At 42.1% G+C, this 455,347-nt stretch overlaps 5 protein-coding genes and 2 non-coding genes across 15 annotated transcripts; 3 read left to right on the forward strand and 4 right to left on the reverse strand.

Annotated features, from left to right (window-relative positions):
* The first annotated feature begins 30,531 nt into the window (after positions 1-30,531).
* Positions 30,532-55,465, forward strand: PYGB (glycogen phosphorylase B). The gene is given in 19 exon segments (XM_071221848.1): positions 30,532-30,613; positions 31,975-32,212; positions 32,296-32,475; positions 39,812-39,879; positions 39,882-39,976; positions 40,608-40,700; positions 42,595-42,745; positions 43,520-43,679; positions 44,593-44,700; positions 44,953-44,959; positions 45,315-45,398; positions 46,812-46,829; positions 46,913-46,922; positions 47,275-47,418; positions 49,668-49,726; positions 51,693-51,834; positions 53,798-54,002; positions 55,255-55,265; positions 55,268-55,465. Coding segments are annotated over 19 exon segments (2,019 nt in total). The 3' UTR covers positions 55,432-55,465.
* Positions 55,466-57,896: 2,431 nt separating this feature from the next.
* On the reverse strand, positions 57,897-134,323 carry ABHD12 (abhydrolase domain containing 12, lysophospholipase). Its single transcript, XM_024576791.4, has 13 exons — positions 133,978-134,323; positions 89,880-90,004; positions 79,597-79,702; positions 77,029-77,148; positions 73,702-73,732; positions 70,190-70,235; positions 67,080-67,209; positions 65,694-65,731; positions 65,089-65,168; positions 62,666-62,748; positions 60,621-60,699; positions 59,421-59,548; positions 57,897-58,546 (listed from the first exon to the last, which is right to left on the reverse strand). The coding sequence occupies exons 1-13, from the start codon at positions 134,166-134,168 to the stop codon at positions 58,507-58,509; spliced, it is 1,197 nt and encodes a 398-aa protein (XP_024432559.1). The 5' UTR covers positions 134,169-134,323; the 3' UTR covers positions 57,897-58,506.
* Positions 134,324-138,282: 3,959 nt separating this feature from the next.
* Positions 138,283-173,424, forward strand: GINS1 (GINS complex subunit 1). 3 transcript variants are annotated; one of them, XM_024577024.4, is made up of 8 exons: positions 138,283-138,459; positions 143,740-143,804; positions 146,439-146,537; positions 147,242-147,332; positions 160,637-160,753; positions 168,130-168,204; positions 171,478-171,579; positions 172,706-173,424. In XM_024577024.4, the coding sequence occupies exons 1-7, from the start codon at positions 138,385-138,387 to the stop codon at positions 171,544-171,546; spliced, it is 591 nt and encodes a 196-aa protein (XP_024432792.1). In that variant the 5' UTR covers positions 138,283-138,384; the 3' UTR covers positions 171,547-171,579; positions 172,706-173,424. The 3 variants fall into 3 exon arrangements, with proteins under 3 accessions (XP_024432792.1, XP_045041052.1, XP_053782511.1); XM_045185117.3 differs by having other exon boundaries at positions 171,478-171,542; XM_053926536.2 differs by lacking the exons at positions 143,740-143,804; positions 146,439-146,537; positions 147,242-147,332.
* On the forward strand, positions 170,060-170,191 carry LOC112319768 (small nucleolar RNA SNORA51). Its single transcript, XR_002976370.2, has one exon. It is a non-coding gene; the product is annotated as a small nucleolar RNA SNORA51 (small nucleolar RNA).
* A 5,199-nt stretch (positions 173,425-178,623) lies between the features above and the next one.
* On the reverse strand, positions 178,624-357,364 carry NINL (ninein like). 7 transcript variants are annotated; one of them, XM_045184916.2, is made up of 22 exons: positions 357,169-357,364; positions 309,240-309,433; positions 286,943-287,039; positions 279,435-279,607; positions 277,680-277,746; positions 275,031-275,221; positions 272,648-272,701; positions 259,802-259,972; positions 256,161-256,297; positions 254,765-254,905; positions 251,495-251,669; positions 250,267-250,377; positions 249,571-249,651; positions 233,897-234,026; positions 223,137-223,246; positions 221,800-222,143; positions 211,514-211,618; positions 210,196-210,265; positions 195,316-195,474; positions 194,403-194,516; positions 182,912-183,025; positions 178,624-179,752 (listed from the first exon to the last, which is right to left on the reverse strand). In XM_045184916.2, the coding sequence occupies exons 2-22, from the start codon at positions 309,420-309,422 to the stop codon at positions 179,561-179,563; spliced, it is 2,919 nt and encodes a 972-aa protein (XP_045040851.2). In that variant the 5' UTR covers positions 309,423-309,433; positions 357,169-357,364; the 3' UTR covers positions 178,624-179,560. The 7 variants fall into 7 exon arrangements, with proteins under 7 accessions (XP_045040851.2, XP_045040849.2, XP_045040850.2 ...); XM_045184914.2 differs by having other exon boundaries at positions 182,912-183,028; XM_045184915.3 differs by lacking the exon at positions 357,169-357,364 and adding an exon at positions 356,888-356,966 and having other exon boundaries at positions 182,912-183,028.
* Positions 357,365-376,586: 19,222 nt separating this feature from the next.
* Positions 376,587-395,538, reverse strand: NANP (N-acetylneuraminic acid phosphatase). Its single transcript, XM_024577113.3, has 2 exons — positions 395,389-395,538; positions 376,587-379,250 (listed from the first exon to the last, which is right to left on the reverse strand). Exons 1-2 carry the CDS (start codon positions 395,473-395,475, stop codon positions 378,594-378,596), a joined length of 744 nt encoding a protein of 247 aa, XP_024432881.1. The 5' UTR covers positions 395,476-395,538; the 3' UTR covers positions 376,587-378,593.
* On the reverse strand, positions 379,728-379,869 carry LOC112319767 (small nucleolar RNA SNORA29). The gene has a single exon (XR_002976369.2). It is a non-coding gene; the product is annotated as a small nucleolar RNA SNORA29 (small nucleolar RNA).
* Positions 395,539-455,347: the final 59,809 nt, after the last annotated feature.

Raw genomic sequence — 455,347 nt, forward strand, 5'->3', positions numbered from 1 at the left:
ACAGATTCAACAAATTCTGTGAGCGTCCTTATTACCAGTGTTTTGAACTGAGCATCCAATAGGTTGGCTATCTCTTCCTCGCTTAGTTGTATTTTTTCTGGAGCTTTGAAGTGTTCTGTCATTTGGGCCATTTTTTTTTTTCTCTTGGCACGTCTGTTACTTAAAGGGGTGGAGCTTTATGTGTTCCCCGGGGGCAGGGTAACGCTGGTCACTGGGTTGTGATGCTGTACGTGGGGGAGGGGCCAAGAGGGAGCAATGGCGCCCGCTCCCCTCTCCACCGGATTTCAGTCATTCCCTCTGCTACCCACAATCAAACTGGGCCCCTCTGGTGCTGGTTCCCGAGTGGGTGGGCTTGTGCACGCCCTAGGCCCTTGTGGGTCTCTCCAGTGACCTCTCCTGTGAGGCTGGGAGTCTTTCCTGCTGCCGCCCCAACCCCCACGGGTGTTTTCAATCAGAGGTTTGAGGCTTTATTTCCCCGTTCTAGAGCCCTGGGTTGTGTGGTCTGCTTTGCTCCCTGCCGTTCATTTGTCCGGTTTATCTGTGCGCGAATGTGGGGCCACGTGGTGCTACCCACCGCTCTGCCTGCCCCGTTCTCCGCCACTCTGAGTCCAGCCCTCTCGGTCCATCTGTGCGAATGTGGGGCCGCAAGGTCTGCCAGTGGTCAGACTGCCTGCCCTGTTGGTCCCACACTCCGCCCGTCTCGGTCCCGCCTTGGCCACTTGAGTCGTCTCCGCCCCGGGTGCCCATCTCCGCCCCTCCTACCGGTCTGGATAAATGTTTATGTTTTATTTCCTTGGTCTCGGACTTCCTTGCCGTTTGATTTTCTGTCAGTTCTGGTTGTGTGAGGAGGCGCAGGTGTCTACCTACGCCGCCATCTTGGTTCTCCCGAAAAGGAAGTCTTGAAGTGAAAAACAAAAGTGCACTCCCAGAGCCAGAGGAGAGCTGACTTACATACACAGAAGTCCCCTCATCAGATTCCTGATTGGTCCATCCTTATACAAATGAGGACTCCAAATCCTCCCAATTTGGTTTGCCCAAAAGGCACTGTCCTAATTGGTCATATGGAGCCTCTGTGATTGGTCAGTGAGGATGCTGCCAGGGATATAGCCTGCAGCTCCAATTGGATAGGGAGCTCCAAATGGAAAGGGAAAGTCTCAGTGCTTTTGGTTGAAATAGGATTCCAGGAACTCTTGTATAAGGGCTGGCTCTGATGGCCAGAAGACAGTGCAGGCAAGCAGTTCAGTGCAGGCTTCTCTCTGAAATGCCATTTGCATGAGAGGCTCCTGTGCAGAAATAACTGCTAGGCTCTGTGTTTGAACCCAGTTAGCCACCAGGAGCCTTTCTTAGTAAGCATCTTTCTCAGGGTCCCCACCTGGAATCAGTACATAGGGAGCTTAATAGTGGAGGCACTGTTTATATTGTCAAGCCAGAAAGGATAGAAGGGAACTCACAGAAACTTGCCTCAACCAGGTTCTTAAATATTTCAACACCCAAGAATAAATACATAATAAACAAGGTAAGCACATGGGAAAGTGGGTTTTTGAAAACTGGTTTGTTGATTCTTTGGGTTTGGGAAATATTCCGCCCTCTTAGTGAAATCTGCAGAGAGAAAGTCCCTGCCAGTCCAAGGAGCTTCCGCTGTCAGTTAGCCCCAGGCCACGTTGAATACCTGCTTCCTGCCAGAGAAGAGAGGACTTTAAGGCTGGAGAGCCAGTGATAAAACCTAGGTCTAGACCTGTTCCCAGCACCTGACCTGTACTTTTAACTGAGTTTAAAATTATTTAGTGCTATCAACTATTGCCCACTATCAACCGTTAGTGGAACAAATGAGACCGAGACCAAATGAATCAGTAGACTTACTAAAGAGCACCTGCTTGAGGAGGTAGCAGCACCAAAACCCAGCACCTTCTACTCCTCCCATTCAATATCAAATCACCACTTGGCAGAGTCCTCATTTTAGATGAAATATACAAAATTGTAAATAGAGAAAGGCCATAACTGTGACAGGGTGTCCCAAAGATGGCCACCAATATTGCATCCCGTTGTCTAAATGTGTGAGAGGTGCACTCCAAGAGGAGGAGCCTGATCCCCCTTTGAATCTGGCCTGTTGGATTCTTCTAACAGAATGTGGTGATAGTGCTCCCCTGACAGCCCCAGGTTTGGGCCTTGTGAAACCATAGCTGCAGCCCCTGCTGTCTTGGAACTCAGCTGCCATGCTGTAAGGGAGTGGGGATAGCTTTCCAGAGGAAGAGACCCTACGGAGAGAACAATGAAAAATATGCATAAAACTGACTCTTCTTTAAAATAAAGAACTACATAGTTCCCATTTCATTCTGGTAGGATGAAGAAATGATTGCGTATACACAAAACATTTCAAAATCCATCAGTTGGTACAGAATTGCACTTCCTGCAGCCCAAGTTACAAGAATTTCCTCCTGAATGTCACAGCCTTCTGAGGACAAGGCAGTCCTTGCTATGTCCTGGAAGCACATCTCCCTGAACTAGAACAAGCTGGAGCCAACCAGCCCCTCTCCTAGCCAGCTGTGTCCTGTGGGGCCTGGGTAATTCTGAGAGAGCAGCAGGTTATCCAAACCACACATATCACATTTTCTCCCCCAGAAACCCCCCTCGATCTTAACATGAGAAGAGTCCTCCAGTACTGAAAGCTCTAGTTGGTAGGCACAGAAGTTAGGAAGGACTGGAGAGGTTTCCTGTAGGACCCTTATATCTCAGGCCTGCTATTTAAGTTCAAGATGGTACAGCCATGATTGCTGACACTCATAATCCTTAGAGATAGATGCTTTGATCATCACTTTATATAGAAGAACACAAGCACAGACAGGAGAGATGTTCACTCAAGGCCACACAGCTAGCCAGTGGTAGAGCTTTAGCTTTCTGCCTTCAGAGCTTATAGTTTTAACAGCTTTAGGGATACAGCCTACCAATGCCCCTTTTGCTATTTGTCTTCATAGCTTCTACAACTGACATTACTGAGACAGTCACAGTAGTTCATTGCCCCTAAGAAACAGTCTGTGTTGATAATGGATCCCCTGGGAGAATCACCTGCTGCCAGTCACCAAGACCTAGTGTGGAAGGCATAGGTGCTCAACAAAGTACTGGCAAAAAACATCCAGCAATACATTAAAAAGATCCTACACCATGACCAAATGGGATTCATCCCAGTGATGGAAGGATGGTACAATATTCGCAAATCAATAAACATAATACATCACATCAACAACAGCAAAGACAAAAATCACATGATCATATCAATACTTGTGGAAAAAACATTCGATAAAATATAGCACCCATTTCTGAAAAAAACACTCAGCAAAGTGGGAATAAAGGGAGCATTCCTCAACATAATAAAGGCCATATATGAGAGACCTACAGCCAACATCATACTCAATGGACAAAAACTTAGAGCTTTCCCACTAAGATCAGGAAGAAGACAAGGATGCCCTCTCTCACCACTCCTATTCAACATAGTATTGGAAGTCCTAGCCACAGCAATCAGAAAAGAAAAAGCAATAAAAGGCATCCAAATTGGAAAGGAGGAAATGAAACTGTCACTGTTTGCAGATGACATGATAGTGTACATGGAAAATCCTATAGACTCCACCAAAAAACTACTCGACCTAATCAATGAATTTGGCAAAATAGCTGGATACAAAGTCAATACTCAGAAATCAAAGGCATTCCTGTATACCAACAATGAAACATCAGAAACAGAAATCAGGAAAAAAATCCCATTTGATATAGCAACAAGAAAAATAAAGTACCTAGGAATAAACCTAACCAAGGAGGTAAAAGACCTGTTCTCAGAAAACTACACAACACAGAAGAAATAAATTAATGAAGACACAAACCAATGGAAGCATGTACCATGCTCATGGATTGGAAGAATTAACATCATCAAAATGGCCATACTACCCAAAGCAATTTATACATTCAATGCAATCCTTATTAGAGTACCCATGACATATTTCACAGATATAGAACAAACATTCCAGAAATTTATATGGAGCCATAAACAATCCCAAATAGCTGCAGCAATTTTGAGAAAGAAGAACAAAGCAGGAGGGGTCACAATATCTGATATCAAACTGTATTCCAAGGCCACTGTAATCAAAACAGACTGGTACTGGCATAAAATCAGGCACATCGACCAATGGAACAGAACAGAGAGCCCAGAAATAAACTCAACCCTTTACGGTCAATTAATATTTGACAAAGGAGGCAGGAGCATAAAAATGGAGCAAAAAAAGCCTCTTCAACAGATGGTGTTGGGAGATCTGGACAGCTATGTAAAAAAAAATGAAACTCGATCACCAACTTACGCCATACACAAAAATAAACTCAAGATGGATAAAAGACTTAAATATAAGTTGTAACACCATAAAATTCCTAGAGGAAAACATTGGCAGGAAAATCTCAGACATTCCACACAGCAACATCCTCACAGACATGTCCCCTAAAGCAAGGGACATAAAGGAAAGAATAAACAAATGGGACCTCATCAAAATAAAAAGCTTCTGCATGGCCAAATAAAACAGCACCAAATTACAAAGAGAACCAACAGTATGGGAAAACATATTTGCTAATGATACCTCAGACAAGGGCCTGATCTCCAAAATATATAAAGAACTCACATGACTCCACTCCAGGAAGACAAACAACCCAATTAAAAAATGGGCAAAGGACTTGCACAGACACTTCTCCAAGGAAGACATAAAGAGGGCCCAGAGACACATGGAAAGATCCTCAGCATCACTAGCCATCAGAGAGATGCAAATTAAAACCACAATGAGGTACCATCTCACACCAGTCAGAGTGGCCAACATAAAGAAATCCACAAACAAATGTTGGAGAGGATGCGGAGAAAAGGGAACCCCAGTGCACTGTTGGTGGGAATGTAGACTGGTGAGGCCACTGTGGAAAACAGTATGGAATTTCCTCAGAAAACTAAAAATGGAACTGCCCTTTGACCCAGCAATTCCGCTGCTTGGATTATACCCTAAGAACCCTGAAACACCAATCCAAAAGAACCTGTGCACCCCAATATTCATAGCAGCACAATTTACAATAGCCAAGACTGGAACCAACCTAAGTGCCCATCAACAAATAAGTGGATCCAAAAACTATGTTATTTTTACGCAATGGAATTCTATGCAGCAGAGAGAAAGAAGGAGCTTCTACCCTTTGCAACAGCATGGATGCAACTGGAGAGCATTATGTTAAGTGAAATAAGTCAGGCGGTGAGGGACACATACCATATGATCTCACCTTTAACTGTAACATAATCAATAGAAGAAAAAAGCAAACAAAATATAACCAGAGACATTGAAGTTAAGAACAATCTAACAATGGGCAGGGGGGAGTGGGGAGGGGACAGTGAGGAGAGGGGATTACAGGAACTACTATAAAGGACACATGGACAAAATCAAGGGGGAGGGTGGAGGTGGGGGAGGGAGGTGGGTTCAGTTGGGGTGGGGTGGAGGGATGGGGAGAAAAAGCACACAACTGTAATTGAATAACAATACAAAATTTAAATTAAAAATTTAAAAAAAAGAATAAAATTTGTTGCTGTCAATGTCTTTTTTGAAGTCCCCCAGTATTTTCTTTATGTATTTGGGTGCTACCATGTTGGATGCATATATATTTACTATATTCATGTCTTCTTGATGGATTCTTCCCTTGCGTATTATGAAGTGACCTTCAGGGTCTCTTTTTATGGCTCTTTTTTTGAAGTCTGTTTTGTCCAATTGAGTATTCCTACCCCAGCTTTTTTTTTCCTATCCGTTTGCTTGGAATATTTGTTTCCAGCCCTTCACTTTCAGTCTTTGTAGGTCTTTTGTTCTGAAGTGGGTCTCCTATAGGCAGCATATGTGTGGGTCATGTTTTCTGATCCATTCCAGTATTCTGTGTCTTTTGATTGGAGCATTTAATCCATTTACATTTTAGGTTATTTAAACCTTAAGGTGATAGGTATTTATTCATTGCCATTTTTTCATACCTGTGTTCCTCTCTCTTTCACTGTTTTTCTTCCTGTTCTTAAAGCAAACCCTTTAGCACTCCTGCAGAGCTGGTTTAGAGGACATATATTCTTTGAGGCTTCTTTTGTCTGGGAAGCTCCTTATATGGCCTTCTATTTTATTTGAGATCCTTTCTGGACAGAGTAGTCTTGGTTGCAGACCTTTGGTTTTCATTACTTGGAATATTTCTTGCCATTTTATTCTGGCTTGGAGTGTTCCCATGGAGAAGTTAGCTTCTAGTCTCATTGGAGCTCCCTTGTATGTTACTTCTTGTTTCTCCCTTGCTATCTTTAAGATTCTCTCTTTGTCTTGGAATTTTGTCATTTTAATTATGATGTGTCTCGAAGTGGGCATTTTGGGGTGCCTCTTGATTCAGATTCTCTGTGTTTTCTGGATTTGTGTGACTTTTTCTCTCATCAAATTAGGGAAGTTTTCCATCATTACTTTTTCAAACAGGCTTTCTATCCCTTGCTCCTCTTCTTCTCCTTCTGGTATCCCTATGATCCCTATAATAAAGATATTATTATTTTTCATGTTTCCCTGCAGTTCCCGCACCATCTTTTTATTCTTTCTGAGGCTTTTTTCCTTTTTTTTGCTCTTGGTGTTTTTTTCCTACCTTGTCCTCCAGCTTGCTTATTTGATCCTCTGCTTCATATAGTAGCCTTCTTTTGATTCCTTCTACTTTGTTCTTGGATTTAGAAATTGTATTCTTAATTTCCTGTTGGTCCTTGTTGCTAATTTCTATATCCTTTTTTATGCTGATATAGTTTGCAGTGAGTTCACTGTAGTTTCCCTGTAGTTTTTGGTAATTCTGTTTGAGCTCATTGAGCTTCCTTATAACCATTGCTTTGAACTCAATATCTGATAGTTGACTTGCCTCTATTTCATTTAACATTCTTTCTGAGACTTCCTCCTTTCCTTTCATTTGGGGATTGTTTCTTTGTCTTCCCACTGTTTGTGAGACTCTTCTTGTTAGCCTCTGCTTCTTAAATTGATCTGTTCTGACTCCCTGGGTTTCTGGTGTAAACTTCTATGGTAGAAGTGAGATTCTACCATAGAATCAGAGATTCTATGTGAGATTCAGTGGTACAGTCTCCTTGATCTCCCAAGCTCACTGATCTTGGGCTGTTGCTTATGTTGATTCTATATATGTCTTTGGGTTTTGATTGTTGTTGAGTCTTTCTTTGGTGGGTCCTTCCAACCAGCTGGTTAACTGAGGGTCACTCTGTCCACCACGTCTTGTATTCTGTTGTGCAGATGTGGGCAGGTTGTGTTCAAGCTGGTGCTTCCGGGTGTACAAGGTTTTGAGGATTTTCTATTGCCCTTGTTCAGTTGTTTGTTCTGAGTAATTTCTCCACCATTTAGTTGTATTTCCAGATCAGTCCAGGGTTGAGTTAGTGTGACTTCCACTCCCTCCTTCACTTTGTTCTGTTGTTATCTGTTGGTGGTTCCTTTGTTGGCGGGTTTCCTCTTCCAGCACGTATAGTAGTGTTCACAGCTTCCACTTACTCTTTTGTGATCAGTTGGAGGGGGAAGGCAATATGGCTTAAGACAGCAGGAGTGTATTCTATCATATTTGAAGTACCAGTCCGTAGAGAAGAGATAGGAGATACTTTAGATATATATAGTGTTAACAGTGATATTTCACCCAACTAGCCACTTTTTAGAAAGGGTGGAAAGAAGGTAAGACTCTTGTTGAGGGGGGAAGGATTGTGAGTTGGATCTAGAAAGCTGTGAGCTTGTGGGAGGTCAGATTATGAGGTAAAGTGAGAGAAAAGGATAGAAAATAGGTGTAATGTGTGAGAGAATAGAGTTAGCCACCACAGTAATGAAGTTCGGGAAACAGTGAAGTGGTCTAAGATCTGGGAGGGGTGCTGTGTAGTATTTACAAATGTATGGAACAGCTATTATTTACAATAATAATGGAGCAATAATCATATGACAGAATCTATGTGATCTGTATAACAATAATAGGAAGTATAGAACCTAGAGTAGTATGCAAATGGAACACAAGTGAAGTGAAAGACAGTTCATTAACAATACACTATGAAAGAGAGAACAAGGGAAACCAGTCAAACAATGCAATTTAACCAGCCAAACGAAGAAGACTAAAGGGTAAGAAGAGAAATATAAAAATAGTAAGAAAATGAGAGATGTAAGAATAATGAAAAAGATAATAATACAAATATACAATAACCTGCAAGTTCTCTGTAGTAGCAAAGTGAAATTTGTCTCACTGTCTCAGCTATTGGGATGCCCCCTCTTTGGATCCAACTCTGGTCTTTTCACATTTCCAGGTTTTATTGTCTCACTTGTGGGAATTAAGAAAAAGAAAAAGAAAAAAAGGAAGGAAGAAGAGATAAAAAGGGAAAGAAAGGAAAAAGGAATAAAACAAGAAAGAAGGAAAGAGGAAGAAGGAGTTAAAAGACAAAAAATAATTTAAAAAAAACAAAGAATTACTTTTTTTTTACAAAAAGCCTCTTGCTGGCTTCAAACTGGCCAAGTCAGTTTTGCTGGTCTTCCTGTCTGCAGCAGGCTGAGGGAGGATTGGTTTTGCTCTTCTCCCTTCCCACTGGCACTTGGCCAGCCTCCTGCCCAGGTCCCCAGCAGCCTCTAGTCGTGCAAGTTCCAGGTGAGCAATCTCCCTGGAGCCTCGTGTGTGGGTAGGGAGGAGGTCGGAATGGCTGCTGCAGGAGAATTCCCCACAAAGCCCCTGAATGTCTTTTTCACTTTTTCTTTTTGAGAAATTCCTCCTGTTCGGGCCTGCAGCTCCATGCAAGGAAGGGCCTGTCCTCTTGCACAGCCCACCTCACCAACTAGACTGGGGACTATCTGGGTCAGGGCCCCTCACAGCCCAGTTCTCAACTCTCCCCAGCCAGCGCACACAGTTTCTGTGGGTGCTCACCGACCCTGTGTGTTTGCCACTTCGTTCTTATTCCCCTCCCTGTGACTTCAAGCAACCAGGTCTCTCCCAGTGCTGCTCAAACCCTGTTTGGCAGGGGAGTGAGCCCTTGACCTGGCTTTCTCCCAAGAGTCCTGTAGCAGACCTGGCAGGCACGGGGCCTGGGGCTGCAGCTGCTCTGGTCCCCTCACTGGTCCCAGGGACCTTATTGTCCTGAAACACTCTCCTTACCATTTGAGTTTTCAATGTCCTCTATGTTTTTGGTCTCCTATCTTCATTTATGCTGGGGTACTGTTGGCTGTTCGCTCTGTTCCTCAGAAGATTGGCTCGGTGTTTCACCTGTGTACAGGGGGAAGTGGAATCCACTCCCACCTATCTTGCCACCGTCTTAGAATCCACCCTATGGCTTTCACAAGAAGTACCCTGCTATTTTCTGTAGCTTTCTTCATCTGAGCTCCCAGTCAGACAAAACAGAGACCTGTCCTTCAGCAGACCCAAGACAGGTTAGGATGTTGCGAAAAGGTCTGCTGTGGGGGCTGTCCCAGATGAGAATAATTACCAAGACATGATCTGCTTGAGGAGGAAAGGTGACCAGTCTCTCAGAGGAGAAAGGTCCTGAACATTTCCTTTCCTGTGTTTTTATTGAGTTCAGATCACACAGAGATACATAGTATGCTTATAAAGCTCTCAACCAGTGCTCAAAAAGCTGTAGTCATGAGAAACTGACATCATTTACAGATAATAGTTGAAGAAACACAGGAATTGTCTCTGGTCAGGGTTGGCTTTACCTCAAGTGCCTGTTTCACAGCAACAGGGCAGAGCAAGCCTCAAAGGAAACAATGTATATTCTTTCTCTGGCCAGATTTGCTCCTGGGAGCCGACTGTTCCAGTACAAGGTTGCAGCTGCCTCTGGTATAGTTCCTAGGCCTAGTCAGGTTGGGAGAGCAAAGCAGCCAAGAGACTGGGAGACTTTTACAGAAAGACTAAGGACTCAGGCTATGACAAAGCCAAGGGGTGAGGGTCTTTCTACCCCTTCTCTGTAGACCCCCAAGTCCTTCCCTGATGGCCCATCATGACTGTGCCTGTCTTAGGCTGTCCCTCCCCTCTTGAGGGGTTCTTACCCATCATTGGCTAACCAGTCAACTGCCCAGGCCAAGTGGGGAGAAGTGAGGGAGGCAGGGGCTGTGCTTCTGCCAGGAGGAAATGTTCTGTCTCCTTAGTAGCTCACGTCCCCAAGGCCTTTTCACTCTGCTCTAGCTGTGGCATTCTTTTGTCTGTTAATGAGGCTACAGTCCCTGAAACCAGACAGGATGGCTCCCAACAGTTTGCTCTGTTCCCTGCAGTTTGAGGGGAGGAACTAGGCATTGGTGCTGCTGTTTTCAGGTGGTTTCATATGGGGAGAAGTGGGGCAGGGATGAGTAAATACCACAAAATTTCTTACCATACTGAATGTGACTTTTTCTCGACTGGGCACATTTGCTTGGTTGCTGTAGATCTTTGACTGTTTTCCAGAACTCCTATAAAATATTTTAGCCAGTACCAATTTTTTAATTATTCCATGGGGGAACAAGGGCCTAGAACTCCCAATTACACCATCTTGCAGATGTTCTCTCCCCATTAAAGGACTTTAAATAGGGACTTTTTTGTGTGCCTGATGAAATATGGGAGATAGATTGGGTGGAGGAGCTTCATCTGATGTTCTAGTCAGAGCTTTTGTTCTAGACCAGGGAGCAGTGGCACAAGATAGGCTAAGTCCGTCCCCTGAGGGTTCATAGCCTACAGGGGACTTAGATCTTCAGGAACTAATCCTATAGAAAGTGGCATCATGACAGGTAATTATGGTGCTAAGGCAGAAGGGGATAGGCAGCTCAGAGACAGCATAATAGGGATGGAGGCTATTTAAGTTGGGGTCAGTCAGAGAAGATGGGACAATAACTTTCTGCAGAGGTTTATGGATGAGGACAAGGTTGGCCAGCTTGGCAGACAAGCATTCTAGGAATGCTTAACGATGTGTGCGAAGGGCCTGAGGCAAGCAGGACCTGAGTTCTAGGGACAAAGCAAGGCACTACATTTTTAGAGCACCATGAGCAAGAGAAGTTGCAGAGGCTGGTAGGGGGCCAGGCCTGGGGCCAGGTTGGTGACATGATTCTGAGGGCTGTGGGAAGCTTCCACATGCAGTGAGACCCAAGAGAAGCCCAAAATAAGGCAGAGAGAGGGTCTCCATGGGGTAGAGTTTTGGAGAGGGAGGTTTGCTCGTTGGCACCAGTCAAAAGAGCCTTTCTTGCAGCACTGCTCAGGGAGGGGTTATTTTTCCTGCTCCTAGCCCAAATTTGGGTCATGGGCCACTGGAAATGCCTTTTCCCTAGGCAGGGCCACAGAGGCAACCATAGGTTTAAGTGGTGCTACTCTGACCTGAGCTCCAGGGACCTGAGGGCATCCACGTGTGGCTCCGAGGTTAGATCCCCAAAAGAAGGGACCGTCGAAGGCCTGGTCTCTGTACTGTCTGCCAAGGACCACTTTTGTTCTATTTCTTCTCCACCCAGACAGCCTCAAGGTTGGCATAAAGGCCACTGCAGTCTCGCCTCCTGCACAGATTGTCCTGGCTCCCACTTTTCCCATCCCCAGATAGTGCAATGACACTGTCCTCCAGTACTCCTGCCTATCACTGTCCCTGGTTCCAAGGGACATGAACCTTTTGCAGAACTTCTGTAAAGCCAGCATTCAGTATCTGTGTCCCGTTCTGAGCACATCTCACATGTCTTTGTACCCTGAAACAGTAGCATGAGGCAGCTTTCCTGTGATCAGCTACATGTTACAGATGCGACCAGCCCAATGCAAGGAGATAACTTGTATGGTCACATGGCTGCTGCAGTCAGAGCCTAAATGCATGCCCTGCTTTCAACCTGGCACTTCTCTGTCCCTTTCCCCTAGGAATTTCCACTAAATTACCATAACTGAGAATTATGAAGAGATGGTGGACATTCCCCGAGGGTAGGGGGACCTTGAGAATGAGGCACCTCATTTCTTCTCCTTTGAAGATTGATGTTCCTATGTGCCCTAGATGTTGCCCTAGAAGCTGCTAATAAAACGTGAACACATGCTTCCGTTTGGGGGTGCATTGAACCAAAATTAATGGTGCTGAATTAATTTATTTTGCTACTTAGGTAGAGCTTTTATAGTCTTTGAAAGCACATGGGCATTATTTCCTCCTTGACATGAATATGCTACATGAATGAAAAGAGGTAACTGTTGTTAAATTTCCAGGGAAACGAGTAGTGTTTTTCAGATTTGTCTGGGCCTTGTAGTTCCCAAAGGACAGGATTTTAACTCTTGAAAAGTAAATTACTATATGGGAGAAAAAGTGAGAATTGAAAGAATAGATCGGATGGAAAGAATGGAATGTTTCGTTACCTTGTAAGGTTTTAGAACATCACTTACACATAACTTTTTAAAACAGAACAAGTCCAACAGCTGTTTGTCTGGAACAGCACTTAGGGGAACATGCTCAGGCTGTGGGTCTGTGTCCCACCTCACCACCTGCAGGACCTACAATCTTGGACAACTTATCTAGTTCTAAAAACCTTAGCTCCTCTTCTATAATATAGGGATCACACCTTCAAGAATCATTCTGAGGATCACGTGAAGCTTGTGATGCACAGGAGAAAATGCAGATCAGTTTTTGATTCAGTGTTTTTGTCCTTGAGCTCAGGGATTTCTGAGTCACCCAGGAACTTCATAGCCTAATATGTTTTTCCTGCCACTCCCTTTCTGTCAGCAGCTGCAGCTCAGTACTCAGCAAAGAAATGAGAAAAATACCAAATAATGGGAACCTGAAGATGATGAAGGTGGCATACCCCTTGGGACTGTTTGTGTGTCTGTTCATCTGTATTTCCTACATCAAGTAGCACTGGGTCTCCATCACTCAGGCCTTCTTCAGCATCAGTAAGGCAGTGTCATGGGACCACAGGAGCCATCAGACCCGAAATCCCCTGGGGATGACTGTACATAGTCACAAGGTCTTCTATGACACCATGTTTGACGTGGGAAGCACTGGCACCCGAGTGCATATCTTTCAATTTACCTGGCAGCCTGGAGGTATCCTGCCTAAAGAATCACCTTCCCTTTCTCAGGGTGTGGGCTGGACTCCCTGCCTTAGACTTACCTGGGAACTTGTCAAAAATGCAATGTCCCAGTGATTCTGACTCAGAGTATGGGCTGGGGTCCAGGAATCTAAATCTCCCTTGAATCCCAGAATGTTCTTACTTATATTGGTGTCTGGTTACCAGCTAAGGGCACCTGAGATCCCAGAAGACTTGGGGGCCTGTCCCTTCTCAGCATGCACAGGCAGGTCAGGTAGCTGGTATCATGATTTAGGCCAGAGGTGTGTTGGTGAATTTAAGGCAGGAAGTTACCCCAGATCTGGGAGAGTAGAGCCGGGAGTTGAGGAAAATCAGATAAATGCAATGACCCAGGACCCAGACCAAAACAGAGCTGCTAGTGGAGCCATGCAGCAAGAGGATGATAAATAAGAGTGGCCTCAGCAGTGAGAGTGGAGCTGGGGCCATAGTCCTGTCAGCTTTGCTTGCTGGGGTGGGGACTTCGGGCAGAGGGGAAGGTGTAAATTTGGGCATCTTCACTTGCTGGCTTCTATAAGGAGATCCACATCACTGTCCAACTGTCCACCCTGTTCCTCCTCCCTTTGATCTTCTTTCCCAGCATCTCTGTGCCCATCTGCTCTGAGGGTCCAGCTTCTAGCCATTGTTTTTGCTGACCACTCAGCAGGCCCAGTGGTCAAAGTGGGGTGTGCTCCTCTCTGCTCTGGTTCTTTGCTGACCTTCAGTGCCTTTTGAGTCCATGCCATTCTGTGCATTTAACTGAGCTGGTGATGCCAGACACCTTCAATAGCTCTCTCCAAAGCCCTTGTGGCATATTTTACTTTTCATCTGCTTTGTTTTTAAACTTACTGCAAGTTAAATATATATGTACTGGACCTATCTACCTCCAAAAATGGTTTCAAAGCTAAGTTTAAGACAACACATGTCTGCATGTAATCCTTTAATAGCCGTATTCCATTTATTTTATCTTTGGCATAAAAGTTTTCTGATATTTTGTCCTAGGTCTTTGTGTCTGAATCCATACCGGCATTCCTTGGCCACTGTAGGTTCTGAACACCTGCTATAGACACATGAGTCCACACTCACCCTGCTGTAGGCACATGAGTCCAACCTCCTAATAATTTAAAACACTCAATTTTAAAAACAGAATAAAACAAATATTGTTTAGAACTCTATACTGCATCTATCCCAGAATCAATTTCATATTTGCAGTTTGGAATCATCTGCGTTGTGCCTCTATTTAATAAATTAGCGAGAATTAACTATTAAATTTAACTTCAAGCCCCAGCTGATGTGGCTCAGTGGATTGAGTGCCAGCCTGAGAACCAAAGGATCGACAGTTTGATTCCTAGTCAGGGCACATGCCTGGGTTGTGGGCCAGGTCCCCAGTAGGGGGCGCACGAGAGACAACCACACATTGGTGTTAGTTACCCTCTCTCTTTCCCTTCTCCTCTCTAAAAATAAATAAAATCTTTTTTAAAAAGTCTTAAAAATGTTTAACTTTAAATGGAGGGTTTTATAGGCAAATTATACTTGAATAAAGTTAATTCTTTTTAAAAAAAGGTAACGTTCTGCCCTGGCTGGGTGGCTCACTTGGTTGGAACATCATCCCATACACCAAAAGGTTGCAGGTTTGATTCCAGGTCAGGGCAGGAACGTAGGTTGTGGGTTTGATCCTCAGTCATGGCATGTATGAGAGGCAAGCAATTGATGTTTCTCTCATATCAATGTTTTTCTCTCTCTTCCTTTCTCTCTTTCTAAAATCAATGAACATATCCTTAGGTGAGGATAAAAAAAAGTGTGGCTAATCCTAGTTGCATAGAGTTATATATTTGTGTATAGATTAATAGTTGTACCTTTTTTTATATGTCTTCCCTTAGGAACTCCCACCTTGACCCATGAAACCTTCAAAGCACTGCAGCCAGGTCTTTCTGCTTATGCTGATGATGTTGAAAAAGTAGCAGTTTTCTCTTATGTCTATTTTTTCATCACATTTGTCTTCTGTGTGATTTATTAAAACCAGCTTTTTTTCTCTTGAGCACAGTTGACCGTCTTCATCTGGGACATTTCATAGTTTAGTATGGTCAAAAAATGGAGGAAACCGGTATAGCACCTAAGTCCCCTCACCTCCCACTCTCCCACACACACACGCTGGCCATCCCAGGTACTTCCCACAACCAGCACACATGTCACCAGAAGTCCTGATGCATTTCAAAAGCACTAATGCTACAAACTTACAAAAAAGCACTATTTGAGAGCTTAATTTTTTTTATTGTTTCAGTTCTTCTGATTGAACATGACAAACGTAGACTAAGGCAAAAAATTAAAGTTAAAAAAGTATTATGCAAAATCCACAAAACCAAATAAGTATAAAAGACTTAATTAAACTGTCAAATACTGATTTTTGTTAGTTTGTAGCATTTATGCTTTTTGTGTGTATATGTGGCACCTCTACATTAGGGTCTCCATCAAATACACCATACTGCAGGGCCTCCTGGTTGTCACAGAAGTTATTCACCAACAGGGCTGCAACACACAACTTGTTTTTCATCCCTGAAACTTCAGTGTAGCCATGACTTCATACAGCTGTAGCTCCAGATGCATCTCCTGTCAAGCATTTATACTTCTAAAGTGCTTAAAGCTTACAACTACAGTAATGTAATACACCTATTATTTCCACTAAGGCTCTCATAAAACCAGTCACTAATATAACTGTAAGTTCCTTTTTTGGTTCCACCATGTCTTAAATCAAAAATTAATGTCATTATTGCCCACAGATGCATCCTGATCCAGATAGTGAAGTCATAGCCTTGCTCTCCTATAGTTTGTTTAAAAAGCATAACCAAAATTAGTGATACTAGAGTGACCATAGGCTAAATTCAGTTAAATGAGATCTTTAGAATAAGCTCTGGGTTTTTAAAGTCTTACTGGTTTCATTAGGCAACACACATTCAAGTGGGATAAATTTCACAGTGTCCTTGGTTTCTTACATATTTTTCAAGAGCATATTTACATGGATAGGAGCAAATATATCTGTATTCTTCTTCCCTCCTTTTCCTTTTACATGCACAGTGGATTGGCATTCACATTGTTGTGTACCTTGCTTTTGTCACTAAACAATATCACTTGAGTTTCATTTACTAGCAGTATGTGAAGAGCTTCTTTGATTTTTCTGGTTGGATGGTTTGTACTTTTGCATGCCCATTAAATTTATAGAACCAGCCCCCTCCTGAAAGACATTTAAATAATGGCTAATCTTTTGCTCTTAACAGTACAAGAAACGTTGCAGTTTATTACATTATATGCACTTCATTACCCACATGTGCAAAGACATCTCTTCAGTGAATTCTTAGTGTGGAATTTCTTAGTAAAAGGATTGTATGTTTTCCCTTTGCACAGATATTGTCAAATTGCCCTGGTTATTGACATGCCCAGCAATATTTTACCAAAGTCCCCCACAAGTCCCTGCAAACACAGGGCCTCTTCCAATAGGTAGATCAAGCATTCTCGCAGGTGAAAATGATTCCTTAATGTAGTTATTCATGAGGTTTGGGCATTAGGAGGGACCCCAGAATTAGCTCATGATGTTCAGGGGAGTCACAACTCATCTGAGGTTGCCAGGTGAGGGTTTTGGTGGTCAAGCGTGCAGAAAAGGAGCCCCCCTTGTGTGCCTCACCCTGGGATGTTCCACCAAGGACATATTTCTGTGCTTACCTGGACCTTGTGCCCCACACAACTGCCAGCACCGCTTGAGTTGCAAGTTTGTGCCAATTTGGAAAATTAGGGAAAAAATGTAATTGTAAGTTAATAAAACCAAAAGGATGAGGGGAGCATCTGTGTCTCTGTATGCTGAGCTTTGACAGACCCTATTTTACCACATTCGCAGAGCACTCCAGGTATTCAAGAATTACTGGATGTTGCTAAACAAGAAATTCCTTTTGACTTCTGGAAGACCACCTCCTTGGTCCTCAAGGCCACAGCTGGTTTACATCTGTTACCAGGAGAAAAGGCTCAGAATTTACTACAAAAGTTAATCTTATCCATTTACTGCTTGGGGGTGGCTTACAATAATTGAAAACATTCCATATTCAGCTGGTGTCCAAGTAGTCAGGCAGTCAGATGCTTCCTGAGGTGGGAAACATTGAATTGTTAATAGTGAGTGAATGGTATTTTCTTTCTTAAGACATTTAAACTCTTTGTGCCTTCTAAAGTAAATCTGTCTTTATAATAAGAACAATTTTATTTTAAAAATTCATTGTGCTTTTGAAGGGCTTTGTGTTATTGAAAAATATTCTGTGTGTCAAATGCTATGGGAACTGAATTCCTGACATTTCAGCTCAAGCCTGCTTGTTCTCATGGAAACTCAGTCTGATACTCAGATCCAACTACTAAGGAGGCCCTTTAGCCTCTTCCTGGCTCTCACATAGCCAGGGTATGACCCCAGGCCCTGCACCACCCCTGCAGAAGGGCTTTGGAACCCATCTTTAACAAGTGCTTGAAGGGTTGCTTTTCATCAGGCAAGTCAGGGAAACTTCTAAGCAAAATTGGCTTCCTAAATCCTCTGTTTCTAAATTAGCTGCTAAATGATGGATTGTTGCACCTCTGTCAAAGTATCCTATGTGCACTCAGGTAGGATTTTGGGACACAAATGCAGTTGTACTAAAGTTCCTGTGTATCGGTACTTTCTAAAAAATGGAGAAAGAAATAGATGCAAATGGAGCTGCTCACTGCCTTTGTCTCCCCACTGCCAGGTTGTCTCCTGGGAGCAATACCCACTAGGCCATGCAGGGGTCTCAGGTCTGAGCTCTGCTTTATAGGGCTTCCTGCTTCATCTCCCATCCTAAAGCAGGGCAGCATTTGGGGGCAGCAAATCAGCATTACAGATTTTCTTAGCACAGGACTCACCAGGACAGCATCTGCCTCAGCTAGCCCAGGGAGCAGATTAACAAGGAAAGCACTTGCCGAGTATTAAAGAAGCTCAAAGCAAAACCTGAGTTTTTTTACTTGGCAGCATCAGCTGATGCCAGTGGTGTTTTGTGGCCACCTGCTGAAAGCATAGTGTGATTGGAAACTATGAGTTTAGATTCTAAAGGATAAAGACATATCTCTCTTTACATTTAGATGAAAGAAGTGTTTAAGGCGTCACCTCTCCTTGCAGGGAATGACTGTGTTTCCATCATGAATGGAACACATGAAGGTAGAGTTGCCAGAAGCGCTCTGTGAAAGGAGTCTATCCCACTGAGATGGACTATGCCCAGGGCTGCTGGGAGCACTCTGATTTCTGGTCAGATGCATGGATGAAAAAGGACTGAGTGGCTGTTCCATTCCAATTCACAGTTTAATTGTCTTAGAGGGTCTTCTTGGAGCTAGTGTTAATTAGATTCTCATGATTACTGGCTCAAAACCAGCGCAGATAAAGTTTCTGAAAATGACCGTCCTTTCAGTTTTAAGAACATTTAAAGAGAATGCCCAATTTGCTACAGTGTTGAGAATGTTGTATTTTTAAACCTAAGAGACCCTTAATAAAGTTCCTCACCAGTCCTGGTTTTAAATATGGTCTTAAGAGTTTGTTTGTGAGAACCAGGTTGGCGGCATAGGTAGACACACTGAGCCTCCTCGCACAACCAGAAATGACAGAGAATCGAACGGCAAGGGGGTCTGACACCAAGGAAATAAAAAATAAACATTCATTCAGACCGGTAGGAGGGGCGGAGATGGGCAGCTGGGGTGGAGAGGACTCCAGTGGCCATGGCGGGACTGAGACTGGCGGAGTGTGGGACAAATGGCGCAGGCAGTCTGAGCACTAGCAGACCCTGCGACCCCACATTCACGCACAGATAAACCAAGAGGGCCGGACTCAGAGTGGCGGAGAGCAGGGAAGGCAGAGCAGTGGGTGGCACCCCGCAGCCCCACATTAGCGCATAGATAAACCGGACAAATGGCCCCCCGAAGCAGACTGCGCAACCCAGGGCTCCAGCGCAGGGAAATAAAGCCTCAAACCTCTGAATGAAAACGCCCCTGCAGGGGTTGGAGCAGCAGCAGGAGAGACTTGCAGCCTCACAGGAGAGGTCGTTGGAGAGACCCACAGGGGCCTAGAGTGTGCACAAGCCCACCCACTCGGGAACCAGCACCAGAGGGGCCCAATTTGATTGTGGGTATGGGAGTGAAAGATTGAAATCTGGAGGAGACTGAAGCAGGAGCCATTGCTCCCTCTTGGCCCCTCCCCCTCGTATAGCGTCACAGCCCAGCAACCAGCATTACCCCGCCCCAGGGAACACCTAAGGCTCCGCCCCTTAAAGTAACAGACGTGCCAAGACAAAAAAATAAAAATAAAAAAAAATGGCCCAAATGACAGAACACTTCAAAGCTCCAGAAAAAATGCAAGTAAGTGAGGAAGAGATAGCTAACCTATCGGATGCACAGTTCAAAACACTGGTTATCAAGACGCTCACAGACTTGGTTGAATCTGTTTGAAAACCAGATGAAAAAATGAAGCCTATGCTAAGAGAAAGAAAGGAAAATGTACAGGGAACCAATAGTGATGCAAAGGAAACTGGGACTCAAATCAACGGTGTGGACCAGAAGGAAGAAAGAAACATCCAACCAGAAAAGAATGAAGAAACAAGAATTCAGAAAAATGAGGAGAGGCTTAGGAACCTCCAGGACAGCTTTAAATGTTCCAACATCCAAATCATAGGGGTGCCAGAAGGAGAAGAGGAAGAACAAAAAATTGAAAACTTATTTGAACAAATAATGAAGGAGAACTTCCCCAGTCTGGCAAAGGAAATAGACTTCCAGGAAGTCCAGGAAGCTCAGAGAGTCCCAAAGAAGCTGGACCCAAGGAGGAACACACCAAGGCACATCATAATTACATTACCCAAGATTAAAGATAAGGAGAGAATCTTAGAAGCAGCAAGAGAAAAGGAGACAGGTACCTACAAAGGACTTCCCATAAGACTGTCAGCTGATTTCTCAAAAGAGACCTTACAGGCAAGAAGGGGCTGGAAAGAAGTATTCCACGTCATGAAAGGCAAGGACCTACATTCAAGATTGCTCTATCCAGCAAAGCTTTCATTTAGAATGGAAGGGCAGATAAAGTGCTTCTCAGATAAGGTCAAGTTAAAGGAGTTCATCATCACCAAGCCCTTATTATATGAAATGTTAAAGGGACTTATCTAAGAAAAAGAAGATAAAAAATATGAACAGTAAAAATGACAGCAAACTCACAGTTATTAACAACCACACCTAAAACAAAAACCAAAAGCAAACTAAGCAAACAACTAGAACAGGAACAGAACCACAGAAATGGAGATCACATGGAGGGTTATCAACAGGGGAGTGGGAGGGGGGACAGGGGGGAAAGGTACAGAGAATGAGTAGCATGAATGGTAGGTAGAAAATAGACAGAGGGAGGTATAGGAAATGTTAGAAGCCAAAGAATTTATATGTATGACCCATGGACATGAAATAAAGGGGGGGAATGTGGGAGGGAGGGTGTGTGCAGGATGGAGTGGAGTGAAGGGGGGGGAATGGGACAACTGCAGTAGCGTAATCAGTAAAATATATTTTAAAAAAATTCTTCTGTCTAGGCCAGCCACTTGCCCATCCTCCAACATCCCCATAGGCAGCCCTGAGCTCCACAATTCTGGGGCTTCCCTGCCCACCACTTCCCTCTGCCCAAGCCCTCTCATTGATCTCAGCTCTGACCTCTCCCTCTCCCACATGGTCCCTTTTGAGTTAACATGTCAGAATGCCCATCAACCTTCACCTGCCACCTCCTGAAGTCCCCTTTGCCCAGGCCCAGCCGAAGGACTTGTCAGGGAGGGGCTGAGACTGGCTCAGGAAGTGTGTCTGGTTGGGTGGTGGTTTAAAGGGACAGTTATGGGCTCAACCCTTAGTCTGTGGTCTGTGGTCTGTGGTCTGTGCAAGATGGTTCTGGGGAGCGTACAGGGGACAGGGAACCCATAAGGAAACCCCATAGCACTACCAGCCAGAGGACCCAAAGGAGCAGCTGAGGACAAACAAAGGGGAGACTAGACTTACAGGAAACAAAACACTGGAGGACCCACTCTTGAGAAAGCTCTTCGGAGCTTGGGGGAGAAGGCAGGCCCACTGGGCCTGTGGGTTGTTGGCAACTGATCTGGGAGCAGTGAGGAAGCCACTTATCTAGGGAAGACATGGAGCCCTGTGGGATGTTCAGGATGGCAAGGACACAGGATAATCTGGGGTGGAAGATAGCGGAAGGCTACACAGTACAACCCCAGCCCACCCCAAGTCTATGACTCCTCCATGTCCATATAGGTGCTCCCCACTCAGGGTGACTCTTAAATGTTCACATGATGAACTTTAACTTGTACATATTACACAGCAGTGAAGAGCTTTTCCAGACCCAGCAAACTCACAGCTTCTCCCCTGCCCCCAAATTGTATCTGCCATTCAGGTTCCACCTACATCCTTAGATCCGCCTATCCTTGAACCTCATGTAATCTGAATCCTACAGGGTTTGCTCTCCAGTGCTTCACCAGCCTCCCCATATCTGCTTTGTTGGGTGTGGCTGATCATTCTCATGTCTGCAGACTTTTCAACTATGGGAATATGCTACACTGTATTTATCCACTCCAGTGCTGATGGGCATTTGCAGGTTTCCAGTTTGGGACTTTTGAATAGGGCTGTTCTGAACATTTTTGTACATGACTTTTGGTCAGCATAAGCATTCAGTTCTGTGGAATATTTTCTTTGGCATAGAATTGCTGGGTCAGAGGTAGGTGTTTGTTTAGCTTTAGTGAATACTGCCAGTTTTTCACAGTGGCTGTACCAACCTCTAAGATTCTTGTAAAAACTACAGAGGCTGAGATGAGACCAGGGTCACTGGGAACAGGACTAAAGCCACAGACCAAAAGATGACCCTGAGCAACAACAGGTGTGATGTCAGTGAGCGTAGACCTGGGCTTGCTGGTGAGAGTGAGCGAGGGAGGCCCCCAGCCCAGGGCCTGCAGGTAGAAACCAGGTGACCCTGTCTTTGGGAAGAAGGGGGAGCAAGAGGAGAAGAGGTGCTGAGCTCAGTCCCGTGGTGCAGAGAGAAAGATGCTGGCAGGAGTGTGGACCACAAGTCCCAGACCTCATTCTCATTTCTGCATGATGAGAAACTTTATACATTCATCCAGGAGTACACAGACAGCAGGAAATTGTCATATAGCAAGTCTCAGGAGATACGGTTAATAAACAGAAGGTATTTGATGTAATTGTAGTGTGGCATACCAGGTTCCCCAAAAAGGTGTTGGTTGGCCCTAAAGGCCCTGGGGAAAGCTCACTGGGAGTTACAGCACAGTCTAGAAACTCCAAGTCAGAAGAGAGTTGGAGGGACACTTTGGTCTAGCCTGGCTGCCTTGAGGAACTGTTCTGCTCAGGATTCTGAAGCAGGAAGTAGGAAAAATTATGTGTTCTTTTTTTATTATTCTAAAGATTTTATTTATTTATTTTTAGAGGGGGAGGAAAGGAGAGAGGGAGAGAAACATCAATGTGTGGTTGCCACTCATGTGCCCCTGCTGAGTACCTGGCCTGCAACCCAGACATGTGCCCTGACTGGGAATCGAACCGTGACTCTTTGGTTTGCAGGCCTGTGCTCAATCCATTGAGCTACACCAGCCAGGGCAAAAAATTATGTGTTCTTCAAAACCTCTTTCAGTAATCTCCTTGTCATTAAAACTTCTCTCCAGTGCCTGTGCCTCAAGGCCTTGCCTTTTACTGTGTAGTCCTAGGACCTGGGGACTTGTTTGAAATGCAGACTTGGGGCCCACCTACTGAAACCAGTCTGCTTCCAACAAGAGCCTCCAGAGGATTCTTGTGAACCTTATAGAAAGGGACACCTAAAGGACCTGCTATAACTAACTCCAGGTGAAGCTTGAAGCTTCACTCAGGTGAACCTTGGCCTCATGGAGGCTTGCCCCTGACCAAAGATGCTTCCAAGAAGGTAGAAGAAATCTGACTCAGGGAGTCTTAAAGAATAATGGAACCTTTTACATATGGGATTTTTACACAGCTCTCCCCACAGAAAGCTTCCTGAAATTCCTCTTTATCCCCCAGAGCCCATTTACCTTTCTGACTCCACCGTCTCTATTTCCTATGGATGTGGAGCACAGTTACGGGCCCAGAGTCATGCACAGCAAGTGTCTGGTGAATCCTGGAGACTTCTGGATACTCCTGTCCCTGGGAGCAAGTACCAGAACCAAATGCCTCCTCTTGAAGCCTGAGAGGTGCCTTAGCCTTCCCAGTCCCATCCCACAGGGCTACTGGTTCCCACTGCTTCCAGTCCTCCCAGGAGAGGTGTGGGCACTTTGGTAGTACAGCAAGCGGATTTACTGAGACACTTGTTTTCAAGGGTGACTTCCACAGGTGGCCATTATCCTTCATTTTACACTAATTTGAGCTGTGCAGACTCTGAAACTTTCTCACTGTGAGCATAACATATCCCCTAGAGAGACAGAAAAGCACAAGTACGCCTGCCTAGAACCTTCTGCTCTATGTGATGTGAGGAAGTGTCTGCTGAGTGAAAGGAGTGATCCTGAGGACTCCCAAACCTCTTAAGTGCTAATTTCCTCATGGTGCCTGACCTTGACTGAGCAGGAGATGGCAGGTGCAGGCATACACGTTAGACTTGCTCCCCTCAATCCTGGCCCTCCAAGCTCTCCAGGCTGATGGTTTACCCTCCCCCTTGGGTGAAACCATGGTCCCACAGGTCACTTTGGTGCAGCATGAAGTCCAGTGTAATAACTAACTTTAGGACAATCAAGACAATCAATCTCTGCCAAAATGGGGAGATGTTTTTGGCTTGGAGGACAGCAGGGCAAGTGGCCTTAGGGTAGAACCAGCCTCCTCTCTCTTTAGCATGTCCACTACTCTGTCTCTCACCAACTCCCATATATGCCACCCCCCTTCTCATAGGGCAGAGAGCCTGAGTAAGGTGGTCGTGAGTTCGACAGCTCAAGCTATCTCTTGCCACTTGGCTTTAGAACCCATCTCACAGTCACTTAACAGGAAGCTGACATTAGGTCCAGCTAAGCATGAGACAGTGTCCTGCTTGAACACACCCTAAACCCTTAGCCACACTGGGGGACTCTATGGTGCATCTGATAGTGTTCCTCCTAGAACAAAACCTGGTACCCGGTTAAAAAGGCTGCCTGGGGCAGGGTCCCACATTTACATAATACAAAGAATTCCCTGAAAGTTAGGCAGTTTGAATTCTGGATTTGGGGCTTTGGCATTTGGGAAACTGCCTTAGCTTCATCTGCACCTTTATATGCTGGGTCCTAAGTGTCTCTCTTCTGTTACTATGGTATATATAATATACTATATTATGTTACTGTAAGTGATATTGTGTCCTCAGTGCATTGAATCATTAGGCATAAAGTATTGGTTTGTCCTGTTATTGGGGAAACTAGGTAGGATCACTTCATGAGGCTGGATTCTCTCTCCATTGTAAAGTGCCTTTTCCCTTTTATAACTAATAAGGTAATCTGTGGGGTGGTATTTTGAGACCATGAATATCCTGTTCCCCTAAAACCTTTGTCCAATAATTCTCGTATCCACGCCTATATTTACTTGGCGTCCTTCAGTAGAGAAGATCTTTCTGCCTTCCTCTCCATCCTACTTTTATTTCCTTTTAGTATCACTCTGGTCTCATGGATTTTTTTTAAATATCAACATGTTAAAACATTAATGTCACTAAGAATATCTGTTTACCTTCCCCAGTGAAGAGAGAGCACCAATTCCAAAGTGTCATTTTAGCTGGTGGTCTTCATTCTATTGAGTTTTATAATTACCAACCTCTCAAAAGTAATGCTTTTGTTATTTGCCTTTCTCCCTGATAGGCCAAGTCTGTATTCATTTGCAAACACTTAATTGACCAGCACAGATCAGCCAGCAGTGTTGCAGTTATCCTAGACAGTCTTTACCCTTGACTTGTGCAATCTTACCAAGAGCTGGTGATACTTCTGAGTCACACAGTTATCCAATATTTATTGAACCATTAAGATCAATGAGGGACTCATATAAGTCCTCAAGAAGCTTAAGCCTAGCCCACCAAAAATATCTGTTTTCCACACTCAATTTCTTCAAACTCCCATAGCATTTCATTCCACATACAAGACATCTTTCATCTCTGTTTCTGAGGCAGGTGAGTAGTTACAGACAGTCTTAATATGTGGGTTTTTTTAAAGATTTTTTAAATTTATTTTTAGAGATGGAAATGGAGGGAGAAAGAGAGGGAGAGAAACATCAATGTGTGGTTGCCTCTCAAGCACCCCCGACCTGAGACCTGGCCTGCATCTCAGGCATGTGCCCTGACCGGGAATTGAACTGGTAGCCCTTTGGTTTGCAGTCCAGTGCTCAATCCACTGAGCCACACCAGCCAGGGCTTAAATATGTGTTTTAAAAAAATTGAAGGTAATATCTCACTACAACAGTAACAGAAACTGGACCAACATATGTTACATCTTAGTAAATAAATTTTTCAAAATGGCCCTGGCTGGTGTCGCTCAGTGCATGAGCGCAGGTTTCCAAAGGGTTGCCGGTTCGATTCCCAGTCGAGACACATGTCTGGGTTGCAGGCCAGGTCCCCAGCAGGGGGTACATGAGAGGCAACCACACATTGATGTTTCTCTCCCTTCCTCCTTCCTTTCCCCTCTCTCTAAAAATAAATAAAATCTTAAAAAGAATAACTGAATTAATTTTTTTTTTCAAAATGGTCTCCCAAAAAGAAAAGAAAGATTATAGAAAACTAGTCAATTTGTAACAAGGTGTCTTGAGTTGCCTCACAACCTTCTTCCTGACAGGCAAGCAGTTGCACCTGACCTGGTCACAGCTGAGTCAGGCTGTCAAAAGAATAGTTCTTTTTCTTGGAGAGGCAAATCTGAGCCCACTATCTTACAATTTTGCCTGTTATGGAGCCCTAGCAGGGATGTCCAACTTGTGGCCCATGGGCCACATGTGTCTCAGGAAGGCTATGAATGCGGCTTAACACAAAGTCGTAAATTTTTTTGTAATTATGTGTTACAATGTATTTAATGTGTGGCCCAAGACAACTATAGGGTAAATGGAGGCAGTCTGGCTTCCTCACACAGATGCCTGGGCAACTAAGGAAAGCAGTTTCCCATAAACTTGAGAATGGGCCGTTAGATAAGTAGTGTTCTCATAGCCTTGAGACTGGGTTTGATAAACGGTTCCCATAACACTGAGTGGGCTCGCATGTGCAGAATCACACTGTGTTATACAATGTCCTGGCTTTCTGCCGGCTTTGTTTTGATGTATTTAAGGGGGTGGGGGCTCCCCATTGGGGGCCATGCGGCTTGCAGCATGCATGGATTGCCCACCCTTGAATAAAGGCATGTCAAGCATTCTCACGGCTCCTTGCATTTTCTTCCCTCTGTCCAAATCCAGGAAACTGCCAGGCCTTGACAGGCTGCAAGACAACAACTCTTTTTCCAGTGTGGCTCAGAGATGCCAAAATGTTAGATACCCCTGCACAGTTTTATTGTTAAAATGGAACATAAAATTCAGATTCCTCACCAGAGTTGACCTAGCCTCGACCTGCCTCCCTCCCACCAGTCTGAATTCATTGCTCCTGGTATAGGGGAGGAAAGTATCTTTTTCTCTGCTCATCTCAAGTTCCCCATGTGGGGCCCTATAAATTTGACTGGCCAAAGACAGATTAACAAGAGGAAAACAAACCTAAGTGTATTAGCATGTTCATTACACATGCTCCTGGGAATACCCAGAGATGAGTAACTCAAAGGAGTGTTTAGAACTTGGGTGTTATATCATCTTAGGCTAAAACAAAGAAAAGTGGTTTGGCTCTTCTGGGAAGAGGGGAGAACTTATGGGAAGGTGATCAGGAAAAGTATGGTAAACAAATGTTTAGTAAGTTTAATTTTTTTAATGTATTTTTCTTTTTTTCAAAATATATTCATTGATTATGCTATTACAGTTGTCCCATTTCCCCCCCTCACTCCACTCCATCCTGCCCACCCCCTCCCTACCACATTCCCCCCTATAGTTCATGTCCATGGGTCATACTTGTAAGTTCTCTGGCTTCTACATTTCCTACACTATTCTTACCCTCCCCCTGTCTATTTTCCACCTATCATTTATGCTATTTATTCTTTGTACCTTTCCCCCCACTCTCCCCCTCCCACTCCCCTATTGACAACCCTCCATGTGATCTCCATCTCTATGGTTCTGTTCCTGTTTTAGTTGTGTGCCTAGTTTGCTCTTGTTTTTGTTTTATATGTGGTCGTTAATAACTGTGAGTTTGCTGTCATTTTTACTGTTCCTATTTTTTATCTTCTTTTTCTTAGGTAAGTCCCTTTAACATTTCATATAATAAGGGCTTGGTGATGATGAACTTCTTGAACTTCACCTTATCTGGGAAGCACTTTATCTTCCCTTTCATTCTAAATGATAGCTTTGCTGAATACAGTAATCTTGGATGTAGGTCCTTGCCTTTCATGACTTGGAATACTTCTTGCCAGCCCCTTCTTGCCTGTAAGGTCTCTCTGGAGAAATCAGCTGACAGTCTTATGGGAACTCCTTTGTAGGTAACTGTCTCCTTTTCTCTTGCTGCTTCTAAGCTTCTCTCCTTCTGCTTAATCTTAGGTAATGTAATTATGATGTGCCTTGGTGTGTTCCTCCTTGGGTCCAGCTTCTTTGGGACTCTCTGAGCTTCCTGGACTTCCTGGAAGTCTATTTCTTTTGCCAGATGAGGGAAGTTCTCCTTCAGTATTTGTTCAAATAAGTTTTCAATTTTTTGTTCTTCCTCTTCTCCTTCTGGCACCCCTATAATTCGGATGTTGGAACGTTTCAAGATGTCCTGGAGGTTCCTAAGCCTCTCCTCATTTTTCCAAATTCTTGTTTCTTCATTCTTTTCTGGTTGGATGTTTCTTTCTTCCTTCTGGTCCACACCGTTGATTTGAGTTCCAGTTTCCTTCGCATCACTATTGGTTCCCTGTACATTTTCTTTTGTTTCTCCACATAGCCTTCATTTTTTCATCTAGTTTTCGACCAAATTCAACCAATTCTGTGAGTGTCCTCATTACCAGAGTTTTGAACTGTGCATCTGATAGGTTGGCTATCTGTTCACTGCTTAGTTGTATTTTTTCTGGAGCTTTGAAGTGTTCTGTCATTTGGGCCATTTTTTTTTCTCTTGGCACGTCTGTTACTTAAAGGGGTGGAGCTTTAGGTGTTCCCCAGGGCAGGGTAACGCTGGTCGCTGGGCTGTGACACTGTATGTGGGGGAGCGGCCAAGAGGAGGCAATGGCGCCTGCTCCACTGTCCACTGATTACAGTCACTCCCTCTGCTACCCACAACCAAATTGGGCCCCTCTGGTGCTGGTTCCCGAGTGGGTGGGCTTGTGCATGCTCTAGGCCCCTGTGGGTCTCTCCAACAACCTCTCCTGTGAGGCTGGGAGTTTCTCCTGCTGCCGCCCCAACCCCCATGGGTGTTTTCATTCATAGGTTTGAGTCTTTATTTCCCTGCACTGGAGCCCTGGGCTATGCGGCCTGCTTCGCTCCCCGCTGTTCCTCCCGGTTTATCTGTAGGGGAATGTGGGGTGACAGGGTCTGCTAGTGGTCGGACTGCCTGCCCCGTTCGTCCCACACTCCACCAGTCCTGGTCCCGCCACGGCAATGTGAGTCCTCTCCGCCCCTGTTGCCCGTCTCCGCCCCTCCTACCCGTCTGGATGAATGTTTATGTTTTATTTCCTTGGTGTCGGACTTCCTTGCCATTCGATTTTCTGTCAGTTCTGGTTGTGTGAGGAGGCGCAGTGTGTCTACCTACGCCTCCATCTTCATTCTCTTAAATGTATTTTTCAATTACTATTGACATAAAATAGGTTCTGGTGTACAACATAGTGATTAGACATTTATATACCTTATGAAGTGATCACTGTCTACCCATCTGACACCATAATTGTTATTATAATTAGTTATTGCTATTAGTAATGTTTTATAGGTAAACTTAAGTTGGGAGAGGAAAACATGTCTACAAATGGAAATTTCCATTTATATATACATTTATATGTGTGAAATGTAAATTTCCATTACAAAAGTAAAACTTGTATTCTGATTTTAGAGCTTTTCCTGCTTCTGCTGTTTCTCAGTGGCCTTTGCCTTAAAATAATATATGTCAAATTGGCATTTTGTGGTATATTCTGGTAACCCCAGGTGTTCTCTTAGCTCCACCTACACTGGACTTTCTGTTCTGTTAACTGTCCAAATGGGCACCCACCTCAGGGCTTTGCACTTGCCATTGCCGCAGACTTATTCACTCGTTTTTTTTTTTACTTCAATTCAAATATCACCTCCTATCAGTAGCTACTCAACTTGTTTTCTTCACAGAACTGAAATCATCTAAAAATTATTTACCTGAAAACAGTTGAGATGCTCATGAGGTTCATTTATTCATTCCAGTGATATTAGTGGCCAGGGGAAAGTGAGAAGACACAATGGCGAAAAGGCTCCTCCCTGCCACAACCACATGCATTATGAAGAATCGAGACGGTACTAAATGATATGATAGAGGTGAAAGGACCATGGAGTTCTCAGGAGGGAGAAATTACATCTGGGTGGGAGAATCATGAAACGTTTCATAAAGGAAGTATAGCTATGAAGGATAGATAGAAAGATTTAAATTTTATTCAACTCAGAGTAAGAAAGAAAGAACTGAAAGTTAATTCCAGTAAGAGAGAACACATAGTTCTTAAGTCAGCAACCTGTAATATAGTCTTGACCACCAATTTTTATTATATTTATTCTAATTATAAAAGAAATATAGAAAAACAGGAAATAAAAAAGTATAAGGAAAATAATTCCCCCTGATAATTCTGCCACTCAGTAATAACCAGTGCTTATGTTTTCAAATAAACCTGTTTCCAACACAGTTGCCATGTGTATTTAAATGAAATAAAAATATTACTGTCATTTCTGCCCCACATCCTCCTTATTTCTATCTTGTTATTTATCATTACTGTGTTGTCCTTTACACCTCCCTAGTTATGAAAAATGTCATTCCCTTTAGCAACATAATAGTTTATGATATTAACTTTGAGTAAAGAGAATTATGTGGGGCTCATGCAGTGGAGCAGGATGTGGCCTGGGGGTGAATTTTGGTGGTTTCATTTACTAGATGTGTGGAACTCAGGGAAGGAAGCATTTTAACTACTCCGCAATTGTACTTCTGCATCATCAAGTGAGGGTTATAGGAGGCTATTTGTAGGGATTAGGAGTTAATACACACAGAGCACAGTAAGGATCAATACCATTAACTTCCATTCCTTGACCTTTAGCTGGTTATAAGTATAATTGATAGCACAGCAGAAAACATCTCTGTACATTTTTTTAAACTCTTTCCTTGAAATCTATGCCCCAAAGTAGTACAACCAGCCATAGGGCACAATCATTTTTTATAACTTTTCTCATGAATTGCCAGATGACCTTCAAAGAGATGCATCAGTCTGAAGATTCTCCGGCCAAGCTTGGCAGCATCCCAGAGACCTCCAGTCCTGTCATCAGTAACCAAAATTCCATCTTGTTGGCATAAATACTGAGGGAATGGTTAGTGCAGGAGAGAATTCAAGAGGTGGAGCAGATAGATATGTGCAAATGTGGGCCACAGAGGGCATTCCAAGTTATTGTCCCCTGAGAAGTCTGAAGCTGGAAGAGCGTCTAGGTAAGAACATAACTTGGAAACATCACATCAGTAAAACTCCTGCAACTGGACATTTATGACATCTGCTGATGATTTTGACCTCCCTGTAAGTTGGGAACCTTCGCAGCCTATCAGGCCACTGGCGGCAAACCTGCAGTTCCCCTAAATCGGGTTTACTGACCCACTGCAGTGAGGAACCAGGCAAAGACAGGGTTGTTTCCCCAAAGGGAAAAAAACTTCCTATGTGGTTTGCTGAAAGAGGGGGTCTGGGTGAAACTTAAATGAAGCAGTGTTCCCACAGACTCAACAAGGCAAGGCTGTGTGCAAAGTGGGCCCAGACCCTGTTTCCTTGGGAACCACTATGTTAAGCAGATGTGTTAAGCCATGGGACTCTGGTCTAGGGGCACCTGGTGACCTTGGGCAGGTGAGGGATGCAGGCCCCAGCTCTTTCCAGAAACCCCTTATCTGAAGCTCACACTGGGGTGGAATGGAGAAGGCTGCTTTCTATGAGTGATCAAGATTCTCCTCTAGAGAGGGGTGTGTCCTCCTTCCTGGCTTAAAGGGCAAAGTGAGGCCTGTGATTTAGGGGACAAGTTTTCTCTGTGGATAAAGAAGCGGTGGTCACTCAGAGGAGTCACTGTGACACTTCAGGACAACAGCATGCCCTGAAGAAAGTTGTCTCCTGTTCACTGGTAGTATCTGTCAGGCCAGCCTCAGGATTGCAGACAGGCTGGCACTTTCTCAGTGTAAACTTTTACTTTCTTAGCTGGTATTTTCAGAGCTACCCTGGACCTCAGTTGGAGTTGAACCACGAGGCAGGGGTTGGTGACTGCCTTTCAAGTGTGTACTAGGTTTCTCTTAATAGCCGCACACCAGAACCCACCGGACTCTGGCCAAAAGGGCACCTGGTGACCTTTGGTAGGTGAGGGGTGTAGGCCCCAGAAATCTCAAAAGTGGGGGGTGGGGGGGACTTGGGACATGGCCTCTTTCCCATGTCTGCCTTGGAGGGATGGGGCAAACAGGACCACAGCTTCGATTCCCGAGTCGTCCAGCTCCTCCAGCCATCTCCCACTTCTGCTGGGCTTGGCCAGCTTGGGTCAGACCCCAGGTTTGGGTGGTGGTGAGTAGGTCATTTCAGGTTCTCACCTGTAAAACCCGAAGCCACCGCCCAGTGGTCCTGCCTCTCTGGAATGCCCCCCAAACCCTGATGCCCATCTCTTCCAGGGTCCCTCTCCTCCCTAGTGCCCCGCACCGCCCTCGGCCCCATCCATGGCCCCATCCTTGGTCCCGTCCTTGGCCCCGTCCGCAGGGCGCAGCCCACGCTAGCCAACGTTGCTGCAGTCCCTGGCGCCAGAGGCACCTCAGTGTCTTTGGTGTTCGTTGTTTTCCTCTTTTTCTCTCCCTCCTTTCCGGCTGGCGAGACGGTGAAGCCGCTGGCTGACAGAGAAACGAAAGCAGATCAGTGTGCGCGAGATTGCGGGCCTGGGCGATGTGGCGGAGGTACGAAAGAGCTTCAGTCTGCACTTGCACTTCACGCTGGTCAAGGACCACAACGTGGCCACGACCCCGCGACTACTTCTTTGTGCTGGCGTACCCTGGGCGCGACCACCTGGCGGGCCGCTGGATCCGCATGTGGCAGCACTATTACGCCCGGGACCCCAAAGTGAAGGCGGCTTGCGGAGGACGATTCTCCTGCCTGGAATACCCGTCCCCACTGCCCCGCTAGTAAGAATGAGCCCCTGGCACCGGATTTCTTGAGCCACAGGCTCCTGAGAAGTAATAGCAAAGAGCTGCACCTCTCCCACAAAAGAGGCAAGTAGAGCCGGTGCCTACATAATGTATTGAAGTTAAGCAAGATTACCTCTGTTCACCCCCGCAGCCCATTGGTGATCCAGTCACTGGCTTCTCGCCCAGAAGAGCCTTGAGAAACCCCTTGCCCCCACTCCCCAACCCCTCATTTCCCTAGTGGTCAGTCTGCTCGGGGGCCGAACCCCCAGACCCTCTGCTCGAGGAACCTGGCTTTGCAGAAGTCCGCTGTTCCCCACATTTCCCGAGCCCTGGAATCCTGGTGGAATTTTCCGGAGTCCGGGCTTCCTACTCTTCCCTCCCTCAACCTTTGTTTTTCTGCAGTAGTGCGTGAGAGAAAAGGGTACTGAAACCAGGCCTGGGTATTTTATGTGTTGGAAGCTGGTGAACTCGGTCATCTGCAGGGGATTGGAATTGTTTTTAATTTAATTTAATTTATTTTAATTTTATTTTATTTGGCTAGGCGGTGATTAGGAGAAAATCGATGAAGATGCTTCTTGAAGCAGGAGGGGTCAGAACCGTACAAAGAAGTCTCTGTCTTTGGGGTTTCCACACCTTTTTTGAACTTTACTTAGTTAAAAATTCACAGAGATTAAGTAATTGATACTTTTCATATTTTGCAAAAATTCATGTTTATGGTAGAGAAGTACACAATACATAAAAGAAAAGTCATTGGTATCTCCATTACTTTTATCCATATTAAAAGCAGGTGAAAAGATCTTTTCAGATCTTTTTCTACTCCTAAATATATATACACACATTTTTATTTTATTTATTTATTTATTTTTATTGATTCTAGAGAGAGGGGAAGGGAAGGAGAAAGAATGGGAGAATCATGGATGTGAGAAACATCCATCAGTTGCCTCTTGTATGAGCCCTGACCTGGGATGAACCGACAGCCCAGGCATGTGCCCTGACAGGGAATTGAACCTGCGACCTTATGGTTTTTTTGTTGGAGAATGCCCAACCAACTGAGCACACTGGCCAGGGCTATATACACATTTTTAGAAAGTATATTGCATGCACAGTTTGATGGCTTTTCTGTTTGATTCATCAATATTTATAAGTTTTTCATCAGCTCCAACACAGTAAATATGCTTCTTCAATATCAGTGGTAGTTTTCAGTTAGATGGGTATAGCACAGGCTTGGCTAGCCCCCTTCGGCAAGTTTTATTTATTCTTTTTCTCTTGACCATGGAACATTTTGTCTTTTTTACTATACTAAGGTACATTGAAAACTGGCAAGGAAAGGACATACTTGCAGGCCTGAAGTCAGTTTGCAAAGATTTTTTTTTCCAAAGGTTTGACTTGGACAATTGCTTTTTGTTGATATTACTTTAGAGTATTTTCACAGGGCATTAAGAAATGTTTAATAATTGCTAAGAGTAATATGTATTGCTTTTCCAAACTTATTCTGGGGCACTTTTTTTTTTTCCTGAGAGGTAGTGAAAAGGACACATTTGTTGGAACACCAACTAAGCCTCTTCATACTTAGTATGCAAAACAGCATAGAAAGGAGTGGCCCCAAATGACTAAAACCGGTTATTACAACAAAGGCTTGGGATGACTTTGTCAGGGAAGCTGGCCAGGAGGCACTGGCTCTCCCAGAATTCCCTGCTGATGGCAGAGCTCTGTTTTGCAACATCATTTTTACTGTCTGTGTAGCAGATGACAAAGGTACAGCTTTGCACATTCAAGGGCATTTCCCTAGAGTTGGCCATACCCCAACATTTGAGGGCTCTTGTTAGAATTTATGTGTGTTTACATCCTGAATAGGCCAGTGATGGGCTCAGAGATTAAAGGTCAGAAATGACCTTTCATGAAAAACTGGTTTGCTGATCCTTCGGGAGTAATCTGAGTTTTGACTGTCTGCTGTGGTGGCTATAGGTGGAAACCTTTCTCTTAAAGAAGCCACAGCCTGTAAATGGAAGGATGCTTGCCTATTTTGGACAGGAAGGCCATTTAAAAAAGGAAAATTGGAATTTAAGTTCTTTGTTTTCACTAGTTCATGTTGAAAATAAGCTCCTAGTCTCTTTTTCTGCAAAAGTTACATGTTTTCTTGTAACTGACCAGAAACAAGCCCCAGGAGGGTCAGAGCCTAGGGGAAGTCGGCTCCCAATAAAAATCCTGCAATGCCACACCCCCAGCATCAGGAATAACCTCATGAATTTGTACCACGACTCATCAGATTGGGGTAACCTGCCGATATATACTTAATAAATTATAGTGCTTTTATTTATTATTTTTGTCTTTTAAACAGTTATGCAGGTCCTTATAATTATTGGAAGAAAAATTTAAAAATACAGATAAACCAAAAGGAAAAAATTAGCTGTAATCTCACCATTTAGTAATAACACTATAAATGCTACAAATATTTTGTGTTCTACATCTTTTTTTCTATACTAGTAGAAACATTTGTTTTTATTACACTGAATAGTATCATGCTGTACCTATTGTTTCATAACTCTTTTAACACTCTATATTTGGTAATAGCAGAAATAATTGAAACTTAGGACTCAGAGGCAGATTCTTTAAGCAGACTGTTTGAAAAATCAGCCAGTCAAAAAATCTGGCTAAAATTAAGGTTAATACTTGGCCGGAGACAGCACTTAGTTACAAAGATAATTCATGGATAGGCTGAAGTGATGACAAGGTTGGAACTCCACTCTAAACTCAGGAATGGAATAGAACTGGAGTGCTAGAGATGGTTCATGAGTCAGGTTCCTTTAGTTCTGGCTTTGCAATTCAACCTATGTGACTTTGGGCTTCATTTGATTTCTTAGACTTTCTTGTCTTGTTTTCATCTTTAAAATGTGGGGGGTTGAGTTATATAATCTATATCTGAGGTTCCTTGCCATTCTAAAACTTTATACTTTTGTGTTTGCTTATAAAATGTTTCCATTTTATATTGACATTCCATCTCTATCCAAAGAGAATTTCAGAATCCTTAAGAAAGATATGACACAAAAGCCTCAAATTAATAGAATATTCCAAATAGGAAATTGGGCCAAGACAGTAAGGAGAGGAAAACAGTTTTAATTCTGGATACGAGATCAGGAGACAAAATGGAGACATGAGATCTGGCAACCAAAGCAAATGGCAGATCATACCCATTTACGGGAGTCATTGAGTCTCTATGACAACTTGTACAATGGGTAGTTGGGAGATTTCTTCCATGTGTCTTTAAAGGAGATGTTATACAATGTGGATAGCTGGCTTGACAGCACCCCTGCAGTGAGTGAATGGAACAGCAGTTCATTGTGTAACCAGCCTATAGCATCCCTAGTCAGTTTACTCTGTAACAGGCCCTCTGCATCCCTATAATTAGTGGCAGGAATAGTCAGTTTACTATATAGTCTACTTACTGCATCCCTGCAGTGAGTAGATGGCAGAGCCACTTTATGTTAACAGTCTATTGCATCCCTGCAGTTAGTGGATGGAATACCAATTTGCAATGTTACCTGCCTGTTGCATCTGAGCAGTTAGTATATGAAATAGCTAATTTACTGTGTAACTGGCCTAACTGCATCTCTGCAGTGAGTGGATGGAACAGTTAGTTTACTACATAACCTGCCTACTGCTTCCCTGCAGTTAGTGGGTGGAATAGCCATTTGCTGTATAACCAGCCTACTGCATCCCTGTAGTGAATTAGTAGAATAGCCAGTTTACTATGTAACTGTTCTAGTACATCCATGCAGTGGAATAGCCAGTTTACTATATGACTGGGCTACTGCATCCTTGTAGTCAGTAGTGGAATTAATAATTTTTTATGTAATTGGCCTACTGTGTCCTTGCAGTGAGTGGGTAGAATAGCCAGCTTACTATATAACCTGCCTACCCTATCCTGGCAGTTAGAAGATGGAATACTCAGTCTATTTTGTTACCAGCTAACAGAAACCTCTAGTGAGTAGATGGAATAGTCAGTTTATTATGTAACATGACTACTGTATCCATGCAGTAAGTGTGTGGAATAGCTTGTTTATAAGGGCCTACTGCATTTCTGCAGCGATTGGATGAAATAGCCAGCTTACTATGTAACATGCCCATTGCATCCCTGTAGTCAGTGGGTGGAATTATCAGTTTCCTATGTAACTGGCTTGCTGCATCCCTGCAGTGAGTGGACCATTCAGTTGGCCTACTGTATATCTGTAGTGAATGTGTGGAATAGCCAGGTTCCTTGTCATCCTCGCAGCGAGTGGATGGAATAGTTAATTTACCATGTAACTGCCCACTGCCTCCCCACAGTCAATGGTTGTATTAGCCACTTTAGTATGTAGCTGGCCTAATGCATCCCTGCATGAATGGATAGAGCGGTCAATTTACTATATAATCAGACTGCTGTATTCCTGCCTTAGTAGGTGGAATAGCCAGTTTACTATGTAAGAGGCCATGGATCTCTGCAATGAGTTTATAGAATAGCCAGTTTGTTATATTACTGGCCTATATCACCCCTGCAGTGATCAAGTAGCCAGGTTAGTATATAACTGGCCTTCTCTATTCCTGCAGTGAGTAGATGGAATAGTTTCCTATGGCTCTTCCTTATAAGTTCATAGCATTATCTCAATGGTAGACTAAATAACAGGAGCTCTCCATTGGGTCCAAATGTTGTCTTATATATTTCTAATAATGTAATTATAAGGAATACAAATAATTTTTGGTTTGCTGGATGTGGGAGTTAAAGGAAGATGATCTACAGTAGTGTTTTGTAGCCTTCTCTGCCCATAAGCCTGACTTCTGAGAATTTGTTTTAATTAGTCAGTGGTTGGACCAGCCAAAGAAATTGTTTTAACATACCCAGTTGTTGTGATGTGTTTCTAATTGTGAGTGTGAAGTTGACCTTGTATCCCATGGGCTGCTTCCCTGACAGCAGATAGCTGAAAGTTATTTTGTCTGGCCAGAAGCTGATGTTGGGTGATGTTTTGTGTTGCTGATTACCCTTAGAGCTTGCCAAGTGGAAGGTGGGTGAGACCATCATTTTATGAAATTAAGAAACCTCTTTGGATGTGTGCTATGGTTTTTCATAGAAGACAGTTTGGCCTCCTCTCCTTCAGGTTGTGATTGTTAATATTCTGTTTCAACTTGGCTGGACCACAGTGCCCAGATATTTGATCAAAAATTATTCTGGATGTTTATGTGAAGGTGTTTTGGAGATGGGATTAACATTTATGTCAGTGTACCTTGAGTAAAACAATTACCCTCCCTAATGTAGGTGGGCCTCCATCAGTTGAAACCCTCAGTAGAACAAAGACTAAACCCCCACCCCTTCCCAGTGGTCAGTGCCCCTGTGTCATGTCTGGGCCAGTTCTACCCTGTACAGGAGAGAGGCAGCAGTTCGTTGGGTTTTGCTGGGCTCAGTGGGTTCTCACACTGGTTACTAAGGCCTTTCTGGGGGAGAGAAGGTTCAGTGCCGGAAACTCCATATAATACTAAACCAAGTGTAAGGTAAAGAAAGCCAAAGCTGATGAAAAGTCAGGAAGATACAGTGGACTGTGAGCAGTAGTGACAGCCATGGTACTTCAGGTGACTGTATGGATTAATTCATTACACTGCTGTGTGTGATTTTAAGGGAATTGGAATTTGTGTATTAGTTTAGAGCACATATATTCAAATAATCAAAAAATTTAAAAAAGCAAAGACTGGACTCTGATTTTTAAAATATGTGTGTGTGCTTTTTCTATTTGTAGATTTAAATATGTATGGAAAATTTTCTAAAGTTATGTATTGAAAAGTTTGAACATTTTATTCAGTTTCTTTTTCAGGGGTGCTGATGTATATATTGAGTGTCTTTTTTATTCCATATCCGTATTTTTCTCTTCAGTCCTTTTCATGCTTTCCCCCCATTTTGTTCACTTTCCTCAGCCAGTTTCTGTTTTCAGCTTTGCCCTTGGTTTGTATTCATTGGTGCCTCCATTTCTGTGGCTTTATTTCTTACTTTACTTCCCTTTTGTGGTTGGTCAGGTCCTTTCATTACCTTATAAGTGTTTCTTGGCTTCTTGGATAAATCTGTATTTATAAATTTCATTTGCTTATTGACAAATGCTGGGTGTTCTTTGCCCGTCGTATTTCCTCTCTGTCTTTCTGTTTTTATTTTTGGTATGTAGATCCTGAGCTTCAACTCTTGGAGAGAATTCTTCATGAGCCAGGAACTTGGTGTGTGTAGTCTGGAAGAAGCTGCTCCTCCCTGGTTCCCAGGTTTGGTTGTAAGTCATGTATTGGTGTGTGTGCATGCACATGTATGAGTGAGTGTTGTCAGCTGATGCTTGTTGGCATCAATTCAACATCAAGAGAAATCCCTACTTTGGGGCATGGTGAAGAAGGAAACTATTCAGTGCAAATTGCTCAACTGTGATATAGTACTGTTGTGAGAACATCATGTTTTTGGAACAGCTCAATAGTGCTACAGCTTAATTATGAAGCAGCATAGCTGTGGAACAGCATGGCAGCCAGGCGGTCCTGGGGCCAAGCCCCTCTCCAGCTAGACAGTTCTGTTCTGCTTTGCTCTGCTGTAGTCTGCTCATCCGCTCTGGGTTAGTCTGTTTCATTCTGTTCCAGCAAGACATCTCTAGTGTTTCTTCTTCAGTGCTTCAGTTCCAGCTGGGTAAATGCAGTCTTCAGCCTTCATTGGAAAGAAAAAGTGTGCTCTCAGAGCTAACTTATATAGACAGAAGTCATGCCCCTGTTCCAATGAAGACTTTAAATTCCTTGCAGTTTAATTGGTCCAAAAGGCACTGTCCTGATCAGTCAGAATGGTGCTGCTCTGATTGGTCAGTGAAGATACAATGGGGAGTGGATATAGTTGCACAGCTCTATTTGGACAGGGAATGTCTTAGTCCTGTCAGCTGAAATAGGGTTCCTTATAGGGTTTATAAGGGCTTGCTTGGATGGCAGAAACACAGTGCAGGAGACAGGCAGCTTAGTGCCAGCAGGCTTCTCCCTGAAGTGCTGTTTGCATGCAAGGCCCCTGTGTAGAAATGGCTGCTAGACCTGTTTCTTTTTTCATCTCCTCCCCTCCCCCTTATAATACTATGAGACAGTTTAAATATTCATGGTGATTACAGATTTGAATGCAGTTTCCCTCTCAAAGATTAGTGCATCTAGACTTTCACCCAGTAAATTATCATCAGAATATTGAGAAACCCAAAATAAGAGATGACACTTCAAAAAAGAAATAGTTCCAAAGGAAAAGTGATTCTTTTCCTCATTTAAAGAATTCTATGTTTAACTTTTTGAGGAACCACCATACTATTTTCCCCAGTGGCTGCACCATTTTACATTCCCACCAACAGTACACAGGGGTTTCTGTGAAGCAGGAGTACTTTGTGGTGGCTCCACCCTGCCAGACATCACCCACTGCTTTAAGTCTTCCAAGTTTGGTTGCCAGGACCCAGTGAGAACTTGTTTTGAGATATTCCCAGACAAGGTTTGTTTCTTCACTTGGGATTTGAGGTCAGTGTGGAAAGACAGGATGTTCTCAGGCTTCGTTTCTTCCTTAAGGCTGGGGTGTGTGTGGACAACAGCATCCCCTCATCTTGGTCTCTTCATCACTGGGGGTGGGCCAGTCCCCCTCCTTTCCCAACCAGGGCCACACTGGGCCTCACTAGGAATCAAGGCAGGAAGGACACTGTAAAAGGCTCCCATGGGCAAAGCCAGACATGTTTGGCAGGCTCTGTTCAGTGATTTTATTTTATTTTATTTTATTTTATTTCTGTTCAGTGATTTTAAATAAATCCAACATATTCTAGGTGAGAGAACCTTGGGAGTTGGAGGTTGGGGGTCCTGCACCTCCTGGACACCTACAGTAGAGCAAACATGATGCAGAGTCGACCTGTCGGGTCCTCCTGGTCCCTCTCAATGGCCCTTGGGCCCTGCTTCTTGGCTGGTTTTCAAGCTGGGCCTAGCACCTAGCTTGTTTTCTCCCTTCTGTCAGCCCTGTAGATTCCTTGGGGTGAGTGGCTGAGGACCTCAGGCCTATACATGCTGACCATGTATACCCATGTAAACCCATTCCATGGGTACAAGGTAATTGAAGGTACCACTTTGTGTGACTTCAGGTTGCCATTCAGCTGAATGACACTCACCTAGCCTTTGCCATTCCTGAGCTTGTGCGGATCGTGGTGGATGTGGAGAAAGTGGTCTGGGAAAAGGTTAGCATGAGGACAAGGGTATGGGGCTACAGTGTCCTTCAGACCTGAGTGTTGGGTGATGGCATCCCCCACAGAGCTGGGAATATGTAGTGATGATGTCCCTTGTAGACCTGGGCCATAGGCTGACAGTATTCCCTGCAGAGCTGGGCACATGGGGGTGATGGTATTCCCTACAGAGGTGGGCTTGGGGTGACGGTATTCTCCTGACTTTGGAGTTTATCTCAGCAATGGTTATCAGTACTGAGCTAGTGCTACAAAACTGAAGGAGGCCTCTCCCCTGTGGCCTTGGCAAAATGGAGGGACATTTTCCCTGAGATGACAGGGACTGTGGGGAGGAGAACAAAGATCCAGGAGTGGGTCTGGTGTTTCTCCCAAGGCACCAAAACATAGTGAGTGGGAACATGGGTAAAGGGGCACAGAAGAACAGATTTTCAGAAGCCAAGAAGAGGATTCTGACACTACTTAGGGCTTCTAATATATATCCTCATCTTAGAAATCACGGCAAAAACTCCTGAAGTATTAAATAAATACATTTTTTACATCTTTATAGGTTTGTTTTCATGACTTATTTTGGTCTCAGATTCTTTACTATGATGGTGTATTCTTGATCCATACTAATTAGAGCATCATGTGAAATCATAAAACAAAATTCATCCTGTTTTATAGAACCCAGAGCCCCTCTGTTGTCTCGGGGTGTAACTGATGGGATTAGGTGGCCCATCTTTGGTCCTTTCCATTCCTGGCCAGTAGAGAGCAGGGCCATACAGTTTATAAGTGTTCTCTGGACTGTGGGTGTTAAGTCATTTTAGTGGAAATAAAATAGAAAACTGCCCAGTGCTCTGTTTTGTTTACCAATAAAATATAGTTTACAGAGAACCCTCATGTGCTGTTGGTGATAGTGAAGCCACTATGAAAAACCCTATGGAGGGTCCTCAAAAAATTAAAAATGGAGCTGCTTTCCTTTTTTGGGTATACAAGTACATCCAAAGAAACCATTTCGAGAGCATATATGTACCCCCATGTTCATTGCAGCATTGTTATGAATAACCAAGGTGTGGACACAACCCACGTGCCCGTCTTTAGACAAGTGGATAAAGAAGAAGTGGTGTATATATATACAATGTAATATTGGTCATAAAAAAAAATGAAATCTTACCATTGCAGCAGCATGGATGGACCTAGAGGGTATTATGCTAAGTGAAATCAGTCAATTGGAGAAAGACAAATACCATATGATTTAACTTATATGTGGAATCTAAAGAACAAAATGAATGAGCAAACAAAACCGAAACAGTGTCATAGATACAGAGATCAGACTGATGGCTGCCAAAAGGGATGGTGGTTGGGGGAGTGGGTGAAAAATGTGAAGGGATTAAGAAATACACAAGCTGGTAGTTACAAACTACTCACAAGGATGTAAAGTACAGCATAAAGAATATAGTCAATAATATTGTAATAACTATATATGGTGCCAGGTGGGTCCTGGAAATTTAATGGGGAATACTTTGTCAAATCTGTGATCTAACAACTATGCTATATACCTGAAACTAATACAAAATAATACTGAATGTAAACTGTAATTGAAAGCTAAATGAAATAGTTTATAAAGAGGGAAACTGAGGGGACTCTAGGTAGTAGGGTAAGCTTTATTCATTTGTGTGGGTTTGCTGGGTCAGGATGCAAAATGTTTGTGGATTGTATCAGGAAAATGAAGGGAATTGAGCTCAACTGCAGTTTTGAGGAAGTTCTAGACAGGCCCCAGAGAGTGGAGGCCCCTTTCTGGTAACATGCTAATATCTGTCTTTGATCTTAGACTTCCCTCTTGCTTAGGCATCTGGCAAAAGATCTGTGTGTTTCTAAACAAAGAACCCTGGAATGTTCTGAAATGTTCTAGGCTTGGGAAATCACAAAGAAAACCTGTGCATATACCAACCACACTGTGCTGCCCGAGGCTTTGGAGCACTGGCCTGTGTCCATGTTTTAGAAACTGCTGCCATGGCACGTGGAGATCATCTATGCCATCAACCAGAGGCACCTGGATATGGGCATTGGCCGTACTGGGGTTGGGGTGGGGCTGGTGGGCTGCACCTGTGCCAAGGGGCCCTTCTGTTTTCTCCACATTACTTCTTGAACCAAATAGCCTCTGTCCGGTGGAGGACTTTGAGGTGTGGGGGCTGTCACTTGGCAGAGCTGTTGGCTAATCCCCTACATAGACCTCTGGTGTGTGTGTGGGAGATACGGATTCAGGTCTTTTTAAAATATTCCTGTTCCCTCGTGGGTTTTAAATTTAAGTATCTATTCTTGGAATGTCAGAGACCTTTATCCTGAGATGACATAGCAGCAATTAAGTGATTTGGAAACAAACCCCCATTTGTCTTTGTTACCTGAAGAAAAGTGATACAAGAACAGTGAGGACTTGAAATTTAGGTATGACTATAGTTCATTTTTTAAACTTTTGGTGAAAAGGCAGCTATTCCCACTGTCAAAATGTGATTAAAACCTACTTAGGCTGACAGGGACAACATTCCCATCTTTTCCTTATAAGTCACATGGCATGGCCCTAGCACTGATGGTCCTCTAGTCTGCCGCTGACACAGCAGCTCTGCGGAGCCCTCAGGCTGGGCCTGGCTCTTCCCTGGACTCAGGCAGCATGGGAGAAGGGGCTCTCAGAGGTGCGTCCAAGGTATTTGAATGCAAGTCTGGGGAGTAGCAGCCCCAAGGTTTTCTTGAAGGAGACCAAACTTCCCCCAGGGAGCCCTTAACCCATTGTGGGACTTCCAGCACTTCTGCTCATGGCTCTTTGTCTTGGCAACAGCAAGTGGCTGCCCTGTTCCCTGGGGATGTGGACCGCCTTTGGAGGAGGTCTCTAATTGAGGAAGGGGACTGCAAGCAGATTAATATGGCCCACATGTGTGTGATTGGATCCCGTGCTATCAATGGCGTGGCTAGAATCCACTTGGAGACCATAAAACAGTCAGTGTGAATGATCCAGTGTTTGCCCTGAGCTAAGGCATACCTCCTTTCTGACCCCACTCCTGTCTCTAGGAACTGTCGGCTACCCATATGCACAGTGGCTGAGGCATATGGCCCATGCTCCACACCATTGTTGTGCTGCCCTTGTGGGCAATGGCTGACCTACTCAAAGCACCCTGGCCAATAGGTGATGTTGAGGAGGCAAACCTTCTCATCACCAGTGGCTCGTTTTTTCTGCATTGTGGATCTGTCTAGGCAGCGGCTCTGCTCCTGTATCCATCTGCTGCTGGCTGAGTACCACGAGGGCCCCACCTGGGGATGAGTGACCTGGCTTGGATAAGGTGTGATGGGCAGGGGCTTGTCACAGTGAGAATGGAGGAATTCTTAGGTCAGATCTTGTGCTTCCTGTCACATCTTGGTGGGATGTGATCTTACAGCTTCTTCCACTCTCATACTTGTGAGAGTGCTAGGTCGGCCTAAACCAGGTCTGTACATGTGGAGACTTCTGTGTTCCTGGTGCCTGCCCAGAGGCTTTAATCCCCACAGTTGGGTGGGGGGGGAGGGGAGGTCTGCATTGTACAGATACAGAAACTGAGCCCCAGTTTCTCCACTATGGTTTTCACTCTAGAAAAGGGCCAGGTCCTGCTACCTGTGAGGTTATAGCCAGCCCCAGGCTGCATTATTGACCGTGGGGTACATTGAAAAGTATGTGCTGCATGTGTGCTGTTCTCAGAGTATGCAGTCACTCTTCTCCAAGGGTGTAGTAACGCTGGCTGCTCCGCATCTTTTAGAAAACAAAACAGGAAAACTGACTTTCAGGACATTCCAGGGGATTTCCTTACAAGGTCCTCATGTTCTTCTTGCTCACCATATTAAGAACACAGCATTTGTCACCATTTCCTATTTTCTTTGGTTTTAGCTTTAAGGATTTTTACAATCTGGAGCTGGAAAAGTTCCAGAGTAAGATGAATGGCATCCTGCCCCAACGGTGGTTGCTCCTGTGTGACCCAAGGCTGGCTGAATGGAGGTGAGACTGGCCACCTCTGAGTTCACAGGGGAACTGTGGGCACAGTTAAAGCCAAGGCCACCATCCGCCTGGTGTCGGCAGGCTCATGGTCAGTGGGTGCTGAGCGGGCAGCAAACTGCTCCTTAGTGTGTGAACAGCAGTGGCTCCTGGATGGGAATAGGTGGGGTCCATCTGCCACCCCCAGGCAGATGGGAGCACTGGGCCAGGCAAGGCAGTAAGTCAATGGTCTCTGGGGCCTGTGGGGGAATTCAGAATCGAGGTCCTGGGGTTTCAGGAAGGGCTAGGGTGGGGCCACCCAGCCAAGTGTTAAACCATAGGCCAGTAGCAGAAGAGGTTTGGTGAGCCAAAGATATGGTAGTTTATTGACTTGTGTGCTTAATCAGGAGGGAAAGAAATGAACTGTCATACATACCAGGTGGTGTGCTAGACCTGAGGATGAGCAGGCAGATGTGCGAGCAGTGTCTGGCTAGGGCTGTGTGTGTGTCAGGGAAGGGACAGCAGAGCTGAGATCTGAAGAGTGAATGGCAGTAGCCAGAAAACAGAGGCTTGGGCAACAAAATAGGAGGACAATCCCAAAGTGAGGTGAAACCACATGTCCCTTTTTAGTCTTCCAGAAAATCAGGGAGGGTTTTCTGACCAACCTGAGCCAATTGAAAAAGCTGATGCCCTTGGTTAGTGATGAGGCTCTCATCAGGGACATGGCTGTTGGGAACCGCCCTGCCTGGTTTCAGAAGCTGTACCCCCCACCCCCCCACCCCATGGCTAAGGCTGAGTGAGAGCTGAGTGAGAGACCAAGGGACCCTAAGCCACTGAGGAGATGAAGCTTATCTCCCTGGCAGGAGTACCACCTCTGCCCACTTTACTCCACCTTACCTGGCCCCCAGTACATGACCGGTTAGCCAATGACGGGTAAGATTCCTCAAGGGAGGGATGACCTAAGACAGGCATGATCATGAGGAGGCCCTCAGGGAAGGACTTGGGGGGCTATGGAGAAAGGGGGTGATGGACCCTCGCCCCTCGGCTTTGACAGAACCTGAGTCTTCATTCTGTCTGCAAGAAGTCTCCTAATCTCTTGGCTGCCTTACTTCCCCAGTTTGGACCTAAGCCTGAAACAATGCTGGAGGTGGGTGTGGCCCTGTGCTGGAAAGGGTGGGCTCCCCAGGGCTATCAGGCCTAAGAAAGAGTGCATAAAATCCTGTGAAACTGTGCTTGCTAATACCCTCGATTTAAATGATAAGGGTCTAAGCCTGAAATGAACTTCCTTCCCCAAAGTTTTATGTCCCTTTAGCCATCTGACCCTGACTATAAATAAACTCTCATAGTTCTTTGAATGTTACCTATTTTTTGATCACATTGTACTGCCTGACAATGACTGATGGGCTTAATCTGAGAATGTGGGTCTTTGGAGCAGCTGGTTGCTTACTGATTATAATAATGCTCTGTGTACTTTGATGTATTTGCAAATTATTTTCCCAGGGTTGTGTGAGAGACCAGTAGGTAGCAAGCTTTGTGGGATCGATAGCAGTCCTAACTAAAAACAAGGGGGGAATATAGGAGACCATTCTGCGTGGCATGGGCCCTGCTCCCACTCGGAAAGGCCAGTGGAAAGCGAGGTCCAGCACACAGGACCCACACCCATGGATAGGTTCTCCCATGGGGAATCAGGCATTGTACCTAGGCCGCTTTGAGGCTTGCTTTTTGCTAAAACTCCCTCACCCTGAATTGAGGCAGCAATTGTTTACTGCATATCTTTAAAGTAACTTCCTAAAATCTATGCTAAACCTTCCAAAGAGGAGTGTAACCAGTTCAACCACTTTTCCCTTTACACTGGCAAATATCCTTCTTTCTTGATGTAATTAGCAACATCCTCACCTTTGTTTTCTGTAAAAGGTAACCCCCTAAAGTGAACCTGTGCATAGTAAATGAGGACCATCCTCAATATAATGTGCCAGAGAAGCAATAAAAGCCTGTCAAGGCAAGGGTCGGGGGCGCTCTCCTTTTGAGAGAGTAGCCGTGCTGTCCCTTTTCCTCCACAGGACTTGGTAGTCTGTGTGAATTTGTCTTGTCTCAGCCACCACACCATGGACACTGCAGGCCAGTGTCCGCATCACGTGGCCAAGGTCAAGCAGGTAGGTCTGCATATAGCTTGTCCTTGCTGCCTCATACTTCTTGTGGGGCAGTGTCCCTGCCTGTTCTGTGTGTTGGGGCCCAGGAGCTTCAAAGTCCATCCTTTCTACTGAGCTTTTCAGTTGAGGTCTGGACTGACCTTAGGTCATGAGGCAGGCAGGTAGGCAGGTGGGTGAATGCAGACCTTCAGAACATCCTTGAGCACACTGTTCCCACTTGTCCTCACTTGGCTGCCACCCCTCAGCTCCCCGGCTGTGGTATTCTGGTATTCATTCCCCTCCCCTGGGGCAGCAGCAGATCTCCTGGGAGTTCCCTCTGTGCCATGTTTCTGACAGAGGGAGAAATATTCTCAGCCCAGGTGGAAAGCCAAGCATCAGTTTGATGTTGGGGACCGTGTGGGATTTGTTCTGTGAACCATCTAACCAACCACCCCTTTATTCTCCCCAGGAAAGTTCTCTGCCTTCCTGGAGAAGGAGTACAATGTGAGAATCAACCCCTACTCCATGTTCGACGTGCATGTGAAGAGGATCCATGAGCATAAGTGGCAGCTGCTGAACTGCTTGCACATCATCACCCTGTACAACCACGAGTGTAACCTCATACTCCTGCTCACTAGCTCATCCTGGGGCTTGGGCCTTTATTTCATGCAGGCAAGCAGTGAGGGGACTGTGTGTGACATTGCACATTTACTTTAAGCAATAGCTTTATGTTTTTCTGTGTGCTCAGTGTCAGAGTAGTTGCAAAGAGTAAAGGGTGAGCTCTGTCTCAAGTCTGATTTGTCGTACAGGCCTGAGCTACCTGAGGCAGGCAAACAGTTAAATGCCTCAGAAGGGCCATGGATTGCCTCAGGCTGTCAGTGTGGCACTGGTGTGGAGGAGGTGTGGGGGACCTTTCTGGGACTCAAAGACTAGGTGTTGTGTTTAGTTCAGCTTTTATTTTAAATTTAGTTATTATCTTTATTAGACCTGAGTTATTTGGAAAGCTTTTATATATTAGAGGCATTTAAATTATACTTATAAAAAGCAAAGTATATATTAAATTTATACATTTACCTTTGATTGTTTGAGCAACATTTAAATATGAAGAAATATAAATCAAAGATCCCTAAAAGTAAATAGGAATATTTGCTAGGTTTATAAATATGATAATAACACCTTAAGGAATAACTTAGTTTTCAAAGTTTCATAATGTAATACAGTGAGTATTAATTTTATAAACCAAAGAAACAACAAATACTCTTTAATATAAAAAGCTCCTCTCAAGATCATTAGAGCTCCTATTACCAATTGGTAAGACTCAGGTGTAGAACCGAGTTCCTTGTGAGACAGTTAGTAACAGGGTAGATGATGTTTAGGCTTGAGTGCCTCTGATGTTTCTGACTCCAAACCTTCAGAGGAGGCTGCAGATTGAGGACCCTCCTGTGTGTGGCTGAATAGGTGCTTTACCTCCCGGATTCCCTGGCCAGAAATAGTCATTCATGTAGATTGTTCTGTTTGCCATGTTCTTCTTTTGAAGTCATGGTATTCTGCATTTTATTTGTCATTTCCTTCCTGAATCCCTTCCTTGAGTGACTCAGTGCCCCTTTCTTCTCACTGTGACCCTGCCTGCAGTCAGTAGACTCTTTGTCACCTCTTCTGGTGTAAGCCTTTGTACTTCCATCATGAGTTCCTCCTGCTGGGCTTGTCAGCTGTTAATGACACCCTGTAATCCCCAGCTGTTCCAATGAGTCGTCAGGGGCTTGTGCTCATTTCCTCCTCATTCACTTGCCTGTGCACGTATATGTGTGTGCATATGTGTTCAGATGCTTTCTCCATGGTTAGGGCACACAACATTGACACTCTGTTGTCCTCATACCTGGCTTTTTTGTCTTAGTCTGTGGATGAACACATTTAATGCTCACCATTTCTTTTGAAAAGCTGTCCTGCCTGGATTTCCCTATAGGACAGGTGCTGATGAGGTCAGCCTGCTTGGCCCCACAGGGCTTCTTCCCTGTCTCCCTTACTCACAGCTCCTCTGAGGAGGCCGGGTCTCCAGACACTTGCTCTCTCAGCCCTGTTCTCTACCCACCTCTGTGACCTGCCAGAACTTGCTCAGTGGTCTAGAGTTTGAATGTTTTTCCTTTCTAGTTTTGGTGAAAGTGTTTGTATTTTTTTTCTGCACTTTATGTTATTCTGTCTGATTTCCAGAAGTGGGAAGATTCAGAAGTAAGGGGCAGTCATGTTCCTTCTAGAACATGAAGTCAGATGTTAAAGATCATCCACAACTCTATACTGCTTATGGCTGCTTTTCAGTTCTCTGGTGAATGCTGTCTAGGTCTCTCCCTGTGTAGACTGGCACCCCCACTGCCACACACACTGAAATTGAAAACAGGTGGTCTGGTGAGGACACTCAGTTTGCTGCAGCTAAAGGTGAGCTGATCATAGTACCTGATCATCTGTCTGCCCTCATGCAGGGGAGCTTCAGGAGGAGAGTTGGGAAACTTGGGGTCTTGCCTGATACCTCTCTAAGGCTGATGATACCACTACCACAATCCTGAGGTCACCTCTTTTTCAAGGCCAGTCATGTACAAGGTCTTGAGTACTGGTGACCAGACCCAAACCAGGCTCCTGTTCTGGAAACAGAAGTGCAGCTTTTCCTATGGGCCTTTGGAAGAGTTGGCTCTTGGCTGGCCTTCTTCACACCCTGGGATACAAGTGCAGTATCTAGGAGACTCACTCCTCTTTTGTAAGTGGGATTTCCTGGTGGGTATGTAGGGCCCAGTGTGGCTACCACCTGTGTTAGGTTGATCTCTAAGGACACTGGTCACTATGGCTTACCTGAATCTCTTGGTTGTCTGCCAGGAATAAAGAAGGACCCTGCCAGGGATTTTGTGTCCAGGACCATCATAACTGGGGGTAAGGTGAGGTGATGTCCTCTTTCCTTGATATTTGGCCAGATTGTACAAACCAACACACTTTTCAGTTGTGCCACTGGGTCCCGACTTTGGTGCCAGCTGTCCACTGGGCTGGATGCTGTGGATCACTTAGAGCCAGAGCTCACACAGTGCAAGAGGATCTGTAGCCCCCAGGTAGGCCAAGTCAGTCCAGTCTTCATCAGCTTAGCAATAGGAGGGACCTGGACTGGATTCCTGCCTACCCAGCACGTGGGATTGGGGAATCCCCACCCTCCAGGGCAGTCCCCAATGGGCTTTCTGGGCCCTCCTTTTGATGGGGCAGTACACTTTGTCTGCATAACCACCATCCTTCCATTCTGTGCCTGGCTCTTGGGCTCTAGCTTACACCTTCCCGCCTCCATATACATAGTTGTGCTGAGGATGCAGGTCACTGGCTGCTTCACTGACCAGATGTGAGCCTGCTGTGAGCTCCACCTGGCTTTATTTCATTTACTGTGGCACATAATTTGGACACACTATTGTGGAGTTTAGCACATCACTATTAGGCACTGGCGGGTCTCATCGTTGTGCTGTGTGCTCTGAGACCCATCCTCTGCCACTTTTCCCCAACAGCTTTGTGTCATCAGGGAATGTGAGGAGCTCTGGGACACAGCTTCTTCATGGGGTACCATGGGGTAGGACCAGGCTCTATCCTTTCCACTGACGCAAGCCCATATGAAGGTATATGGGAGGCTCAAGCCCTTCTGTGAGCCCACTAGCTTCAGACAGTAGCACACACTCAACTTGTTTGGTCTCTGCCTACCCTTCCCCCCAACTCCTGCTATTTCTGAAACACAGTCTAGACATCATGATATTCATCGGTATTTAAATATGCATGTTTTAGCCCTGGCTAGTGTGGATTTGTGGCTTGACTGCCAACCTGCAAACAAAAGGGTCACCAGTTTGATTCCCAGTCAGGGCACATGCCTGGGTTGCAGGCCAGCCCCCCAGTAGGGGGTACGCAAGAGGCAACCACACAGTGATGTTTCTCTCCCTCCCTTCCTCCTTTCCCCTCTCTAAAAATAAATAAATTCTTTTAAAAAATAAATATGCATATTTTAGAGATAGGGTTTTCAAATAGTTATAAAAATTCTAATTATTAAAAATTTCAAGGCTAGAAAAAAGTAGAATTGTAGGACATTCATAAAGCTGGACTTCTGTTGGACTGTTTCACAGCAAACCATAGACACTAGAACACTTTACCCCTCAGCACTTAACACATCCTCACAGTGATGTTTTCCCCCTAAACCACAATACTCACAGTCTTGAACACAAGACCATTGCCACACTTAGATATTAAAGGTAAAAATATCAAACAAATATCTCTGATTTATTTGAATCAGGACGCTGGCAAGGGCCTAGCATGGCTGCCTCTTAAATCTCTTATCTGTAGATTTTCTCTATACATTTCTCTTTTTTCCCCCCCTGCAGTTATTTTTGTTATAGAAATTGGGTGGTGTGTCTTCCCCAGCTTGCTTGTTCTGACTGCCTCCCTCAGGTATGTTGCAGTATGTCTTTTACTTCCCTGTATTTCCTGTAAGTTGGTAGTCAGTTCTAACAGTCTCGTTCCTTTCATTTCTTAATTTCTGAAAACTGACTAGAATCACAAAACAAGCTTGAGGTTGACAGATTTCTGCACATGGGTGAAGTGGCTGTCATGAGATGTGCTCCGTCAGAGCCCAGGGAAAACAGGTGGCATTCTATCTGGTATGGTTTCAGGTTCTTCTGTCTTGACTCTGTCTGCCAGATCGAGTGGAGGACGTGTAGGGATGCCATGGTTTCAGGTGCTCTGGAGAGCCACCCTTCCCGGACACCAAGGGGCTACTTAGCCAGTCATGACCTCAGCGTGTCCAGCACCAGACTCTAGTGACCAGTAGTGATGCTGGCCCCAAGCACAGGTGTGTTTATGCTTAACTTTCCCTCCCCTTTACAGGCAGCTCCTGGTTACCACATGGCCAAGATGATTATCAAGCTGGTCACATCCATCCGTGATGTTGTAAACCACGAACCAATTATGGGTGACAGGCTCAAAGTGATCTTCCTAGAGAACTACTGAGTGTCCTTGGCTGAAAAAGGTACTCCTGTGGAGGCCAGAGTAGACCAGAAAGCCTGCCCCTGACTGGGTGTGATGTGGGAGGTCATTGCTGGTCAGGAGTTAACTCTTCCCTGGACAGCAGGGCCCCCAGCCAAAGGGGCCGTCATTCTAGCATTGAAAGGCTTTGGGGAGCTCTCTGTCCATCCTCGAGTGTGAAGAATTACTCTCAGCATTGGACGTTCTTTGTCTCTACTTTCTTCCTCCCACCCTGATCTCACTGTCCCTCCCTCTTCCCCCCTTCTAGGCCCCTCAGCTTTGCCTTTCTGCTGCTGGGCTCACTTTTGCTGGCAGGATGTTTCTATCCCCTACCTCCAGAGGCTGCTTCTGTTCCTCACTACCTGCTTACTCTCAAAACAGCATTGTCTGCTTCTCATTTGGGCCAGCACTTACCTCTTCTGTCCTTTCCAAGGGCGGCTCGGGGCCTGACAACCTGCCTTGCTCTATTGAGATTTCAGTCTGAGGCTGCTCCACCTTAGGGGGTCCTGGGAAAAACTGCTCAGGATGTGGGTGGCAGCCCGCACATCTCCACATCTAGAGAAGGCCGCCAAATGTGTCCTGATCTGTATGTGCATTTCTAAACTGTCTGCTTCTGGAGACTGGCAGGAAAGCCTCTACCCAACCAAATAGTGCAAAGCTAGCCTTGAATTCTGGTGTAGCAGGCACCCCTGTGTTTCAGACAACTATGTCCTGCTTCCTAGGCTTTGTCTGAGTAAAGATGTACAAGTTGATGTGCTCTCTCCTCCTGCCAGATTGGCCGGTTCATCAGAACTGTTGGTCCCCACTGCCATGGACCATGTGTGGTCGTCCTTCAGTGAGCCTCTATGCATCTTACAGATGTTTGCTGCCTGGAACTCCTCCTCCCTCCCACCGTTGTTTGGGGCCAGCTCCTATGCTATTTTATTTTGATTTGATTATTTATTGATTTGAGAGAGAGAGAGAACACATCCATTATATATTCATTGATTGATTCTTGTATGTGCCCTGACCAGGGACCGATTGATTGAACCTGCAACTTTGGCATATTGGGACGACACTCTAACCAACTGAGCTACCTGGCCAGGGCCTCCTGTGCTTCTTTAGAACAGACTTTGGAGGCACTCACCTGGGCCTCAGACCTGGGGCCAGGGCCCCCACATTCTCTTCCAGCTCTTAGACTTGCTGTGACAATGCATTCACTGTCACATTTGCTGTGTCATCTGCTTGTGGGGTGGGCCTGCATGGGGGCCAAGATGCCTGTGTCTCTATTCTGACACCTGTCCTTGATCTTGAAGAAGGGCTAGGTTCTGGTCTTGCTGTCCTTGAGTGCCAACCATTGGGATATGGAAGTATCAGCTCCACAGATGAGCTGAGGACATGGGAACAGGGATGCCAGGGTAGGTGGGACAGAGTTAAGTACAAGGGACCCACACCTGGGAGAAGTTGCAGGGCCCAGTCTGCAGACACCACAGAGTAACCAAATAGGAGGAAATTGCCCCTCCTCCCTTCATTTTCTAGTCTTCCGGTTCCATAAGAGTCCAGATTCCTCTTGAAGTGATGTAATGAGACTTACGGACTTTTGAATAAGACAAAAGTAGTACTGGGAAGACAGGGAGTGATCACACCAACAGGTCAAAACCAGGGGCCCTACTAGGCTTTTGGTTGGATTCTCATCCCTGGAAGGTTTTAGAACAAAGGCCCTTTGCCACCTGCAAGGCTTCTCAGGAGTCTCATCTTGAACCCTCTGTCTCAGGCTGCCCTGGATCAGGAAGGGGAGCCCTTCATGTGGGGTGGATGTTGCTCAGGGTCAGCCACCTGCAGGCATGCCCTAGGGCTCCAGTTTGTCCTGGAGTGAGTACCAACCTTGGGTCAGGATTAGAGAGCAGGGTGTTTTTGTGGTTCCATGACTCACAGTGTGAGTAGTTAGTTGGTGGCTGACATGCCTTCTTGTGCTACCCTCCTTGCAGTGATGCCTGCTGCTGACCCATCACAGATCTCCACCATGGGCACTGAGACCTCAGGTACAGGGAACATGAAGTTTATGCTCAACAGGGCCCTCACCATTGGCACCATGGATGGTGCAAATGTGGAGATGGCGGAGGAAGCTGGGACTGAGAACCTCTTCACTTTTGGCTTGAGAGTGGAAGATATCGAGGCCCTGGACCGGAAAGGGTGTGTCCCTCCGCAGGTCATCAAGGGTGTGGCATTGTCCTGGGCACTGCCCAGAGTCCCAGGGAGGGCTGTGAAGGGCTCTTGGTGAGGCCTCTGCTTGTTAGGATAAATGCCTGCTCACCCAGGTGGTGGGATGTGATTGTGGGCACCCTGTCCTTGTCTCCTCACTTCCAGCTTGGGCAGGAGCTGGCTGCCCTGTGCTTCTACATGGTTCAGTCTGAGGGATCCAGACCAAGTTCTTCCAAAAGGGTAGAGGCTACAGTCTCTATGGGGAAAGCCCTTGGGGCTCTTGATTGATTTGGAGATTTGAGGCTGGCCCACTGCAGAGATTCCCTGGTCTAACTTGGTAAAATAACTCTTAGGTCTAGCAATAGTTTTAGAGTTATAGAAAAGTTGCAAAGACTGTACAGGGTTCCACATACCCTTCCAATTTTTCTTATTACTTATATATTAGTTATTAGTATGGAACATTGTCAAAATTAATTAACAAAGAATGGTATGGTGTTATTTATTAAAGTCAATACTTTATTTCACCATTTTCTCATGAACGTCTCGTCAACCTTTTCTGTCCCAAGACCCCAACCAAATCATCCTTTTGGTCTGTGACAGTTTCTCAGCCTTTTCTTATTTTTCATAACCTTGGACACTCTTGAGGAGTCCTGGCCCCAGCCTAATTCTGAGTAATAATTAAAAAGAAAAGATAGTGTTGCCTAAACGCTCTTTGGGGAGTTGGTAAGGCCTCAGGCACCACTTGGGTAAAAATCCAAATGTCACCTAAAAAATAAATAAAAATAAAAAGCCTCATGTCACCTATGAAGTCAGAACTTTGTCCTTGTCAGCCTAAGAGCATACACCCCATGTGCTCCATTATTCAGACTTTGCACCATACCTACGTCCTAGGATGTACATATCTGCCGAATGCTTCCTTTTCTGACTTCCTGATGTCAGGAAGGCCTGTTGTAACCTGCAGGGTGTGGGCAAGAGGCAGAGTGGGAATGCACAGAGTTGCAAATTCTTGAGCAGCCCTCTCCTGTGGCAATATGATGGAGCCGTATGTGCCATTGTACATCTTCAGGGACCTTGGTTCTACAAACAGTAAAAGGAACAGGTGGGACTGATTTTGCAATTGCAGCTCATCACCATCTCTCTAGGGCCCAGCAGCCCACATGGCCAGGGGTGTGCCCACCAACTGCCCCGCAGCTGCTGCCTGGACGCACTGGGCTAGCAGCTGACTTGACCAACCTCCCCACAGGTACAATGCCCAAGATACTACAACTTTCTGCCCCAGCTAAAGCAGGCCGTGGACCAGATCAGCAGTAGCTGCTTCTCTCCCAAGGAGCCAGACTGCTTCAAGGGTATCGTCAACAGGCTGCTAAGGCCAGGACAGGTGGGACTGGCCTCCCCTTGGTCCTATGTCCTTCCCCACTGACAGGTCAAACAGACAAGTCCCGTGATGGGCTGAAAATTACATGTTGTTGGGGGTGAAACCTGGCCTTGAAGCTTGTTCCCCCACAAATCCCCCTGACTGTGGCCCATGGGCAGATCCTCAGGCTACCCACCTTGCAAAGTCCCACTACACCTAGGGCAAGAGCTTACAGTGCCTCTTGTGGTGCTTGGTATGCTGTGGGGGGCTGTAGTGGCAGGAATTGCCCACTTTGCAGTCCAGCCCCAGGCCCCCAGCACCATCTGGATGTGACAAGCAGGAGGTAATGTCACATGGGGCTGATATGAAATGATTCCAGAGCCCTTTCTTCCCCAGTGGGAGTGTGGGCAGGACTCCTCTGGGAGGTGGGTGGGGGGGGTATAATCCTATAACAAATGTGGGCCCTTAGTGACACAAAATGATTAAAATGGAATTAACTATACCTGCAGTGTCGTTACAATGCAGTTGACACATGATTATAACTCACCTTCGGTTACAGACTTACTAACTTGGAACAGGCTGGCAGTGCCATTTGCCACATGACAATACTTTGCTCCAACCTACTGGTAAAAGCTGAGTCTGGTGAATGCTGAGAATTGACTCCAATTCCACTTTTAGTTGCTTTTGGGTTAGTTTTATTTCTTTCTTTTTGATGAATGCTGTCAGCTGGCTTCAACCAGACAAGAATGTAACCACACAGGTCCTGGGACCGGGAACTAGGTAGGCCCTGGCCAAGGTCTGATCAATAAAGGACACATGGACAATAACAAGGGGGTGGGGCGGGGTGGTGGAAATAGGAGGGAGGTGGGGAGGGCTGAGGGTTAGGTTGGGGTGGGGGGAAAAGGCAGAGAACTGTACTTAAATAACAATAAAATTAGAGAAGAAAAGAAGAATTTTATCAGTTTTATGAAATGTGTTTCTGACTCAATTATAAGTGGAAATGCATTTCTATATTCATAAATCCTGTGAGATCTTGGAGCATGATGGACCACTGCTGCGGGCAGTGGCATTGTTAGTTTCTTCTGGGAGAGGGCACCAAGATGTACCCTGGGAATGTGCATTGCCTGTCCCTGTCCTATGGCTCCCAGGACATATGCATGTAACTGCAGTTCACAGCTATGCACATTGCCATCTCTTCCTTTCTTTTTTTTTAAAGGACTGGTCCTGACCATACATTGATTTTATAATCCAAGGCTCCAGTCCTTACCCACAGTTTAAGCTTAGGTGCTTGCACCAAGGTACTATACGAAGAAGCCATCAGGGCTCTTTGGACCTGATTGAGATGATGGCCCAGCAGCTGCCTGCTTACCTGCTCCCTTTTTTGTGCTTCCTCATCTGCAGTTGGCCTGTTAGCCAGCTATAAAAACACTTAACAGCCTGTATTTTAATTTTATATCCTATATCATTCCCCTGAGAAAAGGATCTGAGGCAGCTCGTATAAACAAAAAATTTAAAACAAAAAAACAAGATGAAGAGGCCAGGCAGAACAGGCAGGTCTCACAATATGAGCAGATCATATCCACTTCCTTGGCTGAGAAGAGCTGAGGACTTGACTGGGTAACAAAGCCAGAAAAGCAAACCAATCATGAAGGGCTGTCCTGCTGAGGGGGGTACATGGTGTTTTAGTGGTTCTCAGAGCCTCTAACACAGAGCAGTTACACAGCCTATGTATGCCAACTCTGACATACAGTGGTGTTTTACAGGCAGTGCTCACCTGAAACATACAGCCTTCAGGTCAACCTCAGTTAAGAAAGGTATGAATTTCCCAGACCTGAGAATCACCACAGGCAGCTCTAAGGTGCCTCAGAAAGGTAACCTGCTTTAGCCTCTGGGCACCCAGCAAGCTCCAAATGCTAACACTGGGCACAATGCCTTGGAGAACAGGCAGGCAGGCAAGACTTAGGACCTTGGGGAGAAGGCCAGCCATTTGGAGAGGCTTCATCTCAGGTGGGCTTATACCCTCTGACCTGGGACACACTCTTATACCTGAACAGCAGGGTCAGGAACGTCCCATGTGGGGGCAGCTCAAGGCCCCATTCTTAAGTCATGGTTCTCTGAGAGGTCATCAGTGCAAGGGGAGAGGAGAAGCTGGTTTGACAAAAAGCCAAATAACACAAGAGCCACCACCATTTGGGTGAATAAGGTGATGCTCATGGGCCAGAACCCATGCACTCCAGCAGCCTGTCCTTTCAGTAGTCAGGGACTTATCTAGGATCTGTGGTAAAACCCCAACGCCTGTCCACTGACACAGCCACATCCAATAAACTTGCTAAAGCATGAGATTGAAAGGGTCAGCTATATAGGCCTGTATTTTAGGCAAATACTATCTGCCACATCTGGAGAAGGCCCCTCCCTGGAAGGAGAGAAGGAAGGGCCCTCATGCTCCACCTTACAGTCACCCCTCAGACCATGTGGCCAGGAGCTGAGAGTGGCCTGGGGCTGGGGACAGCACTGAGAAAGCAACACACAGACCACCACCAGAATTTTATTAAATAAATGCTTAGTCTAGGGCCAGGTTAGGCAGGCAGGTGGGCAGAAAGCAGAGGAAGTACAGATCACAGGCACCTCCCCCCCGCTGTGTGGTAGGGTCTGCCTAGGGAGGCAGGGAGAAGGCAAATGGGGTGCACAGGGCAGGAGGGGATGATGGAATCATTACAGTCCATTCTGCATGTGCTGGGAAGAAACTGAAGAACCTGAGTCTCCCCACATTATTGTGGGTGGTCCTGGAAAGCTCAGTTTGGTCCCAAGAGCTTATGCCTTCTGCTCTGTTCTCCATGCCCAGCTCAGGAAGTGTGGGACTGACCAGCCAGTGGCTAGCCTGCTGTATCACTGTCTTTTCAACAAGAGCTCAGGTTGTACGGCTGCAAGAAGAGAGGACCACATGCCTGCCACTCACATTTTCCACAAAAATCCATGCTCCTGGTGACCAGTCTGTTGGGGCCTCTTCTACCTGCCCTAGCTGGCATCGAAGTCCTCTCTTCAAGGGCATTGTAGACCCTGGCACCCAGGCTCCAGGGTGCTGGGTTAGTCAGAGGAACAGGGAGGAGGACAGAGGTCTTCATGCTCCTTCAGGCAGTGAGCTCAGTGCTGGAGCTCAGGTTCAGACTTCCCCAGGAATTCCCTAGACCAGAAGATACCATCAGCCAAATCTGAGCCCAAACCAGAGATCCCGCCTCCCCTAGTCCTTACACAACTGGTATGAGGAGGAGGAGAAAAAGCCTGGAGGACAATAAGCAGGGCACCAACGGCACTGCACAGTCAAATCCTGACACACAGAAAGAAAGACCAGGTTAGGAGCTACTCTTCTTTATTCTAAACTTTAGAGCTATATTCTAATCTAAGTTTTCTGCAATATATTCCTTCTCTGATGGGAAAAATTACAACCTCAGAGCAAACCGATACTTTTTAAGCTCAATGCCCCCTCTCAACCACCCAAGCCCATGTGTCAGGTAATAGTAAAGTCCTAAAGAAACATAGCTTTCCCTCTGGAACTTACAGGGCAGCCAGGGGAGAGCTGAAGTATGAAGTAGAATTACACATGGGATGAAAGCTGCTGGGGGCAATATGAGCACCCCCAGCCTCAGAAGCCCCAGGGAGGTGAACTTGTAGCCTGGGGACAAACAGGCTTTTGCCTTATGCCAGAATGCCTGTGAGTTGCTTATGAGTGGGGCAGGACCTGACAGGTGTGTAGAAAAGGAGCGAGGCCTGATGCACAACAGCTGGGAGCATGTGGGTAAGGGGGGCTCCTATACATGGACATCTGTGTGCTGGATGCGCTGCTGTGTGGGGTATCTGTGTGGGCCTGCACAACCTATACCATGGGAGATCGTGGAAATAGTCCAGGAGGGAGAGGCAATAAACATTCTCAGTCCCTCTTAGTAGAAATAAGACTCTTGAACCCCATTGAGGCAGCTTTAGCAGATGAGCCTGCTATATGTCCGGCATGAGCTGTCACCACACAGGACAACATTCCTGGTGAGAAGTGAACACCTCACCTCAGTATCCGAGGAAGCTCAGGACTCTTGTAGATGTACTTGTGCCTATAGCCAAGGCCTGAGTGAAAGGGGATAAACTGAACTTTGAAGTCTCGGAAGCTTCGAGATGGTGCAGCAATGTTGTAGAGCTGGGGAAAGAGAGATCAATTAGTGCCCAGAGATGGTGGTCCTGTGGGTGACCTGCTTGGTGGCCTCCCCTTCAATAGAGGCCCATCAACGGCTGCTACCTTTGCAGAGCAGCCCATGCCCTGCACTGATGCCCTGCAGCCTGCTATGCTGGGGTCATGGTGCTGGCAGGATCCCAGCCTAGGCTCAGCCCATTGGCTTGCCATTTAAGACCTTATCTGTTCCCACAACTGTTTCTCAGACCGTTCCCCCTTCCTTTGGGGGCAATGACGTGAATGAGCTACCACCACAGAAAGAGCCACATGCTATGGGATGGTATGGTGGCCTAAGAGCCTGGAGCAGTCCTGGGGAGCTGAGATGGGTCAGGTACCTGAGACTGTGCTGTGTGCCCGGGGTTAAGGTCAGTCATCAAGCTGGTCTAGCCCTTCTAGCCCTGGGACTGCCAGGCTGTGTACCCAGACTCGCTGAAGGAAAGAAACCTAGTGCTGGTAGACTCACCTGTACCTCAGGCCTGTTCTGAGGTGAAGTAGCCTAGGTATCACTTCCTCTAGGCTGTCCCTGCTCCTCATCATCACTATGGCCAGGTGGTGCTGTATCCCACCCCACGCTCACCTACAAATCTAATCCAGCTTCCTGGCACCAAAGGCAAAGCAAATTCAGCAAAAGCAAATGCGAAGGCCCCACAATGAGATGGTACTTCTCTGACGTTGCCCAATCCAAAAGGCAAAAGAACAAATTAGAGATTCTATGTCAACACCACTGACTGGGACTCCTGAATTGGGGCTGGAGGATCCTGTCATCCAGGGATCCTCTCCTCCCACCAATAACTGGAGAGCTCTCCCAGCTGAGTTTCCTATAGTCAAGTCTCTGTCAGGCCAGGACCCTGTAATTGGGACCTAGGAGACATTTGCTTATTTTTCATGTTTCCTCTTATAGAGAGCATTGGCTGTCCGGCTGGCCCCCACCATAGCCCTGCTAGCAGCAGGTGCCTCCTGTACATCTGCCTATGCCCAGTCCAGCCTAAACATGGGTCTGCTAGATGTCCCCTGCACCAGGGGCTGCACTGACACCCACCTTTCTGCCAAGCTGGAAGGGCACAACTGGATCATCCTCAGCGTGCAAGATGAGCAGGGAACAGGAAATGTGCTTCACACTGTGGAGAGGAGAAAGGACTAGACCAAGACCCCAGGGACATGGCTGGGGTCTCTTGACACCCTGGCCTTGCCTTTGGCAGGGACCTGGGTTTAGGGAGTTTCCATGGCTTATCAGCTCTAATTCTGCTGGGCTTCTTTTTATTACAGAATTAAAAGTTGATTTCTCAGTAGTTTCTATCAACATCTATTTTAGGTGACAGGTGTCAATCAAATCTAGACATCAATTCATTCACCAAATCTGGCCCCCACATATTTTCTGAAAATTGAAAATGAAAACTTTTGCTAGGAGATATATTTTTTAAAAGTCACAAAACAATATTTACAAACTCAATATTTTAGGTGGGCCAAGAAACTTACTTCAAATCAATGTTACTAGTCATGTGTTGGTGTAAATAACATTTAAAGTCACTCTTGAACGTTTACCAGTAAATTAACATTTTCAATAGGTTCACTCAATCCAAACCCTTCAGCAAACCACACAATAGGCAGTGTCTTCTGGCTGCCTCACTGAGGTCTCTAAGTGAGCTGGTGGATGAGGCTCCCACCCAATTCCGTACTGATCTGATGGCTCCATGAGGGCAGTGCTGGGGTAAGTCTGGCACCTGGCAGAATCTGAGACAAGGGACTCATCACCCCAGAGATCCCCAGGTAATCTCGCAGTCTGCATTTCTGCTAGTGGTGCACAAGCACAAACACTCTCACCTTATTCTGCTTCTAGGTTGGAGTGTTTCTGGTGTGTGAGTCAAACTTTGAACTGTCCACTTCTCAGATTTCCACTGTAGTCAGTTTCTTACCTTTAGCTGCTCTGGGAGAAGCCTAGCTCATATTCTTCACTTTAGCCAAGTATTTGGTAACAGGCCTTCCCACCAAGAGGGGGCTCCTGAATCCCAGTGGGTGAAGGCTTAGCCATTTAAAGTGGCTAAAGAGTAAAGTGCTGCTGGACCCCACAGCTGCCACCACTTAGCCTGGGGACAAGGTCAAAGGCGGCTTTGGGGGTATAGCAGCACTCATTGCTGTTGTTTAGGAGGAATCCAGTTTACTCAGGTTATTCTCATTTAAGTTCCCAAACAGTAGTAATTACAAACAAGCAGGTATTTTGCTTATAATGTTTGCTCAAATATCAGTTTGTTCTATTTTTAGAACCAAAAAATATAATTGATGGAAAAAATACTTTTTCTACATTGTTTCAAAATGTAGATTTTTTAAATATTAACTGAATATTTAGATAAGGATTTTTTTCCTTTCCTCTTTTTTGAAAAAATTAAAACACATGAAATAAAAGGAATCCCAAGGACAGTGTCAACAGAATATGAACGCTGTTCAAAGAATGAGTTGTTAACCAGAATATTTACTTTTTTTGGTTTATCTAATATAAATGTTTTTAATAACTTGCAACATCATTTCATAACCAACATCGGTCAAATGACTGAGGATGTCATTTTTTGAATAAGTTACTATTACTGCTTTAATACCTATTCAGGAAGTCTGGTTTTGCCAAAGTATTTTCAAATAAAAACCATATGGACAGCCCTGGTCGTGTTGCTCAGTCATTTGAAGCGTTGTCCCATGCACCAAAAGGTTTCGGGTTCGATTCCTGGTCAGGACACATACGTAGGTTGTGGGTTCCCTCATAGCTTAGGGTGTGTATGAGAGGCAACTGATCAATGTTTCTCTCTCACATCAATGTGTGTGTGTGTCTCTCTCTAAAACCAATGAAAATATCCTCAGCAAGGATTAAAAAGAATAAAAACATGTGGATAAAATACTTTAATTTTAGGCTTTACATATCCTCTTTCAGCTGCAGCTCTCTTACCTACTTTCCCTCTATAAGACACATTGGTTAAAGAAGAACTATAGTCTTTAAGTATTCCATCCTATTTGGTTAATGTGACTGAACAGGCTTATCCTGGGAGTTATCAGTGCTTTTCTAAATTAAAATATTAAATGCTCTACCATAATACTCACTTTTCATCATTTGCAAATTTAATTCCACTGCTTGTAATGGGATCAAGGAAGAACCAGTCAAACCCAGGGAAGTATCGGTATATCTGAAGGAAACATGGAAACAATGTGCAAAGGGTCAATTAAAATATGCACACAGAAGGCCAAGGTCAAGGGTTCAGAGGGTGCTGAGTGCCCAGGGTATACACCTGCTTCTCAGGAAACTGACCTGCAGCCACTGTCCCTCTGTGCCCTGACCACAGACTCCCTGCTCAAGAGGATCCTAGACTGGCTGCAGCAAGGGCTGCCTGCAAGCAAGGTTCCCACACCTCGGAGCAGCAGCCTGGAGACCATACATCCCACAGACATCAGGGCTGCCATGCCAAGAAAAATGGGGGCCCATAGAACTTGGGAGAAAAAGCAACACCGAAGTAGTAAGACTGAAAGGTTTTCTTAGGCTCCGCTGAGGAATAAATGCCAATCAGCCACAAAATTAGGCAGTACAGAACTTTATTTGGGGTTTGCGCTCTTGGGCGAAATTCTCCGGTTGCAAGGAGCCGGGCTGAAGAAGTTGCCCCAAGCACGGAATATGGCAGGGTTCTAAGCACCAAATTCTGATTGGCTCCCCTCAGGGGCTAGGGATTGGTCTCCTGGAACAAAGCCGCAGTCCATCATTGGTGGTTTGATAGGATAAGGGGTGGGCTTAGGCGGATATCCCCGCCCATCCTGACAAAGACTAAAGATGAAACAGGGTGCAGCCAAGAGGAGGACCCCAAATAGGGACTCGTAATGCGGTCCAGAACTCAAGGTGTCCAGGAAATATTAGAAAAATATATAGAGGATACCCTCACCCCCACAAGCCTGAGCTGGGGGAAGGGACACATGGAGCAGGGCCTTTCAGAGCTATTTTGTAGAGCAACAGCTTTGCAGCTAACCCCTGGCATGGTCATTTAACGTATCTATAACCTTTTAACTGATTTCATAGATATGTTAAATAGCTGTGGCCAGGCTTTGAGCCAGGGGGATGGGAGTGACTTCCACCCAAGATGTAACTGGGAGGCAACTCCTCCTGGTTACAGCACCTGGGTGAGAGCTTGGAGAAGACTGGCTCCATGCCATGGGGCCACACCTGCCCAGACTTACTTGTCAGCCCAGTAAAGCTGGAAGAATAGGGAATGCTGACAGGTGTAACTGATTGTAGGAGGAGTTGGAAATGGGGATGCAGAGGAATACTGGTGGTGGGATTTAAACCCAGGCACGGCAGCCATTGGGAAGGAGGACCAAGTGGTTTGGGGGGAGAAGGGAGGGGATCACGCAGCTTTGGCGGAGTGAATAGAAGAGGACCACACGGTTTCAAAGGAGGAGAGAGGACCACGTGGTTTTGGAGAAGAGAGGAGACCATGTGGCTTTGGGGTGTTCCTTGTTGCCACGAGGCTTAGGCAGCAGGAGAGACTTTGCCGGGAAGAAAAGGGGAGAAAGGACTCTTGCTAGTGGGCCGTGAGAAGGTGCCACATGGCTTTGGATTACCTGGAGATTGTGGCAGCCACACAGCTGATGGTGCCGGGAGCCTGAATCACAGACTGCTACTTCTTTTCCTGAGATACAGTACCCCCGACTGGGCAGAGGGAGAGGGAAGGACTGTGCACCTGTGGGTATTCTAGAGGACTTTAATATTTTAATGAAGACATTAAGTCATTACTTTAAGTCTGTGTAACTTTTAAATAAATAATTTCTTTCCTTTTCACCAGTCTCTGGCATTGAGAGACGTCTTTCCTCTGGCGGCGGGCGTTTTGAACCTAGTAGGTGTGTGTGTGTGGGGGGGTCCCTAGAGAGAGAAAGGGGGGATCCTTTCCATAATAGTATATTGTGAACCACCCACCAACACATCTGTTCTGTAACAAAGAGAACTCTTGATCTACAACAGAGCAGCAGGAAGTCATGTGGTGGGCTGACACAGATCCTCCAAAAAACAGAGCCAGGTAGGACACAGTGGAATGGAGGACCGCAGAAGAGCCCTTCTGGCCCAGGTTTCACCCCAAAATACAACTGTGAGAGCCTGGCTGCTGAGCATTGTCTGTGGGGATTGATAATGAGGGATCCACCAGCTCACCCCTGGATAAACAGATCCCAGCCTGGGCTGAGCCCCAATGGGGCAGCAATGCCTAGTGGGCAAACCATACCATAGAAGCAAGACTTCCTGTGGGTCCTACCACCCTAGGCAACCCAGCTGTGAACCCATTCTACCTGGCTGCAAAGTTATAAACTTCCTAGGCAGCTCTGGAGTCAGGCCAATGCCCAGAACTAAATAAGGATTAATTTTTAATAAATATGCATTCATTAAGTATTTAAATAATTTTTGATTATTTTATTTTAGGCTTATTTACTGTATTTTATAGTAATTATTTTAATAATGAAATAAGTCAATTTTTAACAAGATCTATACTTGCCACTGAGAACGGATGGCTCTTGGCTTCTTCACGGATATTAGTGAATGGAGATTCCAATATAAGAGCCTCTGGAGGTGTTTCTAGATAAGTAAAACAAAGAGAGAACTATGAAGTAGGCAAGAAGCCCAGACAAAACACAAGCTCCATAGCCCAACAGAGGATCTGTGGGAGGGATGCCTCCCCACCCAAAACAGTAGAACCTGGAGCGCCAGCAGCCCCCAGGCCTTCCCACATGATTGGCATGACAGAAACACCCATGCAGGGGACCTTCAGGTGGTCTTGGGTTACCTTCAAGAACCAAATCTGCTAAAGCTGCTTACTTGGGGCCCAACCACTGGGAGGCTGCACCAGCTGCTCAAGAATCGATGGGGGAAGACAGGCTTAGGTCAGCTGAGGGTCTGCCCAGGTACTGGCCTCAACACCTTCAAGGGGGTCTGTGAGGACACTGGGCATGATCGCTGGGTTGCTCGCCCACAAGCACTACTTCACTAAAGCTCACAACAGAGCCTGGAATGCAGCCAGCTCCCAAAACTCTGCCTGCCCTGAGGGCACTATGAGGAGCCTGTGCCCACACACCAGGACCCACATGCCACATGAACCCCTACCTCGCTCACAGAGGCGCCGCACCAGGTTTGTTGCCACTCTAAAAAAAGGAAAAAAAACCAGTTGAGTTGAATTTTGACAAAAACTGTTTTACATGAGACTGTTCAAGTACTAGAAAGTGACAGAGAACCCATGGGATCTGCGACGCAATTGGTAGAGCTGTAGGAAAGGGGGTGGGGGGACTAACATGCTCCAGGACTGTGGGTAAGCCCAGTGCCCCAGTCATCAGGCAACGCATCTGACAAGGATGACCCCCTCTGACAAAGAAGGTGATAACAGCCACCATTCAGGCCCCCAAGGCGTGTTCTGCAGGAACCGCCTCCTTCAGGCTGCACAACACTGCCCATCAGCTCATACTTGGTTGGAGTGTGGGCTGCTGAGACAGAGGGACAGTGGGGACCACAGTTGCCCCATCAGCTGAGAGGAGGATACAGTCTACCTACATATTTCTGGGGGCTGGGGGCGGGGAGGTCTGGCTGTCCCAGAGCTATACCAGGCAGGTCCTGTGCTGACAGCCATGGCAGGATGGTCTTCTCTCCTCACAGAGCACATCTCTGAGGGCATATGGGCTATTTTCCCCACAACGACAAGCTAGGAGACACTGTCCCAGACAATGCTCAGCCTGCAGGCCCCAGCCCAACTGCACCATGCTGTGTGCTCACTTCGGCAGCACACATACCAATGGCAGCATGCTCCCCAAGGTGCACAGCAACTTGGGAAAGGGGTTGCAGCCACTGCACTTGAACGAAAGGCAGCAGGAAAAGGCAAGGCTGATGAAGGTCTTGGACCTCTGGGCTCTCACCTCAGTGGCTCTTTTTAGAAACACTCTGGACCTCACATTAGCAATTTAGGTGACCCCCAAATAGAATATTAAAGTGCTTCCTGTCTTGGCAGTGCTGCCTTCTACAAGTTCTGTGGTAAGCCAAGTATGTGCTATGTATCCCAGCTGTTATAAATGTCTCTGGTTTGCAGTGATCAGAGCCACAGCACTGGGGCTTGCTGGCAGCACACGCAGTCCAAAAAAGATGTGAAGCCCAGATACATTTGGAACTTGAACTCCATCTGATCTGCTCTGCTCTGTCTTCCCAAGGGCACAACCTCAGACTGAGGAGTCTGCCTGCCCTCACTGCAGAGAGGGATACCACCTCACAACTGCCTATGTGTGTCTCGAGTCATTTCTTAGGTTGAGGAGTTAAAGTAGTGCAAACCCTGTGGTCTCTTATGGCACTTCATCTCCTGCCCCACATTGGACAAGAGACAAGGCCTACTGGAACTAATGTTGCCAAAGGATCCAGAGGCCACTAGGGCACCCTCGGGGAATCCAGGCTGGAAAGTAACTTCATGAAGACCTAATCCCCCAAAGGCTATACCATGCTGGGAACTCTTACCCAGTGCCTAGGGAGTGGCCCCAAATATACACGGGGTTGTCTCCACTTCTTGCTTTGATCCAGTCAAAAACATGGAGTGCATCATAGGTCATGCCCCGCTCTGATGGTGTGCCTATTGAGTCACCCCAACCTGGGTGAAAGAAACAGAAGAGAATGAAGTCAAGCCCAGTTCACTGAACCTCTTGAGGGGCAGGCCCACCCTCTCTTTCTCAACAGGCTTAGGCTTTAGGGGCAATACAAGTCACTACAGTCACCATCCACAGCTCCACACACAGGGTGTCCTGACAAGCCTGCTCCTACTTCTCCCACCTCCTTACCCAAAGGCTGTCACACACCCTTGTCTGAGCCCTGATGAGCAGCTGTGCAAGAGGTGGTCCTGCTAGGACATCAACCTCCCCAACAAGGGGCTTGCTGATGTCTGGCCCAGGATAAGAGGCCAATGAGAGCTCAGCCTGCCCAGGGACCCCTGAGTCCAATCCAGACTCTATGGCCCAACTTTGACCCCAGTATCAACAGGCAAGGGAGTTAGGAGGCAAGGCCCTGGGAAACAGTGTGAGTGACAGTATGGGTGGGGGGAATTCCAAGCTCCAGGCAACTCTGACCCAGAGAGGCAAGGGCTCTAAGCATTTGTTTGCAAAACAGAAAAGCCAAAGACATCTGCCCCCACTCTGGGTTCTCCCCAAGGGCCCTTCCAACCAGTCTCCAGGAAAGGTCAGGTGCCCTTGTCATTTCCACCAGCTCAGCAGTGAGTCATCATCAACTGATCTGAAAGTACCGTAACTTCAGAAAGAATAGGTTTGCAGCATAAGCAAAAACCCACACAGTAAGTGGGCACAACAAGGCGCCTCCCTGGACATCTGAGACACCAGATTAGGGAAGAAGTCATGTAAGAGACAAGACCAGACTGAGAAGCTCAGGCACAAGTGAGAGGCAGGGACACAGGGACAGGTAGGAACAAAGACACAGAGAGACAGAGTGACAGGGACAGGGAGAGACACTTTGAAGCAGAATTTTCTCTCTCGAAGGGCTTAAAAATGAAGAAACTCATAAGAACTGCTAAGAGGAAATGCTATACTAGAAACCATTTCTTGGTAGAAGCACAGGGGAGTAAAGAAGGAAAAAGGCTGCCCCTTCTCATTATCCTGAGGGATACAGAGTAGAGCACAGTAGAGCATGCTAGAAAATCCTCTTTAGCATGGAGAAAAGGATGAATGGGAGAACCACTTTTTAGATACTCATTTCAGAGTTTTTCCCAGCCCAGTACTTTCAACCTGATGGAACAGTCCTCCATGAAAGCACCATTCCTGTGGTAGGTAGAATAATGGACCCCAATGAAGTCCACATCCTTATCCTTAACCCTGGAACCTGTGAATATGTTATGTGGAAGTGAGGCAGGTTAATAAGAAACTAGGAAAATTTCCTGCCAAGTGGAATGAGGAAACTGAGACAAAATAGCTTAACAAATGGTAGAACAGCTGAGCAATTAACATCCAGCTGATAAATCACAAGAATATCCTTCCTAACCAAAGAAATCCAAGAGAAGGTGGTTTTAAATCACCTTTGGGAACTGGATAAAAAAAAAAGTTAGAGCCAGACTAATCCAAGATAAAGGTATATATAACTAATCAGAAAACCACCCAGGCCCCATTGTACACTCACTTTAATACATCAGCATACTAAATGACAAACCCTGAAATCTAATGAATATTCTGTTGAGTTCATCCCCTGGGACCTCCTCTAAAATTCTGGCCTATAGAAGATAAAGAATACCAGTACACTCTCTTCTTTGAGCATGCTGTGCCCCCCTTTTCCTCAGGCATGTACTTTGCTTCTATCTTAAGCTCTAAGAGTCCAAATGAGACCTGCACCCAGGCAGCTCATTCCTAGTTCACCCCCGAACCTGTCTCCACGGGCCCTTCCTTTGCCTCACCACCCCAAGCTTTAATAAACTTACTCTCACTTTTATCTGCCTCATGTTTTGACATTTTTCCTGCACAAGTCAAGAACCTGGAGGTCACCTGACACTTGAAAGATCCCAGACCATGCAGGGGCAGGGCCAATCCACTGTGCTGAAGTGGTCAGGAAAGAGAAGAGGAAATTAGGTTGCATGAGGACTGAGACTGCTAAGCAGCGCACCTTGAGATGAGAGAGTATTCTGGCTTAACAGTGTGGGCCAAAAGTAATCTCAAGGGTTTTTATAAATGAAGGGGGAAAGACAAAAAGTCAGGGTCAGAATAATGCAGGTGCAAGAGGTCAACAGTCAAGGAATGAGGGCAGCATCGAGAAGCTGGAGAAGGCAAGAAACCAGATTTTCCCACAGAACTTTCTGATGGAGCCAGCCTTGCCAACACTTTAATTTTAGCCTAGAGGCTGAAGATTTTGGACTTCTGACCTCCAGAACTGCAAAATAATAAATCTGTGCCATTTTACAACATTAAGTTTGTGGTAATTTGTTACAGCAACAAAAAGAAACTAACATAACACCCATATCCTTGGTCTGAGAATATGGACAATGCCCTCTAAGGTCAAGGTGAGCCAGCAAGCAGCCTTCAGCCATTTGCTCTCTCCAACTGAAGGCTGGGGAGGCATACACTTCTCACACAGCTGCTATTAACACAGAGTATTTTCCTGGTTCACTGAGGTAGAATGTTCTTAGCTTATATCAAACCGTGGGTTCTTGATCTCTTCAGTGGTAAGCCCTCTGATTTATTCAAGAAAGAAGAAATACCCAGGGGGCAAAAATAAGAATCCTCTCTCTTAACAGTTCTTTTTCTAACGTCAACAAGACAAGCTCTCCTGAGCATAAAACTTGTATGATGTCCGGCTGCAGAGAAAAGTCTGAGTCCAATAAAGAAAAATGACAGAATCTTCCAGTTGCTCACAGAGGACACATGCTGGCTGGGGTTCCAAGCACCAGTGCCTCCCTACAAGAGGGATCTGCATGCAGGACACTCATTGAAGAACCTGTTCCCATCTACTACCTTAACACAGTTACCACAGGTCAGAAACCTGCTAGATGTGTCTAAGCCTCTCAAAGTGATGCCTGCACATCAAACATTAACTGGAGGAAGTGGGAGGGTCAGGAGATATAATTTCAAAAGAACCCTCACCTCTGTAGTCAAAGGTGACCACATGGTAACCAAGTGAACTCAGCACCTGTAAAGTGAAAAATAAACATCTGGGCAAAAAATCCACACATCTTGGACAGAGGGCAACTTGCCCCTAACTAAACCCATTTTGATTTCTGTCTTTATGCTCTGCACACAGGGGAAACTTAATAAAGACTTGTCATCATGTTGCCCCATTCCCAGTGTGATCTTATAAAACCAACTATTGCTACTGGATACACTGATGCCCTCTACCCTCAGCAACATGAGAAAAAAAGCCTGCCCTTGGCTCAGAACCACACTGGCACCTCTGCATTCAGGGGCTCACAGCTGGTCCCCTCTTGGGCAGACAGTGGGGGCTCTGACTACCCACCAACCCAGGAGGAGGTACTCTTAGCAACATAGCATATCTCAGATTTTAAGCTTTCATTGAATCTTTTCTGTTATTAAAAAAACCATCTAGTCTAGGTGATTTCTCCCATTAGATCCCTACTTACAGCCTCCTTCCTTCCTAACCCCCACCCACCAAGGTAGCTGGGGTGTGCCTAAAGTTATATGGAAACTGCCAGCCACGCAGTCACTACTCTGCCTTTGCTCCTATCTCCTTAGGCTGCCCCACTGCATCCTCCTAGCTCCCAACCTCCTGCAGATCCTACACTCTCCAGAGTCACACCTGTTCCTGGTCTGAACCATTTCTATGAACAGGAACCTCAAAATGGGGCCCACAGTTTTCCAAGCATTCCCCTTTCCTGACTTGATCTAATCCATACAAGGAAACAAATGCTCCACAGCACAGAGCAGTACACCCAGTATGATGGACAGAGCAGTGTCCACATAGTACATATGTTCCCACACATGTGATTATGTCCCTTTCTGCCCTGTAGCAAATGCAGATGCACATCTCAGAGGGTGAGGGAGACAGGCATAGTGGCCCTGAACACTGGTAGCAACTGCACATTTCAGGCTCCTAGATGCAAACAACTGACGAAGATGAAGACCAAGTAGAAGGCAAGGTCTACATGCCTGCCTGCAACAGCCCCTTTTACCTAGGAAGACCAGCTAGGCTTCCACTCAATGGACCTGACTGACATCTCATTTTTTAACCCGTGTTTTATGGTTTTATTTGTATTCATTTTTATTTTTCAAAAATATATTTTATTGATTATGCTATTACAGTTCTCCCATTCCCCTCCCCAACCCTTTATTCCCCTCTGCCCTGTACCACCCCTCCCACCTGCATTCCCCATCTAGTTCATGTCCATGGGTCATACATATAAGTTCTTTGCCTTCTCTATTTCCTATACTATTCTTACCCTCCCCTGTCTTATCTTCTACCTATTGTTTATGCTTCTTATTCCCTGTACCTTTTCCCCATTCTCTCCCCTCCCCTACCTGCTGATAACACTCCATGTGATCTCCATTTCTGTGATCCTGTTCCTGTTCTACTTGTTTGCTATTTGCTTTTTTTAGGTTCAGTTGTTGACAGTTGTGAGTTTGTTGTCATTTTACTATTCATAGTTTAGGTCATCTTCTTTTTCTTAGATAAGTCCCTTTAACATTGCATATAATAAGAGCTTAGTAACGAACTCCTTTAACTTGACCTTATCTGGGAAGCATTTTATCTGCCCTTCTATTCTAAATGATAGCTTTGCTGGATAGACTAATCTTGGATGCAGGTCCTTGCCTTTCATGACTTTGAATACTTCTTTCCAGTCCCTTTTTGCCCTTAAGGTTTCTTTTGAGAAATCAGCTGATTGTCTTATGGGAACTCCTTTGTAGGTAACTGTCTCCTTTCCTCTTGCTGCTTCTAAGATGCTCTCCTTATCTTTAATCTGGGGTAATGTGATTATGATGTGCCTTAGTGTGTGCTTCCTGGGTCCAACTTCTTTGGGACTGTCTGAGCTTCCTGGACTTCCTGGAAGTCTATTTCCTTTACCAGATTGGGGAAGTTCTCCTTCGTTATTTTTTTCAAGTAAGTTTTCAATTTCTTGCTCTTCCTCTTCTCCTTCTGGCACCCCTATGATGTAGATGTTGGAATGTTTAAAGTTGTCCTGGAGTTTCCTAAGCCTCTCCTCATTTTTTTTTGAGTTCTTGTTTCTTCATTCTGTTCCAGTTGAATGTTTCTTTCTTCCTTCTGCTCCAAATCATTAATTTGAGTCCCAGTTTCCTTCCCTTTACTGTTGGTTCCCTGTATATTTTTCTTTATTTCACTTTGCATAGCCTTCACTTTTTCCTCCATTTTGTGACCATACCCTACCATTTCTGTGAGCATCCTGATTACCAGTGTTTTGAACTCTGTTTCTGATAGGTTGGCCATCTCTTCATTGCTTAGTTCTATTTTGGGAACTTGGATCTGTTCTTTCACTAGGACCATATTTCTTTGTCTCGGCCCACCTGTTACATTGTAAGGGGGGGAGCCTTAGTTATTCACTAGGGTGGAGCAACCCACATTGCTGGGTTGCGGCGCTGTATGTGGGGGAGGGGTCCGAGAGGGAACAATGCTGCTTGCTGGGCTCTGGTCAGCTTTCAGTCACTTCCCCACTACCCAGAAGCAAATTGGGCCCTTCTGGTGCTGATTTCTGGGTGGATTTCTCCAACAAACACTCCTGTGAGGCTGGGAGTTTCTCCTGCCACCACAACCTCCACAGGTGTTTTCAGTCAGAGGTTTTGAGGCTTTACTTCCCCACGCTGGAACCCTGGGTTGCATGGTCTGTCTCACTCCCTAGTTGTTGTTCCTGGTTATCTGCAGGCAAATGTGGGACTGCCCAGTCCTTCACCTGCTGCCTTGCTGCGCGTCCTCTCAGCCCTGGCTTTCTGTGTCTGCCCCTCCTACCAGTGTGGATGAATGTTTCTTCTTTAATTCCTTGGTTGTTGGACTTCTATACAGTTTGATTTTCTGACCTGGTTATTTTTTTTGTGTTTAAATTTGTTGTTGTCCTTCTTTTGGTTGTGTGAGGACACCTCCATCTTGGCAGGAAGTCCTTGAAATCTGATTTAAATGCAACTAACACCCTATGGAGGTGAGACACTTTTGTGCTGGCCTAATTCCTGAGCCTGCAACTTGGGAGTAAAGTACAGCTCCCTAACTCCTCTGTCCTCACCATTCCGTTTATATATGAGTAACACACAATTTCAACAGCTTTTATGTAATCAGCCAATATCTGGCATAAGATCCACAAGGTTCATTTGTCGTGATTTTGGAAACTATCCTTGGAAGCAGCATTGTAAGAAAAACTCAATGGTGGAGTCATCCACAGAGGCAGTATCTGACCACCATGATTAACAATCAAAATAATTAGGGGATTCCCTTCTGTCCATGTTACCTGGAAAGAACAGACAGACAATGACACTTGGGCAATACTTCCTCTGTTACAGACCATGTGGACACTGTTCTTCCTGTTATACGCCACCTGGACACTGCTTACTCAGTCATACACTGTGTTGACACTGCTCATCCCATCACAGACCATGTGGATAGTTCTCTTTCCATCACAGACTGTGCCATCCTCACCTACCTTGTAAAGCTCCACTCGGTGGTCACCTCCTCTAAAATGTCAGGGAGAAGGAAACAAGAATAGGTGTTAATGCATGTCCTCAAAAAGGCAGGCCCAGGGTCAGTATTGGAGCTTCTGGGTCCTTACTGACTCGGTACCCAAAAACATATGGGGGTGTCAATGGTGGAAGGTGAATTCCTCCTTGGGATACCCTAAGTGGCTCCAAGTTTTCCTCTAGCACTGCTGTGCCAAGCAAGGAATACTCTTAGTACTTAGGGGATATTTGTTAATTATTATCTTACTTTTATTTTTGACTAGGTAATGCATATGTATGGTACAAAACCCAGAAGATGCAAGAGGAGACACAGCAAGCCTCACATACTCCTGCCCCAGAATCCAGCCTCTTTCTCAGCCTCCTAGTGTCCAGGGACCAAGTATAGACAGAAGCAAAGCACTTCTTCACTTGCAGACACACACCCACGGGGATCTGCCATACACACCTCTGCCTCTCGCTTTCACTCAATAAATCACAGCTCACTCTCAGTGCACTCTTTTTAGTGGTGGTCACTTTGCTCATCGCATGGTCATTTGGCTCTTTGCCACCTGCTGCTGACTTAAGTTTTGTTGCCATAGCCAGCCTGTGATGTCCTTCCACATATATGTGCCCCATATGTGGGACTTGTCCCTACGCAAGGAAATGCTAGTTAAAGGTGTGCAATCATACCCTTGAAAATCACTGCTGAGTCCTTCAGAGGGCCCTTGCCTTTTACCCAGAGTATGTGAGAATGGCTGTCTCCCAGCTCCTCACCAAAGACTAATGTTTTTGTGGGCACTTTATTACTAAAGTATTACTATCACTTTATTACTTCAGTACTTCAGTAATAAAGTGCCCACAAAGAGGCTAAAATAGGCTTTCACACATCTGGACTACTTCACATCTGTATTCTTTGTCCAAGGACAATCTATCCCTTTTTATCCCTTTCTTTCCAATTGCTGGTCAGTTGTTACTGTGGACAGACTGACTCCAAAGTGGGAAGGGGGCTGCTCTGGGACAGGAAAGTGTGTTGGCAGGCGTGCTCACCCTTCTCCAGACTTTGCACCTGTTTTCCTTTTCTTAAAAAAGATTTATTATTTATTTAGACAGGGGGAAGGGAGGGAGAAAGAGAGGGAGAGAAACAGCAAAGTGTGAGAGATACATCAATTGGTTGCTCTTCAGTCTGACATATCAATCTTGTACTCTTCCAACTGGGGGGGACTAACCTGCAACTCAGGCATGTGCCCCAACTGGGAATAGAACTGGCGCCCCTTCAGTTCACAGGCTGGCACTCGATCCACTGAGCCACACCAACCAGGGCTGCTTTCCCTTTTTATCATGAGCATTTTGGCCATTTTGGATGTGTATGTGGGTGTAGGGGAAGGCATGTTCTTGGGAGAGACAAGGATGAGATGAGGGAGGAAACCAATATAATGCAGAAATAAAAATACAAAGAAATGAGTTTCAAACCAGAAGGAAATACTGCACAATGTTTTTCATTATCTTTGGAAGAGTTCATGGTGGCTCTTATCTAAATTTTCCAAATTCCCTAACTTGAACAAAAAGGATTCAGGGCATAACACAAGGGTGGCAAGAGCCAGGGGAGTCTAAAGCTCAGGGAGTGGCATTGGTTGTGGTCAAAGAGCAAGGGCCAGAGCAATCTGCAGCACAGCAGTCTTTGGGACAGTGGGAGGGAGCAGCAAACTTTTCAAACTCACACTATTCCTTTAAGTCTGAAATAATAGGCAGATTTTGTCTTATTTACCACGTGATTGGCATTGCTTAACTGAAACTCACTAACACAATAAACGACAAAATTCTCTCATTTACAGAAGGGCTGTTTGTAGCAACTTGCTCTTTAAAAAGCAGAAGAGAAACCCTCTGCCGCTTGTCCCAGATATAGAAGAAAGCAAAAAGCCAAGTGCATGCGTGATTCAGTAGTGAGGTACTTCTGTTCCCTTGGCTCACAAACCATCTTGTGGGCCACACTTCCTGGACTTCCTGCATGTCCTCTGCATAGCCCCTCTGTCCAGACACCCACTGGAAGGGCCTGCTTTGCTTCCAGAAAGGCCTGTGCATTGTTCCCTCTGCAGGTTCTCCCTATAAAATGACTGCCCCCCACCCCAGCCTGCCACCATGGCCAAGCCACCAAGCGATGGTCCTGCTTCTTGACAGCTCCATGCTGGCTCTCTCACATGACCTAAGGCAGCTGCAGCAACAGTGACCCTCCTGGGGGTTTCAGGAAATGCTTTGTTCAGAAAATGCACCTTTTCTTCACCCCCGCCAGCTCTCCCACAGACTCTTCTGAGCAAGGCTGACCACATGGGGTGGAAGGAGCACCCTTTAAACCAAGGATGGTGGTAGCTCCAATCTAGATAGTCTGAAGAACATGTCATCAAACTCACTCTTGAAAAGACACCTGGGATAAACCTGGACAGGGGCTTACCAGCCACAGACAGTTGTATTTCATCACTAGCCCAGCAGGATACACTGGCACTGCTGGCTTACAGCTGGAGGCAGAGAACTCACGAAAGTAACCATGACCTAAGAGCATGGTGGGGCCACCTCGGAGGATGAGCCAATCTGTTCATGCTCAGCTGGGGTCTCTGTGTTGGACTCCCCTTGTCTTTAGCTATCTCTCCTTCAATGCCAACCCTGCCTCTTCTCAGCACTTGCTGCCCTTTCTAGGAACTATTCCTCCTCCTCCAGCAGGGCATGCCTGTCAGCAAGAAAGTGCCAACCTACCTGCTATCTTCATACAGGTGGACAGATGCTGCTGCTGCTATAGGACATGAGGCAACTTTCCTCAGGGCATGCTGGGGCCCTGAAGAGTCACCCCACCCCTCCTTACCCCTCTGGGGGACCAATGCTTCCTTACCTGCTGAGAAATCTTGTTCCTTAAATCAAAGGCCCTCAGATAGTTTGCTCTTTAAATTACATTAGGAAGAAGGATACATCTCGAGCATCTGTGTCACTCTGACAGAGATGCAGCCTTCTCCATCCCATCCCAGTCAGTGTGAGCTACAGACAAAAGGTTTCTGATCAGAGTTTCCCACATCTTCTTAACATGGTAGTTCCCAAGGAAACAGGGTCTGGGCCCACTTGGCACACAGCCCTGCCTTGTTTTGAGCCTGTGGGAATACTACTTCATGTAAGCTTCACCTAGACCCCCACTCCCCGGTTCTGGCAAATCCCATAGGAACTCTGTCTTTTCTTCTGTTCCCCTATGTTCTCGCTCCCTCTTTGCAGTGGGTCAGTAAACTCGACTGCACCGGCACCGTAGGGAGGACATATGCGTGGGCTCTTCTCCTCACCGGGTGCCTGCATTCCCGTGCAGATACAGGATTATAGGGTAACTAGAAGCCAAGGCATCTTCATACCACATCTGGTCCTTCCCTTGGGCGGTCTTCCACCAGAGAGCGGGAACAGTGTGCCTGGAAACAGAAGCAGAGGGGAATAGCACCATCACATGACGATGAGTGTTGAAGGAACAACTGTATAGCTCATGTCATAGCTGAGCAGACAGCAGGGGACCTGTAGGCTGAAGAAGCAAAATGTCCCTGTCACCCGAATAAATAACTACTGAACTCAGAACTCCAAGGTGCAGGGGTAGCTTTTGATGGCTGAATTGGAGATGTCCTGACTTGCAAATGGACCTCTTTTGGGCCACAGACATTCATACTGGTAGCAGTTACCAAGGATGTGGGGCCAACTGTTTTCTCTGGTAGGAACTGGAAGCTCGGTGAGGAAAGTTGCCACCTGGATAGGTTACCTGGGACTAGCACAGAATGGGCATTTAATAAATATTAGCTGAACAACAGCATTTCCCCTCATACATATCCATATTTTTAAGCTGTACACAATTTAACTCACAGTGTACTTAAGATAGTATCATGCTGTCACATATGCTAATTCAGCAACACTAATCTTTGTTTGTGAGCTGCACCAGAATCCCGGCCATCCTTAAAGCACCATTTGTAATGTACAGCACATTCCAGAGCCTGCTCTCAAGCTGACTGAGAGCAGACCCGTGTCTGTAGGACAAGGGTTACAGGCTGCCCCACTGCGTGGGTGAGCTGACAGTCAGCCATCTCATTCCACACCTGACCAGGGTCTCAGAAGCTCAGTCTATCTGGCCAAACCCTCCTTCAAAGAAATGCTCCAGTTAATCTTAACTCAGACCATGTCAAATACTGTTTATCACTGGGGAAAGTCTGAATTAGTAAGGTTTTTCTGTAAAACTTATTTAAATTAATTAGTAAGAATCTCTAAAAATACTGTAGTAAATGGTCAATTTCTTATTTTCTAGCTCTTAGGTTTCAGCATCTCATTTCTAATATATCTTTTGACCTGTTCCAGAGATCACATTTTAGGTGGTTCTGACCACTGTAATTATCACTCTCCTGCAATTATAAACTCACGGGATAGAAAGGTATATTTTAAAGTTGCTGGGGGCTGATGCACTTTCAGTAGCCAGCCTACTCCAAACTTGGGGCTCCTGACAAAAGCCCAGGAAGCTTGTAGCCAGAGAAAAGGGGACCTACTCCTGGTATTCTCCTCCTTCCTGCCAGGTGGATAACTATGCCCACAGACAGGCAGCTGAGAATGAACTGATATCCTAGATCATCCTCAGATTTCCTCCAAGCCTTTGCTGGTGGGAGGATCTGATGAGGAGCCTGGTAGGGCAGTTGGTGAACAGGACTTACTGCTGCCAAAGGGCCCAGAGTGTCCTCCCAACAGCACAAGACACAGACACGGGCAGGCAGCAAGTGCCCACCAGTACATAGCCTGGCTGTCACTACCTAGAGATTTGCCCTTGTCACTAATACAACTTTCTTGGGTAGTTGCTGTGAGAGCTTTCAGCCTAAGTATCAGTACCACAAACACCCCTCTGCAATAGGGAGAAGTTCATGAAGACTAAACCCCATATCTTCAAAGCACAAACCCCCATTACGCAGCAGGAAAGACAACCAATTCCCACCAGACAGTTCTAAGCAAAAGAGGTCAAGCTTATGACTGAAGATGGAAAAGCAAAGTGCCCCACATGCACAGAGTGGTCAGCTAGAAATGACGAAAGACTCGAGAGTCCCAGCACCAACTGATAAGAACAAAAATTCCCCTCCTCATTTTATGTTCTTTACCCAGGACCATTATTATAGATGCATGAACTTCCTCACAATCCACACTGGGAAGCTATTTACAGCATTTCATTTAAAAGCTTCTCACGTACACAGTGGTTTTCCGAGACAGCAGGGAGATATTTTATGGCTACTGAAGAAGAAACCCAGTTAGAATAAGGGACATCACAAAGATGCGTCAATTTTAATTTAGTTGTCCAAAAATACCCACTTATCCACAGGAAACAAAACATTAAAACAAATGCTAAGGACAAAGAATTCACAGAGCTGAAGTCCAATTCAAATTTATGGCTACAAAAAGTAAATACTAAGAAGATAGCAAAAACCACCATTACCAACTGCCAAAGTGCTGATGTGAAAAGAAATCAAGCCATTTGCAATATCTAGACATTCCTTTCTGTGGAAAGAAATGGCATATCTCAAACCTGCACTCACAATTCTGTGTTTATATTTTCTTTGTTTCTAGTATTTTCCTTTCCCCTGGAAAGAAGGCTCTCTACAAAATGCAATCTGGTTCGCAAAGCTGTTTGAAAACCTCAGAAGAGTTTGGTGCTGTATTAGGATCAAATTTAGCAAAGCTCTTTGCTTTGGGAATAAAACAGGTGAAGATAAAAATGGGCATGCAACAGTTTCAGAGACTGCTGTCAAGGACAACACTGGCCACATGGTACAAGACCCCTCCTGCCCCCTAGAGAGTTCACAGAGGGGTGCCTCAACCCTGCAGCCACTTGCCCAGACACTCACCAAACTCCAATGGTCACGTCTTCCTCTGGTTGGAGGTAGTAATTACAGGTGTGATTCAAACCTTGATCCTGTGGTTTCTTCAAGTCAATGAAATAGGGAACCCTCACTGTACAGGACAAAGAGATGAAAATCAAGATTAGTGGGGGTGGCCACACATGCATATAGCAGAGGTGAAGCTCTCAAAAAAGTGCTGAGGCTTTTCCAACACTCCACAGTATCTCCAATACTGCCAGGTGCACTGGGCCCTCTGGCCTCAGGTGGGGTTGTGCATGAGCCTTCACTAGGACACTGTGAATGTATCTACAGAACCTCCAGCACAAACAAGATCTAATTAGAGACAGACACACTGAAGATTGTTCAAGGTGTGGGAAGATACATATGAGGAAGGCAAGATGCCTGAGAGACCTGAGGGTCAATGTGGGCATGAAAGAGGCTGGAGACAAGGAGGCCGGTGAAGCCTCCAGAAGCAGCTCAGGTAAGTTGCAACTGAAGGCTGGAGCCAGGCTGTTGGTGGGAAGGATGGTGGAAAAGGTGATAGACGGATGTTGTTCTGGAGCTGGGGCCAGAGGACTTAGCCAACTGAATGCACATGTGAGCCAGTTAAATGGGATTCTGAAGTTTCTAGTGCTGTCACTTACCACAGAAAAAATGGAAGAAGATGAGGTGTGTGTGCAGGGAAGTGGACGAATCCACAGAACCCATCCAGAGTTGACTGCTGCCAAGTGGGAAATAAAGCAGGAGTCCTAAATGTAAAAAGTGATCTGCCAATCAGACCAGATTCTGTGGTGCGCCCACACTATGGAAATCCTGGGGCCATTAGACTGAGATTAATCAGGGCCACTGACTGGAGGACTACAGGTAAGTGAGAAGAGCAGGGAAGAAGCAATAAGATCACAGTGTGTACTGCATAATCCCACACTTATTGAAAAAGAAGCAAACAACATCAACACCAACACCCACGTGTGGCTGGAAAGAAATACAGAAAAACACATGCCAGGCTGTTAACAAAGTTGTGTGTGTATGATGCTTAACTTTCCCTTTATATTTGTACTTTTATTGCTTGTGGCAAACATATTTGAAGATACGGGAATACACACATGCTCTTTCCTCAGAAATTCCCTGAGCAAACATTTCAGATCATGAAGTGAGACAAATCCTCCCACCAGGGCTGCTTTTTGTACCTCTAGCTTCTTAATCCATAGCTTCTCCAAGAAGGAGGCTAAATTTCTAAAAACTTTACTTCCTCTCAAAAGAAAAATGGTGTCATATTTATTTCCTAGTGCTTCCACTGTGCCAGCACCATGTTGTTTGTGCTCTCACCACAGCGCCTCTTGTCATCTGCACACCATTCCGACACAGGCTAATACTACTGCAGTTTTATATTTCTTGTGAAGTTACCAGCTCACACAGGATAGAACTAGGGTTGGCAGCAAGGCAGCCTGACATCATGGCCCACAGTCTTGACTAATTGGACAGGAAATAAGAAAGGTAAACTGGTTCTAATCCTCATTGGCTCCAAGTGCCCTGTTATGGGTTGGCTTGTGCCTCCTCCCCCCAAAGGATACCCTGAAGTGCTCAGAATGCGACCTTATTTGGAAATAGGGTATTTACAGAGATAATCAAGCTTGTTAGATAGATCTTGATCCAATACAACTGCTGTCCTTATCAAAAGGGAAAACTTGGACACAGAGAAAGACAAGGAAAAAAACAAAGACTTGGGTTTATTCCTAGGCTCTCTGTTCTGTTCCATTGGTCTATGTGCCTGTTTTTATGCCAGTACCAGGCTGTTTTGATTACAGTGGCCTTGGAATACAGTTTGGTATCAGGTATTGTGATCCCTCCTGCTTTGTTCTTCTTTCTCAAAATTGCTGCAGCTGTTCGGGGTCGTTTATGGTCCCATATGAATTTCTGAAATGGTTGTTCTGTATCTGTGAAATATGTCATGGGTACTTTAATAAGGATTGCACTGAATCTATAAATTGCTTTGGGTAGAAACTTCTGTTGTTTTAAGCCCACCCACAAATACGTGGTATTAGTTACAACAACCTGGGAATAAATGCAGCCATGTTGTGGAGTTTAGATTCGACTCTGGCAATGGGACTCGGAGAAGGCTCCTGACCAGAAAGAAAGCTGGTGAAGGACTTCTGTTTCTTGCACTGTTTCAGATGTAGACACCTACTCCTGCAGTCTCCACTTTGCGACTTTGTCCCAAGCTGTGGAAACTGAAGGCTGCAGCTGGATATGACAGTTCCTCATGACAACTGTGAGGTGAAATGACTTCTTCAATAAAACTGAGTATCCAAACCCCATGCCTACTGTCAACCCCACACCCAGACTCATTTAATTCTGCTCCTAAGGTGGAATTACTTACTCCCAGCCCCAGTGCCAAACATAAAGTGGGTGTTGCCAAGGGCTGAGGGCACTTGGCTTCTGTTGGCCCAGCTTCCAGGCTTTGATTGGCTCTGTGTCCGGAGAGAAGGCCACCAAGCTGCGTACAACCACCCCAGGGCTCAGGACTGTCCCCTTGAAAAGTATTTACAAAGATTAGAAGCTAATCCTGAAAGCATTCAAACCACAGAAATCTAGGAACTGAGGAACCAGATTCTAATCTAGAACAGACTCATTCCACAAAGCTTGTCTTCCAGTTTACTTTTTTTTTTAATTTTATTTATTTTTAAAGAGAGGGGAAGGGAGGTAGAAAGAGAAGGAGAGAAATATCAGTGTGTGGTTGCCTCTCACACACCCCCTACTGGGGACCTGGCCCACAACCCAGGCATGTGCCCTGACTGGGAATCGAACTGGCAACCTTTTGGTTCACAGCCCATGTTCAATCCTCTGAGCTACACCAGCCAGGGCTCCAGTTCACTTTTTTTTTTTTAAACACACAACATTTTATTTATTTGTCGAGAGAGGGGAAGGGAGGGAGAGAGAGAGGGAGAGAGAGAGGGAGAGAAACATCCACACACAAGAGATTCATCGACTGGTTGCCTCTCACGTGCCCCCAGCTGGAGACCCGGCTCACAATCCAGGCATGTGCCCTGACCGGGGATCGAACCGGTGACCATTCAGTTCAGTCTGGCACTCTATCCACTGTGCCACACCAGCCAGGGCTCCAGTTCACTTTTATTTGTGTTTTAGAAACAACTGTAAAAAAGGAAGCAGTGAATGCATGAAGTGCAGCAAATGCTGTCCATGCATCTCCCCTCCACGTAATGGACATCCCTTGTCACTCCTGAGAGTCAGACAGCCCTAGAGAGAAGTGGCTAGAGGAACCACATGGCTACTACTGGTCTAAGTGAGCAAAAATGCACAAAGTAAAGGAATGGTGTTAAGAGGAAAAGGATGCTTGGGATGGCCTGAGAAGGGCCACAGGGTCTGCCTGGACAAGAATGCAGCTCACTCCTGCTGGCTGGTAACAGGTGGGCTCAGGGCCAGTGTAATCATCTATGTACCTTGGCCACAGGGACTCCAAGATGCTCGCTGGAGCCCACCCTTTGGCCCCTGCATTACACAAAGGGTTGGAGCAGGGACAGAGCACAGGAACTACAGGTGAGGCAGCCCACTAGGAGTTACAAGTTCCACCTCACACAAAACTTCACTTAATGGCCAAGGAACCAATACACAGGCTCCTGTGCCAGTGAGCCAGCAAAGCCCATCAGCTGCTGGGACCCAGACTTTTCTTCCTTCCTGTTTTTGCATTATCTACTCTCTGGCCACATCCACTGTTTACTAGCAACCACAACCATCAACAGGCACGATTTAGAAAGGATCCTGCACAAATGGTTCTCAATGAATAACTAGTGAATCAATATGTGAATAAAGGGAAAAAATCCTACTATGTCTTCCTTTTCTTTTAAACTAACCTGGAAAATATCTGATAAGGTGAGAGACTGAAACTACTTAGTTACAAAGGCAATTTCTGACTGCCTGAAGATTTTAAATATCGAGCCTATAGCTCACCCCAGTTACTGAGCAAGGAGCAACCCTGAAACACTGAATAATGTGTAGAGTCAACAAGGGGAGAGTTAGGAAGGCTCTCTGGGTTTTATCAAATTCTGAGTCCTTGATGCAGGCTGTATGTGCTTCAATAACAAGAAAAGGAATAGAAAAAAAATGGCTGTCAGAGGTTAACAGGGACTGCTAAGGGGAAGCAAAAAGAGGAGGCTTAAGGACTGTTGTCCTGGCAATTGTTGAAGTGAATTGGCTGGCCTTTCGCTTTAAAAACAAATATATAATTCATTTGTCTACCCTATTTTCAAAAAAGGCCCAAGGCAATGTGCAGAGAGAGGTAGTCCTGTTCAGGCCTCTGAACCAAAGAAAGTCCTCATCACCATAAGACAGCTCTAGATCCAAGGCAAAAGAATGGCTGTGAGTATTGAGAAGCACATACCATGTTTATGTGTAAAACAGACAAGAGACCAGCAGGAAATAAGTGACAATGTTAATAAGTTTTCAGAGTGACTTTCATTTTCTCCTTCATTGCTACTCAGTTAATCTTTTCTTTGCTATTTCAGTTAATCTTTTGTTTCATTTTAGAATGATCATATATTTTTGCTCATGAAAATATATTTAAAGAATAATAATGCCTTAAATCATAGGTGCTAAGCTTCTTCTAAAGCTTATTAATCTGACTTATAAATTTGGTTTCATATATATTTCCTGTAAACTTAAGAATATATAGTGGAACCTCAGTTCTCAAACTTAATTCATTCCAGAAGGCTGTTTGAGAAGGGATTTGTTTGAAAACCAAATCATACTCACAGTTAAACGTTCTCTCCTTTGTTTGTTGCCTGAGAGATGTGTGACTAATCATACAGATCAGCATGAAAGAGTTGTTGGGTCAAAAACCAATGTTTTGTTCAACAACTCAGATATTTTTTAATGTGAACAACTTGGTCCAAGATGGAGGCACAGGTAATACACTTTGCCTCTTCATATAACCAAAAGAAGGACAACAAATTTAAAAACAAAAAATAACCAGGACTGCCAGAAAATCAAACTGTATAGAAGTCCAACAACCAAGGAGTTAAAGAATAAATATTCGTCCAGACTGGGAAGAGGGGCAGAGATGGGCAGCTGGGGCAGAGAGGATGCATGGCCAGGCAGTGGCTGGTAGACCCAGTGGACAAGGTGGCAGATGGCGGTCTCACATTTGCGTGTGGATAAACTGAGAAGAACAACTGGGGAGTGAAACAGACAGCAAAACTCAGGGTTCCAGCACAGGAAAAGAAAGCCTCAAAACCTCTGGCTGTAAAAATCTGTGGGATTGCGGTGGTGGGAAAAACCAGCCTCCCAGCCTCCCAGAAGAGTTTGTTGGAGAGACTCCTGGAGTCCTAGAATGTACACAAACAGATCCACCCGGGAATCAGCACCAGAACGGCCCAATTTGCTTCTGGGTAGTAGGGAAGTGACTAAAGACTGACACCGAGCAAGCAGCATTGTTCCCTCTCGGACCTCTCCCCCCTATACAGTGCCACAACACAGCAATGTGGGTTGCTCCACCCTAGTGAATAACTAAGGCTCCGCCCCTTACAATGTAACAGGTGGGCTGAGACAAAGAAATATGGCCCAAATGAAAGAACAGATCAAAACTCCAGAAAAAGAACTAAGCAACAAAGAGATAGCCAACCTATCAGAAACAGAGTTCAAAACACTGGTAATCAGGATGCTCACAGAAATGGTTGGGTATGGTCACAAAATGGAGGAAAAAGTGAAGGCTATGCAAAGTGAAATAAAGAAAAATATACAGGGAACCAACAGTAAAGGGAAGGAAACTGGGACTCATTTAATGATTTGGAGCAGAAGGAAGAAAGAAACATTCAACTGGAACAGAATGAAGAAACAAGAACTCAAAAAAAAATGAGGAGAGGCTTAGGAAACTCCAGGACAACTTTAAACATTCCAACATCTACATCATAGGGGTGCCAGAAGGAGAAGAGGAAGAGCAAGAAATTGAAAACTTACTTGAAAAAAATAACGAAGGAGAACTTCCCCAATCTGGCAAAGGAAATAGACTTCCAGGAAGTCCAGGAAGCTCAGACAGTCCCAAAGAAGTTGGACCCAGGAAGCACACACCAACACACATCATAATCACATTACCCCAGATTAAAGATAAGGAGAGCATCTTAGAAGCAGCAAGAGGAAAGGAGACAGTTACCTACAAAGGAGTTCCCATAAGACAATCAGCTGATTTCTCAAAAGAAACCTTATAGGCAAGAGGGGCTGGAAAGAAGTATTCCAAGTCATGAAAGGCAAGGACCTGCTTCCAAGATTATTCTATCCAGGAAAACCATCACTTAGAATAGAAGGGCAGATAAAATGCTTCCCAGATAAGGTCAAGGTAAAGGAGTTCATCATCACTCAGCCCTTATTATATGCAATGTTAAAGGGACTTATCTAAGAAAAAGAAGATGACCTAAACTATGAACAGTAATGACATCTACTCAACAACTATCAACAACTGAATCTAAAAAAAGCAAACTAAGCAAACAACTAAAACAGGAACAGAATCACAGAAATTGAGACCACAAGGAGTATTATCAGCCGGGAGGGGGACGGGAGTGAATGGGGGAAAAGGTACAGGGAGTAAGAAGCATAAATGGTAGGTAGAAAATAGACAGGGAAAAGTTAAGAATAGTATGGGAAATGGAGAAGCCAAAGAACTTATATGTATGACCCATGGGCATGAACTAAGTTAGTGGGGAGTTCTCGTGGGGAGAGAGTGGTGCAGGGCAGAGGGGAATAGAGGGGAGAAAAAAAATGGGACAACTGTAATAGCATAACCAATAAAATATACTTAAAAATAAACAACTTTGTCAAGAACCACATTGTTTGTGATGGGAGATGTTTGAGAACTGAGGTTTAACTATATTCTTTAATCACATTTTGAGGCCCAAAAGATTGTTGCACTTCCTTTGATATCCAAATGGAAATCCACAGGCTCGTGATTCACATTTTGAGAAGACAAGAATGGCAGTGGCTCCCCAGCAGCACGAGGTGAAACTGTCAAGTCAGTACAGGACAGTATTAGTGACCCCCCACCTCCTCTGCAGGAGGAAGAGGCACTGACAACTAACTAAAAATCTCCTTTAAGAACACCATTGTAAATGATCCCACTCCCATGCAGCAGACATATGAAAGATAGAGTTAGGGACAGGCATCTCTCTGGGGGGCACAGGGTAGTACCACTGTCTGAACCATAGCCCTCCTCTTCTAGAGGGCTATGCTGTGGGGGCTGGAATAGGAGAACCCAAAGTTTTACTCCTGTAGAACATCAATTTCATTAGGAAACCAACACAGCAAAATCTGTGGTCTGTGTATAAAGTAGCCCAAATAATTGATCTGAATAAAATCAATTCAAGTATTTGCTGGGGCTCCACTGTGTGGTAGGATCCACAGAGCAGCATGCCACACATACCTGCTGCCACCAAGGCACCTGCCCAAGGTACCTGGAAGCCAGCAAAGCTGGAAAAGTAATATGCATGCAGTATCAATTCTGAATTCTGCCATCAGGAAATCTACAGCCCTGTAGCTTTGTGTTTATATGTAAACTCAAACTCTTGTGTGCTGGAGGGACTATGGACATTTAAGGGACATTATAGTCAGAAAAACAAAAGTCCCTTGATTTTTAGTATGTTGTTAGTTCCTTTTAAATTTGAGCTTCTCACAAGTGACAAAACTTAGAGATGATAAATCCCTAGAAGTTCTGCTGTTTCTGCTAGAAAAATCAAATGCCTCTTAGTATACTACATGTATTTTACAGTTTAAAATTTTTTTTTAAAAAACAAATTCCCACTAGTTTTATTTTTTAAAAAATTTGCATGATTTACTTTCTATCAGTCTTTTCTGGAATGCTGCTGCTGCTTTTAAAAAATATTTTATGTATTTATTTTTAGAGAGAGGGGAAGGGAGGGAGAAAGAAGGAGAGAAACATCAATGTGTAAGAGGACCATCAGTTGCCTTTTATGTGCCCCCAGCTGGGGACCTGTCAGGCTTGTGCCCTGGCCTGGAATCGAACCAGCGATTTTTCGGTTTGCAAGGCTGGCGCTCAATTCACTAAGCCATACCAGCCAGGGCTGGCCTGCTTCTAATGATATCAGAATCACCTGGATGAATAATAGCCAGTGTACATAGTCGAGTATTTTACATACCCTGTGCCCAATTCAGTATCATTACCATAGCAGTGATGGACAACAGTTTTAGCCAACATGGTGTAGTACCCTATTTCAGATTTTCTCAAGCTTGGCCAGTTGTTGGTGAGGATGACCAGTTTTTCTTTGCCTTGTCTGATCGTTTTCAGAGTATGCTAGTACCCCAGCATGTACTTTCCACTTTTCATAACAAGTTGGAGCCTAGATAGGAGAGACTGCAGAGACTACTTCATCTTTTTTTGTGGTCACCATCTTCCTGTCTTAGGTATGCGGTGGCCCCCAGCCAAGAGCAGCTGCCAAATGACTGGGGGGGGGGGGGGGGGGCAAGAAAGTTATAGTTATTTTAAGACCAAATAAAAAACTTATTTTAGATTTATGAAGCATTAAATATTGATCTTACTATTTCTGTTCCTTCTCCTACTGTTCTCCTCTTTAGAGCAGAAATTCCCTTTTAGCCAGTGACTTCCAAGTTTCTATCAGTATGTCTATTACAGAATGAACACCCCAAACTAGTACATTCAGACCCCAGCAGAACTGGGAGCATTTGTGTTACTATAGGCAAGGGGTTCTGGAGACCTATGACATGCTCATCCCTAGTGCCAGTCACCTCTTTCCTAGGATGGGCCAGGCCAATCACACATGGACCATCTCAACATTTCCTGTCAGTGTTCCCCCTGATCCTCAGGCTTTTCCTCCTTCCTCCTCTCTATCAGCTCCCCTGATGCCTCCACAGTCATCATCCTCAACCTCCCTAGCCTCTACCTCCCAAACACATAAGGTTCAAATACACTCTTTGCTAACCAAGGGAACCAAAGAGCACGCATAGAGGCCACCTCCCCTGGTTCAAATGCTACACATACGTTATTTGAAGGCCACCATTTATAGAGCACCACGTTCTAATCTAAAACCTCTAACACTAACACAAAGAGTCCCTGCCCTCCTGGCCTCATTTGGTAGGTATAAAATGGTGCTCCTTAAAAGGATTATTCCCAGCAACTTTTTAAAAAATTATTATTTAAGAGATTTTATTTATTTTTAGACAGAGGGGAAGGGAGGAAGAGAGGGAGAGAAATATCAGTGTGAGGTTGCCTCTCGTGCACCCCCTACTGGGGACCTGTCCCGCAACCCAGGCATGTGTCCTGGCTGGGAATCGAACAGGTGACCCTTTGGTTTGCAGGCTGGTACTCAATCCACTGAGCCACACCAGCCAGGGCATTCCCAGCAACGATTTACGTTCTATTTCATATGCTTGATACTTCTGTACCTTTCCCTCCCACTTGCAAAAAAGTAAATACATAGCATGGAAAAAAGAAAAAAGAAAAACAAACACCTTTGGAACACACAAGGTTCAAGATAGCTCAAGGAGACTGCAACACTATAAAGCCAGCATATAATGCCACAGAAACCTAAGTATATGTCAGTTTTTAAGTGAAAAAAAATTTGATTTTTTAAAAGAAAAAAGGCCTTACTTATTATTTTTTAAAGTGGTCATCTTTTGCCCTGGCTGGTGTGGCTAAGTGGATTGAGTGCTGTCCTGCAAACCAAAGGGTCTCCGGTTCGATTCCCAGTCAGGGCTCATTCCTGGGTTGTGGGTCAGGTGCCCAGTAGGGGGAGGCAACCGCACACTGACGTTTCCCTCCTTTTTTCCTTCCTTTCCCTCTCTCTAAAAAAAATAAATAAATAAAATCTTTTTAAAAAAATAAAGTGGTTATCTTTTCCAAGGAGAGTTAACCTTCTAGACTAGACAAGTGACAAAGCAACTTCAACATTTTTACCCACCTCAGCTAAAGAAAGACCCTCGCCAACCATGCAATAGTCATCTGTGTATACAAATGCCAGCCCTAGAGAGCAATGCACTCCTTATAGACTTTAACTGGGAAGGGGCACAAGGGAACTTTCTGGGTAATAGATATGTTCTATCTTTTGATCTGGGTGGTGGATATACAAATACAGGGTGGGGAAAAAGTAGGTTTACAGTTGTGAGTACATAAAACACATAGTTTATTCTTGTATTATTATTGTATTATTTTCCATAAGAACATCCATAAATCTACTTTTGCCCCATCCTGTGTAAACCATCATGAAAATAAACTCTTACTAAAGTTAAAGAAAAAACAGACACATGGCACTTACCAAAATTTAAGAAAATCAGTTTGGCCTGTATCCCAGGACATAGTTTGATGAGAAATGGAATGGCAACATACAACCCCAAAACACAAAATAGTATCTTCCTCAGTCGAAACCACATACCCTTTCGCCTGCAAGAGAAAAGAAATTAACAAGTCAAAGGCAGTAGGTGCAATTTTGCTAGAGTTTATTAATAGCATTATCAAAACCACTGAGATCTACAAGTATCTTTTCCCACAAGAATACAGTCAATAAATAGCAAGAACAGCTTCCCACCTATTATTAAAATAATTATTTTAGGTAGTCTTTTAATTTGATCTTAGAATACTACTGTAAAATTTTTTTTCCCTGAAAGCCAAAGAAAACAGTCCTGACAATCACTATGCTAGCCCTGGGATCAGAACACAGCACAGACATCAGATTTTCAGAAAGTGCCCAACCTAATATCAGACCATGGCTGCAACTTCGTATCAGAAGACAGTGGCTGCCTCTGGGCCTTGTGATCACCCTCCTGCAAACCAGCCACAGGCATGGGTTACTCATTAGCTCCTTATAGGAAGCGCATACATCAACAGAACCTGCTCAGCAAAGTCCTGGGGGGGCGCTGGGGACTGTTGCTGTCACTGCATGTCCTCCCATTTCTGCCCTCATCCCTTCTGATACCACCCAATGGAGGTCCTTTCTCTAGGCACCTCAGGCCCTGTCATCATCCCAAGGTCTCAAGATCCTTTTCTAACCTCTATAACTAGCTCCCAGAGGTCTTCATGCTGTTCCTGATCCCTTTCAAAAATGTTCCTAGCCCAGACAGTCTCAAACTTCTTAATCTGGGGGCCTCTCTACAAATAAAAAATTGAGTACCTTAAAGAGCTTTTGTTCATATGGTTTATATATACTACTACTTGTCATATGAAAAGTTAAAACAAAGAAATTTTTTAAGTATCTACTAATGCATACAACACATCAACAGCCCATTACATGTTTATGTAATTAACATGTTTTAAAAAGTAATTATATTTTCCAATACAAAAACTTCCAGTTAGAAGAGTGGCACTAATACTTTTACAAACTTCTTTAAGGCAGGCTGCTTACTAAAGACAGACTGGATTCTTGTATATGTCTTTACATTCAATCTTGTTGCAATACCACACATCACGTAGTATCTGGGAAACTACAGTACTCCGTGACAGTGAAAAAGGCAAATAACATCTCAGTGTCATTATGAAAACATTTTGACCTTATGGACACCCTGAAATGATTTTGGGGACCTCCCGTGATCCTCTAGAGCAGCTTTGGGAACCACTGTTCTAACTTACCATAATAAGTAAAACTTTAGTGGGGCTAGTTATTTATATCTGGAATATTTTTAAAAAATACTTAAGGTGGTTTTAAAAACAGGCAGATGAATCCAAAAACATTATGCTAAATTAAGTAAGTTAGACACAAAAGACTACATACTGTATGATTCCATTTATCTAAAATTCTAGAAAAGGCAGAACTATACAGACAAAAAAAATAGAGAGTGGTTCCCAGAGGTTGGGGATAGAGGGAAAAGGTTACAAGCAACACAGGGCACTTTTGGAGTGATGAAATATTTCTTTTTCTCTTGATTGTGGTTACACAATTGTATACATTGGTATATTTTACTAGATGTAAATAATGCCCCAATTAAAATGATGACACATATGTACATCTGATAATGTAATTTACTTATTCATTCACCTGATTTATTCAAGTCATTACTAAGCACCTAAGCAGTCTCAGGCAGTGGACAATAAGGACAGCGAAGGAGGGCATCTGCATCTATGTTGTGCTCTCAGCTCAGTGGAGCAGTCATAAGTGCTTTGAGAAACGCATGTGATATTACTGAGAGCTATCAAGTGTTCTGGGAGTCCCCAGGAAACCTGAAGCCCAGGATGGGAGATAAGGACAATGTAGGAATGGCAGTTAGTGGTTAGTAATTTTAGGTAAAACTGAAAGTAAATATTACACTAAGAAATTCACAACAAGAGAAAACAATTTGATTTTGAAAACTCCATAGACCTTATCTTAGAAATTTTATATCATTATTTTTTATCAGAAAGATCTATACCTAAAGGACAAGTTTTCTATAACCTAGAAATATAGCCAGTACAGTGTTCTCAGCAGGTTGCTACCCAAAACCCTTCTCTCTCCTGGACAGCAAATGTTATCTATTTCCCTTTAGAACTGTACCTGGGTAGTCCTTTGGGGTATGTTTCTTTCTCTTCTATCCTGGGAGTTTTTTCTTATACAGGACATGAGTTTCTAATGTAATCTCTTGATATGAGTATTTTATAATGAAATACACAATTTTTTAAATACCGGAGCATATAAATTCCTATAATAAAATTTAATTTCTGTAGATTCTATTTCAATCAGTGCAAATGGTCAGAGTAAATTTTCTCTGGATGTCTGAAAATCTCTCTTTATAAGGCATACAGAGAAAAAATAATTACAAGTCTGTATTACACTTGCATTCTCAGCAAGACAAAAATATTTTCATAATTAAAAAGTTCAGACATAAGAAATACAAAATTGATTAATAAATCCAAGAGCTGTTTTTTTTTTTTTTTCCCAAGAACAAAGCAAGAAACAGATTAAGTTTTAGGCTAGAAAGAGAATATACAAAATTAGGGATAAGAAAGGTGTGAACCCTGAGGAAATATATACCTACCAAGCAAGCCTCCTAGTGGTTTAACAGGGCTTAAATGACACTTAATATAAGGGATGCAGTTTAAATATATAAACATTGGTTGCTAGCAATGACATTGGGATGTTGAAAACCACATCTGTTTAACAGTGTCAAAAATTCCCTTTGATTAAAATTCACTGCATTGGTTTTAGTATGCAGTAATGGCTGAAATCTGCGGTTTGAAAAACACTGTCTTGAATGATTTCAACATGAGGCAGGAAGAAGGAGGGAGGGATTGGACAGAAAGCAAGGAGGTAACAGATGCTTCTGGAGAATGCAAGGAGAAAGTCTTACATAATGTATGCAAAATCGGATGCTACCAGGAACCGAGTTGGTTAACGAAAATACAAGAAGTGGTCTCTCAGATCATGAGGAGAGGGCATGCTCTACCTAAAGGCATATGTTTTCACTTTGAAGTAATCTTTATATCATGTCTGGTGGGTTATCAGTCCATACATTGCACACCACACTGTGCCCACCCACCAACACAGGGGCAGTATATAGCCTAGTCTTAGGAAGTTGGCCATGCTTCCACTCCAGAGGAAACTGGCAGGCATGTGAGAATTTGGGGATCAAACTTCTTTTTCTTTAAACATGTTTTTGGGTAATATCTGAACCAGTCTTCTACAATTTCTTTTGCTGCCTGGCCCTCATAAGAATTTTAAAACTGTGTATCTATGCACAATTTTAAGCAGACATCTAAAATTTGTTATGTTTAAATACTTGCAAAGGATATAATTTTGATAGTAAATACTTTTAAATATACAACTCTCTTAAATGTATCCGACTTTGTTCAAACTTTGAGAATTAACTTTAAAGATATTAAACATGGCATCTGTTTGCCAGAAAGGAAATGAGGCTTGTTCTCAGCTTTAGAATTAGGGCAAAGGATTAAAAACATGTGCTATTTTTGCCCTGGCCAATGTGACTCTGTTGGTTGGAGCATCGTCCCATAAACTGAAAGGTCATGGGTTCAGTCCCTCGTCAAGAAACATGTGTCGGTTGTGGGTTCAGTCCCTGATTGGGGTGCATGAGAGGCACCCAAATGATGTTTCTCACTCACATCTATGTTGCTCTCCCTCCTTTCCCCTTTTTCTAAAATCAGTGAGGATGTCCTCAGGAGATTTAAAAGTATTTCTGATTTATTTTGATTATTGTTTTTGTATTACTTAGTGATAGACTCAGTTTTTAAACTAGCTCATTTTTATCCACTAATAATTTTTTTATATTTGAATTTTAATCTTTATTGTACTTTTTTCTCATTTCCGTTTACTCCCTTACCCCCAGCAACTACCACACTGTTGTCCATGTTCATGAGTCCTTTTTCCTTTTTGCTCAATCCCTCCACCCCCTTTACCTCCCCACTCACCGGCTGTCATCCTGTTCTCCATCTATGAGTTTATACTCATTTTACTTTTTAGTTCCATTTGTTCATTAGACTCCACATGTGAATGGAATCATATGGCATTTGCTTTTCTCTGGCTTATTTCACTTAGCATAATGTTCCCAGGTCCATCCATACATCCAGGTCACAATGGGTAAAATTTTCCTTTTTTAGGGTCAAGTAGTATTCCATAGTGTAAATAGCCCATAGTTGTTTTATCCACTCATCTACAAATATTTACATTTTACAATTTCTATTTATGTATATATTTTTATTCAAGAGGGATTTGACAGGAATATCAACAAATAAGTTTGGAGCATAAAATATACTACATTAGAATATTCTGTTTGGGAAGTAAAATGGAAGTACAAATTCAAGGAGATAAAGGAGTAACAAAAGGTTTCTGACCTAATAAATAGCTTATCATGTATTTTTCAAAGGGATGATGGTACCTATTAAGTCACCATGGTATTTTGAATCTGTTGGATACATTTAAGTACCTGTAAATTAGGGTAATCATTCAAAGTAGAAAGTTAAAAACTAAGCAAATTTATAAGCAGAATATGCAACCTTACTTCTAATTGTTCCAAACCCTCTCAAAACACATGCTTAAGAATATGGTGACTTCTTTCTGAACATTCAGAAGTGCACAGATAAAAGAATCCAGAAGAGAAAATAAAGCCAAACCAAAGCCAGTCTCATCCATTCTCTGTATACACTGGATGGTCATTGGGTCCACTTTAAAGCCGGACTGGGAAAATTACTTTCTATTCTTAGTATTCAGACCTGGAGCTCTTGCTGGAAAATAAATGTGATCTCATGAAGACTGAGGAAAGAAGCAAGTGCCCTAAGTTTAGACAAAGCAAATTGGTTCTGGGCCTAGAGACCACAGTTCGCATGCCCAGCCAGCAACTTCAGGGTTTTTCCATCCATTTCTGCAGAGCCAAACTCAATGCCAACCATGCTTTGTGCTCAATCAATAGTTCACGCCCAGGATCATTAATACGCCACCACCCACACTTCAGTTTCATGTGGTCATCTCCCCTCCCCCGGCACTTGGAACAGACCAGTAAGAATACTCATCTCCCTCCTTCCTGCTGGTCTCTGTATAAACCTGAGAAGGATGGAGGATTTGAGGACAAAGGAAGCCATCCTAGAGTAGTCAAAAGAACCCTTTAATCTCTAAGGACAGTACTTGAGGATTCTTATTGCAAGACTGAAACCACTTTCATGAGCAAATAAAGGATAGAAATTTTTGGCTTCAACAAATCAAGCAGGAAATCACATTTAATGAAGCAGGAAATCGCATTTGGAAGTAATCAAAAGCCAGCAACCAGAGTTTGGACAAAAGGGTGCTCCTACCTGCAGTGTCAGTTCACAGCTGTGGGAAGGCAGAGATCAGACACAGGGGTGCATGCTGTCTGGAAAATAGGAGAGGAGCAGGCAGGAGGGCCTGGGGAGACCTACAGCAGGGAAGGGCTGGAAAGGAGGACATGTATAGGCTCACGATGTCCACAGTAGGGGGATCCCCCAACTGACTTCAGTTCTGGCACCAGAACATGTCCTTCCTCTAAATTTCATTCACAGTTATGGCTCAGAGGTTTTTTTTTTTAAGCACTCTGGCTTTTCAGTATCACCTGATAGGCCTCGTGCCTTCTGGGCTAAAATATTGTATGTAATCATTTGTTACATATGACAAACTGAGGCTTGTGTACAAGACATATTATTCAAATGAAACTGAATGAACACAGCCTGACAGATCTAGGTAGGCCTAGGAGGAATGGAAAATCACCAGGCGGGAAAACTGTACCATGGGAAACTGTAGCCTGGGAGAATGCCTGCCTGGGAAACTGTCTGTCGACCCTACCCAGGACAAACAGATGCCCAGCTACGACTGGGGTCTGGGGTTGGCCTATCCAGCATAACAAGACGCAGCTTTAACTTGAGTCAAGAACAATGGTCGGCCCTGGCTGGTGTGGCTTAGTGGATTGAGCACTGTCCTGCAAACCAAAGATCACAGGTTCAATTCTCAGTCAGAGCACATGCCTGGGTTACAAGTGAAGTTGGGCCCCCAGTAGGGGGCATGCGAGAGGCAACCACACATTGATGTTTCTCTCCCTTTCTCCTTTCCTTCCCCTCTCTAAAAATAAATAAATAAATAAAGGATTAAAAAACAAAACAAAACAAAAACAATGGTCAGCAGAAATGGCACCCAGCAACCACCTCTAGCCAATCAGACTCTGACACCCCAACCAGTTACCCTTCCTGGGTTTTTGCACTTAAAAACCCTGTCCTAAGAACAACCGAGGGAATCCTAACCTCCCTCGGTTGGCCCCACCTTCCCCGACAAGTCTTAACCTCCCTTGGTTGGCTCCAATTTTCCCTCTTATTCCCCGCTAATAAATCCAGCTCTTTAGCTAGCGCTCCGTCTGTCTGGTTTCTTGAGTGACTCCAACCTAACACAGCCCATCTCTCCTGATGTCCAAGAAGACACTTTTGGGTCACATCATTCACAAAAACACACAGGACATACTTTTGAAGGTATGTGGAGACATCACAGAAATCCAGCAGCCAAACTACTGAGCCCACAAAATGCTATGCTAGACAGAATTGTAATTCAGAAAAAAATCAAGGTTATACAGTATCAGAAAAAAAAAAACACACTTTTCTGGTCTGCTCAGCTTTTGCCCATCCCTTCCATCTTCTTAGAATGCCAATGTTCAGACTCCCTTTGGCAGTTCAGAATTAGAAATCTGCCCTATCACAAGTCAGTTTTCTTCTGACTTTGCTTTCCCTTTCTTTGTTTTTTTTTTTTTTTTTTAAAGATTTTATTTTATTTTTAGAAAGAGGGAAAGGGAGGGAGGAGAGGGAGAGAAACATGAGTGTGTGGTTGCCCCTCATGCGCCCCCTATTGGGGAACTGGCCCGCAACCCAGGCATGTGCCCTGACTGGGCATAGAACTGGAGACCTTTTGGTTCGCAGGCCAGTGCTCAATCCACTGAGCCACATCAGCCAGGGCTGCTTTCCCTTTCATATCTCTTTTTCTTCTCCTTCTGAGTCTTCTAAAGAGATATTCAAACATAATTAAACTTCACTGAACAATGAAGACATTTTTTTCTAGAGGTATGAGCTGTCAAAGACTCTGTATTTGGAACAGGAAAAATAATCCAGACAGTCCCAAAAGGCCCTCACCCTCAAATAAATGCTACCACATCCCAGCTGGATCTTCTGGGTATGATACTGAACCAAGTGGTATTACAAAGTGAATATGTTTTCTATCCTGTCTACTTGTAGACTGGAAAACAGTTAATGCATGATGTCAAGACTAGCAGAGATTCACTTTCATTCTCTATTACCTATCAAAAAACAAACAAACAGGTAGAAAAGAAATGGAAAGTTTTAAAACACAGATCTGTACCTCCAATTTTAAGGGCAATACAGAAAAAAAGAATGAGGCTGAGCTTGGATGGAGCTGTCATTTCTTCATTTTTTTTTTTTTTAATTCTTACCATTTCCTACTAAAAGTGAAAAACATTTCCTTTGGGTGCATTCAAAAGGTATATTTTTAAAAAGATCTTTCACTGCCTGTCACCAAATAAAAGTTGTCATTTATACTTTAAGGAGCCAATCTTCTTTTCCCCAACTTGAGCTGTCATAGTAGGGCAATAATATGAACCACTGATGGGCAGTTAAAGAGGGTCCTTTCCTGAGAGAACGTAAGTTAAATTTAGGAACCAAGAAAGTTCAAAAGATAATCTTTATTAATAAAACCTTTGGTGGACAAGCTTGTTTATATAAATGCAGTTCCTGCACTTGAAGCTGAGAAAGAAAAGTATCCCTTAAGTGTGTTAAGTGTGCAGAAACTTTCAGTCAAATAGCATCTACAGAACTGAAAGGGTAAAATGATGCCCAAGGTCAGGCCACCACAGTAACTCCTGCTGGTTATCTCTGCATCTGAAATTGCTAAGGTTTTGTTACTGTATAGCCACATGGGATCTGCTGCCCGCTGCCCATTAACTCTGGAGGCAGAGGCTTGGTAAAAAAGAAGTTTTTTATTTAAAGCCTATACACTTTTGGAAGAATAATGGGCTTCTGCCTTAAAGGCCATTCCCTTTAAATCAACCAAATGCAAATAACCTCTCCACTCCTTGCCAGCTCAGTTCAAGGATGTGCCTGGAATACCTTCTTCCATTTTAAAATGCTGTACTTTGAGAAATACAGGCGGCTGAGCTGGTGCCCGGTCACCGTTTGGCTCCAGACATCTTTTGGAGTCTGTGCGCGCCAGTGTCTAATTCATGGAGTGCTGCCCTTTCCTCTGGCTGCTGACTGATGGCCCACCGCTTACACTCTGTCTCTCCAGCCATTGACTGGCCAGTGCATCTGTGCACCTGGCCAGGCAGGGCCATGCAGAGCCCTGCCAGTGCCAGTCACCAGGACTGCTGCCACCTCTGGTGCAGGAGAAGGGGCATGGGGATTGTTAGACCACAAGGTCTCAAGGGCCTGCCAGCCCAGGAACACTCTGGCCCCCAACCCCCACCTCCCAACCAGGCCAGCTGAGGGGGAAGGAAAGAGAGCTTCTGTGCTCCCTCCATTTTAAATCTTTTGTCCCCAAATCCTATGTGCTGTGGGAGTGTCCAACTTGTTAGCCAATTTAGGCTAATGCCCACAATGTATGTCAGCCAGCACCATCCCTGCCCCTTCTCCTGCCACCATGATCTGCAAGTAGGTAGGAGGGTTTTCTAGCTGCACATGGGCAGTTTCTGTCTGGGGTAGGGTGTCACCTTGTTACATGTATGCTGTGACGTTTTCAGTCTCATGCAGATTCTGTGCAAACTGTGCCATGAGTTGCCTTAGTTGTTTACCCTTCCCTGGGGTATATAAGCCTATCAACCCCCAGCTCCTGCTGCCTTTGCCACTTTCCAACCCCTTTCAGAGGTCCGTCCCCTCTCCAGGGAAGGCAGGCCAGCTGCTTCAACGGCTGCCTTGAGGTTTCCTGCAACTTCTCCCTGGGAAAGTGCAGCCTCTTGCACAGGATGGGTTCTGCTCCCTAGCAATCTGGCCCAACCCCTCTGTTACAGTTTCACTTCCCATAGGCCCTCCATAGTGCAAGTGGCACAAGCCCTCAGACTCCCCTTAAATTGCCATATATCTAATAAATACTCAGTGAGTGCTTCCAGACGGGGTTTTCCCATGCCCTGATTTGGCACCCAAGCTTTAAAAGAGTTGGGAACCACCACCTTCACTTTTCCTGGAGGGGTGTGATCTCAGCCAGTGCACCTCTCATCTCTCCAGCATCAGGACCAAGGCCCTTCATGTGCCAACCTAGGAATCAACTCTGCCTGCATGACCCCTCCATGAGAATCCCTCAGATGAGCACAGAGGAGGGACACACAGTCCTCTGGAAAAGGGTTGGAGTTACAGGAAACTTGGTGAGAATAAGAAGCAGGCCTTTTTGAGTAAGGAGGTATAGGACTGGTGTTGGCTTACCCCACATTTCTAATTTGATAGTGTTTTGCTTATCATCTTAGTGTTTCTGGGGTAGATGATTCCTTTACTGGGGGAGGAAACAGAGTGCTGGGTAAAAACTTAGAGCAAGGCACTCAATCTGGTAATATAACCCCTTTAGGCAGTTGGGGCTCCAGTGCACACTTCCCTCTAGAGTGACCATGAGGAGGGGAAGTGTGTAGCACAAGGCTCTCAACCCTGGGCAGGAGAACAAGGGGCTGAGCTGATCAGGCTCCTGAGCAAACCACTCTCTGAGCATCTGTTCCCTCTGTAATGGAATCACTGTTCAGAGCAAATGAGCAATGAAGTTGAGACAGGAGATAGTCAGGAAGGAGAAACTCCAGAGGTGCCCCAGGGCTAAGATAAAGGACATTGATATGGGACAGAGACCCTATTCTAAGACCAGTTGTTACCACTTTCTGGAAAAGCCCTGAATCATGGTGAATCATGAATGCACCTGTGCCGAAGATGCTCTATGACCCCTGCTTCATTATAATAGCATTATAATAAATTAACATTGTGGGACCCCATTCCCCAGTGGCCGATCAAGGAAAATCAAGGGAGACCACATGTGCAGTAACTTTGAATATAACTACTTGTACATGCACAATAAAATCCTGCCAAAACTATCCAGGAAATATCTGCCCTATAAGAATAGAATCCCTCCAGCCCCAGAGGTCAGTCTCTGCTCAGAGTTGTCCTGCTCCCATGTTCTGTGGAGTATACTATTGCTTAGTATCTGCTCTCTTTCTGCTATAAACTCTGTGTTTGGTTCAATTCTTTGTCCATGATTACCAAGAACCTGGTTACCTGTGCCTGCCCACCTGTAACAGAGTAATATGTTTAGCACGGAGCCTTGCACATGGAGTAGGTCACATTAAACTGAACATAAAGGGCCTCTACCAGGCCTGGGAAAGAGGCAAACACATCCTGGCTTTGTCCAGCCCTCACTGACACCAGCCGTTTTCTTGGTGAAAATAACCAGATGAGCTCTAATTTCTTGCTCTGGTATCTTAAATTACAATTACTCTTCAACCACATTTGTGCTTAAAAGCAGTTTGATGTTCCAGAAATTACTCCAGAATGCCACGTGCAACATCAAAAAGGAAGCTAAGTTGCAAGCAGGCACAGGGCTTCCATCTTACTCATGGGACTCTGCCCAGCCCTGGCAGCTCACTTCTGTAGCCCTCAGTCCTGAGAACAATGACACCTTATACCCAAGTTAAAGTACATTTCTGGAGAAGTTTTGCTTCAGCAGTTTCTGCCCAAGATCACGCAGGGCACGCCCTAAGCCAAGGAAAACCAGGGAGGGTGCAGTGTTCTATGACGCACAAGTGCTGCTCCAGGGACAACTGCTACAAACAGCTGAGCCTATCAGTTCTTCTGCAGAATTACATGGCAGTTGCCAGTGCCACTCACCAGTTATCTCTGACTCGCTTTGGGTAGAGAGAATGGCATCTCTGTCCATACCCCCCAACCCCTTAAAGTTAGGGGTGGCCAAGTCACTCACTGTGGCTAAGGAAACAGAAGAGCAGAAATGTGTCACCTTTGGATGGACATTTCAATAGTAATCACTGCTAATGAGATGTCCCGACTTCCTGAGTGACCACAATGAGCAGAGTCCATGCAGGACATGTTGTGGAAGCAAGAAATACACCAGTAAGCAGGGGTTCTGCCGCAGACCTACTCCACTCTGACCTATACTCTTTTTTTTTTTACCTGAACTGAGGGCGCACAGGTAAGACTAACAATGTTAAGACCTAAAAGGACTGGGCTGCAGGTCCTTATGTCCATCTATCTCCTTTGGCCTCTCCATTTGGAGTTTAACAAGTGACTCAAAAGTAAGTTGTCCAAACGAAATTCTCAATTTTCCATGCTGTCCCTACCCCAAACTTGTTTTTCCTCCGGTTCTCCATTGCAGCAAACACCATATGCCGCAGGCCCTAGACGGATCCCCAGGAGTTATTCCTGACACCTGCTTCTTGCCCCTACCTCTACTTCCAATCCATAGCAAGTCTCCAAAATATTTTTCAAATTTATCTACCTCTAGTCACCTCAGCTGCTGCCTCTCAGGTCCAGGCCTGCGACATGTTGTCTTGCCCAGACCAGAGAGCAGTCCCAAACCTTTTTGAGTATATGTCTGATTTTGGAAAATGCCTGCAATATACTTAGTAAATAATACCCATGCGTAACTGTATGTGTATGTTGGTTCACTTCTAAATATGAGTACAAGCCATGGCTGGTATGGTTCAGTGGATTGAACACCAGCCTGTGAACTAAAGGGTCGCTGGTTCAATTCCCAGTCAGGGTATATGCCTGGGGGGTGTGCAAGAGGCAACCACACATTGATGTTTCTGTCCCTCTCTCCCTCCCTCACCCCCCTGTCTAAAAATAAATAAAATCTTTAAAATATTTTTAAAAAAGAGAAAATCATTGATTCAATACTCTTTAAAAAATAATAAAATAAAATAAATATGAGTACAATTAGAAGTCCCAATATTTCCTTCCTATACCCTAGTGACTGCTTTTCATATACCCTTTGGGTGAACCCACCCTCCTCTGGAGATCACCAATACCTGGGCCTTTTGAAAAGACCTAAATGGACTCTGAAAGGATAAAGTCAGCCCCATTTGCCTAGCAGGCCTATGACCTTGTTAAACACGACTGCCATTTTACTCTTCTAAACTTATGTCCCCAGGACTTGAAATTACTGGAAAGCAAGAACAGAACTAACCATTCCCTACAGCCACAGGCAGAAGACAACATTGGAACAAACTGCAGCCTCCTGGTTAAAATGGCCCCAACAGCCCAGGGGCTGCAGAAGAGCAACCTCCCACCCTTTTTTAATCCAATTATAATCCAACAAAACCTCAAAGCCCCCATCCCTCAATGCTGTTGTATCTCTCCACACCAGGACCCTCTCCTTTCTTGGAGAGTGAATAAAATCTATATTGTCTACACTTTCTTCTCTTTGTGAATTCTTTCATAGCCCATGTCACCAGCCACCCTAACAGACCCTACCTCAATGCCTGTCCACTTGATAATCTCTAGGCCCTGGGGTTTCTTGAACTGAGAACCCCACAGACCGGGTAACAAGGACAGGTCAGGTATCAAGGTCAGACCAAATACCCCAGAACCATGCCATTCAGTCATCCAGATTAAAGAGACCCTGAGGCTGTACTGAAATGTCTCTTTAAATCATTCTTCTTCCCTTTATTTATTTTAAAATATTTTATTCATGTATTTTTAGAAAAAGGGGAAGGGAGGGAGAAAGAGAGGGAGAGAAACATCAATGTGTGGTTGCCTCTAGAGTGCCGCCCCCTACTGGGGACCTGGCCTGCAACCCAGGCATGTGCCTTGACTGGGATCGAACCAGTTGGCTAGCAGACCAACACTCAATCCACTGAACCACACCAGCCAGGGCTCTCCTTCCCTTTTAATTTGAACAAAACAAAAACTCACAATGAGGCAATACTCAGAATTTATCTTCCTTTTGACCTATTTCCTGTTACCAAAACAAGTGGCATTAAGGCAACATGTAGAAATACAAATTAAACAATGAAGTTCCATTTTCACCTATGTTATTGGCAAAGAATGAGAATACTGACAAAATGGTATGAGCTAACACTCTCCCGCTGCCAGTGAGGCCTGCTCTCTGACAATTTCACTCTGAAGGACTGACCACACAAATGTGATCATCTGGTATGTCAGGAAGGCTCTGAAGACCATGTTGTTCTCTCTGCAACATGGTCTGTGAGAGGAAAATGGAATATATTCTCAATATTCATCAAGGGTTACTTTTTCATAGGTTTATGTCCTCCCTAATAACAAATAAATGTATTAAATTTGCATGATGCAAAAAGGCATTAAAGAGAAAATAAAAATCACCTCAAATTACATGACTGTAAATTACCTTAATTGTTGCTAGAGAAAAATGTCTCTATAAGCTCTATTCCATATTGGCAACAACTTATAAAGTTAGGTTCTGTGGTAAAGATGGCTAGCAGACCATGAAGTTTATATTCATCCTTCCTGAAGAGCTGGTGATGGGAAGTGGCTGCCCAGATCGGACTACATTTCCAGCCCAGCAGAAAGTAGGTGGCGCCATGTGAGTCAGAAGGTATGTATCTGGTCTTCTGTACTGATTTGGCAAAGTAGGTAGTGTTACCCTAAGATTATATTCTGTCTACCTGCTTGTTTTTGCTTTTAGCTTAGCAATAATTTTTTAAGGGTCCTATGTTTACATAGTTTAAAAAATAATATAATCTCATTGACAATTTGTTTCCATGTGCCTGTCCCCCTCATGCCCAGATAACCATTTTTATAAGATATTTACTTACCCTTCCAGTGTTTCCTTATGCAAATATACATACATGTTATCATTCTTTCCTTTTTCCTCATACAAAAGGTGGCATACTGCATGCTGTAAACTGTTTACATCTTGATTGTTCTCTTTCAATAATATATCCAGGCAATTTCGCTCTTATCAATTCATAGCCTTTTTCCAGCTCTACAGCATTTCTTTGGGTTGATATATCACAGGTTTTTTAAACCAGTCTCCTATCGCTGGACTCTCAGGTAACTTTCCAGTAATCACTGTCACCATGAATCTTTTGTCCATATATAATTTTTAATATGCAAGTACACACAGGACAGTTCTAGAATAGAAACTGTTGGATCAAGATCACTCTTTCAAACCCATGGTCTCCTGAAAGTCTAACAAAGTAGTACTTGTTAAAGTTGCCTCAAGATGGCAAACAGATGCCTGCCCATCTGATAGGTGAGAAATGGCATCGTGGTATAGTTTTAATATGATTTACAGAATTATGAATAAATGTGGTTGCATGCTTTTACATACTGAAGGGTTATGGTATTTTTTCTATGAATTATTTATGTCCTTTGCACATTTTTCATTGGGTTTTGATCTTATTCCTTTCAATTCCTAGAAGCTCTTTATCTATTAAGGTAGCACCTTATCTATGAATTGTGAATATTTTTTCTTTTGTCATCAATTATATCATGCAGATGTTTTTACCATTTATGAAATCAAATTTATTTTATTTACTTGTTTTTATTATACTTTTAATCCTCACCTGAGATATGTTTATTGATTTTAAAGAGAGAGAATGGGGAAGAGAGAGAAACAGATGTGAGAAACATCAATTGGTTGCCTTCCATATGCACCCCAACTGAGGATTGATCTGCAATGTAGGTATGTGCCCTATTACCCCACAACCTTTTGGTATACAGGACAATGCTCCAACCAACTAAACCACCGGCCAGGACTGAAATCAAAATTACTTTAAAACATGTAAATAGAATTTCAACTTTAAGTTCTAGTTGGAAAGGCCTCTTCTTCTCAAGACTATAAATAATTTCACTCATGTTTTCTTTTAGTACTTTTTAGTTTCATTTTTACATTTAACTCTGATCCATTTGGACCTGGGTCATGTATAAGATATGGATGCACATTTATTTTATTCCAGATACCAGTTGTTCCAAAACCTTGTACTGAAGAAAATCTAAATCAATCTCAACTCCATACACTTCTGATTACACCTTTATCCTATACTAAATTCCCTAATGCAGGAGTGTCAAACTCATTTTTACCAGGGGCCTTGTGGTTACCTTCAAAGGGCCGAAATAATTTTAGGACTGTATAAGTGTAACTACTCTTTAACTGTTAAGGAGTTGAAATTACATTTGGCCCTTTGAAGGCAACAGTGAGGCCGATGTGGTCCCTGGTGAAAATGAGTTTGACACCCCTGGCCTAATGTATTTGAGTACAGTCTTGGCCTTTCTGTCCTGTCTCATTGGCTTGTTACTCAAAGCTGTTGTCACACTGCCTAAACTGAGCACTGAAGTATGGACCACTCTTTACTCACCACTTTTTTTTTCTCCAGAGGGCTCCTGGAATGCCTGTATGCCATGTTTTCACCAAACTTCAGAATCAGCTTATGTAGAACCCAAGAGAAAGAGACAGACATTTTCATCTGGAATCTTGTTAAATGAATAATCTAACTTAGGGACATTAGGCAGTTTACGGTGTTGAGCCTTCCCTAATCAAGAACACATGTTTTCTTACATTTATTCAAGTCTATTTTTGTGCCTTTCAGGAACATTTTAAAGTTTTCCTCTCACAAAGTTTGCATATTTCTTTCTAAGCATCCTTATAAGCAATATTTTTTGTTGTTGTTATTTTTTGGGTCTTTTCTTCCATTATATCTCATAATCAGTTGTTGTTGTTGTTTGTGTATATAAAAGCTATGGATCACAGCACACTACTTTTCCATTTCTCTAACAGGGAGTGTGTCCACATACTGGATGGATGATACGCAATTGTCAAGAACAAAGAAAGCATGTCTGTGTAGTGACGTGGCTGGGGGTGGAAGAACTTAGTCTTATGGGGGAAATAAACTTCATGTCAGTGAAGGGGAGGTGGGGACAGAGAACTCGCCACATATGCTTCACTATATTATATACTTGTTATATAATAAATATATTTCAAAAATTGAAGATTGTATTAGCACGAACAGGCTTTTCCATCCTGTAGTAACAAATCACCACAAAATATAGTGGCATACTTTATTTTTTCTTCTGGCTCTGTGTCCAGCACAGGTCAGCGGGGCTTCCACTAATGCTATTCACTCATGAATCTGTCAGGAAGCGCCATTACTTTGTGATGTTGCCATCTCCACAAATGGCTTTAGGAAAGAAGGCAAAGAGAACCACAAACCTGCTATGAAGTGCTTCTATCTCAAGAGTCACATATCACTTCCTTCAGACTGCAAGACCATATCTCATTTAAATTGGGCAAGGCTGTGAAATGGAAATTCGGTGAGCAGTAGTGATGTGCCCAGAGGGTGGCAACTACAGGTGCACGCACAGCAGTTACAAAATGGATAAAGCGAGACACTTCACAACATCACACTGGAATAACTTACTCTTCAAAGGAACCCAAAGTAAATGTTTTTAACAAAGGACTATTTTTACATGTAGATGAACCTGCCCCTCCCCCTTTAATTTTCCTATCTGGGAAGCCTGAGCTTCTGAGTTCTTTATTTTATTAAAGCCACGCATACCAGCACTGCAGAAATCCCTACTTAAATTGACTACAGTAGACTTGGACGTGTTCACCCTTCAATGTGCATGATATCCCCTTTAGATGACTTGAGGTGCCTTGATTCGCAATGACACATCGGAAAGCCAGAGGGGGCTACCGAGGCTGGCTTCATGTGAAGCTCTCAGAATCCCAGCTTCCCCAAGGCTTCTGCAGCAGGTGTGTAAATCTTGCTAGCCACTCCAAAGCTCTGGTAAGGTGGGAGACAGTATTTTCAAGCTACTAATAATTTCCTCTTTTAACAGTCAGGATGTATAAGACAGACAGTCCTAACAGAAGTGGGACAAACAGTGGTTACAGCACAGACCCTGGAGCCTGCCCAGCCCTGCCTTTGACGGCCATGTCACCTATCTGTACCTTGGTTTCCTTATCTGTGAAGTGGGGATAGCAGCACCTACCTCATGAAGTAGTTATGCATTAAATAATTCATGTAAAGTGCTTAAGAGAATGGTATCTGTACAAAGTATTCAATGTTTTTTTTAATTCTTACTGTGGCTACTTTTATTGACTCTTCCTTTTCCTTCTTTATTCTTTTTGATTGTTTTGCCTCTACCACCCTCCTTTGCTTTTCTTCCCTCCCATCATTAGCAAACACTAACTTGCCAGAAGCTATTTTTGAAAGACACTGGAGAGTCCAGGATACAGGAGATAAGGGCTAAATAGGAGACTCCCGCTTTAGAAGTACACCAATCACAGCCCTGATTAGTGTGGCCCAGTTTGTAGGGCGTTGTCCTGCAAAGTGAAAGGTGCTAGTTGATTCCTGGTCAGGGCACATACCTGGGGTGTGGGTTTGGTCCCCAGTCAAGGTGTGTATGGGAAGCAAATGATCGATGTTTCTCTCCCTCTCTTTATCCCTCCCTTCTCCTCTATCTAGAATAAAATCTTAAAAATATAAAATACAAGCACAGCAAACACAGACTTCCTATTCTTGAGGTTACAGAGACCTACAGTGCTAGCCTCGGCTCCTACACAAAGGTCATCCCTCTTTGGGGACACAGGCATTTAAGTGCAGTGCACCTGTTCCAAGGGGCTGTACCTATGCAACAGCCTGGTATCAGATTTCACTGTGACCAGCTCTAAGCCCAGTTACAACCTGGAGTAAGTACCAGACTTAAATGCACAGACAGGTGTGATTTTTTAAGACCAAATACTGTTATAAAATACCTAGCAATCATCTTGAACCTCATTCATCTATCTCCAGAAGTGGATCCTACCAACCTACTTTTACACTTGCCTCCCTGAACCCCCCACAAGAACTGGTTCCTAGATTTTTATATTTCACAGAATAAATTTTACACTAAATGGGGAGTGGCATAGTGTTGCCAAGTTTTTATTTTACCAACTAAGGATTTAAAAAACAAGCTAATCTGATGACAGAACATTTTAACACCAAAAAAAGATGAAAGGACATTGTCTCAGGTATCAAACATATCAATTTACTTATTTTTATTAAAAAAATTTGTTAAATATATTTATTGATTATGCTATTATACTTGTCCCATTTCCCCCCTTCACTCCACTCCATCCTGCACACTCCCTCCCTCCTACATCCCTCCCCCATAGTTCATGTCTATGGGTCATACATGTAAGTTCTATGGCTTCTACATTTCCTATACTATTCCTAACCTCCCCATCTATTTTCCACCTATCATTTATGCTACTTATTCTATCTTCTCCCCCTCTCTCCCCCTACACTCCCCTGTTGATAACCCTCCATGTGATCTCCATTTCTGTAATTCTATTCCAGTTGTTTGCTTAGTTTGCTTCTGTTTTTGTTTTAGGTGTGGTTGTTAATAACTGTGAGTTTGCTGTCATTTTACTGCTCATATTTTTTATCTCATTTTTCTTAGATAAGTCCCTTTAACATTTCATATAATAAGGGCTTGGTGATGATGAACTCCTTTAACTTGACCTTATCTGAGAAGCACTTTATCTGCCCTTCCATTCTAAGTGATAGCTTTGCTGGATAGAGCAATCTTGGGTGTATAGGTCCTTACCTTTCATGACTTGGAATACTTCTTTCCAGCCCCTTCTTGCCTGTAAGGTCTCTTTTGAGAAATCAGCTGACAGTCTTATGGGAAGTCCTTTGTAGGTAACTGTGTCCTTTTCTCTTGCTGCTTCTAAGATTTTCTCCTTATTTTTAATCTTGGGTAATGTAATTATGATGTGCCTTGGTGTGTTCCTCCTTGGGTCCAGCTTCTTTGGGACTCTCTGAGCTTCCTGGACTTCCTGGAAGTCTATTTCCTTTGCCAGGGTAGGGAAGTTCTCCTTCATTATTTGTTCAAATAAGTTTTCAATTTTTTGTTCTTCCTCTTCTTCTTCTGGCACCCCTATAATTCGGATGTTGGAATGTTTCAAGATGTCCTGGAGGTTCCTAAGCCTCTCCTCATTTTTCCAAATTCTTGTTTTCTTCATTCTTTTCTGCTTGGATGTTTCTTTCTTCCTTCTGGTCCACACCGTTTATTTGAGTTCCAGTTTCCTTCCCATCACCATTGGTTCCCTGTACATTTTCCTTTGTTTCTCTTAGCATAGCCTTCATTTTTTCATCTAACTTGTGATCAAATTCAACCAATTCTGTGAGCTTCCTGATTACCAGTGTTTTGAGCTGAGCATCTGATAGGTTGGCTATCTGTTCGTCGCTTAGTTGAATTATTTCTGGAGCTTTGAAGTGTTCTGTCATTTGGGCCATTTTTTTTGGTCTTGGTGCTTCTGTTACTTAAAGGGGCGGAGCTTTAGGTGTTCCCTGGGGGTGGGGGGTAACGCTGGTCACTAGGCTGTGATGCTGTACTTGGGGGAGGGGCTGAGAGGGAGCAATGGTGCTTGCTCCACTCCCTGCCGGATTTCAGTCACTCCCTCTGCTACGCACAAACTGGGCCCTTCTGGTGCTAATTCCCGAGTGGGTGGGCTTGTGCACACTCTAGGCCTCTGTGGGTCTCTCCAACGGACTCTCAGTTGAGGCTGGGAGTTTCTCTTGCTGCCGCCTCAACACCCCACGGGTGTTTTCAATCAGAGGTTTGAGGCTTTATTTCCCTGCACTGGAGCCCTGGGTTGCAAGGTCTGTTTCGCTCTGCCGCAGTTCCACCTGGTTTACCTATGTGCAAATGTGGAGCGGCTGGGTCTGCTAGCTGTCGCACTGCCTGCCCCATTCCACAATCTGCCTCCTCGCTGGGTCTGCCAGCCGCCACCCTGCCGCGAGTACTGTCGGCCTGGCTGCCCATCTCCGCCCCTCCTACCAGTCTGGATGAATGTTTCTTCTTTATCTCTTTGGTTGTTGGACTTCCGTACAGTCAGATTTTCTGTCAGTTCTGGCTGTTTTTAGTTTTGAAATTGTTGTTGTCCTTCTTTTCGTTGTGCGAGGTGGCACAGTGCGTCTACCTACACCTCCATCTTGGCCAGAAGTCCCTCAACTTACCTTTATGAGACATTCTCTACACTGTCCTTACATTTGAGTTTCCCTTCCAGAGAGTAAAAATTTAAACCAAAAGTGACAGTATTTGGCATTCCCACCCCTCAGGAAATGCACTGTAGTCTTTCTCCCTCTCCTCCTTTCCTCTTTAGCACCTGTGATCCCGTTTTCTGTCCATTTTGGTGCCCAGGATGGATTTGGTTTCAGAACAAAGCTAGCTCTGGAAGCCACCAGATCCAACTTAGGGGCTCCAAGTTCTGTACTCCCCCTTTTATTTTTGAAAGTAGTATTGATCACAGGATAGAAGATAACTTCTGGTTTCATCCTCCAAAGGGGACTGAGATGATGACATCTTTTTAGCATCTTATATGGGGGTTTTGCTCTTCCTGATCCAAGTTACGACAGCAAAGGTATGGGATTTTTGGTGGCATAAGAGGTAGGTGCAAAAATGGTAGGAACGTATACACCAAAGAAGACCAATATACTGCTTTTATATTTCCTCAATAGTACAACTATAGAAAATAATAATTTTTGTATTTCTCATGCTTAACAAGTCCATCTTAATGAACAGATAAACAAGTTCTGGTATATACAATATTCAGCCTTAAAAAGGGAAGGAAATTCTGACACACTGTAAAACTTGTATGAACCTTAAAGACATGATACGTGAAATAAGCCGGACACAACAGGACAAATACTCTATGACTCCACTTATATTAGGTACCTAGCATAGTTAAATTCAAGGAAACAGAAAGTCTAATGTGATTATTAGAGCTGGAAGTGGAGGTAAGGAGTTAAGTGTTTAACAAGTACAGAGTTTCAGTATGAAAAGATGAAAATGTCCTAGAGATGGGTAGTTGTGATACTGCACAACTTGTGAATATGCTTAATGCCACTAAATCATACAATTAAAAAAGATTAAAATGTTAAATTGTCTCTGGTTATATTTTCCAGAGACAATCTAACATTTTAATCTTTTTTAATTGTATGATTTAGTGGCATTAAGAACTACTATAAAGGACACATGGACAAAACCAAGGGGGAGGGTAGAGGCGGGGGAGGGAGGTGGGTTTGGCTGGGGAGGGGTGGAGGGATGGGGAGAAAATGCAGACAACTGTAATTGAACAACAATAAAAAACAGATTAAAATGGTAAATTTTGTTTTGTATATTTTACTACAATAAAATTTTTTAAAAGATTTTATTTACTTATTTTTAGAGAGGGGAAGGGAGAGAGAAAAACATCAGTGTGTGGTTGCCTCTCACGTGCTGACCACCCCCCCAACTGGGGACCTGGCCCACAACCCATGCATTTGCCCTGGCTGGGAATCAAACCAGCAACTGTTTGGTTCGCAGGCCAGCACTCAATCCACTGAGCCACACCAGCCAGGGCAACAATAAAATATTTTTAAAAGACTGTCTCATTTGGGAAATTATTACAGCTCCATTTTCATCAAGTTCAATCAATAAACATTCTTTTGTATAGCTCTAGAAGTGTTTATGAGACATTATGAATCTCTAAGAAAAGAACTACGTGCCCCTTACCAACTAGGACAAGAAATTACCTGCTCTTTAGTGCTATTTTCATAAAAAAGTATCTGAGAAACTTCTGAAACCTCTGGGAAAATACAAAGCAAAAATATAGGACTTAACATGTATTAGTAATATAGGTAATTTACTATCTCCCCCCAAAAGTATAAAAACTAGGAAAACAAATTAACATGTAAAAATAGGTATCTCCTGCAAACTTCTTTTAAATTAACAGAAAGAGTAGATGGGGTGAGTAGACAGGAAAAAGAATCTGATATACCACTTTATACTTTCATAATGCTAATATGATCTTGTTGAAATCTTAGTACAATTCTGTGGAGTAAGCAGAAAAAATAACATACCCATTATAGAGATATGGAAATTAAACTTATAGCTATTAGGCAACTTGCTCTAAGTAATGTCTCACCTGGGGATGAGCTCTGGTCCTGGGTCTCTAAGTCTGGCCCATTCTTTCCATCCCACCATTTAAACTGGGATGAATGAATGAAACATTGCCAGAAATCCGGAAAAAAATATTAGAGCATAAAACCTAGGGAACTATTTTTTCCCAGAATGCTAATATAAAGGCTCTATAATATTTACTGTTTTTGAAACAGCTTTATTGATGTATAATTCAAATGAACTGCATATATTTAATGTATGCGATTTGATAAGTTTTAACATCTGTGAAACCATCAAGATAGTGAACATATCCATCACCCCAAGAGCTGCCTCTTGCCTACTTTCATTCCTCCCTCCTGCCCCTCTCTGGTCCCCATTCCCCACTCTAAGCAACCACCGATATACTTTGTCACTACGGATTGATTTGAATTTGCCAGTTTTGTATAAATGAAATTTCTTTTGTATGGCTTCTTTTACTCAGCATTAATTATTTTAAGATTCATTTGCTCATTCATTGTTGTCTGTATCAACAGTTCATCCTTTAAAAAAATTATTTCTTGAGCTATTTAGTTTCATAGCAAGAATGAACAGAAGGTACAGAGATTTATTATATACCTCTGTCCTCCACACATTCACAACCTACCCCACTATCAATATCCCACAGCAGAGTGGTATATTTGAGTTGTTTCCAAAATTTGCTATTACAGATAAAACCTGCTACTATCATTTTCTATCCTGACTCCTGATTTGATCTTTGTTATATGCTTTTTTTTTTTGCTTACTTCGGGTTTAATTTGCTCTCTTTTATAGTTTCTTAATATGAAAGCTGAAGTCACTGACTGAAGACTTTTCTTCTTTTCCACTATAGTCATTTAGTGTTATAAATTCCCCAACAATGCGTTAGTAGGGGCATATAGGTCTATTTTCATTCAGTTCAAACTACTTGTTAACTTCCTCTTTGATTTCTTCCTTGACCCATAGCTTATTCACATGGATGTTACTCAGTTTTCAAATTCTTTAGGAACTTTTTATTATTGATTTCTAATTTAATACCTTATGGTCAGGGAACAGATTTTGCATGACTTAAGTAACTGCAATCTGTTTTACAGCCTAGAATATAGTAAATATTTGGTAAATGTCCCATACGTACTTGAGGCAAATGAGTATCTGTTGTTTTGGGGGAAGCTGTCAATCTAGTTAAGTTGATAGATGGTGTTGCTCAAGTCCTCACTGATTTTCTGCCTCCTACTTCTGCCATTGAAATTTCTAACTATAATTTGTGAATATGTCTAATTCCTTGCAATTCTATTTTCCCTTTATGTATCTTGACACTTTATCAATTATGTATATATATAAATATCTAGGATTGTTATATCCTCATGACTAATTTATCCCTTTGTCATTAGGAAATAATCTTGTTTATCACAGATTTTACCTTTGCTCTAAAATCCATTTTGTGTGATATTAATATAGCCACCCCAGCTATCTTTTGACCAGTGTTAGAATGGTATATACAAATTTATATATTTCCACTCTTTTACTTTCAACCTTTTTGGGTTGTATTTTAAATGCATTTTGCGGGGGATGTATCATACACTTGACTATTGCTTTTTTACCCAATCTGATAATCTCTGCCTTTTAACTGGATATTTACAGTATCTTACTATTTGTTTTTCATTTGTTAAATCTGTATGTTCCCCTTTTCTTCTGTTCCTGCCTTCCTTTGAATTAAACAAGCATTTCTTATGACACCATTTTATTTATTTTGTTGGCTGCTATTAATTCTTTTTTGTTATTTTAGGGGTTGCTTTAATGTTTACACTATCCATTTTAATCACATTGTACATCCAAGTGAAACTATGTAATTTCACATATCAATACCTTAAAAAAGCGTACTCCCATTTATTCCCTCCCAGGCTAAATGCATTTTTTTTTAAATATATTTATTGATTATGCTATTACAGTTGTCCCATTTCCCCCCCCACTCCACTCCATCCTGCCCACCCCCCTCCCTCCCACATTTCCCCCCCATAGTTCATGTCCATGGGTCATACTTATAAGTTCTTTGGCTTCTACATTTCCTACACTATTTTTACCCTCCCCCTGTCTATTTTCCACCTATCATCTATGCTACTTATTCTCTGTACCTTTACCCCCCTCTCCCCCTCCCACTCCCTTATTGACAATCCTCATGTTCTAGTTGTTTGCCTAGTTTGCTCTTGTTTTTGTTTTATGTGTGGCCGTTAATAACTGTGAATTTGCTGTCATTTTTACTGTTCCTATTTTTGATCTTCTTTTTCTTAGGTAACTCCCTTTAACATTTCATATAATAAGGGCTTGGTGATGATGAGCTTCTTTAACTTGACCTTATCTGAGAAGCACTTTATCTTCCCTTCCATTCTAAATGATAGCTTTGCTGGATACAGTAATCTTGCAGGTAGGCCCTTGCGTGTAATCTTGGGTAATGTAATGATGATGTGCCCTGTTGTGTTCCTCCTTGGGTCCAGCTTCTTTGGGACTCTCTGAGCTTCCTGGACTTCCCAGAAGTCTATTTCCTTTGCCAGATCGGGGAAGTTCTCCATTATTTGTTCAAATAACTTTTCAATTTTTTGTTCTTCCTCTTCTCCTTCTGGCACCCCTATAATTTGGATGTTGGAACGTTTCAAGGTGTCCTGGAGGTTCTTAAGCCTCTCCTCATTTTTCCAAGTTCTTGTTTCTTCATTCTTTTCTGGTTGGATGTTTGTTTCTTCCTTCTGGTCCATACCATTGATTTGAGTCCCAGTTTCCTTCTCATCACTATCGGTTCCCTGTACATTTTCCTTTGTTTCTCTTAGCACAGGCTTCATTTTTTCATCTGTTTTTCGAATAGATTCAACCAAGTCTGTGAGCATATTGATAACCAGTGCTTTGAACTGTGCATCCGATAGGTTGGCTATCTCTTCGTCGCTTAGTTGTATTTTTTCAGGAGCTTTGAAGTGTTCTGTCATTTGGGCCATTTTTTTTTTTTTGTCTTGGTGCGTCTGTTACTTTAAGGGGCGGAGCCTTAGGTGTTCACCTGGGCGGGGTAATGCTGGTTGCTGCGCTCTGACGCTGTACGTGGGGGAGGGGCCGAGTGGGAGCAATGGCACCCGCCTCACTCTCCTCCGGATTTCAATCTTTCACTCCGATACCCACAATCAAACTGGGCCACTCTGGTGCTGGTTCCCGAGTAAGAGGGCCTGTGCACACTCTAGGCCCCTGTGGGTCTCTCCAACAACCTCTCCTGTGAGGCTGGGGTTCTCTCCTGCTGCCGCCCCAACCCCCAGGGGCGCTTTCAATCAGAGGTTTGATGCTTTATTTCCCCGAGCTGGAGCCCTGGGTTGCGCGGTCTGCTTCGCTGCCCGCAGTTCGTCTGTGGGCGAATGTGGTGCCGCAGGGTGCTACCCGCCACTCTGCCTGCCCCGTTCTCCGCCACTCTGAGTCCGGCCCTCTGGGTTTATCTGTGCAAATGTGGGGCCGCAGGGTCTGCTAGTGCTCGGACTGCCTGCGCCATTTGTCCCACACTCCGCCAGTCTCAGTCCCGCCACAGCCACCCGAGTCCTCTCCACCCCGGTGCCCGTCTCTGCCCCTCCTACCAGTCTGGATGAATGAGTATATTCTGTTTCCTTGGTGTCAGTCCCCCTTGCTGTTCGATTCTCTGTCAGTTCTGGTTGTGTGAGGAGGCGCAGTGTGTCTACCTACGCCGCCATCTTGGTTCCCCGGGTCGGCTAAATGCATTTGATGTGAGGAATTTTAATTTTATGTATGTTTCAACTTCCCCAAGCACTGTTGTTATTTTTGCATAAACAATTCTACATTTAAAGAAATTTTAAAAAGTATTAATAAAAACAGCCTGTAATATTTTCTCATGTTGACATTTCTAGTTTTCTTCATTCACTGTGTAGATGCAGATTTTCATCTGCTATAATTTTTTTCCACCTGAAGGGCATCCTTTAATATTTCTTAAAAGTGTAGGTCTGCAGGTAATAAATCTTCTCAGCTATTGTATGTCTGAAAATTTCTTTATTGTCTTTGTTTTTCAAAGATATTTTCACTTGGTAAAGAATTGTAGGTGAACCCTGGCTGGTATAGCTCAGTGGATTCAGCGCAGGCTGCAAACCAAAGAGTCACCAGTTCAATTCCTAGTTACGACACATGCCTGGGTTTCAGACCAAGTCCCCAGTAGCGGGTGCGGGAGAGGCAACCAAACATTGATTCTCTCTTTCTCCTTCCCTTCCCCTCTAAAAATAAAAAAATAAAAAAATAAAGAATTGTAGGTGAGGATCAAGATAGAGGCATAAGTAAACATGCTTCACCTCCCTCGTACAACTACAGCAAAAATTACAACTAGACTACAAAACAAGTATTACCCAGATTCATCAGAAAATCGAGCTGTATGGAAATCTGACAACGAAGGATTTAAAGCAGCCACATTCATCCAGACCAGTGGTAGGGGCAAAGATGTGGAGATGCACACAAGTTCAGAGAGACACTGAGAGGCATGGGGACAAGGAGCGTAGGGACGTGCAGAGCTGCAGAATAGGCAGTTCCACATCCACGTGTTGGGAATACAAATTAGAAGGGATACCTCAGAGCAAGGGATTCCAGTACCAGACCAGACCCCATACCCCAGGGTTCCAGCACCAGGAAGATAAGTCCCCATAATTTCTGGTTGTAAAAACCAGTGGGGATTAGGGCAACTGAAGTAACAGCAGGATTCTCAGGAGACTCCTCTTAAAAGGCCCACAATGGACTTAGGACTTATGCAGACTCACCCCCTCTGGGATTCAGCACTATGGCAACAGCTGGAAGGGCACCAGTGGCATATGGGGAGAACTGAAGTGACTGGCAATAGGGTGAGTGCCGGGGGACAGCTTCCTCCTGGGCAAAACTACAGAGGCCAAGCAGTGGCACTGTCCCCTCTCTGACCACCCCCCTCAACCACACACAGAGCCACAGAGTGATGACACAGGTTGCCTCACTCTGACAATTACCTAAGGCTCTTCCCCACACAACTTACAGGTCCACTTTTCTACAGTAGAGCATGCTACTAAGACAGAGAGCCAGCTCTACTTAATACACAGAAACAAACACAGGGAAGCTGCCAAAATTGAAGAGACAGAGGAATATGGCCTAAATGAAAGAACAGAGAGACTTCCAGTCAAGATGGCAGCACAGATAAACACAGCTCATCTCCTCACACAACCACATAAAAATTACAACTAAATTATAGAACAACCATCATTCAGAACAATCAGAAATCAAGTTGAATGGAAGTCTGACAACTAAAGAATTAAAGAAACCACATTCATCCAGACTGGTAGGAGAAGCTAAGATGTGGAACGGGCTGGTCCCACATACAAGTGTAGTGGATAAAAAATTCGGGGGGATATCTTGGGAGTGAGGAGTCCCAGCCCCACACCAGGCCTCTCAGCCCAGGGTACCAGAGCCAGGAAGACAAGTCCCCATAACTTCTGCCTTCAAAAGCAGCAGGGATTGAGACAGTGGAAGAAATTTCTGAAGTCACAAGCGGTTCCTTTTAAAGAACCCAATCACAAACTCAGACTCATTCTGTCTGAGCTCCAGCAGCAGGTTAGCAGCTTGAAAGGCAACAGTTGCATACAGGAAGGAACTGAAGTGGCTAGCACCTAGCAAGAGCTGGGGGACAGCTTTCTCCTAGACAGAAAGGTAAGCAGAGTCACTGAGCTGGCACATGGGTCTTCTGTATCTGAGACTCCATCAACCTGGCTAACAGTTTGCCCAGCCCTTGAGATCCCCTGAGGCCCTGTCCCACCCAACTTACATCTGTTAACAGAAGCTTTTCCATATGAATGGCTGGTTTTGACGCAAGCTTCATAACTTCCTAAATCCTTTCAAACAAGCAACAGCTGGCCTCAGTGAGCCCCCAACCCTCATATCTCTTCCTAAGTGACTCCAGGCCCAGTACTAGCAGCAGCACCCAGCCTAGATTCACAGCTTTGCTTCCTCTGGGAATCTCCAATCCCAGCACAAGAAGCAGTCATCTCAGATTCCTCTATAGCTCAAGAAGGGTGGCCCTGGGCAAAACACAGGTAGAGACCGAACTTGGCCTGCACCACCTGAGAAACCCCAAGACCAATGACCCTGTGGATAGCTATAGACCATATTGGAGCACCACCACCCTGCCCCTGCACAGCTGATTCTCCAAAGCAGGTGGAGGTTGTTGGTCAGTGGTCACAGCCAATCCTTGCAACTGAGTGGCATGGATAAATCCCTCCCATTGACCTGCCAACAACAGCCAAGGCTCAACTACAAGAGGAAGGCGTACTCAGCCCACACAAAGGGCACACCTCAAGTACTCAGCTTGGGCGGTAGGGGAGGCTGTGCCACTGGACCCTACAGAACACCTACATTAGGCAACGCTACCAAGACACGGAGTCAAAGCAGCTCTACCTAATACATAGAAACAAATACAGGGCGGCTGCTAAAATGAAGAGAAAAAGAAACAAGCCAAAATGAAAGAACAGATCAAAATTCCAGAAAAAGAACTAAACAAAATGGAGACAAGCAATCTCAGATGCAAAGTTCGAAACACTGGTTTATAAGGATGCTCAAGGAACTTAGTAAGGACTACAACAGCATATAAAAAGTCCAGTCAGAAATGAAGGATACACTAACTGAAATAAAGAACAATTTATAGGGAAACCACAGTAGAGTGAATAAAGCCGAGAATCAAACCAATGAACTGGGACATAAAGAAAAAACAACCAAACAGAACAAAAGAGGAAAAAGAATCCAAAAAAAATGAGGATAGTGTAAACAGCCCCTGGGACAAATTCAAAGTTCCAGCATTTGCATTACAGGGGTGTCAGAAGGAGAAAAGAAAAAGCAAAAAATCGGAAACCTATTTGAAAAAACAATGAAAGAACACTTCCCTAACTTGGTAAAGGAAATAGATATACAAGTTCAGGAAGCACAGAGCCCGAAACAAGATGTGGATGCAAAGAGGCTCACTCTAAACATATCATAATTAAAATGTCAAAGGTTAATATAAAGAGAGAATCTTAAAAGCAGCAACAGAAAAGCAGATAATTACCTACAAAGGAGTTCCCATAAGACTGTCAGCTGATTTCTCAAAAGAAACTTTGCAGGCTAGAAGGGACTGGCAAGAAATATTCAAAGTGATGAAAAGCAGGGATCTAGACCAAGATTGCTCTATGCAGCAAAGATATCACTTAGAATCGAAGGGCAGATAAAGAGATTCCCAGATGAGAAAAAACAATGGTTTGGTGAGTTCATCATCACCAAGTCTTTATTACATGAAATGTTAAAGGGACTTATTTAAGAAAAGATCAAAACTATTAACAATAAAATGGCAATAAATACAACTGAATGTAAAAAACTAAGCAAGCAATAAGAGACAGAATCATGGATATGAAGAGTGCTTTGATGGTTGTCAGATGGGGGTGGTGTAGGAGAATGAATAAAGAGGTGAGGGGATTAATAAGTACAAATAGGTAGTTACAGAATAGCCAGGGGGATGTAAAGTACAGTACAGGAAATGGAGTAGCCAAGGAACTTAAAAGCATGACTCATGGACATGAACAATGGTGTGGTGGTGATTGCCTGAGGAGAGAGTGTAGTGTGCTGGGTGGAGGGCAGCAAGATTGATACAAGTGTAATAGTATAATCAATAAATATATAATAAAAAAAGAATAGAATAAAACTTCAGAAAAAGAACTAATAAAAATGAGATAAGCAACCTATGAGATGAAGAGTTTAAAACACTGCTGATCAGCATGCTCAAGGAACTTATTGGATACTTCAACATAAAAACGACCCAGGCACAAATGAAGGTTGCATTAAGTGAAATAAAGAAAAATATACACATACACACACACAACAGAGGACAGGATGAAGCAGAGAATCACATCAATGATTTGGAACACAAGGAAGGAAAAAAACAGGTTAAGAGGTTCCTAAGCCTATCATCGTTCTTTTTTTTTTTTAATTCTTTTTTCTTCTTGCTGTTATGACTGAATGTCTTTTTCCTTCCTCGTGTTCCAAATCATTGATTTGATTCTTGGCTTCATCCTCTCCTCTGCTGTGTGTGTATGTGTAGATTTTTCTTTATTTCACTTAGTGTAACCTTCATTTCTTCCCTTACATTTTTGCTGCACTCATTGATTTCTTTGAGTGCCATAATCAACAATGTTTTGAACTCTGCATCTGATAGGTTGGTTATCTGTTTAATTTAGTTCTTTTTCTGGGGTTTTGTTCTGTTCTTTCACTTGGACTATATTTTTTTGTCTCCTTAATTCGACAGCCTACCTGTGTTTCTGTGTATTAGGTAGAGCTGCTTTGACTTTCTGTCTTTGAAAAGGCACCTGTCTGGATGAAACTTTTGTGGCTTGTTTAAATCCTTGGTTGTTGGACTTCCATACAGGTCGAATTTCTGATGGTTCTGATTATGTGTTTTGGCATAATAGTTATAATTGTCTTTGGTTGTGCAAGGAGGTGAAATGTATCTACCAATGCTTCCATCTTGACCGTAAGTGGAGATAGAGTCTTTTAAAAGGTAAGTAAGTTACAAAGTAAGTCATTAGAGTGGGCCATAATCCAATAAGACTCTGGACAAACACATGCACAGAAGGAAGAGTATTTACGGGCATAGGGAGAAGATGTGCAAGCCAAGGCAAGCAACCACAGAAGAAACTAATGTTGCCAATACCTTCACCTTGGATTTCTAGCCTCTAAAATTGTGAAAAAATTAATTTCTGTTGTTTCAGCCGCTCAGTCTGTGGTACTTTATTATGGCAGCCCAAGTAAACTAATAAATCTTTAACTGGATATTAATCATTGTGAATTTTACTTTGTTAGGTGCTGGATATTTTTATATTCCTACAATCTTGTTTGAGGATGCAGTTAAATTACCTGGAAACAGTTTGATTCTTCTGGGTCTCATTAGGTGGGTCCAGACTTGTTAGGATGGTACAGTATTGCTCAGTCCAGTGCTCCTTACTGAAGCATGATTTTCCTGAGCATTCTACCAAATTTCCTGGGAATTATGGTCCTGTTAGAGGTAACTGCAACTATTCTTTCTAAATCTTTGAATTCTTTCCCCAGTCTCAGATAGTTTCCTCACATGCATGTGCTGAGTAGTGCTCCACTGAATACCCAAGGTGGCCCCTCTGCAAATGTCTCTGTGCCTGTCTCCTGTGTCCAATAAACCATAGCCATATAGGTCTCCCCAGACTCTCAGCTCCTGATCCACAACTCAGGGAGTGTACCAGGCTCCATGTCAGTTTCTTCCTTTCTGGACTGAAGCAGGGAAATTGTCTCCTGGCAGTAAGCTGGGGTCATCATGGGGCTCTTCCACCTTATTTGTTTGTCACTGAGACTACTGTCTCTTGTTGTTGGTGCCCAGTGTTAAACTTTTGTTTCATGCATTTTGTTTGTTCTTTTGTTGTTGATGTTGTGACTATTTGAGGGATTATTAAATTCAATGCCTGTTACACCATCTTGTTGGAAGTGAAAGTCCTGTATTTCTTTTAAATGTGTCTATATCTGGTTTTCACCAATTTTTCCACTACTGCAACCATGAAAATTATTAAGGAAGAGTTTTAGGTTATATTTCATTATATTAATAGATATAACTCATAATATATATTCTATATGACAACACTTATTTTATATTATATTATATACCTCATTACATCACATATATATTCCATTATAATATTTCATTATATTCTCTCAGAAGGAACAAAAGAGTAAAGTCAAGATTCATTCCCCCAGACTAAAAGCTGGATTAAGTTCTCAGATTATAGGTGGAAACCTTAAGAACAATCTTCAAAATTTTAATTGAACAGTCAGTATTGGGAGCAATTTCAATCAACAAAATTGAAAACTTTAAGGCCTTAAAAATATATACAAGAGCAATACATAAATGTCTCTGTTCCAAGAGAAAAAAACAAACAAAAAATCATGGGATGTTTGCATAATTGAATAGCTGGGTGTCCTGCTGTGAAAAGGCCTTATTCTCCTGGCAGAGACAACAATGTTTTACCACTACAGCCCAGCTCATTTTCAAGTGCTTTACACATAACTGCATTACCTACTGTTAAAAAATAACAATTCAGCCCTGACTGATGTGGCTCCTTTGGATGGGCGTCCTTCCACAAAGCAAAAGTTTACAAGTTGGATTTCCAGTCAAGGCACATGCCTGGGTTGCAAGTTCTGTCCCCAGTCAGGGCACATAGCAAAGGCAAACAATCAATGTTTCTCTCTCACATTGATGTCTTTCCCTCTTTTTCTCCCTCCCTTCCCCTCTCTAAAAATAAATGAAATCTTTTAAAAAATAAAATAAAAATTCAGCTGAGTGTATTCTGGAGTATCTTATTGGTTTTATTCAGTAATTCATAAATCAGGTTGCATCCAATCTAGCAGATAGAAAGGGGTCCTAGAAGCTGTAAACATGAGAGATTTTACAGGCATTAGGGAGCAAGGACAAGGAAACTGTACCGGGCAAAAAGGCTGGTTGGTTATTCCAAGGTCATTTTCCTTTAGGGAATTGCAGAGGTCTGACAGGCAGATGACCTAACTTGTGCTAATATACAATTCCTGATTGACTGGTTTAAGATTACATATTGGGGGAAGGCCCAAACTGTACTTAACTCTTGGTTTAGTGCATATGGCCATTTGAGGCCTGTCATCCTTTTTTAATACTACTTCGCTTTACTTTTCTTCATAGTACTTTACTACCCCTTGAAATTTTACTGAACACTTATTTACGTGCTAGCTTTTTGCTGTCTCTTTCCTTCATGAGAACGTAAGCTCCGTAAGTCTGAGACTTGTCCAACTCTTGTGCAACATTTTATTTACATCCTCTAGCACACAGTATGCCCGCAATATTTATTAGATGAATAAAAGAACAAACATGCAAGCAATATCCTCGATATATGCTACAATGTAAATAGCAATTATCCAGGGGAATTCCATTTTCTCAATTATCTTCTCTTTTAAATTTGTATTAAGAAATCTTCTTTACTTATGTAATTAGAAAAAATAAAATGAGAGAGGAGCAGAGGGAGCCAGAGAGGGTGCCTCAAGAGCTGCCTTTCACCATGGCAAATGTCATCCCCTAGGGTGGCATCACACCAAGAGATCCCTGCCTTGATTCCTGCAATAATTTCCCTGGAGCTTTCTCTTGAGGCCCTGTGGCTGTACTGGCAGGCACCCAGCTGGCCTACACTGGTGTAACAGTCCTTTCCTTCAGGAACCCTAAGCTAAATATCTAATGTCCTAGAATAGCAGTCTTATTTTCTTTCCTATAGGTTCTGCCATGACATGCTTTGTCAAAATGTCCTGTGTCCCCAAAATATGAGAATTTTTATTATCTACAGATACCCTAGTACTCCATGGATGCATTTTATCCTGTCAAGAAAGTGAGAGCCCCAAATATGAGATACTCTGAAGACATATCAGCACATAAAAAAAAGTCAGAGCAACAAAGGATGAATATGAGGTCAGACTAATCATCTCCAGCCATCCCTGCATTTCATCCCTGCTGTAGACATCATTAAAATATTTGAGCATTAAGAGCTGATGGCAGCTGCCCTGACTGATGTGGCTCAGTGGGTTGGGCATTATCTTGCAAACCTAAAGTTCACCAGTTGATTCTAGGTTGGGGCAAATGTCTGGGTTGCAGGTTAGGTCCCTGGTTGGGGGTAAGCAAGAGGCAACTGATGGATGTTTCTCTGGCACATCGATGTTTCTTTCCCTTTCTTTCTCCTACTCTTCCCTTGTTTCTAAAAAATAAATAAAAAGAAAGACAACAAAAGAAAAAAGAAAAAAAGAGCTGATGGCTGCCATGCATTATAATGGGTAGACAACAAACTCTCTGGGGATAGGTACTGTATTCTTTCATCTTTACATCCCCAGTGCTGAGAATGGCCTTTGCTGGCATAATAACTGCTTGCTGAACATCCAGCACTGACATGGCCACTTTCAGGTAAGAACAGTATGATATTCTGGGATCAGGATAGCACAAATCATGATTAAAGGGTAGGAAGTCTCTGTTGCACACATTAGGAGAGAACAAATGAAAGTTAAAAGCCATATATCTTCAGGAAACATCCCCCAAGAATTTAACCGTGCTGGCAATATATACGTACAATTTTTTGAATTGTGATGATAATTTAAAGTCACCCATAGACAAACACTTTGTGCAAAACAGTCCTGCAGGCCCACACCCCTTGGTCTGATACAAAGACCCGTTAGGGGAAGGAAAATGAGAAGGCCAGTTGAACTATTAACTTGGGGAAGAGGGTATGCTTGTGTTTCCTCTCCAGAAGGACCTTTGGAGCTGCCGGCAAAGAAGGTGAAGCCATATTATAGAAAAGGCTTCCCTAGCAGCGACCCACCTCAACCCCACTGGACTCTCCCGATCCAGAATTCTCCAAGCTGGGTGTCACCCCACTCCAGTGGAATTCCAGCCAGTACTCCTGAAGCGATATTCAACATCACCTAAGAGGGGGTTTTCCTACCAATTTAAAATGACAAATTGATAAACTGCAAAGAGAATTACATCAGCAGCTGCAAGACATTCAACACCTGACTAACAAAGAGGTTTTTCAAACCCTCCTTGACAATCTCAGCTGGCTAAACCCAAAAAATTGGTTTGATGGACTTAACCTGAGAGCGTGGGTCTTTGGAGCCGCTGGTTGCTTACTGATTATAATAATGCTTTGTGTACTTCGCTGCATTTGCAAATTATTTTCCCAGGGTTGTATAAGAGACCAGCAAGTAGCAAGCTTTGTGGGATCTATAGTGGTCCTAACTAAAAACAAGGCAGGAAATATAGGGAATCGGTCTGCATGGCAGTGGCGAATGTAGCCCAGCCCGATTCTGAAAACTGGCAGGAGCGAGTAGGCACACAGGACCCAGGCCCACAGACAGGTTTTCCTGTGGGGAATTAGGCCTGCATTGTACCCAAGTTGCTTTGAGGCTTGCTTTTTGCTAAAACTCCCTCACCCTGAATTGAGGCATCAAATGTTTACTGCATATCTTTAAAGTAACTTCCTAAAATCTGTGCTAAACCTCCCAAGTACAGAGTGTAACCAGTTCAACCACTTTCCCGCTTTCATTTGCAAACATCCTTTTCTTTGAAGTAATTAGCAACATCTCTCCTTTGTTATCTGTAAAAGGTAATCCTGAACAGTGAACCTGTGCATAGTAAATGAGGACCATCCTCGATGTAATGTACCAAGAAAAGCAATAAAAGCCTGTCCAGGTAGGGGTCGGGGCCCTCTCTCTCACTTAGAGAGCGGCCATGCTGTCCCTTTTTCTCCACAGGATTTCTGTAGTCTGTGTGTGAATTTGTTCGTCGTAGCCACAACACATGGACCCCGCTGGCCAGAATCCGCATCAATATAGCTTTTAGAGCCCTGAACTGTGGCAATAAAATGACCTGTTTTTTCCTTCCCATTAAGAATAATTCAGCCAATATATCTAAATCTTATGTGGAGATCCCATAAGTCTGGGAATAAATGAAAACAACTTGAACTTTCTTTTCTTTATCTTATAGCTCAGGGCAGCTTCTTTCAAGCTTCTGGAATAAACCCTAAATTCAAGCATTCCTGAGATACACTTGTACAAATTCCTTCAATGACAACCTTCTCTGCCTTCATCTTTTCAAAATAGAAAGTCTTAATCTTCTGGAACTCCTCACACTGACAGCCATCCACACACTCCTCTTTTTACCTTCCCAGAACATTTCCATATCTGGCCAATTCTATTTAGAAACTTAGCTATTTGTGTATTAGCAAAACCTGAGAGGTAAGAATTCTACTTAGGTACCAATAATCACTACCTTGACCTCAGTTCATGTTGGTTGTTTTTCTACCTCCACCTCAAACCCAGTTCTAACCATCTCCTCACTGGGATTGTGCAGGGACTTCAAGGAGCTGCTGCCTTCTTGTTTGGGCCCCCTGGAACTGGGCAACACTATATAAAACACGCAGCAAGTCACGGATGAAATGACTTCTGTGGGAAGCATTTTTGTCACTAATTTTTGAATCATTACATGTTAAAAGAGTCCTTATTAAGCAACTTGATTGTTTATATTAATAAGAATTTAGCAAATATGGTAGGAAATGTCTGATCAGGTTAAGAACAGAAAACTAAAGGTCCAGGTGGAGAACTGAAAGACAGGCAGCACCTCTTCTAGCTCTGGCAGGCAACCTTTCATATAGAAAAAAGTACCCAGGAGAAAACTTCCAATGCTTCCCTAACAAACCCCTGAAATTTCACAGCATCCTTGGCCTGCCTTCCTATCTGAGGGTCCTCCATTTGGCCTTGGGGTGCTGGGTCCCAGGGACACTATGCCCACAGTGCCAGTCTTTCTTTCCCCTACTGGACTATTCCCCTGAGCACACTAAGGCCTCTAATAATGCCGGTCAGAACCTCCTCCCACTCCAGCTACCCCCTCATCTCTGTTCCCTTTTATGGCAAAACTCCCTGAAAAAGCTACACTTCTCCCTGACTCTCCCTTGAGCTAGTCCATCAGGCTCTTGATTCCACCACGCCAACTAGCCACACTTTTCAACCTCTGATCTCCATGTTAACAAATTCAATGGCAGACCTTGCTTTCCTCTGCAACAGGCTTTCTTCAAGTGATTGCCTCAACCCCTTCCTCCTAGATCTCCTTCTCCCAACTCACTCCCTCCAGGTCTCCTTGGCTTGAGCCTCCTCTTTTCCCAGCCCCTAACCGTGCAGGGCCTAGGGCCCAGTCTATGACCCCCGTCATGACTCTGAACACCATTTAGAGTTTAATGGTCAGATGTTGCTCTAACTCTCCCCTGAACTCAAACTTCTCCTATCTACTCACTTGAACATTTATTAAGCACATCACTATGCCCAAACAAAACTCATTACTCCCCAAAGCACCTGCTCTCCCATAATCACTCCATCTCAGCGCATGGTAGCTTCATTCTTCCCATTGCTCAGAAGAGAATCCTGACACTCCTTGCTCTGTCATAGTGATGGATCAGCAAATCCTATTGACACCTACTTCAAAGCAGATCCAGAATGCAATACTTCTCACTTCCGCAGCTACCCCAGGCCTAAACCCCCATCATCTGTTGCCTGGATGACTCCTAACTGATCCCCCTGCTCCTCTTGTCCCACCAGTGTGTCATCATCAGAGCAGTCAGGGCAACATGGTAGTGACAGACATCATATCAAGGAATTTCTCTACTCTAAGCAGCTAGTGACTTCCATTCAAATGTCCCCTTATCAGAAAGGCCTCCTGCCACCCAAATCGTGCACATAACCATAGCTGCTCCTTACTGGCTTTGCTTTTCTCCTCCAGGCTCTGATCACCTGATGCAACATGAACTTATTTGTTTGTCATCTGCATCCCCTGCCAGAATGTAAAGTCCGTAAGACATGAACTGAATCCATCACTGCAGCCTCAGCACTTAGAAGAATTACTGCAGCCCTGGCTGGTGTGGCTCAGTGGATTAAGCGCCGCACTGCAAACCAAAGGATTGTCAGTTCAACTCCCAGTCAGGGCACATGCCTGGTTTGCAGGCCAGGTCCCTGGTTGGGGGTGCGTGAGAGGCAACCACACACTGATGTTTCTCTCCCTCACTTCCTCCCTCTCTTCCCCTTTTTGTAAAAATAAATAAATGAAATCTTTATTTAAAAAAAAAAAAGAGTTACTGTATATAACAGGTACTCAAACTGCTAAATGAACAGGTGAAAAAAGTGTTAATGACCAAAAGTTTAAAATTGTTCTAACACCAGGATATATATTAATTAATCATGATGACAATTATCGGCATGAAAAGTTGCATGGGAAGACATACTATAAATTTGGGGTCAAAAAAGGTGGGGAGGGGTAAATACTTCTTGACCTAGGTTAACAAAGCTTTCTCAATACTTCCAATGATAATAGTAAAAATCATGGCATGACCTTAGTAGAAGATGCCATTAAATGAGTGCTCACTGTGTGCCAGCTCTCTGATATATCTAAGCCTCACCCCAATCCTACAGAGAAGGTATTTCATCCCCACTTCAGAGGACATAACAAATTCAGAAAGTTAAGCAACCCACTCCAAGCCACAGAACCTGAAAACACTTGGAACCCAGTTATCTATATAAACTTACCTTTCTCTACATGATGGATGATACCACAATGGGTAGCAGCCTAAATAATGGGGTTTTTTGCTAACCAGACATCTTAGTCAAGGCTTCCTAGCTATTTTTCTTTCCTGTGTCAATATGCCCTATCCTCAATGCCACTCCAACCTTCAGTTCAGGATGTGACAAATGACTTACCCACTCTCCATGCTGAAAGAGATCCCTGGTAAAGCATAAATCCACTGACATCCAAATTCTGTAGGCACCAACTCTGGTTGAAGAGTGTTCACTTAATCTGCCAGTTTTCAAGACCCTATTACAGGAAAGTTTTCCCTATAGACTTCATTTTGGAAAGGAAAGTGCTCTAATGGGAGAAGAAGGAGGATCATGAGTCTGGAACAGCATCCTGTATTTATCACGTTAGCATAACCCTAAGATGACCCATCTTCTCTTCTTCTTTCCAAGGCTGTTTCCATGATACCGTCTTCAGAAGCTTTAAGTGCCCTGGCCAGTGTGGCTCAGTGGACTGAGTGCCGGCCTGCGAACCAAAGGGTCACCAGTCCGATTCCCAGTCAGGGCAATATGCCTGGGTTGTGGGCCTGGTCCCCAGTGCCCCAGCACAAGAAGCAACTGTACACTGATGTTTCTCTCCCTCTCTTTCTCCCTCCCTTCCCCTATCTCTAAAATAAATAAATAAATTTTTTTAAAAAGAAGCTTTTAATCTACCCAAAAATATTTTCCACATTTGAGCAGTGTCCGTCCAAAGTTACTACAGACAGATACTCCTTTGAGAAGGGAGAGTACACAATGGCTGAAAAGAACTAGGAAGCAAGCACAGCTACAGGACACAAAGTCCCACAAAAGATGGAGATACAAGCAAAGAGCTAAGTTCCAAAGTCCCCAACCAAGGTCTCCTGCTGAGGCTCCAAAACAATGCTTGCCCCCTTGCTTGTTCCAGTCCAGGCACAAACTATACTCTGGGGGAGTAGAAGAAGGGAGATGGAAAAGGCAGACCTTAACTACAAAAGTTAGCTCATATAAAGAAAGGATAAAGAAATACCATGTAGAGAGGCTTAGAGGGCAAGCTTAATATTAACCCTCAGGAAGGCTAATGTTGAAGGAGACAGATGTTAACTCAGTCACCCACCTTTCTGAGTTATGGTGAAGCCATTAGCAGCCCTAAATGAAGTCCCTTCTTTTGGGTCAAGGTAGAAGAAGAAGGGTGATGCCTCAGTTCTTCTGTATTTACATATGAGGGTCATCACTATGACACCTCTCATGTAGCCCACTGATCTCAGTCATCAGGGAGATCTGGCCTGGGTGCTGGAAATGGAAGGATAAAGACCAGTTGACTGAAACACACAGACTTGTATATCTCATTACTGCCTTGGTAGGGTCCAATTTAGACCACTTATGCTTTTAATGCATATTCTCCAAAACTCTAGAGTTACTGAAAAGAACATGAAAGGCCCACAAAATCCCTCATTTGCCAAGCCTTTCCTCAAACCAGACACTGTGAAAAGAAAAATACCTAGTTTCTCCATTCGTGGAGTTTAAGGTAGATATATGAGTTAGATAAACATTTACCTTTAACAGTAAGCCTTTAGTTGAGACATTAAAAAAAAAACACTTTTATTCATTTTTTTAATCCCCAAAGTTGAATTAGTTGCCAATGTTTAAAAAGTTAGTGATCACACACACACACACACACATACATACACACACACAACCAGATAGTCTTTTGGAGACTGGAAGATCTGGCTACCCTGGACCCACGTTCCTGCCAGGCAACAACAAGAGAGTGCTGCTGCCTCCTTCAGAATAGAACACGTTCTCACCACTTCCCTGCAGCCCTCAGCATCATCCTGGTCTCCCAGAATTATTAAACAAACAAAATTTTCTTTGCAAAAATCCACTTCAGTGCATGTGTAAATATTGGATATATTCATATCATTGCCTAGCCTAAATCAAGAAAAGAAGTGGTGGGGGGAACCATACACAAAATGGGGAACAAGACTAGGGAAATAGCCCCAGGTACAGACGTAAATCTGCATATAATGAACGATTTTCTATGAACATATAATTCACCAACACTGAACCCAGAAAGAGATAATAAATGTAAGAAACTGTAATAATTAAAGTGCTGTATTCTTAAAAATATCAGGCTGAGGTAGTTTTATAGGGAAATTCTACCAAAATTTAAAGAAACAGATCATTTCAAAAGTATTTAAACAGGCTAAAGAAAAAGTTTTTTAATAAAGCTATAGAAAACACTAAAATAACTTGATAAAGATGGCATTAAAAAAGAAAATTAGCCCTGGCTGGTGTGGTTCAGTGATTTGAGTGCCAGCCTGCAAATCAAAGGGCCGCCAGTTTGATTCCCAGACAAGGGCACATGCCTGGGTTGCAAGCCAGGTCCCCCATAGGGGACACGCAAGAGGCAACCAGACATTGATGTTTCTCTCCCTCTGTCTCCTTCCCTTCCCCTCTATCTAAAAGTAAGAAAAAGAAAGAAAAAAAGAAAATTAAAGACTAGCCTCACAAATACTGGTGTTAAATTGCCAAGTAAATTACATAGAATGTAACTGACTACACAATAACAGAGTTATCACTGATGATTCAAAGATGATTCTGTATTATAAAGACTATTACTATAACTGAGGTCAAGGGAGAAAATCTATGATAATTTCATAGATGCTAAAACATCATTTGATATAATTCAACAAACCACTAAAAGCATTCTCATTAAAGTCAGGAATGAGACAAAGGTACCCAGTACTATCCCTACTATTTAACCTTGTTCTGGAAATACAATGCAGCCAAAAAAGAGAAGTATAAATTAGAAAACAAGGGGCAAAATTCTTACTATTTGCAGCCAACAAGATAATATACCTGGAAAATACAAGAGAATCAACTGCAAAAACTATTACAAATTAAGATTATGTAAATTGCTAATCGTTAAATTATTAAACATAACTAATAAGAATATGTAGCATAGGACAGGATCCTATTTTAAATCACAACAAAAAAACAACAACTAGGAATAAACTTAAGAAATGTACAGGATTTTATATAAGTACCGCGCGCTAACCGATTGCGCCACTGGAGCTCCGGCCGCACCCGAAATGTACAGGATTTTAAAACAAACCAACTTAAGACATTTCTGAGATAATTGGGAAGGTGTATGTAGATTGGATACTAGATATTAATTACAGATAAGTTATTAATTTTGATAAATGATAATAGCATTGGGGTTATATATTTCAGAAAGTCCGTATGTGTTCAAGACATACCTTGAAATATTTACATATGAAATCATTTATTTCAAAAGTCTAGTCTCCCACACTGCAAAAAATGGAGGGGGGGATGGGATAGAAGATTCAAGATAGGCAAAATATGGAAAACTGTTGAAATGAACTGACTGATACACAGAGGTTCATTATATCATCTTCTCTACTTTTGCATATTTGAACATGAACACAATAGAGAGTTAAAAGAGTCCTAGCTGGTGTGGCTCAGTGGATTGAGTGCTAGCCTACAAACTGAAAGGTTGCTAGTTTAATCCCCAGTCAGGACACATGCCTGGGTTGCAGGTCAGGGCCCCAGTCAGGAGTGTGGGAGAGATAACCTATGGATGTTTCTCTCCCTCTATTTCTCCCTCCCTTCCTCTCTCTCTAAAAGTAAATAACTTTTTTTTTTTTTTTTTAAAGGAAAGAAACCTGCTGGAAGACCTCAAACAAAGAAGGATTTTGAAAGATATAAATAATCCTAAAGGCATATAATAGTTTTAAAAAGCACAGAAAAATTGCCACCTCACAATTAAGAAATACAATTAAAGTTACAAATCAGATGTCATTTTCATCAATCAAATAGAAAAGATCAAAATATGTGGTACTATTCAATATTTGGGGAGGCAGCTGACACTGCTAGAGGAAGTTACAAATCACCACAACTTCTTTGGAGGGCATTTTGGCATTACCTTTCAAAGTTAACACACACCCGTTGGCCCAGCAATTCCAATTCTAGAAATTTATCATAGTCATTCATTCAACAAGTATTTTCTCCCATCTACTATGTTCCAGGCACTGAAGAGTAGAGGTGGAAAAAACAATGTCCCTGCTCTCACGGTGCTTCCATTCTTGCGGGCGAGGAGACAACCCATAAAGCAAATCAAGTCAGGTAAGGGATAAATGCAATGAAGAAAAATAAACAGAACAACGTGTAAGGGGTGGCATGAAGGCTATTTTGGATATGCTGGTCTGGGAAGGACTCTCTGAGGATGTGACATTTGAGCAGAGACCTGGATCCAGGAGAAAACAAAGCAAGAGAATGTCCAGGAGAGTTATAGGCAATAGGGAAGGAAACCATGGTATAACATACAAATTTGGCCTTTCTGCCCTTTACTTTTATTTTTATTATACTAACAGTCTTTTGTTTATCCAATGGATATGAACACCACTCGAATGTCTCTGTCCCCATACAAAAATAAAAAGAATCAAATCCTTTTAATACAGTACATCTTTCAAGGGCAGTGTCAGGCCAGCATTGTTTCTCCAAACATTACTGTGCATCACAACTTGATTTTCTTTAAAGGAAGAAAATCTCCCAATCTATCTAAGTGTTATGCCAAGCCTGTTAGTAAAAGTGCATTAAAGGTAATCATGCTTTTTTAATGCAGATACACCTTTCCACAGAAAAGATAAGACATTAGTTTCACAAAAGATATCAGTTGCTAGATAATTTTATACAAAAACAAAAATACTGTTGGTCCTTGCCCTTCTGGGAGGCACTTTAAAAAATTTGCCCAAATATTCACATTTTAAATTTAATGATCTTTTAGACAATTGATATTTTAGGGTTAGTTGGACAAATATTTTACGCTGAAGTGGCCAGTGTCAGTTAAGGGCATTCCAGTTCACATCAAAGGAAAAAACTGTTACAACACCTGATAACACACTAACTTCTTCCAACACTTTGAAACATCAGTACTGCAAAACTGCCATGAATGACATGTTCTACAAACAGCCAAATAATTAAGAAACCAGCTATGGGACTGAAATCTGGCCAGGTGAAATACGCTCCTATCTCAATTTTGAAATCAGTTTTACATAAACGCATTCATCTAGGGCGCGAAGGGAGAACACAAATGATTTCTCGACATTACGGAGATTTCCAAGGAGACAACTCAAGTGGAAAAATTTCAAGCACCATGAGCCAACTGCGGAGGGAACGACAGGTTTCCCTCCAACAGCTGGGGATGAGGTGCACCCTTTCTTTCCCCTGGACACAAGCAGCCTATTTAACTTTTCCCCAAAGGTCTGGCAGTTCTGAGCAAACAATGCCACTTCTGCCAACTAGTTACCTTAGAAGAATTCCGAAATGAGAAACCCGGTACCGGTCGGCTTCGGTACAACCTAGTGAGAGGGGCACTGGGTTGGGTCCAACGCGGAGAAGATCTGCGTAGAGTCGTAGCTCTCAGGATCTGGCGCCTACTGTTCCCAGGCAACTCCCACCCTATCCCCCTACTCTCCCACACGGAGTCAGGATTTAACTGCCGAGATACCTTCCTGTGAGACGCACGTCCAGCCCGGTGCTTTCCCTGGTAAGCTCGTACAGGCTCACCAGGGAAAGGATATGAGGGGCTCGATTTGGAGTGCTGGGTGGGTGGGTGGGTGGCAGAAAAAGACACCAGAGATGTGAGGGGGCAGGCAGGGGTGCTCATACGGGTGGGGACCTGGAGAAGGGATGCGGGGGTCAGAGACAGGAGAGGAGAGGGCGTGCAGAGGTCGGAAGAGGACTCCGGAAGAACGGAGGGAAGGTGTGGGACACTCCCGCAGGCAGGAAACTTAAGGAGAGCACGGGAGGCTTAGGGGTGGCGTGCGGGCCAGGTCCGCCCCTCACCTCACCTGCCTAGCGCTCGCTTCATGCCCTCGTCTGCGGTGCAGCGCGGCTCGGCTGGCCCCTTGCCCGCCAGGCGCAAGTTGCGCTTCAGGCGGCAGTCGGAGTCCAGCACCGCGGCAGTCGAGCCGGGGGAGGACGGGCCCACGGCGACGCAGCGTTCATGCTCCAAGGCGACGGCGTCGGTCCGCTTCCTCATCCCGCGGCCCACACGGCCGGCCACCGAAGGAGCCTGCTGACCGTGTCCACGCTGCCTTCACTGCAGTCGCCGCAGCTTAGAGACAACGCCTCCAGGAGCCCGCTAACCCTCACATTGCAGCCCCAGGCCGTGGCAGCCACGTACTCTCGCGGGCCAATCAGCGTCCGCCTTTGCTCTGGCTCCTCCTGGAGCGCACCCAGAATCCCCAGCGCCAACCGGAAGCCATTTTAGAGAAGGATGGGCATAACCACACCAACGTTATGGTCAGTTTATGGCTGAGTGGCTGACTCTCTCTGGGGTCTCGGCTTCTTCCTGGGTTGGGGATTTCCTTTGCCTGCGTACTCACCGTTGTCTCACAGATCAGTGGCCTGTACAGGAAAGGAAGCTGCCCAGAAAGTGAGTGCCCATCCAGGGCTACAGTGGATAGTTGGTTTCCCTTTACTCCCACCCCAGGCTTTCTGACTTTCCCCCAAGGCTCCATCCACGTAAGAAACGTTCAAACCTGTAAAGAATTTTTGAGTTTATTTGAGCCAACCTGACAATTGCCGGGAAGCAAACCTCAGCAAGTTGAGAAAATGCTCCGAAGAATGATAGTTCTGCACCTTATTTTATACATTACAATCAAAAGAGAAGATACAAGTAGATTACATGAAATCTATTGGTGATTAAAGAGGAAGGAAAAAGCAAACTGGAGTAAACCTCTGTTATTGGATAAAAGGTAACATGGTAGGCACACTTCTCTTATGCAGGTGAATGCAGGATAGTTAATAATCAATAGCAACAATGAGGGGATTTGTGATCTCCCCAGATCTGTGCCTTTGCTTTAATGGGTCCGAAAAAAGGAAAATACTCTTAACATTCCAAAGGTATGTTATCTTAAATGAAGAAAGAAAGTAGACACTCTCAGGGTAAAGATTGACTTTTGTTGGGGAAGATTCTAGCCTACGATATGACTCCCTGCCCTGACCTGCTTTTAGTTTTAATTTCAGACCATCCTATGTGGTTACTTTAGGACTCCGAGTTTATAAAGCCATCACCCAGGCTTCACCTGAGTTTGTCAGGTTTATGTGTGGCCCATTTCCGTCTACATGCTGGAAACTCAATCTGGATCACCCCCTGGAAATGTCCATATAGAGGTTTATAAAAACAAAAAGGGCCCTGGCTGGTGTGGCTCAGTAGATGGAGTGCCAGCCTGTGAACCAAAAGGTCACTGCTTGGATTCCCAGTCAGGGCACATGCCTGGGTTTGTGGGCCAGGTCCCCAGTTGGGGGCGTGTGAGAGGTAACCAATGCATATATCTCTCACATATCGATGTCTCTCCCTCTCTCTCACTTCCTTACCTTTCTCTAAATAAAGAAATAAAATCTTTTAAAAAATAAAAACAAAAAGAAAAAGGTAACAAATCACAATTCTTTTCTAATGATTTATAACCATTCTCCCACCAGGACTAATTCAACCCATCCTAAAAGGAGAAGAGAAAATAAGAGCATTTTCACAAATTTAGTTTCATAACTGACTTTTAAAAAAATGTGGCATTATTATTATTATTATTATTTTACAAATGATGTACAATCAAGAGATTTGCTTACTTATCCAAAGTAATTTTTGGAATTTCAACATTTGTATCAGTGAAAACTACTGTAACTGATAATTTAAGATCAACTAGAAATATCTTAAGAAATTCAAGAGCTCCTTATATTAGCTTTGTAGTGATACTTAGAAATTGTGAAACAGTTTCATTAACCATATTACTAAATACCACAACCAACATTCATATTTGTTCAAACACACTTTTGGAATTTAAATGGTGAATTCTTTAAAGTGATGCAGCAACACATACTGGGGTTGGGGAATCCAGCAACTAAACTGTAAATAATTTTTATATTCTAATACTCATTGAATCCTATTCAATAGAAAAATGAAAAAGCTAGGAAGAGGGACTAGAGCGAAGAGATTGTGTCCTTCTTGCTGATACTAGGCCTTGCCTATATACTCCTCAACTCTTGACCCACAGTAACTTTCTGAGTAGTCTTAACCAGGCTTTAAATACCAACCCAAAATGGTGACACCTACATTTGTATCTCTCGTTCATATTCTACAGGCACCTAAAATTATGTTCAAAGCTGAGCTCCCAACTCTTCTTCCACCCTCAGTTCCATCCATAACTTTCCCCACCTCAGGTAGGGGTGATGAGGCCATCATTGCAGTTCCTCAGGTTAAATCCTGGGGTCATCCTTGATTCCTCTCTTCTTTTGCCACAGCAGGTATATCCCCAAGCCTTGTTGGATCTCATTTCAAAATCTGTACAGGATCCACTCACTTCTTACCACCTTTGCCAAGCTGCCATCATTTCTCACTTGGTCTATTTTAGTAGCTTAAGTGGTCTCCTGGGTCTCCTGGCCCCACTTTTGCCTTACTTTTGTCTACTTAACTCAGCTGTCTCAGAGGTCTTTTTAAAAACCTAGATCCAGACCTGTCACTTCTTTGCTCAAAACACTTCAATGGCTCTCTTATCTCACTGGAAATAAAAACAAGAGCTTCTTGAAAGAGCCTCTAGCCTCTTCCTCACTCACCCTGCACCAGCATCACTGCCTCCTTGCTGATACAGAGGCCCCCAGGAATGGTGTGGGTAGCATGTGTGCCAGCCATCACACAACCTTCCTTGGGGCCTTTGCACTGCGTTCTTGCTGCCTGGAATTTTCGGCCCTCCTAATGGCACCGTATCCATGGCTTATTCCCTTCCTACTGCAGGTCTGTGCCTTCTCTAAACACTAACTCAAAACCCTCAGGCCCTCTCACCATTACTCTGTTCGCCTTCTTTGGCATAATTTTTAATGCTTTTCACTAATATGTTTATCAATGTATTTCTAATTGTGTGTTGCTGCTTTCCCACACCAGAATGTAGACTAGAGCAAGGACTCTGTTCACTGCTTTATCTTCAGTGTCTAGAACAATATCAACTACATAGTAGACACTTCATAAATATTTGCTGAAAGAAGAAAGAATCATCATAGCCCCTCAGAAGTGGATACTATTGTCCTCACTTTATAGGTGAGGAAGTGAATCTCAGGCCTGGGGTTCAAAATTAAAAAGGCTTATGGCAAAGTAAAGCTGTGGATGCTGTTGATCTTTGGATCCATATCCTGTAGTATGGGTCAATATAGAACTGTGTATTTAATGAAAATACTTAGCTAAATGTTACTTCCCATACTCATTGCTCTGATCACACATCCACTGTATATTTGCAAAAAAGGACACAGTTTCTCAGGTTAGCTAGAATGAATCCAAGTAATACTGCTTTTTTAAAAACGTGGCATTTTTAAAAATAGCCATATAAAATGAATTTCCAATAATAGTAATCGCTACCTTTTACTCTATGTTTATGAAAATTTCCATAATCGTGTTTGTGAATTGTTATTAATCTAGGGCAATTTTCCCTCTCTGTAGACCTTGTGACTAGAACTATTTTACTAATATTTTAAAATGACTACTTTAATATCAAAGGTGATACTGTGGAGTTGAAAGCTTAAATACAGGGTCTGACCTTAGACAAATTATCTAACTTATCTCAGTTACCAAGAGTCTTAAAAACAACCTTAGGGTTGGTTAATCCTGATTATTAAATGAAATATATGTCATAGTCCCTACCACACGGGAGATGCCCAATAAAAGTTGTTTTCCCTTGAGTGTAAAAACATCCACGCTGCAGAACTAAACAAACGAAACGCTGGGTCCTGACGTTAATGCACACAGAGTTTCTGGGCTTTTCTTTGTAAACTTGAAGTGAACACCTCTTTGAACCTAAATGAAAATGAATGAATCATATGGAAAAAGGAAGTTGACAAACATGCATTTATGTTGAGCTATGCGACGCGCAAAGTTGATAGCTTAGCGCCTGGTAATTCCAAAAACGAATCAGCTCAGTTTACAGGCTCCGATAGAGACCCGTCTCTTCCCTCCTAGTTGCCGGGGCCTACTCTAGGGAAGAACACCTTCACTTCTAACAAGAAGTGCGCAGCGGAGGTTGATGTCCTTTTACTGACGCCGTAGGCCGTGGGACCCAGCGGCGTGTTCCTATTGGCTGGGAGTGTTTGGCGCCAAAGCGCAGTGCTGGGGCAGAGGATAATCCAGAGCCGTAGGAGCCGGTACTTTAGGACCAGAGAGTTGCGGCGAGAGTGGGTGGTCGAGAAGGCTTCGGGGCTGGGTTACCTCCGCTATGTTCTGCTACAGAGCCATGGAGGTGGTCCGAGAGTTGCACCGCGCACCCCAAGGGCAGCTGCTGGCTTTCAACGTGAGGAGGATGGGGGAAACCGGGTAGACTGGATGGGCGTGTTGAGGTCTGGCCTGAGAGCAGGGAGGGACGGCGCCCTATAGGTTTTCTCTTCCCCTTCCCCTCGAGGGTTTACTTTCTCACGCAGTCAACTCCAAAGTCAGGCACAAAAATTTTGGAACCAGGCCAAAGTATAGGAGGAAAAAGAAAGACTTCGTGCTTACTTCACTCCGAAATTTGGTGCATTTCTTTATATATTTACGTTAGTGTCTTCTCTTCTATAACTTTATTGCTGTTCCTTTGCTTAACCAAACATTGTTCTGTTGCTTGATAACCTAGCATATGTTGTGTACTCTGACAAATGCTAGACCTCTGGAGCCAGGCTGGGGATTCTGGCCCTGTTGTGTTACTTCGGGTCAGTTACTCAAACTCTCTGTTTGCTCAGTTTCTGCAAAAATGGGATGATGATAATAACAGTACCCTATTCTTATTGTAATGAGGGCTCGGTGAGAAGGTGTACCTCAGGTTCTCTGAACAATACTTAACAGAATACTAAGTCTTTTTACCACTGCTGCTGCTACTAATCACTATTACGATTTTTCTTTCTTTGTTATTGCTATTACCTCAATCAGAGTGCTAAACACTTGACCTGCATTATCTCTTGTCCTCATAAATAATCCTATGAGGTTTAAACTGTTGTTTTCCATTTTTTTCCAGCCATATATATGGACACTTGGGGAGATTATGGTGACAGCCAGTAACAAGTGTAGCTGAGGATTTAAACACTGGTAGTCTGGCTTCAGACCTGCACTGTAAATTCCATACGAGACTACATTTCTTATAGGCAGCCATTATGTGGTTGCCAGAGCACGTTCTGCTGGCAGAGAGGCATGAAATAAGCAATACTGGGTTGGCCAAAGAGTTCATTTCATTTTTTCGGTAAGATGGCTCTAGTAGCACTTAGTTGTCTTTAACTTAATTTGAAACAATTTTATTAGATTGGATATTGGCAGCTGTTATATCAGTGTTCATTTAAAAAAGACTGTCAAAATTGGTGAATTTTTATGTAACCATTTTAATATTGAACATGGAAGAAACTACACAACATTTTCAGCATATTATGCTTTATCATTTCAAGAAAGGTAAAAATACAACTGAAACAAAAACATTTGTAGAGTGTATGGAGAAGGTGCTGTGACTGATTGAACTTGTCAAAGTAATTTGCCAAGTACTGTGTTGTAGATTTCTTGCTGAACAATGCTCCACAGTTGGGTAGACCAGTTGAAGTTGATAGCCATCAAATCAAGACATTAATAGAGAACAAGTGACGTTATACCATGTGGGAGATAGGTAGCTGACATACTCAAAATATACAAATTAATAAATTTGGTGAAAATGAAACATATGCCTTTTATTTTATGGAAAAAAAACTTTATGGACTTGTTGGCCAACCCTATAGATTGCAACGTGTAAAGTTATACCAAGGAGGTATGAAAGAGGAACACAAAGGAAAAATCCATCGTGAGCTGAGGTAGAGGAGGGGGCTTTTGAGCCATTCCTAGATGGATAAAGTCACCACTCGGAGAAGGGAGTGTGGGAAGGAAGTGAGGCATCCCAGCCAAAGGATATAGCAGACCGAAGAGACCCGTGATCACATAGGAAGGGTTACTAATGTTGTGTGTGCAGACTCTGAAGGTGGATTCTCGGTCTAAGAGAGTTTTGGTATTCACTCATAGGGCATTTGGAAGCTGGTAAAGGATTTTAGACAAGGGAGTTATTGGGTAATTTTTTTTTTGAGGCTACCTATGGCAGCACTGTGGGGATTGGAAAGAAGAAAGAATGGAGGCAGAGAGATGGCTATGGGTGGTTATAAAGAACCAGGTAAGAGATTTGTGTGCTCCAAACTGTCCAGTTGGCAGTCCCTGAAATCAGTATTTGAGTTTTAGTAACTCGAGACAAATAAGACTTGTAATTATTAGAACAGGAGTGGAGATGGAATGGGTAACAAATGAGGGGAAGGAATTAGGGCATCTTGAGAAACTTCTCTCTCAGGTAGCTGAGTAAATAACTTTCGAGTTCAGAAGGAAGAGTATTTGGGGGAAGGTGAGTTTTGTTTTAAAGATTAAAGAGCACCTAGTCTGAATATTAGTTCATTTTACAGATGAGGAAACAGCCAAGAGAAATTATGGATCAAGTGAAGGGAATTGTCTGAACTTGCAGTATACTGAAGGAAGCGCCTCACTTTCAACATGGGTATAGATTCCAGTCTGCTGTTTTAACTTCAGGACAAAAGTCAGCAAACAGCAGTGGGAAGTTCAGTAGAGATGATGGAATGCAGAGATGTGTAGGTTAAGTGTTACTTTACTACTTCTGGCCAGCAGGACTTAGAAGTTGTAAAATCCCTCCCTCTTCTGTGTCTTAGTTTGGTGGAGAACCTTTTACACCTTCTGTTGGATTCATGTCTTCCACTGACAAACCCACCTTTTTTAGGTGATTCAGCAGCCTGGGAAGACTCAACCTGCGGAAGCTTGTCACTCTGACACAGCTGAGCAGGGTCAGACCAAGGATTGATCTTGTGATCTGAGGGCCAGTAGGCCCATGACTTTCAAGAACCATCCTTTTGAGTGAGATGATAGTCAGTGGATATAGTGCAGGGACTCTGTCTTGTTCATTCCAGAATCTCTCATGGTTAGGTGCTGTGTTTAGCAAATTGAAATGGTTACCCACTTCCTATATTTAGAACTAGTAAGTGAATTTTCAGGAAAATTATCTTAGGCTCCCAGGGAATTACAGCCTGAGGTGGGGGCACAAAATGAATTCAGTTCCCACTATAGATCTAAATCTGAAAGATGGTGTATCTTTACAAAATTATTTTACACTTGTCTTTTGTATACCTGAAGATCTATTGTGTAAGAGTTTCAACTATTTCTTAAAAATAATATTTGCTGATAAAAAGTATACTAACTGGATCCTAATGAGTTTTTCATTATCTTTTTTGAACCAGCTGGTGAAAGGGAAGGTAGAAGTCTTGCTTACATTTTTCATCAGGAGTTTCATCTTTTCCTGTATTTGAGCAGGGTTAAGTAGGTGATTTGTAATTGTACCAGTAGTGCCAAAGCATTTTTGCTAACGCATATATTTTGGTCCTAAAGGTAGAATGGGAAAATAGATGGGTCACTTATTTTTGGATTGTTGACAGACCTATTGTGTAACATTTATGAATTTCAGAATACTAATCTTTTTATCCTTCCAAGTACATTTTCAAATTTTGAAAAAATTTGCCCTAAGATGGATAATAGAAAAACTCCTTTGGCCTTTCTATTCTGGCAGTATAAACTAAAACACTTCCTTTTTTTATAGTAACCATTAAGATCATTTTTCAGTAAATAATAAATTATTTACTTTTGTCATGCTTTATTTCTTCTATAGGACTATTGATTTTTTTTGCCATCAGTTTTATTGAAGTATAATTTATATACAACAAAATATACATTTTAACAGATTTTTGAGTTTTGACAAATATATACATCCTTATAACCAGCACCCTAATCAAGATTTCTGTTACCTGCCCTGTGCTGGTGTGGCTCAGTGGATTGAAGGCTGGTCTGTGAACGGAAAGGTCACCGGTTAGATTCCTGGTCAGGGCATATGCCTGGGTTGTGGGCCAGGCCCCTGGTTGGGGGCCTGCAAGAAGCAACCAACTGATGTTTCTCTCCCTCTTTCTCTTTCCCTTCCCCTCTGGAAAGAAAAAAAAAAAACTTCAAAAAAAGTCTAAAAAAAAGATTTCTGTCACCCCAAGGGTTCATTTTTTCCCTTTTGTAGCTACTTCCCACCTGTAACCTTAGGCAACCATAGATTCACTTTTTTATAACTATTCATTACATTGGTCTTCACATATTGCTGCATTCAGTGTGCCATGAGTTGCAAACTTCTATAAAAGGCCAGTTGGAATCATACAGTATGTATTCCTTTGTGTCTCACTTACTCTGTTCAGTACATTGTATTCGAAATTGTCCTAGTCAGTGTGTTGGTTGTATAATCGGTAATACTTTTTATTGTTTTTTTCCTGATTTCTTTTTTAAAATTTTATTTATTTTAGAGAGGGGAAGGAGGGGAGACAGAGAGGGAGAGAAACAGCAATGTGTGGTTGCCTTTTGTGCGCCCCCAACCAGAGACCTGGCCCGCACCCTTGGCATGTGCCTTAGACTGGGAATCAAACTGGTGACCCCTTGTTCACAGGCGGGATTCAGTCCACTGAGCAACACCAGCCAGGTCTCCTGATTTCATTTTTATTGTGGTGAAATATACATAACAAAAGTTAGCATTTTAACCATTTTAAGTGTATACTTCAATAACATTGATTATTTTCATGTTGTTATACAACTGTCAACCATATATTCAAAACATTTTCATCACCCTGAACAGAAACTCTGCAACCATTAAGCAATAACTTCCCATTTGTATCTCCCCCCAGGCCCTGGTAACCTCTAATTTACTTTCTGTCTCTATGAATTTGCATATTCTGGATATTTCAGATAAGTGGACTCATATAGTATTTGTCCTTTGTGTCAGGTTTGTTTCCCTTAGCATAATGTTTTCACAGTTCATCCATGCTGATGCATTGCTTTTTATGGCCAAATAGTCCATCAAATGGACATACCATATTTGGTGTATTAGTTTATCAGGGGATAGACATTTGGGTTGTTTCCCCCCTTTTTTTATTTTTAAAATATATTTATTTATTTTTAGACAAAGGGGAAGGGAGGGAGAAAGAGAGGGAGAGAAACATCAATGTGTGGTTGCACTCGTGCAGCACCTACTGGGGTCCTGGCTGGCAACCCAGGCATGTGCCCTGACTGGGAATCGAACTGGCAACCCTTTGGTTCACAGGCCCACACTCAATCCACTGAGCCATGCCAGCCAGGGCTGTTTCTACTTTTTAGCTATTGTAAATAATGCTGCTTTGAAGATTTGTGTACATGTTTTTCAAGAACACATATTTAATTATTTTGAGTGTATGTTTAGGGGTGGAATTGCTAGATAGCATGGCAATATGTTAATCTTTTTGAGGAACCATTAGACTTTTTTCCACAGTGCTATACCATTTTACATTCTTACCTGCAATGTATGAGGGTTCCAGTTTCTCTCCATTCTCACCAATACTTACAGTAGCTGTGAAAGGATTATTGCTTTTTAATAAGATATGTAAATCAAAGATAAACACAGTATAGACAGAATATTGCTACAGACTTGGTGGGGGAAATTAATGAATGTGGATCAATACCATTTTGTATGTTCTAGGAGGATGGACTCAGGCAGATTCTGGAGGAGATGAAAACTTTATATGAACAAAACCAGTCTGATGTGTAAGTTTTAATAAGATTCATACTTTAAAAAAGTTTAAGGACTGATACTGAAATCAGAAGATTATACTGAAATCAGATAATCTTACATCAGTTTTTGGATGTTTTTTTTTTCTGTTTTTTAAATTCTCTGTGAGCCTGATTATACTGTAGGTGTACAGAACCAAAGGGATTGTGTTGATCTCTTGGCATATGGAAGATGCTAAATAAATATTTGTCATTTGACTGATATGACGTGAAAGATTAGGGTAGACCTGAAAGAGATGAGATATAAGCCAAGAAAAATCCTAATAAAGTGAAATACATAATTTCCACTGCATGTTTTCATTTATGTATACCTTAGTGCATTGATGACAGAATGGGCAATATGTAAATTTAGCAGGAGCAGTCGTGATTTCCAATAGCTTGAATGGAGTTCACTGAGTACTAGTGCTACGAAAGGATACAGGTTAGAGGTGAGAGAGCTCTAGATTTATAGAATATTTAGAGCTTAGCATAGTAGTTGACACAATGGAGAATTTGAGCTGTATAACAAACTTCATAGATCCCTGTGATTTGGTGAAGAGTAAGACACAAAGGAGTCTTAGAGACACCAACTTCTAGATCATAGTTGAGGTATTCAGATCTCAACCTAGAGAGAAGTCAACCTAACTTCTCTAGAAGTCAACCAAGAGAGAAGATCTGCAACATGAGGTTTCGTCTTTGGCCTTATAAGGTACAATGTTTTTATCAGTTACTTGGATATAGAAGTCAGTATGCTAATAAAATTGGTGGAGCTTACAGAACAACAGGAACATTTTCAACTATAGTGTTTAAGGATGGATATAGAGCCTATAGATGGAATGAGGACATGAACCACAACAGGTTTGTGGTAAATGTAAGGCAAATGTAAAGTCCTAAATCCATTCATTCATTCATGTAACAAATGTGGACTAAACAATTATGTTCTGATAAATGGCTCTGGTATTTTAATTGTAAACACAGTAGTCAAGATTTCTGTCACTGTATGGCCCTCATAGTTTAATGCAGAGTACAGATATACCAAATTGGGATACATGCTATGAAGAAACACAACAGCATGCTAGGACAGAGAATAATGAAGATATAATTAGATTGAGGAATCAGGAAGTTCTCTCCAAGGAAGGAAAATGTCAGCTGAGGCCTGAAGGAGAAGCAGGTTTTTAACAAGGCAGTATTTGTGGACAGAGAGCATTCGAGGTAGAAGGAACAGTATACCCAAATTCCCTGAGTCATGAAAGAGGGTGTGATGCTCAAGGAAACTAACACTTAAAAGAAGGTCAGTGTGGCTGAAGCTTAGTAAGCAGCCAAAGTGTGACATCAGCTGAGATTTTTAAATGCGTCGGGCAGGTGGTGGCACATTTGTGTTTTAAATGATCACACTGTCTACTGTGTAGACAGTGGATGGAGGAGTTGAGGAGAGGGAGGCATGCTGGTCATACAGGTGACAGCAGAGGTGATTTGGACTAGGTAAAAAGTGAACAGAGAGGTGGCCTAACTGTCCTTAGCCAGTAAGGGAAGGATTTTTGTGTATTCCCTGTATTTGTACCCTTTGCAAATTCATAATCCAAAATTTTGTTTCCTATCCCCCTAGTTTCTTTCTAGGGGGAAAATCACTATTACCAATTTATGATTAAAATTATTTGTCAAAATCTGTTTCTTTAATATCTATTAAATGAAAAAATATTTCTTTTGAATTAGTCATGGGGAATCAGTCACTAGGAATCAAATCAGCGACCCTTTGGTTTGCAGGTTGGCACTCAATCCACTGAGCCACACCAGCCAGGTATTAATTACCTGGTTTCTTTTAAAACTCCCAAGTAGATTTTTATTTTTTCTGTATATTTGGTTTTGTTTTTTTCCCCAATTTTTAAAATTGTAGTAAAATATATATAACATAAAATTTGCCATCTTAACCATTTGTAAATGTGCAGTTCAGTAGTATTAAATACATTCATATGTTGTGCAACTATCACCACCATCCATCTTTATAACACCTCATCTTGTTATACTGTCACTCTACACCCATTAAATAATTGTACATCTGGTTTTAAAATGTTTAATATCTAAGGACATGTGCATGTTATAGGTTAGAATCAAAATTGTCTTTCTGTGTGAAGAACACTGAAGTACAGTATATGTGTATTTGTTGAAGATCAACAAATATTTGTTGGATGAGTTAAGGACCATTTCAACTTATATTTTCTACTTTATTATAATGAGGAGTACTGCATAGAATAAAAACATGATATAGGACCATAATCTAAGGAACCATGATGTTAGGTTTGTCTCTTATCCTAGCATGATAAAGGAATTCCAAAAAGTGGGTAAACACAGTTTTTGTCTTTTGGAAATAATGGAGATTAGTCAGTGTACAAAAATGCAAAGTACTGAATGACTAAATGAAATGATCATAGTATGATAATCTTAGGCAAATTATTTGGCTTTTTTCTTTTTTAACATATTAATAAAAGGTCTGAAGTAGAGGCTAATACTATTTGCTTAGGTTAACTGCTAATAATAAAAAACAAGAATGTGAGTCAGTTGTTAGTTGACTTTGAAAATTTTATTTATACTGAAATATACATATTTGTTCTTTTCCTATTCAAATGTTACTAGGAATGAAGCAAAGTCAGGTGGACGAAGTGATTTGATACCAACCATCAAATTTCGACACTGTTCTTTGCTAAGAAACCGACGCTGCACTATAGCATACCTGTAAGCCTCTCAGTTTTTGCTTGGGGGTGTCAGGGAAAATGGAGCATTTTTCATGTGGTTTCCTAATTAAACATTTCAAATGAAAACAAATTCTTAGATTTGTCTCTTTATAAACAGTCTAAATTCTTTTTTCCATTTTAAATCTTTTTATCATGAAAAATTACAATATTCATAAAATTAGAGAGAATAGTGTTACGAAACCCAATGGAACCATCATACATGTATAACAATTTTATTTTAATCCTCACCCAAAGATAATGTTTATTGATTTTAGAGAGAGAGGAAGGAGAGAGAGAGAGAGAGAGAAACAAACATTGGTCTGTTGCCTCCCATATGCACCCTGACTGGGGATGGAAGAACCTGCAACCCTTTGATGTCCGGGCCAAGGCCATTTGTAACAATTTTTAATGTTTCGCCATATTTGTTTCATGTTATTTATTTATGCTACACTATTGTAGAGCATCAAGACATTTTACCACTGAATACTTTGGTATGCATCTCTATTAAATACGACGTCTTTCCAATCCATATTCATGTTTTCTGCCCTGTCCTAAAGGTGACCTTACAACTGGTTTGTTTGCCCCAGGAGCCAAATCGAGTCCACATAGTACATTTCGATTATAGTGAGGCTTGAGTCTTTCCTGATCAACACAACTTCTGATATCCCTTTTGTTAAGCCATCTAATACCTGCTTAATATCCTAGGTATGACCGATTGCTTCGGATTAGAGCACTGAGGTGGGAATATGGCAGTGTTTTGCCAAATGTTTTACGATTTCACATGTCTGCTGAAGAAGTAAGTTAGCATTGTTACTCTATAAATTTAGAAAATGCCGAGGTTCTTGCATTGTTCTAAAATAGTATTTATTTGTATTTTACTTTAAAAAAAATATTATAACATTTTTATTATGTAATATTTGGAGTCTAGATCTGGAAAAATCTTTATCAAAAATAATTACCAAAGAAACATTTTATAGCATTAGAATATAGACCTAAGTCACAGATGTTTTAAGACAAAAATTAATTGAAATCTTAGTTATACAAATAATCAAAAATAACATTTAAATTAATCATAACAATAACAATTAATAGAAATTTTAACCCTTTCAGAAATAAGAAATTTTAATCAACAAGTGAATCAAAAAATCATCACTAAACCACAAAGATTTAGGAGCCTCTCTATGAGATACGAAAGTTCTGTTCTTTGTAAAAGCCACCAAATAAGATAAATTTTTTCTTTCCTTTTTTAAAGAGTAGACTGAATATTCAAAGACCATGTTCCCTTGAATTGTTAGTTTTTTCTCCTTATTCATAAGGTTCTCAGTTTCACAATTCTAATATAACTTTATATGTAAGTTTAAATATACACAAATGCATATAAACAAGATGAAAATTTTAAAGCTTAAATTTTAGCTTTCAGATATGTTAACTGTGTCATTAATTTATATACGTCTGTGAATGTACTACATCAATTTTATCGTCATAATTGGAGCTTTAATGTGACCAAATATGTATTACTTATTTTACATTGCTTTTGTAATTTCTAGCTTTAAACTTGTAATCTTGTAGTGTCCAGAGAACCAAAGATTTCAGATAATTAAAGCTTGTTCATAAATTTAATATTAGTCCAAGCAGTAAATGATCTTGGAAATTATATTTATTTACTTATTTTAAATAATTATTTTTCGATTACAGTTGAAATACAATATTACATTAGTTTCAGGGATATACCCCAGTAGTTAGACATTATATAACTTACTAAGTGATCATCCTGATAAATCTCATACCCTTCTGACACCATATGTAGTTGTTAGGATATAATTGATTATATCCCCTTTACTGTACTTTACATCCTCATTACTATTCTGTAACTAACAATTTGTATTTCCTAATCCCTTCACCTATAAAGTGAATCCCCAGTAAAAGTTCTGGACTCCAGAGCTTGTGTGAGCTTCCCTGGTTGACAGTACTGTGTGTATTGTTATACATCAGGGTGCCAGGAGGGTGATGTGTCTTGATTGCACAGGAGGAAGACACCAGATGTTTTGTGTTGGGACCCTACCAGGTTTCATGCTATGTATCTCTTTTGTCGGGTTCTGATTTATATCCTTTTCACTATGATAAAGCTGTAATTGTAAGAATAATGCTTTCCAAAGTTTGGAGTCATTTTTGCTAATTGAACCTGAGTGGTATGTGTACGTATGTGAAAGTTATGAAGATATTTTTATGTAATCTTTTAAAAACTATATTGTTTTATCTTTCACAAAGAGATCTATAGTACTGGGATTGATTTTTGTGCTGAGTCAATTTGCATTTGAATGTGGATATTGAGATAACTGGCACCATTTCTCCTTGAGATTCTCCTTTCCTCACTGCTCTGTGGGGGGTGCCACTTTTGTCATAAATTGAGTGTCAGTCTATCTGTGGATTTTGGATGGGGGACTTTCTCTTCTGTTCTTGTACCAATTCCACAGTTATAATTATCATAAATTTATAATATGTCTTGAGCAAGCATTCCTACCTTGTTCTTTTTCAAGAGTTTCTCAACTATTTTTGATGCTTTGCGTTTTCATGTAAATTTTATAATTAGTCTGTCAAGTTCCATTTTTAAAGATAATTAAGATTTTGATTGATATTGAATTTATAGATCGGGTGACATTATTACCATATTAAATCATCCAATCCATGAATGTGGTATATCCTACCACATATTTGTCTCCTTTAATTTTTTTCAATAAGTTAAAGAACTACATGTGCTGAGATACAATTCACTTAGCGTAGTTTGCCCTTTTAAAGTATATAATTTGGTGTTTTCTTTACTGTATTTACAGAGTTGTGCATCTTACTCTAGAACATTTTCATCACCCCCACAAGAAACCCTGCAGCTATTATCAGTGTAACTCCCACATTCTCTTTCCTCTTCCCAGCCCCTAGAAATCACTAACCTACTTTCTTTCTTTGTAGATTTGCTTATTATGAATTTTTAAATAAGATTTTGTTTATTTATTTTTAGACAGGGGGAGAGAGGGAGAAAGAGGAGAGAAATATCAATGTGTGGTTGCCTCTCATGCACCCCCCATTGGGGACCTGACATGCAACCCAAGCATGTGCCCTGACTGGGAATCAAACTGGTGACACTTTGGTTCGCAGGCTGGCACTCAATCTACTGAGCCATACCAGCCAGGGCACCTATTATGAATTTTTCATAAAAGTGAAATCATGCATATGTGGCCTATTGGGTTTGTCATTTAGCATGTTTTCAAGGTTCAGTAATGTAACATGTGTCAGAACATTATTTAGATTTATGGCTGAATAATATTCCATTGTATGGATGTATGTATCTAACCCATTCATCAGTTGATGGACATTTGGATGTTTTTGTCAACAGTGTTTTATAGGTTTCAGAAAAATCAATGCAGAGTTTGAAGAGATCATACCATAATTCTGAAATGGTGTATTTTTCATGATTCTGTTTCTGGTGGAATGTTCCTTAGATATGTGATTAGGTATGCTGGGGTGTAAGTTCTGTGAGAACAGAGACTTTTTGTCCATTTTGTTGAATTATTCATTCTAAGTACCTATTGCCTGCTGTGAACCAGTACCTGATTCATAGCAGGCAATCAGTGTTTGTGAACCAGTACCTGGTTCATAGCAGGCAATCAGTGTTTGTACAGGTATACCTCAGAGATATTTTGGTTTAGTTCTAGACCACCACAGAAAGCAAATATCTCAAAAAAGCAAGTCACTCTAATTTTTTAGTTTTCCAGTGCATATAAAAGCTATGATTACACTATACTGTAGTCTGTTAAGTGTGCAAATGGCATTATGTCTAAAAAGACAATGTACATACCTTAATTAAAAAATGCTTAATTGCTATAAAATGCTAATTGTCATCTGAGCATTCAGTGAGTTATAATCTTTTTTGCCTGTGGAGGGTTTTGCTTCAATGTTGCTGGCTGCTGACTGATCAGAGTAGTAATTGCTGATGGATGGGGGACTGGCAGTTTCTTAAAATAGTATAATAGAGTTTGATGCATAGATTGACTCTTTCATTCCATGAACAATTTCTATGTGGCATGCAATACTGTTTGAGAGCATTTGACCCACACTAGAACTTCATTCAAAATTGGAGTCATTCCTCTAAAAATTGCCAATGCTTTATCAGCTAAGTTTATGTAATATTCTAAATCCTTTGTTGTCATTTCAACAGTCTTCAAAGCATCTTCACTAAGGGTGGATTCCATCTCATAAAAACCACTGTTTTCCTTATCTATAAGAATCGACTCATCATTCCTTAAGTTTTATCATGAGATTGCAGGAATTCAGTCATATTTTCAGGCACTACTTCTAATTCTGCTTCTCTTGCTGTTTCTACCATATCTGCAGTTACTTCCTCCACTGAAGTCATCCATGAGAGTTGAATTCAATTTTTTCCAAACTCCTGTTACTGTTGATATTTTGACCTCTTCTTATGAATCACAAATGTTTTTAATGTCATCTAGAACGGTGAATCCTTTCCAGAGGGTTTCAGTTTTCTTTCTTTTTTAAAAAAATATTTTTTATGTTATTACAGTTGTCCTGCTTTTTCCCTCTTCACTACTCCTCTAACCACCCTGCCCCCACCCACTTCCATGATCAGTCCCTGTGTCCTTCACAATGTTCTTTGACTAATAGTTTCACCTTCTTTCAGTCAGTCCCAACCTCCTCCCTCCACTCTTATAGCTGTTGGTCTGTTCTATCCCTCTGGTTTTATTTTGCTCATTAGTTTATTTTGTTCATTAGATTCCTCTTATAAGTGAGATCATGTGGTATTTCACCACCTGGCTTATTTCAATGAACATAATAGTCTCCAGTTCCATCTACACTTGTCACAAAAGGTAGGAATTTCTTCTTTCTTTCTGCTGCATAGTAATCCATTATATAAATATAGCAAAGTTTTTTTATCCACTCATCTACTGATGGGCACTTAGAATGTTTCCAAATCTTGGCTATTGTAAATAGTGCTGCTATGAACATGGGGATGCATAAAATTCATTTGAATTGGTGTTTTGGGATTCTTCAGGTATATTCCCAGCAGTGGAATCACTGGGTCAGGAGGCAGTTTCTCTTGTAATATTTTGAGGAAATTTCATGCTGTTTTCCAAAGTGGCTGCACCTGTCTGCATTCCCACCAACAATACAGTTGGGTTCCCTTTTTTCTACATGCTTGGCAGCACTTGCTGTTTGTTGATTTATTAATGATAGCCATTCTGAGAAGTGTGAGGTGATATCTCATTGTGCTTTTAATTTGCATTTCTCTGATGGCTAGTGCTGTTGAACTTTTTTTCATATGTCTATGGGTCATCCATATGTCGTCCTTAGAGAAGTGTCTAGTCAGGTCCTTTGCCTATTTTTTAATTGGATTATTTATCTTCTTGGTTCTTTATATATTTTGGAGACTAAAACCTTGTCCGAAGTATCATTGGCATATATGATCTCCCATACAGTCGGTTACCCTTTCATTTAATGATGGTTTCTTTAGCTATACAGAAGCTTTTTAATTTGATGTAGTCCTATTTGTTTACTTTTTGTTTTATTTCCCTTGCCGTAGGAGATATATTGGCAAAAATATTGCTATGTGAGATATCTGAAATTTTACTGCCTGGGTTTTCCTCTAGAATTGCTATGGTATCACTACTTATATTTCAGTTTTATCCATTTTGAGTTTATTCTGGTGTGTGGTATAAGTTAATGGTCTAGTGTGGGGAACCGTTCCAAGTGTGGGAAATGTGGCTCAGCCCCCACTCGGAAAAGCCAGTGGGGAGTGAGGTTGGTGAGCAGGACCTACGTCCGTGGATAGGTTCTCCTTTGGGAAATCAGGCCCTCATTGTACCTTGACTGCTATGAGACTTGCTCTTGCTAAAGCTCCCTCACCCTGAATTGAGGCAGCAAATGTTTACTGAGTATTTTCATCTTCCTAAAATCTGTGCTACATTACCCAAGTATGGAGTGTGAGCAGTTTCCCCCTTGAGCTGTAACATCCTCTTTGAAGTAATTAGCAGTATTCTGTCCTTTGTTGTCCTTAAAAGGTAATCACCTGTAGTGAACCTGTGCGTAGTAAATGAGCACCATCCTCCATGTAATGTGCCCAGAAAAGCAATAAAAGCCTATCCAGGCGGGGGTCAGCTCTCTCTCTTGTGCTCTCTCTAGCCCTCTCGCCCTCTCTCACTTAGAGAGTGGCCATGCCGTCCCTTTTCCTCCACAGTAGTCCGTGTGTATTTGTATATTGCAGCCACAATACCGGATCCTGCGGGCCGGGATCTGCATCAGTCTAGTTTCATTGTTTTTCAGTCCAGTTCTCCCAACACCATTTTCTGAAGAGACTGTCTTTACTCCATTGTATACTCTTGCCTCCTTTACAAATATTAGTTGACCATAAAGATATGGATTTATTTCTGAACTTTCTATTCTGTCCTATAGACCTATGTGTCTGTTCTTATATATATATGTATAGTTTGATACCAGATATTGTGATCCCTTCAACTTTTTTCTTCTTTCTGTAGATTGCTGAGGATATTTGGGGTCATTTTTGGTTCCATATAAATTTTTGGAATATTTATTCTAGATCTATGAAATATGCCATTGGTATGTTAATAGGAATTATGTTGAATCTGTAGATTGCTTTGATGATGTTAATTCTTCCAATCCACAAACATGTGTGCTTCTACTTATTTGTATCTTCTTGAGTTTGTTTCTTCAGTGTCACATAGTTTTCCAAGCACAGGTCTTTTACCTCCTTAAATTTATTCCTAGGTACTTTATTTGGTTGCAGTATTAAATGGGATTGTTTTCTTAGTTTCTCTTTCTGATAGTTCATAATTGGTGTATAAAAATGGCATCAATTTGTATTCTAGTACTTTGCTGAATTCATTTATCAGGTTGAGTAGTTTTTTGGTGGATCCTATAGGGTTTTCTAAGTAAAGCATCACCTGTGAATGACAGCAGATTTACTTCCCCTTTTCTAATTTGGGTGCTTATTATTTCTTCTTTTTCTTTTAAGATTTTATTTATTTATTTATTTTTAGAGAGAGGGTAAGGGAGGGAGAAAGAGGGAGAGAAACATTAATGTGTGGTTGCCAAAAAGGTTGGGGACTACTGATGTATCATGATTATTGATTTGCAGTTATTGTACCATCCTTACATCCAAGGAGTAAAACCCATTTGATCATGGAGTATGATCTTTTTGATGTATTGCTGGATCCAGTTTGCTATTATTTTGAGGATTTTAGCATCTATGTGCATCAGAGATATTGGCCTATAGTTTTTTTTTCTTTGTTTTGTCTTTACCTGGTTTTGGAATTAGAATAATACTGGTGTCCTAAAAAACAGTTTTGTCTTCCCTATTCTTGAATTATTTGGGATGGTTTCAGAAGGATAGGTTTTAGTTCTTTGAATAGTTGGTAAAATTCTCCTCCTGAGGCCTTCTGGTCCAGGGCTTTTGTATGCTGGGAGATTTTTGATTACTTCTTCAATTTCACTAGTTGTTGTTGCTCTGTTCAGAATTTCTGCTTCTTTCTGATTCAGTTTTGGAAGATTGTATATTTCTAGAAATTTACATGTTTCACCCAGGTTGTCCAATTTCTTGGCATATAGCTATTCGTAGTAATTTCTTACAATCCATTGTATTTTTGTGGTATCACTTGTTACTTCTCCACTTTCATATCTGATTTTTTTTTAAATTTGGGTCCTCTCTCTTTTTCTTGATGAGTCTGGTTAAAGGTTTGCCAATTTTGCTTGTTTTTTCAAAGAACAAGCTTGTAGATTTCTTGATCTTTTGAATTGTTTTTTTAGTTTCTGTCATTTATTTCTGATCTTGATTTGTTTCCTTCCTTCTACTCTCTGACTTTTTTGCTTTGTTGTTGTTTTTGTAATTCTTTTAAATGTAGGTGTATATTGTTTATTTTACATTTTTCTATCTTTAGGTAATGCTATGAACTTCCCTCTCAGGAATGCTCTCACGGTGTACCATAGATTTTGGGTTGTTGTGTGTTCATTTTCTTTTGTTTACAGGTACTTTTGATTTCTTCCATGATGTCACTGTTAACCCAACTTTATTTAATACCATATTATTTATCCTCCATGTATTTGAATGTTTTGGGTTTTTTTTTCTTGAGGTTGATTTCTAGTTTTAGGCCATTGTGATCTGAGAAAATGATTGATATGATTTCAGTTTTCTTGAATTTGTTAAGGCTTGCTTTGTGTCTTACCACGTGGTTTACCTTTGAGAGTAATCAGTGTGCATATGAGAAGAATGTATTATTTTGCTTCTTTAGCATGAAATGTTATATATATATATATATATATATTGATTAAATCCTTTTGATCTAGAGTGTTGTTTAATGCTGCTATATCGTTGTTGATTTTTTGTCTGGAAGGTGTGTTCACTGTTGAGAATGGTGTGTTAAAATCCCATACTATGACTGCATTGCTGTTGATCTCCTTCTTAAAGACCTCCAAGATTTTCTTTTTATATCCAGATCCTCCTATATTGGGTGCATATATGTTTACAAGGGTTATGTTCTCTTGTTGGATTCCCTTAAGTATTATGTATGTCCTTTGTTGTCTCTTATTATGGCCTTTGTCTTGAAGTCTATTTGTTAGAGAGAAGTATTGCTACCTCAGCTTTGTTTTCCACATCCATTAGCATGTAATAATTTTTTCCATTCCTTCATTTTCAGCCTGTGTACATCTTTTGTTCTGAGGTGGGCCTCTTGTAGACAGTATATATGCAGGTCTTGTTTTCTCATCCATCCAGCCACCCTTTGTCGTTTGATTGGGGCATTTAATCCATTTACATTTAACATTATTATTGATAGATACTTACTGCCATTTTCCCTCTTTGATCTGTGTTCCTCTCTCTATTTCTTCCTTAAAGCAATCCCTTTAGCATCTCTTGTACTGCTGGTTTGATGGAAATGTACTCCTTCAGACCTTTTTTTCTTGTCTGGGAAGCTCTTTATTTTGACTTCCATTTTAAATGAGAGACTTGCTGGATAGAGTAGTCTTGGTTGCATGTCCTTGCTTTTCATTATTTTGGAATATTTCATGCCAATTCCTTCTGGCCTGTATTGTCTGCTGAGAAATAACCTCACAGCCCTATCAGAGCTCCCTTGTAGGTAACTAATTGTTTTTCTATGCTGCCTTTACGATTCTCTTTGTTTTTATACTTTGCCATTTTAATTGTGATGTGTCTTAGTGTAGACCTCTTTGGAGTCACTTGTTTGGGACTCAGTGCTTCCTGAACTTGAATACTTTTTCCTTCACCAAGTTAGGGAAGTTTTCTATCCCTTGCTCCCTTTGTTCTCCTGGTATCCTCACAATGTGAATATCGTTACATTTCATGTTGTTTCAAAGCTCCCTTAAAATCTTCTTTTTAATTATTTTTCATTTTGTTGCTCTTACTGCGTGTTTTTTATCTACCTTGTTCTCTAAATCGCTGATGTTTCTATGTCCTTTTCCATGCTGATGTAGTTTTCACTAAGTTCCTTGAGCATTCTTAACGACACATTACTTGGAACTCAATGTCTGATAATTTGCTTGCCTCACTTTCATTAGGCTCTTCTATTGGGGATTCCTCCTTTTCTTCCACCTGGAAGGTCATTTCTTTGTCTCCTCATTTTAGCTGTCTCTTTTTATTTGTTTGTATGTTATGAATAGATCTGCTTTGAATCCCCATCTTGTGGTGTAGCCTTATGTGGTAGGAGTCCTGTGTTACCCAGTGGTGCTGACACCTTGATCTCCTGATCTAGAGGGTCAGGGAATGCCCTTTGTGTGGCTTATGTAGGTTATCCTATTGTATTTGGGTCCTGATTGTTATTGGCTTGTTTGTTGGTGGGTTCTCCCTTCTGGCTATCTGACGTAGAGGCTCGACCCACGCCATATCTTGTACGCTGTGGTACAACTGCTGGCAGTACAAATCAAAATGACACAAAAAATGAAACCAAAACGAACAACCCCCCCCCAAAACAGCAGCAATTTCAATGACAAATTATCAGAGAATAGTAAAAGTGGAAATATAAATGGAATACTAGGTAAAGGGGGAAATAAAAGGAAAAGACTAAGACAACACCAATGGACACAGAAATAATTATGGGAGGAGGAAAGGGTAGAGAACTAACATGAACGATGAGTTGAAGAGGAAAGTAAAAAAGGGACAATGAAAGAGAAAGATTAACAAGAATAAGAAAAGGAAAGAAGGGAACATTGGGGTAATCACTGGTAAGAGTAAAGTAAGAGATATGACAGAAAAATAGAGCAATAGGAAAGAAAAAAATAGAAAAAACTAATGAAAAGTCTATGAAAAGGGAAAAATAATGAAAATGACAAAGTAAAATTTGTCTCAGCAGAGTTTGGTGCTTGCCTGCTGGATTCTCTGTTTTGATACAGCTCTGCTGTAGCCTGGGTCATATGCTGTCCATGCCTAGCCCTAGTCAGCCTTTTCAGAGCTACCAGGAATCCACAGTTTATGATTGATTCCTCCAGGGTTGGCTGTGCCCAGGATGGGTCCAGTCTGCACTGCACACCTGGGTTTTAACAGCACTGGCTACATGGGGATATCAGCAAACCACCAAACTCACCAGCGGATCTGTATCTGTCTGCTTATGCCTGCCCATCTCCTGTCAGTTTTAGACTAGTCATAGATCTGACTGTTTCTGAGAGAGCCTCTGGTGGGATCAGTGAATGGGACTCCTGGATCTCCTATTGTAGATGCCTTTCAGATTTCAAGGAAGATGTGTTTCCCCCACCCCATGAGCCAGTGGTTTGAGTCTGTTCAGAATTATTTCCCTGCGTGCAGCAGGGTGGGATCTCCAGAGTCCATGTTTTGGCTCTGCCAGAAATCAGAAGGGTGTTTCTAATGCTCTCCCATGAAGGGGAAGTGCCAGTCTGTTTCCTGGGAGAGTATATGAAATGGCTGCACCCTACACCCTGCCTCTGACATCCCCAGAGTCTATGTGTGCTGCTCTCTCCTCAACATGGGTTAAGATGCAGGATGGGAGGAAATAAATAGTAAAAGAAAAGAAAACCCACATAAAGCAAAGCAAAAAACCAAACTACATAATAGGGAAAAAAAAGTTTCAGGGTGGAGAGAGCAGGATTGAAGAGGGAGGGTGGGGAGAACAATATCCCACAGGGCTATCACCCTGCGAGGGCCTTGCTCTTCTCAAGCAAGATGGCTGCTGCAGAATCCAGGTATATCCTGGCACAGAAAGCCCTATAGTCGCTCCCCCACTTTGCTCCCCTGTGCATCCCACATTCTACTTGTGAGACTGCAGTCCATGCTGCCTCTCTTCACTGTGTCCAAGGTGAGTGGTTGCAAACAACAAGACCTGTGCTTTGGCCCCTTTAAGAATTAAGAAAGAAAAAAAAAAGATAGTGGCTTTGCCTTCAGCAGTTCTGGTCCCTCACCACCTGCTCAAAAGAGGCAAACCTTGTGGCCCTTCACTGTGGGGTGCTACATGATCTGCTTACTCCAGCACTGGTGCTCTGTTTGGGACCCTGGTCCATGTTCCCCAACCCTCTCCTTTCAAAGGGAAGCTCTCACAGCTACGCCACCACCTCAGCCCACTGCCCTAAGGGGCAGGCCCTTTGAATGACCTCATCCTTGTTACTGATCGTGGTATTTTCCCCCCCCATCCTTGGTTAAAAGCCTCCCTTTCAGATAGTCTTTGATTTATTTCAGGCGTCTAGACCTCTTTAGTTTTATTTCCAATTTTGTTCTGTGAGGAGGTGTGCAATATATTCTCCTACTCCACTGCCATCTTAACCGGTTTTCAATTTTCTTTGCCCAAATCCATCAGAGTAATCAACTATCTATGGCAGCTATAGTCTTACAAAATTACCGTATTTTACTGTGTATAATGCACACTTTTTGCCCACATTTTTGAGGGAAAAATAAGGATGTGCATTATACATGGGTAGTACTAATTCCATATCTATATAAATTTTTTAATTTATTTATTTTTAGAGAGGGGTGATGGAAAAACAGAGAGAGAGAAACATCAATGTGTGATTGCCTCTCACACGGACTGGGCCCGCAAGCCAGGCATGTGCCCTGATTTGGAAACAAACAAGCAACCCTTTGGTTTGTAGGCCAGCGCTCAATCCACTGAGCCACACCATCCAGGGCTATGTATATGTTTTTAATTCTTTTACTTATGCTTAGTCATTAAGAGTGTAACTCTAGAAAGCAATACTGATATCCGTATGCAAAATAATACCCTGGAATACGATAATTGGTTTTCTTTCTAAATACAAATAAATAATTGAATTAAAACATTAACATGAAAGTTTTTTTCCTGAAAGTTTGGGCCAAATATGTGGATGTGCATTATATACGAGAGCTTTTGATCCATGGGCTACAGAATTGATGTTGTGTTAATAGGCATGAAAAGAACATTGAACTTGTATATCTGTATCAGAACCCTTGCATGAATGTATACATTGTCATTGTCAATAAGCAGCAATATTTTGAAAGCAATCCTTTTTTTTTCTGAGCAATAGGTCTTAACAGTGGGCTTAAAATATTCAGTAAGCCATGTTTTTTAACATGTGTTGTCATCCAGGCTTTGTTGCTCCATTTATAGAGCACAGGCAGAGTGGATTTAGCATAATTCTTAAGGGCCCTAGGACTTTTGGAATGATAAATGAGTATTGTCTTCAACTCAGTTACCAGCAGCTTTAGTCCCTAAAAGAGTCAAGCCGTCCTTTGAAGCTTAAAAGCCAGGCATTGACTTCCCTCTACCTATGAATGTCCTATATAGCATCATTTTCCCATACAAGACTGTTTCACCCACATTGAAAATCTGTTTAGCATAGCCACCTTCGTTAATTCTCTTAGCTAGACCTGGATAACTTGCTGCAGCTGCTACATGAGCACTTGCTGCTTCACCTTGCACTTTAATATTATGGAGACAACTTCTTCCTTCAAACCTTATGAACTAACTTCTCTTAGCTTCAAACTTTTCTTCTGTAGCTTCCTTACCTCTGTCAGCCTTCACAGAATTGAAGAGAGTTATGGACTTGTTCTGGATATGCTTTGGCTTAAGGGAATGTTGTGGTTGGTTGATCTTCTATCCAGACCACTAAAACTTTCTCCATGTCAATAATTAGGCTATTTCGCTTTCTTAGGATTTGTGTGTTCATTGGAATAGCACTTTTAATTGCCTTTAAGAACTTTTTCTTTGCATTCACAATTTAGCTAACTGGTACAAGGGGCCTGGATTTCATCCTATTTCAGCTTTTTTTTAAAAAAAAAAAAAGATTTTAAATTTATTTTAGGACAGAGGGGAAGGGAGGGGGAAAGAGAGGGAGAGAAATATCAATGTGTGGTTGCCTCTCGTGCGCCCCCTGCTGGTGACCTCACTGGAATTTGAACTGGCGACCCTCTGGTTCACAGGCCGGCACTCAATCCACTGAGCCACACTAGCCAGGGCCTAGTTCAGCTTTTGATATGCCTTCCTTAGTGAGCTTAATAATTTTTCTACTTTCTGATTTAAAGTGAAAGATGAACACTCACTTGAACACTTAGAGGCCATTGTAAGGTTATTAATTGGCCTAATTTCAATATTGTTGTGTCTTGGGAAATAAGGAGGCCTAAAGAGAGGGAGGGAGACAGAGGAACAGCAGATTGGTGGAGCACTCAGAACACACACAACACTGATTGATTACGTTTGTCATCCTTTTATGGGCATGGCTCATGGTACCCCAAAACAATTACAATAATAACAACAAAGATCACTCATCACAGACCACCATAATGAACATAATAATAATGAAAAAGTTTAAAATACTGTGAGAATTACCGAACTGTGACACCGAAAATGCTTTTGGGAAAATGGTGCCGATAGGCTTTCTCCACGCAGGGTTGCCACAAACCTTTAATTATAAAAAACACAATGTTTGCGAAGTGCAATAAAATGAACTAGCCTATAGTTTAAATGAATGAATCATCATAACAGTGGTCCATGTGGAAATAAGTGCTATTTTACAAAGGATGAGTATACAATTTCCGTAAGTTTGTTTTCTTAAAACTTTGTCAAATGACCATCTTTATGTTTGCAGATGGAATGGTTCAATCATTATAAAAAGTCCCTTGCTACTTATATGAGATCATTGGGAGGAGATGAAGGTTTGGATATTACACAGGATATGAAACCTCCCAAAAGCCTATATATTGAAGTAAGTATACCTCTTAAAATGTATTTTTCCTTAATGCATAGATTGTTCTGCCTTTTGTCTATGGTGTATATGAATATATATTAGCTTATATTAAAAAGGACAGGGAAAGTAAACTAAAACCAAAAAACATTACCTACAAGGGGATGATGGAAATAGGATAGAAAAGCTTAAATTGTCTGAATAGACCTCTTTTAATAGTTTTGATTTTGGAACCATGTAAACATTTTATATATTATTAAATCAAAGTAGAACACCCACACATTTTGAAAACAAAATGAAACAAATGAACCTATGTTTTAAATTGGTGGATTAGTCAAATTGGAATTATTTTAAATTACTTTAAAACACATAAACTGATTATATATGACTAGTGGGTGTGTTCTAAGGATGAAAAGAATTACAAACAGACCTTAACCTATTTTTTGTAGTCATGTTTTTAGTAAAAATATTGTTATTGTTGTTGGGAACAGTTTATATGTTGAAGAATAGAGCAAAAGAGTATGATACTAAGAACGAAGATTTTTAAAATAACAGAAAAGAGATTCAAATACTAATTCTCCAACTTGAATTTGAAATATCAGCATGGAGTCAGGTTGAATTGTCTCTCTCTCTTTTTGAAAATATTTCTTAGCTCTGTCCACTAAATAAAAAAGCCTACAAACAGCAACCAACTCAGTAGCTATGAGCCTCCAAATTCTGGAGTCTAAATTCCATTTCTCACTAAAGAAAACCAGGATTCCCTCTTTGGGAAAAAAGAAAAGGGCTGATCCTTAGTCTTAAGTAAAAAGTGTACAAGATGAGCATGGGATACCTTATCTTTCTAGAAAGCAAGGAAAGTATCAAGGACTACATGAGTGCTCAAAAGTTTTGTGAACTAATCTGAAGGAGCTCATGCTGGCCAAAGAAGAGGTCCTTTGAGCATCAAAATGAATGCTAATTGCAGTGAATTGAATTGCATCAATTATGTTAGAAGTATGAATGCATAATGACACCAAACAACTACAGTTATAACAATTAAAAACAATCCTTTTGGGTCCCCTTGGAATATGAAGGATGCAAGTCATTTTGAAAAGCAGTAAAGAATGGAATCAAGTATCCATCTGCCTTTACTGTACAAATGCTATCTCAAGGTCGCCAGAACATTTGCAAGGAAAATTTCTTTATAGAAGAATTCCCACTAATAAATGCAGCAAGAATAAAAGAACTAGGTTAATGACATTCTGTAACCCAAATGCATGGAGGGAAATAGCTACTAAAACCTTAAGTGAAAAGTTAATGGAGACCTTAATAATGGATGGATATGGGTGGGTATGGATAATATCTGGAACTACTGATTAATCTTAACATCTGTAAACAAATTCAAAAGGCACAGGAGTGAAAAAGGAGAGACTTTACTGAGGTAATAGTTTGCAAAGCAGGGAGAGGCAGCCTCTGGCAGAAACAAAGTATCGTTCCACTAACACAAAGGATCTTTCTTGCTTTGTAGGGAACTTTCTTGTACCCATTTTGGTCTGTTTCGTGTAAATGAGGTTTCCAAATTGTACACTTCAGATTGGTCAGTATAGATATAAATGAAGATATAATTTGCATAGTTCTAATTGGACAGGGCAGGTCTACCAAAGCATCCCCACAGTGGTTAACTCAGATGGTGTAAACAAGTGTGGCATAGACCGTGAAGAGAGAGTTCAGTCTGAGGTTCTTCCTGGTATACAGAGTATGTGAGAAGAAGTCCCTGTCACCAAATGGCCACTGAACTCTTATTACTGGGGTGGGCAAAAGTAGCTTTACAGTTGTGTGTACGTGAAATTGTAATTCTTGTATTATTATTTATTATTATATTATTTTTCAAATGAACAACTGTAAACCTACTTCTGCCTACCCCATATTTATAAAATTTGGGCCTTCCCTTGATCATGGGGAGTCCATCTCAGCCAATAATCTCCTTTTTGGGGGCATCAAGTAAATCTTTCTTCTTGGGGTCTACACATCCAAAAGACAGTCAGACAGTCTGTGATTTGTGAGGTTTTACACAGGAACACACATAACATGTTTGCCATAAAACCAGACCTTATCTGATCCACTCTTTAGACCTAACTTCTAGTTTATAGGAAATTCAGGGGTAGAGAGGGAAACATGTTAAATGACCCCACAGGAATGTAGTTTATGGGAAACTACCAAACAAACTGCTCAGTGTCTTTAATAAATTGTCAACAAGAAAGGGAAAAAAGAAGGAAGGAACCCTGTAGATTAAACGAGAGACATATCAGAAACGTCTAATGTTGGACTCTGAATTGAACAGGGAATTTAAAAAAAAACTTACGAGATAAATGGGGAAATTTGGATACTAACTGGATATTCCTTTTTTTCTCTTTTCTTTATTATTTACCCTGGTTGATGCCTCTTTATTTTTTTTAAATTATATGTTACTGTTCAGGCTACTACAGTTGTGCCAGATTTTCCCCCATTGTCCACCTCCAGGCAGCCATGCCCCTCACCCCCACTCCCTCAGGCAGTCCCCACACTGTTCCATGGGTCCTGCATATATTTCTTTGGCTACTTAATTCCCTGTGCTGTTCTTCACATCCCCATTACTGTTCTGTAATTAACAATTCGTAATTCTTAATTCTTCACCTTTTTGAAGATCCCCTGACCCCCTTCCATCTGGCAACCACCAAAATGTTCTCTATCTGTGATCCTGTTTCTGTTCTTCTGGCTTGTTTAGTTTGTTCTTAGGTTCAGTTGTTGATAGATGTGTATTTATTGCCATTTTATTATTCATAGTTTTGATTTTCTTCTTAAAGAAGACCTTTTACAATTGCATGTAATACTGGTGTGGTGATGATGATGAACTCCTTTAGCTTTTTCTTCCCTAGGAAACTCTTTATCATTTTATAGTTTTGCAGGGTAGAGGAATCTTGTGGGGTTTTTGTTTTTTGTTTTTTGTTTTTACTTTTGTTATTGTTGTTCAAGTACGGTTGTCTCTATTTCCCCCCACCACTCCCCTCCACCCCAGCCATCCCCACCTCCCACCCCTGATCCCACCCACCTTGGTTTTGTCCATTATGGATGTCCTTTATGGATGTTCCTGAAAACCTTTTTGCCCTTTCCCCCCATTATCCCTTCCCACCTCCCCTCTGGTTACTATCAGTTTGTTCTTAAGTTCAGTTTCTCTAGTTATATCTTGCTTGCTAGTTTGTTCTGTTGATGAGGTTCCACTTATAGATGAGTTCATAATGGTATTTGTCTTTCACCGCCTGGCTTATTTCACTTAGCATAATGCTGTCCAGTTCCATCCATGCTGTCGTAAAGTGTAGGAGCTTCTTCTTTCTTTCTCTTGCATACTATTCCATTGTGTAAATGTACCACAGTTTCTTAATCCATTCATTTACTGATGGGCACTTAGGTTGCTTCCAAAATTTATCTGTTGTAAATTGTGCTGCTATGAACATTGGGATGCATAGGTTCTTTTGGATTGGTGTTTCAGGGTTCTTAGGGTATGGTCAACTAATATTTGACAAAGGAGGCAGAAGCATAAAATGGAGTAAAAATAGCCTCTTCAACCAATGGTGTTGGGAAATCTGGACAGCTTACATGCAAAAAAATGAAACTTGATCACCAACTTACACCATACACAAAAATAAATTCAAGGTGGGTAAAAGACTTAAATATAAGTCACGATGCCTTAAAAGTCCTAGAGGAGAACATTGGTAGGAAAATCTCAGATATTCCACGCAGCAATATTTTCACCAATATGTCCCCTAGAGCAAGGGACATAAAGGAAAGAAGAAACAAATGGGATCTCAAAAAATAAAAAGCTTCTGCATGGCTAAAGAAAACTATTAAAATGGAAAGAGAATCAAATCTACAGGAGAACATATTTGCCAATGATATCTTGGACAAGGGTTTGATCTCCAAAATATATAAAGAACTCATAGAACTCTACTCCAGGAAGACAAACAATGCAATTAAGAAATGGGCAAAGGACTTGAACAGACATTCCTCCAAGGAGGACATACAGAGGGCCCAGAGACATATGAAAAGAAGCTCAGCATCACTAGCCATCAGAGAGATGCAAATTAAAACCACAATGAGATACCACTTTACACTGGTTACAATGGCCATCATAAACAAAGCAACAAACAACAAATATTGGAGAGGATGTGGAGAGAAGGGAACCCTAGTGCACTGTTGGTGGGAATGCAGACTGGTACGGCCACTGTGGAAAACAGTATAGAATTTTCTCAGAAAACTAAAAATGGAACTGCCTTTTGACCTGGCAATTCCACTACTGGGTAGAGTAATCTTGGTTGTAGGTCCTTGCTTTTTATCACTTTGATGATTTCTTGCCAATCCCTTCCAGCCTGCAAAGTTTCTTTTGAGAAATCATCTGACAGTATTATGGGGACTTCCTTGTACATATCTAACTGTTTTTCTCTTGCTGCTTTTAAGATTCTCTTTTCCTATTTGTCATTTTAATTATGATGTGTCTTGCAGTGGGCCTGTTTGTGTTCCATCCTGTTTGGTACTCTCTGTGCTTCTTGGACTTGCATGTCTTATTTCTTTGTCCCTAATTAGGGAGATTTTCTTTCATTATTTTTTCAAAAAGATTTACAATTTGCTGCTCTTTCTCTTCTTCTGGCACCCCTAAGATGTTAGTATGCTTGAAGTTGGCCCCAGGCTCTTAGACTATCCTCATTTTGGGGTGGGTTCTGTTTTCTTCTTCTTGTTCTGATTGGTTGTTTTTGCTTCCTTATGTTTTTAATTGCTGATTTGATTCTTGGCTTCATCCACTCTACTGTTGATTGTTTATTTCAGTTAGTGTATCCTTTGTTTCTGACTGGAAATAAAGGCAGAAAAAATCTTTTTTTACACTTTTGAGGTCCTCCCAGAGTTCCTTGGGCATCCTTATAACCAGTATTTTTAACTCCACATCTGATAGATTTCTTTTCTCCATTTTGTTTAGTTCTTTTTCTGGAGTTTTGCTCTTTTCTTTCATTTGGACCATGTTTCTTTGTCTCCTCATTTTGGCAGCTTCCTTGTGTTTGTTTATATTCATTAGGTAGAGCTACTATGTTTCCCAGGCTTGATAGAGTGGCTTAGTGTAGCAGACCCTGTAGGGTCTAGTGGCACAGCCTCCCCTGTTACCCAAGCTGGGTACTCAAGATGCATCCAACCGTGTGGGCTGTGTATACTCTCTGTTTGTAGTTGAGCCTTGATTGCTGTTGGCACATCCAAGGTCAGGCACTGCCTGTGTTCTGTCCACACAAAACACAGCTACAAAGCTACAAAGTGATCTCTAGATGGTTGCTACTTATGCTGGGCTTAGAGGTGCAAGGTGGGCTGCTGCTAGTGCTGGGCCTGGGGCAACTTAGTGAGATGTACTGGCTTGCTGAAGCCAGATGTTGCTTGTTTGAGAGAATTTAGAAAAATCTGAAACATGGGCCAAGAAAAGCCATTCATATGAAAAAGCCACTGGAAACATCTTGGGTGAGCCTGAAAGTTGGATGCGGCAGGGCTTCAGGGAATTACCAGGGTGGGGCAAAGAGTGTGAGCCAAGTTGATGGTGTCTCAGATGGGTTGCATCCCCTGCCAGCCTTGTGGTTGGGAGGGGGACTCAGAAAAGGAATAATGGCCTCTGACATCGCTTTTCTGTGGGAGAAAGCTTCCCCCCAGCGCTTGCCCTTGATGCCAGATAGTTTAGTTCCTCCGTGCATATCTCTGATGCCTTTCAATCTGCTGCCCCTACACTGGTGCTCAGAGGGAGTAAGTCCGAGTAAATCTGTGTAATGGCTCTTCCAAGGGGAACTGCCAGGGAGTCCATCAGTTTCTGTCTTCCACAACCTCAATCTGTGCTGGTTTTTACAGCTAGAAGTTATAGAGTCTTATCTTCCTGGTGCTGGAACCCTGGGTTGGGGGACCTGGTATGGGCCAGGGACCCTTTGCTCCAAAGATATCCCTCCTGATTTCTATCTGCCACATGTGGCTGTTGGACCAGTCCATTCTGTGTCTTCGCCTCTCCTACCAGACTCAACGTGGTTTCTTCTGTAAATCCGTAGTTGTAGGACTTTAATTCAGCTCAATTTCTGACAGTTCTGAATGATGGTTTTTATTTAGTTTAGTTGTAATTTTGATGTGGTTGTGCAAGGTGGTGTGCAAGGAGATGGCTATGCCACCCTCATATAACTGGATATTTCATGATTTAAAAATTCCTAATTAATAAGATGTAGTAATGGTATTGAGATTATATTTTTTAAAAAAGAGTCTCATTTGTATAAGTAGATAATATTTATAGATGAAATGAAATTATGTCTAGGATTTACTTAAAAATCTAGAAGTTGGTGAGGGAACAAGAAGGGCCTGATGCTGATAATTGATGCTTGATAGGGCTTTGAGTTCCATAATATTTCTTTTTACTTTTGAGTATATTCATGATTTTCGGTAATATATTTAAAGAAGTAAAAAGGTGTTAGTGATGGATGGTAGGGAATTTTCTAAAATAGCATTTTTCAAACTAAGTTAAAATACCTGGTTGAGTCATGGTAGGATTACACAGGAATTATAGGACATGCTGAAATTACCTAGGAAAAGCAGATGCCTGAAACTTACTGCTTGAGTTGGCTTTACTAATACCAATCCTAGTGCTAAGGAGAATAAACTCCAGTCCTGACTTCTCATAGAAGATGAAAAAATGTTCTGGTTTCCTCTGGTAGCAGTTGGAACTATGGCCAGGTCTGTAACCTCTTCAGGGACATTCCTCCTCTGCAGTTGTAGAAGTGGTTTCGAAAAGGCAGTCTTATGCCTCCCACCTTCCACCTAAAAACCTCTCCTGATTCTTATAACATGAATCTGCATCTGCTCCTTCTTGATTTAGTTGTAAGGATTTGGGGGAAAGAGTCTGAATATCAAAGAAGATTGGAAAAATCTTTTTAAAACAGAAGTTTTGCAAACTTACCTATGTTCTATTCTCAAAAATTGATGTTCATGGGAGGGACCTATAAGAGCCAGGTTGGAATTGATCTAAGATATTCTCTTTTCTTTGTAAATATATTGTTCCACTGCTTAATACTTCAGTATTTGCAGAGGGGAGAGAATGCCATGATATCTCCCTTCAGCATCTCCCTGGGTTTCCTTGCCATTAGCACACACATACATTTGGATATTTTGCCATTCTTCTTCCTCCCCATCAAAACAGGACAATTGGAACCAGTAGAATACAATAGTAGGAGTACTAGGACTAAGTACACAGAGAAGGAACAAACCAACAGAAAGCTTAATACTTTTATTGTGTGGGAATTTATATTATATAATCTTTATTTACTTTGTGGTCACTACGTATTAAGAAATAATTTAGATAAAACATCATTTTTTCCTTTCAGGTACGATGTCTAAAAGACTTTGGAGAATTCGAAGTTGATGATGGTACATCAGTGCTATTAAAAAAGAATAGCCAGGTATTTATTGTCTTAAGATTTTTGAAATCTTCTAAGAGTGTTGCATGGTGGAAACGTTGAAATTAGTAGCAAAGTAAACATCATCTTTTGATGCTCATTTATATCTAGGCATTATGTTTAGTGTAAGGCTACTTTTTCTAAATATAAAGAAATGCGGAAGCAAATGTTACATATACTTGTAATTAAGAAAAGATTAATTAATTTAATAGAATGTTGCTTAGAAACCTAAGCATTTTCCAGGGAAATTATCACAGTGGGCCTTATTCTAGTTAAGGCACTGTGAAATTGTTAGATTTAGCCCTTTTCTTTGAATTATAATTAAAAAGGTGATAAGCACTCATGTTTAGCTTGTATTTCACCTCATAAATCCCACTTCTTTTTTTCTCCTGGAGAGAGAGAAATGTTCGCTGTATTTTTTTGTTTTTGTCTTTTAAAAAATTTTTATTTATTTATTTTTAGAGAGAGGAAGGGAGGGAGAAGAGAGGGAGAAGAATATGTCTCTCTCACACACCCTGACTGGGAATTGAACCATCAACCCTTTGGTTCACACCCTTGTGCTCAGTCTGCTGAGCCACACCAGCCAGGGCTAAATCCTAATTCTTTAGCAAATTATAATGATATAGATAAAAAACTTCTGAGTAATATATTAACAGAATTTACTAGGGAAAGACTAAAACTATGAAGTTGTTACTTAAACCAAATTTTTTCTTACTAAGAATCTCAATATATTTATTCTTTCCTTTGACACCTTCAAGCTCACATTAATTTCACTTTAGCTAAATTAATGTTTATCCTATTTCAATTGTATGTAGTCACATAAATATAGGAGGAAAAATGACCTAATGAGAACTACTCTTTCTTTGTCTCCCATCTTGCTGGTTAGTGTCTAATGATCCTATGTCTTTGGCTTTTGTTTTTTTTTTTTTAAGGTTTATTTATTTATTTATTTTTAGAGAGGGGGGAAGGGAAGGAGAAAGAGAGGGAGAGAAACTCCATGTGTGGTTGCCTCTTGCACACACCCTACTGGGGACATGCATGGCCCACAACCCAGGCACGTGCCCTGACTGGGAATCTAACCATCAGCCCTTTGGTTCGCAGGCCCATGCTCAATCCACTGAGCTACACCAGCCAGGGCCTATGTCTTTGTTTATGGAATGGAACAAGACTGCTCCAGGTTATATGGTTCTTCGACTTATTTTTTTAAGAGAGGGTGCCTTGATCTCTTAGTTTACAAGTACCCTTAGAGCCTTGATAGTTTCATAAAACAACGGTTCAATGTTTTAAAGATAGATTTTCAGGGCATCCTAAAATCTTTTTTTGTTAAGGCAGAATTTCCCTCCCATTGTCCTTTTAGAGAAATAGGATACCAATGAATTGGATAATACTAATGAATTAATATTAATACTGAAATTAATTGTCTCCTTAAAATCTGTGTTTCTGGAGGACCCAGTATGAAGTTTTCATTCACAAGAATAAAGCTATCCTCATAAAGCAAGATATGAGAAAATGTCACTTTTTCCGAAACACCATCCTGTGGTTGAAATTTTTTCACAAACTTTATGGCTGATCTTCGCACCCAGTGTGCCCAGATGGTGGTTATTCCTCAGTGGCAGGGAATACCTGGGTAGGCTTGGGTAAGTGGGAACCCAGCTGAGCCCTTCTTCCATCTGCTCTTGTGTTAGGCAGTTGTTTTCTGTGTGGACCATGCAGAAGCCTTTCCCCTGGTAATGCTGTTTTTGGCAAAATAATTATTTTACTGTATTTTTTATTAAATTTATTGGGGTGACATTGGTTCCTGTGGTGATGCTTTTTGTTACTATTACCCTACCCTTCATTATAAAAATGGGAGAATTTTGGCCTCCCAGTGCTTACCACAGGCTGTGTTCTTACACTACCTGTACAGAAAGAGAAGGCAGAGTAAACCCACCCCATGTACACCTCAGCCCAGGCCCTTTGCCTGGTCTGTATTGTCAATGGGGAGACATGGAGGGGAAAAAAATGGGAAAATTTTAAAAACACATAATCTACTATAGTTGATATTAGAGTGCTTCTAAAAGTGTCTCACCACATCTAAAATCAATTTTCTATGGAATCTGTCCATATACTATAAAACATTAGGGAGACTTTTTTTTTTAACCATACATTCACTTATGCCTATCAATATGGCAAACATGTTTCTGTTTTTCTAGAAATCAGGAAACCCCTCTTTTTAGAAAAAATTGGGATAATTGTTAGATAAATAACATGTCCCTGCCTTTTTTCCTTTGGGGGTGGTGGTGGTATGTTGTGGGCTCCTTTTTTTATATTATACCTTCTAAAGTCTTTTTTAACATGTTAAATAATAGTCCTTGGCCCATGTGTTTTCATGACTAATTTGGAGGCATGTATTTGGTCACAGGAATTACATAAGGCCTTTGAGTTTATTAGGAGGGACGTGTAGGTGCACAGTGCTACTAAAGTTACGTTTTGCTTTGAATATTTTTGGTAATCTCTTCGATTGCAATTATTTTCTAAGGCTATTTGCTCTGTACTGTATAATGTTTTTTGTTTTTACCCAAGTATATCTTTCTTTCCTTTGAGATTACTTTGGTCATCCGTGAGCTTGGAAAGTCTTCCTCCCTTGCTTCCTGTACTTCCTCACTCCAAAGTTTAGGAAATGTCAGTTCTGTTTTAAGCCCCTGTGTGTAGAGAGGCAATCAGACAAGGAGACTCCTTTCTGCTTCACAATGAAAGAGTATCCTCTCAGGACATGGAGGACGAGTGATACCATTAGCTAGGTGTTGGTGTCTTAACAACATAGTGGGTAAACAGTACCTACTTCATAGGTTACAAATACTTCTGATCCTTGAAAAGTTCAAGAGAAAAGTTGCTACTGTAATTAAAATAAATGGTTTAATGGAGGGTTCCTTTGTTGGTCTTCCTAATGACTTGTACAACTTGTCATCTCTCTGGTGCCTAAAAATCTCACCTACCTGGGTTTTCTGTGCATAAATTCAAATGCAAATACTAAGGAAAATACCTACTAGAATTCAGAAGTCTTTAAATTTAACTTAAGCAAACTATGAATTTGTTTATTTAAATAATTCAATACACTTCTACCTACTATCAGTTTCAGTTGATGAAAACAGCAAATATACTGAAGTTTAGCTTTTAACTGTATGACTGTTGAAATGTGAAAAATATATAACCAGTTGCTGCTTTTTAATGATGTAAAATGTAATTTAAAATTCTTTCCCAATCTTTCTCTTTCTTTCTACCATCTGTTCCACTCAGCACTTTCTACCTCGGTGGAAGTGTGAGCAGCTGATTAGACAAGGAGTTCTGGAGCACATTCTGTGGTAATCTCATACTGAGGCCCTGCCAAGCTTCCCTGTGGTACGAGGTCAACACCCCCCCCCCCCCCCCGCAAACTTCTACACTTCCTTCTCCACCCTTCTTTGGTTTTAAAGGTTATAGACATTCTTTAATATAACCAGGAATACTTGACTGAGAATGGTTTGTTTTTCTATTGTATAGGATTCCTCTTCTTTTTTGTAATCTGCATCTATAATTATAACACTCCTATAGTTACTACAATGTGTGTGTGTGTTTTGAATGAAAGTAAATATTTATTACCATACATTCGAATCTTTTAAACAATAAGAGAGTTACACTTGGCTATTGCAGGGAGAAAGTAGGTTCCTGTGCATTTTGTGTTGTTTCTGGCAGTGTGCATTGTGTAAGTCAGGGAGCTGAATTCTTGGAATATGTGTTTCCAAATGACATGGGCAGGTGGAGATGGTGGTCTATAAAAGTTTTCAATATATGTAATGTTTAATGACAATTGCTGGGCTATTTGGGAAGAAAAAGGAAGGACACAATGAATTAGCCCATTTCCAACAGTGGTGGCTCATCTGGCTCTTGCCTATCTGTGAGAGTACCAGTATCACCACTTTGGAAAGGGAAATAGACATGGGGGCTAGAAAAGAAACTTTGTAGTTTTCCCCCAGATTCCCATCGACAGAAAAGTCACACGAACAGTTGGTCAGCTAAGTGGAATGCAGTTTTTATCGTTTGATGAACTATGAATGGTGGGAGTTGGAGAGGCACAGAATGAATCTTTTTACTGCCTGGCGGTCAGTGGCCTTTCCCTATTCTTAGTCCCCTCCATTACCAGCCCAGGAATCTGAAAGAGGCATTCAAATGTAAAAGATTAAATAAGCCTGGTACCTGGTATATACTATATACACAGTTTTGTTTTTATATAGGGGAATGTTTCTGGCCAAAATCAAGTTATAGAGAGGCTTTAACTAGATGTGGATCTATATGTTTTCATAATAGACCTACTTGTAGGCTGCCCTGTGCAAATTATTTTCATCATTTAAAATGATTTTTCCCCTTAATTTTGGTAGCCAGCTCATATTTTCATCTATATTTCTGCTGTTAAACAGTGAATGGGATTGGTGATGTTTATGTTAATTGTGGGTCTGCATTCACTTTCCTCCTTCATATTTACACTCAGAGCAAATGGAACCATGCACTCTGGTGAGCCCTAAAGTCCATGTGCGTCAGCTGTGAGGATGAGGAGCTATGAAGACCATTACCATGTTGCCAGCCCTCCATCACTCCTGAACTTAAATGATACAATGTTCTTTTGTGTTTAAGTTCCCAAATAAAGTGATAGAATATATCCTGTATTTGAAATGAATGTGTAATATTTGAAAATTTGAAATTTTATTAACTACTTCGAATTGTGGCTAGAACTTTGAAGGTAATACTTGTATATGTATAGGTTAAAAAAAGGGTAAAAAATAAAAAATGTAGACAATGAAAGTTCCTCTTTTATCCTCTAAATATCATAATTGCATGTGCTCACTGTTAGCTAGTTACATATGTAAAGTATACTATTTCTTTTTAGTGGTTTCCCAGTTATTTTCTATTTTTTGTTCCTAGTGTGAATGAATTATTTTTTCTATTATCTGACTGACTTTGGCTAATATATGTACAAAAGTTGCAAATTATGATGACTTGGCCACATTTTGATATTTATATAAACTCATTTCTTTTTCATATTGATTTTGTTGTCTACAACTTTTTTTTATTGGTCTGGAACTGTTGGAAAAATGTTGACTGCTGCTGATAATAGGTGGCAGCTTATCTTTTTGATGACTTTATTGGAAGCGACAGTCTCCTTTCTCAATCTTCCTATCTCATACTTCTCCAGGAAAAATACCAAAACTTGTGGCCTCCCTCAGTGTAACTTGAAGCCTCAAAATAAATTCAATACCATAATATAAAATAAAATAGTGGTAATTAATAAATACGGTTTTTTGAAATATGCCTTTGGAACTTGAGTTATCATACTATTTCTTAACTCCCAAGTGTTATGAATTATATGAATAGAATTCTATCGTTAAACTATAGTGGTACCTCAGTGCTCATCGTTAATGTGTTCCAGAATTCATGACACGTGTTGAGACTGACGAGTACTGAACGATGGAGCATTTTCTCTTGTGGGGTGGTGTTGTGACTCACACAAGTTCTAGGAAGTGTGACAAGTCCTGAGCAAGCACCGAGTGTTCAAACACTTTTTTTCTTGTCAAAATGTGACGAGTACAGGGTTTCGACAAGTTCTGAAGCCAATGAGTACCTAAGTATGACTACTTGCGTTTCTGCCCTAACTTGGTGGCTCGGTTGGAGCTTAGGCCCATATACCAAAAGGTTGCAGGTTGATTCCTGGTCTAGGTACATACCTAGGTTGCAGGTTCAAGCCTTGGTCAGGGCGCATACAGGAGGCAACCTATCATTGTTTCTCTCACATTGATGTTTCTCTCTCAAATCAATAAACATATCCTTGGGTGTGTATTAAATTAAAAAAAAAAAAAAACTATTTGCATTCCCTGAGCTACACTCTTCCTGGCCATGATGTTTACCATTTAGTGAACTGTAATGTATGATTTTCTGTTATTTTGTAGATGAATTTTTCAACTGTGAGTGATGTTGGTTTCTAATGTTTTGAGAGAGGGGAATGTACACACATGCTTTGTCAGTATTGTCAATTATCTGTTCTATGAAACAAAACAATGGCTTTAAACCATACCAGTTTATCAGCTCTCACCATTCTCTCACAATTTGGTTGACTGGGCTCAGGTGGGTGGTTCTGTAGATCTTCCTTGGGGTCTCTGGTATGGTCGTATTCAGATGGCTGGTTTGGCCTTCCGTCTTTTTGTGGTCTCTCCATGTGGTTTGCTCCAGAAAGCTGGCTGGGCTTCTGACCTGGCAGCTCAGGACTCCCACAGTGCCAAGAGGATGAAAGTTGGCATTGTTAGTTTTCTGAAAGGTGAGGCCTAATACTGGCCTAGCACCACTTCTGCTGCATCCCATCAGTGGTTATAGTAATAGGCTGCCCAGATCAGTGAAGGGACTACCTGAATCACATAAATGTGGGAACACTGAGTAGCCACCACTGCCAGCTTTGGTGTCAGTGCCTGGTGTGTAAAACTGAGTTGGTGTTAATTCCTTTGCCTGTTTTAAATAGAGATGTAATGGCTTTAATACTGATAGTACCATCTGGGTGTGAATCTTTTGGGGGGAGAGATGTTCATCTTTGATGTATTTTTTCCCCGTTTTTTTATAGTTCATTTTTTATTGTATTTATTCCATTACCATTTATCTACCCACCTCCACCAATCCCCCTTTCCTCCATAATCACCACATTGTTATCCATGTCCATGAGTTCTTTTTCTTTTTTGCTCGATCCCTGCCCCAACCCCTTCCTAGGTTAAATTAACCCTGCATTCCTGATATAACTCCACTTTGGATTTGATTTGCTAAAATACTATATCATTTTTCTATCTGTGTTCATGAGGTATAGTGTAGTGTTTTCTATCTGTAGTGTTCTTTCCTTGTCATGTCTATGAATGTCATAGACATGAGTGTCGTGTCATAGAATAACTTGGGAAATACTTTCTTCAATTTTTTTAGAAGAGTTTTGTAGACTTGATATTATGTCTTCCTAAAATGTTTAGTAGAATTCACATTTAAAACACCTGGGCCTGGAATTTCTTTGTAGGAAGATTAACCACAATTTCAATTACCCTCAAAGATACAGGGCTATTCAGTTTATTCTTCTAGAATGATCTTTGATAATTTTCATCTCCTCCATTATGTCTAAGTTATTGAATATACTGTCATAGTATTGTTTATAATATTGCCTTAGGCTTTTTGTAAATTCTGTAGTGATGTCACCTCTTTTATTCCTGATGTTGGTAAATTTATTTTCTCTTTATCATGATCATCTTGACTACAGGTTTACCAATTTTATTAATCTTCTCAAAGAACCAACCTTTGGCTCCATTGGCTTTTTCTGTTTGTTTTTTTCTGGTTTTCTATTGCAGGGATCAACAAACTTTTTCTATATCTTGGACTTGTAGGCCAGTGTCTTTCATAGCTGCCGCCATAGCACAAAAGCAGGCTACAGAATTGGGCTAAACCTATTAAGAATGTAGTTTGTGGAGTTCCAGCTAAGATGGAAGTGTAGGTAGATACCCTTTGCGTCCTTGCACAACCAAAAGGAGGATAACAACCAATCTAAAAACTAAACCAGAAGTTCCAGAAAATCAAACTACATGTAACTCTGACAACCAAGGAATAAAGAAACAGTCAACCAGACCAACCAGACCGGTAGGAGTGAGAAAGAGCAAAAGGGTGGAGGGAGAGAACCTGAGGCAAGGTGGTGGCCCCGTGGGCAGGGCTGGCTGAAAGGACCCCGTGGCGAGGCGGCAGACCAGACCGCGAGGCGGGGGCTAGCTGAGAGAACCCAGGGCAAGGCGGCAGACTATGTGGACAGGGATGGCTGAAAACATCTGGTGTGGCAGCAGACCATGTGTGTGGGGCTGGCTGAACAGGAAACTAAGACTCAGAGCTGACTGGACTATGGTGGGGGTTGCCACGATGGGAGAAACTCCCAGTCTTGCATGAGAGTTTGTTGGAAAGTTGAGCTAGAGCCCAGCAACTGAGCTACATTTTTCCCTCTTTGACCCCTCCCCCACAGACAGCAAAGAGGGTTGCCGTGCCCTGGTGAATACCTAAGGCCCCGCCCCCTTACAACTTAACAGGTGTGTGCTGAGACAAAGAAATAGGGCCCAAATGAAACAACAGAGCAAAACTCCAGGAAAAGAGCTAAGCAATGAGGAGGAGGTAGCCAATCTATCTGATGGAGAGTTCAAAACCCTAGTAATCAAGATGCTCACAGACCTGATTGAGCTTGGTCGAAAATGAAGGAACAAATGAAAGCTACCCAAAGTGAAATAAAGCAAAATATTCAGGGAACCAACAGTGACAGGAAGGAAAGTGGGACTCACATCAATGAAGTGGAACAAAAGGAAGAAATAAACATCCAACTGAAACAGAATGAAGAAACTAGAATTCAAAAAAATGAAGAGAGGCTTAGAAACCTCAGGGACAACTTTAAACATTCCAAATCTGAATTATAGGGGTGCCAGAAGGAGAAGAACAAGAGCAAGAAATGGAAATCTTATTTGAACAAATAATGAAGGAAAACTTCCCCAATCTGGTGAAGGAAATAAGACTTCCAGGAAGCTCAGTGAGTCCCAAAGAAATTGAACCCAAAGAAGAACACTCCAAGGCACATCATCATTAAGTTACCCAAGATTAAAGATAAAGAGAGAATCTTAAAAGCAGCAATAGGAAAGGAGACAGTTACCTACAAAGGAATTCCCATTAGACTATCAGCTTATTTCTCAAAAGAAACCTTACAGGCAAGAAGGGGCTGGAAAGAAGTGATATCTGGACTAATAGACCTGAACAACACTATCCAACCAACTGATGTTTATAAAACCAAACAGCCAGCAACAGCAGAAGTGCACTTGGAACATTGACCAAACTAGACCATATTCTGGACCTTGAAACAATTCTCAATGAAAGGCAAGGACCTACATCCAAGATTACTCTATCCAGCAAAACTATCATTTAGAATGGATGGGCAGATGAAGTGCTTCCCAGATAAGGTCAAGTTAAAGGAGTTCATCATCACCAAGCCTTTATTATATGCAATGTTAGAGGGACTTACCGAAGAAATTGAGAATCAAAAACTCTGACTAGTAAAACGACAAAAACCCACAACTATTAACAACTGAACCTAGAAAAAAACAAAACATGAAAACATACTAAGCAAACAACTAGAACAGGAACAGAATCAGAGAAATGGACATGACATGGAGGGTTTTCAATGGGGAAGGGGAGGGGAAGAATAGAGGGGAGAAAGGTACAGGCAGTAAGAAGCATAATTGGTAAGCATAAAATAGGGAAAAGTTAAGAATGGTACAGGAAACAAGTCAAAGAACTCATGTACAACCCATGAACATGAACTAAGGGAGGGGAATGCTGGGCTGTTGGGGAGTGCAGGGTGGAGGGGGATAGAGGGAGAAAATTGGGAAAACAGTAATAGCATAATCAATAAAATATACCTAAAAGTACATACATACATACAAAAAATGTAGTTTGCCAACCCCTGTTTGTTTCTTGACTTCTGCTGTGATCATAATTATTTAATTTCTTCTGATTAGTTTTAACTTGCTCTTTTTTTTTCCAGTTATTTAAGGTGGAAGCTGGGTTCATTGATTTTGAGAACTTGCTTCTTTTCTATTACTGATATTTAGTGCTATGAATTTTTCCTTAAGTAATGCATTAGTTCCACTCACAAATTTTTGTGTAATGTATTTCCATTTTCATTCAGTTTAAAATATTTTCTAATTTTCCCCTCTGATTTCTTCTTTGTTTTGTGGGTTATTTAGCAGTGTGTTATTCCTTTCCTAAATATTTGGGGATTTTCCAGATATCATTCTAGTCTTGATTTCTAATTTAATTCCACTGTGGTCAGAGAACATACTTTATATGACTCAAATCCTTTTACTTTTTTGAGAATTGTTTCAAGGTCCAAGAATATGGTCTAGTTTGGTGAATGTTCCGAGTGCACTTCTGCTGTTGCTGGCTGTTTGGTTTTATAAACATCAGTTGGTTGATAGTGTTGTTCAGGTCTATTAGATTCAATCTCCTTGTTACTCGAGTCCCAACCAGAAGCCCAAAGTGAATGAAGATGTGTATCCTTTGATGAGTTTTGACAAATGTATATATCCATGTAACCCAAACTATAGTGAGACTTGCATTACTAATCCCCATTCATTGCTCTTTTTTTCAGATTATTTAATTTGCTTATCTAGTTGTACATATAAACTTTAGAAGTGCCCATTTCTGGGACAAGTGGTTGATTGGGATAGTTTATATTTTTATTGGGAATATAATCAGTTAATGCTGTTGAGTCTTCCTATCCAAGAACTGAGCTTTATACTTGTTTCTTATAAAACTATTTTTCTATATATTTGAAATATTTTATAATTAAAAAGTTAAAAACAAGTTAAATCAATTTTAATTAAAGAGTTTATTGCAAATAGTGACTCTTCATATTACAGTAAACCACAATCATCAAAACTTATGTGTTTTTGATATAAAACAATACTTTTAAAAAAATCCTCACCCAAGGATGTGTGTTTGTTTTTTTTGAATCAATTATAGAGAGGAACGGAGAGAGAGACAGAAATGTTGATGTGAGAGAGAAACTGCTCAGTTGTCTTCCGTATGTGCCCCACCTAGGCATTGAACCACAACCGAAGTTTGTACCCTGACTGGGGGATTGAATCCACAGCCCTTTGGTATATAGGATGATGCTCCAACCAACCAAGCCACCCAGCCAGAGCATAGAACTACACTTTTTTTAAACATACAATAAAATTTCCAGTGTGATGACATTTCAGTGAGGAAAAGATTGCATTTGCGATAAATACCACCCATTATTTCTGAGTCCACAGACCTAACATAAGCACTGTCCAGCCATTATCCCATGCTGCAGCAGTCCCTGAAAAGGGGCTTCCCTTCCTTTGTCTTTTACCACTGGGTGACAGTCACAGGGAGTGAAGCCTTTCTGGAAAGTTTGTATAGAACTACCATTGATTATACTAATGATTTAAACCCAAAGCAGTAACAGTGGAATGGTAAAACTGTACAGAGCCCTAATTTTGCATTTTAATCTTTGAAGCCAAAGTCAAAGCACAATATGAAATTGTTTTTTGTTTGTTTTTTTTTTAGTTCTTTGCTGAAAGTTCCCATAGCCTGATTTCACCAGTGACCAGGAAATTACCCAGGACTGCTAATAAAAATGTAGTCTTTTCCAATGTGTCTATCTCCCCAGTTCTGGCTCATATGTCCAGGAGTGCATGACCAATGAGCCATAGGAAATTATGGCATCATAGTGGCTTAATTTTAAAAGATGCTCTTTCCAAATGAATTGGAAACAATCAATCTATACAGAGAAGGATGCTGAAGTCATCTTACTGATTAGTTTGTTGAGAGCACTAACTTTTTCTTCCAAGATTCGAGTTTTTTTCTCAGCTACTCGTTGTTTTTCTTCAGTGATCTGAAGTGCTTTCACCAGATGAGCATTTTCCAAATAGAGCTCCTTGAGCAGCAAATCAGATTTTGTGTTCTTTTCAAACTAGAGAGGGGAGAAAGCCATACTTTACTGTGAATCTAATACAGAAATGCTAGGCAACCAGCTTGCCTCCTTTTATTCTTCCATCTTTATACATACCCATAATTTTGGAGTTTTTACAGGTCTGATAAAAACATGGGATCTCATAATAATTTTTGTTTTCCTGGCATGAGAGAGGAAATTGAGATTTTGATGAACTGTGTGGTACAGAAAATTTAAGTCAACTCTATGAGAGATTTTACCATGAAATGAAGACATGAAAGACCAAAATCCGTAGGCCTCAAAAAGGACTATTCAGGACAATGTAAAACAAGGAAACTGTCAAGAGTGCCAAAAAATATGTTCATCCAAGTTTGCTCTGTAGGCCCATCGTGTCACCCAGGGCACTGAGACACTGTATTTACCCTTAAAATTGGTGCAGTCAACACATACAACAGCCATAGGGACTTCAGAGATGGGGACACAAGGCTACTCTAGTCATGAGTCCTTGTTCAACATACAAAGGCAAGGATGTCCTGCCTTGGGCTTAAGTCAACACTGAAGTCATTCATTCAGTGAGCACCTCTCATGTGCTATGCACTGCCCTAGCCACAACCCTGCTCTTATAGAGCACATATTGTAGTAGACAGAGACATCAGAAACAAATATGCAGTGTGTCAGGTGATAGTGCTGAGAGAAAACCCAGCAGTGGAGAGACAGCTGAGGGAGGGGTTCCTATTTTGGCTGAGATGAACAGAGAAGGCTTCTATGCATGACATTTGAACAGGGGTCTGAATAAAGCACAGGAGTAAGTCATGGAGCTGTCAAGGCATGAATGTCACAGACAGGAATAAGTGCAAAGACCCAGAGGCTGGGGCATGATGTGGGTAACAGAATGGCCAGGAGGCCTGTAACTGGAAGGCATGGTTGTGGGGAGGCTGACTGAGAAGTCAGACCTACCATGCTCTCTGGGCAGGGCACTACTAGATCCTGCAGAATCTTGAAGGCCACTGTAAAAACTCTTGCCTTTTACTCAAGGGACCTGGGAAAACTAAAGGGTTCTGAGCAGAGGAAGGCCAGCACCTCAACCACATTTGGAGAGGACTGTTGCCAGTCCTGTGTTAATAGGTTAGAAGAAATTAGACACCAATTCGGATACCAAAGATGATTGTGGGAGAAGTGGGGTTGGGGCAAGCAGTAGCTGGGTTCTGTCTCCACTCTGAAGGCAGAACTGGTGGTGTGGGTGGGGGTCAGTTGAGGGAAGGAGCCCACTGTACTCCAAAGTTTTGGAACTAAGTCAATGGCAGTGGTGAATCATGAGGGCAGGCAGGTGAGTGCAAAGACAACTCTGAAGTTATTTCTGTGAGGAGGAGCAGAGAACTGGTAGGACCAGGGCTCCTTAACCCAGGAACCCAGAGGAAGGAAGGGGTGGGGGTGGGTCCAGGATCCACAGGTCAGGTCTAGTTGCACATGGCCCTAGTATACTGCATATTTGCTTTGGGCATTTTGGGTCTTCCAAGGACAGTTGAGGGGGAAGAGGTGCTGGAGTTCAAAGGGGAGAGAAGATTCAGAATGCTGTTGAGCCAGGGGGTTTGGGCAGAGCTGATGGGTGACAGCCACAAAATTGAACTAGAACTGGTCTCACCAGGTAGGAGTAGGCAAAGGAGTGACTGTAAGGGGGCGTCAGAATCTGATAGTTGGGAGGAAAAGTGATGAGGGAGACACTGAGAGGATCAGTGGCTGGTGGACAAGAAACGGGACAGGCTCCGAAGAGTGGTTTAGCCTGGGAAACTTTCACCATGATTCAGGAGCAAGAGGCTACACAAATGTTTCATCCATTTGGGCTCAGTTCAGGATTGCTGAGATAAACCATACTTGATTATTATGTAATAAAAATATTTCTACAGATTCTCACATTTCTTTAATTTCTTCTAGCACTGCAATAGAACTTTTTTTTGAGCAGCTGGTATTTGCCTTTATGTGTCTCTTCTTCTGACCTTGTCACCCCTCCCAGCATTCCCTGTGCTGGCTGCTCCACTGCCTGTTAGTTCTTGCTGATTTAATTGCTGGCTGAATGAGATTGTGAACTTTTACTGATCATGGCAGCTTTGACTTTTGTTGTTTTCTTCCTATAGCAGCTCAGGTTATTTCTTTTTTTCCCATGGTGATGACTTCAAAAATACAGATCATATCATGTTCTTACTTAAACTCTTCCAATGGCTTCTAATTGCAATTAAAATAAAATCTAAACTGCTGACCTTGATGGGACCCTGCCAACCTGTACCCGCCCAAGATCACACCAGCCACAGTAACTCCTCAGTGCCTTCTGCATGCCATGCTTGGTCCCATCTAAGGACATGTACCTGTTCTGTTCCCTCTGTGTGAAGTGCATCTCTTTGGGGATCTCACGTGTTCCCTAGGCCATGTGGAGAAGTGAGTGCCCTTTTACAGCTGCCCCAGAGATTGGGGCTGCTACTGGAACTTAGCACTATAATGCACAGAACAGTTCTACCACGACCATTCTCCCTTCTAAAATGTCAACCTGGCCTCTGATCAATAGGTGTCTGTTGCCATGCCGTATCCTGACTATCTTCACCAGATCCCACCCATCACCATTTTCTTCAGATCAATTCTTATAACCTGAGGTCACTTATCTTGTTACAATCTGTCTCTGCCTCCAGGATGTGAGGTCTTTGGGGGCTTATGTCAGGGTTTACCCAGAACAATGCCTTGATACATAACAGGTACATGGGATGACTGAATTAACATCTTTTCTGAGGTTATGTGAACACCTCAAAAAATATATCTTAAAACATTCCCCATCAGTTCTCAGCATTTTGGCTAAGACCAAATGTAGAATCTGTTCTTATCAGTTTAAAACAATTCCTAAAAGAAAATAAACACAATATCCAAAATAATGTAGGGTATATATTTACTAAAATCAGTTTTCTACTGATTGCTTTTAATTGTTAATCTTCCGGAAAAATATGTGTACATTCAGATTCTCAAAATAAAGGTTAGACAAAGCCCCCAGATTCAGTGTTTCCAAATGAAAATGGGGTTCTCTTGAGTTCTGTTACAAGACAGTTGCTCCCTGAATCAGCTACTTGAACACCCATAAAAGTAGAAAAAACAGTTCTGAAAGATGATATTAGCATACAATGCCAGAACCCCCTCACTCACCTGCTGTCCCAGCTCAGCCACTTTTTCTTGTAGGAGCATTTCCATGTTCTTTGAAATCATTTCCAATTTTTGTACCCATTCTTCTGTATCTTTAAGCTGTTTTTTATGATCTTTCTGCTACAAAAGAAGGTTATAAACCAATATTTCACATTTTATTTTTTAAAAGATTTTATTTATTTTTAGAGAGAAGGGAAGGAAAGGAGAAAGAGAGGGAGAGAAACATGTGGGAAAGAATCATTGACAAGTTGCCTCACACACCCCAAACTGGGGACCTGGCCTACAACCCAGGCATGTGCCCTAACGGGGAATCAAACCTGTGGACCTTTGGTTTGCAGGCTGGCACTCAATCCATTGAGCTGCACCAGCCAGGGCCCAATATTTTACACTTTAGAGTGAGTCTTTTCAGGCTTGCTTACTGTAAAGTGGAAATTAGCTGAAGTGTGCAAATTTGAAAATAACTGTAGATAACCTTTGATCTGTATAGAGTTAAGTTAAAAAATGTTATGTCACACACAAAACAAGTCTCAATAAATTTAAGAAGACCGAAATTCTATCAAGCATCTCCTCTGACCATAATACTATGAAACTAGACATCAATCACAGGAAGGAAAGTGAAAAACACACAAAGACATGGAATGGAAGCTAAATAACATGTTACTAAACTAAACAGTGGAAGAAATAAAAAGATACCTTGAGACATGCAAATGAGAATGCAAAACCCAAAATCTGTGGGACACAGGCAAAACAGTCCTAAGAAGGAAATTCATAGCATTCATAGCATTACAGGCTTATCTCAAGAAACAAGAAAAAGCTCAATCTAATTTTACACGTAAAGGAACTTGCAAAAGAATAACAAAGCCCAAAGTGAGTGGAAGGAAAGAAATAATAAAGATCAGAGAAGAAATAAAAAGAGTGTAAAAAAGAAATACAAAAGATCAATGAATCCAAGAGCTGCTTCCCTGAAAAAATAACAAGACTGATAAACTTTAACCAGGCTCATAAAAAAAATAAAAGTAAAAAGTGAAAGGTGAAGTAACAACTGATACCACAGAAATACAAGGGATTGTAGGAAAATATTATGAACAACTATATGCCAACAAGTTGGACAATTTGGACGAAATGGATAAATTCCTAGAAACATACAATCTTCCAAAACTAAATCAGGAAGAATAAAAGAGCCCGATTAGACAGAATACAATTAGTGAAATTGAAACAGTCATCAAAATACAAAGTCTTGGACTGGATAGCTTCACAGATGAATTTTATCAACCTTCAGAGAAGAATTAACCCATCTCCTCAAACTATTCCAAAAAATTCAAGAGGGAAGACTCCCAAGCTCATTTTACAAGGCCATTGTTCTCCTAAATCCAAAACCTAAATAAAGACATTACAAAAAAGGAAAATTATAGGCCAATGTCCCTAATGAACATAGATAATAAATTCCTCAACAAAATATTAGCAAACCAGATCCAGCAATACATTAAAAAGATCATATACATTGATATGGTGGGATTTATTCCGGGGATGCAAGGTTGAAACAATATCTGCTAATTAATAAACATGATACACCACATAAACAAAATGAAGGATATAAACCACATGCTCATATCATTAGATGCAAAAAAGCAATTGATAAAATCCAGCACCCATTTATGATAAAAACCTCAGCAAAGCAAAAATAGAGGGAATATACCCTAATGCAATAAAGGCCATATATGACAAACACACAAGCAACATAATCCTCAATAGACAAAAACTACAAGCATTCCTCATTAGATGGGGAACAAGACATGGATATACACTTTGACCACTCATTCAAGTCCTAACAAAGCACTCAAACAAGAATAAATACAAGGCATCCAAGTTGGAAAGGAAGAAGTAAAATTGTCATTGTTTCTAGATCAGATGGCAAGATACTATTTTTAGAGAACCCTGAAGATTCCTCCAAAAAAACCCCCCAACCTATTAACTATTACAACTGATAAATGAATTCAGTAAAGTAGCAGTGTACAAAATTAATATACAGAAAGAAATTGCATTTTGTATGCCAATAATAAACTATTGAAAAGGGAAGCTAAGGAAACAATCCCATTCGCAATTGCTTCAAAAAGAATAAAATATCTAGGAATAAATCAAAACAGGGATGTAAAAGACCTGTATTCAGAAAATTATAAGACACTGAAGAAAGAAATTGAAGAGGATACAAATAAGTGGAAGCACATATGTGTGTTCATGGATAGGAGGAATTAACATTATTAATATGTCCATACTACCCAAGGCCATCTATAGATTCAACACAATTCCTATCAAGACACAAATGGCTTATTTCACAGAATTAGAACAAATACTCCAAAAATGTATATGGAATCACAAAAAACCATGAAAAGCAACAGCGATTTTGAGAGAACAAAGTTGGAAGAATCGTGCTACCTGATATCAAACTATACCACAAGTCCATAGTAATCAAAATAGCATGGTAATAGCATAAAAACAGAGATATAGATCAATGGAACATAATAGAGAACCCAGAAATAAACCCACACTTTTATAGTCAATTAATATTTGACAAAGGAGGCAAATTATAATGGGCTAAAGACAGTTCATTCAATAAATGGTGTTGGGAAAATTGGACAGATATATGCAAAAAAGACAAAAAAACCCAACTAGACCACCTACTACCACACACAAACTCAAAATGGATTAAAGACTTAAAGGTTAGACTGGAAACCATAAAAATCCTAGAAGAAAACAGGCAGTAAGATCTCAGACATTTCTCTTTCTAATATTTTTTTCTGATTATCTCTTCAGGTAAAAGACACAAAAGAAAAAATAAACAAATGGGACTATGTCAAACTAAAAAGTTTTTGCACAGTAAAGAAAACCATCAAAAAACACCCCCAAAACAAAACAAAGACACCCCACGGAATGGGAAAACGTATTTACCAATACAGCTGATAAAATCCAAAATTTATAAAAAACAACACCAAAAAAAAAAATCCAATTTGAAAAATAGGCAAAGGACCTGAATAGACACTTCTTCAAAAGTGTCTATTTTTCGAGAACCAAGATGGCGGTGTAGGTAGACACACTGTGCCTCTTCGCACAACCAAAACTGACAGAAAATCAAATGGCGAGGAAGTCCGACACCAAGGAAATAAAAAATAAACATTCGTCCAGACCGGTAGGAGGGGCGGAGATGGGCAGCCGGGGAGGAGAGGACTCGCGTTGCTGTGGCGGGACCAGGACTGGTGGAGTGTGGGACGAACGTGGCAGGCAGTCTGACAACTAGCAGACCCTGCGGTCCCACATTCGCGCACAGATAAACGGAGAGGGCCGGACTCAGAGTGGTGGAGAACGGGGCAGACAGAGCGGCGGGTAGCACCCTGCGGCCCCACATTCGCGCACAGATAAACCGGACAAATAAGGCGGGGAGCAAAGCAGATCACGCAACCCAGGGCTCGAGTGCAGGGAAATAAAGCCTCAAACCTCTGATTGAAAACCCCCTGTGGGGGTTGGGGCGGCAGCAGGAGAGACTCACAGCCTCACAGAAGAGGTCGTTGGAGAGACCCACAGGGGCCTAGGGTGTGCACAAGCCCACCCACTTGGGAACCAGCACCAGAGGGGCCCAGTTTGATTGTGGGTAGTGGAGTGAAAGATTGAAATCTGGTGGAGAGTGGAGTGGGCGCCATTGCTCCCTCTCGGCCCCTCCCCCACGTATGGCGTCACAGCGCAGCGACCAACGTTACCCCCGCCCTGGGAACACCTAAGGCTCTGCCCCTTTAAGTAACAGAAGCACCAAGACAAAAAAAAAAAAAAAGGCCCAAATGACAGAACACTTCAAAGCTCCAGAAAAAAATACAACTAAGCGAGGAAGAGATAGCCAACCTATCAGATGCACAGTTCAAAACACTGGTTATCAAGACGCTCACAGAATTGGTTGAATCTGTTCGAAAAGTAGATGAAAAAATGAAGCCTATGCTAAGAGAAACAAAGGAAAATGTACAGGGAACCAATAGTGATGCAAAGGAAACTGGGACTCAAATCAACGGTGTGGACCAGAAGGAAGAAAGAAACATCCAACCAGAAAAGAATGAAGAAACAAGAATTCCAAAAAATGAGGAGAGGCTTAGGAACCTCCAGGACATCTTGAAACGTTCCAACATCCGAATTATAGGGGTGCCAGAAGGAGAAGAGGAAGAACAAAAAATTGAAAACTTATTTGAACAAATAATGAAGAAGAACTTCCCCAATCTGGCAAAGGAAATAGACTTCCAGGAAGTCCAGGAAGCTCAGAGTCCCAAAGAAGCTGGACCCAAGGAGGAACACACCAAGGCACATCATCATTACACTACCCAAGATGAAACAGAAGGAGAGAATCTTAGAAGCAGCAAGAGAAAAGGAGACAGTTACCTACAAAGGACTTCCCATAAGACTGTCAGCTGATTTCTCCAAAGAGACCTTGCAGGCAAGAAGGGGCTGGCAAGAAGTATTCTAAGTCATGAAAGGCAAGGGCCTACATCCAAGATTACTGTATCCAGCAAAGCTATCCTTTAGAATGGAAGGGCAGATAAAGTGCTTCCCAGATAAGGTCAAGTTAAAGGAGTTCATCATCACCAAGCCCTTATTATATGAAATGTTAAAGGGAGTTACCTAAGAAAAAGAAGATAAAAAATATGAACAGTAAAAATGACAGCAAACTCACAGTTATTAAGGACCACACCTAAAACAAAAACAAGAGCAAACTAGGCAAACAACTAGAACAGGAACAGAACCATAGAGATGGAGATCACATGGAGGGTTGTCAATAGGGGAGTGGGAGGGGGAGGGGGGGAAAGGTACAGAGAATAAGTAGCATAGATGATAGGTGGAAAATAGACAGGGGGAGCGTAAGAATAGTGTAGGAAATGTAGAAGCCAAAGAACTTATAAGTATGACCCATGGACATGAACTATAGGGGGGGAATGTGGGAGGGAGGGGGTGGGCAGGATGGAGTGGAGTGGGGGGGGAATGGGACAACTGTAATAGCATAATCAATAAATACATTAAAAAAAGAATGAAAAAAAAACTTGTAATTAATGTTCTTTTTTTCCTAAGTTACCTTTCCTCATTGGTGATCTGTGAATAATGCAGTGTGTTATAACTTGATAAAATAGTATACACTTAGGGAGTCCCATGAAATGTATTCATATTCTTAGTTATATGAATACTGTGCCAGGCTCTTAATTGCTGTGATTTATGACACTTATGTTGAGGTGGTACAAGAAGGTCATGCAGTCTGATTCAATAAGTTCATAATCAATAAATATATACTTTTAAAAAGTGTCTATTTTTGAATAGATGTCCAACAAGTATGAAAGGATTTGAATAGATGTCCAACAAGTATGAAAGGATACTCAACATCACCAATCATCAGAGTAACACAAATCAAAACCACAATGAGTTGTCACCTCACACTGGTCAGGATGGCTATCATGAATAAGTTAAAAAACAAGTGTTGGCAATGATGTGGTGAAAGAGGAGACCTTTTTCACTGTTGGTGGGAATGCAGATTGGTGCATCCACTGTGGAAAGCAGTATGGAATTACTTCAGAAAATTAAAAATGGGAACTGTCTTAAGAAGCCAAAACACTAATTGGAAAGAATATAAGTACTCCCACAGTCACTGCAGCATTATTTACAATAGCTAAAATTTGGAAGCATCCCAAGTTTCCATCAACAGATGAGTCGTACAGTTACACAGTGGATTACTAGCCATAAAAAAGAGTATGTTACCCTTTGCAACAGCATACACAGAACTGGAGAACATTATGCTATGCTAAGTGAAATAAGCCAGTCAGTGAAAGACAAGTATCATATGATTACACTTATATGTGGAACCTAATCAACAAACAGAACGAAGAAGCAAAATAGAGAGCAGTCTACAGCTGTGCTGTTGGGGTGTTGTGGGGATGGAGGGATTGAGGAAAAAAAACAGAACTCATGGACAGAGACAACAGTGTGGTGATTGTGGAAGGGTATGTTGATGGATGGAGGTGGAAGAAGGTATGTGGGATAAATGGCAATGGAACAATAAAATAAAAATAAAATTTAAAAATGTCTGTTGCTAGCCACTAAACTGTTATTTCTTTTTGTAGTTCAAGAGTTAGCTAATTGCTTTGTCCTAAAAATTTAATCATAAAATGACTCCAAAATGAGTTTACCCTATGCATGTTACTAATAATTTCTAAAGAATTTCTGATTAAATTCTTTTGTCAATAATCTATCACAGTTTATTTCTAGCTTAACATTTTTGCATAATCCTGATAGGTCATTCTTTGTTAGAATTTATGTTTTAGAAATACTGAATTTTACCCACCTTACAAGTGTTGCTCTAATTTTTCCCCATGAAGGCACTCACTGCCCTCTGGCTCCTGATCTCCACATTCCTTCTGCCCTGAACTTCTCATGAACTGTGTTTCGATATTTCATGATCAAGTTGTTTTCCTGGCCTTTTAAATTAAACCCTTGCACAGGGTGCACATGTTCCACAGACAATTCAAGCACTTTAAAAGTGCTAACTCATTGATGCCTTACAATAATGCTTTGAGGTGGGTACCACTGGTATTTGAATTATACAGATGAGGAAACAGGAGTACAGAGAGGTTAAGTAACTGGCCCAGAGTAACTCAACTGGGAGATGGGAGAGCCAGGATCCCAATCTCTGCAGCCCATGCTCTGAGGCACTGTCCTGCTTCCCTTAAAGGCAGGTACTCTCTTTCTATATCTCCTGATGCTTAGTGTAGAGCCTTGCACACAGCAGGCTCCCCAAGTCTATGCTGTTACCTCGGTGACCTCTTACCCTCTGCCCTCCTCCTGCCTCCCTCACATACTTGCTATTCTTTTTTTTTTTTCTTTTTCTTTTTATCAGTGTGTGGTTGTCTCTCGAGTGCCCCCTACTGGGGACCTGGCCTGCAACCCAGTCCTGTGCCCTGAGTGGGAATCCAACCAGTGACCCTTTTGTTAGCAGTCCGGCACTCAATCCACTGAGCCACACCAGCCAGGGCTCATACTCGCTATTCTTAAACATATCAAGTACATACCCACCTCAGGGCCATTGCACATGCTGCTCCTGCAGCCTATAGCCCTCTTCCTCCAGGTGACTGGATGGCTTGCTGCCTCAGCAACTTCAGATGTTAGCTTAAGAGCCACTTTCTCTGGCTATCCTATTTAAAATTGGAAAGCCTCCCACTCCACAGCACTCAACACCATCTGACATACTATTCACATTATGCATTTTTTGGTCTCCCATCACTAGAATATAGGATCCAGAAGAGCACAGATTTTTTGCTTTTGTGTCATTTCTGTGTGTCTAATACCTAGATCAGTGTGTATCCAGTAAGTAACTTTTTTTTAACTTTTTCTTATTGTTGTTCAGGTATAGCTGTCTCCATTTTCCTCTCCACACTGGTCCCCCCTCCACCCCCCGGCCATCCCCACTTCCCACCCTTTATCTCCCTTTGGTTTTGTCCATGTGTCCTTTATAGATGTTCTTCCAGTAAGTAACTTATGCAGTCCTTATGTGCCTTTGGGTGGATTTTTTTTTTCAGTGTGCATAATGGTTTTTAAATTAGGTGCATCATTTGGAAACTGGGACTATTCATGTAAAAATCTGATTTCTGGCTTTTCTTTGAAATCAGGAGAAATTGAATTCTGAGGCCTCTACTCCCACAGGGCTACACAAGGGGGACCAGTACCCATCACCTCACTCACAACCTTTCTCTATCACCACCTTTCGGGTCCTGTGAACATTCAGTGTGTGGTCCCAGATGTATAGCCATGGGGCCTACCGCACACCCCATGCCACCCCAAAGGACATACTGCATCTGGGAGCAACTGTGGCCCCCAGGCTGAAGAGAACTTCAGGATAAGCTTGCACAAGTGCTCTCTGAGAGAGTGGGGGGCACCTTCCCTGAGAGGCTCGCTGCCCCTCCATGATTCTTCCTTGGCATCTGTTGAGTCCCTCATTATTAACATGAAAACTGGACTCTCACAGATTCTGTACAACCACTCCTCATGGAGTTAGAATGGCTATTGGGCTGTTTTCCACTTGTCATTAGAATAGTTTTTGGCTGAATGCCAGTGACCCAACTGCATCCTCCCTGTCACCATCAGCTGGAACCTCAGGGCCTTTGTCCCCATTCACCCATTGTGCTTCCAGTTGTTTCCCTGCCTCCTCCTAGAGGCTGCACTCCCAGTGGAACTGCTGAGCTACCCCCTGCTCCCATTTTAGCAGCTCCTGTAGCTTGGCTATGCAGCCTGGAGGCACAATCCTCCATCTGCTTCTGCAGCTGGTGGACCTCATGCAAGTGCTGGCCAGGAGCATAAACTCTCAGCCTCAGGTTTGCTCCATGCAGCCGTACTAGGGAAAAGGCCACAACAGCTCTGGTGTGGTTGCTGAGAACTACAGGATCACTACCAGATATAGAGGATTCTGTATTTAAGGACACCCTACAACTAGAAAGGCAAGTAAGGCATTTTTCTCATCTGTGATACTGCATCTGCAGTAGAATACAAGATTTATAAAGAGCCTATTCATTAGAACTCCCAGAGCTGCTCAGTGAGAGAGTCAGGAAAAGTTGTGCATGTGATCCTCAGAATGATGATGCTGAGACTTAACATTGGATCCATGGGAGGATCATGGTATATTCTGTCCATTTTTACCTTCCAGCACACCTCACTAGAGTCTGCTTATTTAAAAACTGTAACCCATGCAAGCTGGATATGGTAATTTTCCTTTAAGTTGAATTTACAATCCTAAGACCTCTCAGAGGCTATGGTCATGGAGGGTAATTAACACACAGTGAATGCAGAAAGGAACTTGGAAGTAGGTGTGGAATGAAGTCCCTCAGCCACAGAGGATGGCACAGAACTCATGGAGTTATGCTGAGTCAATATGACAGAACTGCACAGTGTATGGCCAGTATGTTCCCTAAGCAAATGAGAGATCAGATCCAAACACCATTTAATTCACTCTGACTCTGGGGGCTTCCAGAATGCACAGTATTTCCTTGGCCCCTAAAAGAACTGGTCATATCAGCCCTTACCCACCTCTGAGTCTCCATCAAATGTCACTTAGGAGGGCATCTTGCTCCCTGGTATGTGTCATCAGTTTGGCTCAAATAAACTTACGAAAGTTCAAAAAAAAATGTCACAGTCAGGGCAGGTCTCAAAGTGGCCACATAGAGAGGGAGGGTGCCTGCTCTAGCCACACAAGTGTGATAGTCAGGCTGCAAACCAGCCCAAATTCCTTTCAATAGTCACTATGTCACCTCATATCTCTGAGGGGCCATCTCAGGGGCCACATCATCACTGTAACACACAGCTGTTCTCTCAGGCAAGGGTCATCCCAGAAAGATGCACCTGTACATGAATAGCTTCCAGGACAGCTGCTGTGCTATTGTGAGAGGGAAAGAGAAGGAAGACCCTGTGCTAAGACATATCTCCACCAAAAATAGCTTCCTCTAGAGTTTCCCTCTTTAGATGGTTCCGCAAACCCCCTAGCCAGACCCAAGCCCCATCTGAGGCCCTGTGACTGCATGTTAGAGCGCCCTTGCATCCCAATGGCACTCCCACTCTAATCTTGCCCCCTACCTCCTCTGATGTACTCTTCCTTTGAACATACTGCTTCACACTCCTCACTGCCACCTTTTACAGCCACCCTTCTGAACGCCTGAGCCTGACAGCAACCTTTTCTGCAGGGAGGCTGCTGCGGGCCCAGCATGGTAGTCCCTGCTGCCCTTCTTTGTAACTTTCTACATGGGCAATTAGCATGTAAGCATCCACACACTAAATTCTTTCCAGTACTTTCATGTCACTCTTCATAGAAGTGAGGTGCAGATGGAGCTGGTTTAGCTCCAGAGTTGACAGGTGGAGGCTATGCCATTCACCCACTGAGAGATGGGCTATGAGCCCTCCTCTTGAATCTAGGCTGGATCCACAGAATGTTGGATTTGGGCACCATGTTTTTAAAAAGAAGACGGCACTGAGACTTCCCCCAAGCCACTCCCCTGCTAGGTCCTGTCAAACCTTCTTGGCTTAGTCACCGCCTAGATCTTCCTCATCAGAACCACCCACTGATGCCCCAGTGATACCAATAGCTCCCTCCCAGGTATCTTCATATCTTCATGCCCATCCTCACCACAGCACACCCATATGTGCCCTAATTATTCTGTAGACGCCTCTACTTCCCTCCTCTGGACTTTCATCACTGTAGCTTTGGAGGGAATCTTCTAAGTCACAAAGAAGTGGAAACCAGCTTGTGTTGCAATAGGATTGTTTAAGTAACATATCTTCTGCCTGTGACGCTGGCTGACTTTTTAGCCTCAAAAGGCTCAAATTGGCTGAGGCAATTTCTCAAGGATACTTTCACTTAAAAACAGAGAAGGGAACCCCCAAATACAGAAGCACCTCTGGGAAAGTGCTTGCTTGCAGTAGGAAAGCTGACAGCCTACAGGAGCACCCAACAGCCCTGGAGAGTCCCACACCCAGGCTGACCCCTCTGCAGCCTTGAGCATCTTGCCCTTTCACACCAGGTGTGACCAAGGGCAAGTCCAGCTGTGGGACCAAATCCCAGTAGTGGAACCTGCAAAGAGGCTCAGCAGGAGGAAAGTACTCAGGTGCCACACTCAAGTGAGGCTGGTGCTGGAACTGAGGCCTCGTTGGTTAGAGACCCCTACTATATTGTGCTCTGGGTGGCTTCTCCCAAGGGCCCTCTTTCCTCCCTATAGCCCTGGCCTTCCAAGGGCACCCATATCTGAGTCTGCTCTTGGTACTCAGGACACCTCCTACGGTTACACACCTGCCATTCTCTTCTCTCCCTTGAGCATCTGGATCTCCCAAGGAGAACTGGCTACCCATTTGTGTGCCTGCACCTCACACTGGCAGGGCACCCCAAGGTTCATGTTTGTCCACATCTGCGAGCTCCCTGACTCTCTGTCTTTGCACCTTGCAATCCTGACAAGCACTGGATAAATCCTGAAGCAGGAGAGTGTAGGAGCCAGCAGATGTTACATACACCAATATGCAATTTCAGGGCTCCACTGTACATGTGTAAACAAATATGTGTGAGGGGGGCATGAAGCTCCTTATCCATGGGGTCTACTTGGCCCTGAAGCCTTGGATCTGATACCATGTCCCTTCCTCAGATGCCACCCTGAAGGTTTCTTCTGGCTCCTCAGTTCTGTAAAGGGCACACCCAAGGACATGCTTATAGGCCTCCTTCTCTAAACTGAGGCATAGCTCTTCATATGGTCTGCCCAAGGTCAACACAACTCTGGACTAGACTTCACTTCAGTCCTGGCCCTTGTAAGTGCCCCACTAGCTGTGCAACCTCAGGCCAGCCTGAAAACTTCTCTGGGATGGACTAGTCCTGACAAGCCTCTGTCAGCACTGAACTTCATTTACTCTCTCTCCCAGATGGGACCCGGTGCTTCAGACCATCATATACACCCACCTGGTTTTGACTTTCTTCAAGGGTCTCTTTCAGCTGTGACCATGACAGTCTCAGGCTCTGACATTCTTGATTCATGTGTTCAAGTTCAAGTTCAAGTTTTTGAATTTGGTCACCCTGTTTTTAAAAAAAATCAATCTCACATGTATAAGAAATAGCTTAGCAGTTTGACACATGTTTAATGCAGAAGCTTCAGAAATTACAGAAAAGCAAAAACTGCAAAATTTAAATCACCCATGACCCCAGCAGTCCAAGGACCACACCTGCCACTGTATTATCATCCTTTATCCCTTCCTCTACACATAGTATTTTTATTGGTAAGACTGGTACAGTGTTATATGCTGTGCTTTCTTCCTCATTATATCTTCATCATTTATGCATGATAATAAATATTATTTGAAAAACATGGTTTTTAACACCTGTACCATAATTTACTGACTCATTTCAGTAAATTGTAGATGAATGATTCAAATAGATTCCAATTCTGTTTTGCTATTATAAATACCACAGCAATGAAAATACTTCCAGCTAAGTTTTCCCACAATGCTCAGGTAAAACTCAATAAGCAGAATCATGAAGTCAGAGGATACTGACATTCTAGAGGCTCTTGATACATAATTTGCCAAAATGTCCTTCAGAGAGGTTGTATCCATGTACTCTTTTACCATCACAATTTCATTCCTTTCTGCTATCTTTTCTAGATACCGGGTATTTGCAAAAGCTGCTGAAATCCATACATTTTCCAAGGCTTGCCAGTTAAATCCCTCACTTCATGTGCAGGGCAGTGCGTACCTTTCGGCATTTTAGGTAGGCAAATAGGCACTGCCTACCTAAAAACGCATACTCCTGATGTGCTTAAGCTGTTTCTTTACTGTGCCCACTCCTCTCTACCCCACTGTCTCCTGGCCACTCCTACCTGCAGCTCATCCTGGTGTCCAGCCTCCTCTAGGCTTTGTGTTAACAGCTGAATTGTGATGCAGTTTTTCTCGATTTGGGCCTGCTGGGTAGAGGCCTTCTCTCCCAGCTGAAGGACCCTGTGGTTGAGCTGAAACAATTCATCCTTACACTTCTGACTCTAAAGCAAATGGGTTGAAACAGATGAAAAAGTTATTTTTAAATCAGCAACTCAATTCAGATCATTTCAGTGGTTTTCAACAAGGGATGCTTTTGTTTCCCAGGGGATAGTTACACTGTCTTGAGACATTTTGGGGTACCACAACAGGTACTGGCAGTTAGTGAGTGAGGTGCTCAGTGAGGTGCTCAGCACCCTCCAAAGCAGAGAGTGATCTGGCCCAAACGGAAATTGTACAATTGTAGGAAACCCTGCTTTATTCCTAGAAAAAATGAGACATATCTGGACCAACAAAGGTAGCTATGTGCCATAAAGATCCAAATAACCAACACCCAGTAGACAGTGGATTCTTAAGAAACGCTCCCTGGGTGGTTGAGCAAATGTACTGTGAATTAAAACAGCAATTAGGAAGATGGCTCTACTGTCTTTCACCGTAGAAATTCCAGGTACTGTCAACTATTTTTCATGCCTATCTTCATACAAGCTACATTTTTGCTTATTTGCTTTTTCCCACAACAGTCAGTTCTTGAGGCCTTGTGTCGATATTTTCAGAATATCATCCTCTGAGCTAGCTTCAGCACTCTTGGCCATACACACACGTCACGTTTTCCCTAGGACAGGACTGTACTAACAACCACACTACTTTTATGTTTTTGAGGGTTTGATAAGCACATAATGGAACCCAGGAGTTGTTGAAACTCAGATTATTCAGGCTTAGTGAACCTACACTTTTCTCCTGTGATGACTTCTTTTCTTCCCTGAGAACTAATTGTCATCTTGAGGTGTTTCCATATCATAAGTTCATGGCAGTTACATCTGATAGAAGGATCTCTTATGTTTATAATATTTTACTGGGGAAATTAAAATTTTTTCAATTATAGTTTACCTTCAATTTTAATTTGCATTAGTTTCAATTGTACAGCGTAGTGGTTAATGATAATATATTTTACAAAGTATTACCCCAATATTTCCAGTACTCTCCTGAAACCATAGTTATTGCAATATTATTGACTATATTTCCTATACTGTAGTTCATAGCCCCATGACTACTTTCCAACTACCAATTTGTACTTCTTAATCCCTTCAGTTTTTTTTACCGTCTGGTAACTACAGTATGTTCTTGGTATGTCTTTTATGTGTTTATTTATATTATATTCCACATGTAAGTGAAATCATATGGTATTCATCTTTACCTGACTTAATTAATTTCACTTAGCATAATACTCTCTAGATCCATCCATTTTGATGCAAATGGTAAGGTTTCATTCTTTTTTATGGCCAAGTAATATTCCATTGCATATATGCAAAACAATGTTTTTCTATCCACCCATCTATTGATGGGTACATGGGTTGCTGCCATTTCTTGGCTACTATAAATAATGCTGCAGTGAACATAGGGGTGCATATATTCTTTTTAATTAGTGTTTTGGGTTTCTTTATGTATATACCCAGAAGTGGAATCACTGCATCATAAGGCAGTTCCACTTTTCTTTTTTTTGAGGGCCCTCCATACTGTTTTGTATAGTGGCTGATTAATCTACATTATCACAAAAAGTGCATGAGGTTCCCACTTCTCCACATCCCCGCCAATGCTTCTTTGTTGATTTATTTATGATAGCTATTCTGACATGCATGAGGTTATAGCTCATTATGGTTTGAATTTGCATTTCTCTGATAATTATTGACCTTTACTATCTTTTCATGTCTATTGGCTATCTTTATTTCTTTGTGGGAGAAGTGTCTATTCAGATTCTCTGTTCATTTTAAAGTTGTTTTGTGTGTTTGTGTGTGTGTGTGTGTGTTGATTGTACGAGTACTTTAAAAATTTTGGATATAAACCCCTTATGGGATGTATCATTGGCAAATATCTTCTCCCATTCAATATATGATCTTTTCACTTTGTTGATGGATTCCTTTGCTTTGCAAAAACGTTTTAGTTTGATATAGTCCCATTTTACTTTTTCTTTTGTTTCTCTTCCCCGAAGAGATATATCAGAAAAAAATATTAAGAAAAATGTCAGAGATTTCAGTGTTCTTTTTTCTAGGGTTTTTTTTTTTTTTAATTTTGAGTCTTACATTTAAACCTCTAATACACTTTGAATTCATTCTTGTATATGGTGTTAGAAGGAAGATGTTCTAGTTTCATTTTGTTGTATCTTCCCAATTTTCAGAACACCATTAATTGAATAGACTGTATTTACCCCATTGTATGTTCTTACCTCCTTTATCAAATATTAATTGAACATATAGGGGTTTATTTCTGGGCTCTCTTTATTGATCTATATGACTGTTTTATTTTAATGCCAGTACCATCCTGTTTTGATTATATATAGCCTTGTGGTATAGTTTGATATCAGGTAGTGTTATATCTCCAACTTTGTTTTTCTTTCTCAAGATTGCTATGGCTATTAAGGATCTTTTGTGGCTCTATATACATTTCTGGAATATGCCATTGGTATTTTGATAGAAATTGCACTGAATCTACAGATCACTTGGGGTAGTGTGGACATTTTAATGATGTTAATTCTTCCTACCCATGAGCATGGTATATGCTTCCATTTATCTGAGTCTTTTTCTATTTCTTTAGTGTTGTAATTTTCCAAGTACAGGTCTTTTACCCCCATTGCTTAAATTTATTCCTAGATATTTTATTTTTTCTTGATGGAATTGTAAATGGCATTGTTTTCTTCATTTTCCTTTTTGATATTTCATCATCAGTGTATAAAAATAAAAGATTTATGGATATTAATTTTGTATCCTACTATACTGAATTCGCTTATTGGTTCTAGTAGTTTTTGGGGGGGTAATCTTTAGAGTACTCTACATACAGTCTCATGTCATCTACAAATAATGAGTTTTACTTCTCCTTCCAATACGGATGCCTTCCATTCCTCTTTCTTGGCTGATTGCTGTAGTTAGGACTTCCAGTACTATGTTGAATAAGAGAGGTGAAAGTGGACGTGCCAGTTTCGTTTCTGATCTAAAGAGAAGCACTTTTAGTTTTTCCCTGTTGACTACAATGTTAACTTAATCTTGTGTTTGTCATGTATGGCCTTTATTATATTGAGGTATATTCTCTCTATCCCTACTTTGCTGAGAGTTTTTATCTTAAATAAGTGCTGGTTTTTGTCAAATGCATTTCTGCATCTATTGATATGATTATATGATTTTTATCATTCATTTGGTTTATATGGTATTTGATATTCATTATTTTGTGGATATTGTATCAACACTGCATCCCAGAAATAATTCCCACTTTATTATGGTATATAATTTTATAAATGTATTGGTGAATTTTGTTTGCTAATATTTTGTTGAGGATTTTTGCATCTATGTTCATCAGGAATGTCAGTGTATAATTTTCTTTCTTTTAGTGTCTTTTCTGGTTTTGGAATTAAAATAATGCTGGCCTCATATAATAAGCTTGGCAATTCCCTCCTCTTGAATTTTCTACAATAGTTTGAGAAGGATAGGTTTTAGTTCTTCCTTAGAAGTTTGTTCTTCTTGGAAAATTCACTTGTGAAGCTGTCTGGCCCAGGAATTTTGCTTGTCGGGAGTTTTTTGATTAGTGCTTCAATTCCATTGGTTGTAATTGGTGTGTTCAGACTTTGTTTTTGATTCAGTTTTGTAAAACTGTATGTTTCTAGGCATGTATTCATTTCTTCCAGATTGTCCAATTTGTTGATATAGTTGTCTGTAATATTTTCTTTCAAGAACAAGCTCTTAGGGGCATGCTCTCCCTCCTGGTATCACGCCCCCATTTTTCTTCCCTCTCAGGTGTGCCTCTCCTAAACTCTTAGGGTACCCAAAAGACTTGCAACCAGGGGAGAAGTGGGCAGCAGTAGCTCATCCTGGGTTAACCCTCTGAACCTCTCTCCAAGCCACCCCACCCCGCCTTTTTTTTGACTTTCCAGTGAGCTAATAGCAGCCCTGTCTAGGCTCATGTCTTTCCTGTAACATTTCTACAGAGCCAAGGTGGCCAGGCCTAGGCTCTCTCCCATTGCTTCTTCTATCCTAAATCCTTCCTTATTTCTCTGTCCCCAGCTTTAATAATGTACTCTCAAAATCACCTGGGCTCATCTTGTGAAATCTTTTCTGCATGAAGTCAAGAACTTATACACTATAGCCTGACCTGAGGTAGACCTGCTCAGCAGTCCCTTTTAGGTAACATGATCCCAAGGTGTGTCAGAGTAGAGTTAAACTGCAGGACAGTTTACTATCCCTTCAGATTTGGAGAATTGCTTGGGGTCACTGAAAAAAGCACCCCAGTCATCAAAATGGCCATACTACCCAAAGCAATTTATAGATTCAGTGCAATCCCTATTAGAGTACCCATGACATATTTCACAGATATAGAACAAACATTGCAGAAATTCATATGGAACCATAAACGACCCCGAATAGCTGCAGCAATTTTGAGAAAGAAGAACAAAGCAGGAGGGATCACAATACCTGATATCAAACTGTATTCCAAGGCCACTGTAATCAAAACAGCCTGGCACTGGCATAAAATCAGGCACATAGACCAATGGAACAGAACAGAGAGCCCAGAAATAAACTCAAGTCTTTACGGTCAATTAATATTTGACAAAGGAGGAAGAAGCATAAAATGGAGCAAAAAAAGCCTCTTCAACAAATGGTGTTGGGAGATCTGGACAGCTACGTGCAAAAAAATGAAACTCAATCACCAACTTACGCCACACACAAAAATAAACTCAAGATGGATAAAAGACTTAAATATAAGTTGTAACACCATAAAAGTCCTCGAGGAAAACATTGGCAGGGAAATCTCAGACATTCCACGCAGCAACATCCTCACAGACACATCCCCTAAAGCAATGGACATAAAGGAAAGAATAAACAAATGGGACCTCATCCAAATAAAAAGCTTCTGCAGGGCTTAAGAAAACAGCACTAAAATACAAAGAGAACCAACAGTATGGGAAAACATATTTGCCAATGATACCTCAGACAAGGGCCTGATCTCCAAAATATAGAAAGAACTCACACGACTGCACTCCAGGAAGACAAACAACCCAATAAAAAAACGGGCAAAGGACATGAACAGACATTTCTCCAAGGAAGACATACAGAGGGCCCAGAGACATATGAAAAGATGGCTCAGCATCACTACCATCAGAGAGATGCAAATTAAAAACACAATGAGGTACCATCTCACACCAGAGTGGCCAACATAAACAAATCAACAAATGTTGGAGAGGATGCAGAGCAAAGGGAACCCTAGTGCACTGTTGGTGGGAATGCAGACTGGTGAGGCCACTGTGGAAAATAGTATGGACTTTCCTCAGAAAACTAAACATGGAACTGCCGTTTCACTCAGCAATTCCGCTGCTGGGATTATACCCTAAGAACCCTGAAACACTCATCCAAAAGAACCTATGCACCCCAATGTTCATAGCAGCACAATTTACAATAGCCAAGTACTGGAAGCAACCTAAGTGCCCATCAGCAAATGAGTGCATCCAAAAACTATGGTATATTTACACAATGGAATACTACACGCAGCAGAGAGAAAGAAGGAGTTTATACCCTTTGCAACAGCATGGATGGAACTGGAGAGCATTATGTTAAGTGAAATAAGCCAGATGGTGAGGGTCAAATACCATATGATCTCACCTTTAACTGGAACATAATCAACAGAATAAAAAAGCAAACAAAATATAACCAGAGACATTGAAGTCAAGAACAATCTAACAAGAGCCAGGGGGGAGTGGGGAGGGGACAGTGGGAAGAGGGGATTACAGGAACTACTATAAAGGACACATGGACAAAATGAAGGCGGAGGGTGGAGGTGGGGGAGGGAGGTGGGTTCAGCTGGTGTGGGGTGGAGGGATGGGGATAAACGGCATACAACTGTAATTGAATAATAATAATAATTTTTAAAAAATTTATGCAAAAAGTGAAAAAAAAATTAAAAAGAGAAGGCATACAACTGTAATTGAATAACAATAAAAAATTTAAAAAGCACCCCAGATTTATATAATTACAGATTCAAAATTCCAATTAAAAAGATACACAGTGAAAGATGTCTCACTTCTACTTCTCTCCTAGCTACCCAGTTTTCATCACCCACCACATTTCTGAGTTTCTTGTCTCCTTCCAGAGTTTATGTAGATGTAAGAAAAATCGAATAAGTAGTCTTATTTTCCTCCCCATCCCCCACCTTTTTACACAAATGGTAGCTTTAGCAATGCATCTTTAAGTTACACATACGGTGGTCCTGAAGAAAGCTGGAAACACTTGACCCCCCCCTCCCCGTGGGGAAAAAAAAGAACAAGCTCTTGGTCTCATTGATCTAACTTTTTTTTTTAGACTCCTTACCTTTCTTTTCTGCTCTCATCTGTATTATTTCCTCTGTCTGCTCACTTTAGACCTTGCATTCTTTTTTTAGCTTCTTTGGGTGTAAAGTTAGATTGTTTATTTGAGATTTTTCATCTTGTTTTAAATTGATTTTAGAAAGAGAGGAAGGGTAGGGGAGACAGAGAAGGGAGAGAGAGAGAAACATTGAGCTGTGGATTTGTTGTTCCCCACATTCATGCATCCATTGGTTGATTCTTGCATGTGTCCGGACTGGAAATCAAACCTGCAACCTTGGCATATCAGGTTGATGCTCCAACCAACTGAGCCACCAGGTCAGGGCAAAATTTTTCTTTTTCTTGAGGGAGACATGCAATGCTATGAATCTCCCTCTTAGGACTGTTTTCCCTGTGTCCCATAGATTTTGGGTGGTTGTGTTTTCATTTGTCTCAAGGTATCTTTTTATTTCTTCCATGATCTCCCTTGTACCCATTCATCTTTAGTAAAATGTTATTTAGCCTCCATGAGTTTGTATGTTTATTATTTTTTTCTTGTAATTTTCTTCATTTTCTAGTTTCATACCATATGGTCAGAGAATATGCTTGATATAATTTTACTCTTTTTAAATTTACTGAGAATTGTTTTCTGGCCTAACATGTGGTATATTCTAGAAAATGTTCCATGTGTACTTGGCATGTATAAAAATATATATTCTGCTACTTTGGGCCAACTCTGAAAGTATCAATTAATTGTATCTGGTCCAGTGTGTCATTTAAGACTGCTATTTCCTTGTTAATATTCTGTCTGGAAGATCTATCCATTGATGTCGTATGTGCATTAAAGTCCCCCAGCTACTCCATGTCTTTTTATTGGGACATTTAATCTATTTACATTTAAAGTTATTGATAGGTGCATATTTATTGCCATTTTATTTTTTATAACTATGCCCCTCACTTTTCTTTACTCTTCTTAAAGAGGTTCCTTTAACATTTCTTGTTATACTAGATTGGTGGTAATGAACTCCTTTAGCTTTTTCTTGTTAGGGAAACTTTTTATTTCTTCTTCAGTTTTAAGTGATATCCTTGTTGAGTAAAGTAGTTTTGGTTGTAGGTTCTTGCTTTTCATCACTGTGAATACTTTGTGCCAATTCCTTCTGGCCTTAAATGTTTCTGTTGAGAAATTAGTTGACAGTCTTATGGGAGCTCCCTTTTAGGTAATTGTCTTTCTCTTGCTGCTTTTAAGATTCTGTCTTTGTCTTTAACCTTTGACATTTTTATTATGATGTGGCTTGGTGTGAGCCTTTTAGTTCATTTTGTTTGGGTCTCTATGCCCTTCCTGGACTTGTGTGACTTTTTCCTTCAACAGGTTAGGGAAGTTTTTGGTCATTATTTCTTCAAATAGGTTCTCAATCTTTTGCTGTCTTTCTTCCCTTTTGGTAACCCTATGATGTGGATGTTGTTACATGAGTTTATTGTCTCCCAGAGGTCCCTTAGACTCTCATTTATTAAGAACCTTTTTTCTTTTTGTTATTCTGATTGTTTTCTGTTATCTTGTCTTCTAGATTGCTTATTCAATACTCTGCTTCATATAATCTTGATTCCATCCCTCATGGAATGTATGTGTGCATCCCTCATTTCTGGCTGGTTCTTTTTTTATAGTTTCTATGTTCTTTTTTATGTTTGCTATCTATTTGTTGAAGTTCTCATTAAGTTCCTTGAGCATCCTTTTTTTAAAAAAATTTTTATTGTTATTCAATTACAGTTGTATGCCTTTTCTCCCCATCCCTCCATCCCACCGCAGCCAAACCCACCTCCCTTCTTCCTTGAGCACCCTTATAACCATTGTTTTGAATTTTGTGTCTGGTAGATTGCTTGCCTCCATTTCATTTAATTCTTTATTTGGGGATTTCTCCTGTTTTTTTAATTTTTATTTTTTATTTGGGGCATAAATCTTTGTGTCCCCATTTTAGCTGCCTGCTTCTGTATATAGGTAGTTCTGCTATGTCTCCCAGTCTTGGTATGGTAGTCTTGTGTAGTAGATGTCTTGTGGGGCTCAGTGGCACAGTTTCCCTGATTACCTGGACTATGTGCTATAGGAATATCCCTTGTGTGGATTATGTGAGCCCTCCTGTTTATTTGAGTATTGACTGGTGCTGGCTCATCAATGGGTAAGGTTGCCACTCAAGCTGGCTATGAGGATTAACCCTGACCACAGCATAGAAGCTGCTGTGCAGGGACTTACCTCACAAAGCAGAATACACCCCAGCAGGGTCTGGTGCCTGCCCAAAATCCCTCTTTGTGCTGTTTGTGAAGGTAATTGAGTCATGCTTAATGTGATTTGAGGTCCGCCTCTAGAGATGTTGTTTCTAAGGCCTCTTGGGGGGAATTCCAGTGCAATTCAATGTCAGGCACTACCTATGACTGGCCCTAGACTACCTCTTAGAAGCTACAAAGTGATTCACAGTTTGTGGCTGCCTCTGCTAGGTCTGGGTGTGCATGGGAGGGGCCAAGCTGCATACCAAGGCTGGCTTCCACCAGCACTATGCCAAATGGTAGATCAGCAAAAGACAAAAGGCATCCCAAGGTCTGCTTCCAGCTGCCAGCTGCCTTCTAGGCTCAGTCATTGTACAAGCCTTTGATAATATTCGAGTTGGTGTGAGGTAGGTTCTCAGTGAGTCATCAGTTAATGGACAGTGATGTTCACCAGACTGATACAGATTCAATCTCAGCACCAGTGCTGTATCTGAGGCTACTCAGCAAAAGTCACAGGGTATACCAAGGACCTTTGCCACCTTCTGGGGGCCCACAACCTTTTTTGTGGGGCAGGGTCTCAGGGAATCATCAGGGTGAGGCCAGCAGAATTCATCAGGCCCAAACAGACCAAGATTTGACTGTGTGAAGAAAGAGCTCTGAACAAGAATGGCAACATCGGTCCATCTTGTGAGGGAAATATGGCCTCACCCTATAGCTACACAGCTCAGTTTCTCCCTGATTCTGCCTGGACATCTTCAAAAGCCTTCCTAGAGCCTTGGCTGGTATGGCTCAGTGGATTGAGCACTGGTCTGCAACTGAAAGTTAGTCTATTTGATTCTCAGTCAGGACACATGCCTGGATTATAGGCCTGGTCCCCAGCTGAGGGTATGTAAGAGGCAACCAACTGATGTTTCTCTCACACAATGATGTTTCTTTACCTCTCTTTTCCCCTCTCTCTAAAACTAAGTAAATAAAATCTTTTTTAGAAAGTCTGACAGCTGACTTTCTTGTACTTGGCAAGGTACAGCCATCAAGAGTTCAGAAGGTGGGGCTCTGTTGTAAGGAGGTGGCTCTGGTCAGGCTCATGGCAGGGAAGGAGGAAATGGCCTCACCCCCCTGAGCCACACAACTCAGTCTCTGACACCTCAAGCCTGCCTGTACCTCCTCAAGCACGTTCCAAGAGAGCCTACACCACAAGGCCACACAGCTAACTCCTATGCAAAGCATGAGCTTGGGAAGGCTAGGTGACAGGGAATCTGGGGGGTGGGGCTACTGCATTTCCACAGGCTAACACTATATGGAGGATAGTGTTCAACTCAGGAAAGATGGCATCTGTGGGCTGTGTAAGAGAGGGAATCAGCACAGGGACCCTGAAGACTGTTCCTTCAGTTTGCTCCCTGGAACCACACAATCCAATCTGTCTTTGCACAATGCCTGTCCACTCAGAGCTTCCCTGCCTTTTCAGAGTCCAGGGTGAGTGACTGCAAATAAAATTTTGTGCACTGGCCCTTTAAGAGGGAACCTGGATTTCTAGCAGACTCCCATCTCTCTCAGGTAGACAGAATCCCCATTGATTTTCAAGCCAGATTTTAAGCTCCTTTCCCCAGCTAAACCTTTCCTCATTTGCTTTGCAGTTGGTGTTTTTTATGCATATGTATACAAAGTAGTTTTCTGAGCCACAGCTCTGCACTACATTTCCAAGAAGGGGAGTGTGCTCTCACAAGGCTGCTATGAAGTTCTGGCTTTAGGACATGAACCTTGTTGTACCACACACATTCCAGTTTTATCAACTGGCCCAAGCATCATCTTTGGAGTATCGCTCCTGGTCCAGTATCAGGTAGCTCCTGCCTCTGTCAGGTCATTTTAGCCTCCTTGAATTTGGAACATTTCCACAGCCTCTGTCTGAATGACACTGACATTTTTGACAAACACAGTCCCTCCACTCTCCCCTCTTTAATAGTTCCTCATTTGGGGTTTGTCTGATGTTCCCTTGGGCTTAGACTCAGGCAATGTGTTCTGACCAGAAGACTGCTCAGGTGCTGCTGTGTCCTCCTCAGGGCACCGCATTGGGAGGTATGGGAGGCCAACTGCCTCTTGGTATTTGTGTTAATATCCTCTTTAATTTTAATTTGTAATCATCTGGGTTATAGTGAAGAGGAAAAAATGAGATGTTAGCAGCTGTCTCCTAAGCACATGGGTATTTTATAGTTTTTAAGAAAAACAAGGGATAAAGGACTAGATTGAACAATGCTACTAGAAAACAGCTGGACAGACCCATAATATAGATGCAAAAAAACAAGACAACTGCCACATCTCTTAAAAATTTCAGCATCATTTGGGAGAAACAGGTGTTCTAGATTAAAAGAATGGCTGGTGTGGCTCAGTGGATTGAGAGCTGGACTGCAAACCAAAAGGTCACTGGTTTGATTCCCAGTCAGGGCACATGCCTGGGTTGCTGGCCAGGTCCCCAGTTGGGGGCATGCGAGAGGCAACCTATCAATGTATCTCTTGCACACTGATGTTTCTCTCCCTTTCTCCTTCCCTTCCTCTCTCTCTAAAAATAAAATCTTAAAAAAAAAGAAAAGACTAAAGACACATCATGGCCAAACAAACTTCTGAAAAGACATCTTTAACAGCTTCTGCAATTCCACACCCCCTCTGCACTGTGACCTAACACTCACCCACCAAGACAAGCCTATGTCCCTCTCTGTGGCTCTGTGCGGTCTTGGTGGTAGTAATATGGAGTAATATCCAAGGTGGGGTCAGAAGCCTTGCACCTTCAACCTTGACCTCCTGAAACACTTGTTCTCTGATGCCCCTCACCCTCCCATTACCATGACACTCTCTCCAGGAGCCCAGCCCCAAGGAGAGGATCTCCCAGATGATTCTAGCCCTAGCCATCTCAGTCATCCCAGCTGTCAAGTCTTCTCACCCAAGGTCCTGATATCACAGAGCAGAGACAGGCTGTCTGCTCTGTGCCCTGTCTGAATCCCTGACCCAAAGGCTTCATAGCACAATAAAGAGGCTGTTTTATGCCAGTAAATTTCCAATAGCATTGACAGTTCAGTGTAGTGTACCAACCTCAACTAGATCCTAGTTCTAAGAAGTTCACTATGTAAGACATTTCTGAATAATTGGAGAAATATGGATATGGTCTGAATATTGGATAATAAGTAATCATGATTAAATTTCTTAAGTGTGACAGCAGTATTGTGGTTAGGTAAAAGATGTACTCATTTTAAGAAGGCACCTGCCAAAATATTTAGGAGCAGAGTATTATTATATCTGTAACTTACTCTCAGATCATTCAGAAAACACACACATACACAGAAATAAAAAGACAGATATAAACAAATAACTAAAGCACATATGATAGTTGTTAACTGTTAAATTAAGGTTGTTGTATGTGGCTGATCAGTGTATACTGTTTCAATTTTTCTGTGTGTTTACAGTTTTTCATAACAAAAGTTAAGGGAAAGAAAGCAAATGGATACCTATAATCCATTTATGAATGTGTCCTATAGATAAGCAGGTGAGGGGGTCAGGCAGCTCTCTCAGTCCAGGAAATTCCCAGATAGGTCATTTAGACAAAAAGCTTGTTGTAAGGCAAATGCAGAATCTGAAGTTTTCATTTTAAAGCAATCCCTAAATTATCCTCCTGACAGAGAAGGCCTAAGCAAGGATACCACACACTTATGGAAACAAACACCCAAATCTGGGAGCCAAGACAAGCCACTCATACACAAGTGGTCTAAGGTGGTCCCCATGGCAGAAACCTCTCATTAGCCATGCATGGGAAGAGGTGAGCCAAGAGAGAAGAGCTACTGGGGACTTATCTCAGAGATGGAACAGCAATTTAAGAAGCAAAAGGTAATGAAAACACTTATAGAACAGTAAGTGAGCTCTGCAAGGTGGCGGGATGCAAGATCAACAGATAAAAATCCATTGTACGTCTATGTCCTAACAGTGAACATGCAGAAACCAAAATTTAAAAAATAGTACTATTTCTGGTTTCTGTGGCATGTAAAGAGCTTGCAAGTCATTAGTCTCATCTTCCTAACAAGCAGAAAGCTAACTAAACTGAAAAACAACAACTTTTCTTAGATCCATCAGAGAAATGAGGTCACATGGTAAATCGATGCCCTGAAAACTAAAGACGCAGGCAAAGAGAACAGCATTTTATCAGGGGTGGATGACTGGAGCCTGAAACAGGACAGGAAACTGGAATTATAAGAATGAGTGCTAGGGGCTGTGCCTGAACTGGCTTGACAGTTAAAAAGTCATAGGAAGCCAGTCTTAGTGAGCCCCCAACTTTCATAAGCCTCATCAGGTTCTTGCAGTTAAGATCAGAGGAAAATGCCCCATGCTTCTAGCAAGGGGACAACAAAGTAACGGCTATGAACTGAATTATGCCCTCCAAATTCACATGGTGAAGACCTAACCCCCAATGTTATGGTGCGATAGGGCTTTTAGGTAATTAAGGTTAAATGAGCTCAAAGGATGGGGTCCTAATTGGATAGGATTATGATCCTATAAGAAGAAAAAGAAGAGCACAGTATCTCTACCTCTGTGTACATGCACTGAGGAAAGGCCATGTGCAGACACAGTGAGAAGGCAGATGTCTGCAAGCCAAGAAGAGTGTTTCACCAGGAACCAAATCACCAGCACCCTGATCTTGGACTTCTAGCTTCCAGAACTGTGAGACAATACATTTCTGTTGTTTAAACCTCCCAGTGTGTGGTACTTTGTTATGACGGCCTAAATACACTAATACGGTGACCATTTTGAAGTATACTCACAGCACTCTGTTCTTCTCTTGCCCTCAAAGGAAACTAGTCTACTAGAGTAGAACCAGCCCCTCTAGGCTTTCTGTCTCATAACACACCTATCAGAGAGGCCAGAATAAAATAGTATCAACACTAAATGCAAGCAAGGATATGGAGAAACTGGATGAAGAAAGCATTGCTGGTAGAAATGTAAACTGTTACAGCCACTCTGGATAAGTTTGGCAGTTTCTCATAAAACTTAACATGTAACTACCACACATAACTCAGCAATTGTACTCTTGGGCACTTATCTCAGTAAAATAAAGGTGCATGTTCATACAAAAACCTGCACAGGAAGGTACACAGCAGCATTATTTGTGATAGCACAAAACTGAAATCAGCCCAGCTATCCTTTAAAAAATGAGTGTTAAACTATAGGGCATCAATACCTTGGAATACTATTCAGCAATAAAAAGAAGCTAACTCTGCCACTTGGATGAATCTCCAGTGTTATGATACATGAGAAAATCAGCTTTACATTCTGTATGATTCTTTTTATATAACATTTGAAATCACACAATTTTAAAAGTGAAGGAAAAATTAGTGGTTGTCAGGGGTTAGGGGCTTGGGTGGGTGGGCAGGAAGGAGGTGGGTTTAGTTATGAAAAAAACAGTATGAAAGGTCCTTGTGGAGTTGGAATAATTCAGTATCTTAACTGTGGTGGTGGATATATGAATCGATACAGGGAATAAAATTGTATGGAACTTAACACACACAAACACAAGAGACAAAAGATGCTAAAGTAAGTGGGTGAGAATTGGATGAAGAACAAAACATTTACATAATATCAAAGTACCCACCCATAAAATATTCATTAATTACATGGGGAAAAGTAACTTTACTGTGGTGTAGCTGGGCCAACACTACCTAACCAAGAATCACTAGTAATGGGACAAATCATTGTACCCCTGATAAAATGAAATTAGAAGAACACAGTATCAGTTTTTTATATTCCTGCCAAAAATGTATTATCTAAATGTAATCACAAGGAAACATTAAACAAACTAAACTAACAACTTCCTACAAAATAACTGCTTGTTATCTTCGAAAGTGCCAAGCTCCTAAAAACCAAGGATGGACTGATTGAAGGAGACTAAATGATTCTGAACAAGTGGTACAGCTGGCAAAGCTGAGCAGGTAGGAGACTAAGGCAGGGATTTTGCATATTCATATCCTGATTTTGAGGGGTGAGGGGGTTGATGGGTCAGCAGTTCACTCTCAAATCTTTCAGAAAAAAGTTCTCTCTTTTTCATAAGTTTGAAATTATTTCAAAATAATGAAAAACAAGGAGGGTGGCATTAGTTTCATGCCAGGTGTCAATACTTGACCTGTTTGTTGAGCTCTTCCATTTCAGAGCAGGCTTTTTCCTTGTCTCTCTTTAAAACCTCAATTTCCTTCCTGTTGAAGAAGCAAAATTAACAATATCACTTTGACCAGCTGATTTCTTTTTTCCCAGCAATTGTAACTGCAGCACCTTGGATTTGTAGCCACATAACACTCACACCTGCTCCTGGTACCCTACAGCCACCACTGTTACTATTCTGTTGCTTCTGTTGCTTCTGCTGCTGGTGATCCAATGTGGATCCCAATCCTCAGAACCAGAGGACACTGCCAATATTACAGAACAAACATCCTCCATAACATCCCTCAGTTCCACCCATTAATATCTCTTGAGCACAACATGTGACTATTCACTACCAGCAGCATAAATAAAGGCCAAAACAGCCTTACATCCACTAAGGTCTGATGGCAGCAAACTGAGGGGAAAAATGGTCTCTAGAATGAAAAAAAAAAAACCTTTTAGATTTCAGAATTGCTATAATGTGATGGCAATTACTTGCTGACTACCTGCTCTGGATTCCATATTTTAATTATTCATCATGGCAATTTTATACAATCAGCACCACATTCTTAGCATTTTAGACTTGAGCTCATCTTCAATTTCGGACTTAAAAAAAGGGGATCACCCAACTGTCATTGGATAAAACAGGGCTACAGAAGTGAAAGCAGAAATCCACCGACAGGTTTTCTGGGTACCCCCACTGCCAACAGTCTCCTGCTTCAGTGCTCAGGTCTTTGCAACTCTTCCCCATTTTTACTTCTCCACCCCTGACTCGGACTCACTAAAATTGATGAGCCAGAAACAAATCTTGGAGAAAAGCACAGCTGAAACCATTATCAGGACATAAGTGAATAGATTTTATTTGCCCAGAAAGGCCTCAGAAGCACCACTACGTACAAAAATACTTGCTGTCTCCCCGATCCCTTAGCATAACGTGGAGTATTTCTGTAGGGGTAAGAAGTGTGTGCATATTGACTTCAGATATAAACAGGTCTGTTTGGAGCTCCTCACTGTGGTGGTGACTGTGCTGCAGCACACACTTGCTTTCTACCTTAAACTTTTGAGATTGGGCACTCAGGAATGAAGGTGGTCGCCAACATTTTGAAGGAGGTCTGAGCCCTCTCTTGCATGTACAGTGTGGTCAGAGGCCGCACAGCTCACCCTCTTAGAGTTTTCTGGGATGTGGGGCTGATTTGTGAACATGTCCCTCTTTTTACAGCAGTATCTTCCAAGCTCATTCTATGCGGAGTGAAATGTGTCATACACTGTAAGTTCTGACTGGAGCCACTGAGACGGGCCCTTACCTCTGTGCATCATTTGTCCTTTGTTTAAATTCGAGCTCTTGTTGAATCCTCCCCAGCTCATTTTTTAACACCATGTTTTCCTCAGAAAGCCTCTCCAACTCAATTCTGCATGAAAAATAGAAGAAAGGAAAAAGAATGGAAATTCCAGACACCAGACACCATGTGCAATCCATGTGCCTCTGGCCTTGAAGCTGGAAGTCATGGCAATCCTGCAGTCTACAACTCCCCTTCCCCAGATGATGGCTTAGAGCACACATTTCCTTTTTCTCTATCCAGTGTTAACATGCCATGGTTTGCCTCTCCCTAGAGATAAGCTACAGAAAACATAGCTTTCTTAGCTTCCAAAATGGCTACACAATGAAAAACTCACTAATGTATTCAGTACCTTGGTTCCATTTACCTTGTGTTTATAGATGACCTGTTCCTGCATCTTGTAACCTCTAACTGAAATGTAAGTACGATTGGTACTAATGCACAATGTTGGGTGAGAGTCCTCAGGTTATTGCAAAGAATATTCACCCTTTCACCAGTGGACTCCAGCACAGAGCTAAGAAACATAAGGAACCAGAAGATCAAAACACATGCACACATTTTCCTCTTTAGGGAGAGTCCCCTATACTCTGAGGTCACAGCTCTGGGAGGAGAAACTTAGGAAGATGTCTGCATCAGTATATGGAGAGAAACATATTAGGTGGATTCTTTCAGGGACAAAGCAAGTACGCACAGCTACTACATGAACCAACTGTGCCTGGAGCCACCTGTGCTTTCTGATGACTCTTAGAGTCTCTGTTTAGGTTACACCATCAATTTATGATGGATGAGCAATTTACCAATAAACATCACAAATGAGGCAGCTAAACCCCATGCTTGCTGCCCAGAGAATTTACTCTTAATATGTGTTCGTCTGGCTGACATGTATTACCCCTAATAGGTCTTTATCTGGCATATGCTTGTAATGTTTTCAACCTAAAAATACTTGAAGCCACAGGAGCTCATTATGTTTGCATATTACAGTTATAGTAAGTACCTCATCATAAGCATATGTATGACTTCATTTTATCTCATGAGGAACTAAAAAAAAAAAAGAAACAGAAGTCATTGGAATTTTAAAAGCAGCAAAGATTTTCAAATAGGGGAATAAAACAAATGAGATCTGTGTTTTGAGACTGTCACTCTGGCTCCAGGATGGAAAACAAATTGATTCAAGGAAGGTATGCATGTGTGTGGGAGGGAAGCAGGGGATCTACCATATTTCGCCAATTATAATGTGCTCCCATATTTAATATGTACCCTTGTTTTGATGCTCTTTATACATGGGATTACACATTCATTATACCCATGTATAATGTGCATCTTTATTTTTCCCTCAAAACTTTGGGCAAAAAAGTGTTCATTATACACGACAAAATTTGGTACTTACAGCTTCTTGGAACTCAGATAAGCGGATGGTTGTCCCAACCCATCCCCCACACACTCACAGAACAACTAGAACTTGTGTGTAGATGATCATACAGTACGTGATTTTTTTCACTGAAAGTAATAGATACCTCCAAGGGCCCCCAAACAAAACAAAAACCTGGCAGGTGAAACCAAAGCTGTGATAATTAGGCAATACAAAGACGGTGTTACCCTGAGGCTAATGCTTATATCAGCAGCATAGAGAAACATGGATACCTGCATTAAGCCAGTACCCTATAAGGAAGTTAAGCAGTCCCATATTAATAGGCTCCCAATTGTTAGCAAAAGCAGTACACATCCTTTCTGCAGAAAGCATCCACTACTACAACTCCTGGGATTCCCATAGATTAATGTCATGTAAACATTAGTTCAAATCAAAGATCATCACAACATTCATGGAAAAAAAGCCACCTATTAGAGTCAGCAGAAGCAGAGGCAACAGAATTCGATTCTATAAAACCTCAGATATGGGAATTATCAGACACAAACTAAAGATAAGTATTATGGAATATTTGTACAATATAAATAAAAGATAGAAATTTAAAAATAAACATTCAATAATAAATGATCAAAAATATTCAGCAGGACCAAACAGAGTTTTTGGAAATAAAAAAATTCAATGTCAACAGAATTTTTGGAAATGGAAAAAAATTAGTGTCAAAATGTACACTAAATGGGTTAAATTACAGATTGGACACAATTGAAGAAAGAATTATTGACCTGAAACACAGAGATGTGAAGAAAATACCCAGAATGTGACAGAGAAAACAGGATAGAACACATAAAAATGAGGTTAAGAAATGTAAGAAAAGTGAAAAGATTTAACACCATACATTTAATTCAAGAGGATAAGTGAGAGGAGAGGCAATAGTTTAAGAATAATGGCTGAAAGTTTTTCATAAGACACAAATCTATACATTCAATAGGCACAATATTTTTAAGTCAGATAAGTTAAAAGGAAACCACCTATGTCCTATGGCCCAGCAATTCCATTTTCAGGTACATCCCAACATAAACGCTCAAAAAGACATGTACGAGAAATTTTTAGCAGTACTATTTGTGATAGCCAAACACTAGAAACTACTCAAATACCCATCAACAAATCAATGAATACATTGTGGTTAATTCACACAACAGACTGCTTTATACGAATGCAAATACATTAATGATGGTAGAAGCAACAATATGGATGAATTTCACAAAATATGTTGAAATTGTGTATGATCATCTACACACAAGAAAGCCAGACACAAAAGTACACATTGTGTGATTCCTTTTTATAAAATATTGGCAAAATTGGCAGAATTAATCCATGCCGTTAGAAGTCAGGACAGTGGTTATCCCTGGGGGGGGGGGCGGGATTTGGGGAGTTCTATTTCTTGTTTTGGGTGCTGGTAACACAATGTGTTCAATTTGTTGACAATTCTTCTAATTATACATATATGTATATTTTTCATGTGTATGTAATAAAAAGTTAAAGAGAAATACACACCTAATCACACCAAATATAGAGATCATCTTTTTTTTAATCCTCACCCAAGGATATTTCCTTCCTTCCTTCCTTCTTGCCTTTTTTTTTTTTCCATTGTTTTCAGAGAGAGAAGGGAGAAAGAGAAACACTGATGAGAGAGAGAAGCACCTATCAGTTGCCTTCTGTACACGCCTGGACCAGGGATGGAACCTACAACCCAGGAATGTGCCCCAAGTGAGAATTGAATCTACAATCCTTTGATCACAGGATGATACTCCAGCCAACTAAGCCACACCAGCCAGGTCACAAAATATAGAGATCTTAACAGCAACCAGAGGACACAACTCAGATTACCTCCTATGGTAGGAAGAATAAGGACTCTAAAAGATGTCCATTTCTTAGTCCCTGGAACTTGTGAATGTTATATTACATGGCAAAGAGGAATTAATGTAGCAAATGGAATTAAGATTGCTAATTAGCTGACTTTCCACAGGGAGAGTATCCTGCATTATTCAGGTGGGCCCAAAGTAATTACAGGGTCCTTAAATGTGGAAGAGGGAGGCAAAAGTGTCAGTGATGTGATATAAGGAGGACACGGCCAGTCACTGTTGGCTTTAAAGATGGGAGGGGGCCAATAAACAAAGAATGCAAGGATCTGTAGAAGCTGGAAAAGGCAAGAAAAGAGATCCTACTCCAGAGCCACCAGAAAGGAAGGCAGCCCTGCCAACATCTTAATTTTAGTCCAGTCATATCCATTTCAGACTTCTAAACTCTGCAACTGTAAAATAATAAATTGTATTGTTTTAAGCCACTGCATTTGCGGTAATTTGTTATACCAGCAATCAGAAACTAATAGATATACAAAGGAACAACATTTAGACACAGGATAAGCTACTCAATGTCAATAAAGGAATCTTGAAGATACTGAACATGTAGAGTAGAGAGCCCTTTAACTGTTAACATAGACTTGTGTTCCTAGGGACAGTCTTTCAAAAATAGACAAGTATTTGAGACATTTTCAGACAAACGAAAACTGAGGGAATTTACTCCCATGAGAGTCTCACTAAAGGAACATCTAGAGGCTATACATCACAAAGAAAGAAAATGGTCCTCAAAAGAAGGCATAAGATTCAAAAAGGAATAACAGCCTCCTGATGTGACAAGCTATGGAGGACGCAATATCAGCAAACACTACTCTCACCTAGAATATTTCATTTGAATCTATCCATGAGGAAAACCAGGCATCCAAATTGAGGGATATTCTGCAAAACACCTGGTTTTGCCTCTTCAAAAATGTTAATATCCAAATTCCTGAACATACCTAATCTACCAAACTGACTCATGAAAAAATAGAAAATCTGAACAGACCTTTAAGTAGTAAGGAGACTGAATCATCATCAAACTCATCACAAGGAAAAGCCTGGGAGCAGATGGATTCCCTGGTGAATTTTAGCAGACATTTAAAATAACACCAATCCTTAAACTCTTCCCAAATACTGAAGAGGAGGGAATACTTTCTAAATCATTCTATAAGGCCAACATTACTCTCATACAAAAGCCATACAAAGTCATTTCAGAAAAAATTACAGACCAACATCCCTTACCAATATTAATGATGCTATGCTAAAATCCTCAATAAAATATTAGCAAAAAAACAATTGTTTAATAGGCACAGAGTTTCTGTTTGGGATGATGGAAATTTTGGAAGTGCATAGTGGCAATAATTGTGCAACATTGTGTTTAATGCCACTGATTTATACACTTAAAAATGTTTAAAATGATTGATTTTATATTATGTATATTTTATAATGATAGAAAGTCAATGTCCACTGACAAAAATATGTCCTCCTTTATGCTGCAGGTCTTGTGTTAACTAGACTCTCAGTGGCTCCTGACACAGGTGTCCCTTCCTCCTTACAGCAACCTTCCCCAAAGACATCAGCTCCTCGGTTTTAGGACCCTTACCCATCTCTTCACCCACCTTAACCTATACAGGGGACAGTACCACAGGCTCAAAATTAACTGAATTCCACCCTCCTGTCTTCTCCTTTCATGGTTGCATTTCCTGGGAGTCCTCTAATTGCTCCATAACCCATTTCCAACCTCCTTGCCCATATCCCATCCACCTGTAACCCATTAATTCAGCCTCCACACTTCTGCCAGTCAACTTCCTGCACCTCTGCGGCCATCATTATGGCTCCGCCACTGTCATGACCTCTAGCCTGGACAGCTGCGTAGACACCTCCCATACCCTCTCAATCACTGCAGTGCCCTATTCAGGGCCCTCAGCAGCTTGCTCGTAGGAAACCCTCCCCATTCCCATTAGAGCTGGTAACTACTCACTTTCCCCTCTGAATAGTCTGTCTCCTAACTCTTCAGAACCCTCTAACCTGAGAAGCCTCTTCCCCTGTTGGACACACACTAGGTCTCTGATTGATGGGGGTCTAGGCCTGTGCCATGCAGCCTTCCCAGACCTGAACCCCAGCCTCCCAGGAAACCAGCAGCTTGAATTTTCATTATTTCTATATATTCTCTTAGGATTTCACCACATGTGTATGTGTCCCTGAAAAATGTACATGGTTTGAAGGGCATGACCTTTGTTTCCTCATCCTTAAAATGTCAGAATGCATTTCTTCCTAACACTGGGACATGCAGGAAGCACGGTGTTTCCCCACAGAAATGAAAACTCCAAATACCTGTTTTGCTCCCAACTGCAATTCCTAACTGTGCTGGCACATAGAAGGTGGCCAGTAACCACTGTCAAATGAATGAAGACCTCGCTGAGACTTGAACTGTGACTACTGTGTGGCCAGCAGTCTGGGGAGTGCAGCACATCAGGAGAAGCAGAAAGAGGACAAGGGCAGCCTTCCTGGACTTGGGTCAGTGAGTGGCAGACCACCAGGGGAAGGGGTGGAATGAGTCTGGGCACATGTCTGTCCACGGGGAAGTATTTTAAAGGGATAGCAGCTTGGGATTCTAGGAGCTGGGTTGCTTCTCTGCCTGAGTCCCTTGTATGTGGCTGTGGACTCACACATGGAGCAGGTCCCCAAGGTGCTTACACTGGGGCCAAGACCAGCCTGTTTTGGGGGGGCTTGCTATGGAACAGCTATAAATGTAAGAGCATGTGCATATATTCGTCTCATGCTCCATGCCCTTTTTGAGGTACAGCACCATCTTTGCTTTATGGATAAGGAAATTTCGAAGTCACCCCACCACATTGTTCCACATTGTTCAGGAACACTCACATAAGACGCAGGAGCATGAACCAATGCCTAGATGGCAGGAAACAGTCCCTACACAGCAAAGCTGCTCCCTCCTAGAGGAGCAAGGAGACCTGGGGATAGGTGCCTAGGGGTTTCCAGCTATGCTAATATTTTTTCTTAAGATGGGTGGTGCATTGACCTTCATTACTTTTGGTTTATCATAAATCCTACATAATATTTTATTTTTTTCAATGAAATAACTTGTCCATGGTCCCCAGCTAGCAGGAGCTGATGCCTGAGCTGGAATGCAGATCTCACCACATGCTTGTGATCACAGTCCAGGACAGACCCATGTGTGCTGTGAACCAAAGTAACATAATCCATCTTCACATGAAGCAGGCACCTCACACGTGTGCTATGTATGGGTTAATAGGACCAAATGACACTGCATGCAGAGCAATAACCATGTCACACAGTCATTATAACATGCAAATGCCTATAACATCTGTCAGGGCAACCCTTTATCTCCCAAAGATCCAGAAGAAGAGAATCTGAAGCCATGCTCTTCAGCATCTGGAAAAGCCCTTCTAGAATTCTAAGAAAGAGCATGTGCCAGCCTGGGACCCACAGAGGAGCCTGGGGAGGAAGAGGGCCTAGCTGCACAACTAGGCTCTCTCTTTACTTTGCCAACAGACCAACATCTCCCGGCCACCTCCTCACCTTGGGGCTGCACATGAGGGCATCAGCTGCAGCAGTAGGCAGTAGAGCCCTTTGGGGCACTCATGTCATACCCACCACCAACATTCCGAGGCAGTGCCAGGCAGTGCAGAATACAGCAGCAGAGGAGCCCTTTACTTGAATAGTTGGCCTCCTCTATTGCTGCTCCAATAGCACATGGACTTGCAGTTCAAGGACAGTGCCTGGCACATGAATTGGTGGGGTGCAGTAGTGGATCCTGCTCAAAGTCAGTAGGAAGAGGGCTCAGATGACCAAAGACTGAAATGGGCCTCCAAGTATAGTCTATCTTTGTCCTTGTGACACCAGCAAGAACTTCCTAAGGACAAGGGCAGGGGACACTAGAGCCAGCTGAAATACCCAGAAAGGTTAATTTATGTCCCCTCTGTCTACTCACTGAGCACCTGGTGTCCTCTGGGATGCCTGAGGTCAGGGTTGGGCTTATGACCATCTGCCCAAGCCCACAGGTTATGTAAGCAGCCCCATCAGCAGCTATGAGCTGGTCAGCTGGAAATGTGTGTGCTTAGAGTTAGTGACAGAGGTCAGGTGTTCCTGGCATTCTGAGAATGGAGAGACACCAAACCTGTTCTCTCCTGAATCTGCTTTTTTCTTAAGAGATCAAACATGTTCCAGCTGTAGAAGTTTGATTTTCATGCATTTTTCTCTCCCTCCAGTGCTATGTCGGCCTCTACCTCCCCCAGGGCCTCAAGCTGTTCCCACCTGGCTGCCCAGGGGCCAGCAAATCTGTGGTGGAAGCTCAAAGTGCCCCTCCTGGCTTTTCCCCTGTTGTGCTGCAGCCCCCTCTCCAGGGTGCTCTTACTGCACCTAGCTTGCTCCTCGAAGGCCTGTCCCAAGTTTCCCGCAGGGGCTGGCTCCCTGCTCAACTTCCCAGCTTCGTCCTTGAGAGCAGCCTGCTGCCTCTCAGTGTCTTCCCTGCCCACCCTCAGGGGATGAGGCATCTGTCTCTGTTCTCAAGAACAGCTCCTGGGCTTCAGGCTGGCTCAGGCAGGGTTGGCCATCAGCAAAAAGCACTAGGTCCTCCACGACCACTCCCCAGCCACCCCACTTGGGTGCACCTGTGACCACCTATCTGTGGGAGCAGAAGCCACCTGGTTGTGGTCAAGCACACACTAACTGCACTCTCCAAGGCTGAGGCTCTTTGAGGGCATTCTGATGGGCAAGGGTTGAGGCTGGGCTCTGCCTAGGGTCTACACAGTATGGCTGCTCCCTCCTGCTTGTACTGAGGATCACGGGGCCACCTGTGCACTCCTGCTCATCACCTGCTACTGCTGACCCATCCTTCAAGAAGACTTACAGCATCTCTGCTTCTCGGGCAAGGCTTTCCACCTGCTTTCTACAGGTAAGCTCTAACTTCTCCTTCTTAAGGGCAAAAGACTAGCAAATCTACGCCTGTTCTTCACTCATCAACTCCTGCAGCTTGAGTTGCTGCTCCCTTCCTCTCTTTTCTCTTTGCTTCTCCAGGTCATGCTAATCTGTCATCTCTCTCACTTGCAGCGGATGTTTCTGCAGGATCTCTTCCTTCTGCTTATGTTGTAGTGATAAGTGCTTACAGTGGGTGGCCTGCTGGGAGCTTTTGATTCAGCCCAACGTTGGCCTCTTTCCTATAGAAACAGAATGAGTCCCAGGCACTAGAGGCTACAGCTCTAAGCCCCAGACCTTCCCCTCAGGTTAGAAAGGCTGCAAAGACTTTTCTTATTCCAACTTCACACCTCCTCTCAGCATGGCTGGCTTTACCCTCTCTCACTTCCATGACTCCTGGGCTTCCACCCACGCCCTAGGGCCTTCCTTAGCAAGGCCTTAGAAGGATTGTCCCTCACTAGGGTTGGGTTCCATTACAGGAGCCAACACAGATGCCATTCACACATGTGACTGTTAAACTAAGTTGATTAAAAATAAGCCATTAAAATTCAGTCCCTTAATTGCATAGATCACATTTCCATGCTCAGTAGCCTTATGTGGCTGATGGCTGCCTTAATGGACACAGCAGACACAGGGATGTTCCTCATTGCAGAAAATTCTAAGGACAGTAATGGCCTAGAGTTTTAGTCAGATGGGTAAAACTGACTCATAATCAAAACATCCCTTGAAAATCCTGTAAGTTGCTGAACTGAGGCCTGCATGAGGGCACTAAGCCAGGGACAGGTGTGTTCTCTGCTCCTGCCCAGTGCTGGCCTGAGATATATGGGGCTATACCTCCAGGCTGCAGAGGGACTATAAGCAGCAGGAACAGCTCCTCCCAACAAAGGCAGATGTCTCTAAGGCTCAAGATGTTAGGGATGAGCAGCAGGGAGCTACCCTGCCATGCTCCTCTGCTGTCTGGTGGGGGTCTGGAGGGAGCTTTGGTCCCTTATCACACAGCTCTTGGGTTTCACAGAAAATAACAAAGCTCAGGGGAAGAACATGACTCAAAAATGACTTATTACCTCCAGGAGAGTGTCAGTCAGTTCCTGAAAGCCCCAGAGGGTGTCACCTGGAGTGGAGGGAATAATGCAACACAGTAACAGACTGTACTCAGCACCTCCCTGTGCTTAGGCCACCCCTAATCCTCATGACAAAGAAGGGGAGAGCCCATCTCACACAATTTGGAGGGCATGACCTCCACAGGAAGGTCGTTTGATATCCTGCTATCAGTGTGGTGATTGGGAACATGTCCTCTTGGCAACAACATCAGAACTCAACCAGGCCCACACAGAGCCCCTCCATGAGGAGGAAAGGTGTGTGATACACACCTCGGATATGAGCTGTCCCTCAGCTTTGGACCAGCATGAGTGGGATGTGACCATTCTCTCCTGAGCTGGTGAGGATTCAAGACTCCACATGGGACAGGGAGGGGCTGGCTGAACAGCACCGAAGCCTGCAATAACCAGTTACTCCCTCGAAGTCTATGATATCGTAAGACACAAAAAACCACATTCCAGTTTTCCAAATAAAGCTTTTCTTTTCTTTGCTCATATATCTTAGCCTTTTTAAGAACATCACTAAACAAAATTAATGGTTCTTTCCATTGTTTTAGGGCTTTTATCCATCTCCCCATGTGCTACAACACAGTGTCCCAGACAATTAGAATGAGATATTAAATGATGAACATATTGACCTCTGCTATACAAGACAAGACTGAAACAAGGTGAAAAGCACTGAGTTTAAATTCTACGAAGTACACTGTTTCACAGCCTAAGCTCTGGTTAGTTCATATTTCAAATTTAAAGTAAAAATTCTTATATAATGACTTGTTCTTTGTCACTTGTTCTCTTGCTCACACATCTTCCCCTGAGAAAAACTACATAGTTAATAGGCATCATCATTCTGAGCAGTTTTCATAATCAAACTTTAAATTTTGGTTTATTTAATTTTGGCAAGAAACACTGGACATGAAATCCTGAAAAGACATGGCGCTGGACCTGAACTGCTGTAGCTCATGCTGATGCCTCCGGTGTAGCTCCTCCAGCTGATCTTTCTCTTGGGTCAGCCGCTGAGTCAGACCAGACAGTGCCTGAGTATAGCACTGCTCCATCTCTACCCTCTCCAGCTCGAACTTCCTTTCCAGCTCAGGGCCACGGGTTGTACTCTGGAGCTGGTCTTGCAGGCCTCGGATGACCTCCTGAGATTTCACGTGGAGGGTCTCCAGGTTGGCTTTCTGATCCTCCAGCACACTGACTTCAAGCTTGAAAGCCTGCTCCATTTCCTTTTCCTTCTTTGCAAAGTCCTTTTTCATCATTTCAATTTCTCTTTCATAGTAATTTACCTGAGAAAAGAAATATGAGCTATGTTGATCAGGAAGTCCCCAAAATGATTTACTAACAATGCAACATGGAACTATAAGGCTCCCAGTTACCACAGTCAAAGACCAGATGGACTAGACATGATGAGGTGCAGGGGACAGCCATGCCAACAATGTTTAAGGCTCCCAAAGGGCCATAGGTTTTATTTTTCCCCATAACCTTCCATCAGCCCCATGAGGCAGATCTAGCAGGTGGGAAAGGGAGGCTGGAGGCCAGCTGGGCCAGGTGTCTAGTGAGGAAGCATGAAGAGGGTTTGAGGGTGTGACAACACTGATAAAACAGAGCCTTAATGAGGTTGGTGGGGTGGCTCTGAACTCCCTGGAGGCTCCAATGAGGAGGAATATTATCCAGTCGCAGGCAGGATTACTATAGCAGCTACCGGCTAGTACATCCAGGGAACCCACGGCCATAACCATAAAACAGAGGTGACCCAGCATCATTGCTACTCAGACCAAGACACCTATCCCCTGATAACAAGTCATGGACACTGTCCCTTCACAAAAACTACCACAATCTTATAACAGAGTAGGAGACACATTCATCTAAGACAGACTTGGCCATGGTAATCGTGACCATGAATCCATGAAATAACCCACCCAAGGTATCTCCCGGGGTCATTTTAGCTTAAAATAAAGCCAGAACCTGTGATTTCTCAATGACAGAGCAAGCAGGAAGGTCTGGCCTCTGCATACCCTTGCGACATTCCAGAAATGCATAACCCCATTCTCCCACTACTAGTTATTCCTTATGTACCCCCTCCTTCCAAAGAAGGCTTGAGGTTGAATGTCAATTCTATTTCCCTTTCCCCACACACCTCCCTCCCCAGAACAGGCTTACTACAAAGCAGGGGATCCACAAGCAGATGTGTGCATGCAGAATCATCAGCACAGTGAACAAGCTGTTGGGCATGCAGCAGCAAGTGCCCAAATCTCCTGTGGCTTCCCATCCCCTCTGACCTTGGTCTCCAGCTGGATCTTGAGGTCTTGGTAATGTTCCTTCACCTGCTTCAACATTATCTCCATTTCTATACTCGCTGGAGTGGAATCACCCAGAATGGAGATGATGCCTGCAACAAGGACATTTCTTTTTATGTCTTGCTGAGGGTGCCATGGGATTTGTTCCACACCCCCCCCCCATTTGATATTTGCACAGCACTGAATATTCATCCCAGACTTCCTCCACCATACAGAACAATGCACAATCTTTCATAGGCACCTTCTCTGCGAAGAACTCAGTGCTGGCAGTGAGGGGCAGCCCTTGCAGGTTTCCACAAACAGTCTGTTATGTCCCATTCTCAAAGTTGAAGTTCTTTAGAAATCAACATTTCAAGTCTTTGCCAGAACACAGATTACTCCAAGATATAAATTATTTTACATGAAAAAAAGTGACAGACTCAGAGACACTAGGTCTGAGAGGACTCAGGATAAGAACCTCAGGAAAGAAGACATCCTGATGCCCTAACAAACTGAAGCTGCCATCTGGGTCTGGCCAGTAGGCACAGGTCAATGAGCTTCTGTCAGGTGTGGCTCCAGTTGGATACACCAATGACACTGCCACCATAATCCCTATGGCCCTCTTCACCCTAACCCTGCTGTTGTGACGTTCCCATACAGCAGCAGAAAACCTCTCCTCCTCTGAGGGGGTCAATGGAACTGCTATAGTCAGAAGGAGGGGTGAAGGGGAAGTATAGGAGACTGTTGTGCATGGGGTGGGCCCCGCTCCCACTCGGAAAGGCCAGTGGAAAGCGAGGTCCAGCACACAGGACCCACACCCACAGATAGGTTCTCCCATAAGTAATCAGGCCTGCATTGTACCTAGGCCACTTTGAGACTTGCTTTTTGCTAAAACTCCCTCACCCTGAATTGAGGCAGCAAATGTTTATTGCATATCTTTAAAGTAACTTCCCAAGATGTATACTAAACCTTCCAAGCATGAGTGTAACCAATTCAACCACTTTTCCCTTTACATTTGCAAATATCCTTTTTTGATGTAATTAGCAACATCCTCTCCTTTGTTTTCTGTAAAAGGTAACCACCTAAAAGGAACCTGTGCATAGTAAATGCGGACCATCCTTAATGTAATGTGCCCAGAAAAGAAATAAAAGCCTGTCAAAGCAAAGGTTGGGGTGCTCTTCTTTTGAGAGGGTGGCCATGGTGTCCCTTTTCCTCCACAGGTCTCGGTAGTCTATGTGAATTTGTCTCATCTCAGCCACAACGCCACGGACACTGTAGGCCGGTGTCTGCATCAGCTAGTGCCTGGAACAGGGACTCAGGGCTACCAGCCGTCATTGTGGACAACATACTAACTTGGTTGGAGTACACGCATCAGCCTAGGTAAGGCCCGATGACACCGAGTGCTTTTCGGTTAGGTCATAGGGTGTGTTGGATTTCAGAAGAAAAGGGGTTTCTTCCTAGGTCGCCCTCTCTTGCGACCTGTTTGCAACTATACCTTCTTTAGCAAGCAGGCGTCTTGCTCTCTCCCAAGTATTTGCCACAATCTCTCCGGCATGGGTTGAGCAATTAAGAGCCACAAGGGTGCTCACCACTAGAAGTCACCCATGACAGGATTAGCTAGACGTGGACCGGGTCAGACACTAGGTTTCCCACCAGCCACAAGCAAAAGTCCATGCAACAAGAAGCACACTGTAAAAACACAAGCGCATCCCTGTGGCACAACCCCCAACCAGGTCTAGGCTTGGGAGAAAGAGCAAAGACTTTCCCTTTAATCAGCTTTAAAAACAGCAACTAGCTACAGGGATATTTTAAAAGCATCTCAGCAAATTTTTTCTTGTAAGCCACCTCTTGCGGTCCTTTCGATTTTGCCTTTTCCCTCCGTCCACCTGCATAAGGAAAAGCGGATAGTGAATGAGTGTTTCGGTTTAGACCGGACTCCGAAGATCGCTTTCCAGAAGGATTTAGTGTTAGTCACAGGTTTTGTATGAGAGCTTTTGATGTTCACCAAGCTCTGAAGACAAAAGGCACTTCCTCCCCTCAGCCTGAGAAATCAGGTGTTCCCATGGGAGTTGGAACCTTGTGAACGTGTCTGGGATCAATTCCTGAGATGTGCAGGGGCCTTATAGGGAACTCCAACACTGCTTAATTTAACTTCTGGCTCATCTGGGAAGTACCATATAACTAGGGCTACAAGCCCCCCCTCGCAGTCCTAAATGCTGAGGGAGAACCCGAAACCCATAAGCGGGGTAGGAGTACTCCTCTCCCTGACAGTCTTTTCCACTAACAGCACATTTTGACCCACCACACTATATCCCTCAATAGCTAACTAGTTAGGGTTCAGCACAGGCGGTGGAATCTGAAGACAATAGTCGAAAGTAAAAAGGAGCCCTTTAATAGCAAGAATGGGCTCTGATTTATCTAAAGAACAGGAAGTTTACCTGCGGGTGTTATAGCAGCTCCTCCAAGGAGTGGGTTGCAAGGTGAAGGAACAGTGTCTCATTCAGCTTTTACAAACTATAAAGGAACACTACCCTGCTTTTCCTGATGAGGGAACCTTAGATGTAAAGGTTTGGGAAGATGTAGGCCATAGGTTAAGATCTTTACAGAACAGTGGTGTTCCTATCAGAACTCAAAACTAAATAACTTGGGGGCTAGTCAGGACTGCTCTCCTGCCCATATGGGCTAGGAGACCGGAACTATTCACAAAGGAGGATAAAGAGTCTAGTTCAGAGAAGGAAGTCATATGTAATATAGTAGAAGAACCAGCTCTGAAAGTTCTGACTACGGCCCCACCAGAGGACCTGCCTCATAGCAGCTGCTCCTTACTCCAATCCTGGGAGCATTCCTCCTCACAGGATGACTCACCACCTAGAGAGCCAGAAAATTTAGACATAATCCTGTTAGGGTCATGCCACGTGCCTTCGGCAGGCAGCAGAGGCTGGGGATTTAGACGCCCTTTCAGCCTTCCCCATTATAGTCAAGGGTCAAAGAAATGTCCATGAACCCCTTCCTTTTTCCCTTTACAAGGATCTAAAAAAAGAGTATTAGAGAAAATGGGCTTCAGTTTCCTTATACTAATGGGCTACTTCAAGCCATCACTGACAGCTACAGAATGGCCCCTTGTGTCTGGATGGCTCTAGCCAGGACAGTCTTAACCCCAGCTCAGTTCATAGTCTGGCATTTGGAGTACTCTCAGCGAGCCAGCCACCACGCAACCGAGAATTCGCAAATAAATAAACCTGTCACCGTCCCTATGTTGCTTGGGTCTGGTGATTTTGCCACCACTGCAGATCAGGTTAGGCTTGATCCTCGCGCTTTTAGCCAAAGTGCTCAAATTGCTCTCAGAGCCATAAAGGCTGTGCCTGATTCTCAGGCCAGGGAAATTTATTCCTTTACCAATATCCATCAGGGTGCCGCAGAGGCATATATTGACTTTATTGACCGCCTCCAAAAAGCAACTGAAAGGCAAATAGATAATGACAGAGCAGCCAAATCTCTCTTATAGCAGCTAGCTTATGAAAATGCTAACAAAGACTGCAGGGCCATTATAGGACCCCTGCAAACTACCACCAAAGACATCAGTGAGTTTATCAAGGCTTGCCAAGATGTCGGCACAGAGCAGCATAAGGCTTCTCTCTTAGTTGCTGCAATTAAGGGAGATCCCAGATGTTACAATTGTGGAAAGCCCGGTCACCTGTGCACAGACTGTTCATCCACATCGAAAGGGGGAAAGGGTAATTACAAGCTTCCCCTAAAGGATTGTCTGCACTGTGGCAAGGGCAGACATTGGGCAAAGGAATGCAGCTCTAAATTTGACAAAAATGGCCAACCTATTCAGGGAAACTTCTGAGGAGTGCCTGCTCCAGCACCCCCAACCCCAATCGAAGCTTTCACAATAGCAATCAATATCAGGGAATGCAGGGAAATGCAGTTTCCGACCTTCATGCAGCCACCTGTGTAAGCACAGGGTTGGACTTGGTCACCACCAACAAGCTCCTCTTAAAGGGACAGGATCAAGTAATTACGACTCCCACTGGTGTCTGGGGACCTTTACTTCCAGGAACAGTCGGTTTAATCTTAGGGAGATCCAGTATTACTACCAAAGGCATTTTTGTTAAGCCAGAGGTCACTGACTCACACTATCACGGGGAAATTAAAATCATGCTTAAAGCTCTGGTTATCATATTACTCCTGCCCAGACACGTATTGCCCAGTTGCTCCTACTCCCCTAAGTAATCTCAAAGACTCAAAATACAGTGAGGGGAGAGGGAGGCTTCAGTAGTACAGACAATCAATCAGTTTTTTAAACAGAATCAATTAAATTAAATAAACCAATCTTACAAATAAAGATAAAGGATAAGACCTTTCAAGGCCTCATAGGTACAGGAGCCGACATCTCCGTTATCTCAAATCAGTTTTGGCCTCCAGAGTGGCCTCTAACAGACAGCAGAATGCCTGTGACAGATGTTGGAGGAGTTTCTCAAACACAAGTCAGAGTATGGTCTCTTAAATGTTATGGACCAGAAGGGCAGGTAGGGAGAATTGGACCATATATCCTTCCTATGCTCCTTAATATTTGGGGCCAAGATCTCCTCAGTCAGTGGGGGATGCAAATCTCTCTGTGGCATTTTCCTTAATGGCCACTGCTCTTGTAACTCCCCTACCGCTCACCTGGCTCTCCAATATGCTGGTATGGGTTGATCAGTGGCCACTTAAAGGAGAGCGACTTGAACAGACCTGCCTTTTAGTTAAACAACAATTAGAAGCAGGTCATATTGAACCCTCTAACAGCCCTTGGAATATGCCTATTTTTGTTGTATCAAAGAAATATGGCAAATGGAGGCTTATGCATGATCTAAGAAAAATAAATGAAACCCTCCAACCTATGGGCCCCATACAGCCAGGAGTCCCCAATCCAGCTTGCATTCCAAAGGATTGGACACTTTTAGTTATTGACCTAAAGGATGGTTTCTTTACAATTCCTTTAGCAGAAAAGGATCAGAGCATTTTGCATTTTCCCTCCCAGTCATTAACAATTCTCAGCCTTTTGTAAAGGCAGTTTCAATGGAGAGTTTTGCCTCAGGAAATGCTTAACAGCCCAACTATCTGCCAGCATTTCGTTCATACAGCTATTCAGTCAGTAAGAGATCAGTTTCCTAATTCAATTATCTATCATTATATGGATGACATCCTGATCGTGGCTCCTTCACAAGATATTTTAGCAAACACTGCTTCCTTTCTTAAAAATTCTGCGGTCTCTGCTGGGCTAGTTATTGCTCCAGAAAAAATCTAGCACTCAGAACCTTGGAAATATTTAGGCTATATCCTTTTTAATAGGACAATCCAGTCTCAAGTCCTTCAAATTAATCCACCCAAGGATTTAACTCTTAATAGCCTCCAACAACTCCTAGGAGCAATCAACTGGGTGCAGCCCAGCCTTGGAATACCAACCCAACAATTAACTCATTTATTTAACACCCTTAAAGAGGACCCAGATCTTAATTCCCCCCGAAAACTGTCCTCCAAGGTCCTACAAGAATTACGTATAATAAATCAACATATTCAGCAGCGACAACTAACGAGAATTAATCCACAGTTTCCTGTCTGGCTTTTCTGTTTCCCAACCTTAGGCACCCCATCGGGTCTTATTGGATAGCTGTTGCCCCACTTAGCTATGATAGAATGGCTTTTTCTGTCTCATCAACCACAGTGTACTATTACCACCTATATAACTGCGTTGTGCCATCTTATTATAAAGGGGCGTGAGCGAACACAGCAGTTATTTGGATATGATCCTGCCTTTATTCATGTCCCCTTAACTCAAGTTTATTTACAACAATTGGCAGCTCAATCTTTAGAATTTCAGTGTGCCACAGCTGATTTCGTAGGAGGACTAGAAATTAACCTGCCCTCAGATAAATTGCTTCAAAAATTCCATTCCTTCAAATAAGGCTAGCAGAAAAGGTCCGCCCAACGCCAATAACTGGGGCAAGAACTGCGTTTCTTGACGGGTCCAGAAAAACTGGACGGGCTGCTATTACCTGGCAAAAACTGGAGAAGTTTTGTATCCTCAGGACATTCCTCTACTCAAAGGGCTGAGCTCTTTGCTGCAATCATGGCTCTGCGGCAATGGCCCCAGGAATCTTTGAATATAGTCTGTGACTCAGGGTGTACTGTTTATACTATTCTGCATCTAGATCAGGCATTAATTAAGACTTCTATTGTGACCCCAATCTACTTAACCCATTTTTGACCCTACAGTCCCTCCTTGACAAGTGAGAACACCCCTTCTTCATTACTCATATTTGATCCTATTCAGACCTGCCTGGTCCCCTGGTGGATGGTAACAATGAGGTAGATGCCTCAGTAGGGGTCCTTACTGCCTTCCAGCAAGCAACAGCTTCTCATCAGTTTTTTCATCAAAATAGCCAGGCACTCTGAAAACAATTTGACATTCCTCACTCCCAAGCTAAGCAAATTATTAAAGAATGTCCTGATTGCCAAACCCTTAGCAAGACACCCCCATCTACAGGAATTAATCGTCAAGGACTAAGTTCTCACATAATTTGGCAAACAGATGTCACTCATTACACTCCCTTTGGGAAATTCAAATACGTTCATATTTCTATTGATACTTACTCTGGTGCCCTACATGCATCTGCTTGAAAGGGAGAATCTGCTAAAAATACACAAGCCCATTGGCTTGAGGCCTTTAGTCATTTAGGACGGCCTCAGCAAGTTAAAACTGATAATGGCCCTGGATACTTTGCCGGTTCCACTCAGGTCTTTCTTCAGCGTTGGAATATCCAACATAAAACAGGAATACCTTACAATCCAACTAGACAGGCAATTGTAGAACAGGCTCATCATACTTTTAAAATTTTTCTTAAAAAACCAAAAAGGGGGAGTCATGAGTCCTCCTCCCAAAATTTGATTATGTTAGCCATGTTTACATATAATTTTCTAAATTGTGACGAATCATTCCGTACTCCAATTGAGAAACATTTTCAGAAGAAAGAGCCAAAGTCATCTTATCCTCAGTGTTTATACAGAGATCCACTGGGAGATGGCTCTTGGCAGGGCCCTGTAGATCTCTTAACATGGGGAAGAGGGTATGCATATGTTTCCATTCCTACAGGTCCTGTCTGGCTACCAGCCAAAAGAATAAAGCCTTATCATGAGCGAAATAGACACCAAGCTCCGCTACCTGGAGGCGAGAACCCACTGACTGACAGACCAGATGACCCAGCTGACCCTGAACAACCAGAAGGAAAACGGACACCCACAACATCACTCACGGGCCTGGGTCTGCCAACGGAGGAGGATGGGTCATGCCCCAATGACAGGGGCCGAGGCTCAAGAGCCTCCTGCAGAGGGCAACAACCCCTCAGTGCCCCATAATGTTCCCTTTAGGCATGTCCCCACCACATGTAGGGACATCAAGGCTCTTAATGCTCAAGCAAAGGTCTTACTGAACAAAAAGTGTTCCAGAACCTTGACAATAATCTACAATGGCTGAACCCTAAAAACTGGTTCAATAGACTGAATTTATGAGTTTGGGGCATGGCAGCCCTTGGGTGTCTCCGTGTCTTAATCCTTATTTGTGCTTTACGATGTATATAGAGGTCGTTTGCTCAAGATTGCATTCAGCAGCAAATAGGTTTCACAGGCTTAACAACTACAACTGCATTCACAAACAAAGAAGGGGAGATGTTGAGAATGGCTCTGCCTGGTTTCAGAAGCTGTAACCCCCCATGGCTAAGGCTGAGTGAGAGACCAAGGGACTCTAAGCCACTGAGGAGATGAAGTTTATCCCCCTGGCAGGAGTACCGTCTCTGCCCACTTTACTTCACCTTGCCTGGCCCCCAGTACATGACCGGTTAGCCAATGATGGGTAAGATTCCTCAAGGGAGGGATAACCTAAGACAGGCATGATCATGAGGAGGCCCTCAGGGAAGGACTTGGGGGGCTATGGAGAAAGGGGGTGATGGACCCTCGCCCCTTGGCTTTGACAGAACCTGAGTCTTCATTCTGTCTGCAAGAAGTCTCCTAATCTCTTGGCTGCCTTACTTCCCCAGTTTGGACCTAAGCCTGAAACAATGCTGGAGGTGGGTGTGGCCCTGTGCTGGAAAGGGTGGGCTCCCCAGGGCGATCAGGCCTAAGAAAGAGTGCATAAAATCCTGTGAAACTGTGCTTGCTAATACCCTCAATTTAAATGATAAGGGTCTAAGCCTGAAATGAACTTGCTTCCCCAAAGTTTTATGGCCCTTTAGCCATCTGACCCTGACCCTAAATAAGCCCTCATAGTTCTTTGAATGTTATCTATTGTTTGATCACATTGTACTGCCTGACAATGACTGATGGGCTTAATCTGAGAACTGGGTCTTTGGAGCCCCTGGTTGCTTACTGATTATAATAATGCTCTGTGTACTTTGATGCATGTGCAAATTATTTTCCCAGGGTCGTGTGAGAGATGAGCAAGTAGCAAGCTTTGTGGGATCAATAGCAGTCCTAACTAAAAACAAGGGGGGGAATATAGGAGACCATTCTGCGTGGCATGGGCCCTGCTCCCACTCGGAAAGGCCAGTGGAAAGCGAGGTCCAGCACAAGGAACCCACACCCACGGATAGGTTCTGTAGTGGGGAATCAGGCCTGCATTGTACCTAGGCCACTTTGAGACTTACTTGCTTTTTGCTAAAACTCCCTCACCCTGAATTGAGGCAGCAATTGTTTACTGCATATCTTTAAAGTAACTTCCTAAAATCTATGCTAAACCTTCTAAGGACAGTATAACCAGTTCAACCACTTTTCCCTTTACATTTGCAAATATCCTTCCTTTTTGATGGAATTGGCAACATTCTCCCTTTTGTTTTCTGTTAAAGGTAACCACCTAAAGGGAACCTGTGCATAGTAAATGAGGATCATCCTCAATGTAATGTGCCCAGAAAAGCAATAAAAGCCTGTCAAGGCAAGGGTTGGGGTGCTCTTCTCTTGAGAGAGTAGTTGAGGCACTCTGAGGCACTCTCCCCTTGAGAGAGTGGCTGTGCTGTCCCTTTTCCTCCAGGGGACTCGGTAGTCCATGTGAATTTGTCTCGTCTCAGCCAGGACGCTGCAGACACTGCAGGCCCGTGTCTGCATCAAGGAAGAAAAAAGCACTAGCTGAGAGATTGCTTTAGTTTTATCAGTGACACACAAGTGTGGGGCTGCTTCTGGCGCCAGAGTCTGAGACCTTATGGACAAGGACAACCCTGTGTATAAGATCTCAGCTCTGCCATGCCCTGGGCTACAGGTCAGTGGCTCCCTACAAGAGTCACACACCATGTGTAGCTCAGGCTCCTCCAGGGACAATGGAGATAGCAAGTGCTTCCTTCCCTGTGGCCAGGCTGCCCACCTGGCTGCACATCATAACTCATCTGGGAATCTGGTACCATCTGGCATGCTGGCCACACCCTAAAACCTCGCAGCTGAGGGCACTCAGGGCTGTAAACCTCAGGAGCCATCAGATTCCACTAAGGAAGCTGCAGGTGAGGGGGTTTTGTAAAGGGCCAAGAATGCTGGGTCCACATACACAGAAAACACATGCAGTTCTCGTGGAGGTTCCCACATTGGCTCTTTTGAGCACACACGTTTTTCTATTTTATTAAGTTAGCTTTCCCTGAGCAATATGAGAAACTCTGTGTGCTCTTAGGGCTACAGATAGGACCAAGATGTTTTCTGAGGGGCTGCACGATTGATGTGTGATCGATGGAAGCAGTCAGGCTGCTGCAGCAGTCACTATGGTCTCCATGGCCCCTGTCAGTGGCAGCAGCAGGTGTAAGGCCAGGTGCATTATGTGAATCTGCATGGCGCCTGCCCTGTACAATTGCCAGGGAAGAGTAGCAACCAGCTGAAATCACTGTCCTCCAATAGCTCTGGCATCTGAAACCTGCCCCCCCTGCCCCCGCACACAACGGTCTGTAAAAGGGGTCATGAACAGTTAAACACAGGGCCTCAGGGCCTCTCAGAGCCTATAGCTCTTTCCAAACTTATGGGCTGAGTTAAGAAGCATGAAGCCGTGGTCCTTCTCAAGCTATACCTTCAGCATGCATCTTTGCTTCGAGCTTTGCACTTCCTGGTACCACAAAACCACCTCATAGCTCAAAGGTGATGCTATCCACATAACTCAGGTAGTAAACACCAAGTCTACCCCAGTACATGTGAGGCCTCTGTGAATTCTAGGGAGTCCCTGACCTATTTACACAATTTAGTGACTTCCCTTTGTAAGAGCTGTCACAGACCTGAGACGAGCCCCTTGCTCACCCTCACCTCCCTCCCCCCCATTCCTTATTCTAGATTATCACTGCTATGTGTCTGGCCCATGCTGGGTACTCACCTGGATCCCCTGGGTACTTCTCCTAACATTGGAGAGTCACTTGGATGCACCTATCCTATGGTCATGGTAAGGTCATCCTAACACCTTCACCATTTCTACCCAAATAGAAAAACCCTCACCCTCCTCAACCTCTCTCCAGTCTCTGGGTATTGTGTCAACCTCTGGCCTTGGGTTACAGCCCTTCTCCCACATGTGGCAGTCCAAGGCACTCGGGACCACATGGAGGCTGGGCTAGGCTCTGTTGTACTATGAAACTGGCCCACCCATCACTGCTCACCCTGGACCTGAAGGCAGCCTGTGCAGCATAGGTAGAAGCCCATTGACACCAGCCCCCTCCACCCCCAGTAAAAGCACATCACTGCCATCTTGCAGAACTGAGCTGAGCTCCTACCTGTTTGGCCATGTCTAGGGAACAGCCATCCATTTGGCGATGCATGGTGCTGGCCATGCCAACTCTGGGGCAACTGTGACCGCAGATCCTCCACAGCAGCCTGCAGCTCATCGTTGCGGTCCTGCAGGTCCTGTAGGGCAGAGCCAGACACTTCTTCCAGCTGCTGTGGCCACTCAGTCTAAGGAGCCACTAGTGTGGAGACTGGGCTACCCGGGGAGCAGCTAAGCCCAACATCTAGGGCATCCAGCTGTGCCAAGGTAAGCCACAGATCATGGGGGCTGAAGAACCACCCACAGACATCTGTTAGGGGTTGGTGTGTGTCTCAGTCCATTTGGGATGCCATACCAAAAATACCACAGACTAGGGGCATATAAACAACAGAAATTTAACTCTCAAGGTTTTGGAGGCTAAAAGCCCATAATCAAAGTGCCAGTAGTTCCAGTATCTAGTGAGGACTTCTCAGTTCATAGATAGTCATCTTTTTCCATGTCCTCATGTGATGAAAGAGATGGGAGAGCTCTCTTGAGTCCCTTTTATAGAGCACTAGTCTCCTTCACTCGGCTTACCCTCAGGACCCCCCAAAGGCCCCACATCACAAGGTCTAACATGATCACAAAGAGGGAATAGGCTTCAACATATGAATTTGGGGAAACACAAATACTCAGTATGTAGCAGTGTGGAAATGCAGAAAAAGAAAATCTGCATTTGGGGATTATGACTTCATTACAGTGTCCACCCAAGACAACAGTGAAAATATTCAACTGCAAATAATCTCTAATGAGGATCTGGTTAACATTTTATACTGTCTTTTACCAAAGGTAGCCTTGTCAAGAGAACTGAGGTTGACAACTGAAAGAAAAAACAAAAAGCTAAAAGGATAGTTAAATAGAAAGGGAATTCGTCAACAATGGAAGGCATGCTTTTCTTGCTAACGAACATCCTAGTTACAAAGTAAAGGGAAACGCTAAACAGTGACATTGGAGAGACTAGGTGATGAACATCAGGGAAGGATCAAGGTTGTCTCTACCTCTGGAGACTGAATATAAAAAATGACCTCAGCCAAGAGGCAGAGACCTCCCCCCAACAACCCAGCACACCAAACATCCAGATCTTGGTTTGTAAGACCATTCCCTTAGATAAGGAACCAAGACTCCTCGGAGAAATGGCTGATTCCAGGGAGACTGCAGGTAAAGTACAAGATTAGTTTGGAGCATCTTATTATGCTAGTAAGTATGGAACTAATCAATAAAACAAAAATGATGGTGACATATCTCAAGGACACGGCTGCTAGCTGGTTAACACTCCCACCAGCCAAATCTTACACAATTTGAACACGAAAATAATTAGACATAGTAATGAATTACAAACTACTGGGGGGGGGGGATGGGAATTTGTGAGTCCATGGCAACAGATAAATAGATAGGTAGATAGGTAGGCAGGTAGATAGAAAGATCAGACTTTTCTGACTTATAGTAAAATGCCAAGGGCTAACTAACAGATGGGGAGAGTGGGTGCTAGAGTTGGAAAATCATCATTTTGTAACCATGATGGTAAAAACTGGAGTGGACAAGAATTATCAATGGATACTAAATCCACGGAAAATTTAGATGAATAGCAGAGTATTTACATGGTTTTAAAATGTCTCCCCAGTGACTGCTTACTACTTACTACCAGTAATTGGGAAAATCAGGTAATGCCTTGATGAGGTGACCAAAATTAACATCACCTATGCTATCCAGCTGAGAATGTACAGTCTCAATTTAACCAAAGGAAATATCAGAAAGACACAAAATGAGAAAGTTTCTATTAAAATGAATGGGGGGGATGTATTCCTCAAAAAGCAAGTCCACATGACAGTTTATTCAATGAATGGTATTGGGAGAATTAGAGAGATACATGCAGGAAAAAATACAACTAGACCACCTTCTTACTCCACACACAAGAATAAATTAAAAATGGATTAAAGGTTTAAATGTTAGATTCAAAACCATAAAAATCCTAGAAGCAAACATAGGCAATAAAATCTCAGACATTGCTCGTAGCAATATTTTTTCTGATATGCATCCTCAGGCAAGGGACACAAAAGAAAAAACAAATGGGACTACATCAAACTAAAACGTTTTTGCACAGCAAAGGAAACCATCAACAAAATGAAAAGACAACCCACTGAATTGGAGAACATATTTGCCAATAGATCTGTAAGGGGTTAATATCCAAAATTTAAAAAGAACTTCTACCGCCCTGGCTGGTGTGGCTCACTGGATTGAGCACTGGCTTGTAAACCAAAGGGTGGTGGGTTCAATCCCCAGTCTAGGGCACATGCCCAGGTTGCAGGCCAGGTCCCCAGTGAGGGGCATGTGAGAGGCAACCACATATTGATATTTCTCTCCCTTTCTTTCTCCCTCCCTTCCCCTCTCTCTAAAAGTAAATAAATAAAATTTAAAAAAAGAACTTATAAAACTCAACACACACAAAAAACAAACAATCCAATTAAAAAATGGGCAAAGAACCTGAACAGACACTTCTCCAAAGAGGACATACAGATGGTCAATATACATATGATACTCAATTCACTAATCATCAGAGAAATGCAAATTAAAGCCACTATGAAATATCACCTCACACCTGCCAGAGTGGCTATCATCATTAAATCAACAAGGAACAAGTGCTGGCAAGGATGTGGAGAAAAGGGAACCCTTTTGCATTGTTGGTGGGAATGCAGGTTGGTGCAGCCACTGTGGAAAGCAGTATGGAGTTATCTCAAAAAATTAAAAATGGAATTGCCTTATAACCCAGCAACACCTCTTCTGTTAATTTATCTGAAGAAATCTGAAACACTAATTCAAAAGAATATAAGCACCTTTATGTTCACTGCAGCGTTATTTAAAACAGCCAAGATTTGAAAGCAGCCCAAATGTCCATCAGTAGATGAGTAAATAAAACAGCTATGGTACATTTATATGATGGAATACTACTTAGCCATAAAAAAATAATTTTACCCTTTCTGATAACATGGATGGACCTAGGGAACATTATACTAAGTGAAATAAGCCGGTGAGAAAAAGGTAAATAGCATATGATTTCATTCATATGTGGAATCTAACGAACAAACAACTAACAAGCAAAATAAAGACAGACTCATAGATAGAGAGCAGGTTGAAAGCTCTTGGGGGTTGGAAAGTACAGGGATGGACCAAAAAAGAAAAGGATTCATGGACATGGACAACAGTGTGGTGATTATGGAAGGGAGGAAGGTGGGTGGAGGTAGAAGAGGGTATAAAGGGGATAAATGGTAAAAGAAAAAATAGAATGAAAAATAAAATAAAATATCCATGTGAAAGATAAAAGAAAGTCTGGTGAATGTTCAATGGAATGAATGTGTCCCCCTAAATTCATATGCTGAACCCTAATGTCCTATATGATGATATTTGGAGATGGGACCTTTGGAAGGTGATTATGTCATGAAGATGGAGTCCTCAAGAAGGGCATTAGTGCTCTCACAAAACAGACCCCAGAGAGCTCCTTCGCCTCTTCTGCTATGTGAGGGCATTGAGAAGACCGCCACCCATCTGCAACCAGAAAGAGAGCTCTCATTAGACACTAAATCTATTTGCGACTTGATCTTGGATTTCCCAGCCCTCAGAACTGTGGGCTTTTGTCATTTATAAGCCCCCCATTCTATGGTATTCTTGTTGTAGCAGCCTGAATGGACTAAGAACATTTCAGATGAAAAGATGTTAAAAGAGACATGACAACTAAAAGAAATTCCTGATCCAAAGTAGACCCTGTATTAGAGGAGAAATGCTCCAAAGGACATTGTTAGGTTAACTAACAAAACTGAAATATAATGTATCAATAGAAATCATGAAGTTAGTAAGTGTGCCACAGTAACTAGGAATATTCTCATTCATCAGGGTGTTGGGAAACTGACTCTCCAGGAAGAAAAGCCCAGATTTGTAGCTTTTGCACATTTATGTGGTGTAAGAAACTCCCACCACAGCCAATTTCAAGCTATCAAAGGTTTAACATGAAGCTAGTAAAATTCCTGAACAGTTAACAATCAACTCTGGTGCATCTGCAACCACTGTGAGGTTGTATAAGCCAGTTTTTAGGAAATGCACACTGACCTCTTTAGAGGCTGAGGGCCATGATGCATGTAACTTACTCTCAGACATTCAGAAAGTAACTGTCTAGATACATTCACATCCAGATACACACACATACACACAGTGAGCAAGTATGTACTAAGAGAGCAAACAGCGTAAAATGTAAACAACAGGTGAATCTGGGTAAAGGGTATCCAAGTGTTCCCTGCACTACTTTTACTTTTGTAACTACGTATTAGATATTATGTTGAAATAAAAAGTTTTTTTAATGCTCTAAATGTAAGTTTGAAAAAGCCAAATATATCCAAAAAAAAAAAAAACTAGAGGGAAAATTTCTAAATGAATAGGTTAGCACAAAAATGTAAAATATCTCTGCTAATGTTTCAAAAAGTAAAATGTCAAGAACCTAAAGTGAAATGAGTAGCAGTTATTTAAGTAATAGAGTCACGTTAAAGAAAGATGAGGTTTATACTTCTTTAAAAATTTCAATAGCAGACTGGAAGATGGTGGCGAGATAGGTGGGAGAGGAGTCCACTTCCCCTCGGCACCAGTGAAACGCCTAGCTGATCTGAGGAACACAGCGAAGACCCAACAGTATTCCAGCATATATGAAGATCGGAGACCAAAGATAGAAGACATTGAAAGATCAGATGGTAAGAAGTGTGCTTAAGGACAATAAGGTCCCTGGGACCAGCGCGGGGACCAGGGCAGCTGAAGCCCCCAGCTGGGGAGCAGGATGCTTGGGAGAGAGCTAGGCTGGGCAGTGTGAGAGGCCAGATGCTTGTTTGGACCAGAGGGGCTTGAACAGGAGGAATTTCTTGAAAAGAAAAAGAGAAAATAGAGGCACTCAGTAGCTGTTTAGAGAACTCTCCACAGCAGCTGAGGCCTCTTGCACCCCTACCCCCTCAGCCCCTGGACTGTGAACACAGAATAAGCAGCCCCAGCACATGCCTGAAGCCCGGTTGGTGTGCACCCAGATCAGTGGACTGGGTGCCCACACCTGAAACCCGGGGTGGGCACGCACCCTGATCAGCGGTCCAGCTGCTGGGGTGCACAGGCTCAAAGCCGGGGACCAGTGTGCACACAGATCAGCGGCCAGGCTGCCTGGGCCCACAAGCCCAACGCTCCTGGGTGGGTTCGTACCCCAATCAGTGGCCTGGGCGCCCACAAGTGAAACCCTGGGTGGGCACACATCCTGATCATCGCCCCGGCTGCTGGGGTGCACAGGCCCAAAGCCCGGGATCCGTGCGCAACCCGATCAACAGCCTGGCTGCCGGCAGGCAACCACACCTGAAGCACCGGCTCTGAACAACTCCCACCTAGCCCCTGTGCACAAAGCATGGCACGGCCTACTCCATCTCTAGGAGGAAGGCAGAACGCCCAGCAGAAGGGAGCTGCAGGGATAGGGGAGAATGCAGTCCCCAGAAAGACTTGACCCAGTAGGGGGCTGAACTACCCTGAAGGAGCACCCAGAGCCCCTAGCATCTTTAACAGCAAAGAGCAAGAAGGTGGAGTGTGAGTTGCCCCTAATTGGCGCAACTAAAGGACAGCACAACTGGTGAACTAAAGGACTATGGGGGGAGCAGAAGGACCGTGAGGAACTGGGCTGGAGGCTGGACAACAGCAAAGAGTGTGGCTCAGGAAGGGAGAAAAAAGAAACCAGTCCCTCCACCCACCCCTTCCCGTTTCACAGACAGAAAGACCAGCAGAACTAACCTGACTGGTCTAAAGCCAGCAGAAGACTTTTTATTTTTTCCTTTATCCCTAAATTCCTTCTTCTTTCTGTCCTTCTTTCTTTTTTTTGTTCATTCTTCCTTCCATCCTTTACTTTTTTATTCCTTCTTACTGCCTTCCTTCCTTCCATTCCTTTTCTATTCCTTTTTCCTTCATTCCCTTTCCATTTTTTTTTTCTTCTTTCTCCTTTTCCCACAGGTGAGACAATAAAACCGGGAGCTCTTCAAAGACCATAGTTAGACCCTCTTAGACGATAAACGTCAGCTCAAGACCAGAGAGCTAAGGAGATTAAGGAGATAGCCCCATTGAATCCCACTGGCATACTACCATAGAAGTTCATATCATAAACACAGGGAGTCCGAACAGATCAATTTAAGAAGAAGAGGCTAACAAGAAGAGTCTCACAAACAATGGCAAGACAAAGAAACAATCCCCAAATGAAAAGAAAGGAGGAAGCCTCAGAAAGAATGCTAACTGAAAAAGAGGCAACTCAACTATCAGATACTGAGTTCAAAGCAGTGGTTATCAGGAAGCTCACTGAAATCACAGAGAACTACCAGAAACTACAGGAAAAGTACAATGAACTCACTGCTAACTATATCAACATGAAAAAGGAAATAGAAACTGTCAACAAGGGCCAAGAGGAAATGAAGAATACAATTTCTGAATTGAAGAACACAGTAGAAGGAATGAAAAGCAGACTTGATGAAGCAGAGGATCGGATCAGTGAGCTGGAGGACAAAGTAGAAAAAAAACACCCAGAAAGAGCAAGAAAAGGACAAGAGGCTCAGAAAGAATGAAGAGGGATTAAGGGAAATGCAGGACAACATGAAACATAATAATATCTGTATAATAGGAATGCCAGAAGGAGAAGAAGAAGAGCAAGGGATAGAAAACCTGTTTGAAAAAGTCATGATGGAAAATTTCCCTAATCTGATGAGAGAAAAGTCACACAAATCCAAGAAACACAGAGAATCCCAAGCAAGATGAACTGAAAGAGGCCCACTGCAAGACACATCATAATTAAAATGGCAAAATTACAAGACAAACAGAGGATCTTAAAGGCAGCAAGGGAGAAACAGGAAGTAACATACAAGGGAGCCCCAATAAGGTTAGCAACTGACTTCTCAATGGAAACGCTCCAAGCCAGAAGAGAATGGCAAAAAATATTCCAAGTAATGAGGCCTGCAACCTAGGCTACTTTACCCAGCAAGGCTCTCAATCAAGATAGAAGGCCAAATAAAGAGTTTCCCAGACAAAAGAAGTCTAAAAGAAAACACCTCCACCAAACCAGCTCTGCAAGAAATGCTAAAGGGACTGCTATAAGGAAAGGAAGGAAAAGAGAAAGAGAGAGCAACACAGGTAGGAAAAAATGGCAATGAATAACTACCTATCGATAATAACCTTAAACATAAATGGATTAAATGCTCCAATCAAAAGACACAGAATAGCTGAATGGATAAGAAAGCATGACCCACACATATGCTGCCTACAAGAGACCCACCTCAGGACAGAACTACAGTCTGAAAGTGAAGGGCTGGAAACAAATTTTCCAAGCAAATGGACAGGAAAAAAAAGCAGGGGTAGCAATACTCATATCAGACAAAATAGACTTCAAAAGAAGGGCCATAAAGAGAGACCCAGAAAGTCACTTCATAATACTTAAAGGAAGAATCCACCAAGAAGACATAAACATTGTAAATATATATGCACCCAACACAGGAGAACCCAAATACATGAAGAAAATCTTGGAGGACTTCAAGAAAGATATTCACAGCAACACAATTATAGTAGGGGACTTTAACACCCCATTGTCAAAAATGGACAGGTGTTCCAAACATTGTGTCACTTAACAATACCCTAGAGGAAATGGACTTAACTGATATATATTGAGCTTCACATCCCAAAGAAGCAAAATACACATTCTTTTCAAGTGTACATGGAACATTTTCAAAATAGACCACATGACAGGACAAAAAACAAGCCTCAACAAATTCAAGAAAATGGAAATCATATCAAGCATTTTCTCTGACCACAAGGGACTGAAACTACAAACCAACCCCAAAGGAAAAAGCCCACAACACTCAAAATCATGGAGACTGAATAGCATGCTATTAAACAATGAATGGGTCAAGAACGAGATTAGGGAAGAAATCAAAACCTTTCTGGAAACAACTGGAAATGAACTCAAAACAACCCAAAACCTATGGGACACAGCAAGGCAGTCTGAGAGGGAAGTTCATAGCACTACAGGACTACCTTAAAAAGATAGAAACATTTCATACAAACAACCTAACCCTACGCCTACAAGAACTCGAGGAACAACAACAAAGACAGCCCAGAGCAAGCAGAAGGAAGGAAATAACCAATATCAGAGCAGAGTTAAATGACATAGAGACTAAAACCACAATTCTAAGGATCAATGAATCCAACAGCTGGTTCTTTGAAAAGATAAACAAAATCGACAAGGCTTTAAGAAGGCTCATCAAGAAAAAAAGAGAGAGAATCCAAATAAACACAATTAGAAATGAAAGGGAAGAGATTACAACTGATACCACAGAAATACAAAGGATTGTAAGAAATTACTACGAAGAACTGTATGCCAAGAAATTTGAAAACCTAGGTGAAATGGACACATTTCTAGAAAAGTATAATCTTCCAAAACTGAATGAAGAAGCAGAAAACCTGAACAGACTAAAAACAGCACACGAAATTGAAGCAGTCATCAAAAACCTGCCAACACACAAAAGCCCTGGACCAGATGGTTTCACAGGAGAATTCTAAAAAGCATCTAAGGAAGAGCTAAGCCCTATCCTTCACAGACTATTCAAAAAAATCCAAATTGATGGAAGACTTCCAAAGTTTTTTTTATGAAGCCAGCATCATCCTAATCCCAAAACCAGATAAAGACACAACAAAGAAAGAAAACTTCAGGCCAATATCGCTGATGAACATAGACGCTAAAATTCTCAACAAAATATTGGCAAACCTCATCCAGCAGTACATTAAAAAGATCATACACCATGACCAAGTGGGATTCATCCCAGGGATGCAAGGATGGTACAATATTCACAAATCAATAAACATGATACATCACATCAACAACAGCAAAGACAAAAATCAGATGATCATATCAATAGATGCAGAAAAAGCATTTGATAACATACAGCGCCCATTTCTGATAAAAACACTCAGCAAAGTGGGAATAGAGGGAGCATTCCTCAACATAATAAAGGCCATATATGAGAGACCTACAGCCAACATCATACTCAATGGACAAAAACTTAGAGCTTTCCCACTAAGATCAGGAAGAAGACAAGGATGCCCTCTCTCACCACTCCTATTCAACATACTATTGGAAGTCCTAGCCACAGCAATCTGACAAGAGAAAGAAATAAAAGGCATCCAAATTGGAAAGGAGGAAATGAAACTGTCATTGTTTGCAGATGACATGATAGTGTCCATGGAAAATCTTATAGACTCCACCAAAAAACTACTCGACCTAATAAATGAATTTGGCAAAACAGCTGGAGACAAAGTCAATACTCACAAATCAAAGGCATTCCTGTATATCAACAATGAAACTGCAGAAACAGAAATCAGGAAAAAAATCCCATTTGATATAGCAACAAGAAAAATAAAGTACCTAGGAATAAACCTAACCAAGGAGGTAAAAGACCTGTCCTCAGAAAACTACACCACACTGAAGAAAGAAATTAAGGAAGACTCAAACAAATGGAAGCATGTACCAGGCTCATGGATTGGAAGAATTAACATCATCAAAATGGCCATACTACCCAAAGCGATTTATACATTCAATGCAATCCCTATTAAAGTACCCATGATATATTTCATAGATATAGAACAAACATTTCAGAAATTTATATGGAACGATAAACGACCCCGAATAGCTGCTGCAATTTTGAGAAAGAAGAACGAAGCAGGAGGGATCACAATACCTGATATCAAACTGTATTCCAAGGCCACGGTAATCAAAACAGCCTGGTACTGGCATAAAACAGGCACACAGACCAATGGAACAGAACAGAGAGCCCAGAAATAAACTCAAGTCTTTATGGTCAATTAATATTTGACAAAGGGGGAAGAAGCATAAAATGGAGCAAAAAAAGCCTCTTCAACAAATGGTGTTGGGAGATCTGGACAGCTACGTGCAAAAAAATGAAACTCAATCACCAACTTACGCCACACACAAAAATAAACTCAAGATGGATAAAAGACTTAAATATAAGTCGTAACACCATAAAAGTCCTCGAGAAAAACATTGGCAGGAAAATCTCAGACATTCCACGCAGCAACATCCTCACAGACATGTCCCCTAAAGCAAGGGTCATAAAGGAAAGAATAAACAATTGGGACCTCATCAAAATTAAAAGCTTCTGCATGGCTAAAGAAAACAGCACCAAATTACAAAGAGAACCAACAGTATGGGAAAACATATTTGCTAATGATACCTCAGACAAGGGCCTGATCTCCAAAATATATAAAGAACTCACACGACTGCACTCCAGGAAGAGAAACAACCCACTTAAAAAATGGGCAAAGGACTTGAACAGATACTTCTCCAAAGAAGACGTACAGAGGGCCCAGAGACATATGAAAAGATGCTCAGCATCACTAGCCATCAGAGAGATGCAAAGTAAAACCACAATGAGGTACCATCTCACACCGGTCAGAGTGGCCAACATAAACAAACCCACAAACAAATGTTGGAGAGGATGCAGAGAAAAGGGAACCCTAGTGCACTGTTGGTGGGAATGCAGACTGGTGAGGCCACTGTGGAAAACAGTATGGAATTTCCTCAGAAAACTAAACATGGAACTGCCCTTTGACCCAGCAATTCTGCTGCTGGGATTACACCCTAAGAACCCTGAAACACCCATCCAAAAGAACCTATGCACCCCAATGTTCATAGCAGCACAATTTATAATAGCCAAGTACTGGAAGCAACCTAAGTACCCATCAGCAAACGAGTGGATCCAAAAACTATGGTATATTTACACAATGGAATACTACACGCAGCAGAGAGAAAGAAGGAGCTTATACCCTTTGCAACAGCATGGATGGAAGTGGAGAGCATTATGTTAAGTGAAATAAGCCAGGCGGTGAGGGACAAATACCATATGATCTCACCTTTAACTGGAACGTAATCAACAGAATAAAAAAGGAAACAAAATATAACCGGAGACACTGAAGTTAAGAACCATCTATCAATAGCCAGGGGGGAGTGGGGAGGGGACAGTGGGAGAGGGAATTACAGCAACTGCTGTAAAGGACACATGGACAAAATCAAGGGGGAGGGTGGAAGTGGGGGAGGGAGGTGGTTTCTGTTGTGGTGGGGTGGAGGATGGGGAGAAAAGGCATACAACTGTAATTGAATAAAAGTAAAAAATAAAATAAAATAGGAGAACCAAGATGGCGGTGTACATAGACGTACTGCGCCTCTTCGCACAACCAGAACTCACAGAAAATCGAATGGCAAGGAAGTCCCACACCAAGGAAATAAAAAATAAACATTCATCCGGATCAGTAGGAGGGGCGGAGATGGGGACCGGGGCGGAGAGGACTCGCGTTGCCTTGGAAGGACTGAGACTGGCAGAGTGTGGGATGAACAGGGCAGGCAGTCTGACTGCTGGCAGACCCTGTGGCCCCACATTCACACACAGATAAACCAAGAGGGCCGGACTCAGAGTGGCGGAGGACGGGGCAGGCAGAGCGGTGGGTAGCACCCCACGGCCCCACATTCTCACACAGATAAATCAGACAAATGGCGGGGAGTGAAGCAGACCTTGTAACCCAGGGCTCCAGCGCAGGGAAATAAAGCCTCAGACCTCTGACTGAAAACGCCCGTGGGGGTTGGGGCGGCAGCAGGAGAGACTCCCAGCCTCACAGGAGAGGTCGCTGGAGAGACCCACAGGGGCCTAGAGCGTGCACAGGCCCACCCACTCGGGAACCAGCACCAGAGGGGCCCAGTTTGATTGTGGGTATCGGAGTGAAAGATTGAAATACGGAGGAGAGTGAAGGGGACGCCATTGCTCCCTTTTGGCCCCTCCCCCACGTACAGCGTCACAGTGCAGCAACTAGCATCACCCCCCCAACACCTAAGGCTCCGCCCCTTAAAGTAACAGAGGCACCAAGACAAAAAAAAAAAAAAAGGCCCAAATGACAGAACACTTCAAAGCTCCAGAAAAAATACAACTAAGCGAGGAAGAGATAGCCAACCTATTGGATGCACAGTTCAAAACACTGGTTTTCAATTTGCTCACAGAATTGGTTGAATCTGTTCGAAAACCAAATGAAAAAATGAAGCCTATGCTAAGAGAAACAAAGGAAAATGTACAGGGAACCAATAGTGATGTGAAGGAAACTGGGACTCAAATCAATGGTTTGGACCAGAGGGAAGAAAGAAACATCCAACCAGAAAAGAATGAAGAAACAAGAATTCGGAGAAATAAGGAGAGGCTTAGGAACCTCCAGGACATCTTGAAATGTTCCAACATCTGAATTATAGGGGTGCCAGAAGGAGAAGAGGAAGAATAAAAAATTGAAAACTTATTTGAACAAATAATGAAGGAGAACTTCCCCAGTCTGGCAAAGGAAATAGACTTCCAGGAAGTCCAGGAAGCTCAGAGAGTCCCAAAGAAGCTGGACCCAAGGAGGAACACACCAAGGCACATCATAATTACATTACCCAAGATTAAACGCAAGGGCCTACCTGCAAGATTACTGTATCCAGCAAAGCTATCATTTAGAATGGAAGGGAAGATAAAGTGCTTCTCAGATAAGGTCAAGTTCAAGAAGTTTATCATCACCAAGCCCTTATTATATGAAATGTTAAAGGGAGTTACCTAAGAAAAAGAAGATCAAAAATAGGAACAGCAAAAATGACAGCAAACTCACAGTTATTAACGACCACACCTAAAACAAAAACAAGAGCAAACTAGGCAAACAATTAGAACAGGAACAGAACCATAGAGATGGAGATCACATGGAGGGTTGTCAATAGGGGATTGGAAGGGGGAGAGGGGGGGAAGGTACAGAGAATAAGTAGCATAGATGATACTAGACAGAAAATAGACAGAGGGAGGGTAAGAATAGTGTAGGAAATGTAGAAGCCAAAGAACTTATAAGTATGACCCATGGACATGAACTACAGGGGGGGAATTTGGGAGGGAGGTGGTGGAGTGGGGGGCGGGAAATGGGACAACTGTAATAGCATAATCAATAAATATATTAAAAAAGAAAGAAAGAAAATCACTGCAGTAAAGAAACATATAAATTAATGGTTAGTTAGAGGTTATAAGTGTTTGCAACAATTTAAAGACAGGGAGAAAACACAGCAGAAAGTTGTGGTGCGTGTCCCACCTGCATGACAGCCCCACCAGTCTGACTACCCCGTACCCCACAGCCATCTGGTTCTGGAGGAGAGTGCCACAGCTGACCACACACAGGGCTTTCATAAGGGCACCCAGGATTCAGAGTTTGGAGTGGAGCTCTCCATGAACACAGGGCAGAAACCAGCAGATCATGTCATACTCCAGAACAGCTTGGGCTCAGCTTTATCCTCTGGTGTTGCTAAAGCAATATGCAATAGGAAAAAAAGTCAGTTCTTACTTTAATTTGGAGGGAAACCATTAGAAGTGATTTGATAATAGACCCTTAATATCTAACAATAATGTTTTTTCTGTTGAGTTCCTCAATCATTTTACGAGTATAATGGGATCAGCACCACTGGCATTGTTTACCATCTCTACCCTGCTCTGCACTGTGGTTTCTCCAATTAAATGGATCAACAATGGTAGGTTTGGCCCAGAAAATCTAAATACTCAACAACAGAATACACGATGAAGCCTTACATACTGCCTAGAAATACAGAGGGGCCTGCAGAATTGGTGCTGGTCTAATGATTTTGGCCAGTCCATGTGGGGCAAAACACAGGTGCTAAGCAGGTAAGTCCTATTTCACCTCCTAGCAGAACACAAGGCTTGGAAGACCGTGTCAGTGGAATGCAGGCCCAGATAAGAGGCTCTACCTGCTGTGCTCGACGAAGGATGCTCCTGCCATGATAGGATAGTAAAAAGCTAGGACAATTCCTGGGCAAGTGGAATAGGAAACTGAGACAAGAAAATTAAATAATTTGAACCAACTTATAGCCAGCTAGTAAATCGCAAGACCTTATCTTCCCTAACCAAGGACACTTGAGAGCAAATGGTTCATACCTCTCCTCCCTGACCAGGGAATACATAGCTTAAGTCACCCTGGTCTGGAAAATAGAGAATAGAGACCCAATTCATGACACTTGTGCCAACTAAACCCAAGAACAGATGAAGTCAGGGGAACAAATAACAAAACCCCCATTAAAGCCAGAACAGATGCAAGATAAAAATATAATAAAGCAGACCTGCCCTGGTTGGTGTGGCTCAGTGGATTGAGTGCTGGCCTGCGAACCAGAGGGTCATTGGTTCAATTCCCAGTTAGGGCACACATCTGGGTTGCCAGCCTGGCCCCTGGTGAGGAACACAGGAGAGGCAACTACACCCTGATGTTTTTCTCCCTCTCTTTCTCCTTCCCTTCCCCTCTCTTTAAAGATAAATAAAATCTTAAAAAAAAAAATGCAGACAAAAGAATAATCCCAAGCTCCTCTATACACTCATTTTGATGTTCTAGAATATTAAAAACACACCTAGAAAGCTAATGAATATTCTGCTAAAACCCTCCCCTAAGATTCTCACCTGCAAAAGAGATAAAAAGCCTCAAGAAAAAGACTAGGTGTGGGCTTGCTCTAGAGCAGGGATGTCAAACTCATTTTTACCGGAGGCCATATCAGCCTCGTAGTTGCCTTCAAAGGGCTGAAATAATTTTAGGACTGTATAAATATAACTACTCCTTAACTGTTAAGGAGTTGAAATTACATTCAGCCCTTTGAAGGCAACCATGAGGCTGATGTGGCCCATGGTGAAAATGAGTTTGACACCCCGTCTCGAGAGCAAGCCCAATACCCCTTCTTAGGCATAAACTTTTTGCTTCCTTCTAAATTCTAAGGGTTCCCATGAGAATGGCAACAAGGGGAGTAATGAGCAGCAGCAGCTCATCCTGGGCTTACTCCCTGATCCTGTCTCCAAGGACCCCCTTTTCTTTGACTTTCCAGGTCAGCTAAAAGCAGCACAGCGTGGGCTCACTTCTTTCCTATAACATGTTGAGGGAGCCAAAGCAGAGTACCACCTAACCTCTCTACTGTTTCTTCTGCTCTATGTCCTTCCTTTAATTCACTGTCCCCAGCTTTAAAAAATGTACTCTCAAAACCACCTGGACTCGTGTTGTGAAATCTTTTCTATACAAAGGCAAGAACCCATACACTACAGGCTGACCTGAGGCAGATTTGATCCCAGTCCCTGTCTGGTGGCAATGCCACCCCACGCTGGATCACCCTTCCTGTGGAGGCCTGGAGTAGCCCTCCAAGAATGCCAGGCCACTCCTGGGCAAGATTGGGAAAGAATGAAGCCTGCATACCACCACCCCAGTCTGAGCCAGACAGACCCTGATGACTTGCAAAGCCAGCCTGTCTCATGGTTTCCAGCACCCCATTCTTCTCAGGAGTGACCTGGAGATGGTACCACAGCCTTCTGAAAGAGGAGTTCTCTAAAGGGAGGGCCAGGCTCTTAGAAAGAACTACCCCTCCTGTAGGATGAGCTGGCGGTGGAGTACGGGACAGGACTATGTGAGGGCCTTGTGCATTAAGACAAAAGTGAGGGCCTGGTACAAGATAAAGAAAACCCTAAGGCTCAGGAAGGTAAAGGGGCTGGGTGGGGCACATACCCTGCACTTGAGCTCGTACTCCTTCATGACCTTCTCGAACCGCTCCTCCTGGACCAAGAGTTCTGTGCTCTGTGGCTCCAGCTGGAGGTTGTACCAGCAAAGGAAAATTACAGACAGGTCCTCAGGCCAGGTAGAATGCATGCTGTCACCCCTTCATACTCTTTACACAAGGTTCAGCATCTCTAAGTACAGACCTCCAGTCCCTTCCTCCTCCTCCCATCCTCTCCCGTTGTTTAAAAGGTCTCAGGGCAGTAGTATGCTCCTGCCTTGGCCCCCTCGGCCACCCCCTGCCTGGATGCTTCCCCAGTACAGCAACTTCTCTCTCCATCTCCTCCCCAGGTGATGGGCAGGGCCTCCAGGTAGGGGTGGGGACTTAATGGTGGGCACCAAACTCTAACCTCTCCTCCATGCCTCTCATCACTAACAACCTGTCACTGGGGTTGATGGTGCCAGCTGGCCCTGGTCTTGTCATTAAAAGGCCAATTTGCAAGTTGTCACCAGGGCATTCTGACACCCCTGCATTGGCTTGAAGGGGAGGAAAACAGAAGGAAAGTCACCTTGCTAATTTTCTCTCCAATCTAGAAGTTTAACAGAAAAAAACTAAATTCAGCCATCTAGGTATTCTTTTTCAAGAATACTTTTTACCCAGCACTACAGGCTCTTCTTTAAAGATTAAAATTTAGCAAAAGGACTTGCCTTGTCTTTCAACACAAACTCCAGATCATTCTGCAGTTTCAGGACAAGCTTCTCTGATTCCGATAGTTTTTCCACAACTTCAATAATCTCCTTCTGTAATCGACTGTTTTCCTACAAGACACAGGTCAGAGGTTTGCCAGGCTTTGAGAGTGCAAGAGTGAGCTGTTGGCAGGTCTGTCTCCTCTTTCAGTGAAAGACTTATTCCCAGTAGCACTCATCATCAGAGAAGAAACCTCATGGAATCTGGTACTCACTGCCTTGACACCATGCAGAGAAGGCTGTCCCAGGCGCCAGTCCAGAGCAGCCCAGGGACAGACCCCACAGTGCCCTCACCAATGCTCATTGTTCTTCCCATTGCCTCTGCTTCTCCCAATCCAAGTGCTCAGAAGGTCATGAATGTCATAAGAAAAGGCTAGTGGCAAGCCCTTCTGAGCCATTTTCTAAATGAGGGATTTGAAATTGCACCACTACACTTCAGATGTCCATAGGGAAACCAGGAAGAAGAGACGTGAAGACACAGTGTTGTGGAGAGCCAGGCAGGCAAGGAGGGCAGGACCTGTGCATGCTGCTGTCAGATGCTCCTGGGGTACTTGGCTTTTCCTGCAGGAGATAGACTGAGAGAAGTAGGCAGGTGAGGAAAGAATCCACATGCTCTGAGTTAAGAGAAAAAGAGGAAGGCAAGAGCACAGGAGGGCCCCAGGGACAACTCACTGTACTCAAATGCAGGATGGGTGTGGATCTGAGGGATAGTTTCCAAAGCCCAGAAACCACATTTGCCCCAGGCTGCACCCAGGGGCAACAGGTGGACTTTACGTTTGCTCACCCCACAGGTGCTCTTGTCTCCAGGGGTATAGCAGAACTGGCTGCTGACCTTCCCTAACCTTGGTCCACAGACCCAGAGCACAGAGCAAGAGGCCTGTCCTACTGTCCCCACAAGTGGATAGCAGTGCCCATCTTAAAGACACAGGACCCTTTCTGCTCTGGCTGAGAAGTGTGTTATCTCTATGGCTGCAGCAAATATTCCTTAGTTTGAAACCCTAGGGATTTCCCTATTACAGAAATGTAAACTTCTTAAGGCTAATAGGAAGAGTTGAATCCTTGACTATGAAAATGTGGGGTGCGAGAAGAGGAACCTGCAGGTAACCTCATTTCTGTATTTTCTTTTCTGGGTGGGGTGCCCTGGGGAGGCACCTCTCTCCTCCCCCATTATTCTTATCTTGCTACCTACCTTTAGGGCCAGGGTTAGCTTCTCTTGGAGGCTGGCCTCCTTAGCCTGCAGGCACTCCAGGTCCTTCTCCAGCATGGCCCTCTGCCTGCAGGCCTGTTCCCAAAATAGCTCTTGCTCCATCTCCACCTCAGACCTCAGGATACTCAGCCTTTCTCTGTACTCCTGCTCCATGTGTCTGTAAGGCACACAATAGCATGTCATAATGGGCTTCCAAGGGTGCTGCTCAGGCCCATCTGGCTCTGCCTCTGCAGGGATACCTTTTCAGACAACAAGACCTCTTCCTTCCCTGGAATACCCCTGCATGGAGCACTTGGCCACACTGTCTTGGATTCAATAGTTCTTGCTTGACAGATGGGGCCCTCCTGTGTTCCTCAGTGAAACTGCATGTGTTCTGAGGCCAGGGGCCCTCCTTTATATCATAACTCTGGGGCAGGAAGGTGGGTGCCCCTCCTCAGGGCCGAACACAATTGTTTAAAAAGAGGAGTTTTCTTCTTGAAAAACACTGAGGGCCGAGGAGCTGGCAGTGTTGCATAAAGCAGGTCACATGAAAACCAGGCTGCTGCAGTTAAAAGAGGCCCTGGTGGACCCTTTGTCTCCCCTGGTTCCCGAAGAGGCAGCAACCTAAGGTCTCAGAGGAATCAATCAGGATGGTTAGAATTGGTCCTATACACACTCAGGTGAGATCCCAAGGTTTGCAAACTTGTGAGGAGGCTGATGACAGCATATTGTTAAAAGGGCAGTTCGGAGACTAGAGGAGCTATCAAGAAAGAGGGAAAAATGTACTAGCAATTTTACTGTTGGCTTCTTTCAAGACTCAGTTCCTGACTTTTCTTTTCTGGGTTTTTTTTTTTTTTTTTTTTTTTTTTAAGAGGGAAAAGGAGGGAGAAAAAGGGAGGGAGAGAAACATCAAATGTGAGAGAGAAACATTGACAGAACCCACAACCTAGGCATGTGCCTCGATGGGGAATTGAACTGGAGACCTTTTTCTCTGTGGGATGATGCACAACCAACTAAGCCACACTGGTCAGGGCTCAGCTCCTTATTTTTAAGCAATAATTTCACTCTGTGGAAGCCCACAGTGACTTAACATCCTATTTTGTAAAGTCAGGAAATTAAGGAGACTATCTCAGATGAGCAAAGTCAAACATCTGTAGCTACAAGAGTCAACAGTTTGAATTTTCTAGTTTCACCCACAGGAGCTTGCTCGGCAAGAAATGGTAAACAGGATGCTTATGGATGAACAGGGCAAGGGAACCGGCTGAACAGAGACTGTCAATTGTTGACAAAAGCAGAAACAAAATCCAGTTATTTCTAAACTAAATGCTCCTTTGAGATGAATGCTCTACATATTCCACACTGAGAGGGCTCAGCAGGGCCATGGCCAGTGCATCTAGGTGGAAATCAAGGTACCCATGGCCTATCTCCCCACATTGGGGCTTCGCAGCCTTGCAGCACCACCTTATAGTGAGATCATGTTTATTTAGTTTCTCAGGTTTGACTGGAAATAGTTTTAGAAGTTTGGTGAAAGGATTCTTAATTTTTATCTTTTCTAAAAATTCCCATCACTCTGTTAAGAGTGCAGGACCCACACTTGCACTCATACCCATGCATTCACACTTATACACTTATACCTATACATATTCCCCCACACTAAATAATTCCCAAATTATATTTGGCCCTTTGAAGGCAACTGTGAGGCTGATGTGGCCCCCCAGTAAAAATGAGTTTGACATCCCTGGTCTAATGGGATACAATCAACTGGCACCATGTAGCTATTAACAGCCCTCCTATCTGCTGTGGCTGCCCTGCAGACCCTCAGGTAAGCAGGTATACCGACAGGTTCCTTCATTCCTCCCTGCTACCTCTCTTCCTCCTGAAGCATGAGAAAGCAGAGTGAGAGTTTGGTAGCCATGACACATGGCAAAGGCAAATCTTTCTCAGGATTGTGCTTAAAAGCCACATATAAGGAAGAGGGGGGCAGGTGAAAGTCCCTTGAAATCCCTACACTCAACCCAGGGTCTTGTGGGGAGTTTATGTACATCATACCATGACACCAACAAACCTTGCCAAGAGGTCTGTTGTAAGAAAAGTATTACCCTTCAAGTGTCATAACCACATGTAACAGGGAGAGGCCATGTCCCAGAGCCTCATCACAAGCTGTCTCAGACAGCTGCTCATTGAAACCACCTGTGTCACCTGGACTGCTGCTTCTCTTTCTCACTACTCATTTTGCTGAGGCATAAGCACAGCTATGACACAGGCGGAGATGCACAGGGCTCTGTGCAGAGTGCTCTAAGGCGTGGATGGATATCCGATCACTCCCACTTTAGAGGTGAGGAATCTGAGGGGCTCTGTCCACCCAGGAAGCAACAGACCCAGAACTCTAAAAATACTGTTAGCCCCTCTGCGCCCAGCCCCTCTTCCAACACAGGTGAGAGAGGAGGTGGGGGTGTCCACAACCCCTCTGCACTACACCAGGAGCATGGCTGAGGGCTGAGTGTGGGACACCAGTTTTTCCACAGTATGAACTCTTCGCTATTCATGAGGAGACACCTTTGAGTGACAAAAACTTTGAGAAGCTGAACTACTATGGAGCTCTGTCAGGGGTGCCCAGCATAGGCAGGGGGGTGAAAAACCTTCTCTCTGCCTGGCTCAGCCTGGGAAATCCTCAGGGGATGGATTTTGTCACCTGTTTTATTTAATAAACTAGAGGTGATGTGTCCATAAAAAAAGGCCAGAAATCCTTTCTTCTGGTCTGCTCTACTCACTGTCCAGTGAGATGCCTGCAGTCAGGTTTTGGGCTTTGAGCCCCTTCCACCATGTCAGGCTCCTTTCTGTTGAGCCAACAAGCTCCAAAGCCATTCATTAGCCCTCTCTTAAAATGTCCATCTGTCTCACTGATTACAAATACACAGAGAATGCTTGGCTTGAATGGGACAGACCCCATAAATGAAGCAGAAGAGAGTGAGGGCAGCAGAGAGCAATTTTCCCTACAGCTTACAGGCATGCACAGTTAGATGCCACTGTACCATGCAACCCATCATAAAGAGCAAGACCACTTTTTAAATGCACCATTCCCTCTTCTTTCAAGGAAGGGTATCCCCAAAGGTGTGTCTTCCAGATTTCTATTGGCTCTGCTGTGTTTATGATCACAGCCTCAGCAGGTGGCAGCCCTGTATCTACCACCTGCCCTCAGCCATGGCTGGGGAATTGTTGCCCTGGTGCCAAGAAGCTGCAGCTCTGGGCTCAGACATCACTGGCAGGACCCACTTGATCTTCTTCTCTGTAAGTTGCTCCAGGGTAGAGTGGCAATCGTCCATCTCTTTCACAAATTCCAGGTTCCTCTTCTCAGCTTTCTCTAGATCCTGCCTTGCCTTGTCTCGCTCCCTCACCATCTGCTCTACTTGATCCCTGCCGCAGGAAAAAAATAGGGTTAATGGAATGCATGTTCTGGGGCCAGTGATCTCTGTGTCTGTGTAAATGATAAAAAGAGCCGGCATTTGCTGGGTGCATGGGATGGCCCAGCGCTGTGCCATGCTCTAACTTCACGCCACCACCAATCACCTCCTAAAGAGATTTGTACAATTACTATGCTCATTTTACAAATGTAGATGCTTAGAGAGAGGTTAAATAAATTGCCAAGGGAAGTTTCTAGAAGGTTTCGAGCCTAAAGGCTTACAGTGTGCCACACCTCCAGACGGCCACAGAACAGATGAGAATTCACCTGTGTGCCCTCAGGTCTACAGCTGGGACTTTGTCCCTAGGAGTCCCCAGCACCTAATCTGGGATTGGACACACGAGGGGAAAAGGCTGGCCATCCAATACCCTGTCTGTTCACAGTCCCAACACCTGTAGCCTGGCATCTATCTTAGTGAGTATAAAACGAGTCACCCAGAACAGAAGGCCATCTGTGTGTGTGGCCCTGAATCTGTCCACTCACAACCTCCCCTGCCTGCCAGGAGACTCTCGATTCACCCCTGGGACTCACTATTCTGGTGACAATTTCTCCCACTGAAGGAGCACAGAGCTTCCCCCCGCCCCTCAAGCTCGAATATTCAGTTAAATCAAAACTGAACCTAATTAAAGTGGAATGTATTTTTAGCCTGTCCCTTAGCATTTGGTGACAATGTTTGAAGAATGCTGCTTTTTCCTCTTTAGCTAGCCACCCAGACCTGAGCGCCCTCTGGCTGCTCTTAGAAGCACATTCTGCTGACTGGAGGGTTTCCACCTCTGTGCTGTGAGAGCTCCAGCATAAGTAGGATGAGTGTCAAACGCAAATCCTTCTCTTTGGAACCTTGATAAAAGGGACTTTGACATAGATTTTTAAGATTCTTACCAAGTAAGAAAGAAGGCCAGTCACCCTTAAATTCTCTGGCCACAAAAGCCCAAGCAGCAGCCACTGGTCCTCAGGCCCCACTCAAACCACACACATAGACAAAACTTGAGGGTTGGGGAGCCCTCATCTTTCTCTTATTGTTTAGCCTTTTCACTGTCCCACTGAGAGCACCAGCTAAAGAAAAGCCAGTGGGAAATGTGCAATCCGCCCCATGGGACTGGCTACTTGGGGTAGATGAGGGCAGAATGCCAGTTTCCTTGGACACCTCCCACAAGGCCAGCTGGGCCAGCTGATTCCCCATGCCCACCCCAACAACATTAGGGCTCTTACTGGCAGAATCTCAGCTCCTGGCGATAGCAGGACAAAGCCACCTGCTGAGTGGCACCACGGATCATCATGAGCTCATTCTCAAGGGCCCAGGTCAGCTCCAAAAGATTCACCTTCTCATCCACACTGAAGTCAAGGCTCTGGAAATAGCAAGGCCCAACAGACAAAATAGAGTGAGTAGCTTCTCCAAACATTTCCTAGCTTTCTTAGAGACAGTCCAGGCTGTGATTCATGCTGTTCTATAGGCAGCACCTGCCACTTTTCTGTCAGCAAAGTCTCTGCACCTCTCATGAATGACTCTCCCCAACCGATGTAACTCTGGTGCCCATCCAGCCCCACCTCATCCCTGTCAATGTCCACAGTCACTGCCACAGGGGTGGGTATGACCCAGGTTGGGCAGATCTCCCCTCCCTGGAAAAGTGACTTACACAAAAGGGGGCATGTCCCAAGTAGAGGACTTCATGGATTGACAGGAGGCTGAGGGAGAGAGGCCTTTTCCTTGTGAAATCAGTTGTCATAAGGACCTGTGGTCTCGGGAAGCTGAGTAAGGAGACCTGAGGCCAACATCACCAAGAAGCAAGCAGAGGGATGGAAAGGATTCCTAACAACAACTGGGAGAGCCAAGAATCCCAAGGCCTGACATCTTTTTCCTGTGAGTCCCACTTGGATGGGCCCTTAAGAGCCTGCTCTCTGCTTAAGCCATTGTAAGTTGGGTTTTTGACATTTCACACTAACAGAATCCTGACTGGTATGTCTCTATAAAACATATATGGATAAGGTGATTCTGTTTGTGGAAAAATGATCTATCAGAGAGAGATGAGCCATGGCTAAGAGTTCCATAGAGTGGAGCAGTCTTTTCCCCTCGGATTTTGAAAATAAAAGAACAATTTTCATTTTAGGTATTGTACCACAGGAGGAGGAAGAACACCCATATGCCCTTCTGCTCGATTGACCAATAACCAGCACTTGCTGAATTTGCATTTTAGCCCTGCATTGAGTGTTCTTGACTTCTGGTTCCTTGTATGACATTTATACACAAGTCCATGGTAGGCACCCCATCAGGGCCTACAGAGAAAGAGTCCCAGCAGTCCCAGCTCACATGTAGGAATGAGGGATGTTCCCTTTTTTTTAACTTATAAAATGGAAACTTGAATATCCACTGCCTCCTCACTTCCCAAAGTGCTTCTGAAGAGAAATTATATTAAGGGAGTAATTTGGGAGGCTCAAGGTGCTATTATTACACAAGGGCAAACTTCCCAGCAGTAATCTCACAAGACTAAGTGCAGTGACATACTGGTCACAGCAGCAGCTTCCCGATCAAGAAGAATCATCAAAACCCCCATGGCACGGGTGGGAACTAGCTTTTATGATGGCCCCAGTGCTCCTCACCTCTTAGTATTTATGCTATGTATTCCCCTCCTACACTGAATAGGGTTGAGCTGTGTGACCCACAGCATGTGGAGGAAGTCATGGCATGTGGTTGGGCATGGAATGCAGGCAGCCTCTTCCTTGTTCTCTTGCATCACACTCCAGGGAAGCCAGCTGCTATGTTGTGAGGATGCTCAAGCAGCCTTAGGGAGAGGCCCATGTGGTGAGGAACAGGCCATTTTCAGGCATGTGTGCTTGTTGGTGGTGGGGCCAGCAGCCTAAGGTCTGACCATTGATTTCACAGGTAAGCAGTTATCCAGAGTCACAGGCAGAAAGGGCCCTGACTTTGTGTGTCAGGACACCCAGACCACTTGCCAGACTCGATGGTGCTTCCACCCTGTCTGTGTGTCATCAGACAGCTAACCCACCTGTCAAGTGAGATGGAAGCAACTTCAGGGCTGTGAGGAGTAAACACAGTCACACATTTGACAAGTCCTTGCTTGGTGCCCAGTTCAATAAATATCACTGCCTTTCAATATAATGGAATCAAATCCTGAATGTAACTGGTGAATTATAAACCGCTGAAGAAAGGAAAATATTCAGTCCCGCCTGGATAGCTCAATTGATTAGACTGTTGTCCCGATATACCAGCGTTGCAGGTTTAATCTCCGGTTAGGGCATATACAAGAAGCAACAAGTGGATGAATGAATGAATGAAGCAATAAATGGAACAACAAATCGATGTCTCTCTCTCTCTCAGTCCCTTTCTCTATCTCAAATCAATAAATTTTAAAAAAGAGGGAAATATTCTCTGATAACAGGAAAGCAATAAAAAGAGAAAGTTCTGAAATGTCAGAGGCAAGGTCGAGACTCACCACTGGTCAGAATATGATAGCAGCCAGCCCACCTCCAAATGCCAGGGGTTCAGGAACAGGATTTCAGAGAGAATTTGAAAACTGTGAGCCCCTTAAATCCTTGCCCCTCCTGAGGACCAATTTCTGTGATCTGGGCTCAGCCTCTTGTTCTCAGAAGTTTTGAGGACCAACTGTTTAGGTCTGGCCTTGCCATTTGGGTTCTGCCTAAGGCTGCTGGGTGGCTAGACTTGTCAAAAGCTGAGTTTAGCCCTAGGAGGGTCTGGCCCAAGGAGCCAGGTAGACTGTCTTAAAGGTTGTCTTTGGGATCCTTCATGTATTGTTGGTTCATGTTAATAAGGACAGTTTTGGAGGCAATGTGACAGAACCTATTAAGAGTTAAAATGTGTAACTTCAGGAATCTAGCCTAGAAATATACCAGCATTATAGCAGGAGGATGTACTAGCATTTTCAGTGACCAGATTTATAATAGGAAAAACCTACATGCCCAACAATAAAGAAAAGGGAAGACAACTTAGCAAGATACACAGTATAATGCCAATTTTACAAAAAAATCTTAAAAATCTGGAATGTGTAAATACATATTTCTTTTTTGTGCCAAGGAAAATCTCTATAGAATGAATGCCCACTAAGCCATTAGCTGTTGCCACTCCTGGAGAATGGGAGCGAAGTGGGGGGCAGGCTTTACTATCTTATAGAATTCTATAGAGTTGATATTTTTTGTTACAATGGGAAATGAAATTTGGAAATGAAAATAATCAGTCTAACTCACCATACTCCCCCCCAGCATTTTCCCAGGGTCTGACCCTGTGGCCCCAAGGGTGATATGTCTGGCCCCTACGAAGATGTTTGGCCCAATCTGAGGACAGCTCCTCGACCAGTCCCTGAAAGAACATGGAGGAACTTGGGAGGAGGCAGCAAGTCTCCCCATGCCTGACCCAGTGCAGGAGGGTGTGGGGTGAGCAGGGGCTGTGAGGAAAGAAGAGCTCAATAAGCTGGGCCGGCAGCTCTGGGTAGAAATGCTCAGATTTCTGTGGCAGTGATGTCCACTGAGACATTTCCACCACAAGAAAGATGATGTCTGCACCACCTTGTCTGTGGGATTGATCTACCTCATCCAGAAAAACAAACCTACCTTCAGATGGATTCATTTCAGGCTACTGTTTCCTCTGCTTTTTATTTATTATCTTTTAGGTAAAAAATTCCTATATTTTAATAGCAAAAAATTATTTTAGAAAAGGGATTCCAACTGGCCTTCCCCATGTGGGGTTCCCTGTACCCTGTGTCTGCAGGGTGCTCGGTCAAGCCTCCTCTGTGGGCAGATGGCCCCCCAGGTACCCTGCCTGGCCTCAAACAGCCTGGACACCTCCCATTGAGACAAGCTGTAAATGACTAGTTCCAAACCTGTAGGACTTCTCTGCCATTCTGAATCCCCTCCTGGGCCCACAGGTCAATGAGCTGCTCAGGAAAGGCAAAGCCGGTGCCATTGTCAATGCTGCAGAACAGGTGTGGGCCTGAGCACATGGACATGAGAGATGATGTCGTGCTGGTGTGGCAGCCACTCTCCTTCAGGACCTGCGCGTGGGGAACAGGGAGACACCTGTAAGCATAAGGTTCTCCTGAAGCACGTCTGCTCATCTTTAACATTTTCTGACCTCACCAGCCTGTGCTTGGCTCTTCACTATTTCATTGAGGCCTGATAAAAACAGCTCACAGACAAGGAAGCAAAGGCACAGTACCACTGCACAATTCCCAAGATTATACGGCATTGCTCCTCACTGCGTGTGAGAAGCCCTGGGTTCAAATACCAGTTTGACTCTTTCTTGAGGATCCTGGGTACCTCCTCTCCTACTATCCACCCAAGGCCTTGAGCAAAGAAAGAACGTGTCCCAGCACAAGAGACAATGGCCTGACTGGTAAGCATGCACTGCTTAGTGTGAGACCCAAAGAAGTTTAACATCTTTCCCTCGAATCAGTAATGGTGTGCACCTGGACACACAAAAGAAGGAAATTAGGAAATGCATTCTGCAGACATAAACACAAGATGAAGTTAGAGAAGAGGTGGGACAGCCCAAACATTTCTTCAGGACTCAGAAACAGAATCTCAGGGAGTTTAAGATGAGGAAAAAAAAATTGGCCCGAAAGCTTACCTGTTAGGCTTAGGTGCTATAAGAATCCACAGGGAAAGATTATTTTCCTTGTTATTTTCTGCCCCAGCCAGGGCCATTCAGAACAAGCATTTGCTGTCTGGGGCCACAGGAATGAGCAGTAGCAGCCCCTTCGTGTAGGCCACCAGGGGTCCTGCCACGCCTGCAAGGACATCATCCTTGCCAGCCTTCTCTCATCCCTCATCACACGCTCTAGTGGCTCTTTCCTCTTCCTGAACATTCCAAACCTGTCCAGTTGCCTCAAACACTCTCCCCCAAAGCTTCCATGGCTGGTCCCTTGCTCAGGGCTCTGTTCAGATGGCACTTCCTCCCTTGCCAGCCCACTACCTCCCCTAACAGTACTCACTTTTTCAGCAGGGGCTCACTAGCCTGTATGTCATCTGCCTCTCCTGTGGATGTAGCAGCCGCCTGCCCTCATCTACTCTCAGCTGTGTCCCTACGGCTCCACAAACAGTTAAGGACTGGGTGCTCACTAAGCTGTGCTGGACAGTTTACAACCTTACAAAGCAGGCATTTTACCTTGTTTACCAAAGGGGAGAGGGAGCTCAAGAATACATGGCCTCTATGGAGAAACTCAGATACCCAAATGCAGCCAGATCACCCTAACCTCCCTCTACCTGCTTCCTCTCTGAGAACTGTGACTTGGGAATAGGGGCTGCCACATGAGGCCCAGACAAGGCTGAGGCAAATCTCTGTGTCACACATCTGAGGGCCAAGCACTGCTATGTGATGTGAGTCCACATGCACATGATGCGACACCTTCCACCCTACAGCCATGTTGGCTTGGACAGTCTTCCTGGACAATCAGGTCTTGCTTAGGCCACTGGCATCTGACCAATGGTGGAGTCCTGCCTAGCCTGGCTCCTGCTCCCATGGCTCAGACCCCTCTACAGCTGTGTTTCCATATCAGTGCATGGGAAGGGGAGTGGCTCCACCTTAGAGGAGGCATCCACCCTTCACTAGCTCTGAGCATGACTAATGGGACTTTATTGCACACTCTGACATATGTGGCCTGACAACTTCCCACTGCTCTCCTAGTTTTTCCTTTTTATTGAATTTACTGGGGTGATTAACAAAGTAATACAGGTTTCAGGTACATAATTCTAGAACACATCATCTGTACACTGTACTGTGGGTTCAGTACCCCAAGTCAAATCTTGGTCCACCACCGTTTATCTGTCCTATTCCCTCGTCCACCTCTCCCCACTCCCTTCCCCCTGGCAATCACCACACTGTTGTCAGCATCCATGAGATTTTTCTGTCTTTTTTGCTCAATCCCCCCCACCACACCTGGGCCCACCACCCCAACAGCTGTAAGCCTATTCTCTATGTATGAGTCTGTCTTGTTTTGGTTCCACATATGAGTGAAATATGGTACTTGTCTTTCTCTGGCTTATTTCACTTACTATAATGCTCTCCAGGACCATCCATTCATCCATGCTGTCACAAAGGATATAATTTCCTTTTTAACAGCTGAGTAGTATTCCATTATGTAAACATACCACAGCCTCTTTACCCACTAATCTACTGATGGACATTTGAGCTACTTCCAAATCTTGACTATTGTAAATAATGCTGCAGCGAACATAGGAGTACATACATTCTTGTGAATTAGTGTTTCCCGTTTCTTCAGGTAACTTCCCAGAAGGGGAATTGCGGGGTTATAAGGCAGTTCCATTTTTTAATTTTTTGATGTAACTGCTGTCCACAGTGGCTGCAACCAATCTGAATTCCCACCAACAGTACACAAAGGTTTCCTTTTGTCCACATCCTCACTAATACTTTCTTTGTTGATTTATTGATGATAGCCATTCTGACAGGTGTGAGGTGATATATCTCACTGTGATTTTAATTTACATTTCTCTGATAATTAGTTATGTTGAGCATATTTTCATATGTCTATTGGCAATCTGTATATCCTCTACAGAGAAGTGTCTATTCAGGTCCTTTGACCATTTTTTAATTGGCTTGTTTTTGGGTGTTGAGCTTTATAAGTTCTTTATAAATTTTGGATATTAACCTTTAATCAGATATATCATCAACAAATATGTTCTCCTTTTCAGTGGATTGTCAGTGGATTTTGTTGATGGTTGCCTTTACTGTCTAAAATTTTTTTAGTTTGATGGAGTCCTATTTATTTTTTCTTTTGTTTCTTTTGCCTGAGATTTCTCAGAAAAAATATTGCCACAGGAAATATCTGAAATTTTACTGCCTGTTTTTTCTTCTAGGACTTTTAGGATTTTTCAGTGTAAACATGTAAGTCTACCATACATTTTACTCTTGTGTATTATGTAAGAGGGTGGTACAGTTTCATTTTTTGGCATGCATGTGTACAATATTCCCAACACTATTTATTGAATAGACCATCGTTACCCCACTGTATGGTTTTGTTTCCTTTGTCAAATATTAACTGACTAAAAAGCCATGGATTTATTTCTGAGATCTCTATTCTGTTCCAGTGATTTAAATGTCTGTTTTAATGCCAGTAACATGATGTTTTGATTACTATGGCCTTGTCTTGCAGTTTGGTATCAGGTAGTGTGATTCTTCCTACTTCGTTGTTCTTTCTCAAGATTGCTATTGGTATCCAGGGTCTTTTGGGGTTCCATATAAACTTTTGGAATATTTGTCCTAGTTCTTTGATATATATCATTCGTATCTTGATAGGAATTGTTTTGAATCTATAGATTGCTTTGGGTAGTATTGACATTATAATAATGTTAATTCTTCCTGTCTATGAACATGGTATATAGTTCCACTTGTTTTTATCTTCTTCAATTTCTTTGTCAGTGTCTTATAATATTCTGAGTACAGGTCTTTTATATCGTTGGTTAAATATATTCCTGGGTACTTTATTCCATTTGAAGCAACTGTGAATAAAATTGTTTTCTTAGTTTCCTTTTCTGATAGTTCACTACTGGCACATAAAAATGCACTTTATTTCTGGATATTTATTTTGAATCCTTCTAATTTACTAAATGCATTTATCAGGCCAAGTACTTTTCTTGGTGGAATTACTGGGATTCTTTATGTAAAGTATCATGTCATCTAAAAATAATGACACATTTACTTCTTGCTCTATGATTTGGATGCCTTTTACTTCTTCTTGTCTGATTTTTGTGGCTAGAACTTCCAGTACTATGTTAATAAAAGTGGTGAGAGTGGACATAACTGTCTTGTTCCTGATATTAAGGGAAATGCTTGTTGTTTTTGCCCATTGAATATGATGTTGGCTGTAGGTTTGTCATATATGGCCTTTATTATGTTGAGGTATGTCTCTATTTTCACTTTGCTAGATTTTGTCAAAATTTTTTTGAGATCTATTGACATGATCATGTGGTTTTTATTCTTCATTTTGTTTATGTGGTGTATCAAGTTTATTGATTTGCAAATGTTGTACCAACCCTGCATGCCTGGAATAAATCCAACTTGGTCATCATGTATAATCTTTTTAATGTATTGCTGGATCTGGTTTGCTAATATTTTGTTGAGGATTTTAGCATCTATGTTCATCAGGGATATTGGCCTATAACTTTCTTTCTTTGTACTGTCTTTATTTGGTTTTAGTATTAGAATAATGTTGTCCTCGTAAAAGAGCTTGGGAATCTTCCCTCCTCTTGAATTTATTGGAATAGCTTGGGAAGGATAGGTGTTAGTTCTCCTTTAAATGTTTGGAAAATTCCTCTGTGAAGCATCCAGTCCAGGACTTTTGATTGTTAGGTTTTTTTTGGTTCGTTTTGTTTTTTTGCTTCAATTTCAAGTGTTGTAATTTGTCTATACAAATTCTTTGATTATACCTGATTTAGTTTTGGAAGATTTCCTATTTCTAGGAATTTATCCATTTTGTTCAGATTGTCCAATTTGTTCACAATATTTTCTTACAATCCTTTGTATTTCTATTGTGGCAGTTACTACTTTTCCTCCTTTTGTCTTTATTTGGGTTTTCTATTTTTTAAAATGATAAGTCTGGTTAAAGGTTTGTCAATCTTCTTTATCATTTCAAAGAATCAGCTATTGGTCTCATTGATCTTTTTTATTGTTATTATTTTTAAAAATAACAGCTGTTAATTTATTAAGCACATATTTTTTTGCCACATGCTAGGCAAATAGTTTATTTTTTTACTGTGTTTTCCCCATTACCATTTACCCTCCTTATAACCTTCCCTCAACAATTACCACAGTTATCATGTCCATAAGTCCTTTTTCCTTGAACCCTCCACCCCCTAAGCCGCTTCACCCACCATAGCTGTCATACTGTTCTCTATCTATGAGTATGTTTCTATTTTGCTTGTTAGTCCAGTTTGATAATCAGAATCCATATATGAGTAAAATTGTATGGGATTTGTCTTGCTCAGATGTACATATTTCACTCCATATAATGTTCTCCAGGTACATCCAGGCTGTGGCAGAGGGTTAACTTTTCCACTTCTTTATAGCTGTGTAGTATCCCATTGTGTAAATGTCCCATTGTTTCATTCTCTCATCTACTGATGGACACTTGGGCTACTTCCATATCTTGGAGATTGTAAATAACACTGCAATGAACATAAGGGTGCTTATGTTTTTTTGATTAGTGTTTTGGGTTTCTTTGGCTATCTCTTAAGGCAAGGGAAACAAAAGCAAAAATAAACAAATGGGACTACATCAAACTGAAAAGTTTTTGCACAGCAAAGTTTTGCACAAAAAACTGAAAAGTTTTTGCACATGAATAAAATTAAAAAACAACCAATGGAATGGCAGAAAATATTCACCAACACATCTGATAAATAGTTAGTATTCAAAATTTATAAAGAACTTATAAAACTCAACACCAAAAAACACCAAACAATCCAATTAAAAAATGGTCAAAGGACCTAAATAGACACTTCTAAGAGGACCATAGACATATGAGAAAATGCTCCATGTCACTAATCATTAGAGAAATGCAAATTAAAACCACAATGAGATATATCACCTCACACCTGTCAGAGTGGCTATTATCAACAAATCAACAAACAACAAGTGCTGGTGAAGTTGTGGAGAAAGGGGAACCCTTTTGCACTGTTGGTAGAAATGCAGGTTGATTCAGCCACTGTGGAATGTAGTATGGAGATACTTCAAAAAATTAAAAATGGATCTGCCCTTTGACCCAATGATCCCACTTCTGGAACGTATTTTTTTTTTTTTTTAGAATCTATTTCATTTTCTTCTGCTCTGATTTTTATTATTTTCTTCCTTCTACTCACTTTGGACTTTGTTTGTTCTTTGTCATTTCCTTTAAGTGTTAAGAAATTGTTTATTTGAGATTCTTCTTGTTTCTTGAGATAGGGCTGTAAGCAATGAATATCCTTCTTGGGACTGCTTTCCCAGTAGCCCACAGATTTTGGGTTGCTGTGTTCTCATTTTCATTTGTTTCATGGTATCTTTTGATTTCTTCCTTGATCCCATTCACTGTTTAATAACAGGTTATATACCTTCCATGTCTTTGTGTGTTTTTCACATTTTTTTTTCTTGTGATTTCTAGTTTCATACCATTGTGATCAGAGAAGATACTTGATATGATTTCAATTTTCTTAAATTTATTGAGGCTTATTTTGGCATCTGACATGTAATCTTACCCTAGAAAATATTCCAGGTGCATTAGAAAAGAATTTATATTCTGCTGCCTTCAAGTGAAATGCCCTAAAGATATCAATTAAATCCATCTGATCTAGAGTGTCATTTAAGTCCACCATTTCCCTGTTGACTTTTTTTGTCTGGCAGATCTATCCATTGATGTTGATGGGGTGTTTAAATCCCCTGCTATGACTAATTTTACTGTCAATCTCTCCCTGTATGTCCATCAAGATTTGCTTTACATATTTAGGTGCTCCTATGTTGGGTGCATAAATGTTTACAATGGTTATATCCTCTTGTTTCATTGCTCCCTTAATTATTATTAATGTCTTTGTCTCTTCCTACAGCCTTTGTTTTAAGTTACATAATGTCAGCCCTGACTGCTGTGCTCAGTTGGTTGGTGGTCGTGCCATGAGACAAAAGGTTGCTGGTTCGATTCCCAGTCAGGGCACATGCCTGGGTTGCAGGTTCGGTCCCTGGTCCAGGAGTGTGTGAGAGACAATCAACTGATGTTTCTCTCTTACGTTAGTGTTTCTCTGCCTCTCTTTCTCCCTTCCTTCCCCCTCTCTAAAAAGTAAATAAAATCTTTACAACAAAATAAAATCTATATTGTGAGATATAAATGTTGCTACTCCAGCCTTTTTTCCCTTTCCATTTGCATGAAATATCTTTTCCACCCCTTTATTTTTAATCCGTGTGCGTCTTTTGTTTTGAGGTGGGTCTCTTGTAGACAGCTTATATATGAGTCCTGTTTTCTTATCCATTCAGCTACCCTATGGCTTTTGATTGGAGCGTTTAAGCCATTTATATTCAAAGTGATTACTGACGGGTATATAATTGCCATTTTACTCTTCTACCCCTGTGGAGGTCGAGGCTGATCTGAAAGATACAAACAAACTCTTTCCTTAAACTTTGTTACATGCATCAGGTGCATAGGTTCAAGTTCATGACTAGCTGCACATTGGTACATTACTAATGTTAAGACATAACATTAAGCTGTCAGTTTGGTTACAACACATGTTTCATAAGGGTGTGTGATATTCTATAGTAAATTTTATCTAAGAGATACCGCGAACTCCGGAGTCAGTGTTGGTGTAGTTGTTTTGTTTTTCATGAACTTCGAAGTCAGTGTTGTGTTTTTTATTTTCATTTAGCACTGGAAATGGCTGGAAAATTACATCAATTTGATAATCCAAAAGATACTAAAGAACTTCAGTGAATGCTTACTCAAGTCTGATAATGAGAATGATGATAAAGAGTTGAATGTGAAAATTAAAATGATTTAGAAGATGAAGATTATGTGGAAGTTTTTTCAGAAGATTTGGATTCCAAGCAAAATATTTCTAATGAAGAAAGTGAAAATGAATTAGACATGAATAAAGAGTATTTTTTTGAAAGGATAATGAATCAAAATGGAGGAAAAATCCAATAAGAAGCAAATTAGAAAACAGCCACAGATTATTTTGTGTCAACTTCTGTTAGGCCAAAGACAAAAACTGCCAAGATATTACTTGAAACTTGGAACTGTTTTATCACACATGATATTTTAGATCTAATTTTATTATATACAAATAAATACATCATTTCTATCTCAAGTTGGTTTTCATGAGAAAAAGATGCTAAACAAAGAGACAAAACCAAATGGAAAGCATTTTTAGGCCTCATATCTAGCTGGTTTATATAGCAGCAATTGGCTAAATTTGCAGGACTTATGAGCTACAGATGGTAGTGAGACTGAACTTCTTAGACTTTCAATATCCTTATGGAGATTTAAATTTATTCATAATTGCATCAGGTGATGACAAACTCACTTGGAATGACTGAAAGTGGACATATTAGTGGTTGTGAGAGACATTTTCTCAGGATTTGTAGAAAATTGTTAATTATGTTTCTGTATGGAACAGAATGTAACAATACACGAAATGTTACCTGGATTTAGCAGCAAATGTAGGTTTAGACAATACATTCCATCCAAACCCAGTAAATATGATATAACAATTTCTGCTGTGGTTGATTCAAAAGTATTTTACACAGAAAATCTTGAAATATAAGCTGGTAAGCAGCCTGAAGGTCCTTATTTAATTATAAACCAGCAGATCAAGAGACTTGCAGAACCCATTTCCTTATCAAGATGTAATATTACAGCAAATAACTAGTTCGCTAATATAAATTTTATCTCTGATTTGAAAAAGAAGCAACTTTCATATGTAGGTACTGTTTGTAAGAATAAATCCCAACTATCCCTTGAACTTGTGTCTTCTAAAAACAGGCCTGAAAAACCCAACTTACTTGCTTTTGGTGCGGATTGCAGCAAAAAAGGAAAAAATGTAATTTTAGTTTCAAGTAGGCATTTCAATGACACCATAAATTTAGATTCACAGAAGCCTGATATAATAGAACATTACAACCAAACAAATCAGGAATTGACACTGGACCACATAACAGATACATATAATGTGGCCAGGGACATCAGAAGATGGCCTATGGTTATATTCTACACAATTCTGAATATTGCAGGAATAAATGCTCGGACTATTGCTATGCTGAACAGCAATATGAAAATAAGGCACAGAATACTTAATAGAAATCTTGTAATGTGGTTAGTATCAGAAAAAATAAAAAGGCGTTCAGAAATCTCTACAGGCGTACATAAGCCTTTACACCTGAAACTTCAATTTCAAACACAAATTTAAAGAAATTCTAATGATATTCTAATGAATATCTAATGAAATTCTAATGAAATTCTCATTATATACAACTCCTTCAACAAGCAGAAAAAGAAAAAGATGTGTTAGGTGTTGTGCATCCAAAATAAGTTGTTTATCAAAATATTTTTGCAAGTTTTGTGAAAAGCATTTATGTCTTGAGCATAGCAATATTGTGTGTGATGACTGTTACAAATGTTTTGCAAAGCCAGCTATTGAAGATTCTGATTAATTAATGTTAAAGACATTTTTGGTTGTATTTTTAGCAATATCTATGTTTCCATTATTTGGAAAGGAAAATTTTTATTCTGTACATTTCTAAAATTGTTTAATAATTTCTAGATTGTAACTGAAAATAAATTTTAAAATCATGTATTTTATTATATAAATGTGACAGAAATTTGCAGTGTTCGAAATATTTTTTTCACATGAGCACATACTAGTAATGAATGTATCTCTCAGATACAGGCAACCTACACTGTAATTTTTTTGACTGTGACCTCCACAGAGTCAACTACATTCTTCTGTATTCTCCTCCTCCTTCTTAAAGCAAATCCTTTAACATCTCTTGTAATATTTGTTTGGTGGTAACAAACTCCTTTAGCTTTTTCTTGTCTAAGAAGCTCATTATTTTTCCTTCAATTTTAAAAGATAGCTTTACTAGGTAAAATAATCTTGCTCTTAATCCTTGATTTTAATCACTATTTCATGTCAATCCCTTCTTGCCTGAAGTGTTTCTGTTGAGAAATCAGCTGATAGTCTTATGAAGCTCCCTTGTAGGTAACAAACTATCTTCTTCTCGTGGCTTTTAAGATTCTCTCTTGCCTTTAATCTTTTCCATTTATATTATGATGTGTCTTGTTTCAGGCCTCTTTGGGTCAATCTTCTTTAGGACTCTCCACACTTCCTGGACTTCAGTATCTTTTTCCTTCACCAGGTTAGGGAAATTTTCAGTCACTATTTCTTCAAATAGGTTTTTGATCCCTTGCTCTCTCTCTTCCCCCTCTGATGCCCCTGTGATGTGGATGTTGTCATGATTCATGTTTTCTCAAAGGTCCCTTAAACTATCCTCATTTTTTAAAATTATTTTTCCTAGTTGGTCTGAAGGTTGTGGGTTATTGTTAAGCTGATTAAAATTATTTTTTCTTCCATGCCATTGCAAAGGGTATAAGCTCCTTCTTTCTCTCTGCTGCGTAGAATTCCACTGTGTAAATATACCATAGTTCTTGGATCCACTCATTTGCTGATGGGCACTTAGGTTGCTTCCAGTACTTGGCTATTGTAAATTGTGCTTCTATGAACATTGGAGTGCATAGGTTCTTTTGTATTGGTGTTTCAGCATTATGCTAAGTGAAATAAGCCAGGAAGTGAGGGACAAATACCATATGATCTCTGTTGGGAACCGCCCGGCCTGGTTTCAGAGGCTGTAACCCCCCATGGTTAAGGCTGAGTCAGAATTGGGACCATAAGCCACTAAGGAGACAAAGCTTATCTCCCTGGCAGGTGTGCCACCCCTGCCCACTTCACCCTGCTTGGCCCTGAGCTTGACCAGTTAGTTAGCCAATGATGGGTAAGAATCCTCAAGGGAGGATCAACCTAAGACAGGCTCTGGTCACCAGGAGTAAGCTCGCAGGGAAGGACTCAGGGGGCTATGGAAAAAGGGGGTGATGGACCCTTGCCCCTTGGCTTTGAAATAGCCTGAGTCCTCATTCTGTCTGCAAGAAGTCTCCTAATCTCTTGGCTGCCTTACTTCCCTTGCCTGACTTAAGCCTGAAGCAATAACAGAGGGCAGTGCAGTCCTGTGCTGGGAGGGGGGATTCCCTGGGGAATCAGGCCTAAGAAAAATACATACATTCCTGTGAGACCTACTTAATTTGTACCCTCAGCTTAAAAGATAAGGGTCCAGACCTGAGATGAGTCTGGAGCCTAAAGTTTTATAGCCCTCTAACTAATTGGCTGTAACTCAGAATTAAGCCCTCAAAGTTCTCTGTAAATCATGTATTGTTTAACCCTTACTGCCTAACAATGATTGATGAGCTTTATCTGTATTTCTGTGCGAATGAACCTAATAAAAGCCCATGGAGAGAAAGGCTCTGGGCCCTTCTCCTTTGAGAGATCGGCCACCTCTCCTCCCCAAGCAGATCATGTCTTGGTAGTCTTATTCTTCATTCATGGCAGACTGGGGGGTTGTGTTAAAGCCCCCGACAGATCTCACCTTTAACTGGAACATAATCAACAGAAGAAAAAAGCAAACAAAATATAACCAGAGACATTGAAATTAAGAACAATGTAACAATAGCCAGAGGGGAGTGGGGAGGGAGTAGTGGGGAGAGGGCTCTATAGGAGCTACTATAAAGGACACAAGGACAAAATCAAGGGGGAGGGTAGAGGTGGGGGAGGGTAGAGGTGGGGGAGGGAGGTGGGACTGGCTGGGGTGGGGTGGAGGGATGGGGAGAAAATGCAGACAATTGTAACTGAATAAAATAAATAAATAAATAAATAAATATATTTAAAAAATTATTTTTTCTTTATGTTCCTCTGATTGGGTGTTTTTTTCTACCTGTCTTCCAAATAGCTGATTCAACCCTCTGCTTCATCCAACCTACTATTTATTCCTTCCCATGTAGTCTACATTTCAGATACTGTATTTTTCACTTCTGTCTGGTCCTTGTTTTTGGTTTTTATTTCCTTTTTCATGCTGTTGACCTACCTTATAACCATTACTTTGCACTCTATATCTGATAAATTGCTTGCCTCCATTTCATTTAGCTCTTTCTGTGTAAAATTCTCCTGTTATTTCATTTAGGGTATGTTTCTTTGTTTCCCCGTTTTGGCTGCCTTTTTGTGTTTGTTTCTTGGTATTAGGTAGATCCATATGACTCCTAGTGTTTTTAGGTGTCCTGTGGGACCCACTGGAGCAATCTTCCTGATCACCTGAGCTTGGTGCTCTAGGAATGTCTCTTGTGCATATTATGGGGACCTTCCTGTTGTAATTGAGTCTTGGTTGCTGTTGGTTCATTTGCGTGTGGGACTGACCCTCAGTCTGCCTGACTGTGAGGCTCAACCTCCAACTCAGTGTGCAAGCTGCTGTGCAGATTCTGATCACAAGAAGTAGAATTTGTTTCAAAAAGTTTTAGTGTTTATAATATCTTTGTGGAAATGCTGCTTGTGAAGCTTATTGGATTCTGTTCTGTTGTTGTTTGTGGCTGGCCACTGAGTGTGTTGCTTCTGGGTCTGTTTGGAATGACTCTGATGTAGACCTATGTCAGACACTGCCTGTGACTAGCCCTGGACAACCTGTTTGGAGCTGTCAGTGATCCACAGCCTATGGCTCCCTCTGCTGGGTCTGGGTGCATGCAGAAAGGACCAAGCTGCATACCAAGTCTGGCTTTTACCAGCAACAGGGTGGGTGCAGGTCAGCAGAAGTCCCAAATACCCTGAGATCTGTCTCTGCCTGCCTTCACCTGTTGTCTGCCTGTCAAGTTTTTTTTACCCTCACCTGAGGGCATTTTTTAAATTGCTTTTAGAGAGAGAGGAAGTGAGAGAGAGAACATTGATGTGAAAGAAATATCGATTGGTTGCCTCCTGTATGCACCCAGATCAGGGTTCATACGTGTCTACACCCAGAATCAAACCTCAAACCTAGGCATCTGCCCCAACCAGGAATTGAACCCACAACCTTTTGGTTATGGGATGATGCTCCAACCAACTGAGCCATATTGGCCATGGCTGTTGGTTGTGTGCTAGGCTCAGTCACTGAAAGAGCTTCTGGCTATACTCACCAGGGTGTAAGCTCCACAGGGTGGGACTACTGCTTTCCCCCAGAAAGATGGCATCTGTGATATGGGAAAATGAAGCAACACAGAAATTCTGGAGGCTGACCCTTCAGCTCTCTACCCAGATCCTCTCAAATCCCAGACTCTCATCACGCAACTCTAGTCCATGCTGACCTCCCTTTGCTGGAGCCCAGATTGAGATGCTATGAATGAAATTTTCTGCATTGGTCCTTTAAGAGGGTGCCTGTGTCTCTAGCTGTCTTTCTCTGGCAAACTGAAACCCTGTTGCTTTTCACAGCCACATCTTTTGTGGGAGCCTCTTCTCAGCCCTGGTGCTCTGAGCTGGGGAGCCTGGCTTGGGGTTTAGACCCCACAGTTCTCAGGGTGAACCCCCCCTCTCCTTCCCCCAGGTTGAGATATCCCCTAGAACTTCAGCTGCTACCCATGGGAGTGGGCCAATCTTTTTTGCGTCTCTACCCTTCCTACTAGTCTTGATGTGGCTTCCTCTGTAAATCTTTGGTTATAAGTCTTCTCTTCAGCTAGTTTTCAGTTAATTACTCAGGATGATTATTCTATAATTTACTTATAATTCCAGTTTGGTCCTGGGATGTGAATGTAGCTTCACCCTACCTTGTCACCACCTGGGATCTCTCCTAATTTCTTCTTTGCCTACTCTCACTGAGTTCAGATTCAGAAACCTGATTTTCAGATTGCCTGGCCTGGAAGAGAACAGTGTTACTGGTCTTGCACCATCATAAACCACAGGACAATCCATGCCAGCAAAGAAGCATCAATAAGACTCCCAGAGCACCTTCCCTGTGATGGGAGAGGACAGCCTTACTTTCCTGGGACTGAGAAAACCAAGCACTAAACCAATGGTCACCAAACGAAATCACAACTGCCCAAAATCTACTATGCTCAAACTGCAGAGACCTGGTATTTGTACGAGAAACAAAATTCAGGAGTGGAAGACAGGGAGAAAACAGGTTAATGAGTATATGGAGTATAATTCTAGGGAAGGTTTAGAACCTTCAGTGACATTGCTCTCACTGTACCATGATGAGGAGGAAGGAGAGAGGGTTCTCTTATTGGAACATAGTGTATCTCACACTGGGAAGCCACAGTGAGGAACTACCATAGAATCATCATAAAACCCTTATGAGGTGGGCACCCATTTCACAGATGAGGAGCCTGAGGCTCAGAGAAGGTGAGTAACTCACCCATTGATATACAGCTAGGTAGGAGTGAGCCAGATCAGCTCCAAGATCTGTGTGGTTCTAGAATCGAAGTCACACAGCCTCCCACTTACACAAATGTGTGTGCACAGCCTGACCAACTGCTGAGGCTCATTGTGGTGACAGAAGCAGAAGAGTCAGGTCTGTGAAAAATGCTAAAGGTCAGAGAGTAACAGTAGTTAGTGCTGTGGTTTAAGATTTAATTGTCCCATGTTACCTGCTAATCAGACCAGGACCTCCTTAGTTTGACAGGAGTGGAAGATTTCAGAAATGAAGTGGGCCCATGATTGAACAGGCCAAGCTGGAATTCCTCAAGACCCACTCTGCCATCTCGGTCTTGATCCAGTTTGTTAAATAGGTCCTCTAGTTCCCAAACAAAATCCAACACATCTCTGTTCTGAGGCTCTACCCACAAGCAGCTAGATGCCAGCTAGTCACCCAGGCTCAGCCATCTACCCTCTCATCCTCCTACTCACCCTCCCTCTCCAAGAAGGGCAGTTTGCTTTTCCTCATCCAAACTCAAACTGTTGTGTCACACCTGGCCTCCCCAGGCTCTGGCTTATGAAATCTACATGTCTGGTAAGTTCTCATCCTGCTGTGAATGGGTGCCACCTGAACTTCCTAAATTCCACAAATATGCATACAATGTCTAATGTGGTAAGAACTTGCTAGAGGGTGGAAAAGATGTATATATGGAGCATGGCCTGGGCCCCCCAGAGGTTCAGGGTCTAACAAGGGCAGCGGAGGGGGGGGACTTTAGCAAGGGGGAGATTTCCCTATCACCACTGTTTGTTCCTCCTCCTCTTGGTCCCTGAAGAAGAAAAAGGAGAGGGGTAGTTAGGTTCTGAGAGCATCAAGTATGGCTTGGTAGTAGAAAAAAGCCACACAGGTAGGGGGAAAATGTGTTAGAGGTAGAAGAATCCTGAGTGAAGGTGCTTAGAGTCTGATGAGGCTGGGGCCACAGCCAGTCAGAGATAGACTCTCAAGGATGCAGACTTCAGCAAAAGCACTAGCAGTCATCAAAGAATTTTAGGTCAGAAAGTGATACAATTGAATCTGTGTCTGCAGGGTAAAGGGATTTTCCAGATCAAACATCAACCATGACCATCACAAAGAACCAGTCATTGAGGGTGGTCTGTCCTTGAACCTCTTACCTGTTTCTTGAGGCCCTGGAGCTCGATGCTCTGGCAGACCAGAGCCAGCTCTTGCTTGTTGAGATGACCATTGCTGCCAACACCTAGCTCTTCCAAGATGTCCTGGACCTGGCTCTCAGAGGTGTCAAAGGGGCAGGTACGGGACTTCTGAGTGTGCCCAAAGCACTTGGAACCCCAGGTTGGCAGCTGGCCTGAAGCAGAGGGAGTGACGGGTAAACCTGGTGCTCCAGGTAGAAGCACTGAGGGGAAACATGCCTGCTGGTACATTACTCTGAAATCAGATTGACACAGGTGAGTAGCAAAGTATCAAAAGTGAAATCTAGGTGGTAGGTGCATGAGCATTCATAGTACATTCTGTCAACTTCATTCTGTATTTGTAAGTTTCATAATAAAACCTTTCTGCTTCCTGTGGGGAAAACTTTTTTCTGAAGGGAACCTACTAAAGTCACACTTTTGAAAGCACATAAAAGAGGGTTGCATTATTTGTACATATAATAACAACTTTTTAAAATTAATTTTTAGAAATTTTTCAAACCTACCCAAAGTAAAGAGCATAGTCCATTCAATCTCAGTGCATCTGATACTCAGGCTCTGTGATGATAAAGAATTTGCCATGCTGACTTCAACTATTCCATTTTTGCTATTGCTGAAGTGCTTAAAAGTAAATCTAAGGTCTCATGTTTTTACCCCTACCTATTTAATATTTAGTTCATATTTCGGAAACATGTGGACATTTTCTTACATAACCATAATGCCACTATCATACCTAACAAAATCAATAATTTCCCAACCGTCTCAAAAACATCTTAACAGTTGACTTGTTTGAATCGGTATATAAACAGTGCATTTGGTTGTTACTTCTCTTAAGTCTTCCAATCATGAAGACCTCTCCTGTCCCCTAACCCCTAGCACTTTTGTGTTTAAGAAACTGGATCAGTAGTTTGTTCTATGGGATGTGCCCCCTATCTGGATTTGTATGTTTGCTTCCTCGTGGTATCAAATAACCTGTTCCTCTATCCCTAGTATTTCCTGTGCACATGAAGTTAGCATCGAAGACTAGTTTGTAATTTGGATTCAGGCTCTTTTTTCTCTTTTTTTCTTGGCAAAAACACTCCACAGATTAGTCTGTGTACCACGCACCAACTCACATTAGGAAATGCAGGTGACTTTCAAAGCAAAGACCCATTAGTGGGTTTGGGTGATGGCGAATTTTAGTAACTTCCCTACTTTAGCCAGTTGGTTTACTGATGGTTTCTGAAGCTTTACCAGAGAAACAACTTATGGAAGAGGACATATGTCAGTGGTGTCCATAAGGAACTATGCATAGATGAGCTATGCTTTAAACCAGACATTCACCTCTACAACCAGTCCAGCAAAGAAAGAGGGCCGCTTCCACCTAACTCAAACTTTAGTTCTATGGGAGGGGTCTATATTTTCAGGTAGATGAGCCACCTTGGTGTTAATTACTTTAATAACCCAACTAACAACCATAAAAGTACTTTCTCCAAGGAAAGCCAGGCCTGCAAGCTCACAAATGTTGCAGGTTGGGGCTAAAGAAAACGCAAAGAAAGAATCAGGCAGGAAAGGTTCTGAGATCCCTTCCAACTTAAAATTCCTAGAAAAGTTTCAAAGCAATTTTGATAGTGGGGTTTATTTCTCAAGGCTGGGAGAGGATGTAAATACAATTTTTGAGGTTTGACATGAGTGTTTGTGCACTGCTATTGGTTCTAACCCAGAAGGAAAAGTTTCTGTTCAAGGTTGGAAAGAAACCAGCCTGCTCTTTGGGCAGAGAGCTAGTACCAAATTGTTCTGTGAATAACCCATCCCAGAAGCCCTTTCTTAGACTCTGAGTCTAAAGAAATTAATACATGATGAGTTGGCTGCTCTTCCAAACATAAGGTATCTATCTGCTTCATCCAGCTGCACAGACGGCTACTCAGGTTAGTTGCCCTGAATTCTACAGAAATGAATGCAGAACAAACAATGGTCCTACACTTGAGGAACACAATCTAGAGGTTGTCAGCGCCAACTGCTGGTATTTTGTTGTAGCAGAAATTCAAGGTCAACTCTGGTACTCCTCTCTCTAAGCCAAGGTTTTGCACTCTCTGCCTTGTGGCGCATCACAAGCTGACATACTGCAATTTGCTTAAATATACTTGCTACTGTTTTCTGGTTGCTTCTATAAGGTTCCCAAGGACCAGGACTATGTCTTGCACTCTATATAGGGCACAGACAGTTCCCCTAGAAGGTGGCAAAACTATTCTCTTATAGTAGGGGAGAGGCTGCACCCAGTCCTGTGTATCAGGAAGGGGGCACAGGGCCTGCCCTTGAAGTAGTGGGTCTGAGACTCCAGGGCCACACCTGCCAGGTAGGATCATGCTGGTCCCTGTAGACTGTGAAATGTGGCAGAACCACACTGCTTCCTTAGCCAGTGGACTCTACCTTAAGATCTCAACTCAGATGATGCTGAGGACAGAGTGACAGCCTCATAGCTAGAACCACCCTCAAGAAGAGGCCCACCAGGGACACCACCCACATTACACACTTCCAGGAAATTGTACTTGGCTGGCTCACTGTTCGACAACCCAGCTCCTGGAGCTTTCAGAGCACTGGTGAAAGGCAGCACCAATCATGATGCCATGGCTTTACCTTTTGCTTCAAACAACTCATTCTGAGGTTCTTTAGCACTTTCACCTTCTTCATCTGACTTGAGACTCTGCAGAAAAATGAAAAAGGACATGAATCCCCCAGAGGATGTGGCAGTGGGCAGAGTACCAGGAATAAGTAGATGGTATGTCTTGGGTTTGGGCAACAGCTAAGGAAGAGAGCCAATATACTGGTGAGATGCAACTACTTCAAATAAAACCCCACTACTGCAGGGTGGCCTTCACACCTAGGCAGTAGTTCACAATAAAAACACAACAAAAAAACTTGTACTCTACCTAACAGGAGAGAAAAATGCTCCCCAAACCAACATTTCTTCAAGAACTATAGCCCTGGAGCTTTGATTAACATTCCATCACAGGACAGGTTCTCAACTTGAGGCTTGAAGGTCCTCAACCCATCCCTTATCACCCATATCAGTTCTGCAGCTAGAGGGAGAGCAGGTCTCTCTGTCCCATCAAGAACTCCAGGGACAGCATGGTGTGTAGCAAGCACTTGACATGTTGGTGCCCTCTGCAAACTACATCCAAGGAAAAGGTCCATCAAGAAACTCCTGCTTAAGTAAAAACCTCATGTTTTTGTAACTAAGGCAGCTGACCACCAAGTCAAAGTCTGCTTTGCATGTTCCATGACCAATTCTGGAATGAGTGCCAGTTGACGGAGACTTAACACTCCTAAGAGCCAACACTGAGTTGAGGGCAGGAATATGAGAGCAGTTGATATGTCCCATTTTTCAACTCAACCAAAAACCCTAAAAGCAGTGTCCCCATGTTCTAGTTCTAGGGATCAAAGACAGTTTTAAGAGGCAGGATAGCACACAAACATGGACCCACTCAGCCCCCCATCCTTGAGGGCCAAGTAAAAAGAAAATAAAAAAAAACAAATGTCTGGGATTTGTTGGGGTTGCCCAGGTGAAGCACATCCCTGAGACAAATGACGCTGGGATCTAAACACATATTTGTTTGTTTCTTTGCTTCAACAAATGTTGAGCATATAAACAAAATAATATGGGGGCCAAGGGCTGTCTTATTAAAGATAAGACCCCATAGACCCCTCCCCCCACCTGACAGAAGCGTCATCACAAAGAGCAAGAACCAGAAACATTTTGGAATCATTGAAAATAGGTCTCATGAGTCCATAATTAACTTGCAGGCTGTGGATTTGCCCTGTGGACATATTTCTTGACATGAAGCCCACAAGGCTCTGGCAGCCCAGCTCCTGGGTCAGTCCCTGAGCCACATGAAAACTCAGGCAGACTGGGGGCTAGAGTCAATACCCAAGGCCGTAGAGGATCTGCCACATGCTCCCCAAGTTGTAATTGTGTGGCTCAGGATATTCTAACAGTTTGAGGCAGATGGGGCAGCGGGCTTTAACATCCAAATTCCTAACCTTGCAGCTGCATCAGAAAGGTACATTCCTTTTTGTATCCTTGGCTAATTACCACTCCCGTGAAACTGTACTATAAAAATAGCCTTCTTAAAAGGTTTTGTGTACAAACTCTCTACCACCCCGTCATCTGAAGGAGTATGCTTTGTGGCCAGAATTCCCTGCAGATAAGTTCACCTAGAGACACTTCAGGATGAAATGTCATTCTCCAAAACGCACTAAGTTCCTGGCGACAAAATGCCCAGGAATACCTATCTCCCCCTTCACATCTTCCTGTAGTGAGCACTGACTAAGTGAAATGTTATTTCCCCAATGCTAGGCAGCCTGGGGTGGAAAAGAGGGGGTGTGACTCACCTCTACACTTTCTAGAGATGCAGAGCGTTGGATCTGACTTCTCACAGTGGACTTGACTTGCTGTTCTGGTAAAAATTTGGTTCTGGTTGCAGAGTTGCACGGCTCAGGTAGGGTCCTACGGCCATACCACTTCGAGCTGCTCACATACTTTGGTGGGACAGCATAGGAGGCAGCTGGGGGGGAAAATGGGAAGTTTGTGGGGGACAGGCCTTTAAAGCAGCCACTGGGCTCACACATGCCACTGAGATGCCCTTTAAGAAGGTGTAGATTCAGCCCTGGCTGGTATAGCTCAGTAGTTGAGTGCCAGCCTGAGAATAAAAGGGTTACCAGTTTGATTCCCAGTCAGGGCACGTGCCTGGGTTGTGGGCCAGGTCCCCCATGTGGGACATGCAAGAAGCAACCACACATTGATGTTTCTCTCCCTCTCTTTCTTCCCCCTTCCCTTCTCTAAAAATAAATAAATAAAATCTTTTAAAAATATATTTAAGAAGGTGTAGATTCAGATACAGAGCCTATCTTTCACTGATGAATGTACTTTTATGCTCACAGAAATATCTGCAAGAACACAGGGAAGAGTTAACAGCAATTATCCTGTTCCCTGGGGTGAGGACAGAGAATGCCAGGCAGGGAGACAGGATTTTACACTTTAAACTACATGCTGTTTAAATTTTTTCAAGCATATTTTGCTTGTGTTTAGGTAATAAGAAAAACTAATACAACATCTAGTTTTATGCAAAGAAAAAAACCACTCCAATAATCCAGCAACATACCACTCTAGAGACAAGAAGGTCCCTTTCCACTCTGCTCACTCTAGGACCCCAAGAGACTGGAGGGTGCACGCAAGTGGGCACACACCTCAAATGCAGCTGTGTAGATTCAGGCTCCACATAGATCTAAAGTCTTGGGTACAAGCAGGTATGGACTTTAGTTTTGGGATTTGTGAGAATCCCCTATACCTTACTAATCTTGCACTTCCTTCTTCCCACCTTACTGTCCACATCCGCACATAGCAGCTGGGATCTCTTAGCCACAGAAGGCAAGACACTGACTCTGTGCAGAATCCTGGGCAGCAGGAAGAAGACAGGGGAGGGCAGCATGGGCAGTGGCCAGGACAGGACGTGGGTTCAGAAGGAAGCAACTAGAATGGGCTAATTGGAAATACATGGGGCCCAGTGAGACCAGGCCAGGCCGGGCCAGGAAAACAAGAAGCATTTCAATGCAGATGTGTCTTGAGCCTCATCCCAACATAAGTCCTATTTTTTAAGGTCAAGAACATCACATTTTTTCTTTCATGCCCCAAATGCCTAGTCCACAGTCCCTGACCTTGGGACCATCAGAGGAGGAGGCTGGGCCCAAAATGGTTGACCAGAAGAATGGTGATACCAGTGACAGAAAAAAACTAGTGATGTGGGAGGAGTTTTTGGGAGGAAGATGCTCAGTTCCATGTGGTACATGCAGAATATGAAGTAAGAGTATAACATTTAAGGCAGCTGACAAAATGCAGGTTAACTATATAATTTCTCACCCCACTGAGGCACTCTGAGGTAATCACAGGCATTAATACTAATCACTCTAGAACAACAGACATTGACAGGGCCTGTCCCAACAAATTCTCACCATGTGAGAGAGCTCATGGGATGTGCTGAAGAAGAGGGCCAAGTGTCCAAGTCAGCAGAGGGAAATCAAGTGTCTGTAAGCCAACTCACCCACGATAAGAAGAGGCAAACTACAAACATGAAGAAAGGCTCTCGGTAGCTGAAAGGGTGAATGAGGAACCAATGAATAAAGGGCCAATGAAGAAAAACATCTGATTCAGTTTTCCATTTACAGGGAGGCTACCGACTGGTTACTTTGGGTGGGGAAGAATACTCCTCTTTCCACCCTACAGTGGTGTTGGGAGAGGGATTTTTGCGTCAGGTAAGAAGTGGAAAGCTGTGGCACATGTGGGAAAATGAGGTGCATAAAACTCAGAGGGGAGCTCTGGCACACCCTCCTAAGCCATTAGAACCCTTCAGAAAAAGAGTCCTAGCCACTTCCTGGGCTCATCCCACTCATTGGCACAACTGGAGATCATGCAACCAGCATATATTTCTGATTTGTAGGCTTGATTTTCCTTTCTTCCATTTCCCCTCCTTACTTGAGTCCTAGTCCATGTCTGCAATCCCATCCTGTCCTTGATGCTGGCCCCACTTCTTCACAGTTGCCAGTAAGTCAGCAGTTTCCCGAGAGTAATGAGCCACTGATAAAAACACATACCTCTTTCATATATTCGCCAATGTTCTCAAACACACACATACACGACTTCCAGCCAAGATGGAGGCATAGGTAGACACACTGTGCCTCCTCCCACAACCAAAAGAAGGACAACAACAAATTTAAAAACAAAAACAAACCAGAACTGACAGAAAATCAAACTGTATGGAAGTCTGACAACCATGGAGTTAAAGAAGAAAATTCATCCTGACTGGTAGGAGGGGCAGAGACAGGCAGCTGGGGCAGAGAGGACTCGAGGCAAGGCGGCGGCTGGAGGAGCCAGCAAGACAGCAGATTGTGGACTGGGTGGTCCCACATTCGAGTGCAGATAAATCGGGAGGAACAACTGGGGAGTGAGACAGACCTGGAAACCCAGAACTTCAGTGCAGGGAAATAAAGCATCAAAACTCTGATAGAAAACACCTGTGGGGGTTGAGGCAGCAGTGGGAGAAACTCCTAGACTCACAGGAGACTTCGTTGGAGAGACCCAGACTCCTAGAATGTACACAAACCCACCCACCCAGGAATCAGCACCAGAAGAGTCCAATTTGATTGTGGGTAGCAGGGAAAGTGACTGAAATCTGGCAGAGAGTGGAGCAAGCAGCATTGTTCCCTGTTGGACCCCTCCCCCACATACAGCGTCACAGCGCATCTGCGTGGGTTACCCTGTCCTGGTGAACACCTAAGGCTCCGCCCCTTACTATATAATAGGGATGCCGAGACCAAAGGAAAAAAAAAGGCCCAAATGAAAGAACAGATTAAAGCTCCAGATAGCCAACCTATCAGATACACAGTTCAAAACACTGGTAATCAGGAAGCTCACAGAATTGGTTGAGTATGTTCACAAAATAAAGGAAAAAAATGAAGGCTATGAAAAGTGAAATAAAGGAAAATGTGCAGGGAACTAACTGTGACGGGAAGGAAACTGGGACTCAAATCAACCGTGTGGACCATAAGGAAGAAAACATTCAACAAGAACAGAATGAAGAAACAAGAATTCAAAAAAATGAGGAGAGGCTTAGGAACCTCCAAGACATCTTTAAACGTTCTAACATCTGAATCATAGTGGTACCAGAGGGAGAAGAGGAAGAGCAAGAAATGGAAAACTTATTTGAACAAATAATAAAGGAGAACTTCCCCGATCTGGCAAGGGAAATAGACTTCCGGGAAGTCCAGGTCAGACAGTCCTAAAGAAGTTGGACTCAAGGAGGAACACACCAAGGCACATAGCAATTACATTAGCCAAGATTAAAGATAAGGAGAGAATCTTAAAAGCAGCACGAGGAAAGGAGACAGTTACCTACAAAGGACTTCCCATAAGACTGTCAGCTGATTTCTCAAAAGAAACCTTGCAGGCAAGAAGGGGCTGGAAAGAAGTATTCCAAGTAATGAAAGGCAAGGACCTACATCCAAGATAACTCTATCCAGCAAAGCTATCATTTAGAATGGAAGGGCAGATAAACTGCTTCCTGAATAAGGTTAAGTTCAAGGAGTTCATCATCACCAAGCCCTTATTATATGAAATGTTAAAGGGACTTACCTAAGAAAAAGAAGATTAAAAATATGAACAGTAAAATGACAACAAACTCACAGTTATTAACAACCACACCTAAAAAAGAGAAACAAAAACAAACTCAGCAAACAACTAGAACAGGAACAGAACCACAGAAATGGAGATCACATGGAGGGTTATCAGTGGAGGAGTAGTCGGGGGCAGGTACAGAGAATAAGTAGCATAAATGGTAAGTAGAAAATAGACAGGGGGAGGTTAAGAATAGTATAGGAAATGTAGAAGTCAAAGAACTTATATGTAGGACCCATGGACATGAACTAAAGGGGGGGAATGTGGGTGGGAGGGGGTGAACAGGGGGGAGGGGACTAAAAGGGGGGGAAATGGGACAACTGTAACAGCATAATCAATAAAATATATTTAAAAATTAATTAATTAATTAAAACACACACACACAGTGTCCAAAAACTATCACTTCCCTTCCTCCAAAAGGGAGAAATGCTACTCTAGGAAAGTATCCATGTGGCAAGGCAGAGCAGAATAATAAAGGCAGAGGAGTGATGGTAAAATGAATGAGGCAGCCCAGAGAATCAAAAAAGTCATACCCTCTTGGGGTGGGAAGGATAGTAAGTTGCCCAAGCCAGCATATTTCAGTGTGGGCAAAATCCAGCTCCTTGTCACATACCCCAGAATGTCCTGAGAGCACAAGACATGGCCCCTCATGACCCTGGTAGACAGGACAGCACAGCTGCTGACCCAAACCCTAGATACCAAGTTGTATCTTCTTGGTGTATATTTTTATTTATAGGAAAAAGAGTAACACGGTCTAAAAATTAAAGTACATTTCTTTATATGTTCAATAACGACCTTTAATGAAAAAAGTAGAATGATGGAGAAGCAGGGATATCCTTCAAAATCCCAGGGATTTGGTCTCATAATGACACTCTCCTTCCTGGAGTATCAAAAGCACATTTTTTCAATTATGGTGGGAGACGGTGGAAAGGACTGGAAAACAGATTAGAAAGCAGGGAGAGACTGATGCTGTGAATGGAGCAATGGGTGGCAAATAAGGCATCGAGAAGACAAATACCTAAACCACATTTGACAGAAAGGGCCTGAGACAGAGAGGGTATGCCAGGGGTAGAAAGCTGAAATGAACATAATCCTGGAAGTCACTAGGCTCATTCTGACTCTCATGGAAACCCTGTGGCTGCAGGACCACCAATGCCTGGTCAGGCCTTCAAGCAGTGGGCACCCTGCCTCTGTGAATGGGTGCTTGGAGATCGACATAGGTATGAGCCCCATTGGCTGGCAGAAGAGGGAGGAAATATCTCAGTCAGGGCACACAACCATTTAAATGAGGAAAGCTTTAAAATACAAAAGGAAGTAGAAAACAAAACTGTCATTGGTGAGAAAAAGCACAAGTTCTAAAATAGCTTCTTTTTCTCTCTGAAGGACCTGAGAACATGTCCCACAGATCCATACAATTTTAGGCTTAGAAGCATCACACATTCTCTAGTGTAAAGAGGGGACACATGCTGTCAGTGACACTGGGCAGTTGCGTTTTAGGCATATTCATATCCATGGTCACACAATCACATTCCCAAATCCTGTGAGTTAGGAAAGGCAAGTGGTCTTCTTCACATCTTAAAGAAGAAAAATTTAAGACAAACCACGCAGCAAACACCCTAGGGTCCTCCCCTCCTCTTCCAGGGCTCTTTACACTGTACTCAGGTGTCTTTGAAACCAGCAAGAAGAGGTGGGAAGGGGGCTGACCATGAGCACCCAGTAGAAGAAGCAGGTTCTGGCAACAGTGCATATACACAAGGGCCCAGGACTTAAAGCTGGAAAACCCACTTAAATAGTGGCCATCACTTATTGGCTGTGGGATCTTGGACAAATCCATTCATAACTCAGGCCTCAGCTTCCTCATCTGAATAATGGGTATGATAATGCATATGATATCTAATAATTCATAGGATATCTATAAGGGGTAAATGAAACCTATATAAAATATGCAGGAAGCTCAAAGCCTGACAGACAGAAGACAGTCAATATTCTTAATCCACTTTCCTTCACTGCTGTAGGCCCTACACACACTGTCACCCTGGTATCCAAAAGTCACACACCTACCGTGACCATGGATCCACCAGAGCTCCCTCCTTGATCTGCTGATCAATATCATCACTTCCATCCTCAGACACACAGCTATACCAGAGGGAAAGCCCCACTTGGACCATTCCACTCACCCTGATACACAGCTAGGGGAGCCAAACTCAGTCTTCTCAGGTCATGTGACTGCCACTCACAGCCTGAGGCCCAATGGAGCATCTTCTGACTCTTATCCTGCAACCTACATGCACCTGAGTTGACCTCCCTTCAAAATGCTCTCTCCACCTCCTGACTACTACCAAAGCCAAGTGGCTTTCCCCTTCAGGATGCTACTTCCACTTATAAATGTTATCTTTATCCAACCAGCCCCATTTCAGTAATAAGAGTCTAGTAAGTTTTATTAGCACAGCACAACATTATTGTTTGAGACAAAGGATACACTGAGGTCTGTCCTGGGTTGCTGGCATCCTGCCTGTTCTGCCAACCTCAGAAATCTAGAAACGCCTTACATCTGCACTATACTATAAATTCTTAAAATCTTCAACTCTTCCACATCCATTTTATCGTGTTAACACTTCATTCTGTAAGGACAGACAGCACATAGTATTATTTGATGCTTGTGATACTATGAACTTATAATATATAATACATATTTGGTCTTCATTCTCTCCCTGGCACAGAGCTTCAATATCCTTGGAATTCTCTAGTAAGAGCAACTACCCCTGAGTTTATGTTAATGAGGTGACTTCTCCAAAGCAGCAAAGGATGGGGTTGGTTGCCAAGGGAACAAACCATATGATGAGAGGGTTGGAAGTTTTGGCCCCACCCCCTAACCCTGGGAGAAGGGAGAGAGGCTGGAGCTTGAGTTCAATCACCAATAGCCAATGATTTGATGAGTCAGGTCTATGTAATGAAGCCTTCATAAAAATCCAGAAGGATGGGGTTTGGAGAACTTTTGGATATTGGGGAGTGTGGTGCACCTGGAGAGGGCCCAGAAGCTCTGTGCCCATTCTCCATGCCTTGCCTTCTGCATCTTTTTCATCTGGCTGCTCCTGAGTTATATCCTTTTATAATAAACCAGTGACCTAGTAAGTAAAATGTTACTCTGAGTTCTTTGAGTTGCTGTAGCAAATTAATCAAACCTAAGGAGAGGGTAGAGGGAACCTCTGACTCATAGCTATTGATCAGAAGCACAGGGGGGAACCTGGACTTGCAAACAGCTTCTGAAGTGAAGGACTAATAGGATTGAGCCATTAACCTGTAAAATCAGACACTATCTCCAAGTAGATCATGTCAGAATTGATTTGAATTGTAGAGCACCAAGATGGTGTCAGAGAATTGCTGGTGTGGAAATAACTACCATAACATCTGGTGACCAGAGTACTAGTAGTATTCAGAGTATCATGTGCAGTTTAAAGGAAAACAATGGGGTTTTTACCTTACAACACTATTTTACAAATAAGGAAATAGAAGAATAAACAGAAATGCTTTGTCTCAGTTGTCACAGCTTGGCAGTGATAGAGTGGGGTTAGAATTGTCTCAGACCAACTAGGTTCTTCAATCAGAGTATTATATCACTGAATGTAACAAACAATGAAAATAAACTAAAGGTGAAAGGAGGAAATTGTCTTACCTGATTCCAAGGAACTACGGTCTTCATCTGAGGAGCCAACACCAGCAATTGATGATAACACTGCCACAAAACCTTCCTTAAAGTCCTCAAAGTTAACCTGGTTGAATTTAAGAAAAGAACCCAAAGTTACTTTCAAGAGAAGGTACATATAATCCATCAGCCTTTTGTTTTTCTCTCCTTAGATGGAAACATTTTACTGTTGCCATTTGCACTGAGAACATTCATTTCATTTTTTTTCAAAAATTAACTTAATTTTTTTTAAAAAGGAGGAGTTCTAAGATGGTAGTCACACAGAAGGACAAGAAATCACCCCCTCCTAAGAGGACACTGATATACAGAGTACCTTTATAGAGAGCAATTACTCCTAAGAGACAACTGGGGACCGAGTGAACAGCTTCTAAACAATAGAACAGAGAAAGAGAAGGCTAGGAAAACATGGGAGATTCCCAGGATCTGCAGGAATTCTCCAGGAGTGAAGATGCCAGTGAGCACCATTGTTTATATTCCCTTCCACCTCCACAGAGCAGTTGGGGGCTCTATCCAAGAGTTCTGGTCTACCTGCAATGTTGCCACAGTGCATTCCCAGCCACACTACCCAGAGTCCATTTTGGCTCCAAACAAAGGAAGCAAGCAGGATCAACAGGACATTCCTACATGAATCTGACCTACATTCCTAGATATATTACAGCTTGGTAGGCCAGTGCCTCTAATACCATAGGTACCTGCTTGGCTCCAAATGGCCTCTCAAAAGCAGCTAGTGCACACAGTCTATGAGGTTGCTTCTACACAAGGTCATTTTGTCAAGACTGGGAGACAGAGATATTTTGTATAATTCATGTAAACAAAGATAGAACAGTGAACAAAATAACAAGAAGCATACTCTCACATGAAGGAAAAAAATTTACCAAGAAAAAACCTAAATGAAACAAAGATAAGTAGTTTGCCTGATAAAAATGTTAAAAGAAACAGTCATAAGGATGCTCACTAAACTTGAGAATGGAATAGAGGAACTTAGAACTCCAACAAAGAATTAGAATATATAATAAATAACCAAGCAATTCTAAAGAATATATTGATGCACTAAAAAGAAATTAGGAGCAGTTTAGCTAACACAGAAGAAAAGATCAGCAACCTTGAAGACAGACTAGTGGAAAACACCCAATTACAACAGGAGAAAAAAAAATTAATTGAGGATGGCTTAAGGGGCTTCTAAGACAACACCAAGCATACTAACATTCCCATTATATATGTCCCAGAAGAAAAAAGTCAGGAAGAAAGAAAAACTTTACTGGAAGAAATAATGCCTGAAAACTTTGTTAACCTGTGACAGGAAACAGACATATAGGATTGGGAAGCACAGAGAGTTCCAATCGAGATGAACCCAAAGAGAACAAGAAATATTGTAATTAAAATGGAAAAAGTTAAAGTTAAAGAGACAATCTTAAAGGCAGTAAAAGGAAAACAACTAGTTACATAGAAATGAAACCTGATAAAGATATCAGCTGATTTCTCAGCAGCAACTTTCCAGGACAGAAGAGAGTGGCAGAACAATTTTAAAGTACTGAAAGAAAGGAACATATAATGTAAAATAATATACTCAGAAAGGTTATCAATCAGAATTGAAGGAGAGAAAGGAGTTTACTGGAGAAGCAGAAAATAAGAGTCCATCACCTTTAAACCAGCTTTACAAGAAATGCTAAAGGCCTTCCATAAACAGAAAAGGAAAGCCCATAACTAGAAGTCAGAAAATATGATAGAAAAAACTCAACAGGAAAAGGCAAATACTTATATTCAATAAATACAGTGAAATTCAAAGACAGTGTAGAGGGGGGAGTAAAAATGTAGTCCTCTTAAAATAGAGTCAAACTTAAATAACTATCAGCTTGAAATAGATTGCTATAGATATAAAAACTCATGCTAACAAAAAACCAGAAACCTACAAAGGACATACACAAAGAATAAAGACAAAGGCACCCAAAAAAACACTAAAGAAAACAAGCAGGCCACAAGGAATGGGATCAAGAGAAAGGAACAAAAGAGAACTACAACAACAACTAAAAAAAGAAAAAGAACAAAATGAAAATAGGTGTATACTTTCCAATAATTATTTTAAATGAAAACAGGTTAAATTCTCCAATAAAAAGACATAGATAGGATGGCTGAATGGATTAAAATACATGTCCATCTACATGCTGCTTAAGAAACTCACTTCAAATTGAAAGATACATACAGGCAAGGATAGAGAAAGTTATTCCATGAAAACAGAAATGAAAAGAAAGCTGAGATAGCAATACTCACATCAGACAAACTATACTAAAAAAAAAAGAATGTAAAAAAGACAAAGAAGGACATTACATAATGAGAAAGGGTTGACACAAGAACAAGATATAAAATTGTAAGTAAGTATGCACCAAATATAAGAGCACCTAAATATATAAAGCAAATAATAATGAACATAAAGGGAGAAATTCACAGTAATTCAATAAAAGTAGGGAATTTCAATGTCTCAATCACATGAATGGATAAATCATCCAGAGAGAAAATTAATAAGGAAATAGTGGTCTTAAATGTCACAGTAGTCCAGATTAACTTAATAGACAGTTGTAGAACATCTCATGCCAAAACTACAAAATACACACTTTTTCACATGCACATGGAACATTTTCCAAGACAGATCACGTTAGGACAAAAAACAAGCCTCAATAAACTCAACAAAATGGATATCATATGAAGCATCTTTTCCAACCACAATGTCATGAAACTAGAAATCAGCTACAGTAGAAAACTGGAAAAAACACAAATACATAGAGACTAAACAACATGCTACTGAAGAACCAATGGATCAAGGAGGATATCAAATAGGAAATGAAAAACAACCTTGAGGGATCCAAGATGGCAGCAGAATAGATGGAAGCTACATTCACTGGCTTGCAGGACCAAACTGGAATTACAACTAAAATATAGAGCAATCAAATTAAATAACCAACTGAAGACTAGCTGAACAGAAGTCTTACAACTAAGGATTTACAGAAGAAGCCACACTGAGACTGGTAGTAAGGGCAGAGACATGAAAAAGGCTGGCCTGCCTACCACAGGTGGCAGCTGAGATTCCAGAGGGATATCCCAGCTACACAGGTTCTCCTTGAGAAATGTGGGGTTTTAATCCCACACCTGGCTTCCCAGACCAGAGCACCAGAGCCTGGAGGAGGCACCCACATAACACCTGGCTATGAAAATCAGTAGGAATACTTTCTGCCAGGGAGAGATAGGGAGCTGGAGGAGACACAGGCACCCTCTTAAAGGGCCAAAGGACAAAATCTCACAGCCACTCACCCTGGGCTATGGCAGGAGTAAGGCAGAGTGGACTAGAGTTGTGTGAGGACAGTCTGGGGTTTTTGGCTCTGGGGAGAGAGCTGAGGAGACAGCCACAGGAACCACCTGTGCTGAGTCACTCTCCCACACTACAGACACCAACTTTCTAGGGAAGAGCAAGTACTTCCTGACGACATGCTCCCGGGGAAAGCAATTATCTCTGGCCTCTGTACTACCTGTCACCCAACCCTTCAGAGTTTGCAACCTGCTGAGTTGTCACCTACTGGATCACAGTGTAGAAGTCAAGGCAGACTCAAGTGGTGTCAGTGAGGGAGATAAGTGGCTTTGGGATTAGTGTCATTACCCTCCCCCACTTTCTCATGAACCTGACTGACGTCTGTCCTTCAGAAGAAATCTACTAGCCTCACTCTCGGGGCTCCTGGTGGCCCCACCCTCTCAACACTTGTTGACTCTGCCCTGCTGAGATCTGGGCAGAATCCAAGGCAGACCAAGTTTTGTGGCTTTGGACTGGGGTATGTACCCCAAAACTTCCACCAAGCCAGATAGGCACTTTCCCCTCTCCTGACAATCCAGAGTGGCCATGTCATGCTGGATCAGGCTCCTAGAAGACTTTTGGACAGATTGAGTTGTGTGTCTCTAGGATGGGAGAAGTTTTTCCCTTGCATTCCCAAAGAATGCGAAGCCTTCTGTTCACATGGCCAAATCTTGGTCTGTTAGAGCCTGATAAACCCTGCTGACCTCAACCCAATGACTTCCTGAGACCTCAGCCCACCACAAAGGCATGCAAGCACCCAGTGAGTGGCAGCTAGACTTAGTATACCCTGGGACATTTGCTGAGTGATCTCAGACCCAGCACTGGACCAAGTCTGATCCTGTATCAATTTGGTGAACACAACCCTTCTGTACCTGGTGATTCATTGAGAATGAATCTCATTGGAGTATGACCAGAGGCTGTTTCAGGGATTGAGTCTAACAGGCAGCCAGCAGGCAGAGGCAGGTGAAGGTGGATCATGAGGTTATTCGGGACTTCTGCTGATATGTCCCCAGCCCAAGCCAACTATGATGTGAAGCTTGATATTTCCAGTGTACAACCAGGCTCAGCAGAGGCAGCCACAAACTGTGGATCATTCTATACCTCCAAACAGATTGCCAAGGGCCAGTCAAAGGCAGCATCTGACTTTGACCAGCACCAGAGTCCCTCCCAAGAGGCCCCAGAACCAACACACTTGATAGCCAGCTTCAGGCAACATCAGAGCAGGATCCAATTAGCTTCACAAGCAGCATATCCAAACAGAGATCTTGTGAGTCACCATAATCTGCTGAGGCAAATAATGCTATATGTGGTCAGCATTGACATAAAAACTTGAAAACTGAGGTAGTAGATGATCCTTACAGTCAGCCAGTCTGAGGGTTGCCCAAAGATACAAATGGGCCAATAGCAATCAAGACTCAATTACAACTGAGGCCTACATAACCCACACAGTGGTCATTCCTGGAATACACAGAGCAGATGATCAAGGTGACTGTGCCAAGGGGTTTAAAAGAACACCTACTTCATAAAGCCACACTACTAAGACCGGGAGCCATAGCAGATCTAAATAATACATAAAAAACACAAAGAGACAGCCAATAGGGACACAAAGAAACATGCCCCAAATGAAAGAGCAGGAGAAATATCCAGAAAAAATAAATAACTAAAATTATGGCAAACAATTTACTAGATACAAAGTTCCAAAGAATGATTGCAAGGATGATCAAGGAACTTACAACTATAAGAAACTTAGTGAAAACTACAAGGAATGTACTAAGATCTATAACAACATGAAAAAGGACACAGAAACTATAAAAAAGACCCAGTCAGAAATGAAGATTACAATATCTGAAATGAAGAATACACCAGAATAAAAAACAGTCAGTTGGTTGAAGCAGGGGATCAATTCAGCAATTTGGAAGACAAAGTAGCAGAACACACACAATCAGAGCTGCAAAAACAAAAAAAAATTTTAAATGAGGCTAGTTTAAGGTCCTTCGTACAACATGAAGTGAACCAACATCCATATCATAGGGGTACCAGAAGGACATGAGAGAGCAAGGAATTGAAAACATGTTTCCAGAAAAAAAATGACAGAAAACAACCTTAACCTGGTGAAGGAAAACAACACGCAAGTTAAGGAAGAACAGAGTCCCCAATGAGAAGAATCCAAAAAGGCTCACACCAAGACACATCATAACTGAACTGGCAAAAGTTAAAGACAAAGAGAGAATCTTAAAAGCAGCAAGACAAACAGTTACCTACAAAGGAGCTCCGGTAAGACTACCAGATGATTTCTCAACAAAAACATTCAAAGTGATGAAAAGCAAGGACCTACAACCAAGATTACCTTACCCAGCAAGGCTATCATTTAAAATTAAAAGAGAAATAAAGAGCTTCTCAGACAAGAAAAAGCTAAAGGAGTTTGTTACCACCAAACCAGTAGTACAAGAAATGTTAAAGGACCTGCTTGAAGGAGGAGGAGGAGGGAAAGGAGGGGGAGGCGGCAGAAAAGGAAACAGAGCAACATAGTTAAAAGAATAAAATGGCAATAATATGAACTAATCAATAATCGCTTTAAATGTAAATGGCTTAAGTGCTCCAATCAAAGAGATAGGGTAGCTGAATGAATAAAAACCAAAACAGCACTCTATAAGAAACCCACCTTAGAAAAAATGCAATTTAAAAGTACAGTGATGGAAAAAGATATTTCATTTGAATGGAAAGGAAAAAAAAAATCCCTGGAGTAGTGATACTTCTATCTGATAAACAGCCTTTAAAACAAAGGCTATAGTAAGAGAACAAAAGGGCACTAAATAATGATAAAGGGAGCAATACAACAAGAAAATATAACACTTGTAAAGATTTTGCACCCAACATAAAAGCACCTAAATATGTACACAAAACAAATCTTGGTGGATATAAGGGGAGAGATTGACAGTAATACACTGAGAGTAGAGGACTTTAACAACACATTGACATCAAGGGATCGTACTTCTAGACAGGAAATCAACAAGGAAACAGCAGCCTTTGATGGCACACTAAATCAGATGGGTTTAATTGACATCTTCACAGCATTTCACCCCAAACAAGCAGATACATTCTTTTCAAGTGCACATGGAATATTCTCTAGGAGAAACCACATAATAGTACAGAAAACAAGTCTTAATACATTTAGGAAGACTGAAATCATATCAAGCATCTTCTCTGACTATAATGTTATAAAACTAGTGATTAATCACATGAAAAAAGTGGAAAATACACGGGACATGGACGCTAAGTAACATGTTGCTAAACAATGAATGGGTTAAGAATAAGATCAAGAAAGAATTTGAAAGATACCTAGAAACAAATGAAAATGAGAACACAACAACCAAAAATCTATGAGTAAGAGCAAAAGTACTCCAAAGAAGGAAATTCACAGCATTATGGCCTATGTCAAGAAGCAAGGAAAATCTCAAATAAACAACCTAACATTACTCCTAAATAAACTTGGGGTGAAAAAGCCCAAAGTGAGTAGAAGAAAGGAAATAAAGATCAAGCAGAAATAAACAAAATAGAATTGAAAAGAAAACCCAACAATACAAAAGATCAAGAAAACCAGTATGTCTCTCTCTCCTGTTTCCTTCCTTCCTCCTTAAAAAAATGAAGATTCATTTCCTCAGATGAGGAATAAAAAAACAGAAAAAAACTCCCAACTAAAATAAGTGCAGGACTGGGTGACTTCACAGAAACACTTTACCACACAGGAAAAAAAGAAAAAACATGATTTCCAGCCAATATGGAGGCGTAGGTAGATACGCTTTGCTTTCTCACACACCAAAAGAAGGATAACACCAATTTCAAAACAATAAACAACCAGAACTGCCAGAAAATTGAACTTGGTTAACTCCAACCAAGGAGTTAAAGAAGAAACATTCATCCAGACTGGCAGAAGGGGCAGAGATGGTAAGCAGAGGTGGAGAGGACATGAAGCAATGAGGCGGCCAGTGGAAGAGGCAGTCCCATATTTGCGAGTGGATAAATGAGGAGGAACAACTGGGGAGTGAGACACAACAGCAACAAAGGATTCCACCCTGGGGAAACAGCTTCAAAACTTCTGGCTGTAAAAACTTGTGGGAGTAGTGCTGCCAGGAGAAACTCTCAATGTCATAGAAGAGGCCACAAGAAGGGGCCAAAAGAAAATACAATATGCACAAACCGAAAATCAGCACCACAAGGGCACAACTGGCTTGTGGGAAGTGGGGTAAGAGACTGAAAGCTGTCCAAAAGCTGAATAAGTGGCATTGTTCCTTATCTGACCCATCCATCACATACTGCATCACAACACAGCAGTGTGAGTTGTCTCGCCATAGCAAATACCTAAGGCTCCACGCCATACAATATAACACATGAGCCAAAACAACAACAACAAAAAAATGGCCCCAATGAAAGAACAGAACAAAACTCCAGAAAAAGAACTAAGCGAAGAAGAGACAGCCAACCTATCATATGCAGAGATCAAAACACTGGTAATCAGATGCTCATACAAATGATTGCATATGGTCACAAAATAGAGGAAAAAAGTGAAGGCTACCTGAAGTGAAATGAAAAATATACAGGGAACTAACAGTAAAGGGAAGGAAACTGGGTCTTAAATCAATGATTTGGAGCACAAAGAAGAAATAAACATTCAACCAGAACAGAATGAAGCAACAAGAATTCAAAAAAAAAAAAAAATGAGAAGAGGCTTAGGAACCTCCAGGACAACTTTAAAATTTCCAATAGCTGAATCATAGGGGTGCCAGAAGGAGAAGAGGAAGACCAAGACATTGAAAACATATTTGAAAAAATAATGGAGGAGAACCAAGATGGCGGCGTAGGTAGACACACTGCACCTCCTTGCACAACCAGAACTGACAGAAAATCGAACGGCAAGGAAGTCTGACACCAAGGAAATAAAAAATAAACATTCATCCAGACCAGTAGGAGGGGCGGAGAGGACTCGCGTTGCCTTGGCGGAACCGAGACTGGTGGAGTGTGGGACGAACGGGGCAGGCAGTCTGACCACTGGCAGACCTTGCGGTCCCACATTTGCACACAGATAAACCGAGAGGGCTGGACTCAGAGTGGCGGAGAACGGGGCAGGCAGAGCAGCGGGTAGTACCCTGTGGCCCCACACATGCGCAAAGATAAACAGGGATGAACAGCGGGGAGTGAAGCAGACCGTGTAACCCTGGGCTCCTGGGCTCCAGCTCGGGGAAATAAAGCCTCAAACCTCTGAGTGAAAACACCCGTGGGGGATGGGGCGGCAGTAGGAGAGACTCCAGCCTCACAGGAGAGGTCGCTGGAGAGACCCACAGGGGCCTAGAGTGTGCACAAGCCCACCCACTCGGGAACCAGCACCAGAGGGGCCCAGTTTGACTGTGGGTAGCAGAGGGAGTGACTTAATTCCGGTGGAGAGTGGAGTGGGCGCCATTGCTCCCTCTCGGCCCCTCCCCTATGTACAGCATCACAGCCCAGTGACCAGCTTTACCCCACCCCGGTGAACACCTAAGGCTCCGCCCCTTTAAGTAACAGACACGCCAAGACAAAAAAAAAAAAAAAAAGGCCCAAATCTCAGAACACTTCAAAGCTCCAGAAAAAATACAACTAAGCAAGGAAGAGATAGCCAACCTATGGGATGCACAGTTCAAAACACTGGTTATTAAGACGCTCACAGAATTGGTTGAATTTGTTCAAAAACCAGATGAAAAAATGAAGCCTATGCTAAGAGAAACAAAGGAAAATGTACAGGGAACCAATAGTGATGCGAAGGAAACTGGGACTCAAATCAACGGTGTGGACCAGAAGGAAGAAAGAAACATCCAACCAGAAAAGGATGAAGAAACCAGAATTCGGAAAAATGAGGAGAGGCTTAGGAACCTCCAGGACATCTTGAAACTTTCCAACATCCGAATTATAGGGGTGCCAGAAGGAGAAGAGGAAGAACAAAAACTTGAAAATTTATTTGAACAAATAATGAAGGAGAACTTCCCCAGTCTGGCAAAGGAAATAGACTTCCAGGAAGTCCAGGAAGCTCAGAGAGTCCCAAAGAAGCTGGACCCAAGGAGGAACACACCAAGGCACATCATAATTACATTACCCAGGATTAAGCAGAAGGAGACAATCTTAGAAGCAGCAAGAGAAAAGGAGACAGTTACCTACAAAGGACTTCCCATAAGACTGTCAGCTGATTTCTCCAAAGAGACCTTACAGGCAAGAAGGGGCTGGCAAGAAGTATTCCGAGTCATGAAAGGCAAGGGCCTACATCCAAGATTACTCTATCCAGCAAAGCTATCATTTAGAATGAAAGGGCAGATAGAGTGCTTCTCAGATAAGGTCAAGTTAAAGGAGTTCATCATCACCAAACCATTATTATATGAAATGTTAAAGGGACTTATCTAAGAAAAAGATAAAAAATAGGAACAGTAAAAATGACAGCAAACTCACAGTTATTAAGGACCACACCTAAAACAAAAACAAGAGCAAAGTAGGCAAACAACTAGAACAGGAACAGAACCATAGAGATGGAGATCACATGGAGGGTTGTCAATAGGGGAGTGGGAGGGGGAGAGTGGGGGAAAGGTACAGAGAATAAGTAGCATAGATGATAGGTGGAAAATAGACAGGGAGAGGGTAGGAATAGTGTAGGAAATGTAGAAGCCAAAGAACTTATAAGTATGACCCATGGACATAAACTATAGGGGGGGAATGTGGGAGGGAGGGGGTGGGCAGGATGGAGTGGAGTGAGGGGGGCGGGAAATGGGACAACTGTAATAGCATAATCAATAAATATATTTTAAAAAATAATGAATGAGAACTTCCCCAGTCTGGCAAAGAAAATAGACATGATAGTCCAGGGAGCTCACAGAATTCCAAAACTGGACCCAAAGAGGAACCCATCAAGAAACATCATAATTAAATAACCAAAGATTAAAGATAAGGAAAGAATCTTAAAAGCAGCAAGAGGAAAGGAGACAGTTACCTACAAAGGACTTCCCATAAGACTGTCAGCTGATTTCTCAAAAGAAACCTTGCAGGCAAGAAGGGGCTGGAAAGAAGTATTCCAAGTCATGAAAGGCAAGGACCTACAACCAAGATTACTCTATCCAGCAAAACTATCATTTAGAATGGAAGGGCAGATAAAGTGCTTCCTGGATAATATCAAGTTAAAGGAGTTCATCATCACCGAGCCGTTATTATATGAAAAGTTAGAGGGATATATCTAAGAAAAAGAAGATCAAAACTATGAACAGTAATATAAAAACAAACTCACAGCTACAACAACTGAACTTACAAAATAAAAACAAAACTAAGCAAACAAGTAGAATAGGAACAGAATCACAGACATGGAGATCACATGGAGGGTTATAACTGGACAGTGGGTAGGGGGTAAATGGGAGAGAGGTACAGGGTATATGAAGCATAATTGGTAGGTACAAAATAGGGGGGCATTAAGAATAGCATAGGAAATAGAGAAGCCAAAAAACTTATATTTACAACCCATGGACATGAACTAAGGAGCGGTGGGCGGGAATGATGGAGGGCAGGAGGCTGTAGGGTCGGCTTCCAAATCATTGGTTTGAGTTCTGGTTTTCTTCCCTTCACTGTTGGTTCCCTCTATATTTTTATCACGCTTTGCATAGCCTTCACTTTTCCCTCTATTTTGCAACCACACACATCCATTTCTGTGAGCATCCTATTTACCAGTGGTTTGAATTCTGCATCTGATAGGTTGGCTATCTCTCTGTCCTTGAACTCGTTTCCTGGAGTTTTGGTATGTTCTTTCATTTGGGCCACATTTCATTGTTCCGGTGCACGTGTTACATTGTAAGGGGCGGAACCTTAGGTATTTGCTGTGGTAGGGCAACCTACATTGCTGCATCGTGGCTCTGTATATGGGGGAGGGGTCAGAGCAGGACATAATGCTGCTTACTCAGCTTTAAGCCAGCTTTCAGTCACTTTCCCTACTACCCACAAATGAATTTTGCCCTTCTGGTGCTGATTCACAGGTGGTTGAGTTGCTGTATGTTTAGAAACCCAGAGGTCTCTCCAACAAACTTTCCTGGGATTCTGGGAGTTTCTCCCACCACCACCACCACCCACATAGATTTTTATAGCCATAGGTTCTGAGGCTTTGTTTTCTCACCCTAGAATCCTGGGTTGCGTGGTATGTCTTACTCCCCAGTTGTTCCTCGCGGTTTAGCTGCATGCAAATGTGGGTCTGCCAGGCACTGCCTCGCCTGCCTGGTCCTCAAGTTGTCACTTTAGTGTAAGTCCTCTCCACCTGGCTGCTGCCCATCTCTGACTCTATTTCCAGTCTAGATGAATGTTTCTTCTTTAACTCCTTAGTTGTTAAGATGTCCATACAGTTTGATTTTCTGGAAGCTATGGTTGTTTCTCATTTTTAAACTTGTTGTCCTTTTGGCAGGGCAAGGAGACAAAGTGTATCTACCTAGGCCTCCATCTTGGCCAGAAGTCTTATTTTATGTTTTCATTTTGACCTGCTTGTATTTTCTTCTTTCTTTCCTCCCCCTGAATATATTGATTTCTTTTTCAAGGATTTCACTTTTTCCTTTTATTAATGTATAGGTTATGAACTATATTTCCATTATCTTATGTTTTTCCTAAAATTTATAACACATCCTTAACTTAGCAAAGTTTATTATTATTCAGTACTTTTAGCCTTCTATATGACAATATCAAGATTGTTCAATACTTTAATTTCAATGACTACACTCCTGACTTAATCCATTATCACATATTTTAACTATATTTTACATCCACTAATAAATATATTTTTTACTTATTTCATATTGTTGTTCAAGTACAGTTGTCTCCATTATCCCAGCACCACTCCTGCCTGTCCTACACATCCCTACCTCTCACCCTCAAATCTACTTCCCTTTGGCTTTGTCCATGTGTCTTTTATACATGTAACTTGACAAACCTCCCACCCCCCATTATCCCCTCCCACCTCCCCTCTGGTTACTGTTAGTTTCTTCTTTATTTCATTATCTCTAGTTATATTTGGCTGGCTTGTTTGCAGGGTTGATTAGGTTCTACTTATAGGTGAGATCCTATGGTATTTGTGTTTCACCACCCGGCTTATTTCACTTAGCATGATGCTCTCCAGATCCATTCATGCTGTTGTGAGAGTAGGAGCTCCTTCTTTATTTCTGCTGAATAGTATTTCATTTTGTAAATGTACCAGTTTTTTGATCCACTCATTTACTGATAGGTACTTAGGTTGCTTTCAACACTTGGCAATTGTAAATGGTGCTGCTATGAACATCAGGGTACAGAGGTTCTTTTGAATTGGTGTTTCAGGATTAACAGAGAATAATCCCACTAATGGAATTCCTGGGTCAAAATGCAGTTCCATTTTTAGTTTTCTGAGGAAATTCCATACTGTTTTCCACAGTGGCCTCACCAGTCTGCATTCCCACCAACAGTGTACTAGGGTTCCCTTTTGTCCACAAACTCACCAGCACTTCTTGTTTGTTGATTTGGCTATGATGGTCATTTCAACTGACATGAAGTGGTACCTCATTGTGGTTTTAATTTGCATCTCTCTGATGGCTTGTGGGCATCCTTTCATATATCTCTGGACCCTCTATTTGTCCTCCTTGGAGAAGTGTTTGTTCAGGTCCTTTGCCCATTTTTTAATTGGATTGTTTGTCTTCCTGGAGTAGAGTCATATGAGTTCTTTATATATTTTGAAGATTATACTCTTGTCCAAGATATCATTTGCAAATATGTTTTCCCATACAGTTGGTTCCCTTTTCATTTTCCTGATGTTTCTTTAGCCAAGCAGGTTTTTATTTTGATGAAGTCCCATTTCTTTATTCTTTAATTGATGTCCCCTGATCTAGGGGACATACTGGTGAAAATATTGCTGCATGGAATATCTCAGATTTTCCTCCCTATGTTATCCTCTCAGACTTTTATGGTGTTGTGACTTATATTTAAGTCTTTTATCCATCTTCAGTTTCTTTTTGTGTATGGTATAAGTTGGTGGTCGAGTTTCATTTTTTTGCATGTAGCTGCCCAGACTTCCTAACACCATTTGTTGAAGTGGCTAATTTTAATCCACTTTTATGATTCTGCCACCTTCGTTGAATATAAATTACCCATAGAGACTTGGGTTTATTTCTAGACTCTCTATTCTCTTTCATTGATCTATGTGTCTGGTCTTATGCCATTACCAAACTGTTTTGATTACCGTGACCTTGTAATATAGTTTGATGTCAGGTATGGTAAGCCCTCTAACAGTATTATTCTTTCTCAAAACTGCTGAGACTATTTGGGGTCATTATAGTTCAATATAAATTTTTCAAATGTTTGTTCTAGATCTGTGAAATATGCCATTTGTGTTTCAACAAGGATTGAGTTGAATCTATAAATTTCTTTGGGTAGTATGGACATTTAGATGATGTTTTAATTCTTCTAATTCATGAACACAATAATGTTTGCATTTATTTGTCTCTCCATTAATACCTTTCTTCTGTGTTGTGTAGTTTTCTGAATACATGTCTTTTAGACCTTGGTTAGATTTATTCCCAGGTACATTGTTTTTCTTGTTGCTATATTAAATGGGACTTTTTTTCCCTGGTTTCTCTTCCTTGCTGCAGCAAGAAAAAAAATCTTGCTTTTGATTTCTAAATATTGACTTTGTATCCTGCTGCTTGGCCTAATTCACTTACTAGGTTGAGTAGTTTTTTGTGTGGTCTATAGGATTTTGTATGTACACTATCATGCCATCTGCAGGCAATAAATAGTTGTGCCTCTGCCTTTCTAGTTTGGATGGCTTTTATTTCATTTTCTTCTCTGCTCATTGTGGCTGGAAATTCCATTAATATGTTTAATAGCAGAGGTGAAAGTGTACATTCCTGTCTTGTTCTTAGGGGGGAATTTTTAGTTTTGCCCACTGAGTATGAAATTGGGTGTTTTTCATTCATAGCCTTTATTATGTTGAGGACTGCTCCCTCTATTCGCACTTTGCTGAGCGTTTTTATGATAAATGGGTTCCGTACCTTATCAAATGCTTTTTCTGCATCTATTGATATGATTATGAGATTTTTGTCTTTCTTTTTGTTTATGTGATATATTACATTGAGAATATTATGCCATCTTTGTATCTCTGGAATAAATATGACTTGATCACAGTGTATCTTTCCTATGTATTGCTGGATGCAGTTAACCAATATTTTGTTGAAGATTTTAGAGTCTATGTTCATTAGTAATACTGGCCAGTAACTTCTTTTTTGTTGTGTCTTTACCTGGTTTTGGGATTAGGATGATGCTGGTTTCATAAAAAGAGTTTAGGAGTCTTCCCTCTTCTTGGACTTTCTGGAATAGTCTAGAAAGGTAGGGGTTAGCTCTTCCATAAATGTTTTGTAAAATTCTCCTGTGAAACTGTCTGCTCTTGGGCTTTTGTGTACCTGGAGATTTTTGATTACTGCTTCAATTTAATCAGCTGTTATTGGTCTGCTCAGGCTTTCTGCTTCTTCTTCATTCTGTCTTGGAAGACTTTATTTTTCTAGAAATTTGTCCATTTCACCTAGGTTTTCAATTTCTTGGCATATAGTTGTTTGTAGTAATTTCTTACAATTCTTTGTATTTCTGTCATATCAGTTGTAATTTCTCCTCTTTCAGGTCTGGTTTTGTTTATTTGGGTCCTCTCTCTTTTTTTCTTGATGGGTATGCTCAAAAGCTGGTTCATTTTGTTTATCTTTTCAAACAACCAGCTCTGGATTTATTGATCCTTCGCATTGTTCCTTTAGTCTCTATGTCGTTTAATTCTGTTCTGATCTTGGTTATGTCCTTCCTTCTACTCACTCTGGGCTTTGTTTGTTGTTGTTTCTCCAGTTCTGGTAGGTGTAGGGTTAGGTTGTTAGTTGAAATGTTTCTAGCTCTTTTAGGTAGCCCTGTATTGCTATGAACTTCCCTCTCAGGCCTGCCTTCGCCCTGTCCCATAGGTTTTGTACTGCTGTGTGTAATTTTCATTTGTCTCCAGAAACTTTTTCATTTCTTCCTTGATCTCATTCTTGACCCATTCATGGTTTAATAGTATGTGATTCAATCTCCATGAGTTTGAGTGTTTTTGAGTGTTTTCCTTGAGGTGGGTTTCTAGTTTCAGTCCGGAGAAAATGTGGTTGGAGAAAATGCTTGATGACTTCAACTTTTTTGAATTTGTTGAGCTTTGTTTTGTGTTGTATCATGTGATTTATCTTTGAAAATGTTCCATGTGCATTTGAAAACAATGTGTATTTTGGTATTTTGGGATGAAGGACTCTCCCTATATATCGTTAAGTCTATTTGATCTAGGGCGTTGTTCAATGCTCCAATATCCTTGTTGATATTTTGTTTGGAAGATCTATCCATTGTTGACAATAGGGTGACAGTGGGGTGATAAAATCCCATAGTATAAGTGTATTACTGTCTATATCTTTCTTGAAGTCCTCCGAGATTTTGTCCATATATTTTGGTGCTCCCATGTTGGGTGCATATATATTTATAATGTTGATGTCTTCTTGATGGATTCTTCCCTTGAGTATTGAGTATCTTTCTGGGTCTCTTTTTATGGCCATTTTCCTGAAGTCTGTTTTGTCTGATATGATTATTGCTACCCTGGCTTTTCTGCCCTGTCTATTCACCTGGAAATATTTTTTTTCCAACCCTTCACTTACAGTCTGTGTAAGTCTGTTGTTCTGAGATGGGTCTCTTGTAGGCAGCATATGTGTGGGTCATGATTTCTTATCCATTCAGCTACTCTATGTCTTTTGATTGGAAAATTGACAGCAATTACATTTAAGGTTATTGTTGATAGGTGTCATTCTACTTCCTTCAAACCTGTGATCCTCTGTCTCTCATTCTTATTCTTCCTGTTCTTAAAGCAATCCCTTTAGCATCTCTTGCAGTGTTGGTTTGGTGCAGATGTATTCTTTGAGCCTTCTTTTGTCTGGGAAACTCCTTATTTCACCTAACATGTTAACTGAGGGCCTTCCTGGGTAGAGTAATCTTGGTTGCAGGCCTTTGATTTTCATAACTTGGAATATTTCTTGCCATTCTCTTTTTGTGTGGAGTGTTTCCACTGAGAAGTCAGCTGCTAACCTTTTGGGGTCTCCCTGGTATGTTACTTTCTGTTCATCTCTTGCTGCTTTTAAGATTCCCTGTCTTTCTTTGAATTTGCCACCTAAATTATGATGTGTCTTGGAGTGTGCCTCTTTTGGTTCCTCTCGATTCCTGGATTTTTGTGACGTTTTTCTCTCATCAAATTAGGGACATTTTCCATCATTAGTTTTTTTATTTATTTTTTCCTTTTTTCCTTTTTTTGATATATTTATTTATTATGCTATTACAGTTGTCCCATTTCCCCCCCTTCACTCAACTCCATCCTACCCATCCCCTCCCTCCCACATTCCCCCCCTATAGTTCATGTCCATGGGTCATACTTATAAGTTCTTTGGCTTCTACATTTCCTACACTATTCTTACCCTCCCCCTGTCTATTTTCCACCTATCATTTATGCTATTTATTCTCTGTGCCTTTCCCCCCCTCTTTCCCCCTTCCAATCCCCTATTGATAACCCTCCATGTGCTCTCCATTTCTGTGCTTCTGTTTCTGTTCTATTGTTTGCTTAGTTTTCTTTTGTTTTGGTTTTCGGTGTGGTTGTTAATAACTGTGAGTTGCTGTCATTTTTACTATTCATATTTTTTATCTTCTTTTTCTTAGATAAATCCCCGTAACATTTCATATAATAAGGGCTTGGTGATGATGAACTCCTTTAACTTGACCTTATCTGAGAAGCACTCTATCTGCCCTTTCATTCTAAATGATAGCTTTGCTGGATACAGTAACCTTGGATGTAGGCCCTTGCCTTTCATGACTTGGAATACTTCTTGCCAGCCCCTTCTTGCCTGTAAGGTCTCTTTGGAGAAATCAGCTGACAGTCTTATGGGAAGTCCTTTGTAGGTAACTGTCTCCTTTTCTCTTGCTGCTTCTAAGATTCTCTCCTTCTGCTTAATCCTGGGTAATGTAATTATGATGTGCCTTGGTGTGTTCCTCTTTGGGTCCAGATTCTTTGGGACTCTCTGGGCTTCCTGGACTTCCTGGAAGTCTATTTCCTTTGCCAGACTGGGGAAGTTCTCCTTCATTATTTGTTCAAATAAGTTTTCAATTTTTTGCTCTTCCTCTTCTCCTTCTGGCACCCCTATAATTCAGATATTGGAATGTTTAAAGTTGTCCCAGAGGTTCCTAAGCTTCTCTTCATTTTTTCTGTTTTTTTTTTTTAATTCTTGTTTCTTCACTCTGTTCCGGTAGACTTTTTATTTCTTCCTTTTGTTCCATATCATTGATTTGAGTCCTGGTTTCCTTCCTGTCACTGTTGGTTTCTGAATATTTTGCTTTATCTCACTTTGGGTATCCTTCATTTGTTCTTTCATTTCGTGTCCAAGCTCAATCAGTTCTGTGAGCATTTTGATTAGCAGGGTTTAAATTTACCATCAGATAGGTTGGCTATATCCTCCTCACTTAGCTCCCTTTCCGAGGGTTTGCACTGTTCTTTCATTTGGGCCCTATTTCTTTGTCTCAGCACACTTGTTAAGTTGTAAGGGGGTGGGGCCTTAGGTATTCACCAGGGCAGGGCAACCTTCCTTGCTGGGTGCTGTCTGTGGGGAAGGGGCTAGAGAGGGAACAATGCAACTCACCTGCTCGGCTCTAGCCCCACTTTTCAACAAACCTTCATGTGAGATTGGGAGTTTCTCCCACCACGGCAACCCTTGCCACAGTCCACAGTGAACTTTGAGTCTCAGTTTCCCATTCAGCCAGCCCAACCCACATCATGGTCTACTGCCTCACCGCATGTTCTCTCAGCCAGCCCTGCCTGTGCGGTCCACTACCTTGCCACAGGTTCTTTCCATTTGACTGTTTCTTTAATTCTTTGGTTGTCGAGGTTCCATGCAGTTTGATTTTCTGGCACTTCTGGTTGTTTATTGATTTTAGATTGGTTGTTATCCTCCTTTTGGTTGTGCGAGTAAGCAAAGGGTTTTTACCTATGCCTCCATCTTGGCCAGAACTGCCTTTGATGACACCTTTATTTTTTAAAAACATTTTTTGCTGCATGTGGAATTCATGCTGGCAGTTGATTTTTTTCCAGCACATTGGAAAAACCTTTCTACTGGTTCTGGCTTCTACTGTCATGTGGAGAAGGCGACTGTCAATCTAACTACTAGACATTTTCAGAATGATGTTTTTCTTTGCTTTTTAAAAATTAATAATCTTTTCATTTTGAAAAGATTTTCATAATTTTAGATTCACATGTGGTTGTAGAAAAAATACAAAAAGAGATCCTGTGTACCAATGTCTGGCTGCTTTTAACATGATCTCTTTGGCTTTATTTTTCTTCAGTATCACAATACTATGGTCAGTGTGGATTTCTTTTTATTTACGCTACTTGGAATCCATGGGGTTTTGAAATCCTAAATCTGTTCTGGAAATTTTAAAGCTATTATCTAATCACATAATGCCCTACACATTCACTCTTTTCCTCCTAGAAGTCCAACTAAAGGAATGTCAGACCTTCTCACATGACCTTCTCTTTCTTAAGTTGTGTCTAAGTTGCTGTTAAACTCTTCCATTTAATTTTTAATTTTGGTTATCACATTTTTCAGTTCTGAAAGTTTTACTTGCAGTTCTTTGTTCTGATCTGTTAAATCATTTTTTAGAGTTCTCTCTTTCAAGCTTTTGTTTTTCAATTTCTCCTAACATAGTAATTAAATATAGTTGTTTTATATTTTGTGCCCAATAATTCCAACCCATCAAAGCTTTGTGCCTTTGCCTGCTGTTTCTACTGGTTCTTACTCATTCTATCTTATTTTTGTACTTAATTATTCTTGACTGTATGCTGGTTATTATATTTGACTATTACTTAGAAGTAATTAGAGACCTTTGATGATGGTACTGTCTCAAGAGAGGACTTTTCTTTGCTTTTGCCAGATGCCTGAGGGGACCACTCATGCAGGACAACCTTAATCTAAGTGCAAGAACTGAGGTAATCTAGACCACAGAGGGGATGCAAGCCCAGGTAGCAAAAAAGCACAATGGCTTATTTACTTACAATTCATCTTTACCCTATGTGTTACCCTTTAAGAACTTCCCTTAAATTTGGGGCTTCTTTATCAGATTCTCTACCTTGGGTGAGTCTTAGTTTTGACATATTTCCCTGGTACTTGGAGGTCCCCCAAAACACATCGATTTAACAGTTGCTTACTTAATAACTGAAAATATTTTCAGAGCAAATGGGGCTTTGTGTGCTGAGGTTAACCTTTCAGGATATGTGACTTATTATAGATTTTTAGACTGGTAATTTCTTGCTGACTTGTTTATTATTTTTTACTGGTTTCAGTATCTTTGTTTTTACTACTTTTTTCAGCTTTTTTAGTAGCCCTCACTGGAAGGTTGACCTGAGTTTGGAAACTTGCCACTACTACAATGTCTGAAGCCTTTTCAATCTTTTTGAGGGCTGCATAAACTTTACTTAACCAATCTCATATTGAAAAGGCTGTTTCCAATCTGTTGCTCTTTGAATCAGTGCTAGAATGAATAACCTTCCATGTATTTCATTTCACATGAATATAGACATTATATTTCTTTCATTTTTATATCCCAATCTTCTGGATGTTGCCCAGCATGTAATAAGTGTTCAAAAATACTTGTTGAATGGAAGCAGGAGAAAATGACAATTTTGTGTAATCTAACCTCATATTTCTTTTCTGTCTTTTCTTATAATGAAAAAAATTTTTGATTTTATTTATTTACTTCTAGAGAGACGGGAAGGGAGGGAGAAAGAGAAGGAAAAAAACATCAACGTGTGGTTGCCTCTTGTGCACCCCCTACCAAGGACCTGGCCCACAACACAGGCATGTGCCTCGAATGGGAATCGAACTGGCAACCCTTTGATTTGCAGGCCTGCACTCAATCCACTGAGGTACACCAGCCAGGCTTTTGTGTCTTTGATAACATTTACGAACTGACTTTCTCCTGTTCATCAAACAATATGGGATCTGATAGCCAAGTATATTGTGATTTAATCTGATACCATTTTGAGTGTGCTTCTGTGTATTTTTGTGTCCTCTTCCTTCATTGCTCACAAAAGAAGGGAAGAGAAACACCATAGGTAACTTCAGATCAGACTCAAGAGCACTAAAGGAAATAGACTGATTTCTTAATTTATCTAGCCCTGTCTTCTTTTGGGGAACACAAAATCATGGCTGTAAGACAGAATAAAGTTGAAACAGATGGAAGGACAGATGGATAAACATGAACAGAGCTTTTCCAAGTGAATGGTAACCAGAAAAGATCAGGCTCCTGACACTGCTTGTGAGTGTCTGTCTCTCCTTCTAACCTACCTCCCCATTAATGTGTCAGGAGAAACTACCAGCCTCCTGGAAGGAATTGCAACTCAGAGCAACTGCCTTTCAGGATGCATGTGACATGGGGGAAGTGAGAAATCTCAAAGAATCCAAGTTAATTTTTCTCTTTGATGTTCCAATACTGATCTTTTTTTTCCTGTCACATTTGATGTTTCTGAATCTTATACCAGTTCTGCATATACAAAGCATAAAGCAGAGAAAGGCTCGGGAATGTTATGGTTTGTTCAATAAGCAGAACCTACAATCTGAATCTGGGCCCAAAAGTTATCCTTTTAGGTTTGAATTTCTCACTGTCAAAAATGATCAAGAAAACCAGATCATCTGTTTATATTGCTTAAATAACTAGAGTACTGATTTTTCACAAATGCACCTTTTTCTGATCTTGGTTCCAAATACAATTCCAGGTGATATCAAAAGGGGCTGGAACATTATCTATAAAAAAAAAAATATTCGCTTCTTAAGTCCAAAAGGAAAAAAAAAAAAAAAGAGGAAGAGAATAAAGAGAGAAAGGGTGCGGTCAATTTAATTGAGTCAGCATTCTCTGCCCTAAGGAGTAAAAGTACCCTATTGACAAGCATTAGTGACACAGGGCAGTTGGTTCTTTGGGGAAGTAACAAGAGGCTGGATTTGCTTTATTCTCTCCCTATGCCAGCAGTGAGGACTTTTTTAAAAAATTGTTTTTCTTCATTCATTTTTGACCAAGAGTCAATTCAGGAAAATTTGCAAGCTAGATTTTTTTCTTATTCAAAATGACAACAGTTTTACTGAATTCTGTGAAAAAGATAGCTCTTCCTTCAAAGTTGAGATGACAAGATAACAGGTACTGTTTTTACCACTAACAGTTTAATATGTGGACACATTCAAGAAGTAGGAACAAGGTGGGAGGTGCTTATTAGTGTTTCAGGAAAGTTTTTTATCTAGGTTCTACATCATCATTTAAATGACCCTGAATTTCCTAGAGAAAAGAATTCTCTGAGTTAATTTCCTATATTGCCTACATGAAATCACAGGACACCTCTGAACGTAGGTATCCTTTGTTCCTTAACAGTAGTTTGAAATTTTGTCCAGCTGCAAGATGAATTTCAAGCTGTGAAACTGTAATACAATACAATCTACCCTTGAGTACTTTGAAGCTGTCAGTCTCTGAATGACTTACCAGTGCATGAACCCACAGAGCCAGCCCTGTGTTTTGTGAACCACATGCTACCCACCCATACCATAACCTCTGACACCTGCTGACAAATCACTCAAACAACTTTCTGTAAAAACAAAACAAAGCCTCTGGAGGTTACTGCATTTAAAAAGTCATCTTAAGAAAATTCTTTCTACAATGTAGGAGTTCCATAGAAGGAAAAATACCATTTCATTTCCCAGTAACTTTTCTTTGACGAGTATCCAACTGATACTTATCAAATACCCATAATAATCAATAAAGTACTCTGTGCTCCTCCTTAAGAGAATGAAGTCAAATACCCACCCTGGCATGGCAATCATTTCCAAGAAGTGTTTGCAGAAGAATGGGAAGCTGCTTTTCTAGATGAAGCTTAAGACAGAGTTGGGTCAGCTCTTCCCGGTCCAGAAAGCCTGTCCCTGTGGTGTCACAGCTTCTGTAGACTTCCCTGAGTTGTGAAACATAGTGATTCTCTTCTTCTTCGTCCATCCCATAGCAGGCTGAACATGCCAGGGGAAAACCAAAAACAATGGTACACTATTATTATCATACCTCACACATTCTCCCATTGTTAGGATACCAGACAGTGTGGCCCAGGCACAGCATAGAAGCTGGGTGTGTAAACAAAGGACACTGAGAGCCCTCTCAGGTTTAAGTGGGCCTAGGAGGAATCTGCTCCACCTTTGTAGAAGAGGCATAAAACATCTTATTACTAAGAGCCAGCGTACCTTCACAACAACCAGGAATATTTGTTCTGCAAAAACAAAACAAAACAATAACAAAAAAAAAAACCCTGAATAATTAGGAAAAAAGATAAATATGAAGAGAATTAAAATTGTCTAAAATTTCATCACCTAGAAAATCATTAATGAGCCCTGGATGGCGTAGCTCAGTGGATTGAGTGCTGGCTTATGAGCCAAAGGGACACCAGTTTGATTCCCAGTCAGGGCACATGCATGGGTTGTGAGCTGGGTTCCAAGTTGGGGGTGTGTGAGACACAACCACACATCAAAGTTTCTCTTCCTCTTTTTCTCCCTCCCTTCCCCTCTCTCTTAGAATAAATAAAATCTTTACAAAAATTATTGATATTTTGGCAAATATACATTCTAATTTTTTTAATTTTTTAAAATTTTAAAATTTTTTATTGTTATTTAATTACAGTTGTGTGCCTTTTCTCCCCATCCCTCCACCCCACCCCAGCCAAACCCCCCTACCTCCCCCACCTCCACCCTCCCCCTTGATTTGGTCCATGTGTCCTTTATAGTAGTTCCTGTAATCCCCTCTCCTCACTGTCCCCTCCCCACTTCCCCCTGCCCATTGTTAGACTGTTCTTAACTTCAATGTCCCTGGTTATATTTTGTTTCCTTTTTTCTTCTATTTATTATGTTCCAGTTAAAGGTGAGATCATATGGTATTTGTCCCTCACCGTCTGGCTTATTTCACTAATTTTTTCTATACATATACAAGTATGTTTTTTTCTTACAAATATAAGAAAAATGGAAAATCCAATAAAAATACAGGATTTTAATAAATAAATCATAACAGAAGAAAAACATATGGTTAATAACCATCAAAAATATTCAAAATGAAACAGAGACACTGTATCTGTCAAATTATCAAGAATAAAAACTTTTACTGCTGAGGCTCACAGAGAAGGGTAATCTCAAAAATTCCTGGAGGAAGTGACAATTAATAAATTTTAAAAAAAATTTTATTTATTTTTAGAGAGGGGAAAGGGAAGGAGAAAGAGAGGGAGAGAAACATCAATGTGTGGTTGCCATTCATGTGTCTCCTACTTGCCTGCAACCCAGGCATGTGCTCACTGGGAATTGAACCAGCGAATGTTTGGTTCACACCCTGTGCTCAATCCACTAAGCTACACCAGCCAAGGCAACCATAAATGTTTAGGGAGGGTATTTTTTCTATATATCAAGAAATTTAAAAAATATATTAATTATCTGACCTAGGTATTTCACATAAAAGAATTTCATAATTCCTACAAGAATAGTTTGCTAAATGATAGTGTATTTATATGGCAGAATAAGAAGTAGCTTTAAAAATCACATTTCTAAAGAATATTTAATAGCATAGGAATTATAGTTCATGAAATATCAGGCAGGATAATTTGTTTATAATAATAGCTAATATACTTAGCTGTCACTATACATATAATAATTTATTTAACAGTTCTATCAAAAAAAAGCCTCTGCAACTTTCTGAGAATAATACATGATTCAAAAAGAGAAAAGAGGACTTCTTACCAAGATGAAGGGGTAGAGAGATACATTGTGCCTCCTTGCGCAACCAAAAGAAGGGAAACAACAAATTAAAAAAAAAAAAAAAAAAGCCAGAACTGACAGAAAACCGAACTGTATGGAACTCCGAAAACCAAGGAGTTAAAGAAGAAAATTTCATCCAGACCAGTAGGAGTGGCATAGATGAGCAGTCGTGGGGAGAGGACCCTCAGCAAGGCAGTTGCTGGAGGACTGGGCCAGGCAAGGTGGCACCTGGTGGAGCAGGTGGTCCCACATTCACATACGGATAAACCAAAAGGAACAACCCGGGAGCCAGACAGACTGCACAGCCCAGGGTTCCAGTGTGGTAAAATAAAGACTCAAATCCTATGACTGAAAAAATCCGTAGGGGTTTTGGCAGTTGGAGAAACTCCCAGCTTCACAGGAGAGTTCAGTGGAGAGACCCACAGGGTCCTAGAATGTACACAAGCCACCAGCCTTGGGAATAAGCACCAGGAGGGCCCAGTTTGCTCATGGGTACTGAAGGAAGTGACGGAAAGCCGACCAAGAGCTAAGCAAGCTGCATTATTCCCTTTGAACCCCCATGCCACTTACAGAGCTACAACACAGTGACGTGGGTTGCCCCACCATGGCAAATACCTAAGGCTCTGCCCTTTACTATGTAACAGGTGCACCAAGACAAAAAAATATGGGCCAAATGAAAGAACAGATCAAAACTCCAGAAAAAATACAACAAAGTGACAAAGAGACAGCTAACCTATCAGGTGCAGAGTTCAAAACACTGATAATCAGGATGCTCACAGAAATGGTCGAGTACGGTCACAAAACTGAGGAAAAAGTGAAGGCTTTTAAAAGTGAAATAAAGGAAAATGTACAGGGAACCAACAGTGAAGGGAAGGAAACCAGGACTCAAATCAATGGTTTGGAGCACAAGGAAGAAATAAACATTCAACCAGAACAGAATGAAGAAATAAGAATTCCAAAAAAGGAGAAGAGGTTTGGGAACCTTCAAGACAACTTGAAACATTCCAACATCTGAACCATAGGGGTGCCAGAAGGAGAAGTGGAAGAACAAGAAATGGAAGAGCAAGAAATTGAAAACTTATTTGAACAAATAATAAAGGAGAAGTTCCCCAATCTGGCAAAGGAAATACACTTTCAGGAACTCGGAGAGTACCAAAGAAGTTGGGCCCAAAGTACACACCAAGGCACATCATAATTACATAATTACATAATTACATAATTACCCAAGATCAAAGATAAGGAGAAAATCTTAAAAGCAGCAAGAGGAAAGGAGACAGTTACCTACAAAAGAATAAGACTATACTATCAACTGATTTCTCAGAAGAAACCTTGCAGGCAAGAAGGGGCTGGAAAGAAGTATTCCAAGTCATGAAAGGCAAGGACCTACATCCAAGATTACACTTTGCAGCAAAGCTCTCATTTAGAATGGAAGGGCATATAACATGCCCTTCCAGATAAGGTCAACTTAAAGGTGTTCATCATCACCAAGCCCTCATTATATGAAATGTTAAAGGGGTTTATCTAAGAAAAAGACAATCAAAACTACGAACAGTAAAATGACAACAAACTCAAAACTATCAACAACCAAACCTAGACAACAAAAACAAAAAGGAACTAAGCAAACAACTACAACAGGAACAGAATCACAGAAATGGAGAATGCATGGAAGGTTATCAGCGAAGTAGTGGAGGGGGAGAGAGGGGGAAAAGGTACAGGGAGTAAGTAGCATAAATGGTTGGTAGAAAATAGATAGGGGGAGGTTAAGAACAGTATAGGAAATGTAGAAGCAAAAAAACTTATATGTAGGACCCGTGGGTATAAACAAATGGTGGGGGTAGGGAGAAGGCGGGTGGGAGGGGGAATTCAGGGCAGAGGGTAATAAAGGGAGGAAAGTGGGACAAATGTAATAGCATAAATAATAAAATATATTTTTAAAAAAGAGAAAAGAAAAAATACACCAAAATAGTATAACTTTGTGCTATTTTATATATTTTTATATATCTTAAAACTTATTATAACAATGAAAACACAATATAACCAGAAAAATATTGTGAAAACATCAACAACATTAAGCTCCTAAAGACATTATGATGAACCATACAAAATTGCCATTATTTGACCATGTTGAACAACAAAAATGGTAACTGGATATAGTTGAACATATTATATGGACACAGGACCTATGGACAATTCTGAAAATAGGAAATATGATAAGTAAACAAACATGAAAAATCAAGCAAGCTCATTAATAATCAAATAAAGTACGAACATGAAACAATGAAGCAACATCTCTTCTTAGTAAGGTTTAGTACATATTCTTTGAATAACAATTATAAAGATGTAATTTAATGTGGTCTATGGTGCTTACTCACCATTGTCCCCAAGGGGCGGGGAGTTGTGCATCAGTACAAAAACTGTATGGGGTTTTAAAATCTGTTCACATCAATCACCAAATGGAAAATGTGCATGATTCTCATCTTACTCAGGAAAATAATAGATGAAATAAAAAAGGTAACATTGAGTAGAATTTTCATACTGATATTTCACTGCAATCTCAGAAAGTGAAATGCCTCACCGGACTCTTAAACTTCTGCTATTAGTTGCAAAAAAGCCAGTATCCACCCCACGAATGAACAAATCAGTTCATGGCCTCAGATTTCATGTAAGAGTAAAATGGCAATAAATCTGTTCAGCATCTGCATGGACCTGCACTATTTGCTCATCAAATTATTCATTTGTTTCTTAGACAGGAACATGGAAGTTTAAAAAGGGAAAATAATTTAGCTGTGCACCTGTGCCACTCTCCCAGACTGTTTTGAGGAGGTAACTGTTTTGAGGAGGTAACTGCATCAAGAATATAGACAAAAAAAAAAAAAAAAAAAAAAAGCAACTAGAAAATAAACTAAGTAATAGCTGTAAATCATCATTGGTCCAATTTATTATGTGAAGTTATTTCCTCTCTTAACTGGAGCTCCACCACTTTTCTAGACAAGAATCATCTTTAGTGAGCTGCATAAAACTACTTATACATGCAAATGCTAATTTTTGATACACCAGAAAAAAACTGACAGGAGGAAGGTTTTTTTTAAATAATTAAAATTTTTTTCAATTACAGGTGATATACAATATTACATTAGTTTAAGGTATACAACCCAGTGGTTAGACATTTATATAACTAACAAAATGATCACCCCAAATCAATCTAGTACCCATTTGACACCAATACATAGGTATTACAATGTTGTTGACTATATTCTCTATGCTGTACTTTACATCCCCATGACTATTCTGTAACTACCAATTTACACTTTTTAATTCCTTCACCTTTTCCACTCATCCCCCCAAACCCCCTCCCATCTGGCAAATGTCAAAGTGTTCTCTATATCTATGAATCTGTTTCTGGTCTGCTTGTTCAATTTTTGTGTCTGTTTGTTTTTTAGATTCCACATATAAGTGAAATCATATGGCATTTGTCTTTCTCTGTCTTGACTTATTCACTCAGCTTACTACCCTCTAAGACCAGCCATATTGTTACAGATGGCAAGATTTCATTCTTTTTTTAATGGTTGAGTTGTATTTTATTGTATACATGTACCATTTCTTCTTCATCTGTGCATTCATTGATGGACACATAGGTTGCTTCCATATCTTGGCTATAGTAAATAATGCTATAATGAACATATGGATGCATATATCTTTTCAATTTAGTATCTGGATTTCTTTCAGATAAATACACAGACATGGAATTGCTGAGTTCTCCATCGTCTTGTTATACCTTTTGTTTTCAAGTCTATTTTTTCTGGTATAAGAATTGCTACCTCAGTTTTTGTTGTTCCATTTTCATGAAATATCTTTTTCCATCCCTTTATTTTCAGTGTGTGTTTTTCCATCTGAAGTGAGTCTCTTGGAGACAGCACAAATAAGGGTTTTGTTATCCATTCAGCCATCGTATAACCATATATCTTTTAGTGGCGGCATTTAATCCCTTTGCATTTAAAGTATTGTTGACAGATGTGTATTTATTTTGATTTTATTATTCATATTTTTTACTTTTTTCTTTTTCTTAACACAGACACTTTAGCATTTCTTGTAACAGTGGTTAGGTGGTATGAACTTCTTTCTCTTTTTCTTGTCTAAGAAGCTCTTTATATGTCCTTTGGTTCTAAATGATAGCATTACTGGGTAAAGTAATCTTGGTCATAGGTCCTTGCTTTTTATTACTGTGAGTATTTTGTGCTTATCCCTTCTGGTCTGCAAAATTTCTGTACACAAATCAGGGGACAATCTTATGGGAGCTCCCTTGCAGGAAACTAACTACTTTCTCTTGCTGCTTTTAAGACTGTCTCTTTATTTAGTCTTTGGCATTTTAATTATGACATATCTTGGTGTGGGTCTCTTTGGGTTCATGTTATTTGGAACTTGCTGCATTACCTGGACTTTATGTCTACTTCCTCACCAGGTTAAGGAAGCTTTCTGTCTTTATTTTTTCAACTATATTCTCAATTATTTGCTCTCATTTCTTTCCTTCCAAGAACCCCATGATGTGAATGTTCGTACACTTGAAGTTGTCCCAGAGGCTCCTTAAACTGGCCTCATATTTTTGGATTCCTTTTTTTTTTCTTTCCTGATTGGATGTTTTCTGCTTCCTTATCTTGCAAATTGATGATTTGATCCTCTGCTACATTTACTCTACTGTTTATTTTAAGTATTTTTCATTTCAGTTATTGTATTCTTCACTTCTGACTTGTTCTTTATGGTTCCTATATCTCTGTTAAAGTTTTCACTGAGTTCACCAACTCTTCCCCTAAGTTTACTAAGCATCCTTACAACCAGTGTCTTTTTTTAATCCTCACCTGAGCATATGTTTTTAGTTAGTTTTAGAGAGAGAAGAAGGGAGTGAGATTGATGTGAGAGAAACATTGACTGGTTACCTCCTGAATGCACCCTTACTGGGGATCAAACCTGCAACCTTTTGGTGAATGGGACGCTGCTCAATTAACTGAGTCACCGAGCCAGGGCATAAACAGTGTTTTGAACACTGGATCTGGTAGAATGCTTTTCTCTGTTATATATTTTTTCTGGAGTTCTGTTCTTTTATTTCGCTTGGTGCGTTTCTTTGTCTCCTTATTTTGACTGCCTCCCTATGTTTGTGTTTATGTATTATGTACAGCTGCTATGTCTCCCAGTCTTGGTATGTAGCCTTATATAGTAGGTGAGGTACTCCAGGAACACCCCTTTGTGGGCTCCGAGTACCCTCCTGTTGTAGCTGAACCTTGATTGTTGGCACTTCAGTAGGAGGGATTTACACCCAGAATAATCAGATGCAAGTACTGGCCATGACCACAACAGAGATGCTGTGCAGAAGCTAACTCCTCAGAGCAGGACTTGCTTCAGCAGGGCTCGGGTACCTGATGAGACGGCCCCTTGAGTGTGTCATTCAAAGAGCTGGTTGGTTGATGCTCCAGTGTGGTCTGAACCTGTCCATCAGATGTGCTGGCTCTGAGGTGTCTCAAGTGGTGCAGTCCCTGATTGGTCACCACCTGTGCCCTGCCTAAGGCCATCTGGCATGAGGTACAGAGCACCAAATGGCTGATACTTTTGCTGGGCCTAGAGGTACCCACAAGAGGCTAAAGCTTCAAATAAAGGCTGGCTGCTGCTAGTGCTGGGCTTGGGACTGCTTATCAAGAAGTATGGGGTACACTGAGGCCAGATGCTACTTATTTGTGGGGTTTGTGAAACTTCCAGAGATTTTAGGAAAGTCCACATCATGAGCCTTCAAGATAGGTTGTTTATATGTAAAAGCCACTGGAAATGGCTTGGGTGAGACCACAAGTTGGGTGGGACCAGGTCTCTGAGAATCACTAGGGTGGAGCAAACAGTGGTAGCCAAGTTGATGGAGACTGAGTTATGGCATCTCCCTGTAGAAGATGGACTCAGCAAAGGAACAACAGCCTTTGCAAGCACTTTTGTGGGGGAGAAAGATGCCCCTCCAACCCTTGTCCCAGAGCCAGAAAACTCACTTCCTCTCCTTATGTCCCTGATAACTTTCAAGCTGCTATCTCAGTGCTGGAGCTCAGAGCTTGTGAGTTCAGGTAAGTCCATGGGTGGGCCCTTTAAGAGGTATGCCTGGGACTCCTATAGCTCTCTAATCTCACTCAGCTGCAATACCCACTGATTTCACAGCCAGAGCATATAGCAACTTCTGTTTTGTGCACTGCAATGCTGGGCTGGGTTAGGGGCGCTGATGTCAGGCTGGGACCCTTTGCTTTTTTTTTTTTTTACTGCTGTTCAATTACAGTTGTCCCGATTCCATGCCCCCCCTCCCCCCACTGCTCTGGTCCTGCCCCTCCACCCTCCCCCACTCCCACAGTCAATCCCCACAACATTGTCCTTGTCCTGAAGTCCCTTATACATGCTCCTTGATGGCCCTTCCCCTTCTTTCCCCTGTTATCCTCTGCTCCCTTCCCCTCTGGCCACTGCCAGTTTATTCTTTATTTCTATGTCTCTGATTCTATTTTCCTCATTTTCTGTTTTGTTGATTAGGTCCCACTTATACATAATATCATAGGGTATTTGTCTTTCATTTCTTATATCACTTAGCATAGTACTATCCAGTTCCATCCATGCAGAAAGACTGAAATTCCGACAGTCTTTCTGCTGCATAGTATTCCATTGTGTAAATGTACCACAGTTTTTTGATCTACTTATTTATTGATGGGCACTTAGGCTATTTCCACAACTTGGCTATTGTTATCAATGCTGCTATGAACATTGGGGTGCATAGGTCCTTTTGAATTGGTATTTCCAGACTCTTAGGGTATCATCCCAGAGGTGGAATCAGTGGATCAAAAGGCAGTTCCATTTTTAGTTTTTTCAGTAAATTAGGTGCTGTGTTCCACAAAGGCCACACTCCCACCAGCAGTGCACTAGTGTTTTCTTTTGTCCACAATCTCACCAGCAGTTGTTGCTTGATTTGTTAATGATGTCCACTCTGACTGGTTTCAACTTGCATCTCTCTGATGACTAGTGATGCTGAAAATTCTTTCATGTCTGTGTGCCCCCTGTATATCCTCCTTGGAGAAGTGTCTGTTTAGGTCATTTGCCTATTTTTTAATTGGATTGTTTTCCTAGTGTGGACTCATGTGAGTTCGTTATATATTTTGGAGATCAAACCCTTGTTCAAGGTATCATTTGCAAATATATTTTCCCATGTGGTTGGTTTCCTTTTAATTTTGCTGATGTTTCCTTTGGCTGTGCAGAAGCTTTTGATTTTGATGAAGTCCCATTTGTTTATTCTGTCCTTTATATCCCTTGACCTAAGGGTTGTATTGGTGAAAATATTGCTTCATGGGATATATGAAATTTTCCTGCCTATGTTCTCTTCTAGGACTTTAATGGTATCACAATTCATATTTAAGTCTTTTATCCATATTTTTTCTCTTTTTAAAATATATTTCATTGATTATGCTACTACATGGTCCCATCCCCCCCCCTTGATTGCCCTCCGTCTTGCACACTGCCTCCCACCCCGCCTCCCCACACCATTAGTTCATGTCCACGGGTCCTACATATAAGTTTTTTGGCTTCTACATTTCCTATACTGTTCTTTTTTTTAATTTTAATTTTTTATTGTTATTCAATTACAGTTGTGTGCCTTTTCTCCCCATCCCTCCACCCCAGCCCGGCTGAACTCCCCTCCCTCCCCCACCTCCACCCACCCCCTCCTATACTGTTCTTAACCTCCCCCTATTTTCTACCAAACATTTATGCTACTTATTCCGTGTATCTTTTCCCCCTTTCTCCCCCTCCACTCCTCCGCTGATAACCCTCCACATGTTCTCCATTTCTGTGATTCTGTTCCTGTTGTAGTTGTTTGCTTAGTTCCTTTTTGTTTTTGTTTTCTTTTTAGGTTTGGTTGTTGATAGTTGTGAGTTTGTTGTCATTTTACTGTTCATAGTTTTGATCCCTTTAACATTTCATATAATGAGGGCTTGGTGATGATGAATGCCTTTAAGTTGACCTTATCTGGGAAGGCACTTTATCTGCCCTCCCATTCTAAATGATAGCTTTGCTGCATAGGGTAATCTTGGATGTAGGTCCTTGCCTTTCATGACTTGGAATACTTCTTTCCAGCCCCTCTGGCCTGTAAGATTTCTTTTGAGAAATCAGCTGATAGTATAGTCTTATTCCTTTGTAGGTAACTGTCTCTTTTCCTCTTGCTGCTTTTAAGATTTTCTCCTTATCTTTGATCTTGGGTAATGTAATTATGATGTGCCTTGGTGTGTGCTTCCTAAGGTTCAACTTCTTTGGGACTCTCTGACTTCCTGGACTTCCTGGAAGTGTATTTCCTTTGCCAGACTGGGGAAGTTCTCGTTCATTATTTGTTCAAATAAGTTTTCCATTTCTTGCTCTTCTTCTTCTCCTTCTGGCACCCTTATGGTTCAGATGTTGGAATGTTTCAAGTTGTCCTGAATGTTCCTAAGCCTCTTCTCATTTTTTGGAATTCTTGTTTCTTCATTCTGTTCTGGTTGAATGTTTATTTCTTCTTTGTGCTCCAAACCATTGATTTGAGTCCTGGTTTCCTTCCCTTCACTGTTGGTTCCCTGTATATTTTTCTTTATTGTACTCCGTGTAGCCTTATTTTTTCCTCTATTTTGTGACCATACTCGACCATTTCTGTGAGCATCGTGAGTACCAGTGTTTTGAATCCTACATCTGATAGATTGGCTATCTCTTTGTTGCATAATTCTATTTTTGGAGTTTTGAACTGTTCTTTCATTTGGGCCATATTTCTTTGTCTGGGCACACCTGTTAAATTTTTTTTTTTTTTAATATATTTATTGATTATGCTATTACAGTTGTCCCATTTCCCCCCCCACTCCACTCCATCCTGCCCACCCCCCTCCCTCCCACATTCCCCCCCCATAGTTCATGTCCATGGGTCATACTTATAAGTTCTTTGGCTTCTACATTTCCTACACTATTTTTACCCTCCCCCTGTCTATTTTCCACCTATCATCTATGCTACTTATTCTCTCTACCTTTACCCCCCTCTCCCCCTCCCACTCCCTTATTGACAACCCTCATGTTCTAGTTGTTTGCCTAGTTTGCTCTCGTTTTTGTTTTATGTGTGGTCGTTAATAACTGTGAGTTTGGTGTCATTTTTACTGTTCCTATTTTTGATCTTTTTCTTAGGTAACTCCCTTTAACATTTCATATAATAAGGGCTTGGTGATGATGAGCCTCTTCAACTTGACCTTATCTGAGAAGCACTTTATCCTCCCTTCCATTCTAAATGATAGCTTTGCTGGATATAGTAATCTTGGACGTAGGTCCTTGCGTTTAATCTTGGGTAATGTAATTATGATGTGTCTTGTTGTGTTCCTCCTTGGGTCCAGCTTCTTTGGGACTCTCTGAGCTTCCTGGACTTCCCAGAAGTCTATTTCCTTTGCCAGATCGGGGAAGTTCTCCATTATTTGTTCAAATAAGTTTTCAATTTTTTGTTCTTCCTCTTCTCCTTCTGGCACCCCTATAATTCGGATGTTGGAACGTTTCAAGGTGTCCTGGAGGTTCCTAAGCCTCTCCTCATTTTTCCAAGTTCTTGTTTCTTCATTCTTTTCTGGTTGAATGTTTGTTTCTTCCTTCTGGTCCATACCATTGATTTGAGTCCCAGTTTCCTTCTCATCACTATTGGTTCCCTGTACATTTTCCTTTGTTTCTGTTAGCATAGGCTTCATTTTTTCATCTGTTTTTCGAATAGATTCAACCAAGTCTGTGAGCATATTGATAACCAGTGCTTTGAACTGTGCATCCGATAGGTTGGCTATCTCTTCGTCGCTTAGTTGTATTTTTTCTGGAGCTTTGAAGTGTTCTGTCATTTGGGCCATTTTTTTTGTTTGTTTGTCTTGGCGCGTCTGTTACTTTAAGGGGCGGAGCCTTAGGTGTTCACCGGGGCGGGGTAATGCTGGTCGCTGCGCTGTGATGCTGTACGTGGGGGCGGGGCCAAGAGGGAGCAATGGCGCCCGCTTCACTCTCCTCCGGATTTCAGTCTTTCACTCCGCTACCCACAATCAAACTGGGCCCCTCTGGTGCTGGTTCCCGAGTAAGTGGGCCTGTGCACACTCTAGGCCCCTGTGGGTCTCCCCAACAACCTCTCCTGTGAGGCTGGGAGTCTCTCCTGCCGCCCCAACCCCCAGGGGCGCTTTCAATCAGAGGTTTGAGGCTTTATTTCCCCGAGCTGGAGCCCTGGGTTGCGCAGCGGTCTGCTTCTCTGCCCGCCGTTCGTCCGGTTTATCTGTGGGCGAATGTGGTGCCGCAATGTGCTATCCGCCACTCTGCCTGCCCCACTCTCCGCCACTCTGAGTCCGGCCCTCTGGGTTTATCTGTGCAAATGTGGGGCCGCAGGGTCTGCTAGTGCTCGGACTGCCTGCGCCATTTGTCCCACACTCCGCCAGTCTCAGTCCCGCCACAGCCACGCGAGTCCTCTCCACCCCAGTGCCGTCTCCGCCCCTCCTACCAGTCTGGATGAATGATTATTTTCTGTTTCCTTGGTGTTGGTCCCCCTTGCTGTTCGATTCTCTGTCAGTTCTGGTTGTGCGAGGAGGCGCAGTGTGTCTACCTACGCCGCCATCTTGGTTCTAGGTCACACCTGTTAAATTTTAATGGGCAGAATCTTAGGTATTTGCCATGGCGGGGCAACCCACATAGCTACATTGTGGCGCTGTCTGTGGGAGAGAGGTAAGAGAAGAAACACTGTGGCTTGCTCCATTCTTGGCCAGCTTTCTGTCACTTCCTCCACTACCCACAAGCAAATTGGGCCCTTCAGGTGCTTATTCCTGGGTGGGTGGGTTTATGTACATTTTAGGACCCTGTGGGTCTCTCCAACGAACTGTCCTGTGATGCTGGGAATTTTTCCTGCTGCCACAACCCCCACAGGTTTTTAGTCAGAGGTTTTTCGGCTGTCTTTTTCAGTGCTGGAATCCTGGGTTGTGTGGTCTGTCTCATTCCCCAGTTGTTCCTCCTGGTTTATCTGCACACAAATGTGGGACCTCCTGGTCTGCCCACCACCACCTCATGTGCTCTGTACCCCCACCACCACCTTTTTGTGAGTCCTCTCCACCGGGCTATCTATGCCTCCCCTGCCAGTGTATGAATGTTTCTTCTTTAACTCCTTGGTTTTGGGACTTCCTTGCAGTTCAATTTTCTGGCAGTTCTGGTTATTTTTTGTTTTTAAATTTGTTATCTTTCTTTTGGTTGTACTAGAAGGCAAAGTATATCTACCTATCCCTCCACCTTGGAAGGAAGTCAAACTTTTGAACTTCTGTACATCAAAGAAAACAATCAATAGAGTGAAAAGGCAACTTACATATGAATGGGAAAAAATAACTGCAAATTGTATATCTGATAAGTGGTTAATAACCAGAGTATATGAAGAACTCCTACAACTCAACAGCAAAAAGCAAGTAACCTGATATAAAAACCGGCAAAATCCTGAATAAACATTTCTCCAAAGAGGACATGCAAGTGGCCAACAAGCTTATGAAAACATACTCATTAGCTCTAATCATCAGAGAAACGCAAATCAAAACCATAATGAGATATCTATTAGGATGGCTACTATAAAATGAAATGAAAAAACAGAAAAAAAGTGTTTGTGAGGTTGTGAAGAAATTGGGAGCTTCATATGCTGTTGGTGGGAATATAAACTGGTGCAAGTACTGTGGAAAACAGTATGGAGGGTCCTCAGTAAAAAAAAACTAAAAATCACACTTTGGGGTATTAATCAAAAAAAATTGAAAGGCTGATCTGAAAGAGATATTTGAACTGCTATGTTCATTTCAGCATCATTCACAATAACCAAAAGGTAGAGGCAGCACAAATGTCAATTGACTAATGAATGGATAAAGAAAATGAGATATATACATACATTGGAATGTTATTCTGTCTTTAAAAGGAAGGAAATCTTGTCAAATGCTACATAACAGATGAACCTTGAGGACATTATGTTAAGTGAAATAAGCTAGTCACAAAAGAATACATACTGTATGATTTCACTTATAGGCAGTATTCAGAGTGGTCAAAATCATGGTGACAGAAAGTAGAATGGTGGTTGCCAGGGACTGGAGGTGGGGAAAATGGGAGAAACTGTTCAGTGAGTATAGAGTTTCAGTTTTGCAAAATGAAAAAGCTGTAGTCATCTGTTGTACAACAATGTCCATATAGTGAACACTACGGAGCTGTACATTTAAAAATAGTTAAGAAGGCAAATTTTATACTATGTGTTTTTCCCACAATTAAAATTTTTTTAATAAAAAGTCTTTTAAAAGAAAAGCAAAGCTGAAAATTTGATGGGTTGCTTTCTGAAATTTCTTGGTTCTATTTTACACCCATTTAATCTGGATTTTCCTTTACTTAAAAAAAAAAAAAAATCAATCCCAAAGCTCCAGGCATCCTCTCTGAATAAGGGAAGGAAATCAGTTGAAGAGGAGTGGAATTACTGGAATACAAGATTTTTCCAAGCAGACAGATGGCAAAGTCCACTGTGTGGGACAAGAGCAAACACACCTACATCAAGTATATCATCATGAAATTTCACAACAAATAAAGAAGTTATAAAAGTGTCCAAATAGAAAGGAGTAGTCCCACACTCACAGTGCCAGTTCTAGGAGCTGGAGCAGCACAGCATGTACTCTCAACAGCAAGACTGAAGGTTAAGAGGACTGCCTCTGTTATCCTCGGGGAAGATATGAAAATTGAGGGATTCACGAAGATGAAGGAAGGCACGGGACCTAGGACCTGGGTCACATGCAAGCATTGAAGACTGTTCTAGGCAACGTTGATGTAAGAAACAACCAAACTTATAGAAAATTTTTATAGGAGTTTATTCGAGCCAAATTGAGGATATTGGCCAGGAACCAAGACTTCAAAGATCCAGAAAATTAGTTTTGCAGCTTTCTTTTATGCATTTGATTGAAGAAGGAAGATAAAGAAGTTTACATGAAGGTAGGAGGAAGCGATGCTAGAATTACAGGGTAGTTAAGATTATGTGCTCTCTTAGCAGGATGACAGCTGTGGGGGGTGGGCAGAGGTTGGGTGGAGGAATTGAGCAAAAAGGAAAAAAGACTCATGGACATGGACAACAGTGGCGTGATTGTGGGAGTGGGGAAGGGAGTATAAGGGGACTAAATAGTAATGGAAAAAATACAATAAAATTTTTTTTAATAAGATTAAAGATTATGTGCTCTCTTCAGGGATCTCAGAGGGGGCATTTCAAAGATGTGTTAACCTAGATCTATAGAAACAATGGACAGGGCTTGCTTAAGGCAATGATAAGCCTTTTAATAAAGAAGTTGTATGCCTGGGCATGACTACACACTAGAACTGCCTAGTTAGGAATTTATGATCAGATCACCCTGTGAGGTTACTTTCCATAGAACAACCCCCCCGCCCTTGTTTTTTGTCCACAGAAGACAGCCCTAAGCAGGGCCAGAGGGCAACCCACATGAAGCCGAAAACTGGGGAACCAAAAGATCCTGTGTTCGCGTGACCCTCTGGAAAACAACAAGGCTAGGTCTCTGACAGAACTGATGGGAGGATTTGGGAAAAAAAAATAAGCACATTAAAAAGTAAATAAATAAAAACTAAGAAAACATTAACCTCTATAAAGCCAAACTTGGCACAAGAATGGAAATGTAATCATGTCCACACAGCATGCCAGTGTGGCAGTCGGGCAGCGCCAACCTCCACTGGGGTGATAGGCAAGCCTCAAGGTGGAGGAGGTAGAGGCTCCATTTGAGGTGACAGCTTTGAGCTGTGGCAAGGGGAGAAGATTCAGGGTGTGGGACCTGCAGACAGGGACATTTCAGGAGAGACTTAGGTACCTCAGTATACTCAGCCCCACTTATGGCCCAAAGCAGTATTTTACAAGCCTCCATAAGAAAGATCTAAAAAGGAATCATTTAAAAATAAGTCTACCACTCCATTTTTGCTATGCATTCTCCCTCCATTTCAACCTCTCCAACCCTCTTGCTTTCCACACTCTGAGAATTGGTCATTCTACCCTACTGATATTGAAGTCCTGGGTCAGGTACTGGGGTTACCTAAGTACATTTTTTTTCCTGTTTTTATATTGTTTATGCTATTACAGTTGTTCCAATTTTCCCCCCTTTGTCCCCCTCCCCCCAGCAACTCCCCTCCTGACAGTTCTGCCCACATCATTGTTTATGTCCATCAGTGATTTATATATGTTCTTTGTCTAATCCCCTCCCCTCTTAGAGCTATCAGTCTGTTGCTTGTTTCTGTGCCTCTGATTCTATTTTGCTCATTAGTTGATTTTGTTCCCTAGATTCCAAATATAAGTGAGGTCATATGGTATTTGTCTTTCATTGTCTGGCTTATTTCACTTCACATAAGAGTCTCCAGTTCCATCCATGCTGTCACAAAAGGTAAGAATTCCTTCTCTTTCACTGTTGCGTAGTACTCCATTATGTGAATGTACCATCCATTCATCTACTAATGAGAACTTGGGCAGTTCCAAATCTTGGCTACTGTAAATAATGCTACTATGAATATAGCGGTGCATATATTCTTTTGAACTGGTGTTTTGGGATTCTTTGAATATATTCCGAGGAGTGGAATCACTGGGTCAAAGGCAGTTCCAATTTTAATTTTTTTAGGAAACTCCATACTGTTTTCTGCAGTGGTTGCACCAGTCTGCCTTCCCACCAACAGTGCACCAGGGTTCCCTTTTCTCTACATCTCCACCAGCACATGTTGTTTGTTGATTTATTAATGATAGACACTTTGGCAGGTGTGAGGTGGTATCTAATTTGTGGTTTTAATTTGCATCTCTTTGATGGCTACTGATGTTGAGCATTTTTCATATGTCTATGGGCCACCTGGATGTCTACCTTGGAGAAGTGTCTATTCAGGTCCTTTGCTCTGGTGTTGATACATATGAATTCTTTATATACTTTGGAGATTAAACCCTTCCCCAATGTATCATTGGGAAATATGTTCTCCCATACAGTGGGTTCCTTTTGCATTTTCTCATGGTTTCTTTAGCCATACAGAAGCTTTTTAAAATTTGATATAGTCCCATTTGTTTATATTTTTCTTTATTTCACTAGTGCTAGGAGATATATCAGCAAAAATATTACTATGTGAGATATCTGAAAATTTCCTGCCTATGTCTTACACTAGGATTTTTATGGTATCACAACTTATATATGTCTTATCCATTTTGAGTTTATTCTGGTGTGTGGTGCAAGTTGGTGGTCTAGTTTCATTTTTTTGCATGTACCAGTCCACTTCTCCCAACATCATTTATTGAAGAGTGTACCAGTCCACTTCTCCCAACATCATTTATTGAAGAGACTATCTTTACTCCATTGTATGCTCATTACCCATTTGTCAAATATGAATTGACCATAGAGGCATGGGTTCATTTCTGGGCTCTCTATTCTGTTCCATTGATCTATGTGTCTGTACTAATGCCAGTGCTAGATTGTTTTGATTACAGTGGCCTTGTAGTATAGTTCGATATCAGGTACTGTGATCCCTTCTACTTTGCTCTTCTTTCTTAAGATTGCTGATTCTATTAGGGGTCTTTTTTGGTTCCATATAAATTTTTGGAATATTTGTTCTAGATCTGTGAAATATGCCATTGGTATTTTAATAGGAATTGCATTGAATCTGTAGATTGCTTCGGGTAGTATGGATATTTTAATGATATTAATTCTTCAAATCTATGGATATGGTATATGCTTCCATTTATTTGTATCTTCATCAATTTCCTTCTTCAGTGTTCTATAGTTTTCCAAATACAGGTCTTTTACTTCCTTGGTTAAATTTATTCCTAGTTACTACATTTATTTGTTGCCACAGTAAATAGGATTGTTTTCTTAGTTTCTCTTTCTGATAGTTCATTGTTGGTATATAGATATGCCACTGATTTCTGAGTATTGATTTTGTATACTGCTATTTTGCCAAATTCATTTATTAAGCCTACTAGTTTTTTTGGTGGACCCTTTAGTGTTTTCTATGCACAATATCCTGTCATCTGTGAATAATGACAGTTTTACTTACTCTTTTCCAGTTTGATACCTTTTGTTCCTTCTTGTCTGATCCCTGTGGCTAGGACTTCCAGTACTAAGTTGAATAAGAGTGGTAAAAGCAGACATCCTTGTCTCTTTCCTGATCTTAGAGGAAACACTTTCAGTTTTTGCATGCTGGGTATAATGTTGATTATAAGTTTTTTGTATATGGCCTTTATTATGTTGAGTTATGATCCCTGAAACCCTACACTGCTGAGATTTTTTAAATCATAAATGGGTGCTGGATTTCATCAAAAGCTTTTTCTGCATCCATTGATATGATCATGTGACTTTTGTCTTTTCTTTTGTTTATGTGATATATTAGTTTATTGATTTGCAAATATTGCACTAACCTTGTGTTCCCAGAATAAATCCCACTTGATCATTGTGGGGAACCGTTCCAAGTGTGGGAAATGTGGCTCAGCCCCCACTCAGAAAGCCAGAGGGGAGAGAGGTTGGCGGGCAGAACCCACGTCCATGGATAGGTTCTCCAGTGGGAAATCAGGCCTGCATTGTATCTTGACTGCTATGAGACTTGCTCTTGCAAGCACCCTGAGGCAGCAAATGTTTACTGAGTATCTTTATCTTCCCAAAATCTGGGCTAGACCTTCCAGGTATGGAGCAGAGCCGTTTTCGACCATTTCTCCTTTTATATTGCAAATATTCTTCTTTGATGTATTCAGTGACATCCTCTCCTTTGTTGTCTGTAAAAGATAACCACCCAAAACAAACCTATGCATAATAAATGAGGACCTTCTTTGATGTAAGGGGCCTAGAAAAACAATGAAAGCCTGTCAAGGCAAGAGTGGGGACATTCTCCTCTTGAGAGAGTGGCTGAGGCACTCAGAGGCGCTCTCCTCTTTAGAGAGTGGCCGTGCCGTCCCTTTTCCTCCACAGGATTTCTGTAGTCCGTGTGTATTTGTATATTGCAGCCACAACAGCAGATTCTGTAGGCCAGATCTGTATCAGATCATGATGTATGATTTTTTTAATGTATTGCTGGATCCAGTTTGCTAATATTTTGTTGAGGATTTTAACATCATTGTTCATCAGGGACACTGGCCTATCGTTTTCTTTGTTTTGTCTTTACCTAGTTTTGGAATTAAGACAATACTGGCCTCATAAAAACAGCTTTGAAGCCTTCCTTATTCTTCAAATTTTTGGAATGGTTTGAGAAGGATAGGTGTTAGTTCTTCTTTGAATGATTGGTGAAATTAGCCTGTGAAGCCATTGGTCCAGGACTTTTGTTTGCTGGGAGTATCTTGATTACTGCTTCAATTTCATTAGGTGTTATTGGTCTATTCAAGTGTTCTGCTTCTTCCTGATTTAGTCTTGGGAGATTGTATGATTCTAGATATTTATCCATTTTCCCCAGATTGTCCAATTTCTAGGCATGTAGTTGTTCATGGTATTTTCTTATAATTTGTTGTATTTATGTGGTATCTACTGTTATTTCTCCTTTTTTGGTTCTGATTTTATTAACTTGGGTTCTCTCTTTTTTTCTTGATGAGTCTGGTTAAAGGTTCATCTATTTTGTTTATCATTTCAAAGAATCAGCTCCTGGATTCATTGGTATTTGGCATTTTTTAAGTCTCTATGCCATTTATTTCTTCCCTGATCTTGATTATTTCCTTCTCTATACTCCCTTTGGGCTTCATTTGTTGTTGTTGTTCTAGTTCTTTTAAGTGTAAGGTTAGATTGTCTGAGATCCTTCTGTGGTCAGCCTGTATCACTATGAACTTCACTCTCAGGACTGTTTTTGCTGTGTCCCATAAGTTTTGGGTTGTTGTGTGTTCATTTTTGTTTGTTTCCAGGTACATTTTGATTTCTTCCTTGATTTCATTGATGACCCATTTATTATTTAACAACATGCTATTTAGTCTCCATCTGTCTGAATGATTTTGAGCCTTTTTTTTTTTTTAACTGAGGTTGATTTCTAGTTCCATGCCATTGTGATCCAAGAAAATGCTTGATATGATTTTGATTTTCTTGAATTTGTTAAGACTTCTCTCGTGTCTTACCATGTGGTCTATCTTTGGAATGACCCATGTGCACTTGAATAGAATGTGTATTCTGATGATATGGTATTGAAAGACACCTTGAGTTGAGATACTGGTGACACACAGAGGTAAACTCTGGGCAGTCCAAACTGTGAAATATCAATTGAAATATGAACATGTGTCACCACACAAAACAAGAGTAAATGGCAAGAAGGGGATCAATGTGGCCTTCCCAGATCAGGTCACTGTCCTGTAATTACAATGGTAAGTACGCTAAAGGACTGTTTTCATTTAGTTTTCTTCCTCTGAGAGAAGAAGCTAAACCTTATGGAGTGTATGTGTATATGCATGCACTTTTGCTCTTGCTTTATAATGTTCTGAAAAGGCCTCACTCCTTCAGAGCTGTTAACCGCCAAAAGAAGCAGGTCTTATTATCCCAGATTTGACTATCTACTGAAGTTGTCTGATTTCCTGATAGCAGACACTACCTCTTAGAAAAACGCTACATGGCATATTTTTATTTCCCCACAAAGTGAATTACACCACAAATTGCTTTCCTAGTTCTTTCAGTTTGCCCAAGCTTCCGGGCCTGGACCTGGTATAGTTGGTGAATAGAGCACGGGGCGTCTCTAGCAAGACAATCATGGTTCCTTGGCCTGTCCAACTATGATGGGCTGACTTGGGTAGCCACAGTGCTGGGCAGGGAAGAGGGTACAAGCAGTGTGCTGTAGGCTCAGACACAAAGGATGGTGACAGAAGATACTCCCTAGGTAGGGGCTCTCAGGACATGGCAGCCTGTTGCTGTACAATCCCTTCATATTGAATTTCAGTATTTGATCAAATGATGTGATCTTTGCCTTTTGATGTCTGTTAGGTACTTAGCAGAAGTTATCAAAATGGACACTGAAATTAGGTTGGGGTCAATTCCCTTAAAGCAATATTGAAGCCCCAAAATCTGAACCTCAGCCTCGAAGCATCTGATTTCCCTTGAAACCCTGTAAGTTAAAGATGTTAGCCACAATACTGTAGGGTAAGGTATCCAGAGAATGACACATTCCTGCCACAAAGGTAAACGGAAATGGGCCAAAGATTTTGTGCAAATGTTTTAAAGCATCGGAATCTTTCTGACTCCTGCAAAATTGTCTCAAAATGACCCAAGAGGTTGGTAATGTTGCCTTCAGAACTAAGGTGACCCAGTGTCCTTTACCCCATGCCCTCACTGAAAGGTTACCAAATAGCAGCCCTGCTTGGCTCTTAAATTAGGTCTAAAACACCTTCTTCAGTGGGCTGCTGAGGAAATGGTTATAGAAATGCCAGGTACTAGATACAGAAAAACTGCTGCTTAGTCCTAGTGCTCATTATAGTACCACCACCAATAACATCAGAATTACTGATCCCACATAGAGATCCCAAGTTACCAGTCTTCCTCCTGCTCAAATGCTATTTCTACAACTTCCACACTGAAAACTGCTTCTCCCTCCCTCTCTGGAAAGGCAGTCAACCTAAGTACAAACACTAAGGTGAGAAAAATAAGCACCCTTAATCCAGCCCCCTTCCCAGCAGAGAACCTACAGTGCGTTAACCACAGGAAACTATTTTAGACTCCCTTAGGCCTAAGTGTAAGGGCAGAGGCCAGAAAACCCCTATTATAATCCTTCTACAGGCCCCTGGGAAGGAGAAAAATAACATAGGGAGTGCCTTCCCTAAACTCTCAGGTGGGGTCTGGGGTTGAATGCAGGCCACACAGCAAAGTGGTCATAATGCTCCTAGGAATTCAAGGGCCTCTTCAGTTTCTTCATACTGAATTATTTAATCCTCCTTGGGATTCCACATATGCATAAAATGTTCACACATCAAAACCATCTGAGAAGGTGACCAAATTCAGTGGCTGAATGCAGAATTATAGACAAAATACAGATGAAAAGGAACACTTAGTTTTTCATGGCTTTATTCTTTTGCAATTGGAATGAGTTAAATTTCAGTAAGGCTAATGCTATAAAGCTCAATTTAAAATACAAACATAAACTTAGCAACCAGGTGAAGCAAAATTCTGTTTCCATCCTGGGGGGAAAAAACGGCCTGCTCCAAACAAATTGGATACTAGCCCAGGGATAGATGCTGCTGGCCAGCATCGTCCACAACAATGCAGCCCTCTGGAGGCTGAGGAAGCAATGTGTTGGTTTACATTTAATTAATGCATAATGACCAGGAAATTTAATCTGTGCCCTGAAGAACTACTGTGCATTGAAAATAGGGACAAGAATCGTGGTCTCTCAGAGAAGCTAGGTGTGCTGATGTATGCAGACCCAGAGTATTGTGTTGGGAAACAGTTCCAAACAACACGCTTCCTAAAAACCTGCTCACTCATAATGAATAGAAACAAAGGTAGCCATTCTAATTACTGTAGGTTCATTCTATCTGGAACGATGTTACAACCCTATTAAGAATTTAAGCCAGTCTTCGGGTTCCAGCAGAGCATACTTCTGCACCACTTTAGATAGCTACGTGGTTAGTAATCAACCTTCCCACTTAAGTCATTCTGAGCCTCTGGGATTAATTACTGCATTAAAATTTCATGTTTTTCAAAATTTATACTATTTACTTTGCCTATGTAGGCCCTAAATATCAGCAGTAAGGCTTGAAAATCTCTTATCAAAGAGATTTTCCAGTCCTAACAATATAAACATAAACTGATACCTCATTTAATTGTTAGATATTTAGACTGAAAACTATAAGGATACCAGTTCTAAAACTTTCCTAGAAAACCTACTTTTATACAGTCTCCTAAAGAAGACATTGTGGTACATAATGATGGCAGATTCAAGGGTCAGGGTCTCCAGTTACATTAAATATGGACATTTTCTAGCTCTGTCATTATGGACAAGTTATTTCAACTCCTTGTTCCTGAGTACCTCATCAGGGCTTTGTAAGAATTAAAGAAACTACTGTTATACATTTTAATGTGTTAAATTTAGTACTGAGACCAGTGTCCGGCATACAGCAATTACTGAATTAACACTGGCATCTCCACTGTTACACAGCAGATGTGTCTGGGGCTGTACACACATCTATAACGTCCATGTTTGACAGCAGAGGGAGCTGTTGACCTGGCTCTCTTCCAAGACTCCTGCGGCAGGCCCAGCAAGTGCCAGGCCTGGGGCTGCAGCAGCCCTAGCCCCCGCCCTGGTCCCAGGGACCTTACTGTCCCAAAGCAATCTCCTTATCGTCTATTTTTCAATGTCCTCTACAATTTTGGCCTCCAACCTTCATATATGCTGGGATAGTGTTGGCTGTTCACTCTGCTCCTCTGAAGATCAGCCAGGTGTTCCACCTGTGCACAGGGGGAAGTAGACTCTCCTCCCACCTACCTTGCTGCCATCCTCCAAAACAACAGCTAACTTCTCATGAAAAATTAGGGAGGCCAAATATAATGTGATGACATACTGAAAGCCTTGGAGCAAAAGAAACTGTCTACTAATATTTCTATAACTGGTAGAAACATTATTTTTATACAAGATTCAAGAAATTGTAAATTATTCTGTTACATGATATTATATTTATGTAATTAGCTTTCAGTTCGTCAGGGACTATCAAATGCTTTTATTGCATCTATTGATATGATCATGTGATTTTTGTCTTTGCTGTTCTTGATGTGATGTATTATGTTTATTGATTTCTGAATATTGTACCATCCTCGCATCCCTGGGATGAATCCCACTTGGTCATGGTGTAGGATCTTTTTAATGTATTGCTGGATGCGGTTTCCCAATATTTTGTTGAGAATTTTAGCGTCTATGTTCATCAGCGATATTGGCGTGAAGTTTTCTTTCTTCGTTGTGTCTTTATCTGGTTTTGGGATTAGAATGATGCTGGCTTCATAAAAAGAGTTTGGGAGTCTTCCATCCTTTTGGATTTTCTCGAATAGTCTGTGAGGGATAGGGGTTAGCTCTTCCTTAAATGCTTTGTAGAATTCTCCTGTGAAACCATCTGGTCCAGGGCATTTGTGTGTTGGGAGATTTTTGATGACTGCTTCAATTTCATCTGCTGTTACTGGTGTGTTCAGGTGTTCTGCTTCTCCTTCATTTAGTTTTGGAAGATTATACTTTTCTAGAAATGTGTCCATTTCAGCCAGGTTTTCAAATTTCTTGGCATACAGTTCTTTGTAGTAATTTCTTACAATCCTTTATATTTCTTTGGTATCAGTTGTAATCTCTCCTCTTTCATTTTGAATTGTATTTATTTGGACCCTCTCTCTTTTTTTCTTGATGAGCCTACTTAAAGGCTTGTCGATTTTGTTTATCTTTTCAAAGAACCAGCTCCTGGATTCATTGATCCTTAGAATTGTGCTTTTAGTCTCTATGTCACTTAACTCTGCTCTGATCTTGGTTATTTCCTTCCTTCTGCTTGCTCTGGGCTCTCTTTGTTGTTGTTCCTCGAGTTCTTGTAGGCGTAGGGTTAGGCTGTTTGTTTGAAATGTTTCTATCTTTTTAAGGTAGGCCTGTATTGCTATGAACTTCCCTCTCAGGACTGCCTTTGCTGTGTCCCATAGGTTTTGGGTTGTTGTGAGTTCATTTTCATTTGTTTCCAGAAAGTTTTTGATTTCTTCCCTAATCTCGTTCTTGACCCATTCATTGTTTAATGGCATGCTATTCAATCTCCATGATTTTGAGTGTTTGGGGTTTTTTCCTTTGGGGTTGGTTTGTAGTTTCAGTCCCTTGTGGTCAGAGAAAATGCTTGATATGATTTCAATTTTCTTCAATTTGTTGAGGCTTGCTTTGTGTCCTATCATGTGGTCTATCTTTGAAAAAGTTCCATGGACACTTGTAAAGATTGTGTATTTTGCTTCTTTGGGATGAAAGGCTCTATATATATCAGTTAAGTCCATTTCATCTAGGGTATTGTTCAGTGACACAATATCCTTCTTGATATTTTGTTTGGAAGACTTGTCCATTTTTGACAGTGGGGTGTTAAAGTCCCCTACTATAATTGTGTTGCTTTCAATATCTTTCTTGAAATCCTCCAAGATTTTCTTTATGTATTTGGGTGCTCCTATGTTGGGTGCATATATATTCACAATGTTTATGTCTTCTTGGTGGATTCTTCCTTTGAGTATTATGAAGTGACCTTCTGGGTCTCTCTTTATGGCCCTTCTTTGGAAGTCTATTTTGTCTGATATGAGTATTGCTACCCCTGCTTTTTTTTCCTGTCTGTTTTCTTGGAAAATTTGTTTCCATCCCTTCACTTTCAGTCTGTGTAGGTCTTTTGTCCTGAGAGGGGTCTCTTGTAGGCAGCATATGTTTGGGTCATGTTTTCTTATCCATTCAGCTATTCTATGTCTTTTGATCGGAGCATTTAATATATTTACGTTTAAGGATATTATGGATAGGTAGTTATTCATTGCCATTTTTTCATACCTGTGTTGCTCTCTCTTTCTCTTTTCCTTCCTTTCCTTAAAGCAGTCCCTTTAGCATCTCTTGCAGAGCTGGTTTGGTGGAGGTATATTCTTTTAGACTTTTGTCTGGGAAACTCTTTATTTGGCCTTCTTCTTGATTAAGAGCCTGGCTGGGAAAGTAGCCTTGGTTGCAGGCATCTGGTTCTCATTACTTGGAATATTTTTTACCATTCTCTTCTGGCCTGGAACATTTCCATTGGGATGTCAGTTGCTAACCTTATTGGGGCTCCCTTGTATGTCACTTCCTGTTTCTCCCTTGCTGCCTTTAAGATCCTCTGTTTGTCTTGGAATTTTGCCATTTTAATTATGATATGTGTTGCAGTGGGCCTCTTTGGGTTCCTCTTGCTTGGGACTCTCTGTGTTTCTTGGATTTCGGTGACTTTTTCTCTCCTCTGATTAGGGAAATTTTCCATCATTACTTTTTCAAACAGGTTTTCTATCCCATGCTCTTCTTCTTCTGGTATCCCTATTATACGGGTATCATTATGTTTCATGGTGTCCTGCATTTCCCTTAATCCCTCTTCATTCTTTCTGAGCCTCTTTTCCTTTTCTTGCTCTTTCTGGGTGTTTTTTTCTATTTGTCCTCCATCTCGCTGATCCGATCCTCTGCTTCATCAAGTCTGCTTTTCATTCCTTCTACTATGTTTTTCAGTTCAGAAGTTGTATTCTTCATCTCCCCTTCGTCCTTGTTGATAGTTTCTATTTCCTTTTTCATGTTGACATACTTTGCAGTGAGTTCATTGTAGTCTCCCTGTAGTTTCTGGTAGTTCTCTGTGAGCTCAGTGAGCTTCCTGATAACCACTGCTTTGAACTCAGTATCTGATAGTTGACTTACCTCTTTTTCAGTTAGCATTCTTTTTGAGGCTTACTCCTTTCCTTTCATTTGGGGGTTGTTTCTTTGTCTTCCCATTGTTTGTCATACTCTTCTTGTTAGCCTATGCTTAAATTGATCTGTTCTGACTCCCTGGGTTTATGGTATGAACTTCTATGGTAGAATGCCAGTGGGATTCAGTGGTGCCATCTCCTTAATCTCCTGAGCTCACTGGTCTTGAGGTGACGTTTATGGGTGTAACTCTGGTGTCTTTAGAGCTCCAGGTTTTATTGTCTCACCTGTGGGAAAAGGAGAAAGAAGAAAAAAATAAGGAGAAGGGAAGGAAGGAAAAAGGAATAGAAAAGGAATGGAAGGAAGGAAGGCTCGAAGATGGAATAAAAAAAGATTGGAGGAAAGAACAAGGAATTTTAAGAAAAATTAAAGCAAAAAAATAATTAAAACAAGGCAGGAAGAAGGAATAAAAAAGTAAAGGATAGAAGGAAGAAGGAATAAAGGAAGAAAGAAGAACAGGTAGGAAGAAGGAATTAGGGGGAAAGGGAAAAAAAAAAGTCTTTTGCTGGCTTTAAACCAGTCCGGTTATTTCTGCTGTTCTTCCTGTCTGTGAAATGGGAAGGGATGGTTGGAGGGATTGGTTTCACTTTTCTCCCTTCCTGAGCCACACTCTTTGGTCCAGCCTCCAGTCCAGTTCCTCAGGGTCCTTCTGCTCCCCCCTAGGCCTTTAGTTCACCAATTGTGCTGTCCTTGAGGTGTGCCAATTAGGGGCAACTCACACTCCACCTTCTTGCTCTTTGCTGTTGTAGATGCTAGGGGCTTGCAGTGCTCCTTCAGGGTAGTTCAGACCCCTACTGGGTCAAGTCTTTCCAGGGACTTCAGTCTCCCGTAGCTCAAAGACTGCTGCTCCCCTCTGCTGGGCGTTCTGCCTTCCTCCTAGAGAGCAAGTAGGCCCTTCTGGGCTCTGTGCACAGGGGCTAGGTGGGAATTCTTCAGACCCGGTGCTTCCTGTGTGGTCACCCGTTGGCAGCCAGGCTGTTGATTGGGTTACGCACGGACCCCCGGCTTTGGGCATGTGCTCTCGGCAACCAAGCTGCTGATCAGGTTACGCATCCACCTGAGGTTTCAGGTGTGTGGGCCCGGTCGACTGATCAGAGTGCACGCCCACTCGGGGTTTTAGGTGTGGGTGTCCAGGCCGCTGATCACATCCTATTTTAAATGAGGGCCTTGCTATAGAGAAATCTTTGTTGCAGGCCCTTGCTTTTCATTACTTGGAATAATTCATGCCGGTCCCTCTGGCATGTAGTGTTTCTGTTGAGAAATCAGCTCAAACCATTATTACAGCTTCCTTGTATGTTACTGTCTGTTTCTCCTTTGCTGCCATTAAGATTCTCTCTGTCTTTAAAGTTTTCCATTTTAATTGTGATGTGTCTTGGAAAGAGCCTTTTTATGTTCATCTGGAGTGGGATTCTGTGTGGGTCCTGAACTTGTGTGTCTTTTTCCTTCAGAAACTTAGGAAATTTTTGAGTCATTATTTTTTCAAACAGGTTTTCTATCTCTTACTTCCGTTTTTCTCATTCTGGTATCCCTATGGTGTGAATATTGTTACGTTTCATGTCGTCCCAAAGATCCCTGCAACTACCCTCATTCTTTTAAAATGTTTTTTCATTTTCTTGCTCTAATTCAGTGTTTTTTCTACATTCTCTTCCAACTCACTGATTTGACCCTCTACTTCATCTAGCCTACTTAAATTCCTTCAAGTATATTCTTCATTTCAGATATTGTATGCTTCATTCCCACCTGGTTCTTATTCATAGTTTCTATGCTCTTTTTCATGCTGATATAGTTCCCACTAAGTTCCTTATAGTTCTCACTAAGTTCCTTGAGCATCCTTATAACAATTACTTTGAACTCTATGTTTGATAAATTGCTTGCCTCCATTTCACTTAGGTCTTTTTCTGGGGATTTTTCCCTTCCTTTTGAATGGGTGTTATTCTTTGTCTCCCCATTTTAGCTGACTGTTTTTGTTTGCTTCTATGTATTAGACTGATCTACTTTGACTCCATGTCTTTGTGGAATAGCCTTATGTGGTAGGAGTCCTGTAGGACTCAGTGGTACAGTCTTCTTAATCTCCTGAGCTGGATGCTCTAGGGATACACTTTATGCAGTTTATATGAGCTACCCTGTGGTATTTGGGTTTTGAATGTTGTTGGCCCTTTCATTGGTGGGTTGTCCTCTCTGGCTGGCTGATGAATGTCTCAGCCCCCACCACATCTTGTATGCTGTTGTACGGGTGCTGACAGAACAAAACTAAACAATGCAGAAAACAAAACCCACATAAGCAAAACTACTCCCCAACAACAACAGCAATATCAATGACAAATGGGCAAAGATTAAATAGGGTAAAAATAAAGAATGTTGTATGAAAGAAAAAAACAGTATGTGATGACTAAAGGAAGAAAAATGATTATGAGAGTACGGGGGAGGAGAAATAATAAGCATAAGGAATAGAAATAAGTTACCACAAAAGGTCAAAGAAAGGGAAAAATACAATTTAAATTAGCAAAGAGAAAGAAGGAGCTTATACCCTTTGTAATGGCATGGATGGAACTTGAGAGCATTATGCTAAGTGAAATAAGCCAGGCGGTGAGGGACAAATACCATATGATCTCACCTTTAACTGGAACATAATCAACAAAACAAAAAAGCAAACAAAATATAACCAGAGACATTGAAATTAAGAACAATGTAACAATAGCCAGAGGGGAGTGAGGAGGGGATATTGGGGAGAGGGGTCTATAGGAGCTACTATAAAGGACACAAGGACAAAATCAAGGGGGAGGGTAGAGGTGAGGGAGGGAGGTGGGACTGGCTGGGGTGGGGTGGAGGGATGGGGAGAAAATGCAGACAATTGTAACTGAATAAAAAAATAAAAAATAAAAATAAAAAATAAAAAAAATTAAAATTTTTTTTAAAAAAGGGAAGAAGGTAAATGAAGTAAGAAAAGGGAAGAGCAGCCCTGGCTGGTGTAGCTCAGTGGACTGAACATGAGGTGTGAACCAAAGGGTCACCAGTTCAATTCCCAGTCAGGGCACATGCTTGGGTTGTGGGCCAGGTCCCCCAGTGGGGGCCACATGAGAGGCAACAACACATTGATGTTTCTCTTACTCTCTTTCTCCTTCCCTTCCCCTCTCTCTAAAAATATATAAATAAAATCTTTAAAAAAAGGGAAGAGCAAAATATGAGCTCTGAAATAAAAAATAGTGAAAAATAGGAACAAATAGGAAGAAAATAAAAATGTTAAAAAGAAAAGTAGAAGAAAAAATTATGCTAATAATGGAAAAGAAAGAAGTGAATTCATCTCAGCATAGTTTAGTGCTTGCCTACTGAGTTCTCCTTCTGGATACAATTCCAGTCTGAAGCTGGTGTAAGCCAATGTCAGATGCTGTCCCCATCTAGCTCTAGGCAGCTTGTTCGAGGCTACTGGTGATCCCCTGTCTGTGGCTCTCTGTGGCTGTCTCCTTCAGGCTTGTCAGGCTTGGCTGCTTCTGAGATGGTCCTTGCTGCTCTACACTGCTGGCATTTTATCAGCACAGGGTCCTAAGGTGGATCACCTAATGACCGAAAGCACTACAGGTACCACCTCCACCAGCCACTATCTGCAGTCCTGCTGTTAGTCTAGCCTAACTGCTGACCCTTCTGTTTCTGAGAGGGCTTCTGGTGCAATTGGGAGATAGGACCCCTGGATCTCACTTGGGAGGGGCTGTTTAGACTTCAGGGAAGATGGTGCGTGTGTTCCCACATCCCTGTGCCACCCTTCTTGGTCAGTCCCAGATTATTTCCAGTACTGAATAGTTTCTAAAGAGTTAGCTGTTTCATCTGTTTCAAAGGGTCAGATCTTTCCTGCTTGGAGCTAATGGCAGCTCTGTATTAGGGCTGAGGCTCCCCAGGGTTGATCTCCCTCTTTAAAACTCTCTGCCCTTCCCTGTGTTTGCTTGATTTCTCTACAGAGCCTTTTGATGAGAGTCTGTAAGGTGAGACCAGGTCTGTTTAATTAGGGCTTATAGGTTTACACTTTGTTGAAATTGCAGTCTGTAGGGCACTCCGTGAGGGGAGAGTACCCACTATTCAGAGCCAACCCCTTCAATCTTTGCCAGAGATTCAGCTTTCGCTTCCTCAAGGGGGATCACTGTTGGCTCAGGATGAGTACATTCAACTTTCCCCTTTGCAGGAGTGAGCTCAGCAGTTCTGGACTTCAGGGGATAGATCCAAGAGGCCTCCCACTTGGGCTGAGACAAGACCACACTGCAGGTGGTAGCTAGACTTTGTTTTTCATCCAAGCCCTCAGTAGGAAGCTAAGCTCTCTGTCCTGCTCCAGGAGATATCCAAAATTTTCATATTTTGAAAGTCTCTGTTTGGAGTTTCTCTTTCTTCTCCCTGTGGCAATACAACCAGTGGGGGAATCTTGGACCTGGCCAGGCTGTTCTGCAGAGTTTCCCCTTTGGGGGTGGTGCCTGAAATCCTGCAATATGGGGGACAAGCATTCCTTTCCCTTTCCTAGGGATTTTAGACCACATGGGGCTTTGCCTCTCTGGAAAGTATCTCAGGGCTCAACTCTCATACATGTGACTCCCAGCACACAACATTTGCAGGAGACACAGTACAGAGCCCTCTATTCCATGCAGCCCCTGGTTGCTTGCAAGCTGATCTGTGTTGAGCCTAGAAAATCCCTAATTGTGCAAATTCCTGATCTCTGTGCCCAGCTGGTCACAGTGAGAAAGGACCTAAAGATCCAGCATGGCTTTGAATATCAAGAGTGGCTTGCGCAACTGAGAAAAGTTCCGAACAGGTGAAAAAACAGTTTTCCCATTCCACCAGGTTCCTCTCTGCAGTTGCAACAGCAGCAGCTGGGTTAGCTCATGCTGGGGGCTGGAGCACCACCTTCACACTTGAGAGTGGGGTGAATGGTTTTCTTTTCCAGTCCACTCAGCAAGATTTCTGTTTTGGACTACCCCCTGCATTATGCAAATTTCTGATCTCTCTGCCCAGATGGTCTCAGTGGGAAAGAACCTATAGATCCAGCATGTCTTGGCCCAGCTGAGAGAAGGCTAGGACAGGTCAAAAAAACACAATTTTCCCATTTTGCTATGTTTCGTTCTGCAGCTGGAGCAGCAGCAGTAGGCTTAGCTCACGGTAGGAGGAGGGGCACATTCCATATGCTTGAGAGCGAGGAAACTGGTTCTCTCTCCCCATCCACTCAACAACATCTATCTTTTGATTACCCCCTGTTCTTTACCAGCAGTCAGTGATTTCCTTTGTGCAACTGCTCTCTGCCAATCTCAGAAGCCCTACTGCATCAGCATGGTTATTCTCTTAGTCTGAGATTGTATAATGAACTCTTCAGCCTGGTACCCAAACCATAGAAGCACTTCACACTGATTTGCGATTTCTGTCTTTCACAGGTGTGGTGGAACCTCATTGCATCCGCCATTGGAGACCCCACAGCCTCCCCTTCCCTCCCTATTACTGGATTTTCATGGCCACACAGTTCAAAGGGAAGGGCACTCTGTAATTGTGATTTCAATGTGCCCTGCTGGCAGAGCAGGTGTGTGTGGGGTCCTTGCCCACCCACGTTTTAGTTCGTTTTAAAAAGTCTCTATGCGCTACTTACACCACAGTACTGAGTCACTGTTTGGTTCTCCATGAATACAACCTTCCCAAAAAGAAAAATGTCTCTCAAAGTCATGGCTGGCTGTGGCCTGTAGGTACTTCTGACTGACCCAGGGGTGGCAACCTGTTCACTTAGGAGTCTGAGTCTCTATCTGGAGATCTCCACGTTGGCACTATCGCTATGGATGTGCGGCTTGCTGTGTGTGTGTAGCGTGGGTCTCACAGACTCAGTATATTACCCCAAGTCACTCCCGATTAAGGTTGGGGATCCCTGACTGGGACTAAGACTTCCTGCTCCAAAAGGGGAGGAAGCTCCAAAGCTGAGATTTCTGTCTGGTGTCTGATTCTACAGGAGCCATGAACAGGGTATTTCCCCTTCAACTTATAAAATCCCCTTACTGGATAGTACAAAGCATCTTCTATACTCCTTGGCTTCAAAACTTCATATCAGCTAAGATGCTGTTGATTGTTCAGGTTCATTGTTAGAATATCAGCCAAAAATCTGGGTTGGGGCAGGAGCAAGTGAACTCAACTTCCACCTATTCAGCCACCATCTTCCAGCCCTCCAAACTGCAAGGTTTTGGAGTCCTCATTTGCAGGAACCAGAGATAAGGACTTCTGTCAGCATCCCTCTGGCTCTAGGAGCACAGTTCCCTTTTCACCAAAGACTGCACTTCCCCAGTTGAGCTGAAACACCAAGGAACTCTCACTGAGGCAGAGCAAAGGAGACCAGTGCAGGGCAAAGCAGACCAGCATGGAGCAGAGCAGACCAGTGAGGAGCAGAGCTGTCTAGTCAGAGAGGAGCCTGGCCCCAGGGGCACCTCATAGCTGTGCTATTTTCAGAGCCTCAGAGTATCACAATTAAGCTGTTTGAGTTGAATAGTTTTCTTCTTCACCACACTCCAAATTGGGGATTCCTGTTGGCATTGAGTTGGCGCCAACAACCATTGTTCAACAGTATGTATCTTTTCAGTTGTGACCGATACTGCTAAATTGCCTTCCACAGAACATAAACCAACTTACAATCATATGAGCAATGTATGAGAGTGCCCGTTTCCCCATCCTTGGGCAACACAAGATGCTATCAAACTTTTGGTTTGTTTTTTTAATATGATAGGGGTAAAGAGTATCTTATTACAAGTTTTGTCACAAAGATCTTTTTGAAGAAATAAGCAATTACTCAATAGCTATGTAAATTCTATGTAAATTCGAGATAGACCAGTAGAGTACAAGAGATATAACAGAAATGTTCTGCTCCCAAGTCTGGAATCAGGTACAATTAATGGAATGCATACGTGCCCTCATTTAAGAATGTGAACCAGTCACCCTGTCAGAGGCAGTGTGCTCCTGTCAGAGGACCAACCACCTCAGCCTGATTCCATTAATAGCTGGTTGGGCCTTAGTTTCTTCCGGTGTACAAGGAGGGCACTAACTTAAAGATTCCTTCAACTTTAGAAATTCTATATTGAAGAAAAATCAGTTAATTCAAATTTACTTTAAAAGTGGACACAGTACTCTTTACACATAGCTTGAGTCAGTTACAGTGGTATTGCGCCCCCTACCATCCCGACACCTAGAGCAAGGGTACAATTGGTGCTTTTGCTCTGTGCCTGGAAGCAGTACTCAACCATTTTTCTGGACTAAGCCCAGACCTCAGAATTTCTAAAACCACTGGCAAACACTGGCATGGAAGACGTAAGGGGAAAACCCATCCAGCAATACTCGATAACAAAACCATACTCGACTAACTTACACAACATTTTCACCTCTGTTCCCTGAGCAGCCAACTGGCCTTGATTTCACATATGGAATTCTGACAGGAAAACAGTGATGCTAAAGTGCCCCTGGCAAGCCAAGACTCTGGCCTCACCAGCACTCATGTAATAGCATAAAGTGTAAACACAAGGGCTAATAAGTATAGTTTATTTTTAGACCATAAACTCTGGAGCACAGGAATGCATCTTTTACTAGTTTTACTCTGTATCTATTTTCCAATGTGCAGTGAAAGTAATGAGGGAGCAGAGTTCACTTCCCCCTGCGCATGGGTGAAACATCTACCCAATCTTCTGAGGAACAGAGTGAATAGCCAACGGTACCCCAGCATATATGAAGATTGGAGACCAAAAACAGTAGAGGACATTGAAAAATCAGATGATAAGGAGACTGCTTCAGGACAATAAGGTCCCTGGGACCAGCACAGGGACCAGGGTGGCTGCAGCCCCAGGCCCAGTGCCCACTGGGTCTGCCACAGGATTCTAGGGAGAGAGCCAGGTCAACGGCTCCCTCCCCTGACAAACAAGGTTTGAGCAGAATCAGGAAGGACCTGGATGCTTGAAGTCACAGGGTGGGGAATAAGGACGAAGTGGCAAACACACAGGGGAGGCATGTATGCACTGAGACTGCGGATGCCGGCTGGGAAGAGTTGGGCAATGATGGACCCTGACCTGATCAGTCCCCGGTGTAGTTGGAGAGTGGGGCTGTGTGAGAGGCCAGGCGCTTGTTTGGAGTGGCAGGCTTGAACAGGAGGAATTTTCCAAAAAGAAAAAGAGAAAAAAGAGGCACCCAGCAGGGGCTGTTTGGGGAATTCTCCCACAGCAGCCAGCCCCACCCTCTGAGCCCCTACCTTTGCCCTGCCAGTAGCTCACACTCTAAGACCCCGGGGCAGTATATGGCTGTCCATCAGGCCCCAGCAGCAGCAGAGGCCCTCAGCCCCAGGAGGGAGTGCGCCTGATGCTGCTGCCCAGAGGCACCTCCCACCCAGCCCCTGTGCCCAGGACCCTTCAGGGACGACTGGCCCTCTAAGAGGAAGGAGAAGCATCCACAGAAGAGAGCTGCAAACCATAGGAAGTCAGAAATACCTGGAAAGACTTAACTCAGTGGGGGGTCTGAACTATCGTGAAGGAGCGCTGAGAGTCCCTAGCATCTAGGACAGCAGAGTGAGAAGGTGGTGTGTGAGTTGCCCCTAACTGATACACATAAAGGACAGCACAACTGGTGGACTGAAGGCATAGGCTGGGAACAGAAGGGCACTGGGGGCCCAGTAGTGAACTGAGGAACTGGGCTGGAGGCTGGGCAACAGCAAAGAGTGCTAGTGCGGCTCAGGAAGGGAGAAAAGCAAAACCAATCCCTTCTCAGCCTGCTGCAGCCAGGAAGACCGGAAGAACTGGCTTGGCTGCTTTAAAGCAGGCAGAAGGCTTTTTCTTTTTTTAAAATTCCTTCTTCCTTCCTTCCTTTTTCTTAAAAATTCCCACAAGTGAGACAATAAAACCTGCAGCTGTGAAAAGACCAGAGTTAGACCCAAAGAGGCGTCATCCCAATAACTGAGCCAGTGATACAAATTTCAGTTTGCTACCCCAGAAAACTTGCAAGTTATGGTATATTTGTATTATTATTATTTTTCATTATTCTTACATCTTTTATTTTATTAGTATTTTTGTATTTCCCGTCTTTCTGTTTAGTTTTCTTCACTTGGTTTGTTAAATTGCAGTGTTTGACTGGTTTCCCTTCTTCTCTCTTTCACAGTGTATTTTTAATTTTCCATCTTTCACTTCACTTGTGTTCCAATAGCACAACACTCTAGGTCCTGTACTTCCTATTCTTGTTATTCACATCCCATAGATCTGTCATATTACTGTTGTTCCATTACTATGTAAATAATTGCTGTTCCATATGATTGTAAATACTACATAGCACCCCTCCCAGATCTTAGCTCACTGCACTGTTTCCTGAACTTTACTACTATGGTGGTTAACTCTATTCTCTGGCACACTCCACCTATTTTGTATTCTTTACTCGTACTTTATCTCATAATCTGACCTCCAACAAGCTCGCTGCTTTCTAGATCTGACTTGCAATCCTTCCCTGCCCCTAAAAAGAGTCTTATCTTTTTTCCACCCTTTCTAAAAACTGGATAGTTTGGTGAAATATCATGGTTAACACTATACATATCCAAAGGATCTCCCATCTCTTCTCTACCGATTGGTACTTAAAATGCCATATAATACACTCCTGCTGTCTTAAATCATTTTTGCCTTCTCCCTCCAACTGATCACAAAAAAGAGTAGGTGGGAGCTGTGAACACCAGTATCCCGGCTAGAAGAGTAAACCAACAAAGGAACCACCAAGAGATAGCAATGGAAGAAGGTGAAGGACGGAGTGGAAGCTGCACTAACCTCAACACAGGACAGATAAGGAAATACAACTAAATACTGGAGAAATTACTTAGAACAAAAAACTGAGCAGGAGCGACAGTGAAGCCTCAAAACCCTGTACAACCAAGAGAACCAGCATCAACACAACCTGTCCACACTCTCACAACAGAATACAAGATGTGGTGGACGGAGTGACCTTCAGTTAATCAGCTGGAGGAAAGAACCCACCAAAGAAAGACCCAACAACAATCAAAACCCAAAGACATACAAAGGCCAACATAAATGACAGCCCAAGACCACTGAACTCAGGAGATCAACTGGACTGCACCACTGAATCTCACAGGTCCTCTACCATAGAAGTTCATACCAGAAACCCAGGGATTCAGAAGAGATCAACTTAAGAAGCAGAGGTTAACAAGAAGACTTTCACAAACAATGGGAAGACAAAGAAACAATCTCCAAATGAAAGGAAGGGAGAAAGCCTCAGAAAGAATGCTAACAGAAATAGAGGAAAGTCAACTACCAGATATTGAGTTCAAAGCAATGGTTATCAGAAAGCTCAATGAGCTCACAAAGAATTACCAAAAACTGCAGGGAAACTACAATGAACTCACTGCAAACTATATCAACATGAAAAAGGAAATAGAAACTATCAACAAGGACCAAGAGGAAACGAAGAATACAATTTCTGAATTGTATTCTGAATTTCTGAATAACTGAAGAACACAGTAGAAGGAATCAAAAGCAGGCTAAATGAAGCAGAGGATCTGATCAGTGAGCTGGAGTAGAAGGTGAAAAAAAAACCCAGAAAGAGCAAGAAAAAGAAAAGAAACTCAGAAAGAACACAGAAGGGTTAAGGGAAATGCAGGACAACATGAAACATACTTATATCTATATAATAGGGATGCCAAAAGAGGAAAAAGAAGAGCAGGGACAGAAACCTGTTTCAAAAAGGAATGACAGAAAACTTCCCTAATTTGATGAGATAAAAAGTCACACACATCCAAGAAACACAGAGAATCCCAATCAAGGGAAACCTAGAAGCCCACTTCAAGACACATCATAATTAAAATGGCAAAATTCCATGACAAAGAGAGAATCTTAAAGGCATCAAGGGAGAAACAGGAAGTAACATACAAGGGAGCCCCAATAAGGCTAGCAGCTGACTTCTCAATGGAAACGCTCCATGCCAGAGTGAATGGCAAGAAATAGTACAAGTCATGAGAACCAGAGGCCTGCAACCAAGGATACTTTACTCAGCAAAGCTCTCAATTAAGATGGAAGGCCATATAAGGAGCTTCCCAGACAAAAGAAGTCTAAAAGAATACACCTCCACCAAACCAGTTCTGCAAGGGATGTTAGAGGAACTGCTTTAAGAAAATGAAGTAAAAGAGTGAGAGAGACAGGAACACAGGTACGAAACAATGTCAATGAATAAGTACCTATCAATAATAACCTTAAATATAAACGGATTAAATGTTCCAATCAAAAGACATAGCTGAGTGGACAAGAAAGCATGACCCACATATATGCTGCCTACAAGAGACCCACCTCAGGACAAAAGACCTACACAGACTGAAAATGAAGGGCTGGAAACAAATTTTCAATAAACGGACAGGAAGAAAAAGCTGGGGTAGCAATACTCATATTAGACAACATAGATTTCAAAAAAAGACCCGGATGGTCACTTCATAATACTCAAGGGAAGAATCCACCAAGAAGACATAAATATTGTAAATATATATGCTCCCAACATAGGAGCATCCAAATACATAAAGAAAATCTTGGAGGACTTCAAGAAAGATATTGAGAGCTACACAATTATGGCAGGGGACTTTAACAACCCACTGTCAAATATGGACAGATCTTCCAAACAAAATATCGACAAGGATATTGTGCCACTTAAGAATACCCTAGATGAAATAGAATTAACTGACATATATAGAGCCTTTCATCCCAAAGAAGCAAAACACACATTCTTTTCAAATGCAAATGGAACATTTTCAAAGAAAGACCACATGACATGACACAACACAAGCCTCAATAAATTCAAGAAAATTCAAATGATATTAAGCATTTCCCCCAACCACAACGGACTGAAACTAGAAACCAAGTTCAACGAAAAAACTCAAAAACAGTCAAACTGATGGTGATTGAAGAATGAAACTAAACAATGAATGGGTCAAGAATGAGATCAAGCAAGAAATCAAAAAGTTTCTGGAAACAAATGAAAATCAACTCACAACAACCCGAAAACTTATGGGACACAGCAAAGGCAGTACTGACAGGGTAGTTTATAGTGATACAGGCCTACCTAAAAAACACAGAAACACTTCAAATAAACCTAACCCTACACCTACAAGAACTCCAAGGACAACAACAAAGACAGCCCAGAGCAAGCAGAAGGAAGGAAATAACAAAGATCAGGACAAAATTAAATGACATACACACTAAAAACACAATTGTAATGAAGAATAAATCTAGGAGCTGGTTTTCTGAAAAGATAAATAAAATAGACAAGCCATTAAGCAGACTCATCAAAAAAAAAAAAGAGAGAGAGAGAGAGAGGACCCAAATAAATGAAATCAGACCTGAAAGAGGAAAGATTACAACTGATACAACAGGAATACAATGAATTGTAAGAAATTACTATGAAGAACTTTATGCCAAGAAATTTGAAAACCTATGTGAAATGGACAAATTTCTAGAAAAATATAATCTTCCAAATCTCAATGAAGAAGAAGCAGAAAGCCTGAACAGAATAGTAACAGCAGATGAAATTGAAGCAGTAATCAAAAAACTCCCAACACACAAAAGCCCTGGGCCAGATGGTTTCACAGTAGAATTCTACAAAGCATTTAAGGAAGAGCTAACCCCTATCCTTCGCAATGTTCAAAAAAATCCAAGAAGATGGAAGAATCCCAAACTCTGTTCATGAAGCCAGCATCATCCTAATCCCCAAACCAGATAAATTCACAACAAAGAAGGAAAACTTCAGGCCAATATTGCTGATGGGCAAAAATAAAAACTTTCCCACTGAGATCAGGAACCATACAAGGTTGCCCACTTTTACCACTTCTACTCAATATAGTATTGGAAGTCTTAGCCACACCATTCAGACAAGGAAAGGAAATAAAGGCACCCAAATTGGAAAAGAAGAAACAAAACTGTCATTGTTTGCAGATGATATGATATTTATATATAGAAACCCCTATAGACTCCAGGAAAAATATGCATGACCTAATATGAATTTGGCAGGATCATGGGATACAAAGTCAATATTCTGAAATTATAGGCATTTTGTATACCATCAATGAAATATCATAAACAGAAATCAGGAAAAAAATCTGATTTGACATAGCAACAAGAAAAATAAAATACCTAGGAATGAACCTAAACAAGGAGGTAAAACACCTTTACTCAGAAAACTATACAACACTGAAGAAAGAAATTAAGGAAGTCACAAAAAAATGGAAACATATATCATGTTCATGGATCACAAGAATAAACATCATCAAAATGTCCATACTACCCAAAGCAATTTATAGATTCAATGCAATAACTATTACAGTACCAATGGCATATTTCACAGATATACAACACATCAAAATGTACATGGAACCATAAGTTACCTCGAATATCTGCAGCAATTTTGAGAAAGAAGAACGAAGCAGGAGGCTTCACAATACGTGATATCAAACTGTATTACAAGACTACCGTAATCAAAATAGCCTGGTACTGGTATAAGAACAGACATATGGAACAATGGAACAGGATAGAGAGCCTAGAAATAAACCCAAGTCTCTATGGTCAAATAATATTTGACAAAGGGGGCAGCAGCATAAAATGAGGCAAAAATATCCTATTCAACAAATGGTGTTGGGAAAGCTGGACAGCTACATGCAAAAAAAAAGAAACTTGACTATCAACTTACACGATACACAAAAATAAATTCAAGGTGGATAAATGACTTAAATATAAGTCGTGACACCATAAAAGTCGTTTAGGAGAACATAGGCAGGAAAACCTCAGATATTCCACACAGCAATATTTTCACTGACATGTCCTCTATAACAAGGGACATAGGGAAAGAATAAACCAATGAGATCTGATCAAAATAAAAACCTGCACAGCTAAAGAAAACAGCATTAAAATGAAAAAGAACCAACTTTATGGGAAAACATATTTGCCAATGATACCTCAGACATGGGTCTGATCTCCAAAATATATAAAGAACTCACACAACTCCTCTCTAAGAAGACAAGCAACCCAATTAAAAAATGGGGAAAGGACTTGAACAGGCACTTCTCAAAGGAGGACATACAGAAGGTACAGTGACTTATGAAAAGATGCTCAATATTCCTAGCCATCAGAGAGATGCCCATTAAAACCATAATGAATCAATTCCAACTGCCAGCTAAGATGGAGACATAGGTAGACACAGTGTGCATCATGGCAAAATAAAAGAAGGACAACTACAACTTTAAAAACAAGAAACAACCACAACTGACAGAAAATCAAAATGTATGGAAGTCTGACAACTAAGGAGTTAAAAAAGAAACATTCATCCAGACCACATCACAACCCAGCGACGTGGGTTACCCTGCCCTAATAAACACCTTTGGGTCCGCCCCTTATTATGTAACGGGCAGCCAAGACAATAAAAATGACCAAAATGAAAGATCAGATCAAAGCTCCAGAAAAAATACAACTAAACGATGAAGAGATAGCCAACCTACCAGAATGTACGGTTCAAAACACCAGTAATGAGGATGCTCACAGAATTGGTTGAATATAGTCACAAATTAGATGAAAAATGAAGGCTATGATAAGAGAAACAAAGGAAAATGTACAGGGAACCAACAGTGACGGGAAGCAAACCGGGACTCAAATCAACAATTTGGAGCAGAACGGAGAAATAAACATTCAACAAGAACAGAATGAAGAAACAAGAATTCAGAATAATGAGGAGAGGCTTAGGAACCTCTAGGACAACTTTAAACATTCCAACATCTGAATCATAGGGGTACCAGAAGGAGAAGAGGAAGACCAAGAAATTAAGAACTTATTTGAACAAACAATGAAGAACTTCTCCAATCTGCAAAGGAAATAGAGTTCCAGCAAGTCCAGGAAGTCAGAGTCTCAAAGAAGTTGGACCTAAGGAGGAACACACCAAGGCACATCATAATTACATTAACCAAGATTTAAGATAAGGAGAGAATCTTAAAAGCAGAAAGAGAAAAGGACACAGTTACCTATGAAGGAGTTCCCATAAGACTTTCAGCTGATTTCTCAAAAGAAACATTGCAGGCAAGAAGGGATTGGAAAGGAGTATTCAAAGTCATGAAAGGCAAGGACCTACATCCAAGATTACTGTATCCAGCAAAGCTATCATTTAGAATGGAAGGGCAGATAAAGTGCCTCCCAGGTTAGGTCAAGTTAAAGGAGTTCATCATCATCAAGCCCTTATTATGTGAAATGTTAAAGGGACTTACCTAAGAAAAAGAAGATAAAAAATATGAACAGTAAAATGACAACAAACTCACAGTTATTAACAACAAAACAAAAACCAAAAACAAACTAAGCAAACAACTAGAACAGGAATAGAATCACAGAAATAGAGATCACATGGAGGGTTATCATTGGGGGAGTGGGTAGGAAGAGAGGGGGAAAAGGTACAGAGAGTAGGTAGCATAAATGGTAGGTAGAAGATAGACATGGTGAGGTTGAGAATTATAGGAAACTGTTCCATGCGTGGGAAATGTTTCGTGGTGCGAGGTTGGCAGGCGGGATCCATGCCCACTGACAGGTTCTCCCATGGGGAATCAGGCCTGCATTGTACCTAGGCTGCTATGAGACTTGCTTCTGCTAAAACTCCCTCACCCTAAATTGAGGCAGCAAATGTTTACCGAAGTGTCTTTTAATTCCTAAAGTCTGTGCTAAACCACCCAAATATGGAGTGTAACCAGTTCAACCACTTTCCCCCTTTGAGCTGTACCATCTTCTCTTGAAGTAATTAGCAGCTTTCTGTCCTTTGTTGTCTGTAAAAGGTAATCACCTACAGTGAATCTGTGCATAGTAAATGAGGACCATCCTCCATGTAATGTGCCCAGAAAAGCAATAAAAGCTTGTCCAGGCAGGGGTCAGCTCTCTCTCTTGGGCTCTCTCTAGCCCTCTCGCCCTCTCTCAGTTAGACAGTGGCCATGCCATCCCTTTTCCTCCACAGGATTTCTATAGTCCATGTATATTTGTCTATTGTAGCCACAAAACAGGATCCTGCTGGCCAGGATCCACATCAAAATAGTATAGGAAATGTAGAAGCCAATGATGTGGGTTATATATAAGAACTTATATATATGATCCATGGACATAAAGTAAAGGGGGGGAATGCGGGTGGGATAAGGTACGCAGGGTGGGGGGAATAAAGGGGGCAAATTAGGACAACTGTAATAGCATAATCAATAAAATATATTTAAGTATTAAAAGAAAACCAGAATGAGATACCACTTCACACCATTGAGAATGGCCATCATAAACAAATCAACAAACAACAAATGCTGGAGACGTTGTGGAGAAAAGGGAACCCTAGTGCACTATTGGTGGGAATGCAGACTGGTGCAAACAGTATGGAAAACACTATGGAATTTCCTCAGAAAACTAAAAATGGAACTGCCTTTTATCCTTGCAATTCCACTGCTAGGATTATATCCTAAGAAGCCTGAAACACCAATCCAAAAGAACCTATGCACCCCAATGTTCATAGCAGCACAATTTACAATAGCCAAGTGCCGGAAGCAACTTAAGTGCCCATCAGTAAATGAGTGGATCAAAATTTACACAATGGAATACTACGCAGAAGAAAGAAAGAAGGAACTCTTACCCTTCGGGACAGCATGGATGGGACTGGAGAGTATTATGCTAAGTGAAATAATCCAGGTGGTAAAAGACAAATACCATATGATCTCACCTATATGTGGAACCTAATCAACAAAACAGGTAAGTGAGCAAAACATAACCGGATACACTGAAATAAAGAACAAACTGACAGTGACCACTGGGGATGGGGGAGGGGCATAAAGGGGGAAAGAAAGGGAAGAGTTGTCAAGGAACATGTACAAAGGACCCAGGGACAAAGAGAAGGGTGGGGGATAGATTGAATGTGGGAAATGGGGTGGGTAGGGCCGGGGAGAGTAATGGAAGAAAATTTGGACAACTGTACTTGAACAACAATAAAAAAAGAGAGGGGGGAAAAAAGATTTTCAATTTGCTTCTGCTAGTAGCTATCTGGGGCAATACCAGTCTGAGACCATCTTAATTTACTTTCAAAATTTCAAATTCTTATGAACCACATGAAGCTGAGTTACAAGCCACTATAGGAAAACTGAAAGGTTCCACTCCATTCCCCAGTGCAAAATGAAAGATGGTTTGATCAGATGACGTAGATATAAAAGTCTGACATTCTCTTTGCTGATAACACAACCTGGATATTATTTCATTCATGTACTCAAAAATATATTAAAACGCAAATGTAAATATCATTATAGTATAAGAAAATCTTACTCATTCTCTTCTATACCTGCATATACCACACATGCTTAGCCAATTTTCAATTGATGGACATAAGTTATTTCTAATCCTTTACTATTAGAAACAACGCTACAATGAATACTCTTGTACACAGGTCATTGAGCAAATGTCCTAGGATATATGAAAGATATATTAATGACAGAAATACTGCAACAAATGATCTGTACACTTAAAATTTTGATGGATATGGCCAAATGCTCTCCACTTAAGGCGTTACTTAAGAGGTTATATCCACTTAAAGTCCTGCCAGCAGCTTATGTCCTTATCCCTCATCAACACAGTACTATAGGTATTTTTAGAACCTAAGTGCCCATCAGTAAATGAGTGGATAAAAAATCTGTGGTACACATGGAGAATGGAATACTACGCAGCAGAAAGAAAGAAGGAACTTCTACGCTTCCATACAGCATGGATGGGTCTGGAAAGTATGATGCTAAGTGAAATAAGCCAGGTGGTGAAAGACAAATACCATATGATCTCACCTTTAAGTGGAACCTAATCAAAAAAACAAACAAATGAGCAAAATACAACCAGATACATGGAAATAAAGAACAAACTGACAAGTGACCATAGGGGAAGGGCGAGGGCCACAATGGGGGAAAGAAGTGGAAAGGTGAAGTCAAGGAACATGTATATGAGTCCCATGGACAAAGATACCGGGGAGGGGGGCAGTGGGTGTGGGCTAGAAGTGAGTTGATTGTGGGTGGTGGGGTGTGGGTAGGGCAGGGGAGATTAATGGGAGAAAATGGGAACAATTATAATTGAACAACAATAAATTTTTTTAAAATAATATAATAACAAAGAAAAAAAGAGTATATCATAACACAAAAATATTTGTCAGTTTCCTGTAATGAAATACAAAATATTGGGATGGCCAAAAAGTTCATTTAGTTGTTTCTGTATGATGGCTATAGTAGTGCTTAGTTGCTTTAACTTCATTTGAAACAATTTAGTGGATTTTATTGTAACAGCAGTGATATCAGTGTGAATTTTTTAAAAACTTATCAAAATTGGTGAATTTGTGGGCAGGTATTTTAATATTGAAGGTGGAATAAAATAAGCAACTTTTTCAGCATATTATCCTTCAATATTTCAATAAACGCAAGTGCAAAAATATTTGTGCAGTGTATGGAGAAGGTGCTGTGACTAATTGAACATGTCAGAAGTGGTTTGCAAAGTTTCTTGGTACTTTTGACATTTTGCTGAATAAATTATTTGCTGTGGGGCTGTCTTATGCATTGGAAGGTGTTTAGCAGTACCCCTGGCTCTACCCATTAGATGCCAATAGCAGGAGACAGTCAACATACTCAAAATATCCAAATCAACAAAGTTATTGGTGAAAATGTAAAAGGTGTCTTTTATGGAAAAAAATTAAATGGACCTTTTGGCCAACCCAGTAACAGTCAACGCACAAAAACTGGTACATACTAATGCTTCTCAAATTTGAGTCCATCAGAATTACCTGGAAGGTTTTTGCTTATTTGACTAGAAAAAAAAAGATTTCAACTGAAGGCAGACTATGAACCAGACTGAGAAACTAGAAGTTATTTATCCCTTAACATCTAGAGAAGGACATTCCAAGATTGAGAGAGACCAAAAAAAAAAAAAAAAAAAAAGTGCAACCATGGGGCAGCAAAGTCATGCTCCAAGTTTTGTCAAGAGAATAAAAAAGAGCACATACTCCATAAGGCATTTCTATCCCATGGTTCAGACAACAGTCAAAATCTTTTGGTGTAGAACTCTTACTAGGAGTCTCAAGGTTAACCCCAAGGATGGGGAAGGAAAACCTTCTGCTATCACCACCCTCCAAGTAGCTCCAGGCAGTCTGACCCAAAGGTTCGGCCCCTTGCTGTGATTAATGAAATCTCTGGCCTTGGGCCTGAATTCCTAATTTGTACCTCAAACCAAGAACTAAGCTAAACCCAAATCTAGAGTCTAGTTACGGTCACTGCCACTCAACCTTTATAGAATAACCACAGAATTGGAAAGCAAAGTGCCCATGGCACCTGAAATGCCCTTCCAGGGAAGATGGCGGCACCATTCACTCTAGTCAGGAGTGAGGCCAGGACACTGTGTTTTGGCTCCTTTTTCTAGACCTGTCTTCTTTGGCTCAAAGAGAAGGACAGAGATATCTAGCAGCCACTTCTTTATGGCAAATCCCAAACCTATGTGTCCAATGTAGAAAGAATGTGGTCAGAGGGACCTTTCACATGCCTAAATTCTTAAATGCATGTTTCATCTTCAAAGAAAAAGTAAAATAAAAAAGAACCATCCACCAACTGGCATCTAAAGTCAATCACCATAAAAGGGCAGGATCTGGATATCCTGAATATTTATGATTAGAACTTTCCAATTCTTTGTTATTCTACTGTCCACCACCAAACATTCATAAGGGCTCAGAGCAAAGGATGCACTAACAGTAGGGATTTACAAATGCTGTTAGCAAGTATCAGTTCAACACCTCTGAAGAATACAATTTAGGGGAAAAGTTTTCCTTCAAAGTTTATATAAACTCAATTAAAACAATTTTAAACCCTAACTTTTCCTCTATAAAGTGTTCTCTTTCTAATTTAATGGTATTAAATGTTCAAGGTCTTTGGAAAAGGTTATTTTCTCATCCTGTAATAATGATTATCCTCTAATTTTTATTGAATATAAACTATAGTTAAGCACATACAGCAGTTTTGGATTTGCCAATACAGACCAGTTAAATTTGTAATAGTTTAAACCACTAGATGATGTATAAATGAAACAGCAAGGGCACCCCAGTGGTAGCCTGCTTCTCTAACTGCCTTAGCATTTCTCTTTTAATAAAATTTTAATAACATATTTGCACAGAGCTATTAAAACGGCAAGGCTGCTGACAGTGTTCTGTTTAGTAGACCAGTTTTAACTATCATTATTTTTTAAAAATCTTTTTCTTTTAACAGTATTCAAAGTCCAAGGTGGGAACCTGGAAACCACAGCAAAGGCCTCTTATAAGAAAATCAGTGTCACTCATAATCCCTCCTTCCTATTAACAGTGTTGATGGTGGGCCCTTGAGCCTCACTTGACTTTATCCAATCCATTTAGCTTCATAGTCTCCCCCCAACCACAGCCTGGCCCACACACGCCAGTGCCTCCCTGTTCCACAGCTTGGCGTTAAGTCTCATAAAACAGAAAGGAACCAAGTGACCTTTCTTCTCCTCCAACCTGTGCAAACACAAAGACCTACAGGGAGCTCCTGACAAGCACCAGGGCACAATTTATGAGAGTAAAACATGCAAAGAGACTGGAAAGACTCCTACATGGCATTCGTGGTGAGGATTCTGCCAAACAATAGCCTTTTCTGCCCCAGAGGGTGGCGTCTTATTTCAAAGTTTTTCCAAGTGCAAACTCCTAATAACAAAAGGAAATAGGTACATCCTAAAAAGTTTTTCTATAGTGGGATGCAATGTTATTTATTTACAGGAGATAATTTTCTCCAATAATTCCATCTGTCAGAGGAATGGGGCCCTAGCATTATGCAGGTGACAGGTGAAGCCCGAAGGGACTTCGCAGCAGTAGGGTAGGCAAAGAAGGCACCTGGCCACCGGCAGCGGCGCATCTGGGAGCAGAGGCTGCAGTGGCCCACCTAGGCCACGGCTCCCCCCAACCATCTAACTAACCCCCACATTCTCAATGAAACCGCTGTCTTCGCCCCATCCCAGATCGCACAACAGAAGTTGAACATCCACTTAAGTAAAGATTCTGCTCAAAGGGGTAGCGACACTTTAGAAACGGCCGTATAGTAGGACCTGGGTATTAAAGGCTTGGTCAAGCAGCCGGGCTTCACCCCATAGGATACGTTATTTTAAAGTGACCTCACCCCTAGCCCTTCAGGGTGCAGGGAAAAGCGGGATACCACATCATACGTACCAAACCTGTAGCCCCTATATCCAGAGGCGAAGGGAAGACGCAGACCCCTTGCCCGCAGCCCGTCCCAGGGCGAGACTAGGGGCGGGGCGAGGGGGTGGTGCGGAGGAGTACCGCAGGATTCTTCACCCCCCACCCCGGCCGCCTTACGCCCAGAGTCTCGGGCAAGGACACTTTTTGTCCCACCTGCTGGCTTCCTGGCTCTGCGGTCCCCCAGAGGAACGTGCTGCCACCCGGCCCCTGCCTGCACTTGCGGCCCGCAGGCCGGGTGCGACCCAGCTCACCTGGACTGCTGGGGTCGGGGGTCTACCGTCTCAGCCAGCGCGTGCAGGTCGCACGGAGGCGGGGCAAAGGCACTAGGAAGGCCAAGGCTCCCACAGCTGTGTCTGCCCTGTCCTTTGTGTCGCAAAGCCCAGAAGCTCTGCCTCCTTGGACCACCCAGCACCGCCCTCTCGTCCTTTCTGCTCTGTGGTCAAGTGGGAGGCCCGACCGGCAGTGCACAAAGAGGGGCGGGTCCACCAGCCGGCGTGTACTGAACGTGTAGTGTGAGGAGGAGTGTGGAGGGAGGAATGTGGGCCAAGGGTCCTCTTGAGTGTGGGGGTTATTTCTGGAAAGTGCGAGGCTCAGGGCGTAAGCTTGGAGCTGACATCGCTGAACCCTGTAAGCAACGTGTTCTCTGTGGAATTTTGTTCTTGCTCTAGCATCCCCTTCTGGAAACAACCGGGAGACGCAGACTAGGCAATGCTAATACCCCAAATTCGTAGCTGTGGAAACTAGGAGACAGAAAACTTCTCCTTACTATCTTTCCATCATATATACAATCTATAAATATTTATTCAGCACTCACTCATGCTAGGAATTGTCCTAGGGACTGAGAACACAGCAGTCACAATGGGGGAGGGGTCAGGGGCAACAAAAAGAAAAATCCCTGCCCCTTTAGAATTTACAGCTGGGAAACAATCAAAAAACTTAAATGAAAAGTACAAAAATGTTAGATATTACAAATGATAAGGAGGAGCAAAATAAGAGACAGGGATAAGAATTGCAGGAGGTTGACCTGTGAAAGTGGGAAGGTGGCATTTTAAGTGAAGCCGGAAAGGAAGTGAGGGAAGAGACAAGCAGATATCTGTAGGTGAGGCCCTGAGGCTAGAGGATGCCCAATAATATTCAATGTGAGGGGAAGAGTGAGTGTGAGGAAGTATGGTATGTGAGAGGTCAGAGAGAAGTTAGAACTGGACTGAGAGGGATGTAGGGCCTTTCTGCTCCTTGTAAAGACAGTTTGTACCCTGACAGCATTTGGCAAAGGGAACATGCCGTTTGATTTAACAAAATCATTCTGGCCATTGTGCAAGCATGAGTAGTGTCCAAGCTGAAAAAGTGGATACTTATTAAGAAGGACCTCCTGGTGGCTAACTTGGCCAGAATTAAAAACTAAAAACAAAGCCTAAACCCTAAGGAGGGGTCACACACACAAGCCAATCTTCAGGGAGAAGCCTGCATTAAGCTGCCTCCCTGAACTGGCCTGACTGTACTGTGTTCCTGCTACCTGAGCCAACCCATATAAAGGAGCTTCTGGAATTGTATTTCAATCAATAGCAGGGAGACTTTCCTTGTCCAATCAAAGGTGTGCAGCAGTATCACCATTAGCATCATCAACAACCAATTAGAGCTGTTCTATTCTAACCAATCAGGGCAATGTTTTCTTGGACCAATCAAACCACAAGAATTTAGAGTGCTCATTTGCATGAGAAAGGACCAATCAGAGACCAGGGGTGGGGACTTCCCTTGATATAAGTCAGCTCTCCTCTGTCTTAAGAGTGTGCACTTTCCATTTCCACCAAACACTAACGATTCTGTTTGTGGCTGAGACATCTTGCTGGTCTTGAGCATAGAGGAGCAGGCAGAGCAAGGTACAGTGGAGCGGAATGGAGTGGAGTGAGGAAGGCAGAACAGAGCTTCTAGCCAGAGAAGGTGGCCTTGCCCCAGGGCTACCTTGTACCAGGGCTGATGCACAGCAGTGCTGTTCCACAGCCATGCTGCTTCATAATTGAACTGTAATACTATTGAATTGTTCCCCAGCCTTGCTGTTCTCATAGCTGTGCTGTTATCACAATTGAAATGTTTGCACTGAAAAAAAAATCCTTTTTAACCACATTCTAGATTGGGGGTTCCTATTGACATTGAATTGGCATCAACGACCATCTGTTGACAATAAGGAGAAAGAAGGCAAAAGCAGAAATAAGGAAACCATTAAGAAGTAATGGTCTGCCTAAAGGAATTTACAGTTCCAATGTAACATCCATCAAAATCCCAGTGAGATTTTTCACAGAAGTAGAACAAAAATTCCTAAAATTTGCATGGAACCACAAAATACCCCCAGATAGCCATAGAAACTCTGAGAAAAAAAAGAACAAAGCCAGAGGTATCACACTCCCCAATTTCAAACTATACTATAAAGCTATAGTAATCAAAACAGTATTGTACTGGCAGAGAACCCGACACACAGACCAATGGAACAGATTTGAGAACCCAGAAATAAAGTGATACACATATGGGCAACTAATTCATGACAAAGGAACCATGAACATTCAATGTAGAAAGAAAAGTATCTTCAATAAATGGCATGGGAAAAAACTGGAATCCTACATACAAAAGAAAAAAACTAGCTAACTATCCTTTATTTTTAAATTCTCACCTTAGGATATGTTTATTGATTTTAGAGAGAGAGGAAGGGTGGGGGAGAGAGAGAAACATCAATATGAGAGAGAAACATTGATCAGTTGCCTCCTGTACACATCCTGACTGGGGATCAAACTTGCAACCTTTTGGTGTAAGGGACAATGCTCCAGACAATTAAGCCAACCATCTAGGGCTAGACCACTATCTTATGCCATACACAAAAATTAAATCAAAATGGATTAAAAACATGAATATAATACCTGAAAAGAAAATTAAAATACATAGGAAAAAACATAAGCACTAAGTTTCTAGACTTTTGTCTCAATGGTGTTTTTTTATGAATTTGACTCACAATGCAAGGGAAACAACAAAAATAAACAAATGGGAGTACCTGCAACTAAAAAGCTTCTGCACGGCAAAGGAAACTACCAAGAAACCCAAAAAGCAACAATCTGAATGGGAGAAGATGTTTGCAAATGTTACTCCCCATGACAGGTTAATATCCAAAATGTTAATGGAAAGAACTGTTATCATAATGTTATCATAAAGAACACATAACTCAACAACAAAAGAGCAAACAACTTGATTAAAAAATGGACAGAGGATCTGAATAAACATTTTTACAAGATGTGCAAATAACCAACAAGTACATGAAAAAATACTCAACATCATTAATCATCAGGGAAATTCAAATCAAAACCATGATGAGATATCACCTTACACATTAGATAAGTCATTATCAAAAAGATAAGCAATAGTAACTGAGAATATAGTGAAAGGGAACCTTCATTCACTGCTGGTAGGAGTGCAAACTGCTGCAGCCATTATGAAAAACATTATGGAGGTTCCTCAAAAAATCAAGACTAGGACTACCATATGACCCAGCAATTAATTTTCAGGGTATTTATTTAAAGTACATGAAAATACCAATTTGAAAAGATATATGTAACCCTATGTTTATTGCTCCATTATTTATAAGAGCCAAGATATTGGCTAAGTGTTCATTGATGGGTAAATGGATAAAGAAGAAGTGATACATATATGGAATGAAATATTAGCTATAAAAGAGATGCAATATTGCTATTTGTGACAGCACTGATGGATATTGAGGGTATTATACTAAGTAAAATAAGTCATAAAAGGAAAAAAACCCCATATGATTTGACTTATATGTGCTATAGAATACAAAAGTAACAAACTAAGAAGACAAAACAAAAAACTCATAGATAAGACAACAGAATGGTGGTTATTGGGAGGAAGGCAGTGACAGGAAGTTGAAATGGGTTAAGGGGGGTCAAACAAAATGAAATTAGACTTGTGGTGGTGAGCATACAATAAAATATACAGATATCAAATTATAATATTGTACAACTGAAATTTATATAATGTTATTGCCCTCAATTAAATAATTTTCTTACTTATTCAATAAATGCATTGATTTATTTTTCTTTTTTAAACTATTTGTTTTTTTAATTTTATTGTTGTTTTTTACAGTTTTCTGCCTTCCCCCCACCTCCACTGCCCCCCACACCAGTCATCCCCACCTCCTTCCCCTGATTCCACCACCCTCTTGGTTTTGTCCCTGTGTATTTTATAGTTGTTCCTGAAAACCCTTCCCCACTTTCTCCCCATTATCCCCTCCCACTTCCCTTGCGGTTACTGTCACTTTGTTCTTAATTTCAATGTCTCTGGTTACATTTTGCTTGCTTGTTCATTTTGTTGATTAGGTTCCACTTAAAGGTGAGATCATATGGTATTTTTGTCTTTCACCATCTGGCTTATTTCACTTAGCATAATGCTCTCCAGTTCCATCCATCCTGTGGCAAATGATAGGAGTTCCTTCTTTCTCTCTGTTGTGTAGTATTCCATCATGTAAATGTACCATGGTTTTTTTTTGATCCATTCCTTTACTGATGGGCCCTTGGATTGCTTCCAGCACTTGGCTATTGTAAATTGTACTGCTATGAACATTGGGGTGCATAGGTTCTTTTGGATTGGTATTTCAGGATTCTTAGGATATAATCCTAGCACTGTAATTGCGGGTCAAAAGGCAGTTCCATTTGATCATGGTGTATTCCCTGGCATCATTCCCTGGTAGCCAGCAAGGTGAACATAGTGTGGGGTGGGGAGCTAGGAGCAGTAAGGAGGGTCCATTTGGTAATGGTATATCATTCACCCCACCCCATCCCGGGTCTTTTCTGTAACAGTTCCACTCAGCCACTCAGCCTCTGGGTGTGCAGCACAAGACAAGCTCTGGTGTGTGGTTCCACTTAGCCACTCAGTCTCCAGTTGTACACAGCTCAAATATCCCTCAGGGCAAGCCAGCCACTGCTTGAGAGTTTCTTACAAGGCAGCTGACTGCCGTTCTTAACAAGCACAAGGTTTTTCACACAGCACAACTTTCCAACAAGTCCAGAGACTATCTGAGTTATGGGTCTGACACAGCCCAACTCCTCCCTTCTCCAGGTGTTGTCCGGCAACCCAATTTCTCTGGAGCTGGCATCCACAGTCCCAGTGGATGTATACCACCTCTGTGTGTTTCCCGCTTCATCTCTATTACCCCCAGCGACTTCTAGCATCCAGGTCCCTCCTGGTGCCAGGCTGCTCTCCCTGCTCTGGGAGGGGAGGAAGCTGGAGATCTAACTCCTCCTCATACCTGAGGCAGGCACCAGGCCAGTGGGCCACAGTGGCTTAGGACCCTGCACAGATCCCAGGGGCCTTACCGTCCCAGTGCAATCTCCTCACTGTCTGTTTTTCAATGTCTACAATTTTTGGCTTCCAAACTTCATTTAAGCTGGGATTCAGTTGGATGTTCAGTCTCTTCCTCAGAAGATGGGGTAGGTGTTCCAGCTGGGCACAGGGAGAACTGGGCTCTGCTCCCACCTACCTCACTGCCATCTTTGATCTCTGAGCATGATATTCTCAAAATGCATCAAGGTTGACGCAAATAGCGGTATTGTTATCTTATGGCTGAGAACTGTCCCACATCTTCTTTAGCCTATTATCTATTGAAGGACATTTCAACTCTTTCCATGACTTGGCCACTGCAAATAATGCTGCAATGAACATAGGGGGACATATATCTTTACTAATAAATGTTTTCAAAAATTTCAGATAAATACCCACAAGAAGGGTTGCTGGGTCATATGGTAATTCTTTTCTTAATTTTTTGAGGAACATCCGTACTGTTTTCATAGTAGCTGTACCAGTTTCATTCCCATCATCAGTGGATGAGGGTTCCTTTTTCTCAACGACTTCTCCAACACTTGCTGTTACTTGTCTTGTCGATAATAGGCATTCTAACAGGTATGAGGTGGTATCTCATTTTAGATTTGATTTGAATTTCCCTAATAGCCAGCAGAGTTATATACCTTTTTATATATGTTTTGGCCATTTGTATGTCTTCTTGGGAGAAGTGTCTGTTCAGGTCCTCTGCCCATTTTTAAAAGGCGAAAGATTTGTGCATTCTGAAGAGAAACCAGAGTATCCTCTGCCTATTTTTAAATTAGACTTCTTTTGTTGTTCTGATATAGCTGTTTATATATTTTGGATATTCAATAAAGGGTTCTGGGAAAATTGGAAAACCACATGCAAAAGAATAAAACTAGACTGGTATTTGTCATCATATACTAATATTAACTCAAAATGGATAAAAATCTAAATATAAAAGCTGAAACAAAAATTACAAAGAACAAAACATAGGTCCTAAATTTATAGACCTTGGTCTTGGAATTTTATGAATTTGACTTCAAAGGCAAGGAAAGTAAAAGTAAAAATAAATAAATGGGATTATATCAAACTGAAAAGTTTCTGTCCAGCACAAGAGACCAACAAAACAAAAGGTAACCAGCCAAATGGGAGTAGATATTTGCAAACACCACCTCCAAAACCTATTTTAATCATGTTATTTTCTTAAGGCTTTTGATGACTGTACATTTACTAGATAGTGAAATTCTAACACACTAACTCTTGTTCATGGCTTTTTACAGACATCCCAGCCCACCTTTCCAACTTTTATCACTTGCTTCATGAAACCTTGGCTCTAGCAAAGCTATGTACTAGCACCCTCTTGAGAGTGCCCTTTACAGTCCTGCTTTTGTGTTTTTGACCTGCCATGCCTCCTTCCTATCTACTTGAGTGTATCCATTCATCAAACTTTTGCTCAAATCTGACTACTTCTGAGAAGACACCCAAGTGCCAGCTGTCTGTTTCACCAATTTAATAAGTAGTCTTACTGTGGGTAGTGCCATTTATTCTAGTGTCCTAAATTGTTATTTAAGGCTCGCATTATGATCTGAAGTTCCACTGGTAGGAACTTCTTGTTTGAGTCCCAAAGAGATTTCAAGCCCCACAATCCGATGTGATAGTTTTTGTTTTCACATTCCCCATAATACCTCATAGAAAGCCTGGCAAATAGTTAAGGGTTCATTATTTTGTTGATTTTCATTGTCAGTTTTACGTTTTAGGCAATGGTTTCAATTAACATGGAGTGGAAAAGCATAGTTTTTTTTTTCTATGATATGGACATCCAATTTTCCTCAAAAAACCTCTCATAAAATTGCCAGCTATGAATTCCAATGTCATGTAGGGATTTAAGACTTCCCAGCAACCCCTCAGATGGCTGTGCTTTGGCAAATGGCCTCAAGATACTGCATTTGTTTCATGGTGTTGTTAATTAACAGTTAGTTCCCACAGTTCATTTAAAAACAACAAAAACAACAACCAGATAACTTAACAGAGTAACTTTATCCTTTAAAGAAAAGACTTGCCACATTCAGGTTCTTTGAACATTCCCTGGGAGTCATGTGCTGATCTGAGCACATTAGAAAAAGATATGCGGATACGGGGAAAGATGGCAGTGAGGTAAGTGGGAGCAGAGTCCACTTCCCCTCAGCACCAGTGAAAAACCTAGCTGATCTGAAGAACAGAGTGAACAGCCAACGGTATTCCAGCATATATGAAGATCAGACACCAAAGATAGAGAACATAGAAAGATCTGACGGTAAGAAGAATGCTTAAGGACAATAAGGTCCCTGGGACCTGCACGGAGACCAGGGCGGCTGAAGCCCTGGCCTGGGCGCAGGGTCTGCTGCAGGATTCTTGGGAGAGAGCCAGGCTGGGCTGTGTGAGGGGCAAGGTGCTTGTTTGGACCAGAGGGGCTTGAATAGGAGGAATTTCTCAAAAAGAAAAAGAGAAAATAGAGGCACTAAGCGGCTAGTTAGAGAACTCTCCGCAGCAGCCACAGCCTCTGGCACCCCTCCCCCCTCAGCCCCTGGACTGCGAACGCAGGATGGAGGGATACACAGCCCCAGCGCTCACCTGAAGCCTGGTTGGCACACACCCAGATCAGGGGACTGGAGGCCCACAACTGAAACCCTGGCTGGGCACCCATACCTGAAACCCTGGCTGGGCGCCCACACCTAAAACCTAGGGTGGGTGCGCACCTGGAGCCAAGGATAGCTGCCCCACTCACAGGCCCAAAGCAGCGGACCTGCCAGCAGCACAACCCAGGCCAAAAGCCTCTGATAGGCTCATCAACGGCCTGGCTGCCTGCGAGGGACCACACCTAAAAGCACCAGTTCTGAACAACTCCTACCTAGCCCCTGCACACAGAGCCCTGCAGGGCCTACTGGCTCTCTAGGACTCAGGCAGAACACCCAGCAGAGGGGAGCTGCATGGCTAGGGAAGAATGCATTCCCTGGAAAGACTCGACCCAGTAGGGGGCTGAACTACCCCATAGCAGCACCCAGAGTCCCTAGCATCTAAGACAGCAAAGAGCAAGAAGAGGGAGTGGAGTTGCCCCTAATTGGTGCTACTCAAGGACAGCACAACTGATGAACTAAAGGCCTAGTGGGGACCAACAGGACCCTGAGGAACTGGACTGGAGGCAGAACAACAGTGAAGAGTGTGGCTCAGGAAGGGAGAAAAGTGAAACCAATCCTTCCAACCACCCCCTCCCGTTCCACAGACAGGAAGACCAGCAGAACTAACCTGACTGGTTTAAAGCCAGCAGAAGACTTTTTTTTTTCCTCCTTTCCCCTGAATCCCTTCTTCCTTTCTGTCCTTCTTTCTTTTTTCATTCCTTCTTCCTTCCATCCTTTACCTTTTTTATTGCTTCTTCCTGCCTTCTTTTATTTATTGTTTTCCTTTAATTTATGTTAAAATTCCTTCTTATCTTGCCCCGATCTTTCTTTATTCCTTCTTCCTTCCTTCCTTTCCTTTTCTCTTTTTCCAACAGGTGAGACAATAAAACCTGGAGCTCTAAAGACACCAGAGTTAGACCGTGTTACACCCATAAACATCAGCTCAAGAACAGTGAGACAGGAGATTAAGGACAGCACCACTGAATCCCACTGGCATTCTACCATAGAAGTTCATAACCATAAACCCAGGGAGTAAGAATAGATCAATTTAAGAAGCAGAGGCTAACAAGAAGAGTCTCACAAACAATGGGAAGACAAAGAAACAGTCCCCAAATGAAGGGAAAGGAGGAAGCCTCAGAAAGAATGCTAACTGAAAAAGAGGCAACTCAACTATCAGATACTGAGTTCAAAGCAATGGTTATCAGGAAGCTCACTGAGCTCTCCGAGCTCACAGAGACCTACCAGAAACTGCACGGAAACTACAATGAACTAACTGCAAACTATATCAACATGAAAAAGGAAATAGAAACTATCAACAAGGGCCAAGAGGAAATGAAGAATACAATTTCTGAATTGAAGAACACAGTAGAAGGAATCAAAAGCAGATTGATGAAGCAGAGGATCGGATCAGCGAGATGGAGGACAAATAGAAAAAAACACCCAGAAAGAGAAAGAAAACGAAAAGAGGCTCAGAAAGAATGAAGAGGTAATAAGGGAAATGCAGGACAACATGAAACGTAACAATATCCGTATAATAGGAATGCCAGAAGGAGAAGAAGAAGAGCAAGGGATAGAAAACCTGTTTGAAAAAGTAATGATGGAAAATTTCCCTAATCTGATGAGAGAAAAAGTCACCCAAATCCAGGAAACACAGAGAGTCCCAAGCAAGAGGAACCCAAGCAAGAGGAACCCTATGATGCAAGACACATCATAATTAAAATGGCAAAATTCCAAGACAAAGAGAGGATCTTAAAGGCAGCAAGGGAGAAACAGGAAGTAACATACAAGGGAGCCCCAATAAGGTTAGCAACTGACTTCTCAATGGAAATGCTCCAAGCCAGAAGAGAATGGCAAAAAATATTCCAAGTAATGAGAACAGAGGCCTGCAACCAAGAATATCTTACCCAGCTAGACTCTCAATCAACATAGAAGGCCAAATAAAGAGTTTCCCAGACAAAAGAAGTCGCTTCCACCAAACCAGCTCTGCAAGAGATGCTAAAGAGACTGCTTTAAGGAAAGGAAGGAAAAGAGAAAGAGAGAGGAACACAGGTAGGAAAAAGTGGCAATGAATAACTACCTATCGATAATAACCTTAAACGTAAATGGATTAAATGCTCTAATCAAAAGACATAGAATAGCTGAATGGATAAGAAAACGTGACCCACACATATGCTGCCTACAAGACACCCATCTCAGGACAAAAGACCTACACAGACTGAAAGTAAAGGGCTGGAAACAAATTTTCCAAGCAAACGGACAGGAAAAAAAAAGCAGGGGTAGCAATACTCATATCACACAAAATAGACTTCCAAAGAAGGGCCATAAAGACAGACCCAGAAGGTCACTTCATAATACTCAAAGGAAGAATCCACCAAGAAGACATAAACATTGTAAATATATATGCACCCAACATAGGAGAACCCAAATACATAAAGAAAATCTTGGAGGACTTCAAGAAAGATATTCACAGCAACACAATTATAGTAGGGGACTTTAACACCCCACTGTCAAAAATGGACAAGTCTTCCAAATAAAATATCAACAAGGATATTGTGTCACTTAACAATACCCTAGATGAAATGGACTTACTGATATATATAGAGCCATTCATCCCAAAGACGCAAAATACACATTCTTTTCAAGTGTCCATGGAACTTTTTCAAAGATAGACCACATGATAGGACAGAAAGCAAGCCTCAACAAATTCAAGAAAATTGAAATCATACCAAGCATTTTCTCTGACCACAAGGCACTGAAACTACAAACCAACCCCAAAGGAAAAAACCCAAAACACTCAAAATCATGGAGACTGAATAGCATGCTATTAAACAATGAATGGGTCAAGAACGAGATTAGGGAAGAAATCAAAAACTTTCTGGAAACAAATGAAAATGAACTCACAACAACCCAAAACCTATGGGACACAGCAAAGGCAGTCCTGAGAGGGAAGTTCATAGCAATACAGGCCTACCTTAAAAAGACAGAAACATTTCAAACAAACAACCTAAACCTACGCCTATAAGAACTCGAGGAACAACATCAAAGACAGCCCAGATCAAGCAGAAGGAAGGAAATAACCAAGATCAGAGCAGAGTTAAGTGACATAGAGGCTAAAAGCAAAATTCTAAGGATCAATGAATCCAGGAGCTGGTTCTTTGAAAAAATAAACAAAATGGGCAAGCCTTTAAGTAGGCTCATGAAGAAAAAAAGAGAGAGGATCCAAATAAACACAACTAGAAATGAAAGAGGAGAGATTACAACTGATACCACAGAAATACAAAGGATTGTAAGAAATGACTACGAAGAACTGTATGCCAAGAAATTTGAAAACCTAGGTGAAATGGACACATTTCTAGAAAAATATAACCTTCCAAAACTGAATGAAGAAGAAGCACCAAACCTGAACAGACCAATAACAGCAGAGGAAATTGAAGCAGTCATCAAAAAACTCCCAACACACAAAAGTCCTGGACCAGATGGTTTCACAGGAGAATTCTACAAAGCATTTAAAGAAGAGCTAACCCCTATCCTTCACAGACTATTCGAAAAAATCCAGACTGATGGAAGACTCCCAAACTCTTTTTATGAAACCAGCATCATTCTAATGCCAAAACCAGATAAAGACACAACGAAGAAAGAAAACTTCACGCCAATATCGCTGATGAACATAGACGCTAAAATTCTCAACAAAATATTGGCAAACCGCATCCAGCAATACATTAAAAAGATCATACACCATGACCAAGTGGGATTCATCCCAGGGATGCAAGGATGGTACTCGACCTAATAATTGAATTTGGCAAAACAGCTGGATACAAAGTCAATACTCAGAAATTAAAGGCATTCCTGTATACCAACAACGAAACTGCAGAAATAGAAATCAGGGGAAAAATCCCATTTCATATAGCAACAAGAAAAATAAAGTACCTAGGAATAAACCTAACCAAGGAGCTAAAAGACCTGTACTCAGAAAACTAACAACACTGAAGAAACAAATTAAGGAAGACACAAACAAATGGAAGCATGTACCATGCTCATGGATTGGAAGAATTAACATCATCAAAATGGCCATACTACCCAAAGCAATTTATAGATTCAATGCAATCCCTATTAGAGTACCCATGACATATTTCACAGATATAGAACAAACATTTCAGAAATTTATATGGAACCATAAACGACCCGAATAGCTGCAGCAATTTTGAGAAAGAAGAACAAAGCAGGAGGAATCACAATACCCCATATCAAACTGTATTACAGGGCCACTGTAATCAAAACAGCCTGGTACTGGCATAAAAACAGGCACATAGACCAGTGGAATAGAACAGACAGCCCAGAAATAAACTCAAGTCTTTACGGTCAATTAATATTTGACAAAGGAGGCAGGAGCATAAAATGGAGGAAAAATAGCCTCTCCAACAGATGGTGTTGGGAGATCCGAACAGCTATGTGCAAAAAAATGAAACTCGATCACCAACTTACGCCATACACAAAAATAAACTCAAGATGGATAAAAGACTTAAATATAAGTCGTAACGCCATAAAAGTCCTAGAGGAAAACATAGGCAGGAAAATCTCAGACATTCCACCAGCAACATCCTCACAGACATGTCCCCTAAAGCAAGGGTCATAAAGGAAAGAATAAACAAATGGGACCTCATCAAAATTAAAAGCTTCTGCATGGTTAAAGAAAACAGCACCAAATTACAAAGAGAACCAACAGTATGGGAAAAAGTATTTGCCAATGATATCTCAGACAAGGGCCTGATCTCCAAAATATATAAAGAACTCACAGGACTGCACTCCAGGAAGACAAACAACCCAATTAAAAAATGGGCAAAGGACTTGAGCAGACACTTCTCCAAGGAAGACATACAGCGGGCCCAGAGACATATGAAAAGATTCTCAGCATCACTAGCCATCATAGAGATGCAAATTAAAACCACAGTGAGTTACCTTCTCACACTGGTCATAGTGGCCAACATAAAGAAATCCACAAACAAATGTTGGAGAGGATGTGGAGAAAACGGAACCCTAGTACACTGTTGGTGGGAATGCAGACTGGTGAGGCCACTGTGGAAAACAGTATGGAATTTTCTCAGAAAACTAAAAATGGAACTGCTGTTTCACCCAGCAATTCCGCTGCTGGGATTATACCCTAAGAACCCTGAAACAGCAATCCAAAAGAACCTGTGCACCCCAATGTTCACAGCAGCACAATTTACAATAGGCAAATACTGGAAGTATCCTAAGTGCCCATCAGCAAATGAGTGGATCCAAAAACTATGGTATATTTACACAATGGAATTCTATGCAGCAGAGAGAAAGAATGAGCTTATACCCTTTGAAACAGCATGGATGGAACTGGAGAGCATGATGCTAAGTGAAATAAGCCAGGCAGTGAGGGACAAATACCATATGATCTCACCTTTAACTGGAACATAATCAACAGAAGAGAAAAGCAAACAAAATATAACCAGATACATTGAAGTTAAGAACAATCTAACAATAGCCAGGGGGAAGTGGAGAGGGGATAGTGAGGAGAGGGGATACAGGAACTACTATAAAGGACACATGGACCAAATCAAGGGGGATGGTGAAGGTGGGGGAGGGAGGTGGGTTCAGCTGAGGTGGGGTGGAGGGATGGAGAGAAAAGGCATACAACGGTAATTGAATAACAATAAACATTTATTTAAAAAAAGATTACTATAGAAAAAAAAATACACGCACACACTATCAGTACAGGAAAATAGAGGTGAACAACAAAATTTTGGAAACTAAAAACCTGTGGATAACTTGCAAAGAATTTTTATGCCCAAGAAAGCTTAGTCCAGATCAGCAGTGGGAAAGGCTGAGAAACAATGAAGTACACAGGAGACTCCTTTAAAGATTCAGGTACTGACACCATAGCTCAGTCCTTACAGAAAAGGGGAAAATTTAATTAAGGTGGATGGGATAAAAGGTGTTCAAAGTACAATCATTGCCCCAATTTCAACCTGAAATCCTCACTTGATAGAAATCAGGATGCTTTTCTGGCAAGAGTAAAACAGAGCATGTCTAAATTGGGCAATATCACACATAATTGGGCTCACGTACAACCAGAAAAGTGAGATTAATTGACTATATTGCATCCCCCATCTCCTTCCTATTCAGTTCCCAGGTGTTGAGGTCAAACCTCTATCCTTTAGTCAGGAGACTGAGAGATTATTCTCTAGGAAATCAGAGCACTCAAAAGGAAAGACCTTAAGGCACTGAACTCAGAGGTTCCCCCACTAACAGTCTATTTAGATACACTATAGTAAAGGAAACCCTGAGTTGGCAATCCCCATTCACTTGTGCAGAGCTTCCAACTAGCATTTCCATTCCTTATCTTATTCACTAATAACCAATATTACTGGGTATTTAAGGAAAGCCTCTTACATGAACAAAAGATCCAAATTGACTAGAGCTGGAACTTCCAAGCTGGAACTTGGAAGAAATAGTAGATTCTGCAAATTCTTCAAAACATTAAAAAAATATACACAATGGAATACTATGCAGTAGAAAGGAAGAAGGAAATCCTACCCTTTGTGACAGCATGGATGGAACTGGAGAGCATTATGCTAAGTGAAATGAGCCAGGAGGTGAAAGACAAATACCATTATGATCTCACCTGTAAATGGAACCTAATCAACAAAATAAACAAGTGAGCAAAATAGAACCAGAGACGTAAATAAAGAATAAACTGATAGTAATCAGAGGGGAGAGGGAAGGGGGAAGGGGATAATGGGGCAAAGAAGGGGAAGGGTCAAGGAACGTGTATAAAGGATCCATGGATAAAGACAAGGAGGGGAGGATTGAATGTGGGAGGTGGGGGTAGGTAGTGTGGGGAAGAGTAACGAGGGGAAATGGGGACAACTATAATTGCACAACGATAAAAAAGGAAGGATAAAAATTGAGCAATAATATTGCACTCAAAACAGTTCGAATCTGGCAGAGGTTGGTTCATTAAATTTAAGGAAAGAAGCTGTCTCTAACATCAAAGTGCAAGGTTAAATAGCAGGTGCCGATAAAGAAGCAGCAGCAAGTTATTCAGATTTATTAATAGGTAAAATAATATTTTCAAGGAAAATGATACAGCTTTGTATTAGGAAATATGTCATGTAGAAATTTTATAGCTAGAGAGGAGAAGTCATTGCCTGGTTTCAAAGAATCAGAGGACTGGCTAACTCTCATGTTAAGGGCTAATGCATCTGATGACTTTAAGTTGAAGGCAATGCTCATTACTATTCTGAAAATTTAGAGCCCTTAAGAATCATGATAAATTTACTCTGTGTTCTACAAATGGACCAAAACCTGGATAATAGCACATCTGTTTACAACATGGTTTACTTGAAACCTGCTACTTAGAAAAAGTTTCCTTTCAAAATATTGCTGATTATTGATGATGCACATGGTCACCCAAGAGCTCTAATAGAGATATACAATGAGATTGATGTTTTCATGCTGGCAAACAACACTCATTCTGTGGCCCATGGATCAGGAGTAATTTCAAATTTTACTAAGAAATACATGTTGTATTGTCATAGCTGATGACATAGGCAGAGTAAATTGAAAACCTTCTGGAAAGGATTCGCCATTCTAGATGCCATTAAGAACATTTGTAATTCATGAGAAGAGGTCAAAATATCAACATTAGTGGAAGTTTGGAAGAAGTTGATTCCAACCCTCATGAATGCCTTTGAGGGGTCTAAGGCTTTAGTGGAGGAAGTAACGGCAGAAGTGGTGCAAATAGCAAGAGAATAATAATTAGAACTAAAGACCGAAGATGTGACCAAATTGCTGCAATCTCATGATCAAACTTTAACAAAAGAGGAATTGCCTCTTATGGATGAGCAAAAAGAAATCATTTCTGGAGAAAGAATTTATTCCTGGAGAAAATGCTATAAAGATGGTTGAAATGACAATGAGGGATTTAGAATGTTGCATATACTTAGTTGAGAAAGCAGCAGCAGTGTTTGAGAGAATTGACTCCAATTTTGAAACAAGTTCTACTGTGGGTAAAATGCTATCAAACTGTATTGCAAGCTACAGAAAAATCATTCCTGAAGAGTCAATTGATGAGGAAAACTCCATTGTCTTATTTTAAGTAATTTCTACAGACACCCCAACCTTCAGCAACAAACATCCTGATCAGTCAGCAGCCATCCAGCAAAAAGATAACTCACTGAAGATTCAGATAATGGTTAACATTTTTACAAAAAGAAATTTAAATTAAGGTATGTACAGTACATTTTTTTTGATGCTTAATAGACTATGGCATAGTGTAAAGACACTTTTTATATGCACTGGGAAACAAAAAATATTCATGACCCACTTTATGGCTGTTTGCTTTAAGTGGTGATCTGTAACTGGATCAGCACTATCTCTGAGGTATGCCTGTATATACAGACACATAAGAAGCTGTTAATAGGGAACTGAGTCCTTGGGAAAGAGATGAAAAAATCTTTTTGACACTTACACATTTTTTAAAGCTTGTATACTGTAAATAGTACTTATTTGGGAACCATCCTGCCTGGTTTCAGGAGGTGTAACCTCACCAACAGGTGAAAAGGCCCCATGGCTAGGGGACCTTGGGACCATAAGCCACTAAGGAGACAAAACTTATCCACTTGGCAGGGCACAGCCTCTGCCCCCTTTACTTCACCTTTCTTGGTCCCTGGAGAATGGCTGGATAGTCAATGATGGGTAAGAGTCCTCAAGGAAGGAACAACCTAGGCCAGCCACAGTCACAAAGAGGCCATCAGGGAAGGACTTAGGGGATTATGGAGGAGGGGCAAAAGACCCTCACCCCTTGGCTTTATCATAGCCTGAGTCCTCATTCTATCTGTAAAAAGTCTCCTAATCTCTTGGCTGCCTTGCTTCCCCCACCTGATTCAGGCCTGAAACAATGCTGAAGTGGGGGTGGGTACAGCCCTGTGCAGGGATGGTGGTTTCCAGGAGCAATTAGGCCTGAGAAAGAATGCATGAAATCCTGTGAAACCTGTTTTGCTAAGAATGCCCTCAATTTAAATGTTAAGGGTCCAAGCACAAAATAAGTTTGTTTCCCCAGGTTTTATGGCCGATTGGCAGTCACCCTATCTACCAGACCTTGGCTCAAAAGGATCACAGAAATGTTATCTGCAAACCATACCTCCTTTCTTTGATATGCATCCCTATGCAAGCTAAACTCAATAAAAGCCCATTGAGAGAGAGGCTTGGGGCTCTTCTCCTCTTAAAGATTGGTCAGCCTTTTCTCCCCAAGCAGATCATGTCTTGGTAGATTTATTCTCATCCATGGCAGTCGGGAGAGTTTTGCTGGCTGGAGCTCCCCTACAGTACTTGTTCAAAAATAAATAAAATATATTCCCTAATTTAAAAAGAGGATAGAATAAAACATATGAACATCATAAACAGTAAGGAAGTTGTTTTATGAGAACTGCTTCAATTAAATATATAAAATTGTATTTAACATATATTAATATATAGACTAATATGATCATTATAAATTGATGTATTGTGATAGAGAATGTTTCTTATTGTGAGCTGCAAAGAAGTTTGAAAGAAAGTAACTCTGTAACTATAAAAGTGTCTTTTTTACAATACTTTTGGGTTTGGAATATTACCAGACCTAAGATGTTCATGCACAAAAAGGTGAATATGTACATGGAATTAGAAAACATCCATCTTTAGTCAGTATTCCAGGTTCAGCATCTACTTGTGTCTTCCTCTGTAACTACAGTGTTTTGGAGGGCCTCTGGACAATTAAATTAAAAAAAATTGTACTGTTCAATTGTAGTTGTCCCGTTTTCCCCCTGATTACTCTCCCCTGCCCTGCTCACCACCCTCTCCAACTTTATATCCCACCCCCTTTTTTTGTCCATTGGTCCTTTATACCTGTTCCTGGACTCTTCCCCTTCTTTCCCCTATTATCTCCCTAGCCCCTCTCCTATGGTCACTGTCAATTTGTTCTTTATTTCCATGACTCTGTTTCTATTTTACTGACTTGTTTGTTTTGTTGATTAGGTTGTACTTATAGATGAGTTCATAATGGTATTTGTCTTTCACTGCCTGGCTTATTTCACTTAGCATAATGCTCTCTAGTTCTATCTATGCTGTCATGAAGGGTAGGATCTCCTCCTTTCTTTCGCTGCATAGTATTCCATTGTGTAAATGTACCATCGTTTTTGATTCATTCATTTACTGGTGGGCACTTAGGTTGCTTCCAGCACTTGGCTATTGTGGATTGTGTTGCTATGAACATTGAGGGGCATAGGTTATTTCAAATTGGTGTTTCAGAATTCTTAGGGTATACTACCAGAGTGGAGTTACTATGTCAAAGGGCAGTTCCAAATTTAGTTTTTTGAGGAAATTCCAGACTCTTTGACATAGTAGCTGCACTAGTCTAGCTCCCCACCACCAGTGTACTAGGGTTTCCATTTCTTCACAAACTCGCCAGTACTTGTTGTTTGTTGATTTGTTTGTGATGGCCATTCTGACCGGTGTGAAGTGGTATCTCACTGCGTTTTTTTTATTGTTGTTCAATTAGAATTGTGGTTTTAATTTACATCTGTCTGATGACTAGTGATGTTGAATGTCTTTTCATGTCTGTAGGCCCCCTGTATGTTCTCCTTGGAGAAGTGTCTGTTCAGTTCCTTTGCCCATTTTTTAATTGGATTGTTTTGTCTTCTGATGTGGAGTCCTGAGAATTCTTTATATATTCTGGAGAATAAACCCTTGCCTGAGGTATCATTGGCAAATATATGTTCCCATACAGTTGGTTCCCTTTTCATTTTGCTGATGTTCTCTTTAGCCATGCAGGTTTTTAATTTGATGTAATCCAGTTTGTTTATTCTTTCCTTTATATCCCATGCCCTAGGGGACTGTAGGGGAAATATATCAGTTAGGCTCCCTCACCTAGATGTCTAGGCAACTAAGATAAGCAGTATTCCCATAGCACTGAGAACAGGCCAGCATATACTGAATCACACTTTGTTATATATCTTGGCAACCTGCCAGCTTTGTATGCATTTAGTATATAAGGGAGTTGGGACTTCCCGCTGTGCGAGATTTGGCTTGTGGTGTGCATAGATGCCCCGCCCTTGAATAAAGGCATTTCAGGCATACCCACAGCTCTGCAAATTTTCTTCTGTCTGAATCCTGTGTGAACCTGCCTGGCCTTGAAAGGCTACAAGACAGGGACATGTTGGTGATAATATTGCTGTGTAGAATATCTGAAATTTTCTTGCCTGCGTTTTCCTCTAGGACTCTTTTGGTCTGTGACTTATATTTGAACCTTTTATCCATCTTGAGTTTATTTTGGTGTATGGTGTAAGTTGGTGCTCAAGTTTTATTTTTTTGCATGTATCTGTCCAGATCTCTGAAGGCCATTTGTTGAAAAGGCTATTTTTACTCTATTTTACACTCCTGCCCCCTTTTGGACAGTTGAAAATTTATGGATTTATATGAGCATACCGTTATGGGGAAACTATGAAAAAAATTAAGATGACAGGATACTATTGTTACATCATTTTTAATATTAAGAAATATTATTCTAAAGCAAAAATTTTAATAAAATCATAGGTCTATGCCAAGATTTTTAAAATTTATTTATTTTTATTCAGGTACAATTGTCTGCATTTTCTCCCCTTCCCTCCACCCCACCCCACCCCAGCCAATTCCAAGATTTCTTAATATCTTCTGTAATATTCCACTAAGAAGGTAGGAAACCACAAAGTCCTTCCCCAAGTTTGGGCATAAATGGAAAGTAATATTGCATTATTGCACTGTATAGAATACAAACGTGAAGACAAGGAAACTCAATTACTTCAATTCCACCCCCCAGATTACTTTTGTTGAAGAAATGGTTATTTAACATCCTAGAAGCTGTCTTGTTGAGATCTGCTCTGTGATCTATGAGCGATAGACCTTTTCCAGTTATATAATAAATGTGATGCTGCCTACACCTATGTGTGGGACACCTAAAAGGAAATACCCTCAGAATTACACATCATCTGTTACAGAAGTTGCACACATACTTATTATTCTGTCAAGATCCTCCAACTGAACAATTTTGAAATAGCTAAAATATAATTGAGGTCATATGGATACCATACCTGGAACTACACACATACGGTGTTCACAAATGTTCAGCTTTATAACAGCATTCTGGAACAGTCAATTGCAGAGTCACATTTTAAAAATCAAGAGAGGTAAATACAACAGGGAGTTTACACAATGGCAGAAAATTCTGTTCTTGGTAGTAGGCAGGAAATAATTGGCTGAAGAAATATTATAGGTTATGAAGAGGCATAATTTACAATCTAAGAGAATCATAGGATACCTTGAAAAAGTCATATAAACCCTAACAGAGTCTAATATTTTACATTAGTAGTTTATAGAAAATGTAAAAAAACCCCAAAGTTGTCATTTCTTATTTCCTTAAATAACCATTTTACTCTAAGTTGGTGAAATCATGAGACTACCTTAAGAAATTTTTCTAGATGCAAGATACTTTGAAATGGAATAATTAATTATTAAGCTTAAGTGAACCCTAAATTGAATACAGAAATTTGTGAAACAAGGTTTCCCAAAATTTGAAAAGAGGCTTAAGACAGATGGTAACATCCAGAGCCAAATATTAAAATGGCACCCTGAAAATGGTTCAGAGCAAAAACTAATTTTCTGTTAGTTTTCATCATATGGGTGAAACTGTTCAGTCAGTAGAGAATAGCTGGGGTTTGGGGAGGGCGCACCTAGTAAGGCTATACCAAGACAATTCACCTCTGATGTATCCACAAAAGGAAAATGACTTTTTAATTTAAATACCTCACTGTTTATGCTATTACAGTTGTCCCAGGAAAATGACTTTTTGTGGCTTGCACTTATCTTCAGAAAGACAGTCCAGTGCCCTCAACTCCATTGTGTGAATGGTAATAGACAGTAAAAATATTTTCAGAAGAGGTAAAAACTAACAGGCAACTACAAGCTCACTCTGGAAAAATGTGATAATGTCATGGAAAAGGAGGGCCACATGTTGATTATCACAGATTCTTTTTTTTACTGGAGGAATCTGTCATGTTTACACCATAGGAAAATAAGAAGCCCCTCAAAACAGGTAATACAGAAAAATTAGATTTATAAAAGAAACTATACATTTAAAGTATGTACAATGGTATATATACTTTTTCAAATATATACAAAATAATCAATGAAATGCCTCAATTTGAATGTGACTTAGTACTTATTTCATATTAACCAGGTTCAGTTGCTCTGGTAAACCTCTATTACATATGTTTTAGAAGGTCTTATTAAAAAATATCTATTTTTAAGCCAGTACGTAAAACCTGTATTTATCTACCTATGTATAAGCTATCTTCCTTATCTTTTGGATCCAAGATGGTAAAAGATTAATAATTTTTTTTAAAAACCTCATCATAGATTAAATATTTCTTCAATTTTTCTCACACAATGAAAAGTAACTTGTATTAATTTATTATAGATTTCCAGATATCAATACTAGTCAATGGTTGGTTGGCTATTAAATCATAAGTAAAATGATTCTTAGAACTAGGTCATAGTATATGGAATGCCTTAACTTTTCTTAGTTCAAATCCTGTAAAATATATAACCATGCCCTTTTATTTGTTTTAAGCTGATATACTGACTTTGCAGTCTATACTTTGTAAGAGAGCAGGTAACTCTAGCACAGAGGAAACTATATAATGTGGTATGGGTGATGACTTCAGTGGCACTATTGAATTTTTATTTATCCAGACTGTTGCCTTCAGCCCTGCATTGAGACCTCCTTGAATATCAGTTTCTAGTGTGTCCCCAACCATCACACAGTCCCCAGGCTGCACTCCAAGGAGATCACAGCAGTAATAAAATATGGAAGGTGCTGGTTTCTCTTCTTTCTGTTCTCCACCTACAACAATAGCATCAAAATAGGACTGACAGGCACAAGCATCGATCTTCTCCCTCTGGGTCTGTCTGTCTCCATTTGTTAATAAAAGTAGATAGACCTCCTTTCGAAGTTCAGTGAGCATGGCTTTGACATCTTCTGCTAGTGTCATATGCTGTAAACGTGTAGATTTCCACAGAAAATAACATTCTTCAGCCAATTTCCTATTGGCTGCACCACCCTTGGTTTCCTGTATTGCTTCTTCCCAATGTGAAATCCTTAGATCAGTAATGCATGTATTGGAAGAATGAAAACATTCCTTGCTGAGTTTAACTTGAACTTTGTCACAAATTATTTCAGCCTCTTCTTTGTAATGGTATTTTGATTGTAAGATCTTTATTACCTAAATAAATGAAAACACTCAGTTAACATTAAAAAAACTTGACGTCGTTAAGAGTTATGCCATGAGATGTGATCCTATAAACCCAGAACACAGAGACTCTAACTCCATTCCTGTGTCTTCAGGCAGCTCTATTATCACATCATTTCCCTTTGGAATTGGTCTTATTTTTAAAGAACACCAGAGTAAAGATCTCCCAACCTCCATAGAAAAAAAAATAATACACACACATATGTATGTGTATATATATTCATATTTACATATATGAATTTATAGAAAACTATATGAAGTTTTAATATACAATATGAATTTACATATATGAATATATAGAAAAATATACATGTAGTTACATATGGATATTTATTCATATATATAGAAAACTATACATATGAATAATTTATCCATATACATATAGAAAACTATATATATATGAATATATATTCATTCAAATTTATATTCTGAAAACATTCTCCCCCCACCCCTGCTCTGTCCAGCCATTTCACACAGAGGGAGGACACGGGAAAACTCTCCCTCCTCAGATCACTGCTGCTTTAGTCTGTCCCATAAGCATAGCCACGCCGAGATCCACGCTGAGGAGAAAATGTGGCAGTCAAATGGGAAGTGAAAACATTCTTCATATATAGCTAATAAAACTCCTTCTTTTAGCAGTTTAAGTCTACCACCTTTCAGGTCATGAAGATGTGAAAATGAAACGTGTTTATATTTAGTGAAATACTTTAAATTTCTAACAACTATTATTTAGACTCTTCCCAGAAATAACACAGGTTCATCTCACTTTTTCTCATCTACATCACTTTCATGTCTTAAAGACCTAAACTGACCACCATATAAAATGGGGTCCAATTATGTACTTTAAAAAATGCATATACAGCCCTGACTGGTGTGGCTCAGTGGATTGAGTGCCAGCCTGCAAACCAAAGGGTCACTGGTTTGATTCCTAGTCATGGCACATGCCTGGGTTGCAGGCCAGGTCCCCAGTATGGGGTGCATCAAAAGCAAACACACACTGATGTTTCTCTCCCTCTTTTTCTCCTTCCCTTCCCCTCTTTCTAAAAAGAAATAAATAAAATCTTTTTTAAAAAATGGGTACATAGCTCTAATGAAATCAAGCATGTTCTGTGATCTCAGCAGTTTAATAATCCAGTGCTTCTTCCAAACCTAGGTTTCCAGATTAAAAAAGCTTCAAGTAGTTTTGAGTCACTCTCTTTGTTACCATAGTTCTGATTCCCTCTTCAGAATTACATTAGGTTCTTAATCATCTTTACTGTCTTCTAACATTTACCAATACCCTAATGGCAAGCACTATGCCCAATGCTCACATTCATTATTTCTACCTTTCTAACTCTATAAGAGTTCTCCTCTTGAGATGAGGAAATAGACGTTCAGAATTAAGTACTCGCTTGAGCTGGAATTTTAACCCACACGTGCCTACTTTCAAAGTCTACATGCTTGCCTTTACACTATTGTATCAAGCACTTGGAGACTGGGTCCCTTGTCTTCATGATGTTATCTGGGGGGGAAAATAAACAGGTATGCAACCACCACAAATGCTGGGTTGAGTGCCATGACAGTCTTATGAACATCAACTGTGGAAATAAAATGGAAGGAGCAAGTCATTCCACAGGATTGCTGGGTAAAAAGCCTTGTCAGAGGAAGTTAATATTCAAACCAAACAGTTACCAAGTCTCTCGGGTGGGATGGAAGGATCATAAAATCATTCTAAACAGAAGGAATGGTATGAAGAAAGTCACAGAGCTTGGAATTTTGAAGGCAAAAAGCTTATTTCAGCTAAAATGAAGTCACATGAGGGAGGAAGCTAACAGATGAGACTACAGCCTGTTTGGTATCAGTCTGTAAAAGAGTGTTGAACCCCAGGCTATAGCAGAAGTTACCCAAATCACCTTGGCATATACTATTCCCATACATGTCAACGGCTTTATATTGTAAGTACTTGGGCTTCTCTTCCTGAGGGCTTTATTTGGCCACAGTTATATCCATGCACGTAGGCTGGAGCCAAAGTGTTGCCCGGAAGTGGCTTCAACCAATGAGGAACTGAAATTGGTGAATAAGTATCACAGCTTTCTTGCCCCTTGGGAGGGGGCAAGTAAAGCATATTCTGCATACTATCTCTCAGAGTTCCCCAACTCTTCACACCAGTAACCTGCTCATTTATGTAACCTTATTTGATTCCTTCAAGTCCCCGTCTTACTCCACCACTTTGTACAGTGTTTACTGATATCCCCTCCAAACAAATTACCTGCACTTGAAGTCCCTGTTTTAGGGACATCAGGGGAAAGTCAGCCATGCCAAGACAATTTTGATCTTTGCAGATAAGTGCAATGTACACAGTTGGGACTAAAATTTGTCTGCTGTTTTAAGCAACAGGGTCAAACAAAATGTGCTGTCCTAAACTATACAGGGAAGAGTGGTATGCTACCCACACCAGACACTCAATTCACCCATTGAAAATAAGAAAAGATGAATAGACACATTCTTCTTCCTTCAGATTGTAAGAATAACTTACACCAAAAGTAAAGGAAATATTTTTCAGGCTATTTGTGCTCATCAGAAAATTCAAGAGTTTAAGAAAAAACCACAACTTTCATTAGTCCAAGAAAAATATACCAGCCCTAAGAATTTTAGGTGAAGGTAAAACACTGAAACTTTTTACCTTATAAAGTTAAATTTCAATTAACAAATCAAGCTTCTTCAAACTTCACGGCTATGTTACCATCTTTTATAATAATGTCAATTGAATTATTCTTGAGCTATGCTTAAAGGTCCTTCTAAAGTTTCAACAACCCCATCACCACACAATAAAAAGAAACAGGCCTCTTGGAAACCACTGGGCTTGATCTTAAATGGAAGCTGTATCATAGTTATAAAACATAACTATGTTTTGTTTTCCAGTAAAGATCCAGTTGTTACTGCAACTGGCAATTCACTGGGTCTCTGAAAAAGCAGAATTAGCTCACCTTAAAGGAGAGATTCGTGTAAAAGCATAGAATACTGCTCCCCAAGTTTCAAAACTTCTTCCCATTACATCCCCTGAGTTAACTTTCCTATTTGTCACACAGCAATTAATTACAGATTCATTTGGATAAAAAAGTAGCATTTTAATAATATTAACATCTTTGGGAAAAAAGTTTATCAGTCATTCACATATATTAGATCAAACAGAAATAATCCCCTATTTGAATTAGTACATGCTATTATTTGTATGAACTCTCCTAACATTTGCACTGAGAGAATGGGAGTTCTGACTGAACTGAAGGTAGAGGAAAAAGATCTCTAACTTGCAGATGTGATGATATTTTGTGTAAGTCAGACTGGGAAAAATATTCTGAGTACAATAAGCCCATCAGGTACCTATAGACCTGAAAAAAGAGACCCTAAGATAGTGGGGGCAGGGAATCAATTTGTAGACATAAACTCAACTTCATCAACTTCAAAACTCTATTGAAGGCTATGTCTTAATACAAAAAGGAAACTATTCTTTACTTCCTGTTCTGTGGACCCATAATTAAAGTTAATATCATCACTATTCATGTTTAGCTAACTGGGATTTAAGAAGACTTGTTGAGAGCTAGAACAATATAACATTTTATAACATTATGATTAACATAGGAAGTGACTGAATTCCAAATAAAACTAAGTTAAAAATACATTTAAGCAGCTCTCCTGTTACTTTTACTTTTACTTCAAGTCTTTGCTCAAACATCATCCACTCAATGTGGCCTAATCTGACCAAACTATTTAAAACTGTGATTTGTGATTTTTAGAAAATGGCAGCCAAGTTGAGTCTACTTGCTCTTGAACCCAATTTGGACACTTAACTGATCTGCTGAAAAATAAAGTCAACAGTTAATGGAGTCTTAGCTGATATGATGTTTTGAAGACAAAAAGTAAAGAGGACACTTCAAAACAAGCAGTAAGAGGTTTTATAGGTAGAGAAGGAAAAGTCCCTGGGCATGGTGCCCACAGCTGTGGAGAGCCTGGTCAGAGACAGCGGCCTAGCAGCTCCCTCCCCTCCCAGGGTGGAATCCCTCTCCCTACCCAGACCAGGAGTGACCTGAATATGCAAAGTTGTTGGGGAGAACCAGGCCACACACAAACACACACATACAACTAGCAGCACACCTATAGCTGTAATGGTGGACGCTGACCAGCAGAGTGCCAGAAAATAAGAGAGATTGTCTGCATCTGGATCTGGTGCAGGACAAGGGCTGTGGCTGGTCGTGATAGACTCTTGACTTTGCGGAGAGGTGGAGAGTGCAGAAAGCCAGACAGTGGCTCAGCGTTGCAGTTTGAACACTCAGAGAGACTTTTTTAAAAAGGGAACTGAGATGTGCTAGGCAGGGACCCCACATGGCCAGCTGCCCTACCAAAAAGGAGGGAGATTGTGGGCTCAATTTGCACCTGCTCAGTACAGCTGGGTGATTGATCAAAGGGGTGCATTGCAAGGTAGTTTCTGGGCCGCAGGCCAGTGCAGAGTAGCTAGTGTGGCTGCTCTGTGCTGTGAGGGTGGGCTGGGAAGTGTGTACCTGAGATTATTTGAGGACAGACTGGTCCCCCTTCCTTGGTAAGACCTCCAGGAATGGAAGGTTGTGCTCAGCCACCATCTCCTGTAGGAGCAGGGGAAGATCTGCAAATCTGGCTGGGCAGCCTTAACAACCCAGCAGGGGGAATTTCCTCAAGAGAAAGAGCAAGATGAACACCTAAAAGGGCCTAGTTTGAACTACTCACAGGGAGACAAAGCACATTGGGCCCTAGGACCCTATTTCACTGAGGCCGTCAAAGCAGGAAGTTAAGAAAGGGGTACATAGCAAGGGGGATTCCGGGTTCTGCCCTGCCTTGGCTCACACACAGAGCTGCCGTTACACCAAGCAGGAGAGAGCTGACGTTCTTACACAGACTGTCCCCTCCAACTAATGACACAGACAGCTATTTAAGCAGAAATTATATATTATTGGAAATAAATTGGCACAGAATTAATATGGGAGGTGTAGGGGCAGGGGGAACACACACACAATTTTCCCCGAAGACTGAATAGTGCCTCCCAGGGGAGAACCAGAGGCCCCAACCTCTTGAGCACACAGAAGCTTCCTCTAGAGACAGGTGAAGGAGATACAGGTGGTGTTGCCAGAAGTTGGACAACTGATGCCTGGACCTTGAACTGATAAAAAACCACAGACAGATACAGAAAGAAGTCTATGATGGCCATTCTCAGCAGTGTGAAGTGGTATCTCATTGTGGTTTTAATTTGCATCTCTCTGATGGCTAGTAATGCTGAGCATCTTTTCATATGTCTCAGGGCCCTCTGTATGTCTTCCCTGGAGAAGTGTCTGTTCAAGTCTTTGCCCATTTTGTAATTGGGTTGATTGTCTTCCTGGAGTAGAGTCGTGTGGGATCTTCATATATTTTGGAGATCAAACTCTTGTCTGAGATATCATTGGCAGATTTGTTTTCCCATATAGTTGGTTCTCTTTTCATTTTAATGCTGTTTTCTTTAGCCATGCAGAAGCTTTTTAATTTGATGAGGTCCCATTTGTTTATTCTTTCCTTTATGTCCCTTGCTTTAGGGGACATATCAGTGAATATATAGCTGCGTGGAATGTCCGAAATTATAAACAAATCAACAAACGAGTGTTGGAGAGGATGCGGAGAAAAGGGAACCCTAGTGCACTGTTGATGGGAATGCAGACTGGTGAGGCCACTGTGGAAAACAGTATGGAATTTCCTCAGAAAACTAAAAATGGAACTGCCTTTTGAACCAGCAATTCCACTGTTGGGACTATATCCTAAGAACCCTGAAACACCAATCCAAAAGAACCTATGCACCCCAATGTTCATAGCAGCACAATTTACAATTGCCAGGTGCTGGAAGCAACCTAAGTGCCCATCAGTAAATGAGTGGATCAAAAAACTATGTTACATTTACACAATGGAATACTACACGCAGCAGAGAGAAAGAAGGAGCTCCTACCCTTTTTGAGAGCATGGATAGAACTGGAGAATATTATGCTAAGAGAAATAAGCCAGGCGGTGAGGGACAAATACCAAATGATCTCACCTTTAACTGGATCACAATCAACAAGAGAAAAAAGGAAAAAAAATATAACCAGAGACTCTGAAGTTAAGAACAATCTAACAATAGCCAGAGAGGAGTGGGGAGGGGACAGTGGGGAGAGGGGTTTTCAGGAACTACTATAAAGGACACAGGGACAAAACCAAGTGGGAGGGCGGGGGAGGCAGGTGGGTTTGGCTGGGGTGGGGTGGAGGTGTGGGGAGAAAATGCAGACAAATGTAATTGAACAGAGAACCAAGATAGCGGCATAGGTAGACACACTGCACCTCCTCACACAGCCAGAACTGACAGAAAATGGAACGGCAAGGAAGTCTGACACCAAGTAGATAAAAAAGAAACATACATCCAGACCGGTAGGTGGGGCAGAGACGAGCAGCCAGGGCGGAGAGGACTCGTGTGGCTGTGGTGGGACCAAGACTGGCAGAGTGTGGGATGAACGGGGCAGGCAGTCTGACCTCTAGCAGACCCCGCGACCCCACATTCGTGCACAGATAAACCGGGATGAACGGCGGGGGAGTGAAGCAGACCTCGCAACCCAGGGCTCCGGCGTGAGGAAATAAAGCCTCAAAGCTCTGATTGAAAACACCCGTGGGGGTTGGGGCAGCAGCAGGAGAAACGCCCAGCCTCACAGGAGAGGTCGTTGGAGAGACCCAGAGGGACCTAGAGCGTGCACAAGCCCACCCACTTGGGAACCAGCACCAGAGGGGCCCAATTTGATTGTGGGTAGCAGAGGGAGTGACTGAAATCCGGTGGAGAGTGGAGCGGACACCATTGCTCCCTCTCGGCCTCTCCCCCACATACAGCGTCACAGAGCAGCTATCAGCGTTACCGCACCCCTGTGAACACCTAAGGCTCCGCCCCTTTAAGGTACAGACGCGCCAAGACAAAAAAAAAAAAAAAAAAAGGCCCAAATGACAGAACACTTCAAAGCTCCAGAAAAAAATACAACCAAGCGAGGAAGAGATAGCCAACCTATCGGATACACAGTTCAAAACACTGGCTATTAAGACGCTCACAGAATTGGTTGAATCTGTTCGAAAAGAAGATGAAAAAATGAAGGCTATGCCAAGAGAAACAAAGGAAAATGTACAGGGAACCAATAGTGATGTGAAGGAAACTGGGATTCAAATCAACGATGTGGACCAGAAGGAAGAAACAAACATCCAACCAGAAAAGAATGAAGAAACAAGAATTCGGAAAAATGAGGAGAGGCTTAGGAACCTCCAGGACATCTTGAAACATTCCAACATCTGAATTATAGGGATGCCAGAAGGAGAAGAGGAAGAACAAAAACTTGAAAACTTATTTGAACAAATAATGAAGGAGAACTTCCCCAGTCTGGCAAAGGAAATAGACTTCCAGGAAGTCCAGGTAGCTCAGAGAGCCCCAAAGAAGCTAGACCCAAGGAGGAACACACCAAGGCACATCATAATTACATTACCCAAGATGAAACAGAAGGAGAGAATCTTAGAAGCAGCAAGACAAAAGGACACAGTTACCTACAAAGGGGTTCCCATAAGACTGTCAGCTGATTTCTCAAAAGAGACCTTACAGGAAAGAAGGGACTGGCAAGAAGTATTCCAAGTCATGAAAGGCAAGGGCCTACATCCAAGATTACTGTATCCAGCAAAGCTATCATTTAGAATGAAAGGGAAGATAAAGTGCTTCTCAGATAAGGTCAAGTCAAAGGAGTTCATCATCATCAAGCCGTTATTATATGACATGTTAAAGGGACTTATCTAAGAAAAAGAAGATAAAAATATGAACAGTAAAAATAACAGCAAAGTTACAGTTATTAACAACCACACCTAAAACCAGAACAAAAGAGAACTAAGCAAACAACTAGAACAGAAACAGAACCACAGAAATGGAGATCACATGGAGGGTTATCAATAGGTGATTGGGGTGGGGGGAGAGGGAGGAAAGGTACAAAGAATAAGTAGCATAGATGATAGGTGGAAAATAGACAGGGGGAGGGTAAGAATAGTGTAGGAAATGTAGAAGCCAAAGAACTTATAAGTATGACCCATGGACATGAACTATAGGGGGGAATGTGGGAGGGAGGGGGTGGGCAGGAAGGAGTTGAGTGAAGGGGGGAAATGGGACAACTGTAATAGCATAATCAATAAATATATCAAAAAATGTAATTGAACAATAATAAAAATAGTAATAATAATAATCTTAAGTGTAAATGGATTAAATGCTCCAATCAAAGACATAAGAGTAGTTGAATAGATGAGAAAACATGACCCACATATGTGCTATCTAAAGAGACTCATTTCAGCCCTGGCTGGTGTGGCTCAGTGGATTGATTGCTGGCCTGACAACCAAAGGGTTGCAGGTTTCATTCCCCGTCTAGGGTCTTTGCCTGGTTTGTGGGCCAGGTCCCCAAGAGGGGGCATGGAAAGGCCACCACACATTGATGTTTCACTCCCTCCCTTTCTCCCTCCCTTCCTCTCTCTAAAAATAAATTTTAAAAAAATCTTTAGAAATGAAAAAAAGACTCATCTCAGAATAAAAGATCTACACAGATGGAAAGTGAAGGGATGGAAAGAAATATTCCAAACAAATGGACACAGAAAAAAAGTCAGGATAGCTATACTTAAGTCAGACAAAATAGATTTCGAAACAGATGCCATAAAAACACAGAGAAGGACACTAGATAATAATTAAGGGAAGCATCCATCAAAAATATATAACCATTATAAACATATATGCACCCAACATAGCAACATCCAAATATATAAGGAAAATCTTGGAGAACTTTAAGATATACACAGCAAGACTTGTATAGTAGGGGATTTGAACACCCGACTGTCAACAATGAATAGATCTTCCAAACAAAGAATGAACAAGGATATTGTAGCACTCAACAACATCCTAGATCAAATGAACTTATTTGATATATACAGAACATTTCATCCCAAAGAAGCAAAATACACATTCTTTTTTAATGTATATGGAACATTTTCAAAGATAAGCCACATGATAGGGCACCAAACAAACCTCAGCAAATTCAAGAAGTTGAAATCATAGCAAGCATTTTCTTGGAGCACCATGGCTTGAAACAAGAAACCAGCCTCAAGAAAAAACTCAAAAACAATCAAATCCATGGCAACTGAAAAACATGTTATTAAACAATGAATTGGTAAATAAAGAGATCAAGGAAGAAATGAAAAAGTTTCTAAAAATAAATGATATTGAGCACAGAAAAAACCCCAAATCTATGAGACACAGCAAAAGGAGTCCTGAGAGGGAAGTTCATAGCAATACAGGCCTACCTATAAAAGATAGAAAAACTTTAAATGAACTACCTAACTCAACATCTACAAGAACTAGAGGAACAACAACAAGCAAAACTTAGAGATAGTAGAAGGAAGAAAATAATCAAGATCAGAGCAGGATTAAAGGACTTAGAGACTAAAAGAACAATTGAAATGATCATTAAATCCAGGGACTTGTTCTTTGAAAAGACAAACAAAATTGACAATCCTTTAACCAGACTCATCAAGAAAAAAAGGGAGAGGTCCCAAATAAATAAAATCAGAAGTGAAAGAGGATAAATTACAATGATACTAAAGAAACAAAAAGGACGTTAAGATATCACTACGAACCATATGCTAAGGAAATTTGAAAACATGGGTGAAATGAACAAATTTCTAGAAACATATAGTCTTCCAAAACAAAGTCAAGAAAAAGCAGAAAGCCTGAATAGACTGCTAAAAGCTAGTGAATTGAAGCAGTAATCAAAAAACTCCTGCCACACAAAAGCCCTGGATTAAATGAATTCACAGGAAAATATTACCAAACATTTAAGGAAGAGCTAACCATGATTCTTCTCAACCTATTCCAAAAAATCCAAGAAGGGGGAAGACTCCCTAATTCTTTTTATGAGGCCAGTATTATCCTAATTCTAAAACCAGATAAAGACACAACAAAGAAAGAAAACTACAGGCCAATGTTGCTGATGAACATGGATGCTAAAATCCTCAAAAACATATTGGCCAACTGGATCCAGCAATACAATAAAAAGATCATACACCATGATCAACTGGGATTCATCCCAGAGATGCAAGGATGGTACAATATGTGCAAATCAAAATATGTAATCTATCACAAAATCAATATGAAAGACAAACACCATATGATCATATCAATAGAGCTGAAAAAGGATTTGATAGAGGACAGCACCCATTTATGATAAAAAAAAAAAACCCAACAACACTCCCACCCAGCAAAGTGGGAGCATACCTCAATATAATTAAGGGTATATATGAGAAACCTACAGCAAACATCATACTCAATGGGCAAAAGCTAAAAGTTTTCCCTGTAGATCAGGCACAAGACAAGGTTCTCTGCTACATCTCTTCTATTCACGTAGTATTGGAAGTTCTAGCCACAGTGATCAGTCAAGAAAAAGAAATAAAAGGCATCCAAATTGGAAAGGAGGAAGTAAAATTGTCACTGTTTGCAGATACATGATAGTGTGCATAGAAAATCCTATAGATGCCACTAAAAAACTACTAAATCTAATACATTAATTTGGCAAAACGGTGGGATACAAAGTCCACATTCAGAAATCAAAACATTTCTGTACACTAAGAAAGAAATATCAGAAACAGAAATTTGGAATAAGATTCTATTTACTGTAGCAACAATAAAAATAAAATACTTAGGAATAAACTTAAACAAGGAGGTAAAACACCTGTACTCAGAAAACTATACAACACTGAAGAAAAAAATCAAGGAAGACACAAATAAATGGACACATATACTGTGTTCCTGGATTGGAAGAATTAACATCATTGAAATGTCCATACTACCTACCCAAACAAATCTATAGATTCTATGCAATCCCTATCAAAGTACTAACGATGTATTTCACAGAGATAGAACAAATATTTCAAAATTTATATGGAACCACAAATGATCCTGAATAGCCTCAGCAATTTTGAAAAAGAAGAACAAAGTAGGAGGTATCACAATACCTGATATCAAACTATATTACAAGGCCACTGTAATCAAAACAGTCTAGTACTAGCTTAAGGACAGACACATACATCAATGGAATAGAATGAGAGCCCAGAAATAAACCCATGTCGATATGATCAGTAAGCATTTGACCCAGGGGACAGGAATATAAAATGGAGTAAAAAAGCCTCTTCAATAAATGGTGTTGGGAGATCTGGACAAGTATACACAAAAAAGTGAAGCTAGACCACCAACTTACACCATACACTGACAAAAACTCAAGGTGGATATAAAATTTAAATGTAAGTCATGACACGAAAAAAGCCCTAGAGAAGAACACAGGCAGGAAAATTTCACATATCCACACAGAAATATTTTCACCAATATATCCCCTATGGTGAAGGATATAAAGGGAAAGAATAAACAAATGGGACTACATCAAACTAAAAAGCTTCTGCACAGCTAAAGAAAACATCAACAAAATGAAAGTGGAACCTACTGTATGGGAAAACACATTCGCTAATGATACCTCAGACAAGGGGTATCTACAAAATATATAAAGAACTCTCACGACTCCACACCAGCAAGAAAAGTAATCCAATTAAAAAATGGGCAGAGGACTTGAACAGACACTTCTCCAAGGAAAATATACACAGGGCCCAGAGACATATGAAAAGATGCTCAGCATCACTAGCCATCAGAGAGATGCAAATTAAAACCACAATGAGATACAACTTCACACCGGTGAGAATGGCCATCATAATCAAATTAACAAACATGTGCTGGCGAGGTTGTGGAGAAAAGGGAACCCTAGTGCACTGTTGGTGGGAATGAAGACTGGTACAGCCACTGTGGAAAATAGTATGGAATTTCCTCAAAAAACTAAAAGTGGAACAGCCTTTTGACGCAGCAATTCCACTGCTGGGATTACACCCTAAGAATCCTGAAACACCAATTCAAAAGAATCTATGCACCCCAATGTTCATAGCCGCACAATTTACAATAGCCAAGTGCTGGAAGCAACCTAAATGCCCATCAGTAAATTAGTGAATCAAAAACTGGGTTTCATTTACACAATGGAATTCTATGCAGCAGAAAGAAGGAAGGAACTCCTAGCCTTCAAGACAGTATGTATGGAACTGCACAGTATTAGTCTGAGTGAAATAAGCCAGGCAGCAAAAGCCAAATACCATATAATCTCACCTATAAGTGGAACCTAATGAACAAAACAAACAAGCAAGCAAAACAGAACCAGAGACATGTAAATAAGGAACAATCTGACAGTGACCAGACGGGGTGGGGGGAAGGAAAATGGGGGAGAGAACAGGAAAGGTCTAGTCAAGGAACATGTATGAAGGACTAATGATAATGGACAACCAGGTGGAAATTTACTGATGGAGTGGGGAGTGGGCAGGGCAGGGGAGAGCCAAAGGGAAAAAACTGAGACAACTGCCATTGAACAACAAAAATAAATAATATTACTTAAAGGTTTACTATCACACATGATTTAAGAGAATCCTAGCTCTTAAAAATAGTATCTACAACACTAAACACCCTGAAATTTATTTTTGAACTTGGATTAGAAGGATCTTTACATGATATACAATTATGAAAGGAGTGAACTGAGTCAGCAGAAGAAAACTCACAAAGGAGCAGCTAGCCCAACAAAGACCTCTGGGCTCTCTGAAGCTTCTAAAAACTAACTAGCATCCTGGAGCCTGGGACAGGAAACACACCCCATGGACCCTGCATCCAGATTCCACAGTCTATGTATTAGATGCCCAGCTCTCTATCTGTAGCCCTGCCCTTCCTTCCAGATGACAATCTGCGAAGTCTTCACAAGCACATCCCCTTCATGGCCCCTTCATGGCTCAGCTAAGGACCAGAATAGGAGGTGCTTAAGGAAATGCAGAGGCTACAGAAAAACAAACCAATTAACCATCCTCTGGCATAATGAGAACTAAATTCCAGAAGCACTGCCCAAATAAATCTTGGCTGGTTAATCCAGACTCTCTTGGCTGTACTGGGGCATAAGTTTTTATGACTTCTGTCCATAGGCACCTGTTGGCAACCTGTCTTTGTTAAGGTTGTGCAGCTGTTTCAAGGAACCACCCAATCTAGGAAGGACTGAGTTAGTTCACCTTAATTAAGCTTCCCCTGTTGATAAGAATGAGATTATTTTGAAGGCCAAAAATCCACTTACCTCTTCTTTTCAATCTATCTAAAAGTATGTCCCCCTTTCAGTCTGAAATAGGTCCTGATTTGGAAAGCAAATTATATGGCTACCATAAAAAAACAAAACAAAACTGTGGTTTGTTCTCTCCACTTTGCTTAACACACTTATAAGTACACTTAATGTATTATGTTCAGTGTCATCCCCACTAGAAAGTCAACTCATATGCAGAAATGTTTTCTCCTTTGTTCACTAAGGAGCCTAAAGTTCTATAGAAGTCTTCCTCTAGTAGTGACACTGAGACTGGCCCAAAGGTGGAAATAACTTTCCCCGAAGATCTTTTAAAAATTAAAGTTTATCTGTACAGTCAGTATATGACTCCTTCTCCCTAAGCCCAAGGCAATGGCTAGACCTTCACCCCTTCCTCTTTTCATAACTCAAGCAGAGTGAGTTATTAAAAATGGCATGTTTCTTTTAAATAGGGCATTTATAGGTGTTGTTATATTCTTATGTAATAAAGCATTCTTGATACTCAAAAGCATTGAGTTCAAGGAAGTGGCAACAGAACGTTGTGTGGAGAGACCTGGATTTTCATCCATCCATCCAGCATTTAGTCAACATTTACAATGTGTCAAATGAAGATGACTGACAGTTTGTTCATTCATAAGAAGCTCACTGTTTAGTTGTGGGCATCTGAGTTGTAAAAAATAATTATAGTAAGTGCATTAGGAGATATCTGAACAAAATATAGTGCTGATATAAGTGAGCATGTAAAGATCAGGAAGAAATACAATATAACATTTGTTTCAGAAATTATACCATGGGAGGAATGTGGATAAGACCACACCAACAGTCTATATGAGAGACAAGTCCAGCTTTAACCAAGATAAGGGCCAGGAGGATGTGCAGGAGGTGATGAACTGGGTGGCAGGGTGTATGGTTGTTCAATTCATCAAGTGAACACTGGATGCTATGCACTTCCCCTGCATCACATTAAGCATACCCAATAGGGTTATTGAGATCTGATATCTCTATTCAAATTTTATCATGAGGATTTGAGGCTTAGAGTGGTTAAGAAACTTGTTTAGGCACTTTCAGGTAGGTATTGAGAGAGTTGTGATTTAAGCTCAAATGCCTGATTTAAAGCCTGAACTCAGCCTACAGAATGATTTGGCCTAATTGTAACACATGATGGCGTGGCCTGCCAAGAACACACACAGGTAAATATGTACCATCAACACCCAGAGATACTGGAGGCTATATAGCACGCCTAGGCTGGTGCCCTTGAGGTTAAAGTCAAGGGAGTGAAGATTAAAGGGACACTCATTAGTGTAGAATGGCTCAGATAAGTCATTAAGTCAGACTTAAAATGCCCACTGATTCTGGCCATTTGAAAGACACCTAATGACCTGTCAAGTCAATTTGACTCTAGTGGCAAACATGGAAGCTACCATGAATAAATTTAGGAATAAATAGGAGACAGAGACAAGGCATTAATAGGTGTAAATTTCTCTGGAAAAACATGGCTGTGAAGAGAAACAGGTAACGTCTGGTGGAGGAGAAGGAAAGGTCCAAGGGAAGCATTGGTTTTTTTTCAAGTATGGGCAGACCTGAATATGCAGGAGTGGATGCACTAAGAAAGAGGATGAATATCCAGGGAGATAAAACCTAACTAATGAAGCATTAGTTAGGAAGGAACACTCAAGTTGCAAGGATGAACTTTTGAAAGTGGGTTTTTCAAATCTGATAACGCTTGTTTTTTTCCTTAAAACTGAAGACAAGGACCCATGGACAAAGCCAAAGGGGGGTAGGATTGAGGGTGGGGCGGAGGAGAGCGGTGGGAGGAAAATGGAGAGAACTGTACTTGAACAACTATAAAAACAAAAACAAAACTGAAGGCTGAGAGAAGAAAGCAGGAATGGATTAGGTTGCCTAAACAACATAGTAAAGGCCTAATACAGCATCTGTGGCGTACAGAAAGGAGAGAATGCTGCTGAGCAATGTCTCATGAAAGAAATGCCCAGTATAGGTGGGACTTTTTACTTTCACTTCAGAAATATACTAGGAGGCCGACAGTCCCTGGGAATCCCGGCACACGCTTAGACTTCGTAGTTGCGGTAGAATCCATTCGGGGTTGGAACCACGGCAGTGACCAAGGAGCTCTTACAGATGGACTTGTACATGCTGCTTGGTATTGAGGAGAAGGTGGCAGACAAGGAGGTGGAAAAGGCATATAGGCAGAAGGCCATCTCCTGCCACCCAGACAAAAATCCAGATAATCCCAGAGCTGCTGAACTCTTCCACCAGCTTTCTCGGGCCTTGGAGGTACTGACCGACGCTGCAGCCTGGGCCTCACATAACAAGCTCAGGAAAGCCAAGAAGCAGGCAGCAGAGAAAACTCAGAAACTAGATGAGGACCCTCCCCCGAGGTCAATCACAGAAAGCCTGCTGAGTGCACTCTTCCTGATTCAAACTTGTCCTGGCAAAAAAGCCAGGTGAGGTGACTTGGCGTGGTGTGACAATCTATGTTTTGGGGCAACGCTGCCATCGTGGCAGCTTTAATGACATCCTTCTCGGTCCCAAAGCAGTAGAAGGAACTTCAAAATACCAGTTCCCCAGAGCCTGCGGGCAGATAGGCAGGGAACCTAAACTGCCAGGCTTTAGAGAAGGCAACCTCCCTAGCTCACTCGTCCTTCTTTTTTTGCTCCGTTCTGCACGGGAGTCTCAAAGTATGAGAGGCCAGTGCTTCCGGGGCCCCTGAGGGATCACCAACCCCGGGCGCGGTGTAAGTGGAAGGGGAGGACACCAAGGGAACGGGAAATAACGCAGTTCCGGGTGGGACGAACTCACTAGACTGAGGAGGGCTGTGGGTACCGGGAAGCAGTTACCTCCAACATGCCTTTTCTACTCGCCCAGGCCGTGTCGATAAGCGTGTTGTCCAGGTCAAAGAAAACCGCCCTGACGCTTAGCCCCATCCCTTCAGCAAGCAGGACGCTCCAACTTCCCTCCTCTCGCACGGAGCCCGCGCAAGCGTAAGGCGGTCGTGCAGGAAACCTGTGGGTGGAGCTAGGAGGGTCACCTGACCCTTTCATAGCCCGGGGCTAGTAAAGTGCCGCAAAGTAATACGCCTCAAAATAGCCCGGTCCCACCCAATCCAGAATAGCCCTTAGGTTTTGCAGGAGGTACCCGCGTGGTAACCCTGACCAGTTGTGGGAGCAGCCCTAAGAAGCTAAGAAGCGCAGGTCGTGGCCTGTTAGGAATCAGTGGCAAGCAAAGCTCGCCTGAACTCTTCCCCGCCTTCTTTTGCTCCCTTTCCCAGTCCATAGTGAGTGAGCCAGCTAGGAAGCTCAACCTGAGCCCTGTTTCCTTCTCCCCACCCCCAACCCTTTTTCCGAGAAACCCGTCCCTGGTGCCGAAAACGTTGGGGACGGCTGGGTTAGAGCATAGTGTTATCCTGATACACCAAGGTCGTGGGCTCTAATCAGGGTCAGGATATATACAAGTATTTTTTTAATTTTAAAAATATTTTATTGATTATGCCATTATAGTTGTCCCATCCACCCCCTTTTATTCCACTCTGCCCTGCACACCCTCTCCCATCCTCATTACCCCCCTTTAGTTCATGTCCATGGGTCATACATATAAATTCTTGGGCTTCTATACTTTGTATACTATTCTATACCTCCTCCTACTTTCTACCTACCATTTATGCTATTCCCTGTACCTCCGCCTTCCGCCCCCCCCACACAGACACACTGCCACTGATAACCCTCCATGTGATCTCCATTTCTGTGATTCTGTTCCTGTTCCAGTTGTTTGCTTGGGTGTGTTTTTTTTGTTGTTGTTTTTTTAGGTTCAGTTGTTGATAGTTGTGAGTTTGTTGTCATTTTATGGTTCATAGTTTTTTATCATCCTCTTTTTTTTCAATAAGTCCCTTCAACATTTCATATAATAAGGGCTTGGTGATGATGAACCTCTAACTTTGCCTTATCTGGGAAGCACTTTATCTGCCCTTCTGTAACAGGGTACAGCCAAGAGGAGGGCCCCAAATAGGGATTTGTAATGGGGTCCAGAACTCAAGGTGTCCAGGAAATATTAGAAAAATATATATAGGATGTCCTCACCCCCACAAGCCTGACCTGGGGGAAGGGACACATGGAGCAGGACCATTCACAGCTGTTTTGTACAGCAACAGCTTTGCAGTTAACCTCTGGCATGGTCATTTAACATATCTATAACCTTTAACTGGTTTCATAGATATGTTAAACAGCTGTGCCCTTGCTTTGAACCAGGGAGATGTGAGTGACTTCCACCCAAGATGTAACTGGGAAGCAACTCCCCCTGGTTACAGTGCCTATGTGAGAGCTTGGAGAAGATTAGCTCCGTGCCATGGGGCCGCACCTGCCCAGACTTACTAGGCAGCCCAGTAAAGCTGGAAGAATAGGGAATACTGGTAGGTGTAACTGATTGTAGGAGGAGTCAGAAATGGAGCTGCAGAGGAAGATTGGTGCTGGGATTTAAACCCAGGTGCATTCAGACGCTGGCCATCCATTGTATAATGGTGGCATTCTGATGCTGAGGTCCTCCAGTACAGCCCTGCATTTTCTTTCTTTTTTTAAAAAAATTAATTAATTTATTTTTATTCAGTTACAATTCTCTGCATTTTCTCCCCTTCCCTCCACCCCAACCCAGCCAGTCCCACCTCCCTCCCCCACCTCTACCCACCCCCTTGATTTTGTCCTTGTGTCCTTTATAGTAGCTCCTATAGACCCCTCTCCCCACTATCCCCTCCCCACTCCCCTGTGGCTATTGTTACAATGTTCTTAATTTCAATGTCTCTGGTTATATTTTGTTTGCTTTTTTCTTTTGTTGATTATGTTCCAGTTAAAGGTGAGATCATATGGTATTTGTCCCTCACCGCCTGGCTTATTTCACTTAGCATAATAAGTGACTTTTGTTGTTTGAACTGTCTCTAATTTTTAAGCACTTAATTCGCAATGCTCTTGAGAATTATGACAGAGAAATGAATTCAATTCTAAACAGCTTTAAAAAAAGAAAGTTGTGTTTTTTTACATTTCTGATTTGTACAATGAATTTGCAGGAATTCTAACCCTGGCCAATGGTTTCTCAGAGCCCATTTGATTCTATCATTTGCTTTTGGTGAAATTAATACACTATTCTCCCAATAAATCTGGAGGCACAGGAAGCCACAGTTCATTTTATTCTGGGCAGAAGTGAGCTCATTGGTCTTTGGAAACAAGCATCACATGTGGAGATTACATGATGTGATCCTTTAGGAGGCCCAGGTCAGAAGGTCAGAATAAACATTACTGAAATCATATGTAATAAATAAATAAATAAATAAATAAATAAACCCAGGCATAGCACCCAGGCCAAGAGAGAGGACCATGCAGCTTAGGCAGAGAGAAGGGAGAGAACCACGCTGCAACTGTAATTGAATAACAATAAAAAATTTAAAAACAAAATAAAAAAAATAAAAGGAACCTGAAAAGTAAAAAAAAAAAAAAAAAAAAAAGATTCTTCCTTTGTCTTTAAAATCTGCCTTTTTAATTATGAAGTTTCTTGGGTTAGGCCTCTTTTGGTTCATCTTGTTTCGGACCCTATGTACTTCCTGAACTTGCATGGCTTTTTCCACTTCCCAGGTTAGGGAAATTTTTGTCATTATTTTTTCAACAAGTTTTTCTAACCCTTGCTCCTTTTCTTCTCCTTCCGGTATTTCTATGATGTAAATGTTGTTACATTTCATGTTGTTCTGAAGTTCCCTTAAGCTAATCTTATACTTTTTGAGTCTTTTTCCATGCTGCTGCTGTACCTGGATATTTCTTTTTACATTGTGTTCCAGCACACTAATTCCGTCCTCTGCTTCGTTCAGCCTGCTGGTAATTCCTTCTAGTGTATTTTTTATTTCAGGTATTTTATTCTTCATTTCTTTCTGGGTTTTTTTTTACGTATTTTTATTGATTATGCTATTACAGGTTTCCCAGTTTTTCCCCTTTATCCCTCCTCCACCCTGCAACCCCCAACCCTCCAGCATCCCCACCTTGGTTCATGTCCATGGGCTGTACATATAAGTTCTTTGAATTCTCTGTTTCCTATACCATTTTTGACCTCTCCCCATCTGTTTTGTACCTACCAATTATGCTTCTTCTCCCCTGTATACTTTTCCCCCTTCCCCTCCCCATTGACAACCCTCCATGTGATGTCCATTTCTCTGATTCTCTTCCTGTTCTAGTTGTTTGCTTAGTTTTTGTTTTCATTGTTTTTCTTTTCTTTTAGGTTCATTTGTTGATAGTTGTGAGTTTGCTGTCCTTTTATTGTTCATATATTTGAACTTGTTTTTCTTAGATAAGCCCCTTGGTCATGATGAACTCCTTTAACTTGATTTTATCTGGGAAGCACTTTATCTGCCCTTCCATTCTAAACGATAGCTTTGCTGGATAGAGTAATCTTGGATATAGGTCCTTGCCTTTCATGACTTCAAATACTTCTTTCCAGCCCCTTCTTGCCTGTAAGGTTTCTTTTGAGAAATCAGCTGATAGTCTAATGGGGACTCCTTTGTAGGTAACTGTCTCTGTTACTCTTGCTGCTTTTAGGATTCTCTCTTTATCTTCAAACAGGTAACTTAATGATGATTTGCCTTGGTGTGTTCCTTTTGGGTCTCACTTCTTTGGGACTGTCTAGGCTTCCTGGACTTACTAGAAGTCTATTTCCTTTGCCAGATTGTGGAAGTTTCCCTTCATTATTTGTTCAAATAAGTTTTCAATGTCTTGCTTTGTTCTCCTCCTAGCACCCTTGTAATACAGATATTGGAACATTTCAGGCTGTCCCAGGGGTTCATAAGTATCTCTTCACTTTTTTGAATTCTTCTTTCTTCATTCCATTCCAGTTGGATGTTTATTTTTCCCTTTTGTTCCAAATTGTTGCTTTGAGTCCTGGTTTCCTTCCTGTCACTGTCGGTTCCTTGAATATTTTGCTTTGTTTCATTTTGGGTATCTTCCATTTGTTTCTTCATTTTTCAACCAAGCTCAATCAGTTCAGTGAGCATTTTGATTACCAGGGCTTTAAATTCTCCTTCAGATAGGTTGGCTATCTCCTCATCACTTAGATCTCTTTCTGAAGTTTTGATCAGTTCTTTCATTTGGGCCGTATTTCTTTGTCTCAGTGCACCTGTTAAATTGTCAGGGGGCGGGGCCTTAGGTATTCACCAGAGCAGGGCAACCCTCTTTGCTGTGCTGCAGTGCTGCCTGTTGGGGGAGGGGCCAGCGAGGGAACAGTGCAGCTCGCCTGCTCATCTCTAGCCCACTTTTCAACGAACTCTCGTGTGAGACTGGGAGTTTCTCCCATTGCAGCAACCACCGTAATCCAAAGTCAACTCTGAATCTTTGTTTTGCTTTCAGTCAGCCCTGCCTGTGCAGTCCGCCACCTCACCCCAGTTTTTCTGAGCTGACCCTGCCCTCACATTCTGCAATCACCGCAGGGTCCACCATCACTGCATTTTCTTACTGGTCTGGTTGTTCTGGTTGACTGTTTCTTTAATCCTTGGTTGTCAGAGTTCCATGCAGTTTAATTTTCTGGCCATTTGCCCATTTTTTAATTGGGTTGTTTGTCTTCCTGGAGTGGAGTCGTGTGAATTCTTTATATATTTTGGAGATCAGGCCCTTGTCTGAGGTATCATTAGCAAATATGTTTTCCCATACTGTTGGTTCTCTTTCTAATTTGGTGCTGTTTTCTTTAACCATGCAGAAGCTTTTTTATTTTGATGAGGTCCCATTTGTTTATTCATTTCTTTATGTCCCTTGCTTTACGGGACATGTGTGTGAGGATGTTGCTGCGTGGAATGTGTGAGATTTTCCGGCCAATGTTTTCCTCTAGGACTGTTATGGGGTTACGACTTATACTTAAGTCTTTTATCCATCTTGAGTTTATTTTTGTGTATGGCATAAGTTGGTGATCGAGTTTCATTTTTTTGCACGTAGCTGTCCAGATCTCCCAACACCATTTGATGAAGAGGCTGTTTTTGCTCCATTTTATGCTCCTGCCTCCTTTGTCAAATATTAATTGACCGTAAACACTTGAGTTTATTTCTGGGCTCTCTATTCTGTTCCATTGGTCTATGTGCCTGTTTTTATGCCAGTACCAGGCTGTTTTGATTACAGTGGCCTTGGAATACAGTTTGATATCAGGTATTGTGATCCCTCCTGCTTTGTTTTTCTTTCTCAAAATGGCTACAGCTATTCAGGGTCATTTATGGTTCCATATAAATTTCTGAAATGTTTGTTCTATATCTGTGAAATATGTCATTGGTATTCTAATAGGGATTGCATTGTATTTATAAATTCCTTTGGGTAGTATGGCCAATTTGATGATGTTAATTCTTCCAATCCATGAGCATGGTACATGATTCCATTTGTTTGTGTCTTCCTTGATTTCTTTCTTCAGTGTTGTGTAGTTTTATGAGTACAGGTCTTTTACCTTGTTGATTAGGTTTATTCCTAGGTACTTTATTTTTCTTGTTGCTATATCAAATGGGATTTTTTTCCCTGATTTCTCTTTCTGTAGTTTTGTTGTTGGTATAAAGGAATGCCTTTAATTTCTGAGTATTGACTTTGTCTCCAGCTGTTTTGCCAAATTCATTTATTAGGTCGAGTAGTTTTTTGGTGGAGTCTATAGGATTTTCCATGGACACTATCATGTCATCTGCAAACAGTGACAGTTTCATTTCTTCCTTTCCAATTTGGATGCCTTTGATTTCTTTCTCTTGTCTGATTGCTGTGGCTAGGACTTCCAATACTATGTTGAATAGGGGTGGTAACAGAGGGCATCCTTGTCTTCTTCCTGATCTTAGTGGGAAAGCTCTAAGTTTTTGTCCATTGAGTATGATGTTGGCTGTAGGTCTCTCATATATGACCTTTATTATGTTGAGGGATGCTCCCTTTATCCCCACTTTGCTGAGTGTTTTTATCAGAAATGGGTGCTATGTCTTATCAAATGCTTTTTCTGCATCTGTTGATATGATCATGTGATTTTTGTCTTTGCTATTGTTGATGTGATGTATTATGTTTATTGATTTGTGAATATTGTACCATCCTTGCATCCCTGGGATGAATCCCACTTGGTCATGGTGTATGATCTTTTTAATGTATTGCTGGATGCGGTTTGCCAATATTTTGTTGAGAATTTTAGCATCTATGTTCATCAGTGATATTGGCCTGAAGTTTTCTTTCTTCCTTGTGTCTTTATCTGGTTTTGGGATTAGAATGATGCTGGCTTCATAAAAAGAGTTTGGGAGTCTTCCATCATTTGGATTTTTTTGAATAGTCTGTGAAGGATAGGGGTTAGCTCTTCTTTAAATGCTTTGTAGAATTCTCCTGTGAAAATCTGGTCCAGGGCTTTTGTGTGTTGGCAGTTTTTTGATGACTGCTTCAATTTCCTCTGCTGTTATTGGTCTGTTCAGGCTTTCTGCTTCTTCTTCATTCAATTTTGGAAGATATATTTTTTCTAGAAATGTGTCCATTTCACCTAGGTTTTCAAATTTCTTGGCATACAGTTCTTCATAGTAATTTCTTACAATCCTTTGTATTTCTGTGCTATCAGTTGTAATCTCTCCTCTGTCATTTCTAATTGTGTTTATTTGGATCCTCTCTCTTTTTTTTTTCATGAGCCTACTTAAAGGCTTGCCCATTTTGTTTATCTTTTCAAAGAACCAGCTCCTGGATTCATTGATCCTTAGAATTGTGCTTTTAGCATCTATGTCATTTAACTCTGCTCTGATCTTGGTTATTTCCTTCCTTCTGCTTGATCTGGGTTGTCTTTGTTGTTGTTCCTCCAGTTCTTGCAGGCGTAGGGTTAGGTTGTTTGTTTGAAATGTTTCTATCTTTTTAAGGTAGGCCTGTATTGCTATGATCTTCCCTCTCAGGACTGCCTTTGCTGTGTCCCATAGATTTTGGGTTGTTATGAGTTCATTTTCATTTGTTTCCAGAAAGTTTTTGATTTCTTCCCTAATCTCGTTCTTGACGCATTCATTGTTTAATAGCATGCTATTCAGTCTCCATGATTTGAGTGTTGTGGGCTTTTTCCTTTGGGGTTGGTTTCTAGTTTCAGTCCCTTGTGGTCAGAGAAAATGCTTGATAAGATTTCAATTTTCTTGAATTTGTTGAGGCTTGCTTTGTGTCCTATCATGTGGTCTATCTTTGAAAAAGTTCCATGTACACTTGAAAAGAATGTGTATTTTGCTTCTTTAGGATGAAAAGCTCTCTCTATATATATGTCAGTGAAGTCCATTTCATCTATGGTATGGTTAAGTGACACAATATCCTTTTTGATATTTTGTTTGGAAGATCTGTCCATTTTTTAAAGTGAGGTGTTGAAATCCACTACTATAATTGCGTTGCTGTTAATATCTTTCTTGAAGTCCTCCAAGATTTTCTTTATGTATTTGGGTTCTCCTATGTTGGGTGCATATATATTTACAATGTTTATGTCTTCTTGGTGGATTCTTCCTTGAGTATTATGAAGTGACCATCTGGGTCTCTCTTATGGCCCTTCTTTTGCAGTCTATTTTGTCTGATATGAGTATTGCTATCCCTGCTTTTTTTTCCTGTCCGTTTGCTTGGAAAATTTGTTTCCAGCCCTTCACTTTCAGTCTGTGTAGGTCTTTTGTCCTGAGATGGGTCTCTTGTAGGCAGCATTTGTGTGGGACATGTTTTCTTATCCATTCAGCTATTCTATGTCTTTTGATTAGAGCATTTAATCCATTTACGTTTAAGGATATTATCGATAGGTAGTTATACATTGCCATTTTTTCTTACCTGTGTTCCTCTGTCTTTCTCTTTTCCTTCCTTTCCTTAAAGCAGTCCCTTTAGCATCTCTTGCAGCGCTGGATTGGTGGAAGTGTATTCTTTTAGACTTCTTTTTCTGGGAAGCTCTTTATTTGGCCTTCTATCTTGATTGAGAGCCTTGCTGGGTAAAGTAGTCTTGCAGGTCTCTGGTTCTCATTACTTGGAATATTGTTTGCCATTCTCTTCTGACTTGGATCGTTTCCATTGAGAAGTCAGTTGCTAACCTTATTGGGGCTCTCTTGTATGTTACTTCCTTTTCTCCCTTGCTGCCTTTAAGATCCTCTGTTGATTTCTTATATTTAATTCTTATAGGGCCTTGGAGGACTGTTTTCTGGGGGAATTAAGATATGGGTCCCCTTTAAGGACATTAAATAAATGAGTTAATTGTTGCGTAGTATTCCAAGGCTGGGTTGCACCCAGTTGATTACTCCCTGGAATTGTTTGAGGTGATTAGAGTTAAATCCTTGGGTGGATCAATTTGACAGACTTCAGGCTGAATTGTCATATTAAAAAGGATAGAACCTAAATATTTCCAAGGTTCTGAATGCTGGATTTTTTTCTGGAGCAATTACTACCCCAGCAGAAGCCACAGAACTTCTAAGAAAGGAAGCAGTTTTTGCTAAAATATCTTGTGAAGGAGCTGCAATCAGGATGTCATCCATATAGTGATAGATAATTGAATTAGGAAACTGATCTCTGGCTGGTTGAATAGCTGTATGAACAAAATGATGGCAGATAGCTGGGCTGTTAAGCATTCCCTGAAGCAAAACTCTCCATTGAAACCTCTATAAAGGCTGAGAATTGTTAATGACTAGGAGGCAAAATGCAAAACGCTCCCCAATCCTTTCCTGCAAAACGGATTGTAAAGAAACTATCCTTTAGGTCAATAACTAGAAGTGGCCAATCCTTTGGAATGCAAGCTGGATTGGGGGTGCCCGGCTGTAGGGGGAGCATAGGTATTCCAAGGGCTGTTAGAGGGTTCAATATGACCTGATTCTAATTGTTGTTTAACTAAAAGGCAGGTCTGTTCAAGTCACTCTCCCTTAAGTGGCCACTGATCAACCCATACCAGCATATTGGAGAGCCAGGTAAGCGGTAGGGGAGTTGTGAGAGCAGTGGCCACTAGGGAAAATGCAGCAGAGAAATTCTCATCCCCCACTGACTGAGGAGATCATGGCCCCAAATATTAAGGGGCATAGGCAAGATATATGGTCAAATTCTCCCTACCTGTCCTTCTGGTCCATAACATTTAGGAGACCATACACTGATATGTGGTTGAGAAACTCCTTCAACACCTGTGACAGGTGTTCCACTGTCTGTTAGAGGCCATTCCAGAGGCCCAAACTGATTTGAGATAACAGAAATGTTGGCTCTCATATCTATGAAGCCCTGAAAGGTCTTATCCTTTATCTTTATTTGTAAGATTGGTTTATTTAACTTAACTGATTCTGTCCAAAAAACTGGTTGGTTGCCTGTACTACTGAAGCCTCCTTCCCCTCTCACTGTATTTTGAGTCTTTGAGATTACGTAGGGAAGTAAGAGCAGCTGAGCAATGAACATTTGGGCAGGAATAATATGATAGCCAGAAGCTTTAAGCATGACCTTAATTTCCCTTGATAGTCTGAGTCAATGACCCCTGGCTGAACAAAAATACCTTTGGTAGTAATACTGGATCTCCCTAAGATTAAACCAACCATTCCTGGGAGTAAATGTCCCCAGACACCAGTGGGAGCCATAATTACTTGATTCTGTTCCTTTAAGATGAGCTTGTTGGTGGTGACCAAGTTCAGCCCTGCCCTTCCATGGGTGCCTGCACAAAGATTGGAAATTGTGCATTTTCTCGAATTCCCTGATATTAATTGCTATTCTGAAAGCTCCAGTTGGGGTTGGGGCTGCTGGAGCAGGGTGCCCCCTCAGAAGTTTCCCTGAATAGGTTGGCCATTTTCGTCAAATTTAGAGTGGCATTCTTTTGTCCAATGTCTGCCCTTGCCACAGCGTGGACAATCCTTTAGGGGAAGCTTGTAATTACCCTTTCCTCTTTCCAGTGTGGACAAAGAGTCCTTGTGCAGGTGACCAGGCAACATCTTGGATCTCCCTTAATTGCAGCAGCTAAGAGAGAAGCTTTATGCTGCTCTGTGCCGATATCTTGGCAAGCCTTGATAAACTCACTGATGTCTTTGGTGGTAGCTCACAAGGGTCCTATAATGGTCCTGCAGTCTTCGTTAGCATTTTCATAAGCTAGCTGCCACAGAAGAGATTTGGCTGCTCTGTCATTATCTATTTGTCTTTCATTAGCTTCTTGGAGGTGATCAATAAAGTCAATATATACCTCTGCAGCACCCTGACAGATATTGGTAAAGGAAGAAATTTCCCTAGCCTGAGAATCAGGCACAGCCTTGATGGCTCTGAAAGCAATTTGAGCACTTTGACTAAAAGCATGAGGATCCAGCCTAGCCTGATCTGCAGTGCTGGCAAAATCTCCAGACCCAAGCAACATAGGGACGGTGACAGGATTATTCATTTGTGTATTCTCTGCCACTTGGTGGATGGCTCGCTGAGAGTACTCAGAATGCCAGACTGTGAACTGAGCTGGGGTTAAGACTGTCCTGGCCAGGGCAATCTAGTCACAAGGGACCATTCTATCACTGTCAGTGATGGCTTGAAATAGCCCATAAATATAAGGAGACTGAAGCCCACTTTCTCTAATGCTCTTTGTTAGATCCTAGTAAAGGGAAAAAGGAAGGGGTTCATGGACATTTCTTTGACCCTTGACTATAATGGGGAAGACTGAAAGGGCATCTAAACCTCAAGTCTCTGCTGCCTGTTGAAGGCACTGTCACATGGCCCTAACAGGATATCTGTCTAAATTTTCTGGCTCTCTTGGTGGTGAGCCATACTGGGAGGAGGAATGCTCCCAAGGTTGAAGTAAGGAGTGATGGCTATGAAGCAGGTCCTCCAGTTGGGCTGTAGGCAGAACTTTCATAGCTGGTTCTTCCACTATATTACATATGACTTCTTCCTCTGAACTAGACTCTTTATCCTCCTTTGTGACTAGTTCTGGTCTCCTAACCCATATGGGCAGGAGAGCAGTCCTGACTAGCCCCCAAGTTATTAAGTTTTGAGTTCTGATAGAAACACCACCATCCGGTAAAGATCTTAACCTATCACCTACATCTTCCCAAACCTTTACATCTAAGGTTCCCTCGTCAGGGAAAAGCAGGGTAGTGTTCCTTTATAGTTTGTAAAAGCTGAGTGAGATGCTGTTCCTTCACCTTGCAACCCACTCCCCGAAGGACCTGCTGTAACACCCATGGGTAAACTTTAGATAAATCAGAGCCCATTCTTGCTCTTAAAGGGCCCCTTTTTAATTTCGATGTTGCATTTTCAGATTCCACCACCTGTGCTGAACCCTAACTAGTTAGCTATTGAGGGATATAGTGTGGTGGGTCGAAATGTGCTGTTAGTGAAAGATAGTCAGGGAGAGGGGTACCGGACTTTCCAAGTACCCTCACCCCGCTTATGGGTTTCAGGTTCTCCCCCAGCGTTTAGGACTGCAAGGGGGGGCTCCTAGCAGTAGGTGACCAGTCTTTATATGGCGCTTCCCAACCAAGCCAGAAGTTAAATTAAGCAGTGTTGGAAGTCCCAACAAGGCCCCTGCATGTCTCCGGAATTGATCCCAGACACCCTCTCAAGGTTCTGACTCATGTGGGAATACCCAATTTCTCAGGCGGAGGGGAGGAAGTGCCTTTTGTCTTTGGAACTTGGCAAATGTCAAAAGCTCTCATAAAAAACCTGTGACTAACACTAAATTCTTCTGGAAAGCGATCTTCAGAGTCACATTGAAACCTAAATACTCATTCACTATCCGCTTTTCCTTATGCAGTCAGATGGAGGGAAAAGGCAAAATCAAAAGGACTGTAAGATGTGGCTTGAAAGAAAGAATTTGCTGAGATGCTTTTAAAATATCCCTGTAACTAGTTGCTGTTTTTAAAGCTGATTAAAGGCAAAGTCTTTGCTCTTTCTCCCAAGCCTAGACCTAGTTGAGGGTTGTGCTGTGGGGATGGGCTTGTGAGTGTTTTTACAGTTTGCCTCTTGTGTGGACTTTTGCTTGCAGCTGGCAGGAAACCTAGTGTTCTGACCTGGTTCCTGTCCAGCTAATCCTGTCATGAGTGACTTCTAGCAGCAAGCACCCTTGTGGCTCTTAACTGCTCAACCCGTGCCTGCAAGATTGTGGCAAATACTTGGGAGAGAGAGCAAGGCTCCTGCTTAATAAAGAAGGTACAGTTGCAAAGCGGTCCCAAGAGAGGGCAACCTAAGAAGAAAACCCTTTTCCTCTGAAATCCAACATACCCTACGACCTAACCAAAAAGCACTCGGTGTTGTCGGCCCTCATGTGGGCTGATGCATACACTCCAACCAGCTTGGTGTGATGTCCACAAAATTGGCTCATAACCCTGGGTCCCTGTTCTGGGTCCCAGCTGACACGGTTATCTGCAAGCACTGTCCACGGCGTTGTGGCTGAGATGAGAGAAATTCACATGGACTACTGAGTCCTGTGGAGGAAAAGGGACAACATGGCCACTCTCTCAAGAGAAGAGCGCCCTGACCCTTGCCTTGACAGGCTTTTATTGCTTTTCTGGGCACATTACATTGAGGATGGTCCTCATTTACTATGCATAGGTTCGCTTTAGGTGGTTACCTTTTACAGAAAACAAAGGAGAGGATGTTGCTAGTTACATCAGGAAGGAAGAATATTTGCAAATGTAAAGAGAAAAGTGGTTGAACTGGTTACACACTTCCTTGGAAGGTTTAGCATAGATTTTAGGAAGTTACTTTAAAGATATGCAGTAAATGTTTGCTGCCTCAACTCAGGGTGAGGGAGTTTTAGCAAAAAACAAATATCAAAGTGGCCTAGGTACAATGCAGGCCTGATTCCCCATGGGAGAACCCATCTGTGGGTGTGGGTCCTGTGTGCTGGACCTCACTTTCCATTGGCCTTTCCAAGTGGGAGCTAGGCCCACGCCACTCAGAATGGACTCCTATAGCCTGGTACCTGCAGAAATGTAAATATGTGATTATTTCCCACTCTTCCCCCACCTTCATTTTTTTTTTCTGCAAAATTCCAGTGGCAGTAGTGGCTGATCCTTGTTTAACTCTACAGGTTATTTTTTCTTGGGTTCTGGGGAGAGAAAACATTAAAAAAAGAAAACCCAGAAAGCATTCACATAATACCCATTCCTAGTGCCATTAAGTACATAGCTTCTATGGTGTTCTTGCTCTCCCTGCATTCTTGTCTCCCCTCCTACCCCATCCCAACCCATCCTACCCCACCTCACACCACACCACCATAACCAACCCCACCACTTTCCCAGTCCCAACCCTAATCAACCCAATCTGCTGTCTTGCTCCTGGGTTTCACTGTTCTGGCTACGGCATAGGAATGGAATCATATTCTGTCATCTTTGATGTCTGGGCTCATATCAGGTAGCACAAGGCTTACTACATGTAGAGTCACCCACATTTGTGATATATCTGTGTTTTGTTCCTTTGTATGGCTTCAAAATTTCCCATCATAAGCCTTTCATCTCAGATAAATAGGTGATGGATTTTTCCACATGCTTCCAAATCTGAGTCCCCCTTCTGCATTTAAGAAAATGTAAGTCAAACAACCTGATTATAGAAAAAAGAAGAGAGAAGCATACAGATATCAGTTGGCTGCTCGTGGTCCTACAGGCCAGCACTGAGAACCTTCTAAAGTCTGGGTGAACCTCATTCCCTTTATGCTATGATGCTTGATCTGTCCCTGACATGGAGGGAAACAGTCTGGTGAATGTCACTTGTCCCCAGTGTGGAGACAGTGTGCAGGATCAACATACACAATGAGAATGTTAATTTTAAGTAAAGATACTGATTGTTCTTTGTTTCACTTTAAACTGAATTGTGATTCTCTCTTTTTGGAGATTCCAGACTTACAAAAGTGACAAATACTTGAACATTTCAGGAAGACAGCCCATTTCAGGGAAGGAATCTGAGATGACTCAGGAAAAAGCACATCGATTTTTATGTTAAATACCTGAGAGATGATTCAAAGTATCATTGAAAAAAGTGCACATAAGAACCACTGTGATAGAATTGAACCTGAACGCAAGAGTGGTTTAAATGTAAAAGAATGATAAATTCAATGTCAAGCTGAATGCAAGAAATTAGCCACCATCAAAGAGGGGTAATGACATTGTCACAAATAGGTATGTTTTCCTTAGTTAACATAATCCTTTGAAGGAAATAATTGAAGAATACACCCAACTAACTCATCTTAACTTGTAGTTGTCTAAGTCAGATTATTTTTTTAACTCAGGCCTTCGTGTCCCTCAAAAACTGGACATTTCAAGGTGAGCACCAGATATTGGTTCCTTCAGTGGTTTCTGGTGGTATTACTTAAGTTCTGTTTTATTTCTCTTAGTGTGGAGAGCACATCAACTTGCTTTGGATGAGACATGCATTTGGAAGGACCTTCAGAAAACCTAAAACTAGAGTTTTCTGTAGTGTCCAAAATACCATCTTCTCATGCAGAATCATTGTTTCCTTGATTAGCTGCCTGTTCACTTCTCTGACATCCAACACCATCCAAAATATCTTGTAGAAATTGGTTACTAAGTGAGCACTGTTTTGCTCCTCAGCATGAGGTGACACAGCCCACCTCCTGCTTCTGTACTTGAAATATCTCCTCATCTCTCTGAGATTCATTTGGATTCTCTAAACGAGTGGATGGTAGAAAATAAACCTTGAACAGATTGGGTAAATTTAAATGGATTAGATATGGCAGGTGCTTCTCTGGTCCTCGGACTACAAAATATACTGCCTGACCCACTGTGTCTGTTTATCTTGTGAATTTTCCTTCCCCTGTGACAAGCCTTCTTTGTCACTGGTCTATGGTCATTGTGATTTTGGAGAAGCTCATATCAATAAACCTGTCCAAAGTTCATGGTGCCATGTATCTGGTCCTAGTTTTGGTTTTTGATGAGACAGCTTAGAGATCTCTGGCAGCAGCAGAGAAACACCAGGCACACTCTTGGAGTGATTTTGGATGGAGTTCATTCATGAACCCAGTATTTAAAACACCTGCTACCTGTGTTACTTTTGGTAACACGTAGCATACCTCACTAAGATGCAGACATAAGCCTAAAACTAAGTTTTAATCAGAGGGTCAGACAGTAACATTAGAAATTACTTGAAATCACTTTTCTATTTAGATGCAGATGATATTTTTATAATCTTCTCTTCATCTGGAAACATCATATAAATTATGGGCAGAATGACAAATCATAGGACATTGAAATGTGTGTAACCTTTGTGTCCAGCAGAAAGGCCTCATACTTCCAAAAACTTGTTTGGGGGAAAAAGAATTTGAGTTGTTGGTGAGGAGGACCTGGCATAAATTTAAATGTAACCCAATCTTGTCTTCAAGTGTGGACCTTCTATTCTTTTCCAATAAAACTGCTTGTCCTTTCCTGGTGCCCTTCACCCTCAACTTCACCGTCACTGTCCTATGCAATACAGAGGGCATGAGGCCAGACTCTGTGGAAGTTCTACTGCACAAAATCAGTTGTGAAACCTGGTGAGAACACATGATAAAAGTTTGCCATCTTTTTCACCTTTTTCTCTCCTCTCATTGAATTTTCTTTCTAAACTTTATGATGATGTGGGTTGATAAGGAACAGTTTCAGGTAAAACCTGGATTTGCCACAAATAAATGATGTGACTTAAAAGTAGCAAAATTGCCTTTTGAATTCTTCATCAGTAATATTGAGTGTTACAAAGCAATGATCTTACAGTTTTATTTTTCTACTTAAATGTGGAAAGCATATTTTTATTTTAAAATATTTTGTTTTAAAAATTAATAAGAAAATACTGGTCTTAACTGCCAGGTTAGATCATTTTGCCTTGGCAGATACTTTTAGAACACTTCATCAAAAAACTGCACTTTGACATTTTTCCTAGTGCATGTGGAGTATTTTCAAAATAAATTTTAAAAAATCCCAGTGAAATAATTTAAATTCCCCAGTAAGAAAATCAAACAAAATAAAAAGAAAGAAGAAGAGAAAGACACTAAAATACAGTGCAGAAAGTAATGACATTTAAAAGAGAGGGGAAACCCAATACCTATAGAAGATGGTTGCTTCAAAATATAAATACACTGAAACAATAAGATTCATCATGGCAAAAGAAGAACACAAGTGAATAAAATCAGGAATTAAAAAGGAAAAACTACAACTAACACCAAAAATAAGAAAAGAATCATTAATGAATACTATGATCAGGGACAGGAAAAGAAAGCTCACTCTCACCACTATCATTCAACACAGTACTGTATTCTGGCCATAACAATCAAACAAGAAAAATAATTTAAAGACAACAAAATTATGGACAAAAACTGTCATTTTTGGCAGATGACATTACATTATAAATAGAAAACCTTTGATAATTCAAAAAAACTAATATAATTATAAAAGAATTCAATAGCCCTGGCTTGTGTGGATCAGTGGATTGAGTGCCAGCCAGTGAACCAAAATGTCCCTGGTTCAATTACCAGTCAAGGCACACACCTGAGTTGCAAGCCAGGTACCCAGTAGGGGGTACCCAAGAGGCAACCACACATTGATGTTTCTCTCCCTCTCTTTCTCTCTCCCTTCCCCTCTAAAAGTAAAGAAATGAAATCTTTAAAAATAGAATTCAGTAAAATAATGAAAGAAAAATTAATATCTACCTATCTGTCATGTTTGTATACAATAATTACAATCAGGAGCAGATGGTGGTAACATAGGTGGGAGCAGAGTCCACTTCCCCCTGTGCACCTCTGGAACACCTAGCTGACCTTCTGAGGAAAAGAGTGAATAGCCAACGGTATCCCAGCATATATGAAAGATTGGAAGCCAAAACTTTAGAGGACATTGAAAACTCAGACAGTAAGGAGAGTGCTTCAGGACAATAAGGTCTCTGGGACCCACGTGGGGACCCGTGTGGTGACCAGCATGGGGACCAGTGTGGGGACCAGCATAGGGACCAGCGCAGCTATTGCACCAGGCCCAGTGCCCGCTAGGTCTGCCACAGGATTCCTGGGAGAGAGCCAGGTCAATGGCTCCCACCACTGCCAAACAAGGTTTGAGCTGTACCAGGGTAGACCTGGCTGCTTGAGGTTGCTGGGGAGAATAAGCATGAAGTGGCAAACACACAGGGGGCAGTGCGTACTCGCTGAGACTGTGAATTCCGGCTGGGAAGATTTGGGCTGTGATAGACCCTGACCCAGTCAGTCCATGGTCTGGTTGGAGAGTTGGGCTGTGTGAGAGACCACGCACTTGTTTGGAATAGCAGGTTTGAATAGGAGGAATTTTTCAAAAAGAAAAAAAACAAAAAACAAAAAACCAGGCACTCTGTGGCTGTTTGGGGAATTCTCCTGTAGCAGGTACACCTCTTCTTCCCACATCCACAGCCTCAGCTATGGGCCCACCTCTGCTGCCAGGACCATGACTGTTCCCCTACTCCTGTCCGCAGTGGTGGAGAGTGCCCAACAGCACTAGCGACCCCAGTGGTGCGTTGCCGACCCAGACACTCCCACACCACTGCAGCGGCCACCACAGCACTAGAGGCCAGCGGGGGCCCACACCACTGCCCATTGACTGAGCTCCTGCTGCAGTAGTGATGGCTGAATGCTCATGCCCACAGCCCCCCCCGGGTGGCACGTGCCTGACCACGGCAATCTGGCCACACATCAACAGCAGCAGATGCTGTGTGCTCACACACGAAGCCCTGTGGATGATGTGCACCTGACCCAGTGGCCCAGCTGCTGCCAATTCCACCCCAGCGGCAGAGGGTGAGCGCTAAAGCCCGCAGCCCCAGGGTCAGGGCACACCTGACCCAGCAACCCAGCAGCTATCCATTCTGCCCTAGCAGCAGAGACCAAGCATTCATGCCTGCATCCCTGGGGACAGAACACATCTGACCCCACCACTCCAAGCACAGTAGCAGAGGAGGCGTGGGGCACATTCATCACAGCAGTCCCAGGAATGCCTATGCCCTGTAGGTCCAACTGGCTCGCTCAGAGGAAGGTGGAGACACCCCCACAGAGGAAAGCAGCTGTGATTAGGGAGTCAGCCATCCCCAGAAAGACTTAACTCAGTGTGGGGCCTGAACTACCCTGAAGAGACTGAAAGTCCTCAGCATCTAAGACAGCAAAGAGCGAGAAGGTGGTGTGTGAGTTGCTCCTAACTGGTGCACCTCAAGGACAGCACAACAAGTGGACTGAAGGCATAGGCTGGGTGTGGAAGGGCATTGGGGGCCCAGCAGTGAACTGAGGAACTGGGCTGGAGGCTGGGCAACTGCGAAGAGTGTGTCTCAGGTCTGGCCCCGATCGCAGCAAAATCACAGAAAGGGAGAAAAGTGCATCCAATCCTCCCTCAGCCTGCTGTAGCCAGGAAGACCAGCAGAACTGGCTTGGCTTGTTTAAAGCCACCAGGAGGCTTCTTGACCTTTTTTTTTAAATCCCTTCTTCCTTTCTTACCTTCTTTCTTTTCATTATTCCTTTTTCCTTTCTTTCTTTTTATTCCTTCCTTCCTTCCTTCTTTTTTTTTATTCCCAGAAGTGAGACAATAAAACCTGGAGCTGTGAAAGGACTAGAGTTAGACCCAAAAAGGGGTCATGCCAACAAATGAGACAGTGAGACAAATTTCACTTTCCTATTCCAGAGAACTTGCAAGTTATTTTATAGTTGTATGATTATTTTGATTATGATTATAATCAAATATTTGAAATAATTACGATTATTTTTTCATTATTTTTACACCTTTTATTTTATTAGTATTTTGTATTTCTTTTCTTTCTGTTTAGTCTTCTTCACTTGATTTGTTAAATTGCATAGTTTGCCTGCTCTCCCTCGTTCTCTCTTTCATACTGTATTTTTAATTTTCCATCTTTCACTTTACTTGTGTTCCAATAGCACACTACTCTAAGTCCTGTACTTCCTATTCTTGTTATTCAGATCACATAGATTCTGTCATATGATTGTTGCTCCATTACTACTGTAAATAATTGCCATTCCATACAATAGTAAATACTACATAGCATCCATCCCGGACCTTAGCTCATTTCACTGTTTCTGGAACTTCATTATTGTTGTGGTTAACTCTATTCTCTTACACACTACACATATTTTCTACACTTTCCTCTTACTTGACCTCATTATCGGACCTCCCACAAGCCCACTGCTTTCTAGATCCAACTCACAATCTTTCCCCCCAACAAGAGGCTTATCTTTTTTCCACCATTTCTAAAAAGTGGCTAGTTGGGTGAAATATCATTGTTAACACTACACATACCCAAAGGATTTCCTATCTCTTCTCTATGGGTTGGTACTTTAAATGTCATAGAATACACTCCCACTGTCTTAAACCATTTCACCTTTCCCCTCCAAATGATAAAAAAAAAAAAAAAAAAAAAAAAAAAAAAAAAACAGTGGGTGGGAGCTGTGAACACAAGTATACTGACTGGAAGAGGAAACCCACCAACAAAGGAACCACCAACAAATAACGATAGAAGAAGGTGAAGGAGGGAGTGGAAGCCACACCAACCTCCACCCAGGACCGAACTAGAATTACAACAAAATGGTGGAGAAATTACCCAGAACTAACAACTGAACAATAATGAGAGAGAATCCTTAAAACCTCATACAGACAAAGAACCACCTTCAACACAACCTGTCCACACCTGCACAACAGAATACAAAAGTGGTGGATGAAGTGCCTCTCAGTTAATCAGCTGGAGGGAAGGACCCACCAAAGAAAGATCAAACAACAACCAAAACTAAAGACATACAGACAGCTGACATAAACAACAGCTCAAGACCAGTGAGCTCAGGAGATGAAGGAGATTGCACCACTGAATCGCACAGGTCCTCTACCATAGAAGTTCACACCGTAAACCCAGGTAGTCAGAACAGATTAATTTAAGAAGCAGAGGCTAACAAGAAGAGTCTCACAAACAATGGGAAGACAAAGAAATAATCCTCAAATGAAAGGAAAGGATGGAGCCTCAGAATAAATGCTAAATGAAAAAGTATCAAGTCAACTAACAGATACTGAGTTCAAAGCAATGGTTATCAGGAAGCTCACTGAGCTCACAGAGAACTATCAAAAACCACAGGGAAACTACAATGAACTCACTGCAAACTATATCAACATGAAAAAGGAAATAGAAACTATCAACAAGGGCCAAGAGGAAGTGAAGAATACAATTTCTCAGTTGAAGAACACAGTGGAAGGAATAAAAAACAGGCTAGATGAAGCAGAGGATCAGATCTATGAGCTGAGGACAAGGTAAAAAAAAAAACACCCAGAGAGTAAGAAAAGGAGAAGAGACTCAGAGAGAAGGAAGAGGGGTTAAGGGAAATGCAGGACAACATGAAACTTAATAATATCTATATAATAGGGATACCAGAAGGAGAAGAAGAAGATCAAGGGATAGAAAACCTGTTTTACTGGTTTTCTATCCCTTGATCTTAGGTGGGAGTGGAGTCCACTTCCCCTCTGCACCAGTGAAACGCCTAGCTGATCTGAGAAACAGAATGAACAGCCAACGGTATTCCAGCATATATGAAGATTGGAGACCAAAGATAGAGGACATTGAAAGATCAGACAGTAAGAAGAGTGCTTAAGGACAATAAGGTCCCTGGGATCAGCGTGGGGACCAGGGTGGCTGAAGCCCCCTGCTGCAGGGCAGGGTCTGCTGAAGGATTCTTGGGAGAGAGCCAGGCTGGGCTGTGTGAGAGGCCAGGTGCTTGTTTGGACCAGGGGGGCTTGAATAGGAGGAATTTCTTGAAAAGAAAAAGAGAAAATAGAGGCATGCAGCAGCTGTTTAGAGAATTCTCCGCAGCAGCCCTGGCTTCTTGCACCCCTACCCCCTCAGCCCCTGGATTGTGAACGACAGATGAGCAGTCCCAGCACACACCTGAAGCCTGGTTGGAGTGCACCAGGATCAGCGGACTGGGCGCCCACACCTGAAACCCTGGGTGGGCACAAACCCTGATCAGTGGCCCGGCTGCCCGGGCCCACAGGCCCAACATGCACGGGTGGGTGCGTACTCCAATCAGTGGTCTGGGACCACAGCTGAAGCCCCAGGTGGGCGCGAACCCCGATCATCGGCCTGGGCACCCACAAGTGAAACCCTGGGTGGGCACCCACCCTGAACATCGCCCCGGCTGCTGGGGTGCACATCCCCAAAGCCGGGGATCCGTGCGCAACCCGATCAACAGCCTGGCTGCCGGCAGGCAACCACACCTGAAGCACCGGCTCTGAACAACTCCCACCTAGCCCCTGTGCACAAAACAAGGCATGGCCTACTTGATCTCTAGGAGGAAGGCAGAACGCCCAGCAGAAGGGAGCTGCAGGGCTAGGGGAGACTGCAGTCCCCAGAAAGACTTGACCCAGTAGGGGGCTGAACTATGCTGAAGGAGCACCCAGAGCCCCTAGCATCTAAGACAGCAAAGAGCAAGAAGGTGGAGTGTGAGTTGCTCCTAATTGGTGCACCTCAAGGACAGCACAACTGGTGAACTAAAGGCCTAGGAGGGAGCAGAATGACCCTGAGGAACTGGGCTGGAGGCTGGACAACAGCAAAGAGTGTGGCTCAGGAAGGGAGAAAAGTGAAACCAATCCCTGGACCCACCCCCTCCAATTTCAACCACAGGAAGAAAAGCAGAACTAACCTGACTGGTTTAAAGCCAGCAGAAGACGGTTTTTTTTTTTCCCTTTCCCCCTAAATTCTTTCTTCCTTTCTGTCCTTCTTTCTTTTTTTATTCCTTCTTCCTTCCATCCTTTACTTTTTTATTCCTTCTTCCTGCCTTCTTTTATTAATTTTTTAATTTTAATTTTTGTTAAAATTCCTTCTTTTTATCTTTCCTCTGATCTTTTTTGTATTCATCCTTCCTTCCTTCCTTCCATTGTTTTTCTATTCCTTTTTCCTTCCTTCCCTTCTCCTTTTTTTTTCTTTCTTTCTTCTTTCTCCTTTTCCCACAGGTGAGGCAATAAAACCTGGAGCTCTGAAAAGACCAGAGTTAGACCCACTTAGACCTATAAATGTCAGCTCAAGACCAATGAGCTCAGGAGATTAAGGAGACGGCACCACTGAATCCCACTGGCATTCTACCACAGAAGTCCATACTATAAACCCAGTGACTCAGAACAGATCAATTAAAGAAGCAGAGGCTAACAAGAAGAGTCCCACAAACAATGGGGAGACAAACAAACAATCCCCAGTAAAAGGAAAGGAGGATGCCTCAGAAAGAATGCTAAATGAAATAGAGGCAAGTCAACTATCATATACTGAGTTCAAAGCAATGATTATCAGGAAGCTCACTGACCTCACAGAGAACTACCAGAAACTACAAGGAAACTACAATGAACTCACTGCAAACTATATCAACATGAAAAAGGAAATAGAAACTATCAACAAGGGCCAAGAGGAAATGAAGAGTATAATTTCTGAACTGAAGAACACAGTAGAAGGAATCAAAAGCAGGCTCGATGAAGGAGAGGACCGGATCAGCAAGCTGGAGGACAAAGTAGGAAAAAACACCCAGAAAGAGCAAGAAAAGGAAAAGAGGCCCAGAAAGAATGAAGAGGGATTAAGGGAAATGCAGGACAACATGACACATAATAATATCCATATAATAGGGATACCAGAGAAGAAGAAGAGCAAGTGAAAGAAAACCTGTTTGAAAAAGTAATGATGGAAAATTTCCCTAATCTGAAAGAAAAAGTCACCCAAATCCAGGAAACGCAGAGAGTCCCAAGCAAGAGAAACCCAAAGAGGCCCACTGCAAGATACACCATAATTAAAATGGCAAATTTCCAAGCAAAGAGAGGATCTTAAAGGCAGCAAGGGAGAAACAGGAAATACCATACAAGGGAGCCCAATAAGACTAGAATCTGACTTCTTAATGGAAATGCTCCAAGCCAGAAGAAAATGGCAAAAAATATTCCAAGTAATGAGAATCAGAGACCTGCAAGACTACTTTACCCAGCAAGGCTCTCAATCAAGATAGAAGGCCAAATAAGGAGCTTCCCAGACAAAAGAAGTCTAAAAGAATACACTTCCACCAATCCAGCTCTGCAAGAGATGCTAAAGGGACTGCTTTAAGGAAAGGAAGGAAAAGAGAAAGACAGAGGAACACAGGTAGGAAAAAATGGCAATAAATAACTACCTATTGATAATAACCTTAAATGTAAATGGATTAAATGCTCTAATCAAAAGACATAGAATAGCTGAATGGATAAGAAAACATGACCCACACATATGCTGCTTACAAGAGACCCATCTCAGGACAAAAGACCTACACAGACTGAAAGTGAAGGGCTGGAAACAAATTTCCAAGCAAACGGACAGGATAAAAAAAGAAGGGATAGCAATACTCATATCAGACAAAATAGACTTCAAAAGAAGGGCCATAAGAAAGACCCAGAAGGTCACTTCATAATACTCAAAGGAAGAATCCATCAAGAAGGAATAAACATTGTAAATATATATGCACCCAACATAGGAGCACCCAAATACATAAAGAAAATCTTGGAGGACTTCAAGAAAGATATTGACAGCAACACAATTATAGTAGGGGATTTCAACACCCCACTTTCGAAAATAGACAGATCTTCCAAACAAAATATCAAGAAGGATATTGTGTCACTTAACAATACCCTAGATGAAATGGACTTCACTGATATATATAGAGAGCTTTTCATCCCAAAGAAGCAAAATACACATTCTTTTCAAGCGTACATGGAACTTTTTCAAAGATAGACCACATGATAGGACACAAAGCAAGCCTCAACAAATTCAAGAAAATTGAAATCATATCAAGCATGTTCTCTGACCACAAGGGACTGAAACCAGAAACCAACCCCAGAGGAAAAAACCCAAAGCACTCAAAATCATGGAGACTGAATAGCATGCCATTAAACGATGAATGGGTCAAGAACGAGATTAGGGAAGAAATCAAAAACTTTCTGGAAACAAATGAAAACGTAGTTATAAAAACACAAAACCTATGGGACACAGCAAAGGCAGTCCTGAGAGGGAAGTTCATAGTAATTCAGATCTACCTTAAAAAGATAGAAACATTTCAAACAAACAACCTAACCCTATGCCCACAAGAACTGGAGAACAACAACAAAGACAGCCCAGAGCAAGCAGAAGGAAGGAAATAACCAAGATGAGAGCAGAGTTAAATGACATAGAGACTAAAAGCACAATTGTAAGGATCAATGAATCCAGGAGCTGGTTCTTTGAAAAGATAAAAAAAAATTGACAAGCCTTTAGGTAGGCTCATCAAAATATAACCAGAGACTTTGAAATTAAGAACGTTGTAAAAATAGCCACAGGGTATTGGGGAGGGGATAGTGGGGAGAGGGGTCTATAGGAGCTACTATAAAGTACACAAGGACAAAATCAAGGGGAAGGGGAAGGTCGGGGAGGGAGGTGGGACTAGCTGGGATGGAGGGAAGGGGAGAAAATGCAGACAATTGTAATTGAACAAAATTAAATAAATATATTTAAAAAAAAAGAAAAAGAGAGAGGATCCAAATAAACACAATTAGAAATGAAAGAGGAGAGATTACAACTGATACCACAGAAATAAAAAGGATTGTAAGAAATTACTATGAAGAACTGTATGCCAAGAAATTTGAAAACCTAGGTGAAATGGACACATTTCTAGAAAAAATATATCTTCCAAAACTGAATGAAGAAGAAACAGAAAACCTGAACAGACCAATAACAGCAGATGAAATTGACGCAGTCATCAAAAAACTGCCAACACACAAAAGCCCTGGACCAGATGGTTTCACAGGAGAATTCTACAAAGCATTTAAGGAAGAGCTAACCCCTATCCTTCACAGACTATACAGAAAAATCCAAACTGATGGAAGACTCCCAAACTCTTTTTATGAAGCCAGCATCATCCTAATCCCAAAACCAGATAAAGACACAACGAAGAAAGAAAACTTCAGACCAATATCACTGATGAACATAGACGCTAAAATTCTCAACAAAATATTGGCAAACCGCATCCAGCAATACATTAAAAAGATCATACACCATGACCTAGTGGGATTCATCCCAGGGATGCAAGGATGGTACAATATTCACAAATCAATAAACATAATACATCACATCAACAACAGCAAAGACAAAAATCACAGGATCATATCAATAGATGCAGAAAAAGCATTTGATATGATACAGCACCCATTTCTGATAAAAACACTCAGCAAAGTGGGGATAAAGGCAGCATTCCTCAACATAATAAAGGCCATATATGAGAGACCTACAGCCAACATCATACTCAATGGACAAAAACTTAGAGCTTTCCCACTAAGATCAGGAAGAAGACAAGGATGCCCTCTCCAACCACCCCTATTCAACATAGTACTGGAAGTCCTATCCACAGTAATCAGACAAGAAAAAGAAATCAAAGGCATCCAAATTGAAAAGGAGGAAATGAAACTGTCACTGTTTGCAGATGACATGATAGTGTCCATGGAAAATCCTATAGACTCCACCAAAAAACTACTCGACCTAATAAATGAATTTGGCAAAACAGCTGGATACAAAGTCAATACTCAGAAATCAAAGGCATTCCTGTATACCAACAACGAAACTGCAGAAACAGAAATCAGGAAAAAAATCCCATTTGATATAGCAACAAGAAAAATAAAGTACCTAGGAATAAACCTAACCAACGAGGTAAAGGACCTAGAAAACTACACAACACTGAAGAAAGAAATTAAGGAAGACACAAACAAATGGAAGCATGTACCATGCTCATGGATTGGGAGAATTAACATCATCAAAATGGCCATACTACCCATAGTGATTTATACATTCAATGCAATCCCTATTGAAGTACCTATGACATATTTCACAGATATAGAACAAACATTTCAGAAATTTATATGGAACCATAAATGACCCCAAATAGCTGCAGCAATTTTAAGAAAGAAGAACAAAGCAGGAGGGATCACAATACCTGATATCAAACTGTATTCCAAGGCCACTGTAATCAAAACAGCATGGTACTGGCATAAAAACAGGCACATAGACCAATGGAACAGAACAGAGAGCTGAGAAATAAACTCAAGTCTTCATGGCCGATTAATTTTTGACAAAGGAGGCAGGAGCATAAAATGGAGCAAAAATATCCTCTTCAACAAATGGTGTTGGGAGATCTGGACAGCTACGTGCAAAAAAATGAAACTTGATCACCAACTTACGCCATACACAAAAATAATTTCAAGATGGGTAAAAGACTTAAATATAAGTCGTAACACCATAAAAGTCCTAGAGGAAAACATTGGCAGGAAGATCTCAGACATTCCACGCAGCAGCATCGTCACAGACACATCCCCTAAAGCAAGGGGCATAAAGGAAAGAATAAACAAATGGGACTTCATCAAAATAAAAAGCTTCTGCATGGCTAAAGAAAACAGCACCAAATTACAAAGAGAACCAACAGTATGGGACAACATATTTGCCAATGATACCTCAGACAAGGGCCTGATCTCCAAATTATATAAAGAACTCACACGACTCCACTCCAGGAAGACAAACAACCCAATAAAAAAATGGGCAAAGGACATGAACAGACATTTCTCCAAGGAAGACATACAGAGGGCCCAGAGACATATGAAAAGATGCTCAGCATCACTAGCCATCAGAGAGATGCAAATTAAAACCACAATGGGGTACCATCTCACACTGGTCAGATTGGCCAACATAAACAAATCAAACAAGTGTTGGAGAGGATGTGGAGAAAAGGGAACCCTAGTACCTTGTTGGTGGGAAGGCGGACTGGTGCGGCCACTGTGGAAAACAGTATGGAATTTCCTCAGAAAACTAAAAATGGAACTGCCCTTTGACCCAGCAATTCCACTGCTGGGATTATACCCTAAGAACCCTGAAACACCAATCCAAAAGAACCTATGCACCCCAATGTTCATAGCAGCACAATTTACAATAGCCAAGTACTGGAAGCACCCTAAGTGCCCATCAGCAAATGAGTGGATCAAAAAACTCTGGTACATTTACACAATGGAATTCTATGCAGCAGAGAGAAAGAAGGAGCTTATACCCTTTGCAATGGCATGGATGGAACTGGAGAGCATGATGCTAAGTGAAATAAGCCAGGTGGTGAGGGAAAAATACCATATGATCTCACCTTTAACCTGAACATAATCAACAGAAGAAAAAAGCAAACAAAATATAACCAGAGACATTGAAATTAAGAACATTGTAACAATAGCCAGAGGGGAGTGGGGAGGGGATAGTAGGGAGAGGGGTCTATAGTAGCTACTATAATGGACACAAGGACAAAATCAAGGGGGAGGGTAGAAGTGGGGGAGGGAGGTGGGACTGGCTGGGTTGGGGTGGAGGGATGGGGAGAAAATGCAGACAAGTGTAAGTGAATAAAAATAAACAAATTAATTTAAAAAAAGGACTCTAATTCTCAGTTTTTGCTAATTTGGATTGGTCTTACCCACCCGTGGGTGTTATTGTATCTCCATAGGAGTCTTTGATGAGGTGCACTTGGCAATGACCTTTTGGTTTCCAGTTCAGCTGCAAAAAAGTTGGGCGTTTTGCATTCTTGGGCTGTTGCTGCTGCTAGTTCGGAATGTGGGGATTAAGTTGCAGGTGCCATGAAAGCTTTTCTTGGCTCTCATGTCCTATTTCATCTGCTAGAGAGAAGAGAATGGTGGGGAAAAAATAATAATAAAGAAGCAGTCTCTCTATTTGAATGTGTATGAAGTTGGAGTGAACTGTAAAATCTTTGCATGCAGATTGGGAATTCCCGGAAAGGTGGTGACTCTTCTCTGCTGGGAGGTTGCACTTTGCAGTAGCTCAGTGACAGAGGGACTTGTCTTGGGCTCCCATGATGGCCACTGTGAACACCATGTGGTGACAGGAACTTTAGCATCACAGCCTTTGGGATGGCTGAGTGCAGTGTAGCTCGTGGAAACTTCAGGAACAAATTATATGCTTCAGTCATATTCAGAAATATGGTGAAAAATGACTCTCTAAACTATTTTGGGGGAAAAATTAAAGCTTTGTTATGTCAATGAAGCAATTCTAAATTCCCTTTACAATTAAATCTCAGCTGTAGTGAATGAACTCTATATTAGACATTTGGCATTCTTGCTCACTTTTTAAGTGGTATTCTGTTAAAAAGTCAAGTTCAGTTTGCATTTCTTGAATACATATCATCTGATACTGGGGGGAATCTGGGTAAAGAGAATTTTGATTTTGAGTGGCTGTCCTGTTTGCAGGTGATAAAAAAGCTGGAATAATTTGGTAGTTTTGTGCAGCTGCATAGAATGGCCAGCAGAGGGCGATATAATGAAGTATTTTGTAGCTGATAACCCAAGTGCTGCATAACCTGTACTGATTCAAATACGGAGATCGTGCCGGGCAGTGGACGTCTTCGTGAAGTGCAGAGGAGTTCCGGATCTGGAAGGACAAGCTTGCACGTCCTCGGTTCTGGCAGATGGCTGCCTTGTGGAAGAAAGCCCCAGTGTTGCCAGGTCCTCTGCTTTTTTTCCCCCCCCAAGAGAAGAAAGCATTCCAGATTCACTGTACACTGTTCTGATTTGAAATATTGCTTAATTTCTTTTAAGGCATCATTCAGCACTCCTGCCCTCCTCCAAGCCACATTATGTGAATTTGGCCTGTGGTCTGCCCACCCCTATAGCATCCCAGGACTGTAAATGGCCAAGACTATTTGTTTCTTTTTATAAAAGGAAGTCGCTATAGTATTTCCTTAAAAGGGAGGAGAGTGGAATATAAAACACAAAGGCAGAGTGGCTTTAACATTTCAAGGAAAAAATCTCCTTTGCGATGAAGAAAGATGATGACACATTTCTGTTTTGAAATCCTTTGGTAGAAGTTTGCCTGCCCATCAGACAATTCTCCAAAACAAATTACATTGTGGAGTATTTATGCTCAGTGTCTGTAGTAAGTGTTCATAATAAGCCTACTGCTGTGGGAATGACCACAAACTCCAGGTCTTGCAGGATTGTTTGACTTTTAAATATTCAGCCTCGTTTCCCTGGGAGTGCTTCTGCACTTGTCAGTATGGTGTCTTGCCTTCTGATCTGGGAAATGTGGTTGTTAGGTCGGAGTCACTGAAGAAACCATACAGACACAGCGAGCTAAGGAGCAGGGTTTATTAGTGGGAATAAGAGGGAAAGTGGAGCCAACCAAGGGAGGTTAGGATTCATTTGGTTGTTCTTAGGGCAGGGTTTTTAAGTGCAAAACCCTGCGAAGGGTAACTAATTGGGGCGTCAGAGTCTGACTGGCTAGAGCTGGTTGCTGGATGCTATTTCTGCTGACCATTGTTCTTGATACATCTTGTCAGGCTCAAGGTAAAGCTGCATCCTGTTATGTTGGGTAGGCCGACCCCAGACCCCAATCTTCATCAGGCATCTGTTTCTTCTGGGTAGGGTTGACAGGCAGTTTTCCAGGCTACAGTTTCCCAGGCAGGCATTTTCCCAGGCTACAGTTTCCCATGGTACAGTTTTCCCACCAGGTGATTTTCCATTCCTCCTAGGCCTACCTAAGTCTGTCAGTAGTGACCTCTGGCTGGTGACCCAGCGCCTGCCCTTAGGCACTAGTGCCACACTGCTGAGAATTGAAATACTCTGCATTTACTCTGGACCCTCCAGACTGCTCCTTTTTTATTCTCTGCACAGCAATCTGAGCCATGTCTCAAACACTCAGATTTGATCATGGTTTTGCTGCTTCCGTGTGATTCCCTTTTACTCTTATTGCTCTTTAGGTTAAGATAGAACTCTCCATAGCCCGGCCTGTGCCCATTTCTCCTGATTAATCTTAACCGTCTCCTTCTCTGGCACTTCAGGCACCCAGGCCTTGTAATGATCACACTTTCCTCACCTCAAGCTCTGGAAAAAAACTATTGGGTTGGCCAAAAAATCTGCTGTGAAATAAAAGACACATTTTTCATTTTTACCAATAATTATTGATTTGGATATTTTGAGTGTGTCGGCAATCTTCTCCTATTGGCTTCTAGTGGGTAGAGGCCAGGGGTGCTGCTGAACATCTTCCAATGCAGAAGACAGCCCCACAGCAAAGAATTATTTGGCCAGAACACCAACGGTACCAAGAAACTATGCAACTCACTTTTGACACGTCCTATCAGTCAGTCACAGCACTTTCTCCATATATAGCACAAATTTTTTTTGCGTTTCAGTTGCATTTTTACCTTTCTTGAAGCAATAAAGTGTAATATGCTGAAAATGTTATGTATTTTCTTCTATCTTCAGTACTAAAATGGCTGCACAAAAATTCACCAATTTTGATAAGTTTTTTTAAGTGCACACTGATATAACAGCTGTCACAATACAACTTAACAAAATTGTTTCAAATAAAGTTAAAGACAACTAAGCACTACAAGAGCCATCGGACAGAAAACACTAAATGAACTTTTTGGCCCACCCAACATTTTAAATCCCCCGGAGAGCTTTGGTTAAAGTCATAGTAGAAACCACCGGAAACAAGTTCCCTGATAAGAAACACTAAGTAAAAGCGGTGTTGACACAGGTGTTCTGAGTTAGGGTTATTCTTTATCCCTTATTCAGAAACATAGGAAAGAGGGTAGAGAATATGAACAAATTGGGAACCATAAAAATTGAGTTACATATGTACAGATTACCTTATCAGTATAAAGTTGAACATCTAAGTGTTCACTTAAATAGAACAAAGAAGTTTTTGGTAATAATGTTGGCTTTCATAGTTATCGTACAAGGCTTGTAGACCTGTAACTTTGAAGCTATTGTACTTGTTCTTAAAAGGAAAACAGCATTTTTTAAGATGTTTGTTGAAGAATATTGATCACCAAGTGATCACAGGCCATTTGCTTGTTGATATTCCTGTAATTAACCCAAGCGATATATTTAAAAGTAAAATCAAACAAAACCCCAATTTATTGTGAATGTCACATCCACCTGCCTACTTCCAGCAGCTTAGATCAGCCGTGCACTACAGCACTTTCCTCTGTGAATGAAATGTGCTGTTTTGTACTGTCCAGTAGGGCATGTGGCTGTGCCACTGAGGAACGGAATAGTCTGTTTCATTTAATTTAAATGAAAATAGGTGCATGTGGTTATTGGCTGCCTCTATAGTCTGAGTGTTTATGTCCCCACCCTGCCCTCCAATTCATGGGCTGAAACCCTGACCCCCAGGTGTTGGGAGGTGAATGGGTGATGCGGGCAGAGCCCTCACAGATGGAGCTAGTGCCCTTACAGAGGCCACCCTGCTCAGCAGCCCCTTCTGACATGGGTGGGCAGAACGAGAAGTCTGTGATCAGGAGGAGGGCCCTCGCCCGACCACACAGGCACCCTGATCTTGGACTTCCTGGCCTCCAGACCTGTCAGAAATACTGTTGTTTACAAGCCTCCTACTCTGTGACAGGCCTACCTCAGACATACTGGGGGTTGTCTCAGACCCCCACCATGAAGTGGGTTGTAATCTTTTTTGCTGGTGTAGGCTCTTACCTTCAATTTGTAAAAAGCAGGACATCTGTGAAGTGCAATAAAGCAAAGCCCAGTAAAATGAGGCATGCCTGTATTTTGTAATAGCAGCCTGAATGGACTCAGACAGCCAACAGATACAGATTACTTGGTTATTAAGAATGTACATGAAAACTCTCCTTCTTCAGAATTTGTCTTTTGCAAGTGAAAAATACATGGGTGATTCTAACAGATTAAGTTTCAAAGTACCACGTGAACTTTATTTTTTCCCTAGCAGCTATGAACATGCCAGGCCCCACTGCCTGGAATATTATTCTTTCCCAAGCGAACTCTTCCTCATCCTTTAGATCTTTATTCAAGTGCAGCTTTCCCCAGAAAACCTTCCCTGATATTTTTTATGAGATCAAGTGTCCTATTAACAGCACGGGTCCCTCTCCATCACTAAAGCAGACGTGTGTTGTAGGGGGTGATGCACAGGCAAGATGGATCACGCCAGACCTGTGGCAGTGGGCCAAGGAGTGGAGGAGTGGCAGTGGCTTTGGGAGGAATGCGGAGGGGATCGGATCCTCTTGGGGGGAGGGGAAGAGGGGGACTTAAATAGGAGGAAGGGAGTCCTCGGCTGTGGTGAGTGGTAGAAGTGACAGGTGGGTGCAGACACAGGGCCGCTTTTCCATTTGGAGGTGGCAGCTCCTGTTTTCGTGGTTGGGGCCTGTAAGTAGCAGGGGACAGAGGATGGAAAGACTGAGAATTAGGATAAATCCTGGCACTCTGAAACAGCAGAGTCACTGGGTCTGGTCTAAAGCCTATTTGAAATTAGGGGTGCTGATCTATGACACCTGCTCACACAGGCTTGACAGGGGCGGGCATAGAGGGGGTCGGCAGTGGGGCTATGGAGGATCCGGGTTTGGCCAAATCCGGAAACAAATGAGGGCAGTCATACTGACATCAGGAGAGGTTGCTCTCTGCTTTTGCCCCATTGCTGGCTCATCTGAGGTTTTTTGCTGATCTTGCAAATAACCTGAAGTTTGTGAGTGTGAGTTGAATATGGACTTAAAATCCTAGTGACATGCCCCATATCCTGGTCCACCTGCTGTTTGAGGGGGTCCCATAAGACCAACAGAATATGTCAATTGAGCCTTCTTCCTGGGCCCTGGGCTGATGTAGGGTGGGACTGTACGGCGTCACTCTTCCCACACAGCATCCTGTAAGTCTCCCTCCTGACTTAGAAATTGTGATCACAAAAGAGAAAATCCTCCTGCAGGGACAGTGATTGAACATAGCTCTTATGGACTGGGGCCTGAGAATGCAATGCCTGCAAAGCCCTGCAGATATCTGAGCTGGGATCGTTCTTATCAGGAAGGAACCAGGCTTTGCACGCGGATGGTTTTTGGTGGTCAGTTGCCAGGCTCAGTGTCCCTGAAGGGACCATCCAGCTGATGGTCAGGGTAAGGGCCCCCTGGGGAGGTGATTGCTAAGGTGGCCCAGGCCTTACGTGGCTGGTGCTGAGAGCGTGGTGAAAGGCAGCTCTGGAGCACCTGGGGCACCTGCTGGATGCTGCTTTATCAGACTCTCTCTCAGTCTTTTTAATTTAACATGGATGTTTTCCCTTTATTTTAAAATCTATTTTTAGATGTATAAATGCATGGATGAATTCTAAAAACTTAAATACGAAAGAGCTGTATTTTCCTTGGACTTCTCTCTGTAATTGCATTCCTCCCCTTCTCTCCCCAGAGGTGACCACTGAAATTAGTTCCATGTGTATCTTTGCAAATGGTTGGATTTTCCTACAGTATGACTTAGGATTAGATCTGGCTGCCTAGGATAGGAAAACCTCAATAGCTTAAACACATTAGAAATTTCTTTCTCACTTAAGGAAACAGTCCTGGCTGTACACAGTCCAGGGCTGGCACGGTGGCTCCGTGAGGTCATCAGGGATCCAGGCACCAGCATGCCATCCTCTGTCCACTATCTCCATCTTCCAGGTCACCTCCGAGTCCAATATGGCTGCAAAAGCACCAGCTGTTCTCTTATCCCATGGCAGACATAGAATGAAGGAGATCTCATCTGTCTGATTACATCTTATTGCCCAAAATTTAGTCAGAAGGCTATACTTAGCTTTGGGAGATGCTGGGAACTGGAGTCTTTCAGTTCAATCCGTTACTGTAATATAACAAATAAAATCATGGCTGTATTATTAAATAGCAGGGGGACCAGGGTGAAGGCATCTAGCAATCTCTACCATGCAAACATGTGTATAAAAGCACATTGCATTATTTTTGTTATACCACACATATCACTTTGTAACTTTTTTCCCCTTAGTACATGCAATGTATTTTAGAGACCTTAGCATGTTGGTACATATAATTCTACTGCATTTCACTCACTGTTGCATAGAATTCCATATTTTGCAAATACTCTAATTTGTTTAGGTACTTCTCCATGGGCAATCACTGTTATAAACAGTTCTGTGATGAACACTCTTGGGTGATGTTTCTTGTGTGCACTTGGGTGTTATCTTAGTCTGTTCAGGCTGCTGTAACAAAATACCATCAGAAATTTATTCCTTACAGTTTTAGAGGCTGCAAGTCTAAGATCAGGGTGTCAGCAGGGTCAAGTTCTGGTGAGAACCCTCTTTCAGGTTGCAGACTGCTGACTTGTCCCTGTGTCCTCGCTTGCTGGAAGGGGCTGGGAAGCTCTGCAAGATCTTTTATAAGGGCACTAATTCCATTCATGGGGGCTCCACCCTCATGACCTCATCACCTGGCAAAGCCCCTGAACCCCTTCCTAAGACCATCACTTGGGGCTTTAGGATTCCAATGTGAACTTGGGGGGGGTGATTTAAACACTCAGGTCATAGCAGGTGTCATATTCCAGAAGAGATATTGATTAGTGAAACTGGTAGGCTGAAGTTTACGTGCATTCAAAAGGTATCAGATATGGCCAAATTTGCCTCTAAACTGCTATCTTATTTTGTAGCCCCTCTCTAAGTATACAGAGTGTGGCAAAAGTAGGTATACAGTTGTGAGTATGTGAACCACAGAGATTATTCTTCTATTATTATATTTATTGATTATTGTATGATTTTCCATATGAGCCACTGTAAACCTACTTTTCCTCACCCTGATGAGAGTTCTGTCTCACCTAACTTTGCCTACACTTGATGCATTTTTTACTGTAAACTTTCGAGCACCTGTTCCAGCTCCAAAGAAATGCCTGCTGGGACTAAAGTGTTTGTCACCAGATCTATAAATTAGTTTTTATCTAAAACTTCAAACTTCCTCTTTATTAAGTAATTTTCCCACTAACCTTGACTCTAGTTTTGAATATACATATGTATTTTACATCCATCTTTTAGTCATCAGTGGAGCAGGATTTGTGTCAATCAGAGAGAAGACGTGTGTACTGAGGGCCATCACTCAGAGCTGACATTTATTGAGCACATACTATATGCTTGACATGCTCATGTCCACAGATCTTTTCATGTGTTGTCACTGACCTTCTCTGTAGCTAGGTACCACCCTCCCACTCCCATAGATGGAGAAACAGACACATGAAGGAGGTTACAGAAACTGGCCAGGGTTACTCAGGGAGAGTTGGGATACAGACCAGGCTAAGGTCTCTTACCCATCCTGAAGTGTTGCATATGCCTGTGGTAGCTAAACATTTTAAACACAAGCCATTAGTGAGTCCTCCCTATGCAGAGCACTCTGAGAATGAGATGTGTGGACTTGGGAGTAGAGAAAGAGATCCAAGAATGAATGGAGAGGGGTTAAAAAGATCTTATGTACAGCCCAGTCCTTGCCTTCAAAGCCCAACTCCAAGCTGGAAAGTGTGTAGGACTCACCTAGTACTCATGGTAGCTCCTGCCAATAGTGACCTTGTAATTTGTAATGAACCCAATGTGCTATGGGGGTTCGTGGGGTGGGGAGGGTCCCTTGTCATGGGCAGAGGTGGACTGGGGCAACTTATGGAGAATCCTGCCTGAAGCCACCATCTGCAAGAGCCTGCTAATGGGTCCCCCTCTTTCTGCCTTTGTCCTACGTGGCACCCAGGGCAATCAATTAATTAATCAATCAATCAATTAATTTAATCCCTCACCTGAGGACATACTTATTTTTTTTCTTTTGGGTGGGTTGGGGTGGAGAGAGAGAGAGAGAAACACTGATGTGAGAGAGAAACATCCCTTGGTTGCCTCTCCCACGCGTGGGACCAGGGACCGAACCCACAACCCAGGCATGTGCCCCTACCAGGAATCGAACTGCAAACTTTTGGTGTACTGATGACGCTCCAGTCAACTGAGCCACACCAGTCAGGGCAAGGCGATCTTTGAAAAACGAAAATCAAACGCTCTCACTGTGCTGATCTCACAGGACTGTTGGTTCAATATTCTCTCTGGGGGGCGTTCCCTCACTGGCCCCTGTTATCCCAGCTGCAGTCACCAGCCACTCCCCCGTGGACCTCCGCTTGCCCCCAAGGGTACTCACGGGGACATCTTCCTGCGTCCTGTTTGCCGTGCATCTGCCTCACCAGGCAGAGCCCCTGTCCACCGGGCATCCTGCCTAGAATGGGGCCTAGCACCATACACGGTTGTTGCGTGCATGATGAATATGGGGGCTCTGGCCAATCGAGGGTTGGTTTCCTTGTAGGCTGGTTCCTTTCCTCTGCGGTGTAGAGGGAAATGAGTATAGACTAAGCAACTGCTCTGCAGCAAACCTTGTGCTAACTACTTGACCTAGATGACCTCATGTGACGCTCACTACGATCCTGTGAGGAAACTGTTGTTCCCATTGTGCTGACGGGAAACTGTGGTAATTGGCATAGTCAGGACATGAGCTTGGATTTGTGCCTCAAATGCTCATGCCCTTCCCTTTGCCCGAGGACTTAACGTTTCTAGCAGTTTTCTACACCTGTGACTCTACGCAGCCGGCTTCTTTAAAGATCCACGTGCAAATAATACCCTAAACAAACAATATGGGGATGGGGTAGGCTGAGTGTGTCATCAGGCCAAATCTCCTTGGAAACCATTTGGTACAACTTTATCCCACTTTTGGCAAAATGAAATTGCTCTCTTCTCCCTGGGGTTTGGGCCATAGTCAATCAGATTTTTTTTTAAAGATTTTATTTATTAATTTTTAGACAAGGGGAAGGGAAGGAGAAAGAGAGGGAGAGAAACATTAGTGTGTGGTTGCCTCTCATGCACCCCCTACTGGGGACCCAGTCTGGAACCCAGGCATGTGCCCTGACTGGGAATCGAACTGCATCCCTTTGGTTCTCAGGCCAGTGCTCAGTCCACTGAGCCATACCAGCCAGGGTTCAATCAGAAATTTTTACCCTTTGAAGAAAAAGCAAGCAAAGCCATCGTCTGTTTTCTTGGTTTCTTCAGAGTGGGTGGCACAGTGTCTGTTCTGCTCAGCTCCTAAGTTGCCCTGTTTTGCCACTAACTACATTTTCTGAGGCTGGCCCAGCTGGGCAGGAGACCACACGTGCTATGTCGGTATATTTAAAAAGTGGGCAATTCATTTGTTAGATGAATACAGCAATTATTAATTTCAGTTTATCCTGTTTATTGGGAACAGCTGTTCGTTAGCGTTTATTTAACTGCAAATTTTAGAGCCAAACTAATTACCTCCAGTACACAGTGGTGCAGTATCCTGTAATAGAAAAGCTCTTTCACTGCCCAGCAGGCCAGAATCTAAAAATAGCAAGCTCTCCAGGGTGCTATTCTGCAGGCGACCAGGTGGGGGCTCTCCTCCACTGGAGTTCAGACCCTATGCCGCAAACCTGTCTCCAAGACCAAAAAATGCTTCCATGTACTTACTCTAAGCTCAGAGTGGCAAACTTTCCCCCAGGACCAGACAGGCAATAAAAATGAATGAAACGGGAAGGTCTAAGAACTCACACAGCCTTATTGGCCTGTAATTTTTTCTGCACTTTTGATCAATATATAGTTAAGAGAAACCTTTTTTTTTTTTTACAGTAGAAAGGACTATTCCAGGCTTTGTGATAAATGGACCCTGACCCTTGGCCTGAAATTCCAGGAGACAGGAGTGGTGGGGACTGTAGCAAACCCAAGTGTGTGTTGGAGGTGAGGTTGGGGCAGGGATGAGAAGGTGGCAGCTGCCTCCCCGAGGAGCCACCAGCAATTGGGAATGTGGGCCCCAACTGGTCAGCTCTCCTAATTTTTCAAGAGAAACCAGAAAAATGGATTTTTATGTGAAACCTCCCAAATCTTAAACGTTAGCTCCAATGTTAAAAGAATACATAATGTATAATAAAACATCTGTGGCTTGTGGTCTACCCCCTGGTGACTTCTGGATAAGGGTTTCCTGAGATCTGTTTTCTCTGTGGGTAACACTCAGGTGGCTGGTGAAGAGACTTGTCTTCTGAGATTAAATCTAATTTATTTGGTTTTCCGTCCTTTCTTTGGTCCATAAAATTCTCTCTCATTAAAAATGTTTTATCTTAAGTAGAATTTTTAACCTGCTGGTGCTTTATTTTCCTTGTTTGGTTTTTTAAAAAATGCTCATTTGAGTATATGTTTATTGATTTTAGAGAGAGATGAAGGGGGAGGGGAGTGAGAGAGAGAGAGAGGGAGAGAGAGAGAGAGAGAGAGAGAGAGAGAGAGAAACATCGGTGTGAGGGAGAAACATCCGTCAGTTGCCTCCCATATGCACCCAGACCGGGGATGGAACCCGCAACCTAGGCATGTGCCCTGACCAAGAATCAAACCCACAATCTTTTGGTGTACGGGATGATGCCCCAACCAAATGAGCCACCGGCCAGGGCTCCTTGTTTTTAAAATGAAAGAATTGGGTTTCAGTTTCTGTGAGGTCTGAATCTGACTTTTAAATTAAATCCACAAATTTAATGTGACTTCAAACTATGCAAAAAACATGAATCCTATAGGGGGTCTTAAAATATTAAAGCAAGTTTCATGTAGGAGCCATTTTGCTTTCAATCTTCTCTCTCTCTCTGAAATAGACAAATCCCCTTTGCCAGAGTCCAGAGGCTCTTAGGTTTCAGTGTGTGTAAGGATTACCTGGGCCCTTGTCACAAAGCAGGTGCCCAGGCCCCTGAGATTCTGGCCGTGTGTGTTTGGCATCTGATGGTAGCACCCCCAGGTGTTCTGATGAAGGGAGCTCTTGAAGCACACTTTGAGATGCTGCACTAGATCTGTGTTTTGTACTGTTTCCATCACCTTCTATGTTCCCATTGTCCTCCATCACGGACAGAAAGCTAAAAACCACATTGTCCTAACTCTTCGTAATTAGGATTCTAGATGCAATAGGCTCTGGCAGGTGATATCCTTGATATTTTTAAGGTAGAAGGCAGGCAAAGACCTTCTCCCCCACCCCCCCACCCAGGACTTTTGTGCTGCCAATATATGTGAATGTTGGCAGCAGCTGAACTCATGTTCAGTGTTTATTCTTAGCTTCATGGGCTGAGGAAGCTGTGGCTTCAGCAGTGGTGGTAGCCATGGAAACAGCAATAGCCTGACATCTCACTGGCAGTAATAGTTCCTGTCCCCTGGATTACAGTTGTGGGAGTTTATAATGTTGAGGTCAGAACCTGCTTCAGTCAGTAAAGGCGAGGTTCTGCTGGGGTAACAAATTACCTCAAAATCTCAAGTGGTTTATAACAACACAGGCTCATTTCCTGTTTATGCTATGTGCACACTGTGGATTGCCAAGGGGCTGAGCTTGGCGTCTCCTCCTCTCCTTAGGGTCTGGGCTGCTGGAACAGCCATCAACGCATCTTTGCTGGCTGCCTTGGCTGGAGGGCCATCACTCTAGCACTTACATGCTTTGACCTGGAAGCAATACATATTATTTTCTCTCAAAAATCAATGGTCAGGACTCCTCGCAAGTCCCACCTAACCACAAAAGGGTTAGAAGTGTTCCCAGTAGGTGGAGATCTGGAAATACTTGGTGAACAGTACTTAGGAGCCCACAGGAGCCTGGAGGCCGCCCTTTAAATTCCATCGGCTAACTCTTCTGGTGATTTTGCAAGCACCTAATCACTGAATCAAACCCCATTCTTCTCAATATATCTAGAGTGAATTTTGTGTCCTAGGCTAAACTCTGACCAACATATAAACATTACTTCAGACGTATTTAATCTCTCTCCTCCTCCTCCCCACCCCCTACCCCACACTTTCCCTCTCTCTCCACACACATACATGCACACACACAATTTTGAAAATGCTTAATCCCATGGTGTTCTCGTATATGGAGACTTTACCCTAACCTTGTCTATTAGGTAAATGCTATTCTCTATGTTCACATAACTATGGGGTATATGCCACCCATCACAACTCTGCATTTCCAGACACCTTCCTCGGTGTCCATGACCTTCCCATGACATTGCTTTGCAGAGATGCTGCACTGTTTCTGGCCAGCCATCATTGTATAATAGTTAGACGGTGGCCTCTGGACTGGGATGATTGGGTTTGACCTTCCCAGCTCTACATTTCCTGGTACTATGACCCAGGCAAATTTCTTAACCCGCCCGTGTCTCATTTTTTCTCATATGTAAACTAGAGATAAACTTTCTACCTAATAGAATTGTTTTGAGCATAAAGCTTTTAGAATGGTAACTGGTACATGATCTTCAAAAATCTGAGACCTATGTGGTGCAATAAATGTTTTTTGTCTTTTTGTGGCACACAGACCCAACATAGGTAGCATTTAACTCACACAGGTATACCTTCTTTCCATTCCTTTTATCTTTTAAGGACAAAATCTGGTTAGTTGATAGTATGTCTATTACCAGCTCTTTTACACTCACTAATAGGAGCTACACAAATAATTGAAGTTTACAAAACCCTGATGTAGTTCATTAGCAGACTTCCAAAATCACTTAACTTATAACCTGGTCTCTAAAATTATGGATCATCTTCAAAGAAGAGCTATTCATACCCACCCAAAATAGCAAAGAGACATAAAAGAGTGAATGTTTATCTAGAAGCCCCTTTCTGAGGTTGATTTCTAGATTAATAGGTCTTGCTGAATTTTACTCGTTTGCCTCTAGACACATCCTTACCAACAAATTAAATAAACCTTCCCCATTTTCCTCAAAGCTCAGCTCTCTTTCTTCCCTCCCTTGTCTCTGTGAAAGGGGCCACCATTTTACTGAGTAAGTTTCATATTCTGACTTACTGGGAGTGGGCTGCCTGGAAAGAAATATTCCTGAACTCTGTTGTCTGCCCTGGGTCCAGGGTGACAGGACTTGGCCAACTCGATCGATTCTTCAGCTACAACCAGCCTGGAAATTCTGTCCCTTTTCTCTGACTTCATTTCCTCCGTTACATCCCCCTGAGCTGTATTTCTTACCTTTCCACCAATCCAATTTCTATTTCCCCTGAAGACCCAGTGAAAACACTATCTTTGTTTCCTTTTTTTAAGACAATTTTTAAAGAGAAGTTTTGGGTTTACAGCCACATTGAGAGGAAGGTATAGAGATTTCCCACATACCCTCTGCCCTAACATAGGCATAGCCTCCCTCATTATTAACATCACTCACCAGAATGGTACATTTTTGGCTAATGACGAGCCTACAATGACACACCATAATCACTCAATGTCTGCAGTTTACCTCAGGGTTCACTGTCGGTGTGGTACACTCCGTGGGTTTGGAAAAATGTGTAAGCCTATATCTGTCCTTACATCACACAGTCTTTACTGCCTTAAAAATGCTCAGTGCTCTACCTGTTCACACACCCCCACCTCCCCTACAACCACTGATATTTTTATTATATCCACAGTTTGCCTTTTCCAGAATGTTATATTGTTGGAATTGTATAGTATGATTTTCAAAAGAGCAGCCTTTTTGGATTGGTTTCTTTCACTTAGTAACACGTATTTAAGTTTCCTCCATTTCTTTTCATAGCTTGAGAGCTCATTTCTTTTAGTTACAAATAATATTTCATTGTCTGGCTATAGCAGTTTTTGTCCATTCACCTACTGAAAGACACCTTGGTTGCTTCCCATTGTTGGCGATTATGACTAAAGCTGCTATAAGCATCATGTGCAGGTTTGTGTGGAGAGAAGTTTTCACAGCCTTTGGGAAAATACCAAGGTCCATGATTGCTGGGTCATATGATAAAAATACATTTAATTTTGTAATAATTGTCTTTGAAACTTTGGAAACTGTCTTCCACAGTGGCTGTACCATTTTGCATCCCTTCCAGCAATATATGAGCATTCCTGTTGCTTCTCATCCTCGTTAGCATTTGATGTTGTCAGTGGTCTGGATTTCAGCCATTCTAATAGGTCTAGATAGGGTGAACCCTATCTTTCTTTACCCATATAATGAGTCTTAGTCATTTTTATTTCCCACACAATGTTGAGTCCATAATATTTGCTAAATAAATGCTGAATGGCTGAAAGATTATGCCTTCTATGATGGCACTGAACAGCCTAGATATTTTAAAAAACTATTTATACATTTGTCTTATCTACAGAAGTAGATTGGGTACGATGGAGAACAGGGATGAACCAGCCCTGTTCTCATTTGTATAATTTCATCGTGTTGCTCACAGAGGCTTAAACTATAGGGTCTGACTTGAAAATTTTTGTCCTTTGGACTGTGGGCACGCTGGAGGTGGGTCTAGTCTGGGTCTGTTTCTCAGCCTATTGTTAACGATGACATTCAGAGACCTTTGAACTTCCTAGGAAGGAGTGGGGTGAGGTGAGCTGGATGACTGCCTGACTGATGTCCTCCTTCCCACCAGCCCCCTCCCACTCCACCTTGGTGTTTATTCATATTCTTGCTTATTTGCCACATGTCCATACCCAGGTCACTTACCCCTCTGATAGCACTGATGACTTTTACCACTTTGCATTTCTTTATACAAACAGCCCCCTTTTTGTCCACTAGCCTGGAAACTCCCTAGGTCCCTGATGGCTTCCACTCCTCATTGCGGCCCCAGGACTCAGTACAGTTTCTGACATCTAGCAGACACTGACTAGAGATGGTTCGGGTGACGAATGGCCACCCAGCATGTTGGCTTGTAACTAAATTTTGATCAGTTACTCCCCATTGTTTAGCATCACCACTGTTATACCTGGGGTTCCAACTCGACTGTTTCAGGACAGGTAAAATATTTGGCATGGAGGGGAGGCAGAACAGGGTATTTCTGAATAATTATGTATGCCAGATTATAGTAACCTTAAACCCCACACTAAATGTTCTATTAATTTTACTCATTTTTACCCAATACCCATTATAGTTTTTTTTCTTTTAGTGGGATGGTCCTCGGATCCTTCCGGGGCCTCAGGTTCATCATTTGCATCCAACCTTCACCTTGACTGTGAGGAAGAGTCAAGCAATACCAAGTCAGCTTAGAACTGTCTGAGGTAACTCACACCACACATTTCTAAGAGAACAATTCTCTGCCTCCACAATGTCAGAATGACTCAGGACCACAGTTTCCAAGGTACTATTTCACTTTTAATTGTGGCTCTCGGCCACTGACTAATATGACTTGACCCTAATATGGTGAAAACTCTGCCCTTTAACAAAAACCCCCCATTTCACACGACAGAGGGATGCAAAGAATTAATTGCCACCTCAGGCTTCATTGTCTGCAGCTACACTGGGCTAATATTTAGACTCAGCCATATTTTTGATGCAAACAATGTGCAGACAATGTATCTTTCCTACACCTGGGACTTGAGGCAAGCCACTATAATGGAAGGACCCCCTTGCATAGGAGCCTGCCCGTGGTGCAGTGAAATCTGGAAAGTGGAGGGGAGGCCCTGGCATGACAGTGCCAGTTTTGCTGTAGGGCAGGTGATAGTCCCCAGTGTCTGGACTGACAGCAAAGTCAAGGGCAGTTCACCAGTGGCCTTGATATTTTTAGGTGTCATTCCTCAGAGGCATTGGCCTGTACATTCAATGTCTACCATGCCACCCTCTACCCATGATCCCTCATCACGAATTCATCTGAGTCTATTTTTATCATCTGCCTGTATCAGCCCGGTGCCTAGAGTGGTCATTGCTAAAAATACTGCCAATCATAGCAATAATAATAGCTGCCAAGTATTGGCCATCTGCTCTGTTCTAGTAGGTTGCTAAGGGCTTTCTGTGCATTCTGTCGTTTATTCTTCACAACTGTCCTGTTGTCATAGATATTTCTCATTTAGGGGAGAGTTGCCCTGTGAGTATCTTCATGGGACTCTCCTCCTGTGGGGGACTCTGGGATACCACACCTTCCCTTTTCCTACCTCTAGCAGACAGGTCAGCGAGGAGACACTCATGCTGGATAGTTTGAGTGGGAGCAACAGACAAGAGGGTAGAGATATGGGGGTGGTGGCTAGTGAGCTCCTGCCAGCAGTGCTGTGGACAGACTGTGCATCTTCAGAGCCCTGGGGGCCCTGCTGGTCCTCCAGGTGCACACACCTGTGCTGCCATAGATGCTAACACATTCTTCCTGCTTGTGATCAAGCATCCTGTCACATCTATGAACTAAGTACTGTAATTATCCCTATTTTATGAGAGAGGAGACTCAAACTCACATAAATTAAGTAATTGAACAAGGAGACTCAAACTCATATAAATTAAGTAATTGAACAAGGTCATGTCCAAGTACATTGTAGGGCTGGGGCTCAGTTTCACAGACATCAGATGTGACAGGACTGTGACCTCTGCTTGCCTGCTTCATGAGATGTGGTCACTACACCTGAGGAAGACACTGGAATGACCTATTTTTCAGAAAAGCCATGACTAGGTGTTTCCTACATATAACAAGATAAGAGCTACCTTGATTGTCTTTACCCAGGTTCATCTATTAGATTTCTCCCTCTTTCTCCCCCCTACTTTTCCCCTTTTAATACACCCCAGGACTGAAAACCCATGGGTGATTTTAAATTAAACACTCCTTTTTTCTTCCTTAAAATCTAGAGCTCCAGTTAAGAGAACGAAACCACAAATGTATAAAACTTCATCGCCCGAGACCCAAGAGAGGAAGCAGCCATAAAGAGTGGCACGCTGGAAACAAATTCCGTGCATTTATCAGTAAGTGGGGCTGCGTAGGCTAAGAGGCTTCTGCTTGGGGATGAGAGGCCTGGGGTCATCAGGCTGCTCAAAAGCAAATTCATTACCAAGAACCAGTGAGAGGTAGACCCACAGTGTCCTGCGCCTGCTGCTGGTCCGCAGGAACAGCTGGATGTGTGCGTTTACCTTGGGACTGAATTCTGTGGAACTGTGGCTGAGAAGGGCTGGGACTGAGTGGAGACTACCAGGAGAATAGGACCATGCTGGCCCCGCCAAGGCAGGGGAACCTAAGACTAGCATTTCTCAGGCTCCTGGGATGTGTTGATGACTATATTAGGAACTTGATTTTTTTTTTAAGATTTTATTTATTTATTTATTTTTAGAGGGAGAGAAAGAGAGGGAGAAAGGAAGGGAGAGAAACATCAATTGGTTGCCCCTCACATGCACTGAACCTACCAGGGACTGAACCTGCAGCCCAGCCATGTGTCCCGACTGGAATCAAACCAGTGACCTTTCACTTTGTGGGACAATGCCCAACCAACTGATCCATACTAGTCAGGGCTCAAAGCAACTTTTTTTAAAAAAAAGATTTTATTTATTTATTTATATTTAGAAAGAAGGGAAGGGAGGGAGAAAGAGAGGGAGAGAAATATCAATGTGTGGCTGCCTCTCGAGTGCCCCCTACTGGGGACCTGGGCCACAACCCAGGCATGTGCCCTGACTGGGAATCGAACCAGCGATCCTTTGGTTCACAGCCCAGCACTCAATCCACTGAGCCACACCAGCCAGGGCTCAAAGAAACTTTTTTTTTTTTTTGATTGATTGATTGATTGATTGATTTAATTTTTTGGAGTTTCAATTTTTTTTGTTGTTTTTTAAAATTTTTATTGTTATTCAATTACAGTTGTGTGTCTTTTCTCCCCATCCCTCCACCCCACCCCAGCTGAACCCACACCCCCACATCCACCCTCCCCCTTGATTTTGTCCATGTGTCCTTTATAGTATTTCCTGTAATCCCCTCTCCTCACTGTCCCCTCCCCACTCCCCCCTTGCTATTGTTAGATTGTTCTTAACTTCAATGTCTCTGGTTATATTTTGTTTGCTTTTTTCTTCTGTTGATTATGTTCCAGTTAAAGGTGAGATCATATGATATTTGTCCCTCAACATCTGGCTTATTTCACTTAGCATAATGCTCTCCAGTTCCATCTATGCTGTTGCAAAGGGTATAAGCTCCTTCTTTTTCTCTGCTGCGTAGAATTCCATTGTGTAAATATACCATAGTTTTTGGATCCACTCGTTTGCTGATGGGCACTTAGGTTGCTTCCAGTACTTGGCTATTGTATATTGTGCAGCTACGAACATTGGGGTGCATAGGTTCTTTTGGATTGGTGTTTCAGGGTTCTTAGGGTATAATCCCAGCAGCGGAATTGCTGGGTCAAAGGGCAGTTCCATTTTTAGTTTTCTGAGGAAATTCCATACTGTTTTCCACAGTGGTCTCACCAGTCTGCATTCCCACCAACAGTGCACTATGGTTCCCTTTTCTCCGCATCCTCTCCAACATTTGTTTGTGGATTTGTTTATGTTGGCCACTCTGACTGGTGTGAGATGGTATCTCGTTGTGGTTTTAATTTGCATCTCTCTGATGGCTAGTGATGCTGAGCATCTTTTCATATGTCTCTGGGCCCTCTGTATGTCTTCCTTGGAGAAGTGTCTGTTCAAGTCCTTTGCTCATTTTTTAATTGGGTTGTTTGTCTTCCTGAGTAGAGTCATGTGAGTTCTTTTTTAAAAAATATATTTATTGATTATGCTATTACAATTGTCCCATTCCCCCCCCCCACTACACTCCATCCTGCCCACCCCCTCCCTCCCACATTCCCCCCCTATAGTTCATGTCCATGGGTCCTACTTATAAGTTCTTTGGCTTCTACTTTTCCTATCCTATTCTTACCCTCCCCCTTTCTATTTTCCACCTATCATCTATGCTACTTATTCTCTGTACCTTTCCCCCCCTCTCCCCTTTCCACTCCCCTATTGACAACCCTCCATGTGATCTCCATCTCTATGGTTCTGTTCCTGTTCTAGTTGTTTGCTTAGTTTGCTCTTGTTTTTGTTTTAGGTGTGGTCGTTAATAACTGTGAGTTTGCTGTCATTTTTACTGTTCCTATTTTTTATCTTCTTTTTCTTAGGTAAGTCCCTTTAACATTTCATATACTAAGGGCTTGGTGATGATGAACCCCTTTAACTTGACCTCATCTGAGAAGCACTTTATCTTCCCTTTCATTCTAAATGATAGCTTTGCTGGATACAGTAATCTTGGATGTAGGCCCTTGCCTTTCATGACTTGGAATACTTCTTGCCAGTCCCTTCTTGCCTGTAAGGTCTCTTTTGGGAAATCAGCTGACAGTCTTATGGGAACTCCTTTGTAGGCAACTGTGTCCTTTTCTGTTGCTGGTTGTAAGATTCTCTCCTTATCTTTCATCTTGGGTAATGTAATTATGATATGCCTTGGTGTGTTCCTCCATGGGTCCAGCTTCTTTGGGACTCTCTGAGCTTCCTGGACTTCCTGGAAGTCTATTTCCTTTGCCAGACTGGGGAAGTTCTCCCTCATTATTTGTTTAAATAAGTTTTCAATTTCTTGCTCTTCCTCTTCTCCTTCTGGTACCCCTATAATTCGGATGTTGGAATGTTTAAAGATGTTCTGGAGGTTCCTAAGCCTCTCCTCATTTTTTTGAGTTTTTGTTTCTTCATTCTTTTCTGGTTGGATCTTTCTTCCTTCTGGTCCACACTGTTGGAGTCCCAGTTTCCTTCGCATCACTATTGGTTCCCTGTACATTTTCCTTTGTGTCTCTTAGCATAGCCTTCATTTTTTTTCATCTAATTTGTGACCAAATTCAACCAATTCTGTGAGCTTCCTGATTACCAGTGTTTTGAACTGTGTGTGTGATAGGTTGGCTATCTCTTTGTTGCTTAGTTGTATTTTTTCTGGAGCTTTGATCTTTTCTTTCATTTGGGCCTTTTTTTTGCCTTGGTGTGCCTGTTACATAAAGGGGTGGAGCCTTAGGTGTTCACCAGGGCAGGTTAATGCTAGTCACTGCTGTGTAATTCTGTGTGACGCTGTGTGTCTGTGGGGGAGGGGTCCAATAGGGAGCAATGGCGCATGCTCCACTCTGCTGGACTTCAGTCACTCCTTCCATCACCCACAATCAAACTGGGCTCTTCTGGTGCTGCTTCCTGAGTGGGTGGGTTTGTGTATGTTCTAGGTCCCTGTGGGTCTCTCCAATGAACTCTCCTATGAGGCTGGGAGTTTTTCCCACTGCCCACTCAACCCTCACAGGTGTTTTCAATCAGTGGTTTGAGGCTTTATTTCCCCACGTTGGAACTCTGGGTTGCGTGGTCTGTCACCTGGTCCACCATCTGCTGCCTTGCCAGCCATCTGCAGCTTTGCCCACCCCACCCCACTCCACAATCCGCCACCTTGCTGGGTCCAACAGCTGCTGCCTTACCACGAGTCCTCTCCACCTGGTTGCCTGGATGAATGTTTCTTCTTTATCTTCTTGATTGTTGGACTTCCATACAGTTCGATTTTCTGTCAGTTCTGGTTGTTTTTTGTTTTTAAATTGTTGTCCTTCTTTTGGTTGTGCGAGGAGGCATAGTGTGTCTACCTACGCCTCCATCTTGGCCGGAATTCCATTGGTTTAATTTAGAAGAAAATAGTTTATAATTTAAGAAAGAACCTCTGTGCTTCGAAGAGAGTCTGAGAGAACATCTCTCCTGGGCTCCCTCCCCTGCTGTCTGTGGGTGGCCTTCTGGTCATTTATGACCCTCTGGAACCTGTTGAAAATGGTGTCTGTCCAGTCATTTTTCTGGAGTTTGGGTTCATCCCTTGAACCAGATTCTCAAAGATTAAGATCTGCAAACACACACACCAATCTGATCCATCCACTCCACGTGGCAGAACAGAAAGCAAGTTGCCGGGTGGGTCAAGGCAGTGTCTTCAGAAACAAGGTGGAAATTGCATCTGCTGAGCCCCATGGTGTTGCTTGTGGGGCTGCAGAGATCTCCGGTCTGGTCTCATTGTTTGGGTGTTAGGTCTTCACAAACAGAACCGTACAGTCCATTCCCTCAATGACAAAGTTGATTTTCTTCACTTTTTAAGTGCTAACAATACTTTGTTGAGAAAAGATTTACATAGTGTAAATCTTGATGATTTCTGACAAATATACATCTATGTAATCATCACCCCTATTAAGCTACAGAACTTTCCTGTCAACTCAGCAGCCCCTCCTTCTCCCTGGAAGCAATCACTGTTATGATTTCCATCAATGAAGGTTATTTTTTCTGCTTTTGAGGGTCATGTCAATGGAATAACATGGTATGCACTCCTTTCTTTAGTGACTGATTTTTTTCATTCAGTGTAATGTTTTTGATATTCATCCTAGCTGACACCTCTAGTAGTCCTTTTTCATTGCTGGGAGGTATTCTATTTTGTGAATATGCCACAGCTCAACCATCCTCCTGCTAATGGATATTTGGATCATTTTCATCTTTAACTATTATGAGTAATGCTATCAATGTTCATGTGCATGTCTTTTTGTGGACATATGCACTCATTTATCTTAGGAATATACTCAAGAGTGAAATTCCTGGGTCATAAAGTAGCAAGTTGCCAAATTGTGTTCTGGCAACTTGCCAGATTGTACCATTTTGTATTCCTACCAGAAGAATGTGAGTGTTTCAGTTGTTCTGTATCCTTGTCCACACATGGTATCATCTGTCTCTTAAAATTTAGCCACTTTAGTGGATGTGTTGTGATCTTCTCCTTTCCTCTTTCCATCTTAGAACTCCTGAACTTGAGATGCTTTATAGTTAATATCAAAATAAACTTACCAGGCTGAGGAATGAGAAGTGACCAATCAGATGTTGTCATTGACTTTTTAAATTCAAACTTAATGTTCATAGAAGGAAGGAATCTGTTCATAATTGCCAGCTTGCCTGCAAGATGTGTTGGGTAGCACTATTTAAGGTATTCTAAATTAAATGTGGATATCTCTTGTTGCTTAAAATGTCTTCAGAAAGATCATACTATCATGCAACATTGAAACAGAAGTTATGGTATATACAGATTGCCACACATTGCAACTGAAGGCAGCAGAATTTCTAAATGTCTTGGAGTAGATGAAAGAGTTTTCTAAGCTCTAAGAGGCTATATGACAATTTACTCAAATTTCCTCTGACTTTAGAGAGAAGTTACTTATGTAGGGATGTAACGCACAGCAGGCAACTATAGTTAATAGTTGAAAGTTGCTAACAGAGTACCTCTTAAAAGTTCTCATCACAAGAAAATAAAAATTCTGTAACTCTGTAGAAAAAAGAGAAGCTGTTTAACTTTCAGTGGCATGTATTTCAGCTAAGGAAAATAGAAATAATGAGTTCAGCCAGAATGAAGATGAAACCTTGTTATTCTTTGATTTTCTCCTTGAAAGTATTGTTTTAAAGATTTTATTTATTTATTTTTGGCAAGGGGAAGGGAGGGAGAAAGAGAGGGGGAGAAACATCAATGTGTAGTTGCTTCTCAAGCACCCCCTACTGGGGACCTGACCCGTAACCCAGGCATGTTCCTTGACTGGGAATAGATCCGGTGACCCTTTTGTTCGCAGTCCACCAAGACATAGTAGCCAGGGCTCCTTGAGAGTATTTTTAAAAGTTATTCATTTACATGGTTTCAAATTCAAGAGTTATATAAACAAACAGCGAAGTATCTCCCATCGTACTCTGTCCTCTGTAGAAGCAGCCAGTGTTAGCAATTTCCTGTGTGAACTTTCAATGTTTTATACGAAACCAAGCAAATATGTTTATATTCTCTCCCTACTATCTATTCTCTTTCTCTTCTTTTTCTTAAAAAAAAAAAGCACATGAGACATACTGTTCAGTACTCTGCTTTTTTTTCACTTCATCCACTTTGATATACTTTGAAATTTCACTCCTCCTAAAGTAGTGTCAAAGGGTTCAGGATGACAGATATGAGACAGGGAAGCCAAGTGCCGCTGCCATGCCAACAAGACGGCCCAAGGCCAAGAATGATTCAGAAGAACCTTCACTCTCTGGAACAAGCACTGCTTGAAGGGGCTCAAGAAGAAAGAGGTCTATTGTTTCATGAGGAAAGGTATGCAGTTAGCAGTAAGTTGAAAATCATGCACTTATAGTTTTTCTAATTCCTTGAAATGTTGTTACTTTGCTGGAAGATGAAATTCTAGGAATCTTTTCTTGGTGCACTATCTCAACGTTCTCTGTCTCCAATGTACTGATCCTGGAGCCCTTTGAGAAACTGGTGCACACTGTGGAATTTGTCCCACAAAAATCTCTGTAGGTGCAGATAAACTTGACTGTGACTTTAGGGGCTCGTAGACTACCTGAAGCTCATTGGTGGAAATTTCCTAAAGCCAAGTTAGCTGGGATTTGGCTGGGGAAAAAAGGAAGTTTGTGTCATGTTGTTTGATGGCCCCTTGGGACTATGAGCACTGAGCCTGTCATTTTAGTGACTTCAGGAACCGTAGTAAATAAAAAAAGTTGATTGCAACTTTGGGGGGGGGGGCACAAGTTAGAATGCACAAGCTTACAGATGATTTCCTTCCACCATTCCTCCCCCTGCCCCCAAATAATGTGTTTGAGTTAGCCACTTAGAAATGCCATACAGTAATGTACCTGTTAAGAGCAGGGGCTTCGTGTCAGAACTCCAGGGCGCAGGGCCGCAAGATGCAAGCTCTGTTCGGCTGCTCACTAGTGCAGGAAAACTGACTGTCTCTTAGCCTCACTTTTTCCGTTTGTAAAGCAGGGCTAACAGTGCACCTCCTGGCATGGGTGAGGGTTACATGCGATAGTGAATGAAAAGCAAGACACACAGAGTTGGGCATGAGTAAGAGTTCAGATAATATTATCTGTCAATTCTGCCCTAATGACTGAGGTTCTTAATATTTTGGAATTGTATCAGGTGAATCTCTATGAACCAGTGTCACCCCAATAAATTCAATTAAAAAGTTGACATGGAAAAAAAGATGACTCCCTATCATATTCTCCCTATTTTAAGGGATCTAATAACCTTGAAACTGATTGAGAAGTTCGAAACCATGGATTGTCAAGTGGCAAAACTGTAGTTAGAAACATGTGTTTGGAGTGTTCTCTGCCACTTGGGGAAATGGGTTTTATAGGGATACCAGAAATGTTAGAGTTTACGGAACAGAATAATTACTGTAACAGTAACCACAATATCTTGTATTTATACATGTTGGTCTTCTCACTGCTAAGAAAATTTTTATTATCATCATTATTAAATAAATAGGTTAAATGGATCTTGTTTACATAAGCAAGCTCAGAAACTCCCTAAAAGTATAATGTATGCTTGTCCCCAAGTTGGTCTCATGGTCCTTGAGAATTAAAAGGAGCCTTAGGAATATTCTTCAAAACCTAATTTTGAGGAATTTATTTATATTCACATAAGACTTACTTGTGGGGAACTGTTCCAAGCGTGGGAAATGTGGCTCAGCCCCCACTTGGAAAACCAGTGGGGAGTGAAGTTGGCGGGCAGGACCCACATCCATGGATAAGTTCTCCAGTGGGAAATCAGGCCTGCATCGTACTTAGACTGCTATGAGACTTGCTCTCATAGTTTTTTCTTGCTAAAAAACTCCCTCACCCTGAATTGAGGAAGCAAATGTTTACTGAGTATCTTTATCTTCCCAGAATCTGGGCTAGACCCTCCAGGTATGGGACATAGCTCTTTCAACCATTTACATTGCAAATGTACTCCTTTGATGTACTCAGTGACTTCCTCTCCTGTGTCTGCAAAGATAACCACCCAAAACAAACCTTTGTATAGTAAAGAGGACCTTTGATGTTAAGGGCCTCAAAAACCTATAAAGGCTAGTCACCCCAAGGCTCTTGGCCCTCCCCCCTTGAGGGAGTGGCTGAGGCGCTGAGAGGTGCTCTCCTCTTGAGAGAGTGGCTGCGCCATCCCTTTTCCCCCACAGGACGTCTGTAGTCCATGTGTATGTGTATTGGAATACTGAAACCTCAACAGCAGATCTTGCGGGCAGAGGTCTGCGTCACTTACTGAAAATACCATGTTTCCCAAATTTGGGATATTCTCCCTGTCTTTTTAATTCCAAACACAAAACTCACCCTGCAGTAATTTATTTACTTATTTTTTAATCTAAGCAGAGAGCAACCTATCAGGCCCTCTGAGAACTAAGCAGGCTTTTGCCAAGTGCAGATTGTATGTGTCTGTGTGTGTATGTATCTCTGTGTATCTGTTTACATGTGTGTATCTGTGTGTGTGTGTGTGTGTTTCTGTATCTGTCTTCTGTCCCCATCATCTTATAACTGAGAAAGGACACTAAGACATAAAGACACAGGAAGTCTATTCATCATTGGGTCTGCCTTTCTGCCTGAATAGTGGCTTCCCAGGGAGTCTTAGCAAGGTGCTGCTAAGTCCAGGTTCATCTCCCTACCCTCAACAATCCTGGGAACACTACAATTTGAGGCTGTTGTATCACCTTCACCCCCAGACTCTGCAGGACCTCCCTTCCCCCATCCATCTCTGGGGCCATCAGGAATGTGGGGAAAGGAAGCATTAAAATAGATTCATAGCCCTTCAATCACATCGATCTTCATACATGTTGAATATTATGTCAATTATTCATCACTCAGAGATATCATTGCAGGGAAAAGTCACATTAAGAGGAGCCAGGAAAACCAAATATTATAAATTCCAACCAGGTGGAATCCCTAGCATTTCTGGATTCAGAGCCAGCTCCTCTGTGGTCTTGCTGGAGTCAGGAGTGCAGACCTTCTCTAGAGATATTTCTTCTCCAGGCACGCCCCGCCCCTGCCCCAGGCACAGAATCCACCTCTCAGTGGTGAAGAAGAGCTGATATATCTGTAAACACAACACTCCCAAGTGTCCTCTGAATTCTGACTTCTCCATTGTGCTGTCTGAAAAATGCACTTTTCTCATTTCACTTGTCAATGAAGCATTTTTTCCCCCAGCCTCAGAGGGTACTAAAAATGGGTGTCTGAGAAGTGGGCAAATGCCATGAGGCAAATATAACTCAATCCGGTGTCCGGATTGGTTGATGGAGAGAATGTGGGTGTGAGTACCAGGACTGAGCCACCAGGCCACGACTCAACCTTTCCAGACCTGCCTTTCCTCACTTTGAGTTTAGAGATCACATCCAAGTCAGTGGTGGCTGTAAAGATCACATTAGATAACCCAGTTCAGAATCCTAAGCAATCTTTCGCTATGAGTCTGATGACAAGACTGTATAGTAACAGTTGGCAGTTTTCCCCTGTTGTCCCTTTAATATAACATTGAATTATGACTGCAGACCCCTCCCTTCAATGTGCAATTTGTCTACTTTTTTGGGTCTCTAGGTATTTTCCAAGTGTTTGGGGGGTTCACACCTCCATAAGTCATGCCCTAAAGACATATTCCCCAGCCTCCTGAGACCCTGAAGACTGAGAGCAGTGGGCAGGCAACCACCTTCATCCCTGCTTCTGTTCATTGGATTCCCTTGGGGCTGGGTAGGAAAGCCACAAGCACACCACTTCCCTGGTATGATCAGTGAAATCCAGGAGTAGAGGTTTCTAGAAGTTCTAAAAAGTACTAGAGGCTTAGGACAACCTAGCATAGTTTGTTAGGAACAGCCCTGCCTGGTTTCAGAAGCTGTAACCCCCCATGACTAAGGCTGAGTGAGAGACCTTGGGACCATAAGCCACTAAGGAGATAAAGCTTATCTCCCTGGTAGGGGTGCCGTGTCTGCCCCCTTTACTTCACCCTGCTTGGCTCCAAGCCTGACCGATTAGCCAATGATGGGTAAGATTCCTCAAAGGAGGGATGACCTAAGACAGGCATGGTCATGAAGGGGACCTCAGGGAAGGACTTGGGGGGCTATAGAAAAAGGGGGTGATAGACCCTCACCCCTCAGCTTTGACATAGCCCGAATCCTCATTCTGTCTGCAAGGAGTCTCCTAATCTCTTGGCTGCCTTACTTTCCCTACCTGACTCAAGCCTAAAACAATGCCGGAGGTGGGCGCAGCCCTGTTCTGGAAAAGTTGGGTTCCCCAGGGTGATCAGGCCTAAGAAAGAATGCATAAAATCCTAAGAAGCCTATTTTGGTAATACTGTTACAGAACAGAGGGAGGGGGTGGTTCCTTCACGATAAATTATTACAGAAAGGATTCCCCCTTTCTGTCTCTGGAGGTTCCTTCCCCCACGCCCACCTGCTAGGTTCGCAATGCCCGCCGCCAGAGGAAATACGTCTCTCAATGCCAGAGACTGGTGAAAAGGAAAGGAATTGTTTATTTAAAAGTTACACAAACTTAGAATAATGACCTAATGTCTTCAATAGATACTAAAGTCCTCTAGAATACCCACAGATGCACAGTCCTTCCCTCTCCCTGTGCCCAGTCTGGGGTACCGTGTCTCAGGAAAAGAAGTAGAAGTCCGTGATTCAGGCTCCCGGCACCATCAGCTGTGTGGATGCTGCAATCTCCAGTTAATCCAAAGCCATGTGGCACCTTCTCATGGCCCACCAGCAAGAGTCTTCTCTCCCCTTTCTCTATGGCTGCAAAGTCTCTCCTGCTGCCTAAGCCGTGTGGCAAGAAGAAGCACTCCAAAACTTCGTGGTCCTCTCTACTCTCCTTCAGAACCGCGTGGTCCTTTTCCTCACTTCAGAACCACATGGACCTCTATCTATCTACTTGCTTCAGAGCCTCGTGGTTCTCCCATTTACTTCAGAGCCGCGTGGTCTACTCCTTCCTTCAGAGCCGCATGGTCTCCTCCCCATTTACTTTGGAGTCGCGTGGTCTCCTCTTTCCTATGGCTGCTGGGCCTAGGTTTAAATCCCAGCACCCATCTTCCTTTGCAGCCCCATTTCTGACTCCTCCTACAGTCAGTTACACCTGCCAGCATCCCCGTATTCTTCCAGCTTTACTGGGCTGCCATAGTAAGTCTGGGCAGGTGTGGTCCCATGGCATGGAGCCAATCATCTCCAAGCTCTCCCACAGGCCCTGTAACCAGGGGGAGTTACTTCCCAGTCCCATCTTGGGTGGAATTTGGTCCCATCCCCCTGGCTCAAAGCATGGCCACAGCTACTTAACACATCCATGAAACCAGTTAAAGGTTATAGATATGTTAAATGACCGTGCCAGGGGTTAGCTGCAAAGCTCTTGCTACCCAAAACAGCTCTGAATGGCCCTGTTCCATGTGTCCCATCCTCCCCTTGGCTCAGGCCTGTGGGGGTGAGGACATCCTATATACATTTTTCTAATATTTCCTGGACACCCCGAGTCCTGGACCCCATTACAAATCCCTTCTTGGGGCCCTCCTCTTGGCTGCACCCTGCTTCAATACCCTCAATTTAAATGATAAGGGTCCAAGACTGAAATGAGCTTGTTTCTCCAAAGTTTTAAGGCCCTTTAGCTATCTGATCCTGACTCTAAATAAGCCCTCATAGTTCTTTGAATGTTATGTATTGTTTGACCATTACTGCCTGATAATGATCGAAGAGCTTTATGTATGTGCCCTGTATTCCTATGCAAATTAAACCCAATAAAAGCCTATTGAGGAACAGGCCCCTGGCCCTTCTCCTTTGAGAGAACAGCCACCTTTCCTCCCCAAACAGATCGTGTCTTGGTAGACTTATTCTCATCCGTGGTGGCTGGGGGTGGGGGGTCGTTCTGTTGGCAGAGTGCCCCACCCAAGGGTCTAGTTAGGGACAAGAAGAAAAAGGTGACTGTTTCTGTGGATTGGCTGATGAAATCTCAGGTTAGAATTTATCAGGAAGTTGGGATGAAGACTAGGAGGGATTTGTTCCTTGAGAGACTGGTATGAATATACTCATTAGGATTCTAGTTTCACAGCCCAAATAATCGCTTGAGCAAGCTTCAGCAAAAAGCACCACTTGTGAGGACTCTGGAATGTGTTTTGGAATCTAAGGGCATAGATGTCACTGGGTCTCAGGCGTGGGCCGGAAGCAGGGACTCCTTCACAGACATTTGCCTCTGCCTTTTATCTCTGCGGATCTACCTTGCCTCTCTGAAATCCAGTGTTTCTCAAACTATCTGCTAAAACACAGTAACAATATTTATACCAAAATGAAATAAGCCCTAATTTTTAGTATTAGAGTCCAGAGTCATAGAATTATTGTCAAAGTGCTCTAAGTGTTCCCAAGGGCCTTTACTTTTTATGCTTCATTCTTCACGGACTAGTAACATAGCTTGTAAGTAGGCACAGCTGTTGTTCACATAGCAACCATAAAGCACTGCCCTTCCCCTCAGCCTTTAGGTTTGCCCCCACCTACAAGAAACTAGACCTGCGTTTTCTGAGCCTCCAAGTGTGGGTCAAGCTTTGCTTAAGGGTGTTGTACTATGCTCTAGGCTGTGCAGCTGTGGCTACCAGGTGGGGGTAAAGAGTGAAAACATGGTACCCACACTTGTGAGTGGCCTCACCCCACACCTCCTGAACCAGAACCTCTGGAGATGGGCCCAGCATTCGTTATATATTAATGAGCCCTCCACGTGATTCTGATGCACGGTCCAGTTTGAAAGACCACTGCTCTGGACAGTTCATAGATGACTGTAAGGAATTCTTTCTTAAGGAAATTCTTTCTCAAGGGAATTCTTTCTAGGGAATTCTTTTCTTAAGAGACAGATGGTAACTCCACTTCTTTGAAAAGAAGGAATGCATCAGTAATTTTTCAAGGAGGTAGTGCCAATATCACTAGAGAGCAGGTCCTAGAATTCATGACCTAATGCAGGGCTATAGAGGTTTTATCACACGGTGTCTTTGATGGATTGGTAGAGACCGCTTGGGTCCTGTTTTGTCGGGGTACCATGTCTGTCTTCATCAGCCTGAGCCACCATAACAAAATGCCATGGACTGACTGGCTTAAAGAACAGGGGTTTATTTCTCACAGTTACAGAGACTGGAAGTCCCAGATCAGGGTGCCAGCAGGGTCAGTGTCCAGTGAGAACTCTCTCCTTGACTTGCAGATAGCCACCTGTGCACTGTGTCCCCTCATGGCCTTGTGTAGGTGTGCGCAGATGGAGATGAAGAGAGGAAGCAAGCTCTTCGATGCCTCCCCTTACACAGGCACTAATGCCATCGTGAGGGCCATCCCACACTCATGACCTCAGCTAACCCTAATCACCTTCCAAAGACTCCATCTCCAAATGCCACCTCACTGAGGGGGTGGGGGCTTCAACATATACATTTGGGGGCAGGGGACATAATTCAGCCCATAGCAACATCTGGGCTTAGTGAGGGAAGCGACCATTAGTGATGTCTGCGATGGGTGCAGAAATGGTGTGTTTGGTAATTGTCATCCCTATCCTGATTTCCTTTATTTTATCCAATGAGGTGATTTCAGTTACCAGAGAAAACCAGTTCAAACCATTTTAAACAAAAAAGGAAAGTAATTACCTAATGTAACTGAATAGCCTGGGCTAAGGGCTTTGGGGCTATTTTGATCCTGGGCTCAAATGATACAAGACTGGGTTTCTTTCTTGGCACCATTGATGATGGTGATGGTAAAGGAGTCCACACACTCAGCAGTTCAGTGTACCAGGCACTGTTTTAAGCACTTTACATTTACTAATTCACTAAGTCCTCATAATGAGTCTATGAGGTAGGTGGTATTATTATTTTCATTTACAGATGAGGAGAGTGAGGCATTGAGAGATTAAGTTTTTTTTCAGGGCTGTGCAAGTAACAGAGCTGAGGTGAGCTTTCTAGAGTCCAAGCTCTAAACCCACGGTTGGCAAACTCTGGCCTGTGGGCCCAATGCTGCTTCTACCTATTTTCATAAATATGGCCTTCCTGGAACCCTATATCACTTATTCGTGTATTATCAATTCGTGTTTTTGCACCACAGTGAGAGAGTTGAGTAGGTACAACAGAGACTTCACCGTCTGCAAAGCCTACCATACTCACTCGATGGCCCTTTGTAGGAAGTGTTGCCTGACTGCCTCTTGAAACCTCTCTGCTCTGCTGCGTTCTAACATCTCAGGCTTCAGATGGTGTTGCAAGAATGCTGTAGCTGCTCCTATTTCTAATCCCTTTTCATTCATATCCACCAGGAAAGAGCAATTCCAATTCCCTCACAGTTCAAACAAAGCCCTAGAACCAAGCCTTGCAGGCCCTGAAAGGCCTGAGTTAGGTCTTCTATAAACTGTGGCTGGGGATCACAGACTTGGCCCAGGTTCCATGGATGGAGCTAGTGGTGAGGTCATTTTCTTCCTTTTATTTAATTGAACTTATTGGGGTGACACTGCTTTATAATTTTATGTAGGCTTAAGGTGTACAATTCTATAATATCTCATCTGTATACTATATTGTGTAACACGCCAAGAGAACATGCCGAGTCATGTTCTCTTTCCAGCTTCTTTGCCTTGTCCAGCAGCAAATGCAGAATTAACGTGATATTTGCTTGATGATTCACCATCATTGTAAACACACTGTCCTGTGCTGTGATTCAGAGATGCCTTCCAGGGCTCCTGCGTGCCATAACGGCTGTTTCATCAACATGAAAGAGCCTTGTACCATCAGGGGGTGAAGTCCCTCTCTTTGCCTTAAAAAATCTTTTAGAGAGATTTTGTTTATTTTTTAGAGAGAGGGGAAGGGAGAGAGAAAGAGAGGGAGAGAAACAATGATGTGAAAGAGAAACATCAATCAGTTGCCTCTCATATGGGGACCAAACCGTCAACCCAGGCACGTGCCCTGATGGGGAATCGAACTGGTGACCTTTAGTTTTGTGGGATGATGCCCAACCCACTGAGACACACTGGTCAGGGCAGAAAAAAAAATATTTAAAAATGTGAACTATCTCACTTAGAAAACTGAATAGACCAAATGCAGAACTTAGTGAATTACTATCAAGGGAAGTACTTTAAAATGATAAGTTGGATTTGCACCCACTTCCCTTAACATAACCATTGTCCTTAATTTCATAGGAACTACTTCCTTGTTTTTCTTTATAGTTTTATCACCTAAGTAGGCATCCTAAACATTATAATTCAGTTTTACCTGATGTAAATTTTATGGTATTGCAATCATAAAGCAGATATTCTTTTGTCTGGTTTCTCTAATTCAACCTCCTGTTTGTAAAATTCATCCATGCTGTTGTCTACCATTGTAGCTCGTTCATTTTTGCTGATGAGAGTTCCATTTTGTGAGAGGAATGTATTGTTTTGTTCTGTTGGTGGTCATTCGTGGTATTTTCTAATTTTAGCATTTATGAATAGTGTTGCTGTGAACTCTGTTCTTGGGGTACAAGCACACAAATTTGTTGGGCACATACTTAGAAGTGGGGTATGTGGCTGGGTCATTGGTAGAAATATCTCTAATGTTAGTGGATAGC

This window comes from Desmodus rotundus, chromosome 6 (assembly GCF_022682495.2).
Source record: "Desmodus rotundus isolate HL8 chromosome 6, HLdesRot8A.1, whole genome shotgun sequence".
In the NCBI taxonomy this organism is placed as follows: domain Eukaryota; kingdom Metazoa; phylum Chordata; class Mammalia; order Chiroptera; family Phyllostomidae; genus Desmodus; species Desmodus rotundus.

Excerpts from the sequence above, each read along its gene's own strand:
- GINS1 (XM_024577024.4), top strand. The coding sequence starts at position 138,385 with ATGTTCTGCTACAGAGCCATGGAGGTGGTCCGAGAGTTGCACCGCGCA. Across the intron at positions 138,460-143,739 it reads GGCAGCTGCTGGCTTTCAAC|GAGGATGGACTCAGGCAGAT; the intron begins GTGAGGAGGATG and ends TGTATGTTCTAG. Across the intron at positions 160,754-168,129 it reads CCAAAAGCCTATATATTGAA|GTACGATGTCTAAAAGACTT; the intron begins GTAAGTATACCT and ends TTTTCCTTTCAG.
- NANP (XM_024577113.3), bottom strand. The coding sequence starts at position 395,475 with ATGGGGCTAAGCGTCAGGGCGGTTTTCTTTGACCTGGACAACACGCTT. Across the intron at positions 379,251-395,388 it reads GTAGAAAAGGCATGTTGGAG|GTAATAAAGATCTTACAATC; the intron begins GTAACTGCTTCC and ends TCATTTATTTAG.
- ABHD12 (XM_024576791.4), bottom strand. The coding sequence starts at position 134,168 with ATGAGGAAGCGGACCGACGCCGTCGCCTTGGAGCATGAACGCTGCGTC. Across the intron at positions 79,703-89,879 it reads ACTGATTTTCTTAAATTTTG|TGAGGGTTCCCTATTTCATT; the intron begins GTAAGTGCCATG and ends TGTCCTGTACAG. Across the intron at positions 77,149-79,596 it reads GACGTGACCATTGGAGTTTG|GCACACTGTTCCCGCTCTCT; the intron begins GTGAGTGTCTGG and ends TTCTGTTTCCAG.
- NINL (XM_045184914.2), bottom strand. The coding sequence starts at position 309,422 with ATGGACGAAGAAGAAGAGAATCACTATGTTTCACAACTCAGGGAAGTC. Across the intron at positions 277,747-279,434 it reads CATCTCTAGAAAGTGTAGAG|AGTCTCAAGTCAGATGAAGA; the intron begins GTGAGTCACACC and ends ATTTTTCTGCAG. Across the intron at positions 250,378-251,494 it reads AGCTAACCCTGGCCCTAAAG|GAAAACAGTCGATTACAGAA; the intron begins GTAGGTAGCAAG and ends TGTGTCTTGTAG.